Source organism: Dendropsophus ebraccatus, chromosome 1 (assembly GCF_027789765.1).
Source record: "Dendropsophus ebraccatus isolate aDenEbr1 chromosome 1, aDenEbr1.pat, whole genome shotgun sequence".
Classification (NCBI taxonomy): domain Eukaryota; kingdom Metazoa; phylum Chordata; class Amphibia; order Anura; family Hylidae; genus Dendropsophus; species Dendropsophus ebraccatus.
The window spans coordinates 48,399,015-48,975,730 of record NC_091454.1 but is presented as its reverse complement, the minus strand read 5'-3'; the positions used below and the strand labels follow the sequence as shown (position 1 = coordinate 48,975,730).

Genomic DNA, 576,716 nt, shown 5'->3' with positions numbered 1-576,716 from the left:
TTTCAGCAACTATTCCGGTTGCCCTTGTCATGGTTTTAGAGGATCACTAGCTGCCGATTGTGGGAGGATTCCTTCTACACCTTTTTTCTTGAATTAGAGTTTCTACTGCAATTCCCAAATATTGGGAAAAAAAAAATGTAGATTATCAATCCCTTTCCACCAAATGCTATAATGGTAGAACACCATTGTTTTAAAGGGGTTGTCCAAACTTAGAAAAAAACATGGCTGCTTTCTTCCACAAACAGTACCTTTCATGTCCTCAGTATGGGTGTGGGTTTTGCTGCTCAGTTTTATTGAAGTGAATGGAGCAGAATTGCAATCTCATACACAACCTGATGAAAGGGGTGGTGCTCTTTTTGCAATAAAGTAGCTGTGCTTTTTCTAATCATGAATAGTCCCTTAAATTTTTTCTGCCATTTCAGTTATCAGTAAATCTGTATACATTATACAGTACATACATCTCAGCTGTGGTCATAAGCCTAAAAGGTGTTATTTGAAGTAAATGTATTACCCAGGAATAACCTATTCAACTTTTTTATGTAAGTTTATTTTTGTGTTAGTGTTGTCCTTTTGTTTAAAAGGATTAGCCCAATATAGGTAAAAAATAGTAATTCACAGGATAGGTATTAATTAGCTAATTATTTGGGGTTTAACCACAGAAATCCCTGCGGATATCAATAGTCCCTCAAAAGGATGGAGATGCAGCACACATGTTTAACCTCCGCTCCATTCAGTTTGTATAGGACTTCCAAATATTGTTCACCACTTACCAGAAAGCCAAAATGTCAACAAATAGCAGACCCCATGTGCTAAACAAATACAGCCCACAAACTATAAACAAATACAGCCCACAGACCAAATCAAACACATATACTACAGATTGGACAACCAAGCCCCCCCCCCCCCCTCTAATACAGCCTTACACCAAACAAGCCTTAAAACTCACTTCTCTGTAGTCCTCTTCACTTCTTCAACTCTCTGTGTTTCTGCAGTCCTGTGCCACAGGCCAAACGGGCTGCGCCTGTGGCACGGGACTGCAGAAATACAAATAGGTGAAGAAAATGCAGCACATAGAAGACTTGCCTCCAATTCTGGACACCTGACAAAATAGAGAAAAATTTCATTATGCTAGCTTTTATTGTATTAAACCTTGAACTCACTGCAACAGTCAGAGACACAATATCGCTAATGCTACATGAAGCATTGTTAGTGATACAGTATGTTGTAACTAGGGATGGTCCGAACCGAGTTCGGTTTGGGTTCGTACGAACCCGAACTCTCGGCAATGATTCCCGCTGTCTGCCCTCTCCGTGCAGAGGGTGGATACAGCAGGAGCACCGGCTGGAAAACTGGGATACAGCCATAGCCATCTGATAGGGAATCTGATGCCAAGCATTCAGGTTCATATGAACCCGAACCTTGGCAGTTTCGGACGATTCCTAGTTGTAACTATGCTGGGGCCAGGGCTTGTGCAGCCCCGCAGTTCCCAACACAGTCATTGGTGGCAACAGTCACCCCTTAAATGTGAGGGAAAAAAATACTTTTTGAAAGAAATGTAAAAGAAAAATATCCCAGAATATCCCTTTAATCGATGCAGAAAGCAAATATTCACAGGTATGGCATACGTGTTCGGAGGACAAATGTCCACCAGATGAATCGAGTGGCAGCAAGCATGCAAGTCCAGCGCTCCATTCATTTTCTATGGGGCTTGTTAACAGTGCTCAGTTGTATTGCACCATTTACTCACAGAACATTTATTGGCTATGTTCCCACAGCGTTTTTTTTTTTTTTGTTTTTGTTTTTTCATAGTTTTTAATTTGGGGTTTGGCCGCCTGGACGGTGAAAAAAAGAAAAACTGTGTGTGAACAACTAAAAAACAACACGCTATTATATGGTGTCTTCATGAAGTGCATGAAGTATATTTTTGCCTAGAAGCCATATTAGCTGTCCTGAGCCCCTTGAGATCTGCACTCACTTACTAAGCCTATTACATGGCTCTGTAATAGTGCTGCTAGGGCTACATGAACGATCGCTAAGCTGTTTGCTTTAATAATCCATAGACTGCAAATACCCTATCTCACAGGGAGATGTGCCCCAGGCAGCCAATGATTTTTAAAAAATGTCAGAATTGAGCGATGAGCCAACAAACGTTTGTTGGCTGATTGCTTGCCCTATACACCGGGTGATATCAGTCTTATTGGTTGATAAAGGGCCCATGTAATAGGGCCTCTAGGGCAGAAAACCTCCACAATCTGCCACACAATGGAGCATGTTACAAGTTCGGCACAGATCTGTAAGGGAAAACCTCTGTGTGCTTTTCTACTAGGTTTATTCTTGTCCATTTATAATTTTTTAAAATGACGTCTGACATTTTGAGTCCAAACAAACGTCCATTATTTTGTGGTTTGTCCACCCGTCAGCGCAATGACGGCTGTTGGTACATTATTCTAGTTTAGGTGGACTAATCGCCCTTTGGTTGTGTCTTTAATTGAGAAGTCTATTGAATTAAAAGCGAATGTACCATCACTTCGCTTAACGCTTAGCATATGGATAGAACGTGCCAGCGCAGGGAGGCCAGTGCCGTGGTTCATCTGTAAGTCTTATTCTATTCCCGGCCACCGGCCCGGGGGGAAGCACTGCATGTCTGTTATTCCATAGACTTCAATGCAATTCATTGAAGTCAATCAAAATAATGCAGTAACAGACATTTTTTTAAACAAAAAGTGGATGCTATTTTCCTTTTTTTTACTCAGTGTGAACATAGCCTATGTGTGCTATATTGTAAATTTGCATTGTATAGCCTAAGGCCGGAGAATGGTTACATTTACCACTGTTTACATGTTTAACATCTAGTGAGCTCATTGAAATCCTGAAAAAAAAAAAAATATATATATATATACATATATATATAAAACACATTTTTGCGTATAACTACCAAAAATATGATTATTAATGGAATTAGAGATACAATCTAAAGCTGCAGATTTCTTTTTTTATTTTTATTTCTGGCTGCTAGGCTTACGTGTAGCAGACATACAACTTGAATTTCTATAGCTCCTGAGGTGATAAAAAGTAATAATTTTCGCACTCTATTAAACTACAGCTTATGTTAAAACTGGAAAAAGAAAATGAAGCAATCAAGAGGAACTTGTGTGGGCTTATTACTCTTAATATTCCCTCTTCCATCTTTACACTTTAAATGATTCCCTTTAAAGCAAAATAGTAAACGTTACTGCCCTTTATATAGAACTTTGAGAAAAGGAATTATTATATAATGGTCTTAATTTATACAGTGGGCTGAATTATTATAATTAGAATAATGATAAAGAATAGTTTTAGCCTATATTAAGCCACCCACCGTTCTTCTGGATAATGGGGTAATGGATGTGTGCCCAGTCTGTGCTCTGGTTACATCTATGCATACCGCTCGGATTCCTCTCATCATTATATTTTATTCAGTCACAGGAAAGATCTAGTTTTAGTTAAAACAACAGAATTCCAGGCAGATTGTTCAATAGTAGCCCCCCCCCTTGCAAAAGACTTTAATGAATCAGTTCCAGCCATTGGGATGGTAGATGGTCTATTTTCTGTGGAGCATGTGTAAATAAATGAAAAATTTAGTTTGACATCCTACGACCTAACTGTACTATCGTATGACTGAGGGGCAAGGATCAGTGGCTAAGGTCAGTATATTGATATGGTTCATTTTGCTGTTTATACATGCTGAAGTTAATCAGGAACAAGAAAAGAAAATTGTGTGAGTGCCATGACCTCCCAAGCACCCCCACCTCCACCTTCCATTGATAGAGATGTTCACAGGTGCATTAAAGGAGAAGTCCGGTGAAAATTTTTATTAAAGTATTGTGTTGCCCCCAAAAGTTATACAAATCACCAATATACACTTATTACGGGAAATGCTTATAAAGTGCTTTCTCCCTGCACTTACTACTGTATCAAGGCTTCACTTCCTGGATAACATGGTGATGTCACTTCCTGGATAACATGGTGATGTCACGACCCGACTCCCAGAGCTGTGCGGGCTGTGGCTGCTGGAGAGCATGATGGCAGAGGGATGCTTACTGTCTCTCCAGTGCCCTGTGTCCCTCAGTGTCCCCCTGCCATCATCCTGCACACAGCAAAAGTAATCCAGCACTTAATTTCACAAGTAGGCAGCAGGTAAAATCCATTTATACAATGCATTAGCCAGCAAACATATTTCAGACATATTTCAGAGTCCCCACTCGCAACATGTAGCATCTCGGACCAACACCAGCATAATTTATTGTGCACACCAGGTGGCGCTACATCACATCCCCCCAAGGGGTCAAGATTGATGTCCTCCCTCTCCCACAGTCTAGGGAGGACCAAATCTGCTTCAGACTTCCACCTAGGTTGCCACCACACTCGGCTGGCATATCTGTAAACAGAGACAGGGACAGAGACAGGGTAATAAGAATTAGAGATGAGTGAAAATACAGTAATAATGAAGCGAAGCGCTTCGTGTTCTCTGCAATCCGCTCATTAGCCTGCTTCCATTTACCTGACTGTTGCTCCATGACGCTCCTCCCTGGGTGCTGGGAAAAGCTGGATCCAGTCCTGGGAAACTTCTCCTAGTATGCCATGGTTGGGTCCAGCTTTTCCCAGCACCTGGGGAGGAGCAGGTTAAATGGAAGCAGGCGGATTGCAGAGATCACAAAGTGCTTCACTTCATTATTACTGTAAATTTGTTCATTTCTAGTAAGAAGGTAAGGAACCTACTAGCCATATATACCCCCCTAAACCCCCAGGAAATGCGTTGGGTCTGCACCAGGTCATCAGCTCTTATGATCATAGGGTGACTTTATATTTTGTAAGGCTTGTAGTTTTGACGCTTTTGTGCAATTATTGGTGTTTACAGGGATATTGTTAGCACTATAACACTTCTCTATGTATTCGTTTTTTGTTTCTTATCATTGTACTCAATGTTTGGGGTGATTTGTTGTTATTATATCTGGCAGTGCCAATTACATTGTATAATATTATTAGGGTTACCTACTGGCATATACAGTATTTGATCATGTCGAGCAATATTATTGTTTGATTTCCTGGTGGGGTGAGGGAGCATCATATCCCTTTACCTAGCATATTACATACCTATGTGTTTTTTTTAAAGCTGAGCTGTGATTCGTTGCTGGGGGCATTTTGCACCAGTCTAAATTTTACACCCTTTGATAAATCTCCCCCATAGTGTGTAATGGATCACCCACTCAGCCAATCAGTGACTGGGACGGGAGACTGCTACAGTCACTGACTGGCTGAGCGGGCACTCCATTAACCGTTCAGTGACATTGTAGCTGGAGGAGCCAGGCCTGAGACGTACACCAAACTCGGACGAAAATTACTTCTGGCAGCTCTGAGAGAGACCAGAGAGCAGCGCTACGTGGGCACAGGGACTGGTGAGTATACTTTATTATCTTCTCGCATCCATCTACCTGTTTGTCTTTTGTAAGTTTTACAAGACTTCTTTATAGAATCTGTAAGCTATAATTCATGTTTCAAACTGCTGACTCTGTTAGATGCTGATAGGTCAAGAAGACACATGGTACCTTAAATATATTTGTCTGTGCTTCCATAGCATAGAAAATACTTTTATTCTCTGGTACAAAGAGTCAAAGAGGCTTCTCCATGCTTAATTGATACTTGAAAGCTGACTCCCCAAAGAAATGGACATTACCTTTATGCATACATAGTACACACACATGCACAATACGCACACATCATATACAGATATAAATAAATACACATCAAACATATGCATAGATAATACACACATGCACCATACACACATACTCGCATACATACCTCATGTTCACAGTTTTAACTCTGGTATAAGAAATCACCAGGTACAGCTCACATGCTGTGAGATCTGCTGCTCCAAAGCCACACTGTGCAGGCTGCAGCCCCTCTCCCTCCTCTCCTTCTGTGTCTTTACTGCTAGCAACAGCACATAGAGCACATGGAGGCAGTCTGAAAGGAGGACGATGGGGAAGGGTCCCAAGGCAGAGAGGCTGCACTAATTCTTCACACAACATGCTGCTGCCTGTCACCCCCAGTCCCTCCCTGCCTCTATATAATGGGATGAAACCCCAGGTTACTATATAGAGGCAGTGAGTAATTGTGTGACAGATGTTTTGATTTCGGGGAGTTTTGCATTTACGCCGTTCACCCTATGGTAAAACTAACTTGTTATGCATGTTCCTCAAGTTGTTACGATTACAACGATATGTAACATGTGTAACTTTCATTGTATCTGATGGCTTTTAAAAAATTCAAACCATTGTTAACAAATAAATCGCTCTATTCCCAGGCTTATAGCGCTGTTATCTTTTGGTCTATGGGGCTATCTGAGGTGTAATTTTTTTTCGCCATGATATGTTCCTTCTATCGATACCTTGATTGCGCATATACGACTTTTTGATCACTTTTTATTACATTTTTTCTGGATTTGATGCAACCAAAAATGCGCAATTTGGCGCTTTGGATTTTTTGGGGGATGACGCCGTTTACTGTGCGAGATCAGGAATGTGATTAATTAATAGTTCGGGCGATTACGCACGCGGCGATACCAAACATGTTTATTTATTTGTTTATTTATTAATTTATATTTATAAAATAGGAAAAGGGGGGTGATTTGGACTTTTATTAGGGAAGGGGATTTTTTATTAATAAAAACACTTTTTACTTTTTTTTTTTTTTTACATGAACTAGAAGTCCCCCTGGGGGACTTGTATATAAACAGCACTGATCTCTCATAGAGATTAATGCTGTGTATATACACAGCAAAGATCATTGTAATCGGTGATAGATTGCTATGGCCTGCTGCAGGCCACAGCAATCTATTGCCAAGCCGGGATCAGCGTCAGTGCGACGCTGCGGCCCGGCACGAGCAGAAGAACGGATCTCCCCCCGGCGATCGCATCGCGGGGGGGAGATCCGTCCCACTAGACACCAGGGATATGAAGTGTAAAGCACTTCAGTGCAGCTGTCAGGTTTGACAGCTGCATTGAAGTGCTTAATTAGCCGGCTCGGCAACGGGACCCGCGCCGGCTAATAGAGGCACTGCCCGGCTGCAGATCACAGCCGGGAGCAGCGCCGTTCAGAGCGGGGCCCCGGCAGGGCCCCTCTCTGAACTCCCCCCGCGGCACCATGACGTACCAGGTACGTCATGGGTCGCTAAGGGGTTAAAGAGGTTTTCCGGCAAAAAATGTTTTTTCTTCTCAAATCAACTGGTGTCCAAAAGTTGTCTAGATTTGTAAATTACTTTTATTTAAAATTCTTCCAGTACTGATCAGTTGCTGTATGTCCTGCAGGAAGTGGTCTATTCTTTCCAGGCTGACACAGTGCTCTCTGCTGCCACCTCTGTCCATGACAGGAACCGCCCTGAGCAGTAGCAAATCCCCATAGAAAACCTCTTCTGCTCTGGACAGTTCCTGTCATGGACAGAGGTGGCAGCTAACAGCACTTTGTCAGACTGGAGAGAATACACCAATTCCTACAGGACATTCAGCAGCTGATAGGTACTGGAAGACAGGAAATTTTTTACATAGAAGTGATATGCAAATCTTTATAACTTTCAGACACCATTTGATTTCAAAGAAAAAAAAATCTGTGTAGCAGGCAGATGTTGAGCTTTATGACTCTTTATTATGTGATGGAGCCACACCTCTTAAGAATAATAAGTTAAAACAAAGAATGCAAAATAAAGACACAACACATTGTAATCAGGTGTCAAAAGGGTCCCAATTTTATTTACAATTACATGACACCGAAAATGGCAGACCCCCGACTCGCGAAGAGTCACCCTCCAGCACTCAGGCGAGGAAAAAACCCCCGTGGGGGAAACCTCGAGGGAGCCATGGCTGGAGAGTTGCCCCTCCCCTGGGCTTAGAGGGTAATACCATACTGTAAATATAATAAACTGGATGTGTGAGAGATCTGGCTGTAACATCTGTCACCTTATTGATGGCTAGGCGGCTGTATCTCTTCTCCTTTACAGATCCAGGTCCACTTCTTCAGAAGGTGGAGACTCGATGATGGGGTAGTCTAAAGCAGACCACCCCTTTTCCCCTGCTAGAACCTCCAAATTACAACAAGAGTAGGGGGCAGTAATGTGGTCAAGCTCAAGGTCCTCTGGCGCATCCAAGATGGCACTGATCAGGGCGCGGTGCATTGCTTTATGGAACCTTCTTGATGACATAAGCGCTTGTCATCACAGTGCATGGTTGCCATGGTTACTGCAGGTAAACACATCTGAAGCATTAACCCAATAATGACTGGTGATGTGCTTTACTGCAGAGGTCACTAAACACACTTGTTACCAAACAGCTTATGGTTAGGCCACACTATGAACACTAAATAATATGGTTTAATGTGGTCCATAGCAACCAATCTCAGCTCAGCTTTCATTTCTCATATTACTCTGGTAAAATAAAAGCTGAACTGTGATTGGGTGCCTTGTGCAACCTAACTTACCCATAGCAACCAATCAAAGCTCTGCTTTAATTTTATAAGAGCTTGTTAAGATATGAAAGTTGAGCTGTGATTGGTTGCTATGGACCACATTAAACCATATTATTTAGTGTTCGTAGTGTGGCCTAACTATAAGCTGTTTGGTAACAAGTGTGTTTAGTCACCTCTGCAGTAAAGCACATCCCCAGTCATTAATGGGTTAATGCTTCAGATGTGTTTACCTGCAGTAACCATGGCAACTGTGCACTGTGATGACAAGCGCTAATGTCATAAAGAAGGTTCCATAAAGCAATGCACCGCGCCCTGATCAGTGCCATCTTGGATGTGCCAGAGGACCTTGAGTTTGACACATTACTGTGTTTTGTCTCTGGCAGATTGATAAAGCTGCTCCATTGCTGTAAAACTGATGATGATGACTGAAGACACATGACATCAAGTTCCCCATAATGCTTTGCAGTCAGCCCTTTTTCCATACCTCCATACATTTCTCTACACTACAATTCCCAGTATTTCCTGTCACTCAGTTTACAATCCACTGGATTGTTATATATATAGTTATATATGGCGGATTTGTTAACATGAAGGAGACTGCTGACAATCTGATGTAATTGTATGTGGAAAGGGCTGTCATAAATCAAGCTGTTGAAATGAATAGAGAAGGACAGTATTCCTACCCGGAAATCCTCCAGAGTAAAGACAAGTAGTATGGGTGGCATGTAACACTGCATCTCCCAGGCTTTCATAAGAAATTGGTGATCACCCGATTAGTTCATCATTGAAGAAACTGCATTGACTGTACAAAAAGGGGTTGTCTAGTTGTTTAAAAATAAAATAGTCCACAGTATTAGGGGTATAAGGGGTACTCCAGCAAAAATAAAATTCTTTCAAATCAAATAGGGTTTTATTTGCTATTGCAGGCGGCTGAAATGAATGACAGGTGTGATGCTGTTTTTGCAAGAAGGCAGCCAGGTTGTTCTGAACCTAGACCCTCTTCCCGCCTTCCTATGTACATACATGTCGGTAATGTTGTAGGGTCCTATGGAGCAGGCTCATTATGGTCATGATGGGGGTTGTAGTGCTTTATGTATAGCCAATAAAAGAATTGTATTATGCTCTCGTCCAGTGGTCGGGCCATGTTGGGGGTTGTGGTGTTCTATGCAGAGGGTATAATAGGAATAGATTATGGTCATGTTGGGGGTTGTGGTCTTCTATGTATGCAGCATAATAGTAATTTATTATGGTCACATTGAGAATATTTTAGTTTTATGTATTTACAGAATAATATCGTACAATATGTCCCGATAGGATTTCATTAGCGAAACAGAAAATCTAGACATGTTCCACATTCTAGACATATCAAAATCATAACATTATGATTCAGCAGTAAGAACTGGAGGTATTGCAGTATGAATTTTGTGAGTTTATGTAGGACAGATGGTATAAAACGGCATCCACCATAACTATATGGGGAGGTATCTGTCAGGGAGCGTAAAGAGTAAAAACCTGGTGTGAACGGGACCTAAATAGGGCACATTTTTAGACTGTGTAATCTAAGTTTTCTAACTTTTCCCCATTGACTTTTTTATTTATTTAAAGAGGTACTCCAGCAATAAGTTTTTTTTTCTTCTCAAATCAACTGGCATCCAAAAGATATATAGATTTGTAAATTACTTCTATTTAAAAGTCTTCCAGTACTTATCAGCTGCTATATGTCCTGCAGGAAGTGCTCTATTCTTTTCAGGCTGACACAGTGCTCTCTGCTGCCACCTCTGTCCATGACAGGAACTGTCCAGAGCAGTAGCAAATCCCCAAAGAAAACCTCTACTAATCTGGACAGTTCCTGTTATTTTTCTCTTGAAATACAAAGGGAAAGGTTGGGTTTTACTGCAGCATGGACTATGCTCCATGAATAGGTTGTCTGGCCATTTTTACTAACGCAGGCTGACAGATAACACCATTTCTTTTTTAACTGTCTGTATCATGAGAGTCATGGTATTGCTTTGTAAAGAGATAATCTACACATAACAAAATACTTTCCATATACTGCAGCTGCTCGGCTTTCAGCATTGAATAAAGAATTCTCATTTTATTGCATGACATGGCGCAATGCATTTGAACACCGCTTTCTATATCATTTTATAGAACTGACTTTTATTTATTAGGTTATAAAAAAAACTTGCCATGTTGACAGCACAAGTTAAATATGTCACGCACATCTTATCTTAATATACCATTGTTTCCCTCAGTTTCATCTTTACACTCTCTGCAGCCTGAAATGAAGGCATCTGGGTGCTAAGGCATTCTGATGTATACTGATAGTATTAAACAGGAGACTCACATTTCTGAAATAACACCCATTATTCCATTTTATGGTGTACTTACAGCCACTCATGCTTAAAGTTTGGCCGTTGTAAGGAAGCTCTAAGGATGGTATTGACATAGAGCAGAACACAAATAGTTGACTGTCATGCTGGCAATCACAATCTCCATACCCTCGAATGTAGCCGAGATTCTAATCAAATATTGTTTATTACATTTGGTGAGAAAGCATAACAGCCCAAGGGATGCTGGTCTAGTAAGACAAACACGTTGTGCATTATAATCAGATAAACCTTCTGGTTATCAAATGAATAAAAGTGTGATGAATAGCTCTAATAATGTGAATTACTCATTAAAAGGTTACTCCTATGTCATATAATGATGGCATATAGCTAGGATATCCCATTTCTAAAGCAAATGTACTAGTTTAAAGGGGAACTACTTGCAGGTTAAACGAATCTAACCTGCTGATAGCCCCCTATTGCACACAGGGCACTGAGGAGGAATATATGTCTCTTACCTTCCTCCTCTGCCCTGTTCCCGTGCTGTTAGCAGTGTTGTCCGGAGCACCGTTAGGAGCACTGCCGCGCTCCCAGATCACAAGCCAGCCCGATCTTTGTAATGATAGTCAATGGAGAGCAGGGCCGGGGCAGTGCTCCTAAAGATGCTCCGGATGGAGGATTACACTGCTAACAGCATGGGGACATTGCTGGAGAGGAAGGCAAGATACATACCTTCCCCCTTGCCACCCTGTGCACAATAGGGAGCTTTTAACAGGTTAGATTTGTCTAACCTGCTGATAGTTCCCCTTTAATCCACATATCAAGCATTTTACATGACCTTAAGGACGCAGTCGCGCTGATTCTGCTGGTTTGGTCTTTTTTTCAATCCGTTCCCCAGCTCCCACAATCTGTGCCATTTTCAAAATATCCAAATGAGAGTGCTTGGTGCACTGGAGGCAGGCCCAGCACCCCAGTGCACTGTTATCCTCTCCCCTGGGTGACGTGCGAAGGGGGAAAGGATTTAAAGTGCTACCGGAAGCTATCAGCAGGTCTGTCTGCACAAATCTGCTGATATGGTCCTATATGCATGGGGGCTCGGGACAGAAGTAATTTTCTTACCTTAATCCCCTGCAATGTTTTTGGGAACTTTGCAGTTTTGTTAGATATGTAAATTAGGCGGTTTGGGGCACTGGTGGAATGATCCACCCCTGCTGGCCGCCCCTTCTTATGAATTTTGGGGCAGTGCTCTGCAGTAACGTCACTGCAGAGCGCTGGGTGAATATTCATCAGAAGGGGTGGAACGGTAGCCCTTCCTCCAGTGCACCAAACCATCTCATTTACATATCTAATAAAGTACAAAGTTCCCGAAAACTGCCCTGAGGATCAAGGTAAAATAATTACCTTCATCCTCAGTGCCCCATGCGCTATGGAGACATAGCAGGTAAGATATGTCTCTTCTGTTTCCCTTTAAAACATTTCTCAAATCTTCTCAATAAAAATAGTTGGTCAAAAGGATTTTGTAAAAAACTAATTCCCAGAACACTTATATTGCTGTTTCCCCTTGCAAGGTCCTAAATTATTATAAAAAAAAAAAAAAAAAACAATAAACTAAAATTAGTATTGCTTCATGATAAAATGAACCATTATTTATCTCACACAATAATACCAAAATTGCAGTTTCTTGTTTATCCTGCTCCAAAAAAAGGAAAAAAGAAAAAAAAAGAAAGGTAGTCACAAGTTATTTCTCAAACAACAACAATCATACAGCTCGCTTAGTGGAAAAATAAAAATGTTATTGGTCTTTGATCAGAAAAACAATTTTCTTGTGTAAAAAAATGCCATCCTTGTAACAACCTGCAGAAGAAGTTATTTGTTTCATATAGTACAAGCTGTAAAAACAAAGGTTTGAATATTGCAAAGCACTTAATAAATAGGTAAGTTAATAAAATCAGCAAAAATACTAAATAAAATCCAGGTGGGTAAAGAAAGCAAAACAAATCCCCCAAATTCTGTAAGTACTGTGTGTAAATACAAAAAACTAAGACCAGGGCAGGTAATTAAAAAAAAAAAAAATGATGGGAAATTGGTCACTGGGGACATGGTTTCTTTAGATCTGTATACAAGGAGTAACGGATAGAGGTGGTGCCAGAGCTGTTAACACTTGTAGAGAAAGAACAAGGTGTACTTGTAGATCATAGACTACAGAAGAACATTAAACACTATTAGGCTATGTTTACACTACGTAAAAGTACGGCCGTTATTGCCATTGGCAACAACGGCCGTACTTTGTACGGTGTGGAACACAGCCTGTTCTTCTATGGGATCCCGGCCGGAGCGTATACACATAATATACGCTCTGGCCGGGATCCCATGAGGTGCCGCAAAGAACTGACATGTCAGTTTTCTGCGGCTGCATTTTAGTGAATTGCGGCTGTAGAAACCCATGTCAGTTCACACAATGAAGCGAGCGGCCGCTTGCTTCATTGTGCACTAGGGGAACACTGCGGCCGGAAAGATCATCCGGCCAGTAATTAAGTACCGGCAGCAATTATCTTTGCAGAGACCAGCCGTTCCATGACCCGGACGGGTTCACGGAACGGCCGGTCATTTACACAGTGTGCACATAGCATTAAAGAGTTTTTCAAGCAAACAGAAAACGTTGTGTACTGCTTGCATACTTACCTCCCTCGCAGCTCCTGCTGACAGATCCTCAAGTCCTTGCTGCGCTTTTGTTCTTCCTGCTTTCAATGACTGCTCCTTAGCTAAGCTCTTTGATTGGCTGAGCGAGGGAATGGAACGTCATCGGAGGCTGGCAGAATTAGAACACAGCTGGGACTGAAAGACATGACAGTAAAGGTTGTATTACACAGCATGATAATGATGGGGAAACAAGCGCTAAAGGGGAAGCGTTCACTTCCCCTCATTCTCTGCTCACTGCCTGTGCTATTATAGCAGGGAGCAGCTGGAAGGGACGTGGGGAGAAGCGAGAGGGGTGGCCTGGATGATCCCTAGATCATTTGGGCTGCCCATTAAAGTCAGGGGTGGAGCCAGAGTGGCATATAGCCAAGTTACCTCCACCCTCTTCCCAACTACTTACATATTGTTGGCAGCCGGGGCACTAGGAACTTAAAGCAAAACCCTGCGCTCAGGCCTTCAATCAAGTTTGAGTGGCTGGGAAGAGGGCGGAGCTGTGTGCGGCAGCTGTAAGGTACTGGGGCTGGTTCACACTCCACCAGGGAGGTGAAGGGTGCATTCACACCTACAGGATCTGCAGCAGATCTGCAGCAGATTTGATGGTGCAGATTTGATGCTGTGTTCAGTTATTTAAATAAAATCTGCTGCGGATCCGCTGCGGATCTGCAACAGAAAATCAGCTGCGGATCCGGTAAGTGTGAACGTACCTAAGTGTGAACCAGCATATATAGTGCACATTTTATATAGTACCTGTTAGCAAACCCTAAAGGTGCTCTGAAAATGTTTTTGCTTTTAATTTATTTAGAAACTAAAATCTTTGTGGATGTGGAAATGTACTGTAACTATCTGCAGTTAAATAGTAATAATATTTCACAGAAAACCATGAATGTATCATATGTTTTATGCATTTCTGATTGTCTTTTATTGTAAGCAGCTTGTTATATGAGAACTAGGATTTTACTGTCCCATTTCACAGACTTGAATGACTTAGTCTACAAATGCGACACATCTGTTTAAAAGATGCTTCTTTATCCCTTATACAACTCTTAAGATAAAATGGAATGTAAGCGCCCCTCCTTGTGGAGCCGTCCTCTTCATTAAAACATTGTGCAACATGCAACCACTAAACACATACAACATATGTTCCATATCTAGACCTTTCATTTCTAGAGCTCAGATTTATAAGTCTCTGATAAAGGTAATAGCAACTGATACCCACAGGTCAGAAGTTCAACACAATATTATATCATTATATATGTGGTGTGGTGTTGTGTGGTGCTATTCTATTCTTTGTACTGCTGTGTTTCCTGACAACCAGAACATGATAACTGGATCATGATATCCTAACGAGTCTTTAACCCATTCCAGTAACTGAATTACTAGAGCACCACCTGAGGTGAGTTACTCACATCACCTCTCTCATTGTGTACTCCTGCTTCTAGGGAGAATACCTCCATACATTTGGAGCATACCATTTTTCATTTATATAAAATCTGGTCCAAAAACATACATATAAATATATATATATATATATATATATATATATATATATATATATATATATATACATATATATATATATATATATATATATATATATACACACACACACACACAGAAAAGGCCTATGTAAGGCAACTGCACCTCCATGAATGCCGGATTATGGTTCTATTCTATAATACAGAAAACTTAATGGGCAAAGACAGGAAGTTAATGGAACATCTGCTGCCAAACAAGCACTTAATGCAAAATCTGTCACTATAACTTTGTTATTTGTCTGTCAACTTATGGCGCTATTACACAAAACGTTTATGGGCCGATATCAGCCGTTACAGCCTATAATCATCTTGTGTAATAGAAGGCAACGATCAGCCGACATGAACGATGTTGCAGTCGTTTCTCTTTCAACATTTTGAAAGACAAACGACTAATATAGCAACCATCTGCTGCAGTTGCCCTGAGGAATATGGGCTGCGGCAGCAGACCGCTGATATCTTTTATGGGCTGCCGGGACAGTCTAACAATCACCCTGGCAGCCCCCCCCCCCCACACACACACAGCTCACCATGACCCCCCTGTACTCACCCGAGTGTAATAACAGTGGCAGTGAGCAGGAAACGAGAAGCAAACGAGGGCTGACAGCGCCTGTTTGCTCCTCTCAGTTGCCCCGTGTAATAGGGGCTTTAGCTGTATGGAGCTTTAACCTGAACCTTTCTGCTGTAATTTAAATTTTTAATCTCCTGTGCAAAGTGGGAAAAAAGCTGCAAGATAAAAACAATCCTCCTCACTCCCCTATCTCTGCTTGGTTGACAGACAGCTGGAAGCTGAATGCCATGTAGAGACAGGGATAGGAGCGGGAGCAAGTAGGCATTTTAGCTTGCAGCTTTCAGTGGCTTGGAAAAGCCTCTTTAAAGGACAATAAAAGCATTTGTCTACATTATGGAAGCACAGATACAGTATATGAAAGGTACCATGTGTCTCTTTGACTTAACCGGTCAGCAGTTTGTAATGTAAATTACAGCTGACAGATTCACTTTAATATTTTTAGTAGGATAAATTGTATTATTATTATTATTATTATTATTATTATTAATAATAAAAAATATTTTTTCAGATATTCAAAATAATTATTATATTGGTGTGGCTGGTGGGTCTCCTATAGCTCCAGCTGCATCTCTTGTTCATCTCCTTCTGATCCGGAGATGAGAGGTTGGAGCAGGACCTGCCTGCTCAGCAAATCACTGGCCACAAGAGTGTTCTATCTCAGCCAGTGACTTTCTGAATGAACAGATCCTACCCAAAAATGTTGTCTTTGAAACAGACAGAAGAGACAAGCATCAGGGGACCGCAAGGAGCTGAACGTGAGCTTCACAAGTCACTCCCTGACCATCCCAAGATCCAACTATTCTCCTTCATAGACTATAATGAAGCGAAATGTGATTGACAACTGGGGAGTGATGCACTCTCTCCCTGGCTGTATCTCTGGATTACAGAAGGTCTGCTGAGACCTGTAGCATTCAATAACTTTTAACTCATGACATGACAAGTCAAAATTTATTTCAATTGACAACACTTTAAGCAAGAGTGCATTAACCTCTTATCCTAGAGAACTTCAGACATTACTGGCCTCAGTTAGGTTACATTTCCTACAATAAGAAGAACACTGGCATCCATGGGAGAGATGTGAGGCACAAACGACTGCTGACCAACAAGAACACAAAGGCTCATCTCACATCTGCTAGAATCTTATAGATTACTTCCAAGACTATATTCTATGGACTAATGAGTCAGAACTTTTTGGAAGCTATGGCTCCTGTTACATCCAGGGTACAGATTCCTAGTCTACAACTTAACATACAAATAGTGAAACATGTTGTTGCTCACACTTACTATATGAAAGGATTAAACAGCAAAATTAAGTTTTCACTTTTCATTGGAGAACCAAAAAAGATGTTTTTTTTTTCTATAAAGTGTAGAGTCTCCACATGTAATCATACATAAAGGGTTTGTTATGTCTCGCAGGTTGTGTGATCTCTGAATGTGGTCCAATTAGTTTATCATGGAAAATGTATTTAAGTCAAAATTATTTCAACAAAGAACTTTTTCAATTCTATATTTTTAGAATAACAAACAGAAGTGGTAAAGAGTAATAACATGAAACCTATTCCGAGGGGTAAATGAACTGTAAATGCCAGAGATGTTTGACAACTATTGTAAAACCACAATACAACACTATTACATAATAGCTTCCTTTCTTTCCGACTCTGTAATTAATCAAATTGTTAATCTTCAGCCAGTAACTTCCTTCATAATGCACAGGAGAAATATATCCATAGCCCGAAACTGCAGTCTTCTCACTAATCATGCATCATGGTTAATGCCATCCATTTAGCTTCTGACCTTTCATTGCAGTGAAGCTAGAAATTATTATCACCTTCAGTGCCATCTTTTTACCCTGAGGCTGGGTTCACACTACGTATATTTCAGTCAGTATTGTGGTCCTTATATTGCAACCAAAACCAGGAGAAGATTAAAAACACAGAAAGGATCCGTTCACACAATGTTGAAATTGAGTGAATGGCCGTCATATAACAGTAAATAATGCCATTATTTCAATATAACAGCCATTGTTTTAAAATAACAGCAAATATTTGCCATTAAATGGCGGCCATCCACTCAATTTCAACATTGTGTGAACAGATCCTTTCTGTGTTTTTAATCCACTCCTGGTTTTGGTTGCAATATGAGGACCACAATACTGACTGAAATATACGTAGTGTGAACCCAGCCTGGATATGCAAAAGAAGAGCCCTTGGAGCCTCATTAAAGAGTCTCAAAACACAGGACTAGCCGGATATCCCTCCGGGAAGGACCCAGCCAAGGGGCAGCTCCTGTTAGGAAACCACCAAAACCACCATATTAAGTGGCCCTATAAGTCAATGTAATGACAAGGGATATACCAAGGCTAGGTAACCATCCACATACAGCTGTTTCGGGGTGTTGCCCGACATCAGTGCGGAGCAGGCTAAGTGGGAGCTCCACACTGCTCCACACCGATGAGGGGCAACACCCCGAAACAGCTGTATGTGGATGGTTACCTAGCCTTGGTTTATCCCTTGTCATTACATTGACTTATAGGGCCACTTTATATGGTGGTTTTGGTGGTTTCCTAACAGGAGCTGCCCCTTGGCTGGGTCCTTCCCGGAGGGATATCTGGCTAGTCCTGTGTTTTGAGACTCTTTAATGAGGCTCCACGGGCTCTTCTTTTGCATATTCATGTTTCCCAGGGGGCAATGCACCTAGGACTTCACTGCATTGAGCGCTTTCACTAGCAGCCGGCAGTGTTGTCGTTTGGCTGGTCTCCCTGAGTTCAGCAATCTGTTTATCTTTTTACCCTGACCGACTACAGGACCTGCTGGAACTTGGAGACTTGTGCAAACTTTTCATGAGAGTTGCATTGTCTACTGTTCTGACACAAGGGGGCACAATCAAATTTGCCTATACATGCATATATGAAGGGGTTTTTTTATAGCAGGATGAGATGTCACCATTGTTTTTGTTTTCCCTCTTTTATGTTGTTTACTGATGATGTTCGGTTGACGATTAGAGGACAAAATATGTTCCTTCTCTTTGTTTTGATCACTTTGATGCCACAGTCACTGAAATCTGAAAGGTTTTTATGGTTACGATCTGCATTATTTCTGAACTCAGCCGTTGCTGTGGTCACCAAGCTGACTATTTACTGTGCTGACTTTGACCACTGGCTTGCATTGTTGTGGGAGCCCTATAAGTGACAACGTTATGGGTATTCCTCTGGCTGATAGCATTACAGGGGGACCTTTGGCTGAGTTATGTTGTGTGAAACCCTCTCATATTAGCAGTCAATCCCACCGGTCACCAACATAAAGATCCTCTGTCTCATTTAAATTATATACTTTGTATGGCTCTTGTTGCATTGAGTGAGTTATTAGATTGCACAATGTGGACTCCGCTAACCATACAGAAGAATGGGCACATAAGGAAGCAGACAGAGTGGACAGAGGCAGGACATCCTACATGTCAACTTAGGTCAGCAACATAAAAGTATACTGTCAACTCTCTTAAGCCCCTATTACACAGGGCTACGAAGAGGAGCAAAAAAGCGATGTCAGCGCTCACTTGCTCCTATTCCCCCACTTGCTGCCGGCACTATTATACGCGTTGCCAGCAAGTGGGTGAGTACAGGAGGGGCTGCAGGGACCTGCGGGGGGCGTTCTGTGGAATAGGAGCGGCTGCAGCTGACTGCTACTATCTTCTATGGGCTGCCCGGATGATTAAGCGATCACCCGGGCAGCCCATAGAAGATAGCAGCAGTCTGCGGCAGCCGCTCCTATTCCACAGAGAGCCAGCAACATATTAGTTGTTTGTCTTTCAACATGTTGAAAGACAAACAATTGCAAAGACATTGTTCATGTCGGCTGATCGTTGTCTTCTATTACACAAGACGGTGTCACCTAGGCGGGGGGACACAGCAGTTGTGCCCCCTCTCCCTGTTATGGAGTGGGCCCAACTATCATGAAGCATCGCCTGGTTAACACTATCCTCTGATGAAATGAAGCGATTTTACAGCAGAAAAAATACACAGACAGGTTTTATACAGAAAAAATATTGAATGTGCAGCCTCTAAGCTTGTGGGGCAGAGAACAGTACATATAGTAAGGGGGGAATGGGTATTTCTTTCATTTTAGGCTTTTAATATGTTGCTGCCCTGGCAGAGAACATAATAAAGTCTATTCTTACCTTACCATGCTCCTGTGGTGTCCTCTAGCATCATGTTTGAGTCCCTGGCTGAACGATCCTGCGTCCACTTCCAATACTGACTTATCTTTGCAGTGACAGCCTGCTCAGCCAATATCTGAGATGGACAGCAATGCAGCCAATGATTGGCTGAGTGGGCTGCCACTGCTGAGACAAGTCCTTCTGAGAAGTTGAGGCAAGATCATTCAGCTGCAGATTTGAAGATGACACAGGAGGACACCGGGGGAGCAGGGAGAGGTAAGAATAGACTGTTTATTATGTCCTCTGCCAGGTAAGCAACATATTAAAAGTTTAAAATTAGCGAAATAACAGAAACATTCAGTGTGATTTTATGTGACCTGCTGTCAGGTGGCTACTTTAAATCGGCGTTCTTATTTTTAAGAGCACCCAATTGCAGACACTTTATTAGCAATGCAATATCCACGTAACTTATGCAAACCACACTGACATTTATTCGATTGAACGTAGACATCTGACATTGTGATCCTTATGGCATGTGCTATGTAACGCAAGTCTTATAGTAGAGCTCTTACATTTCTTGTTAATCTTTCGCTGAGATGATAATGATGGCATTATTATGGTGCTTAAAATTATGCCCTTCTCTAGCTACAGGGGACATACCTGGCTACAGGGGGTATTAACTGGTTACAGGAGGGCATAATTGGCTTCAGGTGGTATAACTGGCTACAGGGGTAGTATTTACAGGGGATAAATGGGGTATCTCTGGCTACATGGGTGCATACCTGGCTACTCTGGGTAACATGGGCTACAGGTAATATAACTGGTTACAAGGGGCACACCTGGCTTCAGGTGGTATAATTGGCTACAGAGGATATGCCTAGTTAGAGAGGAAAAATCTGCCTACAGGGGGTATAACTGGTTACAGGGGCATACTAGGCTTCAGGTGGCATAACTCCCTTTAGGGGGTATACCTGCCTTAAGAGGAAACACCTAGGTACTGGAGTTATAATTGGCTACATGGGACAAACCTGGCTACAGGGGGTATATCTGGCAAAATGGTGCATATCTGCCTATTGGGCCATTATCACTGGCTACATAGGGCATACATGACTATGGGATATATCTGGCTATATGGGCATTATTACTGGCTATATAGAGCATATCTGGCTATAGGGGTATACCTGGCTACAGGGGGCATATTTGGCTACATGGGGCATACATGGCTACATGGACATTGTTACTAGCTACTTGGGGCATATCTGGCTACATAGGAATTACCTTGCTACAGGGGGCATACCTGACTCAATAGTACATACCTATCTTCATGGGGCAAACCTGTCTACAGGGTAATATCAGGCCACAGGGGCATTATTACTGGTTAGAGGGGGACTATATGGGGCATACTCAACAACTTGGCTATTATTATTGGTCACATTAGGCATATCTGGGTACCGAGGATCAGGGCCGGATTAAAGGGAGGGCACAAGGGGCACATGCCCAAGGGCCTCCACCACTAGGGGGCCTCCACCAGCCCAAACCCAGAAGTGGTGTCTGGGAGCCAGTCCCACGCACATAAAGCATGTGGAAACCCTACCTGGACACAGCACTGGCCACACTGCATGCTGTCCAGGGAGAGAGGGAGGTGTAGGGTTAATCCTGTGTAAGCATCTCCCTCCCGGCAGGCTCAGACTCCCCCCTGGTGAGTCTTTGAATGTATTCTTTCTGTCAAGCTTCCGGGTGCCGGTGTGCAGCCTATGATATATTGCCTGTGTGCAGCCTATAATATATAGCCTGTGTGCAGTGTATGGTATATAGCCTGTGTGCAGCCTATGACATATAGTCTGTGTGCAGTGTATGATATATAGCCTGTGTGCAGTGTATGGTATATAGCCTGTGTGCAGTGTATGGTATATAGCCTGTGTGCAGTGTATGGTATATAGCCTGTGTGCAGCATATGACATGTAACCTGTGTGCAGTGTATGATATATAGCCTGTGTGCAGCCTATGATACATTGCCTGTGTGCAGTGTATGATATATAGCCTGTGTGCAGCCTATGATATACAGTATTGCCTGTGTGCAGTGTATGGTATATAGCCTGTGTGCCGCATATGACATATAGCCTGTGTGCAGCGTATGATATATAGCCTGTGTGCAGCATATGATATATAGCTTGTGTGCAGTGTATGATATATAACCTGTGTGCAGTGTATGATATACAGCCTGTGTGCAGTGTATGATATATAGCCTGTGTGCAGTGTATGATATATATATATATATATATATATATATATATATATATATATATATATATAGCCTGTGTGCAGCATATGGTAAATATAGCCTGTGTGCAGTGTATGATATATAGCTTGTGTGCAGTGTATGGTATATAGCATGTGTGCAGTGTATGATATATAGCCTGTGTGCAGTGTATGATATATAGCTTGTGTGCAGTGTATGGTATATAGCCTGTGTGCAGTGTATGACATATAGGCTGTTTTGAAGCATATGGTGTATATAGCCTGTGTGCAGTGTATGATATATAGCTTGTGTGTAGTGTATGGTATATATAGCCTGTGTGCAGTATATGACATGTAGCCTGTGTGCAGCTATACATGCCATGATCCTTAGGGTATATTCACATGTAGCATATCCACTATAGATTATACACAGCCTTTAAGTACTTTCTGCTCTTTACTGCTTCAGGTAGTTTATATGGTTGGGAACTGAAGATGGGACCTAGACTTGCAAGTCCAGGTTCCTCCAGCGATTCATAACTGCATCTGCTGCTGTGGTGGCTAACACAGGGGGCAAGAGCGCACAGAAAGTGCAGAAGTGCTGTGTTCTTGCATTGAATTAAGTGGGAACACACCGCGATGCTCACCCCTCCCCCATCCTGTCTCTGGGGCCTGGCATCTTCCTCTGCACTGCAGCCTCTAGGGACCATCATATGCAGAACAGAGGAGGATGCTGAGCCACACAGCCAGAAGTGAGGAGGGGTAGGTGCTAAGTCCCCTACAGTAATCAGCCACCTGTATAGATCACTGTATGGTTTATTTGTGGGGAAAAAAATGGGGGGGCGCCCAACAAAATTGTTGCCCAGGGCCTCCACCAACCTTAATCCGGCCCTGCCGAGGATATATTTCACTACAATGCACACGGCTACCTGCTGGTTACCCATTGTATCTGGCTACAGAGGGCATATCTGGCCACAGGGGGCAATGTATCAGGCTATAGTGTCCCTATACCTGGCTACAGGTGGCATTAGGACTGGCCACAGGAGGGCATTATTACTGAGACATTGAGATCAGTGACACTTTTACAGGGGGTCTGATCTGGGAAGAAATTGCTGACAGAGACCTCTGACCACAATGCCAGCTTGGCCTTGTTAAGTAATCATTTTTAACTGATCGCTTCCTTCTGATCACTTGGGGTATTTGGCCCCCACCGTATAGCATGACAGTTTTATCACAAAGTGCACTGTGTGGAAATCCTCTTTTAGGAGGAGAGGGAAAATAAAATAATAATAATAATAATAATAATAATAATAATAATCTGCAAAAGTAAAAAATGGCTGCTTCCTAAAGGGTGCAAACTCCACTTTTATGTCTGTGGTAGGTTTCGATAAGAGATTGCACCCCTTAACTTTGTAGATGTAAAATCCACTGTAAAACCACATCAAAATCTACATGTCACACATGTGCACCTACCCTAAAAGTACATTCACTCTAAATGTCATAACATTATTATAGATATTTATTATAAGAAAATGTGGTAAGAAATAATAATTCAACCGCTACATGTGGTTTACATATTAAATAATCAAATCATTAGACTTCATTCCTATTGTTTGACCAACTGTAAAAAATAAACATTTTCTTTATAACAACCATATGCCTAGGGCTCTCTTTTATTTGCTGAAAGCCAATAACATTTCACAAATATAAAACATTAGCATGGGCAAGAGGCAGCCTGTATTAGACTGAGCAGGTTCCAGGTTCCATCTTGTGGTTATAGAAAGAAAAGCAACAGAGATATTTTATGTGTATGTGAGATATGTGTAAACTATAAAATAATTGGGACCACCAGAGCCCAGACATCATATTCCTTTGATCGACTGACCAGAAAAGCATAAATTCTGCTTTTTGTGTAGTTACCCTCAGCGGACACAGGTCAATACGGCAAGTTGGGCCTCTTGCAGTAGTGGTAATTTGGCCTCCAGTCCTGGCATACATTTGCATTGTGGTAATTTTTGTGACCTATTGTTAAATTCAGTTTTTTATGAGTTTGATGGCAAAAACAACAACAAAATCACAATGTCAAATGATTCCTAAGACACATATGTGTGCAGTATAGGGCTGCGAGACCTTCCAGAAGAGATGACATGTCTGCAAAGCAATGAAAGGCTCACACTACATAAAACTACAGCCGTAGTTCTCGCCGCAGAACTACGGCCGTAGTTTTGCGGTGTGTAACATAGCCTTATGTTCAATGGGATTTCAGCCGGAGCGTACACACATCGTATGTGCTCCGGCCAGGATCCAAAGCGGCGCCGGATAAAACTGACATGTGAATTCCGGCCGCAGAAAGCCATGTCAGTTCACACAGTGAAGCAAGCGGCTCCGGCAAAATGGAGGGAAGATAGGGGGCATATATCCTTCCTGCACCTAGCGGAGTTTGGTAACAAGTCACAAAAATTTGCATAACTTGGCTGGTATGTGCAAAAATGTGTGACTTTTGCCCTGCTTTGGTAGCTAGGCGTGGCAAGACACAAAGGCAGAAGCACAGTAAGTGTAAATCATGGTGGACAGCTAACTCATGTCCTTTGTCCACTGACACCACCACAAAGATGAACAAGGAGGGGGATCTAAGCTGTCTGGAGGGATCTGATAAGTGATGTAATATCTAGTAGTTCACAGGAAGTCAGTAACACAGGAAAGACTGATCTCCTGTCTACACATTAGAGCATGTAATATTCTGGTTTGATTGGGGGGGGGGGGGGGGGCATTTACAATCAGTTTTATATAATGTTCTTGCTAATTACATATATCAAGCATTCTTATAGTAAGATTGTCCTTGTTGCCCATAGCAACCTATCAGCTTTCACATTTTACAATTTTACACAGGCGTCATGCAGATGAAAATGTTAAAGGAAAACTCTGGGCAATTGTACACATAGAAACATAGAAGATTAGTCTGCCCTTTTAATATTACCCTTCTTATTATCTCAGGATAGACATATGCTTATCCCAGGCATGTTTAAATTCAGTTATTGTAGATTTACCAACCACATCTGCTAGAAGTTTGTTCAAAGCACCTAATAGTATTTAGGTAAATTAATATTTTCCCAATATTTTTCCTCTGTTCTAGTGCTGCCACACAGCACTATACAGAACAGGATCCCGTTCCCTACGTGTACTGTATATTCGTAAAGTGTAACTGTCATGTTTTGTTTTCTTTTGCTTTATTAATTGAATATATTTATGGAATACTTTGGGGAGCAAGTGTCCTTGCTCCCCAAAGTATTCCATAAATGTATTCAATCAATACATTTGGAGGGCACCGAGCAGGGAGGGAGAGCGGTGCCTGTGCATCTAACTACCTTCTCCCTCCCTCCTTGCTTGGTGCTGTGGGACACATATACACTGTACTACTACTCCCACCATCTGCTCATAGTATGAGCAGATGATGGGGGAGTAGTACCAGGACTATCCCCATCACCAGCACTTCCCTGTCGCCGCTGATGCACTGCAGTTCACATGCCCTGCCGGGGACTGCAAAGCTTACAGCCAACCCAGCGTATTGTCGACTCGTTTCCTGATGTCACCCCTGGCAGCTCGGGTGACATCAGGGATATTTTCTATTTTCCCCTTCAAAAAAATAAAAAAGAGTTAACAAAACCAATTACATAAAAGATATACAAACCCACAAATGGCACCATTAACCCCTTGCCGCAAAATGACGTTTGGGGAACGTCATGTAAAACAAGTAGTTCCTGCAACATGACGTTCCCCAAACGTCATGCTTTCCCTGCCTCCCCCTGCTGTCCCTAACGGTGATCGGGCAGCGGGAGGAGGCTATGTCACATAGCATCCTCTCGCTGCCTCTGCCCAGAGGGGAGCCGCGCTCCCCGCGGGCAATTAACCCCATAAATGCTGCGGTCAATGCGACTGCATCGCCTATGGGGGAGATTTGTGTCCTCCCGCCGATTGGGCGGCGGGAGGAGACTGCAGAAGGTTGCCTCCTCCCGCCGCCACTTCTAATGTGTCCCCCCCCCCCCCCCCCCCTCGTTCCCCGATACTGGCGGATCGCCGCTATTACCGTTATAGTGGCGATCCGCCGGTAACGGGTATTATCGGCGCCGCCGACACCAATGTGGGGAGATGAAAATGTATAATTCAGACCCCAGATCAGCCCCCCTAGTGGCAGATCACTAACCCTCTCCCCTCCCCGGGCGGCCATCACATCCAAGATGGCCGCCCCCATCCCTGCAAACAAACGATGTTTGTTCGCAGGGATGGAAATGAATAAATGATCAAAGCCCCATGCTCTCCCCCACGGAGGTAGCGGAGAGCATGGGGCAGTGATCGGGGACCTCCCCGTGTGGTCCCGGAGGAGGCGATCGGCGGTATATACTATATACCGCTGATCGCCTGTTCCCAGTGCAAAGAAGCACCTTTTATCCTCTGTCACCATAAATCATTGGTGACAAGGGATAAAAAGTGTCAGTGTGTCGCCCCCCACCCCCCCAGTCACCCCCGTCCCCTAGTCACCCCCCCTTCCCCATATACGTTACCTGATCCTGGAGCTCCTTCCTCCTCGGCGTCCTGGCTGGTTGTGAAGTGCGCATGCGCTCCACAACCAGCCAGCTCTGAAAATTTCAAGTGACAGAGACCAATTTGGTCTCTGTCACTGAACTATGATTACTGTGATAGAAAATATCACAGTAATCATAGTAATACAGTGAAAATGAATGTGTAAGAGTACAAAAAGTGAAAAACATACAAAAAAATAAAACACACACTTTTTATTATAGTAATATTTGCAGTTTACTCCTAAATTACCCCTAACCCCCCCCCAGATTACCCGTAACCACCGCAGGTTGCCCATATCCACCCCAGGTTGCCCGTAATCACGCCAGATTGCACGTAATCACCGCACGTCGCCTCTAACCACCGCACGTTGCCCATAACCACCGCACGTTGCCTCTAACCACCGCACGTTGCCCATAACCATCGCACGTTGCCCATAACCACCGCACGTTGCCTATAACCACCGCACGTTGCCTATAACCACCACACGTTGCCCGTAACCACCGCACGTTGCCTGTAACCACCACATGTTGACTGTAACCACCCCGAATTGCCAGTGACCCCCTCCAGATGGTGCGTAATCAGCCCGATTGCCCGTAACCCCCCAGATTGCACGTAACCACCGCACGTTGCCTCTAAAAACCGCACGTTGCCCCTAACCACCGCACGTTGCCCCTAACCACCGCGCGTTGCCCCTAACCACAGCGCGTTGCCCATAACCACCGCACGTTGCCCATAACCACCGCACGTTGCCTCTAACCACCGCACGTTGCCTCTAACCACCGCACGTTGCCCATAACCACCGCACATTGCCTATAACCACCACACATTAACCACCGCACGTTGCCTCTAACCACCGCACGTTGCCCATAACAACCGCACATTGCCTATAACCACCACACATTACCCATAACCACCGCACGTTGCCTGTAACCACCACACGTTGACCGTAACCACCCCGAATTGCCAGTGACCCCCTCTAGATGGTGCGTAATCAGCCCCGATTGCCCGTAACCCCCCAGATTGAACGTAACCACCGCACGCTTGTGACCACCGCACGTTGCCTCTGACCACCATACGTTGCCTCTGACCACCGCACGTTGCCTCTGACCACCGCACGTTGCCTATAACCACCGCACGTTGCCTCTGACCACCGCACGTTGCCTCTGACCACCGCACGTTGCCTATAACCACCGCACGTTGCCTCTGACCATCCCAAATTGCCAGTGACCCTCTCCAGATTGCCCGTAACCACGCCAGATTGCCTGTAATGACCCCAAATTACAGGTACCCATCCCAGATTACCTATAAGCACTTCAGTTTATCCATCACCACCCCACGTTGCCCGTAACCACCCCACGTTGCCCGTAACCACCCCAGATTGTCTGTAACCACTGCAGGTTGCCCATAACCACCCCAGGTTGCCCATAACCACCCAGGTTGCCCATAACCACACCAGGTTGCCCGTGACCACCCCAGGTTGCCCGTGACCACCCCAGGTTGCCCGTGACCACCCCACATTACCTGTAATCTCATTTTTTATTGTATTTTAGTAACTGCGCTATTCTAATAACTATTACTAGCTGTGGTTTTGCTCCAGCAAATTGGCGCTCCCTTCCTTCTGAGCCCTGCTGTGTGCCCATACAGTGGTTTATGCCCACATATGGGGTACCGTTTTACTCAGAAGAAGCTGCGTTACAGATTTTGGGTACGTTTTTTCTCCCATTCCTCGTGAAATTAAGAAATTTTAAACTAAACGAACATATTATTGGAAAAATTCTAGTTTTTCATTTTTACTGTCTTATTTTGAATACTTTCCTCTAATACCTGTGGGGTCAAATCGCTCACTGCACCCCAAGATGAGTTCTTTGAGAGGTGTACTTTCCTAAATGGGGTGACTTTTGGTGGGGTTCTATTCTGCTGACACTACAGGGGCGCTGCAAACGCACCTGGCGCTCAGAAACTTCTTCGGAAAAATCTGCACTGAAAATGCTAATTGGCGTTCCTTCCCTTCTGAGCCCAGCTGGGTGCCCATACAGTGGTTAATGCCCACATATGGGGTACCGTTCTACTCAGGAGAACCTGCGTTACAGATTTTGGCATGCAGCTTCTCCCCTCTTCCTAGTGAAATTGAGAAATTTCAAACTAAACGAACATATTATTGGAAAAATTCTAGTTTTTCAATTTTACTGTCTTATTTTGAATACTTTCCTCTAATACCTGTGGGGTCAAAATGGTCACCACACCCCAAGATGAATTCTTTGAGGGGTGTACTTTCCAAAATGGGGTGACTTTTGGGGGGGGGGGGGGTTCTCTTCTGCGGACACTACAGGGGCACTACAAACGCACCTGGCGCACGGAAACTACTTCAGCAAAATCTGAACTGAAAATGCTAATTGACGCTCCCTTCCTTCTGAGTCCTCCTGTGTGGCCATACAGTGGTTTATGCCCACATATGGGGTACCGTTGTACTCAGGAGAACCTGCGTTACAAATTTTGGTGTGCGGATTCTCTCATGTTCCTTGAGAAATTGAGAAATTTCAAACTAAACAAACACATTATTGGAAAAATTCGTGTTTTTCATTTTTACTGTCTAATTTTGAATACTTTCCTCTTATGCATGTAGGGTCAAAATGCTCATCCTACCCTAAGATGAATTCTTTGAGGGGTGTACTTTCGAAAATGGGGTGACTTTTGGGGGGATTCTATTCTGCGGACACTACAGGGGCTCTGCAAATGCACCTGGCGCTCAGAAACTTCTTCAGCAAAATCTGCATTAAAAAAGCTAATTGGCGCTCCTTCCCTTCTGAGCCCGGCTGTGTGCCCATACAGTGGTTTACGCCCACATATGGGGTACCGTTGTATTCAGGAGAACCTGCGTTACAAATTTTGGCATGCTTTTTTTCTCATGTTCCTTTTGAAAATAAGAAACTTTAATCTAAACGTATATATTATTTGAAAATTTTAATTTTTCGATTTTTTTACGGCCTAATTGTGAATACTTTCCTTCAGCCCCTGTAGGGTTAAAATGCTCATTATACCCCTAGATTAATTCTTTAAGGTGTCTAGTTTCCAAAATGGGGTCACTTATGGGGGTTTCCAGTATACAAGCCTTCTAAATCCATTTAAAAAAAGAACTGGTCCCTAAAAAAAGTTTTGGAAATTTTCACAAAATGTGATAATTTGCTAATAAATTTCTAAGCCCCGTAACACCCTAAAAAAGTAAAATATGTTTCCCAAATTATACCAGAATAAAGAGGACATATTGGTAATGTGATTAAGTAACTAATTTATGTGCTATGACTTCCTTTTTTAGAAGCAGAGAATTTCAGAAGTTCATAAAATGCAAAATTTTTAAATTTTTCATGATATTTTGATGTTTTTCACAAAAAATACACAAAGTAGTGACCAAATTTTGCTACTAATATAAAGTGTCATATGTGACGAAAAAACAATCTCAGAATCGCTAGCATACGTTAAAGCTATAAGCGCATAAAGTGAGACAGGTCAGATTTTGAAAAATGAGCCTGGTCATTAAGGCCAAAACAGGCTGCTGAGGCAAGGGGTTAAAAAAGTCCCTGCACAAAGAGTAAGCCATCATAAGGCTGTTATTTAAAAGAAGTACTTGGCAGGCAACAATGTAAAAAAAAATTATTCGGCATAATGGTAACAATGTATGCTGGGAGAAGAGGTTAAGTTGCTGAATGAAGTGACAGATGTAAACAGAAACAGTAGTAAAAACATAAATTTATCAATGGGATTGTCATTACACATGATGGACACTAGAGGTCGTATGTTTGCCATTGGTGGAGTAGACTCACAGTACTAAGAGTGCAGTACATAAAATCACTACAGGATGTCCTCAGAGTACATTAGGATATAGTCTATGGATCAGATTAAGGATTGCATTAAAAGAACCACTAGTTGCCTTGGCAGACAAAAAGAGTATGAAAGTATCATATGAAATATACAAGTATTGCAGGTAAGTAGAAATATGTTTGCCCAGAAAAAAAACAGGAGAACCACACACACTAATAAATCTTTACTGGTTGATGCAGAGATACATCTATAATATAACTAGAAATGTAAAGGGGAAATCAAGTATACAAACCCAATCAGCATCTCCAATAACCAACAAGGACAAACAGGTATATAACTCAACAGCATCTACTGGCAAAGGGGTATACCCATCTGGGACACTTATGACACGTGACGTGACTGTGACACTCGCAGTTTGAAATCCACTGTCATACTAATTACTATTAAAGTCTATAGCACCCCATTCTTGCAGCGGATTTTTGTTCTATTGTGAGAATATAGTGCCATAGCTTGTGTGATGTTAAAAAATAATAAGGACACCATGCTTATCTGTCCACGCCTTCCCAGCACCGTCCCACTTGCTTCTCCGGGTCCCCTGCTCATTGAAGGCCTGCTGAATTAGTATGAAATCTGTTGTAATATAGTATGTGTGAATGGACCCTTAACCTCTTCATGAGAGCGAATAAACCTTTTTACGTCAGTCTGGCTCTGCACTCCCCTTTAAAGTGTTGTAAGAGTATTACAATGCAGTCGATGGAGCTTCTGGCAGGTCCGTACTATCCTCAATCTTTTTAGCGGGTACAGAGCTGTGGGAGTTTTAAAAAGGTATCTAGCTGTGCGCACAAAATAGTATGGGTCTTTATTTTAGGCCGCTGCCTTTTTATGATGGGCCTAGAATAAGACATGACAGCATGGAATGACAGCCAGTCCCCCATTGTGTCCACCAGGAATGGAGAAACCTCAGTTTATGGTAGATTAATCCTTTCCATACCACAGTCAGATCGTGACCATGACATATATATTGTGTGCAGCGCTATATACTTACCAATTTGCATCTGGATGACAAGGTATTTGATGCCGATGGGTCTCCAAAGCCACCCAGGGCTGCTATGGATGCCTAAGTACCCAGCCTGACTGCAACATGACGAGATGCTAACGTTACAATATTATTTTATTTTTAATCCTGCACAATGAATGCTGAAAAAATGTGATGATTGCTGTTTTGTTAATGCACCTCCCAAAAATCTGTAAAAGAAAAAAAAAAGACTCAGGCCCTCCAGCTGCTGCAAAACTACAATTCCCATCATGCCTGGGCAGCCAAAGCTTTAGCTCTGGCTGTCCTGGCATGACGGGAATTGTAGTTTATTTAGGGTACAAACACACACAGCGTATACACAGCTTTAAATCTAATCTGCTGCGTATTTGCTGCGTATCGCAGCAGTAAATACGCAGCGTATATGCCGTGTGTGTTTGTTCCCAGGGGCGTAACTAGGAACCATGGGGCCCAATAGCGGAAAAACTGCATGTGCAGTCCCCCAACGCATCACTCGTGTGCCAGGGAACTGAGAGAACAAAAAAGCGTTGTGTTGGGTAAGGTTAGCATGTGTATGGGAAAGGTTCTTGTGACTGGAGGTGCACAGCTATATATATATTAAATCTATAGTATTTGTGCAAGCTGGTAGCTTTACCTGTAGATATTCGCTATGATGCTATGGTGCTGGCAAGGGGGAGTGGCGCAGTGGTGCTGTTCCCCTGCTGATGCGGGCAGCTCAAAAACACAATGACACAATGTGCAAAAATAAAGGTTAAGGCTCCCTTCACACGTTAAAAATATGGTCTAGTATCCCAACATACATTCCATGTACCCAGTACCCACATGGCACTAGTGTAACATGCTACCATCTCCCCTTCATGTACTGCGTCATTGTTTTATGTGTTGCAGAACTACAACTCCCATTGTTATATGATGTAGTCAAGCATGTTATCCCACACATGCTGGGGGATGTAGTTATACAGCTTACTCTGTACCCCATGCTGGGAGATGTAGTCCTGTATATTACCACACACCATGCTGGGAGATGTAGTCCTGTATATTACCACACACCATGCTGGGAGATGTAGTCCTGTATATTACCACACACCATGCTGGGAGATGTAGTCCTGTATATTACCACACACCATGCTGGGAGATGTAGTCGTGTATATTACCACACACCATGCTGGGAGATGTAGTCCTGCATCTTACCACACACCATGCTGGGAGATGTAGTCCTGTATATTACCACACACCATGCTGGGAGATGTAGTCGTGTATATTACCAGACACCATGCTGGGAGATGTAGTCTGGTGTATTACCACACACCATGCTGGGAGATGTAGTCCTGTATATTACCACACACACCATGCTGGGAGATGTATTCCTGTATATTACCACACACAGCATGCTGGGAGATGTAGTTCAGCATATTACCACACAGCCTACTGGGAGATGTAGTCCGGCATATTACCACACACCCTACTGGGAGATGTGGTTCTACTGCCACAGCTTCCCCTGTTCTATACTGTGTCATCCTGTTGCAGAACTACAACTCCCATTATGACCTGCTAATAGGGCTTGATGGGGATTATAGTTCTGCAACCTGGATGTCCACAGGCTGCAAAACTACAACTCCCACCATGAACTGTTAGCATGACATGGTGGGGGCTGTAGTACTCTGGGGGTACTCTCACCTGCCCTGGTTCCAGCTCTGTTCTTTGCTGGTTGCTGTGGCTTCCTTCCCTTGATCTTCTCTCTGGTCCAGGAGGGAAGTGAAGGTGATGAGGGGGGTGCGGGCATCGCCACTAGAGGGGGTGTATGGCGGTCCTGGCACATTTTGTGGGGAATGGGGGAGGGGTACCTGCTCTGGCACTGCGTGCAGGGAAAGGGAGGAGTGTGCGGGAGGCCTGGATTATAGTGCAGGGGAGGGGTACCTGCTCTGGCACTATGTGCGGGACGGCCTGGGGCTACTGGGGGGGGGGGGGCGGGAAGTTGCGGTCCGGCTGCTCTGACACTGTTGCGGGCGGCAGCCCAGGGCTACTGTTTGGCGGGTGGGCAGAGGAGGTGGAGCACGGGCAACTCAGGGACACTCTGACACTGGGGGCACCCTCACAGAATGAGCAGAGGATGTGGCCCAGCTCAGGTGCTCCAACATCCTCCTGGGACTATGACTCCGCCCCCGGTAAGTGCGCGGCAGAGCATGCGTTCGGGCGTACACTTACGTGGGGAGACAATACGGCAGCTGTTGCAGCATACAGTGCTTCTTATAGCACCAGCAGAACCCGGGAGGTGGTGAACTTGAGAGGCAGGGCCGACCCCATGCGGGTAGGTAAGGGCCCAGCCAGAACACACCTTACTAGCTCACTGGGCCCCGCCACTGTTTGTACCCTAATAGCTGGAGGGCCTGATTTTTACACCAGTGGCCTAGAATGTATACTTAGGGGAGAGGTTAAGGTTCTGGCTGAGAGGATCAGCATACCAAGGTCTGCCATCTGACCAGCATATGTCTCATTAAAAGGAGAAGTCCAGTGAAAAATGTTATTAAAGTATTGTATTACCCCCCAGAAGTTATACAAATTACCAATATACACTTATTATGGGAAATGCTTATAAAGTGCTTTTTTCCCTGCACTTACTACTACATTAAAGGGGAACTCCACATAAGAAAAACCTTTTTTCTATTAAAAGTACATTAAAAGTTATATAGATGTGTCTATACAATGTATTACCGTATCTGTACGGTTCTGCCACACTGGTAGCTGATAGAAATCCAGAAAGTGAAGAAAAATGGCCTCTGTGCCAATTCACATTGTCTCCTGCTCCCACTGCTCTCCCCCTTAGGAGACAAATATTCCAGGCCTCTGTCCCACATTGTGTGTGTTTGCTAGGCACAGGCTGATAATGCAGAGAGGGGGCAGGGCGTGATTCACCATCTCAGACTGACCAGAAGCAGGTGTTTTATGGTGCGTTTACACGAAGCGATAATTGGCCCGATCGTACGATTAACGATGTCGGAGTAACGATTTTTTTTTTCATAACGATCAGCGTTTAGACGGTACGATATATCGTACGGAAAAATCGTTTTGCGATCGCGCGCCCGCTGCCCGGCCCCCCACTCGCAGCCCGGCCTCCCGCTCATCCGCAGCCCCCTGTGCCGGCTCGATCGCCACCTCCGCCACTCTCATCGCCGCCCCCGCCGCTCTCATCGCCGCTCTCATGGCCACCTGCCTCCGCTCCGATGGCCCCCCCACCGCTGCCGCTCCGATCGCCACCCCCACTCCGGTCGCCCCTCCCCCGCGCCGCTCCGATCGCCATCCCCCCGCCGCCGACGCCGCTCCGATCGCCCCCACCGGCCCACGGTCATACGTTACCTGCTCCGCGCAGCAGGCCTTCAGCCATCCCCAGCACTGCTCTTCAGTGCACTGAATGGCTAAAGAGGGGAGCCGGGAATTTCAAACGGCTCCTCTTCAGCCAATCAGTGCTCCTCTTCAGCACTGATTGGCTGAAGAGGAGCCGTTTGAAATTCCCGACTCCCCTCTTCAGCCAATCAGTGCTGCCTTGCATTGATTGGCTGAAGAGGAGCCGTTTGAAATTCCCGGCTCCCCTCTTCAGCCAATCAGTGCACTGAAGAGCGGAGTCGGGGATGCCTGAAGACCTGCTGCGCGGAGCAGGTAACGTATGACCGTGGGCCGGCGGGGGCGATTGGGGTGGCGACGGCGTGGCGACCAGAGCGGCGGCGGCGGGTGGCGATAAGAGCGGCGGGGGTAGCGATCAGAGTGGCGGGGGTAGCGATCGGAGCGGCGGGGGGCCACCGGAGCGGTGGGTGGTGATCAGAGCGGCGGCGGCGATGAGAGCGGCGGGGGTAGCGATCGAGCCGGCGCAGGGGGCTGTGGATGAGCGGGGGGCCGGGCTGCGAACGGGGGGCCGGCCGGCCGGCGTGGCTGCGGGCGGCCGGACTATCGCGCGACGACTGTTTACACGGAACGATCGGCGAATTTTTTACGAACGACGATTTGATGACATGTTGAAAGATCAAAACGGACGATTGCTCGTTCGTCGTTTGATCGTTCGCTGCGTTTACACGTACAATTATCGTTCGATTTCGATCATTATAGCGCAAATTCGCCCGATAATCGTTACGTGTAAACGCAGCATTAGCTTAGCTGATTGTGCAAAAGTCTACAGAGAAATTAGGGCTATGTTCACACATGTTGGAGTGTCATTGCAGTACTGCAGCATCTGCACAAAAATGATGCAGTAACACAATTAGATAATGCTAAACAGCAGAGAGGATAAGAGCCTGCACAAAAAACAAGGCATAAACAGTATATCCTATGTAAGATAATATCGGATCCTTTTTGTGGGAATGAACTTCAAAGAGAAAAGATGCTTGATCATAATATGTGCGTGGAGATGAAAAGAAAAAAAAAGAAAAATTTTATTTAAAAAGTTCTTTGCTTTATTCCAATATCAGCATTACAGGTAGAGAATACAGCATGCTGGGGGGACCACATTGAAATTATAAAGTACTGCAAATAATTCAGTAACACAATGAAACTGCAATGTGTGAACACAGCCTAGATGTTCTGCAACAGCTTTGGGCGGGAAACGGGCAGGGTGGGGGGCTGGGATGAAATAGCTGAGGGAAAGTATTGCATTCTGGAACCTGTAGTTCTGCGTACATCTGCTCAACCAGGAAATACAGAAACACAAAACAGAACAAAACCCCCAAAACAAATGGATTTTTGGTAGTTTCAAAACTGGGATAGATAGGTAAGTAATGCTTTATGCTTCTGCAGAAGTTTCATTTTCACCACTACCTGGAGTTCCCCTTTAAGGCTTCACTTCCTGGATAAAATAGTGATGTCATGACTCGACTCCCAGAGCTGTGCGGGCTGTGGCTGCTGCAGAGGATGATGGCAGAGGGATGCTCAGTGTCCCTCCAGTGCCCTGTGTCCCTCATTGTCCCTCTGCCATCATCCTCTCCAGCAGCCACAGCCCGCACAGCTCTGGGAGTCAGGGCGTGACATCACCATGTTATCCAGGAAGTGACATCACCATGTTATCCAGGAAGTGAAGCCTTGATGCAGTAGTAAGTGCAGGGAATAAAGCACTTCATAAGCATTTTCCATAATAAGTGTATATAAGTGATTTGTATAACTTTTGGGGGACAATACAAAACTTTAATAAAACTTTTCACCGGACTTCTCCTTTAACCTCTTAACGACTCGTCATGCGGCCGTTAAGAGTAAACAGAGAGGGATCCCGGCGTGAGCCCTCTCTGCAGCGCGCGGTCCCGGTTGCTATGTGCAGCCAGGGACCGCGTGTATTAGCCGCCACGGCCGGCTAATTAACTATTCAAATGCCGCTGTCAAAGCTGACAGCTGCATTTGAATAGCAGCTGTGCCCCCTCTCCCTGATGTCCAGTGGGGGATCTCCCCCCCGCAATGCGATCGCGGAGGGGAGATCCGTTCTAATGAGCCGGCCGGGGCTCAGCGTCGGAATGACGCTGATCCCGGCTCGGCAATCTATTCAGATGGTCTGCAGCAGACCATTATAATAGAGCACCGATCTGATGGATCATTGCTCTATTATATACACAGGATTGATCTCAATGGGAGATCAGTTCTGTGTATATAGAAATCCCCCAGGGGGCTTCATATTACTGTAAGGGAAAGTTAAAAAAAGTGTTTTTATTAATAAAAAATCCCCTCCACTAATAAAAGTCTGAAATAAATAAATAAATAAACATGTTTTTTATCACAGCGTACGTAATCGCCCGAACTATTAATCACATTCCTGATCTCGCACGGTAAACTGCCTCAGCGCAAAAAAATCCCAAAGTGCAAAATTGCGCATTTTTGGTCGCATCAAATCCAGAAAAAATGTAATATAAAGCGATCAAAAAGTCGCATATGCGCAATCAAGGTACCGTTAGAAAGAACACATCATGGTGCAAAAATGACACCTGACACAGCCCCATAGACCAAAGGATAAAAGCGCTATAAGCCTGGGAATAGAGCGATTTTAAGGAACGTATATTTGTTAACAATGGTTTTAATTTTTTACAGGCCATCAGATACAATAAATCATAATGACTTGAGGAACATATATAACAACTAAGTTTTACCATAGGACACACGGCGTAAAAATGAAGCCCCCCCCAAAGAAAAATAATTGCGTTTTTTTTTCAATTTCACTGCGCATATAATTTTTTTCTGGTTTCGCAGCATATTTTATGGAAAAATTCAGCCTGTCATTACGAAGTACAATTAGTGGCGCAAAAAATAAGGGCTCATGTGGGTCTGTAGGTGTAAAATGCAAGTGCTATGGCCTTTTAAGCACATGGAGGAAAAAACGAAAACAAAAGTGTGAAGTGAAAACAAAAAACTTAAAGGGTTAAGTGGCTTTGTTGATTTTCAGAAAAAAACAGGCATAATGAGTAAGAGCCCCATTACATGGAGCGATAATCTGCCGAATCAGGCCGATATCACTACGTGTGATAAAGACAACAATGAGCTGAGGGAACTATCGGCTAATCGTTGTCTTTTAGCTAACTTAAAAATGATCGGCAGCTGAATGCACATTGCCACATGTAGTGATGCACGGCCTTCAACTGTTGACGCACTGTAAGGAAAATAATAACGTTTATACTTATGTGTCCAGGAAACTCCAGTGTCCTGCAGCCTTTACCTCGCATTTCCTGCTCCCCACGGTGGCCTCTGACACTTCTGCCCTGTATCTGAACTGACAGGCTGTTCAGCCAATCACTGACCGCAGTGCTGTCCCACCTCAGTTTCGGTGATGCTGCAGTCAGCAGTGGACACCTGCGATCAGGGGTGGGCTGGGCGGGGGACATGTGCCCCCCGGGCCAGTCTTCCCCACCAATCAGTGGGCCGTGCCCCACGGCCGACCCTCTGCGGTGGTTGAGTCTGAGAGAATAGCGCGGCCCACGGCCACGCTATTTACTCAGTCTCTTCCGGGCCGCCTGATCCCCCCCAAGAGCCGCAGACGTGCAGAAGCTGCTGCAGACTGAAGATCCGGCCTGAGGAAGAAGCTGCTGTGAAACGAGGTAAGAGGTGAGAATGTGTTTTGTTTTTTAACCCTTTCACATGTGGCCACACAGCGGCAGAGGGGGGATGGCTGTCTGGGGTTCTATATGGGGGGTTGCACAGGGGGGAGCTATTCTTTATGGGGGGATGCACAGGGGGGGCTGTTCTATATGGGGGGATGCACAGTAGGGGGGTTATTCTGTATGGGGGATGGTCATGTAGAGGAGGAGGGCTATTCTATATGGAGGGAGGTACAGCAGGGGGCTATTTTACATGGAGGGATGTACAACGGGGAACTATTCTATATGGGGGGGATGTACAGCAGGGGGGGCTATTCTATATGGAGGGATGTACAGCAGGGGGGGCTATTCTATATGGAGGGATGTACAGCAGGGGGTTATTTTATATGGTGGGATGCACAGTAGGGGGGTTATTCAGTATGGGGGATGGTAAGGTAGAGGAGGGGGGCTATTCTATATGGAGGGAGGTGCAGCAGGGGGGCTATTCTATATCGAGGGATGTACAACAGGGAACTATTCTATATGGGGGGGATGTACAGCAGGGGGGCTATTCTATATGGAGGGATGTACAGCAGGGGGGCTATTCTATATGGAGGGAGGTACAGCAGGGGGGCTATTCTTTATGGAGGGATGTACAACAGGGAACTATTCTATATGGGGGATGTACAGCAGGGGGGCTATTCTATATGGAGGGAGGTACAGCAGGGGGGCTATTCTTTATGGAGGGATGTACAGCAGGGGGGCTACTCTATATGGAGGGATCTACAGCAGGGGGGCTATTCTATATGGAGGGAGGTACAGCAGGGGGGCTATTCTATATGGAGAGATGTACAACGGGGAACTATTCTATATGGGGGGATGTACAGCAGGGGGCTATTCTATATGGAGAGATGTGCAGCGGGGGGGTTATTCTATATGGAGAGATGTGCAGCGGGGGGGGGGGGGGGGGGGTTATTCTATATGGAGGGATGTATAGATGAGGATGTTGCTAGAGCAAGAAGCCAAAAATGTTTGTCTGGCAGATCCCGTGGAGATGAGTCATGGCCAGAGAAGCCCTAATGATGTCCGGAGCCAGATGGAGAAGAAAAGGTAAAGTGGACGTCTCTTCATGCAGAGAAGACACCTACTGTGAGTCACTGAATGTAACTGCACTATAATCACTTATTAAGTCTGCAGAACCTTTATACAGCTGGGATCTATCTCTGTATCAGGGATGTCAAACTCAGGCCCTCCAAGTGTTGCAAAACTATAATTCCCGTCATGCTTTAGCTGTCCAGGCATGATGGGATTTGTAGTTTTGTAACAGTTGGAGGGACGGAGTGTGACCCCTGTGTTCTATTGTCACTGTTTTTGGAGAATATTGGTCCTTATATAGTGGCTGTTATTTGGTGACAGTATAGTGGTATTATCCAGAAACCGTATGGTGGGAGTAGTGGGCATGGTGTGATGGTATTATTAGTAATATTAGTGTTTTATATAGTGGATTGTATTCAGTCACGTCGTAGTGGTATTAGTCATTATTTGGTGATAATGGCAGTGGTCATGGTGTGGTGATATTATTTGTTACTTATATACTGGTAGTATTGGTAATATTGGTGGGTTTGCTTAGTAAGTTTGGCAGTAACGTGTACAGTATGGTGATATTTGCTTACTGGTGTTGTTAACTATGACACTATTATCATGCACAGAAAATCCTTACCTATGTTACCATAATATATCCTAAAATTTGTCCTGGGGCCCTACTTATACCTGAGATAGATAGGAGATAGATAGATGCATAGGAGATAGATAGATAGGAGTAAGGGCCCTTTTACACAGAAAGATTATGACAGATTATCTGCCAAAGATTTGAAGCCAAAGCCAGAAACAGACTATAAAGCGAGATCAGGTCATAAAGAAAAGCCTGAGATTTCTCCTCTTCTCAAATCCATTCCTGGCTTTGGCTTCAAATCTTAAACAGATAATCTGTCAGATAATCTCCCTGTGTAAATGGACCCATAGATAGACAGGAGCTAGATAGATAGACAAATAGATATATAAATAGATAATAGATAGATATCTAGTAGGAAACGGCTATCTAGCAGCTCATTTTGTATCTTTGATTACACATGAGATCACAACCAGCTGACACATTTTAATAATCAAAACCTTTTATGGGGATGATCCTGGTATTTGTACAGTGGATATTATTTAGTAATAGTATGGGTGTGGTAATGGCGGTGGTGAAGGGGTTGTGATATGTGTTTCTTTTATGATGGTATTATTGGTCTTGATATACTGGATTTCAGTTATGATGTGGTGGTATTAGTATGGAGTGGTAGTGGTTGTGGTCACAGTGATAATATATGTTTCTTATATACTGGTGTATTTGATTTGGTCAGTAACGGTATATTTCTTCTATCCCCTATTAGTGCTGTTCTGGGGTCACATCCACACACTCAGCCCCCACAGAACTATGTATACTGATCTCCCACAAAGCCTCCAATATACAATACACTTATGCTGCGTTTACACGTAACGATTATCGTGCGAATTTGTGCGATAACGGTCGAATTGGAACGATAATCGTACGTGTAAACGCAGCGAACGATCGAACGACGCACGATAAATCGTACATCGTGATCTTTCATCAGGTCAGCAAATCGTCGTTCATCGTACGCAAAAAATTCGCAAATCGTTCCGTGTGAACAGTCGTTCGCCGATTTAACCAATGTGTGAGATAGGCTTAAACGATCGCAAAACGATTGCAGTGCGAATTTTCGTACGATATATCGTACCATCTAAACGCTGATCGTTATAAAAAAAAAAATCGTAAATCCGACATCGCTAATCGTACGATCGGGCCAATAATCGTTACGTGTAAACGCAGCATTAGAATTCTCCATATACAACAGCTGCAAACACTACAACTCAGCATTTACTGACAGTCTGCAGCCCTCAGGATATGCTGGGAGTTGTAGTACATATGAACAAAAATCCTCTGATAACAGCTGGTGCTGTAGAGATTAAGGGCCCTATTCCATCAGACAATTATCGTCCGCATAATCGTTAACGATTAACGATCTCAAACGACCGCTATTGCGAAAGACCTGAAAACGTTCACTGATTTCCATGGAACGATAATCGTTACTTATGATCGTATTTGCGATCGTTTTTTCTTCGCTATTGCGTTCGTATCTACTGCGAACGACCGAACGACGTCTTATTCAATGCGAACAATTTGCTAACGTTTTGCGAACGAGCAACGATAAAAATAGGTCCAGGTCTTATAAAGCGATCAACTATTTCTCTTTCGGTCGTTAATGGTTAACTGCATTTCAACCGAACGATTATCGTTTAGTCGAACGATTTAACGATAATCTGAACGATAATCGTCCGGTGGAATAGGGCCCTTAGGGCTGATGGTTGTAACAGAATAAGAGAACCACAGGGGCAATTTAAATTATTACAGCACAGATAACAGGGTCACCGGGTACACAGCATGATACCTTAAGGGTGAATTCACACAGACAGATTTAGCTGGCAGATTTTTGAAGCCAAAGCCAAGAATGGAGTTGAAAAGAGGAGAAATCTCAGTTTTTCCTTTATGACCTGTTCTTTTCTTATAGTCTGTTCCTGGCTTTGGCTTCAAACATCTGTCAGATAAATCTCTCTGTGTAAAGGCACCCTAAGGTACTATGCTGTGCACCTGAGCTAGGTTCCCTTTAATACAATAGATATATATCTTGGGATAGCTCTCATCCCATACTATATAGCATGTGAGAGAGCACTAGGTTTAAAGAAGAACTCAGCGGCTTGAGAAATTTCGTCCGGAATTGAGACAATCACAAGAGCTGTTTGTGGCTAGGAACACTGGCCCCAATACTATAATTCTGTGGCGCATGTGGCATCTTCCTTTCCCGCACTTATTTGGGGAGGGTAATAGTAGGTAAGGGCCAGAGAGGTCCTTGAAAGATGGGCCGCTAGCTTGCCACTCAAGGGCCAGTGCTGTGTGTTTGCCCCCCGGGCTAAAATTTGCCAGCCAGCCCCTGCCTGCGATGCTGCAATAGGACACTAGAGGACCGTGGACAGGTAAGTATAGGCTCCTTATTGTTTTAAATATGATAATGCTGGACAACACCTAACCTCTTTAAAGGAGTAATTCCCAAAAAAACATTTCTTTCAAATCAACTGGTGCCAGAAAGTTATACAGATGTCATTTACTTCTATTCAAAAATGTCAAGTCTTCCAGTACTTATCAGCTGCTGTATGTCCTGCAGGAAGTGGTGGATTCTATCCAGTCTGACACAGTGCTCTCTGCTGTCACGTAGGTCCATGGCAGGAACTGTCCAGAGCAGTAGCAAATCCCCATAGAAAACCTCTCCTGCTCTCCAGATTGGACATAATACGACTTTCTGCAGGGCATACAGCAGCTGATAAGTACCGGAAGACTTGAGTTTTTGTTTTAATAGAAGTAAATTAAGTTAATGTTATTAACCCGGACAAAAACAGTATTAAAAGAGTAGAAAAAAAATGTTAACAGTAGATCAAAATATGGTAATTCAGCTGATATCACAATTGTTACGCGGCATCCACATATCTTTACCTTGATCTTTGAATAAAAGGACATGTTTATTAGTCTATGCTTGAAAAAACTATAATGAAACTTTTTAACATAGAGGAATACCGTTTTAAAGTTTTTATAGTATTATAGCAGGCTTTGAATGGTAAGTTACTCCCTCTATTACTGGGGGCCTGGAGATCACAAAACATTCATTCATTATTGTTCACTGTTTGTTCCTCATTTTGCCTATTTAAAATGCGAACCACTTCTTCAGCTGGTCCGTTACCATAGTAAGTTGTAGCTGCATGAGCGTCCTCTTGTTGGAAATGGTGAGTGAACAAATTATTTTTTTTTCATACAAGACATGATTCTGCACTGTTGTGTATATTGATTTTCACTCTGTTATTTCAGGGTGTTATGTCCTTTCTATGGGTCAGTGTCATTCACATGCACATTTATTAGAGAAGTGCACAACAATTACTACTGTATGTGCAGACAGAATGTTACACAATGGCACAGTTATACTGCACATACAGTATATGAGTGCTTAGAGTACCAGCCTTCTTAAAGATGAGTTTCACATACTGTAGAGCGTTATAGTTGTAATAGGGGATCTATAAAATCTAGAGATGAGCGAACCTTGAGCATGCAGGGGTCAGTTGTTGGATGTCATATACCCTATATAGGGGACACCTATATATTATACCCACAGGGACTTAAAAGTCCCTGCATTCTAAATCCATAGTTATTAATATGGATTTGGCCCCCTCCTTATAGGTAGAACAGTTTCCATCCCTCTGGGAAGACATTCTGGAGTGTGACTGTGGGGCCAGCACATTTTAAAGGACAACTCCCGCGGGACCCCCCCCCCCCCCCCCCAAAAAAAAAAAAAAGACAGACACACACAGACACCATACTCACCATCCCTCCGGTGACGATCGCCACTCCATTCGCCCGCCGTCCGCCTCACCGTCGTCCGCCCTCCAGCGATGTCTCTGACTTCCGGGTCCTGGGGATGGAAAAGGCTGCCAGTGCGCTTGCGCACCGGCAGCCTTTTCATTGGCTGGAACGCATCACATGGCTTCCAGCAACCTCAGCCAATCAGGGCTGAGCAAGCTGGAAGCCATGTGATGCGCTCCAGCCAATGAAAAGGCTGCTGGTGCGCATGTGCACCAGCAGCCTTTTCCGTCCCATTCACTCTCTATGAAGACGCCGAGGAGGAAGCAGACTCGGACCGCCCCCCAGCTCTGACGTCGTCGTCACCAGATGCCGCCCGGGAGAAGAGGACCGCGACGATCGTAATAGGTAATGTATATATTCTTTAACTTCCGGGTGGGGGGTCGGGGGTCCAAAAGTGGGGGAAGGGGGCCAGACCGGGTATTTAACCACATTACAAAGTTATATAACTTTAAAAAAAATTTCGTGGGAGTTTAAGCAATAATCCTCTCTGTTTCTAGATTAGCTGCCACTTACCATCTCGTTCCGGTGGTGTTCTTCTGATTCTTGTAAGGGTACTATTACACAAAGCAATTACCGGTGTACTTGACCAAATACACTGTTCAACAGCCAAAAAGGTTCCGACACGAATACAGTTGAACTTAACTACTTTTGGGGTGCTGAGATCGAAAATGATGTTCAAATTTAGAAATTGGCTCTAATTTTCAAGATATAGACGTACTTTCTATACTTCTCACAGCCTGTGATACAATACTAGGAAAAGTTTGCATCATCAGTTTTGCATCATCAACTGGTATATTGCATCATCTTAGAATGACCAATAGTTATTGTATAAGGCTAGGTTCACACTGCGTCTTTGCTATCCGTGTTTTTCATCCGTTTTTTTGCGAACAACAGATGAAAAAAACAGATGCATTTGTGTGCATGCGTTTTGATCTGCTTTTCCATTGACTTCCATAATAAAAAAAAACGGATCCGTTTTTCTTTTTTTAATGGACACAAAAGTAGTGTCAACACTACTTTTGTGTCCGTTAAGAAAAACGAATCCGTTTCGATCCTTTTTTTTTTTTTAATAATGGAAGTTAATGGAAAAACAGATCAAAACGGATGCAAAATGCACAAGCACAAATGCATCTGTTTTTCATCTGTTTTTTTTTGCAAAAAACGGATGAAAAAAAAGGAATTGCAAAAACGCAGTGTGAACTTAGCCTAAGTTATTGTGGTAAATGGAACCCATCAATGCTTGCAGATTACTGTTGGACAGTTATCAGAGACAATGTGAATGAATGAATACAATACAATGAATACAAAAGACATGTGTAAATGCACCGAGAAGCCATTGAATAAGGACCTACATTCACTTGCTACTCATATCGGGCTGTATATTAGTACCTTAAAGGAACATTCCCCCAAAATTATTTTTGAATTAATAGGTTGCACACCCATAGCTTTCCATCTTTCCAATATCAATTTATTATGGATCCTGCACAGTTTTGCATAGAGTCATCCAATCTCAGTCCAACCTGTCACCACTCCGACACACTCCCTGCTCCTGGCCCCCACCCTTCGTGTCGGGATCACTTGTCCTCTGTCTCTTCAACGGGCTGGGTCGCTTCTAACCCTGCCCACTGAAGTGAAGGAGGACACTGACAGCTGCTGCTGATCAGTGTCTCCCTCCCCCCAGGTCACCTGTGTGGCTTCCAGAATCTGTCAGATAAATTTGCCCATGTAAACACACCATTACATATACTTATAACATTTAATTTCTTAAAAACGTCTGGACTTATAAGAGCGACACCAGAAACAGGAGGTGATCAGCTACAGTGTGCATGAACCTGATAGTTTTCCTTTAGGCAAGCAGAATGAGTGGTGCAATGAAAAAAGAATGCACCATCTCTGAAACCTGACAATGAATAGAAATAAGTAATGGTGTGTTTACACAGAGAGATTTATCTGACAGATCTTTGAAGCCAAAGCCAGCAACAGACTATAAACAGGGAACAGGTCATAAAGGAAAGACTGAGATTTCTCCTCTTTTCAAATCCATTCCTGGCTTTGGCTTCAAAAATTTGTCAAGATAAATCTGTGTAAACGTACCATAAGAACAATCACCCATAGTCTGTTATATCTGAATGTGGTGCAGAGAGAAAGCACTGCACAACTTCAAACAATCCAACCATGCTCCCTCTCCCTGCTCAGGGCAATTACATTAAGATAAATTAGTTACACATTACCAGGATTCTGCGTAGAAATGTAGTCACGCCGTCCTTTGAAACAATTCTCACTCGCCGCCGGCCTAAATTAGTCTAACGCAGCAGAAGTACGTCAGGAGCGTCTCAGTCACATAGCGTGGACTGGAGCAGTCATTTTCTATGGACGTCGGACTCATCTCTACTGATTTGCATATAGCGCACGCACAGCTTAGGGCGGCGATTTCTCTGCCCCGGGAACGGGTCCAGAAGCAGGACTTCCTGGAAGGATAAAGTATGCGGGGCTCCACTGGTTGGCCAGTTGGGCCCGACTTATTAATGGTTTCCGTCTATCAGACAGCTTTCACTACTTTGCTTGTATGAAAAAAAAAAACAAAAAAACACCACACAATACAGAAAAGTCATTTGTTCTAAAAATAACACCCCCATACGCCTGTTTGACCATTCAAAATGCTGCTTACAGTCTGCCACACAAGAGGTTAAGTGAGGATGCATGGCATCCACGCTTAACCCTTTGCATGCCAGACTAAACAATAGGGCCCCCAGGGGGTTAAAGTGACTGTACCACCAGGCCCAGGCTGAAGCACTGGAGGCGGGCCTGCCCCACCCTTAGTGGGAAGAAACCTCAGTCCCTCCATGACGTGACTCCATTAGAATCAATGGAACCCTATCATAGAGGGGCTAGGGTTTCCTCCCACTAAGGGTGGGGCGGCCCGCCTCCAGTACTTCAGCCTGGGCCTGGTGGTACAGTCACTTTAAGTAAGGATGCACACCATCCTCACTTGACCCCCTGGGGGTTACACTGTCATCACAATGTACCCGTCCCAGCAAGTAAGGGGGTTAAGTGCCCCCCTTCTTTGCTGGGATAGGTGCAGGGGCGGTCTTGGCATTTCTGGGGCCCCAAGCGAAGTTATGTCTTGGGCCCCCCCTCGACACGCGTTCCGAAACAATAGACCGCTGTGTGTTGCCCCCAGTAGTATATACCCCTTGTGCGCTACCGCCAGTAATATATACTTCTTGTGTGCTGCCCCCAATAGTATATACCCCTTGTGTCCTGCCCCCAGTAGTATATACCCCTTGTTTGCTTCCCCCAGTAGTATATAGACCCCTGTGTGTTCCCCCAGTTATATATAGCCCCCCCGTGTGCTCCCCCAGAAGTATATAGACCTCCTGTGTGCTGCCCCAGTTGTATATAGACCCCCTGTGTGCTGCTCCCAGTTGTATATACCCCCTGTGTGCTCCCCCACTTGGATATAGACCTCCTGTGTGCTCCACTTGGATATAGACCCCTGTGTGCTCCTCCAGTAGTATATAAGCCCCCTGTGTGGTTCCCTCAGTAGTATATAGACCCTGTGTGCCCCACCAGTATTATATATACCCCTTGTTTGCTTCCCCAGTAGTATATAGACCCCTGTGTGTTCCCCCAGTTATATATAGCCCCCTCCCCGTGTGCTCCCCCAGAAGTATATAGACCTCCTGTGTGCTGCCCCAGTTGTATATAGACCCCCTGTGTGCTGCCCCCAATTATATATACCCCCTGTGTGCTCCCCCACTAGAATATAGGCCCCCTGTGTGCTCCCTCAGGGGTATTTAGCCCCCCTGTGTGCTCCCCCACTTGGATATAGACCTCCTGTGTGCTCCCCCACTTGGATATAGACCCGTGTGTGCTCCTCCAGTAGTATATAGACCCCCTGTGTGCTCCACCAGTATTATATAGACCCCTTGTGTGCTGCCCCAGTAGTATACAGACCCCTGTGTGCTCCCCCAGTTATATATAGACCACCTGTGTGCCTCACAAGTAGTATATAGACCCCCTGTATGTTCCCCCAGTAGTATATAGTCCCCGTGTGCTCCCCCACTTGGATATAGACCTCCTGTGTGCTCTCCAAGTTGTATATAGACCCCATTCTGTTGCCCCAAGTAGTATATAGACCCCCTGTGTGCTGCCCCCAGTAGTATACAAACCCCCTGTGTGCTCCCCCCATTTATATAGACCCCCGATGTGCGCTCCCCCAGTTAAACAGACCCCTGTGTGCTCCCCCTCCCATATAGTATCTAACACAATAAAACAAACACTTATAATCACCTGGGTCCGGGCGTCTCCTCTTCTATTCCCTCTTGTGGCCGCAGGAAGGGTTTTCCCTGCGATCACAAGAGACCGCACTCCCCTTGTCCTGGCGCCGATGCTCCAGTGATGTCACTGGAGCACTGGCACCACAAGGATAAAGCTGCCACTTGTGACCGCAGGGAAAACCCTTCCTGTGGCCACAAGAGTGACTGACAGGAAGGGGGCCAATGTTTCCCGCCCTGTCAGTGCTGCTGCATATAACTATGAGCGTTCATTATGAGTGCTCATAGTTACAGTTCAGATGGCAGCAGCGAGCGGGGCAGCGGCCCTGTCCAGCGGTCTTGAGCACAAGAGCGGGGCGTGGGGGCCCCAAGCGATCGCTTGGGGTGCTTGGTGCCAAAGACTGCCGCTGGATAGGTGTAGTGCTGGGGGGAGAAGGGGGCCCTAATGATACTCACCCTTATGTCTTCTTTCTTCGGCAGAGCCTGACACATTGAGCAACAAGGCTATGCCTCTTTAAAGGGTTGTTTCAACCAGTGTCCCTGCTCAGCCACTAATGACAAGAAAACAGGGATAAGACCAGGGGGTAAGTTAACCATCCCCACCCCCGTAACGGAGCACAGTCTGGCTCACAGGGTGTCTGCCACCCACTCCAGCAAGGAAGGGGTCACTTAACCTCTTCCTTTCTGGAGCAGGTGCATTTGGGTCGGCATTTTGACCTGAACACAGATTTTAGCCTTGAAGTCCATGTTCAGATAAAAACACCAACCCGAAAAAACACAGCCCAAGTTTAAAAAATAAAAAAAGTACACAAAGTCAAAAATGCCATTAAAAAAAACACAACCGCAGGGGGGGAAAAGCCATGTGCTGCACTGGTGTGTTTTAAAAAAAAAAAAAAAAAAAAAAAAAAAAAAAGTGCTGTGAGGGCTTTCTCAGGCAAATGGTAAACTTCCCATAAGCTGCAGCTAACATGTTGTCACTGAGGTTTGTTCAGGATGTGAAAGCAGCGTGAGGCCAACCTAAGGCTGTGGCCCGAGGGCCCATAGAGCTGGGAGCAGCCCAGGAGCCCAGAGAGCACCTTGCACCTTCTACAAGCAGGAGCAGCGCCCCCTTGTGGTATTACTGTAGTAGATGTGTATGATTTTCTCTTTTGGCTGCGGCCGTCCCTTCCCCCAGCAGCGTCATCCCCCATAGTGTTAACACTGAGCCTGGTACGCTGCAGGCGCAGCTGGGGGAGGGGCTCCTGGACATTACCGTACGTTACCCGGCAGCGGAAGCGACTACAGCGGGCTCTCCGCTATGTATACGCGCCGCACGTAGTCCTGAGGACCGGCCGCATGCATTCGGTTACCGCTACAGCCTCGCCGGTCCGTCAGCTGACCGCTGTCACCTGCAGCTGGGAAAGCCACGCCCAGTACTGATCGGCCAATCGGGATCTGAGCTGCGCGGGCACTGTCTTGTCTCGCGAGACTGTACGGAGCAGAAGCCTGATTCAAACTGAGCGGCTAACGTGCGGGCTAAGGAGGAGGAGGAGAGCGGCAGCGGTAGGTAGGTAGGTAGGTAGGTAGGTAGGTAGGTAGGTAGGTAGGTATGTATGTATGTATGTATGTATGTATGTATGCGGTGCTGTACCGGGGCACAGGGCATCATATGGCAGAGAGAACGGTTACCTTGGCAGCATGAGGCGGGTGGGGTGGGCACTGAGTACATGGCTGGGATGTGATGAGTGATATAGGAGACGGGAGGCCGTGCGGCTTATTATGTATGGGGAGCAGGGAGTGACCTGTGACAGGAGTGTGCGGGGGTCTTAGTGCTGCTGTCTGTGCTCACACAGGGGTAGGCTGGCTCTATAGTAAGACACCAGCTCATCCACACATTACATACATATATATCCATTTCTTGTGTCCTTCTCCTGCATATATATACACACACATAATGTCTTGTATCCTTGCATATATATACATCCACGTCTTGTGTCCTCATGTGTATATATATGTACATCCATGTCTTGTGTCCTCATATATATGTGTATATATATGTCTTGTATCCTTGTATGTATATATATATATATATATATATATATATATATATATATATATATATATATATATGCATCTCCAACCATGTCTTGTGTGAGATGTCATACAACATGGCGGGGCGGTGCTCAGGCCTGTGCTGGATGCTCTGTACCTGCTTGTGATGCCACCAGTCCCATAGACACCTGATATTCCCACAGTAAGTGGGGTCTAGCTGGCATCCAGCCCCTGTAATGTTACCTTTAGATTGGGGTGGAGAGGCTGAGCTGCCCCTGGCTATTACAGATATAGTGGTGACCATACCAACCCCAGTCACTATTGCCTGCTAGACATATTCCCACCAGGTCACCTCCACAGCTGTGCCACCCAATAGGCAGATGTCTCCATGCCCAGGGTCAGACGGGTAACAATGGATGACAGTTTAGAGTGGGATTCATCCTGATATCCATTGCTTTCATGGGAAGAGAGATCCATGCCAGGATGGCTATTAAAGGCCACACAGTGTGAACACAGCCCTCGATCCCTTTCATCTGGTGGCTTTGCTTTTTTTTTTTTCTTTAAGGTCACAATAACCCATCACCCTATACTATTCTCTCCAGTAATAAAATACTATACAGAGCCTTTGTAAGTCAGGGGGCTCTTATATCCAGGTGTCCTGTACTATCTGGGGTTATAGAGCCCCTCACATCTGTTCTCACCGGCCGTCCCTTGTCTCTCAGCCGCAAGTCTGTACACACATTTTACTCTTATCCTGATTCTTGCAGCCATTACTATGTAAGCATTGTATGTTCCCCAGCCGCAATGTAAGCTCCAGACTTCCTTCCTATCATGTTTATTGCACTATACAGGCGGTATGCATCCATACTTTTACTTCACTATCTTCATAGGGCGATAGTTTTGTGTCAGCTGTTCCTCAGTATATTACCATTTACTGGTAACAGTAATGGAGGCTACTCCACCAAAATTTGCTGTACTCACCTGTCTTCAGCGCCGTACTGCCTGTTACTTACGTCCTGCTCCGACATGGTAGTTACAGCCGTTCTTCTCTCCCTTCTGCTCTAATAATATTAACTTTACATTAAATGTTGTATGACTGTTCAGCTAAAGGTTTAGCTGATGAACTGATCAGGAGGATTATGTTACCTTCCCTAAATGACCACAGGGCGTTAGAATATCTAGTAGGTTTCTCCTTATAAAATAATATGTTCATATAGGATGTGATCCAGACAGTTTGCTCTTATAGGGATCTGTATGACTGCCATATTGCAGAACAGATGGTAAGTTAGCACGTTAAACAGGATTTTACAATGTTAGGAGATTACCAGGTAATCTCATGTAATGGTCAATGGCAAAGCAGTTAGATTTACAAAGTTTCCAAGTAGGTCATTTCCTGCCCTAATTCTCATGATTTGCTGGTCACAATTTTTCCTTTTTAATTTAATCTTTGTATCTATATATAGATGACACATACAAGTTCATGAATATACAGTTGTTGTTGTTGCGTTTTATTTTTTTAACATACTATTTTTTTAACACAAAATGTGATTGTCAGACGTAATATGTTTCACCCCTTTAAAATACACCTCCACAGATCAATGTGTGAACATAATTTTCCTTTGAGGAAAGAGGCTATTACCGTGTTTCCCCGAAAGTAAGACCCTGTCTTACATTAATTTTACTCCCAAAAGTCCCACCCTGCCTTACTTTCGGGGGAGGCCTTACATTGGGAAAAAAAATGAAAAAAATATTTTTTTTAACAATAAAATTAACATTTATTAACGCTCCTCCATATTCCTCTCCTGTATACATCCCCATTCATTTCCCCCTTATTCCTCTTTGATCCTTTGGATTTCTCATGCTTCCTCCCACTCCTCCTTATTCCTTTCCTATCCTTCTTCTTATTCATTCCCCTCCATTTCCCCTGTTCCTTCTCATTCCACAGACACACATACACACCTTACCTTTCTTCTGTCTCAACGCGATTCCTCTGCGGTACCGGGCTGACGAGGTGACGTTCGGCCAATCAGCTGCGAGCCGGCTGACTGGCCAATCGCAGCTCGAGCTGACTGGCCAATCGCAGCTCGAGCAGCAGGATGCGCCGCAGGCCATTTACTGAAGGCGGAATACGGGCGGCTCCTGGATGGAGCGAGGTACCGTAGCAGTTCCTGTACTTTCCCCAGGGACCCCACCCATATGCGGCCTTACATTCCCCCCTCCCAGCTACCCTGCTCTACAATCGGGGGGTGCCCTACATTGGCGGACCCCCCCGAAACCCTCACCCTGCCTTACTTTCGGGGGGGTCCTACTTTCGGGGAAACACGGTAGTAGGTTAGAGTAATCTATTGCTCAAGGGGAGCTGAAGATGAAGATAAGTCTATTACCTTCATCCTTGGCACAGTTTCTAGGCAGTTTGTAGTCTAAGGGTAGCTTCACACAAGACGGATCACAGTGGAAATCTCACTGCGAGTTTTGCATTAAGATCCATTATGATGCAAGGTCCTGTCAGTTCCTATGTGAATACATACTTGCAGCAGATCTTTCAGGCCGCTGCGAGTATGTAAATCTCCCGTCCCCTTTAACCCAGACGCTGCCAGAGAGATTTACGCTGCGATCCATCCTATGTGAAGCTGTCTTGATACCGCATCTAGTAAGGCCATTTGGACCACTGCACTCCACTGCAATGATCCCACCCATCCCCAGTGCACCAATTGGCCTTACTAGACGCAGTATTAACATCTTAGCATCCCATGACGTACCTCGCGGGGGGCTGGATCCGTTCTTCTGGCCAGGCCTCAGCATCGCACTGACGCTGATCCCGGCTCGGCAGTACATTGCTCTGGCCTGCAGCAGGCCAAAGCATTGTATTACCAATGTGACTGATCATTGCTGTGTATATACACAGCATTGATCTCTATGAGAGATCAATGCTGTGCATATAGAAGTCCCCCAGGGGGACTTCTAGTTAATGTGAAAGTAAAAAAGTGTTTTTATTAATAAAAAAATCCCCTCCCCTAATAAAAGTCTAAATCACCCCCCTTTTCCCATTTTATAAATAAATAAACAAGCATATTTGGTATCGCTGTGTGCGTAATGGCCCGAACTATTAAATTATCACATTCCTGATCTCACACGGTAAATGGTCTAAGCACAAAAAATCCCAAAGTGCAAAATTGCGCATTTTTGGTCGCATCAAATCCAGAAAAAATGTAATCAAAAAGTTGCATGTGTGCAATCAAGGTACCGATAGAAAGTACAGATCATGGTGCAAAAAATGACACCCCCATAGACCAAAGGATAAAAGCGCTATAAGGATGGGAATAGAGCAATTTTAAATACTTTTAGTTTTTTTTTTTTTTTAAAGGTTTTAATTTTTTAAAAGCCATCAAATAATATAAAAGTTATGCAAGTTACATATCATTGTAATCGTACTGATGTGAGGAACATGCATAACAAGTCAGTTTTACCATAGGGCAAACGACGTAAACGCAAAACTCCCTGAAATCAAAGCAGATTCCTTTTTTTTTTTTTCAAGTTGACAGCGCAAATGATTTTTTACCGGTTTCGCTGCATATTTTATGGAAAAATAATGCCTGTCATTGCAAAGTACAATAGGTTTCGCAAAAAATAAGGGCTCATGTGGGTCTCTAGGTGAAAAAATGCAAGCGCTATGGCCTTTTAACCCTTTCCCGCGGGAGGACGTAACTGTACGTCCTCGCGCGGGTGCGGGCGTTCAGAGCGGTCTTAACCGCCGCAGTCCCGGGTGCCTCATGTAGCCCCGGGCCGTGGCTATTAGCGGGCACGGTCCGATCGCTGTGCCCGCTAATAAGGTAATCAGATGCAGCTGTCAAAGATGACAGCTGCATCCGATTACCGGATCCAGCGTTTCCCTGGTGTCTAGTGGGTGAGATCGCAATGAGACGTTGTCCCGGAGGAGCGATCTCCATGCCTGATGCCGGCCGGGGACTGCTCCAAGATGGTGCCGTCCCCGGCTCGGCACTCGTTTGTTTCCGGCTGCAGCAGCCGAAAGCAAACGAGTGCCGATCTCATTGATCTTTGCTGTATTACTATACAGCAAAGATCTCAATGAGAGATCAATGTGTATATACTAGAAGTCCCCCAGGGGGGCTTCTAGTATATGTGTAAAAAAGACCAAAGGATAAAAGCGTTATAAGCCTGGGAATAGAGCGATTTTAAGGAACGTATATTTGTTAACAATGGTTTGAAATTTTTATAGGCCATCACATAAAAGAAAAGTTATACATGTTACATATAATTGTAATCGTAACAACTTGAGGAACATATATAACATGTCAGTTTTTCCATAAGACACACGGCGTAAAAACGACCCCCCCCCCCCCCCCCAAAAAAAAAAAAAAAGAAAAAAAAAGAATTGTGGGGTTTTTTTCAATTTCACTGCGCATAAAATTAGCCTGGTCCTGAAGGGGTTAAACATAAAGTAGAAAACGTAAAACTGCAAAAAAAAACCCGAAAATTGGCTTTGACCTTAAGGGGTTAAACTACAGACTTCATGAAAACAGTGCGAAGGATGAAGCAAAGACACTTGCCTTTATCTAACCTGCTGATAGTTTTCCTTTAATGTCACAATGGATATGTCTAGGTCTATATAGTTATAAAATGTAAGCTATTTTTTCTCCGTATAGTATTAAGTATCTGGCACAATGGACCAGTCAGATATAGTCTTAAAGCTCCGACGTCAGCTAAAGGAGGCTGAAGAGGAGAGAGACAGGGCTGCTCAGTATGGCCTCCAACTTCTGGAAAGTCAAAGTGACCTACAGAATCAGCTTGAGGAGCAGCGGAATGAGATGACCAGCACTATTGAGGTATATCATGTTTTGTATGAGTCCGGTGTCACTTTACTGGTGAGCAACATAATGATAATTTTTTTTTTTTATGATCATTTCCAGAACTTGGAGCAAGAAAAATATTCGCTCCAGCGGGAAGTGGAACTTAAAAACCGGATGCTAGAGAGTATATCGTCAGAATGTGAGAATATAAAGCAGCAGCAGAAGGCTTGTCTGGAGCAGCTACAGGAACAACTAGAGAGGAACCATAATCGGGAGATGGGTGAACTGAAGGATAAGGTATTTAATCATTTGACTTTTCACTTAAAGGGGTAGTTCACCAAAAATATTTTTCTTTTAAACCAACTGGAGCCAGAGATTTGTAATTTTCTTCTTTTTTATTCTTTCCTGTGTGTGATCAGATTAACCCTAACTTTTGTTTTTTAAGCAGATGTAATAGCAACATATTATAGCTTCAGGTAGAGAAAACCAGCAGACTCAGTTATAAGGTCACTGTGTTCATGAGTAGAACGCTCTGCTGGCCAGCCAGGGCGGTGACTGACAGATTGCTGCCTATTACTGCACACACAGCAACCTGCCAGTCACTGCTGAGAGGGGGAAGGGCAGATAGAGCACTCCTATGGGTATTCTGTCAGCATTGCTAGTAGTCAAGTGGCACAATTTATATTTTATCAGTATACAGACTTGTACCTGTAATATTAGAATATAAGATTCTCTTTCCATTTGTTAGGCTGGCTTCTGTGTGTCAGTATAGTATACCATATAGGGTTATAAATTACTTGATTTGTCTGGGTGACTACGTAACACTTGTCTAGGACAGTGACCTCCAACATATATTTTTATGTGTATTTTTTGTGCTATTTGTTACTTTCTCTTTTGACATATTCTGTTCTACCCAGATGGAGAAGCTGAAAGCCGAATTAGATGAAGCAAGATTAAGTGAGAAACAACTAAAACACAAACTTGACCATCAGACTGAGCTGCTAGCAAACAAATCGGAGGAGCTGCGCATGATGTCTGAGCGTGCGCACGAAACTATGTCTTCAGAAATGGTCACCCTCCAGATGGAAATAGATGAACTTGAAAGTAAAAAGGTGAGTTGGGGTCTTCTCGTGCCACTGTAGATGTTCTGAGCTGCTTAGTATTTGTTGTAGAAAGTGTAATTGTCGGTGCTGTTGTGCTTTAAATGTTATGATTTCCTCACGTTAAATCGTAAACCATTAGGCCCTTCTGGATTATGCCTGGCTGTTTTATACATATTGAGGTTTAATGAGTCATTAACATTGTTTCAATGTAGGCACAGCTAGAGGAAGAGATGAATGAATTACAGTATCGCCAGCAGCAACTTGTTCTGACTAATGGAAACCAAAGTCGCCAGCTGGAACGGCTTCAGGTGGAGAAGGAAGAGCGAGAAAAAGAGGCAGTTAGTTATTTCAATGCTTTGGAGGTAATTTGTTTATTTTTTTTATCAATTTGAAGTGACCTGTTAAATAATGTATTGGCGAGTACAAGGGGCACCTACTTAGTTCTATCCATGGGCAGTCTAGTACACAAGATTGACAGCTCTAAGGAGAGTTAGTGTTTCGCTTTAGGTATGCAGCTCACTACCAATAAGTACAAGTTAAGGGGTTCCTAGAACCTCTTTTATATACTTAGAAACCTCTTCCCAAATGATGGTAGCCACCACTGCAATAATCCAGAAAGAAGTGGCTCCCTATGTTCCCCTTCCTGAAATGTACTGAAGTCACCCAGTTGCTGCATTTAGAGAGAGTAAATGAAGACATGTTTGCATATACACAAAACTTCTTCTATGGGAATTAGGTACTGTGGAGCATGCTTGCCACTTACCAGTTCGCTCATAGAATAGAATTAAGAGAACTGCATACATCATTCCATTTATCTGCGTGCTGCAACTGGAAAGGGGTGGGAGATGTGTGTTGCTCAGCCTTGGTTCACTCCTCAAAACACAACCTGGGAAATGTGTGATTGACTTACTCTGTTAGGCCCCATTCCCACTGAGCAAAGGTAGCGGAATTCCGCTACCTTTGCTCAGTGGGAACGGGGCCTTACCGCTCTCCCTCCACCTTTTGAAGAAGTGGGTGGAGAGCGGCATAAAAGGGGCATGGCCACAATAGGCCGCCCTATTACCTCCAGTTACCTGGCTTAAATCATAAGGAAAATCCAGCTTGGAGCTTTACATGTTTGTGTGCAGCACTCGGCCTGCGCTCCTTAGTAAATCAGTCAAAACAGTCGTTGGCAGGAAGTTTCCAGAGACCAATGTGAGGTATGAATTTCCCCCAAAGAGTCCACTGAATCCTATGGCTACTCTGTGGAATATGTCCCCATACCTTCTGTATACATACTGTATACTACATGCATATAGCTGAAACATGATGTAAACAGTCCCTTGGTATAACACCACCTGTGATGCAATGGGATATTACTGTAAGGCTAGGGCTGCACATGGTACAACATGAAGATTGCAATACTACATTGAATCTAATGGTTGTCATTGTGGTTGAGCTGTGACTCCTGACACAATGCGACTGCAACAGTCGCCAAATTCTCACCAGACAGCACCAGACTCTCTATAAGCATCATATAATTACTAAATAGTATCACCAAATACTGTATCACCAACCAAACCTGCTGTACATAAACCAATATTATATAAAGGTTCAATAATACCATGACACCATCAGCAAATAAATATTACCATAATGTTACTGCATAAAACTTAGGATACAAAGACCAATAATAACAAATTAATTCCTGTGCAGGGAATTTTAAAAAGCCCTCCCAAAAGCAGAAGCATTCCGCTCTTGGGCAGGAAACCCCATAAAGCAGGGAATCGTGGTTTTATGAGGAAATTCCCTGCTCCTGTACTGTAGGGAGCAGTGCGGTATGCACTGCTACTTACTGTACAGCCCCAGAAGGTATGTAGAAATGCTATTGCGTCACTACTTATTTTCCTGCCCGCCTCACAGCGAAACGGCTCCACATTAGGTGCTGAAATACACCACACCTAGTGTGGAGTCAGGATGCAACTCGTGCGACTATTTTAAATAGTCGCGCACAATAAATAATGCCTCCTTTTAGTGTAAGCTGAAGTAGGCATGCTGTGTGTAAAACATAGTGGAAAACATCACAAGATTTAGCAAATTTTCCATACCAGAAAAAAATAATTCTAAATCGTTGATAAATCTTCCCACTTGTGTATTAGGCCTAGTAACCTTAGTGTCCATTTGTAGGCTTATAAGCTTAACAGGATGAAAAGGTGGTGGTCTGGTTAATCCAATCCCTTTAGGTGATTCCTCTAGCTACTTATAGTATTATTGTGGACACTGTAGGTAAAAGCACTTGCTAACATTGTGCTAACAAGTGTTTTTTTTATGCACCGAAATCACTCGGGGTTCTTTTCCACTAGCATCTAAAATGTTCTGTAAGGGTGCGTTCACACCTACAGGATCTGCAGCAGATTTGATGCTGTGTTCAGTTATTTAAATGAAATCTGCTGCAGAAAATCAGCTGCAGATCCTGTAGGTGTGAACGCACCATAATACAGGATTTGTTTTTTAAATGCAATTGGTTAAACAAGTGACTATGTAGAAGGGTCAACATAGTGGTAAACTGGCCTAGTGAGCACACAGTCATGGGTCTACATACTGTACAGCAGGGCCGTGTAAGGTTGCACAGTGCTCATGGATTATGGCACCATTTTCTTTCTCTCCACTTCATACAGTGTGTCCAAAAGATAAACATGTAGAAGATGTTATTATTTAGAAATGGGCTTGTTATCACTCTATTAAGTAAACCACCTCTAGCCTGACAAAATGTACTGAATGATTTACATGTGTCTTGTGCAACTAAATACAGAAAGCACGTGAAGCAAACATGGAGCTGCAGATTCAACTTGACAGTGCATTACAGAAGGCTCAAGACCCCAACAGTAAAGGCAATTCCTTGTTTGCAGAGGTAGGTTATATTATCAGTTCTTGTATGCATTATTCTATTGAAAGACTAAGGCTGGGTTCACACTTAATTTTTGCATTTGTATTTTTTGTTTTTTCTCTGTATCCATTTTAGTACATTTAATTTCAGTGTACAGAAAAATGTGGTCAACCACATGTATGTTAAAACATTCATTTTGATCTGTAACGTAAGCAGTATAGCATACAACAGCATCTGTATTTTTGTTAAACGGACAGCAAAAATGCGGTGTGGACCTAGCCTAAGTGATGTGGATCTCTGACATCTACTTTTTGTCATTTAGGTGGAAGATCGTAGAGCAGAAATGGAACGTCAAATGATCGGCATGAAGGTGCAGTACCAGTCGCTTCAGAAGCAACATGCTTTCTCTAGACAACAGATGCATCGAATGAAGGTATGGATACAACTGTAATTCTTTAGCTAAGTTTGCCATTGTTGACCTTAAGAAATCCAGGCTGGCTTTAGTGTGGACTGCAATTGCTTCACAGATCCTAATTCACCTATGCATTGCTACCCTACATCCTTAGTGCTGTTCACAGCTGTGGGTTGTGGCTGCGTACAGAGCTACGAAAGTGTGAACCTGGCTTAAGATTGTATTGTTTGGTGATCAGAAATCCTAGCCAGTTGTGTCTTCCAAAACGCCCTTGTTGCCATTGTTTTTGTAAAAGTTTTCTTCTTCACCAGCTTTGCCAATGAGGCATAGCCTAACTCATCCGTGCCCTAAGCCTGCGTCAATCGCTAGCCTCAATGGTTACGTGCTGTACATGCAAGCAGTGTTACTGTATGTGTACAGCCCTGTAATTTAAAATATGTTTCTACTTATGAGCTCCCTAGTTTATTTGGTTATCCGCAGGCTCTTATTTCCCTTCATGGTCTCTGATTTGTCTGAAAATATTCCTTGTATATTTTCCTTGTATATTTTATTTGATTAATTTTACCTTTGTTTGTAATTTAAGGTGCAAATAGCAACTTTGTTGCAGTTAAAAGGTTCAAAGTGTGACCCTGAACAACTGGAAAGATTACAGTCAATGATTGCACAGAAGAACAGTGAAGTTGAGAAACTGTTAGTAAAAGTGCGCCAACTAGAAAAATGTCAGGTATGGTATAGAAAGTTGCCTTTTTCTTTTCTTTTTTTAATTTACAAGCTTGGCCACTGTTTTCATAATCTTCCTGGTAGAGGTTGGGAAGAATATCTTTACCTCATATCTCTGAGAGTCCACACCTGACGCCTCTGTATGGTGACTCCACAGAAAGACATGGTACAGGGCTTTCTTTTAGAAGGTCTCAGATTACCATAAGTTTAAAGCGTAACTATAATTTAAGTAGCCCAAAAATGAGTTTTCTCAAATAAAAATCCCACATGTTACCCTGAAAGAGCCTGAAACTGTGTTGATAGCTTGTGCGCTTGCTGAGGTATACCTAGTTTCTCCTGGCTGACTGAAAGTGGGTGTGGCCTATCCCTCGTCTCCCTGGCTGGGTCCCTCCATTCACTGACCAGCACCTTAGCAGATGGTGTAGCAGATGGTATCACACACAGTGGGATCAGATACAGACCCCCAGCATACAGTATCACACAGTAAGATTAGATAGAGAGCCCCAGCAGATGGTATCACACACAGTGGGATTAGATACAGAGCCCCAAAATACAGTATGACTCAGTAAGATTAGATAAGCAGATGGTATCACACACAGTGGGATTAGATACAGTTATCTGCTCTCATTACACTGTAGGATAATATCAGCCATGGAGGTGGGGGCACCTGCTGCAGACATCTGATAGTGAGCGTTATATGTACTATGGAAGAGCTACAGCTGTGTTGTGCTGGGACTTGTAGTCCTCCCCTCAGTGACTCACCCACTCTCCCTCATGCAGTACATTGGAGTCATGGCTGGCATGTCCCCTCTGGTTGAAGCACTGGGTACTTGTCCCTCCATCCAGCTCCTCCCCTGCGCTGCTCCTCACACACAACACCCTCAGCTCTGCTAAGTGACCTCTGTAAGGGGAGGGGGGAGAACGTGCTGCTAGGAGGTGGGGAGGAGGTTTTGTTTCTGTCTGTGTCAGGGCTGTTATCCGATGCTGCTGTCAGTCCATACCTAGCTGCTACTCAGTACAGGTTTCCAGGGAGGGGCATGTCCAGCAGGAATGCACAAGTATCACAGAGCCAGACACAGAGCTGATAGGCCATTCAGCTTCATGTATTTAAATAAAACTGTTCATTTTAGATTATTAATGTAAAATTGCAAAAATGCTTATCATGCCCTAAGCTAACTGAAAAAGAATGGTCAAAATATTTTATAGTTACGCTTTAACATATGTACTGTGATTGTTTTACATGGCAGAAAAAGAATCTGCTGTAAAATGTATGTATCATTTTTGTTTTAATTTAATGACCCCTTTCTTTTCTGCAGCAGAACTTAGAAAATGGCCCCTCCAAGATAAATACTGACCCGCTGGTACAAGGTGATGAAGCCTATTATGTGGATTTACTTAAAATGAAACTAGAGAATTCAAGGTTTGTATGTATTGACTTCATATGCAGTGTGTGATCGCCATACATGTCTGTATGCAAAAGCAACCTGTGAGCACAACTTCCACAATTCCGAATAGGTTAATGATTATAAGTATCTAGCACAATAATACTGATGTTAAATAGGCACTGTCACCATAACTAATCTCTCTATAGCCTATGCAATTTCTGACATATTAGTAAATTACTTAATTTACCCCAAAAAATGACTCCTTACTCCAGAAAATAATTAAGAATTTTTGGTCACTAGGTATCTCACTTTTTTAAACTGCTGCTTGTTAGAGTAATTGTGTCTCTGGCAGCAGAGAGACCAGGATGGAACACAGGATGCAGGAGCAAGGCTTATGTAGTGTTATAGAGCCCGGAAACTTAATGCAGGCTGAGCCTTTGTCTGCTCTAGAACTTCTATGCTGTGCCTGAAAGATAAATTGAGTCTTCTCTCTCATGTCTAACCACCACCATTAGCAATGGATCACTGCTTAGACAAGGTCTGCTTTTTTAATGTAACCCCCTTCCCTTTAGCAAGTCGTCAACAACAGCAGTTCACTGCTTAGGCCAGTGCTGTTTATGTATTGTAAACCTGCATGGTGAAATCCTGTTGCATTGTTGTTTCATTCTGCTGACATTTCGCCTTAAAAAATGACTGTGTCAATGAACTCCTTCAATTCCCCATCCCCCCTGCTTCACATGCGACCCTTTAGTATTGTGCTGTTAATCAGCTAGCACTGTGTCACTACTCTTGAGGGTTTAATGTAATGTAAGTGCACTTTAAGGGTAAATTCACACGGGCAGATCTGCCGCGAGTCTCACAGTCAAAATCAGCAGCTAATCCGCAATACACGTAAGTGGGTGTTTGATTGGAGGTAAATCGCATGTAGGTAGATTTACATGTAGATTTACCCGCAATCAAACACGCACTTGCGTGTATTGCGGATTAGCTGTGAATTCTGAGTGTGAGACTCGCGGCAGATCCGCCCGTGTGAATTTACCCTAAAAGTTTTTCCCATTTTATACATTAATGGTATGTCACGAATGCTCAATTGGTGCAGATCCATCTGCAGTCATCAGAGTTCAGTAGTAAGGTGTTCCACCTACCCGGCATATCCTGTGGCTATACCCTAAATGCTTGTGCTGTAAACGTCCCTTCTAATTAAATGGTAAAGAGCTAGAGGAAGTGTGAGCAGAGCCTAAATGGTCTGTTGTAACACTTGCTGCATTTAATGGTTATGTGTGTAGCTAATGTATTACTACTTTCCTGCCTTTTTACAGTAAGGAGATGGAGAAGATAAAAGATGAATTATCTCTGCAAAGAATGAAAGCTTTAGCAGAAAGCCAACGGGTGTTGGAGCTGGAACGGAAGCTTTTTACCACTGATAGGCATCTTAAACTCTCCCAGAGTGAAAACATGAAACTTCGTGTGGGCCTGGATGAACTCAAAATGAAATATGAGCCTGATGGTAGTAATGAAAATCTAAATTATATCAGATTATACAGTTAAAGGGGTTTTGGAGACAACTTATTTTTTTTTTTTTAATTTTTAGCATAGGTCATAAATATCAGTTAGGTGATGTGCCAACGCCCAGCACCCTTCTGATCAGCTTTTTGCCACAGCTCCTGCATATACAGAGACAGAAGCAGACAGCTCTGTACATTGTTACTTCTGCTCTGACTCTGAGATGAGCGCAACTCAAGCCTGCCATAGGCTGTATCCATGTTTTCCTGGATTCCCAAGGGCTGCATCCAACTTCTTTAGCCACATAACTCTCCACGATACCCAGCGTCCTCGTTTCTGCCCGGTCCCCGCTGTGGAACTTCAGAGCCGGTCTCTGAAGTGATTGACTGAGCAGCCTGTTACTTCAGAGACTGGTTCGGAAGTTCCAGCGGTGGCTGCAGATAGTGGGCAGAAGCAAACAGAACATCGGGAGATAAAGCTATAGCCCCTGCTGTATGAATATCAAGCCGTGTAATAGGCTCAGTAAGCGAGTGCCGATCTAGCAGATCAGCGCTTGCTTACATTAGTGATCGGGCGATCTATTATGGTCCTTACCGTAAGAATGTTCATTCTTGCCCATAACAATCAGTTACAGCTTTCAATTATTAACGAGCGTTTAACCACCTAGAGGCTGTGGTCAATAGCATCCGCAGCATCTACAAGTGGTTATCTGTGTGCTTGCTGTTGGGATGCCATGGCAGCAATTTGGTAGAGAGTTAGCTACTTAAAACCTTTTGACATGTTAAAAGATTTTGTCAGTTGGAGTCTGAGTGTTCACACTGCATACAATCAGATGAATGAGCAGGAAGAGACATGAGCGGTAGCATGCCTCTTTTCCACACTCTTTGTTGGCTGAAAGAGAAAATGCTGAGCAGGCTTTTCCCTACTTCTCCTGAGGGTATATTCACACGGGCGGGCTCGCAGCGAGATTCTCGCTGCGAGCCCGGCAGGTCCTGTCAGTTCCCATAAACTACATACTTGCTGCGGTCTAAACGACCGCAGCGAGTATGTAATTATACCGCGCTTAACCCCTTCTACTCCCGCCGGCTCCCCCCGCTGTAAGCATACATTACCTGTCCTTGCTGCACGGGTCCGGCGTCCTGCTCTCCCGTCCGGCCAATTAGTGTGTTGCCCAGCCGCAGCCACTGATTGGCCGGGCGGGAGAGCAGGACGCCGGACCCGTGCAGCAAGGACAGGTAATGTATGCTGCTTACAGCGGGGGAGCCGGCGGGAGTAGAAGGGGTTAAGGGCGGTATAATTACATACTCGCTGCGGTCGTTTAGACCGCTGCAAGTATGTAGTTTATGGGAACTGACAGGACCTGCCGGGCTCGCAGCGAGAATCTCGCTGCGAGCCCGCCCGTGTGAATATACCCTAAATGGTCACGGTCAGAACACTGATACCTAGGGTGGGTGGTATGGCCATAAAATTAAATCTCTACTGCCTCAGTGTATATGGACAACTGCACTGACACAGTATATACAGAGTCTATATACTTCGGCAGTGCAGTGTATGCTGTGGTCTCCATTTCCTGCACCTGATGAGAGCAGGGGCTTATGTGCTGGCCCAAGCCCGACCTATTATGCAATTCCTCACCTCAGACCAGTGACGTTGTCTGTTGAGCAGGGGAGGTCAGTCCTGTAGAGCCACTCCTGGCTGTGTGGTCTGTGGGGGCAGGCTGACAGCTTGCTTCCCCTATAGGACATAGGACTTTTTTTTTCTTTGAAACTTGAATTTGCAGATTAAAAAAAAAAAAAAAAGAAAAGAAAATCATATCCTGAGCCTCCATAAGGACAAATTAATCGCCAAGTCCTACTTATACCTATCTCTGACATACCAAGTTATAGATGATATTTCAGAATGTAATTCAATGCTCTTTATGCAGTTCCATTACCAATATATTTGTTTGCATTTTATTCTGAAACCCGTTTACTGTTTGTATCTTATTATTTAATGCTCAATGTGTTTATTTCGATTTATTTTTAGAAATTGGTAAGCTGCGAACTCAGAGACGAAGACGAGAACAACTTCCCCTTGACTGTCCAGCTGAAGATGTAGCTAATGGTACAGATCTGCCTGTCCTTGCTGTAGATCCTTCTCTTCCCGGCAGTCCTCCTGAAGAGAGAGGAAATGTAGCGTTATCAGAAGAAAATGCCTACTCTGCTGAAGAGAAACCTGCACCTTCTGCTGAACAAGACGTGCCTAGTGTACCCATGAGTGATGAAAAACCCAGCAGTACCCAACCTGTGAAAGAGCGGAAAAGAGTAAGAATAGCAGAAGATGTTACTGACACCCAGACATTAAGTAAAAAGGACTGCAGCATAACATCTACATCCCCCAGGTCAGTGTCGCCTCCAGTTCTTGAACACAGCATTCAAGAAAGACCTAAGTCTTTTATTTGTCGCCTTGTGAACTATGCTATCCGTCTCTTTCTGTTCTTCTTAAGCTTTGCATGGTGTCTCTTCCCTGTTTTCCGGCTTCCTCGGCTTAAACTTTTCAGTCCTTTCAAGAAATCATGATGCACCTTTTAAAAATTGAGTATTTTACCTTTTTTAATGTGATTGTAATTTAATTTATTTGTATACAAAAGTATGTCCGTTAATGCCGCACTGGAATTACAGTATTACTAATATCTATTTAAAGGGAATGTATCACCTATATTTTTTACAAATTAATACCAGATAATATATATATTTTTTTTTTCTAACCTGTTTTTATTTTAGATTTTTTTAATTTTATTTTAAATTTGTTTATTTTTATTTTTTTGGGCGGTGGGGGGCACACTGGGGCAGCCTTCTTTCCTGAGCTATTGCTAATGGCATTTAGAGCTGCCACATAGCCTGGATTATAAGAAGTAGTCCGGAGATGACTTATTGAGAGTTTTATGGTCTGTGACCTGTACAGAAGTGTGGAGAGGTTGGATTGGTAGTGGTGTATTCTCTATACATTTGTGTCACCTGTTGTTTTGTTTTTTCCTAATAGATAAATTGAAAATTATAAACAAAATCGACCAAAATTCTTTAATTTAACATATAAAGTTCATGTACACCGAAGGTTATTTTCTGATGACACATTCCCTTTAAGCTTTTAATTAAAATGCACTAACATAATGTCATTTAATGTATGCACTTTTTTCACATTAAGTAATTAATTTTGTTAATTCTAAGAGGTTTTCTCTTGGAAGCATTAAGGGAGAGATATATAAAAGGTTGTAAATATACACCTGGTGTAAACTGCGCACAGCAACCAATCACAGCTCAGCTTTCAGCTCTGGTAAAATAAGAGGAGCTGTGATTGGCTGCTAGGGGCAGTTTACACCAGGCGTATATTTAAATCCTTTCATAAATCTCACGTTTTCTCACGTTTTCCCGGTTTGTAACCTCACAAAACTGCTTGTCTGGTTGTTTTATCAAAAAGAAATAATTATAAGGCTCTCGCGTAAATAAAATTGAATTTAACCAGTCTTACCTATCGGAAAAGACCAGGCATGGCTCTTTTGAGGTCCAAGCAATTAAACTACAGTATTATGTGCACATATGTCTGAGAACATAACCCGATCCTGTTACCAAGGAGGCAAGATCACCGATTTAGAATCAGTAATTCACAGAATGAAAGATATTGTGGGAGGTTTGTAAAACAGTTTTAAGCAACTCTGTACCCACAATCTGTCCCCCTCAAACCACTTGTACCTTCGGATAGCTGCTATTAATCCAAGATCTGTCCTGGGGTCCCTTCGGCACGTGATGCAGTTATTGTCCTAAAAAAACAACTTTTAAACTTGCAGCCCTGGGCCAAACTGCCGTGGCCTAGAGTATCTGTGCCCTTACCTTGCACCACCCCTCCATACCTCCTTCCCACCCTCTTCATCATTAGGAATGCCACTGGTAGGATTTTTCCTATTCTGCACAGGTGCCTGAAAGATCCAGCCCATGTGCCGTGTTATCACAGCTGATGAATAGGAGACAATCTGCCTGGAGCATTCCTAATGATGAGGAGGGTGGGGAGGAAGGACAGAGAGGTTGTGCCAGCCTAATGCACAGACACTCTAGGCCACGCCAGTTTGGCACAGGGCTGCAAGTTGAAAAGTTGTTTTTTTTTTTTAGGACAATAACTGCATCACCTGCCGAACGGACCTCAGGACGATCTTGGATTAAAAGCAGCTATCCGAAGGTACAAGTGGTTCGTACCTTTTAAGTTGGGTTTTTATAAATCTTCCCCACTGTTGATCAGCCATGCCAATTACTTTTACAGGGGGCTTTCAGAATTGTTTCTTTATGTAATGACAATTGCTAAAACTGACACATTTATGGACACCTTTTGAAATGGGAAAAAATTTACAACTTATTGTCGATCACTTTCCTTCCTTCATCCTCAAGCCCTCTGATATACAGATTACAACCGGCTTTTAGCTTCAGATTCTTCTCATGTTACTGCATAATACATTCAGTATAAAGTTTGCTGTTTGTGCGCTTTGCCTTCACTCTACGCCTGTACACAGCCTATGTGATTCTAATCAGAAAACTGCCTTTTGTGTGCTTTTCTCCCTATTTACAGCTTGTGTGAGCTGCTGTCCATGTATCTTCCTTCTATTTGTATGTCATATATATTTCCTATATGTACTTCCATGACCCTTTATTTGTGTAGGGGGATAAAAAACAAGTACTATGCAGAAATTGAGAGATGTCTGTCAAACAGAATGGATTTTGGTATACTTTTTCCTCTCTATGTTACATCTTATAAGTAATAGGATTATAGATAATAGGATTATATAAGGTACAAATGATAAATTAGGAGGCACATTAGTGAGGTTCAGTGGAGAGGAAAATGAAAGGGAAACTACATCCCATAGCACTATTTATATTATAGCTTTGGTACCTAGAGAGCCAGGCTACAATGCACCCCTAATAAATATAGCTGCGTAATGGACACATGGTTTACATAAAATACTTGGTGCACCTGCAACATACCAAAGAGCTCTTCTGATCTTAGCAACAAATTGTCTTTATAAATGGGATGTCCAGTCCTGAAAGTTAAGCAAAGACGCCATAGAGGTGATCTTATTACATATGTATTGGTGCACAAATTGTTTCATAATCCATATAGGAAAGGGCAACATTGGTCAAATTCACTTACCCCAAACGGTAATGGCAAAACAATGGCATGTTTTCATAAAAAACATCTAGACATAGAAGATTCATGGCAGTAAAAGATCATCTAGCCTATACCAGTAAGATAGCTGTTAGTTCTAGGACACACATGGCACCACTTGTGCTTCATAGAAAAATGCAACGTTAATGTGATGACTGACAGATTCTTGTCTTCTCTGATAGCTTTTACTTGGTGGCCATGGGTATTGCTGGCTGTGTTTGGCAATGCCATTTAACAGATGGTTGTTATGGATCATTATTGTCACTGGGTAGCTTGTCTTGTTACAGGATGTATTTTAAGGTTAATTATCCTTGTGCTAAAAACTAGACAGGATCAAGTATGACGGTTGTTTTAAAGATCTTAAATGGCAACTTGTATGTGATGATGGTAAAAGAAGTAGTGTGTGCAATGGGGAGTCGTTTATTGCTGTGTTTACTTGAGAAAGTGTTATGCTAATGTTGGTGTTAAGGAGTCCCTCTGTAACTGAGAGACTCCAGTACACCATTCCGCATGTATTTTTCGTGCCCTCTTAGGTTGCATTCCTGCAGGTTTCCATGCATCAAAATACAGAATGGCTCACAGTTTTGGTTTTAGCGAAAAAGTCTCACTATTGCTGCAAGCCATTCAGTGTTGGACAGTGAGCGGGAATGAGTAGGATAAACCTATAGGACATGGGAAAGATCATCGTAAGAATGGGGGTTTGTGCAAAGGAGCAAGAAGGAAAAGAAAGTTTGTGTTGCAGGATAATGCTTTGAGTATGTTGTGTTTTTAGCCTTCATTTAGAGGTATTTTGTGTGTATCTAAATATATACAATGGAAGTTTCTTATGGGTGCCACTATATCGGCTTAAAGGGATTTTTCAGTGTGAAAAGGCAGCCTTTTCTTTTTTTTGTGGGGTGACTTAAAGGGGCACTCTGAGAGTTTTTAAAATGTGCTTAGCCTTACAGATAAATTTTTTTTGCCCTTCTCCCGAAGCCAGTCCTGTTGCACAGTGTTTTTTCTCTTCAGGTTTAGCATATACAATGCCTGTTTTGCCAATCAGTGGCTGAGCTGGCAGCTCACCCGCCGACCCAGACTGGTAACCAGTGCATGTGCCGACGTAAAACCAAAAAGAAAAAGCACTCTGCAACAGCAGGGTTTAGGTAAGTAAATGTCTTTTGTTATGTTACCCACAAAGCTAAGCAAGTTTAAAAAAAAAAAAAAAAAAAAACAACTTGGAACACCCCTTTAATTATTGCAGTCTTCTTGGTTCCACCTTGATTTGCCCATTTGAATTGTTTGTTACTCCCTATTTTAGACTGGCTTGATTTTGGCCTGTAAATTAACCATTGGAACGTTGTAGCCTTGTTTTTATATTTGGTTGTAGCTGTTCAGATATTCTTCTGTTTCATGTTAGCAGATCAGAGACTTTGGAAAGGAAATGGACTGCCACATTGAATAGATTTTTAATTCTTTCACATCTGCAGATTAGAACATGGTGGCTTGGACTGCAGGTGGCTTGCTTTGCAGTGTATGGCAGAAATGAAGAAAAAAGGAAGAGAAGTGTCAACTCTCTATTATCTGTGTGCATTAGAGATGCATGTAGGTTGGGGGGGGGGCATGCCCTGGCTGCTATAATTGATATAGTACATCAGTACCAATGAGATTACATAGGCAGCGAGGTTCACAATTATTCGTCCTTTCTGTTATAGAGGAAATAACTGTATACTACCGACAGATGCTCTGTCCCACAAATGCTTTATTTTCCAGTATAATAGTTTTTATATATGAGTGACTGTTTGCCTGTAGGTCGTCTGCTGGAGACTCAAGTCATGAACCCACAAAAGCTGATGAGGAGAAAGACTTGCGAAAGTGTGAGAGGAAATCAAGACATAGAGCTCAACCTGTTCTGCATGTGTCTTCAAAGCCCACTTCAGTAACACAATGTCCGCAGCAATAATACATTGTTCTGCCTTATTTACCCTACAGATACCCCAGTTTTCTTTATACACAGTGTGTAAGTAGTTTAATTAGGGTTGCCTTCATTATTAACCTCTGTTTAGCATGTATGTCAGGAAAGCTGACAAACCTCTCCATAGAGGTCGATTAGTCAGACAGAGGCCATAGTTCTGTTCTGTTGACCAGTATTTGTTACTATACATCATAAGGGTTTCGTTTGGAATAGTGTGGTAGGAGTAGACTATACTCTTTCCATAGATACATAGTGTCCTATTTAAAAAAAAAAAAAAAAAAAATTGCCTATGGCATATCTCAGCATTCCCTTTAATGTCTGTGTCATGAGCTTTATAATAGCGTTTCTTTTAAATAGGTTATCCCAAGATTAAAAGTTATTTCCTAACCACAGGATAACCAGTTGATGTTGGTCCAACTGCTGGTACTCACGAGAACAGAGGTTGGTTGTCCCACAAGTGAATGGGGGTGACGTGCATGCTTGACAATTACTCCATTCATTCTCAGTCTAATGTAACTTTTTTTTGTTTTTTGTGTTTCAATTTATTTAACACTTCTAATATACATTTTTTTTCAGTTCTTTGCCAGTTACAAAATATTTGCTTTCTGAAATTTTTTCTCATAACGTCCAGCTGAAACGGATATTTGGCGTATAGAGTCTTTGATTTCTTCTACATGTATGCCACATTCAACTAAACAGTGTACTTGTGTACACAGTCAACAGGGTTGGACTTGATCAGGATGGATTTTATCCTCTTAAGTTTCAAAAAAAGTTTTCCGCTTGGCAGCACGCTAACATGTTTGAACTAACAGTTTGAACACAACAAAGTAGCGGGATTCTTTATGAAGACAGCCAAGAATATTTTTGTGTAAAACCTTTGGTTCACATTCAGCTTCATTTCATTATGCGTCCCCATTCTTCATCAGGCTTCACCGTGAGCCATGGATGAGTTTTATAGGAGAGAACTTGTGAAATGTCCCAAATGTGCACGTCTGTAAATTAACTTTTTATTACCTAAAGTCTAGAGAAGTTGTTAAATAGTCTTTTTTTTCCCCTATTTTATTCTATGATTTTTACATCCAGTGGGCTCTGTATTTTGTGCGTGTGTTTTTGTTTAGTATTTTTATTAATAGATATTATGCTTTAAATGGAACCAATCAGCATTATTCTGTTGATATGGTTCTCTCCAGCACCGTATAGGTTTACTGTGCAGCTCGCGGCACGTACTGGCAGTAGCTTTAGCAGGGAGAAAAAAAGTTTTATTCTGCCACACGAGGCAAGAAGAGGGGTGGCAACCAGTCATCTGGGCGGGGAGCTGTCAGTGATTAGTCACGGCTCTCTGCCTGTCAGTGCGCAGTGCGGGGATGATTGACAGGCAAAGAGACCTGTGGGCTCTCTGCCTATCAGTCATCTATGCACTGCATGCTCACAGGCATAGAGTTATGACTAATCACAGGAAGCTCCCTGCCCAGATGACTAGTTGCCGTCCCCATCCCTCGAGCTGCACAGTAGCTCTATACAGTGCTGGAGGGAACCATATTAGCACAATCTTGCTGACTGCATCCCTTTAAGTATTTATAATTCATAGCTGTTAACTTCTGTACATATTTATATGTATGCTTTTGTATGTTAAAAGTGTAACTATGATTTCATCATGGTGACAGGATACACTCAAAACCTGTGCAGGCGCACACTGGAGACTGGAGTTATTCCAGAACTACTGTTGACTGCATTGTATAGAGCAGCTCTTCCGGAAGAATTTTGTCACGTGCCTGCGCAGTCGCCAAGGCAACAAGATTTTGACAGTGTATCCTGCCACCATGATGAAATCATAGTTACACTTTAAGGAATGTAGAAAAGAAGAGCATTTTTTTCTTTTCTGTGTGCCCAACGTTTCCTTTTTTCTGCTGGTCTGATTTATGTAGTCCCATGGATTGTATGTCATTTGTAGGAGTTTTTTTTGTATGGAAAGATTTATTTTTCCCACACTAAGTTCACATAAGCTCTAAGCATTTTCAACAAAAGAAACTTGTATTGTATGTATGAATAAAATATGATGTTCAGTCAATTGTTTTGTCATTCAATTTGTAGCATTTTTCTGGATCAAATAATATAGCTTTAACCAGGAGGTAATTCACTAGTGATATGCCAGTTTTTCATGCTACTAAAGGGAATCTGTCAGGATGACAATCTGGCCGATTTGCAGATTGCTATATATAATTGTGGAAAATATCTAGTATAACTAGTAATTTATTTATTTAAACATCTGCTGATTCTGGACAAAGGTGTTATCCACAGACCAAAAATGTTTATATTTAGCTGAAGGCAGCATGAGAATACAAAAACCAAAAGACATACTCACCTACCTGCAGCTCGCTCCTGCCACTTTTCTTTCTACTTCCCATCATCTCTGTAGTGATGGCCCTCTCTGCCAATCACTGACAGCAGCTGTGTCCTAAGTAGGAAAAAGTGTTAAGTGGGAATCCAGAAGACTTCTCAGCGGGAGCTGCAGGTGTCCCAGGTAGGTATGCCTCGGCAACACACAAACTTGATGGATACCTCCTTTTAAGAATCCATTGGGTAGATCTATTTGGTGATTGACTGCTAATTCTATGCATACGGTGAAGGTTATCAATCACTGAGTATAACAGTCTGTTATACTGCCAAGCCCAGAATGAGCAAAAGTTTAAAGTGTTCCTCGAATGATGATGTCTTGCCTGTTCTAAAGAAAGATACAGGTGCATGTTGGCTGATCTAGCTGCCAAAGCAACCATCTGAGACCCAGCATGTCTTTTACACAGGTCTATTTCAAATAAATGGAATTTAAGCTTTTACTCGATAACCATTGTACGGTTGCTTCAGCAAATATTTGCACATAATTTTTAACGTGCTGGGTTCCATCTAAAGGTATCTATTACAGAAACATTAGCTAATAAATATCTACCGAGATTCAGACCTTAGTTCCTACCCTTTTAAGATTTCTAGTTTACATTTTATGGGGTGCTGTTGTGCGCAAAGTAAAAATAAGGATTACTTGCCCGTAATCCGTTTTTAACAAGCCTTCGATGATGCCCCTGCATATCCCTGTTATGAAAAAAATTATAATAAATTACATATATACAGTATGTTTGTAAGTCTTAAGTCTAAAATTGCTTGGCATGAGTTCTTGCAAATACCGAAGTATGGAGACTTGTCTGCTTTTCCTTTCCTAAGGATTGAGGTTTTTCCCATAGGTTCTATTATGGGCACATGAAAACCCAACCCAAGGTAAGTAATCGCTATGTGCCCACTCATTCTGAAATGCTTTTAGCATTTAAATACATTTTAAGTACATTTTCGCTTAGATCACATTTGAATGTGAACATGTATTTGTAATTTCTGTTTCGTATCTGGTTGCAACATTAGATGTCACATAGCTGCCCCATGTATATTGGATGAAGCTGAGCATGTGCGTGTTTTAAATGGGAAGTGTTCTAAATGCTGTTAAGTGTCTCCTGCCACACACCCTCTGCAGTGGCCTGGGTAAGAACCACAGATGAGGTTGTGTTTGCTGATACTTTTAGTCCCGCTTGTCTTCGAGCAGGAAAGTCGCGGTTAATCAGACGACAAGGGTGACAGTGATTGCCAGCCCCCCCCCCCCCCCCCCCCCATCTCAAGTAATATAGTTAAAGTTGTAAGACACATTATATATGTATTTTTGCAAATACATTCTAAATTTTTTACATCTATAGATGCTGTTAGATCAAGGAGATATATGGTATCTTTCATATATCCGTCTGCACTGGACAATTAAATTGAAACTATCAGCAGGATCCACCAGTCTAACCTGCTGATATGTCCCTTTTTTTTTTTTTTTTTTTTTTTTTGCATGGGGCACGTTGCTGCAGTAATCCTGCCTCCAGGGCTCCAAAACTTTAGTCGCCTGTGGATATAACTACAGCCTACATGGAAATGGTGCCGGGGATGAAGGTAAGACACGTGTACCTTCATCCTCAGCCTCCCTTGCACAAAAGGGACATAGCAGCAGATTAGATTTATCTAACAATCCAACAAGAGAGACAAAAAGTGATGGCACTACCTGGCTCTCCACTAGATGGCGCACTCTCAGGCTGGGTCCGGTATGTGGTGGTGCTCCGAAATAAAAAATGCTGTATGAACAATCAATGAAGAAAGAAAGGAGGCACTCACCAGCAGTATGTTCAGACCATCCAGCTTTTATTGCTGTGCGCAGAGGGAGCGTGGGAAGACAAGGTGGGTGGCCACAGTTTCGCTGATGAAAGTTTCCGTTTTAGGGTACAAACACACACACACCGTATATGCAGCAGATCTGCAGCAGATTTGATGGTTCAGATTTGATGCTGTGTTCAGTTATATTGATCTAATCTGCTGCGTATCGCAGCAGTAAATATGCAGCGTATACGTGTGTGTGTTTGTACCCTTAAAGCATTTCTCTTCTGAAAGCGCAAAGTGTGAAAGGCTTTCCCAAGCTCCTGCTCTGCTCCTAGCTGGAATACATCCTTACTAGGCTTATCATTCTCTATTCATATGATAGAAGATAACAAGCTGTTCGCTAAGGGTCCAAAGGTTGGGATCCTTGCAATCCCAAGAATGGCGACACAATTGTCCCTGCAATAAATGGAGCATTCACTGTGCCTGCTCTCCAGCAGGCCCCGTTGGCCTGAGGAGGAGGTGTATCATGATTTACGCCTGCTAGCTCCAGAGCAGGTGTAGATTTTTGTGCCCATCTTAGGCTGACCAGATTACACCCCTATTACATGGGGCGACTGTGAGGAGCTATCGGCGCTTGTTCGCCCATTGTTCCCCACTCGCTGCTACTGCATGTGCTGGCAGCGAGCAGGTGAGAGCCAGGGGGGGGCTGCCCGGGTGATAGCTTGATCGTCCGGGCAACCCATAACATAAAGCAGCGTTCTGTTGCCGCCGCTCCTATTCCATGGAGCAACAGCAGCAGATCACTGCTATATGAGTCGTTTGTCTTTCAACATGTTGAAAGACAAACGACTACAACGATCACCCAACATCGTTCATGTGGGCTGATTGTTGTGTTCGATAATCGTTCCGTGTAATAGGGCCTTTACTAAGAGCAGTGAAATTTATTAAACCATCATACTTTTACACAAGGGGGGAGATTTATCAAACTGGTGTAAAGTTAAACTCTCAGTTGCCCCTAGCAACCAATCAGATTCACCTTTTCATTCCTCAGATTATTTGGAAAATGAAAGGTGGAATCTGATTGGTTGCTAGGGGCAACTGAGCCAGTTTCACTTTATACCATGTTTGATAAATCTCCCCCAGTGTGTTTATCTGTAGAATATCTCAAGCCTACATACCTACTGACAATATAATCTAAGTGGTTTAGTCTGTATAGCCTTTGTTTAATTTGTTCTGATTTTCTTTGTTCTGTAGGGGACGTCTGGTGAAATTATACTTGCCACTAATCTACCTCGACAAAATAAAGAACGTTATTATTTGCCTTTACCTCTATTTTCAAAAACATAATGCGGAATAAGTGACATGGGATAATGCGACTAATGTGAAGATTGTGCCCATCACCAGTCCTCCTGCTCAGCTGTACATATTTTATACCGCTATATACTGCCTCTGCTTTATGAAAAACTAGAAATAAAGAAATGTAGTTCTTCACTGAATTTATAACCATATTTCCGCAGCTTTTGCTGTATTATAGTATATTATATATACTATTTGTTATTACCACTAATCTTTAGCCTCTGTAACTTGCTGAGTTCTATGGTTAAAGTTGTTATCCGGCAGTGGAAATTCTTTTTATATAATACTGCTGTATTGAAAAATATAAACATATTGGGGGAGATTTATCAAATATTGTGTAAAGTGAAACTGGCTTAGTTGCCCCTAGCAACCAATCAAATTCCACCTTTCATTTTCAAAGAGTCTGAGAGGAATGAAAGGTGGAATCGGATTGGTTGCTAGGGGCAACTGAGCCAGTTTCACTTTACACTGTTTGATAAATTTCCCCCATTATGCTTACCTCTCTGCACTCCCCGGTTTCCCCACTGACTGCAGCCACTGCCACTTATGAGACAAAGTCATCTCAAGGGACAGACCAATCACTGACTGAGATGGGCCATGATTGGCTGAGCGCTCTGTCACTCTTGAGTTGAGTTTGTCTTGAAAGTAGTGGCGGTTACAGTCAGAGGGAGATGCCGCAGCAGGACACTGGGGGAAACGTGGGGAGGTAAGCATAAGATGTGTGTTTTCCAACAGGGCAGCCTTTATATGAAAAATTTCTGATGCTGGATAACCCCTTTAATCTACAGCCTTAGGTCCTACACAGGAAACAGGACTAACTGCTTCTGGCTCTTCTCACTGATGGAGCTGGGTGTTGACAACCTTCTTTAGTTCCAAAATAATTCTGCACACTACATGTAAATAAGGCCTAGGGGTCTTATTATATGGCTTGATATTCATGTGTATCTGTGTATGTATGTCCAAAAAGAATGGAGATTGGCAGGAATAGTGCTTAGTTACAGTGCCTTCATAAGGTACAAGTAATCAAGCAGCTGGGCTGCATGTACAAAGGCTGTATTGTTCATGTATCCATTAATGGGGTTATCCAGCATTAGAAAAACATGTCCACTTTCTTCTAGAGACAGCATGGTCTCCAGTTTGGGAGGGGTTTTGCAACTCTCTTCCATTGAAGGGAATGGAGCCTAACTGCAAACTACACCTGAACTGGAGACAAGAGGGGTGTTGTCTCTGGAAGAAAGTGGCCATTTCTAAATCTAGATAATTTCTTTTAATACTGTTATTGGATGCATATCTTCCGTTTTGGCAAGAGAGATCTGCAGACGATGGTGATTTTATGGCTGCACAAAAGATCGAGAGGAGTAGACGATGGATAATCATTGGGCCTTTTTAGGGTGCGTTTACACAGATTTATCTGACAGATTTTGGAAGCCAAAGACAGGAATGGATTTGAAAAGAGGATAGATCCCAGTCTTTCCTTTATGACCTGATCCCTGTTTATAGTCTGTTCCTGGTTTTGGCTTCAAAGATCTGTCAGATAAATCTGTCTGTGTAAACGCAGCATTACACAGGCCAGTTATCAGGTGAATGAGAGTTATTAGAAATGCCCATTAACTATAATCGACTTGTGTGAAAGGGGCTCAATTATTACCCAGTAATTGTGCACACATATTCTTCCACAAAATCCAAATCCTCACTTTTACTTTCTGTTTTTAAATATTCAGGTTAATGGTTTTTTTCTATCCCCTCCTGCCACTGCACCGTAAATTAACATCGCTGCTTCCTGCATCGTTAATTTATGATGCAGGTTAACACGTCATAAGTGATATTAACACATCATAAGTGATAGCCGAGGACCCACCGCAACTGTCAACAACGAAGCAGTGCTCTGGTGCTGTCAATTAACCCTATAGATACTGTGGTCAGCAGTAGGGTTGGAGTGGCGTTTTTTCATCTTTTCTCTGGTGTTTTTGAGGCTCTGTGGCTGTTTTTCCCAAATGCAGCATGCTGAGGGTATCCAGAGGATTAAGTTGGATTAGTTGGACTTGGATTTGATGTCGATGGTGTTTTTTATTTTGTTTTTTGTAAAATGGCCAATGAGGGGTGTGGGGTGTTATTTTTTAATAAAAAATATTTTTCAATTGTGTCTTTATTTTTTAACCTTACAGGCTTGGTAGTGGAAGCCGTCTAATAGACAACTTCCAGGCCCGGGGCTTAGTGTTAGCTGGTAAAATGGCTAACGCTCCCCCCCTCCCCCTGGTATTATTATGCTAGGGAGGGCCAAATTAAATGGTCCTTCCCACCCTGCTACTACTAGGTGGCTGCTGTTTGGTTTTTAACCTGGCTGGTTATGAAAATTGGAGAACCCTACCCTACTCTAAACAAACTTCTTATTTAATGCAAATGATTTGCGAACGAGCAACAATAAAAATAGGTCCAGGTCTTATTGAATGATCAATGATTTCTCGTTCGGTCGTTAGTCGTTAACTGCTATTCAAACGAGCGATTATCGTTTAGATTCAAACGATTTAACCCTAATCTGAACGATAATCGTCCGGTGAAATAGGGCCCTTAGATTCTATTCCTACAGGCTGAGTTGGACAGCCACAGGAGGTCCTGACATTAGATCGGCTCCCATGCAAACCACTGCACCAACACTGTAATGCTGCAGCACTGTCTGAGCAGGCTGTCACAAGCTAGACAAGACCGTCTTGCAAGTGGAGGCACGATTATTCAGCCAGAGACCTGAAAATGCCATTGAAGGACACCAGAGGAGTGCAGAAAGGTAAAAACAGTTTATGTTCTCAGGGTAACAACATATTTAAAGTTTAAAAGGAGCAAAATACCCTTTTAGGGTTGCTTCACAATGGACGAATCACAGCGGAAATATCACTGTGCGGTTTGCAGCGAGATCCGCTACAATTCTTGTGCATACATACTTGCAGCAGATTTTTTAGACTGCTGCAAGTATGTAAATTAACAGCTCCCTTAACAGGCTGCCGGCATATACTTTACCTGTCTTCAATCCGCCTTGCTGCACGGGGTCCCGACTTCCTGCAGGAAGTTGGGACCCTGTGCAGCAAGTTGGATTGAAGATGGGTAATGTATATGCCGGCCGCCTTTTAAAGGGGCGGGTGATTTACATCCTCACAGCGGTCTGAAAGATCTGCTGCGAGTATGTATTCACAAGGAACTGCCAAAACCTAGGATTGTAGCTGATCTCACTGCAAAACTCGCAGCAAGATTTCTGGCGTGATATGTCCTGTGTGAAGCTACCCTTAGGGTGTGTTCACACGTATAGGATCCGCAGCAGATTTCATGCTGTGTTCAGTTATTTAGATCAAATTTGCTGCGGATCCTGTACATGTGAACTAACCCTTGAAGCGACTCTGTACCCACAATATGACAACCCCACACATTCGGCAGGTGATGCAGTTATTGTCCTAAAACAACTTTTAAACTTGCAGCCCTGTGCCCAATGGCCGGGGCTTAGAGTATTTGTGCCCTAACTTTGCACCACCCCTCTGTCCCACCTTCCCACCCTCTTCATCATTAGAAATGCTACTGGAACATTTTCTTCTGTCTGAACATTGCACAGGTGCCTTAACGATGCAGCCCATGTTCAGTATTCACATAACATGAATAGGAGACAATCTGCCTGGAGCATTCCTAATGATGAGGAGGGACAGAGATGTTGTGCCAGCCTAATGCATAGAAATTCTAGGCCTCCGCTTTTGGGCACAGGGCTGCCAGTTTAAAAGTTGTTTTTTAGGACAATAGCTGCATCACCTGCCGAACGAACCCCAGGACAGATCTTGGATTAAAAGCGGCTATCTGATGGTACAAGCAGTTTGGGGGGGTCAGATTGTGAGTACAGAGTCTCTTAAATGGTTAAACAACTGCCAGGAAGATCACTGTGCCGCTATTAGCAGTGGCCCCCAGCAACTTATAGCAGCCGGGAGCCGCTGGATATGGAGTGGGCTGGAGTACCAAGCGCACTCCATACTCTAACAGCATGATCATGCCACCACATTATGACTAATACCATCACATACTGACTAGTCAGAATGTGGTGGTATTAGTCAGTATGTGGTGGTATAAATGTTACCACACTCTGACTAATACCACCACATACTGACTAACACCACCGCTGCTACTGAATAACATCCACTATATACAGATCACTATCACCTCATCCAGACATATAGAGGTGGACACAGCTCTACACAGGTTCTACACCATATACATTACAGTGCAGTTACATCAGGTGACTCACAGGGGACGGCTTCTCTGATCGGAGTTCTTCCCTTTTCATTTTCTTCTTCTTCTGCCCTGGGCAATTATGAGAATTTCTCCGAGCCATGAATCCACAGAATCTGCCAGGCTCCTCACTCCGGCACCATCCTCATCTCTCTACAAACTGCAAATCTGTATTGGCCCCTTTACACCCTCGTTTAGTGGGTAGCCCTGAAACTATGTGACCCCCTTATAGTATATACCCCCTCTATGTATCCTCCTTATAGATGGTCCCCCTCTGTGTATCCCCTATAGTATATGTCCCCTCTATGTAGCCACCTTATAGGTGGCCCCTTGTTCAGTCTTCCATATAGATGGCCCCATGTGCATCTACTTGAGAGCCCCCCTCTGTAGTCCCCCTATAGTAGATGACACCCTCTGTGCATCCCCTATAGTATATTGCCCTCCTCTTTGTAGCCCCTCCTTATAGATGGCCACCCTATGTTGTCCCCCTTATAGATGGCTCCCTTGTGTTGTCCCCCTTATAGATGGCCCCCCATGTTGTCCCCTATAGAATCCCCTCCTATGTTGTCCCCTTATAGATGGCCCCCCCATGTTGTCCCCTTATAGATGCCCTTCTCTCCCCCTGTTGTCCCCTTATAGATGGCCCCCTCTCCCCCTATATTGTCCCCTTATAGATGTCCCCCAATATTGTCCCCTTATAATGCCCCTCTTCCCCCTTATGTTGTCCCCCTCTCTGCTAAGTTGTCCCCTTATAGGCCCTCTCTCTATATATGTTGTCCCCTTAAAGGCCCCTCTCTCCCTATGTTGTCACTTTATAGGCCCCCTATGTTTCCCCCGATGTTGTCCCCCCTTATAGATGCCCCCCTCTCCCCCTATGTTGTCCCCCCTTATAGATGCCCCCCCCCCCCCCGTGCAAGGCAGATGAAAAAATTAAAAAAAGACAACTTACCCAACAATGCGCTCGCCTGTCGAGCCTCTCTTCTTTTCCAGCCTTCGTCTGGCCCCCGGATGATGCCAGGGGTGTCCCGTCCTATCCGCGGGCAAAGTGTCTCTAACATGTGCTCCCTTTACTGGAAGTCACTGCCACAGGCGCACAGGGAGTTCTCTGATGCACCCGCTGCCCGGGGATAGGATGGGACACCCCAGGCAACCACCCATCATCCGGGGGCTGACTGGTGTGTTGTGGGCCAACCGATCCCGTCTTCCTACTGGCCGGGTTAGGAGGAGCATGGGGACAGCCCCCGGAGGCCACCGGCCAGTCCGGCCCTGGTGGATGACATGGCTTATGCTGGGTTTACACGGAGCGATAATTCGCCCAATCGTACGATTAACGATTTCTAAGTAACGATTTTTCTTTTATAACGATCAGCATTTAGATGGAACGAAATATCGTACAGAAAATTAGTTTTCCGATCGTTTTGCGATCGCTTAAGCCTATCTCGCACATAGGTAAAATCAGTAATAGACTGTTTGCACGGAACGATTTGCGAATTTTTGGCGAACGACGATTTAAGAACAAGTTAAAAGATCAAAATAAACGACTTCTCGCTCGTCGTTCGATCGTTCGCTGCGTTTACACGTACGATTATTGTTCGAATTCGATCGTTATCGTGGAAATTCGCACGATAATCGTTCCGTGTAAACCCAGCATAAGGGTCCATTTACACAGAAAGATTATCTGACAGATTATCTGCCAAAGATTTGAAGCCAAAGCCAGGAACAGACTATATACAGAGATCAGGTCATAAAGGAAAGACTGAGATTTTTCCTCTTTTTAAATCCATTCCTGGCTTTGGCTTCAAATCTTTGGCAGATAATCTGTCAGATAATCTTTCTGTGTAAATGGACCCTAAGACTGCAGTGCAATGTGCCCCAACTTGAAACAACAACTTCCATCATCACAACCTGTCAGGGCATGCTCATGACATCAGAATACAACAAGCAGAGACATCAAGTAATAATACATAAGACATAATTGGTGATGTCATCCCAGGGCCCTAGAAAAAAGGTGCAGAGACCCAGACTCTCTGTCCTGAAGGGATCCCCACTAGTAACCATGCTGTCTGCACTGCCCATCCATACTGACTTCGTATATGCCAGTTTGTTTCTAGTGCTTCTGATTTTTGTCAGAACATGGACAGAGAAGAAAGGATTGACAGGGATCTTGGCATTTTTGGCAACCTCCTGTGCTGTGCGTTTACAATCCTGATGGGCTGTCTTTCCACCAGACACCTGCACACCTTGATTAAAACCTTTAGCAACCTGCTGAGCTGGAGCAACTCCATCAGTGACCCGCTCAGCTGAGACAACATCACTAAGGGTCTTCAGAGGCCAAACACTACCATCAGAGAGCAGCCAGTTGGAACATTACCACCAGCAACCTGCAGTGTAGCAACTCAAGCACCTTCAAAATGAAGAATCCAAAAACCACCATTGGCGACCTGCTCATCTGGAATATGACCACCGGTGACCAGATCAGCCATCATCACTAGCCATCTGCAGTGTGGCAACTGCCTTTATTGGCCTGCTTAGCTGGCTCAGCACTATAAGTGATGTGCTCAGCTGGATGTCTAACACCAGATGCCTACTAAGCTGCATTTTCACTAATAGCAACCTGCTAACCTGGATCACAGCTGCTGTTGAGTAGCTGAGTTTTCTCACCACCACCAGTGATATAATGACCTGGTTCTGCAACATCAGGGACCTGATCATCAGGAGCACCACCTTCACCCTCAACAGCTCCCTGCAGATGTGGACAACCAAAACCAGCTGGATCACCAACACTATCACCTGTGATTTGCTAACATGGATTTCCACCATCACCACCAGTGATCTGCTAGCCATGATGAGCAGAATCAAAGAAAAGCTATTGTGGATTTCCACAACCATTCAGCTACTCACCTGGGTGACCAGCCTCTGCAATAGGTGTAAGTGTTTAAAACAATAATGTGGGACACCATAAACACCATACACCACCTCTCTTACACGGTACCTGTCAACTCTGCTTCCCCAAAGATGGCCGCCCTGCAGTACACACCGTTATTGTGTGAGGTGAGGAGGAAAACATATTATTTGCTCTGGTAAAGTGAAAGGGAAGTTCTAATTGGTTACTATGGGCTACCAAGGACAGTAAGGGAAATGTATTGTGGTGCCTTATAGCAAGAGTCCCACAGCAACCAATCACTAATCAACCCCATTCTGTTGCATTCACAATTGGTGTTTTTGTTGCATTTTTACCATTTTCTGGTTATTTTTCTAAATGATAAAACAGAAAAAATACTTCGGTAGCGGCAAGTCTCTGTCAGAAAAAATTCTGATACACTTAAAAACCAAAACTAAGACACTTAAACTTGGTAAGTGGCAGACCTCCACCACTCACTCCAGTACAACGCCCAGTATTAGCTGGTAGTCAGTTCAGCCGGGATTGCTACACCCTCCGGATGCTTGGAACAGTCTCCGGTATGGATATGTAGAGAAAAAAGCAATAAAAAGCTTTTTATTGCTTTTTTTCTCTACATGGCTATTTTGCTAAAATAGCAGCATTTCTTGCCTTGATTTTGGTGAAAAATCACCAAAATGGATCAAAAACACACAAAAATAAAACAACCAAATCCTACATATAGTGGTACCCGCCTACAGCTGCCTTATATGTTTTGTGGCGCTAAATCAGGACGTGTATATAGCCATGCTGGTCTAAGACGCGCTTGAGACAGGGCTGCTTACAAGCCCGCACAGCCATTAAGCAGTGTTAGCGGGCTTCACGTCTGCTCAGGCCAGGAAGCTGCCTGAGAATAGAAAGCAGAGCAGCTAGATGTCATTGTTTTCATCCACCCCCTCCATAGCAATTCTGAAAAAAGGCCTCCTGCCCGGAGTACTCCTTTAAATAAGATGATAGAAGTGACATCATTTTACACAATACATTTACTCAGGCTGCAGACGCAACACTCATCATTGTCTAAACCACACGTCCAGCTGTGGAGAGACAAGTCCACAACACAGGAATATCAGTCATGAAACAATCTGCTCCATGCAGTATCTGAAGTATGAGAAACATCAGCAGATGATGCATGCAGTGATGGATTGACTTTACCATAGGGCCCAGGCCGTTCACTAAAGTTTTATGAAAAATGATTATCAGGCCGATGCTCACTTTTCATTTTCTAAATTGCTTTCATTTTGAATTAGGTGCCTAAATACCTTAACAGAGACACCAAAATATCAGCCACCCTCCCCCCCATCCACACACACTGCAGCTATGACCCTGCCCTCTTGTGTCTCTACCCTCAACCCAGACTGGTCAACCTGTATCCCTCTGCCCCCACTCTATACTGTTCACCCTGTATCCTCCTGCCCCCACCCTACACTGGTCACCCTGTATCCTCCTGCCCCCACCCTAGACTGGTCACCCTGTATCCTCCTGCCCCCACCCTACACTGGTCACCCTGTATCCTCCTGCCCCCACCCTACACTGGTCACCCTGTATCCTCCTGCCCCCACCCTAGACACCCTGTATCCTCCTGCCCCCACCCTACACTGGTCACCCTGTATCCTCCTGCCCCCACCCTACACTGGTCACCCTGTATCCTCCTGCCCCCCCCCTACACTGGTCACCCTGTATCCTCCTGCCCCCACCCTACACTGGTCACCCTGTATCCTCCTGCCCCCACCCTACACTGGTCACCCTGTATCCTCCTGCCCCCACCCTACACTGGTCACCCTGTATCCTCCTGCCCCCACTCTACACTGGTCACCCTGTATCCTCCTGCCCCCACCCTACACTGGTCACCCTGTATCCTCCTGCCCCCACCCTACACTGGTCACCCTGTATCCTCCTGCCCCCACCCTAGACTGGTCACCCTGTATCCTCCTGCCCCCACCCTACACTGGTCACCCTGTATCCTCCTGCCCCCACCCTACACTGGTCACCCTGTATCCTCCTGCCCCCACCCTAGACTGGTCACCCTGTATCCTCCTGCCCCCACCCTACACTGGTCACCCTGTATCCTCCTGCCCCCACCCTACACTGGTCACCCTGTATCCTCCTGCCCCCACCCTAGACTGGTCACCCTTTATCCTCCTGCCCCCACCCTAGACTGGTCACCCTTTATCCCTCTCTTCACTAATTGTCCTCCCTGTACCTTTTCCACATGCCTGTAGCTTTAGTATTCCTCCTCCATAGTGCAGACTGTACAGGACCTGCGGTAACATCATAGTCAGATGTTAAGGTCCTTCAGTTTGTTCTCTAATGTTACTGAATTGTCTCCTGGTTGCTGTTTTGCCCTTATTTGTGCAAAATCGCTGTAAAAAGCAGCAACTTTTTTTTTAAATCATGGCTGCTGTACCACTAATAGCGATGGCATAAGCCACACCAGGGTGGGTGTTCTAAGAGGCTGCTATTTTTCATCAGCACCAACCGCAAGGTGTGTTGGACATGCAGCAAGCGACCCCTTGGGTTGGTTTTCAGCTGGAGACACATAGGCAGGTTTAAAGGGGTTATCCAGCGCTACAAAAACATCCCCCCTACTGTTGTCTTTAGTTTGGGTGGGGTTTTGAAACATTGAAGTAAATGGAGCTTAATTGCAAACTGCACCTGAACTGGAGACAACAGTAGGGGGAAAAGTGGCCATGTTTTTGTAGCGCTGGATAACCCCTTTAATTGCAGCAGAAGTCATGGCTGGAACTTGGGCAACAGTCAGGGAGGCCGGAACCATGGCCAGGAAAGTTAAGACCACTATGCAAGGTTGCAATAGCAGAGTCTCCATCAGGAGAGCCACGTGAAACCATGGTTTAAATAATGAAAGGCTGTAGGCAATCAAGGAAGCACTGGCTCTTTGAATCCAAGTGAGTTGTCGCATGCACCAACAGCAGGGCGAAGGAGCAGGAGCGTGGATCCTTGAGTCACCCGCAGGGCTGGAGACATGGCTGCTGCCAGATATGGTGACATTTGAATGCCTCGCCTGAGGATTAACATTTTTTCACTTTTTCACTTTTTAAAATTAATAATTAATTAATTAATAAAACACATTTTCTTTGTAACAAAGTCCCCTTCGTTGTTCAATAATTTAATTCTAACGAATCCATCATTGTGCAATTAAATATACTGTTAATATATATATATATATATATATATATATATATATATATATATATAAATGTATATTTATATATATATATATATATATATATATTTATTTTTTGACAGTATATTTAATTGCACAATGATGGATTCGTTTAAATTAAATTATTGAACAACGAAACTGATTTTATTACAACAAAAATGTGTTTTATTAATTAAATATTAATTAGTACAGGAAGCTCCATTAGGGTGCGTTCACACCTACAGGATCTGCAGCAGATCTGCAGCAGATTTGATGCTGTGTTCAGTTATTTAAATGAAATCTGCTGCAGAAAATCAGCTGCAGATCCTGTAGGTGTGAACGCACCATTAAGCCGTTAATTCATATTCCTGGTAAATAGAGCTTTCTGTACTAATCAACACTTTACTTTAATGAAAACATCAAATGTTTCTTTTAATTATGTTATCACAATAGCATTATTAGAAGAAACATTTTGAATTATATGTGCGCTCAGCTGATTGGCTGATCGGCTCAGCGCACATATAAAGAGCCGGTCCGCAGTACAGTGACTTCATTGTGCTGCGGACCAGCGAAGAGGACACATCGGGGTGAGTATACAGCTCTCCCCACCCCCTCCCCAGCACTGCACCCATCCCAGCAAGGAAGGGGGGTCACTTAACCCCTTCCTTGCTGGGATGGTTGCAGTCTGACATCAGTCTGGCCCCCAAGGGGTTAAGGGGGATGCAATGCATCCTCCCTTAACCCCTTGGGGGCCAGACTGTAAGCAGCGATCTGTAAAGATGCTGCATACTGTAAGGTGCACAACACCGCTCACAATGATGGGTGTTGTGCTCCTGTTTGTGTGTTTTTTGTGTGTTTCTCCCTTTTTGTTTTTCAGATATCAGTATCCTGTGGATTACGTCGGATTCCATGGACTACAACGATGACCAGCGGTTGTTTGGTGTTTTTTTTTTTTATAAAATGGTCAATGAGGGGTGTGGGGGTGTTTTTATTTGAATAAAAAAATTTTTTTAACTTGTGTCTTGTCTTTATTTCTTTACTTTATAGACTTAGTAGTGGAAGCCGTCTAATAGACGGAATCTATTACTAAGTCGGGGCCTAGTGTTAGCCGGTCTAAAATGGCTAACACTAACCCCCCATTATTACCCCAGTACCCAATGCCACCAGGGGTACTGGGAAGAGCAGGGTGCCAGTGGTCCTGGAGCGTCAAAATTGGCGCTCCTGGACTGGGACGGCAGCAGGCTGGTAATATTTAGGCTGGGGAGGGCCTAAACCAATGGCTCTTCCCACCCTGGTGTTACCAGGCTGCTGTCGCTTGGTTTTTAACCTGGCTGGTTATAAAAATAGGGGGGACCCTATGCGGTTTTTTTAAATAAATAAATAATTAAACAGATCGCTGCTTACAGTCTGGCCCCCAAGGGGTTAAGGGAGGATGCATTGCATCCCCCTTAACCCCTTGGGGGCCAGACTGATGTCAGACTGCACCCATCCCAGCAAGGAAGGGGTTAGGTGACCCCCCTTCCTTGCTGGGATGGGTGCAGTGCTGGGGAGGGGGTGAGGAGAGCTCTATACTCACCCCGATGTGTCCTCTTCGCTAGTCTGCAGCACAATGAAGTCACTGTGCTGCGGACCCGCTAATTATATGTGCGCTGAGCCAACCAGCCAATCAGCTGAGCGCACATATAATTCAAAATGTTTCTTCTAATAATGCTATTGTGATAACATAATTAGAAGAAACATTAGATGTTTTAATTAAAGTAAAGTGTTAATTTGTACAGAATGCTCTATTTACCGGGAATATGAATTAACGGCTTAATGGAGCTTCCTGTACTAATTAATATTTAATTAATAAAACACATTTTTGTTGTAATAAAATCAGTTTCGTTGTTCAATAATTTAAGTTAAACGAATCCATCATTGTGCAATTAAATATACTGTCAAAAAATAAATATATATATAAATATACATTTATTTATATATATATTTTAACAGTATATTTAATTGCAAAATGATGGATTTGTTTAAATTTAATTATTGAACAACGAAAGGGACTTTATTACAACGAAAATGTGTTTTATTAATTAAATATATTAACCATGAGAGGCATCGGCATACTGCAGAGGATCGCAAACCCCGGTAATAGCAATTCATGTAAACTGTTTCCCTGCTTTCCCAGATGCATTCCAGAGGTGTTTGCATCACTTTCTAAAGATTTTATTTGTTATTTTTAGTTGAACCAGATTTCCAAGTAAATGACCTTATGTTTTCAGCCGCATGTCTATTTTTCCCACGGCCGTAGTTTCAGCCGCACATTTCCAGCCGCGTAAAAACTACAGCCGCACAGATACATAGTGTGAACATACCCCAAAGGTTGATTTTTAGTGGTACCACTTTTGGGTATATCACAAAACTATTTTTTAATTACATTTTCAGGGAGGCGTAATTAAGAAAAAGAAGTAATTTCAGTGTATATTTGTACCTTTAAGTTTTTTCCCCTCAAATACATCATTTGTAATATGGTGGGGCATGAGGGATTATGCGTTTAATTTATTTATTTTCCACTTTTTTTCCCGTTTTCACATTTTTTTTACTGTCTTGTTAGGGGACTAGACTGTGCCATCCTATCTCATGTATAACACACTACTGATCTGTACTGCAGTGTATTATACCTGTCATTGTTACACGGACAGACAGTGTTGGACTGGCCCACCAGAGGACCTGAGGATCCTTCGGTGGGCCCTCAGCTTAAGATCCTGCACAAACACTGACTGACTTGTTGTTTTTCACTGGGTCTTCATTGGTGGGCCCCAGGATGAATTCTTCTGGTGGGCCTCAGATACCCCAGTCCAACACTGCAGACAGGTGTAGTTAATCACAATAAGGGCCTGATTGGCTTCCATAACCAGCACACTGGAGGCCTTTGGTTGCCATGGCTACCATCAACACTCTACTATAATCTCTTTGCTAAACCCCAATGAGGAACATTTCCCTCTGTAATCCTGCTAGATGTCGTTTCTGTCCTGATAGTTGTGGCAGGAGCTCGGTAATATGTGACAAACCCACCGAGGATAATGTGGGCACTGCACATATATGTAAACATATATGTACTTCCATTTGCATTTCCCCTAAGCAAACACTTTTCATCTATTCTGTGAATAGGCAATAAGGGTTATAGGTTGGAATACCCCTTTAAGGCCATTTTCCTATGGGATTTAGTGGATGGTTTTCCTGACATCCATCGAAAATACAGCCAAAAATAAGGTTCATAAACATTATTTGCAGGCATCTTTGGCCATTAAAGCATTCCTATCATTTAAATAAACTTCTGACGCATCTACTGGAAGCTCCATAGGCACCATTACAATTCCGTCCACCATTATTTTAGTAGTGAAAGCGTAGATGAAGGAGCAGAGTACACGCTGCTCAGCGCATCTGCCTCTTTGTTCTAGCAATCAGTAGGGGTCTCAACACCCGGACCGCCACCAAAACAAACCTCTGACACGTCGCTATGACATGTTAGAAATTTGTTTAAATGACAACAGTCCAAGAAAAAGGTAGTCATTTTCATGTAATAAGAACATAGCCTAAATCTGATTTTCGTCCCTTAAATAGTCACAGGTTGCAACACATGACAAGATTTTACCAAGCTTTTATGTATTTTATAACCACAGAGATACAGACATAGGTCATCATAGGACCTGCAGAGCTTTTTAGATGCATTGGAGCAATAAAAAGCCATCTGCAAATGTGTTTGTGTGTGTGTGTGTATATATATATATATATATATATATACCAATATATTACCAATTATTTGATCATTAAGAAGAATGGATGAAGCACACAAAACTTTATTACACTTTCAGAACTTTTCAGTGACCACTCAGGTTATTGCCTATTAGATAGCAGATTCATGAGATTATTTCATATAACAGACTGAGCAGTATGTGGGACAGGCTGTGAAGCTGCTGTATTCTGAGAAGAGGAAATTCAGTAAGCACAGTATTTCATACAGAACAAGAAGGAAGTGCTCAGTAGGAGTGTCTCTGGGAGGGTTCATCTCAATCTGCTGCCTAAAGCTACACAGAATCAACTGTTAGCAGTCTACCTGGTCCTCCAAGACTCTTGAGGGACACTTGGAAACCCTGTGTTGTGTGCAGCATCTGTGCTCCCAGGCTCAGCTGGTCTGGTCAGCATGCCTCCCTGGCAGATTACAACCAGCTCAGAGAGATATGGAGTTGGTGAGTTTCATCTAGATTTCTGAAATCTTGTAGATTTGCTTGTATTTTTTCTTTGAGAACAGGAAGGATGTGGCAGGTGCACAGTCATGATGGGAGTAGTGATCAGCAAGTAAAAACTGCATTATTTTTTTTTCTGGGTGCATAATCTTAACAACTTGTCCGCTCTTTTCCAGAAATATCAAAGGCTTATGGGACATTAGAATTTGTCAAGTTTGAGAGACATTAAATATAATCTATTTTGCGCTCATTATTCATGATACAAACAGGAACAAGATGGGCTTTTCCTTACTAAGCAAGATGGGGATATATAGATAGAAAAGTAGTTCTTCTTTTTTGTTGAAAGCAGTCTTGCATTCTAGATTTGTGCTCCAAGATGTTGAACTAGTTGCTTTTGCCAGTGATTATATAGCTAAAAGTGTACATGTGCATTCATGTGCTTGCAATTGTACTGCTAGCTAGCAAGGGTTGTGATACTGTAAACATGTGCTCATCTGTACAATGTGAATACTGTGTGTAGCAGAGATAGCTACTCCTCCAAAACCCTCTGGTTAGTGTGACATGCACAGTGTCTCTTAAGTCACACTTGACTACATCCAGCTCTGCAGACAGAACGTACTGTATCATGTTTTTTTCTTAAACTTTATTCCGTTAGCAGATGATATTCTTATCGGGGTTATGGAAATAAGATAGTGAAACTGTTTCGTTTTTTTTTTCCGTCTCCATTGTTATTCTGTTGTCAGATTGTTTTGAGTTAAATCATTGATAAGGATTTATTAGAATACAGGGGTTCTCTAGGATTAAAAGAGTGCCACTTGTGTCTATAAGAGGTGCATGGTATTATAGCTCATCTTCATTCAAGCGAATGGAACAATGCTACAATATCTGCGGGTGGAATTTTGCAATCCTCTCATTTCCCTCATGCCTTAAACATCTAGTGCAGTGACAGTTCAATACTCGAAAAATACTCGTATTCAAAAAATAGTAGCAAGCGAGGACAGCATCTTTTCTAGTGCAAAAAAGGATTACTTTATTGTGCCAAATGCATAGAAAAACGACGTTTCGGCTCTATAACATACTAAGCCTTTCTCAGGTATACTTGAGAAAGGTTCAGTATGTTATAGAGCCAAAACGTCCTTTTTGTATGCATTTGGCACAATAAAGTAATCCTTTTTTGCACTAGAAGAGATGCTGTCCTCGCTTGCTACTATTTTTTGTATATATTTGTATATATGGATAAATAATGGTAGGAGCCAGTAAGAACCTCAGGATTTTAGTTTTCAGCCCTATGGAAATTGATTTGAAAAGCTAGTGGAATAAGCTACTTGACATTGTGGATTTGTCCAGGTATACTGTAAAATGCCCTATACACTTTAGACAAGAGTTGGTCGAGTCAGCCAACTTTTTAACAGGACTGACTTAAGGCTCTATTAGAAGGAGCGATAATCTGTCCAATCAGGCCATTTTAGCAGATTATTCTCCTCCTGAAATAAGGCTACGTTCACACAGAGCAAAAGGGGTGGATTACGCGAGGAAATGTTTCCGCCTGAAATCAACTGACGCTGAATTCCAAGCAGAGAATAAGCAGAATGCAAGCAGAATCCCTGCGTATTCAGCTAGGAAAGTGTTCAGCTCGTAATCAGCTCTTGACAAATTCAGCGAGGAATACTCGAGGAATCCGCGCTGAATCCGCATGCATTCAGCGCTGAAATTCAGCGAGTATTTGGAGAGTAAACTAGACTATACCAGAATATATACTAGAATCCTCCTCCCCCCCTTTTTTCCCCATTTCCCCTGATTCAGCGCGTAATTTCCGCTTGTATTACACTTGTATTCCGCGCTGAATACGTGCGTATTTCGCGCTAAAACAGAAAATTAGAGCCCCATTGGTTTGTATAGGCTTCCGCTAGCGGAAGAATGAACATGTTAATTCTTCTGGCGGAAAGCGGATTAGTTCAGTGCGGAAATTCCACTGTGTGAACTGCAGAGCAGAATTTCCATTCAACACAATGGAAATTAGCTCTGCATCTATTTTAACGGCTGAAATTTCAGCGCTGATTCAGCGCTGAAATTCAGCTGCTTTTGCTCTGTGTGAACGAGCCCTTTATACATACCTGTCCACGCTCCCTGGTGTTCTGCCCTTTGCCCACTCCCCACAGTCGCCACTGGAATCTCGCAGTCGGTTTCTGAAGTGACAGGCCGCTCAACCAGTCACTGGCCATTGTGCTGTCTTGTAGTTGGCAGAGCGGCCCGTCTCTTCAGAGACCTGCTCAGAACTTCCAGCGAGGACTGGGCAGAAGCTAGAAGAACACTAGGGAGTGTGGACAGGTATGTGTAAAGTTTATTATTTCACACTTAAAGCAAGAACTGTACGGACATCCCTAGCAATGTCCTTGCAGCCCTTGCTGCATGATTATCGAGCTATGTAATAAGCTCAGTAAGCGAGCAGTCATCGGGCTGTGCAATATGGCCTTAACCATCTAAAATGTATGATGGTCTCCTGACTCCCCCTCTACATATGATGACAGTGGAGATAAGGGACAGGCATGTTGGATTTTAGCTGCCTAACCCTATTGTTCTGGGAATGATGCTCAATGCTGTGTCAAACCTTAGAAATCTATCCTTGAGCTGAATTTCAGAGATGAACAATTAGATATAACTACAAGAAGATAACATTTTAACCCTTTAATGACCCAGTGGATTTTGGCCTTCATGAACGGGCCAATTTTCATTTTTGCATTTTCTTTTTTTCCCCCTGGCCTTCTAAGAGCCATAGCACTTTTATTTTTCAATCTATAGGGCCATGTAAGAGCTTTGTTTTCTCAGAAACAAGCGTAATTTGTAATGGTGCCTTTCCATCTACCATAAAATGTATGTGTGATGGGGCGATTATGAGAGAACACAACTTATAAAAAGGAAGAAATTTATTGAATCCAACTGTATGAAGCAGGTAATCCAATGCCAATAGAGTCCACACAGTCTATCAGTACTCAGATCCCAACGGAGTTCTTCCTCTTGATCCCACAGTTTGCTGTGTTCACACCAGCTCCCCTTCTCTCCTCATAGACCTTCTCGCTTCATGGGACACCAGGATCTGGCCGCAGCTGCAGCCCCTCGCTCCTTCACAACATCACAGTCAACTGCCCCCTGTGTTCTGAGTTCTTTGTCTTCTGGTCAGGAAGTTGGGGGTGGGGGGGTCTGCATAACCTACAGCCCCCTGCTTCACACTCTATAAATTCCCCATCAGAAGGTGATAAGAGTCCATGCTGCCCTGCCCCTTTCTTTCACCTCCAGACTCCTTGTCTCTGGTTAGGGGTCGACAGCCAGGCACACTGTCACAGTATGACAAAACCCTAAAAATATCATTTGTGGGGTGACATTGGGAGAAATACAATTCATTCAATTTCGGGGAGTTTTGGTGTTTTAGTAATGACGGTATATAATTACGGTATAACTGACATGTTATCTTTATTCTATACATTAGTCTGAATAAAATGATAGCCATTGCTTACATAGCTTTTATGACATTTCATTTAATTTTTTAATTTAATTTTTTTTTTGCATAGAGTGTCTGATCACAGGGGAATAGTGCTTGGACCCCCTGTGATCTTTAGAGTGGCACTGTACATACTTGATACTTGAGTGCTGAGGTTAGCTGAGCACTGTGTATCCAAACACTTTGAAACTAGATAATTTCTGTACAGAAGGGCTCTGAATTCATCTTGCAAACAGTGAGGTTCATGGTTATCCAACCAATTTAAGGCTGACTTCATGCAGAAGAGGAATAAATAAAACTAAAGCTTCGCTAGTTTTCCCTGCCTTTGGAACATTATTAGTAGTGACAAATAAGGTGCATGATCAAATCTGACTTGAAATGCACTTGCCTCACAATTGTGCCACAGTTTAGTGGTATAAAAACTACTGTGATAATAGGTTGGGAAATGGACGGTGGAAAGTGGCCACTTACAGGGTATAGGAAGTTGTGTGATCTATTAAGGGGGAGGGGGAACCTAAGTTGTTGGAGATGAGGAAACAAAAAAACAGGTCACCACACAGAAAAAATACAAGGGCATATGGCAAGGGAAAAAACTCAGCGCCCGCATCAGAACTTCACACAGCACACAATGAAGCAAGCGGACGGAGCTACTCGCTTCATTGTGTGAACTGACAGGTCTTTCTGCGGCCACAATTCACTGAATTGCGGCTGCTGAAAACTGACATGTCAGTTCTTTGCGGCACGGTATGGGATCCCGGCCGGAGCGTATACTATGTGTATACACTCCGGCCGGGATCCCATTGCAGTAAAGGCAGTGTTCCACACCGTACAAAGTACGGTCGTTGTTGTCTATGGCAACAACGGCCATACTTTTACGTAGTGTGAACATAGCCTAAAACTGTGTCAAGCTGAGTAGAGATTCACTGGTCTCACTGGAGAATTGCAGTCAGATGATATAATGAAGGTCTGTTGACTAATATTCTGCTTTAAATCTGCCAACATTACACACGTCACTTTTATTGGGACCTAGCAATAATCTACCTCCAAAAGTGTCTGACCGCATGTGTAGTGGGGAACAAAGCAGAATAGTTGACAGCCAAAAAAGCCTTTAGTCAACAGTTGTTGAAGATTCATGGGCCACAGAGTCTCTGACAAAGGCAAGCTGCTTGTACAGTTCTACACTTAAAGAAAAAAAAAAAAGATGCATTGTCCTGGTAGGCTGTTCTGTGACCCCACTGTGTCACAGAATGGCCGGTGTCAGTGAAGTTCATCCCGGCCGGTACTGCAGTACTGGCCGGATGAACTTCATTTTGGTTGAATTAAGATGCAGGCGCATCAGTGTGTGCCCGCATCACACTGCATCACACAATGGAAACTGCGGCTGGAGCTGCTCTTTCCATTGTGTGAGCTGTCAGTGTTGTGCGCCCACTATTCATGTCACAAAACTGACATGACATCCCAGCCAGAGTGTTTAAGACAGTTACACTTTAAGGACCTTTTCCTAATTCAAACAGGGAAATTTGGTAGGGCAAGAGAAGTACAGCTGAACCAGGACTTTTGTGTGATGTTTAACTCAAGAAGAGGTTTGAGACTGCACTGCCTGCTGAAAAGCATAGAATGGCCACAATATAAACCAGATTGTCGCTCTGCTAGATTGGCGCTCCTTTACTGAGCCAGTTCAACTATGGTATAGCAATGTCTGCGCTGCCCTTGCCTTAAAGTGACACTGTCACCTCCTTTTTGCATTCTGACATCTCTACACAGGTGTAAAGGGTAAATGTAGCGGTTTTCATACCTTATTTTATATCATACGTCATGGTGCTTGTTCAAGTAAAAAGTCATCTTTTATCAACTGCAGATTGTGTTAAGTGGGCGGGGCCTTGCGGCATTAGCGCCACTTAGCCACGCCCACAACGCCGCAGTTGGCCCCGCCTCCTCGTCGGCCATTGGAACAGGCTGGCCGAAAGGTCTAGACCCCACCCCCTTTATGTCGGCCAACCAATGGCGGTCAATGGTGCAGTTGTGGGCGGGGCTAAGTGGCGCTAATGCCGCGAGGCCAAGCCCACTTAATACAATCTACAGTTGATAAAAGGACACTTTTTACTTGAACAAGCAGCATGACATATGATATGAAATAAGGTATGAGAAACACTAAATTTACCCTTTACACCTGTGTAGAGATATCAGAATGCACAAAGGGGGTGACAGTGTCACTTTAAGTGTAAAATAATAAAATTTATACATACCTGTTCACGCTCCCTGGTGCTTCTGCTTGCACCTGCTGCTTTTCCCGCAGCTGTTGCGAGAACTGCAGAGCCGGTCTCTGAAGTAACAGGCAGCTCAGCCAATCACTGTCCTGTCTGGGTTAGATCGTTTACTGACCCTATTTTTAAGAAATATATAGTATGTTCCTTAAAATCGCTCTATTACCATGTGCTCTTATCCTTTGGTCTATGGGGCTGTCTGAGGTGTCATTTTTTGCGCCATTATATGTACTTTCTATTGGTACCTTGATTGCGCATATGCAACTTTTTGATCGCTTTTTATAAAAAATTTTCTGGATTTGATGTGACCAAAAATGCGCAATTTTGCACTTTGGCGTTGTTTTGCGCTTACGCTGTTTACCGCGCGAGATCAGGAAGGTGATAAATTAATAGTTTGGGCGATTTCGCACGCGGCGATACAAAACATGTTTTTATTTATTTATTCATTTTTATTTATAAAATGGAAAAAGGGGTGATTCAAACTTTTATTAGGGGAGGGGGTTGTTTATTAATAATAAAACATTTTTTTTACACATATACTAAAAGCCCCCCTGGGGGACTTCTAGTATAACTACATTGATCTTTCATCGAGATCTATGCAGTATAGTAATACTGCATAGATCGATGAGATAGGCATTCAATTGCTGTCGGCTGCTACAGCCGATATCAATATAATGCTGAGCTGGGATCAGCGCCTTTACGGCGCAGACCCCGGCCGGTAACCGATGCAGGGATCGCTCCTCCGCAACCACGTCGTGTGTGTGTGTGTGTGTGTGGGGGGGGGGGGGGCGATTGGATTTTTAAGCCAAAGCCAGGAACAAACTATAAATAGAGATCAAGTCATAAAGGGAAGAGTGGGATCTATCCTCTTTTCAAATCTATACCTTTGGCTTCCATAATCTGTCAGAAAAATCTCTCTGTGTAAAGGGACCCTTAGGCTAGGGGCTTACATGTCACAACAGTTTTTTAGCATACACCCTTCATGTGAGACCACACCAAACCTTACGTTGAGTAAAGTCTTCTGCAGTAAACTACAGTACACCACAGTTTCCTAAATCTGTAGGGGTCAGCTACAGCAAATTCTAGTCTAATTGTACGACATAGCAACATCTTCTCTAGCAAAACCAAACTGTATGCAAAGCTCAGGAGACATCAGAGTAAGAAGAGTGGTGATTGGTAGAGCAATGTCCTTCTGGATAAATGCTCCAGATAGTTAACATCAATTACAATGTAAGGGAGCTAAACATTTTATTTGTGGTTCTAACAATCACCAATCTTCCTACTTCGATGTTTACGGTTTACCTAACCAGGATGGAGATTGCAGACAGTGAGGATCTACTTACTGATTCTACTAGAGTCATGCCCTATGTGTTCCTCACCCTGTTGACAGAGTTTCTAGTACAGAATTGACTCAATTTTGCCCACAATTTACCAAATGCGGAGTGCCTGCCTCTTCTCTTCTTTGTCAGTATTCAACAATGCTTAAAAGTTTATTTAAAGACTTTATTTCAGTAAAACTGCAAAAAGAGAAACTGCTAAAAAGAACTATGACCAAATTCCATTTTTCCATTTGAAATGTTGTAACTTTACATTATGTGCCTTTTAAGAAGTCATTGACCGAATCTTTGCAAAGAGACTTTTAGTAAAGTGTTAACGTTAATTCAGGGAATCGTAGTGTCCAGAGGTCTCATTCCTGCACTTTGCATCATTGAAGCAACTATACTTGCAAAAACATTGCTGGGTTCACAGGGAACCATCGGGTTAGTTGTACCACCCTGCCGTGTAACACAACATTACTACTCCCAGCTATTCTGCAGCATAACACTCACCATCCCTGTGGCTACCATGGCATATAATAAGTAAAGGCTTTAGCTATTTTGGACAATACTTTTCTGTTTCAGTCCGTTTTCGTCAGCCTATTGGTGTGAGCAAATATTTGGAGCCTAGAAGTTGTTAAACATTCCAGCAGTTTATGTAATATATATATATTTATTTATATATATATTACATAAACTGCTAAAATGTTTAGCAATATATATATATATATATATATATATATATATATATATATAGGATATGTACCTAAGTTCCACAAAATAGAATTAGAATTTGCACCAAGATGTTAAGAGGGTGGGATTTTATATTTGATGTACTCTTTCCAAGTTTTCAGTATAAACTCCCCGTTTCAGATTACAGCACCTGGGGGACTGAGCATACACCCTATAACGTAATGACTTTTGTGCTCTTTTCAATTACAATCTATTTTACCAATTTTTTTGTCTTTAACCTTTAGTTAATATTATGCATAATTTTATTAATCAGTGTTTGGCTTGATTTGCTTGATTTGTACTTGGCAAATGCTTATTCATCAGCTGAGTTGCTCTTTTATGGAGTCCATTAAATGCATAGATGTCAGTCGCCCTGTGTAAACAGGTGATGTGCAGCTGACAATGATACATTGAATGGGCCACTCACTAGAGATAAGCGAACCTGAAGCATGCTCGAGTCCATCCGAACCCGAACTTTCGGCATTTGATTAGCGGTGGCTGCTAAACTTGGATGAAGCCCTAAGGCTATGTGGAAAACATGGATATAGTCATTGGCTGTATTCATGTTTTCCAGACAACCTTAGAGCTTTATCCAAGTTCAGCAGCCACCGTTAATCAAATGCCGAATGATCGGGTTTGGATGGACTCTAACCCGAACCCAGTTCGCTCATCTCTACCACTCACCCAGTTCAAAGCTAAAAGGGCCTTAAATAAAAATTCAGCTTGTTTTGTAAGAAACCTAACTGGAGTACATCCTTGGTGTGATTTGGACCTAGGACCCCCGCACCAGCATGTTAAAGTGAAACATTTAGTTAGTTAGATCTGTTAGATAGCTAGTAGGTCAAAGACATACACAGCCCCTTTTATATATTTCTTTGTTCTTCTATACAACGGTAAAAAAAAATTTTATTCACTAGTGAAAATTTTTAGGCTTTCCCAAGATCCTGATCTGCTTTAAGCTGAAAAGTCTTCTAACTAACCCTCTCATACCTGACCCTGCTTTCCCAAGGGACTGGTAGTTGGCTGTAGCAAGGTCTAGTTGCCTTGCAGACCTTTGCTGTGGCCTAGCTGAGATCAATGAACATTTGGAGGAGTGGTGAAGAAGGGGTCCGAAGAATGGGACAGAGGAAAGGAGACCTACACCTTTGAAAGTAGTTAGAGATAATCTTGAGATAGACCTGGGAAGTGGTCTAATTGTCCCAGTAATGAAACAAAGATGGATGATGCTTCAGTGCGGTTGGTTTGGAGTAGATAGTTTTGAGGATAGAGCTATCAGAGAGAGGACCTTACAAATCATCCATTTGTAAGCATGTTTGTAAAATTTGCGTATTACTTTTTGTTTTATGGGGTTTGTGTGGTTTTATGGACCTAATAAGGAAAATAATACCTTCAATGTTTTTTTTGTAATTACGGGAGGATCACAATATCCCTTTGCACTTAGTAATTTTAATATACATAAATTTTTGAATGTCGGAGCACCCCTTTAAATTCTCATACAACACAGTTGTTCTCCAGCATTTGTCACTTGTTTGGACCTCTAGCACGCTGTTCTCCTAATTAGAGATGAGCGAATTTTACATGTACCCAGTACAGCATTTTCTCAGTCATAACTGTTTCTGGAAAAGCTTTGAGGTTACATCAGGAAGGGGGGTTCTGGGATGACAACAAACAAGTTACACCCGCCAAACCTGTCCCTGCCTATTTGCTTTGTCAGCTCTAAATGGCAGCAGACAACTGGGTGACGTTCCCTAACCTGATCCAGCCCGGAATCCTGAAGTCCCAGCCCCAGGACTGATTAGAGCTGAGACTTCAGCTCTACAACAAATACTGTGATTTGACTGGCGGTGTCAGCCGTCAGTCACTGTCTCTTTAATTAGATTCACCTAAGCAGCTCGGCTGGGGACAGTGAAGCCCCAGCCGTGACAATAACCAGGGATGCGGTCGGCCCCCAAACAACCAGCCGGGTCAGTCATCAGGGATGCCATTGGCGCACTCCTAACAACCGTCCAGGCTGGTTGTCAGGGACGCCATCGGGATCTCCATCGGCCCGGCCGTGCGCTGCGGCGAATCCAGGAGCCGAGTGCGCGGTCTGGCTTGTACCAGTGTGGTTACCATTATGACCCCCTTAGACTTGTTACCCAGAGCTCTTGGAGTGTTGAACTTTAAACAATTTGATATTAACTTGTGATTCTCTTTAACAAGGGCAGATCTGGCAGCACATGGACAATTGGGTGACAGAACTACAGTGGGCTCACTGCCTGTTTCTTTGAAGCACAGCAGGTTCTTAAATGTACCCCGGTTTGCCTAGAGAGGATACCAGTCCTGCTCTTCATCCTATTAAAACTTCAGCTTTGCATTTACTGCATAATGCAGTGTTCATTAATCCCAATTCTGACACATGTAAGACAGGAAGTTCTGCTGTCACGGAACAGCCTGACCACAGTTTACATAAGGGTGAGTTCCTGTCCTCTGCTAGTGTGTCTCCATGATCTGAAAACCCTAACTCCTAGATTAACAAAAAAAGTGAATACAAGTAAATTTCTTATGTATAATTCACCTTTATTTATGATACATAGTAACATGGTTAATAAGATTGAAAGAAGACAAGAGTCCATCAGGTTCAACCTAGAGAAACCCTAATGTGTTGATCCAGAGAAAGGCAAAAACCCCTACGAGGCAGACGACAATTGCCCCATAACAGGGAGAAAATTCCTTCCCGACTCCAATGGCAATCAGAATAATCCCTGGATCAACGTATCACCAAAAATCTACTGCCCATAACTTCTAATATTATATTTTTCAAGAAAAGCATCCAGGCCACCCTCATGTGGCAGTGTATTATAGTCTCACTGCTTGTACAGTAAAGAATCCACATCTGTGCTGATGGTGAAACCTTCTTCCCTCTAGACGTAGAGGATGTCCCCTTGTCATGGTTACAGACCTCGGAGTAAAAAGATCACTACAAAGATCTCTGTACTGTCCATTCATATATTTGTACATTGTAATCAGATCACCCCTAAGACGTCTTTTTTCTAGTGTAAAATAACCCCAAGCTTGATAACCTGTCCTGGTACTGTAACCCACCCATTCCCTTAATCAGTGTCGGACTGGGGTACCTGGGGCCCACCAGAGGAAATGATCCTTGGGGCCCACCAATATAGAACTAGTGAGACACGACATGCTGACCCCGTAATTTCCTGGATTCATCTGTATCTGTGACAAATCTCAGAATACCCTACATTTATACAGCTCTCAGGGTATGCTGGGAGTTGTAGTTTCTGAGTGGACAACCGTTTAATAAATCACTGTGTGCAGAGGCTCCTGGTGGCTGTAATCTGCGGGTGACAACCATCAGCCCTGAAGGTCCAGCAATACATCTGTCTACAGCGGCAGTTATCAGAGGATTATACTACTGTACTACAACTCCCAGCATATCCTGAGGGCTGCAGACTGTCAGTACATGCTGGGAGTTGTAGTGCCTGCAGCTGTTGAAGTTGGGTCCTAGGTGCATTATACACTGGATTCTTTGTGGAAGATCAGAATACATAGATCTGTGGGGGCTCAGTGTAGCGAAGTGACCCCAGAACATCAATAATAGGGGATAGAACAAAAACATCTACCCCTACCATATTATCACCATACTGTCACACTGTTCTGAGGACTGGACCTGGGAGCTCCCAGCATCTGGATTAATGGCACTAGTGTACTGTAGTGACCACGGGACTGCCATACACCGAACCATTTAGACACCAATGGTACACATGCCCTGCACACTATGTAAGTGATTACAGTACAGTTACTAATGACCAAGCAATGCTATTGATATATATTTTAAGACCGATATTACCAATAATACCAGTATATAGGAAGGAAATATTATCATGATACATATTACCGCCATACTGTTAGGCCCTATTACATCAACAGATAATCTGACAGATTTTTTGGAGCCAAAGCCAGGAATGGACTATACACAGCGAACAGGTAAAGAAAAGGAAAGACTGAGATTTCTCTTTTCAAATCCATTCCTGGCTTTGGCTTAAAAAAATCTGTCAGATAATCTGTTGGTGTAATAGGGCCCTTACTGACCAAATCCTGTATAGTAAAACCAATAAAACACAGTATCAGATAACAAGTTACAAATAATACCCCCACATACTGACTAATGCTACTGAATAACATCCACTGTACACAGATCACTATCACCTCATCCAGTCATATAGAGGTGGATGCAGCGCTACACAGGTTCTGTACACCATATACATTACAGTGCAGCTACATATGGTGACTCACAGGGCACGTCTTCTCTGATCAGAGTTCTTCCCTTTTCATCTTTTTCTCCATCCGCCCTGTGCCGTTATGAGAACTTCTCTGAGACACAAATCCACAGAATCTGCCAGACAGACATATTAGGCTCCTCACTCCGACACCATCCTCATCTCTATACTAACTGCACATCTGTATTGGCCCCTTTACACCCTTATTTAGTGTGTAGGCTGACTGTATGTGATCCCCTTTATAAGTGTCCCCCTGTATTATCCCCCTTATACATGGCCCCCCTGTTATCCCCTTATAGATGGCTCCCTGTTATCCCCCTTATAGATGTCCCCCCTGTTTTATCCCCCTTATACATGCCCCCCCCCGTTAGCCCCCTTAAAGATGGCCCCCATGTTATCCCCCTTATAGATGGCCCCTTTGATAGCCCCCTTATAGAGGGCCCCCTGATAGCCCCCTTATAGATGCACCTTCTGAAAGCCCCCTTATAGATGGCCCCCCTGATAGCCCCCTTTTAGATGCCCCCCGATATCCCCATAATAGATGCCCCCCCTGATATCCCCCTTATAGATGCCCCCCCTGATAGCCCCCTTATAACTCACCTAACCACTCGCTCCCCCGCCGGCTGTCTTCTTCTCTTCATCCCCAGCTGACATTCCCTGTCCTGCACCCGCCCTGCCGGTACAGCGAGCATCTCTAATACACACTCGCTTATTAGATTGCCCATCAGATTATCAGATTGCCCATCACCACCCTAGATTGCCCGTCACCTCCCCAGATTGCCCGTCACCTCCTCAGATTGCCCGTAACCACCCAGATTGCCCGTAACCCCCCAGACTGCCCGCAACCCCCCAGATTGCCCGTAACCATCCCAGACAGCCCGTAACAATCACAGACAGCCCGTGACCATCGCAGACAGCCCGTAACCATCGCAGACAGCCCGTAACCATTGCAGACAGCCTGTAACCACCACAGATTGCCCGTAACCACCACAGATTGCCACAGACTGCCCGTAGCTACCCCAAATTGCCTGTCACCACCCCAGATTGCTCGCAACCTCCCCAGATTGACCGTCGACACCCCAGATTGCCCGTCGCCTCCCCAGATTGCCAATCACCACCCCAGATAGCCAGTGAACACCCCCAGATAGGCAGTAAACACCCCCAGATTTCCCGTAACCACCCCATATAGCCAGTAAACACCCCCAGATTGCCCGTAATCACCCCAGATTGCCCGTAACCACCCCAGATTGCCTGTAACCACTCCAGATTGCCCGTAACCACCCCAGATTGCCCGTAACCACCCCAGATTGGCACAGACTGCTCGTAACCACCCCAGATGTCCCATAACCACACCAGATTGCCTGTCGCAACCTCAGATAGCCAGTAAACACCCCGAGATTGTCCATTACCACCCCAGATAGCCAGTAAACACTCACATATTGCCTGTAACTAAAATGACACTCCTTCCCTTCTGAGCCCTGCTGTGTGCCCATAGAGTGGTTTATACAGTGGTACCATTGTACTCAGGAGAATCTCTGTTACAAATGTTGGGGTGCTTTTTCTCCCCTGTTCCTAGTGAAATTGAGAATTTTCAAACTAAACAAACATGTTATGGGAAAAATTCATTTTTACGGTCTAGTTTTGAATACTTTCCTCTAATACCTGTGGGGTCAAAATGGTCACCACACCCCAAGATGAATTCTTTGAGGGGTGTACTTTCCTAAATGGGGTGACTTTTGGGGGGATTTTATTCTGCTGACACTACAGGGGCTCTGCAAACGCACCTGGCGCTCAGAAACTTCTTCAGCAACATCTGAACTGGAAATGCTAATTGGCACTCCTTCCCTTCTGAGCCCCGCTGTGTGCCCATACAGTGGTTTATGCCCACGTATGGGGTACCGTTATACTCAGGAGAACCTGCGTTACATATATTGGGGTGAATTTTCTCCCCTGTTCCTTGTGAAATTGAGAAATTTCAAACTTAACAAACATATTATTGGAAAAATTCTATATTTTCATTTTTACTGTCTTCTTTTTAATACTTTCCTCTAATACCTGTGGAGTCAAAATGGTCACCACACCCCAAGATGTATTCTTTGAGGGGTGTACTTTCCAAAATGGGGTGACTTTTGGGGGGATTTTATTCTGCTGACACTACAGGGGCTCTGCAAACGCACCTGGCGCTCAGAAACTTCTTCAGCAACATCTGAACTGGAAATGCTAATTGGCGCTCCTTCCCTTCTGAGCCCCACTGTGTGCCCATACAGTGGTTTACACCGACATACAGTGGTACTCAGGAGAACCTACGTTACAAAATTTGGGGTGCATTTTCTCTCATGTTGATTATGAAAATGAGATACTTTAATCTTAACAAATATATTATTGGAAAATTTCTATTTTCCATTTTTTTCCGGCCTAATTGTGAATACTTTCCTCCAGCCCTTGTAGGGTTAAAATGCTCATTATACCCCTAGATTAATTCTTTAAGGTGTCTAGTTTCCAAAATGGGGTCATTTATGGGGGTTTCCAGTATACAAGCCTCCTAAATCAACTTAAAAAAAGAACTGGACCCTAAAAAAAAATCAGTTTTGGAAATTTTATGAAAATTTCATAATTTGCTGATACACTTCTAAGCCCTGTAACACCCTAAAAATGTGAAATATGTTTACGAAATGAAGCCAGAATAAAGAGGACATATTGATAATGTGACTTACTAACTAATTTTTGTCATTTGGCTTTCTTTTTTTGGAAGCAAAGAATTTCAAAGTTCGTAAAGTGCAAATTTTTTAAATTTTTCATGATATTTTGATGTTTTTCACAAAAAACACACAAGACAGTGATCAAATTTTTCCACTAACATAAAGTACCATATGTTAGGAAAAAACAATCTTAGAATCGCTAGCATACGTTAAAGCATCACTGAGGTATAAGCGCATAAAGTGAGACAGGTCAGATTTTGAAAAAGGAGCCTGGTCATTAATGTCCAAATAGGCTTGGTCTCTAAGGGGTTAAGAGCGACCTGGGTCCCTTTAAGAGCGACCTGGGTCCCTTTAAGAGCGAAATGGGTCCCCTTAAGAGCAAAATGGGTCTCTTTAAGAGCTAAATGGGTCCCTTTAAGAGCGACTTGGGACCCTTTAAGAGAGACTTTGGTCCCTTTAAGAGCGACTTGGGTCCCTTTAAGAGCGACTTGGGTCACTTTAAGAGCGACCTGGGTCCCTTTAAGAGCGACCTGGGTCCCTTTAAGAGCGACTTGGGTCCCTTTAAGAGCGTTTAACACCTAAAGGGACCCAGGTCACTCTTAAAGGGACCCAGGTCGCTCGTAAAGAGAGCAAAGTCGCTCTTAAAGGGACCCAAGTCGCTCTTAAAGGGACCCATGACGCTTTTAAAAGGAACCTATGTCGTTCTTAAAGGGACTCATGTCGCTCTTAAAGAGACCCAAGTCGCTTTTAAAGGGATCCATGTCGCTCTTAAAGAGACGGGACCCAAGTCGCTTTTTAAGGGACGGGACCCAAGCCGCTCTTAAAGGGACGGGACCCAATACACTCTTAAAGGCACCCAAGTCGCTCTTAAAGGTATGGGACCCAAGTCGCTCTTAAAGGTATGGGACCCAAACGCTCTTAAAGGGTTGGCACCAAGGGTTAAAGTTTCTCTCTTTTCAAGCACTATGTATTTCCCTGGAAATTCTAATCTAGTTTAATTTTTTTTTTTACAAAAGCATACATCAGAAGTATGGGACCCAAACGTTCTTAAAGGGATGGCACCCAGGTTTAAAGTTTCTCTCTTTTCAAGCATTATGTATTTCCCTGGAAATGCAAATGTGTTGGAAAGCATTCTAATATATATTTATTCTACTATTGTACTGTTGGATAGCTGCTTTTAATCCAAGATCTTTGCTGGGGTCCGTAGTGTAGGTTTAGATCTCTGTTGTGAATGTTAGACTGTGAATGAAAATATTCTATTTTCATCCAGACTCTAAAAACATCCATAGCATATGTCTGTATTCACTGACAGCAAACACAGATAGAACTATAACTTTTCATGTAACAGAAACCTGGGTTCAGGGACACATGTAAGTCTATGAAAGCAGCATGGAGTTGATGCAGATAATGTCTCCTGGAGGTCAGGATACCAAGTCAATAGACACCCAACCCAGCCCCCAGAAAGGAATAGCACATGTCCTGTGACTACAAAGGAGGGGTAAGAGGGAGCTGAGCGTGGTCAGAGTAGACCCAGAGTAGAGGATTTTACACACACAGAGCTGACAAGAATGAGAAAAAAAAAACGGAACGGGTGAAAGATAGGGGGACTGTTTAGAATATTGTTTTTGTTACCCAGATCACCCCTTTAAGCTGTCTACCACAGATATCTAATCTCTACATCATAATTATACGTATTACACATCCTGCAACATGTGTAATATGAAATGTTTTCTTATTAGAATCCTTTGCTTCCTGACTAGAAAAATATCAATGTAAAACTTAAAAAAGAAAAAAACAAACTAAGAACACAAGGATAGGATATAGACATGAGTATATTCTGTTCTTTCTTATGCTTAGACAGGACTTCAGGAGGCAGAGACAATTTGTGAATTCACAGTCATTGCATCAGGGCACACATTCAGTCTGGAAACCTGTGTAATGCTGTTTGTGTTTGTATTTAGCTGATAACCTCTTCATCTGTTAGTACAAAGAGAGAAAAGAGTGTGTGTGGTGTGTTATTCCCTGTATAGAACAGTACTCCAGGTTTATTGGTTATAGGAGCAGAGAGAGCTCTGCAATAGAGCAGCAGGTACCATAACTCGCTGTAACACTGTATTTACACCACACCTCTGACACAGGAAGAACCTAAAGAACATCTCATACATCCGTCCTTATTTCACTTGTGACACAGCTATTGATATCTTCATTAATAACTGGTATTACATTAAAAGAAATACCATGAATGCAGCAGTCAGGCTGATGGATATATTACACATACGCCTCTACTCACTATCGATCATTACAATATTTACCCTTGACGGAGAGACATGTATAAAGATTGGTCTGGGTCTGAGTGTTCAGACCCTGACTAATAGTGAGAACAAGAGAGAAGGGGACAGTGCAGATTGTGCTCCCCGCTGTGTCAGTGAAAAAAGACGGCCTCATAGACTTTCATTATAAGTACAACTAATCGCATGAGCGTAGACCCTTTCCCGCTTTTTCTCTTGATCGGTCAGGTCTGAACACTCAAAGCTTTTCACATGTCTCTCTGACATAAGGGTAACCCAGGGGAGGCAAGTGATGGTGAGCTGGGCAATATGTTGTGTACCGTCGAAGCACCGTTGCCCAGGAGTGGTATGTGCCCACCCCAGGATGTACCAACACACACTTTTCAAGTAGAACAGTTTGTAGTGCAGGTGTAGGTGCAAAGTAATCACCGAGGCACAAATAGACTTAATAGGAACACGTTTACTTGAAGCATTAAGACACAATACACACTGTAACAGTTCTTTCTCAACAGGTGCAGAAAATACAATAAGTCTCTTCAATACAGGTGCTGTAATACAATTAACACTTGGCTGACTGAGATCCCTTAAGTTGGGTACTTGTAATGAATGAATATACTTGGGAATAGAGTACTTTTACTTCACAGCCTCTCACTGGTGGAAATAAGATATAGGCTTGGTTCAGTGGTAGTGGGCTACTTGAGGGAAGGCGGACTCATCCAGAGCCTTGGGTTCTCAACTAGAGGGGCTCAGACCACCTTGTGTGAATGGCAACGAACAGTACCTGTGTCCACGGGGATGAAAGCCAGAAACGTAAGCGCCACTTCTGGGTAAACTAGCCATCGGGGGGACCCTTTAGGAATCTGAGGTGCGGGCTTAAGTTGCCCTTAAAAAATTCTTAAACATACCAGTCCTCAAAGCAAAATCTGATAATATGTGTCAATTTATTGTAATAAAATGTAATAAAAATGTATATAAATATATAAAAAAAAAATAAAAAAAAAATCTTAAACCTGAAATGTCTTTCTGTCTAGTCCAGGATAAAATACTCATAAACACATTAAAAGCATAAACCATACAAATACATAAGCACCGGGGGCCCTTATAGTACAATGCATCAACACAGAGGGTTAGGGAGTGCGGTACAAAAGCATATGAAAACAAATAAAAGAAAAATGGAAGAAAAAAGAAAAGAAAACAAAACATAAAGGTGTAAAAGTGTATAAAACAACTAAATACTCATATAAATAGCCATATAGTCATTGTACTGCAATGCTTCAAATATATAATCAGCACAAAAAGTGGTAGAACTGGTCTTTTGGTTCAGACCAAGAGGGGGATTCCCATCATCCTCTCACTGACTTGCAGTAGAATCACACAGTGAAAGCAGGCAGATGGGGATAGTAGTCCTGGCTCACTGGACTGATCCCACTTTGTTGTTAAAATTCAAAAGTCAGTTCGTTTGTAGATTACGATCCAAAGTAAATGAACTCCTTGTGTGGAGTGTATAGTTATTAGACCAGTATAATAGATATCACTGATCCCTGGTGTTCTGTCTGAGATGTACTGCAAGCACTGGATCTGAGATGTACTGCAAGCACTGGATCTCTCTGGCTCTATCACTGTTTGTTGTCATAGGGGAGGATTTATACACATTCACATAGTTTGGTGCATGTGCACCGCTCACCCATACAGGATCTGCGTCTTCTCCGGGGTCACCGGCGTCCCGGTCTGCCCACGGTGAATACGGTGACGTCACCAGTCTTGTTCCTGGTCTGTGTCAAAGCGTGGCTCTGCTGCCAGTAGTGCAGTAGACAAAGTCACTGTTGAGCCAGCTCCTCCCAAACTTAGAGAGATGGGGAATAGATCCAGGGGTATGTTCAGGAGGCTGTTGAGGGGTGTAGGCCAATGTTTGGTGGCTTCCAGACGCGTTTCGAAGCTGCTAGCTTCTTCCTCAGTGGCTGTGAAATGGTGTGAGCTATTGCATTAGTCTCAGCTCTCTCTTAAAAAGTCTTGTGGAATGCTGGGTAGCCTCCGGATTGGCTGACAGCAGTGGCTACACAATTGTTAACTCCCTGCTGGGCAAATCTGTTACACCCTGCATAAAGGTGTTGTACCTCTCTATTCCATAGGTTGGTGGGGTACTTTTAACATACTGAAAGTTCAACGTAAATGTCTTAATGAATATAAATACAAGTGAGTGGATATGAACCAATAATAGTGTATGGATAAATGAAATGGATACATAAATAGTAACAGTCTTGCAACAAAAATACACTGACAGAGGATGGCTATATGGTGTAATAAATAATTCACAGTATAGCAAGTGTGGCGTGGGGCTGCACGTGGTGGCCGCCAGACTCGGTTCTGGCGCTGATAATCAGCCAGGCACAGAACCGCCTGTGGATGCCAGCAGGGCCGCCCATGTTCAAATAAACCCAAAAAGTTCAACCTCAGCATTTAGGCCTCTGGGTTGTAGACTCCCGAATTCAAAAATTTTCTGGGTCTCAGCTCTGGACATGGTAGCGATGTGATCTCCCCCTCTCCAATTCTTGTGTATTTTCTGTAGTGCTGTAAATGTGAGTCCTGATGGGTCCCTATTGTGGTGTTCTGCAAAATGCGCTGACAGAGGATGTGACAGGTGCCCTTTCCTGATGTTGTTCAAATGTTCTGCGACTCGGACCTTTAACTGTCGCTTTGTCCTGCCTATATATTGTTTGTCGCATTTACACTGTAAAATATAGATGACGCTGTTGGTGTTGCAGGTCAGGAGGTTTTTATCTCCCATTTGAAATCGGTACATGTAGAGTTGACATGAGTAATTTTTCTTGGGAAGTTGGTACTCTTGCAGCTGATGCATGTGCCACAACGATAAAAACCACAACTTTGTAGCCATGTAGATGGTGGAATATTAGTCAGATTTTTGACTGAAGGGGCTACTTTGATACCCAGATTTGGCGCTTTGGAATACACAATAGGGGGTCTCTCGGGGAGTTGAGCACCTAGCAGTTTGTCTTCCTTTATTAGATGCCAATGCTTTTGTATGATTTTTTCTACCCTTTTGTACTCTCGGTTATATGGGAGAATGATTTTGGAGTCAGAGTTCTCTCTGTTAGCTGACTGGGTGGGTTCAAAAAAGGTATTCCTATCAAGTTGGCGTACTTTCTCTAATGAAGACTGTAAATTGTCTATGGGGTAAAGTTTTTCTTGGAATTTCTAAGTTGCCCTTAGCTGACTGCTGACTGTTTTGGAGTACCTCCTACAGACTCTTGTAGGGTGAAGAAGACGATACAACAGCCCCTCGGTGTGAACAAGTTTTTCCCCTACCTCTCATAGTTTTTTCTAGTTGGACATGGCTAGCTCTGGAACTCTTTTGATATAGAAAACTTACTACTTCACTCTCTGGGACCTCACTTGTCTACTCTCCAAATACTCATAAGACTAGAAACTGACCTAAACTGGGTTTTACCTCCTTTTATACCCTGAGGGAGCAGTACGATTGCAGGAAACATACCATGGGACACAAAATAAGGCCTCCAATAGGCTAGGAGTTATAGGAGGGCCCTTCATGAGGTACCCTCAATAGGGATTGGTCTTTGTCAGCTTACAAACCAGCACATATAACAGGATGACACATACAGTCAATCAAGAAAACAGTTAACCCCTGTTGATACTTCTCTGTCAGCTGGAAGCACTCTAAGTGAATCATTTGTTTGCCCATGCAATACTTCAGCTCACACAGATCCATTTGTAGAGCTCTTTTTGAGCTGAAATCTTGGATAAGTTGTGTTGCGGCAATGCAAGTTTTCATTTAGCACAACTATGGGTGAGATTTATCAAACATGGTGTAAAGTGAAACTGGCTCAGTTACCCCTAGCAACCAATCAGATTCCACCTTTCATTCCTCACAGACTCTTTGGAAAATGAAAGGTGGAATCTGATTGGTTGCTAGGGGCAACTGAGCCAGTTTCACTTTAAAACATGTTTGATAAATCTCCCCCATAGACTTATACATCTAGTTTTAGAACACAGCCCTAAGATCCTGATTTTGTTGGACTGTGCTTAATATTCAGTGATGCTACATGTACTTGGTAGACCTGCAGGGATTTTTCCACTAATATTATGACAATTGAGAAAAACAATTTGATTAAAAATATTCTAATGTTCTCATAGCGCAACACTATAAGGTGGGTCCCCCCATCATCCTAAAGGTTTTCGCACTATGGTGCTTCTGTAATTTTCTGTTTCAGCCTTTTTTGTTTGATGCTATACAAATGTTATAAATCTGTAAATCAACCACAGTAAATGTAGGATCTACAGTACATCTCTTCCTCTATGTTCTGTTTTTTGCTGCGGTGGTTACGTGGTGTGTACATACTTCTATTATCTGGTGAATGTAGGGTCTTGAATGTTGGTGGTAGAAATGTAAAATGTCCATTCTGCATAGCAGGTAAAGTTTATTGTCTGTGTTAATGTACTAGCATAACATACAGACATTGGACATCATTGAGGAATTACATCCATTTGAATGGTCACCATTCAACATTTCCTAAGCAGTGGAGGGCTGCAACTTCCCCAGCCTTAAAGGGAATCTGTAAGCTGCAATTCGCATTTTAAACTGCTAATACTTTTAGCTGTTTAAGCAGGGAAACACATGGTACCTTTAATATAACAGTACTTCCACAGCTCCACCATCTGTGCTTCACCAACATAGGAAAAATTATTTTATTCCAAGTGCCAAGTGTCCAAGAGGTTGTACCAAGCCCTTGAAGTGCTGAGGGCTATAAAACCTCTTTACCCACTATCCCCTGTCCATGCTTGATTGACAGCCAGCTGGAGGCTGCGCCCTGTTCCCAAACTTTGTTCCTGCACCGTACATAGAGGATGTGCACAGGTGCAAGATTTGGAAACAGGGCTGGGCTTCCAGCTGCAAGTGTCAGCAGTTCAGAATGTGAATCGCAGCTGACAGGTTCCCTTAAAAAAAAACTCTGTCAGTAGGTTTGTGCTGTCCTATCTAATGATAGCATAAACTAGTGAGAGAAAAGCTGAACAGAATGATGTATTACCTACATTGTTGTGCAGCTGATTTAGAGATCACAGCGCTTAAGGGTGTCAGTGACAGGAGCAGTACCTGTCACTAACCAATTGGAACCCTTTCCATGTGACTGTGGGGTTCCTGATTGGAGGAGTTACTCAGGCATACACTAGTTGATTATTGATCAGTATGAGCAATCTAATGATTGCTCATAGAAGTTCCCTAGGGAGACATAAAAAGTGCATAACATTTTTTATAAAATCATTTTTAGAAAAATAATAAAAGAGACTTTTTTTTTTTAAAATTCTTTATTTTAGGAACAACGGGGAGGTGGTGCGACAACACACCTACCAACCTTCTCACGTACAATTCTCATTAACAGAAGGTATAGGTGCAAAGAGAACGCAAAACCAAATTTTGGATATAACATATATACAGAATAAAGGCAACAAGTCTGTTGAGCATGACACAGCTGAAAACAATGCACCCTAGCATCATGAAAAGGATCTCCGGGGTCCTCGACCCCCTCACCGTCATCCGAGATTTTAATGTAGCAGAAAGGAACGAGGTCGCACTCATAGGTGCCACTACGACCTCACAGAAATGTCAAAGCAACAGTACAGCAATAGGAAGGGAAAATCAGAACTAAAAGATCAGAAGCGAGAAAAAGGAAAGGTCAAGGGGGAGGGGGGGGGAGGAACGGAGGGAGTGCAGCGCGTCAGGGAATCCGGGCAGGATCAACCCCCTCGCATCAGGTCTAAGCCAGGCTCCACTAGTCCCCAGCGCCGATGATCCCTGCGAGCCAAGGGAGAACAGTCAGACACCTTCTATTCCCCTGCCTCAGTACGCAGCAGAGAGCGGTATTCCGGGGTTTCTTAGAAGGACATCCAAGCAAACCATGTGTTCCTAAATTTGGTATTCGTGTTATGCAGCGAGGAGGTCAAGTCCTCCATGGGCATGATGTCGTTCACCTTTGACACCCACAGGAAAGTCGGAGGGGGAGCAGTCTTTTTCCAATATAATGGAATACAGGCCCGAGCAGCCATAATTAGAAAACGGAGGAGAGACTTCTTATAAGCGTTCAGAGCCATCCCACAGTGCTGCAGGAGAAGTAGAGCAGGTGTAAGGGCCCTATTGGTAGTGGTCACTTGTTTGATAGTCCGTTGTACCGCATCCCAGAAGGAGGCAAGCACCGAACAGGACCAGAATATATGAAGATGCGTACCTTCTGCCACACCACATCGCCAACACACCGGGTCCACATCAGGCCAAATAATATGCAGTTTAGAAGGAACTCTGTACCAACGGGTCAAGATCTTATATCCAGTCTCCTGAAAGGATGAGCATATTGAGGATTTGTGCGCTAAGGTGAGTATTTTCTCTCTTTGTTGGGGAGACAGTGTAAGATTGAGGTCAGACTCCCACTTGAGCAGATATTCTGGCGGTGGTTGGTCGGGCGGCGACTGCAACGCTGCATATGTCAGAGACAAAGAATGACGCAGTGGGCCCTCATCCAGGCACAAGGCCTCAAAGTAGGTGCGTGTAGTGCTATACAAAGAAGGGGAGGGTAGAGAGCTCAGATAGTGGCGAAGTTGGGCCACTCTCCACATGCCCAGCAATGAGGGTTCCGACAGGGCCCCCAGTGATGCAGATGTAAGCCAGGATGTATCCACTCTGAATTTTTTAGCCTCAAACCAGGCTCTAAATATTGGGTCCTGCACTCTGGTCGGGAACGCTGGGTTTCCCAGGACAGGATAACAAGTGGACCTGTGAGGTAGGACGTATGCCCGGACGGTAGAACTGGCGCACGCGGACAACGTGGGGCCTATGGTTGGGTGGTTTCACAAAGTTGGTACATTAGACGGGTGTAACCACGGTAAACAAGTGAGGGGAACTGAGGACACAGATTGCTCTATCCCAACCCACATTTTGCTCTTCTCATGCCGGCACCAATCTACCACTCTGGTTAGCAGGGCCGCCACATGGTACAGGCGAATATCAGGTAGACCTACCCCGCCGCAGCTCTTTGGGCGGGTGAGCAAAGTTCTGCGGAGACGGGCAGGCTTGTTGTTCCAGATAAACTTTAGTTGGAGAGTCAAGAGTGTTTTAAAAAATGATGGAGGGATCTTGGTCGGAATGCACTGAAAGGCGTACAGCAGTTTGGGAAGGATCGTCATCTTAAATATAGAGCATCTCCCAAACCAGGAGAAATAGCCCCTGGACCAGGTCTCACACTGTGCTTGAATTTTGGCCAGTAAAGGAGGGAAAATCAGAGTATATAGTTTTCTCAAGTCTGCCAGCAGAAAGGTACCGAGGTATTTAATTGCTGTAGTTGCCCATTTAAACCGAAAAGATGATCGGAGTGCCGATGTCAGTCCATCCTGCAGGCCCACGCCAAGTGCTTCTGATTTAAGAAAATTTATTTTAAAATTGGAAAGGTGAGAGTACACCTCCAATTCCTTCAGAAAAGAAGGAAGCGATATCCGTGGGTTTGATATAAAAAAGAGCAGATCATCGGCGTAGGCTGCTACCTTATGGCCGACACCGCGCACCTGAAGCCCCCCGATGTCAATGTTCGATCTCACTTTACATAACAGAGGTTCCAGAGTGAGGACAAAGATCAGCGGGGACAGTGGGCAGCCCTGTCTGGTACCGTTTGATATGTGAAATTCATCAGATAAGAGACCATTCACCCTCACCCTCGCAGTCGGTGTACGGTACAAAGCAGAAACCCAGTTCAAGAAGCTGGGTCCTAACCCAATATATCGGAGTGTCTCAGAAAGGAAGGCCCAGTTCACCCTATCGAACGCCTTCTCGGCGTCAGTAGAGAGAAGGAGCAGAGGTACGTCCGATATCTTGGCCTTGTGAAGCAGGTTGATGGTGCGGATAGTGTTGTCTCTTGCTTCACGTCTCTGCATAAACCCCGCTTGGTCAGGGCGAATGGTCTCTCCCAACAATGGTGCCAAACGTGTGGCCAAGATTTTAGTAAACAGTTTCAGGTCCACATTCAACAAAGAAATGGGACGATAGCTGCCACACTGCGCGCTGTCCTTACCCTTCTTTGGAATAACCATGATATGAGACCGTGTGGAGTCCATCGGTAGAGTACCCGAATTTGTGACATAATTGAATGCCGTTAGAAAATGGGGACTTAGCAAAGTGAGGTAAGTTTTGTAATAGGCCAGTGAAAACCCATCCGGTCCAGGGGCCCTTCCCGTCCGGGAGGTTTTTATCGCCTTGGCCAGCTCCACTTCAGACAGGGGCCGCTCCAGGTCCTCCAGTGCACCCTCCTCCAATTTAGGCATACCCGAACTCTCCAAATAAAGCTGGACACGTGTCCTGAAACCAGTGTCCGCTGTGTGGGGATTGGAGGCATCAATGGAATAAAGTCCAGCATAAAAATCTTTGAAAGCCTCGGCAATGGCAGCAGGAGTGTGTACGGATCTGCCCTGTATTGTCTTGACTGTCGGTATATAAGAGCGCAATTGCTGAGCCCGAAGCGCTCTGGCTAGGGCCCTCCCCGGCTTATTGCCGTGCTCATAATAATATCTCCTACATTTTGTCAGGGTGGCTTTAGCATTATGCAAGAGATGTGTCCTCAGTTCTTCCCTCTTTTGAATTAAGGTACCTGTGGTCTCACCCGTTGGGGATCTTTTATGTGCTGCCTCTAGGTCTCTAAGTTGGTCTAGCAACCGTGTCGTCTTCAGAAGCGATGTCTTTTCATGCGTGCCCCATGTTTAACCAGCTCTCCCCTCACCACGCACTTATGTGCCTCCCACACAGAGAGCGGGGAAACATCCGGAGTAACATTCGTCTGAAAAAAATTACGTATGGTAGACTCTATCCCCCTCTTCACAACCACGTCCTGCAAAAGGGATGCGTTCAAACACCATTGGAATTGTGAACGCTGAAGGGAAGGCAATGTCATGCTGATTACTATCAGGGCGTGATCCGAGAAGGTGATGTTGTCCACCCGTGCCGATTTGACGAGGGGCAAGTCACGCTGTTGTACAAAAAAGTAATCCAGACGTGAGTACATATCGTGGGCCTGAGAGTAGAACGTATAATCCCTTTCTCCCCCGTGCAATACACGCCAGACATCAACCAGTCTATATTCATTCAACGTCTGACCTATTCTACGCAGTGAGGCCCCACTAAGATGAGATGTACCCGTAGAGCAGTCTAGAGAGGGGTTCAGCGCCAGATTGAAGTCGCCGCCCACCACCAGGGTGCCCTCGGCAAACTCATGTAAAGTTTCAAGGAGAACTGATAGAGATTAATCTTGACCCGTGGTTGGTAGGTAAAATGAGGCAAATTTGACCAGATGTGCGGCAATGCGGCCCTTCAGAAGGACCATCCTACCTTCCCCATCCATGTTCCCATGGTAGGTCCTTAGATATCATAATGCAGGAACCGCTGGACTTGGGATTAGATGAATAACTGTGATAAACAGAAGGGAAAACTGCATTAGTTAATGTAATCGAGTTAGACTCCAACAGGTGAGTCTCCTGAAGAAAAAGTACATGCATTTTTTGTTTTTTCAGGAAATTACGGAGAATTGTCCTTTTCCCGGGGTCGTGGAGACCCTTAATATTGAGCGACCCGATGGGCAGGTCCTCCTGTTGAACTGACATCCCTGACACTGCACAAAACAGACACGGGGGGTCGGGGAAAGGTGAAGGGATGGAGGCGAGGGAGGGGGGGGGGGAGACGAAGGAGGAATCAGGAAGAAAAGTACGGGAACAGTAATAGGCACCAAGAAGAAAGGTGTATAGCACCCGAAACGGTAGAAAAGAAAAAGACATAGAACCAGAAAGGTTACAAGAGATAGGAAAAAAGTGTAAGTAGAAGGGCAAAGCCCAGAAGAGTCTCACCCGGAGAAGCCCACAAGGACTGCCCAAGGGAGACTGAAACATAGAAGAGGTGTGGAAGACCAAGGAAGAGGCCAATAACCAGCCCCCACCAGACCATAAACGAAGCTCCAGAGAGCACCCACGGACGCCCTCACAAGGTCGGGGGTGAAACCACTGGCACCCTGCCAGGGTAATATACTTTGTTCGGACTATATAAACAACCATCATATAAACTAGAATAACATGTGCATCACAGGAAAACCCATAACCCTTGCACCCAGAAATTGCAAAGTCTCAAATATCAGGCCAGCTCATTCCTCGGGCATTGTCGGTGAGAGAACGGCGGCCCTTCTTGGCGAAGATGAAACCGATCTCCTCCGACCTGCTGTGTAGTTGCGACGTGATCTGACAGGTGGCATAGGGACGCGGTCCACTGCAAGCCAATTCGGGATTTGGATCGGTTCGGCATCCAGGAAAGCAAACAAGTTGGGCAAGTCCTGCGGAGTCTTAAGATGGAACGAGCGCTCCTCTTTCCTGACGATCACTTGAAATGGATGGCCCCATCTATAACCAGCTCCACACTCACGGATCAGGATCAATAGTGGTTGTAGCAGCCTTCTCATGTACAGGGTGCGCGCTGAGATGTCGGGGAATAACTTTACGTCAGCATTCTCAAAAGTAACAGAGCCATAGTCCCATGCCTCCCGCAATATGTGCTCTTTGTCAGAATACAGGTGAAGTCTGCACAATACATCTCTGGGACCTCCTGTCTGCGTCGTCAGCGCCCTGGAAACCCGGTGAACCCGGTCGATCATGAAGATAGCATCGGCAGGCCTGTGAGTGACCAGGTTAAAGATGGTGGTAACCCTGTGCAATAGGTCATCATGAGCCCCTCTCTCAGGTACGCCCTTCAGGCGTACGTTATTCCGACGCCCCCGATTCTCCTGATCATCAAGGAGTAATGACATGGTCTGCATATGTTGCCTAGAATTTGCAGATTCTGTTTCCAGGCTCGCCACCCGGGATGTAAGGGCAGTAATGGCGTCCTCAGTGGCAGTAGTACGTACGTCGAGGGCAGTCACATCCTCCCTCACTGCGTCTAACGCCTGCTGCTGTGCCGCTTCGATTCTCTGTACCACTGCATTCAGGTCCTGTTTAAATGGTAGGGCCTGGACAAGTCCCCTCAGGAGCTGCAGCTCATTTTGCACCACAGCCGCCGGTGAGTCCAGCATTGGCGAGAGTGTCGGGCCTCCCTGAGTTGCTGTAACGGGAGTCGCCTGTTCCGGGCCCCACAAGATTGGCGGAAAGTCTTTTAGAGGTGAGACCGGGGTTCGGTCACTTACCCCTGCTTTCAGGGCCAGGTCCTGGTGTGCGGTCCTTTCCTGGCCGCGGGCCGCCGGCGCCATTTTGTTATGCTGCGCCGTCTTCGGGGCCGGAGTCTGTGGGAGGAAGAACCGGTCTATGCTGTGCGTGGAAGCTGCTGATCGGGTCACCCGTTTGTTCGGGGTGTCGGGTGGGTTCCCAAGGTGCTTGGAGAGCATACTGTGCGGCTGCGGGTCCTCTATTATGCCGGTCTGGCGGGTTTAGGCACGGAGCTCTAAAGAAGCACGTCCTCACTCCGCCATAGTCGAGCCACGCCCCATAAAAGAGACTTTTAATTTTATTTTCACACCATATATTATAAAAAATTTAATTATACAAAGAAATTAAAAACTCTCATCTACACCAATATGATACCAATAAAAACTATAATAAAGAGAGAGAAAAAGAGAGAGAGAGAGAGAGACAGCAGTTGGGATTGCATTCAAACCCCCAGAAACTTTACAAGGATAGCTGACCGCAGCAGCAGCATAGCGCTACTTAGTCTCAGGACATCAGATCCACAGCATAGCAAACAAAAGGAGACAACACTCAGTGAATCTTAGTGCTTCTTTTGTATTCCAGATAGAAGACAAAGTACATAGAGGCTAGGGGGGACACCAGCACCCTCAGACAAGTTACACTTGTTTCACAAGTGCATGGACGGTGTTCTGCAGACTGGAGCTTCCAGCGTTATGATCAATTATGATGCCGGGAGCTCCGATACTGTTTGAAAGTTCGTGCTAGAGTACTGACACAGTTGTGTGCTGTGTGAATAAACTAGCGTGAACTTTCAAACAGTATTGACGCTGCAGACATCATAATTAATCATGACGCTGGGAGCTCTAGTCTGCAGAACACTGTCCATGCACGCAGGTGCGTGTGAAACGAGTGTAACTTGTCTGAGGGTGCTGGTGTCCCTCCTAGTCATTAATCATGACGGTGGGACGCTGGGAGGTCCAGTCCCCAGAACACCCTCTGTCGCCCTTAAATGTGGTATCCACATACAATTGGTCATGTAGTGTATTATATAGTTAAAAAACACAACACGTGAACAATCAGGAATATGGGGATACATATAATAAACTACTAAGCACAACCCTGTATGTGTGGACACAGCAAATTTCTAGGGCTTTACTTGCTTTGTTGTGTGCCCATCCAGTGCATCATTTCATATTTTTTTTTATAAGCCTCAGAAATAGTTTGTTTTATCTTGTAGCATCTTTACTGCATCAACCCCAAGGCATGATCTTGAAAGCACCAATAAGATCTCCATTTCCATGGACTGTTTTTAAGATGAAATATGAAAGGGCAAAAGTAAAAATCTGCCTTTTAGTTAATTTCCTGTGTTTCTGTGAGCTGCCGGCTGGGCTGTTGTAAGACTGATGCTGACCTCCCCCTTCTCTAGCATGTAGAGCACATCGGTTTGCCTCAGACTGTTGAAACAAAGCTAATATTATGTTTAGCAGAGTTCAGCCTGTACTTCCCCATTTTAAGTCACATGATTTTGTTTCGCATTACTGAGTCATTGAATGCTTCACAAGCACTCTTTCTTTTACAAGAAAAGCTAAGACTTATGGTATATCTCCCTTTATTAATATTAAATAATTATACAATAAGACAGAGACATCCAACAAAAAACATATACAGTGATACCTTGGTTTAAGAGTAACTTGGATTAAGAGTGTTTTGGTTTAAGAGCTCACAGTTTTTCAAAATTGTGACTTGGTTTAAGAGCATTGCTTTGGTTTAAGAGCTTCCTGTACTTGGTCGGAGACAGAGTGGGGGAGGGGCATGGTCTAAAAAGCGGGGTCTACAGCACTGTTCTCTGACCCTGGAAGTCTCCCTCACCTTCCAAATCATGGCAGCTCCACTTCAGGCTGGGGCTCACATCAGGGGACAGGACTCTGGAGGTAATCTCTTCATAGCTGTAACCCTTCTCTCCCCAGACGGAGAGTGCTGCTATACTATGCCCACATCTGCCCTGCTCATTCCTTCATGCTCCCTGCAGTCTCTGTCAGCCCTTGTGTTTCCCATCCTCGCCATTATGGGGATCTGCGGCTCCATGCTGTATCTACAAACTGCTGCTGTGTTATCAGGTTTATGCACTTACTATACATTATACTCCACATGCTGATTGCTATACTGTAATTTATAATATGACAGATTCAGCTGTTTCTAAATCTTTGTTTCATTAGTTTTACATGTTATTAAAAATAATAAAAAATCATTATTTTGGGGTGTGATTTCTTATGGAAAGTTTTGCTTTGGTTAAAGGCTATGTGCACACTGCGTATCAGACCGGCCGTTCCGTGACCCCGGATCATCGCGGCCGGTACTGATGATCCGTCCAGTCTCAGAGCTCTAATGGGGGCGCATTAGCACGCGCCCGCATCAGAGCTTCCCATAGCACACAGTGAAGCGAGTGGCCGGAGCCGCTCGCTTCACTGTGTGAACTGACATGGCTTTCTGCGGCCGGAATTCACTGAATTCCGGCCGCAGAAAACTGACATGTCATTTTTTTCTGGCGCTGCATGGGATCCCGGCCGGAGCGCATACGATGGGTATACGCTCCGGCCAGGATCCCATTGAAAATAAGGCTATGTTCCAACCCTCAAAACTACGACCGTATTCCTGCAGTGAGAACTACGGCCGTAGTTTTACGTAGTGTGAACATAGCCTAAGAGTGGATTTGGATTACAAGCACGGTGCCAGAACGAATTATGCTCGTAATCCAAGGCACCAAAGTACATTTTTCTGTAACACTGGTACCTATGGTGACATATTCCATTGTGTGATTTTACATATTGGAGCCTCCTGCCATATTATTTATATATATATATATATATATATATATATATATATATATATATATACACTGTATATATACAGGATCTCCAGCACTAAAACCTATAGTGACATATGCCACTGTATGCCTAAACTAATTGGGGCCTTCTGCTATATATGTCCAGCATTGATGCCCAAGGTATTAATTTTTCCCGTACACTGCTTGAGCAAAATTTTTTCGCCATTTGCTTCTTTTTCCTGAAAAAGGAGCGATGCTTGGAATTCGTACAGCTGTCCAAAAATCTACTAATTGAATTAGCGCTTGCCTGGTGTCATTCTCTACGCAAGCTATATCCCGAAAAAAGTACAAAACAGGCAAAAATTAATCAGTCCTTCACAATTGCACAAGAAAATTGTCATTGCAGATCATAAGTTACTACCTAAACTAACATTTGGACCCAGGCTTATCAATAAAACAGAAAGCAACCCATCACAGCTTATTATGTGAAAGAAAATCTGAGCTGTGATGGTTCTGTCCAGTTGTGGACAGGACACATCCGCACGTTAAAGTGGCAATGGCCACATTAACACATCCGCACGTTGTACAGAACCACAATCCTTACTGCAAAAAAAAAAGCCCAGGTCTTAGTGAGGACCTGCATTTGGGGCATGGATTGTTATCTTCAATGTAGTGCTCTGTGAAGCATGGAGGACTACTGATGCACATTCACAGTGCGGTCCATGGTAGCGGGCTGCACAATGGTCGTGTGACTAGCATGAGAGAAAAAGCAGACACATTTTTGTCTTTGGCAGATAAATCTTGGTCTCTGTATTAGTTTTCATGTTCTGAATGTAAACTGGATGCATTCATTCATTGACCACAAGTTGTGAAGAACTGAAACAGAAAAAGTAGACACTCTGGGATTTTTTTTATATTTAGCTTATATCACTATTATTGTTGCCTAAAGATGCAATACTTTTTTGGCTCAAGCTGGTGAGCTGCAGGAGAGACTTGCACACAGGGGCCACTCATCTGACAAAGTTAAATGGGGTTATCCAGCGCTACAAAAACATGGCTACTTTCTTCCAGAGACAGCCGCTCTCTTGTCTCCAACTTGGGCGGATCTATGTACACTAGTTAACTCTGATAATAGTCAAAATAACAAAGACAAAAGAATTACCTTCATATTCCAAAACTCCCCCCTCAGTGACATCATCAGGAAGGCCATACACAGATATTGGTTCTTGTTGGAAGAAGACCCCGATCTTAAGGAGATCACCTCGCGTAGACCCTGCATCGCCTTTAGAAAAAACAAAACTATTGGTGATGCACTAAATAGACCAGTCAGTCAGAAAAACAATAGAGAAAGTAATTGGTTGCAAAATACCCTTACCCAAGGAAATAATAAAATGTGGAAAGTAAGTTATATTACATGTGCAAGATAAAATGGCCATTATGGACGAGATTTAAAGAGCATGTGTATTCTGTTCTAGTAGGTAAGGGGGTTCCCCGTTTAATCAAGCACACTAAAACAGCTCATCAAAGCAATGCAAGGACTATGTGATTTAGCGGATTAGAAAGAGTTAACCCCTCTACCGATGGATCAGACCGGCATTAAGCTTTAATCAGAAAAGAATCTGTATGGATTACTAGCTTGACTACCACTGGCCCACTCGGCCTAAAGGAGCGGAACAATTTGAGTATATTCTTGTAATGTTCTTTGGTGTTTTGCATGTTTCACTCTGCAAATATCATAGTGCACTTACCTGTATCTACTTCAGACACCTCCTCCTACCGGATGCATACTCCTGTCCGGAAGAAGGGCAACACACCAGAAACGACCTTAGCAGGCGTAGTTTGCACCCTATTCCATCCCCTCCCTGTTGTGTGACCAATATGGAGTAAAGCCTATGCCCATGAAGCAGCAGCAGTTCATCTACCTGTATACATATATGCATCAAAATCTGTTGTGACGAGTCTGTATGGAGGCTCGAGAGTTGATGTTCCTTAGCTGCAGATCATTCACTGTGCTGCCCAGAGTTGACTGGAGGAATTGCCTGGTAGTGACAAAGCGCTTGACAAAGGAGACGTGAACCCCCCGAAATGTTGTGTGATGACAGGCAACTCCTCCAGTCAACTCCAGTCAGCAAAGTAAAGGATCTGCTACTAAGGAACATTAACTCTCTAGCCTTCATGCTGCCATGTCATAACAGTTTTGATGCTTTCTGCAGAACGCCTATAACACTGATCAATGCTATATCTACGGCATAACACTGTACAGGGGGACTGTACAGGGGGACTAAAATGTGTAAAAAAAAAAAAAGTTTTTAAAAGTACCCCAAAGCCCCTCCCCCAATAAAAGTTAAAATCACCCCCTTTCCCATTATATAATTAAAAAATATAAAAATAAATAAATAAACATATTATATACCGTAGCGTGCATAATTGTCCGATCTATTAAAATATAACAATGCTCATTGTGAACGTCGAATGGTGTAAATGAAAACTAGAGATAATGGAGCAAAAAATTACACCCCATACAGCCCTGTAGGTGAAAAACTAAAACCATTATAAGCGTCATAATAGGGCCACTTTATTAATAATTAATTGCAAAAAAATGATTTAATAAGAAACAATATATAACAGAGAATCTGTGTAAACCTGTCAAAAAACTAAAACACAAAAATGAAAATTTGCGCAGTCCACTGGGTCATTTTGGGCTTAGTCCTCAAGGGGTTAAAAAAAATTTTTTACCGGTTTCTTTTTTATTGCATATTTTCTTGGGATACAAGAAAATCTGCTGTTCTGGTATTAGATTTTTTTATTTTTTATTTTACAGCTTTCAGCTACAGCAGCTACAAACTGAAAGGGATTGTCTGTGATGAGACACTTCTCCTCAACTACTTTTTAGGGTGCGTTCACACGTAACAGATCCGCAGAGGATTTCTCGCTGCAAATTTGCAACAAGATCCGCTGCGAATTCGCAGCGAGATCCACTGCGGATCACTGTCCTGTACACCCAATGGCAGACAAACTCGCAGCAGGATGCACATCCCGCTGTGAGTATGTCTGCAGCCTGCCTTGTTAACCCCCAGCCGGCCAGTGCGTATACGTCACCTTGTCCCCGCTCCGGCTTGCTTCGGGGCTCCCGATGTCTTAACACCCCGATCAGCCAATCTGTGCACTGAAGCGGGGCAGCTCACTGATTGGCCGAGCGGGAAGTGTCGGGAACCCCCGAAGCAAGTCGGAGCGGAGAGCAGGTGATGTTTACGCTGCAGCCGGCCGGGGGTTAACAAGGCGGGCTGCAGACATACTCACAGCAGGATGTGCATCCCGCTGCGAGTTTGTCTGCCTTTGAGTGTACAGGGCAGGGATCCGCAGCAGATCTCGCTGCGAATTCACAGCAACAAATCCGCTACGGATCCGTTACGTGTGAACGAACCCTAAGGTGTCAACTTTTTGGTAAATGCCAAACACAAAATTTTAAATACCCCAAATTAGTAAAATGTGGATGTAGGGGGCAGGAGTTTACAGCGTATACTGGATGATTACTGTTTCATCTATCTTTTTTACCGTACTGTTTGATATTTTTGATACAGATTTTTTTAAAATTTTTAGTCAGTAAACTATGATGAGTTGTCTTGGAAACTGATGAAAAGTTTAGAAGTTGTACTTCAATTTTCATGACAGTATAATTGTTGCGTCAGTGCTAGCAATGACCACCAGAGGGCAGTGCAATGCAAGAATACCAATGCAAAGGAAATGGACTCTTACAGCATTTATATTTATAGCTTTCGTTTGTTTTTTTAAACTGTAATTTTTCTTTCTTTTTTCTTACAGCAATATGTAATTTTACAAGCCAAGGATCACCACAAATTTCCCTTCAAATTGGAGATGTAATCCACATACTAGAGTCCTGGGAAGGTGAGAATGATTGTTTTATTCCTTATTTATTAAAGTTAAAAGCTTTAGATATTCTGCTGGTAACCAGTTTATTAAAGAGGTTTTCCGGAACTTTTTTTTATATTGATTATATAAGTGGGATCCCCAGCACCCCTGCCATACAGCTGATTGCAGGGTCTGTGAGGCTAGTGCCAGCCAGCTCAGTGGCTTTGACTTCCTACCAGACACAGCTCCATATGCTTGATAGCAGCTGTACCTGATATTGCAGCCTGTCCTATTTATTTCAATTGGATAAGCTGTAATACCTGGTCCAGTCCCTGTGCCTGGTAGGTATAAGCTCTGTGGCCCCTTTAATTAGCTTGTTGGCAGGTGTGCCAGGACCTTTACCTAATGGGTATTGATGACCTATTCTAAAAAAAAAAAGAATCACTGTCATGTGACTGTCAGTCATGTGAGCAGCTCCTTAGGGTAAGTACAAATCTGAAACTACACTATATGATAATTCAGCAGATCTATATGCCATGGTTTATCCATTGATTTCACTAAAAGTGATCTAATAGTGACTATATTTGATACGTTTCTAAGTGTGTACAGTTCAAATGCAGAACCTACAAAAACTGAACTGTATATACTTGGCAATGGACTGAATGCAATCACTGTAAAATTACAGGAAGTCCAGTAATTGACATAAATGGATTCGACGTAAGTACATACCGATCTGCCAGTTTGCTTTCATATACCGTATAAGTGAACATACCTAAAGGAAGAGCACCCCAAGGGAAGCCAAACATTATTGATCCTCAGCATAGTCCAGTGTTTGTATAAATAGGGGTTCTATTCCACTTCTCAGCAAGTGAAGTGTGGGCAGATGGTGAATCATGTAGTTCCTCCTTTCTGTGCATTTTGTCTGTCATCATATGCTATTCGTACACTATGAGTACCACCCAAGACTTCACATGGCTTGAAATGATGGTTCCTGTTGGTACTAAAATGTCCCAATACTAAGCAGAAAATAATAATAATAATAATAATAATAATAATAATAATAAAAAATATAATAATAATAATAATAATAATAATAATAATAATAATAATAATAATAATAATAATAATAATAAAGCAACTTCACAGAAAAAAGTAAAGCATAAGAAACTTAAGAAAAAAAACATAATATACATTATTTTCCCCCTCCAAGACTAGAAAATGTTAGTTAAAAATAAAATTTCCCCCACCTGCCCACCAACAAATCAGCAATTTTGGAGAGTTTGCATTAACACTGTTTCCTGTATGAGGTTGGCTTTAATTGGATTGCTCTAGTTGTCTCAAAAACGCCATTGGTGTGCATATGGCATTGTCACCTTTTGCGGTCCAGCAGCTAGATCATGTGATGGCAGAGGAAAATAAGTTCAGCACAGAAGAACGCCTAAACCACAAAAAAGATCATTTACACATAAAGTCAAAAATGCTAGAAAAAAATGCATTTTTCTTTTGGCTTGAAAAACGCCTGACAAAAATTGTGTGTGAGGGCACCCTGACCCCTATTTTTTTTTTATTATTTTTACCAGCAGAGCTGTGTTTGGGGTCTTTTTCACTTTGTGATCTGAAGTTTTCATCTTTTGTACTTTGGGATAGACATTTAGGGGGAGATTTATCAAAGGGTGTAAAATTTAGACTGGTGCAAACTGCCCACAGCAACCAATCACAACTACTCTTCCCTTTCACCAGAGCTGGAAGCTGAGCAGTGATTGGTTGCTGTGAGTTGTTTGCACCAGTCTAAAATTTACACCCTTTGATAAATCTCCCCCTTAGTCTTCTGGTGATAACAAATATGTTATTTTTTTTTTTTTTAAATTGACTTTTAATGTGCAAAATGGGTAAAGGGGTTAAAGGAGGAGTCTGGCCTCAGCTAACTTTTTACAGGCGGCAGGGGACAGAGTAACAATGAAGCATTGGTGACCTCTCCCCGTGCCTGTGATGCACCATCCGACCAGCTCCGGGACCCCCACTGCAAGGCATTTTCCCCCTAGTTTCCCCCGATGATGTCACAACTCGGGGGAAAATGCCCATTCCGACTGATTGACATCCCATCAAAGCTGGGCCTGGTCATTACCAGGAGATAAAAGCTTGCCCTTGAACTGGTTATTAAAGCTCTTGGGGTCTCTTGTAGTGTGAAAATAAAAGTACAAGGAAAGTCATTCTATTTTAGGGTATCTGATATAGTGATTTATCTTGGAGTCTGCACTACAATAGAATACCATTCTTATTTTTTATGGAATAGGTAATCTACAAAATGGAAGACATTAAGTCAAAGTATCCAAGACCTTTGTCAAACCGTGCTGCAGAACATCACATTTTAAAGACAGAAAGTACAAAGCTAAATATGATGAAAATAGTAATGAAATATATAATATAGAAATATTACAATGTTAACCAATGAATGATATCTCTGTACAGGCCAGTATGTACAGAACAATAACCAAAGCTTGAAGCAAGCATTATCAGAGTACTTTATTAATAATATTCATAGATTACCAGTAGGGGTCACTGGTGTCCCATCAATGTTCACAATCTCTTCACATTTGTAATTGATGGAAGTCAGTACAACCCTGTTATAATATAATATCCAGGGCACATTATAATGCAAGAAAATATACAGAATACAGAAAAACAATAGAAGCATTCATGGTAATCTCTTCTTGTGCCTGTCTCTTACCAATTGAGGGAGGCAGCATTGTTGTGAGCAGTGTGAACACAGAGAGACGTGTCAAAAGTTTTGATTGCTCCAGGTCGATCATGAGAACGAATGGGGAAGAGTCGGTGCTCAGCGCAGTCTTCTCCTGGCTATGTGATGAGTCTGACTTATAATGAAAGCCTATGAGGCCATGTCTTTTCAGTGACACTGATCAGGTAGCGGACTGCACCATTCCAGCTCCTTCTCATGGTCAGAACACTGGGAACCAGACTGATCAAAACTTTGGAAATGTCTCTATGACATGTCAAATGTTTTTTATATAGACATATTTTATAGAGACAGTGACACTTTAAGATTTGAAAGTATCAGGGTCATAGCAACATTTAGGTCACATGATCAGGATGGACATTGCCTGTAATCGAGTTATAATAAAATGCAGGCAATTAAACGGGAATATACCTGTCTATTCACACATTTACTGTATTGTAATGTATTCATAACTTGAAACAGAGTCACATAAAGAAACAAATGGGGTACTAAAACAAATATCTCCCAAAAAAATTAATTAGTTCCTGTCACAGCACAAAAAGGGATAGACCACTGTCTTGCCATAAAACACTTGTCAATATATAAGCAAGATGTTGTAACCAAGGGGACTGCAAGGTGTTAAATGCAGAAGATATAGATGTTGTGGTACTGCTACAGCACTTGTTACAGGTTACAGTGTACAGTGGTAGTTAGCGCTTGCTAGGTCACACATTATAGTGTTCCTGGTACCCCTCCTATGGTGTGATGGGGCAGGACTCAAACACAGAGGAGCATACATTATTCCTGAGCTTGGTAAATATTTAAAAATAATCACAAATTTTTTGAAAAGTACCCACTCTGCGCAAAAATCAGCATAAATCATCCTAAAAATGTACGGCAGGTCTCAGGCTGGTCAGATTTAAAAAGGATATTAGAATAGGGGCAATGAATTTAATCAAACTGGGATACTCCTACGCTGGTTTAATAAATGTCCCCCAAAGACTTCAGGGGTAGTCACAGAACAAAGAAATTTACAGTACCATTTCTTAAAGTTACAGTACAGACAAAGTCTCTGTTCATAAGATGCAGTTAGCTCAAGATTTGGCCTGTCAGTGGTTCCATTTAAGAATACTGTGAGCTTTCAGTTGCTTCAAAAACAGTTAAGGGAGCAAAAGTCTCTTGGTTAGGTGATTTAGACTTGACAGTAGTTACAGGTTGGACTACCTAGAGGGGCAGTTACTTAAAAGTCTTGAGATTAAAAACTATACTCACGGTGAAAAAGAAATCTGTGGAGTACAGGCATCCAGGAGTACAGGCACCAAGCAAAACACTGGTAGGAGCTGAACTTCAACCCTAGGCTACCAGGGCTCAGTGACTTGCAGAGGGACATACAGATAAGAATCACTTCTCTGACCTCTGCCTGTAACACTGCGCATAGCAGGACTTGGAAGACTGATTGGAAGATGACCCCCTCAGCATGGAAAGACTGGTTCCCTTTGGCAGCAGTCACACCACTTATTGTTTACCAGGCCACAGATTTGCAGTCAGTAACACTGGAGCTGAACACAGCCGCACATCAGAACTACAGTACCCCAGAACTAGGCACTGGCCGGAGGCCAGGCCCCTTAGACAAGGTTTAGGCTGGAAAACAGGAACACACCAAGCACACCATGCCTACACTTTCCACAGGCATGAGCTTTCATTGGTGGAGGAGACCTGAGGCTGCTGATGGGACAAACACGTGAGAAGACTCTAGGTCTGGGCCATGATAGGTCAGGCAATAACGAGAGATACTTAAGCTTACTGGCTTGACTGTAGTTAGCTGACCAAGGTATGACCTGACAGACCTCTTCTCAAGCAGGTGGGAAACACATGTGGATTTAGTCACACACAGTGTGTGCTGCTGTAAGTAAATAGAATATAGTGCAATACATAAACAATGCAGCTTAAAACATCCTTTATCCACAGATTATCCCCTAGACTCTAAAAGTTTATACCAATGCCACCCTACACATATACATACAACAGCAGTTGCACATAGGGTTCTGGGACACTGCATCTAGACTACAGGTTATTCCTTTTGTAACAATCTTTCCAAGGTTCTCAGAACAGCTCCCCATATTCAGATGACCCTGACTTACCCCCTGGGCTTGTAACACATACTTGGGCTTGAAACACATACTGTCTCAAATCAAATGTCAAAAGATTTGCATTACCAGGGAAATACATAGTGCTTGAAAAGAGTTCCCCTTTAACAGTGACTTCCCTTTAAAAAAAACTTTAGGTAACTTTAACCCTTGATACCCTCCCTTTAAGAGCGACTTTGGTACAGTCCCTTTAAGAGCGACTTGGGTACTGTCCCTTTAAGAGAGACTTGGGTACCATGCCCTTAAGAGCGACTTGGGTGCCGTCCCTTTAAGAGCGACTTGGGTGCCGTCCCTATAAGAGCGACTTGGGTACCGTCCCTTTAAGAGCGACTTGGGTGTCGTCCCTTTAAGAGCGACTTGGGTGCCGTCCCTTTAAGAGCGAGATTTGCTACACGACTGCCTCAGCTCTGCTACGTAGTGCGGGTTTCGGCACTGTTATACGGCTGGCTCAGCTCTGCTATACGGCTGGCTCAGCTCTGCTACTTTACTAACTGAACTCTGCTACTTATAATGGTAAAGATCATTGCTCAGTTACCATGACAATCTTACTCATGTCAGTGAGACAAAATCATTAAGGATCTTCTACATCTTCTATTGGCCAATAGTGGACATGTGACTGTGTGGATGTTGTGAGGCATTGACTGACAAGACCTTAGAATTTCTATTGGCGGCTATATTAAAAACGACAAATCCGATCGGAACAAAAATAGATTGCACACCTGTCACCGCTGAGGGCTTCGAAACACAGTTTGAATGGAGTCTGTGTTCGGGCTGTATTAATCGCAGAACAATGGCTGGAAGAAGTGGAAGAAGGAGAAGAATACGGATTACAAGCACTATAATACCTACTCTCCAGGGATGATTGCAGTAGATAAGGGATGGAGTACGTGCAAGATGAGTAACAACTCACCAGCAATGATTGCAGCAGATAAATATTATACTGGATGACAACAAACAAGGGAGGACCACACATAACAGGACAACACAATCCTACAGAAACAGAGTGACAGGAGGAGTAAACTAAAAGCAAAGCTACCAACAAGCAGCAAAAAATATATGTTATCTTCTCAAATATTGAACAGGTCAAGGTGGAAAACACAGACCACAGGCATATACACTAAAGAACTTAGAAGGGTAAAAGAGTAGATGGTACGGATCTTTATGATTCGTCAGACCTTTAAATTCTGTATCCTGTATTGATAGCATACCAACAGGCAGATTGTATGAAAGGGCTTTCTTGTGCTTTTTTATTGGCCTGTTTTTGAGTATGCACCCCAAAATTTGCATAATCCAGGATTTACACTTAATTTATCATTTGCACAATTTAAATAAAAAAAAAAATCAGACAAACAGGTGCAGGCCTACGTCTGGACATGCCCCGAATTGCTGGTCCGAACACTGTCTTTCAAGTCCTCTACAGATTTCCCCTATGCCAATTATTTGCTTTCGCTAATGCAGAAACAACTGCTGTTGTTCCCGCTTGGTTCACACAATATATGGCCTTTATGACGGCCATACATTGCATGGACTGCAATGGTTAATTGGATTGCAGGCACACCCAAATGTGCCTGCAATCCAACAATAAATAAATAAATAAAATGATGTTCCTGCGGCTGATATGGTAATTTTAGCCGCAGGAATGTGACAAGCAGCATAGGCTTAAATTGTGATTATCAGAATTTACTAATCCTACATGTACATTGTACAGTATATATTTGTTAAGAATAGCTAATACTAGGTAAATTTTAATGAAATACCTTTTAGCTTCTGGTTATATACTTTATATACTTTTTGTATACTGTTTTACATTTATATTGTGTATTTTGACATTAAAATAAATGCATTTTACTGACTGCAAATGTAAATTCCTACATAGCCTCTTGGAAGCGGTCAGCAGCTTAGCTCCAATTTGCTTTCAGACATGTGACCTAACAGCTTAGCTCTTATGCTAATGCTTATGCTCCAATGCCATGTTTTTCTTTGGTTTTGCCAATGCAGTTTTTCCAGATTAGCATCGATATAAGTTGTGATTCTGACAACAGTGTAAAAATGTTAAATGATAGCAGCAGTCCTAACTCCTAACAGCTGAAAACTAACATTTTTTTATACATAGCATGCTCTATTCATCTTTTTCTTCAAGTTTATAAAGTGATATTTTGTATGGGTAAAAGTCATTAGGGCATACCAATGTAGGATCTACCCTGTTATTACCCAAGACAATAGTGCAGATCCCAGATGTTTCAGAATTCTTACTTAGGCTATGTTCACACACCATTTTTGAGCCTTACTTAAGCTGAAAATGGCTGGAAAAATGGACCAAAAGCAAAATAAATGGCTAAAAACAGTAATTCCAAGTTGTATTTTTTTCTTTTATAATTGTGGTCTGGTAAAGAAAATAAAAAATGCCCTTATACTTAACTTCCTTACAATGGGGCGGGGTGTTACTTTGTCAAAGTTACATTTAGGCTAAGTTTACACTATGTAAACAAAGACAACAACGGCCATACTTTATGCGTCTGTGAACACTGCCCTATATGCTATGGGATCCCATGCAGAGCCGCAAATAACTGACATGTCAGTTTTCTGCGGCCGCTTGCTTCATTGTGTGCTGTGGAGTGTTGTGATGCGGGTGCGCACTGATGCGCCCGCATCAGAACACTACGGCCATAAAAATCATCTGTGCAGAGACCGACCGTTCCGTGACCCGGCCGAGGTCACGGAACGGCCGGTCTCTTACAGAGTGTGAACATAGCCTAAAGGAGTACTCCAAGGTTATATATATATTTTTATATATATATATTGCTGGGCCTGCATAGAAAATAATAATCATGTAAACCTTACCTACCACACTCCCTCAGGGGTTCTTCTGAGATTTAGACTCAGTGAATGCCTGGAGTACCCCTTTAAGTGTTTTTGTAAGTCTGCCCCTATCTAAGTGGTTAAATCACAAAACATCCTGCAACACCTTTCTATTCATTTTATTGACCCCACAATAAATGGATGGAAGCACATAAACACAACCCATGCCAGAGCCATCTGTAGTATTTAATTATTTATATAGAAATCCTATATACATGGAATAATAATAATAATAATAATAATAATAATAATAATAATAATAATAATAATAGTAACAATAATAAAAAATTGTGGTGCAATGAAATCAAGAGCGCTTGAAAATATAATAATAATAATAATAATAATTAGGCTATGTTCACACAACGTCAAAAATGGAGAAAAAACGTCTGATTTCGGTATTTAAAAAAACGTCCGTTTTTGCAGCAATTTAACTGACTTCAATGCAATTGCATTGAAGTAAATGGGAAGACGGACGTCCTATGCACACAATGCATTGCAAAACTGACATTTTTGCCGCGGACGTCAAAATAATGAACTTGAACATTATTTTCGGACGTTTTTTGCAAATAGCAGACGTTTTTAATTAGTTGTTCACACACAATTCTTCTTTTGTCACCGTTCTTTCTCCGTTTTTAATATTAAATTCAATGGATTTTTTAATTAAGCCACAACCAAAGGGCAATTAGTAACCCGAAACTAAAATAATGTGCAAACACCCGTCATTGCAAGGGGATGCCAGGCTTCTAAAAACTTCAGTTATTTTAGACTCAAAATAACGGACGTCATTTTAAACGGAGCTTAAAAAACGTTGTGTGAACATAGCCTAATGCTTTTTTTTTCCTTCACTGGTTCATTGTAAGATGTTCTGATGGTTTGCATGCAGACACATGGATAGTTACAATCTGAACCATTTTTTATTGTAAATATAGTAAACTAGACCATACAATTTGCAAATTCACCTTCAAGTATGATAAGCAGATGAAGTTCATTGGACGGTCGATAATATAATTTACAACATAAATCTATTGTGCTTTCTCATTCTTAGGATGGTACAGAGGATATCTGGTAAAACAGAGGATGCATGTGGTAAGATGAAATTACTTCCTATCTTTCATGTGATTTATTACTCTCCTTGTAGAGAACATGACTGAATGTCACAAAACTATTGCAAGGATTTGTTTTCATTTCCGTGTGTTAATACAAAAGGAATAAATGAATGTTGTTTGCAAAGTTTAATTATATTTTACCTTCACATATCAATGATTCATTCTTAGCAATTATTCCATGTTTTAATTAATATTTTATCTAATTTAAAAAAAACTATGTAATTTAAAGTAATTCATTTTGTAATTGATTTTGTATCGTAATATATTACTCTATAGTACAGAAGCAACGGTGTATTAGATAACACCCATTGATGGCCTTCCCTAGTCGGAGGAGGGCCAATAGAAAATCTCTAACAACCTTAGCCTATGTTCACACACAGTAAAACCTAAAAGAAAAGCTTAGTGAAAAAAAAAATAATAATAATAATGTGCTGGATAGAAGTCCATAGGAAAATGACCGTCAGTACACACTATACAAAAGAAGTATATGATTAAGTATGGCCGGTTATAACCTGTTTTTATAAGAAAAGAAAAAGACTGCCATTTTTTCACCTGTTCACATATATTTTTATTTTGGTGATCGTAAAAAAAAAATGGACACATTTCATGCAGTTCAAAATTAAAGAATGTATTGCCTTGTCCAAAAGATAAATCACTGGGAGTAATTGAAAACCGACTGTAAAATTAGGTGAAATATTTCCAATTTTTCACTATTATAAATTATAGCAGTTTTTTTTTTATAGTTATATAATACTGCCAAAAAACTGTTTCTTCCCATGCCCATTTTTTTTTTTAGTCTATGTTCACATTGTAAAATAAAAAGCAAAATATGTATTTAATAGGCATAAAGCTTGGTTAAAGATAAAATACGGCCATAAAATCAAAATATTAATGTGTAATTGACGTCAATTGGAAATTAGCCGGCAGTGTATCCACTGTATAGAATAACCTGTGTAATTGGTTACGATGGTCTGAACATGCACCTTATGCACCTTATTTATAACCTGCTTTTTCAAAATATGCCTGTTTTATTTATCTGTTTACACAGTTTTTACATGTTTTAATTTATGGCCGTATTTAGCTTTTATTTTACTGTGTGTGAACCTAGTCTTAAATGGAGACTCTGGCCAGTTAACATTTTTAGGCCTCGTTCCCACTATGTATTTTTTGTTTAAACAATGGCCGCTGTTTCAGGTTTGCAAAAATGGCTGTTGTTTAATCACAATGGCCAATCGCATTAACTACTATGGAATCCCAGACGAAGTGTATAAACACTGTATACACTCCAGCCGGGATTCCAGGCGGTCGCACAGAAAACTGCCATGTCTATTTTGTGTGGCCTCTATTCATTGAATAGCGGCCGTATGAAATAGACTGTGCAGACAATGTAAACTACCGCTAACTTTACATTGTCTGCTATGGCTAACTGCAGTGTGGCCACACCCTAATGTGTTGGGATTCCAAATACAAAGAAGTGATGTTCACTGCAGTACCGGCTGGGTTGAATATCTCAGACAGCGGACGTTCTGTGACATAGCCATGTCACAAAACGGCTGCTGTTTTACAATGTGTGAACATGGCCTTAAAAATATTTTCCCCTTGTGTAGGACATATTAAGGACATATTGCCATTCTTACCTCCCCATGTTCCTCTGGGGTCCTCCTACAATGCCTTGGGTCCCACTCTTTGACACTCCCATTGCCATTTGCAAAGCTGACTCATCTCGGTAGTGATTATCTGCTCAGTAATCACTGACTGAGATGAGAGAGTGCCATGGCTAGTGATTGGATGATCAGGCTTCTGTCTCTGACAAGTTTTTGATTAATAAATGTACTGATCAAAATAGCCTCATGTTACATGCTAGGTACAAGTATAAAACACGGTCGTATTGTAAATCTCATAATGTGCTACATTAAAGTCTAGGGAAAAATGTCAGTCAGTGCACACATTGTAAAAAAAAGAGACATTTTTACTTTATATTTACCTGTCCTCATGCCCCAGCACACTGTCAGCCTCCACTTTTCTTTCAGTTCCTGTGTCGTCATGACCCGGCATGAACTACCAGTTCAGTCAGTCAGTGACTGCTGAGGTGTCCCGCCTCACTGACTGGTTGACCAGACATTTCAGAGCCAGGTCTTGATGTAACAGGATCGGGAGCTACAGGAGACTGGAGGGTGACCGTGAGCAGTGCCGCTGCTCAGTCGGGCATGGGGACGGGTTAGTATAACTTCTTTATTATGTTGCCAACAGACCGCCCTCCAAGGGCCGTCTTTCCCATTGGGCAGGGTAGGCGGCTGCCCGGGGGCCTATGACTCATGGGGGGCCCCAGTGGCAGTTGCCTACCCTGCAGAAAGGGAAAGACTCCCCCAAACACACAATTTTATGGCCCGCGGCTTTTACTGCTACTCTGCAGACATGCCGTGTTCAGGGAAGCTGATGAGCCATGCTGTGCCCCCCCTCTCCCCAAGAACACTTATGGACCACTGACTTTTAAATTCCTGTGCGCGGCACATCTGCTTCCCTGACGTCCCTTTCGGCGACTGACGTCACTTCCTGGACGTTCCACTGAGGATCCAGGAGCCACCGCAGCTGCTGGGTACCGGAGCTCCTGAAGGAAGAAGACTTTGCTGGGGAGCAATGTTTGAGGTGAGTATATATTTTTTTCCCCACATGGGGCTGCACAGCACAAGGTTAGGGGGGAGGGGGATGCGGGGACATAGTTTTATTATGATGGCCCTGCCCCCTCCCACCTCAGGACCCTAATTCTATGGTGGAAATAATAGTAACCTTATCACCTTATAAATGGAATTTTAATCTTACGATATGACAGGGCTCTATATGCAAGACAAGACATTTTACAATACTCACTTTACTGAACATCATAGATCCTTCTGTGCTAACACAATCACAGATGTTTTTCTTTGGACCAATTAGCATTTAGACATGAATAGTTAAGTATGAATGAGTATGGCATTTGCTGAACAATCCTTCATCTTGTAATACAGTGAGTGAATGTGTTACACTGCTTTATATCCTGTATTTTATACGTCAGAATCAGCTTAAAGACATGGCCACTTTCTTCCACTTTTCTTCCAGCTTGTTTCCAGCTTGGGCAGGTTTTTGCTTCTCAGTTCCATTGAAGTGAATAGAGCTTAATTGCAAACAGCACCTGAACTGGAGACAAGAGTCGTGTTGTCCCTGAAAGAAAGTGACCATGTTTTTGTAGCACTGGATAACTCCTTTAACTGGGTGAGATGTAGGGTCATTGGGTCTTATGCATGCAGAAGAGAAGGCTTTAAGGTTAAAAGAAAATTAAAATATGACATGTTCATTGTTGGGTAATATAATGTGATAACTCCTATGCACCTTGATGTAAAAACTTCATAAAATATGATCACCTTCTGCTAATAGGCTGTAATCTCCCCCTACTACTTATATATGATTCAGTGCTGCTCTTATATCCTACAGGGAATATTTCCTAAATCCTTCATCCACATCAAGGGCGCTACAATTCAAAAGAAGAGGTATGCTTTTTATTTTTCTGTGATGTCTCAGGATCTGCTTTGGAAATGAATTTGAGCTTTTTGCTTTTATGAGAAGATTTTTATGAAACACGTGATTATATTACATAAACATCATAAGAAGAAAGTTCATAGGAAGTTAACTCTTACTAATAATGACTGTAGTGCAATCATTAACATCCACAGGCTAGGGGATAAGTGTATTATGACTGGGGGTCCAACCACTTGTTGATAAGTTATATTGGAAGCAAAACCCCTTTAAGGCCTTTTTCATCCTGATCATTAAAGGAGAAGTCCGGCAGAAATTTTTATTATTATTATTTAGTATTGTATCGCCCACCAAAGGTATACAAATCACCAATATACACTTACTACCGGAAATGCACATAAAGTGCTTTTTTCCCTGCACTTAATACTGCATCAAGGCTTCACTTCCTGGATAACATGGTGATGTCACGACCCGACTTCCAGAGCTGTGCGGGCTGTGGCTGCTGGAGAGGATGATGGAACAGGCATACTCAGTGTCCCTCCAGTGCCCTGTGCCCCTCAGTGCCCCCCTGCCAGGATCCTCTCCAGCCGCCACAGCCCACACAGCTCTGGGTGTCGGGTTGTGACATCACCATTTTATCCAGGAAGTGAAGCCTTAATGCAGTAGTAAGTGCAGGGAAAAAAGCACTTTATGTGCATTTCCCGTAATAAGTGTATATTGGTGATTTGTATAACTTTTAGGGGCCAATATAATACTTTAATAAAAATTTTCACCAGAGTTCTCCTTTAAAGGGAACCTGTCAGCTGTAATTCACTTTCCAAACTGCGTACACTGTTATATGCTGTTAGGACAAGGAGACACATGGTACTTTAACCCCTTCGGGACCAGGCTAATTTTCAATTTTGCGTTTTCGTTTTTTTCCTCCTTGTGCTTAAAAGGCCATAGCACTTGCATTTTTACACCTAGAAACCCACATGAGCCCTAATTTTTTGCGTCACTAATTGTACTTTGCAATGACAGGCTGAATTTTTGCATAAAGTATACTACGAAACCAGAAAAAAATTCAAAGTGTGGTGAAATTGAAAAAAAAAACCGCATTTCTTTTATTTGGGGGGAATGTGTTTTTACGCCATTCGCCCTGGGGTAAAACTGACTTGTTATGCATGTTCCTCACGTCGTTACGATTAAAACGATATATAACATGTATAACTTATATTGTATCTGATGGCCTGTAAAAAATTCAAACCATTGTTAACAAATATACGTTCCTTAAAATCGCTCTATTCCCAGGCTTATAGCGCTTTTATCCTTTGGTCTATGGGGCTGTGTCAGGAGTCATTTTTTGTGCCATGATGTGTTCTTTCTATCGATACCTTGATTGCGCATATACGACTTTTTGATCGTTTTTTATTACATTTTTTCTGGATTTGATGCGACCAAAAATGCGCAATTTTGCACTTTGGGATTTTTTTTCGCTGACGCCGTTTACCGTGCAAGATCAGAATTGTGATTAATTAATAGTTCGGGCGATTATGCACGCGGCGATAGCAAACATGTTTATTTATTTATTTATTTGTTTACTTTTATTTATAACCTGGGAAAAGGGGGGGTGACTCAGACTTTTATTAGGGGAGGGGGCTTTTTATTTATAACAATACTTTTTTTTTTTTTTACACATATACTAGAAGCCCCCCTAGGGGACTTCTAGTATATACACTTTGATCTCTCATTGAGATCTTTGCTGTATAGATATACAGCAAAGATCAATGAGATCGGCACTCGTTTGCTTTCGGTTGCTGCAGCCGAATACAAACGAGTGCCGAGCCGGGGACGGCGCCATCTTGGACGAGTCCTTGGCCGGCATCAGACAGGGAGATCGCTCCTCCGGGACAACGTCCCGGAGGAGCGATCTCCGCCACTAGACACCAAGGAAGTGCTGCAGCCGGTAATCGGATGCAGCTGTCATGTTTGACAGCTGCATCTGATTACTGTATTAGCGGGCACGGCGATCGGACCGTGCCCGCTAATACCGGCGGTCCCGGGCTACAGAGCCCCATTCTGAACGCCCGCACCCGCGCGAGGACGTACAGTTACGTCCTCGTGCGGGAAAGGGTTAAATATGTCTGTCTGTGCTTCCAGAATGTAGAGAAATTCTTTTATTCTCTGGCACAAGGAGTCAATAAGGCTTTCCCAAGCTCCTGAATAGCTGCAAGCTGTAACACCTCCTCTCTCCCTCTCCTTTCTTGATTGGCACCTTGAGTCCCTTGATTCCCAAGCAGGGTCAGGTATGGGAGGGGGAGATGGTGTTAGGAGTTACAGCTTGCTGCACTTCAGGAGCTCAGGTAGTCTCTTTGACACTTCTTATTGTAGAATATCAGCTAAGGCTAGGTTCACACTGCGTTTTCAGCATCCGTTTAACGCATCAGTTTTTTGCAAAAAACGCATGAAAAACGGATTGCAAAAAACGGATTCATTTGTGTGCATCCGTTTTTCCATTGACTTCCATTATAATAAAAAACGGATCCGTTTTTTTTGACGGACCAAAACGGACCAAAAAACGTTGCTGACCCTATTTTTCTGGACGTTAAAAAAAACGGATCCGTTAAACGGATGCTGAAAACGCAGTGTGAACCTAGCCTAAGCATGCATATATTTAGAATCTCATTGAGAACTAAAGGATAAGGCCTCGTTCATACGATCCGTGCCGCGATCTGCACTGTGATGACAGAGGAGGATCGCGGCACGGATCCCCTAAGTGCAGCCTCTGGGCCCACCAGGAGAGATGACAGGAGTGCATAATGTGCGCTCCTGTCATCACATCTGACAGCTACTCACCTACTCCTCTGGTGCCAGCCGGCTACAAACGCTCACTGGAAATGGCGCAGACTACGCTTGTGAACATGTAAGCCGACCGGCACGGGGGAGTAGGTTGTGGTTGTCAGATGCGATGACAGGAGCACACATTATTTGCTCCTGTCATCTCTGCTGCCAGGCGGCAGGGAAGGGGGGATCCGTGCTGTGGTACTAGGACATGTCCTATTTGTTCGCGGTGCGGATCGGGTTGGGGTTTGCAGCATGGAATGAATGGTTGAATCGTGTGAATGGTTGCAATAACTTGAATGGTTCCTTAAATTATCTGTGGTTGCGGATCTGCGACCACGGACAATTTTACAGGATCTGTGAATTCAGCTTAAGGCCTTTTCTAACAAAGTTCCAACAAAATCAGTGGATTTGATGGTAGTAAAGATATGAGCCTGCAGGATTTCTTGTAGCTCTTAAAACTCTTGCAGCAAACTCAAGTGTTGAAGGGGTTTTCTGGAAACTGTGTGCACTAACAAAAATATATACTATGACCTTCCCCGCTTTTTTGCAAATGCCACTCTTAGGCTGGGTTCACACTACGTTTTTGCATAACGTTTTTTTCATCCGAATGAAAAAAAAAACGGATTGCAAAAATGCAGTGTGAGCCCAGCCTTACACTGCCTGTTCCCTGCTGCTGTCCACTTTTTCATATGTTTCTCTTAGTTGAGACAAATTGAGTTAATCTAAGATATTAAAGGACAACTCCGGCCAAAACTATTTTTTTAATATGTTATTACTTATGGAAAGTTAGGCAAATTTCAAATGTACATTAATTATGGGAAATGCATATATAGGGTATTTCCCCTAATTTAGTAGATCAGGGAGACTTCAGATTCTCAAAAAAAAAGTGATGTCACGAACCGGGGGTGTAAGTACAATGGAGTGTCCAGCAGAGGTGCACTATATATAGAAGTCAATGACTTCTATATATAGTGCGCCCCTGCTGGACACTTCATTGGAATTACAATGGATGTGTATGTAAATGTAATATACAGTGTTTTTGATTAAATACATTTATGTAATACTTTTGTAATTCCATAAATGTAATCAATTCCATCAATGTAATCAATCAGTACATCACAGTAAGCCCACCGAACTGCTGCTGCCCGCCGCCACCGAACGCCCGCCCCCGCTCTGGACTACACTCAACTACTACTCTCATCACCTGCTCATAGCATCAGCAGGTGATAGGAGGTAGTAGCTGGGTTATATGGCTGAGATCGCCGCCGCCACTGATGCTGCCACGCAGGGGAGCCGCTGATCACCGTGCAGCAGCTACCATCCCCCTCCGCTCCCCCCTCCTGCTTCTTCCGGGATCCGGGCAAACTTTACACTATCTGATGACTGACTCCCCGCTGCAGGCGGCGGCGGTTTGGCGGGCTTACTGTGATGTTCTGATTGATTACATTTATGGAATACTTTGGGGAGCAAGGACACTTGCTCCCCAAAGTATTCCATAAATGTATTCAATCAAAAACACTGTATATTACATTTACATACACTAACTTACTTACTTACTTACACATTCCAATGGAGTGTCCAGCAAGGGCGCACTATATATAGAAGTCAATGTAATTACACCCCCGATTTGTGACGTCACGGTTTTTTAGAGAATCTGAAGTCTCCCTGATCTACTAAATTAAGGGAAATAGCCATATATGTGCATTTCCCATAATTAATGTACATTAGAAATTTGTCTAACTTTCCACAAGTAATAACATATTAAAAAATAGTTTTGTCCGGACTTCTCCTTTAAGAACATTTGTTGATTTCGTGTAATTTAATTTCGTGTAATTTATTTTATGCTATTGTCTTTAAGGAACACAGAAAAAATAGTTCCTGCTGAGATTCCTTTGGTGCGTGAAGTTACAACTACCTTACGTGAATGGGGAAACATTTGGAAACAGTTATACACGGTAAGAAATATTGATTGGTATTGTGAACTGACTAAATAAAATATATATGGAAGTAGTCACATCCTGTGGTTATCTCACCTCATACATTTTATGTTTTTTATGTTTTTTCCAGGATTTTTTTAGCCTCTTTAAGGCTGTGTTTCCACCAAAGGATCATGCTGTCATTTAGCGGGGAAAGGTGGCCATCTATTGATAATGATATCTGCAAATAATTATCATGACCATTATTTAGGCCATCGTTATTAATAGATGGCCACCTTTTCCCAAAAATGTCCCATAGTGGAAGCAGTCTTAAAACGATTTTTGTGAGCTAAGTTTGGTGTATGTACCTCAAAAGGTCCAAACCATATGCTTTACATGTTGACTGGCTATTAATTCTTAGTACTTTTTGTATTTATCGCAGGCTTCCATTGAAGGTATACATTGAAAAAATCTTGATTGATTATAGTGAATTTATTTATCTATTTATTCTCTAAATCCAGTTTATACATTATAGTATACAGTTGGTCTATGGGGCATGCTGAGGCATTGCAAGAACACGTGTGTACCATAAATAAATCCTGTGTGGGACATGGGACGGAATTTAGTTAAAACTGGCATACAGATATGTTAACATGCTTTAAGGCAAAGTTATACTTACCAGAAATGCAGGTCCAGTCTTGTGCTGGTTGGAAACAAGAGACTAAACACATGAAGTCCCGGCCAGTACAGAGTCACAGCTCAATGTGTCCATCAATCATATGACTGCCTTCTATGTGAGCTTCAAATGACATGGGAAACATAGGACTTCGTGGGTTTAGTTTCTTTTCTTTCTTTTTTTTTTTTTAAAGAGTCTTAACACAGGAAGTCTTGTGTTTTCCATGATAACTAAAAAAAAATTTAGATTTCAAGCTTACTTTATTTATTCAACACCTCCTGTTGATTAAGACTGTGAAAGTCATAACAACAGTGACACTTAAAGACCATGTTCACACAACGTCAAAATGACGTCCATTTAATGGACAGCTGTCAAGTTCTGTCTTTCAATAATTATAGCCGCAAACTCCTAAGATGCTTTATTTTTATCGGCCAACAGTATATTGCCAGATATACAGGTTGCTTCTTCTTCTGGTACATCTGTTTTGTTGTCATTCGGATACACAACTACTATGTAACCATAAAATATGTTGCTGACTCCCAGTCTCTTTGCTGAGCTGTCTGGAAAAATGATGGTTTCTAATGGAAGCATTTTCATTAAACAAGAAATGCTCTATAAAAAGAAAAAAAGAATTAAGAAGTGCATTGAATTTATTGTGCAGCAGAAACTACGTGGCACATTATTCCACTTTTCATTGTTTTTATGCCTCATGCAGAGTGATGCTGCTCAGAACAAAAACCCTGATTGTAATAACTCATGTTCTTCCTCATTGTTAAAATGTTAATACAAAGGTATATAAAAGCTGTCATGCAAATGTCTCATCAGGTTGATAGATACAAATAACTAAATGGGAATCCAACTCTAAACTTATGGTCTTTATTGAAGTCTCAGCTTTTTCTGTGCTGACACCAGTGAGTAGTCATACTAAGTAATTTACAGCCTCCTTATGCAAATGAATACTAAGATGTAGATGTGAGTAGGAAAAGCAGAGATTTAAAGGAAAAACAAATAAATAAAAATATCTATCTATCTATCTCGTGTTTTTTTTTTTTTTTTTATATATATAGGTTTGTATTTGAAACAGTTACTTATATCCAGTGACAGGTGACTTATTATCTGCCTGGTAGTAGTAAAGTCTCCAGTAAAGCTTATCCCCTCTTGTAAGTATTCCCCCTGTAGATAGTCCCTATGGTAATTGACCCCCCAAGTAAATAATATCCCCAATGTAGGTATTCCCTGTACCACCACCCCATCTAGACATACCTCCTGCAAGTAGTCCCCACTGGCAGTTGTCCCCTAAACAGCAAAAACAATGTCCCAATACTAGATAATCTTCCTGTAGGTTGACCCACATGTAGGCAAGGGGGGCCTTCTGAGGCAACCACTTTAAGTAGCCTGCACCCCTGACTGCATGTACAGCCTGACAGGTGGTATTAAAGGCCTTTGAGCCTTTTGTAGCCTGTCCTTTCCAGATGTGGTCGTCCTCATGGACATGTCACTGCTGTAGACAATAACTGGCTGCTATTGTGACACACTATAGCTAGTGATTGTCTGCAGTGTTGTTTTTAGGTGATCAGACAAACCCTGAAACAGCACATCTATATTATACATTAAGTTCCATTACCTTTGCAATGTAATTCTATTGAGTGTCATATTTATTCTTTTCTCATCTTAAGACCTTTCTTTACTTGCCAATCACCCTAAAAGGAGATTTAGATTTAGTCTTGATAGGTGCCAGGCAGTATTTAAACTGATATTTAGCAGTCACAGAAGTGTAGCCTATTGTCAGAATACATAGTACTTTTAATAGATGTTAATTTTTCTGTCATCGAGTTTCAATATGAAAACTGAACATAAATAAAGATTCATAAGTTTAAGTGTTTTTAAGCTGCTTCTGCTTGTATTCATTGTAACTTATATATTTGTATGCAGTACAGAGAATCAGTAAAATTCCTGGAACCCTCGGGAACACTGAATTCTGTACAGTATGAAATATTTAAAAGGTGTCCAGGAACCAAACAGCAAATCAGAGGATATAGTGATGAAGATGGTAGAATAGTCTGAGTGGTCTTTTGTCTATTTATTTAACTGATATTAGATTTAGATCTCTGAAGTCTGTAGGCACAGACTGTCTGACGCCTTCTCTTACACCACACCTGTGCTTTCAGATAACATTACAGGGAAAATGGTCATGTATGTATAGTGTATTTTCATATTTGTGGGCATTACATAACATGTATATGGTATTTTTTATGTATGGCCCCTTTTTAGACCCTATCTTCCATAATTTTCTTAAGGTCAGTGAAAGGCCAGACTATTTAATGCTTAAATATTTAAAAAGCATTATAGGGCTATGTTCCCACCTAGTATTGGACCGGCCGTTCCGTGCAGTATCGGTTGGATGATCTTTCATGCCGCAGAGTTCTGATGCGGGTGCATCTGTGCGCGTCCACATCAGAACTCCCCACAGCACACTATGAAGCGTTGCAGCAGCTTGCTTCTTAGGCTATGTTCACACAACGTTTTTCTGAGCTCCGTTAAAAATTACGTCCGTCATTTTGAGTCTAAAATAACGGACCTCATTTAGCTGCATGGCCTCCCCTTAGTGCAATGACTGGTGTTTGTACATTATTCTAGTTTGGGGTTACTAATCACCCTTTGGGTGCGGCTTACTTGAAAACTCCATTGAATTTAATAGTAAAAACGGAGAAAGAATGCTGAAAAAAGAAAAAACTGCGTGTGTACAACTAATGAAAACGGCCAATGTTTGCAAAAGACGTCCGAAAAAAAATGATAATGTTCATTATTTTGACGCCTGTGGCAAAAAAGCCAGTTATTCAATACACTGTGTGCATTGGACGTCTGTCTTCCTATTGACTTCAATGCATTGACATTGCAGTCAGTTAAATCTTGGCAAAAACTGTCGTTTTTTTAAATATGAAAATCGGCCACCTTTTCTCTATTTTTGACGTTGTGCGAACATATCCATAGTGTGCTCTGACATGTCAGTTTTCTATGGCGCCGCAAGAGATCACGGCCGTAGCGTAAACTATGTGTATACGCTCCGACCAGTATCCCATAGAAAATAAGGTAGCGTGTCCTTTCGTAGAAAGTACGTCCATCGTTGCCGATTGCAACAACGGCCGTACTTTTATGAAAAGATATACTGTGGGAACATAGCCTAAATAGTATGTTCCTTCCAGCAAGTAAAATGTGACAAAAGATATATGGCTTTTCTGAAAGGGTGAGTAGGAAAAAGCCCGTCCTCTCCAAAGAGAATATGGCAATTCAATGTTGCTATTCAGATGCTAAATTCCATATGAATAATCCACAAATATTGAACATCTGAATGGCTAAAGCATGGGTCTCCAAACTGCGGCCCTCTAGCTGTTGCAAGACTACATTTCCCATCATAGCTGGACAACAAAATCCAAAGCTTTAGCTGTCCAGGCATGATGGGAGTTGTGGTTTTGCAACAGCTGGAGGGCCGCAGTTTGGAGACCCATGGGCTAAAGGAATATATCAATTTGTTGCAGTGGCCAAAGCTAAGACTTTAGGCCCTATCACATGAAGTGATCATCGGCCAATATCGGCTGTCGCGCCGATATTGCTTCATGTAATAGAAGACAAAGATCAGCCAACATGCACGATGTCAGCTGATCATTGTCTCTCAACATGATGAAACATCAACGATCTAGATAGCAGCGATCTGCTGCCGTCGCTCCATGTAATAGGAGTGGTGGCAGCATACCGCCGCTATCTTCTATGGGCTGTCCGGACGATATAACCGGCAGCCCTCCGCAGCTGTGCGCAGCCTCCCTGCTCTTACCCGCTCGCTGTTGGTGCATGTAATAGTGCCGTCAGTGAGCGGGGAACGAGGAGCAAGCTACCCTTGACAAAGCGGTGTGACTGGAAACGTGCGTTGGGTAAAATCTAACAGGAGGTCGTAGGTATTTTAACATCATAGGTTTAGCTCTCTATATTGTTATTTGGTATATACTTCTATAGCTAGGCATATGCAGGTGCACTATGCACTTTTACTTGTCACTGTATAAACTGCTACAATTATTTGCAATTATCATTTGCTGTACAGATATCTCCTCCTCCCAGGGTTTGTTTTGTCTATCCCCCTATCAGTTTATTATCATTTGTATGTATTTGTATGTTATTTTTGCAATAAAATGTTAACTTTGATTTATCGTATACATACGTATACATTTGTTTTTGGTTTAGTTTTATATGTTAATGCGTATGGACAATATATGGTGAGGTATTGTAGCGGTTAATCACAAAGTTTCTGAACTGCTGCTGGTGGGACTGCCCAATTGCTCCTCCTCCCACCCCAGTATCAGCTTGATTGACAGTTATCTGGAAGCTGAGTCCTAAGTACGAAGAAGGTGTGGTAGGGGAAGCGAGAAGGCATTACAGCTTTCAGCACTTCTTGAGCTTCGGAACACCTCTTTAATGTTTTGCAAATGGTTATATGAAAAATTCCACGTGTTACTGAATTATTGGATGTTCTTTTCCCACCATTCTCTTTCTAATGTTGATTTACTTTATGTAAAAAATAACTACACATTGGAATCTTTTTTTTTTTGTCACCAGAAGTTGTTTGTTTATGGATATTAGTCCAGTCTAGCCCTTGAGATATATATATATTGTAGGGATCTTCCCGGGGGATGGTGTGTGTGGACACAGTTCACATCAGGCTTTGAGTTATAAAAGGTCAACTTGGCGTTTATTAGCGGCATAAACAGACCAGTAAACGTAAATAGAGCAATACCATGCTTGAAAAACAGAACAAACAAAAAAGGTCTTGCCCGTCTGGGCACTTACTAACACAGGTCACCTATCTGACACTTCCATAGGCGGTATCGCGGGGTGTGAATAGGCCCCAGCAGTGTTAGAAGTCCTTGCTCCCAGGAAACACAGCATGCAGGCTGTTCACCCTGGCTGAGAGCAATCCCCTGTAGCTCTGTGGAGCTTTTAACTTGTTGCAGGCTAATCAGGGCACACCTGACTGCAACAACCGAACTGGATCGGGGGGAAGGGAATGGCAGGTCCCACTACCAACCTACCCACCATTCCAGTAAATCCGGCCCGGAAAATGTAAAGAACAACTCAGCAGCATAATACTGCTGAGTAAGAGATCTTTCCCGGATTTACCACCTCACCATGTGCAGAAGCCTGGGTGAGATGTACCTCCCCTCGAACACCTTTCCTGTAACATGTCCACATATCCCCCCCCTCTTTTTCAGACCGGAGGGCTGAGCATTTTGTCCCCACAGACAGTGTACCCTTGATAGGGCGTCAGCATTTGCCTGTAACTTTCCTGGCCTGTGTTCCACGGTAAAATTAAAGTTTTGGAGGGACAGAAACCATCTAGTCACCCTCGCATTTTTCTCCTTGTTGAGCTTCATCCATGTTAGGGGGGCATGGTCGGTCACTAACTTGAATTTTCTGCCTAGCAAGTAGTACCTCAGGGACTCTAGGGCCCATTTCACTGCCAGACATTCTCGCTCAACAATGGCGTAGTTTTTTTCGGCCGGGGATAGTTTTCTGCTTAAGTACATCACCGGGTGCTCCTCGCCATTCACGACCTGTGAGAGAACGGCGCCTAACCCTGTATTAGAGGCGTCTGTCTGGACCAGAAACTCTTGCCTAAAGTCAGGGGTAACTAGCACCGGTTGTTGGCACAAGGCAGATTTAAGGCTTTGAAAAGCCTTCTCGGCCTCTGGAGTCCATGTCACCATTGCTGACTTACCTCCCTTTGTCAGGTCAGTTAGCGGGGCTGCAACTGTGGCAAAGTTTGGCACAAACCTACGGTAATAGCCCGTAATACCCAGGAAAGCTCTGACCTGTTTCTTTGTGAGGGGTTTAGGCCAATTCTGTATTGCCTCGATTTTATTTAGCTGTGGTTTGATTAACCCCCTCCCAATAATGTAGCCCAAGTATTTGGCCTCCTCTAAGGCTAGTGCACACTTCTCTGCATTGATGGTTAACCCCGCATCGCTTATGGCATCTAACACCGCCTGGACCTTACAGAGGTGACTTTCCCAATCAGGGCTAAAAATGACCACATCATCAAGGTAGGCAGCGGAGTAACCACGATGTGGTCGCAGAATCAAGTCCATCAACCTCTGAAAAGTGGCAGGGGCTCCATGTAACCCGAATGGCATCACTACATATTGGAAGAGCCCATCAGGGGTGGAGAATGCAGTCTTCTCTTTAGCCTCAGGAGTGAGGGGGATCTGCCAGTAGCCTTTTGTGAGATCGAGGGTGGTTATGTACCTGGCATTACCCATTCTTTCAATCAACTCATCTACCCTGGGCATGGGGTAGGCATCAAACTTGGAGATCTCATTTAACTTTCTAAAATCATTACAGAACCTCCAAGTTCCATTGGGCTTTGGGATTAACACAATCGGGCTGGACCATTCGCTCTGGGACACCTCAATGACTCCTAGGTCAAGCATACGTTTTACCTCGGCTGACACCGCCTCCCTCCGTGCTTCTGGTATCCTATAGGGCTTAAGGTTTACCCTGCTTCTAGGCTCAGTTTCAATGTGATGGTGAATGAGATGCGTACGCCCTGGGAGGTCAGAAAACTTGTCTTTATTTTTCTGCAAAAACTCTTTAGTCTCCTGCTTCTGTGATACTGATAGAGTATCACCAATCTTGACCGGAGGGATTGGTGGTGACAAATTATTAACAGAGTTTGTCGCCACCAAGGATTCCCTGTCTTTCCAGGGCTTGATCAAGTTTATGTGATAAACTTGAAAAGGCTTCCTTCTACCTGGTTGGTGTACCTTGTAGTTTACCTCACTGATCTTTTCTACAATTTCATAGGGACCCTGCCACTTGGCTAAGAATTTACTTTCTACAGTGGGAACAAGAATGAGTACCCGGTCACCTGGGCTAAATGTCCTGATTCTCGCAGAACGATTGTAAATTCTGCTTTGGCTCTCTTGCGCCCTCTGGAGGTGTTCCCTTACTAGGGGCATTACAGTGGCTATACGGTCCTGCATTTGTGCTACATGCTCAATAACACTCTTATATGGGGTGGACTCGCTTTCCCAGGTCTCTTTTGCAATATCCAACAAACCCCTAGGGTGACGACCATAGACCAACTCGAAGGGAGAGAACCCTGTGGATGCTTGGGACACTTCCCTAATAGCAAACATCAGGTAAGGAAGTAAGTGATCCCAATCCCGACCATCTTTTTCCACCACTTTCTTTAACATATGTTTTAGGGTTTTATTAAACCTCTCCACTAATCCATCTGTCTGGGGATGATATACAGAGGTACGTAGGTGTGAGATTTTAAACAGTTTGCATACATCCTTCATCACCTTTGACATAAACGGGGTACCTTGGTCGGTCAAGATCTCCTTGGGGATCCCCACCCTGGAAAACATATAAAACAATTCACGCGCAATTGTTTTAGATGCAGTGTTTCTTAAGGGGACAGCCTCAGGATAGCGGGTTGCGTAGTCTAAGACCACCAAAATGTACTGGTGTCCCCTTGCCGACTTTACAATGGGACCCACTAAGTCCATTGCAATGCGGTCAAAAGGTACCTCTATGATGGGGAGCGAAACCAACGGACTGCGGAAATGCGACACTGGGGCGCTAAGCTGACATGTGGGGCACGACTCACAGTATTTTTTTATATCAGCATAAATCGCAGGCCAATAAAACCTCTGGAGGACTCTCTCCTGCGTTTTATCCGTCCCCAAGTGGCCCCCAAGGACATGATTATGGGCCATGTCGAGTACCTGACTCCGGTACGACTTAGGCACCAGAAGCTGTTCCACAACCTCATCATTAATTTTAGTGACTCTATAGTAGAGATCATTAGTCATAGAAAAATGTGGAAACTTTTTCTCAGCTTCTGGTTCCTGAGGTACCCCATTCATAACAGTGACCTGCTCTCTCGCATTTTTGAGAGTGGGGTCCTGCAACTGTGCAGTACCAAAATTATCTCTAGACACCTCTAAGTCTGGAACATTCTGGTCAGTGGGAGGAGCCTCTTCCTCACCAGCCAGGACCTGCAAAGGAAAAGCATTTTCATCCTGTACATTTTTATCAATTACCGTGGGTAATGCAATAGACTTAGGGGTATCCTCACTCCTTTCAGGGGATTGTTGTTTTCCCCATAAAGCCCAGAACAATGGAAAATCACGCCCCAATATCACATTATGCATAAGGTTTTTAACCACACCCACTTCATATTGTACAGTGCCTAGTTCAGTCCCGACATTAGCCAGTACTATAGGGTACACCTTTGTATCGCCATGTATGCAGACCACACTCATATGTCTTTTTGGCACAAAGTCCCCAGTCACCAGGCTGGCATGCACCAAGGTGACAAGGCTTCCTGAGTCCAGCAACGCCTTAACAGGGAAGTCATTGACCGTAATGTTGCAGACTTGTGGTTCAGTCTCTAGTCCCGTGACTGCAACAAAAGACGGCTCTGCAAATAGCGACTGACGCCGGCTAGCGTCACACTCCATGGGCTCAGTGGTAAGAGGGCAATGGGCAGACATATGTCCCGTCTCATGGCATCTCCAGCACTGGATAGGGCCTGGTCTTCTTGGCAGGGAGTCCTTTTTAGGGCCACTTAGCCACCTGGGACCACCACCAGTCTTTTGCCCTTGAGACACCTCCTGAGCGCTCTTCCCTCTATCAGCACCCCTCCACACTCCCCCAATAGATGGAAGTCTCTTACCAGCTGACGGCACAGATCTGGCACTCCGGGGAGGTGATGGTGCTGCAGGAACATCACGGAGGTAGTCCTCGGTCGCCTGGAACCTCTCGACAAGGTTGACAAGTTCGTCGGCACTCCTAGGGTCACCTTGTCCCACCCAGCGTTGCAGATCAGCAGGGAGTGCACGGAGGTAGCGATCCATCACGACCCTCTCTAGGATCTGGGCAGGAGTAGAGGTGTCTGGCTCCAACCACTTTCTTGCCAAATGGATCAGGTCGTACATCTGGGACCTCGCTGACTTGTCCAGACTGTAGCTCCAGTTGCGGACCCTCCGGGCACGGACAGCAGCAGTAACTCCTAGTCGGGCGAGTATCTCTGCTCTTAGCCGAGGATAGTCCTTGACCTCTTGCTCACTGAGGTCATAGTAGGCCTTTTGAGGTTCGCCTGTTAAATAGGGCGCAATCACTTCTGCCCACTCAGTGGAGGGTAACTTCTCTCGCTCAGCCACCCGCTCAAAGACCGTTAAGTAGGCCTCAATATCATCATCAGCAGTCATCTTTTGCAGCGCTCGCTGCACAGCTCTTCTCACAGACACAGTCTCTGGAGCGGCTGCTGCCACCAGCTGGGGATTAGCACCTGCAGACGCCTCTTGCTTCGCTATCAGGTGTTCAATAAGTCTCTGTTGCTGAGCCATCGCTTGCTGATGTGCAGTCATTGCCTGTTCATGGCGAAGGTTAGCGGCCGCCTGGTCCTGCTTAGCGGCTGCCTGAGCCTGTTGTTGTGCGACCAACGCCTGTTGTTGTTGCAAACTCACTTGCATTAACTGCTTCATCATCTCCTCCATGTTGCTTGTCTGTTTTTGGAGTGAAGCAGCAGCCTTCACCCAGGACATACGCAGCTGTAGCCAAGTTGATGCACACCGTTGCCCCTAGCAACCGTTTTGCCCGCTCCGCAGCACCAATTGTAGGGATCTTCCCGGGGGATGGTGTGTGTGGACACAGTTCACATCAGGCTTTGAGTTATAAAAGGTCAACTTGGCGTTTATTAGCGGCATAAACAGACCAGTAAACGTAAATAGAGCAATACCATGCTTGAAAAACAGAACAAACAAAAAAGGTCTTGCCCGTCTGGGCACTTACTAACACAGGTCACCTATCTGACACTTCCATAGGCGGTATCGCGGGGTGTGAATAGGCCCCAGCAGTGTTAGAAGTCCTTGCTCCCAGGAAACACAGCATGCAGGCTGTTCACCCTGGCTGAGAGCAATCCCCTGTAGCTCTGTGGAGCTTTTAACTTGTTGCAGGCTAATCAGGGCACACCTGACTGCAACAACCGAACTGGATCGGGGGGAAGGGAATGGCAGGTCCCACTACCAACCTACCCACCATTCCAGTAAATCCGGCCCGGAAAATGTAAAGAACAACTCAGCAGCATAATACTGCTGAGTAAGAGATCTTTCCCGGATTTACCACCTCACCATGTGCAGAAGCCTGGGTGAGATGTACCTCCCCTCGAACACCTTTCCTGTAACATGTCCACAATATATATATATATATATATATATATATATATATATATATATATATATACACACAGAATTGAATTCTTTTCTTCTCTACAATGTTAATAGATGTATGATGTTTCCCAATAATTGCTATCTTCACCTACAAACTGATAATATGGTATCTCTTACATGTAGCATATCAGCATTTTTTCATATTAAGGAAATGTACATGTGCTGTAACGTTATTAAGAAGCCATTAACCTTTGTGTGTTGTCTTATTGCAGTCAAGCAGAAAGGAGAGATTCCAGCAGGTCCAGTCAATGATGTGTGATTTGATGGAATGGCGATCACAGCTCCTTTCTGGTACATTGCCAAAGGACGAATTAAAAGAACTTAAGCAAAAAGTGACTTCAAAGATTGACTACGGCAACAAGTATGTTTTCTTTCTTCAGTCAACCACAAGGTTTAGAATGTGTAGTGTAGAATGGGGGGTGCATTGTTTTAGATCTTTTAGTTTTATTACAGGCTTTAAAATCTGTTGTATGGATTGATTGGTTTAGTCAATGTAATAATACCTTATCATTTCCTAAGCACTGTGCTGTAAGGCTACGTTCACACAGAGCAAAAGGAGCGGATTACGGAAGGAAATATTTCCGCCTGAAATCAACTGACGCTGAATTCCGAGCAGAATGTAAGCAGAATGTAAGCAGAATCCCTGCGTATTCAGCTAGGAAAGTTTTCAGCTCGTAATCAGCTCTTGACAAATTCAGCGCAGAATACTCGAGGAATCCGCGCTGAATCCGCATGCATTCAGCGCTGAATTTCAGCGTGTATTTGGTGAGTAAACTAGACTATACCAGAGCATATACTAGAATCCTCCTCCCACCCCCTTTTCCCCATTTCCGCACTGATTCAGCGAGTAATTTCCACTTGTATTCCGCGCTGAATACGCGCGTATTCCGCGCTGAAACAGAAAATCAGAGCCCCATTGATTTGTATAGGCTTCCGCTAGCAGAAGAATGAACATGTTCATTTTTCTGGCGGAAAGCGGATTAGTTCAGTGCGGAAATTCCACTGTGTGAACTGCAGAGCAGAATTTCCATTCAACACAATGGAAATTAGCTCTGCACCTATTTTAACGGCTGAAATTTCAGCGCTGATTCAGCGCAGAAATTCAGCTGCTTTTGCTCAGTGGGAACGAGCCCTAAGTGACTATTCAGCCCACTGTAATAAATTAAATTCCATGACTCGCTAAAACTTGATGAACGCTATAAAACTTGATGTTTCATTTAAATATTGGACTTTGGCTGCAATTGCAGGAATAGTGCTATAACTAGTCCTAGGCTTGGGGGTACACACAGAAGCTTTAAAGTTAACAACAGTAGTAAATGTCCTCTTATAGTTGGAGCCCATAGAAAGCCATTGATTCTACCAGGAGTCTATATTCATGAGATGCATATAACTATTGTTTGTCAATAAGGACTTTGGTGAACATAAACAGTGATGGTCTATACTGACTTTGAGGGGTTAAATTTATATTTAGGGTCTGTTCACACGTACAGACTCGCTGCGTAAAACTCGCACAGAACTCGCATCAAACTCGCATGAAAGTAGCTGCGTTTTTTGTGGTGTTGAACTTGCCTGTGAAAATCATGTTAAAATCAAAACTCGCATGTAAAAATCGCACCAAACACGCAGCAAGAATACACATACATTGACTTGATAGCAATCAGTATCACTGTAGATTTATGTGCGAAAAACTCACAGTGATAAATACGCAGCGAGTCTGTACATGTGAACAGACCCTTAAAGTGAACTGTCAGCAAGTTAGATGAATATAAGCTGCTGATAGCCCCCTTTAGTGCTCGGGACGATAAGGAGGAAGGTATGTGTCTTGCCTTTCTCCTCGGCATCGGTCCTGCGCTGTTAGTTGGGGTAAACTCCGGAGCACTGCTGTGCCATCCGGCCCGCCCCTTATAATGATAATCAAAGGAGGGGCTGGGCTGCATGACGTGGCAGTGCTCTTAGCCGTGCTCAGGAGCAAAGTTTACCCCAACTAACGGCACGGGATCAGTACGAACGGAACAGCATGGGACCGGCACTTTAGGGGGCTATCAGCAGGTTAAATTAATCTAACCTGCTGATATTTCCCCTTTAAGAAGTGTAAAATGTTCATCCACTTCAGTACACATGAGAAGTTGAAAGTAAATAGACACATATGTTCTTCATGTGAGTCGTTTGTTGACAGAAACTGGCCTGTTGTAGCTCCTGCGTTTTTATGTTTTATTCTCCGCTAGTAATATTTCTAGAAAATGGGCCATAAGAGTTCATGACCTACTGAGTTATATTCTCCAATTTTGCCAATACAGACATTGCTGGTTTCTTGGGTATATTGATATTGTTTAACTCCTAATATGTAAAATTATATTTGAAAAGAAACTTATAAAGAGAGGCTCAGTATCAATGTATTATTTACAAAGCACCTTCAATATATGCAAAGCTCTACGCAGTGGTAAGATAAACTCAATTGCTTTGCTGAATAAAAGTCTATTTGCTTTTCTCCTGACAAGAATGAAGAATGTTGGAATGATGTGCATTTAATCCTATTTGTTGTAACGGCAGAATTCTTGAGCTTGATTTGATTGTACGAGATGAAGATGGAAATATCTTGGATCCTGACAAAACAAGTGTGATCAGCCTGTTTCATGCCCACAAAGAAGCCACAGAGAAAATCACTGAGCGGATAAAGGAGGAAATCGTAAGTAATTATGTTAGAAGGCTACGTTATGTCGGAGATGAGAATCGATCGAGTCTTGCATAACCCAACCACTACTGGCATTTGAGCAAAGGCCTTCTAGTAGTATTGAAGTTGTTAAGGCTGGGTTCACACTATGTATATTTCAGGCTGTATTTGGTCCTCATGTCAGGTCCTCATAGCAACCAAAACCAGGAGTGGATTGAAAACCCAGAAAGGATCTGTTCACACAATGTTGAAATTGAGTGGATGGCCGCCATATAACGGTAAATAACTTCCATTATTTCAATATAACAGCCGTTGTTTTAAAATAACAGCAAATATTTGCCATTAAATGACGGCCATCCACTCAATTACAACATTATGTGAACATAGCCTTTCTGTGTTTTCAATCCACTCCTTGTTTTGGTTGCTATACAGCCTCAAACATACAGCCTCAAATATACGTAGTGTGAACCCAGCCTAAAGGGGTATTCCAGGCAGTAACATGTTAGATTGGTGGGGGTCTAACAGTTAATTGTTACCATAGGAGACCATAGGCTCATGTTTTTTACCATCAGCACATTCAATAGTGGGGGTCAAGACTGAATATTACATAAAATAACAAACATTTTAGGTTATGGGTTCACCAATGCATGCACTTAACAGCTTAATACAGTGCTTTAGTACATGACATTCTTCTTTGCCTGTTGGTCAGAAAATATATTTGTAAATATTCTATTGAAAAAGATACAAAAAGCTCCCAGGCACTGCCTCTCCATACCGTGAGTGCAGTAGTATGGCGTGAACCTTCTCTTGCAGTATCGGAGGTGCTCAGCTTAACAGATATCCAAATGTTGAAATAAGACGTAGGAGAGAGCAGCGGCAAATCGCTGTTCAAGCGCAGGGTTTATTCAACAATACACCAACATCGGTGGACAGGCAGATACAGCAAAGTGCGTTCCACAGAGGCTACGGCCATTTCACGTTCTAATGCTTCTACAGGCCTCACAACATCTACAACCCTGCACTTGAACGGCGATTTGCCGCTGCTCTCTCCTACTTCTTATTTATATATATATATATATATATATATATATATATATATATATATATATATTCATATATATTCATTGTTGGTACCCTGAAATAACAAGAGATCTCATCTGTTCTTCTCCATAAAAACCAAATGTACTTTCTTAATTAGGATTGGCAAATGGTAGAAAGAGTAAATAGCACAGATGAAGCTAAATAGAGAAAAGAACATATTTATTAAAAGCTGTCATGCTTTCCAAATGTCCCTATTTTCTAAGTCCATCTGTCTGTAACCTCTCAGTTTAGTTGTACTCAGTGTTTATTACTGGGAGATTTGCTGACCTTTGCTTTAAAGTGTCACTGTCATAATAAAAAACTTTTAACGTGTCAGAGAGACATGTCAAAAGTTTTGATCGGTCCGTGCTTGAGTGTTCAGACCCTTCCCGTTTGTGAGAATAAGCCAGGAGAAGGCTGCGCCCATCGTGGTCTTCTCCATGCTTTGTGTCAGGTGATCAGTCAGGCTCCGAATGATAGTCTATGCAAGTCTATGGAGCCTGACTGATTTCACTGACACAGAGTGTGGAGCAAACCACACTGATATATAATACAATCTTGCTTTCTAATGCAATGGCAAAATATTCTGTTTTTTCTTGAGGCCCTATTACACTGGGCAACGTGGAAAGCAAGCGAGCGCTTATCTGTCAGGTCAGCGCTCCCTTGCTCCTTGTTCCCTCGTCCGCTGGCGGCACTATTACACGCACCTGGGTGATTGTCAGATTGTCCATGCAGCCCATAAGAATCGGCGGTGGTCTGCTGCCACTGCTCTTTTACACAAAGCAACTGCAGCAGATTGCTAACAGGCTGATCGTTGCCGTTGTGCATTGTGCATGTTAAATGATCTTTATATTCTATTTAGGGATGGTCCGAACCTGCCGAGGTTCGGGTTCGTACGAACCTGAACTCTCGGCAATGTTTCCCGCTGTCTTCCACCTCCATGGAGAGGGTGGATACAGTGGGAGGACCGCCTGGAAAACTGGCATACAGCCTATGGCTATGGCTGTATCCCAGTTTTCCAGGTGGTCCTCCGGCTGTATCCACCCGCTGCACGGAGCGGGCAGACAGCGGGAATCATTGCTGAGAGTTCAGGTTCGTACGAACCCGAACCTCGGCAGGTTCGGACCATCCCTAATTCTATTACACGAAATGATTATCGGTCGTACTGTCCGATATCAGCGAAATAGGGCTAGGGCTTGTAGGCTCTGTTCATATTGTGGTAGTCAGTTTACTGTATTGACCCATAAGAAATTTTTATACCATAAGGCCCTTTTACAGTAAAAGTGCCAGAGACCAGCCAACCAATGAGCAAATGGTTGTTGGCTTGTTTATTTGTTTGTGCACATCTCTCTGTGTAAATAGAGAATGTGCGGACGATAATATAAGTTGGGCCATATGATCACTCGTGTGGCCCAACCACACTATTTATTGTGTCTTGAAAAGACACATGAAGCGAGCGCCAGTCTTGCTGATCGGCACTCCTTTTCCCTAACATCTGACACCAATTGAGTCCCATTGTACATACATTGTTTACTGCTCACTGTCTGAAACAGTGTAGTCTATTAACCTACTTTGCATTAAAGGAAAAGTATGGCGAAAATTTTTATTAAAGTATTGTATTTCTCCCCCAAAAGTTATTCAAATCACCAATATACACTTATTATGGGAAATGTTTATGAAGTGCTTTTTTCCCTGCAGTTACTACTGCATCAAGGCTTCACTTCCTGGATAAAATGGTGATGTCACGACCCGGTTCCCAGAGCTGTTCGGGCTGTGGCTGCTGAAGAGGATGATGGCAGGGGGATGCTCAGTGTCCCTCCAGTGCCCTGTGTCCCTCAGTGTCCCCCTGCCATCATCCTCTCCAGCAGCCACAGCCTGCACAGTTCTGGGAGTCAGGTTGTGACATCACCATTTTATCCAGGAAGTGACATCACCATGTTATCCAGGAAGTGAAGCTTTGGTGCAGTAGTTAGTGCAGGGAAAGAAGCACTTTATAAGCATTTCCCGTAATAAGTGTATATTGGGGACAGGGGTGATTCTAGCCTCTCTGCTGCCCGAGGCGAACTATAGGATGACGCCCCCCCCCCCGTCAATCCACCCACATTATAATCCATTACTGCCCCCCCCCCCACTGCTGTCCCCAATAAACATAATTTTTGGTCCCTTGCTGCACAGAGGATGTCAGGAGAGGAGGGGGCTGATCTTATAGGGGAGGTCACAGCAGCACAGAGGAGGTCAGGAGAGGAGGGTGCTAATCCTATAGGAGAGGTCCCAGCAGCACAGAGGAGGTCAGGAGAGGAGGGTGCTAATCCTTTAGGAGAGGTCCCAGCAGCACAGTGGATGTCAGGAGAGGAGGGTGCTAATCCTATAGGAGAGGTCCCAGCAGCACAGAGGATGTCAGGAGAGGAGGGTGCTAATCCTATAGGAGAAGTCCCAGCAGCACAGAGGATGTCAGGAGAGGAGGGTGCTGATCTTTTAGGAGATGGTCCCCCTCTTCCCCCCCTTATAGATGGACACCCTCTTCCCCCCTTATAGATGGTCCCCTCTCCCTTATAGATGGTCCCCCTCTCCCCTCCCTTATAGATGGTCCCCCTCTCCCCCTCCCTTATAGATGGTCCCCCTCTCCCCCTCCCTTATAGATGGTCCCCCTTTCCCCCTCCCTTATAAATGGTCCCCCTCTTTCCCCTCCCTTATAGATGGTCCCCCTCTTTCCCCTCCCTTATAGATGGTCCCCCTCTTCCCCCCCTCCCTTATAGATGGTCCCCCTCTTTCCCCCTTATAGATGGTCCCCCTCTTTCCCCCCTCCCTTATAGATGGTCCCCCTCTCCCCTCCCTTATAGATAGTCCCCCTCTTTCCCCACCCCCTTATAGATGGTCCCCCTCTCCCCCTCCCTTATAAATGGTCCCCCTCTTTCCCCTCCCTTATAGATGGTCCCCCTCTTTCCCCTACCTTATAGATGGTCCCCCTCTTTCCCCCTTATAGATGGTCCCCCTCTTTCCCCCCTCCCTTATAGATGGTCCCCCTCTCCCCTCCCTTATAGATAGTCCCCCTCTTTCCCCACCCCCTTATAGATGGTCCCCCTCTCCCCCCCCTTATAGAGGGTCCCCCTCTCCCCCTCCCTTATAGATGGTCCCCCTCTCCCCCTCCCTTATAGATGGTCCCACTCTCCCCCTCCCTTATAAATGGTCCCCCTATTTCCCCTCCCTTATAGATGGTCCCCCTCTTCCCCCCCTCCCTTATAGATGGTCCCCCTCTCCCCCCCCTTATAGATGGTCCCCCTCTTCCCCCCCTTATAGATGGTCCCCCTCTTCCCTCTCCCCCCCTTATAGATGGTCCCCCTCTTCCCCCCCTTATAGATGGTCCCCTCTCCCTTATAGATGGTCCCCCTCTCCCCCCCCCCTTATAGATGGTCCCCCTCTCCCCCCTCCCTTATAGATGGTCCCCCTCTCCCCCTCCCTTATAGATGGTCCCCCTCTTTCCCCTCCCTTATAGATGGTCCCCCCTCTTTCCCCTCCCTTATAGATGGTCCCCCTCTTTCCCCTCCCTTATAGATGGTCCCCCTCTTTCCCCCTTAAAGATGGTCCCCCTCTTTCCCCCCTCCCTTATAGATGGTCCCCCTCTCCCCTCCCTTATAGATAGTCCCCCTCTTTCCCCACCCCCTTATAGATGGTCCCCCTCTTCCACCCCCATTATAGATGGTCCCCCTCTGCCCCCCCTTATAGATGGTCCCCCCCTTATAGATGGTCCCCCTCTCCCCCCCCTTATAGATGGTCCCCCTCTCCCCTCCCTTATAGATGGTCCCCCTCTCCCCTCTCCCTTATAGATGGTCCCCCTCTTCCCCCCCCCCTTATAGATGGTCCCCCTCTCCCTTATATATGGTCCCCCCCTGCACAGCAGATAAAACAAAAACAAAAAAACAGCACACAACTCACCTGCCATCCGTTTCCCCGTCGAGCCTCTCTGCTCTGGTCCCGGCTGATGTGCGGCTGCCCGGGGTGTCCCGTCCTGTCCCGGGCAGCGCGCGCATCAGAGAGCTCCCCGTGCGCCTGTGGCTGTGACTTCCGATGACTTCTCTGATGCGCGCGCTGCCGGGGACAGGATGGGACACCCCCGGCAGCCGCACATCAGCCGGGGGACTAAGGCTGCATTCCCAAGTTCCGTCATCCTGACGGATCACGGTCGTGGAATGCCGGTACCGGAGACCCCCTCGCCCGGACAGCATCTGTAATTAGATGCTGAGAGCGGGGGAGACTGTATTCATAAGCGCCGCACTGTAGTAACAGCACCGCGCGGCTGATTCATTACAGCGCGGCGCTTATGAATACAGTCTCCCCCGCTCCCAGCATCTAATTACAGATGCTGTCCGGGCGCGGGGGTCTCCGGTACATGGTACAATCAGTGGCGGATTATAATGTGGGCGGCCGCCCGAACCGCCCATATTATAATCTGCCACTGAATGCCGCCCCCAGGGGCGTAGCTAATGTCTCTTGGGCCCTGGTGCAAGAGGTCAACTTGGGCCCCCCCTTTCTCGATGCTATTGGTATATACATATCTCAAGACTGATATTACCAATAATACCAGTATACAGGAAATATTATCACCGCCATACTGTTACTAAACAAATCCTGTTTACTGAGACCAATATTGCCAATATTACCAGTACACAAGGGGAAATATTACTGCCACACCACAACCATCACCACCATATTGTTACTGACCAAATCCAGTATACTAAATCCAATAAAACACAGTACCAGATAACAAGTAACAAATAATACCACAACATAGTGACTAACACCACCGCTGCTACTGAATATAATCCTCTGTACATAGACCAATATCACTTCATACAGTCATATAGAGGTGAACGGACTGTACACAGGATCTATACACCATATACATTACAGTGCAGTTATATCAAGTGACTCACAGGGGACGTCTTCTCTGATCGGAGTTCTTCCCTTTTCATCTTCTCCATCTGCGCTGGGCCATTATGAGAACTTCTCTGAGCCACGAATCCACAGAATCTGCCAGACAGACATATTTGGCTCCTCACACTGACACCATCCTCATCTCTCTACACACTGCACATCTGTACTGTCCCCTTTACACCCTCATTTAGTAGGTAGCCCTGACACTATGTGACCCCCCTTACAGTACATGCCCCCTCTGTGCATGCCCTATTGTATACACCCCCCATGTAGTCCACCTTATAGATGGCCCCCAATGTTTCCCCCTTATAGATGGCCCCCTGTGTTGTCCCTCTTATAGATGCCCCCCATGTGCCAGTGCCCAGTGGGATGGGAGCAGTACAGTGGCAAGAGGGGGCCTCGCGGGCCCCCCCTTGGTAGCGGCCCGGTCGCGGCGGCGACCGCTGCGACCATGGTAGCTACACCACTGGCCGCCCCCATGATAACAGCTGGTGGCGCCGCCTGAGGCAGACGACTCAGGTCGCCTCATCATTGCGGCGCCACTGATTGGGGATTTGTATAACTTTTGGGGGCAATGTGAATAAAGTTAGGTATATAACCAGACAAGCCAATAGATTCCCCTTCGATAGGTCAAGCGCAGGTGGATATAAGGTGACATACGGTGTACACAATCAATGATAGTGCTATAGATCATCGCTATGTTAAAAACACTATGTCCTTTAATGCAACGCGTTTCGGCCCTCACAGATAAATACAGGGGCCTTTCTCAAGCATAAGGTTACAATATACAATGATTCCGTAAGTACATGTAGGAGGTTCGGCAATAAATGCCTCACTTCCGGAACGGCATGAACACAGTGATAAAACAATGTAACAATAATAACAAAATTACATAGCATATAATAGCGGTCATATGGTGTATCTCGCGAGAGCAAAGCAACTACGCTATTGGTCTGCATGCTATTCTCAAAACTTTGATACGTAGATTCCGCAAGAGCAGACATTGTACGCTATTTGCTCTGCATGCTATTCGGAAAGTACACTTACGCTGAGATACTAGGGTGTACGTATAATAAGAAGACGCTGATCATATAATATAAGAATACTAGGTGTATTAATTACCGCTGTGTATAGTTTTGAATTTAAAAAATATATAAATAAAAAAAGTAAGTGTAATGAATGAAATGCTTGTGAATAAAGTGGGTTGTAATAAACATAGTATGATAAAATCAGTGACATGGTGCAAATGCATGATGCATAATGCGTGATAAAGATGATAAAAGTATGTATATATAATGAAATGAGTGTGTTATGATACATAACATTATTCTAAAGTGTAATAAATAATTGTGCTGTGATTAAAATATTATGCAATATGATATCATAATAGAATAGAGTGGCACCATCTCTATATGCATGATACATGATACAACGGAGCATCTGTAAGTGATATCATACTATATTTTACACTGTGTACACTATTATATGCTATGTAATTTTATTATTATTGTTACATTGTTTCATCACTGTGTTCATGCCGTTCCGGAAGTGAGGCATTTATTGCCGAACCTCCTACATGTACTTAAGGAATCATTGTATATTGTAACCTTATGCTTGAGAAAGGCCCCTGTATTTATCTGTGAGGGCCGAAACGTGTTGCATTAAAGGACATAGTGTTTTTAACATAGCGATGATCTATAGCACTATCAATGATTGTGTACACCGTATGTCACCTTATATCCACCTGCGCTTGACCTATTGAAGGGGAATCTATTGGGTTGTCTGGTTATATACTCGACTTTATTCACATTGTGATTTACACCACGTCCTTGGAGTGGTGCCCCCGGAAGAGCTGTGGTGATTCTTTGGATTACATGCGCTACATAGAGTTGTGCCTATATTGTTGCACAACTCAATCAGGTGAGTTGTAACATTCACACCTGAACCAGCGCTGTCTTATAATATTACACCTAGAAGCGCCCCTGTCTTTCTTTTTTTTTTAGGGGCAATACAATACTTTAATAAAAATTTTCACTGGACTTCTCCTTTAATGTCTACCAGTCAGACAGATGCCAAAAGAATACTGTTGTAGGCTATGTCTAGCACTAGAAGCTTATAGGCATGCCAAGAGCTCATCCAATATACACACTAAACAAAAGAAAAAAGGAACACGAACATGGAACGGTCCTTAGATTTTTATCTGCTGTAGGTATTTGCAGCTCATATACATCTATAGCACTACAGCATTTGGTATGTTTAGTAGATATACAGGGTGATCCAAAAATAGGTGGACAGTATGTGTAATAGAGTTATGAAGGCGGAGATTTATCAAATATGGTGTAAAGTAAACCGGCTCATTTGCCCTTTGCAACCAATCAGATTCCACTTTTTATTCCTCACAGACTCTTTGGAAAATGAAAAGTGGAATCTGATTGGTTGCTAGGGGCAACTGAGCCAGTTTCACTTTACACCATGTTTGGTAAATCTCCCCCTTCATGACCCTATTACACATACTGTCCACCTACTTTTGAACCACTATATATATATATATATATATATATATATATATATATATATATACACACACACACACACACACCGGTACACATACATACAAATTAGGGAGTAAAAAAACAAAAAAAAACAAAACAAAACATTTTCCCATCTATTTCAAATGGGTTAGGATTGGAAGCAGAAAGTCTGGACAGCAAAGTGGACTGGCCAGTGGTATATGCAGTGGTCCCTATTATAAACCAATAGGGATTTATCAGACATTATGAATTCACCTAAGGGTCTTAGTTCTTTCTTACTTTTTCTGCTATTATGTAATGGAGCATTGCACCGTATCTCACCTGCTTCTTCTTCTTCCGGATATTAGGCAAGACTTGTGTTGATTGGGACTGACAATGATGACAGCTTTTATCATAATACATCAAACATATTTGGGTATTCTCTGCGTGGTTTTGGAAGCCAATGGCATTAAATTATTCATGTGATGAAACTTTCATAGCATGCTAATAAATTAGTTTACAAAAACAAAGTAGCTTTCAGAAAACCTCTCTGCTGTAAATGGGGCCATTCATCACGCTGTAATTTGGATGTATTTTAAGCCATCATACTTTTGTTTTGTTTTTTTCAGACCAAAGATCAAAATGACTTTGCTACGCATGGTCGTATAACTTCTGCACCCACGCACAGTCTTTATGTCTTTGTAAGAAACTTTGTCTGCAGAATAGGGGAAGATGCTGAGCTTTTTATGGCATTGTATGATCCTCAGAAACAAGCAATTATAAGGTAGGAAATGTATTTTATGCCAGAAACGATATCACTATATAGCCACTCAGCAATATCTTGGAAAGCAGTTCTACTTTTTACATTGCAGACAAAAAATAAGACAGATAAAGAAACCTATATTAGTGATTAGACACATTGATAGCTAGCAGGATTGCCAAAGGAAAAATAACTTTAGTCCAAGATTTTTATGATTCAGCTGTGTTTGAGATTGCGGAAATTTTACTAAGTATTATACTATGTCTGTACTGCTGAGAACTGCTGTATAGAAATAGTGTGAAGGGGTAAAGCTTTGGCTGTCCAGGCATAATGGGAATAGTAGTTTGGCAACACCTGGAGGGCCAAAGGTTCCTCATCCTTGGTTTAGAGATTCAAAAACAATATCCAATAAATAACCTTCTGCTGTGAGACAATATGCTAAAAGAACACTATGGTGGGAAATTATAAAGAGCGCCATATTACATGTTGGTCTAGGTAAACTCCCCTCTGGCAATCATTTTGGCAGATTTATTATGGAGTGCTGCACATGAAAATCTACATAATTTGTGCTATGATTTACACAAGTGGCGTGTTTTCCATGATAACTTAAAAAAAATAATGAATATAAATTGCAAAGTTGCTTTATATCACATGTACTGTTAATTTAGAATTTGAAAGTTCTAAAGATAGGTATACTTTAGGTGTGGAGAAACAAAAGTTGTCATGAATTATTTCATATGACCAATCGATGTATTGGAGTTAATACTTTTTATTCTTCAAAGTTGTAAAGTTTCAGGAAAAAGGCAATTTTATATTAAATGATGATGCTCTTCTCTTTGTAAAATGAAATGTATTGTTAAATAGAATGTCGCCTGACAATGCCAGAGGCAATCAAGGAATGGACAAAGTGGACTTTTCTGTTCTTAGTTTGATGAATTATCAGATCAGGTGTAAGAAGGAACATTACCCTTGGCTCAGTGACACACCACATATCAAATCAAAAAGTTCTCTGTAATGGTTGCATAAGGTTCAGTAATTGCTTCCTCTCTATGATGAATCAAATTCATGCTCATGGATTGGGATATAATGGAAGTAAGTTGACTGCATAAGTGCAACTTACTGCAAAATTAAAAAACTAGTGTGACAGCGTCTTGGCTACCTTGCTTTTTCAGCGCAGTTACTGTAATGTAAGCTAGAGTACAAATAACATTGGATATGGAAAGTGACAGAAGAAACCATTAGCAGGAAAAAATGCATTGTGGTACTATTGAGTTTATTTAGAGTTTGTTTAGCAGAGCAATATCTTCAGTAAAAGTAACAAGTAAGGCAGCAGACTTAATGACTCCCTAATGAGTAAAGTGCCACGCTTGGCTAGGTTTTTTCTTAGCAGAGGTATAGTAAACTGTTCTAGGGTGAAGTTTCCAAACTTGGTTCACCAAACCCGTTTTGTATCCTTTATTGAACTCTGTATTTCTTTCTGTTGTCATAAAAAGTCAAAAGGAAGGAAAACAATATTCATTTGAGCACTATTTGGCTATGTTCACAAGTATAACACTGTTAGGCTATGTTCAGACACTGTATGAGACCAGCCGTTCCGTGACCCGGCCGGGTCACGGAACGGCTGGTCTCAGAAAAGATCATCCCAGCCGGTACTGCAGTATCGGCCAGATGATCTTTAGCGCTGCTGAGTTGTGATGCAGGTGCATCAGTGCGCGCCCGCATCAGAACTCTCCACTGCACACAATGGAGGGTGCGTCAGGAGCTGCACGTTCAATAGTGTGCACTAACAAGGTTTTCTGCAGCTGCTATTCATTGAATAGTGGCCGCAGAAAACTGACTTGTCAGTTTCTCGCGGTGCCCCTAGGGATCCTGGCCAGAGTATATACCATGTGAATACACTCCGGCTGGAATTCCCTCAACCTGCAGCACAACATAAGTACCGCGGAAATCACCCCCGTTGTAAAAACAGCCCTGATTACCGCGGAACTTACAGTGCGTGAACATAGCCATATACCATTTGCTATGCAACGGACGGTGTTATGCTGTGGCTGCAGGGCGGCGTTTGGCACACTCCTGCAGCCAATACTGCTGTATCGGCTGCAGGAACATTATTTTTTTATAATTGAATTGAGGCACCATAGGGTGTGCCTGCAAATCAATTAACCATTGACTACAAAGTAAAAGTATGGCCGTACTTTACATTGTGTGAAGAGCTGTTGTTTCCGGACGCTGTTTGGCGAACAGCATCTGAAAATAATAGGCATGTTCATTCTTTTAATGCCTGTTCTAAAGAACGGGCATTGAAATACAGCGGGGCGACATTGCATTGAATTCAATGCAATGCCGCCCCTGCAGAAAAGAACGGACGCTGATTTCATTTCAATCAACATCAGTTCTTTTTAAAAAAAGAACGAAGTGTGCACATAGCCTTACAGTGCGAGCAGTTCATAACCCAGGGTAATAAGGATCCAAGAAACTTTCAACCTCCTGCTGTCCAATGTAGGCAAAATAAGGATATTAATCTAATAAACATTTAGATCTTTGATGCTTTACTTGAAAAAGTTATGAGCACTAGATTACTTGTGATAGGACATTGATCCAGTGATTATTCTGTTTGCCATTGGAGTCAGGAGGAAATTTTTCTCCCTATGATAGGGCAATTGGCACCTGCCATATAGGGGACATAAGTTCGGCTGCAGTATTATCTCTATGTGTAGATGTTTAGTGGCACCCAAAACTTTATGTTTTTTGTTTTTTTCTATACCAGGTTGAGTCATTTGAAACACCATCAAACATATGTATATAATCATGACTAGCATGTACTGTAAAATTATTAATAAGTAAAAAAAACAGTGAATTTAGTCCCCCCCCCTCAAAAAAAACAAAAAAAAACCTCTTCCATTTGTACCTGTTTACAAAAGCTTTGACATGTGTTTTTGAAGTCCCTGTTAAGAGCCTCCATCTCACACTCCATTGTATTCTTACTAGGCCACAGCATTAAAGTCACCTAAAAAGCTTTTGGCATGTCATATAGACAAACAGAAAATGGCTAGCACATCCAATACAACTATTTTCACTATGCAGGCACACGCTCCATGGCTGAAATATAGACACAAACGAATAAAAGTGCAACAATGCCAAAACATATGCTTAATAAAGATATTTAGAATTGCAAAACTGCTATAGAAAAAATGAGGTTCTTTGCATACCATTTGATCAAATAGTGTGTGCCATCCCACCATGTTAAGATGACCTCAGAGGGACGGACCCTGCACTGTACTCTGACCTCTCCTGGGCTTATACTAAGCCTATGCTAACTACACTAAGACTAGCATCTTAGTCGAGAATGGAACAGGATTATAAAGACCAGTGGTTTAACAATAAACTTGACTGGGAAGGCCAGCTGGGGAATGTGGGACAGTAAAAGGAGAACTATATACTAGTCTTACCCTCCAACCATATTGCTGCTACCAGTTTACCGACCCCCAGCTGACTACTGACCATTTCCTGTATCCATTTATTGTAATTGGGTTCTAATCCTCACCCAGACAAGTCTCATATTGGTAAAATTTGGGGTATTCCTATCTGAAGCTTTCGCTCTCCCTGGTGACTCCATAGAGAATTAATAGAGCTGTGGCGCACATGCCCCACCCGCAGCTCCACTCAGCATTGATTTTTGAGTTCACTGGTGCTCTATTCTGTGCATACTGTGGCTAGGTCATAACCACCCCAAATAGAAATACCCCTTTAATTCGCTCCCTTGAAAAATTAAACCATGGAAATATATAACAATATGTCCTTGGAACTATATCCATATGTTACCTTTCTAGATATCCAAAAACATCCAAGTTTCTAGAATTGATAAATGCAAGGATTGACATGAGTCTTGTGAGAACAGAGTTCTAAGTATTAGAACGTTGCACATATAAACATCTTTATCATTTTTATACATATCCATTTTACATGGCATACATAGTATTTGTGCACGTTTCCCCAGCATTCTGTGTGACATTAACATGAGCTCCTAGGCTTAACAATGTATTGACAAAGTGATGGAAATATAGTTTGCTGCAGCTGAGCATGCTGATGTGCTCCCTTTTTCAGCCTTTTAGTTTAAACAAAGTCATGATGTCAGCTGTTTTACTTCCCACAGCAAGACATTTCTGTGCTGGCAGCAATACATTTATCCAACATACTATTATGTTGTCACATAAAGGCTACAACAAATTTTTCCATCAGACACTTTTAGTGGTGATATCTTACAAAACTGGCAAACAGAGTATCTTATCCTTTATCTTATAGAAAATGATACAGTGCAATTTAGAAATCTCCACATAGTTGTGGAAGATGTTACTAGAATGGCAATGTTAGGCATCTGGTCCCCAGTTATTCACACTCAAAGGGTCGGCACTCCTAAACAAACATTTACCAAGAGAAATATTTTTGGCTTATGACTAATGTTTTTTTTTTTTTTTAAATGTTATAAGTTATTTTGATATATTGTTCACTGTTAAATGAACTAACTGTCTGTCCCATCTTCCTTGATACCTTTAGGCTATGTTTCCACAACATCCTTTTTGGTTGTATGAGGCCAAATAATGGCCACTATGTCCTAACGACGACCATCAGTTGTACCATAACAGGCTCAAATAGCCAAAAAAAAGGAAAAAGTTTTGGGAGCCTAGCCCTAGGCTCTCACTGTTTGGAAAACCGCTAGTGCAGTTTTTTAAACCAGAACTAAGAGTGGATTCAAAGGGAATGGGATCTATAAAGGAAAAACTTATACTTAGAATTATTGATGAATTTACACATCTGAGATCCAACAATGATAATTGCTGTTAGCCAATCATTATTTGAAAAGTAAAGGTATGTTCACACTGAGTAATTCTGAGTAACTCTGTTGGGTGAACTTTCTGCCGTGGAATACCGCCTGTCTCAGTGTGTCATAGCGGGTCTAAGGGAGAGCATGCACTCCTCCGCTGACGCCAATCTCCACTCAAAGAAGTGACATGTCACTTCTTTAAGCAGAGAGCGGCGGCAGCGGAGGAGCGCACGCTCTCCCTTAGACCCGCTATGACACACTGAGATAGGAATTCCACCTGAATTACTCAGTGTGAACCCTTTTTAGAAAATTCTTTATTTACCTTTTGTGACCTCAGAATATCTCTAGAAAAGAACTGTAGTGGCCATATATCACTGCAATACTGAGTATAGTATACTAAAGATGAATATCGGCTTTATGCACATATATTGTCAATGCTGTATTTTTGTGAATTGTTATAAAAATAAAAGTAAAAAAATGTGATAAAAAAAAAAAATAACTGTGTTCACAGTGAGAATTATTTGGTGAGATGGGGAAGCAAAGGATTTCCTAAAGAAATAGACATGCTTAACAATTTAAAGGTTGTTTTTACGGTAAGTGCAGTAGCGTTTATTACTCTTAACCATGTATGAGGAACAATGTGTATTGTTTATTATTATTTATTGATTATTGGGGGGGGGGGGGTGTGTGTGACTGGGTTTAACAATATGTTTTCATCAAAAAAGTGCAAGAGATTTGTGGTACCTATAAACTTGCCCCCTACTTTGTTGTTCTTATAGTGAAGGGAACAATTTTTTGGTGGAACTCATAAGCATGGTTCACAGCGTGATCCACACCCATATAGTTTGTTGATAAATAACTTCTCAGAGTGGTTGGTGACTTAGAACTATTTGTTGTAGATACAGATGTTTTATGTGTTTGTAATAATAGTGTATAAATACAAGTTACCGAAGTTACAAGTTATAAAAACTTACTGAAAAAGACAAAAAAAATAGACATTTTTAAGTTTGAATATATTTAGATATTGCTGCCATTCAGACATCAGAATAGTCTTTAAAGTTTTATTACTAGCCTCTTTGGTCAGTTAGATCATTCATTAAAATTTCAGTGCATCTGCAAAAAGTAAAAAGCCCCATTGAATTTAACCCTTAGAGGACCGGGCCAATTTCAATTTTCGGTTTTTTGGTTTTCCCTCCTTGTGCTTAAAAGGCCATAGCACTTGCATTTTTTTCACCTAGAAACCCACATGGGCCCTTATTTTTTGCGTCACTAATTGTACTTTGCAATGACAGGCTGAATTGTTTCATAAAGTACACTGCAAAATCAGAAAAAATTCAATGTGTAGTGAAATTAAAAAAAAGACAAAACAAATTTCTTTTATTGGTGTTTTTTTTTCTTTTCGTTTTTACGCTGTTCGCCCTGGGGTAAAACTGACTTGTTATATATGTTCCTCATGTTGTTACGATTACAAGGATATGTAACATGTATAACTTTTACTGTTTTTGATGGCCTGTTAAAAATGTAAACCATTTTCAACAAATATATGTTCCTTAAAATCGCTCCACTCCCATGCTTATAGCGCTTTTATCCATTGATCTATGGGGCTGTGTGAGGTGCCATTTTTTGCGCCATGATGTGTTCTTTCTATCGGTACCTTGATTGCGCATATGCAACTTTTTGATCACTTTTTATTACAATTTTTCTGGATTTGATGCGACCAAAAATGCGCAATTTTGCACTTAGGGATTTTTTTGCGCTTGCGCCGTTTACCGTGCGAGATCAGTAATGGGTTTAATCAATAGTTTGGGCGATTATGCACGCGGCGATACTAAACATGTTCATTTATTTATTTATTTTTATTTATAACATGGGAAAAGGGGGTGATTCTGACATTTATTAGGGGAGGGGGCTTTTTATTTATAATAACACTTTTTTTTTTTTTACACTTATACTAGAAGCTCCCTGGGGGACTTCTAGTATAAGTACACTGATCTCTGCAGCATAGATCGATGAGATAGGCACTTTGATTGCTTCCGGCTGCTGCTTCGAGCGCTGAGCCAGAATCAGTGCCATTACGGCGCTGAGCCTGGACCGAAGAGAATGCGTGGATCCCTATTCCGGGACAACGTCCCGGAGGAGCGATCCACCCCACTAGACACCAGGGATGGCTGCATTCAAGTAATCGGGTGCAGCTGTCAACTTAGACAGCTGCATCCGATTACTTTATTAGCGGGAACGGCGATCGGACCGTGCCCGCTAATAGCCGCGGTCCCAGGCTACGAGCGGCACCCAGGACCGTGCAGCCCCGCTCTGAACACATGGAGGTGGCCCTGGACGTACGGGTACCTCCAGGGTCGCCTAAGGGTTAATGGGAGATTTGAGCATTTAACCAGGTGCCTCCCGCTCGGCAAAAAAGAGGGTGCCTGGTTTACTTATTTACAATCATTATTTAATTTTTTTTGTTATTATTAGAGTTGAGCAAATTTACAGTACCAACGTAGTTTGAAAGCTATAACAACAGCAACACTTTAAGTCTTAAAACTTGTATATATATTTTTTTTAAGTTTAAAATTTTTTATTTTATACAGGTGTTTGTGATATTAAAAAATTATTGTATTTTTGTATTATTTAGGATCTTGGAAACAAGGATCTTAACAGAGACAGAATTTATTTAGTCTGCCAAATTGTCAGAATTGGAAGAATGGATCTTAAAGAAACAAATATAAAGAAATGCACTCTAGGTTTAAGACGACCCTTTGGAGTTGCAGGTATTAAAAGAATATGAAACTGCCATAGTTATCATTTCCCAGTTTACTTGGCAAGTGCATTCCCGCTGCTTGCAGGTCCCTGAAACTCCAGTTGCTGTATTCATTTCTTCCTTACTTACACACACACATACACACACACACAGTGAAACCTGACAGCTATTAGTTCAGGGCTGCAATGCTGAGGGAGAGAGGAGGGGGAGACAGGCAGCAGTGACAGAGGAAAGAGCAAATGACTCATTCACTGCCTGAGAGAAGTGCTTATCTGCACGGGAGAAAGAGCAGATAACAGGATTCATTTACTCACTGTTTGTACGGGGCACAGAGAGAGGGGGAGGTTCCTGTAATTGCTGGGGAAAGAGAAGGAGATTCATTCACTGACTCTGTAGAACTGCTAGATGGCTTACAGCTTGCTCAGCCAATCAGAGCTAAGCAAGCTGAGTCATCTGACAAGGGAGGCTGGCCTAACAGGGCTTATACCAGCCTCCCTCTTGATGACATCATTGTCACAAAATGGCTGCCACAGAGCAGCCTGGTGACAACAGTCATCAGATATGAATGAGTTTACTTCACTTCCTGGACGAGGGGGGAAAAGATAGGGAAGGGGGGCAGATAGGTGATTAAGGCATATTACAAAGTTATATAACTTTGTAACGTGTTTCAATTACTAGGACAAAGCTTTTCAGGGGAGTTGTGCTTTAAGGAGTAAATTTTCAGAAATGTTTGCATTTAAAATATTGGAAACAGATAGATGCAACCAGCTCACCTGAATACTGCATGACTGAGGGACTTTTCAATCCTAGAGACAGGGGCATATCTACCACTATTACAGCCATAGCGACTGCTATGGGGCCCACCACATCAGGGGGCCCATCCTGCAATACACTGGGCCTCCTGATCTTTCATCATTCTACCAAGGGAGATGCCTACCATGGGAGATATGTACTGAAGGGGTAGGATAATTGGGGAGATATCTACTTTGGGGAACACTATGGAGGGATAAAAGCTGAGATACCTACCATGGGGGATGCTAGAGGTGAGTCTACCAGGAGGGGCACTACCGACCAGAGGAGATGCCTAATATATGCTATCTACTGGGCGGAGGGCTAACAAACAGGATATTACCTACAGTGCGATGGGGGAGAGGAGGGAGGCCCAATCAAAAGTTTGCTATGGGGCTAAGCCCTTTCTAGTTACACCCCTGCCTAGAGACTTGAATATGGATAAACTGCAGCACTTGCTCTATATAAAATCCATTTATTGAAGATCCATAATCCATAAAATCGGTAATAGAAATGTCCAAAAGTACAAAAACATGCAGGACACACAGTCTGATGCATTTGTTAATGTCCTGCGCCGTTTGCTCCTTGGGATCAGCCGGTCTGTGCCAAGCAGCAGGCTGCATTGAGAATCATGCCCAGAGGGACAGTCCCTGGACACCAATGCTCCCAGAGAGGAAAGATACATTATTATAACAAACTTGAATGCCATCAGTGACTAGTTTGGTGCTGAGGAACGCCCACATGACTAGTTGAGGGTAATTTGCATATGGCGCAAGACATTTACAAACTTCGTTTTTGGGAGGTAAATACAAAGCTCATACCGTGTTTCCCCGAAAGTAAGACAGTGTCTTACGTTCTTTTTACTCCCAAAAGTCCCACTATGTCTTACTTTTGGGGTATGTCTTATATTGGAAAAAAAATTTAGATTTTTGTTTTAACCATAAAATTAACATTTATTAACAACCTGAACAGTATGGTATTCACCACAAAACAGGTTTATAAAAGCAAGTGCCAAGAATGTCTTGTTACAACCGTATCATGACGGTATTTCCATGTAAAACATGTACAACAATGAAAAACGGTAAGAACGAACAGTCTGAATATGTTATACTGAAGATAAAACAGATTTATTCCATGACAACCATGTCATCATCTTCAGGAACATCATCATAAATATCCACACTCTGAGGTTCCTGTGGATTTTCTTGGGACTCTATTTTCTGCTGAATGATTGGCCCATATCTCTCATGAGTAGCAATGGCACTGTCCTGAAATGAGCAGGTCTTGTCCAGGTAGCCAGCTCGCAGTGCATTTGCAATGCACGTGTCAGTGATCTTATCCCATGAATTCTTCACCCAATTCACAATTTCTGGCAGTCTGGGCTTTACAAAGTTCCCACGTACATTCCTCTCCATTCGGTTTTCAATGTAGTCATTGATTTCCGCACGAAGATGGTCCTTGAACGGCTTGTTAATGGCGATATCCAGAGTCTGAAGATAAGCAGTCATCCCTGCAGGAATCATGATTTGGTCGATTCTCCGCTCATGAAGGAAGCTTTTCATGGTTTTGGCGCGGTGTGTGCTGGCTGCATCCCAGATCAGCATCCCTCTTTTGTTCCCTCTCATAACAAGCGGCAGCATTACATCAAGCCACTTCCTTATAGCAGCTTGTGTGGCCCAGGCTTTTTCAGTTTCCAGCACATAAATGCCAGAAAACCGCTCAATCTTCTCCTTCTTGCCCTTTGCAATGAGTAGCGGTGTTACTTTAGTGCCATCCAGACGAATCGCCAATATGCAGGTGACACGTGCACTTTCATAAGCGGTGGAGGGAACGTACACTGAGGAGGCACCTCGTTGATCAATGGTGGTTTGAGCTGCTTGGCCCATAAACACGGCAGTTTCATCCATGGCGATCATGTTACACAGACTGTACTTAGAGAAGTCAATGTCATCTACAAACTTCTTGTAGGCAAATGCACGTTTAACGACCTCAGCATCTTCCAGCCTAAAGAGGGTTGTTGCTCTTCTCAATGACAGGTCATTGCGTTCAAGAAAGTTATCCACCCAGTGCTGTGATGCCTTGAATTGTTCAGGGGAAATGTCAAACTGTGGTGCCACTGCAAGAGCATATTCCTGAATCTGAGCCCTGGTCACCACCAATGTCTTTGCTCTCCTGTCCGCAACCCACTCACAGACCAGGCTTTCCAGCTCTGTATACATTGGCTGACGGCCACATCCAATCTTGCGCTTTTTAGCCATTCCGCTCTCCACTTTTTCACTCAGGTTAGTGTATTCTGCACGCCATTTTTGGACCAGTCGGTGATCCAACATTTTATTCTTGCAGAACTCCACTAAATTTTTGCCCCAAGATTCTTCGACAATCGCTTTTTTATACTCCACGGTGTAGCTCTTCCTTTTACCACTGGAACCGGAAGCGCTCATGTCTATGGGCAAAAATATAGTGTACGATATAAGAATTCCTAATATTTCATATCACAGTCTCCCATAGGATTACATCCCCGTACATTATCCCACAGCAATCGCAGCAAGTCTCCATGCAATGTACCGTATGGGGACTTGCCGCAGTGTCCATGAAAGGGTTAATGCCACAGTGCCCAGGAGAGGGTTAATGCCACAGTGCCCAGGAGAGGGTTAATGCCACAGTGCCCAGGAGAGGGTTAATGCCACAGTGCCCAGGAGAGGGTTAATGCCACAGTGCCCAGGAGAGGGTTAATGCCACAGTGCCCATGAAAGGGTTAATGCCACAGTGTCCATGAAAGGGTTAATGCCACAGTGCCCAGGAGAGGATTAATGCCACACTGTTAAGGAAAGGGTTAAGACCACACTGCCCAGCAACGGTTGGGAGGTATGGCTGTAACCCAGCCCTGCTGATTGCTATGGAGAGGGGAGGGGGGCCCTGCTGATTCCGTGCTGCTGAGAGGGGAGAGAGCGCAGCGGCCCCCCTCTCCTCTCCATAAGAATGAGCAGGGGCCGCGCTGGGTTACAGCAATAAACACACCCACGTGCTGCTGCTACGGTACTGAGAGCAGGGCCGGGTTACAGCCATACCTATGGAGAGGGGAGGGGGGCCGCTGCGCTCCTCTCTCCCCTCTCATCATCAGCAGCACGCCTTACTTGCTGTTTCTTCTTCCACGTTCAGGGACCCGCTGGGCCAATCAGAGGTGCCACCAGCGGCGCTGGGTGTGGCTTCTCCTTGTCAGGAATCCGCTGGGCCAATCAGAGGGACCACCAGCGGCTGCACATGACTGTACTGTACTATGTCTTACATTCGGGGGTATGTCTTACTTTAGCCCAGCCCCCGAAAGTCCAACTATGTCTTACTTTCGGGGGTGTCTTACTATCGGGGAAACACGGTAGGTTACAGTTATACCTATGTGAAGGGGTCTTCAGTACACCATACGTATAGCTTCCTGGGCATTTTTGGAGTGATTGGTTGTCTTTAATTTTACAATATGCATCAATTTAGAAAGTTGAAAGTTGCACCAGTCCTTTATCCCAGAAGAATAAGCTAAATAGCACAAGTATGAACAGACCCCACATGTTAACTTTAAAGGGGCAACTTTTTGTCACCTTAATATGGTATGATATAACATTAGGATAGGTGAACTTTAGACATCTGAGACACTATCTGATCCTGAGAATGAGGAGGGAAAGATCCCTGAAGCTGTAGCTGCCTTAAAGGAGAAATCCGGCCACATGACGTTTTTTTCCCCAAATGCAGGGGCAGTGGGGAAAATAACAAACCTCACCAACTCACCTCTCTCCATGCCTCTGCAGCAATGGTTTGAGCCTACAACACGGTTAATGGGCAGCCTGCTCAGCCATACAGTGATTGGGGCCTGGGAGCTGATGGGGCTGCCCATCAGCCAGGACAGGCATTCCCCCCGAGTCGTGACATCATCACATTTCTGGGGGGGGGGGGGGGGGGAATGCAGTGCAACGCGGGCACGGGGAGAGGTTAGTAAGGGTTGTTTGTTATCCTCTCCCCTGCCCCTTCCGCCTGTGGGATCAGACTTCTCTTTTAATATTACATGCCAGACATTCACATGAATATCTAACCATGTAATGCACTTTGCTGTGCCAGAGCTAGAGCTGCTGTTAGTTAGTGGCTCCCTGCTCTGGCTCTATGGGGTCTAGGGTGGGAGATCCCACGCCTTATTGTATTCATTTGCCCTAAAAGAGCTATTTCACCTAACTTTACCATAAACCTAGATTTGTATGGAAAAGGTATATTACAACATCTTGTATAGAAAAAAGGGATCAATTCTCTGTCTATGTAGAGGTTAGACCGTCCCTTGGTGTTTAGTGGAGTAGTAGAAGTAGTATCTGACTCTCAAAAAATAGTAAAGGTCTGCTACACCTAACCCCTACGAATGGAGTCCACCCCCTTCGAGTGCACCACTATTCCCAGCGCTCACAGGATATAAATGAATAAATGAGTATGTACCAATATAGAGGGCTCTCTAGAAGCAGGTGGTGTGTTACAAACACTGTCAAGACATATGATTTGTGCACCTGTATAAATTGTACGTCAACATTTATTGCTTGAATCTATATATCATATTGATAGTAGGTCATCGCTGTAAAAAACCTAGTAAGGTAAACCTAATAGTAGAAAGCAGTCTATATGCATAGGAAATACATAAAAATCACATATAAATGCCTAACTAGTATAAAGATAAAAATGGATAAAATCTATAAGATAAAATAAAAATTGTGTGTATATGGAGCCTAGTGAGGTTGCCTGCGCCGGGCCCAGCGCAGGCAGCTCACCTAGATGTATTTAGCAGTAGTCCCGAATCAAGAAGTCTGGCATAGGCTCGTATCGCTGGATGGCCGTTGGAATAATTATATTAGTGTCCTAGTGAGACAGCTTACTTTTCAGATCATACACTTTGGGTGAGATAAGGTGCTATAAATGACAAATGGTGGAATGTCCACCTCTCACCCTGCCGGCGGTAGCTCCCACGGTCCAATATAGTATTGTAGCGGCGGTCCAAGTCTCAGTCAGTGCGGCTTCTATGCAATCCGTGCAGTTGAGATCTGATTCAGCACAGTGGGTTGTCTCATGCTGTTTGCAGCATCCACATGCATGTGAGCGCGCGCTCTTGTTAACTGCCGCTTGGTTTGAATGTCCAGGCAGATACGGCTTGAGTTCGGGATATAATCAGTAAATGATAAAAAGGCTCTGTTATCCTTGGTTCTTGTACGCGTTTCAGGAGATCTACTCGCTCCTTTCCTCAGCAGAGAACTTGGATAACTCTGGTGCAGCCATGTCTGTTTGGACTTTATATCTGTTCCAAATCTAACAACAAGACCCGTAATGGATCGTTCCGGATGGTTTTGCCATGTTTTTCAGGTCAGAAGATAGAAGTGCTTAACTGGACCTATAAAGGGATGAGTGGCTCCCCATGTGTAGGTATATACATAAAGAGATTCGTTGTTGAGTCCCCTCTATGTTCCAACATGATCCTGTAGTGTCCATCTTTAGAATAGATGTGGGGTTATGCATGTTTTACATCTTCGGTGTGCAGATGTAGCTTCTCCCTTGTGTGAATTCTATATGTCTAGTTGTCCAATATGGCTTCTCTCCTGTGTGAGTTCACATTTCAAGATCGATTTTCCAATGTGACTTCTCTCCTGTGTGAATTCTGATTCTCCTAAGTCGGTTCCCCTATCTCTACTAGGGCTGAACCCAGTTTGTGTGTCGTATATAACATGAGTTTATATCAACTTGCACATACGTGTACATGTATGTATATAAATAAAAAAAAAAAAAAAAAAAAAAAAAAAAAAAAAAAAAAAATAATAAATTGATATACCCACATACACATATAGGAAAAAAAAAAAAAAAACTGAACAGAGTAAAAAATAAATAAATAAATGACGCACATGAATGGGTAGATCTTAATGGGGTGACGGGAGTCACCAAGGGGCGGTCCAGGCACTGATGAGACAGTCTGGCACTGTACCGTCCGTCGGTAATACCCCCGACGCACACATTTTTGAGGGATATAATGTGTAGCATCAGATGCTTCCGTATTATACGTTCTGCCTCCCAAAGGTACATGATTTACATCATGTAAGAATACACTGCCCCATTATTTACAGAAAACCGAAGATCTCTAGTTCGGCGTTGAGACCATAGGGTGTAAGCGTCTGAAATTCAAAGATAAATCTGGACTCCTGTCTTGACATTTTGGATATAAAATCGCCTCCCCTCCAATCCTTCTCCACCTTTTGTATAGCTGCATAAGTTGTACCCCTCAGTCTACTTTGGTGTGCTTCTTTATAGTGGGCCGACAGTGTGTGTTTGTCATAACCCCTTTTTATGTTGTAAAAGTGTTCTGTTATTCTCTTTTTTAGGGTTCTGGAAGTCCTCCCTATATACTGTTTGTGGCATGGACATTCGATGATATATATGATGTTTTCAGAATTGCATGAGAGTGTGTCTTTGATTTTATGTTCACATCCATTTGCTGTTGATGTTACTATAACAGTACGTCTCTGGAATTGTGTGGCTTTGCAATTGCTGCACATGCCACACCTAAAGAATCCATTAATCTCAGGACATATAGTAGGTTGGGAGCTACCATTCCTTGCTCTCACAGTCGGAGCTACCTGTAGACCTAAGTTGGGTGCCTTAGAATACACTATAGGCGGTCTTGGAGGTAATAAGGGGCCAATTAGTCGGTCGTCCTGTAAGTGGTGCCAATGTTTGGCAATAATTTTGCCTATGTGTTTGTAATTAGAGTTGTAGGGCAGGACTAATTTGGTGTCTTGATGTTCGGCATCTTTGGTTTCTATATTTGATGGTTCTAGAAAGAAAGCACTCCTGTCTAGCTCCCTCGTTTTATTTAGGGCCTTTTCAAGTGCTGCTTCTGGGTATTTCTTTTCTCTGAACTGTTCCCTTAATATGGATGCTTCCTGTTCAAATCGGTCATTTGAGGTACAATTCCTTTTGAGTCTCCGGAATTGGCCGAAGGGGACATTGAGCAGCCATTGAGGTAGGTGGCAGCTATCAAAGAGTATAAAACCATTTCTTGAAGTAGGTTTATGGAAAGTGTTGCACTGTAATTTGGATGTATGGGTAGTGATTTGTAAATCTAAATATTCTATGGAAGCTTGACTAAAATGTGATGTGAATGTAAGGTTGAATTGGTTCTGGTTCAATCGATTGACGAACTGTGGGAGGTCAGATGTTGTTCCTCTCCAGAAAATTAGTATGTCGTCAATATATCTTTTCCAGAGCACCAGGTCTGCTCCCAGGTGGGGCAAGATGTAGTGTTCCTCCCAGTATGCCATACAGATTGGCATAACTGGGAGCAAACCTGGTGCCCATGGCAGTGCCAGACGTCTGGAGAAAAAACTTGCCGTCAAAAAAGAAAAAATTGTGTGTAAGAATGTATTCTATGGCTGTAAGTATGAATTCTGTTTGTTCTCTTTTGATCGAGTCATCTTTTTCTAGAAAGTGCCTGACTGCTGCAATTCCTTGTTCATGTCGTATGCAAGTGTACAAGGAACTGACATCTAAAGTGGCTAGGGTCCAATCAGATTGCCATTCATGATTCTCTATTAATTTGATTACATCTGTAGTGTCCTTGAGGTATGAATTTGTTTTTTTAACATATGGTTGTAGAAATCTATCAATATATTGCGACATGTTGGATGTAATGGAACCTATCCCAGATATTATAGGTCTTCCTGGGGGATTTGTCGCATGTTTATGTACCTTGGGTAAGCAATACAGTACTGGTATTCTCTTTTCTGTACCTAAAATGAAATTGTATTCAGTTTCTGATAAAATACCTTGCTCCAAGGCTGATTTACATATTTCTTCTAGTTGTTTGTAGTACTGTTCAGTAGGATTATGTGTTAGTGGTCTGTAAGTGTTAGTATCTGAAAGTTGACGTGTGCATTCCCCCTTGTATGTGTCAGTGTCCATTACAACTGTCCCCCCCCCTTTGTCTGGCCATCCCCCCAACGGCCATCCAGCGATACGAGCCTATGCCAGACTTCTTGATTCGGGACTACTGCTAAATACATCTAGGTGAGCTGCCTGCGCTGGGCCCGGCGCAGGCAACCTCACTAGGCTCCATATACACACAATTTTTATTTTATCTTATAGATTTTATCCATTTTTATCTTTATACTAGTTAGGCATTTATATGTGATTTTTATGTATTTCCTATGCATATAGACTGCTTTCTACTATTAGGTTTACCTTACTAGGTTTTTTACAGCGATGACCTACTATCAATATGATATATAGATTCAAGCAATAAATGTTGACGTACAATTTATACAGGTGCACAAATCATATGTCTTGACAGTGTTTGTAACACACCACCTGCTTCTAGAGAGCCCTCTATATTGGTACAGTATCTGACTCTCACCTTCCCTTTATATAGTAGTATAGGAATTAAATTGTGGCTGTATGATGTTCGTGGTTGTAGAAGGCAAATCTGATTTATTTGACACCTTTAAATTCTGCCTGCTTGAGATTTTCAGCATTTTAACAGCACATTTCACAGTCATGTTTCATAAATATTCCTAATATGTTCAGTCTTGACCTTGAAGTGTTTACTTTCCCCAGTAATGGACATCACTGACGTGATGAAAGGGAAGGCTGAAAGCGATGAAGAAAAGCAGCATTTTATACCCTTCCATCCGTAAGTATTTAATGTGCCTGATTTGCATTTCCAGAATCTACAAATTAATTTAAGAATTAGCCATTTGTTACTAAGGCAATGCTGATAGCTTTTCATTTATTAATGCCTTATGCTACAAAGTTCATAAAAATGTCTCCTCAATTATTAATGAACAGATGTAGCAAGTGTCAAACTTTTGTTAATACACAGCCTTGCTGGTAAATAGACCGCTTTAAGTAAAGTGCTCTTCTGATAGATTTATTGAAACCTAACAGAATAGACTTGACTGTACAAATAGTGTACGTAGAAATATTGTCCTGGGTAGGATGCATTGAAATATAAAGGGGAAGTATGGTGGCTAAAAGGCTAAAACAATGGGGTAGATGTAAAACGAAAACATCTTTTATGTTGTTGTGTGAGCAACATTATAAAAATTAGTATACTTTTCTAAAGCGAACTATACATTTGTAATAGATATTGGCTCAAGAGCTATTTCACCTAATTTTACCATAAACCTAGATTTAAATGGAAAAGGTATATTACAGTGATACATCTCCTGTAGAACCAAAGGATCAATCTTTCTATCCACCATCCTTATTTCCCCTGACAGCAGATAGTCAAGAGGTCCCATAATAATAATATTTATATAGCACCAATTCTGCAGTAATTTACAATATAGAGGGGACAAGAGCAAACAAAACCAGAAATTACATAGTAACAAACTGTATATGTATCTTGCAAAAATGGTGCTGGACACAACATGTAGCTTTAACTATAGGTATATACTGTCAGACTACCCTGACTGCTTCCCTAATAGTGTGGAAAAGTAGTGATTCAGATTTCTGCCCGACTGCTGGATCAATAGCTGCACAGTCCTCTTCCTTCTTATCTCATCATCTATTTCCTTCCTTGGACCTGCGCCTGGCTATACCCATTTGGAGGTGTTGGGAGTGTTTTTCTATTGTTTCTATCCCCTGTGCATATCGGGATAGTGCCTAGATGAAAGTTGTGTCTCTGTTGTATGTCACACAGGTGACAGTTACCTGCCCTTGTTTTTCTGTTACCCAGTAGACACTGATCCTCGCAATGGAGCGCTGTCCTTTTGTTTCTATTTACACTACAATGTCATAGTGATCTTTTCAGCTCAAACTCTTTTTCAAACTAAGATAAATTTATCATTTGTAGGAAGACATACATAATATTACAATTAAAAGGACTTTGGTATCATTGAACCTGAAAAGATACAACATTAGAACAAAGCAATCCTAACAACCATATTAGAAATCCGAATCCTAAGGCAAAGTGTTTGATACCATAATTGCAAATCCAATAACCTTCTCCCTCTGGCAACAAAGCCATTAAACAGCTACACTGCTTTTGTGAGGAGTATGGTCAGATTAAAACATAGTTTGAACAAATTTCTCCCCTGAAACCATAAGATCAAACTATTTTTTCACTTGTAGTTGTCAAGAGACCACTGCCAGTGGTTGATGTTATTAACATGACCTTGCTGTAAAGAATTTATTGAAATAATAATCTTTAAACCTGGAAAGTTAGAAAGTTCAGAGCATGTAGCAATAAAATGCTAAAATAGATCTATACCTCTAATTATGGCTCCATTATCAGTCCCTTCCTGAGAAGCCCCCAAGTACCCCTCTTATTGCTACCTCTGCTCCCTCTCTGTCCTCTTATCTCCTTCCCCTCTTGGATATATTACTGCTTTATTATAGGATCATCTCCAGTAGATGCATTTCACTTGGTTACTCACCAATTTCAGCCGCTCATTTATCTAATAGATCTTGTTAGAAGAAATAGAGCTTAACCCCATAAATGCCTTATGACCTTGTCACATATGCAATTCACCCCTTTAAGCAGAAGCATTTCAAGACTTTTTGAAAATACAGAATGATGTGGAGAGGGCATCTTAATGTGAAGAATACTGTTACTGGATGATGTGTCCATTATGATGCAGTGACAAGTTATATAACTGAGATTGGGATAGATTTGCCAGTTCTGTTATATATTATACCACGCAGAAGAGGTTTCAGAAGTCAATGGGGCACATTATATTTTTAAAATTATGCTTCTCATTTTCCTCAAAATAACAGCCGTGTTTTGCCCTGAAATTTTTTGTATGAACATACCCTTATAAAGGAGGTGCCAGATCATGTTCTCCATATCTCGAAGCCATCATTCTGTCTGTAAACAGTTAGGGTGTGTTCACTCTCCGCCGCAGAATACTGCCTGCCTCATTGTCAAACGGCGTCTCATGGGCCTCCACTCTTCGCTCAAAGAATTGACATGTCAATTCTTTGAGCGGAGAACAGTGGGAGTGGAGGCACGCGAGCCCTCCCATAGAGACGCGGGATTCTGCAGCAGAGATTTCCGCTGTGGAATTCTGCCACATTTTTGTTCGGTGTGAACTGGCCATTAGTATATTATATACTTATAACTACCAAGCAAACTACATCTGATAGAAGCAAAAAAAAAAGTTAAATGATTACACACAGTAAAATAAAAGAAAACCTGGCTGTAATTTTGAGGTTAAATACGGCAGTGTTTTAAATATGTAGCTATGTTCACAGTGTATTTTGGTCAGTATTTTTGTCAGTCTTTTTGGTTAGTATTTGTAGCCAAAATCGGTAGTGGAACTGTGTTTTCAACCCTCTCCTGATTTTGCTTGAAAAAATACTATGTGTGAACATAGCCTAATATTGTGCTCCATTGAAGTAAATGGGACGTTGGCTGGCAGTGTACACACATTAAAGAATAATGTCCATAATTATTACATGTTTATTATTTACAGTCTGCTTTTGCAAAATGCAGTCATAATTTAGCTCAAAATTACGTCTGTTTTTTATTTTTTTTTTGCTGTGTCTTTTTTTTTTTTTTTACTGTGTGTGAACCTAACCAAAAAGAGTCTAAGATATTTCTTAGATAATTAAAAAAAACATCCCTGGATTTATGTGTAGCAAGTCACCTGAAATGCTTTCCAGGAGCGTTTTGCATCTAAAACACATTGATAAACCTGCCTCACCCTTCCTGCTATGACCAAACGTGTTTTAGCAATGTTGTAAGTGGCAGAACCTCCAACTACTATTCCCTTATTTCAATATATCAATGCATATTATAAATAATAACAAAAAATATATGTAGAGGTATGTTCACACGCCATTGAAACGTATAATAATGTTATGACATTGTTCGTAAAATAACGACCGTTGTTTCAAAATATCTGTCATTATTTGCTGTGAAATGATAGTCGTCTAAAGAAAAACGCACACTATTTTAATGGTGTGTAAACATAGCCATATATTGTAGTAGTAATAATAATAATATTTTATAATAATTTAGCACAATTTTTTGACTTTTTGTAGTTCATCCGTAAATTATTTATGTTTGCTACTATATGGTAAAGGGTACTGTACCTGAATTAACCAAGACACATTAAAGGACAAGTGCCATGAAAACCTTTTTCCCAGTAATTGAAGCACATTACAAAGTTATATAACTCTGTAATATGCTTCAATCACCTATCTGCCTCCCTTCCCTGTCTTTTCCCCCCCTCCACCCCCCACCAGGAAGTGTCCTGACACAGACCTGATTACTGTCGTCACCGTCACCAAGCTCTTCTCTCAGCTCCTTCTCCTGTTACACTAGCCTCCCCCCTCCCCTGCCTTGTCAGGTGACAGGCTTGCTCAGCTCCCATTGGCTGAACAACTGCAACCCATCACTTGTCAAATCTCACTTGCTTATCTTCCCTCAGACTGACTCCGGCACATAGGCAGCTCCCCCCTCCCCTCATACCCTCTCTCCCCCTCCCCTCATACCCTCTCTCCTGCTGCCGTGGACTCAGTGAAGGAGTCATGTCACTAGAGTAGATAAGCTGAGCAAGCAGAGTCACCTGACAAGGAGGGGAGGGGGAGGCTGGTGTAACAGGAGCTAGAGCAGCCCTCCTGCTGATGACTCATCCTCACAAGAAGGAGCTGCCTGGTGACGGTGACGACAGTAATCAGGTCTGTGTGAGTTAAGACACTTCCTGGTGGGGGGTGGAGGGGGGAAAAGACAGGGAAGGGAGGCAGATAGGCGATTGAAGCATATTACACAGTTATATAACTTTGTAATGTGCTTCAATTACTGGGAAAAAGGTTTTCATGGCACTTTCCTTTAAAGCACATTTGCTTTACCTGACCTGGTCTTGACAGCTTTTGCATCTTTTATGAGCTTATACAAGCCACTCAGTTTAGTTTAATTTTACGACTTTACAAACATTCATGCTGGAAAAACTTTTTTTTTTGCAACAATGCAAAGTACATGTTCCTTGTTTTTTTTTTTTTTTTAAATTAAGAATGAGGTGGTGGGTATTAATTTACTTACACTATTAAACAAAACTCACATTAAAAAGACAGACATAGATAGATAATAGCTGGATAAGAGATAGATAGATAATAGTTAGAGATGAGCGAGTACTGCTGGTGCTTTTTTGGGGGCTGCTTTTTTGGGGGCTGCTTTTTTGGGGGCTGTGTTCACACTACGTATATTTCAGTCAGTATTGCAACCAAAACCAGGAGTGGATTAAAAACACAGAAAGGATCTGTTCACACAATGTTGAAATTGAGTGGATGGCCGCCATTTAACAGTAAATAACTGCCATTATTTCAATATAACAGCCGTTGTTCTCAAATAACAGAAAATATTTGCCATTAAATGGCAGCCATCCACTCAATTTCAACATTGTGTGAACAGAGCCTTTCTGTGTTTTTAATCCACTCCTGGTTTTGGTTGCAATACTGACTGAAATATGCTGACTGAAATATACATATACTGACTGAAATATACGTAGTGTGAATGCAGCCTTAACCAATAATTATCCGGGGGGGGGGGGGGGGGGGGAATGAGACAGGCACTAGGAGCACACAGGTAGAATCTGCATTCATTGGCTGGTTAAACCATGTGACCTTTATAGTACAATAATAATGATTTTCAGATTTGTTATCAAGTGCTACTTGGAGCTAGCCAGGGACAGTTAGGTGTTAGGTGATTTTAGGTAGGAGGGACCCCCCAAAGCCATTGTTAGGGCTAAAATTATAGATATCAAAGCTTCATCACACATATATACAGCTATTAAACCAGCTAGCAGCACATCAGTGTGTTCATATAGGCAGGAAGCTGGAGTGCACTGTGAGGAATAGGCTGCAGTGTATCTACTTGCTCAAAACCTCAGATATAGGGTATACAGCTGTATACTGAGAGTGTACCAAAAAAATATATAATAATTTGGTAGTACTGTTTTGCGTTCTGTGCGTAACATAAACCAGTTCAACACCTTCGTGTATTTTTTCCACTTTACATAGATGTTATATTGTGCTTGGAGTGTATAGTTGATAGGCTGTTATGGTGGAGTAATACTGCGACTTGGGCTTGTTAGATGCACCCAGACATGCTTCCCCTGCTGTCCCAGTTGCATTCCAGAGGTGCTTGCATTATCTCCTAAGGTGTCATTGTGGACTTTAAGTGGTCAAATTTTGGTTTCCAAGAAACTAACATTTTTCTCCCATAGACTTTAATAAGATTTGATATTCAATCAAAATGTCGAGTATCATGGTCTACTCAAATTGAATTTTAAAATTTCAAATATTTCACTACTCGTTCATCTCTAATAATAGACGAATAGATGAGTTTAAAAAAATATTAACTTATGACGGGAACATACCTAAATATGACATGTAAATAAAATAGCATTGTTCCTGTGTAGGCATCCTGTCAGTGATTTTACCTGTAGAGCAGAAATCACAGCCTTCAATTGCTTCTTTGATAAGTTAAAATATTTAGAAACCGTTTCCTGACTCCTCCATGCAGAACACTTCTAGCTCAGAAATATGATTTGGTTGTCTTGGATGCACAGCTTGTGTGAGATCCGGGGGCCTGCGGAGGCCATTCTTAAATCTTAGTCGTTTGTTTTATAAAAATTCAAGGTTGCTACAAAACTGTTTATGGTCATTGTCATGGTCATATCCAGCCACTTTTAAGTTTTAGTTCCTTTTCTGTCCAAAAGTCTATGGATTAGGAGCTTATACATATATCTCAAATTTTGTCCAGGCAACATTTTATTATTTTTCTAGTAGGAATAATGGTGCATTAGCATTTGCATAAGTCTCATATTTTATTTTGTCCTTTGCAAAGTTTGTGTTAATGTCTTTATCCTTAGGAAATCTACACAACATATCATGTAAACAGTTGGTGCCCAAACATTTGCCTAAGATTATCATTTGTGCCACTACATAATTAGCTCTGCCAGCCGTACTGAATACATTGTGGAAATTTCTACTGCCCAGATATGACTGACAATACCCAAGTATTGCTTATTTATATAGCAGAAATACATTCTGACGTTCTGTGAAGTGAATGGAGTTCATTCCAGGAATGTAATAGTATATACTGTACTTTTGTGTCAAAAAGGATCAAAGTATATTAGGCTAACTCCTAAAATACTTGGGTCCATTTAAAGGGTTTGTCCTGGGATACAAAATGTACATGTGGCTGATAGAGCTATAAAAATTAGTTATACTCACCACTCTCAATCCCCCACAGTTGCTGCTTGGATGACTCTGGTTCACACTCTTACTGCTTCCCACAGGAACTGCCCTACTTAGGCGCGTATCAGTATCAATTCTATTTTTTTAGTGTCTCCATATATGTATGTATATATATATATATATATATATATATATATATATATATATTTTAGTGATGAGCGAACATGCTCGCCCCCACTTGGTACTCGTTCGACTCGAGCATTAGGGTACTCGATGGTACTCGTTACTCGGACAAGCATCTCGCCATACTCGAGAAAATCTCATAATCTGTTTCCTGTAAGTTTCAGAGCTTTTTCTCCATAAACATGCGAGACACTCTTTGGTTCATCCTGCGATCACGTGGGACCCATACATGTCGATAGCAGCAATTGGTTGGCCAGATCAGATGACCCTGCCATATAAAAATCGCGGCCGCCGTGGCTCAGCTCACATGCATCCTGGAAGAGATCAGGGACAGAGCTGCTGCTGGTCAGGGAGAGCTCTAGGGAGGGAATTAGCATTCCAGTAGGCAGGGAATACGAGCGAAACAACCAAACAGCCCTTGTAAGGGCTTCAAATCGTTTTTAAATTGTATTACTACTACTACTACTACTACTGCTGGCTGGGACTTGCAGTGCAGCTACCACGATTTCAGCAGCACATTGTGGTGATGCTGGCAGAAAGGGGACATTAGTGTTGCATACAGACCCCTAAGAAGTGCTCAGTACTACTATATTTTCTGATTTCTGTATTTCTTACACAAGGCATATCTAAGTTCACTACTACTTGCTCAGTGTAAAGGGGGTATCACAGAGTGTGTATAGGTGCAGCCACCAACAGATTGTAAACCACAGCTATTGCCCAGAATTTGGCATAATGGTGCGATTAGGCAGCCTCAGAGGCATCCATACATGCTGCCCCTGCTGTTTCCTGTCCATTTTCGTGGTGTTTCCATAATTTTCTGAGGTTGACAGGTTTTCACACAGCCTTCCCTCTACCGAACTTGGGTCCCCTGCAAAAATGCTCGAGTTTCCCATTGACTTCAATGGGGTTCATTACTTGAAACAAGCACTCGAGTATCGGGAGAAATCTATCTGATGTGAATGAAAAATTAATGAGGTCCAAGATACTGACAATAATGATGGGATGTTAGTCCCCACAAGTCTGTACAACAACAAGGAAATGTGATGAAAATATTTCACAAACTGACTTGTTACAAAGTTGTATACTCCTATACTAACCACAGCAGTGGCTTGTCCGTCAGCCTACTACACTTAACTCCTACAAAAAGGACACTGTCATAATCAATATATCTAATCTTTATTAATGAATTTTCATAAAAACATGATTTAACAATTAATAAAAAGCCAAACCAACCATGCACATAAGACTAAAAATTGTTACAAAGTTAGTATATACTATGACAGTGTCAACTTTAAAGTCAGTGTAGCTCTTTAGTATAACCCAATCTACTGCCAATGTATATCTATAGAGATTGCATGGCTGCGTGCTGGATTTTATGCACCTGAGTGTGGATGAAACACCTGAGCACAGTAATTAGAAAAGGTGTCTATGGGTCCTATAACACCAACAGATTATCTGACAGAATTTTTCGAGCCAAAACCAGGAATGGATTATAAACAGAGAACAGGTAACAAGGTAAAGACTGAGATTTCTCCTCTTTTCAAATCCATTCCTGGCTTTGTCTTGAAAAAATCCGTCAGATAAGCCCTACATGTTTTTAACCATATATTGAAGTTAAGGGGAACCTGTTATTAGATTCATACTGCCTAAACCATGAACAACAGGATAGATTGACAAGCTTATAGCTTTAGCTTTGGATGACAACAGGGCTCCAAGAGATCAGGGCAGACCCTGGCCATGGTCGACAAATCTCTCCCTATTTGCATATAGGGAGAGATCTGCCAAACAGGGCCCGGTGATGGGTTCCCTATAAAGCCTCCTCCTAGTATCTAAATTAGAAATAAGACACAGGGTCCAGTGGATAAAAGTAAATCTGTCTTTGAGCTGCCCAAGTCACATTGTCACCCCATGTCTAATATTTTCAGGAAACAGCTCATTGTATTGTATTTGATACACTTTTATATTGGGATCCATTATGAATGCAAGATGGCATATGCATTTGTGTTCCCAAACAGAGCATATAATCAGATCAATAATGAAGATGTAGTGAATGTAGGAAGACTGTGTGCATGAGACCAGGCAGGTTGTGCTGTCTGTGTGCTGCCAAATGGAGCCGTGTTTGCTCTGCAAGGCATTGAGTAAGTGGCTTTACAGCCAACTAATTGATGAGTTTTAATGTCACAATAAAGTAACAGTTGTCAAATTACATCATCTTCTCTTTGTCTTCCTCCAGGGTTGCAGCAGAGAATGATTTTTTGCACAGCCTTCTTAACAAAGTCACAGCACTAAAAGGAGACAGCGGTGGACAAGGTGAATGAATGTCAGCCTGCTTCAAAGTGAAATATACTATCATAAAATCACTGCAATATCTCTCATTCTGGATTTTTTAAATTTTACTCTATACATTTCAAAATATATACAATACGATTTTATATTAGTATTATCATATTATCAACTGCTTATCTGTCGTAATACATATAGTCTATATCGAGTTTATATAGTCTAAATAGAGTCTATATCTATATCCAGATTCTAATAATTCGAATGCACCGTTCCCATGATCATTATACAGTAATTAAAGAGACTCAGAGGGTTTAGGCTGTCCTAACTAAGGGTAGCATAAACTAGTGACAGAAGCATAAACAAGCTGAACAGAATGATGTATCACTTACATTGTTCTGTGCAGCTGATTGGGAGATATTCTTTTGAACAACGTGGACAGTAAGTATTCCTCTCCATTATGTGCATGAGCCCAGTAGTCCTCAATATTCATGAGAAGCAGAAAACTCCGCCCACCAGCTGCTGATTGGCAGTTATCTATCCATGCTGTGTATAAGCAGTCAACTGTTACTCTTCAGCTTGAGGGCGGGGGGAAGGGGAGTGGCAAGAATCCTATTCTCCTGCATATTAGGAGAATGGCTGAACAAAACAAAACAACGATCTGTTCAGCATTACTATCACTAGTTTAGGCTTCCCTCATTTAAGGCAGAATAAACCTAGTGACAGATTCCCTTTAACTCAGTCTGACCTGGATACCACATTAAAGATTATGTTACATTGAACTTCATGATACCATTGTTATTTTTCAGGTCTTTGGGTTACAGTGAAAATGTTAGTTGGTGATTCTGTTCAGATCCGGAAAGACTATCCTCATCTTGTGGACAGAACTACAGTGATTGCAAGAAAGCTGGGATTCCCTGAGATAATTATGCCAGGTAGGCCATGGAGAGAAGCTTTAGCAATTTAGTTATTGATATAAAATTTGTAACATGGATAGAGCTGATCTGGATATAAAAGGTTTCCTTCATCAACACAGTGGACAAGGATATATCAGATTCATATGGTAGTTACCTGATGTAAGCTCCCATTCCCTGGCGCCTTTGACACTGCATCATATACAGTAAACAAGCCAAGATGTTAGAATGTCATTGATAAAACACAGGTTCAAAGTGGCTAATGGTGAACTCACATCTCGCAGGCAAATTTTTCAGTGCAGCAAACTGTAACACCTCTTTACCATACCTGACCCTGAGAGAGGAGGTGTTACAGCTTGCAGCTTTTCAGGAGTTTGAAAAAGCCTTATTGATGCCTTATACCAGAGGATAAAAGCACAGATGGCTATATTAAAGGTTGTTAGACCGTGTATCATATTATGTTTTCAATTAGATATATATATTTTTTTAAATCCTTGTTTCTTGATATTTCTGTTACATAATTGATGTGGTGCCTCCTTGCGTTCCTGTGTCCACCTAATGTGTCCATTGCCGTAGTAGGAAGTAATTTAGAGCCAGTACAAAGGTCAATCCGGTCTCATTGTGATTCACTGTAACAACATTCCACATTATAAAATACGTAATCCAAGAAAATCACAGCATGGCCAGAGGTCACGGGTATAATGAACTTACTGCTTTTCTCATAAATTGCTACTTTTTTTGCTTAGATTTATGGTGCATTAAATAAAAGCAGCAGGTTCATAAGCTGGACCTCTGGCTATGCTGTCCTTTCCTTGGTTAAAGTGTGCAGTGCTGGTTGGAGCAGGAATGTTGTCTGTATACAACAGGATTTGGTTAATGACACTGAGTTTCTGCTATGATCTGGTACTTAGTAAGCAAATCAATTATAGGGTTAACATGCAGCCTTATACACTTTGCGAACCATTTAGAACCTGATAAATATTCTTTAAGGAGTCATTGCTATACCCCTATATACAAAAAAGTCATCAATGTATCTACTCCATGTTGACACATATTAATGAAAAAGAAAGGCTTAAACTGCATCCATAGATATGTAGTTCAACAATTTATTCTACATTGCAACACCTGAGTCCTACATGTTTCATCTGGGTCCTCCAGTCTTCCTGACATACCCTATACATTTAGGATGGGTGCACTGTGGATCGAGATGCACAAATAGGCTCAGTCACTCCAAATTTTTTCTTTAATACAACATGTAGTAATATTTGGCTCTCCTAAACCCAGTTGCCTATATAATCTAAGAAACTTGTAAGAAGCATCAAAGTAAAACTGTTGCAGCTCTGTATTGCCAATGCTTCATGAGTAACAAAAGTTTAGCCTATTGATCTTTTTTACATTGTTCTTTTACACCTTGAGCGGTAACATGTACAGAATTACGCTATGTAACATGTACACAATTATGTCACCCAGCTTTGGTTCAGATATGGAATCAAACAGAAATACAGCTGAAGTGTATGTTCAAAAGAAGAAATGTTAAGGGTTAGATCTATGTTTAGCGAAAGCACCAGAAAGGTTCTATTTATTTTATTTATTTTTATTCTGTATCAGCTCATGACTGTGTCATAGACAGCCATGGGTGGGTGCTCTCCATTATTTTATATCTTCTATATTTTATCATAAAGTTTATGAAAAAAATCAAAGTACCCCAGCCTCCTAAAAATATATTCATGCATTTTGTTGCAGCATGAAAATCAGAGATTGAGTACAGTTCAAGTATCGCTTAAAGGCGTGCTTTGTTCTCCCTGAGTTACACAAACCACAGCCTGAGAGCCTAGGCTTTTAAGCATTTGATTGAGAGCCACCCCTAAGTACTCCACCCAGGGGCATAGTAAGGATTCATTGGGCCCCATAGCAAAAAACTGTATTGTTGGGCCCCCTGTGCCGTATATAAGCAGGTATGCCCAATATGTGCATCCAAGTAGTATTCACGCCGCTCTGTGCCCCATATAGTATAGGAGGTCTTCTTTGCATCCATATAGTAGTTAGGCCCCAGTATGTATCTATGTAGGTGGCCCTCACCCAGTAAGTAGAATTCCCCATATTCATATCCTCCAGGCTAGTAGTCCCCGTAGTAATCTCCCCCGCCCCCCCCAATAAATTGTATTCTTTATGTAGGTTATCCCCTTGTAGTACTAGGGGAGACAGTGGTCTCTTGTGGCTGGCAGAAGGCTGCATGTGGCTATAAGTATGACTGGCAGAGCAAAGAGCCAATGGCTTCTTGCTTTGGTAGTCCTCTGTATTTAACTAGAAGGGCCCATTATAAAACCTTATGGTTACATAAATAGGTGAAGTGGGCCCGCCTGGTAGTATCCTCCTCTTAAACTTTTATGTACTGCAGTGTGTACTGCAGTGTGACACAAAGTTCACTTACATGCTGCAGCACAAAAAGGGATAAAGAGCAGAAGACAAAGAGATCTCTGCTCGTGCACTGATAACCCCGACCACACACACATTTCTACTTGTGGATAGCTGGAGAACGGACGTCAGGAGTCATCAGTGCATGAGCAGTGAAGCAGAGATCTCCTTGTCTTCTGCTCTTTAACCCTTTTTGCATTGCAGCATGTAAGTGAACTTTGTGTCTCTTATACACTGCAGAACATAAGGGGTTAAGCAGAAAGACAGGACGGATGTGTGTGTGTGAAAGACACAAGTATGACTAGTCCTGTGTAGACTGGCACTCAGGTGTGTAGCAGTGTTGCCTCCTCACAGGTCGCAGAAAGGAATCTTAGTGGCGCTTTTATCTTTCTTGGCAGTCTGCGTGCTCACTGTGTGATGAGCAGGGCTGGGACAAACGGTAGGCCAAGGTAGGCGATGGCCTAGGGTGCCATATCCTGCTGAATTACAGGGGGCACAATGTATCCTTAAGTAAACCTCACCCATGGCAGCATCCCATCCCTGCTCTGCACCACAGCTGCTGAAGGCTCCAGCCCCGCAGCGGCAGGACCTGCTCTTCTACTCTCTTCTGCTCGGCTCCAGAGCTAAGGAAAAGCTTCTAACCAATGTCACATGACATCTGGAGCCAATCAGAAGAGAGGAGAAGTGCAGAGACAACACCCGCCCCCCTCCAGACAGAGAGAGATGAGGAGTCTGATCCTCCACTGCTACTGCTGTATATGTGTGTATCTGTGTGTGTGTGTGTGTGTGTGTGCTAATGGAGTGTGTGAGTGTGTGTGTGTGTGTGTGTGTGTGTGTTAGTGGAATGTGTGTGCTAATGGAGTGTGTGTTAGTGCTCTGTATGGCTGAGGTAGAAGTACAACTCCCAGCATGCACCTGTGTGGTTAAGGTAGAACTACAGCTCCCAGCATGATCCTGTGTGGCTGTGGTAGAACTGCAACTCCCAGCATGATCCTGTGTGGCTTTGGTAGAACTACAACTCCCAGCATGATCCTGTGTGGCTGTGGTAGAACTACAACTCCCAGCATACTCCTGTGTGGCTTTAGTAGAATTACAGCTCCTAGCATGCTCCTGTGTGGCTGAGGTAGCACTACTGCTCCCAGCATGCTCCTGTATGGCTGTGTTAGAACTACAACTCCCAGCATGGCCTGTATGGCTGAGGTAGAACTACAACTCCCAGCATGCATCTGTGTGGCTGATGAAGAACTACAACTCCCAGCATGGCCTATGGGGCTGAGGTAGAACTACAACTCCCAGCATGCACCTGTGTGGCTGAGGTAGAACTACAGCTCTAAGCATGCTCCTGTGTGACTGAGGTAGAACTACAACTCCCAGCATGCTCCTGTGTGGCTGTGGTAGAACTGCAACTCCATCATCCTAAGCCACACCTAATGCTCCTCCCCCAGACCAGAGACAGATCAGCAGTATGGTCCTACACTCGACCTCCTCCTCATAGGCAGAGACAGTGTCATCCTCCAGTGGCAATGGCTCCCCACAGACCAGATATAGCAGCAGCATATACATATAGTCTGGCCCTCCAACCCTCTAAGGGACAGGGAACTGGCCCCCTGTGTAAAAAGTTTGGGGACCCCCTATTATACACTATATGGGGGCAGCCAGGCTATACCGTATGTGGGGGCTACACTCTGTGGGTGTGTGTGGAGACTATACGGCTATACACTGTGGGGGCTGCCAGGAGTCTATACTGTATATTGGGGCTATACAATGTGGGCGCTACACTGTATGGGGATGTGTGGAGACTATACACTATGTGGTGGCAGCTGGGGGGGGGGCGTCATTTGCCTTCTCTGCCTAGGGCACCAAAACTCCTTGTCCCGTCCCTGGTGCAGAGGGATAGGGTAATCCAGGAGACATGGGGGCCCATGATGCATTGGGGTGCAGGAGCCGGCTTAGTCTGGTGTGCCGTGAATGAAATGGTAGTGTCAGGTGTGCGCCCGGCCAATACCATGTGAGCAGGGACCAACATCTCACCTCAGCGAGCACAGAACGCATCTGAGACTACCGTCCCGTACACCACAGTGGGTGTTATCAATTGGAGGCTTGTCCCTATGCAGTCAGACATTATTCAGTTATTGCTAGCAGTACCAAAGTCTTAGGGGCACAGTCTATTGATAAAGGCAATGGTAACATCTAGTTGTTAGTTTATTCAGGAGTGGCACCCCAGAACAATTACCGTTACCTTATAAATGTCATGATTTAATAGAACTGACTTGTCAGGAGTGGTGCCTGGCCCCTTTAATGATCCCCATTATTACCAGGTAATTGTACATTTCGCTCAGTAATTCTGGCCTTTTTGTTATGCAGGGGATGTAAGGAACGACATTTACATTACATTAGTAAGTGGAGATTTCGACAGAGCCACGCAGAGGAACGTTGAAGTTATTATGTGTGTTTGTGATGAAGAAGGAAAAGTCCTGCCAGTAAGTATATACATATATCTATTTCTGTAAGTGGTTATGTATGTAATAACAGAGGACATCTGGAGGGTAGCAAACTTTTCACAGCGCTATAATCCTGGCACAAACCCGATTAGATCTAAAAGATGAAACTGCTATATCGTACTGGATTTTAAATCAGGATTAAAATATTTCTTTGTCATTTGAAACTGGCCCTAATCTATGGCCCTAAAGTAATATGGTTACCTATAAGTCTACTTGTTTTCTTGTAGACTGATGGCCACACTGTAATTCTGTATAAAATGTCTTTTGACTTTTTTGTACCTTCAGAATGCCATCTGCTTGGGAGCTGGGGACAAACCTGTGAGTGAATATAGGTCTGTCCTGTACTATCAGATCAAACAGCCACGCTGGATGGAAACCATAAAGGTATGAGAGGGACCATTTATCTTGTTCATTTTATTGATAACATCATTTAAAGTAGAGCTATGAAGTTGTTGAATAGTGGCGTATGGCCGCAGAGTTCATTAATCCAAAGCCATAAAATAGAGGTAAAAATAACAAATAAAAATCTGGTAAAGAGAATATTCATCAGTTGAGGGGACAGTTATGTGGCGGTCACACCAAATTACCGGTGTTGTGTGATTTTATGTGTTTTATCTGGCTACTTCGTAAATACTTAAGTTCTAAGTGGGAATGAGAAGGAAGATACACACATATTCTCAGATATTTATGGAGAGTAATAAAGCCCAAAACTACAGGAAAAAGGAAGCAGCATCTGTAAAGTAATGTACGGACGTGTAAGAAACACTAGCTGTGGGCACCTGACTAATAACATCAGCTTCAGTCTGGTGTCGTATTAGATCAGAATGTTCTAGATTGCATGGCATTAAATAAAATTACTTTATGGGCTATTTGCTTCATTGTTTTGTTTCTTCACCAATGAATTTATTGGTATTTTTGAGACTGTTTCCCCATTGCTGTATAGTTTACTTTATGGGTACTAAAATATATTGGTTGAAAGGCCAAAGTATCTGTTTTTACTTCTTAAAGGAAGCATAAAGCTTTTTTACTATACATAAGTGAACCTGATTTACTTTATTTTTTAGCCATATTGGCTCAGTTTCCCCTAGCAACCAATCAGAGTCCACTTTTCATTCCTCACAGACTCTTTGGAAAATGAAAGGTGGAATCTGATTGGTTGCTAGGGGCAACTGAGCCAGTTTCACTTTACACTATGTTTGATAAATCTCCCCCTTTGTGTTTAAAATTTTCTTTTGGGTACTGTTTATCAGTTAAAAGGGTACTCTGGAGAAAAAAATGTTTTTAATAAACTGGCTTCAGAAAGCTATACAGATTTGTAAATTACTTCTATTAAAGAAGCTTAAAACTTCTAGTATTTATCAGCTACTGTATGTTCTGCAGTATTCTCTCCAGTCTGACACATTGCTCTCTGATGCTACCTCTGTCCTAGAGAGGAACTATCCAGAGCAGGAGAGGATTTCTACTGTCTTACTACTGCTCTGGACAGTTCCTGACATTGACAGAGGTTGCAAAAATGAGCACTGTGCCAGACTGAAAAGAATATACCAGGAGAAGGGTGTGGAGGGAAAATAAAAAAAAACAAGTTAAAGTCACCTGTCCCAATGCCTGCGCAGAGCCACGTCCCACTCCTGGACCCCGCCGGCTGTCTTCTGAGCTTCCCAACAGCTACATCACAACCTGGCTGATGGATGCCCTGCTAAGCCAGTCAGTAATTGGCTGAGCGGCTAAAATCCGCCTGTCTGTTACGTACCAGGAGAAAATTACAGCCGGTAGGGAGCTCTGTGATGTGGCGCAGGTTCCGGGAGTGGTAATCATGGTGTGTTTTTTATTTTCCCTCCACCCCCTGTTCTTAAGCGCAGGTTCCGGGAGTGGTAAGCATAGTGTGTTTTTTATTTTCCCTCCACCCCCTGCTGGAATTCTCCTTTAATGTGAAAATTAACTTATTGGCCACTGAGGGCAATAAGATCACTTGTGCACAGATAAAAGGCCCAGTATGTGTAATGTCATTACAGTAGAGCCATGCCTTACTATTAATGTTTCACTCCACAGTTAAATACACCCAAAACAAATCATCAGTTCACATTTAAGGCTCTATTACACGGAATGATTATCGGCCGTATTCGGACGATATTGGCCAATCAGCCCATGAAATAGAAAGCAACTGTCGTTTGTCTTTCAACATGTTGAAAGACAAACGACTGTGATAGCAGCGATCTGCTGCCGTTGCTCCATGCTTATTCTCTATGAGCTGCCCGGACAATTTAGCGATCACCCGGACAGCCCCCTGTAGCTCCCCGCGGCCTCCCCTGCACTTACCCGCGCTGACAACGCTCATTTGCTACTCTATGTCGCTCCGTGTAATAGGGGCTTTAGCACTACTTTCTCTGTGAATTTACGTGTATATCAGAGATTGTAGATAACATTGTCATTTTTGCCACACAAAGTCACATTCTTGGAAGTGAATATGGAGCCGTTCATTGTACCAAATAGCAACTTAAATTGCCATATTTTGCATAATGCAAATACAATGACTGTTATTTTAAAGTTCTTATTTTCAGTGAATTTATTGTCAGGTAGACCAATTTGTTTTCACAGAGTACTGGATATTCAGAAGTGTAAAATGTGTATCATTATGTGACACGTCAAGCCGTTGTAAAATGTCCTCCTTTCTTGTAAATGATCCAAGTGTTATTACTTTGATTATTCTCTGAAGTTTTTATTTAAATTGATCAGTCCACAGAAAATGACTAATGTAGAGGATAACCATTAGACTTGTAATCTGGGAAATCATCCAAAAGCACGACCTTATTTTTAGAACTAAGTGTGTGATAGATTCACGTACAAAGCTCTGTTTCAGGATCATCGGAAAGGTTGTTATCCCAGAATATGAAAGTGTTTCACCTGTTTCAATTATTTTATGGATTGTTTTATTGCTGTACTATGAAAGGCTATGGGGGAATTTATTAATTTTGTTACAGCAGATTTCTAGAGTTGAAAAATTGAATACTATGTTGTACTGTGCTCCACCAGTTTTTAAATGCAGTACAGCAGTACATTCGCTTTAAGTTCTTCACATGGATAGAACGGCACCGATGCGGTATACCCAATGTCACTTTTTGTTTTTTTTTAATCGTGGCCCAGTTTCCGCGCACGTCGCTGTTCTATTCCCGGACACTGGCAGGGGCTGAAGCACTGGAGGCGGGCTATGGCGCGGCTCCATTAGAATCAATGGAGCCGCATCACAGAGGGGCGGGGGTTTCTACCCACTGGGGGTGAGCCGGCCCGCCTCCAGTGCTCCAGCCCCAGACGGAGCCCAGGAACAGAACACAGGTACACAGGTACCAGGCCATGGCGTTGTACTGCTGGTAATTTCACTTTAAGCACCCTGAGGTCCAACGACCAAAGAGTTTGCAGGACGGGATATGTGGCAGCACTGCCATGTCCTGTTAACTGATACTGTTATGCTCTGTGATAAACACTTCTTATATACTATACTTATATACTATATGCACTAAACTGCAGGTTAGAGTTTTTATTTAATATTTCCTAATGTTATTTCAGAGTGTTTTTTTTTTTTTTTTTTTTTATACCAGACTTGTATCAGTAAAGCATAGCTTCATTGCCTTCTAAATCAGGATATTCAGGATCAAGATGAATCTCTTGAAGTGCTTGAATACATTAGGCATATCTTTTATAAAGCTTCCGTTCTACCTGGATAAGAGAGAAAAAAAAAGTTATATAAAAACTGAGGCTTTTAAGGTATTTTTAGACCAGCACATTTTTCGGACAATGATTATGTTATTTTCCCAACTCCTATGCGGATTTTAGCAGCGATAAAAATTAAATACCATCTCTTACCTCCCCACCACAGATGAAGCTGCTAATCTGCTATTAGAGTGAACTAGCTTTGTGAAATAATGAACAAACGAATGACATTTGATCTTACATTATTGGCCTGGAGCCCAGAGCTGCTTCCCCAGTCTTCATTGCTTGATTTAATGATAACTTCCAATTCTGAACACATGTGTTTAGGATAAAAGTAATAGCCAAGTTGAGTAGACCAGTGAGTGAGTCACGCTGAGTAATTGTAGTAGTTACCATTTTAGTGTAGGAGCAGAATATGGTTGTGTTCTCCCCCAGTGTTATTATCATTCTGGATAGGTGTTCTGATATACATCACACATATCTATATCTATATCCCATATCTGGGTAGATAACACAGTGTTATACATTTATACAGCATATACTGCAATTATAATATCATCATTTTTACCAATAGGGATGGGTTCACACTATGTTTTTGTGTACGTAAAAAAAAAGATGCAGTTTAATCCATTTTTTTTTTTTGTAATGGAAGTCAATAGAAAAACAGAACAAAACTCGCACAAATGCATCCTGTTTTTTATCCTTTTTCATCTGCCTTTTGCAAAAACGTATGAATAAAATGGATTGCAAAAACGTAGTGTGAACCCAAACTAACAGCATCTTTGGTAACTCATGGACCCAGGTTTACAGAAACTGTTTTTAGACAGTGTATACTTAGACTAGACAGGCTAAGAAAGCACCAGATTTAGCAAAAAGCATCAGATTGGTTGATGAATCTGCCACATTCTTAGACTGTCTAGTCTAAGTTTAGACATATTATTAGTTGGGTTAAATTGTACCAGAATCATGGCAGAATTTTGTTGCATGGTATTGCATCTCAGGACACGTAAGAACTTGGGGTGCAAGTCATGTACAACTTTTTTTTTTCATTATTTATTTATTTGTTTGATTCCACCTGCTCCATACTGAGAACCAGGATTCTCTTGTCTTGAATAGAGATGATCGAGCATCAGAAAATCTTAGGTTCTATCGAACTCAAACCTTGTCGAACCTCCCGCATTTACCTATTACCTAGGCTGAATCCCGGAATTCCAGGCGGTACTGGGCTGTTTCCTCCTTCCCCACGGACCAGGAAGGCATCGGGAATCAAATGCGGAAGGTTCGACAAGGTTCGAGTTCGATAGAACCTACGATTTTCCGATGTTTGATCATCTCTAATGTTGAGCTGATAAACTGTTGCTCATTAGAAGACTCACATTATTATGAATTATAAATGAACTCAGAAGCATTAACTATATTATTGTAAACTGCACAAAGGTAATGCATCTTATGCTCATACTGTACAGACACACTATAACCATTTCCCCTTCATACAATATGTTGTATACTGTAGTTACAGTTGCATTACATTAGCACAGTAATAATAATAGTAATAAAAATGTAAAATTACAGAGCGCTACATATTTTGACAGCACCTGCCAATCAGTGCGTAACGTGGCGCCTGCCAAAACCCCCATTTGTTTTTATCCAGTTGACAATAGAAAACAAGTTAAGTGAGGTTCCCGGAGGTTACCACTTCCACTTTATACCCCAATTAATAGTAAATGTAAAGAGTAGAGATGAGCGTCTGGAAAACATGGATACATTCAATGACTATATCCATGATTTTCACATAGCCTTAGGGCTTTATCCAAGTTCAGCAGCCACCGCTAATCAAATGCCGAAAGTTCGGGTTCGGATCGACTCAAGCATGCTCGAGGTTCGCTCATCTCTAGTAACGAGTAAATTCTAGAGGGAAATTTAATACTGACTAAGGTTAAAAACACACAGGGTGGATCTGCTGCGAATCCCTTGCACAGGCAGTTTCTATGGAAAGACATACTGCTGCGAGTATGTAACTGACAGCCCTGTTATACCGCCGCCAGCCAGAGCATACTGTACCTGCTTCACGCTCCGGCTTGCTTTGGGGGCACCCGGCGCCTGAACGTCCTCCAGAGCCATTCAATGCGCACTGATTGGCTGACTGGGATGTCCAGCTGGGAAACCCTGAAGCAAGGTGGGGCGTGGAGCAGGTACATTATGCTCCGCCCGACAGGGGGTTAACAGGGCTGTTACTTACATACTAGCTGCGAGTATGCCTTCCCATAGAAACTACAGTCAAGGGATCCATAGTGGATCTGCCCTGTGTTTGTACCCTAATACATCTACAAATGATTAGAGTGAGTTCAGGATTGCTCAAACCCAAGTGCTAGGCATTTGAATCCTGGTGGCTGGAGAAGATGGATGCAGCTCTAGGGCTGCCTGGAAAACATTGATACAGCTGGGTAGCCAGAACTATGTATATAGCATATAATATACAGTACCATAGGCTATGATCACACAAAAAAATTTATAAAAGAAAAGGCGTCTGCTTTTTCTTTTTAAAATAATGTCTGTTATTACCGTATTTTAATTGACATCAATGAAATACACTAAAGTTGTGGAATGACGACCGCACAATGGGCAGTGTATTAAATTGATTGTCACCCCCTTACTCTAAGTTTGATTCTCCGCATCATCCACAAACTTACATGCTGCACATTCAATACAGTATATACCGCTATAACACTACTCTGTGTCCTTTTTTTGCTCTAAAATCACTTCATTTTATGGGTAAATTCACACTGACTTATCCGCAGCAGATTTCGCGCTGCAAGTTTACAGTAAAATCCGCTGCAGATACCTCCCCTGTCACTTCTAATATGATTACATACTCACAGCGGGATTGTCATCCCACTGCCAGTATGTAAGTCCTGGCCCCATTAACCCCGCCGTCCGGGATGATACATTACCTGCACCACGATCAGGCCACATCTGAGGCTCCCGGAGGTCCCGCGCAGCCAATCAGTGCACGGCCCCGCCGCAGTCACTGATTGGTTGCGCGGGACATACGGGGATCAGGAGCCTCAGATGCAGCTGGATTGTGGTGCAGGTAATGTATCATCCCGGACGGCAGGGTTAATGGGGCCAGGACTTACATACTGGCAGTGGAATGACAATCCAGCTGCGAGTATGTAATCACATTAGAAGTGACAGGGGAGGTATCCGCAGCGGATTTTACTGCAAACTCGCAGCGTGAAATCCACTGCGGATACGTCCATGCGAATTTACCCTATAGGTGAACAGTGTCACCTAGGTGGGCTTCATGGCAGTAGGGCTACATCTCCCAGGTGGGAAGAGAGCCTAACTGCTGTGAAGCCTCTGCTTAGATGACATTGTCCACCTATAAAATTAAGCAACTTTAGAACAGAAAGAAGACACAGACAAGTGTTATACAGGTATATATTGAATCTGCAGCATCTAAGCTTGTAGATGGTGCAGAGAACAGCACATAGAGGGGGTGACAATATCACTTTAAATAATGGACGTTGTTTGCGCGGATGTCAAATAAATGTTCATGAAAATTATTTGTGGACATCTTTTACATTATTTATAGTTGTTCACACATTTTTTTTTACCGTCCTTTCACAAGCTTTACGATTAAATTCAATGGACCTCCAAAAAAAATAACCTCACCCAAAAGGGCCTGAACTAAACGTTATTAACTGACATCATTCAGACCTCAAAATGACGGATGTAATTTTAAAAAATAAACCAAAAGAAAAAAAAATGTCATGTGAACATGGCCATATAATGATATGGCATAGCATTCATCAGTATATGCAATCAGAGCATTGCATATATAAGTCCCCTAAGGATATATGCAATGCAAAATGTATAAAAAAAATGTAAAAAGTTTGAAAAAATATATAAAAAAACCAAGATTTAAATTATCCCCTTTCTCATTATACAAATAAAAATATAAAAAAAAACATAAAAATTAAACATTACATATTGTAGCGTGTGTATGTAATTATCTGATCTATTAATATATAACAACATTGTTCCCACAGGGTGAACAGTGTAAATGGAAAGCGGAAAAAACCCCCCACCAGACTGATATTTTAGGATTATATTTTAGAAAAAAATTTATAAAAACCAATCAAAATTCAGTTTTTATACCAATTTAATACCAATAAAACAAAAGGTCATTGCGCAAAAATTGACATCCCAAGCAGCCCTTTAGGTGGAAAAATAAAAGCGCTATGGCTTTTAGAAGGTCCGGTGGAACATTGCATTGACCCCTTGCCGTAATATGACGTTCCGGGAACGTCATGGGATGCAGGTAGTTCCCGGAAAATGACGTTCCCGGCATGTCATTATCTCCTTGCCGCTCGCCTCCCTAGCAGCGATCGGGCAGCGGGAGGAGGCTGTGTCACACAGCCTCCTCCCGCTGCCTCTGCCCGGAGGGGAGCCGCGCTCCCCCCGGGCAGTTTACCCATAGGCACCGCTCCCTCCGACCCACCCGGAGTGGGTGTGAGTGTTCGCGCAGCTCCGGGGGGTTACCATAGCAACCCAGACGCTGCTTCCTGCGTCAGGGCTGTGATGGATGACAGTGATCAGGCCCCTGCACTGAGGCAGGGACCTGATCTATGAATAAGCTGTCAGCTTCTGACAGCTCATTTATTCTCTATAGTACATTACAGCACTGATCATGTGCTATAATGTATTATAGACCCACCTGTAAAATGAAAGTGAAACACATACACATACATACACAAATAAATAAATAAATACGTAAATAAATAAATAAAATAAATATAAATAAACAGATAAATAAATATACACATTCCCCATTCCCCTTTATAAATGATCCCCTATAAATGAGATCCATATATTTAGTATTGCCACGTCCGTAATGACCCCACCTATTAACCCATTACATTAATTATCCTGCCCGATTAACGCCGCTAATTTTTTTAAAATAAAAAACGAATCAAAATTAAATTTTTTTGTTAATCCCACCCCCTAAAAAATATAGATAAAAGCTATCAAAACGTCACATGTACCCAGAAGGTGTACCACTAAAAATGTCAGCTTATGCCGCAAATAAAAAGTCCTCACATAACTCCATTGGTGAAAAAAAAATATTGCTGCTCTTACAATATGCAAGACACAAACAGTTTTTATAGCCTAAATGCCATAAACTATAACAGAAGCTATATAAAATGGATATCGCTGTAATTGTAGCGACCTGGCAAATAATGATAACATGTCATACGTATGTAACGTATAGTAAACGGCATAGAAAAAAATGGTGAAAAACTGCTGCTAAATTGTGGTTTTTATTCATACCACCTAATTAAAATTTTAATAAAAAATGATTAGGGTGTCACATGTCCGTCAGAATGGTACCAATGGAAACGTCAACTCGTCTTACACAAATATTTTGGCACCGCAAGGCCTCTGTGACATAGTATAATGACTAAAAAAACCCTCAAATAAAAAAATCCCCCAAAATTCACCAGGTCTCTGTTATGTCTGCGGCCTGTGGTTGAGTCAGGTGACGCACTATGGCCGTATATGGGGGATATCTAGAAACACTGAAATAAGGGGAGTAAATAGTGAGTGTTATTTCTCTGTTAGTATTTGCTGTGTTAGAGGAAAAAATTTTAATAAAATATCTGCCAAAATAATGAAAATTTTAAATTTCCCCTCCAACTTGCTTAAATTTCTGCGAAACACCTAAAGGGTTAATAAAATTATGAAATGTTACTTTGAATACTTTGAGGGGTGCAGTTTTTACAATAGAGGAATTTATATGGGTAACTAACATACAGGCCCCACAAATCCACTTCAGAACTCAACTGGTCCCTAATAAAATCAGAGCTTAAATTTACATAAAAATTTTGAAAAATTGCTGCAAAATTTCAAAGCCCTCTAACATCCTAGCAAGTAAAAGGACGTTCACCAAATGACATTACCATGAAGCAGACATGTTGTAGATGTTGCATTAATAATTAGTTCATGTGGCATGACTATCTTTCTTAGGAAAAGAGAGTTTTAAATATAAAAAAATTACAATTTTTCTAATTTTTGCGCAAATGTTGTGATTTTTACAAAAAACTACTGAGTGTATCAACCAAAGTATACCACTAACATAAAGAGGAATATGTAATGAAAAAACATTCTCAGAATAAGCGTGATAGTTAAAAGCAATTTAGAGAGATATGTCAGATTTGAAAAATAGGCCCTGGGCATTAAGGCCAAAACAGGCTGAAGAGGCAAGGGGTTAATTTGACCCGGACATCGTTCATGAATACCGGGTTAATAGATTGGCCTTTTCCTTATCCTCTTTCACAGCCAAATTAATTTACTTCCTTTACTTCCCTGCATGATGATGTGCTATCATGACTCCCCCAGTGCACCCTGCAGCATATCACCGGTCTCAGCAATAGCCAGCACAAGACCACTGAGGCCAGTGAATGGCTGAAGGGTGTCCATGGGATATTATCACTTTAGGAAAGTGAACAAACTTTTCTATTAATTGGCAAAATAATAATGAATATTGTTTTCTGCACCTGAGGCTTAGTAGTTTGCACCTACCACGTTTTAGTTAATAATCTCATCTTGCCTGTAACAACAAAGGTGAAAAAAGCAGAAAGAACAAAAATGCTGCTTTATCTTATTTTCAAAGCTAAGTATCTGCTATTTTCTTACAGCCATTAAGTAACTGCTATGTGTAGTCCACTCAACATCACAAGATGCAGATGTTCAGATTCTGCACATGTTAATGAGTGACTCTTAGTAGCAAACAACTTTTGAAGAAAGTTTTTCAAGCTTTGTGTAAAGAGGTTCTGTAACAGAGGGGCTCCATTTTCTCAGTATATGTCTTTTTTAATATGCCTGTGACCTACCTATATTTTAAAGCAAATGTACCAGAAGATACATCACTTTAAGATTTATACATCAATAGACCGGCCCTGATACGGGAGTGCCGGTACCACGGTCCTTTTTTGGAGCTGCAGCCTGGTTCCTGTGCACAGCACAGGTCTATTCCCACTCATTGGCCCAGCATGAAGTACTAGAGGCAGATCTGGGCGGGCCCACCTTCAGTGCGTTAGGTCGGACCAGTGACCAGAAATAGACCGTCACCATGCAGCGGAACAAGAACACGGTTAACAAAAAAAGGAGTGCAGCTCCGGCATCCCAGTGCCTGCGCCGGTCTATTGATTCTTAAATCTTTTGTAGTAAACAGTGTCTGTATAACTGCTCAATACTCATGGACAAAATATAATTTTAGTGAAGTCAAATGTGTTACCAAGATAACAACCACTATTAAGCTGACCAATCTATGACAGTTCGTGGTTAACATATAGAGAAAGTATAATTGCGAAAGCATGTCAAAGGTAAATATATTGAGTACAACATAAGCAAGACATGAAAGGTATAGCAATAGCTGGCAGATAGGGAAGTGGTATATTAAAATAAGGTGTCCTAGAAGGTGGATATACTATGGAACTGCAAAAAGTAAACATACCCTCACAATGGTATAAGAGGTCACGGCCAGGGATCCCAGAGGGGAGGCCTTGCCACAGATCCTATTAAAAAGGCTATTCCAAAATCTGTATTCCAGAGACCTAGGCAGAATGTGTCTAACTCCACAGCTTGCATGCAAAGGCTAGATAAGATGTATCAAAATTCCAAAATAGTGGCAATCTTTAGCCTGTTCTGGGGAAGGCTTAAACAAACCTCTGTATGATCCGCGTCTGATAGCAATAATCATGTCATGTTCATGTGACAATGACATACCCTCACCAGGCATGTGGATAAGAAAATACTGGCACATTATATGTTCATCTTACCAGAATTTCAGAGCCCCTGTTTAGATGCAATAAGAAGGCTCCTAACTTGCATAATAAACCGGTGAGGGTAGACAGCAGTAAGGGGACAATTGATTTCTCTGGTCAACGCCTTTTCACAACCTGAAAGAGTGGGGCATATCTCAGCTTTTTGGGTAGTATTAAAGTAAATCCATCACCCTTTGACCCCCTAACAAGCTGGTGGCACCGCTGGATAGATAGAAATAAAAGCCTTCAGAATATACCTTTGTTGCTTGTGTCTGTGACATCTTTATTGGTGCTGTATGTGCCGTGCAGGTTGCTGACTATACAAAGAAATGAGCGTACAGCACAGTGTGGCATAAAAGTGCAATCTCCCACTTTGTACAGCCCAAACAAAGGTAAAGATACAGACAGAGACAACAAAGGTATGTTCTGAATGTTTTCATTGATATCTATCCAGCAGTGCCACCAGCTCAGTAGTCAGTCAAAGGCTATGTTCAAATAGGCAAAAACACTGGAGAGACACCATCACGTGTCTTGGCATCAGTGAGCTAGCCAGAGCTCCCTCCAGGAAGGAATAACCAAGCCAAGGAATGTCTACAGTCAAGGAAACCACCCAAGCAAGGTATCCATCCACAGACAGCTGTTTCGGGGTGTTTGCCCCTCATCAGTGTGGAGTAGGATTCTGGCTAGTGGGAGCAACGCCTAGTAAGGGCATGCAAAAGGATACTGGTTAACCTAATAGAGATCAAAAAGGCTATGTTCACACACAGTATTTTTGCTCGGTATTTTGATCAGTATTTTTCAACCAAAACCATAATTGGATTGAAAACACAGAAAGGCTATTTTCACAGACTGTTAAAATTTAGTGAATGGCCATCATTTAATATCAAATAGCAGCCATTATTAAAAAAAAAAAAAAAAAAAAAGCAGTTATCTGCCATTAAAGGATGGCCATCCACTAAATTTCAACAGTGTGTGAACATAGACTTTTGTGTTTTTAATCCAATCCTGGTTTTGGTTGAAATACTGAGCAAAATACTGAGCAAAAATCCTGTGTGTGAACATTGCCAAAGTGTGACAGATTTACTTTAATCCTTTCAACATGTCATGTCCACATTGTCCATTAACTATACTGGAGTATTTTAGTGGTAAAAAAAAAATTGTACTTATACCTTATAACTTACCAGCTCCAAATGTTCTCATGGAGCCCCTGTTCCATTGCACAACACCTCCATGGTTGGGATTGGCAAGAGGAATTGTCTGTTCAGCTGATCAGTGGCTGCAGTGTCTTGCCTTAGGAAGTCAAAGCCCAATATGAAAAGATATTCTACTATCTAAAGCACATCTAAAGATTCTGCCCTCCACTTTTAGACGTGCCGTGTGCCACCCAACACCGTCCCTTTTTTGTTTCATTAAAGGTTTGACAAAAGCATAAATGAAGGACAGGTTGGAGTCTGAGCAGCTGCTGCGGGCAAAGTGTATGTGCCGCCATATCTTCCTCCAGTGATAATTGCTTGTGGTTGAGGTTAAAAAGCCAGAAACACATCGATCAGCCGAACCCAGGGTCAAATTCAATATAATAAGGGATTGTTGTGAGACAGCCTATTTAAGCTAGATTTTTGTCCTTTGTTGAAGTGGTTGTATTACTAGAATTCTTATTTTTTCCATTTCGCTGAGTCAGAAAGTTTCAAATAAACTGACTAGAATTTACAGAATTACAGAATCTGTTTCTGTATCTCTGACTATGTTGATATCTAAGGAATGTTTATTGACTTTTTATTGAGAGTCCTAAAATCTTGCCTCCTTGTATTTTATACTTTTCAGAGTGTAACCAACCAAAGATAGACATTTAAATATTAATAAAATTCTAAAGTGATTTAGGATTTTTAGCCTTTTTGTACTTGGTCTGGATTTGTGTGGTTGCACCTTTTTCACACTGATAAGGTAGTTTTGGACTAGACAAGGCCCACCTGTCTGTTTTCTCAGCTGGAAATCATAAATAGCCAAAAAATTCATTTTAGATTTCAGTCTAATCTCTAATTCATTGGCAACATTTACATGGCATTTGGATTAAATGAAAAGATGGAATGCCAAAAAGCCAAGAGCGCTTTGACCTATGACTAATTGTCTGGTAATTTCTTAGCATTTTATTATCTTAACATCTCTTCCATAATGAGACGAGTTTTGCTTCAATGACACTTATGATGAACAAGATAAGGCTGTGTTCGCATTGGCATCAGGGCTTCCATTTACAGTGGAAGCCATGATGCTTTTCCCAGCTGTCTAATGTCAGATCCAAGTGGTGAATGACAGAACCTATTGAGTCTTAGGGCCCTGTTATATGGAGCGATAATCTGCCAAATCAGGCCGATTCGGCAGATTATTTCTCAGTGTAATTAGGACAATGATCAGCTGATGACAACGATCATTGGTTGATGGTGTCTTTTGATCGGGACCTAAAAACATTGGCCTATGACATAGCTACATGTAATAGTGATATGCAGCCGATGGCTGATGACTGTGTAAAAAAATCTACTGTGTATGTTACCTCTCTACACTCCCCGGTGTTTTCCTGGGTCCTCCACGCCCCTCCACGCTCCCTGCAGCAACCGGTACAACTTCGAAGCCACTCCCTAAAGTAACAGCCTGTCACTTTAGAAAGCAGCTCTGAAGTTGTACCTGCAGCTGCGGGGAGCGTGGAGAACCCAGGAAGACACCAGGGAGTGTGGAGAGGTAATGTTTATCTTTTATTATTTACTATATACAGCAAGGATATGTCAAAGATCATTGTTAGCAATGTCCATGCAGCCCTTGCTGCACAATAATCAAGCTGTGTAATAGGCTCATTAAGGGAGCTCTGATCTAGCAGAAGGGAGCTCTGATCTAGCAGATTACTAAAGTGATTAGACCTTCTAATACGGCCCTTAATGTTGTTTACTGAGGCTTAAGTCAGGATTTTGGTTATACTTTCCACCAAAAGCAAGTACTGACCTGCAGTGTAAACGGAGAAGTTACTCGACTACATTTGAAGCTTACTAGAAACAGGATATCTGTAGGTTACAAACTTAAAGTGAGACTGTCACCCACTTTTTGCATTCTGACTTCTCTGCACAGGTGTAATGGGTAAATTTTGCAGTTTTCATACCATATTTTATATCATATTTTTTGTTCCAGTAAAAGTGTTCTTTTATCATCTGGGCGGGGCTTCACACTGCTAAACTGCTAAATTACCTTTTATACCTGTGTAGGGAAGTCATAATGCAAAAAGGGGGTGACATTGTCACTTTAGAAGCGTATTCTGGGAAAATTTAACTTTTCCCCTATCCACATCCGCACTCCTTTTCCCCCCCATCCTGTTGTGGTGTCACTGGTGTTGAGCGCTAACTGCATAGCTTTAGAAACAAACTTGCCTCGGGAGTGACAGCTCGCTCTACCAACCACTGACCGAGATGGGACAGAATTACAATGGAAGCCTATGGAACTTCCAGCAATTTTGTCTACTAGAAGTTCCATAGACTCCTTTTTTAACCATAGACCACTTTCATTAGCAGATCTAGTGATCAACCGCGGTCTTAGCATCCAGACCCCCTCTGTTGCTATGACAACATGTTTTAGAAGTTTTTTAAATGATAGTTGAGTTCATTTTGGTTACATCTGTCAGGTTTATAGACCTTTTTATGGAAAGATGTGTATATGTTATGGGGTTATCAAGAGCGCAGAAAAGGTCCTATATCTTCTGCTCTCCGATGCTCCACTTCCTCTATCTGACTGTCTCTGGTGATAACTTCCGAGAAGAGAGGAGACAGGACCATGACAGGCAATGATCAATGTGTGTCACGGCCGCGGCGGCGGCCCGTGTTCTGGGCCGCCGCCGCAACCTTCTCCTGCCCCATGCAGCCGCCGGGGTCCTTGTGCAGGGACCCGGCGCTGCTGCTAGTTCGGCCCCTGGGGGCGCCTCACCTTCCTCCGCTCCTGTCTCTCACTGTGCCGGCCGGCACGCGCGTCCTAGGGCGCAGGCGTGCCGGCTGTCTCAGGTTTAAAGGGCCATTTCCGCCCCTAATTGGTTGCTGCACATCACACTCTCCTATAAGTTCCAGCCCTGCCCCCTCCCAGGTGTTGGAGCCTCTGCATGCTTTCCATAGCGTTTGGCCCAGCTCCCTGTTGTTCCTGATTCCTGTCCGCTACCTGGTCCCTAGTCCTTGTTCCAGATTCCTGTCCGCTACCTGGTCCCTAGTCCTTGTTCCTGATTCCTGTCCGCTACCTGGTCCCTGGACCTCGTTCCTGGTTCCTGCTCCTCTGTTAAACTATTGCTCCTGTGTTCAGCCTGTCATCTGCGATCATGCCTACAGACCTCTGCCAGCACCATCTCCTGCCTACTGCTCCTGCCACGCCTCGCCTGCCGTCACTAGCAACCAAGCCAGGGGTAGCGACCTGGGGGTCGCCTGCCGCAGCAAGTCCATCCCGCCTTGCGGCGGGCTCTGGTGAAAACCAGCGGCCCCTTAGACTCCGCTCCCTGGTGAGGTTAGTGCCATCGCTGGTGACGGTCCAGTGGATCCACTACTCCAGGCGTTACAATGTGTACCCAATGTTACCCAATGTTACCAATGCTATGGCAACATTGGGCAGCTACAGGACATTGCATGTAGCATGGTTTCGCCCACAAGCAATGTCCGCAACATGCCTCTGACCCTTGTCTCGTTGCAGAAGTTATCACAAGAGAACAGAAGAGGTAGGGCGTTTTCTACCCGGATAACCACTTTAAGGCATAGGTCATTTTATAAGGGAAATTAATGGCAGGGGTATTTAGACATTACAATTACATATATTTGTACAGTACAGTACTGTATATACTTTTTGTTTGCTTTAAACTACTTATGAAAAGTTTGATTTTTTACATTCCTCTCACCAAATTACACAAAAAAACTAAAATAATTAGCTCATTAGGATCTTTAATATTTTTTATATTCAGAAGACTTAAAAAAATTGACTCCCATTAAAATATTTTTGCAATTACACAGATCGATGAGTTTAGTTAATATGTTTTCACTGAATTCATGTATCACTCTTGTCAAATAAAAAGTAAATCATGTTAAACTAATACAGGAATTTAAATTGGTATTCCAAATATTTTCATCATATCCATACACATGTTCAACCTATAGGAATGGATATCATTCCATTCCAAATACTGACAAAAGATTCATTTACAGGTATTCCCATCTAAACTTTTTATTCCCCATTTTTATTCCATGTGATGGGAATGATAAACTCATCAATATACGTCAGAATGGATTAGAGATGCACATGCTCCCAAAGAGGATGGATGGAGTGGCAGCTTGCTCTGTTAGGTCCCTGTTGTAAGGACTGGTGGGGATAGGATGGGGTCGGGGGGGGGGGCAAGCTAACATTGTAATGCCCCTTTAACTTACTGAAACTGTGTAGTGACTACTACTTAGTGACCCAGTTAGGTAGTGTATCTTCTAACTACTGGCTAGCTCAGTGGTTTATAAAAGTTTTACCTTTCTTCCTTTGTCTCTGTGCTGTTATAGGCTAGGCAGAAATGTATATTTCTTTATACGCAGAATACATAGAACAGTGGGGCTGTTTGTTACAGTACGTTGTCAGATCTTGATCTATAACTAATAGCTGTGACGGAGCTCTGACAGACCTGTCTTTATGTCTAATGCCAGTAAATGGATAAAACATTTGCCTCCTGAGTTGAAAGACGCATACAGATAATGGAACTACATCTCTCTCTCATTTTGTAAGCCCTTATTATGTTTTCTATAGTCAGGCTTTAAAATTTTTATTTCATTCTTAAAGTGTCCAAATGGATGAACTGTAACATTAACATTAATTTAACTTTCACAAAACGCTTGTGGTATAAAGCTTTTTTATATTAAGAGTTGGATTACAATACAATGCAGCCTTATATTTACCTAGAATTACTTTCCCATAAGGGGTTAAAATGACTCAACATATTCAGCAGTGCCCTGCCTCTGTCAGGCTGAGCAGATCCTGTGGGATCAGAATAACACAGAACCCAAAAAACCAAAGACCAGTGGGGGACTGGGAGTGTGGGTATAGCATGTAGGAGACTGGGAGTGTGTGTATAACATATGGGGGACTGGGAGTGTGTGTATGACATGTGGGGGACTGGGAATGTGTGTATCACATGTGGGGGACTAGAAGTGGGAGTATAACATGTGGGGGACTGGGAGTGTGTGTATAACATATGGGGGACTGGGAGTGTGTGTATGACATGTGGGGGACTGGGAATGTGTGTATCACATGTGGGGGACTAGAAGTGGGAGTATAACATGTGGGGGACTGGGAGTGTGTGTATAACATATGGGGGACTGGGAGTGTGTGTATGACATGTGGGGGACTGGGAATGTGTGTATCACATGTGGGGGACTAGAAGTGGGAGTATAACATGTGGGGGACTGGGAGTGTGTGTATAACATGTGGGGGACTGGGAGTGTGTGTATCACATGTGGGGGACTGAGAGTGTGTGTATCACATGTGGGGGACTGGGAGTGTGTGTATAACAAGGGGGGGACTGGGAGTGTGTGTATAACATGTGGGGGACTGGGAGTGTGTGTATCACATGTGGGGGACTGGGAGTGTGTGTATAACATGTGGGGGACTGGGAGTGTGTGTATAACATGTGGGGGACTGGGAGTGTGTGTATAACATGTGGGGGACTGGGAGTGTGTGTATCACATGTGGGGGACTGGGAGTGTGTGTATAACATGTGGGGGACTGGGAGTGTGTGTATCACATGTGGGGGACTGGGAGTGTGTGTATAACATGTGGGGGACTGGGAGTGTGTGTATAACATGTGGGGGACTGGGAGTGTGTGTATAACATGTGGGGGACTGGGAGTGTGTGTATGACATGTGGGGGACTGGGAATGTGTGTATCACATGTGGGGGACTAGAAGTGGGAGTATAACATGTGGGGGACTGGGAGTGTGTGTATAACATGTGGGGGACTGGGAGTGTGTGTATGACATGTGGGGGACTGGGAGTGTGTGTATAACATGTGGGGGACTTGGAGTGTGTGTATAACATGTGGGGGACTGGGAGTGTGTGTATCACATGTGGGGGACTAGATATGGGAGTATAACATGTGGGGGACTGGGAGTGTGTGTATCACATGTGGGGGACTGGGAGTGTGTGTATCACATGTGGGGGACTGGGAGTGTGTGTATCACATGTGGGGGACTGGGAGTGTGTGTATGACATGTGGGGGACTGGGAGTGTGTGTATGACATGTGGGGGACTGGGAGTGTGTGTATAACATGTGGGGGACTGGGAGTGTGTGTATGACATGTGGGGGACTGGGAGTGTGTGTGTATGACATGTGGGGGACTGGGAGTGTGTGTATAACATGTGGGGGACTTGGAGTGTGTGTATAACATGTGGGGGACTGGGAGTGTGTGTATCACATGTGGGGGACTAGATATGGGAGTATAACATGTGGGGGACTGGGAGTGTGTGTAAAACATGTGGGGGACTGGGAGTGTGTGTATAACATGTGGGGGACTGGGAGTGTGTGTATAATATGTGGGGGACTGGGAGTGTGAGTATAGCATGTGAAGCACTGGGAGTGTGTGTATAACATGTGAGGGACTGGGAGTGTGAGTATAGCATGTGAAGCACTGGGAGTGTGTGTATAATATGTGAGGGACTGGGAGTGTGAGTATAACATGTGGGGGACTGGGAGTGTGTGTATAATATGTGGGGGACTGGGAGTGTATGTATAACATGTGGGGGACTGGGAGTGTGAGTATAGCATGTGAAGCACTGGGAGTGTGTGTATAACATGTGAGGGACTGGGAGTGTGAGTATAGCATGTGAAGCACTGCGAGTGTGGGTATAGCATGTGGGGCATTGGGAGTGTGAGTATAGCATGTGGGGGGCTTGAAGTGTGAGTATAGCATGTGAGGAACTTGGAGTATTAGTATAGCATATGGGGGAATGGGAGTGTGAATATAGTATATGAAGAACTGGGCGTGGGAGTATGGTATGTGGGGGACTGGGAGTTCTAATAAAGCATGTGGGGGACTGGGAGTGTGAATTTAGCATGTGGGGGGCTGGAAGTGTGAGTAAAGCATGTGAGCTACTGGCAGTGTGAGTATAAAATGTGAGAGACTGGGTGTTTGAGTATATTATGTGAGGTACTAGGAGTCTGAGTATGGTATATGGGAGACTGGGAGTATAGCATGTGAGGTACTGGGAGTGTGAGTATAGTATGTGGAGGACGGGGAATGTAAGTATAGCATATGGGGGAATGGGAGTGTGAATATAGTATGTGAGGTACTGGGAGTGTGAGTATGGTATGTGGGAGACTGGGAGTATAGCATGTGGGGGACAGTGAGTATAGCGTTTGGGGGACTGGGAGTGTAAGTATAGCATGTGGGAGACTGGGAGTGTAAGTACAGCATGTGTGGGACTGGGAATGTGGGAATAGCATATGGGGGACTGAGTGTGAGTATAGCATTTGAGGGACTGGGAGTGTGAGTATAGCATGCGAGGGACTGGGAGCGTAAGTATAGCACGTGAGGGACTGGTAGTGTGAGTAGAGCATGTGGGGGACTGAAAGTATAGCACATGGGGGAATGGGAGTGTCAGTATAACAAGTGAAAGACGGGGAGTGGGAGTATAGCATGTAAGGTACTAGGAGTGTGAGTATGGTTTATGGGGGACTGGGAGTATAGCATGTGAGGTACTGGGAATGTGAGTATAGTATGTGGAGGACGGGGAATGTAAGTATAGCATATGGGGGAATGGGAGTGTGAATATAGTATGTGAGGTACTGGGAGTGTGAGTATGGTATGTGGGAGACTGGGAGTATAGCATGTGGGGGACAGTGAGTATAGCGTGTGGGGGACTGGGAGTGTAAGTATAGCATGTGGGAGACTGGGAGTGTAAGTATAGCATGTGTGGGACTGGAAGTATAGCACGTGGGGGAATGGAAGTGTGAGTTTAACAAGTGAAGGACAGGGAGTGTGAGTATAGCATGTGAGGTACTGGGAGTGTGAGTATAGTATGTGGAGGACGGGGAATGTAAGTATAGCATATGGGGGAATGGGAGTGTGAATATAGTATGTGAGGTACCGGGAGTGTGAGTATGGTATGTTGGAGACTGGGAGTATAGCATGTGGGGGACAGTGAGCATAGCTTGTGATGGACTGGGAGTGTTAGTATAGCATGTGGGGGACTGGGAGAGTAAGTATAGCATGTGGAAGACAAGGAGTGTAAGTATATCATGTGGGGGACTGTGAGTGTGAGTAGAGCATGTGGAGGACCAGGAGTGTGAGTATAGCATGTGGGGGGATGGGAGTGTGAGTATAACAAGTGAAGGGTGGGGAGTGTAGCATGTGGATCATGGACAATGGTATTGTTTCCCTGGACTACCCTTTAAAACAATGAGAAATCAGATAACTCTTCAATGGATCATTGGCTTTTATCCTAACAGATTGCAAACTGCAAACATTGTTAATTTTTTATGATCTGTACAATAAACGTGATAATTAACGGTGGGAAAACTTCTTTAATATCGGATTCCTTTTGCAGCATTTTATTCCTGTACATTTCTTGCCTACAGTGGTAGCATATTCCATCAGAGAGAACTAACAAATACTTCCTGTGTTTTTACATTGTGTTATTTTGGCGTTGTAACTTATGTTTCCTTTACTTTTTCTAAAGGTCGCCGTTCCAATTGAGGAAATGCAGCGAATACACCTCCGGTTCATGTTCAGACACAGATCATCTATGGAGTGTGAGTGGTGTTTCATTGTTCATTCAGTGGTGTTTATTGTTACCATATTATTATAGTGTGAACCTTATATTTATCCTATATCATTTTATTCTTGTAACCAGCAAAAGACAGAGGAGAGAGGAACTTTGCAATGTCCTATGTTAAGCTGATGAAAGATGATGGGACAACGTTGCACGATGGCAGCCATGACTTGGTGGTACTAAAGGTACAAATCAAGCAAACTATGTGTCAATTTGTGCATTTATAATTGTATTACATTCAATAGAATATCTGTACCATCTTAGTTACACGTCACATCAACATCAATGAGAACTCTCTCACTTAAAGAGAATTTGTCAGCTCTACATCATGCTTACAGTGGCAGACATAGGCAGATAGCTAATATAGACAGAGATACATGATTGCTATAAAATCAAATTTTCCTTCCAAGTACCTAGGAGGCAGTGTTGAGTCACAGCATGCACGCCTCCTCCCTCCACCACCCTTTTCTGCTTTGACTGATTAACATACAGGATTTTGCTCTGTTTACTTCATTCGGGGCTGATCTGCAGTAACCAGACAAAGCAACTATGGAGAGAATAGAGCTTACTGCTTCTGGCCCTGTTCACTGCAAAGATTCTGTTGAGGTAGCCCCTCTAAACAGCTGATCAACACCCTGCCAATCAGCAATTCATGATCTATCCTGATCATGGGTCTTCAATCATTTTTGCCTGTAAAACATATTAAAACTCCTAAGGAAATGTTCCACCTTTGTAAGACACCGGCCGTTCTGTTACCCGGCCAGGTCACAGAGCGGCCGGTGTCAGAGAAGATCATCCCGGACGGTACTGCAGTATCGGCTGGATGATCTTCACTCTTGATGAATTGGGATGTGGGCTCATCCGCGCACGCCTGCATCCTAATTCGCCTTTGCACACAATGATGCATGCACCTGGAGCCGTATGCTCCATTGTGTGCACTGACATGTTTTCTTTGGCCGCAATTCACTGAAAAGCGGCAGCAGAAAACTGACATGTCAGGTCTTTGTGGCGCTGCTAGTGATTACGGGCAGAGTGTATACTATATGTATACACTATGGCCGGGATTCCCTCAGCCTGCAGCACAATGTAAGTTCTGTATGAATCATTGTACAACGGCCGTGATTAATACAGAACTTATGTTGTGTAAACATAGCCTAAAAGTGTATGAAGCAGGCTTGTGAGTGGGGCTCAGTCTGTGGTTAACCCCTAGACGACCTAGGTTGTACCGGTACGTCCTTTGTTATGAAGCGCGCTTCAGAGCGGAGCGTGCTTCTTAGCAAGTAAGGAGCGGCTGCAGTGAGCAGCTGGGCCCTCACCTTAATGACAGGCTACAGCAATCGCGCTAAAGCAATCGCGCTGCAGCGTGTCATTATCCCCTTAAACGCTGCAGTGCGATTGCTGGGTTTAAGTGTAAGTGACAGGGGCAGCCCCTGTCACTTACCGATCGGAACCCCAGCAGTGTGACTGTGGAAGTCCCGATCACTTTACCGGACTACCAGAGGTCTCTTACCTTCCTCTGTGTGATCCGATTGGTGCTCTGTTGCTTGAGTCTGCCACAGGCAGGCTCAATCAGCAGAGCGCCTATAACACTGATCAGTGCTATACCTATGGCATAGCATTGTACAGTGTATGCAATCTATTGATTGCATGTAAAAGGCCCCCAGGGGGACCTAAAATGTGTAAAAAAAAAAAAAAAAAGTAAAAATGTTTTTATAAATACCCCAAAGCCCCTCCCCCAATAAAAGTTAAAATCACCCCCCTTTCCCTCTATATAAATAAAACATATAAAAATAAATAAACATATTATATAGCATAACCTACATAATTGTCAGATCTATTTAAATATAACAAGTGTCCTCGCAAATGGCAAACAGCGTAAACGAAAAGAGGGAAAAAAGCCAGGATTACCGATTTTTTGTTACTTTATATATAAAAAAAATTTAATAAAATGTGATCAAAACGTCCAAGCTACACAATTATGGTATTGATAAAAACTAGAGATCATGGCGAAAAATATGACACCCCACACAGCCTCGTATGAAAAACGAAAACCGTTATAAGCGTCACAATAGGCCCATTTTATTAATAATTAATTGCACAAAAAAAATAAAAAAAATAATATATATATATATATATATATATATATATATATATATTAGAGAATGTGTGTAAATCTGCGGTTCAGGGAATAAAAAGAGTGCTGCACCTCACACCTATGGCTGACACTAGTGCCTCTCGGCTGCATAAAAAACATCAGAATTTTGTGTATGAATTGATCAAGCCACACTGCCCCATGTACCACGCGCAGGTATCTGATACACATGGGTCCCTACACTAAGTCCAAGTCCACACTGTGCCAGTCAGTTACCACCACCCCCGCAGGCGTGCATGAGCAGGGAAGGGGGGCCATGGAATGGCCGAGAGGCACTAGTGTCAGCCATAGGTGTGAGGTGCAGCGCTCTTTTCTCTCCTGTATTGCATTTTGCTTTCTTTCTTAGTGTTTTGCACTCCTCCTGGTAAGACCCACATGACCGCAATCAGCAGGAGACACCTGAGTGCACATGCTTTTAATCCCTCCTGTTTGTCCCATTCTATCTGCAGTAGCTATGGTGAGCGCAATACCTCATCCAGACTCGTGCTGTTTGGGGGCGACCTTCTCTGCCGGGGTGCTGGCCGGGTTCTGGCATGGCATTTTTGGGTCTGGTCCTGTGGCATGGGGGTTGCAGGGCCGTTCCATGGCCCCCCTTCCCTGCTCATGCACGCCTGCGGGGGTGGTGGTCACTAACCGGCACAGTGTGGACTTAGTGTAGGGACCCATGTGTACGCGGTACATGGGGCAGTGTGGCTTGATCAATTCATACACAAAATTCTGATGTTTTTTATGCAGCTGAGAGGCACTAGTGTCAGCCATAGGTGTGAGGTGCAGCACTCTTTTCTCTCCTGTATTGCACTGTGTAAATCTGCATATGCTTGTGTTCGGACTGACCTATAAAATAATGGTATCATGTCACTTTTACCATATAGTGCATTACGTAGACACAGGAACCCCCCCAAAAGTTACCATATTGCATTCTATTTTTACCATTACACCAATTTAAGGCTATGTTCACACTACGTAAAATAACGGCCGTTGTTTTCACCGGCCGGACTTTTGCAACCAAAACTATGGCCGTAGAATTACTATCATACGGGCTAGTCGTGAAACTACGGCCGTTGTTTAATTTTGATTCCTAGCATGATTATAAACTGGATGAAACAGGTCATTTACTTTAAATACTGCGCCCAGCCCGAGAAACCACTCAGAATTTTTTTTTACATCAAAATCAAGTTTAATTCGGCAGATATAAGTTTTACGTTAGCGGCCGCATTGAAATCCACTGCCGTTGTTGCAGTATTACCGGCCGGAAATAATTGACATTGACAATTGTTCATTTTTCACGGGGCCGTATAAACAACGGCCGTTATCTGATACGTAGTGTGGATTCAACGGCCGTAGTTACATTGCATTGCAATCATTATAGGGACCCTCAAAACAACGGCCGTAGTTTTGCGGCACGGACAACGCCTGTTATTTTACGTAGTATAAACATAGCCTAAATCTTCATAAATAATATGTTTAGGGTTCCATCATACATGTTATGGTAGAATGAAAGACGCCATTACAAAGATCAGCTACTCCTGTAAAAAAAACAAGCCCTTACATGGCCCTTTAGATAGAAAAATGAAAGTGCTAGAGCTCTTAAAAGGGGAGGAGGAAAAAACAAAAACGCTAAAATGAAAATTTGCGCGGTCAACTGGGTCATTTTGGGCTTGGTCCTCAAGGGGTTAAAGGTCAGATAAACTGACCCATGACTTCTGTTTTTAGTATTCTTTGCCCCCCCACACACACACCCACCCACCCACATCCTCTATAAGCCCCTCTCTAAATACCACAGCACTGTGTCAGTTTCTCCCAAAGTGTTCCTTTAATAAAACAGATAAGGGATTCTACCATTACTTGCCAGCATCACATTTTTCTCCTAGCACTGCATGGATTGTAAGCAGCCTATTGAACTTGAAAGAATGTTTTGTATATGCACTTTTCCTCAATACTTAATCCTCAGTCCGTGACTGGTCAGTTCATCAGAGAGAATTTATGTTTGCTTGCACTGATCCATTGCAGAGGACAGTGTGATTATTTCTTGTTTTATTGTTCTACACAGGCTGAACAATCTTTCTTTATTACTACACATTTTTTAGATGTTCTTTACTTTATGTTCCAAAGGGACTTTGCATTAGCATTCGCGGTTAATTAAATTACACCTCCAAGCCCCTGAAACTAGCTGCAGTATTTGTTTGAGGACAACGACCTCACACAGTATCTGCTTACTACCTGCAACCAAAGGAAATCTGAAGTTCCACTACTTAAATGCAATGCGTTTTATATACAGTATATACATATATATATATATATATATATATATATATATATATTCATAAATATATTTATTGTCTGTTTTAACTAAGGGTACCTTCACACATACCGCTGCAAATCCATGTAGTGTGAAGGTCTATGGGGTTACTTATCCGCAGCGGAATTTTCACTCCACTACAGATATGTAACCCGGCCCGTGCCGTGATTTGCTGATGGGGACCGACAGGAGGCGGGAGCCTCACTGCAGCCGCGACGTCAAGCAGGTAATGTATGCTCCGGGCGGGGGTTGCGGGCGGTGGGAATTAAAGGGGCCGACTTACATATTCGCAGTGGAATGAAAATTCCACTGCGGATATGTAACCCCATAGACCTTAACATTACAAGGATTTGTAATGTAAAATAGGCTGATGCTTGTGAATATGCAAAAATAATTGGATTGTGTTCTTGAGTATAATTGCCTTTTTTTTTTCTATCAGAATGAACATAATCTGTAATGTTGATGAACTCACCCTCAATTGTGTGGCTTATATCTTTTCCAGGGTGATAGCAAGAAAATGGAAGATGCAAGTACTTATCTGTCCCTCCCTTCTACACGTCAGCAAATGGACATGAAGGGTTCGACCTTTAGCAGGAACAGCGGCAGTTCTGGAGGCCTTTCAGTTAGTTCCCGGGATTCTTTTTCCATTTCAACACTTGTATGTTCAACCAAATTGACCCAAAATGGTAAGCTTAGCTTACTGGTCACTGTGAAAAAATTATTCATATGCTCATGACTTTTTTTTAGAAGGGTCTTTTGTTCAAGCTGAATCTGCACTAAAATCCCACTGCAAATCCCAGCACTCTACCTAAATTATATTTTTGTAGTTTATTACATTTACTTAAATTGACTCTTTATCCCAGAATAAGGAACAGCCACTAGGTGTCTCATTTCCCTGCAATCTGCTGTCTACAGCTTTTTAGGGGAAATCTATTTCTAGTAACAGATACAGCTAGACAAAACACACGAAGTTGGAGTGGGGCATAGCATGTGTTAAGTGGAGGATGTGGAAGAGAGAAAGACTGTGTGTCTGTGTTATTCTTGATGGGATTCTCACTGTATCTAAAAGGTAAATCAAGGCCTCCCTCTCATATCAGCAACAGCGATTACAGATCTTAGTGTATCCCCTTCCTTTCTGTTCTTCTGCTGTATGTGCTCTGCGCTGCTTCTTGTGTCTAATCTCCCTCTCCTCTCTATATTCTGCCAGCTTGCACTTAAAGGGAACCTGTCACCCCCCCGTGCCGGGGTGACAGGATCCTGACTCCCCGCTACAGCCCCCTATACTCACCTGAACCCGACGGGTCCCGCTTCTGGATCAGGTCGGGTCACAAAGTTCTCAGCGCGCGCGCTGAGAGATGAGTCCAACACTCATAGAGAATGACAGGAGCGATGGACTCTCCGTCATTCTCTATGACTGTTGGACTCATCTCTCAGCGCGCGCGCCGGGCTGCAACGGCTGAGATCTCCGTGACCCGACCGGATCCAGAAGCGGGACCCGGCGGGATCAGGTGAGTATAGGGGGCTGTAGCGGGGGGTCGGGAGCCTGTCACCCCGGCACGGGGGTGACAGGTTCCCTTTAACAGTACTTCAGTGCTTTGTTAATTCTCTTCCTTACTGTACTGCTGCTATTTTTCCTTTCTGCCCACAAAGCACCTTGAAAAGCCAGTGCAGTAGGTAACCTCTTTCCAACCACATGGCATCTTTAGTAGTGTACTGTATAAATCATTAGCCCAACACTATATCATAGCATAGCAACACGGTGGAGCAGACACAGGATTTTAAAGGAGTAGTCTGGCAAAATTTTTTATTTAAGTATTATATTGCCCCCCAAAAGTTATACAAATCACGAATATACACTTATTACAGGAAATGCTTATAAAGTGCTTTTTTCCTCCAGCACTTACTACTGCATTAAGGCTTCACTTTCTGGATAAAATGGTGATGTCACTTTCTGGATAAAATGATGATGATGACGGCCCGACTCCCAGAGCTGTGCGGGCTGTGGCTGCTGGAGAGGATGATGGCAGAGGGATGCTCAGTGTCCCTCCAGTGCCCTGTGTCTCTCAGTTTCCCCCTGCCATCATCCTCTCCAGCAGCCACAGCCTGCACAGCTCTGGGAGTCGGGTCGTGACATCACCATTTTATCCAGGAAGTGAAGCCTTGATGCAGTAGTAAGTGCAGGGAAAAAAGCACTTTCTATGCATTTCCCGTATTAAGTGTATATTGGTGATTTATATAACTTTTTTGGGGCAATACAATACTTCAATATAATTTTTTGTCAGACTTCTCCTTTAAATAAGAACAAGATATAAAATGTCACTGCTGATAAATTCCTCCCTATGTTATGGAGAGCCAGACTTGTTCCTGTATCTCTAAAGATCATAAATAAGCTGCCAGGGTATATACGTTCTGTTCAGGGTTTTCTTTTGACGTTACCTGTCAGGCAGTGCAAATGTCTTGGTGCCATTAATTACAGTTGGATCCTCTATTTGTATCCATTTTGTAATAGCAGCTTGGGTGATGTCTTTCTACTAGAGAAATCCTTACATGGTTAGTGTCAGCATTAAAGAATAGGCCATCAATTTTAGATCAGCAGTAGCCAATAACAATGCAGTTCCCTTCGCTATAAAAACTTAACAGCAGTTCCCTGATTTTAATTTCCCTTTAAGAAATGCTTGCAACATAACTGTTTAGTGCACCATGGGAGAATAAAACTGTAATTAATTATGAATTTAGTGTTACAAGGGTTATCCAACCATAAATGCTAGCCTACCCTTACTTCATTATTTGCAATTTACATACACCAAATGTGAAGAAGCTGCAATACCTTACACATCCACCAGAGGCAACATAGTGTATGTAACTATGCATTGTACCGCAGGCAATGTAAACAGTGAAAAGGCTACAGTGCTTACTTACAGTGTCACTGTCATTAATTTTTTTTTTTTTTTTTTTGCACAAATCAATAGAACAGGCGATTTTAAGAAACTTTGTGGTTGGGTTTATTAGCTGAAAAATGCATTTTTATGATGAAAAAGCAGTTTGAAGCTCTCCCCCTGTCTTCATTGTTGTCTATGGAATAGAGAAGATGGGGCTTTAAAACAGGACAACAAAGAGTAAATTTAAAGCTACATCACCAGGCTCTCTCCTCTGATGTCATCACTGACCTCTCTGACCTCTGAGTAGAGCTTTCAGGGGCTCCCTGTTGTGTAATCCTTTGTTCTCTGCTCTCTCCTGCTGACTAATCTCACTTGTCTTTCCTTCCCCCTCCCCTCTCCATAGCACAGACATGAGATTGAGATTTCCTGATTCTGAGCAGTGGATTACAGACAGGAGAGGAGGGGGGGGGGGCTGGGAAAAGTCTTTTTAAATGCAGATAATGGCATATTTGCCTAATAAACCCAATTACAAAGTTTCTTAAAATCACTTGGACTATTGATTTCTGCAAAAAAAAAAAAAGAACAACAGTGACTCTTTTAAGAAGAGGTCATAAATGTTTAAATAATAGAGGTCTGGGTAACCTTTATAACATCTGCAGATTGTTTAATGCATTTACAATATGATGAAAACATTTTTTATTATTTCAGTTGGGCTACTTGGACTACTGAAGTGGCGCATGAAACCTGAACTTCTGCAAGAAAATTTGGAAAAGCTGAAAATTGTAGATGGAGAAGAAGTAGTAAAAGTATGTGAAAATGGACTTTCAGTGGGCCGGGTTACTTTAGTGAAAAGTGACTTGCATCACTGTACATGATAGTTATTTTTCTTATGAATTTGACATCAGAATAGGCCCGGATCACCTGTTTCTCCTGCTTTCTGTCACATTTAATTCTTACTATAAGACAAACTTCCTGCTGCTTCTCTATAGCTTCCTTATATAACTCTGGGTCTTGCAGTGGAGAAAAAAAGCTATGGAGATGCAGTGGGAAGCTCCTCTCATGGTATAGTTATATACAGTGGGAAACATGGAAAGTTGATGCTTGAAAGCCTATTCAGGTACCAAAATCTGAATACATCCACACTGGATTTACAATTACATTAGATTTACAGTGGATTTACAATTACAATAGATTTACAGTGGATTTACAATTACAATAGATTTACACTTTTTGTAAAAAATTACTGGAGGTAAAATTTAGGAATAGCTACTTGATGACCTTTGACCCAAAATGTATTTAGTTTCATAAAAAATGTAATTTATGGTTACAAACTCACTTGGCGGGTCTGCAGCGAGTCTCCATGCTGCGTTTTTGCAGCGAGACTCGCTGCAGATCCCGGCCCTATGCTTTTAATGGCAGACAAACACGCAGCAGGGATGTACATCCCTGCTGCGAGTTTGTCTGCAGCCCACCCCATTAACCCCCCGGCCGCCGGAGCTGATACTTCACCTGATCCCGGCTCCGGCGGTTCCCGATGTCTTCAGCAAGCCGGAGCGGGGACCAGGTGAAGTATATGCTCCAGCCAGCCGCCTGCAGCCCCGGCCGCCCGATCGCCCCCCCCCCCGCAGCCCCGGCCGTCCGATCGCCCCCCCCGTAGCCCCGGCCGCCCGATCGCCCCCCCGCAGCCCCGGCCGCCCGATCGCCCCCCCGCAGCCCCGACCGCCCGATCGCCCCCCTGCAGCACCGATCGCACGCCCCCTGCAGCCCCGGGCGCTCGATCGGGGGGCGTGCGATCGGTGCTGCGGGGGGGCGTGCGATCGGTGCTGCGGGGGGGGGGGGGGCGATCGGGCGGCCGGGGCTGCGGGCGGCTGGCTGGAGCATATACTTCACCTGGTCCCCGCTCCGGCTTGCTGAAGACATCGGGAACCGCCGGAGCCGGGATCAGGTGAAGTATCAGCTCCGGCGGCCGGGGGGTTAATGGGGTGGGCTGCAGACAAACCCGCAGCAGGGATGTACATCCCTGCTACGTGTTTGTCTGCCATTAAAAGTATAGGGCCGGGATCTGCAGCGAGTCTCGCTGCAAAAACGCAGCATGGAGACTCGCTGCAGACCCGCCAAGTGGGTTTGTAACCTAAAGCTGCTGTTGGATATCCTTTTGACGCACAATATACTTATACCAAATATCTCCTTGTATAAAAAGAGAGAAGACAAAATGATTTTTATATTTAAACTCCAGGTAACAGAAAACATCTACTTTTATTAGTCCCATCCACTTCACATAATAAAGTCAAAATTTAGTTTATTCATTTTTACTCACAAGAATTAATTTAAAGATGAAACTAAAGAATTAGGCAAAATATGAATTATTCAAGAATCCTTCTGACTTCCTGAGAAAATGTTGAGTCTTGGCTTATGAAGACTTATTTATTTCTTAAGCAGCAAGTAGACAAGCCCTTTAAGCTTTGTTTTTAACAGATTAAAGGAGTATACACATCTCAACTAACATAGTTTTACTATGCAAATATATGTTTTTAGCAAACTTGCCTCCTTCTCCTGATAGGCTGCCTTTTCCCTGCCATTGTTGAGAGGTTGTTGCCTAGGGTTTCAGAAGCTGGTGTATATATAGCAATAATTTACATGTATTTTGTACAAAAAAAGGAACTTTCTCACTGGTCGAGAAAGGCTACACAGAGCCAAAACATTGCGCACTAGTGTGAATTACAAGCTAAGGATTGTTAGATGTGCTGTCTCCAAGTTCTGTTTTTTATATGACAGATATACATAAACATTTTGAACTTAGCCTTCTACTAATAAACTAATGGCCATACTGGGGGAAAAGCCAGAGGGGAGGCCTGCTTGACTGGGTTGTTGAGGGACCAGGAAGGTTCTGGTAGCTGGGAGGGTCTTGTGGCTGGATTAAGGGGTGGGAGTGTGGAAAAGGGGAGCAAGTTGGGGTTTGGTTGTAGGGTTAATTGGGTTAGGGGAGGCTTCAGATAAGGTGGGGTTTTAGGGGTCTGGCAAGAAGGGGGGCGATGAAGAGTAAGGGGATGGAGAATAAAGTTGTATTAGGGGGGCACAATGGGCATATACTGCAGCCATTTTGGGTAGGCTTAGCAGGGAGTAACCACCACCCACCTGCCCTTTGTGTTTGAGTTTGTTTGATTTAGTATTTATCATATCTGGAAGCAGGTTTTAGCTCTGGCTTCAGGTTTAGGTCGGATAAAGAACATGTTTTAACCTGCTGCAGCAGTTTGTGGGGAAAGCTGTTGGAAGTTGAAAGAAGGCAATGGTATGGGGGGGGGGGCAAGGGCAGGTGGTTTTCATTTCTGGGGGTTGTATTCTGTAATCTTATGTTATACTTATGCCAATAAAGCATCTACAGTGGCCAAGCCTAAATCCAAGCCAGAGTATTGTGTTTATTTAAGGTATGGGATGCCAAGAAAGGACTTGACAATACCCAGTCAGTAGATGAGAAGTTTTCATGGGAGAATTTACCAGTAGTTTTATAAGTAACACAGAATGAAAAGATTCATATGTAGCCATTAGTTCAGAGACAAAAATTTTTCTAAAATTCTTGCCATTTGCTTTACCAATATCTTTTCCTATAGTTTCTTCAGGATACTCTCGATGCCCTGTTTAATATTATGATGGAGCATTCCCATTCAAACAAGTATGATATACTAGTCTTTGATGCCTTGGTAAGTATGTCTCATATTCCTCTCATACCTTATAGAAGAATATAAAATTTGATGAGCCCATTGATGAAATACACTGTGTGCTAAGACTAGGAATTGTTTTGCACTGAATCCCAAATGTGTGCATCATTTATAAAGAGTACAGCCCTGCATCTGTAGTCTGCAGATAAAAGAATAAAAAAGGACAAAATGCCTTATAGTTGGAAGTGACATGTATTTTTCATTTTGTGCTTACAATTTTATGGATGAGTAGAGCTGATCTTGTAGTTGCAGCTTCTACATATGTATTCAGAGGACGGGAGTCATAAATATTTAAGAATAGAGCTAATTTACATTATTTCATATGACAAGTGTACAAAGACATTCACTGTAACAGTCAGTTTAATGCTTATACTACAATAGGAAAAAAATAAGAAAAATTTCACCTGTTATATGCAGCCCCTCTGCTTTGACATATCATTTACTGCAACCTTTTGTAGATACTTCTCCAGCTTCGTAACCCCTTTATGACCGAGCCCATTGATACACGGGTCAAATTGAAGCAATGTTCCTCCCCGCCTTCTAAGAGCCATATCGCTTTAATTTTTCCACCTACAGGGCTGTCATTTTCTGCGCCATAATTTCTAATTTTTATTGATATCATATTGGTGTAAGAGAAAAATGTTGATTGTTTTTTATCATTTTTTTAAATTTAAAAAAATTAGCAGTCCTGTTTTTTTTTCACTTTTCATTCACGCCCTTCACCGTGCAGGAACAATATTGCTAAATTTTAATAGATCAGACAATTCCACATACTACGATATATAATATGTTTTTTTTATATTTGTTAATATTTTTATTCGTATAATGGAAAAGGGGATTAGGGATTTTTTTAAAATACACATTTACACATTTTGCATTGCATATAGAAGTTCCTTAGTGGACTTATATATGCAATGCTAAGATTGTATATACTGATGAATGCTATGCCATAGCATAGTATTCATCAGTATTATCGGCGATCTGTGCATAGAGCCTGCCTGAGATGATTTACCCCTGCCCGTCGGTATAAGCAATCAGTCAGTGACAGGAGCTTGTCCCGTTCACTACTCCTGCCTTCTATCCGTTACAATGGGAGGGCGTGCACCAAGTCCGCACGGAGGAGTTCCGCCCAGAATCTCGGTGCCGATTCCGTAGTGTGATTGGGGTTTACAGTAAGTAAGCATAGCTTCTTTTTTATATTTTACATGCCCACAGCCATATGTAAAATAAATTTCTGTCCTTGGATAACCCCTTTAAATATTATACCCCTTGTACAGCAATCATTAAAGGGGTAGTGCGGCGCTAAACAATTATTCACTAAATAACACACATTACAAAGTTATACAACTTTGTAATGTATGTTATGTTAGTGAATGGCCCCCTTCCCCTTGTTCCCCACCCACCCACGCTAGACCCGGAAGTGTAGTGCTCTATACTCACCTGATTCGTGTCGACCCTCGTCCGCCATCTTGTGACAATGATGTCATCTTCGGGCGGCCGGCCGAACTGCTCCGACCGTCCCTCGTGCTTGCCCCCCTCTACTGCGCCATCAGCTGCTCAGCCGAGAAGTCTCAGCAGGGGAGGTAAGGGATGATCTTTTCAGCTGTCAAATTGGAGACTAATTCTGTCGAGAGCCTACCCCCAGTTGTTGTTTTTTTAAGACTAGACTCAGTGCTGCGTGAGGTGGAAATTGAAACTGTACCATCCCCTCTCCACTTCTCATAAACATATCGATATACCAGCAGTAAACATATTGTATACATATTGTATACATGACTATGCCAACAGTAACCATACATATGCAGCAGTGCATATATCACGCACACACACATATTTACATAGAAATGTGTACCAGAAGTGAATAAATCACATATAGAGCTGTACACCAGAAGTGTATACACTACATATATATTAGTACCAGCCTTAGATTCAGAGGTGGTGGCATAGAGAGATCCCCTAATAGTGCCAGCCTCAGAGAGCCCCCTCTCCCTTATATACCACTCCCCATGGCACCCCCATATACTGCTCCTAATGGTCTTCTCTTACCTATATACTGTATACTGCTCCCATCTGCCATGTACCTGCCACCATGCCCCCCTTACTGCACATATGCTGCCACATATAATTCTCCCTATATACTGTGTGCACTCCTGGTGCTGATCTGATCTGTGTATGATGTGGTGTGTCCCAGCGCATCATATACTGTGACACATCAGATCAGACCAGCAGCAGCAGCAGCGCACACAGCCATTTGCTCCTCTAGGACTTTAAGAAAGATCTGAAACATCTGCTTGTCACATATAAAAGGTACCAAACGTATTGCACCAGATAGGTGCTGTTATACATAGTATTTGCCTGGGTTGGCCTTAATCCTGCTGTAAATAGACTGAATCCACTTTACAGTTACAAGTGTGCTACTGACTTTTTGTTCTTAATGATTCTTGGGCTGAGGCCCTTCCAAGTAGCTTCTTCAATTATGCCTGTTGCGCACCCCTATATATTACAGCCTATATACTATCACCCCAGATACAGCTCCCATGTATAATATAGAGCTCCCTATGGCCCCTTGTCTCACATATATTGCTTCCTTTCCACCTGACAATTTTATTTAAAATAACGGTTAATCTTTTATGATTCCCATTGAAGTCAATACAAACAACAGCTGTCAGTTTACACATTGTATAGAATAATGGTCGCTGCAAACACATTAATTCATGACATTAATTTGTGGCTATTAGTTAACAAACAGGGGCCATTATTTTTAGTTGTTCACATATAGTATTCATTTTTGACTATCGTTCCACCGTCTCTTAACATAAATTCTGTTTAAGTTTTTAATAGCAACAACTAAAAGGGTATTAAAGGGGCCAATTTGGAACCTGAACCTAGATAATGAACCTACGGCCATTATTGTAATAAAGTATGGTAAATGACGGCCATTCTTTGGAAATAATGCCGCCCCCCCCCCATAAAAATAAAAATAAAAAAAAAATAGTTTGTTACATAGCCTTAATGTGTCTTTTCACCTTGCACATTCAGGCTATGTTCACACTGCGTATGATTCCGTCCGTAGTGCGAACCGCGAATATACGCACGTAGTTTTGAGGTTGATGCGTTCGCTTGAAAGTATACGATATACCACCGCACAGTGCACACTACGTATGAGCTTATGGCCGGATCGTATACGGCGCCGTGAAAAATAAACAAGACCATTGTTTGAGGACGGAAATGTTCTAACTCACGGCCGTGGATTTCCATGCGGTCCCGTACGGAGTACTTGTTTCAGCCAAATTGAACTTGATTTTTCGATCCAAAACGTTCTGTGTGGTTTATGGGGCTGGGCGAAGATTTCCAAGTAAATGACCTGCCTCAGATCGCTTCGAAACAAGCTAGGGAAGCATAACTGTACTGTGGGCGTATGTTCGCGGTTCGTACGCATCCGGCCGCATGTCTATTTTTCCCACACCCGTAGTTTCAGCCGCGCATGTACGGCGCCGTACGAACTACGGACGGAATCATATGCAGCGTGAACATAGCCTAAAGGAGTGGAGCGGATGTAAAAAGGGGTCTGGGCTTAAATGTGTAAAGAATGCATTACAAGTTTGCTGAATGCACCATAAGGCCTGCATCATCTTCACACAATGTAAGTTTTGCATTAATTACGGCCGTTGTTGCCAATTTGCCAATTTATACAAAACTTATGTTGCTTTGCAGTATGTACACATAGTATACGCTCCGGCCAGCACACAAGCCTGACATGTCACACAATGGAGAGTGGGGCTCTGGCTGCGCCAGCATCCCAGTTCAATAGAATTGAAGTTTATCCCAGCCCGTAATGTAGTACCGGCCAGGAAAAACTTCACTGACACAGGCTTTTCTGTGACACGGCCATGTCACAGAACGGCCGTTGTCTTACATAGTGTCAACCCGGCCTAAATGCTCAAAATATGCTTAAAAAACAAAGCCAACTTATAGAAGGTACAAATTTCAACTAGACATAAAGAAGGATGCAAGAACTGTTTTAAAAGCCTGAGGTTAAACATCTGGTGCACTCTTACACTGCCTAGTCTAAGTTTACACTGTCTAAGAATTACAGAGTTTTTACTTATTCCCAATGTGCTATATCTGTAGGTGAGTATACACATTGAATTGAGATCAGTTGGGCTAGCCAACCATCCTATGTGATCCCAACTTTCCCCTGACGTGTAGTGTTGGATTATAATATGCCCAATCCTTATGTTCTCAAGGATAATAGGCGTCTTGCAGCTGCTTAATAACCACTCCCTATTCAGAACAGCTGTATGCTCGGCTGAGTTATCCCTGAAGGAAAATAAATTATTATTGCCATGATGTCTTCTTTTCAGCAATATGTCATAATTGAGATAAGAATACCAGTCTGATTGTAATTTGTTTATCTTCTTTATTAAACGTATAGGTTTTACTCATTCTTTCATTTAGTTTTTATTTGCTTATTATTTTCTTCTAAATTTTCAGATTTACATTATTGGACTCATTGCTGATCGGAAATTCCAACATTTTAACACTGTTTTGGAAGCCTACATAAAGCAACATTTTAGTGCCACACTGGCTTATAAGTAAGTTTTACCATTATCCCAACCCAGTTGTCATGCTTAAATTACATACATTCAGCAACGTAATATTGTTTTCTTCCCTAAAACTGAACCATTTTACTTATCAGCCATTTAAAATCAAAGACCAGTTAAGGAAATATTTTGAGCGTAATATTCTTTATATAGATTTCTATGATGTTATATGTTATATATGTGTAGTTTTTATTATGGAGCTGCCTTAGTACATGACATTAATAGGGGTTAAAGGTGTCGTCTAGCATTAGGCAATTTTTAATATATTGTTGCTGTTGGATAGAAAAAAATAAAGAGCTGATGCTTACCTATCTGCGCACTTCCCTGCTGACTTAAGCGCCTTCACTTCTGAGATGAACCAGGTCAGTGATTAGCTGAGCAAGCTGAGCTGTCACTCCCGAGACAAGTTCATCTCGGCAGTGAAGACTGTGTATTCAGCAGGGGACACCAGTGACACCACAACGGGACACCGGGGGAGCACGGACAGGTAAGCATAGGCTCTTTATTGTTTTCTACATATTAGCAGCAAGATAGTAAAAGTTTTCTAATGCTGGATTACTTCTTTAAGAAATATTTAGTGTTAGTAGCAAATATTCTACAATTGTAACAAGCCAAAAAGACAGAAATGGCTGCACATCGCACCCATGGCTGACACGAAAGCTTATTCAGCTACATTTAAAACCAACATCAGAAGTTAGTATATAATTTGGCCAAACCATATTGCCTCATGTACCACGTGCAGGTCTTCTGATACACAGGTCTTCTGATTTTTTCATTGTGGCTAGCACTCGTGCTTAGTAAGACCCATGTGATCCAAATTAGCTGGAAGCACGTGTGTACATAAGGGGAGGATCTCCTAGTATTCTCCCATTCTACTTGCAGAGGAATGGAGAGAGAGGTAAGAGCTTGTTCACACTTGTGTTGCTTGGCGTCCACTTTTTCCGCCGGTGGCACCTCTGAGGTCTGGGGGGGCCTTTTAGGGTCTGGTCCTGTGACAATGGGGTTGCAGGGCCATTCCGTGGCCCCCCTTCTCTGCTTGCGCATGTTTTGCGGGGATTGTGGTCGCTGACCGGCACAGTGATGTTTTTTGGTTAGGGTATCAGAAGACCTGCACGTGGTACATGAGGCAATATGGTTTGGCCAAATTATATACTAACTTCTGATGTTGGTTTTAAATGTAGCTGAATAAGCTTTCGTGTCAGCCATGGGTGCGATGTGCAGCCATTTCTGTCTTTTTGGCTTGTGCATATTCTACAATTGTAAATTGGAGCCTTCCCATGTGAAAAGCACGAGTATGGATTTAGCCAGGATTGGGAGATCAGCTCTTTCTGTTAATGTAAATGACATAAATATTATTAGGCACTTTCATTATGAAAGTTACCTGCCCTATGTACATTACAATGTTATACACAGTTTTATTGCTAGTAAATTGTATTATTGGTGCACTCAGCTCTGCATCTCTGATGCCTTCTAACCACTGAAGAAGACATACACGCAAAAGATTTGCTGCAGAGATTTCTGCAAATGTATCATTCTTCTGAATTGTATATGCTGTAGAAACCATCCTATTTTAATGTATTGGCCAATTGCCAGTGACCCTAAACAGTAGTCTGTGCTGACTTACAAATACAGTTAGATAGTGGACTCAGGACTATTTGTATGCATTGTACATAAATTACAATTATTCCCTTAATGGTGACTGACAGATATATGCATCATAAGCAGGCACCATTTTTCATGTCCTGATGGATATATTGTTCAACATAATATGCTGCAAATGTTGAGATCAACAGTCAGTTTGATCTCTGCAGATGTTGTGTTCATAGCCATGGTAGCATCTTACAGTAAGTGTTCGCCCACTTTCGGAAATCGTGGGTTGCCAAACGGTAACCAATGAAGTCGGGGCCCCAACAAATACCTCCAAGACTGCTATCAGTATCTGTCAGGTCCAAGATTATGTTCAGAAAGTTTTAGCATAAAAAAATTAATTCTTCCCAGAGATGAAACTTTATGTCATTAAAGTTTATTACATATATATATATATATATATATATATATATATATATATATTATTTTTTTTCCTTTTTTTAATGGTTTACTATAAATATTTTAGTAAGTCTATAATAATGAATTACATATTCACATACAATAACTCTTGCTATGAATGATTTTGGTTTAATAGGTTAACGTTTTCACGTAGCGCAGCAACTAAACTGTATTCTGTTTGGAAACTATTTTCTTGACAGGAAACTAATGACTGTTTTGAAGAAATATTTAGATATTTCCAGCAGAGGAGAGCAGTGTGAGCCAATTCTAAGGACTTTGAAAGCACTGGAATATGTGTTCAAGTTCATTGTGCGGTCGAGGACATTATTTTCACAGTAAGCATCTTTTTTTGAAGTACCTTGTAATTGATTAGTACTGCTATACCACTGAGATGTAGTATTACTGCTACAAGACTTGCACAATTTATAGCTCTGTAATGATTCTGTTCTACTCTAGGATGCTAATGGGAAACTAGAGGATGGAGACAAAGTTTGTCACCATTTGTTAGTGAAATTTAGTTTCATATGGGGCTCAGAATATGTTTTGCAGACTTGTTGTGTCTGAACATCTTACCATCTCACATTGTCTCATTTTTACTGTTATGTGTTTGGTTGCAAATAATGGTACTGTCTATGTTAAAACAACAAGCTTTTTAAATTGTTGCTTTTTGTTGTGTCCACACGTACCAGATCCCAGCGGATCTCCCACTGCCAGTTCTGCAGTGAGATCTGCTGTAATCCCAGATTTTTCATTCTGCTGCATGTAAAGCCCCATGCCCCTTAACCCACCTTTGCTCAGTTAATACATTACCTGCTTGCTTCTGTGGCTCTCGCTCAGCCAATCAGCGCACTGTCCTGCTGCAGCTTAGCGGGACGTCAGGGAGCCGGGAGCCACAGAAGCAGGCCAGAACGTGGATGTGTAATGTCATTTATACTGGGCAGCAGTAGGTTAAGGGGATAGGGGGCTTTACATACTCGCAGCAGAATGAAAAATCTGCTGCAAGTATGTAAACCCTTACAAAATCACAGTACTGGGAATCACAGTGAATTTCACTGCGGAAGTTGCAGCGTGAAATCCGCTGCAATCCGGTACATGTGAAGGCACCCTTAAAGGCAATCCAGCACCTGCCCTGATTAGCTGTTTGGTGTCCAGACTACAAAGTGAACAGAGTTTGTTCATTGTGTAGAGGTGGCAAACTGCAGCTCAACTCCTATTCAAGTGAATAGGAGTTGAGTTGCATATACAGTTTGCATTGCTACAAAGTGAAATGGAGACAAACTTTATTCATTTTGTAGTGCGGACCCGAAACAGCTGAATGGTGCTGATGCTAGGTGTTGGCACCCTGCTGATCAGTGGCTCATAAGCTATCCTTTGCCTAGAAACACTCTTTAACCCCTACATGCTAAAGGTCATTGATGCACAGATGTCCTGGTCAAATTGAAGCACTGTGCCGCCTCTAAGAGGCATAAAGTTTTTATATTTCCACTTACAGGGCTGCTTGGGGTGTCACATTGGAGTTCCGCACACATTAAAAGTCCCTTCACTGCAGGAACATATATATACGTTCCTACTGCACAGGATATATATACTGTAATACCTCGGTTTTTGAACGCTTTGGGACTCGAACTGCTTGGTATTCGAACGAAAATTTACCCAGAAGTAGTGTTTGGAATTCGAACTTTGCTCGGTTTTCGAAAGTTCTTCGAACGTTTTTGCTAGCGTGGATGGTGGGTTGTACCTGGCGAGTTAAGCAGTGGTGAGGCTTCACATACAGTACAGTGCTGTATAAGACTGCTGGAGTGCATATACAGTGCAGTAGTAGTACAGGCAGTGCACCACCATCTCCCATACATTACAGTGCTTGGATGGGGGGGACGCTATACAGTAAAGGATGGGTGAGGAGTTGGTGACTACTGTATTATAATTGCTGGTTCTGATGAACATTTCTTATGTTTAATGTCCTGTACAGTATAGTGCTGTTCTGTACTGTACTGTAGTGATTATACTGAGCACTTATCAGTGTAATAAATGAGTATTGTAGGTAATTATTGGTGGCTGCTGGAACCAATTAATCACATTTACATTATTTTCTATGGGAAGACACTGCTCGGTTTTCAAACTGCTTGGTTCTCAAACTGCCTTCCGGAACCAATTAAGTTCGAGAACCGAGGTACCACTGTATATATATATATATATATATATATATATATATATATATATACAGTGGCGTAGCTATAGGGGTCGCCGGGGTCGCCATGGCGACCGGGCCCCTACGCTAGGGGGGCCCGCACGGCCCCCCCTTGCCACCTGTGACACTGTCACTTTAAGCATTCCAAGAAGCTGCGGCCGCGCAGCTTCTCGGGATACACTGATTGCTTTGATGTTCCGCCCGCACACGGCGGAACATTAAAGCGATGAGAACACAGGAGCAGGACCTGTCAGCGTCCTCCTCCTGTATTCTCTCCCATAGGCTGCCGGCACTTCATACCAGCAGCCTATGGGAGGCCGGGACGTGACCTCTCCGGCAGGCGTGATGATGTGACGTCATCACGCCTGCCGGAAGTCCCGTCCCTGCGGCTCGCAAGATGGAGCCCGAAGAGGAGGAGGAGAGCTGCTGCCTGCACAGCGCGGATTAGGTGAGTAGGATGTTTGGTTTTTTAGGGGCACCTCTGGGGGCATTATTAGTATATGGGGGCACCTCTGGGGGCATTATTAGTTCTTGGGGGCACCTCTGGGGGCATTATTAGTATATGTGGGGAACCTTTGGGGGCATTATTCGTATATGGGGGCACCTCTGGGGGCATTATTAGTATATGGGGGCACCTCTGTGGGCATTATTATTGTACGGGGGCACCTCTGGGGGCATTATTAGCTCATGGGGGCACCTCTGGGGGCATCATTATTGTATGGGGGCACCTCTGGGGGCATTATTAGTATATGGGGGCACCTCTGGGGGCATTATTATTGTATGAGGGCACCTCTGGGGGCATTATTAGTTCATGGGGGCACCTCTTGGGGCATTATTAGTTCATAGGGGGCAACTCTGTGGGCGTTATTAGTTCATGGGGGCCACCTCTGGGGCATTATTAACTCATGTGGGCACCTCTGGGGGCATTATTAGCTCATGGGGGCCACCTCTGGGGGCATTATTAGCTCATGGGGGCACCTCTCGGGGCATTATTAGTTGATGGGGGCAACTCTGGGGGCATTATTAGCTCATGGGGGCACCTCTGGGGGCATTATTAGTTCATGGGGGCACCTCTGGGGGCATTATTAGTTCATAGGGGGCACCTCTGGGGGCATTATTAGTTCATGGGTGCACCTCTGGGGGCATTATTAGCTCATGGGGGCACCTCTGGGGGCATTATTAGCTCATGGGGGCACCTCTGGGGGCATTATTAGTTGATGTGGGCAACTCTGGGGGCATTATTAGCTCATGGGGGCACATCTGGGGGCATTATTAGTTGATGGGGGCAACTCTGAGGGCATTATTAGCTCATGGGGGCACCTCTGGGGGCATTATTAGTTCATGGGGGCACCTCTGGGGGCCTTATTAGCTCATGGGGGCACCTCTGGGGGGCATTATTAGTTCATAGGGGCAACTCTGGGGGCGTTATTAGTTCATGGGGGCACCTCTGGAGGCATTATTAGTTCATGGGGGCACCTCTGGGGGCATTATTAGTTCATGGGGGCACCTGTGGGGGCATTATTAGCTCATGGGGGCACCTCTGGGGGCATTATTAGTTGATGGGGCACCTCTGGGGGCATTATTAGTTCATGGGGGCACCTCTGGGGGCATTATTAGCTCATGAGGGCACCTCTGGGGGCATTATTAGCTCATGAGGGCACCTCTGGGGGCATTATTAGTATATGGGGGCCACCTCTGGGGGCATAATTAGCTCATGAGGGCACCTCTGGGGGCATTATTATTGTATGGGGGCACCTCTGGGGGCATTATTATTGTATGGGGGCACCTCTGGGGCCATTATTAGCTCATGGGGGCACAGCAGGGAATCTTACATACAGTAGGCATCCCACATTCCTACTCACTTTACTGCACATTACACCAAACAGCGCAGTTACTATGGGAACCTACAGGAGGGAGGAAGGGAAGGAAGTTGCTAGAAATGTGCGGAGCCTAAATTGTTTGTCTCGCAGGTTCTAAGGGGATGAAACGTATCTGGAAGGAATCATCATGGCGGTCTGGGCCGGATGGAGAGGAAAAGGGAAAGTGACGCCTCAGATCAAAGAAGACGTCACCGGTGAGTCACTGTATGACGGTTTTCTTATTTTGTAGAACATCATTTAGTAGGGGTGCCCCGAGGTGGAAAAGGTTGGGAAGCACTGCGCTAATCTGTCCCGCTGCGCCCGCTGGCACATGCTGTCATCTGATTGGGCCTATTACCTAATCAGATGACAGCAAGTACCAGCGCCCCCTCCTCCAGACATCTGCCTTGGCGGCCCAAGCTGTGTCCTATGGCCGTATCTTTACCGCGTTGAGCTCCAGCTTGTGCTGCATCTACATTATCTGTACTCAGAGATATCACTGTGTTATCTGTGGTGTTACATAGGACTGCAGGTGACTACTACATTATCTGTACTCAGAGATATCACTGTGTTATCTGTAGTGTTACATAGGACTGCAGGAGACATCTACTACATTATCTGTACTCAGAGATATCACTGCGTTATCTGTGGTGTTACATAGGACTGCAGGTGACTACTACATTATCTGTACTCAGAGAGATATCACTGTTATCTGTGGTGTTACATAGGACTGCAGGTGACTACTACATTATCTGTTCTCAGAGGGATATCACTGTTATCTGTGATGTTACATAGGACTGGTGATATCAGGTGACTTCTCCAGGTTGCAGAAGTTCAAACTTCATCGTGCCCTGCTGACAGTTTATAATGGGAGTTGTAGTTTTGCAGCATGTGGCTCTTCAGGTTGCAGCACTTCATCCCCCATCGTTTCCAACTAGCAGTTCATGATGAGAGTTGTAGTTTTTCAGCTGGAGAGTCAAAGATTGGAATACAATGATTAGACAATGACACAGTACAGTCCATTAATTATAGGGGGCAGTAGTGCAGTACATGAGATGGAGGCAGAGACAGTGCATTAGAACATGGTGGCACATTAGAGTAATTGGATATAACGTTAGATAGGACTTTGCCTGATCGGGGGGAGATGGGGGGGCCCAAGGTAAAATTTTGCACCAGGGCCCATCAGCCTTTAGCTACGCCCCTGTATATATATATATATATATATATATATATATATATATATATATGTATCGTGGACATGAAGGAGTTAATATAGCAGTATGACATAATGTCTTCCCCCTATTTTTACACCTTAAAATAAAAATGCTTCCTATCCATGTCCCTTGCCAGCCTGATTATACCATTCATACTCAGGATAAGTTGCACTATTGAACTATTCACAGATGAATGCACTATAAGCTGGGTTCACACTACGTATATTTGAGGCTGTATATTTGAGGCTGTATAGCAACCAAAACCAGGAGTGGATTAAAAACACAGAAAGGCTATGTTCACATAATGTTGTAATTGAGTGGATGGCCGCCATTTAATGGCAAATATTTGCTGTTATTTTAAAACAACGGCTGTTATATTGAAATAATGGACGTTATTTACCGTTATATGGCGGCCATCCACTCAATTTCAACATTGTGTGAACAGATCCTTTCTGGGTTTTCAATCCACTCCTGGTTTTGGTTGCTATGAGGACCTGACATGAGGACCAAATACAGCCTGAAATATACATAGTGTGAACCCAGCTTAAGGCTATGTTCACACTACGTAAGAGACCGGCTGTTCCATAGTTAAATACCGGCCGGATGATCTGTTTGGCCGCAGAGCTCAGCGTGCGCTTGCATCAGAGCTTCCCCCTGCACACTATGGAGCGAGCGGCCGGAGCCGCTCACTTCATAGTGTGAACTGACAGGGTTTCCTACGGCCGCAATTCATTGAATTGCGGCCGCAGAAAACGGAAATGTCAGTTATTTGTGGGGCCGCACGGGATCCCGGCCGGAGCGTATACGATGTGTATACGCTCCGGCTGGGATCCCATTGAAACTAAGGCATTGTTCCACCCCGCAAAAACTACGGCCGTTGTTGCCTTCGGCAACAACGGCCATAGTTTTACGTAGTGTGAACATAGCCTAAATAAGTCAAGGTAACCTGCCTTTCAGCAACAGATGAATAGCTGCTTGTAGTAGCTTTAGAAGTTTCTTATATCATGTTTAGACATCATTCTCTGTAATATATACCCCATCAAGAACCTTTCCTACAACTTTAAAAAAAAATTTAAGCCACAAGAGCCCTTAAAACATCACACAACAAGTACCCTATCAGGAACCATTGTGCAAGGTCTAAGTACCCTTGTGACATCTTAAAACCCCCAAGAACAGTTATTTTCCAGTTACCATATGTGTCCTGAAACATGGGATACGAAAGGAAAGATTCCTTGGCACAAGTGCCAGTGTTGAATCCCCATGGCTATGGTTAACAAGAAGGGAAATGTCCTATTTGTGAACCATAAAATGTGTGTCTGGATAATTCTGTTCTTCGGGCATGGGTTGCACATTGTAATTTGGTGAGGCATTAAGCTGGTGTGGATAATATTTGCTATGTTGGAAATGTTTTGGCATACCCACTAATTTTAAACATAGAGTTTTTTTTAATATGTCTGAATTGACTATGGGTATTTGCTACTGGATTATGGGTATTTGCTTATCCTATTAATTTTAGGCATTAGGGGTAAAATGACTTGGTATGTAAAAAAAATATATATATTAATTATGGTGGGTGATTATTTTATTGTGGACTGTACTTGGATAGAGACTGGCACGTGTCCTGGGGGTCCCAGTTCTTCCAGGCAGTGAGGTGGTGGTGCTCTATATGCTGATGCATAGAAGTGGTGCCTGGGTTCACACCCAAACCCCAACCCAATTTACGTTTACAAATCTTACATATGGCAGAATGTTTTTTTTCTGCCCCCAAAGCAGAAGAACTGCCAGTCCAGTGATATCGGTGGGCGGTTCTTCCAAGCAACTTGTAGCCTGTTGTAGACTGCCCTGCTGCTGCTGCCTCATGGTAACTATTGAGTATCCGGACCTTCCAGATGTCTTTTGGCTGATGTGGCATGCCTATCTCTTTTCCTTCCTTGCCTAGATTCTTTGGGTGGGACCTGCTGCTGGGTTGGTGGCACAGACACATCTTCATCCTCTGATGATGCAGAGGATGTCTTTTGTGGATGTGGATTCCAAGTGGGGTCTGCAACATCATCATCATTGTAATCTGGGACAAATCCAGTGTCTCAGGGTCTAGGCAATCTACTAGGCTTGCCAAAGTTTTCTTGCTGACGGCAATGGCAACTCACACACCCAATCACCACTCCCACAAGTCTGTCTTTCACTGGGACCGCCTTCTGTGCCACTTTGGCTGCTGACACTGGCCGTACCCTGAGAAGGGCCTGATTTCTTTGCATGCTTTGCACGCATTCAGCTCTTTCCGGCAGCTTCATAGGCAATTAATACTGTTGCGGGTAATGTACTGTACCCACAGCTGTATTCAAAACAAAGAAGCCAGGGGCCGATCTAGAGATCAGCAGGGGGTACGGAGGTTGGATCCTCTCGTAATATCTTACTTGCCCCCTATCCTGTGGATAGGCGACAAGTTAGTTTAAGGTGGACAACCTCTTTAAAACAATTGTCTATTCCTTAATTGAAGGGAAGACAGTCATTTTCCAGTGTCTAGGAACTAAAGTTCTAGTTGCTGTTAAGAAGTATCTAAGCAAGTCTTTCTTGTAGGGACTGGGAAGTAGTGGTGGTGGGGGGCAAGACTCAGTCATGAGAATTAATGCTGTGGTCTGGTAAAAATAAGTCATACTCTACTCTATCAATCCACCACGTCTTCCATTTTCGTAGTTATCACCATTTTCAAAGACAATGGTTTTTCTTGGCGTCCTTCTGCCTCTCAGGGCTGCGGGTACATACCTCAACAGCCCCCTTTCCCCAAATACGCTGACAGAGCAAATTTAGGCTTTTATATTTCAAATTCATATTCAAAACTGTATTTTCTATGTATTAGAAAATATGAATTTGCATAAATGTAATACTATGAAGAAGTAAACAACAGAGTTTCATTTCAGGCATCCACTGTAATTGCTATACACACTAATCTCATTCAAAGATAATAAGCAGAAACACCTAAATTGTTTAGTGCTGAAAAGCCATCTGCCGTGCCAATAATTGAATCCTTTTTTCAATGAGATTTTTTTTTCTTCTTATCCTTAGCAGTAATTTTAAAAATGGCTAAAACTTTCAGAAGGGTTTCGACGTACATTAAACATCAGCAAGACAATCCCTATCAGTGACTTACATGATATGCAATGGTTGCTCGAGAACAAGATACAATTTCTCCCTAGGTTGCCTCATTAGACTGTCGTTCTTTGTACTGATTATGCCCAGAAATGGAAATTTTAAGTGTGTTGACGACTGTTACGAAATTTTGCATATCAAAGTTTATTGCTTCTCTGAATCAACAGGGAGAAACTAAGATCTATGGATTTAAGGATTCAATTATGGACCAACTATACCAATTATTGCTCTGATTCATAGGCTGATTGCTGCAATTATGTGGCCCTAAAAATCATTGTTGGTCATCTCCCTGTGTAAATAGGGACACCATAATATAGAGTAATGGTGCGTTTACATGGAACGATTATCATTTGAACTTTCGTGATAACGATCGCATTTGAGCAATAATCCGCTCGTGTAAACACAGCAAATGATCAAGCGACGAACGAGAAATCGTTCATTTTGATCTTTCAACATGTTCTCAAATCGTTGTTGGTCATTCGCTAAAAAATTCGCAGATCGCTTCGTGTAAACAGTCTTTCACCGATTCACCCTATGTATGAGATAGGCTTAAAGCAATCTTAAAACGATCGCAGTAACGATTTTTCCAAACAATATACTGTTCCATCTAAACGCTGATCATTATAAAAAAAACACATTGTTACTTCGAAATCGTTCAATTGGGCGATTTATTGCTCCGTGTAAAAGGACCATACACGAAGGTAAATGATCCAGCAATGTCGCCCGGCCTGCACAATCAATAAACCTTGTTAAAGAATCACTAAACAGGTGCTGATCTACTAGATTGGCACCTGTATCTGGCATGGGTCTACCTGTTATTCAGATCCTCTCACAACTTGATGAACATATGTCTTTTTTGTAAGTGTACTTAGCACACATGTAAAAACCCAAAAGAAAAAGGTCTGCTACAAAATCATGAATTTGCAATTCACAATGAAATATTAGCCAAAGAAAAAATTGGGGAGGGGAGATTTAATAAAGAATTAGTACACGTGTAGCTTAACTTATTGAGCAGCAAAATATATTACCACTATATATTACTCATCAAACCTTTACCACTTATATTCTGTTTCCGTTCAATAAAATTTCATCAATGAAGTTGGATTTAACCAGTTGAGATATGAAAGTTACCAGGCTGTAGTGAAATATGGTATTTTGCACAATAAAAGAAAAGAACATATTTTACTATATCCTGGGATCCTCTGTAACCTACCTGAATTGATACATTGATGTATTTTCAGTCCAAATTATCCTGGTGCCTCAAAGCAAGCTGGTTGGGTCAGTCATCTAATGCTGTTAGTAAGATACATATGCTAGCCTTCAACAATAGAAAATAAGGATGTAGAGGGCACTCACCATAACACTTTAAACTTTATTGTACACTTCTAAAACATCATTCCAAGGATGAGAGTACCTCGCTAGTTACTGGCGTCCTTGCTACTGCTCATTCTGGTATGATGTTTTAGAAGTCAACAATAAAGTTTAAAGTTTTATGGTGAGTGCCCTCTACATTCTTATTTTCTATTGTTAAAGACTTTTCATACCACTATAATTGAGTGAGCACCCCACAATCATTTATTTTAAAAACTCTGTTTAATTATATATATTATTGAAGGAAAGATCGCTGGGTTCAGTAGTGCTGGACGCTTTGTCTATTTTAGGGATATACATATACTAGTGTTGTGCCTAAGTTAGCTTAAAGAAGAAGTTCGGGCTCTGACTTTTTTTCCCAAAGAGCCAGGGAGGAGGTGGCTGAACATAACAACATGCACTTACCTCACTGACTCAGCATTGGGGTCCGCTCCAGTTCCTGGTCCTCGAGCCGCTTCCTGGGGACCTGGGTTGTGTCGTGTCAGGCCCGTTCAGTTAGTCAGTGGCTGTAGCGGGGTCCCGTCTGGCTGAGCGGGCCTGACACCTCACAAGGAGATAAGTGCATGTTGTTATGTTCAGACACTGGGTCTTTTGGGAAAAAAAGAGCCCAAACTTCTCCTTTAATCAAGAGATGTGATCTTAAACATTGAAAAGAGTATGGTACACCCTGGATCTGAACGCATTACATAGTTCTCTTCTTTATCATAGTATTAACAAAACAAAGATACAAACCTGCGGGCAGGGTTAAACTTAAGGATATCTTTGCCACAAAGCATAGCTCTTTGCTCTGACATGCCATATAATTTTGTGCAAGCCTATACTTTCCTATCCTGGGGACACTTTGTCACTGTGGTCACTGAATAATCTGAGCTAGATACAGCTCCAAACCAGGTTTTTTTTTAGAATTATTACAAAGAGACCTCTTACAAACTGTCCAGCCTTGGAATGTGGTATTCTTTTTGTTTTCTCCCTAGATAATAATGGACTGTTTTTTTTTTGTGGTGCTGCTCCACATTAAAGGAGAAGTCCGGCTTCAAATGCATGCAAGGGCAGGGGGGAACACAATAAGGAAAGTAAACTTACCCTTCCCCGTGGTCCTGCAGTGCCATATTACTGCTTCTGCACCCCCTGGCACCCTTTTCCAGCTCTCCGTCCTGCAACGTCACTGATTGGCTGGGCAGGTAATCTATCAAGTGACTCGTATAGTTTTAGTTACTTTCAAATAAGTTTGGGTGGGGGATGTTTGGGAACAGTGATGCGGCGCTGTGGGGGACAGGTCTTTTTTATGTTCCCCCTGCCTGCATCTGATTTTTTTCCCCTGATGGACTTCTCCTTTAAAGTAAAAGAAAACAACTTGTATACAATGTAAACTCATCTTGTGCCTAGACTGGACAATAAGTTAGGTTGAGATGCATGTAGCAGAGTGGATGATAGAGACTCTATAAACTGACTGTTTAAACCAGGGAGGGGGAGCGTTTGGTCCCTGCATCTGTTGCAAAACTACAATTCACATCATGCCTGGACAGCCAAAGCCAAAGGTGTCCTTTCTTTCGAGGGGAATAATGACTCTGCATGCAGTACTGTGTTTGCCATCAAATAGCGAAATCTGTGGTGCACATGTGAGCATAGCCCTACAGTTCCTTTCATTCAGTGTGCACATCCAACACAATACATGCGGTGCACCTTTTTTTACCAGTAATTTGTTACAATGCAGAAGACTTTCAAAAGAGTTGAATGTCCTGTGTATGACTTCACTATGTCACTTTGTCCTTTGTCCCTTTTGCAATCTTATAAATGCAATACTCTGATGTATATTAGCAGTCATAAGCCAATATGCCAACTTGTATACTATTAGATTTTTTTCAATTTGAGATATGGATTTTGGCTGCTCCCATGCAAGCTTTCAACTGCATTATGACAGTCCATCTAAAAGGGTTGTGATGGGCAAAGACAGTGCAAAGTGCCCTTTAGTTTATAGTATGCAGGAAATTTATAAAAAGCCATTTAACAAACTACCAAAAGCAATTTCTAACTGGTTTCTCCTACATAATGTCCTTCTTCAGGTTTTTGTTTTTTTTTTTTTTTTTGTTGTTTTTTTTTTTTTTTTTTTTTTTTTTTTTAATAACAAATCTTTAGAAACACATGTAAATTACTGTATATTAACTAATGATTTTTCAGAAACTAAGTGAACAAATATTTGTTTTTTGAAGATGATAACATAAGAAATTTTGAAGATGAAAATGGCAGAAACAGAGAAAAAAATGCATGCAGGGTATAGTTAACCACTTTAGTTTGTAGTGCTTCCCCAAAATGATATTATTATTATTATTATTATTATTATTATTATTATTATTATTATTATTGTTATTATTATTCACATATAGGCTGTGATTATTCTAATATAGTAAATAGGGGAGAAGTAGAGGTGTTGAGGCTAAGACATGCAACCTTACGGACTGCAGCTGTCATTCAATAAGTATAATAAACCTTTAATATTTAACACATAATTGTTTAATACTGTAATACAGCTAGGCCCCTGGTGAAGCACAACTGCCTTTTCTAATGAAAGGAAAAACCGTATGGGCTTTTTTTTTTTGAGGTGTGTATATTCGTGCAGAAATATGGAGGACAGGGCTTTATAGATATGTCTACAATATCAGGTCCTCTACCTGTCCCCTAGTTACTACATTACTAGTGATAGAATACAAATTGGCATCATAACAATAGTCCAATAATAACTTCCGGGTAGCATAAACTAAAGTGGTAAATATAAAGTTTAATTTTCATATATTTTTATTGGACATATTAAAGCTCCGTTTTAATAAATATTAATAAACTTGGGGTTTTAAAATCCCTTTCCAATATATAATAAAGTGTTCAATAGTCTAATGGAAAATAGCATTCTGTGTTAGGAGAATACAAAACAGTTACTAGTGGATAAAGGAGTGTTAATATTGAAATGATACTCTTCAGCCCCAGGAGAATATTTTACTTAGAAATATAAGTTTACTGAAAGAATAGTAGATGCTTGGAACAAACTTCCATCAGATGTGATTGATAGATATACAGTAAAGGCCCTATTACACTAATCGATTATTGCCTGTATTTGACCGAGTATCGGCCATTACGGCTGATAGTCACTTCATGTGATAAAAGGCAGCGATCAGCCAACAAATGTCGGCTGATCGTTTTCTTTCAGTGTCTTTCAACATGTTGAAAGGCAAATGACCATGATAAGAACAATCTGCTGTTGTCACTCTGTGTAATAGGATCGGCAGCAGTAGACCACCGCTATCTTCTAATGATCACATCGCAACTCACCCCCCCCCCCCCAAGGAGCAAGCGAGCGCTGATCTGACAGGTCGCCGCTCCCTTGCTGTTAAAGTGTCACTGTCGTTATAATTTTCAAAAACTAAATCAACAGTAGATGTGATATAAAGCAAGTTTCAATATACATTCATTATTTATTTTTTTTTGCTATCATGCTGTAAAACAAAGCTGAACTTACCAGAAATCCAGGTCCAGTCTCCTGAAGGCAGATTTTTTGACTTGTGTTGGTTGAAAAAACTGACTAATCACAGAAATTCTGGCCAGTACAGAGAGTCACGGCTTAATGTGTCCATCAATCACCTGACTGCCTTCTCTGTGAGCACTCAGATGGCCTGGGATACACAGGACTTTCTGTTTTTTTGAGAAAAAAAAATGTCAGAAAACAGGAAGTGCCGTGTTTTCCATGATAACTAAAAATAATCTACTGTTGATTTAGATTTTGAAAGTTATAACGACAGTAACACTAAGATCAGACTGTGTAATAGGGGCTTAAGTGAATGTAAATCTGCCTGGGAAAAACATATCTCTATAGATAACAAGGAAGGAAATAATATAAGGGAAGACTAGATGGCAACTTTTGCTGACAGTCTTCTATGTTTCTCCAATTGTGCTATGAATATCAAACTGCTGGAAGTGGGGCAGTGCGACCACAATGATTTTAATTTCCTTCCATTGACTTGCAGTTTTATTGAAATTGCCTGTGACATTTTCATTAATAACATTATAATCTGGAGTTGCTGGTCTGACAGTTACATAATATAAGCCTGTGCTTTAATCATTTTCAGCCTGAACGAAAAAAAACAAGTCGGTTTAATGAGACTGATTACAACAAACATAGAAGAAAACCACGATGAAGTATAATTTGGTTATATAATGACTTGTCCCATTCACTTTTACATTATTTTGATTCATTTGTTAAGTAAAATAAAAACTGAAATTTCATTGATTTTTTTTAAATTTACTTTCCATAGGGAAATCTTTTGTAGCTACTCTCAGATTTATTAATAACTTCAAATAAAGAACATTGTTGAGATTTGACGGAGTTTCCCAATGTTTCCAGTATATTAGGATATAAAAATTTTTTTGTTTTCTGCATTGCTTCATCTGTTGCTGAAAATTGAATATTATTTCCCATCATAAATCTAGCTTCCCCAGGTTTGACATAAAATTGCTTTTGTCAAGATTCCATCTTATTTTTATAAGTGTAATGTGCATTGGGTTTCTGAACATTTGTGTGCACTGAAATTCTAGGCGGCTAACACCATATGTGGTCCTCCTTGGACAGGCAGTAGAAATACATGCCAAATGTCGATTGATTCAGAAAGTACCATGCAGTAAATATCAAACTACACATTTTTTGTGATAAAATGGTTATTGGCTATTATTGATGCTAGCGATTTTAACCTGATTTTTTTAAATATAGTTTAGTAAATTTAACCTATTTTACTATTCTATACCCAATCTCCGAGTATTGCTGTTTTGAATTTTTACCAATGCACCACTTGCTTACTGAATATTTTTCTTTTAATTTAGGTTCACACTGACTAAAAAAGGGAGAAATTCCAAGTGGAACCCCCGCCATGGACTCTGCTCAGAATCCCGCCTGCCTCAGTGTCTCAATAATGTGTTGTGCGCCACCGCGTAGTCCGCGGCGGGGGTTCCCCTTGGAATTTCTGCCTCTTTTACTCCACCTGTGTGACACTACCTGGTCAGTGCCAGCGCAGGGATCCCTGTGGCATGGTCCATTTTTCAAAACACTGCCCGGTTCCTGTGATCGGCACTGGTTTCTTCATGTTTCTTCTGGTTTCTTCACACTGATGGAAGCAGGTCACTGAGCAGGTCACTGATTGTTACAATGGGGGGCGCGGGGCCTGCTTTTCTTGCATAGAATCGGCCAAAGTACACACAAAGAAACTGGCGCAGATCTCGGGAACCAGGTGGCGCTTGAAAAAACACCACCTGTATCTCTGCACCGCTGCCGATGAGGTAGTGTAAAAAAAATAAAAAATCAGTAAGCAAATTTGTACATTTGCATTAATGCTATGTTCCCATAGAAATATGGAAACTAGTAGCCATCTTTAGCTGCTAGACAAATTTCACCCTCATGTTATAGGTGGTGCAGAGGGTATGTTTGCACCTGGGCTCAGGAACCTGGGGAAGGGGTCCATAAAGTCTCTCTTACCCATATATGAATTCCAGTACTATAAAGTTGAGGGGTCCTGTGACATATTTAGCTCTGAGGCCCACTAATTTCAAGTTATGCCTCTGTCCTTATTAATGGTTCATCAGGGTACTTTTGTAACAAGGCAACTACAGTATGTATATGGTGCATAACTTTCACTGTGTTGGTGCGATTACTATTTTGGGCCACAAGTGTTATTGTGACAGAATAGAGGCTATCTATCACATGCATGCTTAAAGGAAGTTGTCACCTGGGAGATCGGGGTCAAACCAACCCAACCACTTAATAGAGCACCTGATACTTACCGCCTTTTGTTGGTCCCCCTCTTGATGCCGGTTTGTCGCCGGGAAATCACCGCCTCTCCTCTTCATGCTCATTATGCTAATGAGTAGAGAAGAGTCTGATGTCCATAAGAAATCACTGTACAGACTCACTGGATATTGGACTCATCTCTGCTCATTAGCACTCTTTTAAGGGATAGGGCTGCTCCCTCGGGTGACAGGTTCCCTTTAAGTCTCCAGATGAACAGAGCAGGGAATTTGAAATTTGAAATAAGAGGATTTACATAAATTTGATATTGTTTTAAACCCTATTAAGCACCATATTATTTGTGACTGATACATAACATTGCTATTTTGTGATTGTGCATAGGTAAAAGTTTTCTTTTAGCAGCATTTTTTGCTGTAATATGCAGTGCAGATGTCGTTGTGAACACAGTGCTTTATTATATATAGAGACTTAGGTGGGAATTTATTAAGACTGGCATCTTACATGCTGGTCCTAATTAAAAGTCCGCTGGCATAAGATGCACACAAGCCTCATTGGCTCATTTGTCACTCTGTCTGAGCGCCAGACTTAGAAATCTACTCCAACCATGAACTGAAGTAGATTTATGGTATAACATGGGCCAAATATCTGGCCTAAAGAAGGCAATTTAGCATATTTTGCATATTGTTTTAGCTGCTAGGCAGGCATGGATTTACAATTATTTTGATATTTCCCACTCATGGTTCCTAATGCAGCCCACACTTCCCATGATGCCTCTGGCTTTGCAGACAGATGGGGTGGAGTCTCATCTCTGCACTTCTATGTAAGTGCGCTAACTGAAAGATCAGTGACATAGGTCGGCACTATAGTTTTATATGTGATACAGTATTTTATGTGTTATAGCTGAAGACTTCTTTTCTCACTTTTACTGTAGCTTGTATACTATCCTGGTCCCACAAAGATATCAATAGCATGCATCTACAGCTGGGTGGGGAGGGGTCTAATAGGTGATGATGTAATCATGTTGTTGATTAGAAGACAACTGCACAAGAGAAACCACCCCCTCATACATATAAAGCAATATTATCTTCTGGTGGTCACATGACCAGCTTGAGGTAGTGAAATGTATGGATTCTGCTGAGCTAAAATGAAACAGGTGGTACTACAGGAATAGTGAGTGTACATTTTATGGACAAAAAATAGTAAATGTTAAATCTGTTGGGCTGCAGAAGGCCACATTCCCGCTCATTAAGCATTGCCTAATTTTTTAATTAGTGACAATGGTGGTGTGAAACAGTGAGAATATATATATTTTTTTTGCAAACCGTAGCTTATGCAAAAATTTGTGACTTATGAACACCAGAAAACTGGTGTTTAAAAGTCACAAAAAATAAATAAATGCCAGTATGGTGATGCAAAAAATATCATTGTTGAAAACCTGTATACACCCTCTAATAACTTGTAAAGGTATCTCACAACAGCTCAGCCACAGTTTTCAGACTGTTGGTATATAACTCATATGTATTCCTTTTTATGGTATGTCACTGGATATACACTATGGGTGAGATTTATCAAACATGGTGTAAAGTGAAACTGACTCAGTTGCTCCTAGAAACCAATCAGATTCCACCTTTCATTTTCCAAAGAGTCTGTGAGGACTGAAAGGTGGAATCTGATTGGTTTCTAGGGGCAACTGAGCCAGTTTCACTGTACACCATGTTTAATAAATTTCTCCCAATGTGGCTATATACTTGACAACAATTGAAAAAGTAACAAGATACCAACGTTTCTTATATCAAAACATTGTTGTTGTTTTTTTGTGTAAAATAAATGACAAATTTTTTGTTGGTCAGTTCAGGACAAGTTTACAAAAGAACTAGAAATAGCAGCCTAACCAGAGAATGCTTCATGCTGCAGATAGTAGTGCCTCAGTACTCTCTTCACTGAGCTTATTCTAGTCAGTTATACACGTTACCATTTGTTTGATGCCTTCACCCCTAGACGACCCTGGGCATACCTGTACGTCCTGGCCCGTCTAAGGGGTGTTCAGAGCGTGGCCGTGAACCGCAGCGGTCCTGGTTTTCGCTTGAAGCCCGGGACCACGGCTATTAGCGGGCACGGTCCAATCGCCGTCCACGCTAATTGAGTAATCAGATGCAGCTGTCAAATTTGACAGCTGCATCTGATTACTACATGCAGCCGATTCCCTGGTGTCTAGTTTAAAAAAAAAGAGTTTTTATTAATAAAAATTTTGAATCACCCCCCTTTTCCCATGTTATAAATAAAAATATATAAATAAATAAACATGTTTGGTATCGCCACATGCGTAATCGCCCAAAATATTAATTTATTACATTTCTAATCTCGCACGGTAAATGGCGTAAGCGCAAAAAAGTTTGCCCAAAGTGCAAAGTAAAAGTAAGCCCAAAGTGCAAATTTTTGCCCGCATCAAATCCAGAAAAATTGTAATAAAAGGCGATCAAAAAGTCTATTATGCGCCATGAAGGTACCAATAGAAAGTACAGATCATGGCGCAAAAAATGACACCTCACACAGATAGACCAAAGGATAAAAGCGCTATAAGCCTGGGAATGGAGAGATTTTAAGGAACATATATTTGTTAACAATGGTTTGAATTTTTTAAAAACCATCACATAATATAAAAGTTATACATGTTACACATCGTTGTAATCGTAACGACTTGAGGAACATATATAACAAGTTTTATCCCAGGGCGAATGGTATAAAAACAAAAACCCACCAAATAAAAAAAATGTTTGTTTTTTTTCAATTTCACCACACATTTAATTTTTTCCTGCTTTTGCAGTGTTTTCAGAACTTTATGAACGTCATTGCAAAGTACAATTAGTGGCGCAAAAAATAAGGGCTCGTGGGTTTCTAGGTGGAAAAATGCAAGTGCTATGGCCTTTTGAGCACAAGGAGGAAAAAACGAAAAAGCAAAAATTGAATTTGGCCCGATCCTCTAAGGGTAAATGTATTGGACTGGTGGCGCACAAGAGATTAGCATTGCAAACAGGTATTCTTCAGGGAGGATCTTTGCAATAGAAACATATTTATCCTCTATTGGGCTATGTTTAAACAACGTCAAAATTAATGAAAAGGCGGCCAATTTTCATATAAAAAATCGGCAGTTTTTGCAGCGATTTAACTGACTGCAATGGCAATGCATTGAAGTCAATGGGAAGACGGACTTCCAATGAACCCAATGCATTGAATAACGGACGTTTTTGCCGCGGGCGTCAAAATAATGAACATGAACGTCTTTTGCAAACAGCGGACGTTTTTTATTAGTAGTTCACACACAGTTTTCCTTTTGTCACCGTTCTTTCTCCGTCTTTACTATTAAATTTAATGGACTTTTTAATTAAGACACCCCCAAAGTTCAATTACTAACCCCAAACTAAAATAATGTACAAACACCAGTCATTGCAAGAGGAGGGCAGGCTGCTTAATAACATCCGTTATTTTATACTCAAAATAACGAACGTCATTTTAAACGGAGCTGAAAAAACGTTGTGTATGTTGGTGTCTATAGGTGTCATCTTGTCATGTAGTGGCTCAAATACTACTGTGGTTGGCTTATCTACTTTTGAGTATGCAGAGGGAGACCTTAAGAAGGTGCACGCTATTGTCCCCTGCCTGTCTTTGTTTATATGGGAACAGCAATGATGTATATTAGTGTAATTTTTGGTTGTCTAGGAAAGAAATTTTGAGGAGGTTGTTTTGAGATGACCATACACCTCCAATAGCCTGTGGCTGACAATGTTTACTATGTCTTAACGTTCATGTGCTCTAAATGGAGATGGGAGTGATAAGGTGCCACAACATCTTTGGGCACAGCCTATCTCTCTAGGATCAACCACTTGTAATAAAAAAATGACGGCTCCAGATGTCCCTGTTAATTGTATCAACCATGAAATAGCAAATATAGAGCATTCATTGCTGCATTGTACTATTCTTCCTGGAAAGGTTAGTAAATTGACAACTGGGTGGTAACATTAACCTTGAACGGGGAGTGTCCATATGCGTTGTGACAGTGTTAGACTATATAGAATAATGTGCTGTTGTATGTAAATACTGAGGAGTATTTAAGTATTCTCTGTATTATAAAAGCATTGATGGTCACAACAGGCTATCATAAGCAAAAACATTTATTTATAAGTTTCTTTCTATTAATGGTGAAATGACATTGTAACTACTGTTTAGTTAGTTTTATTATATTTTTTTTTTTTATAAAGCATGTCTTTCAGCAATAATCTAAAATTTAGAAGTTGTGCTAATAAGCAATAATTTATGTTCAGCCTTTTAGTTTTAGGTCATAAAAACAGTAGCGGAAATGTAATGTAAATGTTTTAGCCTAAATTAAAAGAATTTGTACGTCCAATAAATTAACCGTGAAGAAAATTATTAATTTGCTAATTTAGAAGGTGGCACAGAGGTTAGATTTGCTACCTTACGGTTCTAAAACCATAGAGTTCAACCAAGGGCACCAGCTTTATAATAATGTATCGAAATGAGTGTGTACTCAAAGCAAAGTATTGGCAACATTATGAAGCCATCTCATTGAATTCAAGAGGCATTCTTTGTATGCACTTACTATTCTACTTAATGGATGGTTTATTAAAAGGGTTGTTTTGGGAGATTTTTTATATATATATATATATATATATATATATATATATATATATATATATGGCTGAGGGTATGTTAAAAAAATACTCATACCAAGATCCCTGTACTGTACCTATTGTTTTGTCCTCTTCTGGTCCCTGCTCTTCTTCGCTGCTTCCATTTCCTGTCATGTGTTGTCTCAGCAGGACCTGCTGACACCATTGTTCCAGTGATCAGGCAGTATCTACTGTGGCAATACAAAACTGGAATATAGAAGAAGTGGGATCAGGATCAGAAAGGCAGCTGTGGGGGATCAGGGTAGGTGAGTATTACTTTTCTTATGTGCCCACAGCCAAATCATTTTTTTTCTTCCCACAACCCCTTTAATAAGAGTTTCTCATTTAAGACCCTTATCTGTTAAAGGCGATTTGCAGGCACAATAGACTTCATCTGTTCAATACCTATACTACCCAGTGAATGCGGCCAGAAGCAGTTTGTCTCTGTTCAGGTGGTGAGTAGTAACTGCAGCCTAGCTCCTGTTCACTTGAAAATGATATGCTCCAATACTGTGTAATGCTCCATTTCCCCTGGGAAATTCAGCACTTGGTCCTAATTTCCTAAAAACAGATGATGTGGAGTATTAGCAGTGTAACATTCTGTAAGTAGTTTGTAGGTAAGAGTGACTGCAAACAAATATACAGTACCTAGAGACAAAGGTATATACATAAAGTTTTTTGCTGCTTTCCTTTTTTCACTTGATACTTTTTTACAAGGTTATTATAATCTAAAAAACATGTTAAAAGATGCATTGCAAAGGCAAGTTTAGAAGTGTCTTTACTGTACGATATCCTTCATCCAGATATTGTAAAGAGCAATGGGAAAATCTATTTGTTACAGCCGAGTGAATCTCAGACAGGAGTTGGTCCATTCTAACACATTCTCTTACAGCAATTTACTGGGAAAGGTGAAAAGCTGTAAACTGAAGTCAAGAGGAAAATAGACTTACCTGTATCTGTATTTCAGAATTGTGTGTGCATTGTGAACGTCAATTATCATCACTTCTGTCACCTCCTTATTGGCAACTCATGTTTGTTTGTTTTGTTTTGTTTTTTGTTTTTTTTGGGGGGGGGAGTGGGGGTAGTATGTTCCCCTTTTAGGGTCCTTTTACACACACAAATATCTGACCAAGTTATCTGACATATTTTTGAAGCCAAAGCCAGGAATGGATTTGAGAAGAGATAAAATCTCAGTCTTTCCTTTATGACCTGTTCTCTGTTTGTAGTCTGTTCCTGGCTCTGGCTTAAAAATCAGGTAAATTGGCCAGATATATTTGTGTTTAACCCAAGACGGTCATTGTATAGTTACATAGTTACATTGTATAGTAGACTGTGTTTACTACATAATATAGCATAGCCACAATTACAATGTATTGATTTATGCTACAGTGTACAGTGCTACAAGGCCCTAAAGGGCTACTCCGGCACAACTTTTTTTTCTTTTAAATTAACTGGTGTCAGAAAGTTATATATATTTTTAATTTACTTCTATTTACAAATCTCCAGTCTAGGAACTGTACAGAGCAGTCCTGCCACAGACAGAGGTGGCAGTAGAGGGCACTGTCAAACTAGAGAGCATACACCACTTCCTGCAGGACATGTACTGGAAGGCTTAAGATTTTTAAATAGAAGTAAATTACAAATCTACATAACTTTCTGATTTAAAAGAAAGAAAAGTTGTGCCACAGTACCCATTAAGGACCTTTAAAGTTGTTTTTGTATTCTCGTATTTGAATATTTTTTTTTTATACGTGTATCCATATATGCTGCAGTATATTAGGGTTAAGGTTGTTGAAAATGTTTTGCATTCAGTTATATCAGTGTACTATTATACGTGTATCTATATACACTGCAGCGTTTGAGGAGTTAAAGTGTTTTTTTTTTTTGTATTCTATAATCTCAGCTCTCTTAAAAGAATGTTCCCGTTTCATATTGATTCTTGAGCAGGAATAGCGGCATCAATGTTTAATATTATTTGCTGCATGGCGAAGGCCATAATAAAAGAAAGGAATGCAATAAAGGAACATAGACTGTGCAGATTATTCGGCGGATGGTTTCTGCCTTTTGCACAAGACAAAGTCAGGGCACAGAAAACTTTTCTTTCTTTTTTATTTTTTTTTATTTAAATGACATAAAGAATCCATGAACTGGTTCATTTATCACTGAGGTAAGAAACTGAGAGCAGAAAGAGCTTAGGCCTTAAAAGGGAAAAAAGCCTGCATATATTTCTTTTTATATCTCACTGTATCTAGGCGCTGCCAAGCTTTTTGGCAGTTTAGAGAGATTTATGACCGCTGAAAGCGTGGTTTTACAGTATGAGTCTAAGAGCAGCCCCGACTTTACTTTAAGAATTATGGCTGTTATATCACTTCCGGCAAATGGTTTGTAATTTGATCCTAAATCTGTATTCAGTTTCAGTCGTTTACATCTAACTAGCACTTCAATTACTGGGCATGGAGGCTTTTCCTTCGATTAAAACATATGTATTTGATTTGGGGTGTAGAGAATTGTGACATACGGATGTGGATAAACTACAGCACAGGAAAATATTGCAGTATATTAATATATTAAAAAGGTCTCCATTATAAGCTGAGGATAGCCTGTAGGTAATAGCCAATAGATAAGCATGACACAAGTCTAGCACAGCACACCCTTATAAGCTGCTTTTTTCTATATGCATGAAGATAAATTCCCCGGTCTACCTTGCCCCCTGCCTCCTTCCAGTGCATGCATGTATCCGCGTTTAGGCATATGGAAAGGAGAATGTTTGTAAGAACTGATATGAAGGAAAAGAAGACATATCTTGTTTTATAACATGTGTACACATAGCGATAATAGCAAACATAACACCTCTCTAAAACTCTGAATGCATGCAGCAGTATAATATGGCAGCATTTGGATTTAGCCTACCATTGTCCTGAATACTTGGCTAGGTTAAATTCACACGGCTTATGGTGATTCCATGGCTCAAACTGTGGTGCTCAGACATAAGAAATAACTTACATTATTAAAGGGGAAGTTCAGCAATAAAAAAATTTCTTACAAATCAGCTGGTACCCGAAAGTGCAAGAGATTTGTAATTTACTTCTATTAAAAAAGATCAAGTCTTCTTATACAGCATACAGCTGCTGTATGTCCTGTAGGAAGTGTTGTATTCTTTCCAGTCTGGAGAGCAGGAGAGGTTTTCTGTGGGGATTTGCTCCTGCTCTGGACAGTTCCTGTCATGGACAGAGGTGACAGCAGAGAGCACGGTCAGACTGGAAAGAATACACCACTTCCTGCAGGACATATAGCAGCTGATAAGTACTAGAAGTATTTTTTTAATAGAAGTAAATTACAAATCTTTGGCACATTTTTGCACTAGTTGATTTAAATGACTTTTTCCCCTTGCTTCAAGTTTTTTTTTTTTTTTAAATCAGGTAATTTTTTTATTATTAAGAGCCGTACAGTACAATATATGATCAACATAGTCATACAGAAAATTCTCATTGATACAATGACAAGATGTTGCATACCAGAAGCATTCAGGAAGGTACGGTTCTTAACTTTTTTCCTTTTTTGTTCATTAAACGGGAACCATTCATATGTAATCAACAGCACATACCATAAATAGAAGAAAAAGAAGTTCTTCTGCTAACAGTTTCATGGTCCAATATTAACATAAAAACCACAAAAAGAAAAGTACCATAAACTAAACTTCATGCCATACGTCTCAGACCACGTATTGTCTCCTGCCGTCTCTAATGACAATGCTACTAACTACATTCTCATTCAGTCAGGTTACCAGGATAGCTATGGCATCCCCACCAATGCCTGCATAGGGTTTCTACAGAGTTGCAAGAGGGAACGTGATGGTAGTCCCGGCACATCCACCCACTTACCCCAAATGGCTTCAAATTTGCGAGGGCAACCCCGTTTTAGATACACTCCCCTTTCCAGTCTTATCACCATATTCATCTTATTTACATACTCTGCAATAGTGGGGGCCTGAGTTTGGATCCATTTAGCAGCTATCAGTTTCCTGGCCTGATATAACAATCGCTGTACCCCTAACACAGTATAGTCATCCAGGTTGAGGTGATCCAATAATCCCAGAATACATTGCTTGGGGTGCACAGCACCCTTGCTTCAAGTTGACTAAACCACACCACTCAATAAATATGCCAAATAAGTAAAACATGTAAACTAGTATCAACTAAATAGCTAAAATGTTTGGGGTTAAAGAGTTGGGCTAGATTAATACCTCATTTTGTCTTACACTTTTTTCATTTCATTATTGCAAGTCAATGGAAAAGGGATTCTGATGTTATAGCATCAGTTTAACATATGCCATATGCAATGTCCGCTGCGGATCCCTGCTACACTTATGGGCAGACAAACTCTCTGTGATGAACATCCCGCTGTGAGTATGTCCGCAGCCCGCCCTGTTAAGCCTCCCACCACTGGAGCGTATACATTACCTTCTCCACGCAAGCCAGAGCGTGTACATCACCTTCTCCACGCTCCGGCTTGCTTCGGGGGTTCCTGGCACGTCCCGCTCGGCCAATCTGTGCACTGACCCACCGCAGCACACTGATTGGCTGAGCAAGACGTGAAGACCCTGGGAGCCCAGAAGCAAGCCGGAGCGTGGAGAAGCTTATGTATACGCTTTGGCGGTGGGGGAGTTAATGGGGCGGGCTGCGGACATACTCACAGCGGGGTGTTCATCTCGCTGCGAGTTTGTCTGCCCATAAGTGTACAGGGCAGGGATCGGCAGCAGATCCGTTACGTGTGAATGCACCCTTAATGTAAACAGAAAACACAGTGTGATCCTAACATTATGGAGAACATTTATGAAGGCTTGGTTACGCCTGGTTTACAGCGGTTTCCAGATGTAAGTCTTCATGGCACAGGAGGAGGCCATGCCTAATCCCTGCCTTGTCGCACCACCTTCACCCTCCCATCAGGCATGAGTGGGGGACGGAAATCTGTGTAGCTCTGGAAGCTCCTCAATTTTTATTTTTAATTTTCTTTTTTTTTCTTATATTTATTCCATGAAGTGTAAACATTGTCATTGACTACACTTGTAATATATCTGTATACCAGTCACTTTACATAGTTTACAGATCAGGCATGGTGGTCGGCTACTGCATTGTGGTTTTCAATGGAAACATTGACACAGATGTAAGCAGAAGATTAGAAAGTTTTAGATGGCCTCTCATGATCAAGATAGGGTTATCTCTTGAGTTTGACTGTGTTATCTGAATAAAGTGAATGCCATGTGGGGTGTCATTGTTGTATGGGAACACCTTGGGTGTCATCCCCCCATCCCACAGTTATCCAATATTGTCTGACATCTTTGTTCTTTGGAAATGTTTTCCACTGTTGCATGCAACTTGCTATTGTATGTTTGTTACCATGGGCATCTTAATACAGTTGATACATTTGACAATATTATTAAATGCTCTTTCTGAATTTGCAGATGTTAATTTTGTTAATTTTTTACATTCTATTCTTTTATAGACTCTACGAATGCAAAGAGCAGACAGAGTTTGAAGAGTCCATGAGAAAACTTTTTGAATCTATAAATAACCTCATGAAATGTGAACAAAAGACTACAATCTTATTACAGGTCTGCATCATTTATCTTAATTTTACTTGAAAATAGGCTATGACCATATAATGTTTGGTATTGGTATTGTACTACCTGCATGGAAAGTACTTTTTCTCTGTCTTAGATAATGTTTTGTGGCCTTTACACACACACACACACACACACACGCACATGCCAATCATAACAATAAAATCACCTACCTAATATTGTGCAGGCCGCCCAGCACTGCTAAAACAGCTCGGACCCATCAAGGTGTGAACTCTTCTGAAGGTGTCCTGTGGAACATTCTTCAGCACACCCAACACATACCTGATCTGAATTACATCTAGGGAATCTTGAAGGCCAACTCAATACCTTGAACTTTTTGTAATGTTCTTCAGACCACAAATCACTGCCAAAATGGATGCTAATCTTTCCCCGACTGAAAAACTACCAAAATGAAAGGGAATTCTAAAATTTACCTTTTATTAAATAACCACTAAAAATTACATACATAAACTACTAACAGTACAATAGCAACAAAACTGCTCCGCGATGGTTGCAGTAAACACATATATGCCAAGCAATGGTTGGTACGCTAGGGCGATCCCTGATGTGTGTACCCCAAAAACATGTATATGTGGATCCGGGCATCAGGAAGGGGCTCGGGTCAAAAGATGAGGGGCAGGACCTATTACACCCTGTACTCCTTTCTCCCTCTATGCCCTGTCCTATGCGGAGTATGCGCCCTGATAAGGACGGCCCCGCTCTGGAACCTAACCTATACTCCTACAAAGCCCTATCTTGATAAATGAGCTAGGCTGTCTCACTAGATAATTGCTGTCTAGGCTGATATGTACTAGTGATACAGACAGTACCTACTCAAAAACAGAAGGAGGAATAGGTGTGATCTCACCAAATGGGAGTAGTAGAGAGCAGGGAAGAAGGTCGGATCACACATACACACATAGGTAATGAAATGTGAACATCTAAGGTAGCATGTCACCATCCAGAAATACAACTATGTATACCCCAAGGGATGTGGATCAACGTGTCTCCCAGATATAGGGGTGTGTGTGTTTAAACCATACAGAACCAAACAACACAAACAAATAGTATGGATCCCAAAAAGATGAAACTATATACTCCAATAGGTCAGGAGTCAGGGCACACTTAGTCCATACACCACACAAACACTTAGGTATTACTCAAACAGACACCCTACCTGGGACTACAGCGACATGGTAAGCTGCCACATTACCGGGTCGTACGGTCCAGGTACACATAGGTGGTGCCGATAAATTTGTTAGTGGTATGGATTGACACCGGAGGCTCTGTACACACACAGTCACCCCTTGACTGTGTAGACGCATCACCATCACCCGGCGTCTATCGTGTCCTTGCGGTGATCTTTTGACTGCGGACGATTATCAACTTCCTACTATCGGGTCTCCTGACGATTTAGGATTGAAACGCGTTGAGACCGGCACCTGGGGGAATTGATGAGTATAAGAGCCCCTGTTGGCCACCCTATTTTACCCAGATGTATCAATGATTTTGTATCATTTTTGTTTATCAAGGATATATGGTTATGCCAGTATGTTGGATGGCTAGGAGTGATGTCTCCTAAGCTGTGTTATTGCATCCTGAGAGATGTGGGTATCTACCAATGAGACATAACAAATGTACCTAGTCTCAAGGGGTGACTGTGTGTGTACAGAGCCTCCGGTGTCAATCCATACCACTAACAAATTTATCGGCACCACCTATGTGTACCTGGACCGTACGACCCGGTAATGTGGCAGCTTACCATGTCGCTGTAGTCCCAGGTAGGGTGTCTGTTTGAGTAATACCTAAGTGTTTGTGTGGTGTATGGACTAAGTGTGCCCTGACTCCTGACCTATTGGAGTATATAGTTTCATCTTTTTGGGATCCATACTAGTTGTTTGTGTTGTTTGGTTCTGTATGGTTTAAACACACACACCCCTATATCTGGGAGACACGTTGATCCACATCCCTTGGGGTATACATAGTTGTATTTCTGGATGGTGACATACTACCTTAGATGTTCACATTTCATTACCTATGTGTGTATGTGTGATCCGACCTTCTTCCCTGCTCTCTACTACTCCCATTTGGTGAGATCACACTAGTACATATCAGCCTAGACAGCAATTATCTAGTGAGACAGCCTAGCTCATTTATCAAGATAGGGCTTTGTAGGAGTATAGGTTAGGTTCCAGAGCGGGGCCGTCCTTATCAGGGCGCATACTCCGCATAGGACAGGGCATAGAGGGAGAAAGGAGTACAGGGTGTAATAGGTCCTGCCCCTCATCTTTTGACCCGAGCCCCTTCCTGACGCCCGGATCCACATATACATGTTTTTGGGGTACACACATCAGGGATCGCCCTAGCGTACCAACCATTGCTTGGCATATATGTGTTTACTGCAACCATCGCGGAGCAGTTTTGTTTCTTCAGACCACTCTTGAACAATTTTTGCAGTGAAAGAGAGCATTATCCCGTTGAAGGCCACGGCCATTATAGTATTTTGTTGTCATGAATGCTTCTTGCTCTCAATGTTTGGCCTGTATAAAATTGGACAATGATAAGAGAAAATGCTTGTTTGTTAACTGTTCATTACTCATAGCCATGAGTAAACAGGAACAGTGATGCAGTTAAGGGCTACATGAATGATCCAGGGATCCTTCGTGTGGCCTGGTCATGTGATTAAAGGGGTATTCCACTTAGGTAAAATACATGTTAAATCGCCCCCCCCCCCTCCCCTGGAGCCCAACAATTAATTTCATACATGTCATTACCTTTTCTGTCTCCTTCCCCCAGTTCTGATCCTGCTGCTTTCTGCTGAAGACACAGAAATCTATATATAAGCTGTTTGTTCTCCCTCCTCCCCCCTCTTCTGAGACGGTTCATGTAAACAGTTCTCTTAGCTGTCTTTCTCTGCACTGTGTAATATGGGAGAGTTAATCTAAGGTCAAGTTACTTGTGACCCTCCCGTATTCACCAGGTGCAAAAACAGCCAGCCAGGGATGCTGTTTACATGAGCATCTCAGAAGGGAGGGGGAGGAGCAGGGGGAGACAGAGAGTACAGCTTACACATAGTTTTCTGTGTCTTCAGCAGAAAGCAGCAGGTTCATAACTGAGGGAAGGCAACAGAAAAGGTAATTACATGTATGGAATGAATTGGAGGGGGGATGATTTAACATGTATTTTACTTGAGTGGAATACCCCTTTAATTAAGCTATGTGAAGGATCAGGCCTGTCTAAAATACTCTTTTCCCCTTTATGGAATCAAACAATATAACCTTCCTTTGATCCCCATATGCTTTAGTGAGCACTCGGAACCCATAATACTGTTGAACTACAGTTCTTAAAGCGTAACTGTCATTTCAGGGCCATTTTTCTGAAAACATTAAATATCAACAGTACAAGCGATTTTAAGAAACTCTGTATTAGGTTTTATGTACTAAAAGAGTTTCCTTCTTTACTGAAAAAGCAATCTCCCAGCCTCCCCCCTCACATCAAATGAAGCAGGATTTCTGTCTCCATTATGTGGCTATGGAGAGGGGAGGGGCTGTTAGGAGTGACTGAGCACGGAGCAGTCCTGCAAAGCACAACACCCTGCAATCTTCTCTCAGTAAGTTCATAGATAAGCACTGACCTTTCTGACACCTGAATTTAGCGTTTTAGCTGCCCAGAGAGTCTACAAACAGCTGACCTTCATGTCACCTCTTCCTGCTCCCTCATCTCCCTCAGCCCCTCCCCCCTTCATAGGCTTACAATGGAGAGAGCAGAGCCCGTCTTCACTGGCTTCTCTGTAATGAAGACGTGTTTGCCTGATAATGCACAGATAAGAAGTCAGGGGGGGAGGCTGGGAGATTGCTTCTTGAGTACAGAAGGAGGCTTTTTTGGCTGATGAAACCTATTACAGAGTTTCTTAAAATTGCTTATACTACTGATTTCTGCAATAAAAAAAACATGACAGTTACGCTTTAAATACTATGCGTTGCATTACTAGGACGACCTGCCATTCTGTAGGGGCTCTAGCCATCATCACCATCAAAAACGAACTGCACACTTGCTATAGGGTTTCCAAAGATTTTATGTATTTTATTATAACATATATGTGCTTCATTGTAGTATGCTACATTATGCTCACATGATAACTCTTGGAACAATAGTGACATCCATCTCTATTTGTCCCATAAAAGACTGTGATCAATACTGAATGGCCAGCTATGTAATAGATAGACAGGCTAGGTCTGTGTTCCTCAGACTTTAGTGCAGCTTTTAACCATCTGTAGAGTGTGTACCTCTCATACTGTATTTTAAATGCCTAGATCTTACATTTTAAGAAGACAATGCATATTCACAATGCATAAGGGGGTTCTACGAGGACTTCTATAATTTTAATGATGCAATAAAACATTGTTATATGGATGATAACCCATCCTGGGTGCAGTAAAAAGAGATTAAATAAGTCAGCATTTGCTGCATTTTATGAAAAAATGATGAAATATTAAATATAGATTTTTTTTTTTAAAGAAAGTATCATATTTAAAAATTTATTTTTTAACTGTCAAAGATATCTGTGAACAAAATAGTAGTTTATCATTAAAAATTTACTAAAATCTTTTCATGGATAATTGAAGTGAATTTATTATATTCAAGGACCTTCTGAATATTTTAATGTTGTATTTTTAACAGCTTTCTAATAAATGCACATTTAAAATATAGCTATTTTATTTAAAGTTCCAGCAAACTATTCAGGGATAAAGGTATTGCAATAAATGGATCAGTAACTTGGAATATTAAAGATTCTGGAACAAAGGCTAAAATAAAAGTAATAAGCACATTTCCTTTCAGTAAAATAGAGCTAATGCATAGTAAATCTATACTATATCCAGAAAACATTTGGTGAGCCTTAGCACATAATGATTCTTTAAATTGTTTTCATGCTATTTCTTTTTCTAAAGTTTAACTAAAACTGATACAAATTTATTAGATGAATTTACCAACTGGTGCATTACATTGGCTGAAAAACATTTGCACGAGTTTGCCAGAAGTATAATCTTCTAATTTGGTTTCATATAAATAGCAAAGGCATCATTTCTCTTATTTAATTTGGGGGCAGCCATGTTACCTTTCCTTTCAGCACAGCATTTAGGGATATGCTTTACAGGAAAAAATTAGATGGAGCTGAATTTATTGACTTCTATGTGAGCATTTTCAAGGCATGCTATGTGGCCTGTGCTGGGAGCTCTGTGCAGGGAGCATGATCTCTGACCATTGCTTCTTGTGAATGACCTGAGCCCATGTTATGTATCTAGTCATTGTAATTCTATCTGTATTTATAGTAAGTACATTATAGTGATTGGATACGATGGTGTAATGTGACTTAGGGGTGGATGTGTTTTTGAGGAAGGGGTTGTAGAGTGACATAAGGGACCAGAAGAAGCACGTGTACCTACACATGAAACAGCCTTTGCCCGGGTTTCTCCTCCTCATGACCAGTGACTGGAATAAAGCCAAGTTGTTAATATTCAGCAGGTGAGTGCCACATTTCTTCATTTCTTGCACAGTTGAGTTAGAATGTAGAGCATGCCTATAGATGCATTGCTCAGTCAGTCCAATAGGTGATTACGTACACAGCCAGTTTGCCCACAAAGTCACCAAGAGGAGAGCAGCTGTAATACCCAGCCACTCTCTTACCGCAAATGTGGGTATTGTAATCCCTTTTAAGTGCCTGAATGCTGTACTATACCAAGGGGACCTCTTTGTAGCTGTGATCTGATCCCCGGCTTTTAATATAGATTCAGACTGAGACCAGATTAAGGTCTCCTGAGCACTCTGAGTTCAAAGCTTTTTGCACATACCAGGGCTGGACTGCACATCTGACAATTCTGGCAAACCCCAGATAGGCTGGTGTCTGTAGCAGGCTGCTCCTGTCCAGTAGCAGTATGTTATGCATATAATGCATATAATGTCCTCCATGCTGCTGATGGTGTGGGAGATATAGCAGTTAGTATCCACCCATTAGCTCAATGGCAACAGAACATCAGACAAAGGGACTGCAGAGAGGAAATAACAGGTACAAGTTATACAGTATATTGGCAGAAGTAATGTTTCTACTCGCTTACTCCCCTATCACTGCTTATGCTGAAGTTTGTTGAAAAGTTAGTACTCACTTAAAATTGGAAAATATGTGCACAGTAAAAACATTTTTTCCATAAAAAGGAGTTTTATTAGATGAACGGATTAAGCAAACCACTAGAGATGAGCAAATCGGGTTCGGGTTCGAGTCGATCCGAACCCGAACGTTCGGTATTTGATTAGCTGGGGCTGCTGAAGTTGGATAAAGCTCTAAGGTTGTCTGGAAAACATGGATACAGCCAATGACTATATCCATGATTTACACATAGCCTTAGGGCTTTATCCAACTTCAGCAGCCACCGCTAATCAAATGCCGAAAGTTCGGGTTCGGATGGACTGGAGCATGCTCGAGGTTCGCTCATCTCTAGAAACCACATATATGGTATAATCACAATCACTAAAAACGCATAATATATCATTTGAATTATGTAAACAGTGTGAAAAATTCCAAAACAATTGTAGAATAGTTTTTTTCCTGCATACCCCCCAAAATACCTAATAGAATAAGAAATAAAATAATACAAATATACAAAAATAAAAGTAAAAAAAAAAACATGACTCATGCCAAGAAAAGCAAATCTTCTTTTCATGTAATAGAAATCCACATTTGGCCTTGCCTCCCATCAAGTGTCCTGCAGGGAAAATGATATTTCCTATAGTGTCTCTTCCTTTTGTTTGTGAATGACAGTGCAGGTTACAATTGTTTGCATTCTCTAGATGTGGTATATACCCTCATCAGCCATAAACTACAATCATACAAACATATCCCCTATTTATCGCACAGCAAGTGGCCCTATGTGCTTTTAAATGTCAAGGAATGAATTTTAGAAACAGGTGCTTGGACATGTGTTTGGGTAATTGACCATGTAATATACTAGAATGTTTTTAATGGATTGGTCATTGTAAATTGTTTAATTTCTTATTCCTTTTTTCGTATTTAGTTTTAATGTTCTTACAAAAATACATAATGATAACAACATTAGTCAGTGAGATGAAAAATCCTGACATTTTTACTTTCTGCTGAATGTAATAAATATAATACTTACTCCCTTTAAAATAAAAGTAGAAGTAAAGAGGTCAAATACACTGGAGGCTAAATAAATGTTCTGCATGTTCTACATGCTTCTTGGTTACGCCTCTGTGGACCTGCACCTGCGTGATCGACAAGGACAACAGGCCATATAGACTACTTCAGCTACTTTATGTTATAACGAATATAATGCATATACTAGGTGTAGCTTTTATTTGGAGACTTTATATAGGCTGCTTACAAAGCAGTTCTACGAATATTAGATATTGTTGTGAGATTTACTTTATTACGCTGAGTGAATAATTAATAAAACATAGTAACACATCAGACTGTCCAGGAAGTTCCCCACCGATCATTTTACAGCATCCTGTCCATGGACTAATGTATAATAATATGTGTTTGCCCCAGAGGTCAGATGAATTATTCCTATGACAATATCATCATAAAACATTGTATGCAAACATTTTTTCTATCATTTAGTAACAATAATAACCTGATGCAATTACCCATCTGATTATCCTCCTCCATCTGATGTGCCTCCTTCCTTTTAAAGAGGACCTGTCACCCGGCATTCCGGCGCAGAGCTCGCCCGACCCCCCCGGTGGAGCCCCGGATACTTACCCTTTGCTGGAAGTCTTGCTTCTGGATCTGGTCCCCGGACGGAGATATCGGTGCCCGAAGGTGAGCACGTGCTGTATGCTATTTACCTGAGATGAGTCTGATGCCCATAGAGAATGACTGGAGCCGTCATTCTCTATGGTAGTCGGACTCATCTCTGGTGCGCATGGCTGCCGACAGCGATATCTCCAACTTCCCGCAAAGGGTAAGTATTCTGGGCTCCACCGGGGGGTCGGACAGGCTCTGCGCCGGAATGCCGGGTGACAGGTTCCCCTGACTGATTACAGAAATGAGCGGGGAGAGGACCACACTGCCATGCGATCCTCTCCCAACTCTTTCACCGTGAAGAGAGATGCCCCACAGACTTCTATTATGTGGCCCTCTCGTCATGTGGCACACAGCCCGGAGAGGAATGTGCTCAGCATGACTTCACCTGGCTCGTTTTCCTGATCGGTCAGGACCCCACTGACCAAAACTTTTGACATGTCTCTCTGATATGTCTTTTTTTTTTTTCGTTACAGTGACTCTTTAAAGGCAATATTTCATCACTCATCAACGCTCAATAACTACAATATACATTATCACTGGGAAAACATATCATTTTCCATTTCAGGAGGGTTTGCAGCATATTGTTTGTCAATTTGATTCTGATTCGATGGTGTATTTAGATTCATTCCTACACTTGCTGGGTTTTGTTCAGTGTACAGGGACTCCTATCTTTAACAGGGGTCCCTGTTGCGCTAATTTTTTTTTTTATTGAATCAGAAAAAAAAAATCAAGTTTAGAACAAATTTGATTTATTCAAAATTGATTCACTCATCTTGAGTCACTGACTTCTAGATGCTGGGGCTGATCCTTTGTCTTGCTGAGATCTAGGAGAGTAGAGGACAGCAGAGTTCACCGTAAAAAGTAAAAATAAATTTGAAAAATATAACATTTTAACTTTTTTTACTTTTTTATCGGTATACTATATAATTGTGAGAACTGGGTTACCGATAACCTAAGCTGAGCTACTGCAGTGCAAGCTAGTCTTTGTATCCTTGTTGTGAGTAATATTTTATTCTGTAGATTTCACAAGTTTTGAAATTCTTCACTTTTCTTTTTCTTTTTGACTTGTATGACTACAAAACAGTGCCTGCAGAGAATGGAAAGCAATTGCTGACCCATAACAATCTCGCTTGACTGGTTTGACGCAACAAGTTATTTTATTTAAACGTTTCTAGAAACATTTTGTTTTTTTATAATCACTGCGTGACTTACACGACGGAAGTGACAACTGCAGAACCGTTATTAGAAAAGTGCCTGTAATCTCTGAAACAAAGTGAAGCATTGTTCAAGAAAACGTATCATTTACTGTCTACAGGATGAAAAGATGTTCTCAACCAAAATTGAGCATGTCAGCTTTCGTTATGAAATGTCTTTGACTGGTGTAACAGACAAGTTGTAGACAATAGAAAATAATACTTTAAATAATGCTTTTCAGTATAATCAACAGTTCATTGTAATGAAGATGATAATGGAGGGGACAGATGGAAATGAGTAAAGGGTCTTTTACATGGGCCGATTATTGGCCAAGAGCATTGCTCGAAATGGTCCTGCAGTCGACAATTGGCCAGTGTAATGGTGACAGTGATCAGCCAATCCTTGGCTGACCGCATCGTTTGTATGTATTTAAAATTTATACCTATCGGATGCACATCTCCCTTTATAAATAGGAGATATGTGGCGAATAACAGAGGGTAACTGGCAGCACAGATATGCACGGGCAGCATGGATTGCTGTTCAGTTTTGGAACCTGATTCATAGAAAGGATGTCCAGGAGCTGGAAAAGATACAAAGGGGATAACTTAACTAATAAGGGTCATGGACCATCTTAAAGGCCCTATTCCACAGAACTATTATCGGCCGCTATGGCCGATAATCGTCCCGTGGAATAGAAGGCAACAATCAGTCGTTATTCATGTCTTCTGATCGTTGTAGTTGTTTGTTTTTCAACATGTTGCTCCGTGGAATAGGAGTGGTGGCAGCAGACTGACGCTATCCTCTATGGGCTGCCCGGACGATCACCAGGGCAGCCCCCCCGCACCTCCCCACGGACCCTCCCGCACTCACCCGCTCGCTGCTGCCACTATTCCACTATTCGAGCGGGGAACGAGGAGCAAACGAGCGATAATAGCGCCTGTTTGCTCCTCATAGTCGCCCCGTGGAATAGCAGTGCATACATACCTTCAGCACTGCTATATGATCTGGTACTGTCAGCTCCTGTCCCAAGCTTTAGCTCCAGGCCACTGCCTTACCTCCTCTGGCTGTCAACCATTCTGGAGAAGGCTGGGCAGCAACCTGAAGTTACAGCAGAGAGCAGGAGTGGAGCTGACAGTGCTGGATCACATAGCAGTGCTGAAGGTATGTACAGTATGCACTACTTAGGTGATCTTCAAACTAACAGCACAGATATATGAATAGCTGTTGTTCTAGTTTCCATGGCTGCATGAAAGATACAAGACTTGTTTGGGTGGCCCGGCTGCTTGACTAATTGTGCTGTGCAAAGGTTAGACAAACAACCACTGATCTTGTTGATTGGCCCTTGTTTATGGCCACGGAAAAATGATGAAAAAAGAAATAAAATAATATTAATGCAAAATCTGCTGTGTTAGTCACTTCATCTCCCTAAAATGGAATAAAAAGTGATTAAAATTAAAAAAAAACTGTAACCCAAGGTCATACCAATAATTAAGATTTATGGTTCTTACAATGCAGTGATTTTTATATAATTACAAAAAAAAAAGAAGGAAAGGAAAAAACAACAACAACAACCATACAATCTATAATTGTATATATCAGTCTGGATCATTTTTTTTTTTTTTTAAGCTGGATGTTAGCATTAAAAATTGCCAATTCTTGAACATCTTCTTCAGCACTAAATAATACAAAGCTGAACTAGTTATTTGTTTTAAGGAGTCATCAATAAGATGTTATCAAACATTTATGGTATATGCGTAAGTTGCTGATTCATACATACATAATAGTGTTCTTTGTTATTGAGTTTCCTGGCACTACTTCATGTCAATATGTTATAAAGGAGACCAGCAGGAGAACATAAAATTGCTAATATCATTGTGTTGATTTATTGTGTTTTCAGGTTGCTGCTCTGAAATATCTACCTTCAGTTCTACAAGATGTGGAGACAGTGTTTGATGCCAGACTGCTTAGGTAACTAATAAATAAATCTTATTTACTGTCAATGTCATAGGAGTCAGTTGTAAAAGGCACTTGCTAGTTTAGTCGGCTGCTTCTCTTTTGCTGTGTAATCTTTTTTTGTTATAAAGGTTAATGCGTTTATCAATATAGATTATAATTAATTACAATGATTAAAAACGAGTTATCTTGATTACTAGAATCGCAGCTCATAGATGCCTTTACATATGTCACTAAGGCCAGCTAGGTATGTTATTCTTTAGTTCTTTGCCAGCAAATGTCTATGGTTATATAAAACAAGTGTTAGTTATCAAGCCTATTATTAAATGGGGTTATCAAGGATTAGAAGAACATAGCTGCTTTCTTACAAATAGTGTCCCACCTGTTATCAGGTTTTGTGTGGTATTACACAATGGTCAATGGCTTCATTCTCATTGCAATACCAAATACAAACTTAGTTCAATATTTTTGCAATCCTGAATATTGAATTTAAGGATTCAGTAATATGAATTATCATACAGGAAATAAATACCACCTGTCCATTTAAAAAATCTTGATTGCTCCAGAGTTACAGATCTTAATTGACAAGCTTTGTGATTTCCATAAAAAATGTAGAAGACAGACATTATTTTTGTAGTATAGTACTGACCATTTCCTACCGAAATACTATGGCCACACCTCTGAGTCTATATTGGTAATTGATGAATCATATCCCTTCCCCTTCCCTAGACTCACATCCCCTCCTCTTTATTACAATCACATCCCTTTCCCTTTATCCACCAATATCCCTTCCCTCCATCCATCTTCCCCCCTCCCTGGTTGAATTTGATGGACGTGTCTTTTTTCAACCCATGAAACAATAAAATACTGTGTTCCTTAGAGTTCACACAAAGCAGATTTATTGTAAAAATTTCTACAACTGTAAACATACATGTCAATGGGTTTCTTTGTGTTGCAATGTGCATGGAATTCTATATACAATTTGCAGATGGTAGAGTGGCAGTAACTTTTGCAATAAATCTACCAGGTGTTAGTTTCTATATATCAATATACCAATTAATGCATTGAAAATATGTTACTACCACTTATTTTATATTAACAAAGTCTAAAAAAAAAGTCTAAACCATCAACCAACCAAATCATATGGTGAACATGACTCTTTTCTATACTTATCATATCATATACTTAGCTGTAGTTATCATATTCATCATTCCCATAAATACAACGAACCAATTATTATTATTTTTTTAAAATATTGTACAAAAGCACTAGGACTTCTTGGAGCCATTTGAATTTGGCAAGCTATGGTCTAAAGCCCTGCTACCTACTTTAATGCCAATTGAGGTAAAGCAGTTCTTTTTAATTCAGCCTCACATTGCCCGACAATAAATGTCACCTTACAGCTCCACCCTAAATTGTAAAACCTTGTTGTGATAAGATCCCAGCTTATCAGTTAAACATAGGTTATAAGAGATGCCATATGGGACATAAACATAAAAGAAAAGGGACTGCTGACCCGGATGCACCTTACATTATCAGTGGTCCCACTCCTCTCCTACTGTGTTATACAAGTTTGTTTTCATTAGTTATGAAAATGTATTTTTAGAACACAGTGGGAGTGGAGTGCAACCATAGATTATGTGAGGAGCACGCTCAGTTCACTGATCCCGGTGAATTGGTATAACTCAATAGGAGTTTACAGGTGTTTACAGTGCCCAATGAGTGAATAATATGGACTGTGTTTTCACTGGTCCCAGTGAATTCCTATAGGCATCCAGTTATTTGGTAAACTAGACACTTGATTGACAGCTCCAACAAAAAATCATCCTCTCCCTGCTCTGCTGTAACTGCCTGCTGCCATCCTGCTCTCACCTCCACACACTGCCCACTGCCCACCTCCGGAAATGAATCACCTTATACAGAAGGTGAGGGGGAGGTGCTGACATCACAGCTGATGGGACAGGTGCTAGGGATTATGGTCAATCCCTTTCTCCCACCCAGTGACACTCCAGACAGCTAACATGTGCGGCCACCATGTTTTTTAAAATTTATTTCTTTAACTAGTCCGTGTAAAATCGCTTCGCCGAACTAAGCAAATTGACCCCACGATTTGCAGTGAATCTGCTTTGCCAGATTCGCTTCGCTCATCTCTAGTTACTAACCCACCAAAAAGAAAAGATCATTACACAAATGCCATACATTGACTAAGTTCGTAAGTAAGTCATAGAAATGAGGAGCCAAGAGAGATGCTTTTAAATTGGAAAAAAATGAAAAAAAAAAAAAAAAAAAAATTATAGTGTCAAACAAAGTTATACATTTATTATACAGTAATTCTATGTTACCTTGACAATTAAAATGAAGACCATAATAAAAAAAAATCTAATTTAACAATCTTGAATCTAATTAAACAGCACAGACACAGAGTAATTAATTCTGTAACGGTTACAATATACCAATAAGTGTAGGATGCCTCCTGAATGTAAAGTGCTTCTATTTTCCACTACTATATACTTCACTTTGATCAGGACACAACATAAAACCTATTTAAGACTACTTAATGAATGAAATACTCAGTTTGACATTTCCACTGATACAGCGATACGTTTTTGAGTTCCTTTGCATAGGTAATCCATATATCCAGAGTGTCCTGAATCTCTGATCTTAAAGGGGTTGCACACTGACAACCCTTTTTCTTGAGAAAGCTCCCCTGACAATAAGGTGATCAGACAGTACCGCTGCTTTGACCCCGATAATCAATGGTAATCTTCTGGGAACCTGGCAGTAAACCTGCAATTCTTCTTAATCATCACCACAGGCAAAACGGAGCATTACATGGTACCTACGAAGATCAATGCAATGCTGGGTCAATGTAATGTAATGCTGGGTCTTAGAGAGAAAGAGACATTCCATGTAGATGCCAGCATTAAGCTGCAATATTTTTAGAATTTTTTAAATGTATTTTTTAGATAAGGTTATGAAAAAAAAAAAAAAGGTTTAGGCTACAGTGAATATTTACTTGCAATAAAGGGTTTCTATGCAAGCCTTAAAGAGTTTATCAGCTGCTGTAAGTCCTGCAGGAAGTGAAGTTTCTTTCCAGTTTGTCACACACTCTCTGCTGCCACCTTTGTCCCTGACAGGAACTGTCCAGAGCAGTTGCAAATCCCCATAGAAAACCTCTAGTGCTTCAGAGAGTGACAGAAGTGGCAGCAGAGAGGGCAACTGGGAGACTGGACATTTCTAAATAGCAGTAAATTACAGATCTGTATAACTTAATGACACCAGTTGATTTGACATATAAAAAAAATAATTCTGGTGTATCCCTTTAATACCTGCAGATGAAGCTATCCCCACATGTGGTGGCCAATGGCCGCAAAATGTTGCTTGGAAATTCCAGTATCTTCCACCAAGGTGGAGTTTAGAGTTTACTTTAGGTAGCACAATATGTATTAATAAACCTGTAACCGCTGTGGTGTTATTATTACAGTCAGCTGCTATATGAGTTCTACACGTGCATTCCTCCCGAGAAACTGCAGCAGCAGAAAGTACAGTCCATGAATGAGATTGTTCGCAGTAACCTGTTCAAGAAACAAGGTAAGACATGCAGGACAGTGTGATACAGATGTTTCTTCATTAAGTTGGTGCTATATAAATAACGTTATTAACGTGATGTACCGAACTATGTTGTCAGTAAGCGAGACAAAGTCCAAGAACGTCCTTTTACAATGTGTCATGATAGGTGCCAGTTTCTTGTAGAGCCCTCATATGGTTTCTGCCAAAGAAACTTAGAACAAATTAAAGGTTTTAAATGAGAATTAGAAAAACGTAGCTGCTTTCTTACAGAACCAGAGCTTCCCTTGTCCTCAGTTTGTGTGTTGTAGTGTAGCTTAGTTCCTTTGACATGATCGGAGCAGAGTGTTAATACCAAGTACAACCAGACGTCAGGTGTGGCACTGTTTTTGGGTGAAAGAAGCTATGTTTTTCTAATACTACATAACCCCTGCAATATAAAATGTCTGGCACTATCTATCATAAAAAAAGAATTAAACACTGCCTTATGGTTTTCATCTACAGAAACCACAACACATATAAAAAGAGCCTAGGGGCCCTATTACATGGCCTGGGGAAGGGTTTAAATGAGCATCAATCTCATAGATCAGCGCTGGTTTAAAGAACCTAAAACAAGGCTCAAAGATCACTGGATCATTCATACAGCCCTCTGCTTCCATCCTCGGTCGCACATCCCGTTAGACCTTGAGCACGCTCAGGTTTGTCCGAATCCGAATGCTCTGTATTTGTTATCCGGTGTTTGAAGAAGTTGAATGCAACCCTAAGGTTGCCTAGAAAACATGGATACAACCATAGGCCGTATCCATGTTTTCTAGGACACCCTAGGGCTTTCCCCGACTTCTTTAGCCACTGGTAATTAAATACAGAGCGTTCGGGTTCGGACAAAGTTTTATCATCACAAGTCTTTTTTTAGCTGGTTAAAACTGTAATCAGCCAGTAAATGTTTGTTGCTGATCGCTAGCCCTAATATACAGGACAGTATTAACCTACTTGGCTATTGTTCACCTCCTGTAATAGGGTCCTTGCTTAAAGGGGTTAGGGAACCAGTTTGAGATGGCAGGGGGTTCCTACTTTTGTGCCCCCCCAGGGATCTCTAGATTAGCATCCTGGTTCCTTAGATTTGTATGAAGCCACGGGTTGGTTTTTCCATTCTTTATGGAGCCACTAGAGAGAGACGATTACAGCTCCCTTTTCGGGAGCTCCACAGGTAATGAATGGGGGTCATGTGCCGACCAACGGCACTTTCAAAATAAGGGAGCCATGGTGCCGATCTAGAGATCCCTGGGGGGCACAGAGGTCAAACCACCATGATCTCATATTTGTCCCCTATGCTGTAGATTGGGGAAAAGTAATGTTAAATCAGAAAACGCTATTTAAGCAGGACTTGAAACGCAGCATCGACAACACATAAAAAAAAAATTAAGAGCAAACTAATGTTTGACCTCTTGCTGTTCACAATATTACCTGTGACTGTCTTAGTAACTTTTTACTAGCTGCGATATGTGACAGATGTAAAAATACAGTGCATTTGTCAAATAAATAAATATATATATATATATATATATATTTATATATTAAGGGTGTCCTCATTAATTCAGTCTAGATTTACTTTTTTATTATAATTTTCTTTCACTGATTCCTTTCCATTTTCTTCCAATGATTTTAGCACATACTCACATATACCAAACCTAATAGTCACCAGGCACTGTGACCTGCACAGTAGTCAAGATCTCGGAGATGAAATTAGCAGTTCGGAGGTCTCTGGCTTATCCGATGGCACATAAAAAACATGAACTAAATATAATTAAACTTTTCTTCTCATTAATTACATTATGTAAATGTAAAAAACTGGGTCAGCTTTTACTAGAAATAGATTGTGGACATACCTAAGTGATAAACCTATATTATGTGTCACATGATGTAAAGACTAGGTTTTTTTTTTTTTTAAGTTTAACCCCTTCAAGAAGTATTCTAGCTCCAGAAAATGTTCTAAAAGTAAGCCAGGGTGCTATAAATTAATAAAGAAACCAAACTCAGTTGCCCTCATCCACTGCAGCTGCGATTTTGCCGGCTTAACCATCACCGCAGGAACTGACTGCACAGCCAGTCAATAGCTAGGTGACCAGCGTCACTGATAGGCTGAGAGAACAGTTCCTGTGGGGTCAACACATCACAGAAACCAGGCATTACCAGTCTGCTGGGGTTCAGGATCTGTTGAAAAGGTAGCTCCAGAGAATAAGGGCAGGTGGTATGGTTTTTTATTGGTATTGTCCCTGACTGACGTTTCACTTCTCTGCATCTGCTGCGATATGCGGTACAGTTGTGCCCTATGCCCTCTGTCTTCTTGCAGCGGACTTTCAATCCGCTGTAAAAATGCAGCCTCTCTATCCTATTAACTAATAAGCTGTCAGACCTTTAAAGAAGCTCATAATTACCTGCCCACACTCTGCTTACTTCTCTGGCTCCCGGGTCACTGATGGCGTTCAGCCAATCAGTTTGTTGCAGTGAGAAAGTGTACTGATTGGCTGAGCAAGAAGACAGTGGCCAGAGAAGCAAGTGGGAGTGCGGGCAGGTAATGTATGAGCTTTAAATTGCAGCTGTCCGGCAGAGGGACTACATTCTTGTGTATGTGGAACATTTGAAGATTTATAATGTATTGGGCTACTACTGTGAACTAGTACAATGTACTCTGTTACTGTGATAGAGGCTGCTGTTAGAGCAACACTTAGTGTACACTACTGATAGGTTCACCAAACGGGTTAGGTTTAAAGGGGGGGAACCTACTAGGATTACTGCTGGCTATAGTCAGGAAGCAGTTCAAGTGGGACCAAAAGAAGTTACTGCTGACTGAAGACCAGCACTACCTATATTAAGATACAATAGCCTGGAGAACACAGAAAAGGCTGCACGTCGCACCAATGGTTGATACTAAAGCTTCTCAGCTACATTAAAAACCAACATCAGAAGTTAGTATATAATTCTATCAAACCATATTGCCTCATGTACCACGTGCATACACACTGATACACATGAGGCCCTACTCTAGTCATGATGCAGCCCAGCGGTCCAGCAACCCCAGAGTCGCAGAACCAAGCCCCCAGGGCCAGAGCCGCACCGCCCCACAGACACGGCCAGCAGAGACAATGTCCGTCCGCCAACACTTGTGTGAACAGATCTAAAAGCCCACTCCATGTGTTCCCAGCTAGACTGGGAAAGAGGAGGCACTTACCATGCACATCATTTCCCACTAATTGGTCACAAATGGGTCTTAAAAACCACAAAGAAAGGGGACAGAATACAAAATTGCACAAGACTGGAGAACACAGAAATGGCTGCACATTGCACTCATGGTTGAAACTAAAGTTTCTCAAATACATTAAAAACCAACATCAGAAGTTAGTATATAATTTGATCAAACCATATTGTAGGGCTGGGCAATATTGGCCAAAATCCATATCGCGGTTTGTCGCACATGTAGCTGCAGTAACGATAATTGAATGATAATTATGACATGCCCCTTTGTAAGCCACACCCCTTCTTGCAAGCAACACCCACTTGCCCATGCCAAACTGGGGATATTTTGTTTCAAAAAAGTAAAGTGAAAAAAAAAAAAAGAAACTCACTGAGCAGCAACACAAGGCTGTGGATTTACTTTACAGTCATTATTTGTCATTATTAGGGGTCAGCAGAGTTATACAGCTACGTACACACAGGAGAGGACAGGTCTCTATGTATACACTATGTACACACAGGAGGAAGGGGGACAGTCCCCTTTCCTCCTGTGTGCATATACCCACAGATTTATCAAACAAGGTGTAAAGTGAAACTGGCTCAGTTGCCCCTAGCAACCAATCAGATTCCACCTTTAATTCCTCACAGACTCTTTGGAAAATAAAAGTTGGAATCTGATTGGTTGCTAGGGGCAACTGAGCCAGTTTCACTTTACATCATGTTTGATAAATCTCCCCCATAGTGTATAAATAGAGACCTGTCCCCTTCTGTGCAACAGCTCAGCTATGCCAGGCACAGCCAGAGCTACATGTGGTGTGCAGGAACTGAGACAGCTCTGCTATGCCAGGCACAGCCAGAGCCTGTGTGTACATGGAGAATGGGGAAGCCGCTTTCTCCTTTAGCCTCTGCCTGTCACTGATAAGAGGCAGAGCAGTGCAGGGGGGATCTCTACACGTTTTTTTTTATTATTTATTTATTTTTTTTAAAAAGTGTAAGGTCCCCCCTATTTTCATAACCATACGGGTTAAAAACCAAGCAACAGCAGCCTAGTAACACCAGGGTGGGAAGGGACATTATTTTTGGCCCTCCCTAGCCTTAATATTACCAGTCTGCTGCCGCCCAGTCCAGGAGCGCCAATTTTGACGTTCCGGGACCACTGGCACCCGGCTCTTCCCAGTACCCCTGGTGGCATTGGGTACTGGGGTAATAATGGGGGGGTTAGTGTTAGCCATTTTATACTGGCTAACACTAAGCCCTGACTTAGTAATTAATTCCGTCTATTAGACAGCTTCCACTACTAAGTCTATATAGTAAGGAAATAAAGACACAACACAAGTGAAAAATATTTTTATTTAAATAAAAACACCCCTTGTTGACCATTTTATTTTAAAAAAATCCCAACAACCGCTGGTCATTGACGTAGTCCATCGAGTCTGCCGTAATCCACAGGATACCAATATCTGAAAAACAAAAAGGGAGAAACACGCAAAAATATATTAACTATTTTAGGAATGGCCATTTTTGCCGGGGATCGCTAAACACAGTAATACCGATCCCTGTAATTTTGCTTCCCTGCTTTCCCAGGAAGCAGTAAATTTTATTAAAACAGCTAAATAATTGCTTAGCTGTTTTAGTAAAATTAATTTAGATTCGAATATTCGATCACATATTCGATCGAACTCAAATCTTTCGAATACTGCAGTATTCGATCGAATACTATTCGCTCATCTCTTTTAGTTAGTGAAAACTATGTAAAGTGTGTAAAGCTTGCAAGAAATATTTATTCTCTTATGCTACCTCAAGCCTGATGTACATTTACACCAATATTTTGTGCAGAAAAAATAATGCATGAAATTAGAAAATTTTGCACATTGCTTTTTACAACATGATAGCCACCTCAAAACAAACATACCAACAATACATGAGGGATTAGCTGACAGTCTCTGAATTGTTCATAGTCACCCTATTTATATACTTCTTCCATTTATTCCTGGCGGCTGCCATATGCCGTTTCCTTGTCCCCAGGAGCTAAAGTCATTTAAACTTGTTACATGACTTCACATGTCGGAAAGCCTGGGCTTTGTACTCGTAGTTTTTAACATGGGCATTACGTTAATAAAATGTCCATAAAGCCAAATTAAATATAAAGACTTTGACCCCTTGGAGGTACAGCTAATTTTCGCTTTTTCTCCTCACATTGTAAGAGCCATAACTTTTTTCCCACTTGACATATGATGGCTGTATGGGGGCTACTTTCTATTAGCTTTCTTCATTTTACCGTACATTTTATTGTGATGCCAAATAAATTATTTGTGGGGTGATGTAGGAAAAAGACTTCATTGTGCCATTTCTGGGAGGGTTTATCTTCTTGGCATTTATGTATACAAAACCAGACGGCAGTGGCACTACTATTCCCAGCTAGCCCACAGATTATCTCTCTTGAATGGCAGCAAAACTCGGATTTGCTAGTTTCAAAGTGCAACAGTAGTCATAGTCAGGTAAACAGAAAAGAAAGCGAAACTGCACTGACTGATAAAATGTCTTGATCTTTAGTAGTCGTCCTTAGTAAAAACAGACATACGTTGCAGTAGCCTAATTTGGTGGGGGCAGAGGGGGCAGCCGCTCCCGGGCCCACACAGGCAAGGGACCTACTGAAGATTTTGCCAGTTAATGCTGTCTGCAAAAGCTACTGCTTTTGCTAACAGACTTAACAACCAGTGCTCCTAGGGGCCCACATGGCTACCAAATGTTGTGTCTGACCATTTAGCTGTATGCGCTTGTATGTGAGGAGAACATACAGTTGAATGCAGCAGGGTTATTGACAAGGCAAGGAGAGCATTGGCTCCCCACCCTGCCAATCACTGTTGTGGCCACAAGAGGCCGTTTCCTCCCTTAGAGCTGTTAACATGAGTGATGTCACTCGTGCGCTCGCAGAGCAGGGAGAGAGTTGGCATCAGAAGACTAAAGTAAAGCAACCACACAGCAGGTAAGTATGACTTTTTCCCCCCCTTAGTTATAGAGGGTGAGACCTATGTGGGCGAGGCTAACTCCTGGGAAGGATGTTATCTATTGGGGTTGGGGTATGGGATGTGCTGGATAGCTGAAAAGGGGGTACCTAATCTGGAGGTACAGTCTATTCACAGTGGTGGTGGTGGTGTCTAACCACCAGGAGGATTACCAGGGAGATTACTGCTGGGGAAGGGGGTGGCTGCATGGGGAATACATACCAGCGGGATTATCTACATGAGATGCTGCTAGAGGGGATGCCTTCATGGAGCATACTACCTTTTGGTGTGTGTGTGTATGTGTGTGTGTGTGTGGGGGGGGGGGGGGGGGGGGGGGGGGTGCCTGCACAAAGAGGTCTAAATACTAGATAGATGCACAGCACAGAGGGGAGTCAAAATTCTATATGGGGGCGCAGAGGGCCCCAACTACTACTATTACATGTAAACAGAGGGATATAATAACTATATTGGGGCACAGAAGACCTAACTACTACATGGATGCACAGAGAAGCTGAATTTCAATATCAAGGTACAGAGGGGCCTGACTACTATGTGGGGGTGCCGAGGGAGGGTCTATCTTCTATATGGAGGAACAAGGGGGGATAATCTACTATATTAGGGTATAGATAGTGGCCTTTTCACAATATGAGAGCATAGAGGGACCCTGCGAGGCATAAATTGGCTGCTCTCATATACCCTGTACACCATGATTATCGGGGCTGATTTCTCCTACATTTTTAATGTATTGTCATGTATTGTTTCTATGAATTAATAAAGTAATTTTTCCATTTAGTTATGTTGCAGTAGTCTGGCTTTTTGTATATAGGTTATTTAGTATAGGTGCCTTAGACTGCATGGGACTATTTATTGTTATTACTTAGCATTTGTACTATACATTTACCCTATTGGTACTGCGGGTATCCCCTTTGGATGTTGCTAATTTGGTCATTGACTATCAGCTATGGTGTAGTCCTCATGCTGCCCAATAGATATTAGACAGATAGATATGAGATAAAGAGATAGAAGAATGGATGGATGCCTAATTAGAAAACAGAAACAGCGCCACAGCTTCCTCTATGTTGTTTGTGGTATTACAACTTGCTTCCATTCTCTTTGAGTGGAACTGAGCTGCACTACCACATCCAAGCTTTGGAGGAGAGTGGTGCTGTTTCTGGAAAAAGGCAGCTATGTTTTTGCAATTCTGGATAGCTTCTTTAATTTTTACATGGTTATATATGAGAAATGTAGAAAGTCTTTTCTACTGTTCTCAGTCCCTATTGACTATGAGTAATATAGCAGAAAATACCCTTTATTATTCGGAAAGCATTGTCATCTACTGAGGTTCCCTATGAGTAACATCATCGGTTGGGAGCCCACTGAGACTCACTCGCCCCCCTAAGCTGAACCCCCAGCTACGCCCCTGATACGTGGACAAGGTGCAGACATTGCGATAGCAGACGCCACAGAGGTAGGTAGCTACCTCCGTGGCGTCTGCCATCGCACTGTCTGCACCTGGTCCACGTATGTCTGTTGACTAATAAAGATGAAGAAGACATTTTATCAGTGAATAGAGAAGGGACAAGTGTGTTACCCTGCATAGGGATTAGATCTCAGCCAACTCACAGCTTGTGACAAAACATAGAAAAATAAATGGCTTCGATCACATACACATTTAACCCATTAACACCTTTTCCTTCAGCTGTGCAGTAGTAAAACATACAGGGACATCTAGTGGTGGGAGTGCAGTTAAACACCTTCAGCCTAGAAAAAATACTTGGTACTACTGACCTAAACCAAACGACAGAACAGCAATGGCACAGCTGTTCTGGGATGTTGCACTACAACTCTACAGAAAAAAAACCCCAACAACATGATTTTATAACCCTGCATGATTGATATAGAGCGCTATAAGCTAAACTCTGTACATCAATCATGTGAGGGAGACAGCATGCATGCTGCAGCTCAGCACAGCCTCTATGACCCCAGAGATTAAAATTACCACATGATTTTGTAATTTTGCCAAAAGCCATTAGCTAAGATGCAGGTATTTTCCCCTATGTGCTATCTGCCCATGTCTGCAGCCCTGATCATGATATACAGCTAACAGATTTCCTTTGAATTTACAAGCAAAAATAGTTTGCGCTATGTTTTTCTCTATAGGATCTTGTAATTCTGCTGTGATCCACGTTCAACTATTACATGGAAAGCACTGCTGTGTACATCAACTTTCTATCTGCTTGGAAGGCTTTGTATCCATTAGTACCCACAGCTGTGACGTCGTCTCTTCATCCTTTCAGTATAATTTCAGTGATGCCCAAAGATCTCATATGTATCTTTTACATGTTCTATTGTTACGCACATTTTTGATGAAAAGCGGTTTTATCTTGTCCTTCCAGGAATTGATTCCTCCTGAGATCTATTTTTATTTGCCAGAGCTCATTTAAATCTTTTTAGACCCTGCTCTGATGTAAACTAAAACTTCTATATCTATGACACACATAGCATTTAGTCGGCTGCTGGTAATGAATGGACGTTTTGTCAGATCCTGTGATATCTCCAACTCGTTTATGACTAGCAAAGGCACGTCACGTGCTGTAGAAAGTCAGAGGAACGTGTCCATTGTATCCCGCAGGCTCCTTTCTCAGCTAAAGAGCCTTCCATTTAATTGTACACTCTAAAATCTCAACAGGTGTCTGTTCCAATAGTATTTAGCTGGATACAATAGGAAAATGATGATCACACAGTCACTGTCAAATAGCGTTTTTGGTATCAAGATCTATAATAATGACTGGCTGTCAGTCAGGGCCAGAATAAGGAATGCATACAGAGTGGCACATTTCTCAGCTATAAGTCTCTCCCTTACCCTACCATTATGATAACTGCTTCCAGCTTCTAAGACAGTACTGTGTCCTCAGCTAAGTGCCAAGACCTAATGACAGAACAGATGCACCTGAATTGTGCCAGCCACAGTGCCCCTATAACATAATATACATATCTCCTCTATGTTTTTTGAAGTGACTCTGAGGCCGCCAATGTGCAGCTGCTTGCATGAAACTATGCTTACTGTCTGGGAGAATCACTTAGGAAATGTGTCAGGCAGAAGCCGTCCATTACATCTGTCAGGGCAGAAGTGTAGACAGTGCCAGGAGCCTGTATTGATTTAGAATACCAAGGGCACAACAGATGAAAAGAACTCTTAGGTCATTTGTAAAGCAACTCTGCATCGGCCATGTTCACTCGCTCAGGATTATTCAGGATTCAGATGAAGAATATGTGTCCAAATCTTGACAGAATCTGCTAATATTTCACTGGGAATGCATGTGAATGGTCAGAATAATAAATGTAATATGGATTTTAACATTAACAGCATAAAGCTGAATGACCAAATGTCTCGCCAGTCCACAAGTGACTCTGCACGTCTTTTATGTCCTTGCAAAGTCTGCATTTGTATGGAGATTGTGCCAGTGACAGTCAGGCTGCCTTCCTGCCAGCCCTAGATACATGGAAAATCAGCCCTAAAAATTTTTTTAACATGTCTTCCAAAGATCACCCACATTAGGCACGAGAAGTGACTATAGTCACTTCTTACATTTGAAATCTTACATTTGAAGTCATATATATGTAGTATACCATAGTATATGTAGTATACCATATTCCTGAGGCTGGGCTCAGAATGGCACCTGTCCACAAGTGGTATTGTATACAGTGGTGCCTTGGATTACGAGCATAATTTGTTCTGGGACTGTGCTTGTAATCCAAATCCACTCTCAAACCAAAGTGAATTTTACCATAAGAAATCATTGATATACAGACAATTGGTTCCACACCCCAAAAAGAATGTTTTTTTTTATTCTGAATAACATGTAGAACAAATGAAACAAACAATGAGAAACAGCTGAATATGAGATATTATAAGTTACTATAAAGTGTAGCAATCATCATGTAGAGTTTAATATAAAGTAAGTGCATAAACCTGAAAAAAAGTAGCAGTTTGTAGATACAGGATGTAACTGCTGTTCCCCATAATGCAGTAGTGTAGTATAACAGGCTAAAATAGAGAAGCAGGGCTGCTGTCAAATGTCTTTGTGGTCACATGACTGCAATGGGGAGGGGGGTGTTTAGCATGGACCAATCAAGAAGTAAGAATCACAGAGCTGTGCAGGAGGACAGTGACAGAAACTTTATATACAGCAGTGTGTATAGATGAGTGTGAGTGCAGGCACATTATAGCAGTAGTGTGAATGGAGAGGATGGGAAACACAAGGGCTGGCAGAGTCTGCAGGGAGCATGGAGGAATGAGCAGTACAGATGTGGGCACATACATGCACTTAGCACTTAGCACTCTTTGTCTGGGGAGAGAGGGGTTACAGCTATGAAGAGATTACCTCCACAGTCCTGTCCCCTGATGCAAGCCCCAGCCTGAAGGGGATCTGCTAGGATTTGGAAGGTGAGGAAGATTTCCTGGGTCAGAGTACAGTGCTGTATACCTCATTATGCAGACCATTTCCCTTCCCCGCTCCCCCTCCCTCCCAATACAGGGAGCTCTTAAACCAAAGCAATGCTCTTAACCTCTTAATGAAGCATGGCAAGTATACTGGTCATGCGCCGTTAAGGGTAAACAGAGAGCGCTCCCGGCATGAGCCCTCTCTGCAGCTGCATTTAAATAGTGCTTGGCCCTCTGTCCCTCGTGTCTAGTGGGGAAATCTCCCCTCCGCGATCGCATCCCTTCTACTGAGCCGACGGGGCTCAGCTTCTGAATGGCGCTGATCCCAGCTCAGCAATCAGTGTATCTGGTCTGCTGCAGACCAGAGTGATAGAGCACTGATCTGATGGATCAGTGCTCTATTATATACACAGCATTGATCTCCCCTTTTCCAATTTTATAAATAAAAATAAATCAATAAATAACATAATTGGTATTGCTGTGTGCGTAATCACCCAATTACATTTTCACATTCCTGATCTTGCACGGTAAACAGCGTAAGCGCAACGTGTAAAATTGTGCATTTTTGTTTACATCAAATCGTGAAAATATGCAAGCGCTCTCCACAAAGCACAGTAACCCATTCAAGGCCGTCAGTCTTGTGTATGCCACTGGAATGTACAAGACAGTACAAGTTTATCAGTAAAGGAGTTATTGTTACACCGCCTCCCTCCTTGTCTCCTTGTATTTGGGGTTTGCCCCAGGGGAACGACAGGTCCAGACCACCAACCACCTTACACTAAGGTGCAGCCCCTCTAAAACCTCTACAGACAGTGTCAGAGCACCCTGGCTACTTCCCTAGTGTTGGGAATGATACGCTCATTCATTCCTAGAGCTGTGTGTTCTTGTGTGTACAGTATCTGTGTATGTGTTGATACATGTGTACATACAGTAATGTAGTGTTCCCCAACTTGTAGCTCTCCAGCAATTGTAAACCTACAGTACAAGTCATTTAGACTCATGGGGTGTTATTGGAGTTGTAGTGTTGCAACAGCTGAGGAGCTACACATTAGGGAACACTACAGTAACGTTATTGAAAAAAGACAGTCCTCAACAACATAAAAGCACAAAAAAAACAAAACGCATTACAAGGTACTGCTGAGTAATAACAGAGAATCTGTATCCATATTATGGCTGCATGTCGCTAACCTTCCTGCACATCTAATGGATCTGACTGTAACAGAAAAAGGGACACAATTTAAAAAAGTAATTTTGCATCACCTTGTGTTATTATCTTTCTTACATCTCCCCCCAATATGACAAAAAAATATAAAAATTGTTATATATAAATGACAAAAAATAAATTGTGTGTCACAGTAAAAATAACACAAAAATTACCTAAGAAAAAACTTTTTTTTAGGCTTTTCAATGTGTATGTGTCGAATCATGGAGAGGAGAAACTGACCCGGTTAAACTTTTCAATGTTTTGGACTTCAGGTTAAAATTCAGAAGGTAGCAGGCAGGAAAGAGATTTATGTTCTGTGACAAGAAATGTTACTTTCCCAACACTTGAGTCCTAACAGTTTTAATCCTTTAAGTACGTTGATGTAATTAGCATACTTTGGTGTGTGAAAGTAAAGCTTGTGTAACTCCTGTAGCATTTACGCTAAGTCGCTTATTAGCATGTAAATCCTCAAGTTGTTAAATTATTCTAAAAACACTGACATCATTTAACAACTTTATATTAAAGGGAAGTATGTCTTGCATTTTTTGTTACCTTTCTATAGTTATTTAGTAGTTTCCAAAGGTTTTGGTGATTCAGAAGACACAAGATCTTGTAGATTGGTTAGAGAATCATACTGACGTTTAATCACAGTCCATTATAGTTAACAAAACACAGTCAAACAATACTCATATGGATTTTCTAAGGCTTCTTGCACAATGTTCTCTTTACCAGATGCATTGACAGGAGGGGTTTAAAGGGGAATTCCAGGATTACAAAAAGCACAGCTACTTTCTTGCAAAACCAGCAACATCCATGTCCCCACATTGTGCCAGGCAATATGGGACCAGTAAGAAAAAAGACAGGTGTAGCCCTAACACTGGTACCCGACCCGCTGTCCCTGCCTGCTTGCCAAAACAGTCCTAAATGACAGTGGACAACTAGTCGACGGTCCCTATCCTATATAGTGCAAACACGGAACAACAGACAGGACAAACACTCAGCACCCTTGCCAATCGGCTGGGGGCAGTGAAGCCCCGGGCATGGCTACATGAAAAGTAAGTGCCGCCGTTCCCCCAGCAGCCAGGGCAGCTGCTAGGGACACCGTTGGTGCGCCCCTAGCAACTGGTCGCTTGATAGGGACACCGTCGGATTCCCTGTCAGGCTGGCCTATCAAACTGGTGTAAAGTAGAATTGTCTTAGTTGCCCCTAGCCACCAATCAGATTCCACCTTTTATTCCTCACAGATTCTTTGAAAAATGATAGGTGGAATCTGATTGGTTGCTAGGGGAAACTAAGACAGTTCTACTTTACACCAGTTTGATAAATCTCCACTATTGTATGTGGTATTACAATTCAGCTCCATTTACTACAATGGAACTAAGCTACAAAACTACACCCAAACTGGGGACAAGAGTCATGCTGGAGGAGAGCGGACATGTTTTTCAATGCCTTCAAAATGCTCAATCTGCTTTTTATGATCTACAATTAACCTCTATGATGATTTGTTCAGCTGTGAAAGTGTGTAGTGACCTTTACTCTAAGGGTGCTATTACACGGGCCGATGGGGACCCGATAATACCTGTAAACGAGCGCCAATCTGCTAGATTGGTGCTCGTTTACTGGGCCTATTACACGGCCCGATAATTGTTTAACAAGGGCTGCAGGGACATTGTTACTGATGTCCTTGCAGCCCTTGTTTAAATTGTATACATACCTATCCAGGCTGCAGGGCTCCTCTTCCTCTGTGCTTCTCCCTGAGTCCCGCGCGATACAGCTTCACAGTGGCTTGTCTCAGCTGACAGGCCGCTTAGCCAATCACTGGCCGCGGCGGTCCCGGCCTATGATTGGCCGAGTGGCCTGTCAGCTGAGACAAGCCTCTGTGAAGCTGGAGCGCGCGGGACCCGGGAAGAAGCACAGAAGAAGAGGAGCCCTGCAGCCTGGATAGGTAACGTATTCCTCTTTTCATATCGTCAGCGTCGGCCATGCACCGCTATTACATGTAGCGGTGCGCAGTCGGTGCCCGATGATTATAGGTGAGAACCTATATCAACGATCAGCCGATGACAACGATCATCGGCTGATCTATGTCTTTATTACACGGAATGATAATCAGCCAGATAGGGCCCTTGGTGAATAGGACTCATGCACAGTACTTGTTAGGTAGCAAATAATTGCCTCAGAATCTCAAGCAGTGAGTGTGCAGTGGCATCCCTCCATGTCCAATGTCAGGCTGTGCAGAAAAGTATGCCTGGACACTTCCTTTAACTAGTTAGGTGTCTTGAACAGTGTCCTAAGTGATCCACCAAACAACTAAGAAAATGATCATTCCTCAATCATGCACTGCTTTTAGGTAGATACAATAGTACTAAGACATGATGGTCTCGCTTTCCTCCAGAAGAGAGCTGAGTATATCTGTAATGGAAGAAACACTCTGGGAAGTTTAGTTTAATTTATATACAAGTCCCTTCCTTTTCCATCCCGTGGGTAAAACAATGCAGGATATTACTGTAAACCTCTGAAAAAGACAAGAGTTTAAGAACTTTGAATCAATACAAATGGATTTTGTTAATGCTTGACAAAAGGCCAAACCAATAAGATATGCAATATAATTCCATTTAATCCTCCAGTTAAGTGTTGAAGTTCAATATAAATTCACAATTTAAATCTGCCATATTGTGCATGTGAATTCAATGATTTCCTTGAGTCCATGAAAATGAGAGAATTAATATAGCTACTAAATTTTACTGAATATTACAGAACCGATATATAACTTTTTTTATTTGGTATTAGCTTCACACATAGTTTACACATATCTGTACACAGGGCCGTTTCTGTGGTCTCTGCCGCCTGAGGCAAACCTCAGGCGGCCGCCCCACACTAGCGACCCCCCCTGCCGCCCCCCCCCCCCCACCACTCATTCTGCAGTCTGCAGTCGGATCGGTGCGCGCGGGAGCGCCGGGGGGGGGGGGGGGTATTCCTATAAGGGCTGCATTCCCATGTCGAGGAATGCCTGTAACCGGAGTCTCCCCCGCCCGGACAGCATCTGATAAGATGCTGAGAGCGGGGGAGAACTCTATTGATATGTGCCGCGCTGTAATGACAGCACCACGCGCGGCTGATTCATTACAGCATCGCACGTATCAGTACAGTTCTCCCCCGCTCTCAGCATCTTATCAGATGCTGTCCGGGCGGGGGAGACTCCGGTTATAGGCATTCCTCGACATGGGAATGCAGCCCTTATAGGAATACCCCCCCGGCGCTCCCGCGCGCACCGATCCGACTGCAGCCCTCGCCGACACTCACCACAGGCTGAAGGGCAAAGGGAGATGCTGGCTGACGGCGCGGGAGCCCGGCGGGGTACAGTGGTGAGCGCTGATGACAGGACAGGCAAGCGGCTGCAGGGCTGCTGTCTGCCGCCCCCTGCAGGAGCGCAGAATCTGCCGCCTGAGGCGGAATACTCATTCCGCCTCATGGCAGAAGCGGGCCTGTCTGTACATGTTAGTAAAATCTCCAAGACCTCTCTTTTTTCCAAACTGAACAAGTTTTTAAGCCTTAGGTTATGTTCACACAATGTAAGTTCCGTGATAATCATGGCCGTTGTTACTGCAGTACCGGCCGGGATGATCTTTTCTGAGACCGGCCGGGTCACGGAACGGCCCGTCTTATACAGCATCTGAACATAGCCTAAGGGTATAAACCCACACACCGTATATGCAGCGTATTTACTGCTGCGATACGCAGCAAACTCACAGCAAACTCGCAGCAGATTAGATCTAAATAACTGAACACAGCATCAAATCTGTACCAACAAATCTGCTGCGTATTTGTTGCATATCTGCTGCATATACGGTGTGTGGGTTTATACCCTGAGGCTGGGTTCACACTATGTATATTTGAGGCTGTATTTGGTCATCATGTCAGGTCCTCATAGCAACCAAAACCAGGAGTGGATTGAAAACACAGAAAGGCTCTGTTCACATAATGTTTTAATTGAGTGGATGGCCGCCATATAACGGTAAATAACGGCCATTATTTCAATATAACAGCCGTTGTTTTAAAATAACAGCACATATTTGCCATTATATGGCGGCCATCCACTCAATTACAACATTGTGTGAACAGATCCTTTCTGTGTTTTCAATCCACTCCTGGTTTTGGTTGCTATACAGCCTCAAACATGCAGCCTCAAATATACGTAGTGTGAACCTAGCCTTAGATTATAGTGTAAGAAAAATATCTGAGTAGTATGTGAACACTTTCTCTTGCAGTATACCAATATCAGATAGTAGAATTTGTAAGGGTAGGTGGGTAGGGCTTATCCAATAGAATGCAGCTTAAGGAAGCACTGTATGATTAGAGCGAGGTCCAGCTGTAGTAGCCATCATTTGTACAATGCATTTCAGAGCAAGCCAATTTCTTCAATAAGTCTATAAATAGTAGACTGGTTTGGCCCTAAAATGTATTGTCCACAATAAAGGCTACAACTGCTGGAATCTATTCTACTTCCCCAGTGTTTTCTTTAAGCAGTATTCTTTGAGATGATAGTCTAACTTCTACCTGTTACTGCCAGGCACTACTGGGGGAGCTGCAGCCATCTAGACCCACTGGGAAACCATCCCTTTTGGTTTGTGCCTTGATAATGAAATCCTCTCTCGCCAAGGTCCAAAATGTCCAAATCAATTGCTGTTCAGTTGTCTGGGAGTGCACGGAACAAACTGCTGGCAGAGCAGATACATATGACAACAAAGAAAAGGAATGGATTCCCGCATTTCCCATAAAATTCACAATTTATTGGAGATCCATTAAAACATGTCTTGTTATATGCTGTGACCAGTGACCAAGGACAGTATGTGGCAGAAATGCGTTGGAGTGTTTTATTGTATCATCTGCTCCGTAACAAGACATGTTTTAATGGGTCTACAATAAATCGTGAATTTTATAAGAAGTGTGGGAATCCAGTCCTTTTCTTTGGTTGTGCCTTGATAGCACAACGTGAATAGGTCAGCAGTTTCTTGCATTTACCCCTGCTCATGCTTTCTCTATCTAGTTTTATGTATTTCTTTTTTCTTTTATAACACATCTTAAAGGAACACTAAACCTTGAAATGCACAACACAATAAGCAGAAGATACACAATATTTGGCAGTCTGCAGGATTTTCCTGAAACAGGTCTCTGTAGAGGACTTATATACCTGCTTGCTCTGTTCATTTATCGCGGACTGACTATGGGGTGGAGCTCATTCAAGGGGGCAGGGTTTACTTATCTTAATCTCCTACTATAGATGGCACCTAAGGGAGGGTCCGTTCTTATAGTTGTATTAAAGACAGACCTAGAAAAGAGTGCTTTATATGTTTCTAAGGGTACGATGGGGGCCCGATCAATAATGTAAACGAGCGCCGATCTACTAGATCGGTGCTGATTTACTGGGCTTATTCCACGGCCCCATAATTGTTTAGCGATTGGCTGAGCGGTCTGTCAGCTCAGACAGGCTGCTCTGAAGCTGCTGCTGCGTGCGGGACCGGGAGGAGGAGCACAGGAGAAGACCTGCAGCCTGGTGAGGTAATGTATGCTTTTTGATAAATCATCGGTTGCCCGCCGCACACCGCCATTCCACGTAGCTATGCGCGGTCGGTGACCGATGATTTTAGGTTTGCACCCAAATGAACGATCAGCCGATGACAACGATCATCGGCTGATCGTTATCTCTATTCCACAGAGTGATAATCGGCCGAATCAGCCCGATTCGGCCAATTATCGCTCCGTGGAAAAGGCCCCTAAGTTCCAATTGCAATATAAGACAACTAGGATCAGAACAGAAAAATATACAATGGGAGGGGTCACTGTTTTTTTAATGCATTTTAATGTTTCATTTTCTTAGTTTTCTTAGTTGCTACCTATTAGTACAACAACATCAGCCATCCTGTAATTCTCAATCATCGGCCATATCATAAAATACACTAGTTGATTTTTATTTATTTTTTTATGTCAGTCATATTGTAATATGTTAGTGAATATATTCTTTATCAGTTCTGAGGCTAACATGTGTGTTCTGTTTGATGTTCACTTTCAACATCCTCTTATTTCCGTAGTCCATCAATATTTTATTCTATGACAACAATTTATAGACATCCAAGAGTTGCAGAACTTTCAAAACCTTACCCGATATTTTAGGATGTTCTGTAGAATAGAACATTTCTATGATTATTGAGCAGTGAAAGTCACCTTTGCGTTTGGTTGTAAAGCTTCCTTCTGTATGTGTATAAAAGCTCTCTGCTAGTACATCAAATACTGTTTTTGAAGCCAAATTATTGCTGCTGTGAGAACATTCAAAAGACTTTTCTGGCAATAAACGACTACTTTTCCTAAATGTTTGTTTGTTTTGCAAATCGATCACATTTTGTGTATGGCATGCTAACGCTGTGTGATGCAATCTACAAGAAGCAAAACAATTATTTGCACTGACTATGACAAATGAAGTTAAACAGGCATTTGTGTAAGTACAAAGCTCTTGTTAGAAAAGAAAACAACATATTTACAGCTTATGGGAGTTTCGTTAGAAAGACTAAATTCAATTATTGACCAGAAGGCAAATGGGAATAATAATTAAATTTTTCTTCATTAGAGTCGCACATCCTGTATGAATATACCCTGCCTATAATGAGATGAAACACACACAACAAGACAGGTTCAGTGCTGCTAGATGCCCAGGAAGGTTCATTGTTTCGGATTTTAAAGTCCATGTAGAAAATAACATTAAAGTAAATGTACTATCGGTACATTCGCTTTAAGTTTTGTCAAATGGATAGAATTGCGCTGGCGCAGGGAAACGTCGGGTCCCCGCATACGGTGCCATTCTATTCCGGACACCGGTTGGGGTTGAAGCACTGGAAGTGGGCCGGCCCCAGTGAGAGAGAATCTATGACGCAGCTCCATTGATTCTAATGATGCTGCAACATAGAGCGGCGGAGGTTTCCTCCCACTGGGGGCAGGCTTGCCTGCCTCCAGTGCTTCATCCACAGCCGGTGGCTGTGAATAGAGTGGCGCCATACATGGGTCTGCAGTTCAAAAAAAGGACCGCAGCAACGGCTTCCCCGTTCTACCTATGTGAGAAACTTAAAGTGAATGGACTGATGATACCTTCGCTATGTGTTTTTAATAGGGCTCTTACATGTGTTTTTGATGCCATTTATTTATTATTTTCATTTTGTGAATTGAGGGACAACCAACTATCAGCAGGTTAGACAAATCTAACCTGGTGGTAACTTTCAATTGCGCATGGGCCACTGAGGATGAAGTTATGACTCCTATCTTCATCCTCGCCACTTTTCCCATGTAGTTTTAATGTAATCCTGTGTTTGATAAGGGAGCTTGGAGTGCTGTCCCGCCCCCAGAGGGCAAATCCGGCCTGCCTGCTCCACCAGCGGGGGATACAGCTGGCATGCACCATGGAAAAGGGTGAATCTGCCCCTTCTCCGTGGCTTACACCAGGGGTGCATCTTCTCCTTATGCCTACCTCTCTGCGCTCCACTACTGTCCCAATACAGTCACCAGTGTCCCCGCCTGCCTGTAGGCTGTGTTACTTCTTAGACGATGCTTGTCTTGGAAGTGACAATCCGCTCAGCAAATCACTGACTGAGATGGCCAGTGGCCAGTGATTGGCTGAGCGGGCTGTCACTTCTGAGACAAACTAGTCTCAGAAGTAATGGTGGCTACAGACAACAGGGGGCACGGGCGACTGCATCAGGATGCCAGGGGAGCGTGAATAGGTAGGTATAACATTAAAATCACTGTTCAGGTCGGCAACACTGGCTCAGTAGGTGCTGCTGGCCTGCACATACATGTTCCCAGGGCTGTATTAACAGCTGCTGCTGCCCTAGACACTAGACCTGAAGACGCCCCATCTTCACGCACCTATTGGCGATACCAGACCTGACCAATACCACCATACCCCCCACCCCCCTGGAAAAGACACCAGATTTACTGGAAAGTCTGAACGGGAGGAGGGAAACTAAAAAAATAAAAACAAAACACACACAAAAAAGTTTTTTTCTGTCCCCCTGCTCCCTGGTGCTGCCGCCCTGCAAGGTGCTGCCCTATGCACCGAACCACGGGTGCCTAGTGATAAATACGGCCCTGCATGTTCCCAATGCAGCTATCAAAACTACTCATAGCAGCAGAGAGACACAGGGAAAGGCTTGGTAGCGATGTGCTGTCGGACAATTGATGAAGTGTGAAAACCTTTAAATTGAGATTACAAGTGTATTGTTTTGTTATCTTTCAGAATGTCGTGATATTTTGTTACCCTTGATCACCAAAGAATTAAAGGAGTGGTTAGAATTAGGAAGACTAGAGACTTCCCAATCTCAAAACAATAAGAAGTACTGTGTGGATTTACTCAACAGCATTCTGCAGGTGCTCAGCAGTCAAGATGCGGTAAGAATAGTAATCATTCACGTTTTCTGTACTTTAATATAATCATTTCACCTTTTTATTACCACGCTACATTCACACACTGTAAGATAATGGCTGCCATTTTTAAGCGTAACTGTCATGTATTTTTTAATTGCAGAAATCAGTAGTATAAGCGATTTTAAGAAACTCTGTAATAGGTTTCATCAGCCAAAAGCAATCTCCCAGCCTCCCCCCCTGACTTCTTATCTGTGCATTATCAGGCAAACACATCTTCATTACAGAGAAGCCAGTGAAGACGGGTTCTGCTCTCTCCATTGTAAGCCTATGAAGGGGGGAGGGGCTGGGGGAGATGAGGGAGCAGGAAGAGGTGACATGAAGGTCAGCTGTTTGTAGACTCTCTGATCACCTAAAACACTAAATTCAGGTGTCAGAAAGGTCAGTGCTTATCTATGAACTTAGATTGCAGGGTGTTGTGCTTTGCAAGACTGCTCTGTGCTCAGTCACTCCTAACAGCCCCTCCCCTCTCCATAGCCACATAATGGAGACAGAAATCCTGCTTCATCTGATGTGAGGGGGGAGGCTGGGAGATTGCTTTTTCAGTACAGAAGGAAACTCTTTTAGTACATAAAACCTATTACAGAGTTTCTTAAAATCGCTTGTACTGTTGATATTTAATGTTTTCAGAAAAATGACCCTGAAATGACAGTTACGCTTTAAGTTAAAATAGCCCTTATTTTCAGTTTTCAATTATTTTCATTGAAGTCTATGGAAACAACCGCTGTTGGTTCACACAATGTATAAAATAACTGCCAAATGGGTGTGAAAAAGCAGCCACATTGAACCTAAACTTGAAAAATGTACCAGCGGTAGTATGTATGTTAAACGATAGCCGTTATTTGATACTCAAAACAACGACTGTGGTTTTAAGTACCAAATAATGGCTGTGGTTTTAAATACCAAATAACAGCTAAGGTTTTGAGTAGGTATGGTCCGAACCTGCCGAAGTTTGGGTTTGTATGAACCCGAACGCTCGGCAGCAGATTCCTGCTGTCTGCCCGCTCCGTGGAGCAGGCGGATACAGCGGGAGGAACGCCTCGGTTCGGACCATCCCTAGTTTTCGGTTTCGGACCATCCCTAGAGTACCAAATAACGGCCGTTGTTTTAAATACCAAATAACAGCCATGGTTTTGAGTACCAAATAACGGCCTTAGAAAAAGGAACATCGCTTACAGTTATAGTTTTATTTTTACAGCCCTCATTGTGCTATGAATATTTGAATTGAAGTAGATATCTGTTCAATTTAGTCCTTTTTAGGGACATATGGGTAAAAATTTGAAAAAATTTGAAAAAAATACCTTACATCTCTTCCTGCTGTATGTCAAACACCACAGGTTCCACGTCCACTTCTGACCAATCCTATAAACATAGCCCTCTCATTTAGTAATATACAGTACCAGCTGGCCAGAGGGAGCAGGGAGATCCACAAAACAACACTGTACACTTATTCCAACCTACTATGATTTTAATGGCTTTAATATAAAGTGATGTTTTTTTATGGAAGATGAAGGTCACTTTCATCTATACATTTCATTTGTCAATATTACATACGACCATCCCGTGTATCCTCCAGACACTGGCTAAGGTGGCATGTTTTATATGGAAATAAAGTTGTTTAAAAAAATCTTGAAATTCCTGCCACAGTCCATCCACAGTCATTGGCTGCATCACTATCTATTGAGGATTTGTTTGAGGGTGTTGATGATCATAATTATGTTTTCTTGATCATTCTCCTGCTGTAGAATAAAATCAGAGCTGTTCAGATGTCTACATAAAGTTACTGTCTTATAAACAAGAATTTTATTGTTCTTTTTCCACAATACACATAGCCAGATTAATGTTTTCATTCCTGATATGCCTTCCAACAATAAGAATGGCAGTATGATCCATCACTATAAGGAATAGCACTGTTTTTTTTATTATTTTTTTTGCACTAGATTTTATAAATATCCTCTAGTATGTCTCTGTGCTTTTTTGTTGTTGTTCTATCAAACAAAATTGTGTTACTTAACCTCTTAAAGGAGTACTCCAGAGGAAAAAATGTTTTTAAATCAACTGATGTCAGAAAGCTTTTCAGATTTGTAAATTAATTCTACTTAGAGAAGTTAAATCTTCCAGTACTTATCAGCTGATGTATGTCCTGAAAGAAGTGGCGTATTCTTTCAAGTCTGACACAGTGCTCTCTGCTGCCACCTCTGTCCATATCAGGAATTGTCAAGAGCAGGAAAGGTTTTCTATGGGGATTTGTTAATACTCTGGACTAGAGATTAGTAAATAGCTTATCTAAACGAAGCAAAGCGCTCTGCTCATCAAGCCGACTTTCTTTCAGTGCTGCTCCGCTCCATGCCAATCCACCCCAATAGCCGGTGAAAAACTGGATCCAATCCTAAGAAACTGGGAAAAGTTTCCTAGGATTGGATCCAGCATTTCCAGGCATCCTGGGAGGAGTGGCAGGGAGCAGAGTAGCGCTGAAAGGCAGTCGGCTTGATGAGCAGAGCACTGATCAAATGAAGCGCTTCACTTCGTTTAGATGAGCAATTCGCTCATCTCTACTCTGGGCAGTTCCTGACATAAACAGAGGTGGCAGCAGGGTGTCTAACAGGAAAGAACGTGCCAGCAGATCATTAGTCTTGGGAGGTTTTAGTTTCCTAAATAGAAGTCATATACAAATCTGACAGCTGCATTTAACCCCTAGCTGCACCAGGACGTTACTGAACTAGGGGAGTTCAGAGGTGGGGGGTCGCGCGACGACCCCTCTCTGAACTGCCGCAATCCCAGGTACTATATGCAAAGTACAATTAGTGGCGTAAAAAATAAGGTCTCGTCTGGGTCTCTAGGTGGAAAAATGCACACGCTATGGCCTTATATACACAAGGAGGGAAAAACTAAAGCACAAAAATTAAAACTGGCTGTGTGCCCTAAGGGTTAAATAGCTGCTTTTTCCTGTACCTGGTGGTCTAGTGAGGGGATCGCCCTCCGCGGCGCGATCGAGGAGGAGCGGTCCCTCCATCTTGTCCAGCCGGGGGTCGTAATGGCGCCAATCCCACCTCGGCGATCTATTGTTCCTGGCTGCAGCAGGCCAAAGCAATAGATCGCCGATCTCATTGATCTATGCAGTGCATATGTACATATATCTGTAAATATATATGTGAAAAATAACAACCAATCACAGCTGAACTTTCATGGACTGTGATTAGTTGCTATCTGTCAGAAACAAAACAAAAAAATTGGTATAATTTTAATCGTACCAACCTGAGGCATACAGAGAACATGCCAATTTTACTGCACACTGAACAGCATGAAAGGGGTGTTCTTACAAAAACAAGTCATGTTATGGCTCTGTAAATTGAAAAATAAAAGAGTTATGACTCTGAGAAAGAAAAAAAGGAAACAATGAAAATGCAAAAAAAAATATTTCCAGGGTCCTTATAGGGTTTTAAATGTGTTACAACCTTTGATGATATAAAAGAAACAACCCTGGAACAACTAATGTTATGAAAAAAAATCTTTGGAGATGCTATTTAGAAGTAATACACCTATGCAGAAGAAACAAAATAAACATCAATGTATCTGTAAAATAAAGTGGTCAAAATAGTTTGTGCTGTAGTGGAAACATACATACAGCTGAAGTCATAACTTCCCATATACTGTTATTAGATTGACTCTGTACCCACAATCTGCCCTCCACCCTCCCCCCCAAAAAAAAACAAACAGAAAAAAAAACACAAAAACACGTACCTTTAGATAGCTGCTTTTAATCCAAGATCTTTTCTGGGGTCTATTCGGAAGGTGATGCAGTTATTGTCCTAAAAAACATCTTTTAAATATGGAGCCCTGTGTCAAATTGGTGTGGCCTAGAGTACCCATGCCCTAGGATTGCGATACCTATCCGTACTTCCTCCCTGCCCTCTTTATTATTAGGAATGCACCTAGAACGATTTTACCTATTCATCACTTGTCTGAACACTGATCATGTGCTGGATCATTAAGGCACCTGTGCAGTGTTCAAACAGGTGTTGAATAGGAGAGATCCTGCCTGGGAAATTCCTTTTGATAAGGAGGATGCCGAGGAGGGACCGAGGGAGGGCACAGACACTCTAGGCCACGCCAGTTTGACACAAGGCTGCAAGTTTAAAAGTAGTTTTTTAGGACAATAACTGCATCATCTGCCAAACGGACCACAGGACAGATCTTGGATTAAAAGCAGCTATCTAACGGTACAAGCGGTTTGGGGGGCATGGGGGTCAGATTGTGGGTACAGAGTCGCTTTAAGGGATGTTACTGCTTCATTTTAACTAAAGGCTGTATTACACGGCCCAATGTTCCAGGGGAAACATGCGCCCACCTGTCAGCTCAGCACTTGCTAACCCCTCGTTCCCCGTCTGTTGCTTTGTGCACAGCCAGCGTTTGCCCAAATGATTCTTAGGTTGTTGTGGCAGCCCATTGAAGTCAGTGGCGGTCTCCTGTTGCATGAAGCGATGCGCTGCAGACTGTCGCTGACAAAATCAGGATCTTTCAGCATGTTGAAAGACCACGATGAGCCAACATCACGCATGACGATTGCCTGGATTGATCATTGACTTTCAACATACGCTATTACACTAAACGATTATTGGTCTGAACGGTCGGTACTCGACCAGGTAAGGCCAATTGATAAAAGTTAAATATTACGGTTATAGCTGGGTAAAAAGGGTCCTCTTCTGGAAGTTAAATCATTCCATTTTGTTACTATAGACCTAAATCATGTTAAATCATGCCTTAAGCCTATTCTGCGGGAGGATATATGTGATGATAATGTGGAGTCTCTTTGGGTAGAAATAAGGGGAGGGACAAAGAATAATAAAATTCTTATAGGAGTGAGTTATAAACCTCCAAGTATAGTGGAAGAATCAGAAAATCTTCTTATAAGACAAATAGATGCGGCAGCGAAGCAGGGGGAAGTCATTATTATGGGGGACTTTAACTACCCAAATATCAACTGGAAAGCAGAAACCTGCAGCTCCAGGAAGGGAAGCGTGTTTTTGGAAATAGTAAAAGATAATTACCTTTCCCAACTAGTAGAGGAACCAACAAGAGGGGGGGCCCTTCTGGACCTGATCTTAACCAATAGGCCCGACAGAATATCAAAAATAGAGGTGGGGGGTCACCTAGGTAATAGTGACCATAACATAGTAAGTTTTCAATTATCCTTCAATAAAATGATTAGCAGAGGGGCTACAAAAACATTAAATTTCAGGAAGGCTAATTTCCAAAAACTAAGAGAGGACCTTGGGAACATAGACTGGGACAATGCCTTCAGAAATAAAAGTACACAAGAGAAATGGGACATATTTAAGAGCATCCTGGGTAAATCGTGTGAACTACACATACCATATGGGAATAAACGTAGTAGAAATAAGAGAAATCCAATGTGGTTAACTACAGCTGTAAGGGGTGCAATAAATGATAAGAAACAAGCATTCAGACTACTAAAACAAGAAGGTAGTAGGGAAGCATTGAGCAACTATAGACAGAAGAATAGAATGTGTAAAACGCAAATAAAAGAAGCAAAAATAGCAACAGAAAGAAGGATAGCCACAGAAAGTAAAACAAATCCCAAAATGTTCTTCACCTATATAAATAACAAAAGACTTAAAACCGAAAATGTTGGTCCCCTCAAAAATAATCTGGGTGTAATGGTGGAGGGGGAAGAGGAAAAGGCCAATCTACTAAATACATTCTTCTCTACTGTATTCACAGAGGAGAATCCCATAACAGACGACATGACTAGGGATAATGTTAATCCTCCCATAAATCTCACCTGCCTAACACAACAAGAAGTGGGGAAACGCCTTAAAAACATTAAAATCCATAAGTCACCGGGCCCAGAAGGTATCCATCCTAGAGTTTTGCAAGAATTAAATACTGTGTTGGACAGACCGTTATTCCTATTATTTAAAGATTCTATTACGACAGGGATTCTTCCACAGGACTGGCGCATAGCTAATGTGGTACCAATATTCAAGAAGGGGTCAAGGAGTGATCCTGGAAACTACAGGCCTGTAAGTCTAACATCTATAGTAGGTAAAGTATTTGAGGGGATTGTAAGAGATGCTATACTGGAGTATCTTAATGAAAATAATCTTATGACGCAGCACCAGCATGGATTTATGAGGGATCGGTCCTGTCAGACTAATCTGATCGGCTTCTATGAAGAGGTAAGTTATAGACTGGACCTGGGGGAGGCTGTGGATGTTGTGTATCTGGACTTTTCAAAGGCATTTGATACTGTGCCGCATGAAAGGTTGGTCTACAAAATGAGGATACTGGGACTCGGGGAAAACGTATGCAAATGGGTAAGTAACTGGTTGTGTGATAGAAAACAGAGGGTGGTCATTGATGGAACATATTCAGATTGGGTTTTAGTTACTAGTGGGGTACCACAGGGGTCAGTGTTGGGTCCACTTCTTTTTAATATTTTTATTAATGATCTTGTAGAGGGGCTACAGAGTAGAATCTCCATTTTTGCAGATGATACTAAACTGGGTAAAGTAATCAGTACAGAGGAGGATAATATCATATTACAGAGGGATTTGGAGAAGCTAGAGGCTTGGGCGGAGAAATGGCAAATGAAGTTTAATGTGGATAAATGTAAGGTTATGCATTTGGGCCATAGAAATAATAAGTACAGTTATGTGCTAAATAATAAAACACTGGGTAAAACTACTTCCGAAAAGGACCTGGGGGTATTGGTGGACAGTAAACTCAACTTTAGTGATCAGTGCCAGGCAGCAGCTGCCAAGGCTAATAAAATAATGGGGTGCATCAAAAGAGGTATAGATGCTAAAGATGAGAACATAGTTTTGCCTCTTTATAAATCACTGGTCAGACCACACATGGAATACTGTGTACAGTTTTGGGCACCGGTATATAAGAAGGACACAGCTGAACTAGAGCGGGTGCAGAGGAGGGCAACAAAGGTCATTAAGGGAATGGGTGGGTTACAGTACCAGGACAGGTTATCACGCTTGGGGTTATTTACGCTAGAAAAAAGACGTCTTAGGGGCGATCTGATCACAATGTACAAATATATGAATGGACAGTACAGAGATTTTTGTAGTGGTCTTTTTACTCCTAGGTCTGTAACAATGACAAGGGGGCATCCTCTACGTCTAGAGGAAAGAAGATTTCATCATCAGCATCGACGCGGGTTCTTTACTGTACGAGCGGTAAGACTGTGGAACTCTCTGCCACATGATGTTGTCATGGCTGATTCATTAAATAAGTTCAAGGGAGGCCTGGATGATTTTCTTGAAAAATATAATATTACAAGTTATGGGCATTAGATTTCTGGTGATACGTTGATCCGGGGATTGTTCTGGTTGCCATTGCAGTCGGGGGAGGGGGGGGTGAGTTTCTCCCTGTGGTGGGGCGTTTGTCTTCTGCCCCATAGGGGTTTTTCGCCTTCCTGGATCAACACAGTAGGATTTTCCTAGGTTGAACCTGATGGACTCTTGTCTTCTTTCAACCTTATTTACTATGTTACTATGTTACTATGTTACTAATATAGGATCACCACAATTATATGGGTACTTTGGAATAAAATTGCACATTTTTGTGCAACCCACCTGCTTTGCCCAATAAACAACAATTTTTTTGCCAGTCTGTGCCCTGCTCTACTGGCATTAGGTGCACGGAGGTGCATAGTGGTCATGGCCTCCTCCTGTGCTCGATTTACCATGCAAGTAGGTGTAAATAATAGTGAATATCTACACCAGCTCAGAACTTGTGTAAATGCCTAAGGTCACTCTGGATTTGTTAAGAGGCGTGCGTCTCTCAATGAATCTGGGGTGGGACACAAAGGTGGGGATTTACTTAAGATTAGCGTGCAGATACATCGGTCCTGGTACACCCAATCCACCCACCTACCCATTGTGCCTTTTGGCTTATAGGAGCAGGCGAAGAATACAGGGGAGTGAGGGGTCATAATAATATGCTGCCATTAAATAGGGAAGCACATTCAGGTGACTGAGCAACTTTAATACGCCTATTAATGTTGCTTGTTAGATGAAGCAAAAGACTAATCTGTTCTTTTTTATGCAGCAGAGAACCAGTTTGAGGGACAATTATTTTCATGCTCATTAAAATGGGCCTTTTCCAGAAATCTAGGTAGTTTACTTTAAACATTCAAAATTTACGTTTTGTTTTTTTTTTAATAGCGTTTTACTATTTTGCCAAGAATATCCACTTAACAGTGATATAACAAGTTCAAAGGGTGCCCCAAGATGGAAGTGATGGGGCTTGTCTGATTGAAGACTGACAAAGATGTTTTGAATTGAATTTTGTACTCATTAAGAAATGCCAGAATGACAGCTGAGGAAACATAGCTCCTATATTCATTTAAGCAGGAAATATAATTTATAGGCTTCAGCAGTGTTATCTGCTTCCCACAGTGCTGGAGGAAAGCAGATCCAGTTCTGCAGAACACATTTTTACCAGCTATACGTAGAATATTTAATCATATGGAGCATATTCATTTATATCAGTCCGGTTGTCTGTCACTCTGTGCTTATATACTGTATTACTTTATCAGGACATCATTGTAACACAAAACATTAAAAAACATCTTTTAATTACCAATAAATTACCAATAAATATATCACTGCTGTGCACAATATTCTTTTTGTGCTAGATGTTTTTATAGTTGAAGATACTCTATGACATTTCTTAACTCATCAGACACATCACTATTTGCTTTAACCTACTGTATGTGACAGACTAACTGTTAAAGTAGTAAAGTAAAGTAGATTCACAGTAATCTTCCTGGGAATTAAGGGGTAGTGGTTTTATTGAAAGACAGCACTATAAAGGTGTGTGGAGGCCTATAGGTCAGTAATATTGTCTTAAAGGGGTACTTCAAAGAAAAAAATGTATTCAGATCAACTGGTGTTAGAAAGTTATTCTATTAATAAAAAAGCACCAGCCAACTGGCATAGACACATAGGGGGAGATTTATCAAACATGGGGTAAAGTGAAACTGGCTCAGTTGCCCCTAGCAACCAATCAGATTCCACCTTTCATTCCTCACAGACTCTTTGGAAAATGAAAGGTGGAATCTGATTGGTTGCTAGGGGTTACTGCTCTGGACAAGCTACCTTTAAAATGGGTTGGCCACACTATAGATGTTTTTTTTTTTTTTTTTTTACATTTTCTGTTCAACATATGAATATGAGTAGAGAGGGTGATATATTTCTATACCATTATGATTACTTCTGATTATTATGAGTGAATTACTGACAATCCGCCCCCTCGAACGCTGGCCCATCCGATTCTGATGCGATCCCATCTATGAATAGGTGCATATGGAGGGATATGTGACCATTACGCCAATCAGCCTCCTGAAAATGAGAAAAATTAACACAAAAAAATCTAAAAAATTTACTTAACATAAAAAATAAGTAATTTTTGACACCATATTCTCTTTAAAGGGGTTGCCTTAATAAGACAACCTCTTACCTCCTTAAAATATGGCTGCCCCAAAGATAAGCTGTGGAGCTGGTGTAGATTTTTACCATGAATTACCAAGTTATTAATGGCAAATACAGCCATGGATTACATTGCACATTGAGGTCACGTAGTCCGCTACCAAACCAAAATTAGATTTCAGATGGTATAGTATGCTTTGATGTTTTATTAATTGCAAAGAAACCAATCATATTCTTGCTGTGATTTTTTTTAAATTAAAAAAGAGATACAATTGGTTAGTATGAGTAACCCTGCCAGTTTTGGTTTGCACAGTAGAAGGTCCACATCTCTTATATAATTGCAGTTTTCTATAGGAAATGTCTCCCTGAATGCTAATTGAAACAGATTAGACAGTCTTTGCTCCCTGTCTGGCTTCTGATGGCTACCATCCATTGCCATCTTCTTTCTCTTGCTGAGTATAATATGAATTGCATTATTTTAATACCAATATCACCAGTGTCACATTGATAAATAGCCTGCCAAAATTATTTTCTGTGTCCTTGAAGATGCATTTCAATAGAGGTAATGTAACAATGAAGATTGCAGTAGGACACTTACAGTCTTGATGCAGCCGCAGGTTGTGACAAGAATAAAGTGAATTCCAAATTTGGCCAGAAATCTGGGATATTTGCCAACACACCAGAAGCTGTCATTGGAAAGATATATTTAGTAATGATTTCCCATTAAATACATAGAACAAGAAACCAACTAGTATATGCTTCAGTGTGTGTTTGTAATGCATTTTGTTAGGGTTTATCAAATGAGTGCAATATTAATAGTTTAGTGTGCAAAGGTTTTTTGTTTTGTTTTTTTTTTGGCACAGAAAACCACAGTAACTATCACTGGATGTGTAAACTGTTAGGATATAGGGTAATCCTCTAATTCTTACTGTATATTTATTTAGGAGCCAGGGTTGTTGTTATTATTATTATTAATAATAATAATAATAATAATAATAATAATAATAATTAGATAATAGGCAAAATAAATACTGTTTCATTTAATTTACAGATTAATAAATTGTCCATAACTCTTGCCACACTGTGATGGGGATCATACACCACAAACATACTTAAGAAAAATGGAAAAATACTGCAATAACTCCAGTTAAGGTTTGTTAGTGGCAGACAATAATATTTCAAGATATATAACATACCAAATCATTATGCAGTCAATAAAACCATCACACTGTGAAGTCCCCTTTACAGGGGTTGGCCACTTATTTTACTAATATTAGTAAGTGTACTCACTGCACTTACTGACAGCAGCTCCCTGTGTACCTCATAGAGCTTAGATCAGATGCCCCTTCTCCAGACTGTGCTGCCCTGCTCTGTGGTGATTCTGTCCATAAGATGGCCGACATGGAGGAACATGAGACCATGCCCTGCCCCTCAGTGTTCACCACTGAGCCTGTATATGTCTATGGAGGACACTGGGGGGGCGGGGCATGGTCACATGCTCCTCCATGTCGGCCATCTTATGGACAGAATCACCACAGAGCAGGGCACCACAGAGAGGAGGGGAGTCTGATTTTAGCTCTATGAGGAGCTGTTGTCAGTAAATGGCAGTAAGTACACTTACTAAGGCTATGTTCACACTATGTATGAGACCGGCCGTTCCGTGACCCTGGCCGGGTCACGGAACGGCCGGTCTCTGGCCGGATGATCTTTCCGCCCGCAGAGCTCTGATGCGGGCGCATCAGCGCGCGCCCGCATCAGAGCTTCCCATAGCCCACAGTGAAGCAAGCAGCCGGAGCCTCTCGCTTCACTGTGTGAACTGACAGGTCTTTCTGGGGCTGGAATTCACTGAATTCCGGCCGCAGAAAACTGACCTGTCAGTTTTTTCTGGCGCCGCACGGGATCCCGGCCGGAGCACATACGATGTTTGTACGCTCCGGCCGGGATCCCATTGAAAATAGACTATGTAACACACCGCAAAAGTTCTGCGGCGAGAACTACGGCTGTAATTTTACGTAGTGTGAACATAGCCTAATACTGTACACTGAACTATTGATAAATTGTTTTACTTTTCAAAAAATAAAACAAAGACACAAATCTGGCTTCATTGTACATAGAAGTTAATTCTCTATTTAAGCCAAATGGTAAACATTGGAAAGCCCTCCCACTCACCCTCGATTTCTCAACCCCCGAAAATAATAAACGCTAATCAATAATAACTATAGAAAAATACATACAGAAAGATAAACTAAAAAAAATAAAGTTACAGCTTTTGGAATGTGGGGATACACCATGTCAAAATACATAAGGCAACCAACTTCTTTGCTAAGCACAAATGAGTGTGGCAATGCTATCCCAGGATATGTCAGAATCTCTTTCCATAAGTTCTCATAGCACATTACTCTTGCAAGCATAATTTAGCAGTGAAAGCCAAACTATAGGGACAGATGGCATAGTTTTTTTTCTGTGTAATTATTCTTTCTAATACAAAAGTGGCAAACAAATTTACTTCACTTGTACATGTAAAGCATTGAAGGCAACGCGTAGGCTAACTATTTAATGAGATTTATCTGAGAAGAGGCTAGGTCAAAGCCAATAAACAATGTAAAGACATACTAAATGTAAGAAATAAAAATAATAAAAAATGACATATACAGAAAATAATAAAATTGATAACCTTGCACTGCTATAATGCAGCAGATATTCTTACCAGATAGTTATTCATTGCATTCAGGCCATAGATGTATGAGAAGCAGTAAGTCATCAGTTCTAAATGGAAAGAAAGATATATAGTTTAGTTGCTCACCCACACCACCTTTTCAAAGTGGTTTTCACTCCAACTAGTGTTTTACTCCAACTAGGAGTCTTAAAACATGACTGGGGATCTATATCAAGTCAAAATCTTTCCATAAGGTAAGAATATTCATTTGCAGTTTCTTATTAAGCAATGATTGCTTAAAAAGAGTGCAAGGATGCAGTCTATTATTAAGTGAAAGTCAATGTAAGTGCCTTCAACCAATGGGATACCACCCTTAATAATAATAATAATAATAATAATAATAATAATAATAATAATAATAATATAATTTTTATTTATATAGCGCCAACAGATTCCGCAGCACTTTACAATTCTGGGGTACATACATAGACAAAAATAGACATTACAGAGAGATACATATAATTATCCATACATGAGGAGAGAGGTCCCTGCTCGCATGCATGAGCTTACACACTATCAGGAGGGGGTGCGAGACAAAATGGCAGAGGGGCAAAGTGCTTCATTGTTCTTATGGTCCGGCCATCTATATAAATAAGGCAGTGCAGGTAAGGGTGGGTGAACCTGTCACCAGCCAATGCCTGCATGCACAGGTCTAAGTGCTTAAATGCTTTGCGTGTGTGTATTTATGTGTCTGTGTATGTGTGCGTGTGGTGGAGGTGTGTGTGTGTGTGTGTGTGTGTGTGGGGGGGGGGGGGGTTGAGGGTAGCAGTCAAAATTAGGGAACCTGGTTGGCCTGCTTGAATAGATGAGTTTTTAGGGCACGTTTGAAGCTTTGTGTATTGGAGGTGAGTCTGACAGTCTTGGGTAATGCATTCCATAGAACTGGTGCAGCTCGGGTGAAGTCCTGGAGATGGGAGTGAGAGGTGCGGATTAAGGTGGATGTTAGTCGTAAGTCATTAGAGGAGCGTAAGGCACGGTTAGGACGGTAGACAGAGATGAAGGAGGAGATATAGGGAGGAGCAGCACTGTGGAGAGCTTTATGGGTGAACAGGAGGACTTTGTATTGTATCCTGTGTTTAATAGGGAGCCAATGTAATGACTGGCACAGGGGGGAGGCATCGGTGTAGTGGCTGGACAGGGAGATGAGCCTGGCCGCTGTATTGAGAATGGACTGGAGAGAGGAGAGTTTAGAGGAAGGAAGGCCGATTAGTAAGGAATTGCAGTAGTTTAGACGGGAATGAATCAGAGCGACAATAAGAGTTTTAGCAGATTCAACAGTAAGGAAGGGACGGATTTTAGAGATGTTTTTTAGATGCAGATTACAGGAACGTGAAAGAGATTTAATATGAGGAGTGAAGGAGAGATCCGAGTCAAGCATAACCCCAAGGCAGAGGGCTTGCTGAGTAGGAGTTATGGTTGCACCACAGACAGAAATGGAGATGTCAGGTGGAGGGTGTTTAACAGAGGGAGGGAAGACAAGAAGCTCTGTCTTAGCAAGGTTTAGTTTTAGGAATAGGGAGGACATAGCGTTAGAGACAGCAGACAGACAGTTACTGGTGTTCTGTAGAAGAGCGGGGGCGATATCACGGGAGGAGGTATATAGCTGGGTATCATCGGCATAGAGATGGTACTGAAAACCAAACTTGCTGATGATTTTTCCGATGGTAGCGAGGTAGCGAGTTAGGCGGGAATAGACAAGAGTTTAGAGATAAAAGGAAGATTAGAGACAGGTCGATAGTTGGCTGCACAGGAGGGGTCTAGGGAGGTTTTTTTCAGTAATGGAGTGATAATGGAGTGTTTGAAAGTCGATGGGAAGATGCCAGAGGAGAGGGAGAGGTTGAAGATTTTAGTAAGGTAGGTAGTGACAACAGGAGAGAGAGACTGGACAAGGTGTGAGGGAATAGGGTCACTAGGGCAGGTGGTGGGACGAGAGGAGGATAGGAGTCTGGAGACTTCCTCCTCTGTTACAGGTTCAAATACTGAGAGGGAAGAGGAGGAAATACAAGAGGGAATGGGATCAACACTACTTGGGGACTGGGAGGTGATCTCCTGACGGATAGTATCTATCTTTTCCTTGAAGTAGGATGCTAGGTCTTCAGCACAGAGGTTAGTTACGGATGTCTGAACTTTGGGTTTGAGGAGGGAGTTGAGGGTATCAAAGAGATGTTTTGGGTTATGGGATATAGAAGAGATGAGAGAGGTAAAGTAAGATTGTTTAGCAGAATGAAGAGCGGAGTAGTAGCTTCTAAGTACAAATTTGTAATGTAGAAGGTTTGCATCCGTTTTAGACTTCCTCCATGAACGTTCAGCACACCTAGAACACCGTCTTAGAAAACGAGTTGAAGGTGTGTGCCAAGGTTGTGGTCGTCTCCGTTTTGCTGATTGAGGTGTGAGGGGTGCTATTTTGTCAAGGGTTGTTTTGAGGGTGTCGTGATATCATTTTGCAGCCAGATTGGGACAGGAAAGCGAAGAGATAGGAGGCAGTGATGACTGTACAGAGTCTGTAAGTTGTTGGGTGTTGATGGCACTTAAGTTTCTGTACATGACCAAGGTTGTGGTGTCAGGAGGAGAATGAGTATTAGTGATTGAAAAGGAGAGAAGATTGTGGGCCGAGAGCCCGGTAGGAGTGTTATTAAGGTGAGAAACTGAGCAAAGTCTGGAGAAGACAAGGTACAGGGTATTCCCACCCTTGTGGGTTGGAGAGTCAGAATGCTGAGAGAGGCCAAGGGAGGAGGTTGGAGAAAGAAACTGAGAGGCCAATGGGGAAAGTGGCTTGTCAATAGGGATATTAAAATCGCCCATGATGAGGGCGGGAATGTCAGAAGATAGAAAGTAAGGAAGCCAGGTAGAAAAGTGGTCAAGAATGCGTCGTTGTGAACCAGGGGGGCGATATATGACTGCGACCCTCAGGGAAAGAGGCCAGAAGAGTCTAATGGTGTGCACCTCAAAAGAGGAGAATGAGAGAGAGGGTACAAGGGGAATGACCTGGTAAGTGCAGTCCTGGGAGAGAAGTACACCCACTCCTCCACCATGCCTGTTATCAGGTCTAGGAGTATGGGGAAATTGAAGGCCTCCATGGGTCAGAGCAGCAGGTGAGGCTGTGTCTGACTCTTGATGCCATGTTTCTGTGAGAGCCAGCAGGTTAAGCAATTTATTGAGGAATAAGTCGTGGGTTTCAGTGAGTTTGTTGCAGACAGATCTAGAGTTCCATAGAGCACAGTTAATGGAGATGGGGTCTGGCATGCAGGGAATCTTAATCAGGTTAAAAGGGTTTCTGTAAGAGGCTGATAAAAAGAAGCTGTTAGTAAAGGTTGGAGGACCAGGGTTAGGAGAGATGTCTCCAGCAGTAAGCAGGAGCATCGATAGAGATAGCAGGTGTGAGTAAGAGAGGGAGGGAGGATGTTTAGAGGGAATGGGAACAAAATGGTTTATTATATGGGAAAAAGATAGCAGGGGGTGTTAGATCAGCAGGTAGAAGGGAAGGAGAGATAAATATACTATTGCTTGATACAGGAGTTGGGGGTTTGGAGCAGAGTTTGAGTATTAGGGAAGCAAAAGTGATAGCAAAGGTGCTATCACTAAGGAAACTAAAGGCAAATGCTCAAATAAAGTGAAAGTCCATGTAAGTGGGTTAAACCTCTTCTTCCACAGGATCTGGTCACAGCAAAAACAGTAGAGGGCGTCAAAATAGGGCTAGACAAGTTCTTAGACCAAAATAATATAAATGCATATGTATAGAACTTATCATCCCTCCCCCTTCCCTGTATCCATCCCCTCCTTGGTTAAACTTGATGGACATGTGTCTTTTTTCAACCGTATTAACTATGTAACTATGTAACTATGTAACCCCAATTGCTCATGATAGAATAGTCTCTGAGCAGGCAGTGGACCAGCCTGTGGCAGTCCTGGATGGACACGCTCTTGATAATGGTGTTTCCTTGCAAACCACAAAGCATTCTTACAACATTGAATAGCCCCAACAGTGTGTCCCCAGTGAGTACCTGGGTTAATATTCCAGGGCTTCCAAAAAAAAAAAAAAAGCTTGGGCACTGCCTAAAGAAGTGAAAGGTTGTTTTCTCTATAGGAGGGCATCTAAGGAAGCACCTGGTGCTGCAAAGTTTCTGAAGCATAAATTAAAAACTTCTCAGGGGCAAGCCATCCTAAATGACATTTTCCCACAGTCTTAGCTGTAGCTGACTCCATCAAACCCTTTGCTTAGATGAGTTTTTGGACAGTCTTTGATTTCCACAAGTTGGGTTTGAGTCTAAGAGCTAGACATGAATCAACCCAACAAGCCTCCTTCTGAAGCTTTCAGAAGTCTCCAAAGCAACTACTGTTTCAGTGTACTGGCTGGTGAGAGGCTTATTGATGCTGAACTGAAGGAGTAATAATTTTACTTTAGGACATCATAATAAAGATGTATGAAGACTTTCAGGCTATTCATGATCTACTGGGAAATCTGTGAAGAAATTATGCAAAGTGGCTCTCCCACACCATCTCTTCAAGGTAGCTGTTCCCTTTAAGTCAGCGTTTCCTTCAACTAGGAATCTTAGAGCGTGACTAGGGGCATATGCCAAGCCAAAAATCTTTCCAAAAGTAAAGAATTCCCTTCTGCATATAGCTGTTTTGGGATATTGCCCCTCGTCAGTACAGGTTAGGGGTTGGTTGCTGCCCTGTTCTAAGTCATCTGACTGTAAATTATTCACAAACCTAATTGCAATTTTCTTTTTCTCAGAAAACAACCTATTATCACATCCAAGAAATAACTGAACAACTTTTGCGAACAGTGAACAGGACAGTCATAATGATGGGACGAGACCAAGAATTAATTGTGAGTGTTTTTGACTATAGTCTTGTTTAGATTATGTTTTCAATCTAATACCTTCCTTGTTAAGTGATATATTGGAATTCATTATACTTGTGATTTCATAATTTTGGCACTTACCTTGTACATTGCCTCCCTTTTTGTTTATGTATGTATGTGTTAGGGCCCTTTTACCCAACCTGATTATCGGCAACAGGTGTTGCTTGAAACGCTCATTTGACCAATTATCGACCTGTGTAAAAGTGTCAGTGATCAGCTGAGAAGCAAGAAAATGCCCGCTCGTTGGCTGATCACATCTTTTGAGCAGCCTTATAAATCATTCTGTATTGGCTGCTGTGCAATATAATAATAGTGTAAATAATAGTAAATAATAATGATGATGATGATGATGATGATAATAATAATAATATATGTAATAATAGTATAACATAATTGTGCAGTGTAAAGGCACTGCAAGCGAGTGCTATCTGATCTCAATGATCAGTGATCGGTTGAGGCTGCAGAGGGCTGAGGATTAATACACGTAAAATATCCTTTACTATGCAATATTAGCAACTTATTGGAAAGGGAGGCGTTGTTCCTGGGAGCCTTTATGGTTAGCTATCATCATGGGGAACCTCAGTGTAATTCCCCACACGATACCCATTTCAATGGATACTGGGTGTTATAACATTGAGGATTTATGTTGGTATTACCCTGGGGCTGATAGTTATTGATAATTTTTTTTTTTTATTATTATTATTTAAGTAACTTTAGGTTGCATATAATTTAGGTAGAGATGAGCGAACCTCGAGCATGCTCGAGTCGATCCGAACCCGAACGTTCGGCATTTGATTAGCGGTGGCTGCTGAACTTGGATAAAGCCCTAAGGCTATGTGGAAATCATGGATATAGTCATTGGCTGTATCCATGTTTTCCAGACAACCTTAGAGCTTTATCCAAGTTTAGCAGCCCCAGCTAATCAAGTACCGAATGTTCGGGTTCGCTCATCTCAAAATTTAGGTTTTATTTAATGTTCTAATAATCCACAAAACATAGAATTGCATTCTTTGATAGGTTTCTGCTATTAGCTAACTAGAGCCGTGTCGCCTTTGTTCTCATGATCAGTTGGGGCCATAGAGAGAGACTGGACCCCCATCAATCATAAAATGACAACTTATTCTTGTGATATGCCATCACTTTATAAGATGGTAAAACCTTGAAAGTTTAGAGGGCATTGCCAAAGAAATGTCCACAGATCCAGGTCAATATTTATTACATCTGAATGATTTACATTTCTTGTTAAAAGGGAAATGATGAGTGCTCTTGCAGCTAAATTTCCCTAAGCATCTTGTATAGAAAAGGTAGCTGCATCAGTAACAAAATACTAGACTGCACTTAAAGGCTGGACACGTTACTTCTGTGCCCTAGGTAGTTAGAATATATACTATGGCAACTCACCATTTAGCACTGGCGTCTGTGTTCCCATTTGGGGTTTTGACTAGTTAACAGAATGAAATCTATATCCCACTTGAGATGCTTATCCATGATTTGTGATAGCTGCTTGTAGTGCACCAGCATCCAGATAAAAAAATTATTGAAAAAAAAAAATAATAATATCCATGTGTGCAGGGACAGGAAGGCTCTATTCACACTTGTATGATTTTTTTTTTGCTCTTTTCAGTTATTTTTAATGGCTAGAATAATTTAGCAGTCACAGATAGAGACCACCAGTGTAAGCCCGTAGAGAGCTTCTGGAAAAAGTGGCTCTTGCTCTGGATCGGTCAGCTCAAATGTACCGCAAAGTCTACTGAGGTCACCCCAGGAGAAGTGTATGACCCCCTACACCTTCCTGATCATCAGATTTTTTTTAATTCTTTACAGCAAAGGTCGCCTAACTGCATTTTTGTGTAAAAAAGGAGGTACATTTTAATACATTCCTCTTATTGATTGACACCATGAGACGACATCTCTGAAATGTTAATCTGAGGAGATTTGATTTTTAATTATCTTTCTTCTTCAACCATAATGAGGATTTGATTAATTTGGGATATCAGCATGTCAACATTTCTTCGGGCAGATTTACTCTTTAACATATTGTGCCATATATTGAATGCGGTGCCAACTTTATAAATGATTATTCTGACAGCTTATTTAAATCACCATTTATATTATAAATAATGGGATGTGACATAATACTGACTTCATTTCTCCTTATTGTTATAATAAGAGGCTGGAGTTATGTATCTGTTGCACTCACTGGAACACATTGTTTTAGTTTATGATGTTTAGGTCCACACTATATTTGAAAACAATGGCAGCCAAAAAAAAAAAAAAAAAGTGAATGATTGAAAGAAAAATCTACCTATACCTACATTTTTCTTGTATTCTTGGCATATTTGCACTATATAGTCCACAGGCTTCATGAACATGGTTCTAAATGGTTCTAAACTGGAATTATTTAATCATATCCAGTATACTGTATAATACTAAGTAGAATAGAATACTGAGAATCTTGTGGCCAAATCAGGCAGATGTCGCAATGTGTAAAAGGGCCAGCGATCATCTGATGAACTAGGTTGATATGCACATTTAGTTCCATTGTTACAGTTGGTATACTTATGTAATGTAAATGAGACAGCACTTAGGCAGGGCACCACTGCTGGGAGAGGCCATCTCCGTACCATAATGGAGGTGGCTTTCAGGTAGGTGGAAACCACTGCGAGGCAGCCTGGGTGTTCCTGTAAAGCACAGACAGCAGGTGGGAAAACTAATAAATCACGTTGAAATAAGGATAGGGCAGGAGTTCTACAACATGCAATTTAGACTTATCACCCCAAGTACAGAAAAGTGGCACAGATGAAAGTGGTCATGTTTCAGAATAAAACACCCTTAAGACTATGATATTTCGATGCAGCCTGATACAAGTGATCCACAGCCCTGTGATTGGGGACCCTGCTGCACAGTATGGGTCTGTGTGTCAATAGTTATAATGTAAGTGAAAGTGGAATTGAATTGTGAGGAATTACATAGAATCCTTAAAGGGGAACTATCAGCAGGTTTGTGTACACCTGATATCCCCTGCCACTGCGTACCGCATGTTTGCACTGCTGTCTTTGTCTCCACAGTTGGCCCCACAGTTTTTGTGCTGCTTGATTAACCCTTAGGCGACCCTGGACGTACCCGTACGTCAAGGGCCGCCTCCCCGTCTTCAGAGCGGGGCCACATGGCGGCCACGCTCTGCACCCCTTCGGCCCCGGGTGCCACTCGTAGCCTGGGACCGCGGGTATTAGCAGGCTTGGTCCGATTGCCGTGCCCGCTAATACAGCAATTGGAGTCAGGTGTAATTCCAATGAAGTGTCCAGCAGGAGGCGCATTAAATATAGAATAGAGTACCATTGACTTCTATATATAGTGCGCCCCTGCTGGACACTCTATGAAATCAATGGCTGTCAATGTAAAAAGTCTTCATGCACAGATATACACTGTACTACTCCCCCATCATCTGCTCATAGTATGAGCAGATGATGGGGGAGTAGTACCAGGGCCATGCCCATTACCAATCCTGCCCCCCCCCCGCTGCCGCCACATATGCTCTGTACTAGTTCCCCATCATCTGCTCATAGCATGAGCAGATGATGAGGAAGTCGTACCAGGGCTATCCCTATCATCACCACCGCCGCCGCCCAGCCTGCCACTGCAGTTCACCTGATCCTGGAGCAGCATTCTGGAGCTCTGGATCATTCTCCCCACCGCGGCCTACTTCCTCCATTAGATCCACCTGGACCCCCTGCGGCACCGCTGATGCCTGCCCCTGCTGTCACTCACGCTGCATACGTCTGCTGGCCGCAGTTCCAGCATGCCCGGGTGGGTCCGTCGCTGTAATTGATACCAGCGGACGTAAGCAGCGTGAGTGACAGCAGGGGCAGGCATCAGTGGCGGCGCAGGGGGTCCGGGCGCATCCAGTACTGTAAATGAGGCCCCGATCTAATGAAGGAAGTAGGTCGCGGGGGGGGGGGGGGGGGGGGGGGGGAGAGTGATCCTGAGCTTCAGGATGCTTCTCCAGGATCAGGTGAACTGCAGTGGCCGGCTCGGCATCGGTGGCGGCGGTGGTGGTTATGATGGGGATGGCCCTGGCACTACTTCCCCATCATCTGCTCATACTATGAGCAGATGATGGGGAAGTAGTACAGAGCATATGTGGCGGCATCGGCGGAGGTGATGTGGATAGCCCTGGTACTACTTCCCCATCATCTGCTCATATTATGAGCAGTTGATGGGGAAGTAGTACAGAGTATATGTGGCGGCAGCGGGTGGGGGCGGATTGGTGATGGGCATGGCCCTGGTACTACTCCCCCATCATCTGCTCATACTATGAGCAGATGATGGGGGAGTAGTACAGTGTATATGTGTGCATAAAGACTTTTTACATTGACAGCCATTGATTCCATAGAGTGTTCAGCAGGGGTGCACTATATATAGAAGTCAATGGTACTCATTGAATTCTATATATATAGTGTGCCCCCTGCTGGACACTCCATTGGAATTACACAAGATTCGTGACATTACGGTATTTCAGAGAATTTTAAGTCTCCATGATCTACTAAATTAAGGGAAATTGGAGTTGTCTTTTAAATGCAAATGTGCTTGTTAGGAGCACTGGGGGCTTTTCTCAGTCCCATGGAGCACCCCCCCCCCCCCTGGACTGCCTGCTGCAACTTTCAGTGACGCCTTCCCTATGCATATTTATGTATGCATAAGAAGGCTGGTCTTTGACACGCTTCCTGACTGGCCTGATTATGTACAAATTAATATGCAGGTTTACGCAGGCTTCATTTATATAACAATCACTGGGTCAGAAACATAGATACTAACAGTATATACAGTACATCTAATGACAGTCATGGTGTCGCCAGTCATGACGTTATGAAAAAATAGTGCCTCCATAACATAACATATGAGGACTTTTGCAGGTTTGCTGCTGCACTGCATTGCCCTTATTCTTGTAATCCCCCCCCCCCAAATTACTGATTTACGTACCCTCAGTCATGTACCAGAGTTGTGCCACCCCACTTTGCCCATAGCAGAGCTGAACCCCTGCTCTGCTGGGTGAGGGAGTTTATTTACAGTATGTCAGTTGCCAACACAAATAAGAAAGGCAGTGCCTGGATTACTATACATCTCCTAAGCAGACAACGTCAGGGAATGATGCAAACACAATGGGAGGTATGGGGATGGGGCTGTATGAATCGTTCCCTGCTGTTATCTGCTTACAAGCTGTGTAGAGGGAGAAAATGAATTACAAGTCAGGTGAAAGCAGTGCAGCTGCAAACCCGACACATACAAAACACTGCGCCTCTTTATTCTTCTGCTATGGACATTTCCGGACACAGGCAAAGGTGGCAGCAGAGAGCATTGTGTCACACTAAATAATACTGCACAGGCATACAGCAGCTGAAAAGCAGAAGAAAACGGGATATATATATATATATATATATATATATATATATATATATATATATATATATATTTTTTTTTTAAAGAAAAGCAATTTACAATTATCTATACACCTTATGGAAACTTTAGGTTTGTAAACAATTCTTCACCTCCTCCAAAACAACCCTATAATGTTTAATGGAAAAACCATACACTATATAGATATGTATTAGACACCTATACAGTAGGACTAATAGGACTTTTTAGGACTTTCTATAAGATTTTGGAGATGTCTGTGGAAATTATTGCCCTTTAATTTATCTAGAAGAACAATTGTGAGGCCAGACTCTGGTGTAGGATAAGAGAACCTGGCTGACAATGTCTTTTTTAGTTCACTCAGAGGTGTGGGATAGGGTTGAGGTCAGGGCTTTGTCAAGTCTGTCCACACTAAAGTTAGCTAGTCATGCAATTATGGACCTTGCTTTGTGCACTGGGGCATAGTCAGTCATGCTGGAACAGAAAAGGGCTGAACCCAAACTTTTGCCAAAATATTGAGAGAATTGTCCAGAATGTCTTAGTATGCTAGTAAGCATTAAGATTTTCATTCATTGGAGTTTAGAGGTCTAGGCCAACCCGGACAAACATTACCCCTTTTCCACTGAAGTTTACAATGCAGGGAAGTATGGTTTACCTGGCCATTTGTCAACCCAGTCTCAAGTCGATAGACAGGAGCACAGTAAGATGAAACTGGCAAATTAAGTCTTTAAATGGATGTGGGTAACTTTAACAGGCAGGAACATGATGTGTTAGATCCTTTGTTCTGCCTGTTAAAGCTCTGCCATGTCTCCTTTGCTACAGTACAGTATCTAATGTTAGAATAAAAGAAACAGATCGCTGATCTCAGGGAGACCAGCCAAACGATAACACTGCCCGCTGCCGATTAAAGCGCTCAATGCAGTGAAATCCTAGGTGCATTGCTCCCTGGGAAACATGAATATGCAAATGAAGAGTCCATGGAGCCTTATTTAAGAGTCTCAAAGCATAGGACTAATGTTAGAATACGATAGGACAACAATCACTGAGCTCCGTTTCTAATTTAGTTTTTAAGCAAGAAGCAATTTCTGGCAGCACATAATCATAGAGTGACAGCCCTTACTGCATAAAAACCCATAGAAAAATGAGTCCTGGACGAAGCTCTATTCATGCTCTATGGCTCTCTTTGGTGGCTTCATAGAGAATTAATGGAGCAGCTCTGTGCATGTGTGGGTTCAGCTTAATTCAGCAGAAATTTTGGGTTCCCTGGTCTCGAAATTAGAGTGGCACCACCGGTCGGACGCCCCTGCAATATCTTAGTTATGCCCTAGCCTGTGCGTACTTTGGATACAACATAACTACCCTAGATCGGAATACTCCTTTAAACTACTTTTTTTCCTTTTAAACAAAAAAACTATGTATTGCTGTAATCCATGTTTAAATGTTCTTGGTAGCTTCCATACTTTTTATAGAAATGTCTTTTTTGAATAGCTTATAGTAAATTTCTTGTTTTGCCCTTTCTGTGTAAATGGCCTGTTTAGTCTGATAAGTGGTTGGATATTATATAAAGTGGAATTCTGCCAAAATTAGCATGAACTATGATGTCTCCGCGTCTGGCTGCGGCAGATTAAATGATCGGCACATTCATTTAGCGGGTAAAGAACTGGTCTTGGGCAGCAGACGTCTTTAGGAGTTAATCACATTGGGTTCCAGGGCACATTGTAAATGTTATTGTCTTGTTTTTATAATTTGTTGCAGTGGTAGTAATTCCACCAGGCTGATAAATCTCACCGATAGATAATATGTGATGCTTTATAAAAACAACAACTCTGCTTCTTGTTTTCCTTCATTAAACCCCTTATGGAGATTGGTTCCTGTTAACACATATACTTGATGCATGTCCAATCCCTGAGGCTTTGTCTATTGTTTCACTCGGTTATTGAGATCATTTAAAAGGAGGGAAGCAAAATCTTTTTATTTTGGGATTGTGCAGAATTACCATATGGGTAGTCACTTTTCATTTAGCTTTCCCAAAAAAATGAGGATTAGCTGTCACTCAGTGAACCTGTCATAATAACACAATAACAGATTGTCGTTGGTTGCTAAAAAGCAAATTTAAAAGTGACAACCAACAGGGCTCCACTATGGCAGTTGTCACTTTTCTAATCATTTCAGAAGCAGCAAAACCAAAATGCAAAACCTCTTTTATTGTTCATTCTGCTCTTGTGTGTCTTAAAAGTAAAGGCTTTTAATAGTCCAATCAATAATATTAAGTAACAAATCCACCAGTCGGAACAGTGGGACCTCCCAAGGATGCACAGTCTCCGTCAGGTCAGCCCACACCTGATTCTCAATGCAGTATAAAACGGGGTGTGAAGACAGCATTCACTTAGTGAAAAAAATTACTTTTTTTTAGGCACTGCATAAAAAAACTAAGTTTCGGCTCTAACAATCATGAGCCTTTCTCAAGTACTTGAGAAAGACTCAGGATTGTTAGAGCCGAAACGTTGTTTTCTTATGCGATGGCTACAATAAAGTACTGTTTTTTCACTGAATGGATGCTGTCTTCACACCCCGTTTTGCGCTGTAATAATATTGTCTATGTATCTTCATTGGTAAATGTGAGAATATCAAATGGCTTGGAGTTTGATAAATCTGGCCCTAAACGAAGAGAAGTTACCAAGAAAAAAAGATCACAGCAAGTCCATCTTAATCTCTGCATCTCTTTTTGATACCATTTTGTCTCTTATTGCATTTGCAAAAGCAAAATGAGGATTATACTGTATAAACACAAACACACACAACTTAACAATATTCATATGATAGTATAGTTTAGTGGTTCAATCATAATTCCATACTATACTAAACACATAGAAAGCATCAATGTTATTACTACTGCCAATACTAAATTTGATTGGTCAGTATCTTCTGAGCAAAGGAGTGAAGAATGCTACCATGTGCTTCTCCAGGCTTTCTTTAGTAACCATGGGGTTATCTACACTGAGACCCCAAATGATAAAACTTTTGACGTGTATGCAAAAAACATTTAGGGAGTTCTGGAATCTTTATTATATCAAGAATTAAAAAAACAAACATTTTTTGCCAATTTTGTGCTTGTCCTCATACAAGTCTTATATTCTGAAATCACCTCAAAAGGTTTGTAGCTTCACTTTTCCTTTGTTCCTATTAATGGTAAACCTTCTTTTATATATCATACATAAACAGTCAAGTAAGGCTGATGGAATGTAATACGGCCCTAAGTCCTGGTAAGGCCTGTTATTAGCAGTGTGTGCAGACATCAGGTATTGCTGTATACTGTAGATCTTTCCAAAGTGGAAATATCAGCACCTGCTCAATAAATGTTCTTTTCCTTGTGTTATATAAAAGGGGTTATCCAGCGCCACAAAAACATAGCTTTTTTCTTCCAGAGACAACACGACTGTCACTTCAATGGAACTTAGTTACAAATCCCCACCCAAACTGGAGACAAGAGTGGGGCTGTCACTGGAGCAAAGTGGCCATGTTTTTGTAGCACTGGATAACCCCTTTAACATACTAGTTATGCTATAAAAACCTATGAGATTCATGCTGCTGTTTATAGCTCTCCTGTACTTAAATGCACATTAACTGATCACAGAGTCATTTGCTGTTGGGAACCTAAAAAAAAATCACTTAAAATCCTAGGGATGACACTAGAACATTGCATTACACCAGCATTAACCAATGGGTTGGCCTTTAAGCCACTGATATGATATTTTATTATCTGGTCCAAATCCCTTATCAACCCCCCCGATTCCTTCCCCCCCAAAGGCTGAGAGGGTGGCTATGCCAGTGCAATGGTACAGTTCCCTCAATTATACGGATGTTGATGTTACCAGGTACATTCCAAATTGCTTCCATTACTGCTTAATATATTACCCCTGCAGCAGTATGCCCAAACTTCTGTACTGGGCAGGTCTGTCCCATCTCTTGTTGGTGCCTCTTCCTAAAAGACTATGTGTGACCCAAACAGGCCCCTCCCTACATCCTCTTTTTTTCCTTTTTCTAGCCAGATAAAGACAATACATATTTATTATGGGGGCTTAGTGTCACATCGACTTGGCAGATGTAAAACCCATAGGATACAGGGTATTGCTGTTCCAGACATTCAACTTTACTATTTTGCTGCCCTCACATATTTTCCATTGGGGAGGGTTGAACGATCTGTCCTATCCCTTGCGGTTGATGACTTCCCCCCTCAGTGCCATTTTGATAAGTAAGCATGTGTTCACCCTCCATCTGAACTCCAATTACATTCTTCATTAGGCTAAACAGATGTGGGCTACACTTCTTTCCCAATACAAGAACCTAGCCTATCAGTAGACCCCATTATGGTATAATCCCTGAATTCCTAAAAATCCCTGACCAGACACTTGGTTTATACAGAATATTTTATTTGGGTCAAATAGCTACCAAAGCGGGCCTCAAGACCTTTTTCTTTTAGTGCTTAAAGAAGAGTCAATTTATAATGTTTTTATTTTCTTTTTTAAGGGTACTATAACTGTACCCTTCTATAATGTCAAATGGGAACAAGTTACAGGTGCAATGATAAGGATAACTGGGAAGACATTCTATCTATCCCTAAAAAGGTTTCCCCAAGATTCCCTAAGAGACTCTTATTGTAAATTCTTCACCAGGCTTCTAAAGTTTCACCTTTACCGATCATCTGTTAGTCAAGCAGGATAGGCAGATGGAAGTGGGTGATGGGACAGTAATGAAGAGGAGATGGGCTGACTAACCTTGGGCTGTTGCTGTGCTGGGGAATGCCCTCTGGGCACTAGAGCTTAGTTAGCCTGTTTACACCCCCATTTTTCTGCTGACAGGTTAGTTTTAAAAGTCATGATAAGTACGTATATGATCATACTCATGATCTGGAGAAAGGCACAGTACTCTCAGTGTATAAACTGTATAACAAACTTCAAATGTCAACTTTGTGGTAATAAACTATATTTTATTTTTTACGTAGGGGCAGAAAACTGGGTTCCAGTGAAGCATTAACCAAAAAAATATTAATATCATAAATATGTGTAAATATTTGAATCACATGTACAATCTCATAGAAAAGTATTTACACCTTATAAAAAGCTATTTATACATGAGATTTCCCTTTTATATGGATATAACAGTGAGTATTTTATGTCATACAGGATTCGGACAGGAGGCACCACCATGTTTAGGAGCACACAGTCTTGGGTACAGGGGCGTAATACCATATGCAATGTCAGATCCACCAGAAACATTTTTTCTTCACTTTCTTCGTTTTTTTCCGCACTTCCTGTTTTTCAGTAATGACAATTTCTGGTTCTGGTTTTGGAGCCGGAGTCAGGACAGGACTTGGTTCCTCTGTATCCAGTTTTTTCAGGATGTGCAGGAATCTTCCTTCCTGTTGTCTGAAGTCATATTCTACACTAGGAAGTAAATGAACAAAGCATATATTACATGTGCTAACAATCCACATGGCTCAGCATTTTTTGCTCACTGATGCAGACATTCATGTTCAGCTTGTCTTTCCTCATTTCTTATTAAAACCTGACATGTAAATGATTAAATACAATTAAAATGAACCCGGAAACTAATACTGTAGCAATACCTGCTTAGTCAGTTATAACTGGTTAATGGTATAATGCACAGCATTATCAGTAATACAGACACCTAAATACAGAATTCTAGCAGGACTTTACATTATTTTAATATGATCATAAATGTAAAGGTTCACACTCAAAATATGTGTTATATTATTGCATCTTTGACATAAAATGTTCCATTTATGGTTTTTGTATTCATTTTCAGTGCGATCCTATGAATAATTATTATATATATATTATATTTTCCACATGATTTATCACTAAAACTACAATTTACCCAAAAGGCCATGAGCTTATCAAGAATCAGTGAGGTTTTGCCTTCCTATGGCCCACTTCATGTGAGAGTGTACCCTTAGCTTCCAATTCAAATTACAGGACAGAACTGTATATATACAATGGTTATGCATAATATTAAAATCAGTGACTGGGAAAGTGAATTACATTGACTTGGCATGATGAGCTATGATGTCTTAAACCTATTAAGGGGTAAAATAAATTATTCTGATAGTTCTTAGCTTATGTATTGAAAGCAGAAAAAGGGTCAAGGATAAGGATTTTAGTGACTGTGATCAAGGCCAAATTTTTATGGCTCCATTTGGTAGATCTTGTGGCGTATCCCTATTTAGTAGTGGTTAGTATCTACCAAAAGTGGCCCAAGGACAAGGGCAACAGTTAAACCAGTAACAGGGTTATGGGTGTCTAAAGTTTATTGGTATGTGTGGTGCAAAATTACTGAAAAGTTAAAGCCAGGTGTCAGGACGGGACACACACATAACCAGACAGTGGGCCCTGATCTGAAACCACCCACTGTCCCTGCCTAATTGCCTCAGTCGACCCTAGGCGGTTGCGGACAACCACAATGACGTTCCCTACACTAGGTACGTGTAACACAAAACAGATGGACAGACAAACACAATGAAGCGAAGTGAACAAGCCAGGTCAAACCACATGGACAACGCAGTACAAAATCAGTAATACAAAGAGTAGTCACAGGTCAAGCGGAAAGTCAGAATAAAGGGTCGAGCAGTCAGAAGGATTTAGGACGGGGAACGCGGGAATAGACAAGGGAGAGCTGGGACTAGGAAATGAACCTAATAGCCAGCAATCAGTAAATGACCGCTGGCTCTTTAAGTACTAGACCAGGAGCCCGGACCAGAACATCATTGGTCCGGACTCCTGAGTCTTCATTAAGTACACCTGAAGCACTGCAGAGCGAGTGGCAGTGGCGTCTGCCACTCACTCTGAGTGCTAAACACCGCTCAGCTGAGCGACCGAGCGAGCGGAGCCCGCTGCGTCCCTGGTTACCAGGGACGCTGTCGGGTATCCGTGACGTCACTCGAGAGGACGTTGGGAGGCAGCGCTGCGGCCCGGAGGCTGAGGACGTAGCTGGATCCAGGTAAGTTCCTGACACCAGGTTTGATAGAAAAGTATCATGACACAGTGCATGGCCACAAAGTAGCATTCAAACACTATTTACATCTGTAGTGTGGCCTTCACAAATGTATAAGCCTCTACCCTAAAACAGCCCAGAAAAAATACTTGCTTTATATAGTACATATAATATATGACCTACTTTTCCTTGGATAAGACCAAACACAACTCTCATGTCAAAATCAGAAGACAGTCATATTTTTATGCTGTAAGGTCCCAATCCTCAAGTTAATTAAGAAAGTCGACATCACCGATTTCAATGTTACCTTTATTGCTAAAAATATCACTGTTCAAATACAATGGAATAAATTATATTTTGCAATGGTTGGTGACATGCAAGACTTTGAAAGGAGAATTGGCTGTCACTACAAACTTTAAAAGTAAGTCTTATATTACGTCCTTTAAAGGCCAATATACTGGGCTGATTAAAGGGTTAGTGTGGCACTCAGAAATTATTCACAGAATAACACACATTACAAAGTTATACAACTTTGTAATGCATGTTATGTCTGTGAATCGCCCCGTTCCCCGTGTCCCCCCACCCCCACCCGTGTACCCGGAAGTGTGGTGCATTACACATTACCTGATACCTGTGTCGAGGGCCGTCCGCCATCTTGTGGCAAACGTCATCTTCGGACGGACGGACGAGTCGCTGCTGCCCGTTCCCCCTCCGCTGCGTCACAACTGTGCTCAGCCGCGATTGGCTGAGCACAGTTATGCTTAGCCAATCGCGGCTGAGCATCGGATGACGCTGCAGAGGGCAGCCGGCATTCGGGACAGTCAGAGCTGTTCGCCGGCCGCCCGAAGAAGACGCCACTCGCTGAAGATCGGAGACGGGTGTCGGCACGTGACAGGTGAGTATAGCGCACCACACTTCCGGGTATACGGGTGGGGGTGGTGGGACACGGGGAAGGGGGCCATTCACAGACATAACATACATTACAAAGTTGTATAACTTTGTAATGTGTGTTAGTCTGTGAATAATTTTTTACCGCCGCACTACCCCATTAATTTCTTAATATTCATTTATATTAGTCGGAGGTCAGTTCTTCTAATAAAAAGCACAGAATTGCCTGCATTGATGTGAATGTAAGGAATCCCTAGGGAAACTTATCTAGTATGGCATTTATCATCCAGTCCAATGTAGGGGAAAAATAAATGAAAAGACAAATGTCTCATAGTTGGGGTCTATCGCAGTCTGTTACAAGACTGAGGGATTTTATGTACATTATTAAAGGAAATATTCACCTGTGCTTTATTTTACCATCAAAGGTACAGAAATAGCTGTAGAGCTGAGCCCTGCTCTGTACATGCTCCTGTTCTGCCTTCTGCCTATGTTCGTCCATTCCTTTTTTCATAATGAGCCTAAATTGCAGACTGAAATATTATTCTCAGCAGCATCCTTTATTCTGTAGTATTGGAATATCTAATATACCAATGGATTCTCTTTACACTACCTTAGGATTACTATACATATTTATCCCTGCATAGTTACATAGTTATAAGGACAATTCTGTCAATATATAGAAATTGTGCAATAAAAAAAAAAAAAAAGAAATAATCCTAAAAGACTTCTTGTCTTATGATACTTGAGAATAGTTTGCAGTAATGGATGGCGCTATAGTCAGCAGGACTACTACAAGAACGCTGTAAACAGTTATAGAGGCAGTGAGGAATGCTGCTTATTATTACAACTATGTATCTGCAAATTAGCTGGATTGAAACCCCCCCCATCCCCTCCTTGGTTGAACTTGATGGACATGTGTCTTTTTTCAACCGTATTAACTTTTCCCAAACTAATAACTTTGGAAAACAGTTCACAGAACGTATTTATTCAATTAATAACGTCAATTGTTGCAGATTGCAACACCGGCCATTATTAATTGAATATATACATTGGGGGAGATTTATCAAACATGGTGTAAAATAAAACTGTCTCAGTTGCCCCTAGCAACCAATCAGATTCCACACACAGATTCCTCACAGACTCTTTGGAAAATAAAAGGTGGAATCTGATTGGTTGTTTAATAAATCTCCCCCATTGCATTTAATTCTATGGAATCCTGCCCAGAGTGTATACACTCTGGCCGGGATTCCTTGGGTGTACACCGAAAACTCAACACAGTTCTATTCCAGAGCACTGGTCGCCCCTCTATAATGCGGCTCCACTAGAATCAGTGTTCCCAGCATCATAATGATCATAATGATGCTGGGATGTCTGCAAGTCCATAACGCAGTAGCATGCCCCATAGTTTCTATGGATTATAAGGCGAATAAGGAGTTAAGCTTGCTCTCTAGTGTAAACCAGATTTAAGTCTCTCCTGTGTGGCTGATCCACACATATATGAGTGCTACTGTTATATGGCGGCCATCCACTCAATTTCTACATTGTGTGAACAGATCCTTTCTGTGTTTTTAATCCACTCCTGGTTTTGGTTGCAATACTGACTGAAATATACGTAGTGTGAACCCAGCCTAAGAGAGTGAATAAATATAGTGGTAGAGCCCCTATTGTGATTAATAAAAGATCCCTGTTCTGTTTTCAGGTACTCCAGTGTATTCTATAAGCTGCTGCCTCCCATTGCCCCCCCTGCCTCCTGCCTGTAAGGGAGAAACCATAAGCAAGAGGCAGAGTAGACAGGTGAAGCTGAATCTCTTAGGAATTTATGTCAGAGGGCAATAGGGAATTGAGACAGCAGACAAACTAAAAAAAATGCTTATATATCCTAAATACTGCACCTTAGCAGCTGCTGCATGGATCTCACTACTTTCGCTGATAGTTTGCTCCAAATGTAAGCTTCCTTAAGGTTTCAGATAAATTGCTAAAGCAGTCATTTATTGATCGGCAAGCAATTATTTGTTGTCCTGAACGGTAGACATTTATGTAAAACCATAAATCGCTAAAAAACTCTAAACTCGCTAATTTCAATCATTTTTCTATAGTTTTATAAAGTAGCGTTGAAGTATACTCCCACTAATCCCTGCAAACACCCTAATGATGATTGTTTAGACGCAAATATTTGCAAAGAATTAATTATTTTTATTTCAGCACAAAAGATGTGATCAGCAACAAACGACTTCTCGTTAATCGTTTGATTGCTGCTGTGTTCACACCAATGATTATTGATTAACTTCGAACGATATAGTGATTTCTTGTATGATATTCATCCATGTAAGAGGGCCTTAACAGTATAGAGACCATTACATAAAACTAGGGAATTCCCAACCAGAGAAAGTGGTTGATCACCCTGCATCTCTGCAGGAGCTATAAGCAGTTGGCTTCGCAGTCAGTGTTGCAGCAGCACCAAATAGTTGCAGCTTGCATTACCTCAGAATGGTGCAGAGCCAACTGCTTCTGGTCCATTCCCCTGTTCTTATTATGGTGCATGTGCCAAATAGCTGATCAGTTGGGGGGTCTTCACATATAGTGTGAAGAATATAATATAGATGACCACAAAATAGGAATTTGTTTCTTAAAGGGAACCTGTCACACGGTGTGCAAGGGCAGAGCCCGCCCGACCCCCCGGTGGAGCCCTGGATACTTACTCCTTCCTTGAAGTCCCGCTCCTGGACCCGGTCCCAGGACGGAGATTTTGCTGAGCGCGCGCTGTATGCTAATTACCAGAGGTGAGACCGACGTCCTGGAGCAGTCATTTTCTATGGGCGTCGGTATCATCTCTGGTGAGCGTGTGCACGGCTTCCGACAGCGATATCTCTGTCCCGGGATCGGGTCCAGGAACGGGACTTCCAGGAAAAAGTAAGTATCCAGGGCTTCACCAGAGGGTCGGACGGGCTCTGCTCCGGCACACCGCGTGACAGGTTCCCTTTAATGGCATTCCAATATGCCAGTGATAACAAAAAGGAAAAAAAATCAAGCCTATACTTGGGTTTCCCAACTTTTTTTTTGCAGTGCAGAACACTTACCTAAGCAGAATTCTAAATTAGACACCAGATTAGACTAAAAAACAATCATTTACTTACATCTTCTGTATCCTGGTTCTCTTCTCTTCAGTACCCTGGCCTGCACACTTGTCCGGACACCAGCCAACATCAGTCCTGATAGCCTTCAGTGTCAGGATGTTGTATGCACGGCTCCACACAACGACTTGAGACCTGCCAGTGTCAGGATGTTGTACGCCCAGAACCACCAGTCGCTGCACAGGACCCATAATGGGGTCCCACTGAACCCTATTTGGGAAACACTATGCTTTGTAAATATGTTTATAAACCAGAAATAAATGCAACCTTTTAATACAAAGGCTTCCTCAGAGGATGTCTTATCAGTAAGCATATGGTGCATGACATGGTATATGTACATGAACAAGCTTGTGGGATATGTTCTGTACCTATAGCCAACTACACAATGAACTCTATAGACTGACCATAGGCCAAAATCATGCTATATACATTGATATGCTGCGGATTTAAAATCTTGAACCTTAGCTCAGTTTCTCAACATCATATGGATTTTTTCCTCTGCAGGTGTATGAGAATTATTTTTAAAACTTCATCATAATGACTGCTATGATAACTTCATGCAGAATATCTACAGTGTACAGGTGTATGCTACATGTGGCTGTACCATTAAAGTAACTGGTGTTGCTGGTGTTGTCTTTTCGTGAAACCCTGACCAGCTTGTTTGGAGCTGTTGAGAAATAATGCTCTATTGAAGGGAGAATATTTTATATGAGAATTATCTTATGTCTATTGGCTGCAATACTTATTTGCCTGATTCAAAGTAATTCTCACACATAAAAATCAGAACAGCTATCTGTTGAGGTTTTACCTTTTGCTACAACCAGGAAAAAGGCTCTAGCCTTAGGGTCCTATTCCACGGGCCGAGCAGGGCCCGATCAACGATGTAAACGAGCGGCGATCTGCTACATCACCGCTCATTTACTGGGCCTATTCCACGGCCCGATGAACGTTGAGCGAGGGCTGCAAGGACATCGTTACCGATGTCCTTGCAGCCCTTGCAGCATCATACATTACCTGTCCAGGCTTCTTCTCCACGCTGTTTTCCTCCCCGGGTCCCGCGCGCTCTATCTTCAGAATGGCCGGTCAGCTGACAGGCCACACTCAGCCAATCACAGGCCGCGGCGGTCCCGGCCTGTGATTGGATGAGCGCTTCATCAGCTAACCGGCCATTCTGAAGATAGAGTGCGCGGGACCCGGGGATGAAGACAGCGTGGAGAAGAAGCCTGGACAGGTAATGTACGCTGCTGCTGCTTGTCAAATTGACGGTCGCTAGCCGCGCAACGCTATTCAACCGTAGCGATGAGCGGTGGGGGAACTATGATTTTAGGTCTGGCCCTAAATGAACGATCAGCCGATGACACGATCATCGGCTGATCGTTCTCTCTATTTCACCAAACGATAATCGGCCGAATCGGGCCAAATGGGGCCAATCCGGCCGATTATCCTTACTGTGGAATAGGGCCCTTAGTCAAGCAATGTAATACAGAAGGCCACAATTATTTATAGTCTGAGAGCTCCATTGTTGCGTTGTGCTACCTTAGGCTGCGTTCACACTACATATATCTCAGCCAGTATATTTCAGTCAGTATTGCAACCAAAACCAGGAGTGGATTAAAAACACAGAAAGGATCTGTTCACACAATGTTGAAATTGAGTGCATGACCGCCATATAACGGTAAATAACTGCCATTATTTCAATATAACAGCCGTTGTTTTAAAATAACAGCAAATATTTGCTATTAAATGGCGGCCATCCACTCAATTTCAACATTGTGTGAACAGTGGCCGTGGTCCTTTTTTATTTTGAACCGCTGATTCCCACACACAGTGCTGGTCTACTACTGCCGGCCCCCTGTGTGACAAAACTCCCTTCCCTTTGTGACGTGGCTCCTTTAGAACCAATGGAGCCGTATCACAGAGAGGAGATCGTCACACTGGGGGCTAGCGGGCCCGCCTCCAGTGCTTCATGCCTGGCCGGTGCTTGGCAATAGATGGGTGCTCTGCACAGGAATCAGGCAGCGGTTCGAAAAAAAGGATCATGGAACCAGCATCCTGGCACCCGGTCTGTTCATATAGAAAACGAAAAAGCGATGTACATAGTGATACATTCAGTTTAAAAGGCCAGAATAAAGATCTTTTTAGACCTTGCAATCTTTGGCACTCGTTTTCATTGCCTTTAGAAGCCACAATAAATTGAGTGGCCAGGCCGCAGGAATGATCCCTGCATCATTTATGCGGCCCTGTTCAAATAGAGAGGTATGTGGCTCTTAGCGAAACATTTTGTACAAAAAGGTGCCATCAGCCAAGGATCGGGTGTATTCCCACTCCTCCGTTGATCACTGTCACTTTCACATGGCCCAGTTATCAACCGAAGCAGTTTTTCTAGCAATACTCCTGGATGATAATTGGCCCATGTAAAATGGAGCACTCTATGCCGTTAATAACAGTAGTACTCTATTGGTAATGGACATAGTAGTAAAATATAAAAAAAAAAAAGCAGTCAAGACTACAAGATAATATAAAAGCTTTTTTTTTTAATACTACCCATAGATTGTTTTTAATAGCACGTAATTAGAAGATATGCATGAATCAACCACCACCCAGAGTAATCTCTGGCATGCAGAGGGTTAATACTAGAACACAGGCAGCTCTTTATCCTCATTATAATTATCTCTAGTCTAATTACATAAGCTGCAGTGAGTGATCCTATGAGTTATTACTGGAGTGAATGTGGCTCTCGACGATATTTACAGTTCTTTTTTAGACTGCAATTTTGTTTGCAGAACATTTACAAGCACACAGACATTTTCCCGACTAGGCTTAATATAGGACCCATAACAGGCGCTCGTGCACTCTATTGAAATGTAACCTCACAGCGATTTCCTAGCGTAGCCGAGATTTGTAAACACTTCACATCCAGCCTCTACCATTGGCCAAAGCTGTTTCTGCTTCCTAATTATTTCCCTAACGTAGATAAAATAGCCTCGTCATTAAAGGAGAAAGCTTCAGACAGCCTATCACTGTGTGTATCGCCCTACATAAAGGGGAACAAATATCTGTCATGTAGTCTCACTCCATTATAACAAAAGGTTTTCATAATACATTATGTTCATTCTCATGTGTAAGCCTGACAGATAAAGAATTCACAAAGATAAGGAACATCAAACGCATTTCAGAGTACGGAAGAATAAACAAGATTATTGTGTCTGGGTAGCTCAGCAGGCAGCTATATGTATTAGTTTGTAGTTTAACAAATGTAGCTTTGCATGAACTGCATTTATATAATTTTATTCAGAATCTGGGATTATTTATTATCTGTCGCATGCTGTGTTGAGCAGCAAATTCACAGAAGCAGCAGAAAATCTGCAGAGTTTTTAATGTTTTAATCATTTTCAAGATCTTCATTGTAGCTTTATAGCTACTCAGATTTTTGGATTTTTTATAATAACTATTATGCTTAAAATAGAGCAGACGATACGTAGTTTTATATTACAGAGGTGGGGATCTGGCATATGCTGGTGTAACTTTAGAGAGTCTTGAGATCAAATTGGTTGTGATGAAGAGAATGGTAGGAAATGTATCAGGGGTCTTAGTTAAGGGAACTAATCAGTAAAAAAAATGTCTCTATTGCTAGGGAAAAGTGCTGATGCATCACCCAGTACACTTCCCAGACATGTTCCTATACCCTGCGTCCCTGCCTGGTATAATGTGAAACTCACGCATTGTATGTAAATCAGCCCCAACTAGTCCTATAAGTGGTGTCTCGCTCTCAGGTAGTCACTGTCTCCTGGGCTTTACAGCACTATAATCTCTCACTATAAACACTCCTCTGTGAGGTCATCCCCTGACCATGAACAACAATAAAAACACTTAAAACATGATAACTGTATCCTGCTTGCATCCAAGACAGGATTCTCCACATTAACCTTTAGCCCTATTGCACAACATACAGTAGATGATAAGACCTTGCACATGCTGGTATATTTTTCTTTACCAGCTTCTATTTTTTTTTCTTTTTTTTTTGTATGCATACCACATTATTTATTATGAAAAAGAACAACAAGTCCCAGCAGCACCAGAAAAAATAAATAGGTGGGTGCTAGTCTCACCGAACTGGACCCAAGCACGTCTTTCAATCCAAAAAAGCAATATGGAGGCAACACATCCAAAAACTTTGCTTTAATTCACACCAGTGCAACGTTTCGGCTGATAGTGTATTCTTTCTTAAGCAGTGTAGCCGGCTACACTATGAGCCAAAACGTTGCACTCTTGTGAATTAAAGCAAGGTTTTTTGGACGTGCTGCCTCCATATTGCTTTTTGCATTATTTATTATCCTCTTCTCATTTCAGTGAGTTATTTATGCTGTGCAATAGGGTTAAGGGTTAATGAGAAGTATCCAGTCTTGAATACAAGCAGGATACAGTCATCATGTTTTTATCTCGAATATTCTGCTCCTTTTACACTTTTTGTATAGGTAATTTTTTATGTACAACCTTGTATGCATAGAACGTTATATGACATCAACTGCCATCATGGCAATACCCCTGTAAAGTAGTCCATCAGTTATATGCCATGCCATATGCCATGCACCAATAGCAGTCTGCCTCCTTATGTCTCTATTTTCATACAAAGAGATTGATAAAAGTATAATGTAAATTGTGTGATCTGAGTAGCTCAGTGTTACCACACATGCCTATAGAAATATTGCTCTGAAATGAGAAAAGATGGAGAAATCTTTTTAGACATGGCATCTTTTCAAACAGGCATCTGGGCACCACAGTTGTGGATAAAACTTGAATTAGATGACATAAAGGCCACGTACAGATTTCTTGCAGGTTATCATTGTGGATTCCGCACTGAAAATTGGTAACAAAGTATAATACCATGTACATAAATGGGGGGTTTAGAGTACATAGCAGACTTGGCAAAATCCATGGTGTAAAACTCTAAAAGACATGTTGATATGTGGCAGATTAGTTGCAGAATTTTCTATGGCTGGAAATGTTTAATGCAGCAAGGTCAGCTCTTTTTACAAATCCCATTCAGATGTATGTAATGACATTTCAGATCACCAGAGCATAAAACTTCACACTTCTCTCTGATCTGCTTCAGTGATCATTCACTTTTACTGATATGGCTCTATTCACATCTTGTTATGTGAAGACAGTTGGCGTATGTGCTGAGAGGGCTTCTGGTACCTATGCACGCTGTAGCTGTGGATCTTCATTTACCTGATGGAAGCAATAAAATTCTTTCTTTTCTTAAGTATGGCAACCTTTGTTGTCTCTGTAGGATTTTTTGTGTGAAGTTTTGTTTTACTTTAGTTAGCCATATCAGATATATATATCTGATATGGCTAATATCTGATATATCTATATATATATATCAGATATTGAAAACTCTCGCACGTAATACATATATTGCAGCAAATATTTCAAATATAGAAAACACTGGCTGGACAAATGTCAGAAGTCTAGAACCCCGATGCATCTAGACATTTCTTCCTGGTGCCTACAGTGACTATGTGGTATAAGGACTCTGCATTCCTGTGGAACTTATCTCTTCCAGTAGCCATCAATCTGATCTCTGTGGCAGTTGTCATGGCTGGGTTGGCCAATCAGCAGTCCCGGTGTCCAGTTCCTTGGGTAATTCAGGAATAACACAAGGAAAGTGTCTTATTGTAATCTTTCATGGTTTACTGCTATTGGGTTTTGGTGTGGTCTCCTGCTTGCTGACTTCAATTATTTGGGTCCATGCTTTTCTGGCCAATAACCTGTATACCTGATCTGTATGCTGGTATTCACTTGCCTTCTGTATTTGTTTATCCATGTCCTCCTGGTTCAGATGCAGACTGAGTAACTACTTCCTGTCCTAGGCCCTTTTGATTCTGAAGATGCAACCTGGGTCAACCTGGCTTTCCAGCAGGCTCTGACGAATACCTTGCGAGTATCTTAGATCCTGGTAACCGGAGTGGTTTTCAGATATCGGTAATGCAGTGTCCCAGAACATGCAGACTACTACTCCTATTATGGCCATTTCTCTTGCTGTGTCAATGCCTGTTCTGGTAAGGGTTTGCACTGCAACTGCTGCTGGTTTTCCCCTAGTATTCTCTGGTAATGTGCATTCTCATGTGTATTCTCATGTATTCCTGTGTATTATTACAGTGTACAGTGGTATGCAAGGCTGTTGATCACGTGACCTGTAACCATGGTTCCTCCAATGGCTGACTAGCTCTGGCCAGGAGCAACCATGTGACCTCCCACTTCCTGCTGACAAGTCAGTTCAGCCCCTGCTTCCAAGCAAGGAGGTTGTGTGGTTCTATCCTCTCCCACAGAAGAGTGACTAGGTCTGCTGCTATATACCAGTCTTCGGCTGTATCTGCCTGCTCAAGTGACCGGATTCTTCTCTCTCATCTGGGTGTCATTCCGTTATCTCTCCTCATCGCTGCAAGGATTCACAGCAAGTATTATTCTCAAGCTAATCCACCCAGCAACGCTATTTCTCTCATACTCCTACTCCCATCATCCGGCACGTATTCTCACAGCCTATGCAGCACCACTCCTGCTTTATTTGTCAAAGCCTGCTATATACCCGGTTGCATCCGGAGAGACTGTTGCTACTAGTTACCTCATCTATAATAAAACCGCTGTTACTGAACCCTGGCATTGGTGTCCACTAACTGGTGCCCTGACTAAGTGCAGCGAAGAATCGCATGCCCATCATCACCCGCAGATTCCACAGACCGGCCCTACAGCTGTGCCGCCCTCAGGCCTATACCGTGACAAGTATAACCCCTGCAGCTGCCCCGGTCATTGCCCGCTCATAACACCAGCACTGCGGAAGTGGCCCCCAGGGGCCAGGGCATCGCATTTTTGGCGTCACGAACAGGATTGAACACGCCCCGCGGTGTGCAAGATTTACATTTTATTTGCAGAGACTGTGCCCGAATCATCATGGGTGTAATTGAAGTGCCCCAGGCCCTAAACTGTATCCAAGATGGCCGCTGCTTCCTCTTATTCCTTGCTACGCCATACTCTGGGCCAGAAGGGGTTAACAGCCATGCTGCCAAAGCGCGGGAATCGCCCGGCGCCATAGATTGTGCTGCTGCCTCCCCTGATTGGCTATCTCAGGCCGCTGATGTCACAGTTGCTGGGCAGATTGGGGAGTCGAGCTTTCTGCCTTCTCGCTCCTCCTCCTTCCTCCTCAAAGACACGCTGGAGCGTGACAAGATGGCGGCCCCTGAGAAACGTTTGCCTGCAGCTCCAGTGATACCGGAGCTGCCGGAGAGCAATCCTGCCTGCCTGCTAGCACCGCTCCCATCCTACAGCGACACCAGCTGGGGCGCTGCCCCGTCGGATGACGGAAGTCTTCGCCGGGCCTTCATCCCGGCCTCTGCTGATCAGACTGAGGGGACCATACCTGAGACCAGCATTCCTCCGGGACCCGGTCACCCCAGCCCCGCTGGTACTATTCCTGTGCCCGCAGCTGCCAGAGGGGCGCAGTTCCTCATCGGCCTCTCCCATCTCTCAGGCTATAAGGAAGAATCTCCAGATTCGCAGCTCACCCAGGCCGAAGAGGACTCCCCAGATGAGATGGACACTGCTCCAGTGTCCCTGGAGGGCACCCCGGATCCAGAGGAGGTCCAAAAGGCTGCCATTCTGCATGCCTGGCGTCGCCAGCTCCAAGCCCTCTGGGAGCATCATCGGGCAGAGGTCATGGCCGCTAACGGGGAAGCATCGGTTGCTATCTGGCAGCCGACTGATCCTCCACACCCTGGGCAAGAGTAAGCTTCTCTGAGAAGCTAGGCCGACATGGCCGTCCTAACTGTTCTCACTGTAACTGTTGTCTAACTGTTTAATTGTTCCAGTTCCTGCTATGCAACGTTTAAGGTTCGTGCCTGGTCCTCCTGACCAAGTTCCCTGTACTAACCAGCCATGAGCTGATGGACACTTACACTAACAAAAGGTTCTCTAGTGCCTGTCCCAGAGCCTTTTACATGGACGATGTTCTAATTGCCTAAAAGAGACTCTACCTAACAGAGACACTTAACCCCTTCCTTCCTAATGCACTTTCCTGTGATTGTGTGTTCCACACAGGGTATTATTGCACTTATTTCATTATTGCACTTATTGTACTATTGCATTCCAGTGTTATCAAAGTCTTTGTATTTCCTCCTCTGAGTAAGCACAAGGTTACATAGATTGCCTCAGAGTAGAGTGCCTCTTTTGTAAAACAGTATATTTTTCCAGTGTCTAAGTCAGATAGCTCCTCCTCTGAGTAAGAGAAGTCAGGTTACATATACCTCAGAGAAAGTCCAGTTTATGTAGGAGTGTATTTTCTCATCCAGTCTCAGTATTGTGTATTATTATCATATCTATAGCTGGAAAGATTTAGTTGAGCCAGTTCGTATGCAGATTTTTTCTCAGATTTTCATTCAGATTTCTCTCAGATTTTCATTCAGATTCATGTGAGCCAGTTCTCCTCAAGACCTCACAGTATTTGTTGTCTGTTGTGTTTCCCTTCCTTTTTGTTTCCAGTATTTGTTCACCTCTGTCTTGTCCCAACATAGTAGTTATCACACATAGTCATACCTAACCTTCACACTGGTCCATACATATCGCACCTTGGATACCCTTTCGTGTGTTTGGCCTGTGGAGTGCTTGTGTGTGTGATTGAGTGGTATGAAAGGGAGCTCCCCATGTATGTTTGCTTTTATTATTTTGTTCTTTTCTCTTCCAGGTATCCAAGACACTACTCAGACACGCCAAAGTAGTACACAGGTCTTCACAGTTCTCCTCCAGTAGGGTAACACATTTAACAGAAAACCTACTGTCTAACTGGCTGGAATATTGAGGGTCCCCCGCCAGCAGTTAAGTTGTCCTGGCTTACACGTCAGATGGTTCACGCACTAGCTACCTGGTCGCCAGAGTACGTTAGGCACCCCTAGGTGAAGTCCTGCCACTAGGGTTTCTCATTCTCTCTTCTCACCTGTGCCTTGGGCGTGGGAAACACACACCTCATCACACTCACTCTCATCATTCAATCCTGTTGTTTGATTGTCCAGTCTATTCATGTTTGCTGCCTTCTAGATTCGCCGAGGTCGGCTCAAATTTGCTAGGGAGGTATGCAGTGTCCCAGAACATGCAGACTACTACTCCTATTATGGCCATTTCTCTTGCTGTGTCAATGCCTGTTCTGGTAAGGGTTTGCACTGCAACTGCTGCTGGTTTTCCCCTAGTATTCTCTGGTAATGTGCATTCTCATGTGTATTCTCATGTATTCCTGTGTATTATTACAGTGTACAGTGGTATGCAAGGCTGTTGATCACGTGACCTGTAACCATGGTTCCTCCAATGGCTGACTAGCTCTGGCCAGGAGCAACCATGTGACCTCCCACTTCCTGCTGACAAGTCAGTTCAGCCCCTGCTTCCAAGCAAGGAGGTTGTGTGGTTCTATCCTCTCCCACAGAAGAGTGACTAGGTCTGCTGCTATATACCAGTCTTCGGCTGTATCTGCCTGCTCAAGTGACCGGATTCTTCTCTCTCATCTGGGTGTCATTCCGTTATCTCTCCTCATCGCTGCAAGGATTCACAGCAAGTATTATTCTCAAGCTAATCCACCCAGCAACGCTATTTCTCTCATACTCCTACTCCCATCATCCGGCACGTATTCTCACAGCCTATGCAGCACCACTCCTGCTTTATTTGTCAAAGCCTGCTATATACCCGGTTGCATCCGGAGAGACTGTTGCTACTAGTTACCTCATCTATAATAAAACCGCTGTTACTGAACCCTGGCATTGGTGTCCACTAACTGGTGCCCTGACTAAGTGCAGCGAAGAATCGCATGCCCATCATCACCCGCAGATTCCACAGACCGGCCCTACAGCTGTGCCGCCCTCAGGCCTATACCGTGACAAGTATAACCCCTGCAGCTGCCCCGGTCATTGCCCGCTCATCACACTAGCACTGCGGAAGTGGCCCCCAGGGGCCAGGGCATCGCAGTAACGTCTTCTAGGTTCATTCTGTTATCATTCATCCCAAGACCCTAGATATCATTAGATTTGAGTTGTTGTACATTGGTGTACATGGGAGTTATCTGGCTATTGAAAAAAATACAGTTGCCTGTAGTGCTTTAACATATTGACCAGATATCTTCAGTATCGTGTCCACCCTGATATACCATGATTTGACAGAACTGTCTATGCAGGCAATGCACATGCTGCAATCCAAAGAACTGTATATGCACTGACAAATGCAAAAAAATTAAGTTTCAGTATCTAAAAGCTATATTCTAAAAGAGAATTTATATAAGAAGCCCTAGCGTCTGCTGCACCCAGAGCACATCAGAATGGGTGGCACAGCCTGTGCTGCATCTATCGGAGTTATCTATTTTTGTAGACAAAGTAACTATGTGTAACAAAGCTGCGTGACTTGTGGTTCATCGGAAAAGACACCACAAGCCATAAAACAAAAGATATTTGTAAGCATCAGTGACTCTGTTAATGATTGAATTACAAGAGCTGCGAACAAGGAAGGGTGGTCACAACCTAGCTGGCATTACTGTGATAGGAATAATAATGTCACTAATTTGGCAGAATGCTAATTTGTTAGAACAGAAACAAGGCAGACTACATTGTAATTACAGTGAAAGGTCACCGTCTAGAACTCCGACTATCCCTGCTCCCATGGCAAAATTCTAATTAGCCTTCTGGTATTATCATAATTGTCTTACAATTGGTTCGCCTATAAACTTGTCTGCTGTATAGATGGTGACAGAGTATAGGAGTAGATGCAGTAACTCAACTGAGAGTTGTCACTAGTAGCAGTGGATTAAAACGAAGCCGATAGAATACGCAGACCGTCCAAGATGAATATACAGTATGTAAAATAACGATAAAACACATAATAGCGATCACATTGAATAATACACTACCTGTAAATAATACATGCCGTGCTCTGACAAGTGCTACAGTTGTTCAGGTCTTGTCCAGTTCGGTAGAAGATGCGTCTGTAAAATAAAGCCAAAAATGAAAATTAATGTTCAATATAATTATTAATTTTTTTGTGCATAAAAGTCACATGATCATGTAAGGGTCATGTTGGTCAGTATTAGGCTATATTCATACAGCCTGATCAATATTTTGCCCCAAAAGACGTTGTGTGAAGATATCCTTACACATAAGCTAATTCATATTTAAGTAAATAAGGCTGAATTGCGTGAAAAAGGAAAGAAGCAACCATTTTTACTTTCCTAGTTTTCCTTATAGTAAACTTATGGTAAGGATCCGTAACATGGTGCCCAAAGCAATGACATTGTCAGTAAGAAAACAATAGTGACATTAATGAACCCATTGCATCTAAAAATATAGCAAAAGGGACAGCACCCTTATCGCAGACAGGAGAGTGATGTATTCATGCCAAAATCTTGTGCATACAAAAATGTGATGTTTCAGGCCTATAGGCTTCAGAAAGGACCAAGCTGGATGTCACTGGTTTTCCAAGCACAAGATTTTGGCATGAAAAGGAAGGTGTTGTTTCTTCTGAATAGGATAAGGGGTTAACATAAAAACATGAATGAACAAACTACACAGTAGACTGGTTCATAGAGAGAATGAAACCTGCCTGCGAGGACTTACAATCTATATTACAGAGAATGGCCATTAGGAAAACTTCTTTGGGATCAGTTAATGTGTATGACAGCAGCCTGAAACATCACAATGAGCTTTAGTCTGACAGGCTTGTCACAGTTTGTTCACTGAATGCTTGGCAAATGTGTTGTAGGGAAAAATGTATCTAAAAAGTCATTGCAGCACTCCATCAAGATGTATATTAGCATGATGATTATTCATAAAAATGTTTACAAACTTTAAGAACTTTTTTCAGGCATGCTTAAAAAAAAGTCCTTTAGGAAAATAAAATGTCACCTTCTGGGCGATTTAAAGGAAAATAACACTTTAAAATACTTCTTGATGAAGTGTTGGGTAAAGTATATAGTAACAGTGCAGTGAACCAGGTACAGATGCGCTCAGCTGTGTGCCTCTATCTAGTGGTCTGAAAATCCATCTAGCCATCTGAAAAACAACTTCTGAAAACTTTTGACAACTCTCTACATAGTGATACTCATTTTTTTTTCTGACAAATAAGAAAGGCTACTGCGTGTGCTCAGGGACTCTTAGGCCCCGTTCCCACTGAGCAAAACTAGCGGAATTCCGCGGCGAAATTGTCCGCCACGGAATGCCATTAGCCTCCCGCTCATAATGGGAGTCTATGGGAGGCGCGCACTCCTGCCCTGTCCGCGTCTTCAGCGCAGACAGAGCAGGAGTGCGCATCTCCCATAGACTCCCATTATGAGCGGGAGGCTAACGGCATTCCGCGGCGGACAATTCCGCCGCAGAATTCCGCTAGTTTTGCTCAGTGGGAACGGGGCCTTATAGTGGTCATTCTATAGGGAGGGGAACACCAAGTTGGGAGCAACAGCTGTTGTGTGTGCCTCTGTTATCTATATATTGGTGTCACCTTTCACTGTATTCCTGTCTGTGTTGATAAGGAGGGCACTGCTGGCATCTGAACTGTGCAGAACAGGAAGTCTCAGCTTAGTTTTAGGCCCAGTGGGCAGAAAGGAAACTGCAAGATTACAGGATTATTTTAAAATACAGAATGTAAAATTGAAAATTTAAACAATAGATAATTTTCTGATAACACATTATTTGAAAAACTGTAACGTACCCTTCACTAAATGCTCTGGCTTTTTCCAAGTCTTGGATCACATTCAACAGGATCTTAATCTTCTCTTTGTTTGACTGTAAGGATTCCTCTACGGTATGTAGTTTACCTTGTAGAGAACAGAATTGCCCATGTGGTTTGTGTCCCGGATTTGTCAGTTTGCTGTCATTGCTTGCCCCTTTATGTATACCAGTCTTTGGCAGTCTAGACGTGCTTGCGTCTGTGCAACCAGTGGTCTCTGTAGTGTTTTTCCGTGATCCAGTTATGTCAGTTTCTTTAGCTCGTAATTCATCAACATTTGTAAATGATGTCAGCTCATGACTGTTATTAGGTTGAGGAGCAGAATCGTGAAGTTTTTCTAATTTGTCAGTCTGCTGGTGTTCTGAGTGGAAGCAGTATGATAGATTGCTGTTAAAAGATGGAGATAAAGTTAAAATTCTTTTACATTCAAGGTTTGTTTTTTTTGGTAACAACTCCTTTTGTTTTGCTTTGTCACATGTGTTGACCGGTTCCTCACATACATGTGAAGATTGTAGGATGTTTAAGCTGCTTTTTAAAGAACATTCAACAGGAACCTCAGAAGATTTATACATTTGTAGATCAGTAGCTGACTTTTCTGTCTCTTCTGATGCCACCTTGACAGGGTTTTCTAATACTTGGGTGGAGACATTGGCCTGTTCAAGCATTTCAACAAACCGAAGTCCTGAGCAGTCACTTATAGGTCCATTACTTTGTGCTTTAGATACAGTGTGTAATAGTGGAGATCTTCTAACCTGTTTTAAGCCCTCCTCAAATTGGTCGCTTAGCCTAAGATTAGATAGTTGTGTAGCTATGTCATCATCGGATAGTTCTCCATTAACCTGGGCACAGCTAGATTCTCGGGACAGTATGCCTTTAGACCTAGATGCTGTTGATTTTTTTGCCTTAAAGTTTGGAAACTGTTTCCTGAGACTAGGAGATGTCTGTATAGCAATATTTTGAAGTCCTTTCTGTGACTGAGGATAAGCAAGCAAACACATGGGTCTGGTGTGGGATTTCTCAGATTTTCCATTGACTAGTAAGATGTTATCACACGGCTTTGTTTCTGATCCCACAAAGTCTGGTGCCTCGTGGCTTGTGCTGTCCTCCTTGAATCTGACTTGCTGGGATTTGTTCTTACGGTGATTGGTTTGTTTTGTAGGATCGGAGGTGTCGAAACTTTTTCGTTTAAGGAGCACAGGGCGAACTTTCATTGTTTGTTGTTCCATTGAGTCGCAGGGTACGTCTGGTAGTGAACTCGCTTCTTTGCGACCCATCGCAGTAGGTCACTGAAGTTGGAAACTCTGTCCTGTGTTAATAACGTCCTTAGAATGATCATTGGAAGCGCCCATTGTTGAACTAATTTTCTTCTGTATTTCCAGACAAAGCCTTGTAATGATTTTGATTTTCTCATATAAACTACACTGATGTTATTTGTTTTCGCAGCATAAAAATGAATCCTCAGTTAAAGTATAGGTTTAGCTAATAATAGCTTTGTTTTCAGGTTTTTATGCAGATACTTTCTAAGGTGTGATGATTGTAAATCCCTTAGTAATGCTGATTTCTGTTTGTCTCTTTGCATTATTTGTTCTCAATTACATGACTGTGATATTGACTTATTTTCTACACATTCGTTGTAATCCTTTAGAATCACCATGTTTATTGAAAAATACACTTCATATGAATTTCTAAAATGTCTTCCTTGGGTCCAATCCCTTTGTATTAACACTTTGTTGAATGTTTACCATGATTAAAACCCATCCTTTGAGAGCATTCTGCACAGATGATATAATTCCTTTGCTAGAGTGATCTAAGTCACTAATAGTCATGTAGCAAAGGTAGAACTTTGTTGCTTCACAGTTCTATGTTTCATTAGGAAGATATGTCCTAAAATACAAAGTAGAACTTCATTATATCTTGTCCATTTAAAGGAAAAACATCGCTACAATGCATTACTACAAACTTTTTTTTCAGAAGGTTTTCATTAAGGTAGATCCACACATGTGCTCTGTAGGTTTTAAGCCAGGGGACCGAAAATAATGTAGAGTATCAAAGCCCAACTGTTATTGTTATTGTTAATGAACATTGAAAACAAATGTTTCGATTTTTTTTTTTTAAGACTATAATATATCTGAATTATTTATGACCCCTGCCCTCCCTGCATGGGCATATTAGTTAAATGGGCTAAAATGACCCAAAAGATATATTCCCTAGAATATGCAAAGTAGTCAAGCATGTCATCCTACTAAGTGACTGACAGCTCTTTACTTAGGTAAATGACACCTGGAACTTTTTCCACAAAACTATGGGGGACATGATGGGCAGGCAGGAGGGAGCTTGGGAAGCACAGCAAGGTGCCGGGAGGCATGGCCTCCTTCTGCACCGGGCGCAGGTTCGGCTGCCTGGCCGGACAGATTCGCTATTGGCCATGCGTCTCTTAGTGAATTTGGCCGGGGGAAAGGGGGGGGGGGCTAAGTTAAGAGCGGCATACAACTACGCCGGTCTTTATAAATCCCCCCTGTATGTTATTCTACTCAGCTCCTCCTGGTCTATAATATGAGTCATGCATACTAGACTGCATTTTCAGGATGTCAGGTTCCCTTTAAGCTCACCGTACAGTTATTAAGACTTACGAAAGGTAAATCAGTGAATAGTCAAAACAGAAATAAATTAGAAATCGGCTAGTTAAACAAAGTTACTGCTTAAATCCTACTGAACTGATTCATTCTTGTGAATTTCTGCTTTAGGAATTGGTGTTCATTTTCCCATCTCTATCTTTCGCTCACCAGTAAAGCATGTTACATGTCAGCTATGAAATCCCAAAGCTAAAATCAATTTGTAAGCGGTGACATTCACCCAAGAGATAAAAATTGTTATCAGCTATCAAAATCTTTTTATAAGGGTATCTGACAATCCTGTAATCTTGTTATTCAGCAGTCTTCGGAATCACCGATTTATCCATTAAGGAAGGTGACGTTACCCAGGTGAAGAGCATGTCTACAGGTCAACCTTTCATATGGAAATCTTTCCTGCAATAGGTTGTAATCTGCTAAATACTAAATAAGCACTTGCAAAAGTTATCATTGGTTATTAAGTTGCAAAAAATAACGAATGCAACAAACAAATATCTTGACAAACTTGATTCGTACCGGTGACAGTATAGTGTCAGCTATACAGGGAATTATATGTTGCACTTTAATGGTGAAAGTAGATAGTAAAAGATACAGCCGCTACTTAGAAATTTGTAATGGGGAAGGCTATGACATTGCATTGATTTTGACTTTGACAGATCGTGTAATTTTCCACAATCCTTAAGGCCCTATTACATTTAATGATTATCAGCTGTTAGGGCCGATAATCGTCCTGTGTAATAGAACACAACGATCAGACAACATGAACGATGTTGGCTGATCGTTGTAGTCGTTTGTCTTTCAACATGTTGAAAGACAAACGACTTATATAGCAGCGATCTGCTGCCGCCGCTCCGTGGAGAAGGAGCAGCATCAACAGACCACTGCTATATGCTATGGGCTGCCCGGATGATCTAGTGATCACCCAGGCAGCCCCCTGGCACCTCTCTGCAGCCCCCCAACTCCCACCCGCTCTTATCCGACGTGTATAATAGCGTTAGCGAGCGCGGAACAAGGAGCAAACAAGCTATGTGAGCGCTCGCTTGCTTCTCACAGTCGCCCCGTGTAATAGGGGCTTTAGCTTTGCTTTGGTCAATTTATTTGGTTTCCTCCTGTTTTGTAGCCACTTGCCTCCAGAAAGCACATTCTCCAAGCTGGACATACATGTTAATGGACATATTTGGGGGGGATACCTGCTAGCCCCTTTGCCCTGCAGTTATCTTGTGTTTGCAAGAAAAGCTTTTTTTTTTTTTAATGAAAAAAATTTTTTTTGAATGAAGTTTATTTATGGACTCATTTCATTCTGTCTTCAAATGGGTATTCTTATCCTACAAATTGCTGACAAATTGTGAGGGTATGGCATTGCTTCAATCGGTTGGGGTTTGACTAAAGAGCCCTCCAACGATTGGGTGAATGTAGGCATTGCAGTAGTTTCCCTTGAACAGCTGTGCAAGAACTACAGTCGTCTTGATTCAGTTCAATAGGGCTGCACTGCAGCTGCTTCTTTTTAAGGATTAGTGGGAATTTCAGAGATCAGACTGATTATAAAAGGATGACATAGCCTAGACGTGATGTGTTGTCTTTTGTGAAGATGATATACCCTCTAGTATAAAAAACATGGCATGGACATACTCTGCGTGTTTGCATTTTGGCCAGAGCCACAGTATATTGGTAATATTAGCATTGGACTGTTTGCCCTCCTATATTGCCAATAGCACCATGGCTCACTATCCTAAAATGGGGAATTTTACAACAAGAGGGTCCATCTGCTGTAAGGCAAGTACATGTAAACAGACCGTGTAAACAAGCTACAAGGTACATATGTTGATTTGTGTAGGACTCCCTTTCCTTCTGTACTTTCTTAATGGGACATGCATAAAGTATCAGAGAGTGTCTCCGATAGGATTTATGAGGTCATTATTTTGATCTCAAGGACATCCATGCAAGATATACAGCTGTGACCTTACTGTGTATATGGATTTTATGTCCTCTAACACCCCATTCAGGTGGGTTCTCTTTATTATTCATGATGCAATTGTTTGGCCAATGTATCCATTATTACCTGCTTTTTTTAAACAAACAAATCTTTATACAACAATTAAGCAGAAGAGCCTATTTCATCTCTATGGCAGGCCTCATAATATTCAGTTATGGTCAAAGTCAACTCTACCAAGAAGCATAGCTTACTTCAGTTCATCAAATGATTATTAACTAATGCAACTTATATAGGTTACATGTATGGCAACCTCCTGGGTCTAGTATCTTCGCAGGGAAGAAAAGCACACTATTTCTATTCTAGCACTAAGGGAGTCTTTACCCATTGCCTAATTTATTGTTGTGCTCTGGGACGTCTGTAAGTATCTCCTAAAACAGTGGCTATAAATGGTGAGTAATAAAGTACAAGTGAATCATAACATTTAATGAATTATAGTTTGTGCAGTAATTTAATCCCTGCGATTTCATGGATTGCAGATGCACACAGTCCATGAAATTGAGTCTCTCTATCGTTTACTTCCTGACTGTAACGAAAACAAAGGCTTCATGTACTGTAGACCAGTAAATGATATCTATGTTTCGTTGCAGCTGCCATTTTACAACAGAAGTGACCATAGAAATTGCAACCATATTGGTTGTCAGAATAAATTTTTCAGAAATTATAAAAATTTAATTCAGCATCAAGTGATAAAGGAACAACTTACCAAAAAGCTAATCTGAAAGTGACAACCAATACAGCTGCACATCTGTTGCAAAAAAATGGCAGCCAGAAGAAAAAATACAAATACAAAATAATTATCAAACCTTGTGTTAACATTATAATTGACAAGAACACGTTATTTATGTCCATATACTCTTTAAAAGAGAACTATCAGCAGGTTAGACGAATCTAACACACAAGGGAATGGGAGCACTGCCCCACCCCCATCCTGTGAGCCAGTCCACCCACTGCGTTGATTATCAGAAGGAGCTGGCCGGCTCACACTCTGGGGATGGGGCAGTGCTCCTTAGGGTCCTCTGGACCGAGAATTACACTGCTAACATCACAGGAACGGCACAGAGGAGGAGGGTAAGAGACATATCTTCCTCCACACTGCCCTGTGCATAATAGGGGGCTTTTAGCAGGGTAGACTTATCTAACCTGCTGATAGCTCCCCTTTAACAATAGAATTGAATTCTCTTTAACAATAGAATTCATAATGCAGATGATGTTAGTGTCCTAGCTTTACTGTAGCATTCTCATAATATCTTTTAAAATGTAAGATGGTAATTGCAATACAAGCTAGTCAGCAAAAGCAACCCCAATGAAAATGAATGGGACAAAGCATTGTGCAACAACTCTGCCTTTTATAAAAGGGGTACTCCAGTGGAAAAATGTTTTCAAATAAATTGGTGTCAGAAAGTTATACAGATTTGTAAATGGCTTTAATTTAAGACTCTCAAAACTTCCTGTACTTATTCTTTCCAGTCTGAGATGGTGATGTCTGCTGCCACGGATAGACTGGGAAAAAAAATCACCCCCTGTATATTGATAAAGTAATGGAAGACTTAAGATATTTAAATGGAAGTAATTTACAAATCTGTATTTTCTGACACCCCTAGATCTGATTTTTTTTCCTCTCTCCGGAATACCCCTTTAAGTGTCCAGATGCATGTAGTTCATTGTGAGTGTATATGATGGGGGGGGGGGGGGCAATTTATTTCTGTAAAACCTCACACTTAAAGGGGTTATCCAGCGTTTGCTAAAAAAAACTATTCATTCTTAGCTTGCTATGAACTTAACATACCATTGTATCAGAATGATTCATCGCCTGGCCATGTCATCACCCATCATCCTCTGCACTTGTTATTCACGCCCAAGTGCTGGAATTCTTTGCCCACATCGACGGCCCCTCAGGCTAATTATTCTGCCCACATTACTCCCTGTCACTTGTACACGCCCCCGCAGTTAGAATGGGGATACAGAGGAGGTAGAGAAGAGGTGGATGGAGGAGGTTTAGGGGAAGAGATAGAAGGGGGAGTGGATGTGATTGGGGGTGGATTTGGCGCTGGAGGAGGGGGATGTACTATTCTGAGACGGGTCCGTCCACCTCCCGGTCAGGAAACCAGGTCAGCGAGGAGGTAGTGGTGTGCTGGGCTACCCCGCTGGAGGCTCCTGCTGCAGTGGATTGTGGACCGGGACGCAAGGAACGCACAGAAGGAAGTTCGCATGCCCAGAGCGTACCATGTGATTGGCTGAACTTCCGTGGCTAACTTCAGCCAATCACTGCAGGAGGGGGGGGTGCTCAAGCAAGAAGGAGGCGGTGATGAGGATGTCGCCGTGATTACACATGGATTGGACTACAGAGATGACGCGTTGTCTCGAAATGACGGAATAGTGACGTAGCGGTGGTCGACAGTTATAGGAGAACTATAAAAAGAACTAACTTCCGGCGGTGAGTCAATCATACAAAAACGGGGCCAGGCAATGCAAATATGTAAACAATGTATATTACAACCTTATATAACTTTTGGTTAGGCAGTGTAAGGTATATAATTTTGTAAAACCGGACTACCCCTTTAAGGTATTCTTACATTTACAACCCTTACCCTACCTTTTGAATTCCTGTTTGTATGTCATTTATTAAATGCAACAATTCACCTTAGCCATAACTACAGAATAGTATGACTTTAAAGAACAGTCAATTACTGTATATTGAATGGTGCTCTCTGTCAGATATGATATATTATTAGAGGTATAGAAAGTATTCACAAGAACTGTACCAAGAGCCTGCTACATGCTCCTCATACACAAACTTAATCTTTATTACTTAAACTTATCACTAGAGATAAGCGAGCCAAGCTGCCCAAACCCAGATTCATTCTGAACTTTGCAAAAAGTAAAACAAATAAAAAAAGTTATTCTCACCTGTCCGCCCTTATTTTCATTCCTGAAACAAGATTAACAGCCAGCTCAACCAATCACAAGCTGACTGGGATAGAACAGCACTTCGACCTGAGATTGGCTAAGCAAGCTATTACTCTCCAGTCAACAGTGATAGTCTGGTCAGCAGTACTCCCCATAGGAGTGGAGACATGTGAGTATAATCAGCGGCTCGGGGGAACCTACCGAACCAAACCTTTGACAAATTCGCTCATCTCTACTTATCTCTTAAAGCTTACATTTGTGCATGAGCAACTTTATATAAACCTATATTTGATTTTTGATGAGTTGGTCACTCATTAGTACCACTTAAAATGCTCATCAGTGTCATAATGGCCTTCTTAAAAAAGATTAGCCCCTCCCCCCCCCCGTTAGTTATTTTAATTACATAAACTATTTGATGTTTGAAATGTTGTATATATTCAATAACAGTGATTTACTGCACTATATTGTACCCATGTGAGACAATTATTAGAATAATAGAAGAAAGAGTCTGTAAAGTAGCTCTCTCATAGTCCCTTTGACTATCTTTAAAAGTTGTTCTGAGAGAGCTACTTTGTACCTGGGCACAATACTACCCTCCTATTATTCCCACCCCTCCCATCATCCTGCCATGGAGGGGTGGGGGAGACAACCCAACAAAAAAAAGAAAAAAGAAAAGAGAGGGAAGAAAAAGAGAGAAGAGGGAGGTATTACATAGTTTTAACGAGCATGTCCATTGGCACCCCTTTGCCAACCTCGCCAAAATCGGCCAAACTTTGCATCTCCCCTCTCTCCCTTTCCCATATACCAGGCATACCCATATTGTTTTATTAGCGCAACTGAGGGGGCACTCTCTGCAAACCTATTTCTTAAGATTACTAGTCTAGCATTTCATTATTTTGATGCAGTACCTGATCTATTTTTTGACTGCATCAAAAATGCAATTCAGCTGCAATGTGAGAATAGGAGATTACTCCTTAGTTTTAGCTTATTTCTGGAATTATAAAGACATTAATGACCGATAAGTAAAGAGGTAACTGGGGCTTAAGGGAGAAAAAGTCATTTTATTCTTGACTATTATTTCGTATATTTCAGACCTTTGCTTACGCCTGCAAGCTGTGCTTTTAGTTATTATTATCACTTCCGTTATTATTTTTCACCCCTTCATACATGGAATAAAGGGAGTAGGAGAATGTGGGACCTAAATACTTGCAGACCAATGCTCCTTTTCAGATAGCCTGGATATATTCCTCTTTAATTTCCTTTCTAGTGGTTGGTCTCCCTGCTGGAAGTTTCTTTATAATCGGATAAGCAGCGGCTGGCGTTAATATGTTGATTATCTGATTAGAATGTGATGACTGCTGTGTGACAAAATAAAAAAATGGTCAGGGAAAGATAATTAAGAATATGAACTTATTTCTTATTTTTTTTAAAGCAAAGGAACTGAATTTTGTTGAAAAGGATAAAAAGCTAAAACCAATACAGTCATAAAGGAGTAATATGTAGTAGGAGTTTACAGAGTCAAAAGTCTCAGGACACTCTTTTATTTGAGAAACAAAAGGGAAAAGAACATATCTAAATATCCCTGCAAGTAATGGGTTAGGGGGCCTGTTTTTAAGTTATGTCTTCAACATGGGCGCCATTTTGAAAGCTGCCAAAATTGATCACAGGCAAGTTATTCCAATGGAAAAATTGGTCATGTAGCATATCAGACTTGTGTTGACCATGTGAATATATCAATACACCAAAACGTCACCTTGGGTAATGCCAAGCTCAAGCTGAGCCTCTTTCGGGAATTCATGTCATTTAATTCTCTTTCAGTAACACAATTCTTTTTGTAAAATAAAGTGGAAATCACCAGTATCCATTTTCTGGTGGATTCAGTGTAGATGTCATGGCTTGAATACAAAAGAAGGCAATGTCATTAGCGTAAACAGAGCCTTTGTTCTTCTCCCGGCCAAGGTGCAGAGATATTATAGACCTAGATGACGTGGTTTCATTGAAATAACATCAGGTTCAGTCAATTTGTTTTCATTGACCTCAATTTATAGGGGTCATCTGGATATTAATTTTACTAACTGTATGTGCTAAGCATTTAATGTCTAATAGTAGCATGCACAAAATGACCTTTCTTAGCCTAAATGAATGAGTAAAATGGATGTAGACTTCTCCAAATTGGAGGCTTCCCTCCCTCTTTTCCATCGAACTGACAGATTTTCAAAGAATATCTTGTTTGGCCAGATGGAAAATAATCAGCATAGACGGAGGATGCACAATTTATTTCCACACGGTATTAACAATGTGACAAGTCGGAGGTAGCATCACAAATCCAGCATATGTTTCCCTAATTAGCGGAAATAAATTATGTGTACACTGTTAAACATTGGAAAAATTCACCAACTGCTGGATGAAAAAGGAGCCAATGTGTTACATCAAGAGTATGAATGGAGAGGCATAGTCACCTTGGTTATTGCATCTGTGCTTGCCTAATAATAATAATACTTACAGTATTAGCCAGATACACATTATTAGGATTAATAGAATAAAGTCTGTACAATATGTCTTGCTAATGTATTTGTTAGGTATTTTAAATATATGTATATATATATATATATATATATATATATATATATATATTATATATATTTTTTTTTAATCTTACACAACCCTTTTAGTATGAAAGAGGTATTCTGGGATTTGGACTTTTAACAAAGAAAGCAGTGACATTAAATAAAATCTGTTAGCTACAATTCACATTCCAAACTTCTGACACTGTTAGATAGCTGTTAGGTCAAGAAGACACATGATACCTTTCATTTATTTGTCTGTGCTTCCAGAATGTAGAAAATTTTTTTTATTCTATAGTATGAAGAGTGAAAGAGGCTTTCCTAAGCTCCCGAAGTGCAGCAAGCTGTAACACCTCCTCCTATCTCCCCCTCCCATACCTGACCCTGCTTGGCATTTAGATTCCAGGTGTCAATTAAGCAGGAAGGGGGAGAGGGGAGGTATTCCAGCATGCAGCTATTAGGAAAGCCTCTTTGACTCCTTGTACCTGAGATTAAGAGAATTTTTCTACATCCTGGAAGCACAGCTAGATTTATAAAAGGTACCATGTGTTCACTTTACAGCTATCTAACAGTGTCAACTAGAGATGAGCGAACCGGGTTCGAGTTCGAGTCGTTCCGAACCCGAACGTTCGGTATTTGATTAGCTGGGGCTGCTGAACTTGGATAAAGCTCTAAGGTTGTCTGGAAAACATGGATACAGCCAATGACTATATCCATGATTTCCACATAGCCTTAGGGCTTTATCCAAGTTTAGCAGTCACCGCTAATCAAATGGCGAAAGTTCGGGTTCGGATCGACTCGAGCATGCTCGAGGTTGGCTCATCTCTAGTGTCAACAGTTTGGAAAGTAAATAACAGCCATTCCATCAGCCATAATGGCCATTCCATCAGCCACACAGGCCTTTTCCCGTGTGTCATGATGTCATCACAACTCGGGGGAAAATGCCTTTCGATGGGGGTCCTGCGGCTGATCCTGCCGCTCAACACAGGCACGGGGAGAGGTAAGTCCGTACTTGTAATCAATTTCCCCCATGCCCCTGCCTTTTGTAAGCTTTTATAATCCGCCAGTCTTCTCCTTTAAACACTAAGGGATGTAACAGTTGGTAGCACACTACAAAGTGATAAAAAATTGCCTGCGTGCAAAACCTTGGGCAACATAGAGCTTGGAAGATAAACATGGTTTTGTAACTTGCAAACAGCCATTAGCTAAGAGACAGGTATCATTTATTTTATCTCCCTATTATATATCTATCAATGTCCGCAGCTCTAAAGGCCATATAAGATGGCCTGACCCACACTGTAAGAGAGCACCAATCTGCAGTTTGTTTATTTGAGAAGCTTACTAGATATAAGCCATCTTTAGGAATAGGAGTCCAGTCTGTTAATTAGGGGTCTGGTCTAATGTCTAAAAAATGTATTTAGAGGTCTGTGTTGGGGCCTGAACTAATACCTAATAAAGCTGGTGTATTACTTATCATTTTTGGGGAAAAATAAATTGGTACAGGTTCCCAAAAACAAGAGTTTTTCAATGGGGGTCCCTATCTTTCTATCTATCTATCTATCTATCTAGTTATCTATCTATCTATCTATCTATCTATCTATCTATCTATCTATCTATCTAGTAGCAGAGAGGAAGCAGCACTGCTAATAATCTGTATGTCTTGGTGTCTGTGGATCTAGATCTTGACCTCAGATCGGAGGGGATATATAGCAGAGAAACCGAGATATTCCAACGTAGAATAAGGAGAATAACTGTGCTTTATTTTTTATTTTATTTGAACAAATAAAGCAGTTATTCACCTAATTCTTCGTTAGAATGTCTTGGATTCCTTTCTATATATCTAGCTATCTATGTAATATACTGTATATACATTTATATGTGAACTGGGCTGTCATACAAAAACACTCTAAGCAGTCAATGACCTGCCAACAGTGTGAGTCTCTGACACAGCAGAGCCCTCACAAGCGCTAAAATGGTTAACAGACTCTGTTGCTGTTAACTTGGGGATGGGAAGTGTCTTCAATTACTAGACAGAACGGCCCTATTTCACGGGCCGACTTGAGGAGCAAACGAGCACTCTCAGGGCTCGTTTGCTCCTCGTTCCCCGCTCACTGCTGCCACCGCTATTTCACGCGGCAGCAGCGATCGGGTGAGTTTGGGGAGGGCCAGGGGGAGCTGCCCGCTAGATCATCTGGGCAGCCCATAGCATACAGCAGCGTCTGCTGCCGCCGCTCCTATTCCACAGAGCGACGGCAGCAGATCGTTGCTGTGTCATTCAACATGTTGAAAACCAAATTACTGCAACGATCAGCCGACATGAACGATGTCGGCTGATTGTTGCCTTCTATTCCATGGGACGATTATCGTCCGGTAATCGTTCCGTGGAATAGGGCATTTAGTCATGCTCCAAAGAGAAAGGTACCACAGAGAAGCAGGTGAGTGGCTGGAACAGGACAACACAGCAATAAAAAAAGCCTGAGCGATGTTCGTGTAATACTTTTTTATATCTGATATAATTTTTCTTTCATTAGTAATAATTTTAAAGTCATGAAGGTTGTATGTGCGTGAGGCTTTCTTACTGCTCTGTGCCTCCTCCTTTAGCCCACAGTCTAACTCAACCCAGCCAGTTAAAGGTGTTATCCAAGCTTAGAAAAATATGGCCACTTTCTTCCAGAAACAGCACCACTCTTTTCTCCAGTTTGGGTGGGGTTTTGCAATAAATGGAGCTTAATTGCAAAACTACACCCAAACTGGAGAAAAGAGTTGTGCTGTTTCTGGAAGAAAGCAGCCAAGTGTTTTAAAGGAGAAGTCCCACGAACTCTAAAATCAGCAGGCAAGTGCAGAGGTGGGGGTGGGGGGAAATAACACACAAGTAAACTCACCCTTCCTTGTGCCCCAGTCACTGACTGGAGGAGTGGGCAATTGCTTTGCTGGGCAATGACATTGCTACTGGAAGAGTTGGGTACATGACGTACCCAGTTTCCAGCTGAAGATGATAGACGGCGGTTGTGAACAGGACCTTGAAACAGTCAGTGGAGACACAGGGACGGGTGAGTTCACTTGTTTATTTTCTCACCCACCACCACCGATTTTAGTGTCCGTAAGATTTCCTCTTAAAAACCTGGATAACCCCAAAAATACCTCAAACAGCAGTGTATATAACATTTATATAATAAAACAGTATATCACAATATAAGTTACAAATAGAAAATAAAATGAGTTGCCCAATGTAAGTATTTCTTTACTTTCAGCATTCTAGTTTTATATATCTTAAGATCTACTCTTCCTGAAAAGCTGACAGATGGAAATATTGAACAATGTTCCCCATAGAAATCTTATTTAAAATGTATTTAGAACATATGGTGAGACATAAACATTTTTGTGCAAAGTCATCAAATAAAAGAATGAATATAATTTTTTGTCAAAAAACTTTTGTTTTGTGCCCTGACAAAGAGTGTAGTTTCTAATGACTAAGGGATAGGGCAGAGCTTGGGATTTGTTAGAGAGCTGTCTGGTGGATATTTTTAAATGGGGGCAGACTGGGTTAGAAAAATGAATAAGAATGACCTCATTGGCTCCCTGATGCGGTCATTCTGACACTATTTGATTCCCCATTGGTCCCCATTTCCTGATCCTATTTTGATACACACTTAGTAGAAAATGTCTGTTCAGTCAGTGACTGGACATAGGGGGCAGGGGTCGATTAACTTTACCATAGGCCCTGGCCTGTTCACCAAGCTTGGACCCTTCCCCCCCACACACACACTTTAACTATGGCAGCACTAGCATGGTGTTCATAGTACTGGATCAATAATGTCATATTTACCATGTACCTGTAACATTTTATCAAAATGATAATTAGGCAGCACTGTGTCCACTTTTCATTTTCTAAATTATTTATTATATTTTAAATTTAGTGCCAAAATATCTTAACAGAGGCGCCATTGTCTCAGCTCCCTGCTGTTTGTACCTTTGAATTAGGAGGCTGAGCTTTCTGATCCATCTCCAGCTTCAGACCCAGTTTAATGTTATTCTGTGGTGCATGGCTGGAGAAAGGTGTCATCGATGGGTTAAAGTATGAAATAATGTTTTAACCCCCTCCCTCTCAATTCAGTTCAAAACATTATTCAAGACCTCAACCAGACCCCTAAATACAGACACTGTACCCCAGAATTAATTCAGACCCCAAATTACAGCAAGATACTGCCATTCCTTACACACACACACTGCTCCTATGACCCTGCTCTCTTGTGTCCCTACCCTCACACTATTATTCCTCCTCCATAGTCCAAACTGTAAATGACCTGTGGTGACATCATAGTCACATGTTTAGGTCCTTCGGTATGTTCGCTAATGTTACTGCATTGTGGCTGCAGTTTTTCCCTGATTTGTGCAAAAAAAAGTTTTTATTTTTCTGTTTTTCCAAATCATGGCAGAACTGTAGCCAGGAAACAATATACCACTAAAAGTATGTCTGTTTGGGTGGCCATGGGCCCACAGGAACTCAGGGATCGGGCTACCGCCCAAAACCGAACTGTTCTAATCCACTACTTATAGGGGGTACCAACTTTGGCTACTGCTTGGCTGAGCTAGCATTTCTAGAATGCCAAGATACACCAGTAGGAATTGGAGTTTAGCAATGGGCAGTAGCCCGGGGTGGTAAGGTGGATAACGACCTTCAAAAAAAAAAAAAAAAAAAAAACACCTTACCTACCCCTGTTTAGAAAAGAAGCATCATGTCAGGCATCTTAATGCAAGTAGGGCTTCATTTTATATTTACATTTTACTGGTTCTGTTCCATCAAATTTAGATATATTTCATTTTGCTGTATATAAAAGAATGATTGACTAATAATAATATTTTTTTATATAATGTAAGTCAGTTGGAAACAGATTGTGCTGTATGGCGTGCAGCAGTATCAGTTTTTAGCATCTGTATTAAACATGTACATGAAACATAAATGCAGTGTGAACCCAGCCTAAAGCAGTACCATCATAATAATAGCACAGTAGAATTTCATGTCTATTTGCCCACATATATATATATATATATATATATATATATATATATATATATATATTCATGATGCATGCTACAGACCAATACTTAAAGCAAGTCATGTTATATAACTCATAAGCATGCAACAAATCTGCAAAATGTTCAGTGGAACTCACTTATTGTGCACGCGCGATGCATGTTTAAAAATCTCATTTAGAAAAATTGATTTCCCAAGTGTTTCAGATGCAGCAAATGTAGAACTGAAAAAAAAAAAAAAAAAAAAAAAAAAAAAAGATGAGATTATTCTTCTGCTGTTCTGGGACATTACAGGGATGGAAACAAAGGAAATTCACACAACGCCAAGTGATATGAAGATATGCAGGTTCACATTATGCCAACCTAGCATTTTCTAACTGGTATTATGCAACTTGTTTATTCCTTTCTGTCCTTAAAATAGCTTACAGTGGCAAAGTTACAAAGCAACTAACTTTCTGCAGTATCTTCCTTGGCTCCAAGGGTAATGGCACATTAGGTATCTGACAGCAGTGGTACAACTGTCAAAGAGTAAAGCAGGCTTTCCAGAGAATGCTCAGGTGGTGAATATAACCCTTGTACAGATCCCTGCCGCCTGCTCAGTCTCCAGTGAACAGAATAATAGCTGATAAATTGACAGGGGTTGCAGACAAAAAAAGTAACCCAATATGCTATCACTGGACACTACCTGTTTTCAGGGCCGGGACAAAGAGTAGGCAGGGGTAGGCGATGGCCTAGGGCGCAAAACTACAGGGGGCGCAGTCTGGATGGGTAATTAATTTTCTTACCCATCCATCCTGTCCCCCGCTCGCCCGCCAGCCCACCCTGCACTGTAACCAGGGCCGCATTGACGGGAGTGCTGTAGGGGCCAGGTGACTCACAGAGAGGGGACGGTGCTGCTGGCTGTATACTGCATTGCTTAGTGAGAAGAACAGACTTTTACAGAGCTGTCCTTCTCACTAGGATGCAGTCTGGGGTCGTGCTCCCTCCCCTGTCAGCAGTCTGTAGGTCTCACCGGCTCTCACCTCATGGCTTCAGTCTCCTGTCTGTGCAGGACAGGAGGGGGAGGGGCGAGAGAGCATAGTGCCGGTGAGGAGGACGACAGAGGAGCTGCAGGTGCTGGGAAGATAGAAGGAGATCCCTCATGAAATGTAAGTGCCTGCATGGGAATGTGTGTGTGAGAGTGGATGTATGCATGTATGTGTGAGAGTGAGTGAGTGAGTGTATGTGTGTGTATCCCTCCCAGTACTTGCTGGCAGTTGTAGTGTTGTCACAGGTTAGCTGTCAGCCTGTGACAACACTACAACTCCCAGCATGTACTGACAGCTTGCCTGTGACAACACTACAACTCCCAGCATGTACTGACAGCTAGCCTGTGACAACACTACAACTCCCAGCATGTACTGACAGCTAGCCTGTGACAACACTACAACTCCCAGCATGTACTGACTCCCAGGATCCCAGTGCATGCTGGGATTTGTAGTGTTGCCACAGGTTTGTAGTGTTGCCACAGGTTGCCAGTACATGCTGGGAGTTGTAGTGATGTCATAGGCTGTCAGTGCATGCAAGGAGTTGTAGTGTTGTCACAGGTTAGCTGTCAGCCTGTGACAACACTGCAACTCCCTGCATGTACTGACACAACACTCATCCATACCGGTACTACTACACCCCTTATCTATACCTGAACTACTACACCCCTTATCTATACCTGAACTACTACACCCCTTATCCACTTTACCTCCACTACTACACCCCTTATCTATACCTGAACTACTACACCCCTTATCCACTCTACCTCCACTACTACACCCCTTATCTATACCTGAACTACTACACCCCTTATCCACTCTACCTCCACTACTACACCCCTTATCTATACCTGAACTACTACACCCCTTATCTGTACCTGAACTACTACACCCCTTATCTGTACCTGAACTACTACACCCCTTATCCACTATACCTCCACTACTACACCTCTCATCTATACCTGTACTACTACACCCCTTATCCACAATACCTCCACTACTACACCTCTCATCTATACCTGTACTACTACACCCCTTATCCACAATACCTCCACTACTAAACCCTACCTAAATGGAGGCACAAAGAAGATCTCCTATACTGTATGGGGGCACATATTTGGCAAACCAATTTATATGGGGTGCGTTGAGGGCTTGTCTACTACATGGGGGCACAGGGGGAGCACTGGCACAGTGGGAAGCAATACAGTTGCTGTCTCAAACCTTCCCCGCTGCTGTGTGATCCCGTGTCTTGCTAAAAAACATTTTTATCCCAGGGAGGTGGGTCTGTGACAATGTCTGTGCACGCCCTGCTCTCTGGCCACTGCTGTATCTTCAAGCTGCCACGTCCTCCAGAATAAGTGACAGCTGGAGGAGTGGAGACGACCTGAAGATGCAGCAGCCATAGAGCAGGGCGTGCACAGACATTGTCACAGACCCACCTCCCTGACACTCTCAACCTGTGATAAAAATGTTTTTTAGCAAGGCACCGGATCCCACTGCAGTGGTGAAGGCATGTACAGTATGTGTTGCAGTAAAATGATAGAATCAGTCGTTTGTTTTTCAACATGCTTGAAAGACAAACGACGCAACGATCAGCCGACATGAACGATGTCGGCTGATCGTTGCCTACTATTCCACAGGACGATTATCAGCCGAATATGGCCCGACAATCGTTCCTTGGAATAGGGCCTTTAGGGAAACTGACCGCCGATTCTGATATCTGATTCGTTAAGGATATTCACAAAACAACAAAATGGCAGACGTAAATGCTGTGTGAAGCGTCACTGGGTGGTAGAAAGGGATTAACCATAATCCCTTGTGCCTCTCCAGTAAGCGGCAGGCCCGGCTGCTTCGCTCATCTCTGTTTGTTGTAGAAGGACCTGAAATAAGTTCCCCATTACCTTCTAGGTACAACATGTGCCAAAATACGTGCTGGATAAAGTTTTCATACACAAAGCCAAACTCCTTTTTCTGAAGAAGCCGGATTTGTCAGGGAAATTATATTTTACTGATGAAAATATTTCATTTACATGCTGGAAATAAAACTCGTTTTGTAGGTCTCATGAGTGAAAACGTTTTATTTACTCCCCAATGTATTTAATTTGATTGTTCTTCTACTTTAGCGTTTTACTACTTCTAATCAGTTGTGACCTGCTGTCAGATCATACTTCCTGCATTCTGCATATATCCCCTCGGACATAAAAGCTATTCCTATTGCTTGCTCTTACCTAGTTACAAGTGTCTTTTCCTGGTTTATAACATTATTTAGACAGGCCCTGACAAAGTCATTTATTGTTACCATTTTGCTGAGCTGAGTCATCACTGATGGCTAGAACATTCTATTCATTTATTATTTCTTCCGGATTCATTGTGGGAATATTCCAGCTCTCTGCTGAAACGCAGCAATATGCCACAGTATAAATAGAGATAATTATAGCAGGAAAAAAAAAATCACTTTTATTTCATCACATAATTTATGTTAACAGGTGTATGAAAACACTTGAGCTTTATATGATGTGATTCATGTTTTATCTATTTCAGTACTCATTCAGGTATCTGAGCTGCTGGAAATGAATAGTCGAAATATTAATCTGTTTAGTTACTATTACTGAGTGCAAATATACTAGCTGCATACTGTCTGTACTAATAGCTAAGAGAAAGAGGCAGTGAGTGTAGTACAGATATGAAGGTCTACCTGTAAAGTCTATAGGCATAGACCATTTGTTTCATAAGAAAGGAATGAACAGCTCAGAAACAGGATTTAAAGAGTCTCTGTCATAAAAAATAACTTTCAACAAGTTATCAGGCATATCAAAAGTTATTGATCGCAGCAGGTCTCACTGCTGAGACCCACTGTGAACAGAAGGTATAGACGGGGAGAGGGAGTCAAGGGGTCAAGGGACTCCCCAGTCACTCTCTATTTCTGACAATGTAGCCATACACTGTCAGAATTAGTCAATGAGAAGATGCAATTAGGCAGTGGATTGTGCTGCTGTCGTACCTCCCCCCCCCAAAAAAAAAAAAAAAAAAAAAAGAAAAAAAGAAATCTGGCTATATCTCCTGATCACAGCTGGTCTTACCAGTGAGTCCCACTGCAATCAAAAACTTTTGACATGCATGATGATATGTGCAAAGTTATTTTTCATGACAGTGACTTTAAGAAAAGGTAAAAACTGTGCAGCAGCAAGATAATCATTGGTGATAAATTATCACAGTAATGAGTACAATCACAATAACGTTATTTCTAAAAGAACAATGCAGTATTGGTTTTTAAATGATAATTATATTAGGCCCTATAAAGACTGTTGCACAACTATGGCGGAGTATATCTATATGTCACAGTGAACTATAGAGTCAATTATATTGGCAGGATAAGTAGAACAGTGACTTTCATCCTGTTATTAGATGTACTTCACTATTTTGCCTTCTCGGGGCTGTATTACATGGAGCTCTGGCACTGTATCAATGAAGCTAAAATATAGTATCATCCTATGGAGCTACTATAACAAATATTGATCTGTTCTCTCTAATTTCTTGGTCTGTTTGATAACCTGAGGCACAAAATACTCGGGAGAAGATTGGTTAGTTTCATGTTGTTTTTAAGTGGGTTTTTTGTCATCTGGAAAGCCAGAGGCTGAAACATCAGCAATTAACTAAGCAATTTAAGTAGAAGAAATAAAAGATGAGCAGCTATAAAACAAATAAAGTTATCCACCGAGTTCATTCTTCCTGTCACAGTAACTTTACCTGAATTCAAATCAGTCTGCAAAAAAACTTACCATAAGGCCCCATTCTTATCATGGGTACTCTCTTCCATGGGTATGCGTCAGAATAGTATTCTGCAGCATAGGTTTCAATAAACCAAACATAGTCTTCTTGTGACTACATGTATTTTGCTTTAGGCCATGTTCACACTATGTAAAAACAACGGCCGTATTTCTTAACAACAGGCATTATTTCTGAATGGGCGTCATTTGCACAACAATGGCTGTAGCTATGGAATATTTTTTGTTACATAGTGTGAACCTATTGCACAAATCGATTATTGGCACAATGTCAGCTGATCGTTGTCTTTCAACAGGTTGAAACACAAACAATCAGCCTGGCAACGATCTGCTGCTGCCGGTCCGTGTAATAGAAGTGGTGGCAGCAGACCATCACTATCTTCTATGGGCTGCCTGGATGATTTAACGATCACCCAGGCAGCCCTTCCCCGAGAGCCCCCCCCCCCCCCCCCCCCCCCCGCAGCTCCCCCTGCTCTCCTGCTCCTACCTGCTCGCTGTCAGCGCGAGTGAGTGGGGAATGAGAAGCAAGCAAGTTGTGATCTGACAGGTCGGCGCTTGCTTACTCCTCCTCCGCATTGTGTAATAGGGGCTTAACACAAGAATACATTTGATTGTTGGATAGAGAAGCGTAGTAGTCGACACCATTTATAGATTGGTGCATGCTCTCCTGACATCTTTGATCTCCTTGTGGTAATTATCACAGCTAGATAGACATTTAGCTCTCCACAGTTTCACCAATGGTGAAAGTGATAGTCTAAGATGCTACCAACTTTGTGTTCTACCTGTTATTGGATGACAGTAAAGTATATTTGAATGGGCTTGGTGCAGCAGGTGACATTCCTCACAATCGTCTGGTAACCTACTGAATTTTTTAAAGTAAAGGAATAATTAACCCCTTAGTGACCAACATGCGTTTTTACACTGTCACTGTCATATAACTTTCAAAATCTAAATTAACAGTAGATGTGATATAAAGCAAGTTTGCAATTCATTGCAACACATTCATTGCAATACATTCATTATTTTTTTTAGTTATCATGGAAAACATGGCACTTCCTGTTTTCTGACTTTTTTTCTCAAAAAAACAGGAAACAGTCAGAAAAACAGGAATCAGCCATCTGAGCGCTCACAGAGAGAAGGCAGTCAAGTGATTGATGGGCACATTGAGCTATGACTCTCTGTACTGGCCGGAATTCCTGTGTTTAGTCTTTTTTTTTCTGCCTTCAGGAGACTCGACCTGGATTACTGTTAAGTACAGCTTTGTTTTACAGCATGATACTAACAAAAAAATTTATGAATGTAAATTGCAAACCTCTTGTCAGGCACCGGACAGCAGGGACAAGACAAGACAGTGAGCCCTGATGCTGAACCCACCAACTGTCCCTACCTACTTGCCTCAAACGGCCCTAGGCAGCCTTGGACAACCACAAAGGCGGTCCCTGCACTAGTTTAGATAGGTGCACGCAGAACAAGACAGACAAACACAATAAAGAATAGTAAACAGTCCGGGTCACAACAATCGAGGAACAAAAGTGGAGGTCAAAGATCAGGAGATGCAAAAAAAAACAGAAGACACTAGCAGGCAGAGACAAAGTCAATAACCAGCAATGAGTGCACAGACTGGGGTAAGTTATATAGGAGGCCAGGGTTCTGGTCCAGAACGTAATTGCACCATCCCCCTGGTCTCCAAGCACAGACACCTGACAACAAAACAAATCCACTAGCAGGAAGACCTGCCAGTTACAGTAGAACTAAAACACAGATTAACCATGAAACGAAAAATTCCATCCAGGGCTTCAATAAAATTATGGTAGCTTTATTGGGTTATCACAAAAAAGAAAAAAAATAATAATAATAATAATAAAAGATAAAAACACGCCGACGCGTTGCAGGGTTAAAACCCCTTAATCATGGCCATGATTAAGGGGTTCTAACCCTGCAACGCACGGCGTGTTTTTATCTTTTATAATTATTATTTTTTTTTTCTTTTTTGTGATGACCCAATAAAGCTACCATAATTTTATTGAAGCCGTGGATGGAATTTTTCGTTTCATGGACTTTCCGGGTTGCGGCCCGCAATACAGCCAGAACGTGCTTCACCTCCAGGAGGTCCACACACACCTGCGCTAATTGTGGCTATCAAGGGTGAGCTGACATATTCTCCTTTTATACAGATTAACCATGACATGGCCAGACAGAATTCAGCAAATGCATTTGGGTGTGTCCACCAAACCAAGTGAACAGATAAACCAGTGTTCAAGAAACTGCAAAACAAAACACAGAAACAGAAAACGAGAAATTCAGCGCCTTCTCGGCCGTACAGCACGAGCTGAGGGGCGCATCACGCTCCGCAAAGATACCATCCTGACACCTCTTTTATATCACATTTACTGTTGATTTAGATTTTGAAAGTTATAACAACAGTGACACTTTAAACTGTTACATCTCGCCGTCAAATCATGACTGCAGCATGTAACAGGCTCCCTGGATTACCTTCATAAATTCAACAAACAAAATGCTAGTGCATGTAATTGAAAGGCTAGGACCACACTGTGTTTTTGTTGAAAAAAAAGAGGATGGTAAAAACGGATGCAGCTGTATGATATCCGACAGGAATCGATTTACATTGAATTATACTATAAAAAATAAAAAAAAACAGATTGAAGCGATTGCTTTTTAAAGGGAAAAAAAAATCTTAACATATACAAAAACATAGTTGACCATGGTTTTCTGTACATTAAAATGAAGCAGACTTTTAAGCGGATGCAAAAAAGCAACCTAGCCTAAGCAAGCCATTGTCATGCCAGACAAAGTATATGATTAACAAACCTTCACGATATAATTATTTTAATACTTCATCTGGGACTTGTAGATACCTCCTTGTTGACATCCATAATAATAATTATAAATATTCTCAACATTATTGTACAGAATCCAAAGTCACGTCCTATAAATACTTCAGCTAAAGGGCAAACTTGCAGACATCTTGCTGAGCTTATTTTAAGTGATAGACAAGACAGATTGAGTCATTTGTCAGTGAAATTAAACTTGTAGAATACCTAGAGTGTGTCTGTCACTGCTAGCAATTAACATTTTACTGGGAGAAGTTGTACGCCGTTTCTAAGGAGATGAGACGTATAGGAAGATTGCGGAATTACTCTTGGAGATATTTTCAGCCCCATGTTGCAGCTCACTGACTGTCGCCAGAAATAGTCATTATTTCATAGGGAACTGCAATCTCATGAAGCTAATTAATTGTGTCAGTGTGGCGTAAATTGAATAAGAACACATTCAATAATGTATGGATGTGCTCACTATTATCATATATATAGTATATTAGTAATATCCCATTCAATAACAATTCATTTGCATCAATCTTGCGCTTGGTTTGGCAATGCCTTATTTAACAGTGGACTGACATTTTTATACTAGTCTGAATTGCAGTGTATATTAATGTTATATCAATGTTATTCCAGGGATATATCAGTTATGGGAATATTTTTTAATTGTATTAACATAATAATTCAGATTTGTGTATAATAACAATCTACCTCCAGTTCTAATCAGCTGTCAAACAACTGCCTATATGCTAATATACAGCATAGCAGTTAGACTTCGGCCTACTTCCTCCAATTTCTCCATGCCATACCATGACTGGATAACACTGCTATACCACCATAACCTGACTGGATAACACTGCCATATCACAACATACCACCATATTTTGACTGGATAACACCACCATACAACATCCCACCATATCCTGACTGGATAACACCACCATACCACCATATCCTGATTGGATAACACCACCATACCACAACATACCACCATATTCCAACTGGATAACACCACCATACCACCATATCCTGACTGGATAACACCAACATACCACAATATCCCACCATATCCTGACTGGATAACACCACCATATCCTGACTGGATAACACCACTATACCACAACATACCACCATATTGGATACTGGATAACACCACCATACCACCATATCCTGACTGGATAACACCACCATACCACCATATCCAGACTGGATAACACCATCATACCGCCATATCCTGACTGGATAACACCAACATACCACCATATCCTGACTGGCTAACACCACCATGCCACCATATCCTGACTGGATAACACCACTATACCACAACATACCACCATATTCTAACTGGATAACACCACCATACCACCATATTCTGACTGGATAACACCACCATACAACATCCCACCATATCCTGACTGGATAACACCACCATACCACCATATCCTGTTTGGATAACACCACCATACCACAACATACCACCATATTCCAACTGGATAACACCGCCATACCACCATATCCTGACTGGATAACACCAACATACCACAATATCCCACCATATCCTGACTGGATAACACCACCATATCCTGACTTGATAACACCACTATACCACAACATACCACCATATTCTAACTGGATAACACCACCATACCACCATATCCTGACTGGATAACACCACCATACCACAATATCCAGACTGGATAACACCATCATACCGCCATATCCTAACTGGATAACACCAACATACCACCATATCCTGACTGGCTAACACCACCATGCCACCATATCCTGACTGGATAATACCACTATACCACAACATACCACCATATTCTAACTGGATAACACCACCATACCACCATATTCTAACTGGATAACACCACCATACCACCATATCCTGACTGGATAACACCACCATACCACCATATCCAGACTGGATAACACCATCATACCGCCATATTCTGACTGGATAACACCAACATACCACCATATCCTGACTGGATCACACCACTATACCACAACATACCACCATATTCTAACTGGATAACACCACCATACCACCATATTCTAACTGGATAACACCACCATACCACCATATCCTGATTGGATAACACCACCATACCACCATATCCAGACTGGATAACACCATCATACCGCCATATCCTGACTGGATAACACCAACATACCACCATATCCTGACTGGATCACACCACTATATGACAACATACCACCATATTCTAACTGGATAACACCTCCATACCACTATATCCTGACTGGATAACACCACTATACCACAACATAAGACCATATCTTGACTGGATAACACCAATATAACACAACATGCTACCATATTCTGACTGGATAACACTGCTATACCAGAAAAATTAGTAGTACCATACCATAACTGGATTAGATCCCCATGCCAAAACTGAACAGTACCAGTGGTGTCCAGCCCTCCCACCTCTTCAGCATGGACTTTTTTACTTCCAGATCCTAGCAGTCACTGTGCCTGAGGTCTAGAAGGCAGCCAGAGTGCATTGGATCAGACTGCATCAATCTGTTCAGATAGCTGACAGGCCTGCTAGCAGTGCTGCCTCTAGATGGTGGAGAAGTGTGCTTGCTTTTCCGAGGAGAGAGAGCATGAGGGAAGCACCAATGCTGTCTTTCTCACTTTCTCTGCATACTGTAATTCGCTGCATGAATCCTCCTCGAAAGAATGTCAGATTTACCAGCAAGTCTGCAAAATGCCTCCTTAGGTATTGGGAGAATAAGTGCTCCCTCAGCTCTCTAGATACAGTTAGTGATTGAACAATGAAGACCAGGGAAGGAGGAAGCATTTTAGACCGCCCCAACTCTCCCTAATATATGAATATGGATAGGAATAAATTGACAACTGGGTGCTGACAGTGTCAGATTGTGTAGGGACAAGCCTTATTGAGAAGGGGAATAATAACACTTATTTGTCAATTTCTTCAGACATTCCTAATAACAAAGGAACAGCACAATGCACAGGTCTTAGGTGCTTCTAAATTGTTATTTTATTAGAAATGCAGGTATTACTAAAACAGATGTGAGGAAAGCTGACAGGTCCTCTTAAATATTCATGCATCTGTGAAACCAAAACTATAATATTCAGAGATTCTTTCCTTTTATGAATTTAATCTTAAAGCGTCATCCATATTAATGTTAAAGGGGTTATCCAGTGCTACAAAAACATGGCCACTTTCCTCCAGAGACAGCTCTACTCTTGTCTCCAGATTGGGAGGGTTTTGTAACTCATTTCTATTGAAGTGAATGGAGCTTAATTGCAAACCAAACCTGTACTGGAAACAAGTCTTATAGCGCTAGATAACCCCTTTAATATAAGGCTATATTGGTTTTGCCAGTAGTTTAAAGGGTACTCCAGCCAAAATATTTTTCTTTCATATCAACTGGTTTCAGAAAGTTATATTGATTTGTAACTTACTCCTATTTAAAAACCTCGTCTTCCCATACTTATCAGCTGCTGTATGTCCTGCAGGAAATGTTTTCTTTTCAGTCTGGCACAGTGCTCTCTGCTACCACGAGCCTTTAAAAGAAGTGGGATCCATGGCTTCCAGACATGTATGGCATCTTGTGGCAGTCCATATAAGAATACCTCTTTATTAATTCCACAAATGATGGAGTTCTGTCCTTAGGAAATGTCTGCTCTTTAAATACTTACAAGTTTAGAATATTAATTGTTTCCAAAGTCAGGCGTTGAATTCAATAACCTTAAAGGGAATCCGTCAGCTCTCGGGCACTACCTAAGGTGCTGACAGTGTGCTGTAGCTGGCAGCCCCCAGTGAGCATGGTGCCTTGTTAGTAATTTTCCGTGCAACGGATTATGTACAATCTTATGTCTCCTACTGTCACAGAGCTGTTGTTCCTGCCACACTTGTCATGCATCCTCCTCCCTCTTCATGAATAATCAATGCTGTCTGGCCTCCTGCTGGCTCAGCTGTCAGATTGCAGATCAGTCCTCTGTAGGCAGGTTATGTCTGAAAGAATCTCTCCTTCTTAATGTGTTGGAGCTGTGGTCTAGGGGTCACACACTTGTATAGAGACCTGCCAGCAGTTCATTCTCTGGTTCGAATCCCCTGATGGAAATTAAATGAATGTCTTTTTTTTCTCATTATTGCATCATTTTTAAGCCTATGTTCACACACAGTATTTTTGCTCAGTATTTTGGAACCAAAACCAGAAGTGGATTGAGAACACAGAAAGGCTATGTTCTCACACTGTTGAAATTGAGCAGATGGCCGTCATTTAATGGCAAATATCGGACGTTGTTTTTTTTTTTTTTTTAAACTAATTATTTGCCATTAAATGACAGCCATCCACTCAATTTCAACAGTGTGTGAACATAGCCTTTCAGTGTTTTCAATCCACTTCTGGTTTTGGTTGCAAAATACTGACAAAAATATTGTGTGTGTGGACATAGCTTTAAAAATGATACAATAATGAGGAAGAAAAAGTCAATTTAATTTCCATCAGGGGATTCGAACCAGAGAATGAAGAGCTGGCAGGTCTCTAGACAGGTGAGTTACCCATAGACCACAGCTCGAACACATTACAGAGGAAAGATTCTTTCAGACATAACCTGCCTACAGAGGACTGATCTGTAATCTGATAGCTGAGCGAGCAGGAGGCTGGGTAGCATTGATTATTTATGAGGGAGGAGGATGCATGACAAGTGTGGCACGAACAACAGCTCTGTGACAGTAGGAGACATAAGACTGTACATAATCCGCTGCACATAAAATTACCAAAAAGGCACCATGCTTACTGGGGGCTGCCAGCTACAGCACACTGTCAACACCTTAGATAGTGCCCGGGAGCTGATGGATTCCCTTTAAGGCTATGTTCACACAATGTAAGTTTCGTGGAAATCACTGCCGTTGTTTCAACGGCCGTGATTTTCACATAACTTACATAGTGCTGCAGGCTGAAGGGATCCCGGCCGGAGTGTATACACATGGTATACACTCCGTCCGGAATCCCTAGGGCGCCATAGAAAACCGACATGTCAGTTTTCAGCGGCCACTATTCATGGAAAACCACGTCAGTGCACACTGTGGAGCAGGCAGCTCCGGCCAACCGCTCCATAATATGCTGTGGGAAGTTCTGATGCGGGCGCGCACGGATGCACCCGCATCAGAACTCTGCGAAGCTAAAGATCATCCAGCTGGTACTGCAGTACTGGCCGGGATGATCTTTTCAGAGACCGGCCGTTCTGTGACCTGGCTGGGTCACGGAATGGCCGGTCTCATACATAGTGTGAACATAGCCTAAACCGAAAACCACATCTGCACTGCAACCTAAATCTTTCTGTAAATAAAATGTATAGCTTTTAGATGTCTAAGTACTAAAATTTTTTCAGTTCATGAGATACATTAGGCCAATATTAACATCACTGAGTCTATGATGCATCTTATGTCTTTAATGAATGGATCTGTTCGTGCTCATTCATGTAAGAGCATAATAGACTTGGGACATATATAGGGCTGAATGTATGCCCCATCTGCATGTATGTAAATAGAATTGTGGTTCTATATAGCCCATAGGCTTTTTTTTCTATTTTTGTCATTTATTTTGAAGAGAAATTCATTTAAAAAATTAAGAAAACAATAGAAAAACTGAGGAGCAGCTTCTCGGATATCATATTACTAGACCGATGCAAATTAAAACATAGAACATCAAGCAACGATTTAGAATTTTGGAGAATGTCAGAGGTAAACCCCTAAAGAACGCCAAAGGATGCCAATCCTCGCAGCTCGGATAAAATGTAAACAATTTTCTTACATTTGATACAGGCGGCTGGCCAGGGATTCATATCTGTAGGGCTGGAGGGATCTTAATGTGAAAGGAAGAGCTAACTGTGTTATTCGTTTGGCATGTCCTCTCTCCTTAGAGTGTTGATTAAATCCCTGATAGCCGCTGTGTTTTAAGGAAGCAAAGGCATTAACTCGGATTTAGAGATCACTTGGTGATAATATAATTACAATGTTATTATGTTGATTGCAAAAACTCATAAATGCATAAAAGGTAACACATTGAGGGTCTTCTTTATAATTCTATTACAATGTAATTATTTGACTGAAAAATAAACTTGGACAAGCAAATGTCCTTTGCCGTGATATGTATAGGAATTTCTATAGGACTACTCCTAATACAAGACAACTGCTTATTCACCTCTGTTATGGGGGCACTATGGTCTCTTTAGTCATTTTAAATAAATTGTAAATAAATGTGGAGATGTATTAACAGCTATGCCACCAATTTCGGGTAGAAAAAAATTCAGGCATTGTGTTCATTTTTGTTTTTTAGCCAAAAAAAATAAATTAAGAAAGCACCAAGACAAATATAGCTGCCACTTTTTAACAATAGTATATATATATATATATATATATATATATATATATATATATTAATTTTTGTGTCAACTTAAAGGGGTATTCCACTCCAACATAACTTTGATATGTTGCTGCCCAAGGGGAGACTAAAAATTAATTCTATACTTGTCATTATCTATTCAGTCTCCTTCTCCCAGCTCTGAGATGCTGCTTAATGCTGAAAACACAACAGTATGTGTATAAGCTTTTCTCTCTGTCTCCCCCTCCTCCCCATCCCTTCTGAGACAGCTGATGTAAACAAGTCCCTGACTTGGCTTTATCTACAACTTTGTAGCTTCTTTGTAATTCTGAAAGGGTTGAACTGAGGTCAAGTTGCTGATGAACTTACTGTGATTAATCTTCCCAGCTTTATAAAGTTGTTACAAACTTGCAGATAGGGACTTGTTTACTTCAGCTCTCTTGGAAAGGGGGGTGAGATGGAGAGAAAAGCTCACACAGTTTTCTGTGTTTTTAGCAGAAAGCGGCAGCTCAGAACTGGGAGAAGGAGACTGAATAAATAATAAGTTTGAAAGGAATTGTTAGTCTCATCATGGGCAGCAACATATGAAAAGTTATATTTGAGCGGAATACCTACGAATAATTTGATGCATAATCCAGTGACTGTTTAAAACTTAGTGCAAACTTAGTGGATCACACTGTATGATAACTTTGAAGCATCTGTAGATTGTCTTATTAGATTACTTCACATCATAGCTGCTGGTGCACTTTTTTTTTTCTTCTTCACATTTATGCTATACACTCATTCCAGAAAGGTAAAAAGGTGTCTTTAAAACATATAAAGAAATATGTAAGACTTGTTTTTTTCTAACATATTATACAGATTTTTTAAGCATTTGTAATAGTAATTCTGCCCCAGAGTATTAAGTCTTTTTAAAATATTTTTAAAGATTTTGTTATACACTATGGGACTTGACCATGTAATACGTCTGTGTTGCAATACAGTGGTACCTTGGTTTAAGAGTAACTTGGTTTAAGAGCATTTTGGTTTAAGAGCTCACAGTTTTTCAAAATTGTGACTTGGTTTAAGAGCATTGTTTTGGTTTAAGAGCTCCCTGTACTGGGTAGGAGCACGAGTGGAGGAGGGGCATGGTCTGCATAGCGGGGTTAACAGAACTGTACTCTGACCCAGGAAGTCTCCCACACCTTCCAAATCATAGTAGATGCACTTCAGACTGGGGCTTGCATCAGGGGACAGGACTTTGGAGATAATCTCTTCATAGCTGTAACCCCTCTCTCCCCGGACAGGGAGTGCTGCTATACTGTGCCCACATATACCCTGCTCATTCCTTCATGCTCCCTGCAGTCTCTGTCCGCCTTGTGTTTCCCATCCTCTCCATTACTGTACAGTAACTTATAATATCACATATTCAGACATTAAAATGATTATGTTTGAGGCGTGGAACCAATTGTCTGCACATCAGTGATTTCTTATGGGAAAATTTGCTTTGGTTTAAGAGTTAATTTGGATTACAAGCACAGTCCCGGAACGAATTATGCTCGTAATCCAAGGCACCACTGTATATTGTAACTAAGGCATAATAGATATAGAAAAGTGGAATGAATATATATATATATATATATATATATATATATATATATATAGAAGGGAGCGGGTTAAAGTAATTTCAAACCTTGAAACACACAGTACTTTTTTAGCTCTCTGAAACTCCTTATGTGACAGTTCATGGGTACAGAGCCTGACAGAGAAGAAATTACAGATGTATTTATGTATTTATACAGTGTTATATTTATATGCCGTACCTGCATATTCTTAGACTAGCACAATTCTTGTCAGGATTTCTTGTTTTATAGCATATAGTTTAGGAAAACTACTCTGTTTTATTGATGAAGATAAGAAGAACACCTCAGTGAAAAGCTTATGTTACATAATTTTGAACAAAGCCTTATCTTAATTCCACATAAAATGGCTTAACATGAACACTTTTCTAATAACTTGCACTAACTTGCATACCGCCATCTTATAACAGGTATGCTTACGTACAGATCTCAGATATTTTGTTGTTAAAAATTTTCTTTTTTTTATCCCCTAAAAAATGTGCCTGAACTTTCTGCCACTAGGGGTCTCACTTCCATTGATTTTTATGCTCACTATCTGTTTTTAGCTTTAGCCCATCTCTAGTAATAAAGATGCCAAGATTTAAAGGGGTTATCCAGCGCTACAAAAACATGGCCACGTTCTTCCAGAGACAGTCACTCTCTTGTCTCCAGCTTGGGCAGGTTTTTGCTGCTCAGTTCCATTGAAGTGAATAGAGCTTAATTGCACACAGCACCTGAACTGGAGACAAGAGTCATGTTGACTCTGAAAGAAAGTGGCCATATTTTTGTAGCACTGGATAACTCCTTTAAATCTAAAAGCTGTAGGGCACAGTCAGCTGACCACATCCTTCACTGGAGATATCATATATATGGGAATCTTAGGAGCGGCAGAGTTGTTGCATGTGGTAAATGATAGATCCAGCACAGTTGTCCTGGGGTAAAAAATGTATTTGCACTTTATTGCAGCTTTTTTTTTTAAAAAAAAGCATTCCCCCAAATGGAACATAGAATAAAATACATAAAATGAGTCCTCTCTCAAGGTTTCGCTAAAGTATTCAATACTTTGACTGGGCAATAAAATTGTACACAAATTACAGATTATATAATACATAATGTAATATGGGGATTGCTAAGTATGTGATTGTAAGAATACTACAATACTACTGAGGAAAGAGTTGGCATATATATATATATATATATATATATATATATATATATACATACAGCAGGACATAGCATCTATAGCTGTGCCGTATTCCAACATATTCGTGCAAGATTGCACGTGTATGTGTACAAACAGTTTGTATGTATTCTGAAAGTTGATCCAGAAAAACATTATTCAGAACGCATAGGGTAGTATTTAACCGTCCCTTACACCTGTGATTTAGAGTTAAGATGCAAATGAAAAGCTCCTATTAGTCCATCCGAACCCGAACTTTTGGTATTTGATTAGCTGGGGCTGCTGAACTTGGATAAAGCTCTAAGGTTGTCTGGAAAACATGGATACAGCCAATGACTATAACCATGTTTTCCACATAGCCTTAGGGCTTTATCCAACTTTAGCAGCCACCGCTAATCAAATGCCGAAAGTCCGGGTTCGGATGGACTCGAGCATGCTCCAGGTTCGCTCATCTCTAGTCACAACGTAAGTTGTGTATTAATCATGCACTGCAGGCTAAGGGAATCCCGGACGAAGTTTATACACATAGGGGGACATATATTAGGTCCGGCATTTTCTGCGACTGACTTAAAACTGTCCCCGCAGCTCCGGCACTACGGAGATTTATGTAGAGGCGGACTGTCTCTACATAAATCCCGTGCGTGCCGGTGCGCACGGCAGGAGACCTACGCCAGCTGAGAGCTGGAGTAGGTCTTCTGCGTATTTTTCCATGAAAACAATGATAAAGCACGTGGACCCCGTTCGGCCCCCTTCACACCCCCTCCCCGCCCCCCTGGCGTACCCGGCGGAAAGTGCCCATTTGTGAATATTTTATTCACAAATCGGCCACTTGCGAATAAAATCATTCGCAAATGGGCACTTTCCGCCGAAAAAAAACATTTCGCCACTTGATACATGTCCCCCATAGTATACACTCTGGCTGGGATCCCTAGCGGCCGCACGAAAAACTGACATGTCAGTTTTGTGTGGCTGCTATTCATTGTATAGCGGCCGCACAAGCCTGACAGATCACACAATGGAGAGTGCGACTTCGGCCACACTCAACATTGTGTTCAATGGTGAATTGGGATGCGGGTGCACATGGATGCATCCGTGTGTGTCCACATCCCAATTCAGCACAAAAGAAGATCATCCAGCTGGTACTGCAGTAGTGTGAACCCAGCTTTATCCCTTTGTGGTTTGAAAAGCAACAGACGGTTTTAATCCCTCTGGTCTCTACAAAAAGTGATGTCCGCTGTAGATTTGCTGGTTTAGAGGAAGTAATTTCTCTTGGTGTCCCTGGACGCTTTATAGATATTTTCACAGTGAACTGACACATTGCTAATAGGTGTCGCTGATGAATGGGATTCACCGGTATAGTCATGTCATAACTCTGCGGAGTGATACAGTACATCACTGGTCACACCGTGCACTCTTCAGGATTTTTTTCTTTTTTTTCTTTTATGTGATGATTTTATTAGGTGCCTTATGGTTTATGGTTTGCACATTATCCACTTACTGAGTACATTTTGGAGAATATTCACTGTTTAGCATACAGCAGGGACCTCCTTAAGCACTCTAAAATCCTTCAAAGATCCTCTTCTATGAAATTGGTGGCATTAAAGAAGCATTCCCCAATCATCTATTAACATGAGATTAAAGTTTAACCTTTATCACCTGTTTCCCTTTTCACTGTCTCATTTCTGTGATATATATTGTGTGGCAGAGCTTTTTTGGGGGCAGAAAGGCAGCTTTAATATACACTTGTCTTAATAGAATCTCTAGGATGAGGAAGTCTGACCATTGTAGCATGAGACTAAAGTGTCTAGAAAGAGCTGAATTTCAGCATTTGCTGAAAGAAATCCACTTAATCCAGCTCTCCTTTTAATAGGGAAAAATCATAGGATAATGGACAATAGCTGGAAAAAAAAGCTATGTAAACATCTCAGAATATTGAAAATATTCTCCTATCTACGTAAAGGCTAAAATGCAATAGCGTATAAGTCCTCCTACAGATACTTTACCGTATTGTTTATTATCGGTTGCCATCAGTTCCATTGCATATAAGAAGTTGTTGTTGTGGCTCATATATTGAATCACACAATAATACTGGAACCGACTGTAAAATCTAATATACCCGCTCCGCAGTGTTTCGTTTTCTGGGAACAAAGACACTGCTTCAAGAAAAGGGGCACGCTGGAGTCAGCAAGATTTCAGATTAAGTAATGTTTGTATCAATGGGGGAATCATAGTTCCATTGCTCTTACTGTGCTTTTACGATGAATACTCTTGGTTGTTTACCTACAGTATCTGATGAGAAAACCGTAACCTCCTTGTATTGGTGTAATATATCTTAAAGTGTAAGGCTATGTTCACACAAAGTCAAAAATAGGGAAAAGGCATTCGATTTTGATTTTTAAAAACGTCCGTTATTGACGCGATTTAACTGGCTGCAAAGGCAATGCACTGGAGTCAATGGAAAGACAGACGTCCAATGCACACAGTGTATTGAATAATGGACGTTTTTACCGGGGCCGTCAAAATAATGAACATGATCATTATTTTTGGACATCGTTTGCAAACAGCGGACGTTTTTTATTAGTTGTTCACACACAGGTTTTTTTTTTCACTGTTCTTTCTCTATCAAATTCAATAGACTTTTCAACCAAGCCACACCCAAAGGGTGATTAGTAACCCCAAACTAGAAAAATGTGCAAACACCAGTCATTGCACTAAGGGAAGCACAGACTGCTAAATGACGTCCATTATTTTGGACTCAAAATGACGGACATCGTTTTAAACGGAGCTGAAAAAACATTGAGTAAACATAGCCTTACTTTGTACTTTATATCTTTGGGAGAGTGGAAGTTTCCCTTTCTTGTGACTTACAGTTCCAGTGCAGAGAATGAAGGTAAGAAACATAGATTAGATTCTTACTTTTAAAAGAAAGTTAGATTCTTTCTTTTAATTAAGATTCCTTCCTTTTAATCAAGTTAACTATCAGTAGTGCTGTGCATCAGCATTTGATCATAGCAGGGATCAGACAGCCCTGAAGTTCCCGACATGAACGTTGGTGACAGTAGAGGGGCCCATATCATGGCCTCCTTACTGCTGCCACTCAACGGAAGTATGTAAAAATAAAAAGAGGATACATTTATATTATTGAAGTAATATTACAAAATAATATAATTTTATTTAAGCAAAGAAGAAAAAAAAAGCAAAGAGAATACAAAACTTTGAGTCTCCAGAGTACCCCCTACATTAAGTCAGACTAGCTCTCTTTTAATGCCTACCTCTTGTAATATTATGATAGATTAACTAAAAACTGACCTATTTTATCTATAAAGTGGATCATATTTGCAGATTAACTGGGTTCACACTACATATATTTCAGTCAGTATTGTGGTCCTCGTATTGCAACCAAAACCAGGAGTGGATTGAAAACACAGAAAGGCTCTGTTCACACAATGTTGAAATTGAGTGGATGGCCGCCATTTAATGGCAAATATTTGCTGTTATTATAAAACAACGGCTGTTATATTAAAATAATGGCCGTTATTTACTGTTATATGGCGGCCATCCACTCAATTTCACCATTGTGTGAACAGAGCCTTTCTGTGTTTTTAATCTACTCCTGGTTTTGGTTGCAATATGAGGACCACAATACTGACTGAAATATACGTAGTGTGAACCCAGCCTAAGGCCTAAAATATTTACCAAAGTCACCTTATAATCCTACAAGCTAGCGTTTTAAAAGTGAAAGCAAAGTACTGTAAATCTTGTTGCCATATGAATAGGGTCATCCAGGGTTAAATTGCTCTTTCTGTACCTCTAAACATCAGTAACTGTAAGTGTACTTCTGTGAAGGGCCGGAGCAATTACAAACAATTAATTGCCTATCAAGAGGCTTCTCGTAGCAATTAGAAAATTACAGCATATTTAAAAAGGCTAGAACTCAAGAACATATGAGGAGTTGTAATTTACGACCTTGCAGTTAGTAGTTGGCTTCCCATATTAACCCTTCTAAGATGCATCAGGGGAAATACTGTATAAATGCAGTTTACATATACATTTATAGTATGTTAAAAATAAATGCCACATTACCCAACAACTGATGTTAAATGGAAACACAATAAAAAAAATGTCTTAAAGGATGCTATTATGACATCTTCTGTGATACTTAGGGGGACATTTATCATGGTAAAAAGGCATATTTTTTGTCAGAAAATGGCCAGATGCGAATAAATTTATTTGCAAATGGCTGTTTTGTGAATAAATATTTGCATCTGACCATATTCCGCCTGGTACGCCAGTGAGGGGCGGGGATGTGGATGGGGCGAAACGGGGGACGCGGACTCAGGGTCCGCTCAATTTATCTTTTTGTTTGCTGAAAAATAGTCAGGAAACCTACTCCAGCTCTGAGCTGGCATAGGTTTCCTGGCGCGCGCACAGGTGCACAAGGGATTTATGTAGAGGCAGTGCGGGGACATTTTTAAGTCTGACACAGAAAACGCCAGACTTAATAAATGTCACCCTAAGGGTGATTGTGTGATATGGCAACTTGGTAGCAAATTAGCATTGTGCAGAGGGCTACTTACAATATCTCCATACATCTATAGTTGTCCTAACTATACGTTATAAAACTTTGGAAAAGCCTCTGTAATATGAGTTTTACAGCCCTCTGAAACTACCGTAGCTTACAGTGTAGTGGCACTAGAAAGATATCTTTGTTTCTTCTGAAGGGTTTTCTTCAGGATTACATTTCCCATTCCCAAGCAGGCCTATAAGACTATGGTTGTCTCTACATAGATGAACATTACCCATCAAGACCTGCATAAAAAGCTTCTTACCCAGCCAAGCAAAGTACCTTACTTTGTACTAACAGGGGCAAAACTCCAAAGCAACTGTTTACAGATGGGCCCTCTTCCTTTCGGAGAAATGTCTGGTTTGGCTAATCCATGTTTTAAGGCTTTTTATGAGTTTGATATTGCGTTAAAAGGCTGCTACTTCCAATAGGTGGCACTAGGGAAACAGTGTCCTTTTTTATGAGGGTGAGCCAATCTGTATATAGTTAAGTCATTTTTATTCTATTGGTGATGCCTCAACACACAAAAGTTCTACTGATGTGCCCCACTGATTTGGAAAACGGGTATTTCTCAGTATTTTTTAGTAATTATTACCAAAGCTGCAGTCCTCCATACTGTGTTTACACAGTGTAGCCAAAATCCTAATCCTTACTGTGATATCGGCAGCAAGCCTTACCTACCAAACCTACAATGTCACTTTAAGGCTATGTTCCCACCATGATCATTATTTGCGGCCATTATTACCAATAGACAGCTGCTGTTAAATGACAGCACGTTCTGGTAGTGGGAACATAGCCTAACAGAGACTAAACAATACAAAACCTTAAAACTGAACCTCATAAAATAACATCACATAAATGTTTCCTTCTATAAAACAAGTGCCGCTCTGCACCATCTGCCTGAAAGATCTCCGCTCCATCTGTCTATGAGTGAAGGCGCACAAGCATGCACCAGATTTTATTATAGTACATTTATCTTATGTTTGCCTTGGATTTGGCTTTGCTTTAACTAAAGTCTTTTGGGGACAGTAGTGCTGAAAATATTAATGATTTCATAAGTAATAAGTTTTTTCTTAAATTGATGGCAAAAATACTAAAGCATAAGTCTAGTAACTTCACTACAGGGCTATGTTCACACTACGTTAAAAAAAAGAAAGAAAGAAAGAAAGAAAAAGAAGCCTATTATTGCTGTGATGTATTTGACTTTAATAAAATGCATTGAAGTCTAATGGAACGATGGACGTCAAATGCACACAATGTATAAAATAACGGACGTTGTCTGCACAGACGCCAAAATAATGATCTTGACAATTATTTTTAGACGTCTTTTGCAAACAGTGCACGTTATTTTTTTTGTTGTTGTTCACGCACAGTTCTTCTTTTTTCACCATTCTTTCACCATTTTTACTATTAAGTTCAATGGACTCTGAGAGATTTTTTAAGCCAAAGCCCGGAATGGTTTTGAAAAGAGGAGAAATCTCAGTTTTTCCTTTATGTACTGTTCTCTGTTTATACTCTGTTCGTGGTATTGGCTTCAATAATCTGTCAGAAAAATTTGTCTGTGTAACCACACCCTTAAAGGGGTTGGCCAATTTATAGTAAAATTGCTCAGTGTACAGTATTAGTAACTGTACTTTATGTATATACTGACAGCAGCTCCCTGTATACCTCATAGAGCAAAAATCAGACTTCCCTCCTCCAGGCTGTGCTGTCTTGCTCTTTGGTGAATCTGTTCATAAGATGGCCGAAATGGAAGAGCATGTGACCATGCCCCAGTGTCCAACACTGAGCCTGTATATGCCTAGGGAGGATACTGCCTAGTAAATGGATACATGCTCCTCCATGTCGGCCATCTTATGGACAGACTCACCACAGAGCAGGACAGCCCAGCCGGGATAAGGGGAGTCTGATTTTAGCTCTGAGGTACACAGGGAGCTGCTGTCAGTATATACAGTGAGTAAACTTACTAATACTGTACACTGAGCAATTTAATTATAAAGTGGCCAACCCCTTTAACTAGGACAGCTGTTGTTGTGCAGTGTCCCAAAACAGAGGTTTTCTCTAATTTCTCCTAAAAGAGGATATTGGTGTCAGGATTTGTCTGTATTCTATTGTTCCTGTTCTGGAAACTATAATGGCCACTGCAAACTGCTGGTATTATGTCGCCCCCCAGTGTTCAAGTCTAGTATTTCTCATGCATATGTATCTGCCTATGGTTTAATGGAGTGATAATGTAATGGGCTTGGTGACACGTGACTTTCCACTGTTGCCATGGTAACCCCAATAGCCGTCGAGCTTTGGCTGTGGATGCTATGTCACTTCCTGTCTACCTCAGTCCTTTCCTCTACCTTCAAGAGGGAAGGGTGTGTGTGCCTTCTCTCCACCTTCAGGGGAGAAGGAGTTATTCTCTGCTGCTCCAGCGTTACCTCAAAAGTATTCCGGTCCAGTCGGGACCTTTCCCTGATCCTCAGGCTTCTCCTGGTCAGCAAGATCTGGGTGCCGTTCTCAGTCATTACTCTCCTCATCATTCGTCCTCATCAACAGCTAGTATTTCAGTCAGCTTTTTCTGCCCGGCACTACTACTCCCATCATTGAGTTTCTCCTCACTCAAAGTAACGCTACCATCACAACCTATTGCAGCATCACCAATTTCACAGTTATATTGAAGTCTGCCTCAATCCTGGTTGCATCCAGAGAGACTGTTGCTATTGGTTACCCCCGTTATAATAAACGCACAACTACCGTTGTTTCTGAACCCTGGCATTGGTCTAGTTATTGGTGCCTTGACTAGGGACAACGAGGAATTGCACGGGCCCCACATGGTCAGGATCCAGTGGGTTAGTCAGCTCCCCTCGTGCCAATACCGTGACCTAACATCTGGCAACTGGCTACCCGGGTCCTACCCAGTACTACCACCTACTACTTCCCTCAGCGGGAGGCCCCAGCGCAATTGCACTGATAGGTGGCCAAAAAGGAAAATGACCAACATAATTTTTTCTTTTCAAAAACAGAAAAGCGTTGTGGAAACATAGCCATGTACATACAAAAACTTTTTCCACCCATGTCAGATTTAAAAATATAGCCATTTAACCATATTTATTTTAGCATCAGGATCTGCTCATATTTCTGTGACCAGTCTCTGTTTCATTCTTTTAAATAAAGATTGACATTATGATAGCTACAGTTTTTTTTGTCGCTGTTCACACCTTCATGATGATGCCAGAAACTAGGAGAAGGTTAAAATGCTAGTGATGGACATTACATTATTACTAGAGCCTGGGAGACCTTTTCTATATCACCATTTCAGTCCCTTTAAACCACTTAAACATGAAGTGACAACAAGAACACCTGCACTGGAGTTATTTTAACGCCTTTTAAGCAGGTTCTAGCAAGCAATCATGCTTCAAAGACTGCTGCAAGGGTGACGGGGGAGTTATTTACAAGGTGTTCTAGTAAAGCTCATAAAAGTGAACTGAAAACTTTGCATAAGGAGTAAACCAATAACTGGCATATTGCAAAAAAATAAAGTACAGTATTAATAAAAAGAAGACATTAAACAGCACATTAAAGGGGTTCTTCATAGTCTTTCATGGTGATCAGCTCATTATTATGGGCACAACTATTGAGGCCCCCAGTCATAAGCTAATGTCATTTAGGAAGCTGTGCACATCTTGTATTATATGGCACTCATTCATTCCATATATAGAGCTATGTATTACATGTTTGTCAAAAGTGTTTTGGAACAGAAGACACTCTTTCTAATAAATGCAGTCCTCAGCAAGGTATCCCCTGTTATGGGGTCTATTTACACTGAATAGGCAATATAGAAATGAGACTGTTCTGTTTCTTGACCTTATACATGTACATGTGTGGTTTTTAAGACCATGTTCATACAATGTAAGTTTTGAATTAATTTGATTCACAACAACAGCCGTGATTAATTTAAAACTTACGTGCACTGCAGGCTGAGGGAATCCCGGCTGAAGTGTATACACATAGTATACACTCTGGCCGGGATCCCTAACGGCCACACAAAAAACTGACATGTCAGGTTTGTACGGCCGCTGTTCATTGAATAGTGGCCGCACAAGTCTAATAAGTCACACAATGGAGCATGCGGTTCCGGGCGCACGCTGCATTGTTGGCTATGGGGAATTGGGATGCGGGTGCACACGATGCCCATATTCAGCACAAAGGAACTGCAGTATGATCTTCCCAAAAACGGGCCGTTGTTTTACACTGTGTGAACATAGCCTAAGGGTGTTCATGATTTTAAAAGGTAACTGTCAATGATTACTCTGAAACTGTACAGTCATTAAGAGTAAGGCTCCAATATGGGGCCGTGCAAGGATGCAAGAAAGCTCCGTTCAGTCAGATCAGCACTCATTTGCAGTACTCTTAGAAGGCAAGATCATTCACACGGCTAGGCCGCACAAACAATCCCTGTATTGTTCGTGCGGCCACTGAAATACATTGCTATCAGCTACACATCCCCTGTTTACAGGCGAGAAGGTACAGCCAATAGCGATATATTTTAGCGTGGCACAAAAGGTGATCCGTCGAGGACCAGGCATTCTCCTGCTCCTCAGCTGACTGCTGACTCTTACAGAGGCTAATTATTGGCTGAAGGAGAGTTTCTAGCCATGCTTCTTATCATTAATCGGCCCCTGTAAAAGGGGCTTTAATCATAGACAAATGTAATAGGAAAGCCTGTCAGTACTTCATGTTGCCCTTGCTTCAGGCAGCATCAGACTAGTAACAGGTTCCCATTTATTTCTTTGAGCTTTTGTCCTTCACATCACATTGCATGAGGGAGGTCACCTAGGTTCTTAGTGGTGTGTCTTTTAGTAAAATAACTTCTACAAGTAAACTATTTACAAACTTATTTTCTGTAAAGGATACCTTGATAGCCTATGCTTTAAGCCAAAGTCATCTATTCTTCCTGTAACAACTTTAAGGTACTCTACCTAATGAAGTATTCCCTAATGCTGGAGCCCATATGAGAAGTGTTGTATAGAAGTGTAAATGTGTGTCACTCCAACAGCTTTGCATGCACTCTTACATTTGGACACGGCTCATTAAAGGAAGGTTGTGAAAGCATCTTGCTGCCCTTGAAAAGAGCACTCATGCAGAGCCTTGGACATCATCCAACAGAGACTTCTAAAGATTGTCTAGTGTCATAGGAGCATTTAGCTATAATAAAATATTTTTATACTGAGTGTGACTTATGGCTAACCTGCTCAGTAACCTGGGAGGAAATAGCCACCTATGACTCCTCATTATTGAATCCAACCTAACTGTGACTAATGGTGACCTCATTGATTCAAACTAAGATGTACATTTCAATTACCGGGTAAAATATACTACTAAACGTACCTTAAAATGGCGTAAATGGAAAGGTTATGACAGATGCAATCAGCCACTATTACCATAATAAATATAAGGATACACAACAAATATATTTTAATGAAATGGTTGTAGTGAAGCTCTAACCATATTCCGTAAGCTTTCACAGATTGAGATCATTTTAAAAACCTATGTGAGCAATCAGAAAACTTCTTTTAAGAAAAGCCCATAAGCCACATAAACCCTGCTGTACACATCTTCTCTAGAATGGCTTAGTGAATTTTTAAACTATGGGGGAGATTTATCAAACATGGTGTAAAGTGAAACTGGCTCAGTTGCCCCTAGCAACCAATCAGATTCCACCTTTCATTCCTTACAGACTCTTAGGAAAATGAAAGGTGGAATCTGATTGGTTGCTAGCGGCAACTGAGCCAGTTTTACTTTAGGCTTCGTTCCCATTGAGCAAAACTAGCGGAATTCCGCGGCGGAATGGCGTTAGCCTCCCTCTCATAATGGGAGTCTATGGGAGGCACGCGCTCCTGCTCTGTCCGCGCTGAAGAATGAACAATGAAGAATGAAGAATGTCCGCCGCGGAATTCCGCTAGTTTTGCTCAGTGGGGACGAAGCCTAATGCCATGTTTAAAAAATCTCCCCCTATGTTTTTTTCTGAAATGCTATATTGTGAATCGTAGACGGTTGTAATAAAGGAGTCTCTCCCTGATTATTGCTGCCGTGATTCAAGAAGCATGAAACTAATGTCAGTTTCTCTTTATATAATGGCAATGTACAGCCTCCAAATTCTACTGTATCAAAAAATGGTGTTTTCTGTGTAGCCCTACTCTACCTCAATATGCTTCCAGGTTTATACTGAATCTTAGAGAGGTCTGTGACACTGCTGGTGCCCACCATGCTCTCCAAATACCACTCTGCACCAGGCCACTCTTTGCCTTCTAAAATAAAGATTGACAGCCCGCTCATTTTTGGCTGGGAAGGATTTTAAAATAGCCAAATATGAGTCGACTGTCAACCTTTCAGTAACTTAAATGTTCGGTGTGTTGCATAAGGTTTGACTATTCAGAACAGATAATTACTATTCAGTGTACAAATGATGGGATGAATAAATAGAAGAAACAATTAGGGTTCACACTGAGTAAATCAAGCGGAATTCAGTGGCAGATGACAACTCTTTATATTAAAAGCAAGTATAACAATAAAACAATATACATATGGCTAGCTGATGCATTTTGAGCTCTTTATATAACATTGCATAGTTATCCTATCAAATAAACACTCATTACATGTCCCTTATCCTTACAAGTGAGCACACCTTACAATAACACTATGTCCCTTAAGGCCCTATCATACTAAAAGATTATCGTCCGTTATGGCCAATAATCACTTAGTGTAATAGCTAATGTTAAAAGGCAACAAACAGCCAACATGCACAATGTCGGCTGATTAAAAGATTTTTTAACGATAACGAGAGTTTGCTGCTTGTCGCTCTGTGCAATAGGAGCAGCGGCAGCAGACCCCCACTATCTCCTTTCAGCTCTAAATGTCCGATCGTCTAGGGAGCCCCTCCTGCAGCTTACCACGCAAACCTCCCTCCGACCCGTCATCCTCTCCAGCAGCCACAGCCCGCACAGCTCTGGGAGTCGGATTGTGACATCATCATTTTATCCAAGAAGTGAAGCCTTGATGCAGTAGTAAGTGCAGGGAAGAAAGCACTTTATAAACATTTCCCGTGATAAGTGTATATTGGTCATTTGTATAACTTTTTGCCGGACTTCTCGGACTTTGCTGGGTGTTTTGGGGGTGACAGAGTCCCTTTAATTGTAAACCACGCCTGAACTGGAGGGTAGAGCAGTGCTGCTTCTTGATTAAAGTGGCCATGTTTTTCTAATGCTGGATAACCCCTTTAAGCCAAGCAGAATGAATATTTTGTTGAGGTTATTTTATGAGGCTTGAACGACGGCTATTTCTGAAGAAATTATAACTATATACTACAGCTTTGCCCACACCCTCAAGCTTTGTGTGCTTTTATAAAAAGCTCTATTTAGTATATTATCTCTGCATGATGTTCTGTTTGCAGGAATAAAAGCCCAAGCTTTCAGGCCATATGTATTACAGTTGTTAACCCATATTGTAAAACAGTCATTTTAAACTTTAAATTGCTTAGTGGAAGAATATTTCCTAGTTCAGAAGTTCTTACATTTCTATTACTTTGGTGACAAATTTTGTATAATATTTTTCCACTATTATTTTAGACACCCCCTTTCCATCTTTAGGCTGGGTTCACACTACGTATATTTCAGTCAGTATTGTGGTCCTCATATTGCAACCAAAACCAGGAGTGGATTAAAAACAAAGAAAGGATCTGTTCACACAATGTTGAAATTGAGTGGATGGGCGCCATATAACAGTAAATAACTGCCATTATTTCAATACAACAGCTGTTGTTTTAAAATAACAGCAAATATTTCCCATTAAATCGCGGCCATCCACTCAATTTCAACATTGTGTGAACGGAGCCTTTCTGTGTTTTTAATCCACTCCTGGTTTTGGTTGCAATATGAGGACCACAATACTGACTGAAATATACGTAGTGTGAACCCAGCCTTAGGCTGCGTTCACACTACGTATATTTCTGTCAGTATATGTATATTTCAGTCAGTATTACAACCAAAACCAGGAGTGGATTAAAAACACAGAAAGGATCTGTCCACACAATGTTGAAATTGAGTGGATGGCCGCCATTTAATGGCAAATATTTGCTGTTATTTTAGAACAACGGCTGTTATATTGAAATAATGGCCGTTATTTACTGTTATATGGCGGCCATCCAGTCAATTTCACCATAGTGTGAACAGATCCTTTCTGTGTTTTTAATCCACTCCTGGTTTTGGTGTCAATATGAGGACCACAATACTGACTGAAATATACGTAGTGTGAACGCAGCCTTAGGCAGCATGCGAGCTAGCCATTAAGAAAACTACAGAAGTTTTTTTTGTTAAATAATAACTATATATATCTTAGTGTATTGATAATAATATATAGAGTACACACTCTAATTGCACTTCACTAATTATATGGTAAAGCACAGGTTCAACTCAATTCCTTGTACAATCAATGTAACTGGAGCAGACAGGATGGTTGGGCAATTAATCCTGGCAGGCAAGTGGCCTCCCTTTTGGTCCCATGTGTCTATATAACATTGCAGCAGTAGTCAGTGTAAATGCCAAATTGGATATGGCTGCACTAAAAAATAAAGCAACTCTGCTGACTGGCTGCAGATGACAAAAGATACTGGTCACACTAGTTTTTGGAGGTTGTCGTATAGTTTGTGGGTAAGTGCTGCTATATGATGTATGCCACCTTCTTACACAGGACAATGAGCAGTGAGGTTCTATGTAGCTGTACTACAAATCACAGCAATACAATGTACAACAGAAGCAGCACCAGCAACAAAAAAATAAAATAGAACTGATGACTTTTTTGGGGTCTGTATGCACCACCTGCTGTCCCCTTTCTGCCAGCAGTCGATCACCACAGTGTGCAGCTAAAATCGTGTTAGCTGCACTGCAAGTCACAGCCAGCAGTCTGGAGTAATCCAAGAAAAAATTTTAAGCCCTTACAAGGGCTGTTGGGTGTTGGAATGTTAATTCCCTCCCTAACACTCTCCCTGACAGACAGCAGCTCTCTCCCTAATCTCTTCCAGCCTGCGTCTGACGCGAGCACCGCCGGCCCAGATACTTATATGCCAGGGTCATCTGATCTGTACAGCCAATCGCTGCTATCCACTTGCAGAGTTACAAAGTGATGCTACGAGCTCCCAAAGACTCTCCTGCATGAGGATTGGCTGAAAAAAGCCGCCAAACATGCAAGAAGAGGAAGATGCCATTCTCTCGAGTATCGCGAGATGCTCGTCCGAGTAAGGAGTACCATCAAGTACCCTAATACTCGAACGAGTACCAAGCTGGGACAAGCATTCTCGCTCATCACTATTTATAAGGCTAAAGGAAGTCAATCACATGTCAACCATTGTTCCTGTAATGCTGATGAAGACGAAGGCAACGCTTTCCACCACTTTAGGGAACTATTTCTTCCCAATTCTATACATGGCGATCTGAATAAATCCTAGGATCAAAGACTCATTTCCAGTGGTCAGAATACAGTACATAAGAATATTACACTTGACACACACAAGTTTCTACGGCTGATACTGCAGTGGATTTTGGGTACCTTCGGGTGTGCTTGCAGCTCAGTTAATCATTGACCACAATCTAAAGGATTGCCGGGAGCTGTACTTTACACTATGTGCATGGACTATTTTCTATGGCTGCTGTTCACCTAACTGCGGCAGTAAAAAATAGACATGTCAATTTTTTTCTGTGGCCACAGTGAACAATGGCCGTAGTGTATACATTGTATATACACTACGGCTGTTGTCCCATTAAAATCAACGGGATTGTATTTATTTCAACAACTGTCGTTCAAAGAACGATCATTGTTAAAGTGGTTATCCAGTACTACAAAAACATGGTCACTTTCTTTCAGAGACAACACGACTCTTGTCTCCAGTTCAGGTGCGGTTTGCAATTAAGCTCCATTCACTTCAATGGAACTGAACATTTCTCATTTTATGTACTAAGCTATAATGTGCTACAATATCAAACGCTTTTGAGAAAGCAAGATATATAACACCCAGTGATTCACCCTAGGCCAGAACAGAACTCACCTTCTCACACTCGTAACACCCAGAATTACATATAAGAGATTTCAGTGTCAATTGTATCTGGCTCACTCTTGTCACTATGTGCCTCTTTATATGTCAATACTCACTAAACAGGATAATAAACGTTCCCCTGTATCATAAGCAGAATCACTTTCCGATACAATAACCATTACTTGCATTAACATTTGCATCCCACTGTATGTTTACGAGTTCAATCAGCTTTTAATTTAGCACCATATTTAAGACAATTGCTTTCTTCAAGCAATTTTCCAAATTGGGGCCATCGGTTTGCTCTGTGCTTTCTCTTCCTTATAACATTGGTGAGCTCATTGTTGCGGTAAAGTGTTATTTTGGAATTAATGTGTTAGATTAACTTTTCGTACTTGATCAGTTTTATTATATCAGTATTATTAACAAATGATAAATGTTTTTTAATTTCTACACGCCTTGTGGGCTTTCTCTAATCTCGTTCAGTAACCCAGCAGCTTATACTTAGACATATAGTTCTATTCCCTGACAGCTGCCATGATTGGGATGGTATTACCGACTGTGACTGATGTGTTATCATTGCGGCTCTTCAGGGTGTTCATGGCAGAAAAATTTAAACACCTAAATGGGCTTCCTTATAAATTTGGAACAATCTGCTAGCTGGACAGCAGGGGCCGACAACAGTGATATGGGAAAATACACTTAGCTACAAAGTTTGTCGCTATCATTTTTAATTAAACTAATTATCTTGAACTTTGTTCTGGAGAAACCTGAAGGGAAGCTGTGCAGAAGCTTAACACCCGAGGTGATGATTTAGGTTTAAGGTTTATTTCCTTCTTCTGTTTATTGCGGTGTATCCAGATATCATCTCGTGATGCCAGAGCTGACAGTCATTGCTGAACACCTGCGCTGAAGAGCCCGGTAGATGATTAGGAAGGAGATGTTCTCTTACAAAGTGGAGAATGGGAAAATTATTTGGCAATAAAACCTTCTCCCAGCAAGAGTCCAAAGACTGTTCTGTAACTTTCATATGTTTCAGATTTTCAGTGTTTCAGAATAATTAACCATTTTATGTCCCCATCATAGTGTTTTTGTTATTTGAGCTTATCACCAAATAAAAAAAGAACCGCTCATATTGTTCAGAAAAGGGTTCTGTGTAAGAGAAACCTTTTATGCCCCATTAGCACAGTAAATGTTTTTAGTGCAGTCTCCAAGCTGTACAGTGACTGTATAGGACATAGAGGGGTTTAGATATTTAATATATAGTAGATAGAATAATAATTAATACACACTCCTCACATTTCCCAAACTGTAACCATGTCATGTCAACTCCAAGGCCTTATTTTCGCATCTATTCCTGCCCTGGCACTGGCCCAGCATGAAACAGGCCCGCTGGCCCCCAATGTGTTGTTTTCCCATCCCCTCTGTCATGCAATTCCATTAGAATCAATGGAGCCGCGTCACAGAGGGAATGGGGGTTGACAAGCCTGCCCCCAGTGCTCCAGACCGGGCCTGTGTCGGCGACAGACTATTCATGTAGGTAAACATTAAAGTGTCACTGTCTGTATAACTTTCAAAATCTAAATCAACAGTAGATGTGATATAAAACAATTTTGCAATATACATTCATTATTTGTTGTGGTTATCATGCTGTAAAACAAAGCTGAACTTACCAGATATCCAGGTCCAGTCTCCTGAAGGCAGATTTTCCTACTTGTACTGGTTGAATAAAAGAGACTTAGCAATTCTGGCAGGTAGAGAGTGTCACAGCTCAATGTGCCCATCGGTTACATGACTGCCTTCTCTGTAAGTGCTCAGATAACCTGGGAAACACTGGACTATCTGTTTTTAGACTCTTTGGGGAAAAAAAGAGTCAGAACACATGAAGTGCCATTTTTTTCATAACTAAAAAAATTTATGTAAATTGCAAACTTGCTTTATATCACATCTACTGTTTAGATGTGATAGAATTTAGATTTTAAAAGTTATAATGACAGTGACACATTCACTTTAATATTAAAACGAATAACAAGTGAAAAGAAAATCATTCATTCGTTCATTCATGACAATTGCACAAAGGGTGACATTTAATAGGCAAAAAGTGAATAGTTTAGGAAAAAAGTAAAAGGATGCACTATGGGAATAAGCAAATAGGAGGCAGTGTGGTGCCCTGGGCCATGTTCTGGTTGGAAATCTTGGGTCCTGCCATTTATATGGGAGTTACTTTGATATACATCACCTAGTTAACTACTGTTGCAAACAAAACATCTCATCCTCATGGTAGTAGCCTCAGCAGGATAATGTGAATTGATAGACTGCAAAAATTGTCCTGAATTTGAAGAGTTCAAGTAAATGAATCGGTCTCCAGATCCCCCAGATCTTAATCTATATGAGCATCTATGGGATGTACTAGAAAGACTAGTCTAATCCATGGAGGCAGCACCGTACAATTTACAGGACTGAAAGTACCTGCTGCTAACACCTTCATTGATCTTTTAGAGGCTTAAAGGGGTTATCCAGCATTACAAAAACATGGCCACTTTCTTCTGGAGACAGCACCACTCCAGTTTCAAGTTTGGGTGTAGGTTTTGCAACTCCATTGAAGTAAATGTCCGGCAAAATTTTTTACTTAAGTATTGTATTGTCCCCCAAAAGTTATACAAATTACCAATATACACTTATTACGGGAAATGCTTATAAAGTGTTTTTTTCCCTGCACTTACTACTACATCAAGGCTTCACTTCCTGGATAAAATGGTGATGTCACGACCCGACTCCCAGAGCTGTGCGAGCTGTGGCTGCTGGAGAGCATGATGGCAGGTGGACACTGAGGGACACTGAGCACTGGAGGGACACTGAGCATCCCTCTGCCATCATCCTCTCCAGGAGCTCTGGGAGTCGGGTCGTGACATCACCATGTTATCCAGAAAGTGAAGCCTTGATGCAGTAGGAAGTGCAGGGAAAAAAGCACTTTATGTGCATCTCCCGTAATAAATGTATATTGGTAATTTGTATAACTTTCGGGGGACAATACAATACCTTAATAAAATTTTTTGCCGGACTTCTCCTTTAATTGCAAACCATACCTGAACTGGAGACAAGAGCTGCACTGCTGGAAGAAAGTGGACATGTTTTTCTAATGCTGAAAAAACCCTTTAATGCAGGTGGTTTATAGCTGATCAGTGTACATGCCAGCATTGTTACGCATACAGATGCAGTAATGCTGAACTTAATATTTTTTTTCTATTGTGCAGTTTGCTTACTCTGTATATGACAGTGAGACATATTTGATTCCTTAGCCTTCACAGTCCAAAGATCTTATTCTCACAGAGCATCTCTGGAATGAGGTAGAACGGGCTGTTGAGAGCACGTCAGGACCTCAGTCTAATTATCGGCAACTTTGTCTGTATGGTCAATATTCCTGCAGAACATGATGTGGAATGACAGGGCAGTGTGTTATCTATCTATAAAGCATCACAGACTTGAATGGCCCAACAACTAATCAGAGTTAAGGTTTTGGTCATTTCCCTCTGGTAAAATGAATACTAAGTTCTCATTGGTTGCTAAGAGCTATTTTTTTTTTATGTCAGAGAGATTGATAAATCTAATAGATATTTAAAGAGACTCTTTCAGTAGCTTTATGCTGTCCTATCTCAGGGTAGCATAAACTAGTTACAGAGAAGCTGAACAGAATGATGTATCACTTACATGGTTCTGTGCAACTAATCCAGAGATATCATCCTGAATAACGTGGACAGTAAGTATTCCTCTCCATTATGTGCATGAGCCCAGTAGTCCTTAATATTCACGAGAAGCAGAAAACTCCGCCCACCAGCTGCAGATGGGCAGTTATCTATCCATGCTGTAAATAGGCAGTTAACTGTCAATCGGCAGCTGGAAGGCGGGGGGAGGGGTGTGGCAAGAATCCTATTGTGCTGCATATTAGGAGAATGGCTGAACAGAATGAGGTAAGTAATACATTGTTCTGGTCACCATTTCTGTCACTAGTTCATGCTGCCCTTATTTAAAGCAGCATAAATCTAGTAACAGATTCCCTTTAACACACCGCCATATTCTCACAGTTGCCTATATTAAGAGTGAGGTACTGACATGCTCTAAACAGTCTGTTCTAGCTCATCCCAGAGATGTTCTTTCTGTTTCCCTTGCATAGCAAAGTCACATAAATAGACTGCTGTTATAGCAGGTGTCTTTAATAAAGTGGTCATTCAGTTTTTATGACAAGCCCTTAGAGATGAGTGAACCTCAAGCATGCACAGTTTTGTCCAAACCTTAGCATGGAGCGTTAGATTACCGGAGGCTGGAGAATTTGGATGCAGTCCTAAGGAGTCCTTGAAAACATGGATATAGCCTTTAGCTTTACTCATGTTTTCCAGGCAGCCTTAGGGCGTCATCCAACTTCTTCAGCCACCATAAATCAAATGTTGCACACTCAGATTAAAACAAACCTAAATGTGCTCGAGGTTCACTCATCTCTACCTGCCATATGACCATATAGTGCCAGCATATGACTTTTGTTGCAGCCATTGCTTCTCATATGATATCACCAAAAATTCCATCTAGCAATCACATGTAATCATTGGCGAGCGGGTGAGTGCGGGGGGTGGGGGTGCGCGGTGAGCAGCGGGGGGGGGGGGGGGAGGGGCTGCCTGGGTGATCGCTTAATCGTCGGAGCGGCAGCAGCAGATCACTGCTATATTAGTCGTTTGTCTTTCAACAAACGACTGCAACGATCAGACGACATCGTTCATGTCGGCTGATCGTTGGCTTCTATTACACAGGACGATTATAACGGGCTATGATCATTCCGTGTAATAGGTCCTTAACTGTCCCTAATACATAATGTTGAGGAAACAAGGTTTAGTATATCTAGCTGTTACCATGCTCGAGCCTTTGGTCAACAATAAATCAGCTCTGTCTCTAGTGGCTGGCAGCTGCTTATCCCTTTCTCCATAGTACAATACATATATGCTTGATATGGATGTCAGTGACATGTATAGTATATTGGAATATAGTTATTGTACTTTTCTTTTTTTGTGTTATCATATGTTTTTGTTTTTTTTTCATACTAAAAGGGATTAACGTTCCAGTCTTGCATATGTGAATTTCCTGATGTCATCAAGTAGGTTGTGAAAAAAAAATGCAAATTACCTTTAGTTTTTATCCTATTTTTTTGGCAGAGTTCACAGTTTATTGGCAATGCAGTAAAAATGCACTGACACTGGCTTTATACAAATTGCTTGAAAGCGGCTGACATTCCCGTAAAAGACGATCATTTCCGTATTCCAAAGGTGTCGTCTGCGTGCCTGTGACAAAGGGTTATATTGAGTTATGGGTGACAGCTGGGACATAAATAAACCTCTAATGTATATTGACACTGACTGCAGCAAAAGTTGATTTATTATAAAATCAGGATTTAATACCTATTAATTTCAAAGGGCAAAGCTGAGTGGGACAAGGGCATAGGTTGTTTAAAGGTATAAAAATATAACACAAGTGTTTATCACGGAGTTCAGTATATTGATGTTCAATATTCACAATAAGCTTTGGAATATCTAGTGTTTGGGAACAGCAAACAAACAAAATGCCCAGTGTTTTATTAGAGCATTGTAGAGATTGTAAAGGTGATTTATTAAATACTGCTATTGACTGTATTATTGAGGGAGAGATGCTTCTATGGTACATAATGTGATGTGTGCACTGTGGGGCCACCATGCAGATCCTTAAAGGGGAAGTCCGGTGAAAAGTATTTTATTGCCCCCCAAAAGTTATACAAATCGCCAATATACACTTATTACGAGAAATGCTTATAAAGTGCTTTTTTCCCTGCACTTACTATTGCATCAAGGCTTCACTTCCTGGATAAAATGGTGATGTCACGACCCGACTCCCAGAGCTGATGGCAGGGGGACACTGAGGGACACAGGGCACAGGAGGGACACTGAGCATCCCTCTGCCATTATCCTCTCCAGCAGCCACAGCCCGCACAGCTCTGGGAGAAGGGTCGTGACATCATCATTTTATCCAGGAAGTAAAGCCTTGATGCAGTAGTAAGTGCAGGGACAAAAGCACTTTATAAGCATTTCCTGTAATAAGTGTATACTGGCAATTTTTATAACTTTTAAGGGGCCATAAAATACTTTAATAAAAATTTTCGCCGGACTTCTCCTTTAACAGAGAACTCCATCTACCATGTATAATTTATAATATGATGGATTTATAATATGAAAGTAGCATTTTTTTATGTGGCTTTTGTACCCCCTCAGACATTAATGCTGGGTTGTCACTGCTGTCATGGAGTTTTGCCCTTGGGTATAGGTCTCCTTGAGTCTTTCTTATTAAATTCCCTTTTTACAATCCGTTATTTATTAAATCTTTTATAAAGGAAGAGTCAAGCAGCTTCTCTCCTATTGCTGGGTCCTCCAGTTACAAGTGGACGTGGCTCCCGAATGAGTTTAGTGCCCATGGTTAAGTTTTACTAAAAACAAAGCTGCTTTATTATATGTGATGGTAAACAAGTTATAGGACAATGACAAATGCATTATTTAGATCAGTGTGCATTTTATCCGGATGAATTACATCAGCTCTATAATTACACCTGAATACTGTTCATCCTCTCATCTCACGGCTTGTTTACAGAAGTCTGCTCGCTGTGAAGCAGCCTCCAGCAATACAGAATAGGTGCACGCTATGTTTAATTTAAATGGAAAACTGCAGAACACACTTTAACTCTACTACAGTTTGAAGTTTGATGTTATTGTTCTCCTTTCTCAAGTCTCAGAGGCATAATGCCATAAGAGCCCGGTTAAAATAGTCTTTATAATGATGGCAGATTTGTTTCTGTTTGACCTTGAATATACTCAAACTGTTTCAGTCTCCATAGTGAAGAAAGTTTGCATGCACACAACTATTTAAGAGTGGTGTAAATACAAATAGACAAATCCACTTAAAGGGAAACTATAAGCAGGTTCGTGCAAACGAACCTAATGGTATCTCCCTGTAGCTATGTACTTCATCTTTCAGGCACCAGTCTTCTTTTTTTTCTTGGTCTTGCTGTTTTCGATAACTTTAATCAAAGTTTTGCCTGTCCGCAGCTTCCTCCAGTCACGCCTACCTAAAGACCTGCCTACCTATGCATAATTAATTATGTATAGGTAGGCGTGACTGAAGAAAGCAGCGGTAGGGCGAGAACGGTGCTCTGTTGGGGCCGAGGAACGTCCCCCATGCTCCTACTGAACTCATTTACATATTTCTTTTTGGTTAAAGTTAAAGAAAAGAAGACTGATGCTGGAAAGATCAAATAGGCGACTGCAGGAAGCTGTCAGCAGGTTCGTTTGCATGATTTTTTCTTGCAGATGTGCAGTAAAGGAAAAGAACATGCTGATGTCCCTATTTCCCTATATATATATATATATATATATATATATATATATATATATAATTTCCTTACCTTCACCCTCCACGCCGTTTTTGGGATCTTGGTAGCTTATTAGATATGTAAATGAGTCAGTTTGGTGCACTGGGGGTGGGTGGGGGTGGAACTACCACCCTCAGTGCACCAATCTGCTTGGCCGGCCTGTCCTCGTAATGAATAATGGGGCGGCGCTCTGCAGTGACTGCAGAACACTGGATAAATATTCATTAGAAGGGGTGGGCCAGCCAGGGCAGAGAAGTGCACTGAGGGTAGTAGTATTGTTTGTACTTTAGAATTCTATAAAAAGAGTATAGCCTTATGTGTATAGAAGAGTTTGTGTTGCATCTCAAGATTGTAGGACATTGTTCTGTGACAAACATATGTTAACTTATATGGGCACAGTTTTTCCCAGTCAGGGTCTAAGTGTCCGACTATGACTGTGCATTAGAACAGTTCATGTTCCGTGCTTTCTCTCCTGGGTTTCTGTCACAAGTCAGAGATGGCCACATAATGTAAGTCTAGGGGGTCATCTCACTTACATAGACACAGAGAAGGGAAACAGCTCTGACTGATATGGTAAAAGGATTTACCGATGACAGGAATGTTATTCTTATGTCACCTTTACGCTTGCAATTCACTTATATGGGGTTGTTGTAAGGTTACGGTAAAAAAAAAAAAAAAAAAATATATATATATATATATATATATATATATATATATATATAAAGAAGGGTGTTGACCAGCATCTCCAATCTTGCATCGATGGATCGCCGTAGCCAGCGTTACTTCAGCAAACTCATCCCTAACTTCCAAGATCAAGAATATGTTTTGCCACAGAATCTTTGCAATATATTGGATGTCATCTTCTTCACTGCTCTTCATGATAATACCACTAATGTGAGAATCTAGTACACAAAAATCAAAACTGTCTGGTGTGCTGTGATAGATCGCAACCATGAAAGACAAAATGGTGGTAGATTGAAGGAAGAAAGAGGAAATAATTCTCTGCTGCCAGGTTACCTCAGCTTTTCTTTTGATTTGTTGGAGACATCTTTGTAAATCACTTTTCTATTGTCTATTTCATGAAAAATGACTTGAATTTAAAGGTTCTTATGCCATGTATATGTGAAGAAGGAAAACTATTGAACCTTCATTTCTGGTGGGTACAAATACTGTTTACTATGAACTGTTAAACATTATACCTGGGGAGCACACAATTACGTGTATACAGCTTTGCGCATAACATACTGTACTATGCATAACTATCAGAACAAATGCAAAAGAGTTTGTTGAGTGAGAACATTCTAGTTTACATACAGACAGTGTCGGACTGGGCCACCGGAGGAACGGAGGATCCTCAGGTGGGCCCCTCCCCCACTCCCTGCTTGTCTAGCAGCTGGGGCCCCCAGACAGCCATAGGATGATGCTGCCTGTCCTCAGGCCCCAGCTGCAGCAGGATAAATACATGGTTTTGCCGGGTCTGCCCGACTCTGAGGAGACAGCCCTGGCAAAACCATGTCCTGGGTAGTCCCAAGAAGCTCCGCCCCCACAGCGGGAACCCCGCCCCCTTCCGGCGTTTGGATCTCACTCAAGCAGAGCAGGGAGAGGAGTCGCTGGGGCACAAGAGGAACCTTACAGGTGAGGTAAGTATAGTTTTTTTTTTTGTTTTAAATACAGATGGAGGGGCTGGAGAATGATGAGGGAGGTACTGGTATGCTGATGAGGGGCAAAAGGATGAGAGGGGTTACTACTGTGATGATGGAAGGGCAGGAGGATGAGGGGGGAAGGAGGATGATGGAGGGGTAGTAATATGGAGGGGCAGGAGGATGAAGGGGTAGTAGTATGATGGGGTAGGAGGATGATGGATGGGTAGTAATATGATGGAGGAGCAGGAGGATGAGAGGCGTAGTAGTATGATGATGGAGGAGCAGGAGGATGATAGGGGTAGTAGAATGATGATAGAGGAGCAGGAGGATGAGAGGGGTAGTAGTATGATGATGGATGATTTGGTCAGTAACAGTGTGATGGTATGTTGAGAGGTACAGTATGGTGATAATATATATCTTAGTGTGGTTCTGGGGTCACTTCCACACACTGAGCCCCCACATAACTCTGTATTCTGATCTCCCACAAAGCCTCCAGTATACAATACACCAAGAATCCTCCAGGTACAACAGCTGCAAGCACTACAACTCCCAGCATTTACTGATAGTCTGCATCCCTCAGGATATGCTGGGAGTTGTAGTACATATGAGCTGCCACTGTAGAGACATATAGTGCTGGACCTTTAGGGCTGATGGTTGTAACAGATTACGGCCACCAGAAGCTTCTGCACAACAATCAATTATTAAAGGCTTGTTCTGTCTGAAGCTACAACTCCCAACATACCCTTCATTAAAGCATTATAAATGTAGGGTATTCTGAGAGTTATAGTTCGACTGAAAACATGTCATTCACAAGGGAGTTATCTCAGATCCAGATGAATCCAGGATAGGGCCGGGTCAGTATGTCGCTTTTTACCGATTCTTCTTTGGTGGGCCCCAAGGATCATTTCCTCTGGTGGGGTGGGCGACAGGTATCCCAGTCCGACACTGCATACAGAAGTTGAAAACTGGTACATGTCTAGCCTGGCTCTCAGTTGAGCAGTCGGAACAATTGTATCCGGTCTAGGCAATGCTCTGTGAGGTTAGATTATAGACAATGCATAGGTATATATTGCCATGTATCCCGCAGTGTATTCTCTAGACTATGTACAGTTAAGCAATAATCTAAAAACTTTTACCCCTGGCCTGGTTAGAATGTAATAACAAAAGAAACATAATCCAGCATCTATTCGTTTAGGTGTTAAATTATTGGATGTGTTCTGTATTTTTCTTATTACATTAGATGTACCGGTGATACAAAAAGCAAAAAATTATGTACAGATATACTTGGCTATATTATTTTTATAAAAGAAATAGCATTCAAAAATCCAGTTCACATACTAAATTACTAATACTAAAATGGAAACACATGCAACAGTCATTTAGGTGTTCAGATGTGTATACCATTACCTTTACTTCAGTTTGTTTTTAGACATACCATTTATTGTATGTATGGCTGGGGATGGTAAAAAAATACAAAACAAGTCAAAAGTCCTACTCTCCCACCCTGGTCTCCTGCACTCCTTCGTCTGATGTCATTCAACCTATGTTCGTCACCGTGACCCACGTTAGTCATTGATGGCTAATCTTGAAAGCAGAAAGAAGCTGTGATAAATGGGAACGGGGAGCTTTGAGGGATTGGTGTAGGTGAGTATGACTTTTATCTTTACACCATCCCAAGCCATAAACCTTTTGCAAACCACAAATGTGTAGTCAAAGGGGGAGATTTATCAAAGGGTGTAAAATTTAGACTGGTGCAAACTACCCACAGCAACCAATCACAGCTCGGCTTTAGGCAGTGCTGAAAGGAAAGAGGAACTGTGATTGGTTGCTGTGGGCAGTTTGCACCAGTCTAAATTTTACACCCTTTGATAAATCTCCCCCAAAGCCTTTTAAGCCCCACAAATAAATAGGTAAAATGGGTATACGCTTTTAAACAGAATGAATTTAGAGTAGAGATGAGCGAGCATGCTCGTCCGAGCTTGGTACTCATTCGAGTATTAGCGTACTCGATGGTGCTCGTGACTCGGACGAGCATCTTGTGATACTGGAGACAATGGCATCTTCCTCTTCCTGCATGTTTGCCAGCTTTATATTTTAGCCAATCATCATGCAGGAGAGGCTTTGGGAGCTCGTAGTATGACGTGGGAACTCTACATGTCGATAGCAGCGATTGGCTGGCCAGATCAGATGACCTGGGCATATAAGAATCAGGTCCCGCAATGCTCGCGTCAGATGCTGGCTTGGACTTGTAGTGCAGCTGTCAGTAGTCAGTTTGTCCTGTTGCTGACATTACCTTGGCTGGCTGGGATCTGTAGTTTAGCTATACCTATCCTCACTGTGCAGTGTCCTGTGCAACGGGTGCCTTAAAAAAAGAACCAGCACCACTTACACATACTGTATACTCTATCCGTCTAACCCCAAAACTGCTCTCAGTAATCAATATGTCCTGTTGCTGGCATTTTCTTGGCTGGCTGGGATCTGTAGTTCAGCTATACCTATCCTCACTGTGCTGTGTCCTGTGCATGTGGTTAGAGAGACAGGGATCAGCATAGTACAGCTACTGCATTAGTGTGTCTAAGGCTGTACTTTGACCCCTGATAGACATCAATGAACTCAGGAGATTACTGGCCCAACAGTGAACAGAAGTTGAAGCGAGGGAGGAGGTACAGGAACATGGGGGGGGAGAGCCAGGAACCCATAATCTGGCGTAATGTTAAGATTAGCCAGACCCAGAGGCGTCCATGCATGCTGCCCCTGCTGTTTCATGTCCACTTACGTGTTTTTTAAGGTTTTCAGGTTTTCACGCAACCTTCCCTGTAAAGAGCTTTGGTCCCTTGCAAAAATGCTTGAGTTTCCCATTGACTTCAATGGGGTTCGTTACTCGAAACACGCACCTGAGCATCTGGAAATATTTGTCTCAAGTATCGAGCACCCAAGCATTTTAATACTTGCTCGTCTCTAATTTAGAGGCATATGCCTTTGTGTGGTTTATAATCTTTAATGGCCATGCAGGTATGTGCCGTGTATATTGGCATTTCTTTTTGTCAGTGAACAGTATATTCTAAATACTGTACATGGTGTAAAAGGGGTCTCAGCAAATTTTTTGTTGTTATTCACCTGATCCAAATAAATTCAGGGACAAAAATATAAATGTATAGCACTATTCACATCACTATAAGGCTATGTTCACACTACATAAAAGTACGTCCGTTGTTGCCATTGGCAACAACGGCCGTACTTTAAACATGTGTGCACATATGTGTGCCTCTCCTTCTATGGGATCCCGGCCGGAGCATATACACATCGTATACGCTCCGGCCGGGATCCCATGCAGCGCCGCAAACAACAGACATGTTCACACAGTTCAGGTCACACAATGTCAGTTCACACAATGAAGCGAGCGGCTCCGGCCACTTGCTTCATTGTGAGCTATGAGAGTTCTGATGTGGGCGCACGCTGATGCGCCTGCATCAGAATACTGCGGCCGAAAAGATCATCTGGCCGATACTTAAGTACTGGCAGGGATGATCTTTGCAGAGACCGGCCTGACGGGTCACGGAACGGCCGGTCCTTCACGTAGTGTAAACATAGCCTAAAAGTGTGTACTTATGGCCTCTGACAAGTTGGTATACATCAGTATCCCTCTAAAGAAGCACAGGGTATACAGTATTCACATTTGGGAGCTAGCTAAGATGTAGCACTAGGTTATATGTGCATTAGAGAATTTATATGTTTTCTTTCTTGCAATAACCCAGAATTCTGCCATATCCAAGTATTATCATCCCAGTTATCTCCAAAACCTCCAAATATAATTTATTGTTGAGTTTTCTAATGCAAGGTAGTAAAGTGAATAGATTCAGTGCAGCGTTTTCTGGATTTATCCCATAATGCTGTAATGATCTAGTGCTGTAGGCATCCCAAATACTAGGATGAGCCTGAATATAATACACTGCGATCAGGTTTTCACTGCACAAATCCAAAGTCCTACAGGATAATGAAATGCTGAATAATGGTGCGTTCACACCTACAGGATCTGCAGCTGATTTTCTGCAGCAGATTTCATTTAAATAACTGAACACAGCATCAAATCTGCTGCAGATCTGCTGCAGATCCTGTAGGTGTGAACGCACCCTAACTGTATATTTTTTTTCATACAGAACTTTTTTTTTTTTTTATAGGCACAGAATAGATCTAAAGTAACTTGTATTTCACAGTGGTTTGCATTTATTGTAAACTTTACAGGATATATTACAGAATGTCTAGACTAACCAACATATAAAAAAGCTGAGTAATTGTGTATTGTGAGATCAAAGTGCATATACTAGAAGTCCCCCAGGGGGGCTTCTAGTATATGTGTAAAAAAATAAAAAAAAGTATTGTTATTAGTAAAAAGCCCCCTCCCCTAATGAATCACCCCCCTTTTCCCAGGTTTTAAATAAAAGTAAATAAATAAATAAACATGTTTGGTATCGCCGTGTGCGTAATTGCCCAAACTATTAATTAATCACATTCCTGATCTTGCACGGTAAACGGCGTCAGCGCAAAAAAATCTCAAAGTGCAAAATTGCGCATTTTTGGTCGCATCAAATCCAGAAAAAATGTAATAAAAAGCGATCAAAAAGCCATATATGCGCAAGGTACCAATAGAAAGAACACATCATGGCGCAAAAAATGACACCTCACACAGCTCCATAGACCAAAGGATAAAAGCGCTATAAGCCTGGGAATGGAGCGATTTTAAGGAATGTATATTTGTTAACAATGGTTTAAATTTTTTACAGGCCATCAGATACAAGAAAAGTTAATACATGTTATATATCGTTTTAATCGTAACGACTTGATGAATATACATAACAAGTCAGTTTTACCCCAGGGCGAATGGCGTAAAAACACAATTCCCCCAAATAAAAGATATTCGTTGTTTTTTTTTCAATTTCACCACACATTGAATTTTTTTCTGGTTTCGCAGTGTACTTTATGCAAAAATTCAGCCTGTCATTGCTAATTACAATTAGTGACGCAAAAAATAAGGGCTCATGTGGGTTTCTAGGTGGAAAAATGCAAGTGCTATGGCCTTTTAAACACAAGGAGGAAAAAACGAAAAGCAAAAACGAAAATTGGCCCGTCCTTAAAGGGTTAAACACTACAAATCCCAGCATGCATTCAGGCTCTATATCCTATCCACGTTGATCTACCAGCGGGGGAAGGGCTAATTAGGACCTGGCATTGAAAAAAAAATAACGCTTTACCAGTCACATGACTCAGTTCATTTAGGAAATGTGAGGCAATGGGATTAATAGGAGTACACTGAAACCTTACTGTAATACCAACTACCTACAAACAAAAAATATTTTATGGCCCACATAGAGTAACAGCTAAACTTCATTTACCTAAATATACATTATTAGGCTATGTTCACACTGCGTACGAATCCGTACGCAGGTCTTACGCTGCCGTACATGTGCGGCTGAAACTACGGGCGTGCGAAAAATCATGTGGCCGGATGCGTACGAACCGCGAACATACGCCCGCAGTACAGTTATGCTTCCTTAGCTTGTTTCGAAGCGATCTAAGGCAGGTCATTTACTTGGAAATCTTCGCCCAGCCCCGTAAACCACACAGAACCTTTTGGATCGAAAAATCAAGTTCAATTTGGCTGAAATAAGTACTCCGTACGGGACCGCATGGAAATCCACAGCCGTGAGTTTCAACATTTTTGTCCTCAAACAATGGTCTTGTTCATTTTTCATGGCGCCGTATACGATCCGGCCGTAAGCTCATACGTAGTGTGCATTGTGCGGTCGTATATCGTATACTTTCAAGTGAACGCATCAACCTCAAAACTACGTGCGTATATTCGCGGTTCGCACTACGGACGCATTCATACGCAGTGTGAACATAGCCTTAAGGATGAAGCAGAAAGATGATGACATACACCAAAAAGTCAAGGCATACATGTAACATTTAATATTACAGTGTATAGAGGAATCATGGACTCCTATCACAGTTTAACATTACCTATGGTAACAGACTCCCAGGACAACCAGGTCTAATGCGCCTCGATGCTCATTTCGGAAAACACCTCTCTCAAGAGTGGGTGTCATAGACATAGACCTGTTTTATTTCCCCAAATTATCGACAAGCCAATCAATGCTCGAAAGATTAATAAAAATCACCTGCATGTAGAGACTGCGCATCCCACGGGAGCACAGTCCCCCCCAAGCGTGTCCAGGTTTTACTGTAATTCCAGGATTAGGAGCACTGGATGATAAAAAACATTTTGAGGGTACTTTTGAAATGCTACAGTAATATCTAAATGACTATGATCATTGCTTTGATACACTGAGTTTCACAATTTACTAATTTGTGCAAAGACATCTATGGTGTATTTCTAAACTTTTTAAAAGTTTGGTTCAGCTACTTTACTTAACTTTGTTAAACGTTTGGTTTGCACCAAATTAGTTTAGTTTGAATCGAACCCAGACTTTATCAATTGTCCTAAAAACATATGTGGAACACTAAAAGCCCTAAAAGCTGTTAGGTCACCTAGGAGTACATATAAGTGTTTTTCATCAGTTGCTTTTATGGCAAAGTTAAAGGGTTACTCCGAAGGGAAAAAAAAAACTATTATTTATATATTTTTAATCACTTTGTAATATAATATAGATTAATTTGAAGCAATGCATAATTCTTTATATACTATTATATGCTAGGTGGTAGTAGTAAGGGGCAATGTGGGCCTCTCTGCTTCTACCAATGTTCTTGTCAGAAACTGCAGGACTACTTTTACTACAGTTAACTTACAGACCTACTCATAGTTGGTACAGCTGAAATCAGACACATGTTCATCAACTCAACCTCTGTGTGTTGTTCACTGACCACTGTCCTTACAGAGATCTTCTTACACCGGCTATCTGTAAATGGCTGCTGAAGCTGTGTGCATAGGCTTTTATAGTGACTCTGACATCACCCCTATACTGCCTCCTTATTGGTTGGGATAGCAGTTTGCAAGGCATAATGGGGTACCTCGAGATTATGTGATCCTTCCTCCTTGCCCTTTCTGTCATGTGGTCAGTGCCTTTTTTAAAGGGTTGCCCAGGTTGCATTAGATGCCCCCCCCCCCCAGCGATCACTTCCAGCAACTTGTTCAAATGCAATGGTTAAGATATTAAGATATTCTGACCCCCCCATATCTTGGAAAACTTACTTACAAGGCTTTAAATCGCCAGAAGTAAGCGAAGAGAAGCAGAAGGTTTCAGCTGTTCTCTGTGCATGAAAAAAAAAGAAGCCCACTGTATAGCCAGAATCCGAGCTCGAGGGGCTCAGTTTTGACATAAGTACTGAACATACATTGAAATTGTGCCTCATGTTTCACTCTCCATTGCTATGGCTTATGCTGCTGTTCTGGATGTGAATTAGCTCCATTCATGTTAATAATCCACATTCTGACTACCACGCACCCTTCCTATGTACAAACCACAGAAGGGGCACAGAATGTCAATTTCATTATTTTCCATACTGCAAATTTCAGATCTACGGCACAAAATCTATTAGCTAGTGTTAGCAAAATGAAAATAATGGGACAAGTATTTCCTCTAATCACATTCATGATGTTTTAAGTTATCATAGGCCATCTAGGCCTCTCCTTCCCTCTTATTCCTTCTTCTGTGTCCAGTCCTATGTCACCCCCTTCTCTTTTTTATCTTTTCTGGTTGGTTAGTTCCTGCAAGTTTCCTATGGTAAGTTACTGGAGTTTTATTTTCTATATTTTTATTTCTTTAAGCGGTACTCTGGCTGGGACCTCTTTTTCAGCAATGCCCTGGGAGAGGGTGGGTGAAAACAATAACATCCACTTACCTCCCCGACTCTGTTGCCCGCATTCCGCCTCTCCGTTCCCCTGGTGTCCACTTGGCTTCCTGGACTTGAGACATGACATGGCAGGCCGCTCAGCCATTTAGCAGCCACCTCATGTCTGAAGTCTGTTTCAAGACCAGGAAGAAGCCAGAGACCAGCGGACCAGAGCAATGGAATATGGGCGGCAGCACTAGAGTCGGGGAGGTAAGTGGACGTCATTGCTGGAAAAGGGGTCCTGGCTGGAGTACCCATTTGAAGGGGTTATCCAGCACTACAAAAATATGGCCATTTTCTTCCAGAGACAGCCCCACTCTGTCTTGTCTCCAGATTGGGTGGGGTTTTGCTGCTCAGTTCAATTGAAGTTAATGAAGCTTAATTGCAAACCAAACCTAAACTGGAGACAAGAGTCGTGTTGTCTCTGAAAGTGGCCATGTTTTTGTAGCACTGGATAACCCCTTTAAGTGCCTTGTTCTTTGGGCATATTTTACATTGGTACTTGACTATATTCATGCCTGATAAGGATATTTATTTCTTTGGTCATTATATTGAAGCGGATGTACCTGAATTTTTTTTGTCCTTCTTTGAAAACGTCTTATTAAAAATGTACAGTAAAAATAAAAAAGTAAAAAGCGATTGACCAAGTATCACAAACGATTTCACACATATTTGGGCAGAATATGGGTATAAAGTATGTTGTGTAAATCTAGCCTCAAGGACAGAAACCATTTAGAACACAACCCAATATGGGAATTCTCTAAAATAGTTTGTTACTTTATAATGAGAGATTTATTAACTCTGCTCTATTTCCAGACCATGTGACAAATGTATTCTCAGAATTTCTCAACTTCAGATGCCAGATTCAGGGAGTATAACAGTAATAATACCATGTGATATAATCTAACATTGGATACAATAATTATGCAGAATAGTTTTCAGAAACATTTATATCACATACAGTACTAGATCTGGCTTTTCTGCGGTTATTATACCTATGTCACTCAATAAGTAGCTGGGCTCCACAGTGTGCAAAGAACAGAAATTGGTTTTATGAAATCAAAAACCTAAATTAAATTTATTAATTACTTGAGCTTAAAATAAGGAATCTTCTTGTCTCTTGGGATTGCTAACCATCCATGTTTGTCACTTTATTTCCATGCTCTGTTTGTTCCTTTGAGGAAAACAAACTGTGGTCAAAAGCTTATCTCTTAACAGTAGTATTGATTTACAATGGACCATGATAGCAGACAAAGTGATTACTGGCACCGTAGAGCGCCAGAATAAAATGTGATCTTGATGCACTAAGAGTGGCACTTTACCAGTGTACTTATACACCATCAATAGCCTATTTATCTACAGCACTATGCTGGGTCAAATATGAAGTGATAGTAGCTGTCCACAAATGTAAATCACTATCCTTGTCTCCATTTATATGCCATTATATGGCAAAAGAGGACACTTTAGCCTACAATAGCCAGGTGTATTCTGGCCATAAATATATACATGACTACTGATTACTATACCGCACACTGTTATAAGATGGACAATATTCTAAATCATGTCAGCAATTCACAAACAGATCCTCTAAGATGCCCTATGTCCTTCAGAGTTTTCTCATCTGAGAGGTCACCTTTAAATGCAGCAAGAACCAGACAATAAGGTTACACTCTGCTTTTGCACTCTCGTACTGTATGTCAATGTAAAACCCAGTAATCAGTGTCAGTCACTATTAACCCATTTACAAATGCTATAGTATGTTATATAGTAGTATAAAGTCATTCATACCTTTGCCACGATTCTAGTAGTAATGTAACGCTTTACGGGAACGGGAACAGATTAAAACTTTCATCACATAATGCAATGAGGCACAAAGCAATGAGTCTGTTCTTTATAATAAAGCAGCTAAAAGTTTTTTCATCTCTGGAGACATTGGGTGCAGTCACCACCCATGTCATAGAAATCAGTCATCGCCGCAGTCAGGGGATATGACAAGTTCTGTACTTGTAATGAGTTTGCACAAATGTGATTATACAAGTTGTGCTCTGTCTGTTTTCAATCACAGCTTCCATGGTTAAGTTACATGGTACAAAGAGCTGATCAAACTCTATTATCTCTACCTGACTTGAATGCTAGATGCTGCATAGTTGGGGAACCAGGAGTCCTGAATCCGAGGAGATGCTATTTGTATTGGGATTGAACCAAATAGCAGTATCCACCTTTTATTATAGACACAGTGATATGTAATACCTGGTAATATGAATGTTAGAACTATTCATGGATAGAAAGAAACTTGTTTTATGCCATAGACAGTGTTACAAAGCAAGATATATATGTACATCACATGCTGGATTATAAAAACTTACAATTAGATTATAAATATCAAAGAGTACAGCTCCTGAAATATTTCCCTAGAGCCAAACACCGGGCTCTTGTAATAGGGGAAACATAACATCGCTTTAATATTGTCATCAATGAAGAAGAAATATCCTTACCTGGAAGATGCAGAATGATTACCTGCAGAGAATATAGATATTCCTCTTCTTGCCGAGCAGTCACCAATATGACTAACAATAATGGGATTCTAGAAAAAATAAAGGAGGTTCAGAAAGTCCTTTAGCTGAAAGGAAATCAGTTTGTATGCAAGAAGTCTGCTGCTTGTGCTCATGTAGGAATAAATAATAAAAGCCAGAGCAAACTGAGCTGCAGCCACCATATGAGAGGGGAAGCCCTCTAGTGGCCATACATGGGATCAGCACATGAATGCAGGACCGAGATGATGGTGTTCCTGAGAGCGACCAAGTACAGATGTCACCTGGCGGGATAACCCTACAGAAGCACACCGGTATACCATGCACTGTGTTATGATACAATTGAATAGAGTCAGAGAAGATAAAGTAACACAGATGTGTTGAATAACCAGCAAAATTCAATTGAGTGCAGTATTATTCTAGTGAGATGTGGGGCCTCATCTCTGCAGTCAATCATCATAAAGTTGTTTTATAAGATGAATGACAATTCAGTCTATTGCAGTCTGGGTAGATAGGTTTGGTGACCATCATCTAATATCATATAACCTCCATCATCAGCAATGTATATACTTCCATTCTGCACAGCGGAAAAAGTTTTGTACAGTGAAAATGACTTTCTTTTGATCTATCAATCTGGCTTGTCTGGTATCCATGAAATCATGTGCAAATTCCAAAATGACAGGAGTTCCTGCCAGTACAGAGAGTCACGGCTCAATGTGTCCATCAGTCACATAACTGCCTTCTCTCTGTGAGCGCTCAGATGGCCTGGGATACACAGGACTTCCTGTTTTCTGACTGTTTCCTGTTTTTTGAGAAAAAAAAAGTCAGAAAACAGGAAGTGTGTTTTCCATGATAACTAAAAAATAAATAATGAATGTAAACTGCAAACCTACGTTATATCACATCTAGATTTAGATTTCACAAGTTATAACGACAATGACACTTTAAAGAGGACCTGTCACCCCCCGTGCCGGGGTGACAGGCTCCCAACCCCTGTTAGATCCCTCTATACATACCTAATCGCGCCGGGTCCTGCTTCCTGAGCCGGTCGGGTGACTGAGATTTCAGCGCCCGAAGCCCGGCGAGCACGCTCAGAGGAGAGTCCGATGCTCATAGAGAATGAATGGGGAGTCCGATGCTCCGTCATTCTCTATGGGCATCGGACTCCTGTGAGCGCGCGTGCTGGGCTTCGGGCGCTGAAATCTCAGTCACCCGACCGACTCAGGAAGCGGGACCCGGCGCAATGAGGTAAGTATAGGGGGATCTAACAGGGGGTCGGGAGCCTTTCACCCCGGCACGGGGGGGGTGACAGGTTTCCTTTAACTGTAACTGATGTATTGTAGAGGGGTTGATCAGGAAGAAGTTTCATCTGTCAAAATTCCCTTTATGGTTGACAGATATTTACACGGTGTCATGTTTTGGAAAATTTTTGAAAATTGCATCAAGCTGGTGGCTCAAATTCTAAATTGTTGGTATTTAATATGTATCCAGTGTGGACGGATGACTGTAAGAGGTAAAAGGTGCGCAGGTTGAAGGTGATTTGTTTTATTTGGGGACTGGGAGATGATTTCCCTGTAAAAGTTTTTAATTGTAACATCGAAATAGACAACCAGGCTCCCAGAACAGAGGTGACTAACACTGGTTTCACTAGTTGTATCAGGAGTGCTTGAGATAAAACACATCAGATGCCTGGACTGGCATGGGTTGTGGTGACTGTGACATTTGATGACATGTTAGAAATATGGCAATAAGTAAAGAGAGTGGTCCAAATAGTTGAAAACATCATTGCCTTGTACAAACAAGGGAAAGGACACAAAAAGATAGCAAAGGCACTGAGTGTTCCTAGAGACTCAGTTGGAAGCATAGTCTACAAATGCAAAGTTAAAGTGTTACTTTCATTTCAATGGCACTTTTCAGAAATCAATAAATATCAATAGTGCAAGCGATTCAGAAGCTCTGAAATTGGTTTTATTAAGCAAAACAGTTTCCTTCCGTACAAACAAGCTGTTTTGTAGCCAACCCCCCCCCCCTGACTTCAGAAGAAGCAGGATTTCTGTCTCTATTATGCAGCCTTGCAAAACACTGCATACTGCAATCTTATCTCGCCAAGATCCCAGACCTTTCTGACCTGTAGATCCAGCTTTTTATGTGCCCAGACAGTCTCCGAACTGCACAGCTGTTCCCCTTCTTGCTCACTCATTCCCCCCAGCCCACCCGGTTATAATTGACTCAGCAAACCTGACTTTACTTTGCTCCTCTGAAATGTAGGCAACTTTGCCTGAAAATGGGAAGATAAGAAGAGAGGGGTTGGAGGAGACTGCAAAACAGCATTTTGGTTACAGAAAGAGGCTTTGTTTTCTAATAAAATATATTAGAAAATCACTTGTACTATTGACTTCTGTAAAATGTATTATAAATGATATTTACACTTTAAGTTCACACAACATAAATTATCAATGCTCACTGCTGTGATTAATTGATAATTTACATTATGCTGCAGAGAATGGAATCCTGGCCGGAGTGTATACATATACTATACGCTCTAGCCAGGATTACAAGCGGCCGCAACGAAAACTGCCATGTTTCGTTAATAGCAGCTGCACAACCCTGACGGTGCACACAATGGAGAGCACGGCTCTGGCAACACTTTCCATTGTGTGGAATGGGGAATTGGGATGCATCCCAATTCAATAAAAATGAAGTTTATCCGGCCGGTACTGCAGTATACACTGCTACCTGGACAATCGGTATTACTGGCTGCCCGTCTAATTCCAAGTGACTGCAAAAGACTTACAGTTACATTTGGTGACAGCCGTATTGAGGTTTCTGGGCAATAAGGCACATACTAAAAACAGAAAGCCTTCATGAATCCCAAACACTAATCGTTCAATTCTCTGCAGCTGTGGAAGTTGTATGCCGCCCTAGGGCTGCCAGGAATATTTTCTTGGATTCCCTAGGGCAGCATTCAACTTCAGCAGCAGTGGAGAATCAACCACCAATGTTACCGAACCCAAACATTAAACAGATCCGCTCAACACTACTCAGGAACACTGCCAGAAGCTGTGTGTCTGCCTGTGCATCATGTGTGCAGCAGGTCTTAACCGAGAAGGGTGGTCTACTGAGTACTAAAGCCGCTGGTCATGACAGACTTAAAAAATAATTCTTCTGTGCCACTGCTTCCCCCCTCCTATACTGTGTCAGCCTCCAACTTCAACTTCCTTTATAAACATTCAATAGGGCATGATGGGGGTTGTAGTTCTGTAACTTTAATGTCCACAAGTTGCAAAACTACAACCCCACCATGAACTGTTGGAAAGACATGGTGAGGGGTAATCTCATCTGTCCTGGTTCCTGCCTTGTCCTCCTCCTCTGGTCCTGTGTTGCTGCCGTGCCTGCCTTCCTCTGCTTTTCTCTCAGGTCTGTGGGGGGGGATGTGAGATGGGAGTGGGCTTGTGGTGTTTGTGTGTGTTGGGGAGTTGTTTGCTCATCATCAGGTCGCAAGGGGGGTTGATGCAGGCTGTTGGGGGGTGGACCTGGGACACTGGGAGGGAACAAGCCGCAGGAGATGGGATGTGTGCCTGTGTGTGTATGGGGGGGGGGGGGTAGCTGTTAGGGATGCTGTGTGTGTGGGTTTGCTGTTAGGCATGCTGTGTGTTGGGGGTGGGGGATTGCTGTTAGGGATGCTGTGTGTGTGTTGGGGGATTGTTTTTAGGGATGCTGTGTATGTGGGGTGGGGGGTTGCTGTTAGGGATGCTGTATGTGTGGGGTGTGGGTTTGCTGCTAGGGATGCTGTCTGTATGTGGGGTGGGGGGTTGCTGTTAGGGATGCTGTATGTGTGGGGTGGGGGGTTGCCTCTGGGGATTCTGCCTGTGTGTGGGGTGGGGGTTTGCCTCTGGAGATGCTGTCTGTGTGTGGGGTGGGGATTTGTTGTTAGGGATGCTGTGTGTGTGTGGGGTGGGGGTTTGCTGCTTGGGATGCTGTCTGTATGTGGGGTGGGGGGTTGCTGCTGGGGATGCTGTCTGTATGTGGGGTGGGGGGTTGCTGTTAGGGATGCTGTATGTGTGGGGTGGGGGCTTGCCTCTGGGGATGCTTTCTGTGGGTGGGGTGGGGGTTTGCCCCTGGGGATGCTGTCTGTGGGTGGGGGTTTGCCCCTGGGGATGCTGTCTTTGTGTGTGGGTTTGCTGTTAGAGATGCTGTGTGTGGGGGGGTTGCCACTGGGGATGCTGTGTGTGTGTGTGGGGTGCAGCTGAGGACGCAGAGTGTGTGTGGGGGGCTGCTGTGTTTGCGGGGATAGGTGCTGCCGCGGCCGCTGTGTGGCGGGGGGGGTGGGGCGCTGTGTGCAGGGATAGGTGCTGCCGGGGACGCATTTTTTTTTTTTGCTTGGGAAAGCGATGTGTGTGGGGCAGAGACGGGTGCCGCCGGGGACGCTGTGTGCAGGGGGGGCGGTGTTACCGCTGGAGGGATTAGCTGGTCCCAGAAAGCTGATGGAGTGATTGGCAGGGCCCGGAGCCACTGGCTCCTGACCCTGTCAATCATAGCCTTGCATTGAGCTGCGAGTGAACAGTGAAAGTCCTGGACATTTTGTTGGGCATTTGTAGCACCCGGGAGGGGATCCAGTCCATTACTGGATCAGGCACCGGGCCCTCTGATGCAGCGGGCCCCATAGCAGCGGTAGATTTACCTGAATATTTTAACCTCCTTATCTACATTTATATAGAGAAGGGCATTTATTTTCTGATTCTGCATTAGTGTTAATATCTTTGTGTCATGAAAAAAATACAAATTCATAAAAATCCATTTCTATCGTGTTATCCTGACTGATATATCATATGGATTCTAAGTGTGTAATATGTTCCCACACGCTCCTTCTTTATACAGTGAATGTTCCTGTGCCAGGATATTACATCACCATTGTCTCCTTGTCCATGCTAACAGATGTGCGGCTCTGCACAGCCTATTACACCACATCCCCAGCCCCGCTGTCTGCCCACAGCCAAAATCAATGCAAACGTTGCATGAGTCTTATAGAAAGAAAAATGGTGAAATAATAGCCTGCTGCTCTCTTACTTTGCACAAAATATCCTGGCAGACCCAGTGGTGACTCATGAAGCAAAGAAAATAGTGTAAATTGTGTTTGTTGTCTGATTCTTGTCCTGTTATAGACTTGTTACCTGAATTTTGGAACAGATCCCATATATGTCAGGAGATTTGCTACAGCCAACAATTCACTTCAAACCACAAGCTCAAGTTTACAAATTGGTGCTGAAGTCTCATTCAGGCAGAAATACTACAATAAGGCTCAGTTCACATTGGCATTGTAATCCATTCTGCATTTTTACAAATGACCTGAGAAGAGGGAATAGGCTATTATGTTGCTTTTAAAGCTGCTTTAGTAAATTTCCATTGCTTATCCTTCATCCTGGATTCTATGGGGAAACAAGAACAGGATGGGCCATCTAAAGTTATTGAACTGAGCAATAGAGCAAACTCATCCTCCTGGAAACAGTCTACTGTCAGATGTGTTTGCACAGTAAAATTTACTTTCAAGTATGTAACAAATGGAGCAGATAAATAAATAACCTTTCCTTCCCAAAGTGCGTTACTGGTCTCCCCCTGGAAATTGTGCCGTCAGTTCTGAAGAAAATTGTGGATTAAGCTAACCTAAATAAAATATTCATATGCGTATCTTTTAGTGCCATTGCTAAGTATGCAGACTGCTATGGCAGGATAGCAGAATATATGGGGGAAAATAATAGTGTTTAACTATAAGTGTTTCTGATGGTCACAAGACATGGACCCTGGCAATAAGAGAGCTTGGGGTAGGTCCCTTCTGGGGATGACTTGTGGTTCTGAGCACAGTGTTTCATACAAACTGGTATAATGGAACATGTATAAAGAAGACTGGTCAGAAATAAGTGACAAAAGTCCAAAACTGTACAGGAAGAAAGGTCCTGCAGCCCCAGGCTATTATTTAATTACTTAATTTAGTTACAGGGGAAAGTAAGTGAAGTAGTTCCACTCTCATGTATGGAAGGGACAGCCAGGTACACAAGTTTTAAAACAAATCTACCACACATGAACTTTGCTCAAGGGTACAGTCACATGTACAGGATCTGCAGCAGATTTATAGCTGAAGATGTCATGTTGCGGCTTTGATGCTGTGTATAATGATTTAGTTACATTGATATCTGCAGCATCAGATCTGCAGCACGTATGCTTCCTGTGAATATACCCTAGTTATCAGTTTTTTTAATTCTGTATTGGGTAGCCATATGCTGCGTTTACATGAAACGATAATTGGCCCGATCGTACGATTAACGATGTCGGAGTAACAATTTATTTTTCAAAACGGTCAGCGTTTAGACGGTAGGATATATCGTACGGAAAAATCGTTTTGCGATCGCTTAAGAACATAGGAAAAATCGGTGAACGACTGTTTACACGGAACGATAAGCGAATTTTTAGCGAACGACGAACGACGATTGTAGAACATGTTCTAAGATCAAAATGAACGATTTCTCGTTCGTCGTTTGATTGTTCATACGTTTACACGTACGATTATCGTTCGAATTCGATCGTTATCGTGCGATTTCGCACGATAATCGTTCCGTGTAAACGCAGCAATAGGCAAAGAGGTTCTCTCTAGAGATAATTAGCTTTAATATATGGCTGAAGGTCGTATAAAAATAAGTAGTGATACTCACCTGCCCTGCTACCCTCAGTTTTCATCAACAACAGTTCCCAGTGTCCACTTCACAGGAACCATGAAAAATCAGTTACAAGCGGGGATCAGAAAGTCAGCTGCAGGGGATTAGGGATAGGAGAGTACAATATATATATATATATATATATATATATATATATATATATATATATATATATATATAGTTATAGTCATACCCAGTTAACCCCTTTGGGGCAATGAGTCCTGTTACAGTATTCATATTTTTTTATAAAAATTGATGTTTTTCTATTATTTTCCAGACAAGTTAAAAAGCATTGTATAAAACATTTTAAAGATGGAAGACAAGTATTACAATACAGTATGCACAGAAAATATATAAATTATGCAAGGAAAATGGCTGATATAATAGCTTGATTTTCTCCTAAAGAATTCTGCCTACAGACCTTTAACTTTAACTATAATTATATCTCCCTATAGGGTTAATCATAAAAGAAAGACTCAAGGTCCAGTAGCCAATGATTATGCACAGTCTTCTTTAATAGTACCCAGCATTATTTATTACTGATAGACATGGTGCTTGGAAAACTGTTGATGCTTGCCATATTAGAACACATCCTGATAAAAATTCATTGCATACAAGCTGTTTACTCCATGTTTAATAAGCTGCAGTAAGTGGATTACAGGAATTAATTTTTCTGACCTTTCTTGTGTACATTACACAGACATATTGGCTAGACAGCCTTAGTAATGTTTACTGCTTGTCAGGCATTTGCTTACTGTATATACAGTATGTCTATTTTTATTTAATCCGTAGTGCACATTTGTACTGTTCGTTTTTTGTGGATGCATAAAATTTGTAAACTGCTAGTTAGAAAAGTTTAACTAGTTTAAAAAAAAAGATGTATTAGCTTTCCACACACTTAAAAAGAGTCATATAATTGCTTGGCAGCTATTTCCCCTTGCCATTTGAAGGTATTTACTGGATAAGGAAGAGCTAAAACAGTAATGTCACAATTTGCAGATCCACAAGAAACAGACATCACGGATCCGCAATCTGCAAAAAATGAATCATGTTGACTTCTATTGGTGTGTCCATGCCGTGATTCGCGAGGTCTGCACTAGGACATGTCCTTTTTTTTTTGCAGCACGGATCCGCAAATGTTTCGGATGTGTGAATGAGGCTATAGAAACCAATGGGTTCTAAATTTATCTGCAATCATGGATCTGAAATTTTGCAGATGTGTGAATGAGGCCGGTCTTAGGTATCTCATAAAACTGGTCACAATAAAAACCAGACTTGGATAATAACTCCTGCAAGAAATAACCCGGCTGTCAGCAACTATTTAGGCATAAAAAAAAACAATATAGTGATATGCCATTACTTTTTTAGATGGAAGCAGACCGTCAATGTGATTGTGTATCATAAACCAGGGGCATTGCTAAAGTCTTAATACCGGACGCATTTGATGACATTCCCTATGACATAGTACAATGACATTTCCTATGACATAAACAGAGTTCCCAGGCAATCAGCTCCCAAAAATGAGGCGCACCATGTAAGAAAGACCAACAAAAAACTGACTATTAAAAAAAAAAGCTGTACTGTGCTACTGTGTAGGGATGGTCCGAATCGAGTTCGGTTCGGGTTCGTACGAACCCGAACTCTCGGTAATGATTCCCTCCGTCTGCCCGCTCCGTACAGGTGGCGGATCCAGCGGGAGGACCACCTGGAAAACTGGGATACAGCCATAGCCATAGGCTGTATCCCAGTTTTCCAGGCGGTCCTCCCGCTGTATCCACCCGCTCAACGGATCGGGCAGACAGCGGGAATCTAATGCCGAGCGTTCGGGTTCATACGAACCCGAACCTCGGAGGGTTCCGACCATCCCTACTACTGTGCATTTAAAGGTAATAGAGTGATCCTAGCCTTAGGGCCACTTTAATGTTTTTGATTACAGTGTATTAGACATGTTGTCCTAGAGCACGAGGGAGTCCTGTTCTATGCTGCTATTGTGTATAGGCAGATAAAAAGATTTCCTCATTTTGTTCTGTCTGTATTTGCTTTCAATGTATTAATTTCATGCTCCGCTGTAATGTTTTGCATTTAGGGAGATGACTTCATTTATTCATGTTTGGAGATGTTAAATAAAGATAATATGGCTGATATGAGAGTATTATAAGGATTCTGCCAAATAAATATGGTACTAACAACAGAATTATCTAGAGAGAATTAGCAGAATTCTGTCTACAAGAGTTCCTATTCCTATAGTCACTATAAACAGGTTTCCTATGCGCCGGATTCAGTATGGGGTCCAAGCTACAGCAGACGTTGTGTTCTAGCGAAGGCAGCTGAACTACGTGTCCTTTATTGTAAATGGGAAATAATTTGCTGAAACTTTAAGGATATACACTGATTAAATGCAGCAATGGAAAACTTTTTTTTTCAAGCTGAGTAAATTTACAAACTACAAACTACACAGCAGTTCTAATAGTGGGCTCAGAGCAGAAATCCCCTCTCCTGGGTCCTATTTTAGTAAGAGATGGGGGAAGCATGCTTGTGTTTTTGTAGCATAATACAGAATTACTGCATAGGCAGAAGCAAGGCTTCAATCTCATGCGTCTCCATATCACTGTCAGTCTCTACTGTCAGGGACAGAATGTAAGATACACATCATTTCAAGGGTTTATAAAAGCAAACAAAAGGAAAAAATATGACATGAAGCATAATAGTGCATTGAATCCACTTTTAAAATTATCATTTCTTTCACCTAGCCATAGACCATACCACCATAATTTTTGGGTATTAGAAAGATTGTGGGAGTCTGTATGATGAGGATTGACTATTGGCAAGAGTATCCTTGCAATAGGCTCCAGCTTTGCCGAACATTTTATCACACTACATTAAAACACATAGCTTATGCTTTTCAATATGGGGAGAGTCGACAAAAATGAATACTACAAGGTATCCTTTCCTTTTTTTTCATTGTTACAATAGGCGTAAAAACATAACTAGTTAAAATGATTTTTCAATGATAAGTATTGTTTATAGTTAAATTCATCCTAAAATTCTGAACATTTTCTATTTGGTTTTCACAAAAATAAAAAAAATAAAAAATTATCACGAAAAATTCCAAAAATATTGTTAAGGAATAATGCATTTGAAGTTAAATTCTCTGTATAGCTTCTTGTCTCCTCTTCCTACTCACTCGTCCCCCTTGGGCCCACCCCCCTCTGTAGGTTATAATGGACTCAGCAAACCCATCTTCACCTTGCCTCTGGGTTTTTCTGGGGGAGAGGCTGGAAAACAGCGTTGTTGTTTTTTTTTTTTAACATACACAAATGTTAGATCAGCTATATTTTTGTGTATGTACAAAAAAAAACTGATGTGTTTTGATCCGTTTTTTTTTTTTTTTATAATGTAAGTCAATGGAAAAACAGATCAAAACAAATACACACAAATGCATCTGTTTTCCCTTCAGTTTTTCATCTGTTTTTTTTGCAAAAAGGATGAAAAAAATGGATTGCAAAAACGTAGTGTGAACCCAGACTAAGTACAAAAAGAATTTGGGGATGGATTTAAATATCAACAATGTCCCAGATTTATAAGGTTGTGTAAAATGGAAAATAAACTACACATAGTAACTAAGCTCAGCTCAATTACCAGCTCTGGTAAAATAAAAGCTGAGCTATAATTGGTCGCTCTTGGCAGTTTATACCAATTTCTATTTTATATAAACCTCCTAAGGACCTATGACAGGTATGTCATGGAATCCTGTCACTTAAGGACCCATGCCATACCCGTACGTCATTGAGTCCTCCGGTGCTCAGGAGCATATAGCAGCCAGGTCCTCACTGTTAATGATGGGCCGCCGCACTTACATCAGTGGCAGGAGCTGTGCTCCTGTCACTGACCGATCGGAACCCCCGCAGCGTGATCGTTGTTTCTGACTGCCCCTTTCCCATTTTATAAATAAAACACATAAACATAAATAAATAAATAAACATATTGTATACCGTAGCGTGCGTAATCATCCAATCTAATAAAAAAAAATCAATATTGTTCCCGCACAGTGAACTGTGTAAACAAAAAGCAGTAAAAAACGCCAGGATTGATTATTTTTATTACATTTTATTTGAAATAAAATGAATAAAAATTCATCAATACGTCCCATCTACACAAATATAGCATTAATAAAAACTAGAGATCATGGCACAAAAAATGACACCCCTTACAGCCGCATGTGTGAAAAAAAAAAAAACACTATATAAGTAAAAAAAAAAGGCCATTGTAATTAGAGATGAGTGAACTGCTCTGACTTTTGGTCCGAAAGCAGTTCGCTCTGTCGTCATGCCTTTGATCCCGGCCACATACTTGCACTCACGGGAATATGCAGCCAGGATATTCCAGGGAATCCCAGTTGAATTCCCTGGAATATCCTGGCCGCATATTTGCGGGAGCGCAAGTATGCGGCCGGGATCAAAGGCATGAGAGAGCGCCGATGCCGTCGGACCAAAAGTCCGACAGTCCGCTCATCTCTAATTGTAATCACACCTATTTGCAAAAAAAGTTTTACTGTTAATAAAAATAGTAAAACATTAGAAAAGCTATGTAAACTGCATATCCCTGTATTCAGACTGACCTATAGAATAAAGGTATCATGTCAGTTTTACTGTAAAGTGCATTATTTAAACAGGGAACCCCCCCACAGTTAGCAGAATTGTATTTTTTTCCCCAATTTCACCCCATAAACAATATTTTGGGGGTTCTATCATACATGGTATAGTATATCAAAAGGCACCTTTACAAAGTACACCTGGTCCTGAAAAAAACAAGCCCTTACATGGCCCTGTAGCTGAAAAAAAAAGAAGACGAGGAGGAAAAAAAGAAAACGCTAAATTGAAAATTGTCCTCTCCTTAAGGCCATTTTGGGCTCTGTCCTTAGGGGTTAATCAGCTGTCTGGTGTTTGTATCCTCTGTACTAAGATTAGGTAGGAGAGCCTATAAGGACGATATTAACATTAATGCTCTGACAAGCTGCAGGCCTAAATAAAATAATAAAAATTATAATATGCATTTTCTATGCGGCAAAGCTTTCTGTTGTAGTCAGGAGAGATATAAAGCACTTGTGTAATACCCTTATATCTGCCCACAGGATACATATAGCCACTGCTGAGATTCCACCAATTATGAAAATGCCGCTTTCACTATGGACTTAGCAGCGTACTCAGCTTCCTCCCTTTTATTCACTTTCAATATAGATATAATATGCAAATTACAGTGGACAACACAAATAAATCATCTTTTATACTCTGGTTATTCCTTTATTTCATACTACAATGCACATGGCAGTGCTTATTGTTTGGTCATCTGGAAGCCTCTATGGACATGATTCATAAAGAATAATTGTGTACCTGTGCCTACTCCTGAGTCACACTTTATTCTGACAATTGTCAGGAGCAGCAAGCTCAATTTGTCTGTAATCCTTAATGTAATCTCATAATCCTTTTCTACCCTTCAAAATTTACTAATATTTTTTGTCTTTGTCAAAATTATTCATGTTATTGCTTTGACAATAGAAATTCTTTAGAGAACAGAAATGCTGATAAGTTCTTGAGAGTCTTCCGAATTACTTCTCTCATTAATCACAATACCCTGTGGTGCTTAGTCCATCTTTACTGGCAGCCAAAATGAAATCTATGGGAACAATTTGTGCCTGGAAGTATTAATATTTTAAACTGTCTATTTTAATCCAGTCATTACAATGTAATCTCTATCTGTATCAGTATTGATTACAGAATAGTAAATAGAGGATCTCTATAGAGGCAAAACATAACATTCCTGAACCCCAGTGCAAAATGTGGCTTAGGCCTCCATCTAACATTGGCCACTATTTTGGGCTCTTCACTAGGACTGGGACTGTGGCCACGTTTTACCCCCTCTACCTGTAGACACAAGCAACATTCTAGTCACACAGAAAAACTACAGAAGAAAAGAAACAGTATTCTTTTAGCGGTATTTCTTGTGGGCAAAACACTTTTTCCTAAAATCCCAAAAAATAAAACAGGCAAAATTTTAGTTTAACTGTCCCAAAAATAAAATTCACAATCTTGGGACTATTCAATATCAGTTACTTTAAATATTTATTGAGGCATAAATTTGGGACCATGGGAACTGATGGAAGGAGGTTGCAGACACTGTATGATTAGATGATAGCGTGGCCCAAGGGACCCAGGTCACTGAACCGCACGGGTGCCTGGTACTAATAACCAGCTGCACAGACCAAAAGTATCTTTAGTCAAAACTATACGGCCAGCCACAAAAGTGGTAGAGGTAGTCAGGAATAAAACATATCAGGAAAGACTTAAGGATTTGAATCTGTATAGTCTGGAGGAAAGTAGGGAAAGGGGGGACATGATTGAAACATTTAAGTATGTTAAAGGACTAAATAAGGTTAAATAAGAAAGGAAAGGGTTTTTAGAAAAAAGTTTAACTCAAGAACAAGTGGACACCGTGAGAGGTTAGTTGGGGGAAAGATCAGAAGCAACGTGAGAAAATATTACTTTACTGAAAAAGTAGTAGATGCTTGGAACAAACTTCCAGCTGAGGTGGTTGGTTAATCTACAAAAACAAAATTTAAACCTGCCTGGGATAAACATATATCTATCCTAAGATAATAAGAAAGGAAATACTAAAAGGGCAGACTAGATGGACCCAGTGGTCTTTTTCTGTCAACAATCTTCTACGTTTCTAACTTAACCCCTTAGCGACCCATGACATATCTGGTACATCATGGTGCCACTGGGGGTGTTCAGAGGGGGGTCCCGCAGGGACCCCGCTCTGAACGGCGCCGCTCCCGGCTGATATGTGCAGCCGGGGAGGGCCTCTATTAGCCGGCGCGGGTCCCGTTGCTGCGCCGGCTAATTAAGCCTCTAAATGCAGCTGTCAAACCTGACAGCTGCATTTAGAGGCTTTGCTCGCACATCCCTGGTGTCTAGTGGGACGGATATCCCCCCCCCCCCGCGATGCGATCACGAGGGGGAAATCTATTCTTCTGCCCGGCACGGGACTCACCGTCGCAATGACGCTGATCTTGACTCGGCAATAGATTGCTATGGCCTGCAGCCAATCTGATCGATCTTTGCTGTGTATATACACAGCATTGATCTCTATGAGAGATCAGTGCTGTGTATATACAAGTCCCCCAGGGGGACTTCTAGTTAATGTAAAAATAAAAGTAAAAATGTTTTTTTATTAACAAAAAAATCCCCTCCCCTAATAAAAGTCCAAATCACCCCCCTTTTCCCATTTTATAAATGTAAATAAATAAACAAATAAATAAATAAACATATTTAGTATGGCCGTGCGCGTGATTGCCAGAACTATTAATTTATCACATTCCTGATCTCGCACGGTAAACGGCGTCAGCGCAAAAAAATTCCAAAGTGCAAAACTGCGCATTTCGCATTTCGCATCAAATCCAGAAAAAAATTAATAAAAAGCTATCAAAAAGTCGTATATGCGCAATCAAGGTACCGATAGAAAGTACAAATCATGGCGCAAAAAATGACACCTCACACAGCCCCATAGACCAAAGGATAAAAGCGTTATAAGCCTGGGAATAGAGCGATTTTAAGGAACATATATTTGTTAATAGAGATGAGCAAATCGGGTTCGGGTTCGAGTCGATCCGAACCCGAACGTTCGGTATTTGATTAGCTGGGGCTGCTGAACTTGGATAAAGCTCTAAGGTTGTCTGGAAAACATGGATACAGCCAATGACTATATCCATGTTTTCCACATAGCCTTAGGGCTTTATCCAACTTCAGCAGCCACCACTAATCAAATGCCGAAAGTTCGGGTTCGGATCGACTCGAGCATGCTCCAGGTTAACTCATCTCTATTTGTTAACAATGGTTTGAATTTTTACAAGCCATCAGATAATATAAAAGTTATACATGTTACATATTGTTGTAATCGTAACAACTTGAGGAACATGCATAACAAGTCAGTTTTACCATAGGGCGAACAGCGTAAATGCAAAACTCCCAGAAATCAAAACAAATTGCTTTTTTTTTTAATTTGACAGCGCAAATTTTTTTTTTCCCGGTTTCGCAGCATATGTTATGGAAAAATAATGCCTGTCATTGCAAAGTACAATTGGTTTTGCAAAAAATAAGGGCTCATATGGGTCTCTAGGGGAAAAAATGCAAGTGCTATGGCCTTTTAAACATAAAGCCGAAAAAGCAAAAGTGCAAAAACGAAAATTGGCTTTGACCTTAAGGGGTTAATGCTAATAAGTTTTTTCATGAATAGCCGACCCCTTCCAAACCCCAATATATATATATATATATATATATATATATATATATATATATATATGTGTTCAGAAACAAGCCCTTTCTGTGCCAAGATGGAATAAATGACTATGGTTGTACTGACGCCGCCTTTTGGCATCAGCACTGTCCACACTTGTAATTCCCACAAGGAATTGCCCTTTCTAACCAATTTGTTCCTAAATATGGACTCAGTATCCTACTTCTCAAAGAACGTCACTGGTGATTTACTTACTGTTATATCTTTCAGATTCCCATCTCTCTCTCCCTGCCATGATCAGTCCCTGCTGAATAGCAGATCTGTTAATACAACCTTCCTATAATTGCCCTTTAAGGATATGAGATTCCTATAGACTTTCTGTATCACAGATGGGCACTTTTTGTGGATCATTTATGCTTAAAAGCCTCTAGTCAGAGGACTGCTATCAGTTTTTAATAGTAAAACAGTGTTATTAGTTGGTGTTGGCACTGCCACTTGTATTAGCTCCTGCCAGACCTGTGTTAAAGGCTTATATAGAATTAGAAAAACACAGTTTTTTTTCCATAAACAGCGCCCTTCTTGTCCTCAGTTTATGTGTGGTATGACATCTCAGTTTCATTGAAATGAGTCAAGCAGAGGTGTATTACCACACATAACCTGAAGACAGTTGAGGCTCTATTTTTGGAAGAAACCTTTTAAGTTCTCCTTGTGTTTTAACTATCCATAGAAGAATGTCTTAAGTGACTGGTGGCAAAGAAATTGTTGTGAGACAATAATAGCAGTAATTCCTGCATTGCCACCTTCCTATGAATTGCCAGATCCTTGTACTGTGGGAGTGTATCATTTGGATGTAATTCTGGACTGTTTTGTGTTCTTTTGCCATATCCTTGGAGTATTTTCCCAATCTTGCTACTCTATGGAGATTAGCTCCATTCTAAGGCCGGATTTACATGAGCGTATTACATGTGAATTTTTGCATCCATAATACAGACACATGTCCTGGCCTGACCGCCGCTCTGATGATTGCTGTCAGTTTGGGTTATCAGATAATCATTCAGGTTTGTAGGAAATGCGATTCATGTCAAATAAATTTGTTTTATGAAAATTATTCAGCTGAGTTTTTGTGTTTTTTGTTTGTTCATGACATTTTGATTTTCTTCATAATAAATATATTTTGTTCTATAATGAAACACTTTCCAAACCTATTATAAAAATGTATACTCAGTATTTATCCTTATTGAATATTTTCAGAGTCATTTTGTGGCATGTATGACGGCAATTCTTCAGCAAATGGATGACCAGCATTATACTCACTACATTGGCACTTTTCAGTCAAGTACAGACTTGGTGGTAAGTTCTGCATGACTTTATCTCTATTATTGTTATGCTTAGGGCATGTGTGGTCGAAAACAGTGCACTTGTATGGGCGCAAGATTATTGGAGCCATGTAAAGGCTTTGCAGATATGTGCCATTCTTGCCAATTGCCGCTTGTTTGCTGTCTCCCATCGGCCTGTGTAAAACGGCCCTTACGCTTTCCCATCTCCCTGCATCTATCATATTAATTTAAAAAAGCTACACTAGCCCACTTTAACACTGTATGCCACACATTCTGCACATACTCAACCTGCACGCTGCACATACACTATGGCACCCATGCACTTAACAACTCCTAACAGGAGATGCTCTTAATGATTGGAGAATGACCAATGTTATACCCATCCACAAGAAGGGTAGAGAAGATCCCAGTAACTACAGGCCAGTTAGCTTAACATCTGAAGTAGAAAAAATAAAGGAAACTCTTCTAAAAAGAAGATAATGGATCAACTAAAAATGTAATATTTTGATGGATCCAAACCAGCATGGCTTTACTGCAGGCTGATCATGTCAGACTAAGGTCATTGATTTCTTTGATTATGTTACAAAAGTGCTGGATGAAGGTGGTGCTGTGGATATCGCCAATCTGGACTTCAGGAAAGTCTTTGATACAGTTCCCCACTAAGATTGCATAGGGAAGTTAATAAAAATTGGACTAAATCCCTGGATAGTTCGGTGAATTTGAGGTTGGCTGAAGGATGGATATCAGAGGGTTGTTGTTAATGGTGTATATTCTCAGCAGAGACTGTGTGCTGTTCTTTTTTTAATATGTTTGTAAGTAACATAGGAGAAGGTTTGGTAGGTAAGGTTTGTCTGTTTGCTGATGACACAAAAGTTTACAATAGAGTTGATATTCCTGGAGATGTCAGTAATATGGGAAATGATTTAACTTTACTAGATATGTGGTCCAAACAATGCACCACTCCCAGTTGTACGGCACCCACTGCTACAGGCTCAAACAAAAACTTGAGTCTGCTAAGCCCTAGCCATTGTGTGAATGGGTTACACCTCATTGGTATTGGGTGCCGTCTAGGTGATCCTGTCAAGGCACCCTTGCTTCTGCCTCCTAGTCACACTGTATCAGAGAGAGCCCTTCCACCCCTTGCATCTCCCTATGCTGCTGTGCCTACTGCATAGGCAGTATGTTACCCCTAAAATGACAGCTGGGTGTCAATTACCGATGTAAAAGGGGTTTGTCCCTACACATACTCGCACTGTCAACACTGATTGGACAGATGAGAGGAAAAACATAATACAGTATATTGCAGTGTTCTAAAAAAGAGATTTACAATTACACTAGAAGTATATACTAAACTAGGCATGTCACAATTGATCTTCCTCAACTATTCTTCCTGTCTTCTATTAACAGCATTCTGGCTTGGCTGCTCATTAGATAACCATTTGTAATTCAAATTAAACATATGTTGTTGTATCTTTTTTTAGGACTTTTTAATGGAGACATTTATAATGTTTAAAGATCTTATAGGAAAGAATGTTTATCCCTCAGACTGGATGACTATGAGCATGGTACAAAACAGGTAAGAGCATTTTATGACTATTGAGCATGTCACAAGTCACGACAAGGAAACTGAAAAAGCATGTGTTTTCATGGATGTCTATGTCTCATATACTAATTCAAAAATTCTGAGCAACAATCATTACTGATTATCATAAAAATGTTCCATAGGTCCCAATGATTTTTGATTTCAGCATTTTCTCAGAACTTATGAAGTAAATGCTATTGTTGTAGTATTTTACTATTTATAATATATATTGGAGCAATGTTTCAGCCTTTTGGACTTTAATATTGGTTGGATCAGTGCAGATAGGAATGCATGTAAGCAGCTTAACCCCTTAAGGACAGAGCCAATTTCGATTTTTTCCTCCTTGTGCTTAAAAGGCCATAGCACTTGCATTTTTCCACCTAGAAACCCACATGAGCCCTTATTTTTTGCGTCAATAATTGTACTTTGCAATGACAGGCTGAATTTTTGCATAAAGTACACTGTGAATCCAGTAAAAAAAATAAATGTATGGTGAAATTGAAAAAAAAAAACGCATTTTGTTTATTTGGGGCAAATGTGTTTTTACGCTATTCGCCCTGGGGTAAAACTGACTTGTTATATATGTTCCTCAAGTCGTTACGATTAAAACGATATGTAACATGTATAACTTATATTGTATCTGTTGGCCTGTAAAAAATTCAAACCATTGTCAACAAATATACGTCACTTAAAACCGCTCCGTTCCCAGGCTTATAGCGCTTTTATCCTTTGGTCTTTGGGGCTGTGTGAGGTGTCATTTTTTGCGCCATGATGTGATCTTTCTATCGGTACCTTGATTGCGCATATACGACTTTTTGATCGCTTTTTATTACAATTTTTCTGGATTTGATGCGACCAAAAATGCACTTTGGTTTTTTTTTTCGCTGACGCCATTTACCGTGCGAGATCAGGAATGTGATTAATTAATAGTTCGGGCGATTACGCACGCGGCGATAGCAAACATGTTTGTTTATTTCTTTATTTATTTACTTTTATTTATAACCTGGGAAAAGGGGGGTGATTCAGACTTTTATTAGGGGAGGGGGCTTTTTACTATTAACAACATTTTTTTTTTAACTTTTACACTTATACTAGAAGCCCCCCTGGGGGACTTCTAGTATAAGTGCTCTGATCTCTCATTGAGATCTCTGCAGCATAGATATGCTGCAGAGATCCATGAGATAGGCACTCGTTTACTTCCGGCTGCTGCAGCCGGAAGTAAACGAGTGCCGAGCCGGGGACGGCGCCATCTTGGAGCGGTCCCCGGCCGGCTTCAGAAACGGAGATCGCTCCTCCGGGATAACATCCCGGAGGAGCGATCTCCTCCACTAGACACCAGGGAAGTGCTGCGTCCAGTAATCGGATGCAGCTGTCATGTTTGACAGCTGCATCTGATTACTGTATTAGCGGGCACGGCGATCGGACCGTGCCCGCTAATACCGGCGGTCCCGGGCTATAAGCTGCACCCGGGACCGCCGCGGTTCAAAGCGGGGTCGCCGCGCGGCCCCGCTCTGAACGTCCTTAACGGCATCAGGGCGTAAATATACGGCCTATGTCGTTAAGGGGTTAATAGGTTAACCTATCATGACAACACTTAAAGCGACTCTGTACTTACAATCTGACCCCCCCAAACCACTTGTACCTTCGGATAGCTGCTTGTAATCCAAGATCTGTCCTGTGGTCCGTTCGGCAGGTGATGCAGTTATTATCCTAAAAAAATACTTTTGAACTTGAAGCCCCATGCCAGACGGGAGTATCTGTGCCCTAACTTTGCACCACCGCTCCATCCCTCCTCCCCACCCTCTTCATTATTAGAAATGCCACTGAAACATTTTTTCCATGCTGAACATTGCACAGGTCCTTAAAAATCCAGCCCATGTGCCAGGCTGACACAGGTGGGGAATAGGAGGCTATCTGCCTGGAGCATTCCTAATGATGAAGAGGGTGAGGAGGATGGACAGAGAGGTTGTACAAAGTTAGGACACAGATACTCCTGTATGACACGGGGCTTCAAGTTTAAAAGTATTTTTTTAGGACAATAACTGCATCCCCTGCTGAACGGACCGCAGAACAGTTCTTGGATTAAAAGCAGCTATCCGAAGGTACAAGTGGTTTTGGGGGGGGGGTCAGATTGTGGGTACAGAGTCGCTTTAATATGTCCTATGGAAATACTAAAGGGAGGTTTCATGCCATCTCATTCTGATGCTGCAGTAGTGCCTTCTGCTTTAGTGGACTCAATAATACTTATATTATAACACTAATATACTAATACCAGGAAGTATAATTCAGTATTGATGTGAAGAAGGAAGCTACTAACTTCTACTTCATTTTTGAATCCAATAAAAATCATTCTACTACAGTGTACTGTATATCACTGCACCAAAGAAAAAAAACATGCAAGTTTTGCAGTTTAGTTTTAATAAAGCATAATTTATGTTTGGTTGATTTTTTTGTTGTTTTTTTTTATGATCACACACACAGTATTTTTGCTCATTATTTTGGTCAGTATTTTTCAACCAAACCAGGAGTGGATTGAAAACGCAGAAAGGCTATGTTCACACATTGTTAAAATTTAGTGAAATTTGTCATTTAATGACCAATATTACATTTTTGCTTTAAATAGCGACCATCCACTCAATTTCTACAGGTTGTACTTTCTGTGTTTTCAATCAACTCCTGCTTTGGTTGAAAAATACTGACCAAAATACTGAGCAAAAATACTGTGTATGAACTTAAAGTGACACTGTCACACCCTTTTTTGCATTATGACTGCTCTACACAGCTGTAAAGGGTAAATTTTGCAGTTTTCATACCTTATTTTATAACATATGTCATGGTGCTTGTTCTAGTAAAAAGTGATCTTTTATCTGCGGATTGGGATACCTGGGTGGGGCTTCACGGCATAGGCCAATCTAGTGGGGGTGGGGCCTAGACCTGTACGGTTCAGGGAAGAAAAAGAGTGCTGCACCTCACACCTATGGCTGATACTAGTACCTCTCGGCTGCATAAAAAACATCAGAATTCTGTATGTGAATTGATCAAGCCACACTACCCCATGTACCGCGTGCAGGTATCTGATACACATGGGTCCCTACACTAAGTCCACACTGTGCCAGTCAGCGACCACCACCCCCGCAGGCGTGCACAGTCAGGGAAGGGAGGCCATGGAACGGCCCTGCAACCCCCATGCCACAGGACCAGACACCAAAACCCAGCCAGCACCACTGGCGGAGGAAGCTGCCCCTAAACAGCACAAGTCTGGATAAGGTATTGCACTCACCATAGCTATTAAAGATAGAATGGGACAGACAGGAGGGATTAAAACCATGAGCACTCAGGTGTCTCCTGCTAATTGCGGTCATGTGGGTCTCACCAGGAGGAGTGCAAAACACGGAGAAAAGAGAGAAACAAAATACGGTTCAGGGAAGAAAAAGAGTGCTGCACCTCACACCTATGGCTGATACTAGTACCTCTCGGCTGCATAAAAAACATCTGAATTCTGTGTCAGGAACCGGACAGCAAGACAAGACACAGTGAGCCCTAAGCTCAGCCCCGCCCACTGTCCTCTACCTATTTGCCACAATCCGCCCTAAGATGGCGGCGAGCAACTGGGCGTCAGTCCCTGCACTGGCTAGGTGGGACACAAAGACAAGACAGACAGACAAAACACAATAAAGAATGGTCGACAGTCCGGGTCACAACAATCGGGCAGCAAAAGTACAAAATCACAATCCAAAGGCGAGGTCAATAAACAGGCAATATGGTCAGGGCAGGCGGCAAGCAGGAATGGTCAGAAATACAAAGCAGAGTCAGAATAAACAGAGCAAGAATAGCAAACACAGAACCAGGCAGAGACAAGCTCAATATCCGGCAGTGAGAGGCAGGCTGGCAGACACTATATAGGAGACCAGAGGTCCAGTGCAGGAGCTGATTGGACCAGACCCCTAATCTCCTCAGAACACCTGGGGCAAGAGCAACCTGACTGGCAGGGAGAACAGTCTGTCAGACTAGCTAACCAGCATCAGAGTTAACTCCGGAGTGGCCAGGAGTATCTCAGGCAAAGCGGGTGTGGCTGAACACACAGAAGGAAATAGAGCAGTGTTCAGACAAGGTTCAGGTTACTGCTCAAGACACACAAAACACTGAAATCAGCGCCATCTCAGCCGCGCAGCACGAGCCGAGGGGCGCACGGAGTTCATCCCAGGCACATTCATGACAGTACCCCCCCTTTTATGAGGGGCCACCGGACCCTCACTCAATAAACCAGAAGTAGGCGGAAAATTACCTCTTACCACACAGGTTTGAATATCACTAGCAATATCGCTATCAGTCTCCCACTCATCAGCAGAGGACTCTGAGTTATAGACAGATGAGGTACAGACAGAGTTATCATCACCACAATTTTCATTTACATCAGGCACAGGTATGGCAGGATTATCAGAGGAACAATTTATGCCAATTTCACCAATTGTTACCTGTGCGCCCAGATGACCTTCCTGGTAGTCATCTGGACGCTGATGATGTTCTGATCGCTGGGGACGGATGGGGCAATGGCTGATGTAGTGACCACCGTTCCCGCAGTAAAAGCACAGGCCATTGTCTCTCCGGAATTCTTGTCTGGTCCTGACAATCAATGCTCCCATCTGCATAGGTTCCTCCTCTGAGACAACAGGGAGGAAAGGTTTTTCAGCAGGAAAAGAAGAAGATTTGAAGAGGTCAGAGTTTGCTTTCGCCCTCTTCCTGTCACGGAGTCTGCGGTCGATACTAATGGCCAAGGCCATGGTCTCTTTAAGGGTTGGAGGATCTGGGTGACCTACCCAGGCATCCTTAATGGCCTCTGCCAATCCTTGCTTAAAGTAAGCCTTCAAAGCTGGTTCACACCAAGCAGTCACCACACTAAATTTTCTAAACTCGGAACAGTATTCCTCTGCTGGTCGTTTACCCTGACGGAGAGAGAATAGGTTATTCTCTGCCAATGCCCTGTCATCAGGTTGAGCATATATAGTACCCAGGGACAAAAAGAATTTCTCCAAGCTATTCCATTCCTCCGCCTCAGGGGGAATTTTGAGAGCCCAAGCCTGAGGATCTCCCTGAAGTAGTGAGACCACAATACCAACCTTCTCCTGCTCAGAAGGGAAGTGATTGATCCGAAAAAACAACATGCAAGCACCCCTAAAGGACTCAAACTTTTCCATATCACCAGAAAATCTATCAGGGAGCAACATGACCGGTTTTCTAGGCCTTTCCACCACTGGGGGCGCTACCACAGCATTATTCTGGTTGACGGACAAAACTTGAACCTGTTTAGCTAGGTCTTCAACCAGGCAAGACAAAGCCTCCATCTTAGCAACCAGGTTAGAATCCATTAACTGGGTGATCTGGTTTGCCAGTTTGACCACCAGGCCTGACACCCCCTCCACCCGGGTAGCAAGATCTTCCACAGTAGCCATGGCACCAGAGGGGGCAGTATATATATTAGGCCGGATATTCTGTCAGGAACCGGACAGCAAGACAAGACACAGTGAGCCCTAAGCTCAGCCCCGCCCACTGTCCTCTACCTATTTGCCACAATCCGCCCTAAGATGGCGGCGAGCAACTGGGCGTCAGTCCCTGCACTGGCTAGGTGGGACACAAAGACAAGACAGACAGACAAAACACAATAAAGAATGGTCGACAGTCCGGGTCACAACAATCGGGCAGCAAAAGTACAAAATCACAATCCAAAGGCGAGGTCAATAAACAGGCAATATGGTCAGGGCAGGCGGCAAGCAGGAATGGTCAGAAATACAAAGCAGAGTCAGAATAAACAGAGCAAGAATAGCAAACACAGAACCAGGCAGAGACAAGCTCAATATCCGGCAGTGAGAGGCAGGCTGGCAGACACTATATAGGAGACCAGAGGTCCAGTGCAGGAGCTGATTGGACCAGACCCCTAATCTCCTCAGAACACCTGGGGCAAGAGCAACCTGACTGGCAGGGAGAACAGTCTGTCAGACTAGCTAACCAGCATCAGAGTTAACTCCGGAGTGGCCAGGAGTATCTCAGGCAAAGCGGGTGTGGCTGAACACACAGAAGGAAATAGAGCAGTGTTCAGACAAGGTTCAGGTTACTGCTCAAGACACACAAAACACTGAAATCAGCGCCATCTCAGCCGCGCAGCACGAGCCGAGGGGCGCACGGAGTTCATCCCAGGCACATTCATGACATTCTGTATGTGAATTGATCAAGCCACATTGCCCCATGTACCGCGTGCAGGTATCTGATACACATGGGTCCCTACACTATCTACACTGTCCCATTCTATCTTTGATAGCTATGGTGAGTGCAATACCTTATCCAGACTTGTGCTGTTTGGGGGCAGCTTCCTCCGCCAGTGGTGCTGGCTGGGTTTTGGTGTGGCATTTTTGGGTCTGGTCCTGTGGCAAGGGGGTTGCAGGGCAGTTCAATGGCCTCCCTTCCCTGACTGTGCACGCCTGCGGGGGTGGTGGTCGCTGACTGGCACAGTGTGGACTTAGTGTAGGGACCCATGTGTATCAGATACCTGCACGCGGTAAATGGGGCAGTGTGGCTTGATCAATTCACATACAGAATTCTGATGTTTTTTATGCAGCCGAGAGGTACTAGTATCAGCCATAGGTGTGAGGTGCAGCACTCTTTTTCTTCCCTGAACCGCAGCCTAGACCTGTAGCCTGGCCCTTCCAAAGGCCGCTGAGGGGGGAGCGGGGCCTAAGTACCGATTACGTCACAGAGGGGAGGAGCTAAGTGGTGGTGGTGGTGTGGCTAAGTGGCGCTTCAGCCATGAAGCCTTGCCCATGTATCCCAATTTGCAGATGATGAAAGATCACTTTTTACTGGAACAAGCACCATGACGTATGATATAAAATAAGGTATGAAAACTGCTAAATTTACCCTACACCTCTACACCTGTGTAGAGCAGTCATAATGCAAAAAGGGTGGTGACAGTGTCACTTTAAGGCCGTATTACACGGCCCGCACTATGAGCGCTCGTTTGCTCCTCATTCCCCACTGGCTGATGCCGCTATTCCACCTAGTAGCAGTGAGCGGGTGAGTCCGGGGAGGGCAGGGGAAGCTGCGGGGGGGCTGCCTAGGTGATCGCTGATCGTCCGGGCAGCCCATAGGATATAGCGGCGATCTGCTGCCGTTGCTTTTATTGCTGCTATACAAGTCGTTTGTCTTTCAACATGTTGAAAGACAAACGGTTTCTACGATTGGCCGACATGAACAATGTCGGCTGATCGTTGTCTACTATTCCACGGGACGATTATCGTCCATAATGGCCGATAATCATTTCGTGAAATAGGGCCTTTAGCCTTAGGTCATGTTCACATGGCGTAATAGACCAGCCGGGTCACGGAATGGCCGGTCTCTGAAAAGACCATCCCAGCAGGTACGGCAGTACCGGCCAGATGATCTTTTGCGCATCTGAGCGCGCCCACATCTGAACTCCTCACAGCACACTATGAAGCTTGCGGCTGCAGCCGCTCGCTTTATAGTGTGCACTAACAGGGCTTTCTGCGCCCGCTATTCACTGAATAGCGGCTGCAGAAAACTGACATGTCAGCTCTTTGCCGCGCCGCAAGTGATCCCGGCCAGAGCGCATACTATGTGTACACGCTCCGGCTGGGATCCCATAGAAAGCAAGGCAACGTATGTTCTCGTACAAACTACAGCCGTTGTTGCCGCTGCATTTTTGTGTCAGCTTTATTTTATTTTTATTTATTGAAATATTTTCTTTTTTGAATAACAACGTCCCTGGTTATTAAATGACCAGACCAGAAGTAGATATAACTTTGTGGGTCTAGACACTGTTACTTTAAATAAACTTATACTTGTATTGAGAGCAGGCTTGTTTATCTCTGTCATTTACATCGGTAGCAGTGAGATATTTAATTGCTCAACTACTGCGTGGATTCCCATCATTGTATTGGCTTGTAGCTTGGCTTGTTTCCCATAGATGGGTGCACATTGTAGTGAAGCAGATGAGATATGAAAACAAATTCCCTGGTGTGTAAAGGATTGCTTCTATGAGGAATGCATTGTACTGTTTGTCACTGTTTGTCCTGTCAGGGTTTCTCCTTTCGTTAAATTCCTTGTGACACGAGAAGTAAATCAAGTGCTCCTTGCCGGTGTGTACAGCATGTTCCCAGCTCAGGTGCAGTGCATCCCATTTTGTCTTATTTATAAGAAACTCACATTATACTTTCAGCTGAATGGTGAATAACTACAGTAAATTGAACAGTGCCATAAAGTCAGATGTAACATCATTACCATCGATTAGCAATAGTCTGAAGTGCTATTGAATTGTCCATGCATAGTAAATAAAGGTTCCATAAATTCATTGCACTACAGGACTTATATTTTCCTCTGTTATCCAGTGATACTTACTGCTTTATTTAAGATTGGGTTAAGAAATTCCATTCCAGTGGTATGGCTAGTTCAGAGACCACAGTCCACTGACATGTCACCACTGGTTTCACTGAATCATGATACTCAGTAAGTAAAGGTGAGGGAGGGCAGCTAAGTATAGTAGGAGGGGGGAGCACTATAATTAGATCTATTGAGATTTATTCATTACTCCCTTGTACACAAAACCCTTGTACAGAAATAAAAAAAAAAAACAACAAAAAAAACCCGGTGTTCACACGTAAAGTTTTTTTATTTTTTTTTTATTTATTTCAATTCCTGCTTACATAGCCAGGAATGGATTTGTAAAAATGAGCCATCTCAGTCTTTTCTTTGTGTGTTTCCATCATTTGTGATCTGTTCCTGGCTATGTATTCAATAACTGTAGTTAAAGACCTGGATGTGTGAACACACTTTCATACCACATGTATCCTGTGCACAGGTGTTGTCACACTTTTTGGAATTAAAGTGAATCTCTCAGCTACAGTTTAGGTTCCAGACAGCTGACACTGTTAGAGCTGTTAGGTCAAGGAGACATATTTGCCTACCCCATGTGTTACTTGTTTTATTGTTTGGAAGATAAATATGCTCTGAGCCCCCATTCTTTGATGTGTGTTAGATACAGTAGTAGCTGGTCCCTGTGCTGCTGCCCCCTTTAGCAGATGAACCACTGTGCTGCTGCCCCCTGAGAGTAGTCCCCCTATATTAGGTGGCCTATATGATGACTAGATACAAATAAAATAAAACGACAAACTCACCTTCCACAAGCTCCCTTGTTTCTTCTCTTCTGTCATCAGGTACTGCAGCATGTGTTACAGAGGCTGCCTGTGCCGGAAGTCCCAGCCACATGTCAGCACTCCTTAAGGGGGCATGTGCATGTCCCAGGAAGATGCTGAAACGCAGCACATCACTCAGGGGCCTACCAGAGGGTCAAATGATCTGCCGGTGGGCCCCTGGGTGATGTGCTACTTCCTAGTGTATGATGATGTGATCAACTTGGACGAGGCCCCCAAGAGACTTGTGCCCTGGGCAACTGCCCAAACAGCCCACTTTATAATCTGCCCCTGGTCTCCTTGACCTAACAGCTATGGAACAGTGTCAGTAGTGTGGAACGTGAATAACTGTTGACACACCTTTATTTCAAAAAGTGTGCTACACCTGTTCACATGGGACTGAGAAGTGTAGTTAGCCTGTGTGCAGTAGTGGAGACAGGGAGGCTAAGGAGGCACTAGGAGGCTAAAAACGTGTAGGCACTGTGTAGAACCGTGTAAAACTGAAGAAGAAGGGTCACCTGCTCATCGAGGGACATTATTCACAGAAGAAATGCTAATGTTTCTTTGGAAAACAGGACACTGTGGAGCCAATTGTGAGTTGTTTAAGTGGCCATTATTGACCATCAGTTAGATGGGAACTCACTGTCCATGGAAATGGGTGGCTTGCAGAGTAGTGTGTTAAAGCGACTCTGTACCCACAATCTGACAATCTATTGAGCACTATATTGACCAAAATACTTAATCTGGAGCGGTGCTCTTGATGCCAAGGTCTAATACAGAGAAGTGAGCGACAGACAGAAAGCAAGAAGGATCATAAAGGGCTCCTATAAGAACAACAGGATCCTAATTAAAGGGGTTTTATATTGTAATATTTCTCCCTATTGTCGCTGTATTATCTGTATAGATAATAGTGCCACCTTGTGTGAAATTCTTTTTTGCAACCACCAAGATTGATGAACGACTGCGAGAAAAGTTCAGTAAATGTGTTTGTCTGAATTACATTGGCTGAAACCAAGGCATAAGGACAGGTTCCAAATCCCACACCACAAGTTGACACACAATTATGATAAGTGTCCTAGACAGCTGTCTCTTCTGAACATTGGTGGAAAAACTTACAGCCATCAAGAGAGAGATTTCGGAATAAATTAATAGATTAGACTGCAGGGAACAAATGCACAATGCACGTACAATCGAATCTCCATCTATCCTGGGGATGTTTAATTAACATGTATAGTATCTGATGACAGACAATTCAATCTCATACATCAAACTAAAGGGACATAATTGAAATGGACTGTTTTATAAATATCTATATAATTATACATCCCATAGGAACAGTGTCCTTTCCACTTACATTTCGCTGATCGTTGCTTATCTGTAATAAAGTGGGCCTGTGGCCTCTCCTGTCCTGTAGGTGTAGGTGTGTGTGTGTGTGTGTGTGTGGAGGGGGGGGGGGGGTTGGGGGGTTGGGTGGTGAGTTGAGGTAAGGACATAAGAAGTCTTGTATTTAGTATATTCAGTATTTGCAATTACCTTCACCTGCAGCACCATTTACTTACTTACTAATTATTTCTTTGTATTAATATGCTAGATAGGTGTTTCAGTCCGCAAGGGATGGGACTGGTGCACTGTGTGCTGTAGTGCTACTCCCAGTGTTAGATTCTTCTAAGCCATAGTTAGTTTCCCTTTGAGGGCACTAATAATGTTAAGGGTAGCTCTAAACAGGACAGATCGCATCGGAAATCTCATGTGAGTCGAAAATGCGACTCGAAAATGCGAGTTTTGCAGCGACATTCGCTACCATCTAAGGTCCTGGCAGCTCCTTAAGAAGACCTACACACAGCGGATCTTTCAGACCACTGAGTATGTAAATCACCCGTCCCCTTAACCGTCTTTCGCTGTATACATTACCTGTCTTCAATCCGACTTGATGCACAGAGTCCGGGCTTCTTGCTCTCCCGCCCAGCCAATCAGTGTGTTGCCTAGCCACAGCCACTGTTTGGCTGGACGGGAGAGCAGGAAACCAGGACCCTGTGCAGCAAGTTGGATTGAAGACGGGTAATGTATTGTATACAGCGGCAGCCTGTTAAGGGGTTAAAGGGGTTGTTCATCAATTTTTTTTTTTCTTTCAAATCAACTGCTGCCAAAAAGTGCCAGAGGTTGTAATTTACTTCTATTAAAAAATCGCAAGTCTTCCAGTACTTATCAGCTGCTATATGTCCTGCAGGAAGTGGTGTATTGTTTCCAGTCCAAAGAGCAAGAAAGGTTTTATATGGGGATTTGCTACTGCTCTGGACAGTTCCTGACATGGACAGAGGTGACAACAGAGAGCACTGTTTCAGACTGGAAAGAATACACCACTTCCTGCAGGACATACAGCAGCTGATAAGTACTGGAAGACTGGAGATTTTTTTTTTTATAGAAGTAAATTACAAATCTCTGGTCCTTTATGGCACCAGCTGATTTGAAAGATTTTTTATTTTTTTTGGTGAACAACCCCTTTAAGGTGGACGGGTGATCTACATACTCACAGCGGTCTGAAAGATCTTTATTCACAAGCAGCTGCCAGGACCTTAGATCGTAGCGGACCTCGCTGCAAAACTCGCATTGACATTTCCGCTGCGATGCTTCCTGTGTGAAGCTACCCTAAAATTGCCTTTTAAGCTAGGGAAATGTACTGATAAATCACACTTCCCATACATGTCCCTATATACTCCATCCCTGCAAAGTAAAACTTGTAAACTTACTTATGGTAATGACCCCCAAGTAGTCATCTGGGCGGTGGGCTGCCTGAAGGTAGTGAAGTCCCCTGGGTGGTGTAATCACACCCCTCTGGGCTTGAGGAGTGTTATTCAAACTCTAGTGAAGCCATGACGACATCCAGAGGCGACTTGATGAGAACGTTGAATAACACCCCTCATGTCCATAGAGGCATGATTACATCGCCGAACCGCCCAGGGGACGTGATTACCTTAAAACTGCCCACCGCACAGGTGACTTTTTGGGGGTCATTATTATACGGCGAGGCAATTTGTAAAAGTAAGTTTACAAGTTTTCCTTTGCAGGGACAGAGGATATAGAGACATGTATGGGAAGTATGCTGGGTGATTTATCAGTACATTTCCCTAGCTTCATAGACATTTTTAACATGATTGTTTCCCTTTACCCCTACACACATCATGAAATTTAGTTACATTATTCCAAGGGGTATTCCAGAAAATTCTTCCAAATCAACCAGCGATAGAAAGTTCTAGAGATTTATAATTTACTTCTATAAAAAAAAAATCTTTGCAGTCTGGCAGCAGAGAGAACTGTGTCAGACTGGAAAGAACACACCACTTCCTGCAGGACATACATAGCAGCTTTAAAGGGGTTATCCAGCGCTACAAAAACATGTCCATTTTTCCCGCTCTCTTGTCTCCAGATTGGGTGAAGGGAGTGGATTGAAGTAAATAGAGATTAATTGTAAACCACACCTAAACTGGAGACGAGAGAGGGGGAAAAGTGGACATGTTTTTGTAGCGCTGGATATAATCTTTAAATGGCCTTTACATTAGAGATGAGCGAACCTCGAGCATGCTCAAGTCCATCTGAACCCGAACTTTCAGCATTTGATTAGCAGTGGCTGCTGAAGTTGGATAAAGCCCTAAGGCTATGTGGAAAACATGGATATAGTCATTGGCTGTATCCATGTTTTCCAGACAACCTTAGAGCTTTATCCAAGTTCAGCAGCCACCGCTAATCAAATGCCGAACGATCGGGTTCGGATGGACTCGAACCCGAAGTCGGTTCGCTCATCTCTACTTTACATGCCGTATTGGTGGTCCAGTTTGACAGATCAGATCAACATGACATGCGAGGAGCCGATCCATTGTCAGCGCAGGCTGAGGCCTCTGTTAGGCCTCCCAGACTGCCTTACTCAGCGAATGATTCAGCAATTTGTGAATGAATCCACAGTAAGTAAGGGTTTGTTTGGCACATTATTTGGTGGTATATACCATCTTCTTTCCATATACACTTATTTATATTTTATTTATTGCTTTCCTAAAATGTATACTATATGAATACAGTTTCCAGCAACTGCATTAGATTTATTTCAGATATATTGATATATTTTTAATGACTCTCCAAGGGACTTTGTACGAAAATAGAAGTGCTATATGTACAAGTTATCATACCTTAGGATATCTCATTTGTATTCAGATGCAGCTGAAAGCAAACAGAAAAGACAAGGGTTTATATGCATCTTAAATGAAACAAAGTGCAGCAACATTCGATAAACAGAAAAGATGTTTGTTCAGTCTCTTACATTGCTGAAGTAGAATCCCCCTTATAGTTACCATTCAGTTTAAAGCGATTGTGGGTCACTGCCTTCTCCACATAGCTGTTCTGTCCATGAGGGTTAGTACTGAGTCAGGAGTGATGCACAATACATGGAGACCCTGGAGGATATAGCTAACACCAGAATATTAAATAATCAGGAATCTTTTCTTGGTGTATAGAAACAGTGAACTATAATAAAACTCTGTAGTGCTTGAAAATAGTAAATGCTCTACAAGAAAAAGCAAAGTTTAGCCGTAAGATTTCCATGCTTGTATTTTACATCTGAGTGCACGGAGATGCTTTTACTTTTTGGCTATGTTCACACTGCGTATGAGTCCGGCCGCATTTCGTACGCCGCCGTACATGTGCGGCTGAAACTACGGACATGGGAAAAATCGACATGCGGCCGGATGCGTGCGAACCGCTAACATACGCCCGTAGTACACTTATGCTTCCCTAGCTGGTTTCGAAGCAATCTGAAACAGGTCATTTACTTGGAAATCTTCGCCCAGCCCAATAAAACTCACAGAACCTTTTGGATCAAAAAATAAAGTTCAATTTGTCTGAAATAAGTACTCCGTACGGGACCGCATGGAAATTCACAGCCGTGAGTTTCAACATTTCCGTCCTCAAACAATGGTCTTGTTCATTTTTTAACGGCGCCGTATACGATCCGGCCATAAGCTCATACGTAGTGTGCATTGTGCGGCCGTATATCGTATACTTTCCAGCGAACGCATCAACCTCAAAACTACGTGCGTATATTCGCGGTTCGCACTACTGCCGGACTCATACGCAGTGTGAACATAGCCTAGAACTGTATAACTTATTATCCTGACAGTGATTCATATCTGCACGTAAATATTACTTACCCTGTCTTTATCATCATTATACATAAAATAGCTACTGTAACGTCAAAGATATTATTATTACATTATTTGCTCTTTAACCAATCGAACGCGAAACGTGCGTTGGATGCTGCAGCATGCAGTAGACAGCAGGTAATATCGTCACTATGAGACTCCCTGGTACAGCAAGTCAGTAATGTGAGTGTCAGTAATGTGCATGTCACTAATGTGTGTGTGTCAGTAATGTGTGCTTGTGTATATTAGTGGTTATAAAGAGATTGTACATACATGGGTGTGGATGATGAGTGCATAGTGGGTGGATGGTTTAGGGGCCCGCTGAGGCTCTGCCACCCAAGGGCCCACAAAAATCTGAAACCGGCCCTACTGACTTGCACTTTGTTTTAGGTCAGTAGGTGTTTTTTTGTTGTTACAGTCATCATTATGGTCATTTGATCTGGTATTGATGCAGCCTTCTCTTGGATTGTGTAGCTTTTCCTTGCTGTCAGGAGCCGCTGCGAAAGCTTCTACACCCGTCTCAGCAGTGAAAAGCCACTCAGCCAATCACTGACCGTGATGGAACAGCACCATGGCCAGTGATTGGCTGAGCGGTTTGACTTCAAGGACTGGCTTAGAAGTTTCAGTGGTGGCTGAGGGGAGCGGGCAGAAGCTACAAGAACTCTGGGGAGCATGGACTGGCATGGATAAAGTTTATTCTTCTTTTTACACATTCATCAGCAGTTGGGCATGTGCTGCTATTACACATAGTTATTGTAAATGACAGTAGTGTTTTAAAAGACACACACATATATATGCGCATTACAAATAGGTCTCAAAGGAATATGAGACTTGTACATAAATTCTGACAGTAGCATCATGTGCTAACATTAGCCAACAATAGTTTTAAAGAAGATATACAGTGGTACCTTGGTTTAAGAGTAACTTGGTTTTAGAGTGTTTTGGTTTAAGAGCTCACAGTTTTTCAAAATTGTGACTTGGTTTAAGAGCATTGCTTTGGTTTAACAGCTTCCTGTACTGGGTGGGAGCGGGAGTAGGGGGAGGGGCATGGTCTGAAAGACGGGGTCTACAGCACTGTACTCTGACCCAGAAAGTCTCCCTCACCTTCCAAATCATAGCAGATCCACCTCAGGCTGGGGCTTGCATCAGGGGACAGGACTGTGGGGATAATCTCTCTATAGCTGTAACCCCTCTCTCCCCATACAGAGAGTGCTGCATGTATGTGCCCACATCTGCCCTGCTCTATTCCATTATGCCCCTGCAGTCTCTGTCCGCCCTTGTGTTTCCTCTCCATTACTGTACAGTAACTTATAATATCACATATTCAGCTGTTTCTGAATGTTTGTTTCATTAGTTTTACATGTTATTCAGAGTAATAAATCATTATTTTTGGGGTGTGGAACCAATTGTCTGCATTTCTATGATTTCTTATGGGAAAATATGCTTTGGTTTAAGAGTGGATTTGAATTACAAGCACGGTCCCGGAGTGAATTATGCTTGTAATCCAAGGCACCACTGTATTTGAAGAAATGGGATAACTAGTAAGATACATTGTAAGATACTAACTAAATATTGATTTGTGTTCCCCCCCTCCCCACGCCCCCCCTGGCCTGGGGGGGGGGGGAGGGAGAGAGGAGGGAATAGCCAAAAGGGCAAGAGGATATAGGTGTTCATGTATTGATAAAATGTTAAGTGCCATTATTGATGATATGTACATATTGTAAATGTATATGATATATGTCAATAGGCTAAATCTTGGTGAAAAGCTGTATCTGAAATTTTCTATGTGATCTCTTGTTCTTTTAATGTAAGATTTTAAATAATAAAGATTTTTTTTCAAGTAGATATAATCATACCTCTAGAATACAGTGATCATGTAGCATTCATACAACAATCATGTAGCTAAACATATAGCAAAGAAACAATGTGATGGTTGCACACTGTCTGAACACCGGGCTATTGATTATGTCTGCAGTAACTCATATTTTTTGAGCTGGAGAAATCCAATGTAATACTTACATGATTATCATTGTTTCAGCAAACTGCATAAGTCAATAGTACAAGTAAATGTAATTCTTCCACCCAACTAAACCTTAATTCAAAATTATATTTTCCTCCTGTGAGATTGGCTAGCAGATCACTAAAAGATCAGATTACATGCTGCCCATTCAAGACTATGAAGAGGGAGGGATAAGAAGTGATATGAGAGGAACGAGTTTACAGAGTGTAAGCAGAGAGAGTCACACACAGACAGACTTCAAAGAGACAAAGAGACATTGCCCCTTCACACTTCAGATCCCCTGACTCATGGGGTTGCAATGGGCACTGACACCCAATCACAGTGAGTTCATCAACAACTTGACCTGAAAACCAGCCTCCCAGCATTACAAAGAAGCTACAATGTGGCAGATAAAGCCTGCCAGGGTCTCGCCATGGGCAGAAACATATAAAAAAAAGTTTGAATGGAATACTCCTTTCATCCTTGCCAGGACTTTTTGTTTGAATGGTGGTTTTGGCAATAGAATAGTTCAGCTTGTGAGATTGGATAATGATACTTTAGGTCTTTTCTTCATTGAAACTGGTGTTCTTTGACTAGATGCATTTCAGAACAATTAGTGTTCCTTCTACAATATTTGAATCACAGTTTAGTCACCATTTTAGAGATTGGTTTTGAGAGAGAAGTCTCCATAAAGAAATGGAATATTGTACTGTAAATCAGATTGGAATTATAGTAAAGCATGGACTGGGGTTTAGTCATTTATGTATATAATAGGCAATACTAGCATAGACATGTAAAATACATAAAATAGTAGCATAGAACATTACAATAATAAAATCTTTATATATATATATATATATATAGTGAGAGAGTTATTTTCTTCTTATAATTCCCCTTCAATACCATTAATTACCTATTTATCATTAGTACAGTTTTAGCTGTCATTTTATATGTGGGGCTTATTGGTTCCCCTAGACCTTATGGTATATCATAATTCCTTAAAGATGAAGATCGGCCACATGTAGATCAGTCAGCGCCAGTATGAGGTGAATTGTTCTTTATTTAGATGTACTGTAGGATATACAGAGTTTACATTAATACATCAAGAAAATTGCGAACATGTAAATGACAGGTACCTCCTCTTTATGATTTGAGTTCCTCAATTACAGTACTTGTGTAGTTAAATATGCCAATATGATTATAGTATAAGACTTGAGTGACGAATGAATCATTTTAGTGAGATGGAGAAATCCACAGTGTAAAGGAAAAATGTATGCTATGCAAAATTAAAAGTGTAAAATAAATAAATAAAAAATAACTAAAATAATAATAATTAAAAAAAAATAAGATTTAGATTTCCAGCACCTGCATTCTCTATATGCACACAGTACCTGTAAAAGACCCATTTGCAATATTTAGAAACCTAAAGGGGTTATCCAGGGAGCAAGAAAGGTATTACCACCAGGAACGCTAATACAACCCCTAAACTATTAACCTTTTTAATTGCAAAAGGGCCACTACTTTCTATGTTTAAGCCGGGTTCACACACCGTAAGACACTGGCCATTCTGTGACCCGGCCGTGTCACAGAACGGCCGATGTCAGTGAAGTTTGCAGAACGGCCGGTGTCAGTGAAGTTTGTACCGGTCGAATGAACTTCATTTACATTGAATTGGAATGCGCCCACATCCCAATTCACCATTGCACACAACTGACAGGTATGTGCGGCCACTTGGAATCCCAGGCTATGTGTATGTGTATACTATGTGTATACAGTCCGGCTGGGATTCCTCTGACTTCTATGGCAATGTATCTTTTGTATTAACCCTTTGAGGACCAGGCCCTAAATGACCCAGTGGACTGCGCAAATTTTGATCTTTGCGTTTTCATTTTTCCCTCCTCCCCTTCTAAGAGCTCCAGCACTTTCAGTTTTCTATCTACAAGGCCATGTAAGGACTTGTTTTTTACAGGAATAGTTGTACTTTGTAATGGCATCTTTCATTCTACCATAACATGTATGATGGAACCCCAAATATATTATTAATGAAGATATAAATTGGTGAAATCGTAAAAAATAATACAATATGGTAACTTTTGGGGGTTTCCTGTGTCTACGTAATGGACTATATGGTAAAAGCGACATGATACCATTATTCTATAGGTCAGTCTGAACACAACCATATGCCGGTTTACACAGATTCTCTAATGTTATATATATATTTTTTTATGAAATCCTTTTTTTTGGCAATTAATTATTAATAAAATGGGCCTATTGTGACGTTTATAGTGCTTTAATTTTTTCACCTATGGGGCTGTATGGGGTGTAATTTTTTCTGCCATGATCTCTAGTGTTTATTAATTTTTTTTATAGATAATGTAACATAACATAACATACACCGTTCACCGCTCGCAATGACGCTTGTTATATTTTAATAGATCGGACAATTACGCACGCTACGGTTTATTATATGTTTATTTATTTATTTTTATATGTTTTATTTATATAATGGGAAAGGGGGATTTCAACTTTTGTTGTGGGAGGGGTTTTGGGGAAGTGTATTGGTGTTACACATTTGAAGTCCCTTCGAGGGACTTGTACATACAATACTTAGATTTTTACACTGATCATTGCTATGCCATAGGCATAGCATTGATCAGTGTTATCGGCGCTCTGCTCATTGAGCCTGCCTGTACAGGCTCAGTGACAAGAGCGCCGATCGGACTGCACGGAGGCAGGTGAGAGACCTCCGGCAGTCCGTTTTAACGATCGTGACCCCCACAGTCACACTGCGGCATTTAAAGAGTTAATGGCACGCTGCAGCGCGATCGCTGCAGCCTATCATTAACGGTGAGGTGCCGATTGCGCGCTTCATAGCTCAGGACGTACTGGGCACAGACTTCCAGGACATACCGGTACGTCCTAAGTCGTCTAGGGGTTAATCATGGTCGTTGTTGCAAATCGGCAACAACAGTGGCGATTAATACAAAAGATACATTGTGTGAATAAAGCCTTATAGTGATTCTTCTGTACATAATATCCACTGGCTGCTGACAGTCTTGGAGACCTTGTATCACATATTATTAGGCTGGGGCTACAGTGGTTTGTGAACTAATTACACAAAAAAATCATGTAATGCAAAAAATATCAAAAATATAATGAATAGTATTGTACAGTGTGTGAATACAATTTATCCCTCCTTGTATTCTATTATGCACCTTATTGTATACCTTGTTCTGTGTTCTGGATTTATGTCTTATTCTAGAACAGTTGGGGAATGTTGTGGAAATGCACTTTGCAAATTGAGGAGCAAATACAAAACTTACATCAACTTTCATCAATCTTCTACTGAGTGCTGTGATGTAGTTCACCTCTCAAATAATATAGAATTTACAGGGATATAAGATGATTTAGGGGTAGTAATATCTGACAGCCTCAACATCAAGTCAACCGTGTTTGGAATGTTTGGCTGTATAACTAACAGTATATAGCTGGAGGGAGGTTGTATAGAATTCTAGATAAACCTCATATGGAAAACTGTGTTCAGTTCTAGAGACCTAATCTGCATAAGATACTGATCAAACGGAACAGATCCAACAACAGGCTCTAAAAATGGTGTCAAGTTTTAAGCAAAAAAACTTTCAGGAAAAAACAATCTGGATTTTGGAGAAAAGAAGGGAAAATGGAGATTAATCAAAACCTTTAATGGGAACCGATCAGCATGATTGTGCTGTTATGGTTCCCAGCTGCACAGTATAGATCTACTGTGGACCTCCCCAAGGCTACCCGCTGCGACTGCACCGGTAGCTTTACATGGGGGAAAAGAACTTTTATTCCGATGCATGAGGCCAAGAGAGGGGCAGCAACTAGTCATCTGGGCGGGGAGCCATCCGTGACTAGTCATGGCTCCCTGCCTGAGACTGTGCTCTGCGGGGAGGATTGACAGGCAGAGAAACCTGTTAGTGGCCCCTCTGTCTATCATCCCTGCAGAGTGTGCTGACAGGCAGAGAGCCGTGACTAGCTACAGTTTTCTATTGTGACTAATTGTCGCCTGAATGGGTATTAAACGTCTTCACGTTCCTCATCTTGTGTGGAAAAAAAAAGAAGAAAATAACTAGAAAAAAGTAGCAAGCAAAAAAGGTGGTAATGGAGCCTTTAATAGTCATCTCTTACAATACTTCCATTGTATGTAGCTCTTACATCATTGTCATTCATTGATTTAACATAATATGGAGTATAACACTTGATGATAGATGGAAGAAAAGCAGCGTGTGCTAATCTGCACGGCTGACCCCAGAGATGTAAATTTCACATTGATCATTTTGTCCTTGGTTAAATCATGAGGGTTCATTTGGACACAAATCAATCTCCAAATCTAGTGGGAAGTGATTCATTATATTGTATTGGCTCATGCGCTGTAATATGCCTTATATATCAGAGATGAGTTATTAAAAGCTTTGTCTATGACATTCTGTGTAGCTATTAACACATCTCAAGGCATTTTATTTTTGGTATGCTTATAAGCAAAGAGAAAATACAAGGATGAGCTCCTTTTAACCAGGAGGACCATAGGACCCCAGCTACATAATGGTCAGATCCAGACAACGGTCAGACCCTCACTTGTTCACAGGGGATGAATGTCTTCTGTGACCAAATCTATTTAAGGGAACCTGCCACTATTTTATGTCCAAACCACAGGCAGCATGAATGAACTACTTTCTTTTTACAATGATATAGGGCTCACCGTGAGTGGCTATACTTTTTCAGAGAACTCAAAGGTATATCCCTAGCATGGAATGGGATTCATTAGGAGTCATAGGGGCAGTAAAGATAGGCAGATCACTCCCTATTGTGTATATAGCGATAGCTCTGTCAGTCAGGGCTGGGGAGTTACAAAGAAGCCTGTCAGTGTTTCATTCTTCCTGTGGTTCGGGCAGCATGAAACTATTGACAAATTTTACTATTGTTCTTTTGAGGTCAACCACCTAACAGCAACTAATAAGACACTTTAAAGTGACTGTACCACCAGGCCCAGGCTGAAGCACTGGAGGCGGGCCGACCCACCCTTAGTGGGAGGAAACCCTAGCCCCTCTATGATAGGGTTCCATTGATTCTAATGGAGTCACGTCATGGTGGGGCTGGAGTTTCTTCCCACTAAGGGTGGGTCGGCCCGCCTCCAGTGCTTCAGCCTGGGCCTGGTGGTACAGACATTTTACAGCTGGGTTCACACTATGTATATTTCAGGCAGTATTTGGTCCTCATGTCAGGTCCTCATAGCAACCAAAACCAGGAGTTGATCGAAAACACAGAAAGGATCTGTTCACATAATGTTGTAATTGAGTGGATGGCCGTCATATAACAGTAAATAACGGCCATTATTTCAATACAACAGTCGTTGTTTTAAAATAACAGCAAATATTTGTCATTAAATGACTGCCATCCACTCAATTTCAACATTATGTAAACAGATCCTTTCTGTGTTTTTAATCCACTCCTGGTTTTGGTTGCTATACAGCCTTAAATATACAGCCTCAAATATACGAAGTGTGAACCCAGCCATAGTATGCGTGTGGGGGCTGGGTGATCTTCATTGTAACTGTATGACAATAAAGTAACACATAGATCCCCATAGACTTAAAGGTAATCTGTCAGCTGCAATTCATGTTCCAAATTGCTAACACTATTAAAGTGGAATTATCAGCAGGTTGGAGGAATCTAACCTGCTGATATGTCCCTATTGCCCAGGAGACACAGAGGAGGAATGTATGTCTCTTAACTTCCTCCTCTGCGCCATTCTGGTGTAAATAGTGGTGTTCCCCACGGTCCAGTGAGACCGTTAGGAGACCTGGGAAGAGGAGCATTAGGAGCACTACCTGCCCTAATCGCTGATCCACCCTTGCCGGCCCACCCCTTTCTAATGATAATGAATGCAGCCAGGGTGAGCCAGATTGGCTATGCTCCCAACAGCCGCTGCTAGTGCTCCTAACGGTTCCACTGCACTGGACAGCACCGAGGAGGAATATAAGAGATATACCTTCCCATGGGACATATTAGCAGGTTAGATTCATTTAACCTGCTGATATTTCCCCTTTAAATAGCTGTTCAGCTAAAGTGCAGCAAGCTGTAACACCTCCTTATACCCCTTCTTCTTTCTGTACCTGAGTCTGCTTCTCAATGAAGCGGGAAGGTTTGTTTGGTTGTATTTTTCTTTTATACCCTTTGCTTGATAATTCAGACTTTTGGACTTTCCAATGCAGAGTTGATGAACAATATGTTTCAGTAATCTACAGCTACTTTATAAACGCTTATAATAATGCTTATTATCTGCAACCATTGACAATGTTCTGTCTGTATTGTTACATTCATTATTTTTTTAATAACAATATTAAACAATAAACAAGTAAAAAGAATCTATTGCTGACCATTGGATTGTTTGACTGACCATTTACCTGTTCTTCCAGGACTTTGTTGCTGCAGGTTATTACTGTATTGCTCCTGTCCTGCTCTTGCTGAAAGTGTTACTGTCGTTTAAATTTTGTTTGCAGAAATCAATAGTACAGGCGATTTTAAACTTTGTAATTGGGTTTATTAGCCGAAAAATGCATTTTTATTATGAAAAAAGCAGCTTGAAGCTCTCCCCCCTGTCTTCATGATTGTCTATGGAGAGGGGAGGGGTGGAGGGGGATGAGCAGGGCCGGGACAAGGAGTTTGGGCGCCCTAGGCAGAGAAGGGAAATGGTGGGAATCGTTATCAGAATCGGTGCTCCCCACATACTGTAGTATAATGCCCTGAAAGTGCCCATACACTGTAGTAAGAGGCCCAGTACATGCGGTAGTTATCTTATAACACTATTTCCACCATACAGTGATTACTAGAGATGAGCGAGTAGTGAAATATTTCGAGAATTCGAATTGAATAGGCACCGATATTCGACTATTCGAACGAATATTCTATCGCATTATAGTCTATGGGAAAAAAATTTGAGGCACTTGGAAATCCAAATTCAACCACTTGGAGGTCACTAAGTCCCCCATGAAACCTCCCTAAACGATGCCAACACCTCAAGAGTGACACTGTCACATCAGGGGGAGCATGCCTGGGTGCACCCAACACCCCAAAATCGCAGTATAATGCCACTCTCCGCAGTTGCAAAGAAAAAATATTTGCGAACGCTTTACGAATGTTTACGGCAATGTTCACACATTTCGTTCGTATTTTGTGTGCAGCGTTACATACATGATTCCAATGTGCGTCCGTAGATTGTCACGTTATTCGCGCGTATCACTCATTACACTGTACGAACCAGGGCTGTGGAGTTGGAGTCGTGATCTAGGCCGAGTGAGCTATGGCCGCAGAAAGCCGTGTGTGTGTGTGTGTGTGGTGTGCGTTATGGCTGCAGCAAGCTGTGTGTGTGTGCTATAGCTGCAGCAGGCTGTGTGAGTGTGATTGTATGCTATGGCTGCAGCAGGCTGTGTGTAATTGCTCTAGCTGCAGCAGGCTGTGTGTGTGTGTGTGTGTGTGCTCGTGCTATTGCGTGCCCCCACAGTGACCTTCTATATCACTTTGTGACCTCTATATCACTATGTGTGACCCCTCTCTATATCACTATGTGTGACCCCTCTCTATATCACTATGTGTGACCCCTCTCTATATCACTATGTGTGACCCCCTGTATATCACTATGGCTGACCTCTAAATCACAGGAATTTGGCATTAGCAGTATTTCTTTGTGTGTAAGGTGAATATTTAATTAGAAACATAGAAGATTGTCAGCAGGAAAAGATCACCTGCTCCATCTAGTCTAGTTGTGAGTAGTACAGGACATGGAGGCTGGAGACTGGCTGCATCCACTGCACACACAGGAGAAGCTGCTTTATATACAGTATTCCTTTATTCACTCAGAAGTCACCCCAGGATCATGTAGGACATTAGGGAGAAGCTGCTGAGGCAGTGTGATAAATAACTCCCCCGGTATCTGACCGGCCATTTATGAAGGAGCAGGAGTCGGGAGTCGGAGTAGGTACTGACAAAATTCTGGAGTCTGAGTCGGAGTTGGAGTCGGTCCTGATAAAATTCAGGAGTCGGAGTTGGAGTCGGAGCTAGAAACCCACATGAGCCCTTATTTTTTGCTCCACTAATTGTACTTTGCAATGACAGGCTGAATTTTTTTTTATAAAGTACACTGCGAAACCAGAAAAAAATGTAATGTGTGGTGAAATTGAATAATATGAAAACGATATGTATCATAACATAATATAACTTTATTATTATTATTTTATTTGATGGCTTGTAAAAAATTCAAACCATTGTTAACAAATATATGTTCCTTAAAATCGCTCTATTACCATGCTTATATCACTTTTAGCCTTTGGTCTATGGGGGTGTTTGAGGTGTCATTTTTTGCGCCATGATGTGTTCTTTCTATCGGTACCTTCATTGCGCATATGCGACTTTTTGATCGCCTTTTATTACAATTTTTTCTAGATTTGATGCGACCAAAAATACTCAATTTTGCATTTTGTTGATTTTTTTGTGCTTGCACCGTTTACCGTGCGAGATCAGGAATTAAATGAATTAATATTTTGGGCGATTACACACGCTGCGATACCAAACATGTTTGTTTATTTATTTATTTTTATTTATAACATTTGAAAAGGGGGGTGATTCACACTTTTATTAGGGGAGGAGGCTTTTTATTAACAACAACACTTTTTTTTTTTTTTACACTTATACTAGAAGCCCCCCTGGGGGACTTTTAGTATATGCACACTGATCTCTCAGTGAGATCTATGCAGTATATTTATACTGCATAGATCAAGGAGATGGGCACTTGATTGCCTTCGGCTGCTGCAGCCAGAAGCAATCGAGTGCCGAGCCGGCGCTGACCCCAGCCGGTGAGAGATGTGTGGATTGCTTCTCCGAGACAACGGGGGGGGGGGGGGGGGGGGCGATCAACCCCACTAGACACCAGGGGGTGCCTTACTCCAAGTAATCAGATGCAGCTATCAACTTTGACAGCTGCATCTGATTACTTAATTAGCTGGCACAGCGATCGCACTGTGCCCTCTAATAGCCACGGTCCGGGGCTACATATGGCACCCGGGACCGCGGCCCCGCTCTGAACACCCCTAGACGATCCTGGACATATGGGTACGCCCAGGGTCGTCTAGGGCAGTGATTTTCAACCAGTGTGCCGTGGCACACTAGTGTGCCGCGACACATGGTTGGGTGTGCCGCGGGGAAAGCTCCCCAAACTATGGTGCCCCTGTGAAACAGGAGAAAACAATGGGGGAGAGAAACCTGGGGATGGGGGAGAAACAGGGGAGAGAAGCAGAGGGGAGAGAAACAGGGGGATGGGGGAGAGAAACAGCGGAGAGAAGCAGGGGGAAGAGAAGTTTGGTGGAGAGAAGCAGGGGGGAGAGAAGTATGGTGGAGAGAAGCACAGGAGAGAAGCACGGGGGAGAGAAGCACAGAAGAGAAGCAGGGGGGAGAAAGTATGATGGAGAGAAGCACAGGAGAGAAGCGGGGGGAGAAGTATGGTGGAGAGAAGCACAGGAGAGAAGTAGGGGGGAGAAGTATGGTGGAGAGAAGCACAGGAGAGAAGCACAGGGGGGAGAAGAAAACAGGCCCAGGTTTCACACTGAGTGAGTATAAATACATTTAGAATCTATATTATTAACTATATGTATAATATGTACTGTTTTAGTGTCATTTTGTGCCATTTTGGTTGGTGGTGTGCCCCGGGATTTTTTAAGTATAAAAAGTGTGCCGTGGCTCAAAAAAGGTTGAAAATCACTGGTCTAGGGGTTAGGGCTCCGTTCACATGGAGTAAAACTGGTGGAATTCTCCGCCGCGGAATCCCGCCAGCCTCCGTGACATATTGGTAGTCTATGGACAGCTTGCGCGTCTCTCTCCGCACTGGAGAGAGAGACGTGTTAGCCTCCCATACACTACGAATATGTCACGGAGGCTGGGGGAATTCTGCCAGATTTACTCCTTGTGAACGGAGCCTTAACCTAATGTTGTCTACTTAGGGATTCCCAGAAGTGAAGGTCAGTTCCCTATATAGGAGTTAAAGGGGTGAAATCCTAGGAGTTCTTTAGACTCTGTAAAACACAGTGACCAGTGCAAATTTGGAACTATGGTAGCATTAATAATGCAGATAAGCTAATCACATAAAGCCGCTGCTTTTTATTACCTGTATTATGGCCACAAGTCTTGGCCTGACCTCAGGTCTAACATTTACAGTTCTGGTTTTGCATGTTCCTGAAATAACAAACAGGATTAATATTATTTGCAATGTTTTGGAAGAATACAGTTTACCGACAGTGCAAACAAGCCAAGTAAACAGATTCCAGTGTTAACATTTTGCATAAAAAATTTCCCAAGGGTGCTAAACCATTACGTTCCAGAATTCTGCTAAGAGAGGAATTTTTATAGCATGTTTTTAGAACAATAAATATGTCAGTGGTAAGTTTTGCAAATAGAATATGTAATTATTATTATTTTTCTTTTCACTTAAAGGGACGCACCAGGTTTATGCTGATCTGTGACCACAGTTTTTTTTTATCCTCAATGGAGATGAGCGAACCTCGAGCATGCTAGGGTTCATTCGAACTCAAACGCTCTGCATTTGATCATCAGTGACTGAAGAAGTTGGATGCAGCCCTAAGGCTGCTCATAAAACATGCATACAGCCATACTATAGGCTGTACCCATATTTTTAGTTAGATATGTGGTGAGACCTCTCTGAGTGTCCACAGAATGGTATGTATGCTGCTTAATACATAATAGGCCCAGTGCCTCTGAATAATAGGTTAAAACAGTATCAATCAATGTATTTAGCACTGCATCAATTATGGAGGATAGTGGCCAGTAACACTATGTTACTAAATTGTGCAATGTTCATGCCAGAATATTGCTAACTATGGCTCGGATGTTGGCCACCACTTTATTCTGGTATGCATAGAGTGATGTTACTACAAACAAGTGGTGAGAACTTTGCCCAGAGTGGTAATAAGTTACCTTATCCAAAGGAGGTGTCTTAAGTTCAAACGGCTTCTGTGTCCTTTGATTCACTAGCAGATCTGCAATCAGGGTAAAGCTGGGAGCGGCCTGGCCTTCCCATCATGTCTTTGTTTTCTACACTTCAAACCAAAAGACACTACATTGTGGTCACTATTACCCAAGCATTGTTAGAAATAACCAGATCCAACAGTGCATCACTTCTTGTTGGCTCCTCCACAAACTGGCCTAGAATTATCTTGCAGGAGATTAAGAAATTCTTTCCCTTTTGGGATTTTAGCTGAACCGTGACCCCAATCTATATCTGGATGGTGGAAATCACCCATTACCACTACTGTCCCCTCCCTGGCAGCCCGCTCTGTGTCTTTGCAACTGACCATCTATCACCTCAGTAATGTTGGGGGTCTATAGATTACACCCAGAATAATTTTTTCACTCTTTACCTCCCTCTGTAGTTCTACCCACAATGCTTCCACATCATCACAGTCATCGCCCACTATTGCATCTTTTACACTAACTATCATATCATTTCTAACATACAGACATACTCCTCCTCCCCTTCTGCCCACCCGGTCCCTTCAGAACAATGCAAATCCCTAAGTACTAACAGCCCAGTTGTGTGAGGAGTCCAGCCATGTCTCAGTCACACCAACCACATCAATGCATTGCTCCAGAACCAAGACCTGTAGCTCCCCATCTTGCTGGCTAGGCTAGCATTAGTAAACTTACATTTTATATTGCCATCTAGTTTAACACATTCAATATCAGAAATTAGATATATTGAAATACTGTGGGTACAATGATTTTTAACTACCGTATTTTCCGGCTTAGAAGATTACTTTTAACCCTGAAAAATCTTCTCAGAAGTCGTGGGACATGTTATGCGCAGGGTATGATTGCTGCCAAAACTGTCCGCATCCCCTCCGTATGCAGCAACACCTGTAAAAAACAAACGATTCAACACACTGTGACCTGTTCCCGGCAGCTGTGCGTCCCCCGTCACGTTCCCGGCGCAGGCAGGGTGATGCACACTGCCTGCACCGGCGGTCCTCAAAGCTTTCCTGGCAGCTGAGCGTCTCCAAGCTTCTCTGAAGAGATGCTTGGCTACCGGGAGAGCTTCGGGGACCTCTGCCTGTGCCGGGAACATGACGGGGGATGCCCGGCTGCCAGGAACGAGGGACAAGTGAGTTGATTGTTGTTGTTTTTTAACTTCAACTTCAGTTAACCCCTGCCTTACCGCAGCAGGGCTTCAGCTAGTAAACTCTGCTGCGGTCAGGTAGGGGTTAACATTTCCCAGCTTAAAAGGCAAACCTCTGAAAAATCTGAACCCCTGCTCCCAGCTTTACCTTGATTGCCGATCTAATGAATCAAAGGACACAAAGGTCATTTGAACTAAAGACACGTCTTTTGAATAAGAAAAAAAATCACCCCAAATTGCACAAATAAATAGAAATGTAACAAAATCCTTTATTTCAATATTAAAGGACAAGTGCCATGAAAAACTTTTTCCCAGTAATTGAAGCACATTACTAAGTTATATAACTAATATGCTTCAATCACCTATCTGCCTCCCTTCCCTGTCTTTCCCCCCCTCCACCCCCCACCAGGAAGTGTCCTGACTCACACAGACCTGATTACTGTCGTCACCTTCACCAGGCAGCTCCTTCTTGTGAGTATGAGTCATCAGCAGGAGGGCTGCTCTAGCTCCTGTTACACCAGCCTCCCCCTCCTTGTCAGGTGACTCTGCTTGCTCAGCTTATCTTCTCTAGTGACATGACTCCTTCACTGAGTCCACGGCAGCAGGAGAGAGGGTATGAGGTGTGTGGGGGGGGAGCTGCCTAAGTGCCGGAGTCAGTTGGAGGGAAGATAAGCAAGTGAGATGTGACAAGTGATGGCTTGCAGTTGTTCAGCCAATGGGAGCTGAGCAAGCTGTCACCTGACAAGGCAGGGGAGGGAGGGGGGGCTGCTGTAACAGGAGAAGGAGCTGAGAGAAGAGCTTGGTGACGGTGACGACAGTAATCAGGTCTGTGTGAGTCAGGACACTTCCTGGTGGGGGGTGGAGGGGGAAAAGACAGGGAAGGGAGGCAGATAGGTGATTGAAGCATATTACAGAGTTATATAACTTTGTAATGTGCTTCAATTACTGGGAAAAAGTTTTTCATGGCACTTGTCCTTTAATCAGATCATAAGGGCACATAAAAGTATGATACGGGATAGAGCACAGAGGTAAAAAACCAGAGGGGGAGGAAGATAGTAATCTGATTAATATTGAAATAAAGGATTTTGTTACATTTTTATTTACTTGTGCTTTTTTTTTTTTTTTTTTTTTTTTGGATATTGTTGCGCTGACAGACATATCTGTTGGCAGGACTTTCTTTGGGGTTGTCCTTTGGATAACGTAACTTATTACCACTCTGCGCCCAGTTTTAACCACTCTTTTGTAGTTACACCACTCTATGCATATCAGAATATAGTGCTGGCTATCATCCTAGCGATAGTTAGCACTATTCTGGCACGATCATTGCACACTTTTGTAACATAGTGTGTCCCCTGGGCACACTAGCCTCCATAATTGATGTAGTGCTAAATACATTGATTGATACCATAGCCATGTTTTCCAGGCCTCCCTAGAGCTGCATCCAACCTCATCAGCCACAGGTAATTCATACGAACTTGAGCATGCTTGAGGTTCGAACATCTCTAATCATCAGTATTTACTAGTTGCAGAGTGAGCCAAGTCCAGTAGTCCTCTTGCATTACCTGTTTTAAGGTTATGAGTCTTATTGACTGGTCTGCATGGTAATACACATAGAGGTTGCAGGTATTGGGACTGAGCAGTTGAGCATGTGTGACCACTAGCTCTGGCACAACTGTGGTGGACTGAGAGGGAATGAAAAGGATACCAAGTATCTTCACATAGGTACACTAATTTTTATTATCCTAATTTCAAAGTGTATGCTTTACAAGAGCTAACAGTAAATTGATAATAATTCATAGGACAATCCCTTTAACTGGCTGCTTCTGTTGAAGCAGTTCAAGTGAAGGTTGTGCAGTTTATCTTGGTAAAAGGCACATGATGAATTATTAGACTTACAAAGAGACCTGAAGGCTCTTGTGTACTGCAATGTAGTTTCTGTACTCAAGGAGGCCTCTTACCATTCTGCTGCATCTTGCAATAATTCCATCTTTCAGGTTTTCTCTGAAATCCTTATATTCCATAGTCTTAATTCTGCAGGATATTTTGTTTCCCTGAGTGAAAGAAAATGTTTACTTGTATGTATATACATGTGTATATGTATATGTCTTGTATAGATGTGTTCCGGGTTAGATGAGAGCACTATAGGTCTTTATACTAAGTAATCTGGACTGCCAGGCATCATAGTATGCTATTATTTATGGTGTACTTTTATGTACAGTCATTTTTTCTTTCATAGTGTCCTGTTAATTCCAGAACAGGAATGTTTCTTCTTATCCCAATTCTGCTTAAGATCTGAAAAAACAAAATTGATTAAAATGTGAGGATCGATAAGATTAAGTCAGACTAGCATGCTGATTTACTTATCTGCCGTTAAAGTGTTTAGAATGAAATCACTGTTGTATTCAATCCAAATTAGCAGTTTTATGTGGATGTAAAATTAAGATTGGTGTACTTCTACTCAAGTGCCTAGAAAATGAAAGTTTTCTTGTTCAATCCAGTAGTATATGTGACTGTGTAAAACTTTGTAATATATCTTCTCAGGGAAAGTGATGCCTTCCTCAGCCTCCAGAAGCCTGTAGGTTGGCTTTCTCAACCTAGGTGCTGTCTGTTAATGTATTACTTCTGAAAATAAATGTGGCTTTAGCACTGGCACCCGCCCCACTATCCCTCCCTGCTTACCACAACTGCCCTAAATGGCAGCAGATAACTGGGCAACAGTCCCTAGCGTGAACAGGTGCAAAACACAAAACACAGACAAGACAGACAAAATACTATAAAGTCAGCAAGCAAAGTCAGTAACAGCTGGCCAGTACAGTACAAAATCGTCAGACAAAGGGGTAGTCAGAAGCCGAAAACCAAAATCGGGAAAACCAGGGAATGCAATCAGGCACAAATCACTAGCTTAGTAACTCTCAAGGACTGAGGCTCCATCGCTGGCAAGAAAGGACACACAGAGGAGACTGGAGTCCCAGCCCCAGGACGTGATTGGAGCTGAGACTCCAACTAACACAATACAACTGGAGGAGACAGCCGCCAGTCAGCACAAACTACATGTCAAACCAGGCAAAATGAGAAAAAAATGCATACACCATAATTATGCTGAAATATCATAGCAGCTTTAGAGACACTCTACCTTGTCGATAGTCATCGTGTTAGGACAAAGATGCAGAGGAACTTCACGAGGAACAGTTCACAGCAGCAAATCCAAAAATTAAAAAATGTTTCAGCAAAAAAGTCCTTAAAAACACTTACTGTATTGTAGAAAAAAACTTCCATAAAAACAGCATGTGAACAGGTACGTAAAATCTAGACACGTTTCGGCTGTTACCAACCTTTATCACATCTAAATAAGTAATGTACATGCAACTCATATATTTACAAATCATCAATTAATACACAACAGCAATTAGACTAGGATTAAAAACAATTAAAATCAGAAACAACAAGGGAGAACCAGACAATATAAGGAAACCCCCAGGTCTACAACCCAATTAAATGTATACAACAACCTTCCCTAATAAATAGACACACATATACACAAAGTATGACCAATAAATATAATATAAGATGCTGTGTCTGAAAGTGCTAATCAAAAAAAAATAAAAAAAAATAAAAATAGCGGAAGCAAATTGGGGTGACCCATGGTGCCCTACGCGTTACGTCCATCAGGAACGTCAGAGGTTGACCAGAACTTGACCGGATACCATGTGATAAGAGGGTGGAACATTAATACATTTTCGGATTTAAATGCCAAATACCTGAGCCAATCGGCTCCAGACGGTGAAATCCCGGCCGCGACAACAACTAATAAAGTAGCCATCACGCCCCTAGCAACCTGGCTGGCCAGTAGCTAGGGACGCCATCAGCGAACTCCTCACAAGTGGTCGTACGCTCCGATGTACGTTTACGTCTTGCAACAGGCCGGTCATGTGCTCCGTCTTTGCTGGGAGTCGAATGTGAAGGACGGCCCCTGACAAAGCCCCTACAGTGTATCGCCGTCTATATGGTAGTTAGCTGCCATACTGTATGTCCCACTGTTGTTAGGCTTCTATACTGTATACTTCCCTCCACTCTGTATTTGTTAGTTGTTCTCCCATATAGTAAACATCCCCTCTCTGCAAGTAGTCCAAATACTTTATACGTCCTTTGTCCTTTGTAGTTGGCCCACGTACCCTCTGACACCTCCCCCCCCCCCCTAAGTTTAATGTCCCCCATTGTCAGGGATCTGATCAGCTGACTTTAACTGGGGTTTATTTTTGTAGTAGGGCCTTTATTTCAGGTTTTCTCCAAAAAGCCTTCAAAACGAAGCTAGGTCTTATTTTCGGGGTAGTTATTATTTTTGAAGAAATAAAATTTGACTGATATGTCAAATCGACTGAAACAAATCGGGGAACCTAATTTGGAAATTAAGAAATTATTTTAAAAAAGGTATTAAAAACAGTCATAAAAAAATCCATTTGTTGTTTTTGTAATTTATTCATGAAGATGTCTCTTTATTCTGGGCTAAGAAGAAAAGTGAGCATTTCACAAGGTTTAATACTAAATACATGTGTCTATTTTATTTTTGCAGAGTTTTCTTAAGAGCGATTGACAAGTTTGCCAGAACCATGAACCAGAAATTTCTTGAAAACATGAATTTTGAAGTGCAGGTAAAGTAATAATAAATACATTTGTTTTGATCACATAACTAATAAACTACAGACATTTATGATTTCAACCCAATGGGGGGGGGGTACTTTTGAAGAAATTATCATCCTTGCACTAGTCACAGTCACAGTCACCAGTTTGGCAAAAATCCCGCAAAAATTGTGAAAAACTTTGAAACTCTTTGCCACTTGGCCAGATGGAAGGGCAGGGGGCGTGGCACTCATTTACCATGATTTACTATCATGAGAGCTTGCATAGATTTCTGACACTGACACACAACTTAGGATAACTCATCAGTCAACATACACCCTGTTGATCAGCTTCTTGGCACCTACACAGTAAGGCCATGTTCACATGGTGTAAGAGACCCCTGCCGGGTCACGGAACAGCCAGTGTCAAAGAAGACCATCCTGGCCGTCACTGCACTACCAGCTGGATGATCTTCACTGCCGCTGAATTCCGATGCGGGGGCATCCATGCGCGCCCGCATCCGAATTCCCCGCTGCTCACAATGTGCCACTGCTCACATTGTGTGCACTGACAGGTATTCTGCAGCTGCTATTTAATTAATTTTTGCGGGGCCGGTAGGGATCCCAGCTGGAGTGTATACTATGTTCCATAGAAGACAGCTCTACGTAAGCTATGTAGTAATCATAGCCGTTGTTACAATGGACGTGATTACTACAGAACATACAAGGACATACAAATCTGAACAGACACAATAAAAAACTTCTCTAAATAAAAAAAAGTATATTGGAAAAAAAAAAGGTTCCGTCATACATAGTCGTTACATAGTGAACAGAGACAGCTGCCCCATTCTCTGTGTAGTGTGGACACCGGGCAGCTGAGGGTCAGCGGAGGGTGCTGGGAGTCTCAATGATCAGTATGTTTTACCCAGAAAACCTCTTTAAAAACATATATATATATATATATATATATATATATATATATATATCATATGAGAACAGATGAGATTAATTAAGTCTTACTGTAAGATTTTCTTTAATGCCCTTACCGTATTATTTCACCTTGCCAATTATTTGCACGGAGAGTGGCGGGAGTGGAGGCGTTCGAGTCCTCCCATACAGACACTATGGGACACTGAGGCAGGGAAAATTCCGCTGCTAAGAGCTCCGCCGCAGAATTCCACAGAATTTGCTCAGTGTGAACTGGCCCTAAGACAGCGTGATAAATATCCCCCAAAGATTTTTTTTCTTCTCTACATTACAGTCAATAACTAAAACCACTACAGTGCTAGTAAGTACTTGAACATTAACCTAATAAATGCAGTTAATGGAATATCATATCTTCCTATTTACTCACTGCTTTTGTTTGAAGTAAAAAAAAATAAATTAATAATGTTTGGCATAAAAAGCAGAAAAGCGCCCAGAGGAAAACAAGCCATAGGGTGTATTAATCCATACATTCTCATCTGATGAAGTTATTCAATTTCAAATTCTCACAAAATTTGTTTGACACTAGTAACTGTTTGATGCTGGCAGATTTCATTGGATGTTAGATTGCCTGTCAGATTTGCCTTTGAGTTGTCAATGGGTCCAGAACTGCCAGTGACACACAAAATTGAAAACTAATTGAAATGCAGACAAACTTGGCATTCTGCGGGCTTTTTGCTAATTCACTATGCCAAGAAATAAAACGATTGGAACTGTAAGCTGACAAACAATTGCAGGGCCATTATTCTTCTTGATTATTTGCGCAAACTAATAGGCAGCGCTGTCCTTTAAACCATAAAGTTCAGTAGACACATTAAAATTAGCCACACTTGAATTGCTAGTCACGCAGTCACGTAGAATAAAATGAATACAATGAATGTGTACGTACTTTTTGGCCATGGATCATGATGCTGATAGTTATCACTATTTAAGCCAGGGTCTCAATGAGAGAGATCATGGAGGAGCGGCAAAGGCACGGCTCAGAATTGTCTGCGGAAGCTTTATGCTGCTACCTTTTAGTTAATTAGTTGTTCACTGCCAGGAATTGTCTCACGTGGGCCTCGGGATGTACAAAGCTATGAAACTATGAGATGTAATTGTATGTCACAATATAGATCAGGGAGTTAGATGGGCATTTATAGGCACATCACTTCATAATTATTAGTGATCTTAAAGGGGTGCTCCGGAGGGAATAAATGTTTTCAAGAAAAGTGGCGCAAAAAAGTCCTACAGATTTCTAAATGACTTATAGTTAAAGGGAGAGAATCATGAGAATGTAGGGCTCCAAGCTATAATAATGATGTTCTGAAGAATTCTGCAGTGTTCCCTTCCATATAAACTGCTCCTTTGTTGTTGTCTCGGTCTCCTTGACAATGTAGTTTTATTCCTTCCTGCTCTGTATGCAAATCACTACTGATTAGTCATGTGGGCAACGTTTCTCCCTCAATCTGTCACAGTTCCCGGGCTGTAGTCACTCCCCTCTGTGCTGTAAGTCGGCCTCTTTGGGCATGATTCCCAGGCCAGGAGGCTGCTACAGTATTCAGGGTTACAACACAGAGAGGAATGATTACAGATCGGGAGCCATGACTAAAGCCCACTTTAGAATGTCATTATTATAGCATGGAACCCTAAATCCTCATGGTGGGTTCCTTTTGAAGAAAACTCAAGTCTTTCAGTACTTATCAACTGCTGTATGCCTTACTGCAGGGGAGTAGCTAGGATTCATGGAGTCCCACAACAAAAAACTGCACAGTTTTTTTGCTATGGCACGCCATGAACAACCCCCTCCCCCCCACCCACACACACACATACTCAGCTGGCCCCGCGTGGTCCCCGGCATTCCTTTTTTCTCCCAGCTCTGAAGTTCATGAGTGACGTCTTGTGGCTAGAGGTGCAATGCTGTGGGCCCCCTTAGTGCACGGGCCTCGTAGCAGTGGTGTGGTCTGCCTTTTATGGTAGCTATGCCACCTGCCCTGCAGGAAGTGGTCTATTCTTTCCAAACTGACATAGTGGTCTGTGCTCTGTCCATGACTGTCTAGATCAGAGTTTTTTTTTTTTAAAGATATTTTATTAAAGGTTTTTTTGTTTAACTGTACAAGCATTAATTCGGTACATTAAGAATGGTGTACATCTAATCAAGAAAAACTACATGGAGATTGTAACATAAGAAGACAAGTGATGACATAGTAAGAGGAATAGAACATGTCACATCACACAATATTTTCGTACAGAGAAAACAGTCTTGTACGGGGGGGGGGGGGGGGGGGGGGGGGATAGATCAGAGGTTTTCTATGGGGATTTGCTTCTGCTCTGAGTAGTTCCTGACATGAACAGATGTGGCAGCAGAGATCACTATGTCAGACTGCAGTACCAGCTGGGATGATCTTCTCTGACACCGGCTGTTCCGTGACCTGGCTGCGCCATGGAACGGCCGGTGTCTTACTACGTGGGAACATGGCCTTAAGGTTTGTATGCTTATAAACTGAAAAAGTCTTATATGTATCCCCCATTTGCAATTTGTTCAGGCCCTCTGCCAAATAACAGAACATTGTCAGAGTACATGACACTGTACTTCTAATAATATAATGGTGCTCTGCGGAGGGATTCTTTGATCAGCTCTATATACCACATTACTGGAGTAACACATAATAAAAATGACAAGGCAGTATGCTACTGACAAATGAAACAGCTGTTTAGGCCATACATGTAATAGGAGCCCTGCCATTAAGAACTTACAATGCTTAGTTTTATTCATATGAAATAAGAAAACCACTGAAGCAAACAATAGTCATTAAATTTACAGATCAAGCAGGGGCGTAGCTAATGACTCCTGGGCCCTGGTGCGAAAGGTCAACTTGGGCCCCCCCCCTTCCTCGACCAAGTGATGCTATTGGTGTATATATATATATATATATATATATATATATATATATATATATATATATATATACACCGAGACAGATATTACCAATAACACCAGCATATAAGGAAGATAGGAAGATAAATATTATCACCATACATATTACCGTCATATTGTTACTGACCAAATCCTGTATACTAAGACCAATAAAACACAGTACCAGATAACAAGTAACAAATAATTCCACCACATACAGACTAACACCACCGCTGCTACTGACTAACACCGCCACATACTGACTAACACCAACGCTGCTACTAACACCACCACATACTGACTAACACCACCTCTGCTACTGACTATTACCACCACCTACTAACACCACCGCTGCTACTGAATAACATCCACTGTACACTTATCACCGCATCCAGTCATATAGAGGTGGACGCAGCTCCACACAGGCTCTATACACCATATACATTACAGTGCAGTTATATCCGGTGACTTACAGGGGACGTCTTCTCTGATCAGAGTTCTTCCCTTTTCATCTTCTTCTCCATCCGTCCTGGGCTATCATGAACTTCTCCGAACCACGAATCCACAGAATCTGCCAGACAGACATATTAGGCTCCTCACACTGACACCATCCTCATCTCTCTACAAACTGCACATTTTTATTGGCCCCTTTATGCCCTCATTTAGTGGTTAGGCTGACTCTATGTGACCCCCTTATAGTTTATGCCCTATATGTAGCCTCCTTATAAATGGTCCTCCTCTGTGTATCCCCCTTTATAGTATATGCCTCCTACTATGTAGCCTCCTTATAGATGCCCCCTCTGTGTATACCCCCTTATAGATGGCCCCCTCTCCCCCTATGTTGCCCCCCTTATAGATTGCCCCCTCTCCCCCTTATAGATGCCCCCCTTATAGATGGCCCCTTCCCCCCCTTATATATGCCTCCCTTATAGATGGCCCCTTCCCCCCTTATATATATTGCCCCCCTATAGATAGCCCCCTCTCCTATAGATGGCCCCTTCCCCCCCCTTATAGATGCCCCCCTCTGCTATAGATGGCCCTTCCCCCCTTATAGATGGCCCCCTCTCGCCCCTCCTTATAGATGGTCCCCTTCTTCCCCCCTTATAGATGGTCCCCCTCTCCCCCCCTTATAGATGATCCCCCTCTTCCCCCCCTTATAGATGGTCCGCTCTCCCCCCCCCTTATAGATGGTCCCCTCCCCCCTTTAGATGGCCCCCTCCCCCCCCCTTATAGATGGTCCCCTCTCTTGCCCCCCTTTATAGATGGCCACCTCCCCCCCCCCTTTATAAATGTCCCCCTCTCCCCCTCCCTCCTATAGATAGCCCCCTATTTCCTTTATGAAAACAAATAAAAAAAACACACACAACTCACCTAACAATGCGCTCCCCCGGCGATCTTCTTCTTCAGCCTCTGTCTGCCCCCGGATCATGCGCTGCTGCCGGGGGTGTCGCGTCCTATCCCCGGCAGCGTGCGCATCATAGAGTTCCCTGTGCTGAGACCTCCAGCACAGGGAGCGTCTCTAATGTGCGCTCCCTGTGCCGGAGGTAACAGGCACACAGGGAACTCTATGATGCACACGCTGCCGGGGATAGGACGCGACACCCCCGGCAGCAGCGCATGATCCGGGGCAGACGGAGGCGGCCTCTTGTGACCACAAGCAACACAATGTTGCTTGCGGTCACAAGAGGGATTGAGGGGCCCTGCGGGCCCCGCGGGCCCCCCCTTGTGGCGGGCCGGGTCGCAACGGCGGCCGCTGCGACCCTGGTAGTTACGCCACTGAGATCAAGTACTAACATAGTAGTATGAGCTGTAAAATACAGATCACAATTTTCTATTTTAGGCAGTAAAACAATTTCCTGTGCCATGTTTTGCGCTTTTTGCATTGCTTATTTACTAGTGTTATTTCAATACTTTTTGTTGAACATGATGATGTTCGGTTTATGTTTGTGAAATGTAGTTGAATATTCTACGATTTCTCTTACAGAAAGACATTACTGGGCCTGGGGATGTACTAGCTTGCAAATCTGCCTTGCACATCATCTTTTTTTTTTTTTTTTTTGCAGCTGTTGTTAGAAATGTAGCCAATGCCTATAATGATGAGACATTTTCTGTAATAGGCAAAATGTTATATGATCAATTAAACTTGCTTATGCAAATAACGTGTTGGGAGAGCTGAGCACTACCTGGCAGGTACAATAAGATACCTGTGCCTGCTCTAAATGATGCATGATAATATACATGGTATTCAAAGAATGCAAATGCATCCTACTTATAGAACAATAGTTTTTGTGTGTGTATATACAGTATATATATATATATATATATATATATATATATATACAGTATATATTAATAATAATTATGTTCACACATGGCAGAGTTACTGCATTTTCCTTGCCCAATCATGTTGACTGCTAGTTTCCTCTGATCCAGGCAGGACCAGCTTAGCTTTGCCTGTATTTTTTTTTTTTACTAAAGACTTGTCACACCCTTAGAGCCCATTCACACAATTTGGCGCAAGATTCCGACGTGTTGTTACTGACGCGCACCTCCGCTCAAAGAATTGAGGGACTGTAAAGGGACTGTACCCCAGTTGGGGTTTTCTTGCCTGGGGCAGTACGTCCAAGTAGGCAAGGACAGTGGGCTAGGATCCGTTAGCGCTCACTGTTCCATTACAGATGTGACAAGACGTTTATGTAACTTCTAGTCACAGTGATATTAGGCAAAAAATTAAAAACCTGGATAAAAAGCCATGAAAAACACTGTGTAGGCAATCCTCAAACTACTTTATTTACAGTGCAATGAGCTATTTGTGCAATGTGCTATACTCTTGAAATAGAGAATCACTCTGTACAAACATTAGCTGCCACTGCACATCTAAGGTGTCTTAATAAATATCAGAGAAATTATGCATACTGTATTACCAGTTACCACACATTCCTCTAATACCCAGCCCACTGAATGTGAGCAGCGATGCATACAGTATGCATAACCATTCACCTGACATTCCTCTAATACATAACCCACTAAATGTGAGCAGCGATGCATACCGTATGCATCACCACTCACCTCACCTTCACTAGGCCATGAGAGCTGCAGGCCCGCTGCGCTGCCGGCTGGTAGCTCTCTCCCTTGGGCCAGCTAATGTAAGTTGAGAAGCAGTGCATACTGTATGCTTCACCATTCCCCTTACATTAACTGGGCTGGTTGGAAGAGCCAATGTCCCCCAAAACATCTTAGAAGAGTTCACCAACATTCTGGGGTAATGCAATGTAGTGCCACTGTAATGTTGTTGGCATGCATTACATCTGTCTCTTAATCCAGACTGAATTAAACTTACAAGGCCAAGAAACAGGAAATCAACGGACAAGGTTCAACCCCAACCGGGAGTGCAATTGAGCAGCCATCACTCGTCTCCTATTGCAGAGATGTGTGGCTGACAGCAGATCATTTTTTCACAGGTTTAAAGTGAGCGATCATGGACTGATCACTGGCTTTATTACTCGCAGCTATATATGCCTCATTTGGCAGATAATCGCTCTGTGTAATAGGTCAAATACACAAATAATGATCCCTGCTGCAGAGAAGAAAGCAGTGACAGCTGGAAATCCCAGACATTGGGAGCCTATTTATCACATACACACATGTACATGTTCTCTCTACCTTTTTCCTGCGTTGCAGCTTTGTTTTTGGCGAGACATTCCAGTCGTGACATTAATAATCTCATTGTTTAAGAACCACTGCTTGTCATAACTTCAGGTATTTCTTTGACATTTATGCTGCAAAACAAATGAAAATATGAAAGGTCAACGCTATTAAGCAATAATCTAATGCTCCTTATACTCCTTATTGATTTATTTGCTTTACTTGAACAGATATTTGGTAGACATCATGCTTATTGTTTGACAGCGTATGAAAAATATAAATTCACTTTTGCTACATTTCGGAGGCCTTCCACATTAATGAGACGGTGAGACGCTTGTTTCTTGACTTCCATTCTGTTTATGTTTTCCAATTTCCAGCTCTGGAACAATTATTTTCATCTGGCAGTGGCTTTTATTACTCAGGATTCTCTACAGCTGGAGAATTTCTCTCATGACAAGCGCAATGAGATTTTGGACAAGTAAGTGATGAGTTTTTCAATTAAAAATACCAGGTCTTTTGCAATGACATTTGGGTTTATTGAATAGGATTCTCTGTGCTGTACTAGAAGCCATGGGAACCAAGGAAATTCTGAGCAAAGTCTAACAGTGAGGAGCTGCAGAACTTCAGGGTTCATGTGCGCACTGCCAGGATGGATCATTATTGAATATCTCTCTGACCACTAAACATAAAGAAAGTAGGAAGTAAAATTATTTTTTAGCCCTTAGAAACCAAAGAATATTGTTATAGCTGAAAACAACTTATGTGTGTTGGGGGCGAAAGTTCCCACAATTATAAGTTCAAAATATCCATTTTTTTTCAGGATAGGGGATAACTGTCTGATCACTGGTGGTTCTACTGATGGGACCCCCTTTGATCTTGAGAATAGGGACCCAAGTCTCCTATAAGAATGGAACAGCGGTGTGTACGCATGACTGCAGCTCCATTTATTCTTTATCTCCAGCATGGGCTATGGGGAGCTGCAGAGGGGCTGCCTGAATGATCCTTAGATTGTCCGGGTGGCCCATAGGAGATAGTGGCGGTCTGCTGCTGCCGCCGCTCCTGTTGCGCAGTACAGTGCAGATCATCACTATCAGCATTGTTTTCTTTCAACTTGTTGAAAGACAATGATCAGCTGACATCATGCATGTTGGATGATCGTTGCCTTTTAACATTACCTATTACACCAAGGGATAATCGGCCAAATACGGCCGATAATTGCTTGTTGTAATAGGGCCTTGATAAAGGCCTGTTGAAAGGGCTGTAAGATAAAAAGAGAACTAATGTGACAGACTGAAGGGCATCTGTAGTGATGTCCTGGTGATGGCATAAAGTGACTGCACATAGTGCCAGCTGTCCTGAGTACACCATACGTAACCTAGACAAAGAGATTTAGAGAGCTATATAGGTGCTGTGCGGCAGTGCCCGAGTGCAGCCACCACGCGACAAACCAGTTAGGGCCACAGTGATTGAGGTCCTTGACCTCAGTTTAAAAGACTGCACTGAAAAACCATTTCCACCTGGTTAATAAAGCTTTTGATCTGACACGTGACTTATTCAGAAATATCTCTTACATGCTGAAGCTGTTATCCAAGGTTACTGCTTCACGTGTGTTTTAAATCACAGCTTGTCCTACTTGTTGTGAATTTATTTCACATATTTATTGTGGTTTTCAGCTATTGCAATGCAGATGGAATATCCAGGGCAAAATCTGCATGTATTACCTTCCATACCATAATGGAATAAGATTAATAAGAGTATTTGAGGAATGCCCTTTCCAAGACAGTCAGTAATGACTTGTATACTTTTTTTCTCTAGGTATGAAGACATGAGATGCCTCATAGGTTTTGCAATACGTGATATGTGGTACAAGCTTGGTATGTATGACACTGACAAACAATGCAGTGATTTAATATATGCAGTACTGTAAAATCTATGAAATCGTAGAGCTAGTCCTGGCATGCTTATTTGTATGCATATTATATATATTTTATATATATAATTTTATATATATAAAAATTAATATAATAATAATATTTATTTGTATAGCACCAACAGGTTCCGCTGCATTTTTTTTTAAACACGCAGTACAGAACTTACATTTACATATTACAAAATTAAATAATTAGAATAAATAAAAATACAAAGTGAATAAGAGACCTACTCACTGGCGCTTACAGACTACAACAAGATACATATTGTAAGGTTTTGTTTTTTTTTGCTTGTCATACCCAGAATCAATACAGTAGAATTATAGGTTGCACTTAATACACCATTCCCTGTCTTTTAGAACTATATCAGCTATGTAGCTATCAATGCCTATCTGACATTTCTATTACTAAGAAAGCACATCATAAAAACGTTGATAGGGGTCTATCTATCACCCAGGTCTCTATAGTATTTCACAGCACAATTGCCTTCACATTGAGGCTGGGTTCACACTACGTATATTTCAGTCAGTATTGTGGTCCTCATATTGCAACCAAAACCAGGAGTGGATTGAAAACACAGAAAGGATCTGTTCACTCAATGTTGAAATTGAGTGGATGGCTGCCATTTAATGGCAAATATTTGTTGTTATTTTAAAACTAACTATAACGGCTGTTATATTGAAATAATGGCAGGTATTTACTGTTATATGACAGCCATACACTCAATTTCAACATTATGTGGACAGATCCTTTCTGTGTTTTTAATCCACTCCTGGTTTTGGTTGCAATATGAGGACCACAATACTGACTAAAATATACGTAGTGTGAACCCAGCGTGTAGTGTAGATATTGATGCCTGCCAGGGCATTAAGCATTTCTGCCATTTCAAAAAACTTTTGACATGTCACATAGTCATGTAAAGAATATTAATTAGTTGGAGTCTCAGCTAAGACCCTCATTGATTTCTAGATATAGTCAGCTGAAACACACACCTTAGCATTCACTCCCTGGGTTACCTTGATCTGAGTTTTTGCTGGTGATGGGCAACATAAGTCTTTCTGCAAGGAGATAGACTGAAGACAAAACTGGATAGTTAAGCTCTCCACCCAAATATACCTAGATATTGGTGGGGGTCTCAGCACTTAGACCTTAACCATTCAAAACATTTGATGTGTCTGCATGACATTTTGTGAAATGACAGTTAGGGTCATTTTGCAGTAACCCAAGGGAGGCAGGTGGTGTTTAGCTGGGGGCAAGATGTCAGTGTAACCGCTTAGGCACTTGTCACTGTTGCCAGGAGTAGTGGGTGCCCACTCCTGGACACATATCCGTTAATAGGTTAGGTGTAGTGCAGGTGTTGTGTGAGGGACCACAGAGGGACCAAATGTAGATAGGGTTGTCCCGGTTCCCATCTTACCGGAGCCTCACCGTGCTACGGCTTTAGTTGAATATGGCTAACATAAAGATGCTTGAAAGGAATAGATAAAGTCTCTGAATATATAGCTACCGAATGTCAACCAGTGAGGTCAATTCTCGTTTGAAGAGACTTTACAAGGCTCATTTGTGTGGCTCTGTTGCATGTATGATCACTGATTAGGATGTGCATCCAATTCATATCGCTGGCCCCCTCAAGGGGTCTTAAAGGGGTAGTGCGGTGCTAAACAATTATTCACTAAATAACACACATTACAAAGTTATACAACTTTGTAATGTATGTTATGTTAGTGAATGGCCCCCTAGTGCTCTATACTCACCTAATTCGTGCCGACCCTCGTCCGCCATCTTGTGACAATGATGTCATCTTCGGGATGCCAGCCGAAACGCTACGACCATCCCTCGTGCCGCCCCTCCTCTGCCGCGTCATCAGCTGCTTAGCCGCGATTGGCTGAGCACAGTTATACTCAGCCAATCGCGGGTGAGCAGCTGATGACGCAGAAGTCTGCAGTTATGCTCAGCCAATCGCGGCTGAGCAGCTGATGAAGAGGCAGAGGGGGGCTGGCACGAGGGACGGTTGGAGCGGTTCGGCCGGCCTCCCGAAGATGACATCATTGTCACAAAATGGCGGACGGGGGTCGACACGAATCAGGTGAGTATAGAGCACTATACTTCCGGGTCTAGCGTGGGTGGGGGGGAACACGGGGAAAGTTGTATAACTTTGTAATGTGTGTTATTTAGTGAATAATTGTTTAGCGTCGCACTACCCCTTTAAGACTTTCATTTTCTTAATGGAGTGTTTACCAGGACATCTTATAAAATACATATATTATAGCACAGTCCTTTTCTTATATTTGGAGCTGGTTAAGCTTATTTTAAAGAGTAATGCTTTTTATCACCACAATTCAGTTTTCAAATTTCTATAATGTAATAATTGTGTGAAGCCATATGACAACACTTTATCAAATTGTCTGCAATCTATATTACCAGAAATATAAAATAATGTGCCTGCAGAAACCTGACAAAGTTAATATACATCAGCCTGCAGTCATCCCCTCTATCACAAGTGTGCCGGGAGCCAGAGGCCCTAGTAGTATGCTGCTGGAGGATTACCAGAACAATGAATGCCAAAAAACTATAGCACAATCGGATGAATACTTTTGCTGTCTTGAATAAACTTGTCTACTCAACTTACTTTATTACATTTCCAAATTAATATGTGGCATCAAGTGGTGTATAAAATTATTGAGAATCTACTGTATGATTTTCATTGACTTTCATTGTATGCTCACATTCCGATCAGCATCAGTAAGCAATAGGTGCATTGAGTATAAAAAAACTTCTATTTATAATGTCTAAAGCTCATTCTCCTCAATTCTGACCAGGGAACAGGCATAATATGTGGCCATGGTGCATTGTACTTGACTGCTGAGCTGTACAAGGAGAAGACTCTTCTTGTAGTATTGATGACTGTCATCACTGTGGAGACACAGGTCCCCAGGGCACCCTTGCAAATCTCTATAAGGGCACATCGGAATATGCCTTAAGAGCATCTATGCAGATTTCTCATCAAAAACACAATATTTTTACAGTATTTATCAGTTAAAAAAAAGTTTAAGCATTTATAAGACTAAGAAGGTAAAATATTGTCTGATTAAAAAATAAGTACACAAAATAACCAAATGGCATTACAAAAGAAGAAGGAGACATGAAATAACCCCCAGCCCCCAGCTATACAATTACCTGACCCCCCAGCCATATAAAAAACTACCCCCACAGCCCCTCAGCCATAAAAACAACTACAACCCCAACTAAGAGTACTTACCAGAGCATGGGAGACACAGGAGGAGTCACTGCGGGACAGGTGGAATAAACCACTGCCGGAAGAGGGCGGCCAGGGGCTCTCCAGCAGACAGATATAGAAATAGAAATATCTAAGTTAGATGTGCATTCCATCTATCAGAGCGCTCCAAACCAACCACTATGGGAGGAGGATGGGTGGTCAGTTAGGGCAGACAGACGGCAGACAGACGGCACATCTAACTTAGAAATTTCCCTATGTGCGAGGAGTCTTTTGGTAGACCAAGACAATAAAGGTTAAAACTTATGATAATAGCCAGTAATAAAGTGTACCTAGCATTTCAGGCTCTAGTTACTACTATTGAGCCCCTGAGAGTATCCCACATGGTTCACTGCTATTATTCACTCTAGAGCAGTGATACACACAAGGACACCCCCCCCCCCCACACACACACACACAAATTGTTTGGCCAGCCAAAGCACAGTACATTACCTACTCCCCACTGCTATATAATGACATATTGCTGGAGAAAGTGCACTAGACAGAACAAGCTGGTACTATGCTGAATGATTTACAGTAGACTGCTATAGATGACACGTGGAGAAGAAGGGGGTTACTGATATACTGGCATTGCAAGGTACTATATAAGCAAAAATGATGGAGACACTGCGGCTGATCGCAAGGAACATAATGAAAGCTACATAGTAGTGGTGCTGGTGGTGGTGTGTGTTTGTTTGTGTGTGTGTGTGGGGGGGGGGGTTGCCTTAGCTATGCAATAGCATAACATTGACCAGTATAAGCAATCTAAAGATTGCTTATAAAAGTCCCCTAAGGGGACTTAAAGAGAACTAATCTTCATAGGTGTGCTGATATGGTCCCCTGCAGCACAGTAAAGAGCTACTTTTGAGCATACCAGCCAGGGCTGCAGCAGTAGCTTTATAGCAGAAAATTTTTTTTTATTATGCCGCACAAGGCTGGGAACGGTGCAGAAACTAGTCATCTGGGCGGGGAGCCCCCCATGACTAGTCACAGCTCTCACTAGTCACAGTGCGGGGATGATTGACAGGCAGAAAGGCCACTAACTGGCCTCTCTGTCACTCATCCCCACACTACGCGCTAACAGGCACACAGCATAATAAAACTTCATTTTCACAGCTACTGCTGTCGCCGTAGATGGTATGATCTATATTGTGCTGCAGGGAATCATATCAGCAATATTGTGCTGATTTTAAAGATATAAAAAAAATGGCTGAATTGCATTTTTTGTCACATTATATTTTAGAAAAAAAAACTAATAAAAAGCAATGTAAAGTTTCTCATCTACAACTTCATGGTACCAATAAAAACTAAAGATCATGGTGCCAAAAATTGCCCCCAAATAGCCCCCTGAGTAGAAAAATAAGAGAGTTGTGGCTCTTAAAAGACAACCTTTGGTAATGAAGAGGTTAAAAATGGCTTTATAAAATGAAATTTAATTGATTGCTAAGGGCAACTGCTCCACTGTTTCCATGCACAATTTTTGCTGACACCCCCCCCCCCCAGCCCCACCCTTGTTTTGCAAAACAACATAAAAATTTCTCCTGCAAACTCTTCATTAAAATAAGTCTATAGAAATATTCATTGCCCACTCGTTTTGTAGTATAAAAAGAATGACCTATGCTGGATTCTGAAAAATTCATTGTGGAGTTTGCCATTGTCTTAGCAAATTATAATTATTAAGCTATTAACTATGCTTGGGATTTGCTACATCAGCTTTACTAATTGCACATTCAATAGTCCGATTGCTATAGAAATCTACACGACACCCACGTAATACAGTAAAAATGCTGAAAAAAAAACAATGAGTAGGGGGATAAGCCAATTTCTCATTATCTTTTTGGCAAGTGATTGTGCACAAACATGCAGATTGTGGCTGATTGCATTATTATACTACAAAAGGTCTCATTTCTAACTCTTTTTTTACATTTAGAAAGGGAAATCTGGAGTCTAGCAAAATAGATAGCAACTTGCTACATAACATACTGTGTTTTAGAGATAGCTTGTTGGGTCCCTGAGATATTGTTTACCCTTTCTGCACTGGAACAATCACATAAATATATGTTCTGAAGTTATTGCCATCCGCATAGAAGGGAATTAGTTATTGTAAGAGCATCACAAGATCATAATAGTTGATGCATACAGAGTTTTTCACTGCACACATTTTGTTACACGCTCCATTAGATGCCATTTATCAAATGTACATAAACATTTTTCTTAGAAGGGAATAACTCTGTATACATGGCACCCAACAAAGCATGGCACAAAAATACATGGGGGCTGCACATTTCTCTATTAAGGTTAAGATTGATGTTTTGATAATTGGTCTATGATTGTCATAAGAAGGATGAGATGAGAACTTTGACTTTCTAGGTCAATACTATATGATGATAGGTGGGACTAGGCGGACTTACCTTAAACCCCACTGGATCCAATAGGGGTGGTGCGCATTGCGGTCTCATGGCATGTTCATAGCCATGGAGACTTGAACTTGCGGGTTAACAGATATAATCTCTGCTGATCCGGTAGGCAGCAGCGGGCCATCATACAGGTACACTTTAAAGTGATATTGTCTTCATCTTTCTAAATAAGGAGTTCTCAGCACCATTCTTAATCTTACATTCTGGACATATTATATCTTACCGTATAAAGGTAACCCCCTCTGTGACGCCATCGGTGTCTATGCCCTGGGCCGACCTAAATGCCACCCCCTCTAGGTTTGTGCATTTCAATAATTGCGGAGGGGGTGGGGCCTAGACGCTGATGTGGGCGGAGGTATGGGGGTTCCACTGCTGTTAAGCCCCACCCCTACGGCACTGTCCACCAACAATAACATGCATTTTTGAGGGAGGAGACCACAAAGAAATCCGTTATACGGTAAGACATGAAATGTCCACAATATAAGCTTAAAGTGACTCTGTACCCACAATCTGACCCCCCCCCCCCAACCCACTTGTACCTTGGAATAGCTGCTTTTAATCCAAGTTCTGTCCTGGGGTCCTTTCAGCAGGGGATGCAGTTATTGTCATAAAAACAACTTTTAATCCGGCAGCGATGTGTCTAATGGCCGGGGCTTACATTTGTATATGCATTAGGCTGGCACACCCTCTCTGTCCTTCCTCCCCACCCTCCTCATCATTAGGAACGATCCAGGCAGATTGCCTCCTGTGTGCATAATGAACATGGGCTGGATCATTAATACACCTGTGCAAAGCTCAAACAGCAGTAAATGTTCCTGGATCATTCCTAATTATGAGGAGGGTGGGGAGAAAGGACAGAGAGGTGGTGCCAGCCTAATGCATATACAAATGTAAGCCCCGGCCGTAGACAAAGCGCTGCCGGATTAAAAGTTGTTTTTATGACAATAACTGCATCCCCTGCCGAACGGACCCCAGGACAGATCTTGGATTAAAAGCAGCTATCCCAAGGTACAAGTTGTTTGGGGGGGTCAGATTGTGGGTACAGTGTCGCTTTAAGAAGGGTGCTGAGAACTCCTTATATGGAAAGGAGGTGACAATATCGCTTTAAGAGTCCATTCACACATACCGTATCTGTAGCAGATTTGATTTCACAGATTTAAAGGCAATGTATCACCTAAATTTTCTTTAACTTATTACATTTGGATTTAAAAAAAAAATCATTTATTCTAACCTTTTTCTATTTTCTGACTGTAATTTTTTTATTTTATTTTTTTGTGCATTGTTGTAAGGGCTGCAATCTTGCCTGTTTTTAACAGCATAGATGACAATAGGCAGACTCTGTAACCTATGAAGAGGTTGTTCCACCGGGAGCTGCTATTCTCTCTTCTATGTAATGGGGTCACATGTTGCTGCAATGCTGTGCAGATCACTTTACAGAAGCCTCCTATAATCACTGCAGACAGAACAGGACTAGAGAAGATCAAACATCGGAAAATCTTAGGCAGTACCCGGGCTGTCTCCTCCTTCCCCACGGATCGGGAAGGCATCGGGAATCAAATGCGGAAGGTTCGGCAAGGTTCGAGTTCGATAGAACCTAAGATTTTCCAATGCTTGATCATCTCTAAACAGGACATCTCAGCTTAGCTTTAGCCCCAGTGGTGAGAGTAGAAACTGCAAGATTTCATTATTATTTTATATTATTGATCAAAAAGTGAAAAATTTGATGCTGCTGAGTTTATGCTGTACATATTAGTGTAACTAATTGATGGAACGCAGCATCATATCTGCAGCTTCAAATCTGCGCCATCAAATCAGCTGCAGAACCTGTATGTATCAATTGATCCTTAGGGTGCCTTCACACCTACCGACTCGCAGTGTTAATAACGCTGCAAGTCGGCTAGGTCCTGGCAGATCACTGTCAGTACATACACACAGCGGTCTGAACGACCGCTGCGTGTATGTAAATCTGCTGGCTGCTTAACCCCTTCTGATGCCGGCCGCCTCCCACTCCACTCTGTATACATACCTCCTCGCTCCACGAGGTCCCGGCGTCCTGCTCTCGCGCCCGGCCAATCAGTGTTTTGCCCTGCCGCAGCCACTGATTGGCCGGGCGGGAGAGCAGGACGCCGGGACCCCGTGGAGCGAGGAGGTAATGTATACAGAGCTGAGCGGCAGGCGGCTGGCCGGCATCAGAAGGGGTTAAGCAGCCGGCAGATTTACATACACGCAGAGGTCGTTCAGACCGCTGCGTGTATGTACTGACAGTGATCTGCCAGAACCTAGCCGACTTGCAGCGTTATTAACGCTGCGAGTCGGTAGGTGGGAAGGCACCCTTAAGGGGATTTTCCATGCAAAATTGATGACTATTGATGACCAAAGGCCAAAATTGGCTATGTCCTTAGGAGGTTAAATGGACACTGTTATGAAAAAAAATGTCAGAGAGACTAGTGATGAGCGAACATGTTTGTAAATGTTGGTATGTTCGTATGAACATGATGTTAATTGTTCTCGTTCGTGGTTCACAAACAATTTGTTTGATGATCGGAATGGTTATAACAATCATTTTCAAAATTTTCGAACATGGGAATGTTTATATTGCGATGTACGCGACTACGTAAGTTTCCTCCCACCAATTTGAAAGAGCCAATGAACGTGTGAGGAAGGAAGGGCACATCAGGCAATGTAGTACCCATGCTGAGGCAAATTTGTTTAGTCTTTCCTGATACTTGTGCCATTCAGTAGGGAGAGTTAAATGAGCAGGGACAGGATCTGAATTTAGTTAAGCAGCAATATTACCAATGGTAGTTAGTCAGTGTAGAGAGGGAGAGCTGACCGAGTAGGGCTTAGAACGTTCTGAAACTGTCAGTGTAGGGAGGGTGACAGACTCCAGCATTTTAGCTCTATAAGGATTAATTTCTTAATTCTGTAGTTACCAGACGTCCATCATAGTCCATTATCCACTGTTTATTATCTTCACAATGTATTTGAATTCCCTTCGGCCAAAAGGGGAGGCTCGCTGGGACATATTGACTTGCTGAGCTTACTGTGCTCTTCGGCCTAGCATTCCTCAAGCGTATTGTGTGATACATGTATGCACGTCATAGCGTATATACGCACGGGCGAATAAAAGATACGCTAATGCTATACACCTCATAATTGCACCGCTATTATGTATTTTACGCTTTGCACCTGATAATCTGTACGCATGGAAACGTACGCTTCTACTGTATGTTTGTTATTTGTTTGGCGAACCGAAACGATCATACTAATTTTTTTTTTTTTATGTTCGTGTTTGAGATCCAACATGTCAAAAGTTCTCATCAGTAAGGGTCTGAGTGTTCAGACTGCAACTAATCAGGAAAACAAACCAGAAAAGTCTGCACTTCCGACCTGGGCGATCCTGTAGGTGTATGGCCGGCCAGGTTGCATGACACAGAGCTGACATCCCCCTGCTCATTCTCTTGATCTCCTGAACACTCAGACCCCAACCGATCAAAACATTTGATATATTTCTCTTCATAAAAGACACTCTTTTAATAATTCATAGACCATCATAGTGCAATGACCATAACAATCACAGTTTCACTAGTAATATGCTGCCATTAATTTAGTTAAATTCTGCTTATTTTTGTTTATTTATTTTGTACCTTGTACAACAAACCTTTTTTGCTTCATAAAAAGAAATTTTCCACATCAGATTTAATCATGGAGAAAATAATGTATCATTCATCCATTATAATTCCATGCAATCTGGTTTAATTGCTCGTCATTGATTTTTACACATTTTCAGCTCTGTACAATTGCTTATGACTAGAAGTAATTAGTTGCATTAAATACAGTGAAGACATGTTTCTTTCTGTATTGTTGCATTGGACAGGCCATTTGTAGAGCTACTGCACTTTTTTATAGTCTAATTTCATAGCAGTCTGATATACTGAACAACCTAATTGGTTGATAACCATAATTATTAACACTAATAGTTTTTAATATGAACATTACATTAACACTACATTAAGTAATGTAAGTCATAGAAGCGTATTCCAGGTACTCTGATGAAGAGACCAGTCCGGTCTAGAAATGCGTAATGCTGAACCTTTTATAAATGTTTTTTATTATTTTAATTAAGTAGGTTTTTTTGGACGTCATCTGTTGGGAGTAGTTGTGAATGTTAATCCTGCTGAATTTGGGAGAGGAGGACTGCATCTCCGCTAAAATAAGACATCCTCTGAAAATAAGACCTAGTTACATAGTTACATAGTTAATACGGTTAAAAAAAGACACATGTCCATCAAGTTCAACCAAGGAGGGGATGGATACAGGGAAGGGGGAGGGATGATAGGTTCTATACATATGCATTTATATTATTTTGGTCTAAGAACTTGTCTAGCCCTGTTTTGAAGCCCTCTACTGTTGTTGCTGTGACCAGATCCTGGGGTAGACTGTTCCACAGATTCACAGTTCTCATGGTAAAGAAGGCTTGTCGCCTCCGGAGATTGAACCTTTTTTTCTCCAGTCGGAGGCAGTGCCCCCTTGTCCTTTGAGGGGGTTTTACCTGGAACATCTTTTCCCCATATTTCTTGTAGGGGCCATTTATATATTTAAATAAGTTAATCATATCTCCCCTTAAACGTCTCTTCTGTAGACTAAACAAATTAAATTCTTTTAATCTCTCCTCATAACCAAGATGCTCCATTCCCCTTATTAGTTTAGTTGCCCGTCTTTGTACCCTCCCCAGCTCTAGAACGTCCTTTTTATGAATCGGGTTCCAAAACTGGACGGCATACTCCAGATGAGGCCGCACCAAAGCTTTATAAAGCGGTAATATTATGTCCCTGTCCCGTGAGTCCATGCCTGTTTTAATGCATGACAATATCCTGCTGGCCTTAGAAGCAGCTGACTGACATTGTGTGCTGTTCTGTAGTCTATTATCTACAAGTACACCCAGATCCTTCTCCATCAGCGACTCTCCCAGAGTAACTCCCCCCAGGACATGTGATGCATGTGGGTTATTAGTACCCAGGTGCATAACTTTACATTTATCCACATTGAACCTCATTTGCCAAGTGGACGCCCAAACACTCAGTGTGTCTAAGTCATCCTGTAACATCTGCACATTCTCCATAGACTGTACTGTACTACAAAGCTTGGTGTCATCTGCAAAGATAGAAACATTGCTGTTAATTTCATTCTCAATATCATTAATAAACAAGTTAAACAGAAGAGGGCCCAGTACTGACCCTTGGGGTACACCACTTATTACCGGGGACCATTCGGAGTAGGAATCATTGACCACCACTCTCTGGGTACGATTATTAAGCCAGTTTTCAATCCAGTTACACATTAAACTTTCCAAACCGATAGCCTTTAACTTACCCATCAGACGTCCATGAGAAACTGTGTCAAACGCTTTAGCAAAATCCAGGTACACGATATCCACAGCTGCGCCCCCATCCAGGCTTCTACTCAACCTCTTCGTAAAAATATATCTAGTTTAGATTTTGCTGAATTGCTAAATATAAGACCTACCGAGAAAGTAAGACCTAGCAAAGTTTTTGTTTGGAAACATGCCTGCCAAACAGAACACCAGGGCATGAAGCTGTGATTATTTTTAGCCTGCCACCAGTTTCCCCTACCTTCACCGTCCGTTGCAGAGCAGCTGTATGCAGGACATGAACCGCAGTCTTCACTTGTAAATGTGCAGGCAAGGCATCAAGAGGTCCCTTCCACCATCCATGTTGTCCCCCACCGCCAGAAATAGAGCCGCACACAGTCTGCTGGTATCCTGTTTATCCCGTCATCTGCTGCCATACTGTACAATGTCCCTGCTGTGCTGTACAAATGTGCTGTGGTGAACTCCCCCTGGTGACCAGAAGCCACAATACTATTCACTCTGTCCCTGCTGTGCTAGTGACATGTGAATTCTTCTTCATGGAAGAATAAGATATCCCCTAAAAATAAGACCTAGTGCATCTTTGGGAGCAAAAATTAATAAAAGACGCTGTCTTATTTTCAGGGAAACACGGTATTAGTGTAATCTAACTTATATCATGTATTGTAGCCACATTATAGTACCACAATTAATCAGTGTTACTACATACTACACTAAAGCTGTATAATTTTTCTCTTAACTTTGTGGTAGATCAGAACAAAATCTGCTTCATTCCTGGAATGGTTGGGCCAATTCTCGAAATGACTCTCATACCTGAAGATGAATTACGCAAAGCCACAATCCCAATCTTCTTTGATATGATGCTATGTGAATACAAATATCATGGAGATTTCAGAAAGGTAAGACGAGACTAAGGGCATATTATAGGATATGATCAAGATATAATGAAATACAATGGTTTAACAAGATTTTCCTTAACTTTATCTTGTAATGGCCACCCGGTCAGTAATGTAATAGTGTGCACTTGGTTAAAACTCATTAGATGTTCCTGTACATCTGTTACCTTCCCATCTTGTAAAGCTATTACTCTGTGTTAGAAAATGTGTTTTGTTTTCTTGGCTTTCACTTTATCTCATGGGGAAACCATAGATTCTCATAAGACAAGAGAAAGCATTCCAAAAGCAATCATTTACTATCGGTGGCATGGTCAACACTGTCTGAATATACAGTAATAAATGTATCCGGTGGCTGGAAGCATGCCTTAAACATCTATAACCTTTGCTATAATGACAAACAATAGATGTGGCTGATAATTTCCAATTCCAATTCCAACTAGAGAAGAATGTGTGTGCAAAGATAGGAGTGGAGAAGCATAACATTATACAGCGGCTCCAGATAATTCAATTCCATTAATAAGTTGTCTGCTTTCAACAATCAATTTTTGTTAGAAGGCACCAATGGAAATAGAAGGTGTCCTGCTGCTGGGATCCTTTGGTGTAATCCTTGGGTTCACTTGCATATGTAATAAATTCCCCTGTATAGAAGAATAACAAATAAATTTACCTGTGAAATAGATTGGGGTGCTAGGTTCTCCAGAGATTTATCCACTTTGGATAATAAATGTGGGTTCTGAACAAAAAAAACTAAGAGTATTTTACCTTTACTACTTTTTAGGACAGACAAGGCACTACCCAAAAAATAATAGTAATAATTAGATATATCCAATAGGAAAAACACTAATAATGAATAGTAGAGTGCTCAACCCAGGTTGACATGAAAAAATCGAATGAAAAACACTAAAGAAGGCATGTCATAAACATAGATGGTAGAAGTGCCACCTATGTTTATGACATGCCTTCTTTAGTGTTTTTCATATTTTACCTTTACTCTTTTTATGGAATTAGAAAATGTTGTTTCATTAATTTTTTTGCTCCGTAGTTTATTTTTTATCTTTTGTGATCTACAAAATAAAAGATTAGTCTTTAGCTTCATATTGTAGAAAGATGAGGAATATAGAGGGGCATTTACCATAAAAATTGTAGATTTATTGAAGAAAAAACTTTATAACGCCATGCAGGGCAAAGGCAGACAGTGAGGACTCCAGTATGATGAGAGAATTCTGCCTTCCATTGTAAATTAAGTCCTGAAGTGTCCAGGTCTCGCAGTGGAGCCGGACATATGATGCATTGACATTGACTTCATCTAAATAACACTTTGGGGGAGATTTATTAAACTGGTGTAAAGTAGAATTGTCTTAGTTGCCCCAAGCAACCAATCAGATTCCAACTTTCATTTCTCAAAGAGTCTGTGAGGAATGAAAGGTGGAATCTTATTGGTTGCTAGGGGCAACTAGGACAATTCTAATTTACACCAGTTTGATGAATCTCCCCCTTAGTGTGTGAACTTTATGAAAAAAAATTCAGATACTTAAAAAAAAAAGTACAGTGTGCTTGAGATGAATGACTCACTGACCTTTATGGGAAAAAGTTCTGGGCATGTTCCATGACTTGTGCAGAGGTCAGTGTGAAGGGAGGGGAAGGAGATGAACTGTGTGCTTCACCTTGTGTCAAGGGTGGCTCCTATAGTATATGATCTATATATAACTGTTACCTCTCATTGTAATCCTATCTGTGATGACCTTGACATGACTGCTGGGATGTTTTCTTTACAAAATCTAAAACTTGGACAGAGGAAAAAAACTGCAAGAGCTTGTATTTTATTTTTACTATAATATCACCAAAATTCTTAAAAATGTTAAATATTAAAAATTTCATTTAAATAATGGGTCATTTTCTCACGACACATTCCCTTTAACTGATAACCCACACTAAATATGTATAGAGCTCTGGCCTCTAGATGCCTTTACATCATAGTATTGAACACAGTTGTCATCAATCATACAGAGGTTAGCCATGACAGGTCTGAACTGTGAAATGCACTGCTGCAATCCCAAGGAGAAATCTAAAGATATTTAATACTAGAGCTGCACCTTCTGCCTGCCAGAGGTGATATACGCTGCTTTCAGTAATTTATTTGTTTGGCAATAGATGTACAAGGCAGCGTATCAAAAGATGGTTACTTGAAATAAAATTATGAGCTTGTAAATGGAGAACACATGAGATGTTATTATGTAGTCAAAAAGACTATAGATTACAGCAGGGAAATATTATTGTGGTATTCCTGGTTTTTAGGTAGACATTCACTGGAAAACAGAATAAATAATTGAAAATGTCTACCCAAATTGTGAAAAGGATAGATTAGTAAGTCAGAGGTTAGAGGAGTTTTAAATATTTGTTGAGTTGTGACGGCCATTTTTTTCACACCATGGTAAAACAAAGTTATTTGTGCTGATTGTTAGCTATGTATTTGTATTACTACAATGTCTGCCTACAAAGAACAATCCGCTCAGAAATGTTTCATCCAACTGCAAAAAAACCACAGCAATTTATAAATGAATTTTTGAGATGTCGCCTAGACGTGTCAAAAGTGATGATCAGTGCTGGTCTTAGTGCTGGGATCCCCTCCAACATGTCATGTCAAGTTCATTTAGATGGCAGTAAGGCTTTATTAAGCCAAAACATCTCCTATGGAATCACTCCTGTGTTAAGCTAAGAGAACCGAATTAAATCTAAAAGTGTAAATCTGGCCTAGAGGAAAACATCATTATTTTCTTTTTTGGTATCAATTCCATTTCTGCTTAGGTTGTAATGTATCTAGGAGGTATGGATAATTCTTAATGGCTTAGTCCCTAAAAAAATTTAACAAATAATGTAACTTGCTACCTTTTTGTACAGTTTGAGAATGAGATAATACTGAAACTGGACCATGAAGTCGAAGGAGGACGAGGTGACTGGCAGTACATGCAACTTTTTGAGTCAATGTAAGTAACATTCTATGTGTCTCTTCTGAATGCTTATATCCAATGTTACACTTCTATAGCGGTAAGAAGTGGTATTCCGTGCCATAGAGAAGGGCACAGCACAACTATGGTACACCATCTATCTATATGCAATAATTTCAACAACTTCAGGCCCTGCTGCACAGAGCCATTATCGTTTAAAAAAGCGCTATAATGACCGAAAATGAATGATTATCTGCCTGTGTAATTACACCCAACAATCAAACAATGAATAAAAAAAATTGTTTATTGTTATCTTTCAACACGTCAAAAACCTATCGTTGGTAGTTAGTCGATCGTCAACGATCATTCGCAAATCTGTTTGGGTAATAAGTTGTTCGTAGGTAAAACGTAATGCCTAGAGCGTTCTGAGGAATGATTAATGACCGCAAAAATGATTGTTTGTAACAGCAACAGGTGAATGTTCTATAATCAGATTTGTTAGCTATAAAATGGCTAGTTATCGCTAGTGATCAATCATTATTGTGAATCTTTAAGCCATCGATCTCTGTAATAGGCTCCCCCAGGAACCCCTTTACGTAGTTAAGGGTTAATACATGGCAAAATAATCTAAAATTACTTTTGTCATGGACTTTGCTTGGCCCGCTATTGAAGAAGAAGACCCCATCAATAAAATGAAGAGCTGTGAAGTGTACTGAAACCTGTTTAACCTCTGCTTGTGAACCCTATAGTTTGACAAGCAGATCCATATATTCTATGTGCTAGTCGCAGTTCTATAGCTTAAATGAAGCCGCTTATTGGCTCGAGCTATTTGTTGTTACAGTAGAAAGAACGCCTCTTCTATTCAGGCTGCTTTGATATGAGGTGAATTGGCTGTTATGGTTTCCTACAACTGTCTGTTAATAACATTATTTTGATGTAGAGGGAACAGAATTGCAGATCTTGGGAGAAGTAAGAAGAATAATTGCTATAATAGTGTTGAACAGTGTCTTAACATCTGCTGTACATTACTTTCCCTTTTCTGTTACCCTTTAAAATGATGGCTTAGCACATTTTAATATTTGTGTTTCCCTCTTATTACAGAAGAAGTCTTATGTTCCGCTTCAGGAATTGTCAGCAATTTGAAACCAGGCCATAATTATACAATTCCTAAAAGTTTGCCTGTCATCACGGCTGCTGCCGGATCAGCAGTAAATTCCTTTATGTGCCAAGAAGTTCGGGTCTCCATGGCTACGAACATGGCCGGACCAGTGTGCACACAACTCTCTTTTTGGTACAATGGGGGGTTCTTGTGCATTGCGGTCTTCTCATGTTTGTAATCACAGAGTCTCAATCTTGCGGGCACAGAGTAGAATTCTCCACTGATCTAGAAGGGGCCATGATAGCAGGTACATTTTTTAAAGGGGAAAACCTAACTTTCTACTGTTGGAAACATGGTCCAGAAGGGAAAACAAAGACGTTTGATTTTTATCCCTTGCTGGCATTATGCACTTTATTATGCACTGTACATACTGAGGCCATGTTGACACATGGCGGGAACATCAGCCATTGTTTGACACGGACGGTGTTTGATGTGTCAAATAACGGCTGATGTCTCAGATGTTCACCCGGCTGATACTGCAGAATACTGCTGTACTTTATTTGAATTGGAATGTGGTGTGCCCGCACTCCAATTAGCCATAGAGCACAATGTAAAGTACGTCCGGGAGCCGTACATTACATTGTGAGAACAGTGGCTCACACTGTCTGTGTCCTGTATTATGAGGGAGATCTATCCTCAATGCGCCCCTTTGTTGCTTTATTAAAGACTGGCGTATGAGTATGCCAGTCTTGCTGAATGCCCCCCTATGTGTTGTGGCTTGAGATGTGTTATCATGTGACATCAAATGCTGGTGCAATAAATTGATGTGAAGTAACCAATATGGGGTATACAGCTTGAAAGATACACCAAACAGCATGAGACACTGTGAATTGAGATATTCAGACACTTTTAGTAAGACGAGTGTATTTCTCTGTTCCTTTCAATGAGACTAAGCACAAAGCCACTAAATACTGTATATAGTAATGCAGACATGAGCACTGGTAGACACTGAAGAGGCTACGGTGCCTGCAGGGGCGTAGCTAAAGGCTGATGGGCCCTGGTGCAAAATTTTAGCTTGGGCCCCCCCCATCTCCCCCCGATCAGGCAAAGTCCTATCTAACGTTATATCCAATTACTCTAATGTGCCACCATGTTCTAATGCCCTGTCACTGCCTCCACCTCATGTACTGCACTACTGCCCCCTATAATTAATGGACTGTACTGTGTCATTGTCTAATCATTGTATTCCAATCTTTGACTCTACAGCTGAAAAACTACAACTCTCATCATGAACTGCCAGTTGGAAACGATGGGGGTTGTAGTGCTGCAACCTGAAGAGCCACATGCTGCAAAACTACAACTCCCATTATAAACTGTCAGCAGGGCATGATGAAGTTTGAACTTCTGCAACCTGGAGAAGTCACCTGATATCGCCTGCAGTCCTATGTAACACCACAGATAACAGTGATATCCCTCTGAGTACAGATAATGTAGTAGTCATCTGCAGTCCTATGTAACACCACAGATAACGCAGTGATATCTCTGAGTACAGATCATGTAGTAGATGTCCCCTGCAGTCCTATGTAACACCACAGATAACACAGTGATATCTCTGAGTACAGATAATGTAGATGCAGCACAAGCTGGAGCTCAACGCGGTAAAGATACGGCCATAGGACATAGCTTGGGCCGCCAAGGCAGATGTCTGGAGGAGGGGGCGCTGGTACTTGCTGTCATCTGATTAGGTAAGAGGCCCAATCAGATGACAGCATGTGCCAGCGGGCGCAGCGGGACAGATTAGCGCAGTGCTTCCCAACCTTTTCCACCTCGGGGCACCCCTACTAAATGATGTTCTACAAAATAAGAAAACCGTCATACAGTGACTCACCGGTGACGTCTTCTTTGATCTGAGGCGTCACTTTCCCTTTTCCTCTTCATCCGGCCCAGTCCTCCAAGATGATTCCTTCCAGATACGTTTCATCCCCTTAGAACCTGCGAGACAAACAATTTAGGCTCCGCACATTTCTAGCAACTTCCTTCCCTTCCTCCCTCCTGTAGGCTCCCATAGTAACTGCACTGTTTGGTGTAATGTGCAGTAAAGTGAGTAGGAATGTGGGATGCCCCCTGTATGTAGGATTCCCTGCTGTGCCCCCATGAGCTAATAATGCCCCCAGAGGTGCCCCCATACAATAATAATGCCCCCAGAGGTGCCCCCATGAGCTAATTATGCCCCCAGAGGTGCCCCCATGAACAAATAATGGCCCCAGAGGTGCCCTCATGAGCTAATAATGCCCCCAGAGGTGCCCTCATGAGCTAGTAATGCCCCCAGAGGTGCCCTCATGGACTAATAATGCCCCCAGAGGTGCCCCCATGAACTAATAATGCCCCCAGAGGTGCCCCCATCAACTAATAATGCCCCCATGAGCTAATAATGCCCCCAGAGGTGCTCCCATGAGCTAATAATGCCCCCAGAGGTGGCCCCCATGAGCTAAAAATGCCCCCAGAGGTGCCCCCATGAACTAATAATGCCCCCAGAGGTGCCCCCATGAACTAATAACGCCCCCAGAGGTGCCCCCATGAGCTAATAGTGCTCCCAGAGGTGCCCCCATGAACTAATAATGCCCCCAGAGGTGCCCCCATGAGCTAATAGTGCCCCCAGAGGTGCCCCCATGAACTAATAATGCCCCCAGAGGTGCCCCCATATACTAATAATGCCCCCAGAGGTGCCCCCATGAGCTAATAATGCCCCCAGAGTTGCCCCCATCAACTAATAATGCCCCTAGAGGTGCCCCCATACAATAATGATGCCCCCAGAGGTGCCCACATGAGCTAATAGTGCCCCCAGAGGTGCCCCCAAGAACTAATAATGCCCCCAGAGGTGCCCCCATACAATAATAATGCTCCCAGAGGTGCCCCCAAGAACTAATAATGCCCTCAGAGGTGCCCCCATATACTAATAATGCCCCCAGAGGTGCCCCTAAAAAAACAAACATCCTACTCACCTAATCGGCGCTGTGTAGCTGCAGGCAGCAGCTCTCCTCCTCCTCTTCGGGCTCCATCTTGCGAGCCGCAGGGATGGGACTTCCGGCAGACGTGACGACGTCACATCCTCACGCCTGCCGGAGAGGTCACGGCCCGGCCTCCCATAGGCTGCTGGTATGAAGTGCCGGCAGCCTATGGGAGAGAATACAGGAGGAGGACGCTGACAGGTCCTTCTCCTGTATTCTGATCGCTTTAATGTTCCGCCCGCTCACTGTGCCGGGGGAACATCGAAGCGATCAGTGCATCCCGAGAAGCTGCGCGGCCGCAGCTTCTCGGGATGCTTAAAGTGACACTGTCACAAGTGGCAAGGGGGGGCCATGGCGACCCCGGCGACCCCTATAGCTACGCCACTGGGTGCCTGCATGAGTGCCATGGCCCCTTTAAACAATTTCAAAAGATACAGAGTATCAGCCATCAATTTTACAAGGCTGGGTAAGCCCTTTATTGAACTGCATTGGAAACACAGACTAAATTTGCTTACACTTACTTGTACAGCTGTTTAAACATTTTAATATTCTGCATTATTAACATTAAATAATTTCCTTCTGCTGCCAAAATAATATATAGAATCGGATTTATTGAGCTCTGCTGGATTGGATTTTGACTGAGCCTTTTCTTATAATCGACGGTTTTATGTTATCGTCTATTGGGCAGAAGTAAATGATTAGTTTTGGATGATTTTGGAGTAATAGAGTTGTTATGACATTCAGGGGAAATACGGAAAAGTTGAATTGTTTACCTCCATTATTGGCTTTCATGTGGCACCTGTATCACTTTTAGTGTCTTTCTTGGATTTTCATTACGCATCTCTCTATGATGCATGGAGTATTGTGACATCCATTTACCAACTGCAAGGAACGCAGGGAACGCTAAATCAGTCAGCCAGATGATAGAAACCAATGGCTAAAAGCCAGAAAGAAAATGATATGTATTTTGTACAAATTGAAGGACAACATTGAAAATCCAAAAGGTTAAAGCCATTTCAGTCCCTTCAATCAAATCCTGGGTATTTGTGTGTTTGGGAATAAACTGATAATAGTAGGTATGTTACTGACATCTGGGCACTGTGTTGTCTGCAATAAAACCGAAGCAGGGTGAGGTTTTATAAGCAAAGGATATTTAAATGCATGGCACAATAAAAGTTGTCTTTGATACATGAGCCCCGTATAGCCTTAGCTAACAAAATCTGTTCATTTTCTTTTTTGTCATGTTCCTTCAGATTGCTGGATTATGCTGCAAACCATTCTTACATCTTTAAGGCAGTGGAAAGCTTTGTGACTCTGATAAAAGGCCTGTTGGAGAGGTTATTGGATTACAGAGCAGTGGTGACTGATGAGAGCAAAGACAACCGCATGAGCTGCACAGTCAACTTATTGGTGAGTTACCTTATTTTTCATGCAAGCCTGGGAGATTAACAAGCTCTCATGAATAAACATATAGCATTCAAAGTGTACAGTAAGTGAAGGAGCGACTGTGAAATGTGTTCTTAAGGCCGAAAGAGACAGCAGAATTCAGTGCCGAACATATAATTAAGGATTACCGCTGTGCTCAAAGAGGTTCCTCCCTCATAAATACGCATGTTGCCTCTTGGTACTCCGTGCCACTGCAGTAGCTGTACTTAATAGGGAGCGTATAAAGAGACTTTAAAAACAAAATATCATTTCCAATTCTTTTTATCTCCTACCTTAATCGTAGGGACTCTGTGCTAGTCTCAGAAGTGTGCATCATGTTGTGCACATAGTAGCTATGAATCAGCCATATTTTGCTGCATATCACCTGTGATATAGCCACATGCCCAGCATACAAAGTACTTTTGCATTAGCAAAGTAATACACACTGTTAGGTTTAATGTTGTTGTTTTTTTAAAATTTATTTAAGGAGAATGGAAAAGCAATATGCATACACCTAAATTCTTTACTATACCTGTTATAAGTTTTTATTGTATATGATGCACTGCAAAGTATACTAATAAATTACCTCCCGGTCACCCAGATCCTCAGATCTACTGATATTACTACTTGATACTGTTGCCAAAATGATTTAACATCCTTAAAGGGAATGTGTCCCCTACATTTTCTTTACTGCTTAGAGTAAAATACTAAAACTTGTTCTTTTATTCTAATCTGTTTTTATTTTCTGACTTAATTTTTTTTTATTTTACTTTTTGTACATTGTTATGGAGGCTACCATGTTACTTTATTATTAATTATTTATTAATTATTATTTTTTTTTTACATAAAAACTTTATTTAAACAATAAGTCATTTACTGATGACACATTTAAGGTTTTTAGAGCACCTTATGGTCCATTGGGTTGAGCTACACAGCTAAGGGTCACTTTTGCTTGGCAATGGCTCATGTAAGAGGGCGTCAAGTTATCAATTACAATGATCCCCTATTTATCACAAAGGTTGTGAACTGGTGATGTAACAATGGCATCCAGTGTAAACTTTACTAAGCCAATCTTATGTACTGTGTTATTTAGTATTTGATGCTAACAAAAAAGTCTAACATATTTATATACAATTTTTTTAAATAGAACTTTTACAAAGATATTAATCGAGAAGCAATGTACATCAGGTAAGAGAAAATTATTTTATGATCAAAGACTTTTGCTTATTTTTAGGGTTTTAAATATAAAAATCAAAATTACTTATATAAAACATAATATAATCAACGCAATTACTGAGCTAGGAAGCAGCAACAAAAAACAATGATCCTCGGTGAGATAGGAAGCCAGGAAGCATTGCGGGTGTGGCACCTTAGGCCATGTTCACACAACTTATGTTTTTGTAAACGTACGGCCATGAGTAATGCGAAAATATACATTACGTTGCCGTCTATGGAATCCCGGCCAGAGTGTATACACATAGTATGTACTCCGGCCGGGATCCCTAGTGGCACCGTGAGAAACTGACATGTCAGTTTTCTGTACTGTAGTACCGGCCAGTATGATCTTTTCTGAGACCAGCCATTCCGTGAATGGCCGGTCTCATACTACGTGTGACCATAGCCTTTTTGTGTGGATATATACTGACCCTTACACATTATTGGCATATATAGGGATGATGGAGGAGATTTATCAAGCAGTCTAAAAAAAAACCCAAAAACTGATGAGCTGTCCACAGGATAGATTCATCAGTCTCAAATCAGTAGGGTGCTCCCACATCAGCTGTTCAGCCCCATCCACACTACACAGTGAATGGGGCTGGAAGAAGATAGTCCCTGTTCCCTGTGTAGAGATAGCGACCAGAGACGAGCGCAACTTCGAGCATGCTTGAGTTTGATTGCTTGGCATTTGTATACCTTATTCAAGTACTTTAATCAAATGTACCATCAGGTACATTGCTTTAAGATTTTTACATCAATAGACTGGCTTTTTTTGAACTGCAACACGGTTTCTGCACACAGCGCCGATCTATTCCCGGACACAAGCTCGGCCTGAAGCACTGAAGCACTGAAGCACTCACCCCCAGGGTGACAAAACCCCCTCCTCTCTGTGACATAGCTCCATTAGAATAAATGGAGCTGCATCACAGAGGGGCGGGATTTGTCACACAAAAAAGGACCCCCCGTGCCGTCGCAGATATTGTTTGACATTCCATAATTTTATTTTTGGGAGTTGCAGTTTTGGAAAACATGTAAAAGATTTTTATATAACAAGCTGCGTGAAGACTACAAGGAGGAAACAGTGAAGGTTTTCATCAATGTATTGCATGTATTGCAAAATGCAATGTCAGTAATTTATGCGACAGGGAAAATACATTAAATTGTAGCTTTGAGAAGTGTGAAGTGTGAGATTGTATGGATTAAGTAAATGAGACATCTGAGGAGCAGATGTATGGATATTATACATGCTTATGATCACGTTAAATATTTCATATTTATTTTTCAAGATACCTCTACAAGCTGAGAGACCTCCACTTGGACTGTGAAAACTACACTGAGGCTGCATATACTCTGTTGCTCCATACAAGGCTCCTAAAGGTTAAAAAAAATAATAATAATAATAATATTAACATTTTATTAAAGAACTGTAGAAATATATATAATATTTTTTTTGTAATTGCCTGAATACCCCCTTAGGGTGATCCACAGCAGATTTAAAGCTATGTTCAGTTACTTAGTAAAAATTGCTATCTGTGCGATTAAATTTGCTGCAGATCCTGTATGTGTGAACACACCCTTAAAGGGTTTAAAGGGGTAGTGCGGCGGTAAAAAATTATTCACAAAATAACACACATTACAAAGTTATACAACTTTGTAATGTATGTTATGTCTGTGAATGGCCCCCTTCCCCGTGTCCCACCACCCCCACCCGTGTACCCGGAAGTGTAGTGCTTTATACATACCTGATCCGTGCCGACACGCGTCCGCCATCTTGTGCCAAACGTAATCTTCGGCCGGCCGGCCCGAACACCTTCGATCTTCCCGAGTGCCGGCCGCGTCATCAGCTGCTCAGCCGCGGCTGATGACGCGGCCGGCACTCGGGAAGATCGATGGTGTTCGGGCCGGCCGGCCCAAGATGACGTTTGGCACAAGATGGTCGGACGCGTGTCGATACGGATCAGGTATGTATAAAGCACTACACTTCCGGGTACACAGGTGGGGGTGGTGGGACACGGGGAGGGGGGCCATTCACAGACATAACATACATTACAAAGTTGTATAACTTTGTAATGTGTGTTATTCTGTGAATAATTTTTTACCGCCGCACTACCCCTTTAAGCTTACTGTGAGGATTTGCTGTTTAGCCTTGTATTAATGTACAGGAGGATATATTATAATTTCAAAGTCTACAGGTTTTCACTGTTACTTGCATATCATATCAGTCCAACATAATAAATGTGCCATGCTCCGTCACTTTTTTTTTTTGCTGTCACAAGTGGTTGCAATTGTAATTTGTTATCATTTTAACTTGAAAGTACCACACACAGCTTTCAATAGGAAAGTTCAACCTGTGCCAGTCATTTGCTAATACTTCAAGTGCACCACTGGTCCTGATTGTTTATGCAGCAACCATAGTTTACACCTCAAATTCTTTACATTCTGCTTCAACCTAAAGGAAGCTTTACTAGATCCAGTTATCTGGTTTATTCACTGTGTAATGCCTTAGTACTAGACATAAGCAAATTGGCCGAAGTTCGGGTCCGTACGAACCTGAACTGTTTATGATCCCCGCTATCTGCCAGCTCTGTTGAAAAGGTGGATATATCCGCAGGACTGCCTATAAACTAGGATACAGCCATAGGTCAAAGACAGTATGCCAGTTTTCCAGGCGATCCTCAGGCTGTATCCAACCTCTCCATGATCCACCCTCTCTCAAAGATCCTGGCCAGCCAAGGGACAATTCAGCATTTGCAAAATTGCTTTCTATTTTCATTACTATACAAGAGATTAGGTAATAGGAATACCCCTCTATTTACACCAAAGTGGAGGCAGCCGGACCGTCGCTGCTCCGCCTGCTCCTATACCCAAACCAACATCAACCATCAGACAAGCGGGAGCCTCTGAGCAGTGACCGAAGAAGCAGATAGTGACGTTTAAAATTTTATTATTCACTTAAGTTATACATACTTTATTTGCCATTATAATCAAATATATGTATATGTATGTATATACAGTATATGCATTCCTGTTCCCATTACTTATATCTAAAAGCCTTTTATTTTTTTGTAGTGGACAGATGAGCAGTGCTCGCCCCAGGTCATGCAGACAGAATTCCAAAGTTCCCAAACTCATCGTCAACTAAAGGAGACCTTGTATGGAGTAATTATTGGATACTTTGACAAAGGAAAGGTGAGATTGGATATATGAGAATGGGATATGGGAATGAGCTCTGGTGACCTTCCTTTAAAGGAGAAGTCCAGCAAAATTTTTTATTAAAGTATTGTATTGCTCCGCAAATGTTATACAAATTACCAATATACACTTATTATGGGAAATGCTTAGTGTTTTTTTCCCTGCACTTACTACAGCATCAAGGCTTCACTTCCTGGATAACATGGTGATGTCACGCCCCGACTCCCAGAGCTGTGTGGGCTGTAGCTGCTGGAGAGTATGATGGTAGAGGGATGCTTAGTGTCCCCCCAGTGCCCAGTGTCCCTCAGTGTCCCCCTGCCATCATGCCCTTATATATGATATATCTATTTGAATCCACCAATAGGCAGTGGAGGAGGTCTGTACTCAGTATATCAGTCTTAAATAAGCAACAGTAAAGAGGGGGGGGGGGGGGGGGGAGGGGTTGACAGCATCACTTTAAACCAACACATCCAAAACAACAGCTGTAATTGTGTGTGATGTTCACCTTGGCTAAAATAAGATGCATTTTTTCATGTCATTGGTTTTAATATTAAAAGATGGGTGTATATCCATGTTACAGATGAAAACCTTTGATTTTGCCAATTGAACAATTGTTCTCATTATCTCCCAGAAATAACTTGGATAACAGTCATAGCATGTGATCTGTATGATTAAACCGTGTCATCCATTTGTACTTGTTACAACTAAAACATATTCTTCTTATTAATGTCAGCATGATAGAGTTTTGGAAGCTGCATTTTAATATTCGGTAATTTATTATCAATATGCCCTTGCAGTATGGCACTGGCTTTGAATTGTGTTTTTCAGAGCTAAAAGGACAGGTCTGTAATTTAACTTTGTGCCTCCTTATTTTATTTTATTACTTTGGAAAATGAGACATTCAAGGACAAATCACTATGATATTTCAAAGCAGCCCAATTTCCCATTTTATTATGTAATTACATTACAGATGTGGGAGGAAGCAATATCCCTGTGCAAACAATTGGCAGACCAATATGAGATGGAAATTTTTGACTATGAGCTGCTGAGCCAGTGTTTGGTAAGAACTTTTAATTGAACCACCATTGTACTATCACACCATTATTTACTGTAGCACTTATGTGACTCTTATGTACTTATATTGTTCTAATCTCTTGCTATTATAAAAGACTAATCTAGTTTAGTTTTAGTTTTACTCTCTGATTGACAAAATTATATTCCTTCCAAGGGCTTCTTTACACATATCTTTCTGGTGTATTTAAAGTTTTTATTAACCCTCTCCCGCCACCGCACAGTTAATTAACGTTGTTGCAGCCTATGCCCGATGCTGCAGCGACGTTAATTAACAACCTATGATGACACAGGCGCAGGAGCTGTGCCTGTGTCATCCATAGCGGGTCCCGGCTATCAGTGATAGCTGAGGACCTGCTGCAACTCTCAGCACCGGAGCTGCGCTCCAGGGCTGAGAGTTGACCTTATAGATACTGCGGTCAGCACGACCACAGTATCTATAGGGCTCCTGACAGAGAATTCTCCCTCTACAGAGGGAGGATTCTTTCTTCGCTGTCCATCGTGGCTCGGCAAAGTGATCGCAGAACCCTGATGGTAGCCATGGAAACCGGAAGCCTCAGGCTTCCGGCTCCTGGCTGTGGAGCCAGCGGGGGTCGCGAGGGAAGGCTGGGCGCGCGCCCGAGAGCTCTGCCCCCTCCCCTCTACAAGATAGTAACATCGGCAGGAGATAGATGAGAGGGGGCAGACACAGGGACATCAGCTTATGGGATCATTATGATCCCATAAACTGATGTCCTAAAAAAGACCTTTACATTGAGGAATCAATGACCCCAGGTCATGAAAGGGTTAAGTTGTTTCACTATGGACTTTAAAGGGGATGTGTCACCTATATTTTTTTTTACTGATTGAAGTCAGATATTTAAACAGCCCTCTTTCATGAGCTGTTTTTAACAACATTCGGTGAAATGCTTTACAGCAACACTCATGGACGTAGACAAATAAACAATGAATGTAAAACATCACTGAGTATAGTCTGTGACCATTAAAGAGGTCATTCCATAGAAGGCTGCTATTATCTACTGGGGTCATGTGTCGCTGTATTGCTGCATAGATCACTTTATAGCCCCCATCTCTTATCACCACTTACAAAACAGGTAGCCTCAGCTTAATTATCCCCAGTGGTGAGAATAAAACCTGCAAGATTTTCGGATTATTTTAGAAAAATGTAAAATAAAAAAAAGTCATCAAAAATTCTTTAAAAATGTGATTAACATAAAACATTATTAAAACAATAAGTAATTTTCTAATGGTACATTCCCTTTAAATTAACACCTGGTTGTAGCAAGTAAAAAAAACAACAACAAAGTGCCATAAAAAGAGGAACAAAAAGCTGTGTATGAATCCAGCCTAATGAAGCTAGTAGAGCCACTCACAAGTAAGTTTAGTATGAACTACTACGAATAGGAAGGTTTTTAAAGGGGTTATCAGGTTTTATAAAAACATGACCACTTTCTTCCAGAGACAACACCACTCTTGCCTCCAGTTTGCAACTCAGTTCCATTCACCACCAGTTTCATCACATTTGAATTGAAGAGTTGTCCTGTCTTTTGGAAGAAAGTAGCCATTTTTTTCTAACGCTGGATAACCCCTTTAAAGCAGCAACTGTTTTGTTATCATACGTCTGTTCACTAGTCTTATAGTAAATATTTATGTAATTTTTTTTTTTTATTTAAGTATCTAAGAATAGTGTGTAGGAGCTCTGTTTTACTGAGTTCAAAATCCTGTGTACAGAGTTCAGTGATACAACACTGGCTCAATTCAACCATCACTAGAGTGAGCTTAATGCTTTATTATTAGTTCAAGTAGTGAGCACAGACAGCCAGAACTGCAGGGTTGTATCATTTAACCTTATGGATTTGATGGGGATTAAGAGTTTTTGAATCACTAAAACTAAGATTCAATCACTATAAAGATAAACTAGGAAATAAAATGGAATAAAAGCTTAAAAATGGTTTTCCCCTCTTATCACCACATGCAAAATGGCCCTCAAAATGGAACCATTAAATATACCACCTGCAGAAAACCTCTGTACCCTCAAAATGGAGCCATTAAATGTACCACCTGCTGAAAACTTTTATGTCGATGGTAAAAAAAAAAATGGCTCTTGGAATAAACAGATAAAAGTGTAAGAAAGTGTAAGAAACATTACTGCGCCCAGAATTCCATGCAGCTGCACAAAAAAACTGACAATGTCTATTTTTTACAATCTCTATTCATTGAATAGTGTCCGCACAAAGGTGACAGTGCAGACAATGTAAAGTGCGTCTCTTGTGCAATGGTTAAAGAGGATGTACCACCAGGTACATCCTCTTGAATTTAACACACCGATAGAAGTACGCCATCATGGGGAAGCCGGTGCCGCGGTCCATTTTTTGAACCGCGGCCTGGTTCCCATGTACGGCGCCGTTCTATCCAGCGGTACCAGGCTGTGCTGAAGCACTGAAGGTCGTCCAGCCTGCCCCCAGTGGGAGGGAATTCCCTCCCCTCTATGTCGCGGCTCCATTGATTCTAATTCCCTCCCACTGGGGGCGGGCCGGCCGACCTCCAGTGCTTGAGCACCGGCCGATACAGCTGGATAGAACGGCGCCATACACAGGACCGTGGCACCAGCTTCCCCATGAAGGCGCCATTCCATCGGTGTGTTAAATTCAAGAGGATGTACCTAGTGGTACATCCTCTTTAATTGGAACACTGCACTACCGGCCAGGATGAACTTCGCAGATAGCGGCCATTTTGAGACACGGCCGTGTCACAGAACGGCCGCTGTCATACATTGTGTGAACCCGGCCTATGACTTATCCACATGATAGGTGATAGTTGTCTGATCCCAGGGAATACCCACCACTAGGACTAGGATTCTCCATCTTGGATGCAGATAACAGAGGATCCACAGAGCATTTCTAGAACTCTTTCTCATAAAGAGTTTTTACCAGACACCATTTTCTTATAGTCCATGTAATATACATTAAGCTTCCCTAAACTGCTCTTATGAGAAAGGAGTTGGTCACTTTATAGTAAAATTGAGCAGTGTACAGTATTAGAAAATGTACAGTACTCACAGTGTACAGTACCTCACAAAGCAAAAAAAATAAATAAAATAAATCAGATGCCCCTTCTTCAGGCTGGGCTGTCCTGTTGTGTGGTGAGTCTGCCCATATAACCATGCCCCGCCTCTAGTGTCCTCCATAGACATATACTGGGGGGCGGGACATGGTCATATGCTCCTCTATGTCCGCCATCTTATGGACAGACTCACTACAGAGAAGGGCAGCACAGCCTTGAGAAGGGGCATCTAATTTTAGCTCTGTAGGGTAAACAGGAACTGCTGTCAGTATATACAGTGAATACAGTTACTAATACTCAACAGTGATGACCGAATAGTAAGATATTCGAATATTCGATATTCGTACGAATATCCCGCGAATATTCGAATATTCGATCGAATATTTGATCCCATTAAAGTCTATGGGAACAGGTATTTGATTAGTAAAAAACATCTATTTGACCATTTGGAGGGTAAAACCGCAAGCTGGGGGATTTGAATGCTTATCGAATATTTATCGAATATTCATGGGATATTCGTCCGAATATCAAATATTCAAATATCTCACTATTCGATCGAATATCTATTCGATCAAACAGTATTCGCTCATCACTAATACTCAACAATTTTACAAATAAGTGTCCAACCCCTTTAAATGGAATAAAAATATATACAAAAATAAAAATAAGTAAAAAAGAATGTTTTAAATTAGTAAAAGAAAATAATACAATACATTCCCTTTCATTAAGGTTTTGCTAGCACTATAAATTCTATTTTTCCTTGCTTTAAAATATATATCCTATTCTAAATTTTATACTATTCCACTACTGTATATATATATCACAAGGGGAATTAAATTACCTGTGTATTTCAAAAGCTAACACGACTGAACTTCATGTACAGTACTTTCCTATTAATCTTTTTTGTACCTTTATAAATAGCAGTAATGTATAGTTACTATACAACATTTTCCCAGCCATACCGCACATAGAAAATAGTCTAACTTGTAATGATTTTTTTCACATTTTTTATTGGTAGACACAGCAAGCGAAATTCTATGAAAACATAATGAAAATTCTTCGTCCGAAGCCTGATTACTTTGCAGTTGGTTACTATGGGCAAGGATTCCCAACATTCCTCCGGGTAAATGTTTTATATCCTCAATAACTAATTTTACGGTTGCCCATAAAGTTGTGAAATGAACAGACAGATGTAGATGTATGCAGGAGTTTTGACTTGCTGACATTATGTAGAATGTCTGGCAAATTAATGTAGTGTTGCAGTATTTCTTTTAAGCGAGAACATGTTTTTGTATATTAGGCTGTCCAAATACTAATCAGGTAGTCAAATGCGGTCATCTAAAGCAGGGTTTTTTAATGTCTCTCTGCTAAGTACCTGCTACACAAATAAATAACATAAAAGTACCCTCAAACCTGCTCTCATACACTGTGCTGAATATTAAAGGAATAGCATGCGGACAATGTGTGTACCCCCTAGACCAGTGATGGCAAACTTTTGTCACTCCAGCTGCTGCACAACTACAATTTCCATCATACTTGAGCAGCCACAGCTCGTCTTTGTTTGTCCAGGCATGATGGGAATTGTAGTTTTGCAACAGTTGGAGTGGTGAAGGATAGCTATTACTGCCCTAGACATTCAAGAGAGAATTTATCAATGGCCTACATCTGCAGTTTGGCGAGAATGGGTATGGCCTAAGCTCTAGATTTATTACAATATACACCAGAGAATTAATGTATATTGTAACTGAAATGTATACACGCTATGGAACATTTCAAAGTATGCCGTAGATTTCAAAGGCTGCAGTAGATGATTCAGCCAAATGCGAAGGATCAGTTTGTGAGACAACACTCTTAGTAACTTCCCTCCACAGTGTTGGTCAGCTAGAATACATGTGAGAAGCTACAATCAAAGGCAGTGGTGCACAGCCTGTGGCCCTCCAGCTGCTGCAAAACTACAATTCCTTTCATGTCTGCTTAGCCAAACAGTGTCCGGACATGATGGGAATTAAACAATAGGATTTAGACAATGCCCTCAGGAGTGTCTCAAAGTCATATTAGGTGGCACAGTGGAATGACTTCCAACACTTTACTACTAATATTTGTAGTAGCAGTGTCCTCTAACCAACGAGACCAAGAGACCAAATCTTGTCAAACCTCAGAGGACACTTATGTTCTATACCAGAAATGGGGAACCTTCGGCCCTTCAGCTGTAGCAAAACTACAATTCCCACCATGCCTAGTCCATGCATGATGGGAGTTGTAGTTTTGAAACAGCTGGAGGGCCAAAGGTTCCCTATTCCTGGTCTATACAGTATAAATTGAGATGCAGCTTTACACAGAAATTTCCCATAGGGCCGTCGTTAAAATTTTTATTAATACAATATTTAGTTATGCCATAGATATATTCATTTGCAGAACAAGGTGTTCATTTATCGAGGAAAAGAATATGAGCGGAGAGAAGATTTTTTGGCACAACTGATGAGCCAGTTCCCTTTCTCAGAGAAGCTGAACACTACGTCATCCCCTGGAGACGACATCAAAAACTCCCCTGGACAATGTATCCTTTATAGTGACCATGCATTGGTATAACAGAGGCTTTACCTTACTTTAAACTCTTCATCATCAGTTTCTTGCGTACATCCATTTTATGTTGAGTTATTGTCTCTTAAGAATCAGACGTTTCAGTCAGACATTTTTTAAAAGTCAGATCAGTGGGGTACTGACAGCAGAGACTCAATGAGATTGATAAAGGTCATTCTATATTCTCAGTAGAGAGGTGACTGTATATGGGTGGTCTCTGGCCACTAATGGAATGTTCTCCTATGCTTTGTTATCCATTAGTCCTAGTTAGCCTGCGGTTAATGATACCCTAACAACATTTTAATAGTGATTACATTTTGTTCAACACAGTTCTTTTAATAATAGTGGCAGGTAACTATATGTTGTGTCAAGGTGTCTTTATAATAGCTGCAGACATGGTAGAAAGAATCAAAGCTATAACATCAAGGTCAGATGTGACAACGTTGGGCAAGTCTCTTAGTTCATCAAGAAATTGGACTTTTGTCATCAGCATATGTAAAAGTACAATAATTTAATACATTTTTCACATATTATTCCTGTTTCCACGGTACACCACTGTGAATAGCTGTTCTGACAGTCAGTTCACTACCTGTTTCAGCCATGGACCCAGGTGTAGGAGCTTGCATGGGTGGTGAAGTCTCCCTCTCCCACTGTAGATAATTTATTACATTTGCACATAAGCAAGCCAAACCAGCCCCCCTCCCCCCCCCCCTTTCCATGCTTGGAGAGGAGGAATAAACAGAAACCCCAAAATAAAAGCAGGGTTTTATAAAATATATACGAATAACATTACAAATGCCACAAAAAAATCCCCCCTATAGTGCTTATCTAAAGGGAAACTGCCAGCATGTTATGTGAATCTAACCTGCTGATAGCTCCCTATTGTGCATGGGGTGGGGGGGCTGAGAATGAAGGTATGTCTCTTATCTTCATCTTCTGTGCTAGTCCTGTGCAGTTTTAGTGTAGTCCTCTGTCAGGGATGGCTATTTGGAGCACTGCCCCACCCCCACAGCTCCGCTCCAGCCGCCCACTCCGCTGATGATCATTAGAAGGAGCAGATTGGTGCCCTGGGGGTAGGGCAGTGCTGCAAACAGCTCCAAATACATTCGCTTCTGGCTACAATGATACTTAAGAACAAGATCACAGCCTGAAAATTAGTTACCTGGGAAAGTTAACTTAGAGCCACTAATATATTCTTACTCCATAGAACGCATCATCTCTTCTCAAGGAGGTTATTCAGTGTTATAAATTTATTTTCTTTTAGATTTAAAATAATAAAAAAAAAAAATGAACTACCCTGCACATTTGCTGCTACCACAGTCCTGGTGCCCAATTCTGGATGATCAGCTATTAGTGCCTGATCAGCCAATCATGTACAGTAGCATTGTCCCGCCTCTGTGATTGGCTGAAAGGATATTTCCTGCTCGCTAAGCACTAAACAGAAAGTGATAATTAGCCAGAATTGTGCCATCAGATTGGTGACAACCAAGTAAGGTCTTTCTTATTATTAGGCCAGTCCATGAAATATTCTGGTGCTAGCAAATCTTTTAGGGAATTTAACAGCAGGTTAGAAGACTCTGACTTGCTGTTATATTCTCATAGAGCAGGGCACACTGAGAATGTCCTTAGCATAGTTTTTGTTAAACCTTTCATTTTTTCATATGTAAATTATTGCATCATTGCAGAACACTGATTAAATATTCATATAAAGGGGCAGACATGGCAGATCGGTGCAATGAAGGCTGCCCCCAGTGCACCAAACCATATAATTTCAATGTAATGAAATGGTGCTGAGGATGAAGGTAAGAAAACTAACCTCATTCTCTGAGTCTTCTGCCCTATAGGAACATTGCAGCAGTTTAGAATCTTCTAACCTCTTGTTAGTTTCCCTTTAAAGATTGGCACATGCATACAGACAGCCAGCTGCTTATAAATAATCTGTGCCTGGCTACTGTTGCCTAAAGATGTTTATAAACACACAGTGGGTGAGTGCCTAGGTCCATGCTAGGAAGGTCTATTGGTACTGGTCTCCATCAGGGAAGTCAGTGTCTCAGTGTTTGTGTAAGGAATTGGATGTTCACATATGTACAATATGCTAGTGTATGTGCGTCTTCAATGCTGTCATATCTCACAAATTAGGTGAGTATGAGTGGGGGCCATGGTTCCAATTTCGCAACTTTTCTACAGATATTTGAGTGAACATTTCTGACATTTGATCTGTGCTACAAAGCCTTGTAGTCAGTTTAATGACCTTGCTGGCACATGTCACAATGTATAGATTTCCAGGTCTGACTGCAATAATTGCTTCCTTCTAAACAAGTATGGAATAAGTAAAAAAAAGTGTTCTTCTGTGTAGGTGGGGTGCTACTTTACTTTCTAATAATCCATTTATTTAGAATGGTACATATTGCTTCCCATGACACTATAACCGCTAATGACTGACTGTAGGCTTCATCGGTCCGGCCGTTGCGGGAACGTGTTCCTTTTATTCATGAATTTTTATGTTGTTCTGTATTATCTTCCACTAAATGTGACAATCAATGGTTTTTATAATGACGGTACATTAACTTAATTACTATTTCAGGATATAATTAATTGGGAGGACATATAGGCCCCCGCATTTATTTAGTGTACAAGCAGATTGCCCTAAAATAAACAAGTGTTCAATTATTTCCTCTTGTCCGGCACTGCGATAAGCAAGGAAAACATTTACACCGGACACTTTATCACCAAATACTTCATTAAGTGTAACTTTATAGTCTATTCAGTGTGATTTATGGAACCTGAGTAAAGACTAATTGAGCAGATAGTAAAAGCATACACACTATATTAATATTCACGGCAATCTCTAGAGAGCTGTCCCCTGGCTTTATTTATGTCAGGCAAAAGCAATTATTTTTTTGTTTGTTACCTAACGTAAAAAATGATAAGAGCGCAGCAGGACCAGTGTGATGCCAAGAGTTGGTAATATTGTTCAGACCATGTACGCCACATCTTTATACCTAGTTAGAGAACAACCTATTATTACTTTCATGGAAAATCTGCATCTTTAAATTGGTCCTATAATTTACATGGAGAGACATGGAGAGGTAAAGTGCTGGTCAATACAATTGCGAAGGTAACTATAAGATGCCAAAAAGAGTCACAAGCGCAGATTTTATTCTAATTGAATAGACCCGTGCACCAGGCTCTTTGGGTAGGTATTATTATGCGGTTGCCTTAGCAGATGTACTGCCCAGCATGCTCCCTGTGTCTCCCCATGTCTGATGTAAGACTGGGAAGCAGAACAGACTTATAAAGAAACTTTATTCTAGCCCTTCTGGAAAATATTTTAGGAATTAGTAGATTTTTTTCCTGTAGAAATGGAACAGTGCTTGGTACTAGGAGTCTTACCTTCTAAGATTACAGTATAAATACACTATAATCTCATTAGACTCTTTCTTATAAATAAAATGTATGTAACATATATTACTGGCCAGCTATTCATTTTACCATTTAGGTCAATATTGGATTATGGCTTCGTATGGGTTGTAACTGGTGATTAGAGATATTAGTGTCTTTTATAACAAATTGTGGATGCAAACCCCCTAGAATCTATGGTGCTATTACACAGGGTGCAAACATCCTTTCACACCAGCTTAAACCACCAGTTCCTAGGAACAAGCACATGGACGAGCTGAGCAGCACAGAACAGCAATGCAAGGGGATGGTCCGGCACTGAGTAAAATCACAGATACCTTGTTTAGACATCAGCATTACAAAAACGCACAGTAGCTAATATCAACACATTTTGTCCCTTTTTCCATGAAATAGAAAATCTTATAGACTAGACAAAGCTTCTTGCGTTAAGGAAATATCCAAATTACCTACAGAAGGGAGAAAACTGAGGGCCCTATTACTAGAGATGCGCGAACCGTCGGACTTTCGGTCCGACGCATCTGTGCTCGATCGTGATTACTGTGATCCCAGGTGCATAGTTGTGATCCCTGGAATATGCGGCCGGGATATTCCAGGGAATTCCAGATTGATTCTCTGGAATATCCTGGCCGCATATTCCCGGGATCGCAACTATGCACTCGGGATCACAGGCTACACGATCGAGCGAACTGCTTTCTGACCAAAAGTCCGAAAGGTTCGCTCATCTCTACCTATTACATGGCCTAAGGGCCCTATTTCACGGGCCGAGCAACGATGACGAGCAACTCGTTTACTGGGCCTATTCCACGGCCCTAATGATTGTTAAGCGAGGGCTGCACTTTCTCCAGGTGGCCTTAATGAAGTGTTAGAAAATACTAAGGTTTGAATCAGTTTTATGTTCATTCTAACATTTTTTGTCCGCTGTGTTGTTGTTGTTGTTTTTTTACGTTTATTTTTTTAGAAAAAAATGGTATTTTTTTATTTTAAAAATTTTTTATATATATTTTTGCACGCTGTTATGTATGTAGCTGCAGTACTAACCAATTGTACATGTCTTTATGCTATTTGCATGTTTTTTTATGTAGTTACAGCTGTAGTACTAATAAATTGTATATGTTTTGGGTCAGCTCTTTAGGAGTTAACCCTGATGAGTGGAGTAGATCCACCTATCTTATTGACATCACTATTTCTTTTTGGTATAAGTTGTGTTGTGTGTCTCTCCTGTAATGTTATATGACTCTTGAAAAAGGAACTGGTTAGATTCCAAAAGGCGTTGGGTCTTTTTAATAAACTTTTATAGTTTTACATTATTCATCTGGTCACCATTAGTCGGACCTGCGCCTGGATCCCTGTTGTTGGAGTTTGGTGGTGTTTTTCCTCATTAATAGAAGAGAGCACAGGGGTATCACAGTCAAGCTCTGGAATTTACATAGCTGGACTTTTGCATCGTGGGTGGGGACACTTTTAAATCTCAGCGCTGGAGGGCTCATTCTGTAAAAAAAAAAAAAAATCAGACTTAGAAGCCATATACAATTATGTTTAAATTAACCACCTAAAACCCCATGACCTGTCCGCTTTAAAACTTATAATGCTCCAGTTTGTTTCTTAACAGGGTTGTACGGATTAAAAAAAACAAACAAAAAACTACACTTCTGCCGGGACTGCGAGGACACAATATATTAACATGCCCCGCACATGGCTGCTAATTCACGTGCAGCCCGCTGCCCTCTGTTCTCTGCCGCTGTCATCATTCTAACAACAGCAGCGCGTTACCTATATATATATATCACTGTTGTGTCCCCTGCAGCCCCCACATTGTTTTGTCATTAAGGCTGGACAACTATATCAGGACAATTGGCATTTCTTTTAGTGAGCCTAAAAAGATCAGTGACTGCTTGTTTTTCTACCTTAACTGATTTTCTATGCAGATATTCAGTGTTTCACAGTGCAGCCCGTGCTAGAGGAACAACCACAGTTTAAGAATAAGCCTGTTCCTGATCAGATTATTAAGTAAGTACTGCGAGCTGTTCCATTAAGCAGTGATATAAACACTAATATAAGATGTACATATATTGGACATATTAGATGTAAACTTAAGATACATGTCAAATATGATAACCTGCTATAACTCCTGTGCACACAATATATCTATCTATATATATAGCTCTCCACAGTGCTCTCCTCCCTATATCTCCTCCCTCATCTCTGTCTACCGCCCTACCCGTGCCTTACGCTCCTCCAATGACTTACGACTAACATCCACCTTGATCCGCACCTCTCACTCCCGTCTCCAGGACTTCACCCGAGCTTCACCAGTTCTATGGAATGCATTACCCAAGACTGTCAGACTCACCTCCAATACACAAAGCTTCAAACGTGCCCTCAAAACACATCTGTTTAAGCAGACTTACCAGGTTCCCTAATTTTGACTGCTACCCTCAACCCCCCCCCCCCGCCACACACAGACACTCACACCTCCACCACGCACGTGCACACACACACACACACACACACCAAGCATTTAAGCACTTAGACCTGTGCATGCAGGCATTGGCTGGTGACAGGCTCACCCCCCCCTTACCTGCACTGCCTTATTTATAAAGATGGCCGGACCATAAAAACAATGATGCACTTTGCCCCTCTGCCATTCTGTCTCGCACCCCCTCCTGATAGTGTGTAAGCTCATGCATGCGAGCAGGGATCTCACTCCTCATGTATGGATAATTGTATGTATATCTCTGTAATGTCTATTTTTTGTCTATGTATGTACCCCAGAATTGTAAAGTGCTGCGGAATCTGTTGGCGCTATATAAATAAAAATTAATATATATATATATATATATATATATATATATATATATATATATATATATACACACACATACAGTGGTGCCTTGGATTACAAGCATAATTCGTTGCGGGACTGCGCTTGTAATCCAAATCCACTCTTAAACCAAAGCAAATTTTCCCATAAGAAATCACTGATATGCAGACAATTGGTTCAGAGTTTTTATTCTGAATAACATGTAGAACAGATGAAACAAACTATGAGAAACAGCTGAATATGTCAATTATTGACAAGTTACTGTACAGTATAGCAATCAGCATGTGGAGTATAATGTATAGTAACTTCATAAACCTGAAAAAACAGAAGCATTTTGTAGGAACAGGATGGAGCTGCAGATCCCCATAATGCAGAAGCGTAGTACGTAGCGTAAACACATTATGGCAGCAGTGTGTATACCTGAGTGTAAGTGCAAGCACAGTATAGCAGGAATGGAGAAGATGGGGAAAAAAGGGCTGACAGAGACTGCAGGGAGCATGAAGCAATGAGCAGGGTAGATGTGGGCACATAAATGTAGCACTCTCTGTCCGGGGAGAGAGGGGTTACAGCTATGGAGAGATTACCTCTAGAGATGAGCGAACCTCGAGCATGCTCGAGTCAATCCGAACCCGAACTTTCGGCATTTGATTAGCGGTGGCTGCTGAAGTTGGATAAAGCCCTAAGGCTATGTGCAAATCATGGATATAGTCATTGGCTGTATCCATGTTTTCCAGACAACCTTAGAGCTTCTCCAAGTTCAGCAGCCCCAGCTAATCAAATACCGAACATTCGGGTTCAGATCGACCCGAACCCGGTTCGCTCATCTCTAATTACCTCCACAGTCCTGTCCCCTGATGCAAGCCCCAGCCTGAAGTGGATCTGCTATGATTTGGAAGATGAGGGTGACTTCCTAGGTCAGAGTACAGTGCTGTAGACACCACTATGCAGACGATGTCCCTACCCCACTCCCCCTCCCACCCAGTACAGGGAGCTCTTAAACCAAAGCAATGCTCTTAATCCAAGTTACAATTTTGAGAAACTGTGAGCTCTTCTTGCAAAAAGCTCTCAATCCAAGTTACTCTTAAACCAAGGTACCACTGTATATATATATATCAGAAGATTAATGTTCAATAATGATTTTCCTAATCCTTTCAGTAACATTTCCTGTGCTTGGAAACCATTGTCACATACTTGTGAACTATACTGAATAGCTCAGAGCTATGTTTTCCATTAATGTTGCTGATACATAACTCCATAGCACTGGCAGCTAGAATGTTAATGACATCATCCTGGGCAGTTGTACATTATATGAGAGTAATAACATGTAAGAAGACCTCCAGCATGGTAAGGGATAATAATGTGATTGTGCATTCTGCCTGTGGTGTCCTCATGTCTCCCTAGGATGTCAGGATTAGTGTGTGTCACACAAAGACAGTGAGATCAATGTGTCTACAAATAACTCAGTATTGAAAACCAATGAATCACCTCTGAGACACAAACTAAAACATGACTCAATTGACTTCAAAAAGAATTTTACTTATGCCTCCATGGCAGTTCCCCCTGAGTCTAGAAATGTTCTCGTATCTACATAAGGCTATGTTCACACAAGGTAAGGTTCATATTAATCACAGCCGTTTTTGCTGATTTGAAACAATGGCTATGATTAATATGAAGCTTACATTATGATGACCTCTATGGAATTCTGGCCGGAGTATATACACATAGTATACACTCTGGCCGGGATTTCTAGCGGCGCCGCAAAAAACTGACATGTAAGTTTTCTGCTGCCGCTAAAAGCAGAGAACCTGTCAGTGCACACAATGGGGCGTGCAGATGAGGGAATTCGGATGCGGGCGCACACTGATGCGCTTGCATCCGAATTCAGCTGCAGTGAAGATCATCTAGATGATCTTTTCTGACACCAGACCTTCTTTCTGACAACCCCCGGTGTCTTATGCCATGTGAACATGTCCTAAATGTTTATAAGTCTTAATGAGGAGATACTGCATATAATAAACCGATACTTAGATGAAAATCGACATTGTTCACTATATTTACACATATCATATTATTATATATTATTCAGCACATTATACAATAAACACTTAATTACATTATACAATACAGCACTTAATGTTTGCAGCTTAGCTATTGGCAGACACACTTGTAATTGAAGTCCTGTTCCATTTAAAGGGGTACTGTATTGATTTTTTACTATGTAATTTACTTGGATTAAAAAAAATACTTATCAGCTACTGTATGTCTTGCAAAAAGTGGTGTATTCTTTCCGGTCTGATAAGTTGCTTTCCACTACCACCTCTGTCTCTGACAGGAACTGACCAAAGCAGTAGCAAATCCCTGTAGGAAACCTTTCATGCTTTGGACTGTTCCTGTCATGGACAGAGGTGGCAGTAGAGAGCACTGGAAAAAATACTTCACTTCTTGCAGGATATACAGCAGCTGATAAGTACTAGACAATTTGAAATTTTTAAGTAGAAGTTATTTGCTATTCTGTACAACTTTCTGACACCAGTTTATTTTAAAGACATTTTTTTTCACCATAATAACCCTTCAATAGGGATTTATGCTATTCAGGTGGTGCAAAAATCCCTTACAGAGTTATATTATACCACTTTATGGTGTCACAAATTCGTTGTTTGTTAAACTGATACTGTATTAAATACATCATCCACATACCATAGCCTGGTCTTTAGCTATTGTACGTGCAAATACTTTACATGTTACTGTCAAGTCTGTAATGTCTCCAGGAGCCATGTCCTCTATAATGGTGCTATCAGTAAGGCCTTTTATGTTTCATTCACAGCTGTTAGTATTTATTTGGTCAAACTCTTAATTTGATTTTCTTAAAAAGTATATTGGCATTAGCAAAATGTCAGAAAATGTGACCTACGCCATTTATCTGCGACTCTGTTGTGGATGATAGGATGATAACCTTCAGTTGCAATTACAATTGTACAATCTATTTCTCTCAAGTGGAAACATTGAATTAACATTATGGTTGTTTCTAAGCAAGCAAACGTGATTTTTGACTTTTAAAAAGATTAGCGCTCAAAAGGTAACACAAATCTGGGGTTTCCTAGTCTAATTGTCAACCTTTTCAGCCCATCAGTAAAGCGTTTTATAGCCACAACCTCCTTGATAATTGAAAAGATATTACAGCACAATAGCATGCCCTTTAGATACCATCATCTTTTTATGGGATTATACAGCCATACCGGAAATGTAAAATATATAAACATATGTAAATTATCAAAAGATTTCATAGAAATTAAACAATTTATTAACTTGAAATAGTTATCCACAAACTCCCCATACCACATACCTCTTCATCTTGGGTTCAGTCTAACTGGGATTGAAGCCTATCTTAAAGGTGATATCCAGGATTAGAATAAAAAACACAGTCTGTCTTGCAAAAACAGCACCACCCCTGTCCTCAGGTTGTTTGTGGTATTACAATACAGCTCCATTCACTTCAATGGAACTGAGCTTCAAAACCCACCCCCAAATTGGGGTCAACAGTAGTATTGTTTCTAGAAGAAAACAACCATTTTGATACACACTGGTCTAGATCCTTGCTTCTTGAAGTGGGAGGCAGGCCTAGTTTTTTATTAGGCATGGCTAGGGATACTTTTGTGCTGGGTAGTGATGGTTGCCACTGCTGGACTAGTTTTTGTGCTGCCTAGTGCTATTTGACACTGCTGTTTTGTGCTGCTTCTTGGTATTTGGTGCTGCTGTCCGAGTCTTTTGTGCTGTGGTTTTTGCTGCAACTATAGAGTCATTCTGTGCTGCACTGGAATATGTGATGCTGCTAGGGAGGTACTTAGTGCTGCACTATGATATCTTGTGCTGCTGGAGGGGTGTTTTTTGTTTCACTGTGATATTTAACACTGATATTTTATGCTATATAGTGGTGTTTAGTGCTGTTGGAGAGTTATTTTTTGCTGCACTTTAATATTTGTTTGGGACAGCTTGGGATATGTGCTTGACTGTAGTATTTGGTGCTGCTGCAGAGGTATTTTGTAATACATTGTAGCATTTATGTGGTGCTTCTGGAGAGGTATTTTATATTGCACTGTAGTTGTTTGCTTGATGCTGTTAGTAAGGTGTTGTGTGCTGCATCACAGTATTTGTTGCTGCTGATTGGGTATTTGTGCTGCACTGGGTTTTTTTATGCTGCTAGGGGTATTTTTTGATGCAATGTGCTCCTGGAGGGGTATTTTGCAATGTATTGTGTTATTCAGTGCTTCTGGAAGGGCATTGTTCAATGCAATGAGCTATTTGTTTGGTGCTGTTGGAGAGGTATTTTGCGATGCAATGTGTTATTTGTTTGATGCTGCTGGAGGGGTATTTTGTGCTACATTGTGATATTTGTTTGGTGCTGCTGGAGAGGTATTTTGCGATGCAATGTGTTATTTGTTTGGTGCTGTTGGAGGGCTATTTTGCGATGCAATGTGTTATTTGTTTGGTGCTGCTAAAGAGGTACTTTGTGCTACATTGTGATATTTGATTTTGGTGCGGAAGTGTTGCTGCACTATGGTATTTGGGGCTTCTAGGTGGTATTATGTGCATTGCATTGTGGTATTTGGTTGGTGCTGCAGGGAGTAATATTAGTGCTGCACAGCAGTATTTGAGCTGTAGTATTTGTTTCCCAGCATCAAAATGGTTGGCTGGGGAGTTCCAAGTATGAAAGATATGAGAAACCCTTATATAGACAAAAACCTATGTTATTAATTAGTTTATAGACTTTTATAGCTACACTGGCATGGTTTCTTTTAGTGAGGAGGTTCTCCTTGCATAAGCACTATAGATCTTGGCATAGCATCTTTTCTACATTTACATTTTCAGCATTGGAAACACAGATAACGCCTACAATTTTACATATTCCTGTAATATAAGATAACCTTTTCCTACACTATCATTCTAGAAGCAATTAAAACAATACTGGGCCTTGTTACACAAATATTCTAATTTTCTATAGCTGTACACTTAACAAAGCTCCGAACACAAGGCTATAAAATCGTAATTTTTACAGCTGAAAGAAATGATATAGGCTGAATTATAAAAGGTATGAAAAATAAGTGTAGGCATTATTCTTATTACTTAATCTATTGTGCACGCTTTCCAGGTGGACACTTTCAATTCATTTGCATACACTTTGCCTGTTAAAATATAAGCAGAGTATGTATAAGTGTGGATTTATGGACATGACTCATTAAAACATCCATAGAGAATAGGATATTGCCCTGAAGATTACATTCTGCTGTTCATTTTGGCTGATTGTCCTTGATATCTTTTAGCTTTTACAAGTCAAATTATGTGCAAAGATTTCACTATTCAAGACCTGTAAGGAAGGGCTCCATTGATCCTGAGAACGAGTTTGCTGTAAGTATACCCATTTGGGATATTTTATGTGTTTATAATACTAAAAAGTCATTATTCCACGACTATTGCTTTCATTCTGTATGAAGGTTATGTGATGGAAAGAGTCATAATACTCTTGCTGATCTGATGCATTTTAATGGCTAACTGAAATGATAGAAATTATGTTAACAACAAGCTGAAACTGCTTAGGTCTTTTCATCAGGAAAGGTATAGCAAACTATCTAAAGAGACACATGCAGTGCACCAGTCCGCCTTAAAGAATACTCGTCGTCATACATTTTTTGACATTTAATCAGCTTTTGATCCCACTGGGTCTCACCAGACCCCCTGAGATCCGGGGATATAGCTGAGGAGAGGACACAGCAGCAGTGCAACCATAGTAACATAGGAACATAGCCAATAAGGTTGAAAGAGTACAAAAGTCCATCAAGTTCAACCTAGAGAAACCCTACTGTGTTAATCCAGAGGAAGGTAAAACCCTGACTGCACAAGATCTGCTGCTGCTGTACTTGTTTTCAGAACATCCCGCAGGTGCTTTATGGAGGCAAATTCAACATCTTTTTTAACCATTCCTGGACAGTTTTTGCTGTGTAACAGGTACATTATCCTACTGAAAGAAGTCACTGCCTTTAGGAAATACTGCTGACATATAGGGTTCTTTTTTGTCTGCAACAATGTTTAGGTAGGTGATAACAAACTGCTTCTGGTAGCTTGCCATTTTCCCATAGTGCATCCTGGTGTCCTGTTCTTTCCCCAAATGGTCGCAAGTCTAAAAGAAAATGTAACTTATCAGATCAGCCTATTATATCTTCGTCCATTGTTCTGTGGTTAGTTTCGGATGCTCACCTACCCATTAGAGGGTCTTTCTGTTGTAGACGGATTCTAGAATGGGGAACCTGTGACTGCGTAGCACCATACACAGTAATACACACTGGAAGCCTGGAACCCTAATGTTAGAGCTCATAGATAGAGATGATCGAAAATCAGGATTTTGCAGGTTTGAGCGGATTCGAACCTTCTCAAACCTGCAGCACTAGGCTGTATCCCTGTTTTCCAGGTGGTACTCGGGCAGTCAAAGCATCGGGAATCAAATGCTGCAGGTTCGAGTTCACTCAAACCTGCAAAATCCCGATGTACGATCATCTCTACTCGTAGACTGCTAGACCTCAGATCAGTATACTTATCTAATGCACTTCACCTTAGACTATGAAAAACAGGCAGAACTTGTTCTAGTCTGTTGTACTGCTCTGTGCCAATGGAGCTACTTATAATTATAACATGTGTCTTCCCTAATTTGTAAAAGCGCTAATCGCCCTTGTGCTACAGTGAAGCTTGTTACATTATAGTAACCTAATGCATAGTGGAGATGTGGTGACCTAAGTGAGTCATTATCCCTAACTGCTCCCTGGTCCATCAGAGAGTGTGCATTATGGTAATTCTCACCGATGTCCTAAACAGTGATCAGAGATATACATGGCAAAATTTTGTAGCATTTACTGATAGATAAAAGCGTACTTTACTCCAATATCCAATATCAGAGGAAAAAGGTCTCTATGGAAGGAGAGAATCATAGGCATCCTGTACACCCGCCTACAGGCTCCATACACATTGCTCTGCTACTTTATCTTTCAAAAAATAAGAACTGTCTGCAAAATCCATAAAAGCAAAAAAAAAAAAAATCAGTTTCTTTCCGTGTAGCTTGTTCTAACCAACATGTCCTTAGGGTAGAATGAAAAATCAATTAATCGCCATAAAGCATTTAATATGCCTTTTCTGAGATCACATTGCAAGTATTTACACCTGTTCTTTGTAAGCCACAGAGCTACCGAGGCATTATCCCTTTATCCATATGCTCACTACAGCTTTCCTCTGTCTTTTTAAAATATTGTAATTGTAATCTACAATTCTGTTTCATCCACTACCCCCAAAACATCTGTCAGGAACACTGGTTGTTAAAGAGTTTAATAATATTCAGAGGCAATTTATACTTGATGACAACAAGGATACCAAAGCTTTCTATGGTATACAGAGGGTAAAAAAGAGGTTGTCCGTGATGATTCGATACTTACGGATCCTGACTGGACGTAGGGGTACATGTCAGTAATGTCAGGCTGCCGCTGCGAGTGGTGTGGAAATATTCCAAGAACAAATGAAGAGACGGCACATCCAAAAAGTGGGTAGTTTAATATCATACCAGTGCGTGGTGTTTTGGCATATGTCAGCCCTTCTCAAGCAGTGATACGTATACGTATGAAAAACTGTAAAATACAACTGCTGTAGGAAATATACAAGTCTACATTGATCAGCTATAACCCCCTTCACATATACACGCTGATCAGGCTCCCTTGTTTCATCAGAAACAAATCACTGATGCCACAACTGATAGCAAAAATGCATCACTTGTCATCAGTCTTTCTATCCTTCTCTTTCATAAGGCATCAGTTTTTGGATAGGATGGACGGGGGAACATTACTAGATGCATTCTCCCATTTGGCCTGTCTGGTGATCTGGTGTCCAGATTAAAGTGACAGAGTTTATGAATTGTGCCACTCAAATGAATGGGATCAGCTTAAACATCAGTTTCTGTCCATGGCTCTGCTACCCTGCTAGAGAAATGAATTTAATTTCTGATTTTTGTGTTTAGATTTTCCTTAATAAAATGAATTTAATCTCTGATTTCACAGAATCAATAATTATGCTGGAAGTTCTGGAGAAAAAAAATAATAATAAAATTAGCATAAATCAGGATATAAAATCATCCAAGGGACAGTATTCATCTTGCTATTAAATAACTTTGTAGGACAATAGAAAACATTTGTTCTATACTGCTTGACAGCTGGGCCTATGTGGGAAAATATAAAAACATTACCCAAACTAAAATCAGTCATTTGTGAAACTAATGTCACATTTTTCAATCTGTAACTGACAAGTTTTAGATAACATTTCATAGCAAGATGTCGCTTTTATGACTGTCAGAAATTTTATGTGGAAACTAAAATAATTGTATTTTAGGCAGAAAGTTCTTGTCTCTCATTTGTTATGTATTTGTTTTTTAAATGTGTTGTTTTTAATACATACCGTATTTTCCGGCGTATAAGACAACTTTTTAACCCCGAAAAATCTTCTTAGAAGTCGGGATTCGTCTTATACGCCAGGTATGGTCGCCCCATACGGTGGGGGAGCTTAAAAATGGCTGAATCCCAACCATATAGGGCGACCACTGTAAAAAACAAACAAACAGTTAACTCACTTGGGACTTGTTACCGGCAGACGCACATCTCCTGTCCTGCGCAGGCAGTTTGACGTACACTGCCTGTGCCAAAGATCCCCGAAGCTCTCCCGGGCATCATCGGAGAAGCTTGGAGACCCTCGGCTGACAGAGAGAACGACAAAGGCGTCGGGAACTTGCGGTGCCTCTGTCATTCTCCCGAAGCTCTCCCAGCAGCCAGGCTTCTTCGATGAGACGCTCGGCTTCCCGGTAGAGCTTTGGGGATCTCCATTGCAAGCAGTGTATGTCTCTTTGAACAGGACAGGCGACGCGCAGATTCCAGGAACAGGTCCCAGGTAAGTTAACTGTTTGTTTGTTTTTAATTTAGCTGCAGTTAACCCCCGCCTGACTGCAGCAGGGCTGCGGTCAGGCAGGGTTTAACATTTTCCGGAATATTAGGCGAACCCCTGACAATCTTCTAAAAAGTCAGGGGTCGTCTTATATGTCCAGTCGTCTTATACGCTGGACAATATGGTAAGCATCTAACCTGCTGATATGACCCTATAGTACACCAGGTAATAAGGATGAAGATATGTTTCATGTACTTTGTAGTGTAATCCATATGCTAATGAGGCGGTAAGGTGCACTGGGGACCACTCTCAGCCACTCTCAGTGCATCGATCCGCCCCAGCCACCCCATCCCACCTAATGAACATACATCTAGCTGTCTAAAATGGTGAGAGCTGGAGTGATTTTACTGCAGAGTGCTGTCCCAATATTCATTAGAAGAAGAAAGCAGGCCAGGGTGAATTGGTGCACTGAGGGTGGTAGTCCTTTCCTAGTGCACCAAATAGTGAGGATGAAGGTAAACCACTTCCCCTATCCTCAGCGACCTGTGAGCTATAGGGACATATCAGCAGGTTAGATGCTATAACTCAAGTGCTCTAATTTGTAAAATGACGCAGACAGGTAAATCATTTTACCAGTAAATATACAAAGGTTATACACATTGCCCTTGCTCTAGCAGTGCCTCTGAAACTTTGGCCCAGGAACACCTACTACTAAAAGGAATTAGAAGCAGTTAACCAAGCAAAGATATAGACAGATAATCAATTTGCTGTCATAATATTACACTGCAATATAGCAGTTACCACACCATCACCCAATTAATACCCAATACAGCGCCTAAAGAATTTCTAACATTTTACATTTTTAAACGTATTCAAAAGGCAGTGTATCGTCAATCCTTGCCTTCTCCCCCTGTTTCATCTGGGCAGTAAATAGTGCTCTGTGCCCCCCTCTACCCTGCGTTAAGAAGAGCAATGGAGGCACCATGGTCTGATCTCTGAAGCCACAGAAATCGTCCCCCTGAAGTCTGAGCTATCCATTCCTGCTTGCTGTATCTATCCACTATCTCATTTAATAATATGTTAGTGACAACAGGCATAGTAATATAGCATACAGCAGCATTATCAACCAGTTAGGGATTCAAAATTCCTGCTTCTGCAATTTGATTGTAGACAACACAGGGTTAATTTTTTACTGATCTCTTGTATTTTCAGCTAGTAAAGGGCTGAGATGCGTTACTTTTTTAAAAAGGTGTTATGTAAAGGGGTTTTCTGTTTTGGACAGTTCTTTCTGGTTAAAAGGGTTCTAACTAGTGATGAGAGAACTTGCCAGGAAAACATGGACACAGCCTAGGGCTACATCCAACTTCTTTAGCCACCAGGAGACAAATGCAATTGTTCGAGCACATGTGAACCTGAACGTTCAGCAATTTTGCTCATCACTAGTTTTGACTATAACTTATCTACAGCACCACCATAGGAGAAATCAAGCATTACACAGTTCCCATTTAATAAAATAAAATATCTGCCTGAAGAGCTACATAGATTAAAATATATCTGGCAGCTTATGGTTTCCTGCATTTGTATTTGTAGCCTTAGAGTATGTTTACACTGAGTAAATCAGGCAGAATTCTGTGGCGGAACTCTCCACCGTAGAATCTCGCCTGTCTCAGTGTGCCATAGCCTTTCTATGGGAGAGCTCCCGTGCATCCGCTGCCACCGCTCTCTGCTTAAAGTAGTGACATGTCACTTCTTTGAGCGAGAATATGCATGGAAATATACATAGTAATAATATTTTATCTCTATTTGCAGTCCATGTGGATTGAAAGAACAACGTTTATTACGGCTTACAGATTACCTGGAATACTACGTTGGTTTGAGGTCACCTCAATGTCACATGTACGTACAATATACCTTTATTTTTAAGATATTTTGAGATATTTAAGACATTTTGCTAAGGCTATTTTATTTTGTTTTTGTAGACAACCATTAGTCCTCTTGAAAATGCCATTGAAACTATGTCTGCAACCAATGAGAAGATACTCATGCTTATAAATCAATACCAAAGAGATGAAAATCTGCCAATTAATCCACTATCCATGTGTCTTAATGGGATTGTTGATCCAGCAGTCATGGGTGGCTTTGCAAAATATGAAAAGGTATGCCATACTATGTTCAGATGAAGATTGCATACATACAATATACAGTAAATTTCTACAATGTATGATTACTAAGATCTAGAAATGAGCGAACCGGGTTCGGGTTCGAGTCCATCCGAACCCGAACGTTCGGTATTTGATTAGCTGGGGCTGCTGAACTTGGATAAAGCTCTAAGGTTGTCTGGAAAACATGGATACAGCCAATGACTATATCCATGATTTCCACATAGCTTTAGGGCTTTATCCAACTTCAGCAGCCACCGCTAATCAAATGCTGAACGCTCGGGTTCGGATCGACTCGAGCATGCTCCAGGTTCGCTCATCTCTACTAAGATCTGAGCAACTAACTATGAACACCTAAATGTTTACTTATCTGTGGTTATCTTAAAAATGTTTCTTCATTTATTCATTTCAGGCCCCCCAGATACACACAGTTAGGCTGTGTTCACACTACGTTTTTTTCATCCGTTTTTTCTTTTTTTCAAAAAACAGATGAAAAACAGATAAAAAAAACAGATGCATTTGTGTGCATTCGTTTTGATTTGTTTTTCTATTGACTTCCATTGTAAAAAAAACAAAAAAAAATGGATGAAAACGGATCCGTTTTTTTTTACGGACACAAGTAGGGTCAGCTACGTTTTTGTGTACGTTTTTTATAATGGAAGTCAATAGAAAATGAATCAAAACGGATGCACACAAATGCATCAGTTTTTTTCATCCATTTTTTGCAAAAAACGGATTGCAAAAGCGGAATGTAAAAATGTAGTGCAAACCCAGCCTTACAGAGACACAATTTTCAACGTTTTTGCCTTTTCTCACGTAGACATGCCCTAGCAGTGATGCGTCATAAGTCATTATTTCATCAGAACTATGACCTCAGGGAGTCTTACAGGTAATGTTGGCTGGAAAAAAGTACCAGTTAGATCTCAACAAAGAGAGCCTATACCTTTCAAGAGCCACATCTCACCCAGTCTGACTGCCAATGTGCAATAAGCACCTTTCTAGAAATGGTTGTCTCTGTTTAGGCTGATATCCCAAATTTCTAGGTTCTTTAATAGATTGGATATTGACTTTTATGTCCTTTTAGGTCCCAGGAACACTCAATAAGCTGATAATTTAAAAGAGCCAACAATCAGCCAATGAGTGAGAAAACTGTAGTTCATCACCTGATTGGATCTTTTTTTTTGTGCGGCCAATACAATCATTGTTATTAATTGCACATTTCCCTATAATAATAATGATGGTGATGATGATGATGATGATGATGATGATGATGATGATGAACGATTCAGCAATAGTTTGTGTGGCCTGAACACATGTTTAAGTGAGCCTTAGTGAAGGTTCAGTAAATGAGTGCTGATCACTGAGATCAGTGCTTATTATCAGGAGCCCGGTGGCCTAGCTTAAAGGAGCTTTAGACCACAGTTTTTTTTTAGATAGCACTGAAGAGACAGTTCTTTTCGTCCTGGAGTAATTGGTTATATCAAATCATGTTATAGTGAAACTGAAAGCTAAGAAATTTATGCAAAGAAAAAAGTATAACCTGGTAAAATGACAACTCTTAATATCAGTTATGGGGCTCACACCATGAACCTGTGCAAAACCATCTTATTTTGTAGAATGATATTGAGTGTCTAGAAATAGAACAAAGCATGTAACTTATGTTCCATGTATAGTAGGTCATGTACAGTAATTGTAGTCATCAGTAAGGTCATTGTCATTGCAGCTACTAATCTTCTGCAGATTCATTGCTTTATATATGTTTTTAAAGGCTTCATGTTTTCTATAGCCTATTACTTCTCTTCTTTTCTTGCACACATTCATTTCCACCACTCACAGGGTGTCTTACACATCCCTGTAGGAAGTAGTGACTGGGTGGGAGAAAGTCAGTATTGTCAAACAAACTATAAACACAAATATCTCCAGAATGGAAGGACATATCAAGAACGTGTAAAAAGGAGTAGAAGTAGTGAACCTCACAGCAATTTTTTACTGATCCCCCCCCCCAAAAAAATAATAATAATAATAATAATACAAAAAACTTTCAGTACCCTTCTGTAGCTTTCCCCAATGCATTCTTGGTCCAAGCCATGACTTGTCTCCTCTAGGTGCCAGTATTTTGGGGAAAAAATATTTTATTCCGGTGGCGCAGTATCAAAGAGGTGGGCCCTAAATCATCTGAGCCCTTGGCCTTTCTTCTTTCTTGGCACATCCCTGGTCTGGATATTTATCTTCTCCCAACACTGTCGCAGGAATAAAAAATATTTTTCTCCAAATACCTTCACCAGGAGACAAGGCATGCCCAGGACTAGGCATGTATCCAGGAAAGGGGGGGGGGGGGTGATGCAGATTCGCTATAAACCATTTAATGGTAGTAACATCCCATTTGTGAGATTGGCTACAGGTTTGCATCAGACTTTTACTTGATAGAGAGAGATGTTAAAAGAAGATGATCTGTGAAGTGACAATTTACCCTTACCTCTAAAATGTAAGTCATTTGTTTGAGAGTTAGGCTGAACATTAGAATTTTGCATCACTTTTCCGACAGCTTACAATGCAAAAGTTCAGCCCTGGATTATCTGCATGTCATATGGATTTCTCAATTACTTTAGTAGCTTATGTTTGTATCCCTAACTAGTACAGTGAATACAAATCCCTTGACTCATGAAAATGCACATATCGCAAAAAGAATGCATGACAGCATAGGTCTGTTCCTTTACATATAAAGGTAAATAATTTATGGACATTGATATCTTCATAAACTATACATTAGTTTAATATAAGCGTGAATCAGCTAAGTGTGGCATAATATAACATTTAACATATTACACCTGGTATATAAAATATTTACACTTCAGTTTTACTGACGGCAGATGCTAAAGCAAGGATTTAAGTTGCTGATAACAGCAGAATATCAAGGTTCTTTTATTATGTTCAGCACACGAGTTAAAGGGGTACTCTGGCCCTTTACATTTTTTTTTTTAATAAATGACTGCCTTTATATAGAACATAATAAAGATTTTATTCTTATCTTACATGCTCCCCAGGCGCTGCATGTGGCATCTTCAGGTCCCTACTGAATGCTCCCACATTACTGACTGGAAGGAAGGCACCATTACTAAGCCAAGGACTGATAGGGACCTTTACAGACTGGAGAGCATTAAGGAACACCATTACTAAGCTGAGGCACTGAGAGGGCACCATTACTAACTACAGAACTCTATTACGTTAAAGGCCCTTTAGGGTCATAGTCACCGAGTTGCATAATTTAGTTACTATATAATTACGTTATAGTGGTATTATTCACTATTATTTAAAAAAAATATGATATTATTCAGTCAATATGTGGTAGTAACATGCAGTCATGGTCTTAAGGTTTTTTTTTTTAGTTTTGTGATCCTGAGAATGAAGTTCTTTAGTATTTTGGCCTCATCACAGTATCTCCCATGCACAGCAATGATCATGTCCCCCGGCTGTGAAGGAAACTGCAACCCAGCTCTTTTAGTTACATTGACAGGTATGGGGCAGCATGGACCATTACATTTCAGATGAGAAGGAGTCGCTAAATTGAATCTTTGCCCGAGGTAAAGGAAAGCCACCGCTACATCAGTCAAGCAAAATATTTTTCCAGTTACAGAATCTATACACAGCAGTGCGTCAGATGTGTCAATAAAGATGTGACCTGCTTCATTCACCTAGATGGATGCTTCCACCATCTTTCTTCCCTTGGTCTAGCCATTAAGAGTGAATGGTGTTTGCTGAATTGTGCATATGTATTTTTTTTACACTATATATTTTTGTAGAGTTCTTTTGTTCTTTGGGCATGGCCTTCATTGTCTGTGTAAACATTTAGCTAGATCTAACATTTAGTAATAAAATAGCAAACAATGTGACCTCAGGTCTATTTCTCTACCAGCAGCATATCCACAGGTATAAGCTAGGGAGCTGTTTTATGACTTTTCTTAGCAGTATGCTTTTGTATTTTTCTCTCTTCTTCACAGTTAGTTAAACTCCTGATCTTCAGGACAGAAAGTTCTGCCTCTGTCTTCATTACTGGCCACAAGCAATCAATGATTGTGTGGTCCTATGAGTTAACCTCAGTATACCTCCATCTACCGATCTGAAATGTCATATTAACAGTACAATTGCCCTTTGTATCACTTTATCATTTGGGTGCAGTAAGAAATATGGAATTGAACTGTTGATGTTATTGCTGCGATTTCTGCTGATGGAAAATATTTTTTTTCCTTCAATTTTAGGCTTTCTTTACTGAAGAATACATACGGGAACATCATGAAGATTGTGAGAAGCTAAACAAACTGAAGGATCTTATCGCTTGGCAGGTACATTTTAGCAGTCACCTATGTTCCATCAACCCCATAAATGTGTTTTCTGTCATTTCTAATCATTGCTAGGGCATGCTGGTGTAAGAAAGCACTGTGGGCTCAATTATATGTGGGTGTAAAGCTGGTTTAATTGTATACATTCAAGAACACTGTATTTTCAGCTAAAACCGGAGATTGGGTGGATCTCAAAAATGCTTTGATATCTGATTCAGACATAACGAAGAAATCCATCTAGAATTGTATAAATCTCTCTCTCTCTCTCTCTCTCGGGGAGATTTATCAAACATGGTGTAAAGTGAAACTGTCTCAGTTGCCCCTAGCAACCAATCAGATTCCACCTTTCATTTTCCAAAGAGTCTGTGAGGAATGAAAGGTGGAATCTGATTGGTTGCTAGGGGCAAATGAGCCAGTTTCACTTTACACCATGTTTGATAAATCTCTCTCTCTATCTCTCTCTCTCTCTCTCTCTCTCTCTCTCTCTCTCTCTCTCTTCCTGGAAATAAACAACCAGCATGAGGGAGAATGTATGGATGTGTCCACCCTTACCTTTTTATTAGTCAAGTGGTGCAATGAAGTTTCTCATGAAAGACTTTCAAACCAATATTCCAACAAGTTATCAGAACACATAAATGGTCTCATTTACATAACAGCCACTATGACTCCTCTTATTGACTTGCGAAGTATTTACTATTAGTCTGAAGGTGTCCATACTCCTTTAATAACTGTTGAACTGGCTTCTCTCATGTTATGGATCTATCAGCTGCCAGTGTGAATTTTCGGAGCTGCTATATTCTAGTCAGCATTTGCCTTGGTGATGAGTTATATTATTACCTGCATATTTCAGCATACTTGATTTTGGGAACATGTGGGGGAAGGGCACTACACTTAAATATATATGGTAGCCTATTGATGCATAGTTCTGTCAGAAAAGTGGCATGTCCCCTGCTCTAGAGAGGGATGCATAAAGCTAAGAAGCATCCCTCAACTCAAATAATGCATCTCTAAAGAATAGTCCAACCATTTCCTAACCCTTAGACAGTGAAGACCAGGGCTGTCTTTTCAGTTTTTTCATGAAAACTCAGTTACCCTTTAAGTATTGCCATTTCATTTACATAACAATTAATGGGTGCCCACATATAGTATATGTCTTATGGAGTGTCACAAAATCATGTTGTGGGGAAATGGCAGTAATCTCAACCCATACATCTGAATATATGTTGAGTTTAGATGAGTTAAGAAAGGACATCTGTATATCAAAATATCATCTAAATGACATCTGCAGCATGTCAGAATTGACTTTATTACAGCAAAGTAGTCTCTTTTTGACTAAGTGTGATATGTGATATGCTGGTATATATTTCATTTGAGGGACATACAGTGTGGTAGACTACCCTGGCCCCTACTCCTGGCAGTGTACAGACTGAAATTATATGCGCATCTCATAGAGGTATCTCCATCCCCAGGAGTAGACTGATATATGGCAATAGGAAGATTCTGTTTAACAAGCTCCTGACAGCTTTGATTTTCTTGCAATAAATGAACAGCATATAAACATTTGAACATTCAACATCTTATGAAACATAAAAATTTTGTCTCTTTTACTCACTATATAGTTTGGCTTTACTCACAAGGTTTCAGATCATAGGCCTATTACTTTCCACTGCTCTTATAGATTTATATCCCTTATCAACCACAACTATGCTTACTAACAGGAGACACCATTTACAGTGCATCTAAGCAAAATATAAAATCATTTTTTTCATTATTTTATTAGAAATATAGAGTATCTCTGTACCTCAATGTATTACTTCCTTCACAAGTGCCTTTGGCCTAGTTAGAGGACATTTGATGGAATACCACACCGAGGAGATATTATCCCTAAATAAGATATGCACGTGCCCCTGGGAAAAGACGTATTGAGCATCCATTTTCCTGAATTGCCTCAGAGAGATTAGCCTACGCTCGGATTAATAGCACCTTGGAGAAGTACACTAGGGAAATATGCAAATGGTGCATATGCATATACTTCTTATGCATTACAATGACTTGAATATCACTTTTCTAATACCATTAATCATTCTGTCACTATGACAGGGTAAGTGCAGATGTATAACTGCAGAGGGGTGTACATGTCAAGTGCTTTCAATATGTATAACATGAAGGTGCAGGGTTATTTTACATGAACCCAGTATAATCCTAGTATAATGATGCATACAATAATGCATCACACAAACCTACATAGATATCAATGTAACAGGCTCCTGGATAGAGGCACAAGCACGGATGTGGCTATGTTCACTATGCTGCCCATTTTCTCTCTATAGCTACTGAGTAAAATATTAGAAGGCTATGCATAAAAATTGTGAACCACAATATATAGTCATGTATCACATTATTGTGATAGTCGTACCTGTATGACAGTCAACATACTGTACATTTAAGGGGGTATCCAGGATTAGAAAAAAGGTGCTATTTTCTTTTCCAGAAACAGCACCACTCCTGTCTTCAGGTTGTTTATGGTATTGCAGCTTAGCACCATTAGTTCCCACTTCAGGAACATAGCGAGAAAAGGTAACTGTCTCGTAATATTGATTGCCCCAAAGTTGGAACATAACCCTAGGCCACGTTCACTCTATGTATTTTATCATTAAACAACTGCCGTTGTTTAGTGGCAGCGGCCAACTACATTGCAGCCTATGGAACAATGGCCGTAGTGTATACACACTGTATACACTATGTCCAGGGTTCAAAATAATTCACAGGTCTATTTTGTCCACCTGCTATTCATTGAACAGCAGCACAAGATAGATAGTGCACACAGTGTAAAGTGTGGCTCCCGGCCGTACTTGACATTGTGGTCTATGGCTAATTGGAGTACGGGCACACCCAAATGTGCACATATTCCAAATAAAATGAAGTGATGTTCACCTAGCCAATACTGCAGTATCGGCCGGGTGAACATCTTAGACATGGGCCGTTGTTTGACTTGTCAAACAACGGCTGTGTCAAACAACGGCCAATGTTCTCACTGCAAGTGAAAGGAGCAAAGTTGTACTGCCAATCACAACCTGAGGACAAGGGTGGTAGTAACTCTGTTTTTCTAATCCTGGCTAACCCTTTTACTAATAAGCCCTTTGGTCTCCTGGAGGGACAACACATTGGGGGAGATTTATCAAACTGGTGTAAAGTAAAACTGGCTCAGTTGCCAATCAGATTCCATTTTTCATTCCTCACAGATTCTTTGAAAAATTAAAGGTGGAATCTGATTGGTTGCTGGGGGCATCTAAGACAATTCTACTCTACACCAGTTTGATAAATCTCCCCCATTGTCTTTTTAGGCACTTGGAACACATATGTATATGAACAATAATGTACTTAACAAGTGGATAAATTTGGCTTCTATAAACAGCAGAATATGTAAAATAATGTCTAAACATCTGTTTAGTCTGTTTGTGCAGAGTCTTAATGTTCTGTAAAACGTCTTTGATCCATGCTGGGTTTTGTGAGTAGACAGCATCAATTCGATCAATGGCCAGAATAGGAAGTATATACAAACAAATACAGATTGCCTCCCCTAGCGGAGGAATCAACTAAAGGCTGATTAATTGTACGGAGAAAACTCTCTGGATGTACAGTATTCAGTTTCCACTCTCTATGGGATTTAGAGAGATGCTAAAGTACATCGGTCTTCATTAGCTCTATCCTGATCAGAAACGGTCATCCAAGTTTAGCTAAATGTAATGTATGCCAGCCTTGAATGGTTTTGCTGAATCCAATTGTCTGTTCGTTTACGCTGTTAGAAGTTGGGAGTAGGAATGGTCCGAACCGAGTTCGGTTCGGGTTCGTACGAACCTGAACCCTCGGTAATGATTCACGCTGTCTGCCCGCTCCGTGGAGCGGGCGGATCCAGCGGGAGGACTGCCTGGAAAACTGGGATACAGCCATAGCCATAGGCTGTATCATAGTTTTCTAGGCGTTCCTCGCGCTGTATCCGCCCACTCCACGGAGCAGGCAGACAGCTGGAATCTGATGCCGAGCATTCGGGTTCATACGAACCCGAACCTCGGCAGGTTCGGACCATCCCTAGTTGGGAGCCATTAGCAATGGCTTCAATTTGTTATTTAATTTCTTAGAAGTGGCCTAATAGTATATGGTGTCATTTGAGAACATTAAAATGTTATATAAATATGTATAGAATTAATTGGCAGGAGAGTGACTTTTGTAAGATCAGAAACTGTGACCACACTCACCCTCAATTTACTGAGCAAATGTCACTGTGCGCTGCGTCTGTTCATCGTTCTAATAGATTTTATACAAATACATTAGAAATGCAATGTATCAGTTAAACCTAAAGACAGGTGCCAGTTTATAGGATGTAGAGCTGTTCAAGAAACACGTTGAGGCTATGTTCCCACAACTTCTTTTTTGGGCAAAATAACCGCCGTTGTTTTTGATAATGACGGCCATAAATAATCATAATGATCATTGACGACGGTCTTTGTAAAATTACGGCTGTTGTTTGATAATGACGGCCATAAATAATAATCATGATCATCATTGATGGCGTTCATTGTAAAATAACGGCCGTTAGTTTGCGTAAAAAGTCTTTGTGGGAACATAGCCTTAAAGTGCTTTTACATTGAGAATCATGGAAGCCATGTAAATAATTATAAGTTGTAGTAGTAGTAGTGGTAGTAGTAGTAGTAGAATAGTTATAAAAAAAAAGTGTCCACTACAAGAGGTAACCAGTAAAATGTACATTTTTCAGAAAACAACATTTAAAAAGGATCTGTCACCTCTCTTGATCTTTTTTTGACAAAGCACATGTTCCCCACAAAATAACAATTCTGGAACTTTTTTTTTTTTAGCTCCTGTTATTCTTACTAGAAAAGTATGACTAAATAGCCAACTGGGTGTTACCATTGGATCATTTCAGACACTGTAGGGACACACTTTCACTTTATATCCCAGTTGGCCATTTATAGAGAATAAAATGCTCGATAACTGAAGAAGGAAGCATTTTTGTCTGATAAGATATGTTAAAAAGTTTCTTAAATTCACTTGTACTATTGAGCTGGGCAAAAATTGCTGAAACTAAGTGTGCCTATCTCACTATAATGTTTGCTTTATGACCTTTCTGTATTTACTAGCAAGTACCTGGTCTTTATGGGCAGTAGAAAAGATTATATTCTTTTTTGTAATGTGAGCATGTACATAGTAAGGCTAGATTACACAGTGATCAGATGTGTCAAACCAGCAGTTGCAAAACTAGAATTCCCATCATGCCTGGACAGCCAGGGCTGTAGCTAAGGCTGTCCAGGCATGATGGGAATTGTCATTGTGAAACAGATAGAGGGCCACAGTACACCCATGTTCTACATAGTCCTCAAAGTTGCTTGGACCGCCATAGTATACACTACCTGCATTCTTAGCATTGTAACTAATCTGTTATCATTATAGACTCCTCTTCTTGGTGCTGGAATACGGATTCATGAAAAAAGAGTCACCGAGGACCTTCGCCCTTTCCATGACAGAATGGAGGAATGCTTTAGGAATCTGAAAATAAAGGTGGAAAAGCAATATGGTGTGAGGGAACTGGTAAGATTTCTATTTCTATTCTATTTCTATTTCTATTCTATTTTTCTATTTCTATGCACTTGTTTGTCACAATAGAGTTGCTGCTTCCCATACATTTTATTTAGTCTTTTTCCTGGAGCTCATACATTTACTTCAAGACAGAGTTAAAGCAAGTAAATAAACTCTACATTTCCCATGTGATGGTTGTCAGGGGATATACTGATTGATACCTCTAATCTGCTGTTTATACAATTAAAACAATATGATGAATGGATTGTAATAGTGATCCTTCATGTCGTCTCTCCGCAGAACACTGTGATCATTACTTCTTATTGCTGATCAGGCTCTTAGTAAGCTTGTACTATTGGATTGCCAACTTAGTAGTAGACAACAGAAGTGTTTGTGTCTGAGGAATACTGAACAATGCTCAGCTCAGCCATTATGAAAGTCATATGATAGGAAGAGATTCTTTATTACAATTGCTGGATGAGGAGTCGGTGTAATCACAATGATATGCCATCTGTATCTTACACCCACACCTCAGCAAAAGTAGCTTGTAAAGATTTGTGTACATAGTGCGTGGGAGGTACAGTAGCTTAGTCATCCCCGGGGAAATAAGTAAATAGATTTGAAAACTAATTTCACTAGACTTCTGCAACCTCTTTAAAGAAACAGCTTCTACAAGTATTCCCAAGTATATCCAATAGTAGAAGAGGTTAAAGGGGTTTTCTGATATATTTTTTAATGCATGTTCTAAACTTGCCTGGCCTAGCACTTATGATATCTAATTGGTTTCTATTTCTAATTCAGGCTTCTTTTGTTGGTGTTTTGTGGGTCAGTCACATGACACAGCAATGTAACCAATCCAGCGCCTGGCTCATACAGGGGTTTTAAAGTCCCGTCATGTTCTGTTAACGTCACACCAATGGCAGCTAAGACATGCAGGATGCATTGAAGGGGTTCTGGGTGATGATGCTCTGTGAAAATATAGGAGTGGACCCATGCGGTGGTGACAGTGCTAGCTGAAAAAATGGGATGATGGGGCAGATGACTGCAGGCTCAATACTCTGTGACAACCAACAGGCTCCCTGTGATTGCTGAACAGACCAGAAAGTCAGAGCCAGAGGCGGATTAACTTTACCATAGGTCCTGGGCTGTTCACCAAACCTGGGCCCCCCGCACCCCACTGTAACTATGACAGCACTAGCGTGGTATATATAGTACAGGGTAGTTATCGTCATGATGCCCTGATTTGTGCAAAATTGCGGTAAAAAAGCAGTGATTGTTTGCAAATCATGGCAAAACTGTATGCAGGGACAATACACCACTACAAGTATATTTTTTGCGTGGCAATTGGCCCCCCAGGAGCTCAGGGCCCTGGGCTACCACCCGAAAAAGACCTATTATAATCCGCTACTGCCAGCAGCACCAATCTATCAATAGTCTTCCAGTGGGTGGTGAGGATGCACGTTAGTGTCCAAAATTCCACATAAGTGGAGTAGTATATGTAAGAAAACCAGGTCTAGCAGCATCCTAAGTAGAACATTTTTTTAATCTCCCACCTGCCGTTCAGACTTGCCAGTAAATCTGGTGTTTTTTCTAGGGTGGGGGGTATGGTGGAATTGTTCAGGTCTGGTGTGGCGGTGTTATCCAGTCACAGTACGACGCTATTGTTTAGGTCAGGTGTGGCGGTGTTAAATGTGACACCTGGAGCTATTGCCTACTAATCTTGTGGTGAGAATTTCTTCAGACAATATGCAGACGGCTACAATCATTGATTTAAAGGGGTTATCCAGCGCTACAAAAACATGGCCACTTTCCCCCTACTGTTGTCTCCAGTTTGGGTGGGGTTTTGAAACTCAGTTCCATTGAAGTAAATGGAGCTTAATTGCAAACCGCACCTGAACTGGAGACAATAGTAGGGGGAAAAGTGGCCATGTTTTTGTAGCGCTGGATAACCCCTTGAGGCTGGGTTCACACTACGTATATTTTAGTCAGTATTGTGGTCCTCATATTGCAACCAAAACCAGGAGTGGATTAAAAACACAGAAAGGCTCTGTTCACACAATGTTGAAATTGAGTGGATGGCCGCCATTTAATGGCAAATATTTGCTGTTATTTTAAAACAACGGCTGTTGTACTGAAATAATGGCAGGTATTTACTGTTATATGGCGGCCATCCACTCAATTTCAACATTGTGTGAACAGATCCTTTCTGTGTTTTTAATCCACTCCTGGTTTTGGTTGCAATATGAGGACCACAATACTGACTGAAATATACGTAGTGTGAACCCAGCCTTAATGTGGAAATTTGGGGATTCTTCAGGTTTAGTGCCTAGGACAGCATGAGCTGTTAATACGACCCTGGTTAAGATAGTAATATTCTTAATAAGGTTAAAAGAAGATAAAAGTCCATCAGATTCAACGTACTGTGTTGATCCAGAGGAAGACAAAAACCTCTATGAGGCAGATGACAAGATGTGAAGGGAAATATAACAAATCAGTAACATAGAAACTAGCAGACAGGCTCACTAGTGTCTTGCAGCGCAACCTGGTTGCGGTGTCATTCAGGCTCCATTACGATCTGTACATACAAATACATTTTTCCCTAGAAGCTCACTTCTAAGGAATACTTCTTTACATAAGGGGTCTAATGGAATATGCAACAATAGTATTAATTCCGGTGGGGAAAAAAAAATCAGGATTTCTCATTGTGAAATTGGGTGCCTCCAGAAGTACAGTCGAAGCTGCATGCACTGCTGTATCAATCCACTGACAGCTCAGTAGGAAACAGAGGGATAATTCAGCCATGTGCAGGAGCCCTTCGGCACTGGGAATTCACACTCCACATAGTTTTTTGTCAGCTTGCTATAAACATGTGTTGTGTGACATTGCCAGTGTCTGCTCTGCCATAAGCAGCCTGCAAATCCTTTTCAGTTCCAGTTTACATTCTACAGTGCAATGACAACTGGAGTTTAATTTTCAAACCATTATCCTATTAAGACATTGTTGTCGCTCATAAGGGGGCTGTTGTAATTCTAGGAATATATTAACGCTTTGCTCTATATGCAAAACTCTACTCTTAATAATACATGTTTCTGACGTACATGGTATGCAGACTTTTATCAGTAGTTTGATGTTAGCGTGACTCATTCTTAGATCTGATTCTTAACCACAAGTAAAATAGTTGCCTTTCAAAGTCTTTTTGTGCTGTGAGTGTGTACATTGAAGGTTAATAACTTGTAATAGGAAAATATTCTGCTGAAATATTACAAATACCCTTGAATAAGGAGAGCGATTTAGTGATCTCTGACTGCAGTCAGTGCATGTTAGGAGACAGATGGAAGAGAGGTAATTGGTTTTGGAGATAAAACAAATCTGCAGATAAAAAAAAATGCCAGCCTCAAACTGGGACAGTTTGGATTAGTGGAAACCTCATTCAAATTGTATGAGCCAGAACTGCAGGAAAAAAGGTACATTCACCACATTCCCATTACGGATAAAAAGAGATGTGTAGGAAAGGTTTTGTTCAGCATAAAACCAGATGTTCACGTGGGGGAGGAGACACAGGAAGGATAAGAGAGGAGAAAAAGGGCAAAGGAAGAGAAGAAAATAAAAAGCAGCAAAAACATCAGACTCAAAAAGCTCAGTTCTAACATTGACATCAGTTAGCCTCTTTTCATCTCTACAGCCTATTTTCATCTGCATTATAGGGACCCTTTTACTGCTGTCGTCACAATATGATGGCAGATCCCTCCCGCAATGCTTTGTAGAATTCCCTGTATTTGTCACATAACTGGGCACTATGATCTTCTAGCATTCTGTTTAATAAAGAGCGGCTTTAATCATCCAGGCCGTTATCCTACAGGTTCCCTGTATAAAATCTGTTGTAACAGATACAGGTGCCAGTGGTCTTCTGTAATGTTGAGTGATATCTGCAATGACCACAAACATGCCTGGGTAACAAAAGACATCAGCACTTTATCTAGATCTTTCATTGGAATTCTTTATTTTCTTTATTCTTTATTTTTTAAGGCCAAATCCATTTTTACCAAACCATTAAAGGGGTAACAGAAAATTGTATTGAAATAAAACTTTTACCCCAAGACATATAACGTACTGTACTAATATAGTGTTATCAGTACTAGTATTGGCTTCAGCATGTTTTTGCACTCTTTACTACTGTCAGGAAATAAAAAATAGAAGAACTACAAAGTGTGTATTGTGATGAAAAGCTGAGGGAAAAATGCTGAAGAACCAGAGACCATTGCTTATTTTTTGTGCAAACTGGGAGTAGTTTCCCAGGATTGGATGCAGCTTTTTACAGCATCCTGGGAGTAGTGACAGGGAGCGGAGCATCGCTGAAAGACTGGAGGCTCGATGAGCGGAGCAAATGATTTGCTCATCTCTATTTAGGACATTGTACTAAAATAACATTTCAGAGTGGCTTCCCTCTTCAGCTATTGTTATTTTTACACTGGGGGTGTATAATGCTGGCTTGCTGATGATGGAGCTGCCATTAATAATTGTGCTGATTGGGTATTGATTTTTATATTTGTTTTTCCCTGTATTATTTGTACTTTTTGCTTTATGCCTTGTGTCTCAGAGAAGATCATATATCAAATTTGCCAATAAATTACATAGTCAGACAGGAGCAGATGAGTACAGTAATTTAACATGGTCCTGATAAAAATAATAAAAAAAAAAATGCCTCATGCTGTGGGTAAATGGAGCCCTATGGATACTCTTGCCATATACACCAGTGTGTTGCAATAAGGATGCCCCCTCACTGATCAGCTCATAGATCAGCTAGTGTGTTCTATAAGCTAGGTGGTCTTTACTCGGAACAATGGCAAAAGGATAGAATAGGGAAGACACCTAACTTTCACCCAGGCTGCTCACTCTGACACATCTTCCTTATCCCTCTGCTGCATCCTCAGTCCGTTCTGTACTCTCTTGCACTGTCAGTCCTATAATCCTCTTTTTGCCTGTAGCTCCACTCTCGTAGCCATTGCAGAGTTTTCCAATCTTTTTCCACCTATCACATGCTTCAGTGGCCCTTCTCAATGTGACTATGCCACTGTAGGTAAACGCCACCTTTCAGCTGGGAACCTTTTCCTGCCATTCTTTATGGTGGCTGGCACTGGTTTCCCCTTGGGGCAATAGCAACCTTTCAACTGACAGGCCTACCGTAATTTCTCCTAATAAAGACAAAGGCCAATCCACCCCTAAAGTCAGGAGAGTCACAACAGATACAATACATCAAAACCATCAAAAGTACAGACATTATTTATTTATATAGCCATCTTCCCAAAGTTTCCAATCTTCGCAAGAGAGAGGGAGCATGGAATGAGCAAAGGGACACATTTATCAATTTGCACCCTATGTACGATATGGAAAAGGCACAGATTTTTGCCTTTTCTGTGATGTATGTTTTAGAGATAAGCAAACTTTTCAAAAGTTCGTTCCGACCGGACTTCTGGATTTTTTGAAAAAGTTCAGTCTAACCGGATTTCGGATTTCTTCAGATTTCATAGTTTAAAGCATCTATGTGATATAGGGGTAGTGTATTTCGTTGAATTTAGGGCTCTACATGTCAGTAACATCATTATCTTTTTAATATCACAAAGTCAATTTTTTTTTTTTTAGACTTTAATATTCACCATTACAGGGTCTATGCAGGAATAAGGTCACAAATGCAGTGAAGGAGCAGCAGTAGTCATTGAACGCCAGTGAAGGACCAGCAGTGGTATAGTAGGGATCAGCAGCAGGATCAGCTCAGCTGTGAGCAGTGATACTGTGGGGATGAGCAGTAGTTTCATGGGGATAAGCAGGGCTAGCGTGGGGATAAGCAGTGGTATCGTAGGGATCAGCAGTGGTATCGTGGGGATCAGCAGTGGTATCGTGGGGATCAGCAGTGGTATGTCAGCGATAAGCACTATAGTACTTGGATATCTGTATAGCAGTTTTTTTTTAGTTTTATTCTACAGACATGCACAAGAGATGCATATTTGTTTCTCAGGAAACAACGTATGTCATATACACTCTCACAAGGGTGCCACTATAGTACTTGGATATCTGTATAGCAGTATTTTTTTTTTTATTCTACAGACATGCACAACAGATATATATTTGTGTCTCAGGAAACCACGTATGTCATATACATTCTCGCAAGGGTGCCACTATAGTACTTGGATATCTGTAAAGCAGTTTTTTTTACTATTATACAGACATGCACTAGAGGTATAGTTGACACTAAGGTTGAGAAAACTCTTTTCTGGTTTCTATTTTCTCTCTCTCTCTCTCACTGATGAGCTGTGTGGAGTAGTAACACTCTCCTTCCTATCTCAGCAAACTGCGTCCTGTGGTCACGTGAGCGCTCCTCTTAAAGCTATACCGACGTCACAGGGGGTGGGCTAGTGCAACATCCCTGCTGATTGGATGTGTTCCGGGCATCATGGGAAAGCGCTTTTCCCGCCCGGAACACTTCCTGGTTTCTAAAATGGTGGCTACCATTTTAGAAAGCAAGAAAAAAAAATCGGAGCGGACTTCCATAAATCCGAATCTGATCGAACTCGGACTTTTTGGAAAATCCGACCCGGATCCCATACCCGGCGAACCGGTTCGCTCATCTCTAGTATGTTTGCCTGAAGAGTAATCGTTGAGGAGGGGGAGGCGTCGAGGCAAGGGGAGGCATTGCTTCTGCCGTGAGATCTGGCGTGTGTCTCTTAGTAAATCAGACAGGGGGAGCTTGATTGAAGACTGGCGTATGAGTTAATAAATTTCCCCCAAGGAGTTAGGACTCCCCAGACACAAATGGCTATTAGTGCCCTGGAGCCTTGATCTAAGATCAGCCGTAGGAGTGTACCAATAGATCAGCAGGATTATTATTCTTTATTAATTGTTCACAAATAGCTATGTGTACAGATTAAGTGCAAATGCATGGGATCCAGTCCAAGGCTATGTTCACACTAAGTAAGTTTCATATTAATCAAGGTTGTGATTAATATGAAACTTACATTGTGCTGCCGTCTATGGAATCACAGCCAGAGTGTATACACTCTGTCCGGGATCGCTAGCGGCCACAAAAAAAATTACATGTCATTTTTCTGCGACCGCTATTCACTGAACAGCGGCTGCTGAGAACCTGTAAGCTCACGCATCCGAATTCAGCGGAAGTGAAGTGATCAGGATGATTTTCAGTAACACCGGCAGTTCTGTGACCCGGTGTTATACATAGTGTGAACATGGCCTAAGGGTGCGTTTACACAAAGAGATTTATCTGACAGATTTTTGAAGCCAAAGCCAGGAACAGACTATAAACAGGTCATAAACATGTCATAAAGGAAAGACTGAGATTTCTCATCTTCTAAAATCTATTCCTGGCTTTGGATTTTCATTTCACTGCAAGAATGTGGTGGCAACATACCTAAGCCGGTAAATAACAAAGACACCATGCTTACTTGCTCCCATTCCTCTGGCGCACTTCCATTTGCTTCTTTGGATTGTCACGGCCGCGGCGGCGTCCCGTGCTCCGGGCCGCCGCCGTGACCTCTCTCTGCCCCATGCAGCCACCGAGGTCCTTGTGCAGGGACCTGGCGCTGCTACCTGTTCGGCCCCGGGGGGCGCCTTACCTCGCCCTGCTCCTGTCTCCGTCTGTGCCACCCGGCGCGCGCGTCCCCGCCTCCTTGGGCGCGCGCGCCGGCTGTCTCAGATTTAAAGGGCCAGTCCGCCCCTAATTGGAAGTTGCACTAATCACTTCCTGTAAATTCCAGCCCTGCCCCACTACAGGTGTTGGAGCCTCTGCATGCTTCCCATAGCGTTTGGCCCAGCTCCCTGTTGTTCCTGACCGTAGTCCTTGTTCCTTGTTCCTGTCCGCAGTCCTTGTCCCTAGTCCCTGCCCGCTGCCTTCCCATTGTTCCTGAGTCCTGTCCGCCACCTGCGATCACGCCTACAGACCTCTGCCTGCACTATCTCCTGCCTACTGCTCCTGCCACTCCTGCCGTCACTAGCAACCAAGCCAGGGGTAGCGACCTGGGGGTCGCCTGCCACAGCAAGTCCTTCCCGCCTTGCGGCGGGCTCTGGTGAAAACCAGTGGCCCCTTAGACTCCGCTCCCTGGTGAGGTTAGTGCCATCGCTAGTGACAGTTCAGTGGATCCACTACTCCAGGCATTACATGGATCCCGGTAAACGGACAGTGATTTGCTGACGACAAGTGAGGATCGGGAGAAGCTCACTAGAAGAATGGGAGTCAGTGTCTTTGTTATTTTTACCAGCGGCATAGAAATAGTCAAAGAAAGAATGCAGAGACATAGGCCATAACAGTACAGAGTATCACAGCGAATTTTGCTGTGAAACTCGCAATGTGAATACTGCAGTACTGTACATGTAATCGCACCCTAAGGCTATGTTCCCACTCTCTAAGACACTGGCCGTTCTGTGCATGCCCGCATCCGAATTCCCCACTGCACACAATGATGGAGCATGCGGCAGGACCTGCAAGCTCCCTTGTGTGAACTGACAGGGTTTTCTGCGAATTTAGTGAATAGTGGCCGCAGAAAACTGACATGTCAGTTTCTTGCGGCGCTGCTAGGGATCCCAGCTAGAGTGTATACACTCCAGCTGGGATTCCTTAGAAGGCAGCACTACGTATGTTCCGTAGTAATCACGGACGTTGTAACAACGGCCGTGTTTATTACGAAACTTATGCAGTGGGAAGATGGCCTTAAGTCTAAGAAGTCGCAGCAGCTGCTTTCTAGCAGTGGGCCCTTCATCTAGAGTTTAGCAGGGCCCCTGACAGCTGCACAGCCCTGTTGATGCTATTGAAGTTAACATCACTACTACTACAAAGCTCAAATCACTTGGTGACAGTATTATTAACCGTTTTCTATATTGAGAAAAATGCTGGAACCTGTCTTATTGGTTATTCCTTTAATACTCTTTTATATTATCTATTTGATACAATCGACAATGTACTTGAGAATATGTAGCATATTTTATCCTTATAATGTATGTCTTTCGCAGCCTGACTTTGATGATGGAAGAGTGGGAAGGCCAAGATCGATGTTACGGTCTTATCGACAGATGTCTATCATATCTATGTCTTCAATGACATCCGACTGCAGCACTCCCAACAAGCCCGCAGCTGAAAGGTTAGATATAACATCCTTCTCTTTACATTCAGTACTGGGAAATTGAAACCTGCTTAAATCTTTTTATGACTAGGAATAGGATTTGGAGCTTCAACCTCTCTCTAAAGAAGTTTCGGCCCTATTTACATGGTATTTAGGGGTGCATATTGACTTTAAAATGCCAGGTTCATAATGTTTTAAGTCTCAAAAGAAAGTCTTATGAAAGACTTGTGGTATTTTTCCTAGCTTCTTAAAGGGGAACTATCAGCCGGTTAGATTAATCCTTATAGACCCTTATAGCGCCCGGGACGCTGAGGAGGAAGGTACAGTATGTGTCTTACCTTCCCACTAGGTGCTGGTCCTGGTATTGTTAAAAGTAGCGGGCAGTGCTCCTAACAGTGCATCGGTGCAAATATTACTGCGACTAACGGCGCAGGACCAGCTTCAAGGAGGAAGGTAGCACACGTACCTTCCTCCTCAGCTTCTCGGGCACTATAAGAGGCTTAGATTTGTCTAACCTGCTGATAGTTCCCCTCTAATAAAAAATGCATCAACCATTTATTTGTTGGTTGTCTATTTGATGATAAAACTCAGAACAAATTGGGCCTCATTTATTTGATTTGCCCAACAGAAATGCTGTCCTTGTTGGCCACAGTCATGAACAGTCATGAATCCTAGTGCAGTTTTTCTTTGAATTGCTCTGTAAGGGTGAATAAAGGTTGACGATATGATTGAGAAACAAGGTCCATATTTCACTACTTCTATAATGACTTCTATAATGATCAGAGAAAATGGTTTTTCATACTTACATATTAAGCAGGAGTTCTAGTATTTTTTATATGATTTTGTATGATGTTTACTGTTCAAACAAAAAAAATTAAAGGGGTTGTGTCACAAAAAAACTAAGCCTAAAATGATGCAGTTTACAGCCTGCCTTTGGTCATCCCTTAAGTTGGGTCATGCTCAGTCCAATTGCAGTTTAATGATTTGTCCCATTAGTGCTGGCTGTTGGTTTACACTTCACATGCAAACAAGTGGGATTGTGTGAAAGTCTTATGTCTTATGGCTCTATATTCTCGCAGCAGAATGAAAATGCACTGGATTAAGTAGCTACTGCCTACTTAACCCATCAGCTGCTGGGCTTTAAACAACCTAATACATTACCTGCCTATGCTCCCGCCTGCTTCTCCGGCACTGGGTCACCACTTTCCGCTCAGCCAATCAGTGCGCAGTCTTACCGCATCGACTGATTGATTGAGCAGGGCATCAGTGATCCAGGAGCCGGAGATGCAGACAGGAGCGTGGGCAGGTAATGTATTAGGATGTTTAAAGTTAAGTAGGCAGTGGCTACATTTTTGCAGCAGAGTGAAAATATGCAGCGAGAGCCATAGGCCATTACTGAGCAATGCAGCCGCTTAGCTTAGCTCTGTCTCCAAATTTCACATGTGTGCTGCTGTTAGTAAGACCAGCTTACAGAACCGGTCTCCAAATGCTGTACATGAGCCATACCCACCAACAGCAACACACACAAGATTTATAGACAGAGCTGTGAGCCAAACCCTGTGTATTAGTCAGTCAGAGCAGGAAAAGGGAGGTAGGCCAGAGGGCGAGCCACACCATGACACTTTAGTAGGGCAGCTAAAGGAAAGAAAGGAAAGGAGGACGATTGCCATGCTGATGTCCATTATGACAGCTCCTCTTCTCCATCTATTGACAACTCCAATGCTAAAAATGCTATATCTATATGGGACGAATATGGAGAGGAGCAAAGAGACATCATTCTTACATGCAATGTTTTTCACTTAGGGAAATGATTTTCTGTTGCACAATACTCTTCATTGTGAATGTCAGAGACTTTCCTCAGAACCAGGCTCGCATCGCTAATTATACGTTGCTCCTAGCAGCTTCATTTTTGTTCACTTAAAGAATGGCTGGTAGGGGAGTTCTTCTACACAAGAATGTAAGATGCCATAATTTATGTTTGCCTTAGCATTCCCTGCTAATATCCTATGTTTCCAAAGTGCGCTCATTATGCCTTTCAGTACAAATAATGCTGGGAGAATTGCAGTGTTTAGGAATTTCAGTGCGAAAGAGCAACAAAGAAAGCCCATCAGGAGCGAACTAGCTGCCAGTGGGGGGAAGAATTACTTCTGAAAAAACACGGCTGGGAATAATTAGCGTTTACCAATGAAATGTTACATTAACATTAATTGAGCAAAGTATGTGTTAAAAGAACAGATATTCTGTGAAAATCTCAACCATCTATTATCGACAAAACATTCAGCATTCTTGTCTTCTTGTGCTAAATCTTAAAACAATTGGCGACTTATAACTACAAGTGTTAAGTATTCTAGCTGAAGGGCACTGCTCAACGGACTAATGTCATTCGGACAAAGCATACGCCAACTACCTGGCAACTCCCAGAAGATGGGCAAAGAGTGTGTGTGCTCATATGGGAACAAAAGTTAGTTGTGGTTAAAGAGGATGTACAATCAGGTACATCCTCTTTAATCTGACCCACTAATAGAACGGCGCTGTCACAGGGAAGCTGGTGCCACGGTCCGTTTCTCGAACTGCGGCCCGGTTCCCATGTACGGCGCCATTCTATGCAAGGGTCCTGGGCCGTTGCTGAAGCACAAGAGGCGGGCTGGCCTGCCCCCAGTGAGAGGGAGTTCCCTCCCCTCTATGACGCGGCTCCATTGATTCTAAGGGAGCCGCGTCATAGAAGGGAGGGAATTCCCTCCCACTGGGGCGGCCCAGTGGTTCAGCACCGACCCGGGACCCGTGCATAAAATGGCGCTGTACAGAGGAACCGAGCCGCGGTTAGAAAAACGGACCGTGGCATCGGCTTTCCCGTGACAGCGCCGATCTATCAGTGGGTCAGGTTAAAGAGGATGTCTTTAAAGCTATTTTTTTTAAAAAGTGTTGTATAGAGTATGATACTTGATGGATCAGAAGAACATGGGAACATTACTAGTGTCACTGACTTCCAGTTGGCAAAGAAATATGTACTGTGGTAGTAAAAATGACTAGACATGGAGAGATAAGCGAACCTGAGCATGCAGCATTTGAATACCGGTGGCTGAAGAAGTTGGATGCAGCCCTAAGGCTGCCTGGAAAACATGGGTACAGTCATAGGCTATGTTCACTCAACTTATAAACAACGGACGTTATTTGGCACAAAAAAAACCAACAAATAGTAATTGACATGATCATTATTTAGCTGGCCATAGCTTTAGACTATGTTCACACAACATACTTTTTATTGAAAGAACGGCCGTTGTTTTCAATTTACACAAAGGCCTTTCTTTTCATAATGAAATAGTTTACATTAAAGTCAGTGCAAACGTTGGTCATTAGTCACACAATCTAGCAACGGCCGTTGTTCGACAGAGCCACAAAAATATTAAACATGTCAATTTTTTCCCAGCCGTTGTTCCACAAACAACGGCCAATGTTTTTAGTTTTTCACACACACAGTTGGTTGACGAGTGTGTCAGTTTTAGAGATTCTTGTGGCGCATAACAATAGAAGATACTGTATGTTGAAATAGTAAAATTATCAAGGAAAAACTAGTAAAAACTTAGGAAACCAGGGCCTATATGTCTATTTTGTCTAAAAAATGACTACAGGTAATTTCTCGTTTCTTTTTGTTTTCATGTTATTCTAAAATGAATAAAATTCCTACATATAAGTATTTATTTGGCATAATAATAATAATAATAATAATAATAATAATAATAATAATAATAATAATACATGACTACTGTATTTATTAGAATGCTTTTGCTTTTTCAGTAACTTTGATCTTGAAGCCAAATCAAAGCCTTCTGAAAATGAAGGAGATCCTTCTCCAGTGTCCAGTGATCCTGATGTAAAATTGCGGAGATCTCGCAAAAAGAATAAAAGAAGCAGTGTGGTGTTTGCTGATGAAAAAAATGCTTCTGAAGCATCTCTGTCAGAGTCAAAGAGAGTGAGTTACTAAAAACAAATAAAAAACATTAAAATGTACAAACTAAAGTAGGTGTAAACTACATTGTACTTACACATTTGTGTATGTATCACTGAATTTTTTTTAGAAAAAATTAGGGAAAGATGGAAGGGAGTATGACAGCCAGGGGCGGATTAAGGATACCATGGGCCCCGGGTGGTTCAGAAATTGTGGGCCCCTTGCTAACCGCGCTCCCTCTAGCCCTGTCCCCACACCACTAAGCTCCGCCATACAGGAGGCTGCTGTCTATGGGACACCTTAGCTGATAATGACAAGGACTTACAGGAGGCGTCTTCTCTCTATGAGGGATGTTTTGCTAAATCAAAGTTGTTCATTTTTCCTTTTCCTCTCCATCTGGCTCAGCCCATCATGAAGACTTCCCCGGCCATGACTCGTCCCCACAGGATCTGCCAGACAGACATTTTAGACTCCTCACTCCAGCATCACCCTTATCTCTATCCAAAGTCCACATCTGCTTCACACAGTAACTGTGCTTCCTCAGTAGCATCCCCCATGTATATAGTCCCCTCAGTAGCATCCCCCATATATATATATATATATATATATACCCCCCCTCTGTAGTATCCTCCATAGATATATATACCCCTCAGTAACATCCCCTCCATACAGTATATATATATATATATATATATATACCCCCTCTGTAGCATCCCCTCCATGTATATATACCCCCTCAGTAGCATCCCCTTCATATATATAGTCCCCTCTGTAGCATCCCCCATATATATATATACAGAATTTAGCCCCCTCCGTAGCATCCCCCATATATATAGCCCCCTCTGTAGCATCCCCTCCATATTTACCCCGTGTAGCATCCCCTCCATAGCCCCCTGTGTAGCATCCCCTCCATAGCCCTCCTGTGTAGCATCCCCTCCATAGCCCCCCTGTGTAGCATCCCCTCCATAGCCCCCCTGTGTAGCATCACCCCCCATGTTAAAAATAATAAAATCTTACTCACCTATCCCAGCGCTCCCCAGCAGCCTCTCTTCTCCTGGAGCTGCAGCCGGCTGTTGCAGCATGGCGACATCGGTCCTCTCCTCCGTAGGCCTCCGCGCTGGCTGACGTCACCAGTCTCTAGCCAATGGCAGCATACGTGCCGCGCGCAGGCAGAGCAGGGCAGAGGGGCAGAGCTGCTGCGGCCCATCAGAGGAGAGCTAAGTGCCGCGACGGAGGGAAATTTCACACAGTATCGGTGGGTGGGGGGGCAGGGACACCACGCCACTGTGCTGCTCTGAAACATCATGCATACTAATAATGTGGATGGCATGGGCCCCCTCGGAGCCTCAAACCACCCACATTATAATCTGCCACTGATGACAGCAGGATTAGACTACAAATGGTTTGTAGTCTGTAGCTATGGAGCCACACCACAAAGGAGCTGTAGACCCAAATGGCAAGCCTATCTGCAAAGTTAACTTTTTTTTTTTTTTTTTTTTTTTTTAAAGATGCATTTGGGCAGTAAACAAAATATTTGCCAAGATGGAGCTATTTTTTAAGAGCATTGGCCCTGATTTACTAAAATAGCACACAGTACTTTTCTTTACATTTATTATGCACTTTAGACACTATTCCACCTCTTTTACACACTTGGGTGGGTGAGGTTTATGCAAAATGGGACGTGGCCTACCTTGATCCAAAAAATCCAAGCTAAGTAATAGATGGTGTAAACTTTGCACCAAAAAAAAACTAGACATTCTTTAAGTGTGACAGACTTATCAAACAGCCTAATAAATCTGGCTCAATGAAAAAATTGTCTAGTCTAAGCTCTTGGGGCTGTACTAGACGGCACGTTCTAAAGGGGGAAGCGAGTGTCAAACTGTCAGATCAGCGTTCGCTTCCTCCGCATCCCCGCTTGCTGCCTGTGATATGACATGCACAGACAGCAAACGGGAGGAGCAGAGGTGCAGCGCGGGGAGCTGCGGGAGGGCTGCCCGGATGATCCTTAAATTGTCTAGGTGCCCCATTGAAGTCCTATTACACGGAGTGATGCGCATCAGACCGTCGCTGTCATTGATTTTTCAGCCTTGTGCATTGGACATTGTGCATTTTGGCTGATCATGGTCTTTTAAGAGGTGCTTTTACACCAAATGATTATCGGCCAACAATCATTTGGTGTAATAAGGCATTTATACAGTTTTAGTAAATGTGGGCCACTGTCTCCATCTGGTCTTTTGTATGGTGAAAAACTTAAAATGTAGCGCTTTTTTAAAGGAGATCATCAGATGTTCATAAAAACTTAATATAATTCTGGGCCTGAGAAAAAGGCTATATACAGTACTTACCTACAAACTTTTGGTCCCCCACAGCTCCTGCTTCAACTCCTTCCATTCCTCTCTGGCTCATCTCTGCTGCCTCCTTTTTTAAGACATGATTTTAGAGCAGGACCTGTCCACTTAGCCAATCACTGGCCGATATGGAAAGCTGCTGTGGCAAGTGATCGGCCACAGTGTCTAGGACACAGGCAGAATAGATGAACAGTAAGGGACCAAAAGGAGCTGGATGGCAGCTGTGAGGGAGCCAGTTTAGGTAAGTAGCCCCAGAATTATGTCTAGTTTCTTTAAATACTGAAATACCCCTTTAGGGTCCATTAACATGTACCATTAATTATTCAGATCAATCGTTATACAGCAGCAGCCTTTTTATGTAGTCCACAAAAAAGATCTTATAATCAAACAATCAAAGCACATGACCCCTCTCTGTCACTTGTCATTTATTTTTTTTATTTTTATTTTTAGAAATCAATATTTATTTTCAGAAACTCTGTAATAGGTTTTAGTAGGCAAAAAAACTTTCTGTATTCAAGACACTTTTTTGCAGCCTCCTCCCCCACCCCACTTCTTATCTGTTTATTATTACATTGCAAAGCCATCTACATTACAGGGAAGGAAAGTGAGGATGGGTTTGCTGAGTCCATTATAACCGATGGAGAAAGGAGGGGTGAGGGGGGTGAATGGGCAGGAAGAACGGAAAAACAGCACTGCAGTTTGGAGACTGTCTGGCCACACAAAACACTGGATTCACAGGTCATACTGCTCAGTGCTGGTCTGGGAACTTGGTGAGAGAAGATCATGGACCATATGGACACAGAAATCCTGCCTCTTGAGGGGGAGGCAGTTTTGCTTAATAAAACCTAGAGGTTTCTTAAAATCTCTTGTACTAGCAATATTTATTAAATTCTGCAAAGTGACATGTAAATGACAGTTACACTTTAAAGAAAGTGTGAGCATTTCCTGTCTGTATGGTATGCCAGGGGATACATTAAAGAGGACCAGGCTTTCAAGAAGCCGCCAGCCATGGGGGAGTACTGTAGGTCTTTCAGATTCCGTAAAGAATGATAATAGATGCCATATTATGGAGGTATTCTTCTTTGCAATGCTCATTGGAAACTAAACCTGACAGAGCATTCTATAAAGACATTCAGAGTCCTTTAGTACAGCTCCCAGCATAAGCAAACAGTGGCATATGTATGGCCAATACGTTTTAAGATTACTTATAAAGGTTCAGTTGAAGGTAAACACCAAATGTAATATGAATTAAGCCCAAGAGAACAAAGCAATGGTAAACGTGCATGGTTGCACCAAATAGTACTTAAATGTCAGACACTGAGCCACCATGCTGCTCAAACACACTTGTAGTAATACAGACATTTCCCTGCCTGTGGGTAGAGTGGATGGAGCTAGATTTAGACAGGAGGGGGAGGAGCTATAGGCTTGCAGAGCTGTGATGTCACTGCTGACCCCTGTGACCTGGAAGTTCTTTATGTAAACAAACGCAAATAAAAAAAAAACAGCAGCAGAGGCTGACGAGGGACACAGAGGTGAAAAAAAAAGGTTAGAGGAAACAACAAGAGAAAGGGACAGATTACAAATTATTCACATTTCCAATACGAAAAAATGTTGGAAACCTCTTTAACCCTTAGGCGACCCTGGACGTACCCGTACATCCAGGGCCGCTTACGTGTGTTCAGAGCGCCGCGGTCCCGAGTGCCGCTCGTAGCTCGGGGCCGCGGCTATTAGCGGGCACGGTCCGATCACCGTGCCCACTTATAAAGTAATTGGATGCAGCTGTCAAAGTTGACAGCTGCATCTGATTACTTAAATGCAGCCATCCCTGGTGTCTAGTGGGGTTGCTCGGTCACTCGGTTGCTTCCGGCTGCAGCAGCTGGAAGCAATCAAAGTGCCTATCTCATCGATCTATCCTGTATTAGTATACGGGATAGATCTCAAAGATCAGTGTGCATATACTAGAAATCCCCCAGGGGGGCTTCTAGTATAGGTGTAAAAGTAAAAAAAAAAGTGTTGTTATTAATAAAAAGCCCCCTCCCCTAATAAAAGTTTGAATCACCCCCCTTTTCCGATGTTATAAATAATAAAAAATAAATAAATAAACATGTTTGCTATCGCCGCGTGCATAATTGCCCGAACTATTAATTAATCACATTACTGATCTCGCACGGTAAACGGCGTAAGCGTGACAAAAATTCCAAAGTGCAAAATTGCGCATTTTTGGGTGCATCAAATCCTGAAAAACTGTAATAAAAAGCGATCAAAAAGTCAATATGCGCAATCAAGGTACCGATAGAAAGAACACATCATGGCGCAAAAAATGACACCTCACACAGACCCATATACCAAAGGATAAAAGCGCTATAAGCATGGGAATAGAGCAATTGTAGGCTATGTTCACACTGCGTATGAATCCGTCCGTAGTGCGAACCACGAATATACGCACGTAGTTTTGAGGTTGATGCGTTCGCTTGAAAGTATACGATATACGCCCGCACAGTGCACACTACGTATGAGCTTACGGCTGGATCGTGTACGGCGCCGTGAAAAATGAACAAGACCATTGTTTGAGGACGGAAATGTTGAAACTCACGGCCGTACTTACGAAGTACTTATTTCAGCCAAATTGAACGTGATTTTTAGATCCAAAAGGTTCTGTGTGTTTTATTGGGCTGGGCGAAGATTTCCAAGTAAATGACCTGTTTCAGATCGCTTCGAAACAAGCTAGGGAAGCATAACTGTACTACGGGTGTAGTTTCAGCCACACATGTACGGCAGCGTACGATCTACGGACGGATTCATACGCAGTGTGAACATAGCCTTAAGGAACATATATTTGTTAACAATGGTTTGAATTTTTTACAGGCCATCAGATACAATAAAAGTTATACATGTTATATAACGTTGTAATCATAACAACTTGAGGAACATATATAACAAGTCATTTTTACCCCAGGGCGAGCGGCGTAAAAACGAGGGGGATAATCATTGGTGGCAGTGGGGGGGGTTAATCGTTGGTGTCAGTGGGGACCTGCAAATAAAATCATTGGTGGCAGTGGGGACCTGCAAATAAAATCATTGATGGCAGTGGGGACCTGCAAATAAAATCATTGGTGGCAGTGAAGACCTGCAAAGAAAATCATTGGTGACAGGGAGAGTTTACAAAGTAAATCATTGGTGGCAGTGAAGAAAGAACTGATGGGGAATACCAAATTTCTGCAGAAAGAGGAATTGAGGTGAGCCCAGCAGGTGAAACACAGCCTCCAGCGACGATCTTCGGCGCTAAGTGAGTTCGAGGCTATGTCCGTCATGCGCAGTACGGCGGGGGACGACACTGACGTCGGCGCGGCCGCGGAACGCAAGCCGCCGGTTGACGTCACTGGACCGCAAGCCTCCGAATCACGGCCCTCTGGGCGTGATTACAGCCCCGGACCGTGACTACATACGCCCCCGAACCGTGACTACATACGCCCCCGGACCGTGACTACATACGCCCACCTTGACTACATACGCCCACCTTGACTACTTACCAAAAATTTACATACAGCGCGTGACCTGAACAAAGTAAGAATACTGTCTAATTGAGGGGGGCACAGAGGTTACAGGGGCATATTTGGGAAGTGTGCTGGGTGATCTACCAGCACGTATCCTTAGCTTTACATTGATTTTCTGCGTGATTGGTTCCCTTTAAGCTCAAGGAGGAAAAAACGAAAATGCAAAAAATTTAAATTTGCCCAGTCCTCTAAGGGTTAATTTGCTTAACCAATAGATACTGTACATAATCTACATAAATCTACATTATCAGATGACTTTCTTATAAACCCCATAACCGTGTGTTCTTATCGAGGTAATCATGATGCCAGCTATTTATGCCAGTTACGCCACCTTATTTTTAGATTCAGAGACCTTGTGGTTGTTTGGAAAGTGATATACATATATAACTAAGACATTGAGCCCAGATAAAGCATACTTTATAAGGAGGAGATATTTTGAACATGTCTCTTATACGTGTAAAGAAATGGAAATAATTGAATAGCAATTGATTGCTCTTAAGCAAGCACATAGTCTATCATTATGAAATCCATCTTCTGGAAAATAATTGATACTTTGGGTTTCTGTTTAGACTATAAGTTGTATTTATTTTCTCTTTCAGCACTTTAGATATAGTATAGATCATGTGTTTGAAGGGGTATGTCTGGGACAATTATAGTATATTGACCTCTGGGTCCCACACTTATCTTCGGATTGAGAGCTCCCCAGCCCCCTCCGGCCTGTTTTTGTGGCTGCCAGAGGTGGTCAAGAGGCAGAAAATAGCTGAATCCAGAGAGTTATGCAATTTGACTAATTTTTATTAACTTTGATAGGAGTTGTTCAAACACATATATGGTGTATGTCATTGGTTCTCAGGTTGGGTATACCCATTTAACATTACATATTTGTAAATGTAAGATGCTTTCCCTTACGTCCTCAGCAGCAGCACAAATGGGGAAGATCCTATGTTCCTGCAATGGTAGGACAGATGGTACTAATAAAAGAAGATTGATTATGAGCCCTATAAGAAGGCCATACAGACCCCTCCTCCTTGTGTTTTTTTCTGTCCTCCTGTGGGACAGGTGGTAGAAGAGGGAAGCAGGCTCAGGCCTATGTTTGTGTCTGGCTTTCCTTTCCAATGATTCTTCCTTTCCACATGGTCGTGTGGAGAGGGGGAGTTTATAAAAAATGTTGTTTTTTCCTGCTCTGCTGTATCAGAGAGAAGATTTACTTTTTAGTAGAGCTATCACTCAGCTTCTCTGCTGTATGGAGCCGCTGTGTGAGGGAAGCCATGAAGCTGCTGCAGTAAGTATCATGGTGCTGCCAGATCTGTGTCCTCACCTGGGCGGCTGCTGATGTTTCGTTATGCTTCAGCAAGGTAAGATATGTCTCATTATTTTCTCCAGTACTGCTACAATGAAGCTATGAAACTGTGTGTGTGTGTGTGAACACAGCCCTAGAGCTGCTAATTGTGTATACCTGTTGCCTCATTTCTTTCTATAGTACTGCCATCGGATGATGCAGTGAAGCTATAAAACTGTGTGTGTGTTTGTGTGTGCACACAACCCTAGAGCTGCTATTTGTGAATTGTGAACATCTGCAGCCTGATTACTTTCTATAGTACTGCTACCAGATGATGCAGTGAAGCTAATTGCGTGTGTGAACACAGCCTTAGAATTGTAGTTGTGTACTGTGTATACCTGCTCTCTGATTACTTTTCCAGTATTACTATCAGATAATACAGTGATCATGTGGACCTTCTGTGTGCTGCTATTTAAGAATGCAGTGAAGTTATGAAGCCACTATGTGTGAACACTGCCTTAGAATTGTAGTGTATTGTGTACACTTGCTGTCTGATTTCTTTCACTATACTGCTATCAGATGATGCAGTGCCCTATGAAGCTACTGTGTGTGTGAACACAGCCTTGGAGTCTGAAGTTGTGTACTTTGTAACAGCTGCTGTCTCATTACTTCCACTAATACTGCTATCAGATGATACAGTAACCATATAGAGATATATGTGTGAGCAGATGCTTAGAGCTAATGAATGTGTACTGGATACACCTGATATCTGATTATTTTGCGTAATACTGCCATCAGATGATGCAGTGATTCTATGGAGCTTTTTTGCGCTGTTCCAGTGCTGCTATTTAAGAATGCAGTAAAGCTACTGTGTGTGAACATGGCCTTAGTACACAGATGTACACATCTACAATCCTATCTGATTACTTTAGTACTGTTATCAGATAATGCAGTGACCTATGAAGCTACATCCTTAGAGATGCTGGATGTGTACTGTGTATACCTGCAGTCTAATTACTCTAATACTGTGTAGACCTGCTGTCTAGTTACTCTCTGTAATACTGATATCAGATGATGCAGTGACCCTATGGAGCTTCTGTGTACTGAAGGGTGCAGTAAAACTATGAAGCTGCTATGTGTGAACACCACCTTAGGATTGCTGGTTGCATATTCAGTGCACCTGTGTGTCTGATTCCAGGCACTCTGCACTAGTCTGTTAGTCGGCACAATTTCCATCCTTGGATGTAGCAGGATTCTGGTGACTTCTGGAGGGGAAAAAGCTTTCTTGGCGTACAGATCCAGCAAGATTCCACTTTCAGGCTGGTTTCACACGCTGTAACTGTGCGGCTGTATTTTTTATGCGGCTGTAAATGTGCGGGTGAAACTCCGGCCGTGGGAAAAAATAGACATGCGGCTCAAAACATACGGTCATTTACTTGGAAATCTGGTTCAACTAAAAATAACAAATAAAATGTTAAGAAAGTGATGCAAACACCTCTGGATGCATCTGGGAAAGCAGGGAAACAGTTTACATGACTCGCTATTACCGGGGTTTGCGATCCTCTGCACTATAGCCGATGTCTCTCATGGTTAATATATTGAATTAATAAAACACATTTTCTTTGTAATAAAGTCCCATTTATTGTTCAATAATTAAATGTAAACGATTCCATCATTTTGCAATTAAATATACTGTTAAAATAAATATATATATAAATAAATGTATATTTATATATATATTTATTTTTTGACAGTATATTTAATTGCACAATGATGGATTCGTTAGAATTAAATTATTGAACAAAGAAACTGTATTTATTTAAACGAAAATGTGTTTTATTCATTAAATATTAATTAGTACAGGAAGCACTATAAGCCGGTAATTCATATGCCGGCAATAGAGCATTCTGTACTAATCATCACTTTACTTTAATGAAAACATCAAATGTTTCTTCTAATTATGTTATGACAATAACATTATTAGAAGAAACATTTAGAATTATATGTGCGCTCAGCTGATTGGCTGATCGGCTGAGCGCACATATAAAGAGCCGGTCCGCAGTACAGTGACTTCATTGTGCTGCGGACCAGCGAAGAGGACACATCGGGGTGAGTATAGAGCTCTCCCCACCCCCTCCCCGGCACTGCACCCCTCCCAGCAAGGAAGGGGGGTCACTTAACCCCTTCCTTGCTGGGATGGGTGCAGTCTGACATCAGTCTGGCCCCCCGGGGGTTAAAGGGGATGCAGTACATCCTCCCTTAACCCCTTGGGGGTCAGACTGTAAGCAGCGATCTGTAAAGATGCTGCATACTGTAAGGAGCACAACACCGCTCACAATGATGGGTGTTGTGCTCCTGTTTGTGTGTTTTGTGTGTTTCTCCCTTTTTGTTTTTCAGATATCGGTATCCTGGGGATTACGTCGGATTCCATGGACTACGTCGATGACCAGCGGTTGTTCTTTGAATTTTTTTTAATAAAATGGTCAATGAGGGTTGTGGGGGTGTTTTTATTTGAATAAAAAAATTTGTAAACTTGTGTCTTGTCTTTATTTCTTTACTTTATAGACTTAGTAGTGGAAGCCGTCTAATAGACAGAATCCATTACTAAGTTGGGGCCTAGTGTTAGCCGGTATAAAATGGCTAACACTAACCCCCCATTATTACCCCAGTACCCAATGCCACCAGGGGTACTGGGAAGAGCCGGGTGCCAGTGGTCCCGGAGCGTCAAAATTGGCGCTCCTGGACCGGGCGGCAGCAGGCTGGTAAGATTTAGGCTGGGGAGGGCCTAAACCAATGGCTCTTCCCACCCTGGTGTTACCAGGCTGCTGTCGTTTGGTTTTTAACCCGGCTGGTTTTAAAAATAGGGGGGACCCTATGTGTTTTTTTTTTAAATAAATAAATAATTAAAAAAAAAACGCATAGGGTCCCCCCTATTTTTATAACCAGCCGGGTTAAAAACCAAACGACAGCAGCCTGGTAACACCAGGGTGGGAAGAGCCATTGGTTTAGGCCCTCCCCAGCCTAAATCTTACCAGCCTGCTGCCGCCCGGTCCAGGAGCGCCAATATTGACGCTCCGGGACCACTGGCACCCGGCTCTTCCCAGTACCCCTGGTGGCATTGGGTACTGGGGTAATAATAGGGGGTTAGTGTTAGCCATTTTATACCGGCTAACACTAGGCCCCAACTTAGTAATGGATTCCGTCTATTAGACGGCTTCCACTACTAAGTCTATAAAGTAAAGAAATAAAGACAAGACACAAGTTTACAAATTTTTTTATTCAAATAAAAACACCCCCACACCCCTCATTGACCATTTTATTATCAAAATTCAAAGAAAAACCGCTGGTCATCGACGTAGTCCATGGAATCCGATGTAATCCCCAGGATACCGATATCTGAAAAACAAAAAGGGAGAAACACACAAAAAACACACAAACAGGAGCACAACACCCATCATTGTGAGCGGTGTTGTGCTCCTTACAGTATGCAGCATCTTTACAGATCGCTGCTTACAGTCTGACCCCCAAGGGGTTAAGGGAGGATGTATTGCATCCCCCTTAACCCCTTGGGGGCCAGACTGATGTCAGACTGCACCCATCCCAGCAAGGAAGGGGTTAAGTGACCCCCCCTTCCTTGCTGGGAGGGGTGCAGTGCCGGGGAGGGGGTGGGGAGAGCTCTATACTCACCCCGATGTGTCCTCTTCGCTGGTCCGCAGCACAATGAAGTCACTGTACTGCGGACCGGCTCATTATATGTGCGCTCAGCCGAACAGCCAATCAGCTGAGCGCACATATAATTCTAAATGTTTCTTCTAATAATGTTATTGTCATAACATAATTAGAAGAAACATTTGATGTTTTCATTAAAGTAAAGTGATAATTAGTACAGAATGCTCTATTGCCGGCATATGAATTACCGGCTTATAGAGCTTCCTGTACTAATTAATATTTAATGAATAAAACACATTTTCTTGGAAATAAATTCAGTTTCGTTTGTCAATAATTTAATTCTAACGAATCCATCATTGTGCAATTAAATATAATGTCAAAAAATAAATATATAGATAAATATACATTTATTTATATATCTATTTTTTTTAACAGTATATTTAATTGCAAAATGATGGATTCGTTAGAAATAAATTATTGATCAACGAAAGTGTCTTGATTACAAAGAAAATGTGTTTGATTAATTTAATATAGTAACTATTAGAGGCATCGGCATTCGGCATCATTGCCGGCTATTTTTGAAGTACTTTGTACGGACCGCCTGTCAATCCTCGGCCGCATATTCAGCCGCAAATAATGGTCTTGTTCATTTTTTACGGGTCCGTTTACGATAGGGCCGTAGATTCATACATAGTGTGCACTGTGCAGCCGCATATCCTATACTTCACAGCATAAACACGAACCCTCAAATATACGGGCGCACTATTACATCCGTACATACGGCCGCACTATTACTACGTGTGAAACAAGGGTCAGGTGGCAGAGAATTCATTTGTGGATTGCAACTTGTTCTCAGAAGAGACAATGACTGCTTAAGATTTTACATCTGAATGATCATCTACAGGCCGAACCGGATGGAGTCAGAGGTCATGGCTCCTTCAGATGAACAAAGACCTTGTTTAAAAAAAAAAATTTCTTAGTAATTTTCAAAAAAAAAAAAAATAAAATAAATAATTGTCTCTTACTAAAGTTGAGCAGTATAATTGGCTGCCCGATCCCCGCAGTTTGGAGACTGGTCCTTCGTTGTAAGGGGGCAGATGTTCACTCCAATATAAAGATAGTTGGATCTGTATTGGACATTCTCATGAAAGTCGTTTTTTTTTCTTATGGTCAGGTCTATTATCTGCCCCAGTCTAATAAGAGGCGAAGGAACTTCTACTTTTGTTCCCCATTCCGTAGGAATTCTAGTACGGAAGGTAAAGGAAAGAATCCTGCACAAGAAGGACCAGACGTCTCGGAGGCCTTGGGGATAAGGACAAGAACTTGTGACTACGTTTTTCTGACGTTTTCCATAATGAGAGAGGTCTGTACCAGTGTTATATGATAGGAAAGGCTACCATATTGAATTTCACAATCTGAGGAAGGTGCTGTATGTGGGATCTATGATCTGTAGGTCCCTCCTAGAAGAAGAATGTTATCTGACCAGGTATACTTGCATGTACCTGTATACAGCCTCCTCTGAGAAGCCGGTTGTATGGAGGATTTATGCTCTGTAGTTCCCTCCTAGAAGAAGGACGTTATCTGGCCATGTATACCCGCATGTACCTGTCTACAGACAAAAGCTGCATATTCCTTTACATCAATACCTTTTGTACAAGGCAATTGGCATTCTTTTCAATTTACAGCCCTTCTGTTTGGAATCATCTTGGCTCCATCTACAGTCACCAAGGTAATGTCTATTGTACTTTTGACTGTTTGAGAAAATTGAACCTCATCATTGTTTCTGGCATGGGACAATTCCTAGAGAAGAGAATAGATCCCCAGTCTGTGACATTCTCTCTTCCTCCAGAGAGATTACAGAAGTTGACACAAGTTCTCAGTACTCCCCAGTTGCTGTCACTTCATCTGATACCCTTGGGTCTTAGGTCTGCTCTGGAAATTACACCCAGAGACAAAGATAGCTTTTCCTGCTCAATGGCAACAGTCTCCCAATGAAGTGGGTAGAGAAAACCATTGATGTATCAAGCAGTGGGGCGCTTGTATGCAGGAGCAACGAGCAAAGGAGCCTTAATCCCCATCAGAGATGTTGCTGGCATCCAACATATGAAGGGAATACTAGTCCACTCCAGCACACCAATCTATGGAAAGCTATCAGTATAAAATCAAAACCGCATCTAGGATGGCGCATATCGATCTTTATAGGGGCACTAAATCAGTAGCATTACTACTGGAGGCAGGGGCATTTTGTCTGCTGGCAATCTATGCTGCGATGTAACCCTGTCGGAGGAACAGTCTCTGGACCAGAAGCTTTCTGGTAAATCGCATGGAGGATAGACCTATTCCTATTGAAGGTTCAAATTGGGAACCCTTTTTTCTCACTCCTATAAAGCCCAGAGTCTTGCAGAATCTGAGACAAGATTGGCCCTTGGTCAGCCTTATTTGCCCCTATTGACCCAAGAGGGCATGGTTCACAATGGTGAGCCCCCTGCCTAAGAATCTTCTGGGAAGTCTCCCCAGCTACTGACTCACAGTAGCAGAGATTACTCCCAGCATCCCTGCCAGGTGTGGGCAGAGTCTAAAAATCTTGCAAGTAGCAAGTCTCTGGTTTCATGATGACCTTTTATTATCTAAAAGCATGGCGTTCTCTCCTGATAATTCCATAGGAATAATCTGGAGGCTTCTGTATACCCTCAGTTAATAACTTAAGAGGGTAGGCCTGTTCGAAGCTTGACTGCCATCAACAAGATGGAAATTGATATGCTGTCAAAGTGGTGACCACTCTTCTGCAGTCCAGAGCCACAACTGCCTACAGAATCTACCTGAAGGTAAAGAAGTTTGAAGCCTGGTGGGTGAAAGTCTCTTCCACATTTACATTGTTACAATCCATTACTCCTGCCAATACGAGAGAGGAGGAGCTTCATCCCTTAGATGTGGGAAGGGCTTGAAGCATGTATATTGAACGGACAAACTCCTTCAGGTAATCTAACCACTTGTTTTTATCCTTTGCAGGGAAAAACAAAGGATGCAAGTCATCCAAAGCTTCTCTGTCCATATGGATAAGGGAAGTCCTCTCCATATGCTACCAAGAAGCTGGATTACAAGTACCTGATGCAATCAAGGTACATTCAATGAGGGCAATATCATCCACATGGGCTGAAAAAAGATCTGTACCCTTGGAACAAATATGCAGGACTGCTTCATGGTCGTCCGTCATTACCTTTGTGAAGCACTATAGACTAGATATTCACGAGTCTGATCAACCAGTTTTTGGCTCAGCCATTCTGTCTTCTGTAATGTAATGGCCTTCCCTAGTCTGTTTTCATAGCTTGCTATATGCCCATTTGTGCTGCTGCTGAGGACGTAAGGGAAAGGATAATTTTTTAATCACCGTAAATTTTCTTTCCTGTAGTCCGAAGCAGCAGCACAGACTTCCCGCCCTGATTTAAACAAACTATTATTTATGCAGCATAACTTGATTGTTTCAATGCCTTATTAACTAAGATTTTATTATGAGTTTTTTGGTCGTTAGAATTGACACAAGGAGGAGTGGTCTGTATGGCCTTATAGGGCTCCTAATCAATCTTCTTTTATTAGTACCATCTGTCCTACCATTGCAGGAAGATAGGATCTTCCCCATTTGTGCTGCTGCTTCGGACTACAGGAAAGAAAATTTACGGTGAGTAAAAAATTATCCTTTACAGCTTAATGCCTCCTTCAGTAATTGCTGGATTTTGTATATAAAGTATACTGTTATATGCCAGCAATTTGACTGTGTTTATTTGTAATTTGGGCACCTGCTCCAGCCATACTCTAGCTCCTGCCAGGAAATCCCCTCAAGTGCTTCAGCAATATGATAGTGATTCCAAAACTTGCCAGTTTTCCTGATAACCTTCCCTTGCAGAATCTTTGTGCATAGCCACGCACTTGGTACACATGATATGTATTATTTATTTCCTTAAAGAGTACCTGTCATGATGTTTCCTAAGCCCATCAGCGTGTAGTTACTCCAGCCTCCAGAAGTTCGGGTAACTATGGACACGACCATGCTATTGGATGACAATTCCATACATTGGCTTTAAATTTATACTGAAACAATGAAGCTTTGCAGCTGCCTTCTGGAAGGGGCTGGTGGTGCATATCAAATTTGAACTGTTTGGGCTAGATAGTTCCTTTTCACTGGGTAACATTATAATTTCAGCTGCTTGTGGGTCCAGAGGGTGTAGGGTGAAGAGGATTCTTTTCACTCTACTTCTGGCTTCTGTCCACAACAATCTACCAAAGCCTCCTGCATCCACAGCACTGCATGTCACTGTCTGCATAAAGGGGTGTAAAACTGGGTAGAAATATAGACAAGATAGTTGAAAACACTTGTATTATAACAGCAATTCTTCCTTGGAGAATCAGCAATCTGTAATCCTAGTAAAATAATGTATGGAAACAATAACCTTCCTAAAGTGAATAAATTGCAAAAATAAAAAAATATATATAGAAAAACAAGCAATAGGATTACATCCAAAGAAGCTGCAACTTAACTCCTAGATTTAAAGCACCAGGTACAGACAGATTACTATTTGAGTTACATAAACCATAAAAGTCTAGTTCCGCAGCACCTAATGTAATGCTCTTTACCCTATGTGAATGAAGATGCATACACATCACGGGTCACATTAGTTTCTGTGACTCGGACACTGTGAAAGTGTCTTTGTAAATTTGGTGTATTTTTCTCTAGCACATATTTGCATTAACGCTGCTATACTAAACTGTCCCACTCATTTACCGTTTTGTCCTTTCCTTGTTTCTGTCCTTTTCTTCCTGGTTTCTGCTTTTGTTTTGAGAAAGTCCTGACAAACAAAATATTACAAGAACCATGAAAAATTGGGAGACGTGAAAGAAGGGGCTTCTGAATATAGCTGCTGCTAAGAATTAACTAAAAAAAGCTAAAAAAAATTAAACAAACAAACAAAAAAAACCCTCCCAGCCCAGAAAACCCATCTGATATGTGATAAACATATCGGGGAACATTTATCAAGTCTGAAGTACTTGTGCACCAGTCTTAAATAAAGCCCTATTCTCCGGACAGATTTACTAAGAGACGCATGCCTCTTAGTACATTCGGCTGGCCCTGCGCCGGGCGCAGGCATTGTGCATAAATAAAATTTTTGCCTGGTTTACGCCTGTTTTCAGATATAAACCTTAATAAATCGTGTGGGGGAGGCCATGGCCCCTCTTTGCCTTGCCCCCCTGCCCACCCATCAGGTGAACAGGGGATACGGTTGGCATATGCCACGGAGAAGGGGGTGAATCTTCCCCTTTTCTGTGATGTACGACAAGCGTGCATGTTAGTAGATTCCTCATTGTCTTCAAGGAGTAGTATAATTATATTATGCTCTATATTATTCTAAAGTGCATTTTCAGCATCTTGTGCTGAAGGCTCTTGCAGTCTATTTGCTGGCCTCTTTTGGGATTAATTTACTTTTTTATTTTTGACAATGTTAATTATTAATAGCCTTACATAAGGGAATTAGATACGGTCAGGTTCTAGACCTCCAGCTCTCTCTCTGTGTTTCTGTACTAGAATTATTAGTGCTGAGTCACTTTCTCCTTTCGTTGGCAGAAATCTACTAGCAATACACACAATAGTAATGTGTATGCTTTCTGCAGGTGGCGGCAACCATTGAAAACTAACAGCAGAATTATTGTTTTTCAGGGTCTGTTCACACGTACAGACTCGCTGCGTAAAACTCGCATCAAACTCGCATGAAAGTAGCTGCGTTTTTTGTGGTGTTGAACTTGCCTGTGAAAATCAAAACTCGCATGTAAAAATCGCACCAAACACGCAGAGAGAATACACATACATTGACTTGATAGCAATCAGTATCGCTGTGAATTTATGTGCGAGAAACTCACAGCGATAAATACGCAGCGAGTCTGTACGTGTGAACAGACCCTAAAACAGAATCAGGGGCAGTAATGCTTTAGATTGATTTTGAAATCATTCCAAAAAAACATTTTTGAATTTAATTCCTTATAATTGGACCACAGGGACTTTTTATTGTAGTCAGCTATAACAGTCCTAGTTAGGTAGACCATTTTCCAAATTAACCATCATAAATAAACCACAAAACATATCGTTTGGATGAAGTAAGAGTTGTCATGTAATGGGGGAACCTCAAGGCACAGGGGGAGGCGGGGCAATAATCCACCAGATGGTGCTCATGGTTTAAGGAGGTGTCACAATAGGAGCCAGTCAGACACTGTGATGCCAAAAAACTTGCACTTTACTTAACAGAAATGGCCACAGAATTTGAACCATGGGAGAAATTTAACTATGTTTACACCACAAAATTTGTGCTGAGAAAAAAAGCTGCCATGGAAGCCTTGAGAATGTTCCCAGTAGAGAGTTAGATACTTAAAGGAGAAGTTCGGGACAAAAGTATTTTTTAACCCTTAGGGGATACAGCCAGTTTTCATTTTTGCGCTTTCGTTTTTTCCTCCTTGTGTATATAAGGCTATAGTGCGTGCATTTTTCCACCTAGAGACCCAGATGAGCCCTTATTTTTTGTACCACTAATTGTGCTTTGCAATGGCAGATGTAATTTTTGCCTAAAAAATGCAGTGAAACCAGAAAAAAATTATATGTGTGGTGAAATTGAAAAAAACAAAAACAAACATTTGTTTGTTTGGGGGGGGGGGGGGGTTTGTTTTTAGGCCGTTTGCCGTAGGGTAAAACTGACTTGTTATACATGTTCCTGAAGTTAGTACGATTAAAAAGATATGTACTGTAACTTGTATAACTTTTATTTTAGTTGATGGCTTTTAAAAAATTAAAACCTTTTAAAAAAATATATATTTTTTTCCTTAAAATTCCTCTATTACCATGATTATAACGCTTTTATCCTTTGGTCTCTGGGCTGTGTGAGGTGTCACTTTTTGCGCCATGATCAGTAATTTCTATCGGTACCTTGATTGCACATGCAACTTTTTGATCGCTTTTTATCACAATTTTTCTAGATTTGATGCAACCCAAATTTTTTACACACATACTAGAAGCCCCCCTTGGTGACTTCTAGTATTACTATTCTGATCTCTCATAGAGATCTATGCAGTATAGATATACTACATAGATCCATGAGATAGGCATCCTATTGCTTTCGGCTGCTGAAGCCGAAAGCAATAGAGTGCCGAGCCGGAATCAGCGCCATTACAGCGCAGCCAACGGCCATTAATACAGTACCGTATAAAAGTTTGGGGTCACCCAAACAATTTTGTGTTTTCCATGAAAAGTCACACTTCTTCACCACCATACGTTGTGAAATGAATAGAAAATAGAGTCAAGACATTGACAAGGTTAGAAATAATGATTTGGATTTGAAATAACATTTTTTTACATCAAACTTTGCTTTCGTCAAAGAATCCACCTTTTGCAGCAATTACAGCATTGCACACCTTTGACATTCTAGCTGTTAATCTGTTGAGGTAAGCTGGAGAAATTGCCCCCCACGCTTCTAGAAGCAGCTCCCACAAGTTGGATTGGTTGGATGGGCACTTCTGGCGTACCATACGGTCAAGCTGCTCCCACAATAGCTCAATGGGGTTCAGATCTGGTGACTGCGCTGGCCTCTCCATTACCGATAGAATACCAGCTGCCTGCTTCTGCTGTAAATAGTTCTTGCACAATTTGGAGGTGTGTTTAGGGTCATTGACCTGTTGTAGGATGAAATTGGCTCCAATCAAGCGCTGTTCACTGGGCATGGCATGGCGTTGCAAAATTGAGTGATAGCCTTCCTTATTCAGAATCCATTTTACCCTGTACAAATCTCCCACCTTACCAGCACCAAAGCAACCCCAGACCATCACATTACCTCCACCATGCTTAACAGATGGCGCCAGGCATTCTTCCAGCATCTTTTCATTTGTTCTGCATCTCACAAACGTTTTTCTTTGTGATCCAAACACCTCAAACTTGGATTCATCCGTCCACAACACTTTTTCCCAGTCTCTGTCCAATGTCTGTGTTCTTTTGCCCATCTAAATCTTTTTCTTTTATTGGCCAGTCTCAGATATGGCTTTTTCTTTGCCACTCTGCCCTGAAGCCCCAAATCCCGCAGTCGCCTCTTCACTGTAGAGGTTGACACTGGTGTTTTGCGGGTATTATTTAATGAAGATGCCAGTTGGGGACCTGTGAGGCGTCTGCTTCTCAAACTAGAGACTCTAATGTGCTTATCTTCTTGCTTAGTTGTGCAACGCAGGCCTCTTGGGCTGTCTTCTGAAGGGAGTAGTACACATCGTTGTAGGAAATCTTCAATTTCTTAGCAATTTCTTGCATGGAATAGCCTTCATTTCTAAGAACAAGAATAGACTGTCGAGTTTCAGATGAAAGTTCTCTTTTTCTGGCCATTTTGAGCGTTTAATTGACCCCACAAATGTGATGCTCCAGAGACACAATCTGCTCAAAGGAAGGTCAGTTTTGTAGCTTCTGTAACGAGCTAGACTGTTTTCAGATGTGTGAACATGATTGCACAAGGGTTTTCTAATCATCAATTAGCCTTCTGAGCCAATGAGCAAACACATTGTACCATTAGAACACTGGAGTGATAGTTGCTGGAAATGGGCCTCTATACACCTATGTAGATATTGCACCAAAAACAGACATTTGCAGCTAGAATAGTCATTTACCACATTAGCAATGTATAGAGTGTATTTGTTTAAAGTTAGGACTAGTTTAAAGTTATCTTCATTGAAAAGTACAGTGCTTTTCCTTCAAAAATAAGGACATTTCAATGTGACCACAAACTTTTCAACGGTAGTGTATATGTGGGGATCACTCCTCCGCGATCGCGTCACGAGGGGGCCAATCCCCCCACTAGACCACCAGTGAAGGGGGACAGTATGTATTTAGATACAGCTGTCTACTTAACGGTCTGATCGCCGTGCCCGTTAATAGCCGCGGTCCCAGGCTACGTATAGCACTCAGGATCGCTCATAGTATGAGCAGATGATGAGGGAGTAGTACTAGAACTGTCTTCATCACCAGCACCTTCTGCCGCCGCCAATGCTGCTGCTGATGCCCCCGCACTGTAGTTCACATCCCCTGCTGGGGACTGCAGAGCCCACCGCTGCCCCCGCGTCTTGGCGACTCGTTCCCTGATGTCATCCAAGCTGCTGGGGGTAACATCAGGGAATGTGTCGGCAAGATGCGGGGGTGCCGTTGAGCTTTTCAGTCCCCAGCAGGGGATGTGAACTACAGTGCAGGGGTATCAGCGGCTGCAGGGGGTGCTGGTGATGGGGATAGCCCTGGTACTACTCCCCCATCATCTGCTCATACTATGAGCAGGTGATGTGAGGAGTAGTACAGTGTAAATGTGTCCAGCACTGAGCATGGAGGAAGGGGGGAGGTAGTTGGATGCACAGGCACGTCTCTCCCTCCCTGCTCGGTGCCCTCCAAATGTATTTATTGAATACATTTATGGAATACTTTGGAGAGCAAGGACACTTGCTCCCCAAAGTATTCCATAAATGCATTCAATCAATAAAGCATAGTTTACATTACATTACATTTTCAGAGACATTCATAGAAACAATACAGTGCCATAGACTTCTACATATAATGGTCCCCTACTGGACACTGCATAGGAATTACAACTGATTCGTGACGTCGTTTTTTTTTTTTTTTTTTTTTTTTTACAGAATCTGAACCCTGCCTGATTGATAAGACTATATTTTTAGTGTCAACCTATAACTAAGTAGACATTCCCCAGAATGGATGGTTCCAAATATACTGTATCTATATAGCAGCTGCAGTTCTGCTTCAGAGTTATCGATAAACAGACACAAGTTGAGACAGCATGTATCTATAATCAAAAGTCTGGGCGAGTAGCCCCCTTTGTTTTGTTTCAACTTTTATACACAAGCAGAGATATTATCCGGCATGTGCACTAAGATGCAAGCCTTGAGCAGTAATATGTAAGTCAAAGTTTGATTGTCCTTGCAGTAGAACATAAAGTACAGATTACATTCTGTGTAAGAAGAGTCTTTTCTTTTCTCTTAAAGATACAGAGAAAACACGCACCAAAGTCTTGTGTCTTGTTCTTATCACTCATCTACTAAATTAAGGGAAATAGCAGTATATGTGCATTTCCCATAATTAATGTACATTAGGAACTTGTCGAACTTTCCATAAGTAATAACATATTAAAAAATATTTTTTGGCCGGAGTTGTCCTTTAAATGGTGGGAATAGTACTGCTGCTTATACCTTCACTGGTATCAGCTTAGTCCCCTGTACACACAAACACGTGGCCACAAGTCGCCTTTATAGTCTCTCATACATTAGGAGGAAGGAGCTGGATCCACAGCCTCCACCGAACTTACACGGTATTTGGTCAGCATTTGTAAGTGAAAACTAGGAGCTGGATCAGAGGTTGTATGAGAGACGGTAAAAGCATATGAAGTATGAGATATATGGAGGGGACAGGTTGCAGAGGACAGTGTTTGTTGTTGTTGTTGTTTTTACCACTAAAGGCCTTGACTTTGTGATTACTTGATCACTGATATAATACATTGCAGTACTTCTGTATTTCAATGTAATATGCTTCTCAGCATAACACTAAAAGGCATCTTATTAGGACCTGTCCCTGGCTGGTCAGCAGCTATATAGCTGGCACCTTTTTGGATGGCATGGATGCAGCATATACAACAGACTGTTAATCACCGTATTAAAGGATTACTCAAGAGGGAAAAAAAGGGTTTTGAAATCAACTGGTGTCAAAAAGTTATAGAAATTTGTAAATAACTTCTATTTAAAAATCTTAGCCCTTCAAGAACTTCAATCACCTGCTATATGTCCTGCAGGAAGTTGTATTCTTTCCAGTATGACACATTGCTCAACTGCCACCTCTGTGGGTGACAGGAACTGTCCAGAGAAGTAGCAAATCCCTATATAAAACCTCTCCTGCTCTTGACAGTTCTGGACAGAGGTGGCAGAAGGGAGACCTGTATAATACTGGAAGGAATTCACTACATCCAGCAGCACATACAGCAGCTGATAAGTACTGGAAGGCTTGGGTTTTTAAATAGAAGTAATTTACAAATTTGTATATCTTTTTTACACCAGTTTAAAAACATGTTTTTCCCCTCTGGAGTGCCCCTTTAAGCACTTAATCACTGGTTGTGAGAAATTATTTTAATATACAACTTCCCTTTAGTAGCTTGGGACCTTCCAACTTTTTTTTTTTTTTTTTTTTGGGGGGGGAGCTTGGTGAATATACAGTAGTATTTAATAGTTCTAGTTATATTCAGTGACAGTGGGGTCACATGAGTGAGAGACATGACATCACCATTTTAAACCTGGAGTGTTATAAAGCTGAAATAATCAATACATTTGTTTTATGGAGTACTGGACTATAAATGTTATATGTATTAGGCTCATGTCTGCATCAGAGTCTCCATTCGGGGCTGTTTTCTTGCGAGAGTAGAAAGAGTGCTGCATGCAATACTCTTTTGCCTGTAAAAATGATGGACTTTCCAGAGGAACCCGACTGAGCCAGTGGTAAGCGCGTCAGGTTCTTTGGGCACCATTGTTGTAATAATGTAATAAATCCTGTGTAATGTTCTGACTTCCATTACAAATGGAGGCCACAACCCTGATGTAAACAGAGCCTAATATTGTTGTTCTGCTATTCACTTTATTTGTGCTTAAGTTTATTCTTTTTTTTTTTTCTTCAGTTGTCAAGGAAGCAGGAGTTTATGAGTGATACCAACCTGTCAGATCATGTAATGGCACCACAAAGCTCTTCTCTTCTCAAGCAAATGAGCTTTGCAAGTCGCTCTATGCCGACAATCCCAGGTAACATACAACACTTTTTGCGACAGGAGCACAGTTTACAGAGTGTAAGCTCACATTCAGGGGGTTGTGTCTGGATAAATACTTTATGATAGTATATGAGCATAGTAGCATTCTGGTAATTCTCATTTTATAGCTAGAAATATATTAGCATGAATACCTGTCCTGACAAAAATGTTAAAAAAATACAGAGTAAATTTAGCATGGTGCACTGCCCCCTAGAGCCCTGCATTAGGAATAGCACAGTGTATCAGGTTGCTTTTTCATTTATAGCTATATAGTTAATGTAAAAAAAAAATCGCTTAGGTGTGTGTGTGTGTGTGTGTGTGTGGGGGGGGGGGGGTTATATAATGAGACTGAATTTAAGGTTTTGAGAAACAATAGTATCAATATATATGTTATCATATGTATTCCCAGATCCCTGAGATTCATATATGTATTAATTTCTTCATTTGTTTCTAGCATTAACTCTTTCAGTTGCCAATGGCCCAACATGTGAAGACCAGAATCATCACAGGATGAGCCAACCAAATGCAGGTACCCTGGAGTCAGACAAGAAGACTGCAAAAAAAAGCAAAGTGAATCAGTTCTTTAAGACAATGGTAATTAGTGATAAAGCATGACACTTATTGATCACCGAAATTATTAATCACCAAAAACTCTACCCAGAGGTTATGTTCACACATGGCGGATACATCCATGGCAGATTCTCCCAAATAAATTCAATAGGGAAGTCAAAACCTGCAAAAAAATCTGCAAAAGTGTGAACATACCCGTACCCAGGAGCTTTTAATTTGCTCCTGGACGTTGCTTGAAATTCCACCTGTCCTATTGTTTCAACAGGATTTCTTGTGCGCTTCCACTCTCCACTAAAAGAATTGACATGTCAATTCTTTGGGGGAAGAGCAGAGGCGCACGAGAAATTCCATTGAAATTCTGCCACTTTTGCTCAGTGTGAATGGGCCCTTAGGCTGCAAATGACAACATTGTAAAATGCAATAAAAAACCCTATGGGTGACATTTATCATTTGCACCTTTTTTTGCGAATATTTTTAGCACTGTGCACTGGCTTATATGTTTGCAGCCTAGTAAGGTATTTATGAACATTCACATGTTGGTTCATAAATCACCTGCTATAGCTTCCCTGGCGCTGTGCATTTTACTGCAGGTATTCATGAATTGACCCTGGTTAAAAAAGTTCCGCTACCCTGGGACTGGAGTACAGATGCGAACGAAAATGCGAAAATTTCAAAATTCTCACATGATAAATCCCGGCTGAGAATATTCTTACGGATAACCACGCCCACAAATGTCAAGAAGGCAAAAAACTGGAGTAAGCTGTCATATTCACACATACACCGAGCTACACTGTTTAGTAAATCTGACGAAGGGCTGTGCACATCACACTTACGCCAAAAAATACTAAGGAGCACAAGGTACACTGCTTGATACATGTCCCCCTATGTGAAGTTAGCCTTTATAGACACTGACACGACAGAATTCCTTTTAAAACCACTGACACACACAAATAGTATTAGGCTATGTTCATACAATGTCTTTTTTTTTTTTTACCATTCTGAGGCCATTTTTTTTTGGACAGTTGTTGCCAAAATGACAGCTGTTCAGAAAAATGGTCGCAGAGTGGCCAAAAAAAGGTGTTGTGTGAACATATATTGTGTGTAATACTGATGATCCCCTCCCTGCTGTGTCGCCTATGATACCTCACAACACTGCTGCGCCTGCATACAATGTCAGTGTAGTGCCAACGTGGTAGGTCTCTGAGGCCACTGCAGCCCCACTTGTGATTCATGCTGTAAGGAAGCAAAGCTGCATTGTAAGGTAGCAGGGGCAGTGCAGCAGGGCGGGCATCATCAGTGTCACAGACATGCCTCTGTGACACAATAAACACATGGAATTTTTTTTTTTTTTTTTTTTTCTGGAAGCAAGATTCAACATTGCACTTATTGTACACCACCCTTATGGATAACCATGGTACTATGGCTGTATGTTATTACATAGGTAACATACATGTTTTTTATTTCATTAAATTAATTTTAAAAAGTCATTTATAAATATTATATATTATAAATTATAATATTAAATAAATATTTTAGTAGGTTCCGTAGGTCATTGAAAAAAAAATGTAATTCCTTTTTACCACTGTGGTTCTGGCTGTATGATCTATTGATCATATGCTTTTTATTAGTTATTTTTTATACATTGCTGCAATGCCTTGATAAAACTTGAGTTGTAATTATTATTCCTAGATTGGCCACTAGATGTCAGTGTTACACCACATACAGAAACATCTGTACATCCTTGAAAGCATTTGGAGTGTGAGATCAATGGGATGGACTATCATTAAAAGAAGTCCAGAATAGCCATTTTGGCTATTAATACATTTTTAATACCTGAATGAAGTTTTTAAAACCTTTGGACCATCAGATTAAGCATGTGAGCAAATCTACATGGCTTTCCTGGTTAAGGGGCACTGTAAAATTGTTTCTAACAATTAACCAACAATAACTTTATCCAGTGTGTAAGGCATAGCTATAGGGGATGCAGAAGGAACAGTCTTGTTTGGATCTTGGTGCCTTAGATAGACTTCAAAAGACACACACTGAGAAAAAAAAAGAATCTGTTGTTGCCTCCTTTGGCGTGCCTCTACCTTGACTATAAAGCACACCTTTAAATCTACTAGCTGGACTGAAGGGGACTCTGCTAGCAACAGTTTAGCAATGTGGCCTAGACTTGAGTAGTTCAGGTGACATTAGGCCTATAGCCTTTGGAAAACAATTAGAATTACAGTCTAATAATTTTGTATTGTTCTTGAGTCCTTGAGTGTGTGGGTGCAGACTTGGCTAAGAGACCTCGCTTGGGCACCTCTATCTTCAAAAGCATGTGTGCAACTGCAGCACAGCCACTTTTGTTCACAGAGTCATTGTAGTCAACCTCATTTTAGTGTGGAAAAACGGATCAAAAGGATGCACACAAATGCATCCATTTAAAAAAAAAAAAGTCATGAAAAAAAATGGATAGGCAAAACATAGTGTGAACCCAGCCTTACATAGGTTAGTAGGAAAGATATATATTAAACAAATGCAAAAATGCAGTGTGGACCCAGCCTCACATGTTTGTGTCTTATCCTACTATCTCTGACAGCCTGGCTTTAGTACTGTATATTATGCAGTTTTATGTATATTTTGCTGAGCTCATTATAATTTATTTTCACTTATTTTTCTTCTGTCATTTTTTCGGTCTTTGTCTTATATGTTTTGCACGTAGGAATATGTTTAGCAGTATAATGCATTTTTAATTTTTTTTTTTTTAGCGTTCCACTAAGGTCAGCGATGATGGAAAGACCACGGACCCTCAAAATGAGACGCTGTTTCTTAACCTGTGATCATTGTCTTCAAAATCACAATAGTGGGGAGACAGTTTCTATGTAAAATCACCTTTAATTACTAGTAATTCCTTTCCTTTAAAAGTAAAGAACTTGCAACAAAAATATGATTCATCTGTACTACAATAGATAGTAGCACGTTAGAGAGGGGGCCATGTTATTCAGCTAATGACCTATTCTACAGGAAATTACATTATAAACTGTAAAGGTGGGTTTACACGTACTGGAACGGTACTGTAATTTTGTATAAGTTTACATACTCACAGCAGTTTTTTCATTCCACTGCAAGTATGTAAAACCTTGGCCGTTTAATACTTTACCCGTCCATGATCCAGCCTGCACAGTTAATTAGTGCGCTGTCCTGCCACACCCACTAATTGGCTGAGTCAGGGAGCCACAGCAGCAGGCCGGAGTAAAGTATTCACCGGGACGCAGCAGGTAATGGGGGAAGGGGCTTTACATACTCGCAGCGGAATGTAAAATCCACTGTAAGGCTATGTTCACACTACGTAAAATTACGGCTGTTGTTGCCGTACTTTATGCAGCTTAGAACATTGCCTATTCCTCTATGGGATCCCGGCCAGAGTGTATACGCTCTGGCCGGGATCCCATAGAGGAATCCCATGCCAGGCCGCAAAGAACTGACATGTCAGTTTTCTGCGGCCGTAGGAAACCCTGTCAGTTCACACAATGAAGCGAGCGGTTCCTATGGGGGGTTCTGATGCGGGCGCGCGCTGATGCACCCGCATCAGAACACTACGGCCATAAAGATCATCCGGCCGGTACTAAGGTACCGGCCGGGATGATCTTAGCAGAGACCGGCCGTTCTCTTACAAAGTGTGAACATAGCCTAAGTGTGTAAACGCAGCAGTAAATGTGAACCCAGCAGAACTTTTTATTTATTTATTTTTTTAATCTAAACAACTGTAGTCGATAAAGTTGGGCAAACTTGCAGAAATTTTGATTTTGCATGAACATGAACGATTGGCATTTGAATCCTGCTGCCTGGAGAAGATGGATGCAGCCCAAGACTGCATGGATCCACTGCATTCATCCACCTGCATGCATCCACCTTGTACAGGCAGCATGGTTCAAATTTAAATTGTTTGGGTTCATGCCGATGTCTAGTAGTCAGTGAACACAACTATTTCCTATATAAAGTGGTCCAGCTTCAGACATACCAAACATGTAGGTAGCCACCGTAGAGCACATTCTGCCATTTTTGTAGATGAAAACCCGTTACTTATTGGAAATACTTGGCACATGGTGCATTGAAGTGCTGAAAATCTTCACAAACCCCCAAAAAAAATAGTAGTGTATAATTAAACATTTTGAAATGTGTGAAACCACCCTGTAGGCATGCTCTAGGTATGTTTTTTTTTAATAGGAAATTAATATGACCACATGGTCACTATAGGAAATAAAAAAACTGTGCCATAGAAGTCAGTGAATCACCTTCCAATTTGGCTGCTGTAAAACAAATCTCTGAAGTGGTGTTCACAGAACATAGCAGCAGCATGGACATAATTATCAGGAAAAAAAATCTGCAAACAAAAAATAAAATGCTTAAAGTGCACCTATAAAGCTTTTGTCCCACATGATCTTCAGTTCAGTTTATTGAGAGTGGCTGAAGCAACTGTTTGACATCCATTGAGTTTTGTGCATGAGCCATTTTCTAATTAATAGGACATGTGAAAGAAACTTGCTGGGTGTTTAACACTAGCCGCCTTTAAAACCTCGAGGCCCAGTAACTCTCCACACTGGAGCTAAAGATTATGCAGGACAGGGACTTTGGGGGTATACTTAAAAAGGGTATACTCATCTGGGACACATATCCATGGACAATGCCATAAGTGTCTCCGACATGCAGGGCCCACCTCTTTGACCGGCACCATCTTTCAGATCGAAGGCTTCCCGGACCCATTGTCAGACTGGGGTATCTGGGACCCACCAGAGGAAATTATCCTGGGGGCCCTCCAGTAAAGAACCAGTAAGAAAGGACATTTCAGTCAGTGTTAGTGCAGTTCTAAAGCTGGGGGCCCACTGTAGGATCGTCCAATCTTCTAGTGGGCCATTCTGACACTGCCGGACCCCTCTAGCCATACTTTTTATTTACTTTGGACATTGCTCAAACAAGCGTAGTCCCATGAGCTTATGCTATTTTCTTATTTACTTATGCTTTTTTATGCTATCTCCAGGAGTTGCGTAGCAGCCTGACTCATGGTGTGTGCTATTTGTGTAACTTGAGAGTTGCTTAAATTTCATTCGGCTTCCCATTATCTCTGGCGGCTGCAAACAGGCCTTAGAGGGCCAAAGTCCTTGATTTCTAGATTTCTAGATACAAGTTTCCCAGGTGAATCTAAGGGACACTTATGGCATATCCCCTAAATTTTCTATATGTGTCCCAAGAAAGTTTGGACACATATAGAAAGAAAAGTTGATACATTTCCTTGTGTCCAAATAATTTCACAGCAAAGTACCATGGAAGAAGCTTACAATATGCTTTCAGAAAGATAGTAGGCTGCATGGAGTGATGAAAGTCTCTTATAATGTAGATATCATAATCATATAACTGTAGTTCTAAGGGGAGAAAAAGATATAAGACATGGCCGTACATCTATAATAAACGTTGAGCTACTACTATTTCTTAGCAAAATCTAAAAAAAAAGATGATGTTTTTAAAAATTTGTATAAGCTCACTTGCCACTTCATTGCCATCTTATTCAAGTAGGTTCTTAACCTAAAAGGTGTATTGTTGTTCAGGGACCATCACTGTCACAAGACCAGGAAACACAGTATTGTGGCAACCCTACTGCTCCCAGACTAAGCCCCTTGGTTCTAGGCTCCTCCACCTCCACATAATAAAATAACGGTCAGTTAATTCCGTTGATAGATTTTTCTCAATGAATGCTACTTGGTAAGAATGTGTCCTGCTAAATTTAGGAAAAATCTAATAGATATGGAATGACGATTTGCTTGGTCTCTTCTCCTTTTTCAGTACCATGTCACTCTATCTTGGGGGTTAACTGCAGCTAGATTTAAAAAAAAAAAACAGTTAACTCACCTGGGGCCCGTTCCCGGCTTCCGCGCGCCTCCTGTCCCGTTCCCGGAGCAGGCAGTGTGATAAAGGCTCCAGAAGTACCGGAAGCTTCTGTCATTCTTCCGAAGCCCTCCGGGCAGCCGATGAGACGCTCGGCTGCTCGGGAGACTTTCGGGGATCCCAGGTATAGTCAGTGTACGTCACACTGCCTGCGCCAGGAATGGGACAGGAGGCGCACGGAGGCTGGGAAATACAGTAGATTTTCTATAGAACAAACTATATAACACCTACAGTGTCAGAGCTTTTCTTGTACTCATGTGGCTAAGACTAGGGTCCTATTATACAGGGAGGTTATGGTCTGAACAGACCGACTTGTTCCTGTATAATAAAGCTAAAGATTGGCCCATTTTAACCCTTCAAAAATCATGTCACCGTGTTATAGAGGATGTGCAGCCAACAACTAACTGACACAAAGGGCTGCATAATAACTGAGCAATGTGTAAGACAGACCTTACTCTCTGAATGGAGGTCTGTGCTGGGCTAAAGTTTGCACTGTGTAGTTTTGGGCATTTTTTTTCCGGGAGTAGCTAGTAAGTATAAGTATTAAGTAAACATTTTTCTATGTATCCACTTTACTGACTGAAAAAGAAGTAAAAGTTGACTTACATATGCTTCTAGCTTTAGAGGCAGTATAGCTCATTTAGCCATATTTTTCTGAAATTTTTTTTTTTTAATTAAGTGAATTTCAAATGAAAATTAAACACTGAACTGAAATATGTTGTAAAAAGTGTCTTAATGCAAACCTTTTCAGTCTCAGGGTGCGTTCACACCTACAGGATCTGCAGCAGATTTGATGCTGTGTTCAGTTATTTAAATGAAATCTGCTGCAGAAAATCAGCTGCAGATCCTGTAGGTGTGAACGCACCATAAATATGGATTATCTGTTGAAAAAAAGGCAACAAAAACATTTATATTTTTACACTCTTATGAATTCTCATTTTTATTTTTACACATAATCAAAATTGTACTTGCTGTGTTAAAAATTAAAGGCATTGCATTTGTCATATGTCTGGCTTATGATGTGTTTATTTGGATGTGGGGGGATAAGGTCTTTTGTCTCCAAAATGTGTTCCCTAAAATTAACATCAGTGACATAACTTTTGTCTGTGTAAGAATTTATTAATTTTCTTGAAAGGGACATGCACTCGTAAATGCAGTTTAATTTACTAATACTGTATCATATTTTAGGGCAGGAGGAGCTTGGCAAAGATTCAGTATAACTTACAGAAATCCCATGGGCCATCTCACACATGTAGGCCAGCCCACTGGACTCCTAAGCACAGAATAATGACAGATTTAAATGAATCAAATACAACTCATATGGAATGTTTTTCACCAACACTATATATACCTATCCATTTAGCTCTTTCTACTATGTAAAATGATGCTGACAGGTCTGACTGCTTGTTCCTCATGGTAGGTTTCCTTTAGGTATATATTATTTCATGTCTTGGTTCTCAGCTGTTCCTTTTCTTGGCATTTTATCTATGATGTTTCCTCATCACTCCTACTTGTAAGGGTCTTTCTAGTTGATTACGCTTTGTTCAGTGATCGTGCAGGTTAAGCTATATGAATGATCATTGGATTGTTTGTGCAGCCCTTTTTTTTTCAATATAATTTTATGAAAGTTTTTCAGTAATATATGAATAAAATCAAATATACAATGGAAAGGATACATATCTGAGTATCACAGAAGTAAAATTCGTGCAGCCCTTTAATTTACATGGGTTGATATATGGCCGATGATGATTTTTAGGCCTACATAAAACATATCATCAACTGAAGAATGAGCTTCTGTGCATACATTTATCTGACCAATGGCCTTTTTACATAGGCCAATAATTGGGAATGGCCATTCTTGTTTGTTTGTTCGGCCAATAATTGGCCGATAACTGTGTAAAAGGGCCTTAATACACTGAAAACATAGCTCTTAGCCATTGTCAATGCACTGTAACCTGTGCCCCTCTATAGGAAAAGGTACAAGCAGGATGGCACCTCAATGAAAGCTTTTTGAGGTGCAGCCTTTATCTTCCTATGGTTATTTCCTAATCATTACCACCAATGGAACAGAAGATAACAGATCTTTTACTTTCTGCAGCGCAGATGGGTTCAACCATACATGCATATTTTCCTTCACAAACGTGCTCAGCTCCGCTTCCCTATATAATAACAATAATATTTGAACCCACCAATAACAGCTAAACCAGATAACCATGTAGAGCTGGCCAATCATATAAGGTGGCTGTCAGACTTCCCCATATGCATGCATACTCAGTTCAGCTGAGTGTGTATGTTTTTTTTTTTTAATGAAGAGAAGTGAGTAAGGGTGCATTTGCACAGAAAGATTTATCTGACAGATTTTGGAAGCCAAAGCTAGGAATGGATTTGAAAAGAGGATAGATCCCAGTCTTTTCTTTATGACCTGATCCCTGTTTATAGTCTGTTCCTGGCTTTGGCTTTAAAGATCTGTCCGATAAATTTGTCTGTGTAAACGCACCATTAGCCACTACCAGACACCTCTGTTGCCATCTTATCTCCCCCAAGAAAAAAGGGTAGGACATACTATATACAACAATGGGGACTTTTCCCCTGAAAGATGATGTTGTGGTATATAAATCAAATTAATGGATTATTAAATGTTTTTTTGTTATATATTATGTGTAGAACAAAATGAAAATTATAAAAAAATGATTTTTATTTAATGGCAAATACTTTTTGGAAACCCCAAATATTCAAATGATTATAAAGGTAAAAACACTGAAGATTAGGAAAGAGAAGGAAAAAGAGCAAAAATAAATATTTTACTATATAGAGTGTAGTTTCTCTCTTCTGTGTATTCAAGTCAATTCTGCATACAATATACAAGTTCATACAATATATATAACTTTCATTATTACTAACATATGTTACAAGTTCCTAAAATGTACATGGTTATTTTTGATATTGTTAGATATATGCATAACATCATCACTTTAATATATAAAGTATGCATAAAGTTTGTTACAGCTGTTTTATTAAAATGTACAGCATTGATCCTGTGCAGCATAGAAAGGGTAGAAAGAAAACACTAGGGGGAGATATTCACCAACTTTACAAACTTGGTCCACATTAGACTTCAATTCATGCAGGTTCAGTTTTCTTGTTACAGAAATATATGTTTATCTTACATCTAATTTTTACCAGATACAATATATATATATATATATATATATATATATATATATATATATATATATATATATATATATATACACTTTTATTGCCATTACAGAGTAAGGCTATGTTCACACATAGTATTTCTGTCTTTTTTCAACTTAAACCAGGTGTGGGTTAAAAAAAAAAACAGTAACAGCTAATCTTTCCATTATGATTTTGCCCTGTCAGTTTCACTCCTGATTTTGGTTGAAAAAAGACTGACAGAAATACTATGTGTGAACATAGACTGAAAAAAAGTCAACACATTTTGGTGGGTTAGGGTATGTGCACACTATGGAATCCCGGCGGATTACCCGCCGCAGATTCTGCAGCTTGCCCCTGCTCAAGGGCGCTGGTGGACGCGCGCATCTCCGCTGGTCCCATAGGCTTTATTCTATGATTTGCCAGATTGTGCTGTCCGCCAGAAAAATGAACCTGCTCATTCTTTGGGTAGAGGGCAGAATCTGCCAAACCATAGAATGAAGCCTATAGGACCAGAGGAGATGCGTGCGTCCACCAGCGTCCTTGAGCGGGGACGAGCTGCGGAATCTGCGGCGGGTGATCCGCCAGGGTTTCATAGTGTGCACATACCCTGAATCCCTTCTTGGTAATAATTGAGTACCTGAGCACCTGCCGCACATTGACCTGATCTCTCCTGTTATCACAGCACATGTAACACCTTTTCTGTTCCCTTGGTCTGCATCCTACTTCTGTTAGTCTTGCATACAGAACATAGCCACTAATAGTAAGCTAAAAGGCAGATGGCTTTCATATAAAGTGCTTAAAACCTCTACAATATGTAGAAATTATAAAACAATCTTCAAGTGTTTCTTGGCTGCACACAAATGAACTTTTGTGAACAGTCCATGTGTACTAGTAGTTGTCTTGTTATAAATTGACATACAATGTTTGATGTTTCCACATACACAGTGTTTTTACACATGTATCTGCAGTAATCGCTCACATTCACACTAAAAAAGGGAGCTGGTCCTTTAAGAGATGAAGAGACAGCACATAGCTGCCTTATGCTGGTACCGTGTCCTCTGTCATGGAATTCAGCCGTCACTGATGTCAGCTCGTGCTGCAAGGTCACACTTCTGGAAGCTGCTGCTATGAGTCATGTCTTTTTTTTTTTCCTTCAGTACGAGATATCTATTTTATATATTTTTACTGTAAATACGTACACATTGCCACTGGCATAAACCATCTGAAACCACTCATCAAAGCCAGTATTGCGTTATGCTCAAGATTTACTCAAAACAAGACCAAAGTTGACCTCTATCCAAGGACTGTGCGGCTACTGGCATGTAGTATAACAGTGCTACAGGGCTGGCGGTGCAGGCGGCTGACATGGGGAGCATGCTGGAAGCATCCAGTAAATGCTAAGGACACCATGAGGTCTCGTACTAGTGTCACTCAAATATAGGTGCTAAATGTCTTATTTACATATGATGTAATGCTTCAGGGCAGATTATTTCTTACCATCTTTAGAAGTCCCAAGATCCTTGTTTCAATGGCTTAAGCCAAAGAATTAACCTTTATATATACAGAACTGGCTATTACATAATACAACATATTACATATAATATATAGCCCTTTACTTTTTTCACTAAGAATAGATGCATATTGCAGTAATGATTATTATTAATATTATTATATTATTAATTATATTCTTATTAGTCTTAAATGTAACCAAGTCCTGCATTCTAATAAAAATTATGGGAGACATTCTAAACTTTTTAAGAAGTGACTGATGATGCTGCTAATAGTTATCCAATAAGAAATTGCACAGTATTTTTGTGTCCCTGTTTATGGTGACATACTGCAAGAGGACATTTTCTCTACACACACACATATATATATATATATATATATATATATATATATATATATATATCAGATTTTATTTAAACTATATCACAAGAAGAGAAAGAGCTGCCATTTTTGCACTTCATTAACTACAATTTCTTGGATTACTGTAAGTACTGTATCATGTTTGCCACTAATCTTGTCTCTAATGGGATATATCTATTGGTCTCACTATACAGTATTTATAGTCCCCCATTGTACATTCTCAGCTCATTTAAAGCTCACCAGTAACATCTGCTGTACATATATACTTGGCCTCTAACATAGACAAGAACAACTTCATATAGTCCAATAGATCAAACCTTCTTCAATATTATCTGATGTATGTGACAAATCTTCTTTTCTGCATGGAAAGCAGAAAAGTCAGTTTTAAAATATTATGAATATATATGAAATGTATGAATATTGAAGAACAGTAGGGCTTTAAGATTGGTATATCTAATTCGGGATCAAGTTGGCCTTCTATATTTAGTATAATAGCAGTAAACTACTTGTTTCAAATGAACAGTCTGTATATGGACAATCATAGGACAATCATACAGTATTGATCTCCAGGAATGTTGAAGTAAAGGCACCGCTTACCAGAACGTTCTGATAGATAGCCGCCTTGTCAGATAGCAGC

At 41.9% G+C, this 576,716-nt stretch overlaps 3 protein-coding genes across 11 annotated transcripts; 2 read left to right on the top strand and 1 right to left on the bottom strand.

Moving 5' to 3' along the window:
• The first annotated feature begins 49,618 nt into the window (after nucleotides 1-49,618).
• SPDL1 (spindle apparatus coiled-coil protein 1) lies at nucleotides 49,619-75,931 on the top strand. 9 transcript variants are annotated; one of them, XR_011363180.1, is made up of 13 exons: nucleotides 49,620-49,845; nucleotides 54,995-55,174; nucleotides 55,259-55,435; nucleotides 56,056-56,250; nucleotides 56,454-56,603; nucleotides 59,033-59,131; nucleotides 59,430-59,540; nucleotides 60,103-60,243; nucleotides 61,556-61,659; nucleotides 62,944-63,131; nucleotides 65,153-65,507; nucleotides 70,103-70,308; nucleotides 75,690-75,750. XR_011363180.1 is itself a non-coding variant. In XM_069970554.1 (12 exons), exons 2-12 carry the CDS (start codon nucleotides 55,013-55,015, stop codon nucleotides 70,251-70,253), a joined length of 1,830 nt encoding a protein of 609 aa, XP_069826655.1. In that variant the 5' UTR covers nucleotides 49,619-49,845; nucleotides 54,995-55,012; the 3' UTR covers nucleotides 70,254-72,333. The 9 variants fall into 9 exon arrangements, 7 of the variants coding, with proteins under 7 accessions (XP_069826655.1, XP_069826665.1, XP_069826675.1 ...); XR_011363179.1 differs by lacking the exon at nucleotides 75,690-75,750 and adding an exon at nucleotides 70,623-72,333 and having other exon boundaries at nucleotides 70,103-70,310; XM_069970554.1 differs by lacking the exon at nucleotides 75,690-75,750 and having other exon boundaries at nucleotides 49,619-49,845; nucleotides 61,559-61,659; nucleotides 70,103-72,333.
• Nucleotides 75,932-90,278: 14,347 nt separating this feature from the next.
• DOCK2 (dedicator of cytokinesis 2) lies at nucleotides 90,279-568,379 on the top strand. The gene is made up of 52 exons (XM_069970478.1): nucleotides 90,279-90,384; nucleotides 125,326-125,409; nucleotides 134,159-134,199; nucleotides 137,688-137,743; nucleotides 142,411-142,507; nucleotides 153,643-153,791; nucleotides 155,981-156,116; nucleotides 165,253-165,407; nucleotides 170,717-170,798; nucleotides 172,838-172,973; nucleotides 182,369-182,444; nucleotides 191,376-191,452; nucleotides 192,232-192,357; nucleotides 197,116-197,231; nucleotides 197,538-197,636; nucleotides 218,500-218,572; nucleotides 218,674-218,777; nucleotides 223,546-223,729; nucleotides 226,631-226,728; nucleotides 229,531-229,620; nucleotides 234,133-234,233; nucleotides 236,489-236,623; nucleotides 262,037-262,145; nucleotides 273,068-273,138; nucleotides 276,608-276,714; nucleotides 296,856-297,007; nucleotides 313,959-314,054; nucleotides 425,560-425,658; nucleotides 427,127-427,221; nucleotides 460,400-460,478; nucleotides 468,348-468,448; nucleotides 469,786-469,844; nucleotides 481,729-481,877; nucleotides 484,773-484,858; nucleotides 490,180-490,336; nucleotides 491,499-491,539; nucleotides 492,856-492,946; nucleotides 494,639-494,758; nucleotides 495,732-495,821; nucleotides 499,914-500,018; nucleotides 501,311-501,452; nucleotides 506,821-506,902; nucleotides 513,035-513,119; nucleotides 518,487-518,573; nucleotides 518,657-518,833; nucleotides 523,093-523,176; nucleotides 528,640-528,777; nucleotides 537,781-537,908; nucleotides 541,686-541,860; nucleotides 564,410-564,530; nucleotides 564,990-565,129; nucleotides 567,859-568,379. The coding sequence occupies exons 1-52, from the start codon at nucleotides 90,339-90,341 to the stop codon at nucleotides 567,928-567,930; spliced, it is 5,499 nt and encodes a 1,832-aa protein (XP_069826579.1). The 5' UTR covers nucleotides 90,279-90,338; the 3' UTR covers nucleotides 567,931-568,379.
• On the bottom strand, nucleotides 324,503-345,122 carry INSYN2B (inhibitory synaptic factor family member 2B). Its single transcript, XM_069970493.1, has 3 exons — nucleotides 343,259-345,122; nucleotides 341,466-341,540; nucleotides 324,503-324,943 (listed from the first exon to the last, which is right to left on the bottom strand). The coding sequence occupies exons 1-3, from the start codon at nucleotides 344,548-344,550 to the stop codon at nucleotides 324,757-324,759; spliced, it is 1,554 nt and encodes a 517-aa protein (XP_069826594.1). The 5' UTR covers nucleotides 344,551-345,122; the 3' UTR covers nucleotides 324,503-324,756.
• Nucleotides 568,380-576,716: the final 8,337 nt, after the last annotated feature.

Bases quoted from the DNA above. Each gene is read 5' to 3' on its own strand.
- SPDL1 (XM_069970527.1), top strand. From the start codon at position 55,013: ATGGACCAGTCAGATATAGTCTTAAAGCTCCGACGTCAGCTAAAGGAG. The intron at 55,436-56,055 runs GTATTTAATCAT...TGTTCTACCCAG, and splicing joins TGGGTGAACTGAAGGATAAG to ATGGAGAAGCTGAAAGCCGA. The intron at 59,541-60,102 runs GTATGGATACAA...TTGTAATTTAAG, and splicing joins AACAGATGCATCGAATGAAG to GTGCAAATAGCAACTTTGTT.
- DOCK2 (XM_069970478.1), top strand. From the start codon at position 90,339: ATGCCTCCCTGGCAGATTACAACCAGCTCAGAGAGATATGGAGTTG. The intron at 501,453-506,820 runs GTATCCTTTATA...TTTTCTATGCAG, and splicing joins CAAAAACTCCCCTGGACAAT to ATATTCAGTGTTTCACAGTG. The intron at 518,834-523,092 runs GTATGCCATACT...CTTCAATTTTAG, and splicing joins GCTTTGCAAAATATGAAAAG to GCTTTCTTTACTGAAGAATA.
- INSYN2B (XM_069970493.1), bottom strand. From the start codon at position 344,550: ATGGGTCGCAAAGAAGCGAGTTCACTACCAGACGTACCCTGCGACTCA. The intron at 341,541-343,258 runs GTACGTTACAGT...TTTATTTTACAG, and splicing joins GCCAGAGCATTTAGTGAAGG to ACGCATCTTCTACCGAACTG. The intron at 324,944-341,465 runs GTAGTGTATTAT...TTTACTTCCTAG, and splicing joins ACGGCATGTATTATTTACAG to TGTAGAATATGACTTCAGAC.